Source organism: Candoia aspera, chromosome 1, assembly GCF_035149785.1.
Source record: "Candoia aspera isolate rCanAsp1 chromosome 1, rCanAsp1.hap2, whole genome shotgun sequence".
Classification (NCBI taxonomy): domain Eukaryota; kingdom Metazoa; phylum Chordata; class Lepidosauria; order Squamata; family Boidae; genus Candoia; species Candoia aspera.
Window position 1 is genome coordinate 237025329 of NC_086153.1, and position 576716 is coordinate 237602044.

The 576716-nt window shown below is 40.2% G+C and overlaps 4 protein-coding genes, 2 long non-coding RNA genes and 1 other non-coding gene across 20 annotated transcripts; 2 read left to right on the top strand and 5 right to left on the bottom strand.

Annotated features, from left to right (window-relative positions):
* Positions 1-3617: 3617 nt before the first annotated feature.
* PPP6R3 (protein phosphatase 6 regulatory subunit 3) lies at positions 3618-99155 on the bottom strand. 7 transcript variants are annotated; one of them, XM_063289254.1, is made up of 26 exons: positions 99018-99146; positions 96440-96543; positions 78596-78745; positions 65249-65374; positions 62732-62964; positions 60832-61018; positions 59641-59778; positions 58495-58560; positions 58113-58225; positions 54227-54340; positions 53424-53553; positions 46866-47018; positions 44280-44429; positions 43899-43963; positions 43059-43174; positions 41240-41325; positions 39713-39799; positions 37613-37710; positions 35308-35362; positions 31927-32057; positions 26023-26141; positions 25149-25296; positions 22325-22431; positions 21438-21588; positions 12341-12463; positions 3618-5065 (listed from the first exon to the last, which is right to left on the bottom strand). In XM_063289254.1, the coding sequence occupies exons 4-26, from the start codon at positions 65258-65260 to the stop codon at positions 5014-5016; spliced, it is 2634 nt and encodes an 877-aa protein (XP_063145324.1). In that variant the 5' UTR covers positions 65261-65374; positions 78596-78745; positions 96440-96543; positions 99018-99146; the 3' UTR covers positions 3618-5013. The 7 variants fall into 7 exon arrangements, with proteins under 7 accessions (XP_063145324.1, XP_063145328.1, XP_063145326.1 ...); XM_063289258.1 differs by lacking the exon at positions 96440-96543 and having other exon boundaries at positions 37613-37659; positions 99018-99154; XM_063289256.1 differs by lacking the exon at positions 96440-96543 and having other exon boundaries at positions 37613-37692; positions 99018-99154.
* Positions 99156-99716: 561 nt separating this feature from the next.
* On the top strand, positions 99717-99789 carry TRNAA-AGC (transfer RNA alanine (anticodon AGC)). The gene has a single exon. It is a non-coding gene; the product is annotated as a tRNA-Ala (tRNA).
* A 28970-nt stretch (positions 99790-128759) lies between these two features.
* On the bottom strand, positions 128760-286556 carry LRP5 (LDL receptor related protein 5). Of its 3 annotated transcripts, none has more exons than XM_063289268.1 (23): positions 286312-286546; positions 233192-233588; positions 216928-217125; positions 214913-215109; positions 212090-212221; positions 195396-195792; positions 194762-194933; positions 171093-171309; positions 168398-168687; positions 167790-168016; positions 161550-161734; positions 159465-159788; positions 157387-157589; positions 155338-155549; positions 154332-154522; positions 151057-151266; positions 146771-146896; positions 142892-143128; positions 141205-141315; positions 138949-139182; positions 138211-138350; positions 136636-136733; positions 128760-134277 (listed from the first exon to the last, which is right to left on the bottom strand). In XM_063289268.1, the coding sequence occupies exons 1-23, from the start codon at positions 286406-286408 to the stop codon at positions 134016-134018; spliced, it is 4857 nt and encodes a 1618-aa protein (XP_063145338.1). In that variant the 5' UTR covers positions 286409-286546; the 3' UTR covers positions 128760-134015. The 3 variants fall into 3 exon arrangements, with proteins under 3 accessions (XP_063145338.1, XP_063145335.1, XP_063145339.1); XM_063289265.1 differs by having other exon boundaries at positions 141187-141315; XM_063289269.1 differs by lacking the exons at positions 128760-134277; positions 136636-136733; positions 138211-138350; positions 138949-139182; positions 141205-141315 and adding an exon at positions 141326-141500 and having other exon boundaries at positions 286312-286556.
* On the bottom strand, positions 128760-441472 carry LOC134487462 (uncharacterized). Its single transcript, XR_010066855.1, has 2 exons — positions 441349-441472; positions 128760-130609 (listed from the first exon to the last, which is right to left on the bottom strand). It is a non-coding gene; the product is annotated as an uncharacterized LOC134487462 (long non-coding RNA).
* C1H11orf24 (chromosome 1 C11orf24 homolog) lies at positions 367166-401974 on the bottom strand. Of its 4 annotated transcripts, none has more exons than XR_010066854.1 (7): positions 401882-401974; positions 397060-397152; positions 377095-377231; positions 375729-375965; positions 374261-374374; positions 369448-371181; positions 367166-367566 (listed from the first exon to the last, which is right to left on the bottom strand). XR_010066854.1 is itself a non-coding variant. In XM_063289275.1 (7 exons), exons 5-7 carry the CDS (start codon positions 375883-375885, stop codon positions 370025-370027), a joined length of 1428 nt encoding a protein of 475 aa, XP_063145345.1. In that variant the 5' UTR covers positions 375886-375965; positions 377095-377231; positions 393498-393548; positions 397060-397152; positions 401882-401974; the 3' UTR covers positions 369216-370024. The 4 variants fall into 4 exon arrangements, 3 of the variants coding, with proteins under 3 accessions (XP_063145345.1, XP_063145344.1, XP_063145346.1); XM_063289275.1 differs by lacking the exon at positions 367166-367566 and adding an exon at positions 393498-393548 and having other exon boundaries at positions 369216-371181; XM_063289274.1 differs by lacking the exon at positions 367166-367566 and having other exon boundaries at positions 369216-371181.
* Positions 441473-508303: 66831 nt separating the features above from the next.
* On the top strand, positions 508304-555064 carry KMT5B (lysine methyltransferase 5B). Of its 3 annotated transcripts, none has more exons than XM_063289260.1 (10): positions 508304-508429; positions 527771-527999; positions 529774-529921; positions 537180-537345; positions 538596-538705; positions 541563-541729; positions 542011-542030; positions 542140-542276; positions 548859-549055; positions 552552-555064. In XM_063289260.1, exons 2-10 carry the CDS (start codon positions 527840-527842, stop codon positions 554015-554017), a joined length of 2571 nt encoding a protein of 856 aa, XP_063145330.1. In that variant the 5' UTR covers positions 508304-508429; positions 527771-527839; the 3' UTR covers positions 554018-555064. The 3 variants fall into 3 exon arrangements, with proteins under 3 accessions (XP_063145330.1, XP_063145331.1, XP_063145332.1); XM_063289261.1 differs by having other exon boundaries at positions 508334-508422; positions 527766-527999; XM_063289262.1 differs by lacking the exons at positions 508304-508429; positions 527771-527999; positions 529774-529921 and adding an exon at positions 531845-531973.
* A 250-nt stretch (positions 555065-555314) lies between these two features.
* On the bottom strand, positions 555315-557021 carry LOC134487454 (uncharacterized). The gene is made up of 2 exons (XR_010066853.1): positions 556505-557021; positions 555315-556133 (listed from the first exon to the last, which is right to left on the bottom strand). It is a non-coding gene; the product is annotated as an uncharacterized LOC134487454 (long non-coding RNA).
* Positions 557022-576716: the final 19695 nt, after the last annotated feature.

The window sequence follows — 576716 nt, forward strand, 5'->3', positions numbered from 1 at the left end:
TTGGTAAAACATGCATAGACCCAGCTGCTTGAACCTTTCATCGTCACAAGGACCAACTAATTGCAAAGCCTTATTTCTTTCATGACCCCAAATGCACTTAGGGGAGTTTAAAGGAATAGTCTATATGAGCCTTGGGATATGGTAACTTGGGATATCTGAGCTCAAAAAGCTTCGAAGGGAACATGGAGGATGGGCATAAAAAGTGATGGCATCCTAAACCAATGAATCTTCACCATGCCATCAAATGCAACCAAGTCCAGAAACAGTACTGTTTATTTCAGTTTCTGTCCTTACAAATTGCAAGTACAGATCATTCTGAAAAGAGGTTAGGACTGCTTTGTAATTTTAAACATAATCATTTAACTTTGGAAGAAGTGTGGATATAAATGCCTCCCTTAAAAAAATAGCAAGATGGCCTCTCAGAAGTAGAGGAAGGGGAGAGAAATGGATCCGGTACAGTGTAATGTTTGGGGAAATTAAATCAAAGGGATGCACACATGGGTTTCAGGACTTGTGCAGTAGTAAGTTGTCAAGGCTTTTCCAGAACTAGAGATTTTTGGTGGAGCCCCATCCCTGCTGTAGCATGCCTATAAGGGCAAGGCTCCAACTGTTCTCGTAGTGCCTCAGAAATCCAGGATTCTCAGTGTGCCCAATGTCCTTGGGTGTGGTTGCATCCTTTTTGGTCAGTATGGCTCTTCTAGCTGCAGGATACAGTGGGCTGCCTTCAAATAGAAAAATCTCAAGATAGCTGAGGAGTTCTGCTGAATAACAGTTGCCAGTTATAAAAATAATTTCTCTCCAAGATAGTGAGGCCTTGAAGATATTTATAAATGCTAATCTGTTCTTACAGCATTTCCATTAATTTGCCAGTTATGAATTTCATGATTTCAAGATAACACTAGTACTTCCGTTTTCTGATAGTTTATTATGTTTTTCCTGTGAGCAGGAATGTCTGAAACACTAATTTCTTTTCTTTTTAGCCTTACATTTTAAATTTCTATTTAATTTGTATCTGCCTGTGACTGTAAGGTTTGACTGATCGCAGACCAGTTCTAAATGAGAGAGAATAACCCTGTTCAGAACTAGCAATGGAATACTCTTCTAGTCCTCTACATGATAGTCACTTTCAGACCAGTGGCACCATCCCTTCCCTCAAGGATGCATTTACCACTGCCCTATCCTAGCCTCCTGTCACCTTCCTGGTGGCTTTCACCATCAGACTGGGCAGGGAATAGAATATGCTTATTTTTATAATTTGATTCCACATTCATATTGGCAGTAGCTCTGTTCTACAGTTGGAAGGAAGACTCATTGATTTTAGGTACTCCCTTTTAGTCTAGCTTATAGCCATGCTGTGGTCCTTAAACACTGTGCTTTTCCTGATTTTGGGATCTGTTTATTCCTACTTAATTCCATAGGCTTTTGGTACTGACTCTGGATGCTACCCTTTGCATTGCCAACTTCAGCCACCACCCTTCATATTTGTCTAACACAGCTTTTTGTCAGCTTAAGAGGTGGTTACACATCACCCTTCAGATGCTTCAATTTGCAGCACCTTTCTCGATGAAGTGGGGAGCTACCTTTCTGCTAGAGGACAGCACTTTTTAGTCCTTTATGTGGCTTATTTCCATTATTCCTAATACCGTTGAAACAACTGGCCTAGACCCATTTCATCTTTTGGTTTTTCAAACATGTGACAAATTTTAGCAGGAACACTTTTATGATTCAAGACTAACTAGACATACTTTAAAAAAATCCTCTAAAAGATCCTACAATTTATTTGATAGCAGGGCCCTCATAAGGCTATCTAGTTTCTGTGCAATATTTCTCAAAATGGGTAGCAACGACTATCAGGCTTTGTTATGAGAAAGCCAACAGGGTTGCACCCTACAGAGCTCAGGGTTTATTCTGCAAGACTGTGGCAAGTTCTCTAAAGGGCTTCCCTTACCTGGTATTTGCTGCATCTGTAATATTTGTGAGAAAGAACTTCAAATTGTAGCCAAGTCAGGAGTATGATGCGGCTGCAAGAGAGGCAAATAAATTTTAGGTTGCATCAACAGAAGCATCATTTCCAAATAATGGGATGTTTATACTGCATTGGTCTTGCCACATTCAAGTATTTTAACTAGTTCTGGGCATTATCCTAAAAATTCAACTGGAACCAATTCAGAGAAGGGCAATAATGTTGAACAAAGTCCTATAAACTATATACTATGAAGAAACTAAAGGGACCAGGAATGTTCAGCCTTCTGAAGACTGGGGTTAGATTGTCCTACAAGTACCTGAATGGATGTCACACAGCTGGCCAAGTCCTGGTCTTTATCATCCCAGAGAACAGAACGTGGAATAGATTTAAGTTAGAATTCATATTCTGATACGTTAGGAAAAAAAAAATTAACAGTCCATTACCCAACATGATGATGAATAGATATATTCAAGCAGAGGCTAGACAGCCATCCATCAGGAATACTTTAATTTGGATTCCTGCAAGGAGCTGGGCTCAGTGGCCTAAATAGCCCCTTCCACTTCTAAGTTCACCTGTTTATACCAGTTGGGCTTGAATCTTGGTGAAATATCATGTTCAATCATGAAGTTTTATCCTTAGCATTCGTAGTTGCTGCCAGATAAAATAGCTTGTTATGCCCATGTGTCTGGATTACAAAACTATGTTGGACTGTGAGGGTTACTTGTTGGTAATATTCTGTAATGTTACAGATGTTACAGAAGTGGTAATATTCATACCCCCCCTTCTCTGTCTTATGGAGAATGTTTCACCTTGATTCAGACTCTTCTGCAGTCTTTAGAACTGAAGAAATGGCAGAGGCCTTCTCCAAAACTCTGTAGCTCTGGAACATTCCCAAAACTTTTTGATGATTTGCAAAAACCAATGTATGAAAATTCACTTATGACCACTTGAGAAACCACCATTATAGGCAAGTAACTAATTCTTACAGACATTACATGTTGATCATCAATCATTCTGAAACATGTAAATAAATATTATGCATCTACTTTAAGACCATGTAGCTTCAGTTACATCTCTCTGGATTTCTGAGAACCTTCCCCACAGCAACCAAACTATAAGGTATCCTACATTTAGTAGGCAAAATATATGTAGCTTGTACACGTGCACCTTAGTATCTGAATTAAGGCAGGAGACTTTGAATGAGTCTGAAAAACTAATGATGGGACCCAGTTTGTATTTGGAACTAGAAGCATCTGGAATTTGTGGGCTATGGATGAGAATGAGTTGGAAAAGCATCTTGAAAGCATCACATTCATTTTGTTGCCAAAAAGCCTATATGGATGTCTACAGTCCTTAGACGTTGAGCCTACCTGAAGGAGATTATCTTTACCAAATCTGAAGAGCAAATAGCATGTATGGATGAGTGCACTGTCATGGTGAGAATAAGAACAGTGGGCAAGGATAGAAAGATAAGAAGTACAGTGAATGCTGTTGATATAAATTAGGTTTAGTTGAATTTCTCTTATCTCCTACCTTTAATTTCTTTCATTCATTATTCCTTACCCTCTTTGTGAGGTTCACACAACAATGCTTATTCTAACACAATAGTGATGGCTATATATGTATGTAGAAGTAATGAAAGAATAAAAAGTACCAGTATACATTTGTTTTTATTTCTGTATGCAATGTAGTATTAGGCACATAGCTTGGGACACTTTCTAAAATAAATCATTGGCCATTGTTTAGAGTATCCTTTTGGCTTTTAAATACTGGTCAGGAAAACAAATGATGTAAAAATACATGAATAACTTCTTTTGAAAGAAATAAAAGTGGATTTGCACCTAAAAGTGCAAGAGATGTTCTTTAACCCTTCCACCAGAGAATGTGGCAATATACATTATATTGCTTCTGTTTGAAAAGGTGGTTGGAATTTTATGACATAGAAAATTATAAATTACAATTAGTTTCCATAATCACTATATATATATACACAACCCAGTTATGAAAAAAAACTGGTTTAAAACTTACAAATGAAATCTTCACACAGATCAAAACAGTGAAAATATAACAATTAACATGCTCAAGTGCCCAATTTGGATATTTAAAGACATTACATCTTTAAAACATGAACTTTAATTACAAGAGCAGCATGGGCATTTGTTATATTTGTTTGATTTGTCAAAAGGATTACAGTGTTTTAAATATGAAGATTGTTTCAAAATGGGTAATTTTATGATGCTCTGAATTAAAGTACATCTTGGTGAATGGGTTAAAAAAAGGTGAGTCACTTAAAAATACACAACAAGCCATGTGCACTTCAAAATATTCTAGTGTTTCACCTGTAAGGTATTGTTTCAAGCAAACAAGACTTAACAGAACATATGGCTTTACAGTAACATCAATCTGTCAACTAAGCTGTAGTAATAAATACTTAAAATCTCTACCGATAGACTTACATTTTGATCTGGTTTAAACAATACAGAAAACAATTACCTGCTGTAAAATGTCAAACACCAAAATTCTTTTTAAATCATTGTTTTAAATCTAAAGCAACCAAACATTTAAAGGGCATTGCATTTGGATAATTATTTGCCAAAATGAAAGAAAGACTTAAAAATGTTTTGGGTGAAAAATTATGAAAATTGCTACATACTTTGGTCACTAATTGTCAAATAGTATGCCTCAAATACATTAGATTTGTGTATTCACTTTTTTATATAAAACTATTCTTACAGCCATTTTTAACTATAATATCATTACTAATGTTACTTGGGTGGCAAGTTCTTATTTCACAATCACCCATCATTTAGAACAATACAATATAAACATACGCAAAAATTTCTTGGTATTCTTCAATGTGCAATTTTTACACTTATGAATTTCTGTACAATGTCTCAAAATCTAGAATATAAATGTCGCTGGTCCTGATCACTTGTGAAGTTAAATGCAGCAGTGACTGGCTCCAATAGGTTCTAGATGAAATCCTCAAGAATTGTATCCTTGAAATCAGTTCATATTCTTCAGTTACCATCAGTCAATATCACATATCATACAGGGCCATTAACAGATGCCTCTGCTAGAATGGTTTGTTGATCAGTCCTACAGAGATCAAAGGAGCATCAAATTGTTAGAAGAGTACACAATGATATTGAACTCTGAAAAACACAGTTAATCAAATTACCATTTTTAGACATTTTAACATGGGATGGCCCTTACCGCACTGATGTCTTTACAAAATAAGAATTCAGCATCACAATGTAGATACTTTAGAAGTTATACAGAGCAGCAAGAGAAAGTGGCCAAACACTACATAGCAGGAGACCCCTGCTTTTCCAAATCGTACTGCCCTGAATTGCTCAAAACTTAAGAGTCAGGAATACATTGGAATAACAGAGCAGAAACATATGAAAATATACTTTGGTAAGCTGATAGCATACAGCATTCCCCCAGACTTTCAGGGATGTGACCTAGGATACACTGGAGACCACTAAATGAAGTTTAGGCCCACAGATTGCTTATCTTTCCCACAGCTTATCAGTATTTTGAACTGGCCTGGTTTCTGCCAAGGACACAGATTTCAGAAATTCAGAAATACAGGCCAGAAGAACATAGAATCAGAACCAACACAAAGCAGAGGACAGAGCAGCCCTCAAAAAGCTAGAGGAGGACCAAATCCTCAGTATGTATGGCATGCCTAACAAAATGATTTTTAAAATCTTTAATGTTAGCTTTATCATACCAATATTGTCTTCTAATGGCCTTATGTGGTTGTCCCCTCAAGAAGCTTTTTTTAGAAGTGAAGTGGCAGGCAAACCAAGCTGGTTGAGAAATGCAGAGTTGCTGAATTTTGAAGAAGGTGTACCTAAACTTGAAACAAGGGAACAACTAGAACTGGAAGGTCATATTTGCAACTGTTTTAATTTTGCACAACTGTCAGAATGGTTTAATTTGGATAAGGTATATAATTTTGTTAATGAAAAAACAATTTGAAATGGAACGTTGTACAAACGAGCATCTTATTAAAAAAGTGTATAAAATGTCGCAACTGAATTTAGAAAATGAATATGTTAAAGACTGTATGATTAAATCGGCTAAAAATTTTGGTATAATATTATGCTTGAACAATGGGAGAATATGTGGAACAAAGGTTTGAAATTTACTTTGGATTATAATTTGAAAGAGAATTTTTATAAAATGATGTCCAAAATATATAATGGGGTATCAAATGTTTGTTGGAAATGTTTACAGGATGAAGGAACTTTGAACCATTTATGGTGGACTTGTGGAAAAGAGAAGAAATTCTGGAATCAAGTCTGTACTATTATTCAAAAGATTCTCAAGGTGAACTGAAATGGGAGCTGTTTCTCTTGGGTTTGATGGATCAACAGTTTGAGAAGCAACATGGAACTCTGTTCTTATATATGATAACAGCAGCAAGACTCTTATATGTTCCGATGGAAGGATGCACGAATTCCCTCAATGGAGGACTGGATGACTAAGTTAACGGAACTGGCGCAAATGGCTAAACTGACAGCACTGATAAGAGAAAATAACTGTAACTAGATCTGTTTCTATTTGGAAGCCGCTTTTGGAATATTTGCTTGTAATGGAAAAAAATGAAGTTCTGATTTTGGGTTTTGATGATTAAATGTCTTGATTTTAGAGAAATAACGTTACTAAATGTTTAATTAATAGCAAGAGATATGCTTTTATATCTGTGCTGGAAAAGGTCAGAAGTCACCTATCTTTTATATTTTTCTATCTATTCTTGCACTGTTTTAGTTTTTCTTGTTTCTTTTTTAGACTTGTATTCTATCTGTTCTATATTCTGTATTTTGTGTTTTAATTGTATTTTGAAAAATTAATGAAGCTGTATAAAAACTAGAGGAGGACCAAACCATCACCATCCTCCCAGCAGATGAGGGCTGAACTATGGTTACCACTGACAGAACACAATTCGTACAAAAAGCCAAAGAATTCCTGGAGGACCGAGAAACCAATATCCCTGTAAACACCAACCCAATATGGGATTAAACAACCTGATCAAGAGAACCCTCAATGACCTAACTTAGAAAGGTCTAAACACAAAAGAAGAACAATAGCGGATGAAAAACAGTGGACCCCTCCTCCCTTGCTTCTATGGACACCCAAACATACACAAGCCCGACATACCTCTTTGTTCAATTGTATCGTTACCAGGGACCCCAACATACCACAGAGTCAAAGAACTTACAAAAAAGCTTGGACATCTCAGAGGGGAGAGAAGTATCATTTAAATCTATTTGCAGATAATATGGTTCAGACTCCCTCAAATGCTTCCCATTCAGTTTACTATATTAAGAAGGAGTCAGAGGAATTTGCAGAGGGGTCAGGACTATCAGTTAATTTTCACGAATCACATCTGATGTTTTTTCATACACCCCCCCAAAATTCAAAAGGCAATTTCTACAGTTTTAGGGATTTCAATAGTGTATAAATCTGTAAAATATTTAGGCATCACTATTACCAAAACATTAATAAATTTTTTACTAATAATTATATACCAACATGGAAGAAATTAAACAAAGAAATGAAAAACGGCTTCAAAACATTTCAACGTTTTAGGGCAAATTGCAGTGATAAAAATGAAAATCCTTGCACTGTTCAATTTTCTATTTCAATGCCTCCCAGTGGAAATTCCAGAACAGGTATTAAGACATTGGCAGAAGAAAGAAAGAAAGAAAGAAAGAAAGAAAGAAAGAAAGAAAGAAAGAAAGAAAGAAAGAAAGAAAGAAAGAAAGAAAGAAAGAAAGAAAAGAAAAGAAAAGAAAAGAAAAGAAAAGAAAAGAAAAAGAAAGCTGCTTTCATGGAAAAAAACTGAGAATAAATAAAAGGGTTTTATATAGACCTCAGAAGCAGGGAAACTGGGCATGCCCAATTTGAATAATACATTTATACAAGCAGCACAGTTAGGGCATATGATTCCATTTATTATGGAAGTCTCTTCCAAACAATGGATCCAGAGTAAAACTAAATTAGAGCCAAATAATTTTATAAATCAATTTTTTTTCACCCAAAATATTTTTCTAGAATAAAACAGATTGAAATTTTTTTCACTAAAATGATGCTTCAAATTTGGAAGAGTAAATACATATCTTTGATAAAGGATACTTCTCCCTTAACTCCTTAGTAACATATATAGATCAGGATAATCATTATCGTTTGTCTAAAATGAAATTTTTGGGAGAATACAATATAGATTAAAAGATTTTTAAAGTAATAGGGAACCTCTCAATAAAGATCAGATAGAGCAATGAATAGGTGGTAAGTTACCATGGCTCTTTTGCTATCAACTCAAATCTCTTTTGGACAATAGAAATATTAGAGCTTCAGCAACATAGCATTATACCAATTTCAAGAATTTAATAGTTCGCTATTTAGAACAACCAAAAGAAACTATCTCAAAAATTTACAGATTATTGCAACTAGAAATATTATTACTTTAGATGCTGAGATTTTTTTTTTAGGGTTTCTGAAAAGGGTTCACCCAAACATTCTAACTTCAGAAGACGTGATTCATTAAGTGCTAGGTTGCAAGTGATAAAAAAGGTGAAAATACAACACTAGTTAAATCTGTACAGCCTGTTCCTTTGCGCCCCTGAATTAAGTCGGAAAAGAAGAGAATAACTGGAAGAATTCATCAAGAAAAATATAAACATTTTAAGAGGGGGTTATACCTTTCCTGTAATTTCCATCTCACCAGTGACTGAAAAAAGGATAATAATAGAGTGAAAGAGAGAAGTTATAAGGAAAATAATCAGTAATTATTTGTCAAGACTGAAGAGAAAAAATTGGGGTTGACAGAAGATGTAGATCAAGTTTTATTACTACAGAAGACCTGTTGTAAAAGAACAAGACATAAACTACAGAATTTCTTGGTTCTCATTAAAGATTAGTTCTCTGAAGCAATCTGTAATCTGCACAGAGACCTACTATTCAGAGAAAAGTAAAAAACCCAGTGCATATATCCAGTCATGTACACCAGCAGTATGAATATGTTTTATCTACTTATTTCTATACCGACATAGCCAATCTGTGATTCAAATCCATTCTCAAGACCATATGGGAGCCAAAAACCAGCTGGTAAGCATGAGCAGCTCCATCCAAGTCACAGTCACACCTACACTTTCTGGGAGAGGCTACCAGCAACCGGCTTGTGACGATTCCCTGCAGTACTGTAGCAGCAGCACAAGAATACCTGCGAGAAGTTTCCTCCCAATAACCTCTTAGCTGCCCATTAAATTATAGTATTTTACACTATATATTTGATAATACTGTTATTTAATTGAATTTCCTCCTGTAAATTACACTGGGATTACTTAGATTAAGGATGGGGAACCTGTATGCCTTCCTTTGTTGCTTGAATTACAAGTCCCCAGTAGCAGGGCCACTAGTGCAGAAAGTGGGAAATTCTAATTCAGCATAGAGCTATGCAAAACACTTTTAACCTTGAAACGTTTCAAGCATGGAAGAGCTCTTTTTGAGTGCCCCAAACTGAGAAGAAAGCACCCATATTTTAAGTATTTTATTTGAACATCGGAATCACTGTTCTGATCTCTGAACAAAGTTTAGCTATTTCAAGAAGCAACTTTTCAATGATTAAATGGTTCGATTTGGTAGAAATAATGTTACTAAGGTTTAACTAATGGTAAGAGACTATAATCTCTATGTATTCATATCTGTATTGGAGAAGATCAGCAGTCACTTTCTGTTTCTGCTCTCCTTCTGTTCTGCACTTTTATAGTTTTTCTTTTTTCTTTAGTTCTGTAATCAATCTGCTCTATATTCTGCATTTTAATTATATTCTGAAAATTAATAAAGTTCTTTTTAAAAAAGAAGCAACTTTTCAACTCTTCCAACTGCTGTGATTGGGCTATTTTTGGTCATGAGATTGGGGCTGAAGTTTCCTCCTAAGCCAACCTGCACATTGACTATCCCCATCAGACCAGATGGCATGATGTGGAAGAGCAGAATGCTAGTGCAAAATGGCAACACCTGGCTCAGTCAAGAATCGTTCCTAGATGCTGCTGCTGTTGGAGAGAACCAGGGAGAGCTTCAACAGTCTGACCGGAACAACTGCCAACACGATACACTGGGACTCAAGAAACAGATTAAGTACACAACAAGAATTGCTTAATGAAGGAAGAAATCTACCATAGTTAATGTATCTGCAAATAACTGGAAAAAAAATAAAAATCAGTCTCAAAGCAGGAGGGACCCTGAGAAAGATGACAGAATTTAAAATATTTATACAGAATCAAGATAATTTATTAGGATGGATTTACAAATTGCTACTTAAATATGATACGGAGAAAGAGCAAATAACTGTATGATAAAATGGATGCAAAATTTCAAAGTTCACAAGGGAACAACAGGAAAATTTAGGGAAAAAATAAAATTTACACCAAGCTACAATCTAAGGGAACACTGGTACAAGTTGTTTCACAGGTGGTATATAATTATACCAACAATTGCCAAGATGAATAAATCATACAACAATAAATATTGGAAATAATATTTTAGAAATGACCTCACTGCATTTAGGTTGTTGGAGATGCAGTGAAATTAATGCTTCATTTAAATATATTGTTCCATTTTGGTAAGGAGCAATTACATGTATTACCCAACTTGGAGACGTTAATTTTTAGATGTTTATATTCTTTTGAAGTTTATCACATGGGAGTTGACTTCTGGACAAGGAAAATGGACTTCCAGTTCAGCATTGGAAAGACAAACACACGGCTCCAGCTATTCAGTGGTTTGCAGAACTGATTAATACAGATAAGCTACGGATAACTATAATGCATAATGGCTTCAATTTATTGATAAATGTATGTCTGTAGATGTAGTTTTGTATGTTCTTGTTTCTTTTTTCAGTTTTAATATTTTAAAACATGTTTTAAAAATCATCTCCATTACTGCAAGTTGGATGGCCAAGTAAAAGTCAGAATGGATTGCTACTTCAACCACTCTTGGAATGAGAAGGAATCAAGAAACCGCACTCTGTGCTTCAGGTTTTACTCTGTCAGAATATGAGCACCCATTTTTGAATTTTGTTCCGCTGGAATGCAGCTCACTTGAACATTCCAATGGAGCATTCCCCCCCCCGCCATTTATATATAACCCTAGCTCAGCAACATCTGGAGACCCAGAGATTCTTCATTCTGAGTTTAGTTCACAAGGCAGATTATTAATTCTGACAATATATTCACTGAAAATATAAAAGGATAGTAGAATATTAAAGAAATCTTATTAACGATATGGAAAAGGTTAGTATTTACAACCCACTACAAGCCTTTATATAGCTGAAGAAGAACAAGCCCTTTTGCTAAAGCATTAGCAATTACATAGTCTTTCAATGATACTCACTATAAATATTCTTTATTCACAAGAAAGTATCATTAACCATGGGGGTGAGAAGGATGTAGTAATCAAGTATTATTTAATATATTCTTAAAGTGCAGCAGATATTTAAAGCACATTGCATTCCTAATTGCTGGAAAAAACAAAATAACCACCCTTTTTTGCTTATTGTTATAAGCTATGCTCTTAACTTGTTATATAGGAATGGGGAAGAGCAAGCTTTGCCTGATCTGCACATTTCCTACTTTTCCCATAAGGTATTAGGTGAGCTGCTTTATCCTGTTTCCAAGACACAGACTTAACATCAGACACAAATAAAAGCAATACAGCAATACAGATTATCTCTCTTGTTAAAAAACAGAAAAACAAACCCCCTACATAGTGAGGGTATCAGCAGCAAACTTACTGATACTTTTTTTACGTCCCAGCCTTGAGAGGTTGCTTCAAGCTGGTGGAACCTTGGGCAGATGGCCTATGAAGGCCAAGTCAGAGCTCTAGCCCTGTCAGGAGACAATGCTCTCCAATGTGCCCAGAGGTCTCTCTGCAGCTTTCTGCAAAACATGGGCAAGCATGCAGATAGCAAGATGGTAAAACACACCAGCTTCTCAAGCTCTGTTCAGGAATGCTGAAATCCTATAGGAAGTAGGATATCCTACAATTCCAGGAGTCTCCAATATAGTTAAGTGCAGGCTGACACAGTCATCTTTTCATTCATCTGTGCAATTTCCCTTAAATATCTTCCCTTGAAAGGAAGATCTATAGAGCTAGGTCCAACTCATGACAACATGCACCCATATTTTCTTGTTTTTCCCGCCACCATTACTTTTTCTCCCCAAAGGTTTACAAAGCTGAGAGCAGAGCCTGTATTGTTCTTACCCATACGTAAGACATTCTAGGAGCCTTTTCTGCTGAAGAGCAGGTTAGAAGCATACATTGCTCACAATATAAAAATAACTTGTTAACAACAGGTACCTCTGTTCCAGGCTGCTGCAAGTGGGCTGTGGAGCCACAGAACTTTCTTCTCCAGGATCTGCGTTCTCTTCCACCACATATTTACAAGAAGCATCTTGCGAGGTAGACAGTTTTCCTTCCTCACTAATAAAGAAATACATTACAGCTTCATTTGTGTTTTAAATGTTTGCATTATCATGCAATAACGAAAGACTTGGGGAAAAGGGTCCAGAGGTCACATGCAAACAGATTTTAGAAATATGATTGATACATGGAAAACAAGCATAAGATTGTGGTTTCTGTTGACATTCATCACTCCCATCCATTTATGTTCATTAAAAAGGAACTGGACAAGGAAAAATGCAGGACAGAATAGTAAAAAAGAGGAATAAAGAATGCACATGGCGCCCAAAGTGAAAAAACATGAATGATCCTTTACTGTACATACCGATAGGATTTCAACACTCTGAAGCCACAGTGAAGGGGGAGGGTGGAAAAAACAGAAAAGTAATATAAGACTTTCCCAGAAAAAAGACCGTTTGGATCAAGTCTATCTAGGATGCGACCAAAATAGTAGTGGTATTATTATCCAAATTCTCTAAATGACCTAGCAATTTCTATTGGTGAGAACAGTTGGGGATACATTTTTAAAGCTAAGCAGACCGAGGCTCCACAATCCAATGAACTGACAGGCTTCTCTCTGGACATCTCACATCAGAGTGAAGCGAAGACCTCCTATGCTACGCAGGATGGATTTATTTATGGATTTACTTCACAGGTTTAATATTCAATTATCTGAGGTCCCAGCTGCAATCTGAAGTGGAATTATCCAAAAATAGGTTTTACAACCGACCTGCTATAAGAAATAAGCCTCAATTTCCATGATAGGGTATAAACAATTCTGTATAAACTGTTTTGAGCTTTCCTGAATGAAAAAACAAAGAATCTGAAAACCACATGCTTAACTATGTGTCTAGTCCTTTTCCAGTATCCAAAAGTGCAATTCACCCACATCTGCACTATTCAGTAAAAAGCACATCTAGACAAAAAATAAGGAAGAAAACCAGCAGCAATCTGTAGCATGAAAAATCTACATGAATAGTTTCCTTAAGCTATCATTGTTCATATTCACAGAACATAAAATTCATTCAGCATTTGGGTTACCTTATGAGAAAACAAAAGAACATCCTGAATTAATACAAAAAAAAAAAAGACAGGATGGTGGATTTGGCACTGGTGTTTCTTAGTAGTGAACACAGTATCCAGTGCAGAGTCATCTCTTTCCACTTGGCCTAGAAGCAGAGCTACTGCAAATTAAGCAAGCTTTCTTTTTTCTGTGTAAAAGAAAAGCCACCTACCCAGGTCTGGAGCATGGTGAAGCTAGCAGAGCCAAGTTATAAATCAAACAGTAACTGAACAACGAAGGAACAACAGAGGAAACTGCCTTATACCAACCAGTCTATTGAGTACAGTATAATAGTCCACTGGGAGTTTTTTCAAACACCCGATTTTTTTCTAACCTTATTTAGCAATGGCAAGGTTTAACTAGGATGTTTTAAACACACAAAGTATTTCTACCAAAGGTTATGTCCATTCCCCAAGGAAGGAAAAAGGAAAGAAAGGCATCGGGTTGACTACTCTTATATTAGTTACCTTCTTTTCATAAGAGGAAATATTCAAAGAAAAACCCAACTTTCTGCACCAGTGAAGGCAGATATCTAGAGCTAGAAGTATGTTAGCAATCTTACTGCAGATAGACTCTACCATTTCTCAAAATGGGAAGAAAACCTTTTGAATATGTCTTCTTCCAAAGGCAGCATTTATAGAAACAAATGTACCCAAATTTTAGTGAGAATGAAGACTGAAGAACAGGTTGTTGCCCAATTTATTTTTCCAACCAGACACTGCTGATTCTTTAGAATCTACTGGAACTTGCATATAACTATACCTGGTTCTACCTAGGACCAGGATCTTTTCTTGCACAAGTGAAAATATGCCAGCATCTTTTCTTAAAATAGCTTTTTTTTTTTTTAAAAAGAAAAATCTAGTTTACGCTCTTCTTTCAGAGATGTTTAAGGACAAAAGCAGCAGGAAAGAAGTGCCAAGGTAACCTTAAGCCTTGCTCACAGTCAGCCATGCCTTAGTCACCTCCCGTTTGGATTACTGCAACACATTCTATTATGGGGCTGCCCCCAAAGACCATCCGGAAGCTGCAGTTGATCCAGAATACAGGAGTGTGTACCGTTTTGGTTCACCAAAGTAACAACACTGCTGCATGAGTTGCACTGGCTTCCAGTTGTTTTCCCGGTGCAATTCAAGGTGCTGGTTATCACCTTTAAAGCCCTACATGGCATAGGGCCAGGTTACTTGTGGGACCACCTCTCCGTGAGGGTATCTGCCCATCCTACTAGGTTAGATAGGGTGGGTGTGCTCCAGGTCCCCTCCCTTAAATGTTGCCATCTGATGGGACCTTGGAGGCGTGCCTTCTCGGTGGCTGCCCCAGTACTTTGGAACAGTCTCCCACCAGAGATCAGAGGGATCCCTACTCTTTTAGCCTTCTGGACAGCTGTGAAGACCTGGTTCTTCCCCCAAGCATTGGGCTAGGATGGGGCTTGAGCTGTAAGGATGTTTGGTCTGGCTCCTGGGATAAAGGGTATATTTTTAACTAAGTTTTAGGGATTGTTGTGAGATGCCTAGAGTCGTTGTATGAAATAGGCAGCCATATAAGCCCTGTAAATAAATAAGTACGTACGTACGTACGTACAAGGAAGACTGAGCTTAACAATAATTTAATTATAGAAGAGGAAAAGCTTACCCACAGTTTTCAAATCTTTCTTCTGATATAGTAGTGTTTGAAAGACCAACAGATAACAAAATAAAATATTTTTTGGTAACATGTCGAACATTTAATGTAGTATATGGCTGCAATCTGTTTGTGGTTGGAGGAAAAAAAATATGCTCCCTGCAAAAATTGGTGAACGTGAAGTTAAAATTCCAGAGGCCCAAATTGCTACAAACTGAAAACTGACCTCTAGCTGTGATCTAACAGTTGGGATTAATACCTCCTCCAATACCCACTCACTTTGAGAATAAAATCCTTTTACTTCTGCACCATTACTGTGGTGGATTTCACAGCTGGTGCTCCTTCCCAAGAGGGAGGGGGCACATTCCAGAGAGATAAAAGATTGCTCAGTCCGGGTTCTGCTGGTGGGAAAGGTAGGAGGTTCAAGGTAACTCCGCCATTGCTGAATATTTACCTATTATGTCAGTTAGAGTACCTTTAGTCTGGTAAGATTCTGTTTAATGGCAAGAGCAATAAGGAACTAGAGCTGGAACTGAGGCTCATCGCGGCTCTTTGCCTGTTTCCTTGACAAATACAGAAAGAAAATTCATGGGTTCTTGGTGAGTTTGCAACAGAATCTCTTTGCGGAAATTAGAACACCATTAATAATGTTAATATATTAACATAATATTTGGGATTAGCCACATCTGTGAAAACTTCTAGCATTCAAAAGAGAGGGGGATAAGATCCAGAAACAGAAATGGAGCCTGAAACGGAAGACCCTAACCCTAACCGGGGCCATCAGCGCTAGGTTACAAAGCCATGCTCAGGCTCAGAGCAAACAGATTCAGGCCCTCCGCTTGAAGTCTTGCCCTCCAGCATGCCTGCTGAAAACGAAGCAGGCAGTTGGGAAAGGTATACAGCAGCTGAAATGCCAGTCTCGTGAGAGAACACTTCCCTCTGCTGAATTTCCAAAGAAATAATTGGAAGCTCACAGTTTAACAGTGCTGCAAACACCCTGATTAGCAGACCAAAGGGCTCTGAATCACGAATGCTGTGGGATTCAAGGCTCATTCCACCTCACCTAAGCTGACTCAGCTTCACAACTGAAATGTTTGTCCAGCATAAAAGTACAATCCTACCCTCCGTTGCATTCTCATATCTAATATGTATTCCTTCATGGTTATTTTCTGTTTTCACATAGACACTGTTCCTCTAAAATTCACTTGCAGGATCTACTTTGTTTTTTAACCAGACTTCGTAGTAAAAAAAAAAAAGGTAGATTAAAAAAAAAACTGACCTCCAAGGTTGTAAAAACAAATCTTGTCATACAGCTATTTACTTATAATTAAAGGATTCTGAGCCCAGGAATATATTTTGAGTACCAAACTTAAACTAAACTCATTCTATGCAAATGCGCACTTCTGATTATTCTCCCCCAGATTTTATTTCAGATATACTATTTCATTACCATTGTTGAGTAACCTAGAGTAAGAAGTCTTTGCTAAATTATTTCAAATCTGTTGTATCCCAACACATGGAGAATGGAGAACAGCTGCAGTCATACAGCTGAGTGCTTCCTGCATGCATGTGATCAGCAGGACAGGTAGCCTGCCAATTATCAACTACAGAGGGCACAGATAATAGCTCCCTCAAGACTAGATCTTGGTCTATGTGCCCCTTAGGGGCCGAGGGATGAATGGGCCTGGATGAAGCTGCACTTCCTGACTGAGAAGGTCCAGATTGGGACAAAGCAGCTAGGTTGTACTTGTGGAGAGCCACGTAAATTTGGAATTCCGCAGCTTCCTGGATCAAACTGAGGATCACTGGAAAAGTTTTGGGTTCCTTAAAATGTATCTTGCACAAGACTTGGGTCAGAAGGAAAAACAACAGAGATGGGGACAGTATTATGAGAGAATCAAAGTGTCCAAATTAACAATGCCTTCTGAGGGAAAATGTCAGGTGACTGGCTGCTGATGTAAAAGATATGCTGTCAGTATCCCAAAACTGATGGTAATGTCATGAAAAAATTGTGGCTGAAAGCACCACACTCCATGATTCACATCTAACAAGCTGAGTCAATCTGTCATCAAGCTGACGTTTTTCTGAATGTATTTGCTGACAGTAAAGAAAGGACTTTGCCACTGAGTGATGAGGACTTTCTCTGTCTTTGACACCATATATTGAGGGTCAGGGACATTCATTATCTGCCTTGGCTGGCAAGACAGCTCTTTCAGGGTTTGGATCCTACAAGTATATTTCTGTGACATAGGAGGGGTGCTCAGTGAAAGAGGTATGAATTCACTCCTAGTGGGACTGAATTCATGCATAAAACATGGAGGGCATGGAGGATGAGCTAGGGTTTGGTCATAATGTCTGGCATACAACACTAAATTGATCAGAACTTGCACTTTTTTGCTTTCTGAATTTTGGCAGAAAAGCCAATTCTGCAGCCAAGATGGCTACTAAATTCTGGAGGTGTTGAAGCCAGTTGACTATTCTTCATGTTGATGCAGAAACCCCAGGAAACTGGATTCTGAATCAGTTTTAGACATTGTGCTTATTCTACTGGACAGAGAAAGCAAATGACAAAGTTGTCCAGACAGAGGTAGATGTGGATTCACTCTCTGAAGAAGTTCTCAACCAGGGCAACTACAATAATAAATATTCTGGAAGCTGATGCCAGCCAATCCAAAGGGAAGTCAAGATGGTGAAAGTGACAACAATGATAGAAAAATAAGAAGAACCTCCAATGGGAGATTCAGAATGGCCTTCTGGAGAGTCAAGTCTCCTGCTCAGAGACACTCTAGAATCAATATTAAGGATTGTGTGTGAAACTTCCAATATTGTATTGTATTGGCATTAACATTTCAAGCTTTGAGCCACAGATGTTTGTGCATGGCTATGTCCGAGGCCATAATTTTTACTAAAATTATAGGATATACAGATTGGCATCAGCCAAAAAAGCTGCCTTTATCGCCATCATGTTAAAGCCTTGATGTGCTGACACTAGGTCCCTTGGGTAAAAGTTACTTGAACTAAAGAAGCAAAATGCAGGCAACCATGAAGACTGATACTTCCACTTTAACCACTGTAGTGTTGGCTTCACATCACCTTCTTAGCACAATATTGCTTCACTTGTTATTGGGGTGCTTGAGGACATCCTCACTGTCTTGATATTATGGCCCCTGAAAGCAGTATCACTACTGGGACATGTAATTTCTGGTACTGTATTCCCGTATGATTTGTGAAGTCATAGTAATGCTCAGATGGGACAGATGGGCCTTTTTTGGTGCCTGACAGGGCTTACTGAGCTTTTGTGACCACTTTCTAAGACTTTAGAAGAGTACAGCAACTCCAAAGTACAGGTTCCTGGTTCCACTGTGAAGTAGTTGGCTCTTGTGCCAACCATAGGAGATCAAAGTAAGGACCTTGCAGACTTGTTAAGATGGTAAAGAAGTTAGCATGTGAGAATACATGGAAACCATAGTCCCTTCCATCTCCTTGAGCCTATCTTTTCTCTGTTGCAAGCAATTCTTTTAGACGCTCTGCTGGGTGAGATGACTTACCCACATTTTTGCTTCTGTAAAAAGCATCATCCTGCAACTTCTTTCCCCAAGGGAGTAAAGTTTCCACCTCAGGGCTCCAAAAGGTAGAGGAAGCTCAAGTACTGGAGGAGGTTAGAGCTCTGAGAAAATGACTTTCCTGATTAACTGGTAAAGTACAGGGTAAAGAGTGTTCCTGTCAATCACTGGACTCAGCTGCCCTCCATCTTGGGGCCTTCCCCTCCACTCAGGTTCCTTAGCTCCCTATGAGCATTGAGAATGACCAGATTGCCTCCAAGGAAGTGGCATGGGTTTCATAAGTCTCTACTGTAATCACAGCAACAGGGAAGAGTAGCAAAGCCTTGATAAGCATGGCTCCCACCCATTGAAACATATTCTAAATGTGTCCAGGAAGAACATGGGGCTAGTAAAAAGAAAATGCAGCAAGCAAGCGAGCAAGAAAAATTGCAGAATAATTCCTGTGCATATCAGAACAGGTAGGAGCAAAACCTCTAGTGACATAATGAAAAAATGGTCCTGTTCATGAGTGCGAGGAGCAACCTAGCTACAGACACCTTCCTCCAATGAAGGAAAGGACTCTCACATGTACTGATCATGCTTCCCATCTTGACCAGATCTGCTCTAGTATCAGAAACAATCATTTCTGTAAACAAGCAGCAGACTAGGATGGATATATTACATCCTCAAGAAGTGAGGTAAACCAGCCTTCCCTAGCAGCCAACAACCCTCACTCTTGCCCATATAGATGTAAGACTGATATATCTTCTGAGGTGCAGTTGCTGTTTCATGTGTTAGTACAGTGCTTACTCAAAATGACCACCATGTCAGGAGCAATGTACTGATGCCATCCACAACACTGGTGGAGGCAGGAAGTGGAAAGGAAATGTTAGAGAAAAATCCATATCTATGATAGAAAAGCACAGGGACACAACCATTTCAGGCATTGGCTGCAGTAAAACCTTAGAGGTGAAGCCTTTTGCTGCAGGCCTTCTACTATCATTGCCATCTTGGTGTCAATTACTGTCCCTGTGCAGCAGGAAGAGGAGGCATCTTTCCCTTTCCCTTACCAACACCTACTGAAGGATAAAATCAAGATTACCTGCAACATACTCCTTATTCCTGTCATGCTATGATAACAACGATAAGCAAGAGATTAAGCATAAATGCAGGACAGTTTCATGGAGAATGAATGTTTCAAGTGGGTGGAGGTTACCTATTTTCTCAGCCTGTTTCCTTAGTGTACCAAAGGAAACACTGAAAAACATTGGTGAGGGTGAGTGAAGCCCCCTTTGGATTGTGTGTGTTCATTTCTTTTTCATTCCGGTCTGGTTTTTGGTCATCCTTGCCAACTTCTATTCTTCATTTTTCCTTGTTTTTAATGTTTCCACTTATGAACTGCCCAGAGTTGGGAATCGGGCAGGATATAAACAGCAGCAGCAGCAGCAGCAATATACACAGGACATGGGACAAAAGAAGTCAGAATGCTAACATTCATGTCAGAACTTTGACTAAAAAGATGAACTGAAGAACACATAAAACGTGCTAAATTTGTATAACTCTACCTCAATAGTACATGCTAAGAAAAAAAAATGCTCTAGATATTATCCTTCATCAATTTTGAAAGAAAACATTGGTTGTATAAGACAGTGTAAAAGAACAGCAGCAGGTTATTTAAACTTCCTCCAAAACATGTTAGGATATAGGTAGCCCTAATTTAACGTCCACTTGTTCAGCAACCATTCAAAGTTATGATGGTGCTGAGTGAGGGGGACTTATGACCGGTCCTTGTAGTTGTAGTTGTCGCAGCGTCCCCGCAGTCATGTGGTCACAATTCAGGCGCTTGGCAACCGGCTCATAATTTATGACGTTGCAGCGTCCTGCAGTCATGTGATTGGCATTTGCAACCTTCACTTCCGGTTTCCGACAAGCAAAGTCAATGGTGATCACATGATCATGGGACACTGTGGCCGTATGGAATTCGCCTAACAATGGCAACTGGGACTGCTGGAACTGCAGTCGTAAGTTGGCATGGTCACGTGATGTCACGTGTTACGATTGTGTCACTTAACAATGGAGTTCCTGATCCCATTTACCATCAGTAAGTGAGACTACCTGTAGAGCACAGAACTGTACTGTACAGCAGACAAATCACAAATGGTTGGAATAGCTTCTTCATCATCACAAACTCATTTGTAAAAGATAAATTTTTAAGAACAACACTTTCCAAGACGTTTGGAGTAGATCCTCTAATATTCATTTAAACAGAATGCAAATAGGGACACTGCAACTATAAAGGGCCAAGTATTTAAAATACAGGGAAAGACATTATTCACATGTGCAATTGAATTTAATGGATTATTTATTAAACTATAATCTGGACATCACATACCAACTGTTATCCTTCTAACCATGTCAATTATTTTCAATAATTCACTCATAATTAGATTAGAAAATTATTTTAAAAAATAAAAAGAGGTAAGGAGAAAGCACAGAAAGGACTTCAGAAGCTAGTACATCAGAAAAAGTAGTAACTATCAAGTTAAAATTAAAAATAAAAACCTGACCAAAGATGAAAATAAGAGTAGCTCATTGGATTGTACTTTAGCACCCACAATAAAGCCATATTTAATTCCCAACTTATTTCACAGAAAGCTTGTGCCAAATGGTCATGTTTTAAGTGGTTCTAGAATGCAACACTAGGTCACCATTTTAATAATATGATGAATAAAAACTCCCTAATGTTACAGGGTAGCAAAGTTTAATGTCTCACCTTTTGAAGACAGCAGTTTCAGTTTTAGCATCTACAGTAAGGCTAAGAGTCTCCTTCATGCTGCCATTCATTACTGTTTCAGTCACTTTATCAGCATTTTCTGTATCATCTTCTCCATCAGAACCAGCTTCCATTGCAACACTTCCTACAGCTGGAAAGAAGAATTTGAACAATGAAAATGGATGATAACTTTTTATATTTTAATTTCTGTATCACTCTTCTATTCTGTGCAGAGCAGTATAGAATTGTCAGCAGAAGTAGCATAAACATTTATTTATTTAACCGATTTTAAGCTGCCTCAATCACAGCAGCAACTCTGGATGACAAGTAAGTATACACTAAATTCAGTTTTAAACAACAACAAAGAACAATAATAATAACGAAAGTCTTCAGAACCCACATCAGGGAAACGAAACAGTTGTACAACCTACAAACATTGGTCAATCACAGTCAAGTCAATAACCAAACACGGGTCACAAATTGTCTCTGCCCCAGGCCCTGCTGAATGGACCAGGGCTTCGTGACACACAACAGGGTCCAGGCCATGCAGACTTTGGAGTGAAGGTTGTTCTGTATGGCGGAGGCAGCCCCAGAGAGGGATCGACTCCAAGGTCCTGTAAGATGGGGTTTCTTTATCAGTGGAACATGCTGACCCTAATATCACACATTAATAATCAAAGTAATTCTGAGCAAAAATCATGTGTAATTCATCCTTAATGATACTGGGATTTATACAATTCTTGTATTATGCATCCTTTACCATTTTTGCAATTGTTCAATATAGGAGATTATTTAGAATAGCTAATCTTTAAAATCCCATCATTTCAAGTAATGAAACAAGTCTTTCTATTTCTGCAATGTGTTCTGTGGCACTTCTGAACTCTTACTTTCTGGTTGGGTCACAAGGGCAACTACATTTGCATGCAGAGGATCCACTGGTTCTGTGTTGGTTTCCATCTCCACAGGTGAATTACTTCTTAAAGAATCTTTTGAACTTTAAAAACAAAGTAAAAAAAATGATGAATCACATTTTCAATTATTTTCAGGAAGGAGTGAACAGGATAAAATTCAGTTGGTCATTTTTGTATGAAAAGATACAGGTAGTCCTCGACTTATGACTACAATTGGGACTGGAATTTTGGTTGTGAAGCGATGCTGCTGTAAAGCGTGACATCATGTGACTGCATCACTTAGCGATGGCAATCCTGGAACTCCCCATTGCTTTGTTAAGTGAATTCCAGTGGTCATTCAGCAAGGACCCATCCCAATCCAAGCCATTCCGGGCTTGGTCCCTCCCAGCCCTGAGCCTTGGCTTTTTGTTTTATTTTATTTCTCACATTTATATGGCTGCCCATCTCACACAAGGTGACTCTGGGCGGCATACATCTGAGGCCATCTTCCTCAGGTCTCATGAGGAAACCACTGCATGGAACCTTGGGAAGAAAGCCTCACATGGCCAGCAGCTGTCCTGTGAAGGGCCAGGCTGGGCATGCTTGGTCAGCAGCAGGAGCAAGAAGATGGCGACGGTCAGCTAAGGCAGCAGGGGCCACAAAGTGCAGGGGGCCAAAAGGGCATATATGAGGGGGGGGGAGATAGGTGGGTGAGGAGAGCTGAAGCACCCCTGCAGTTGTGTGGGTAGACTGCCAAGTGCCCAAATTTTGATCACGTGACTGTGGGGGTGCTGCAATGGCCATAACTTCGGGGACCAGTCATGAGTCCCTTCATTCAGTGCCGCTGTAACTTTGAATGGTCGCTGAACAAATGGTCGTAAATCAAGGACTACCTGTATCAATAGTGCTAACTATTTGGAATAGGATTTTAGAGTATACTTGCACTTACGGGTAATTGAGAAGCAAATAAAGGTAAAATAAATATCAATGAGCATTTGAGACCTTATAGAAGTTTACATCAATTCTGAAAGCTAAGCTATCCTTTCTTTGAACCCTCACCTTTGGATTTAGGACATGAAGGAAAAACAGACAACTGTTCAGCTGTAGATTATTTTTTAATCCAGAAAAGGGAAAAAAAAGTATTCAACAGAAGGAGATGCAGAGAAAAAGGAGGATAATGGCTGGGAGAAGAAGATAAGAAGAAAATGAAGTTAGAAGCATTTCTTGAAGTGCCAGGGAAGAAAATGTTAGTGCTATTTGTTTTGTCCCACTATCTAAGATTTTCTATACAAAAATGCAGTTCTCGAGGATGGTGAACCAAAAATTAAACCAAGGGAAATGTTAAGAGTTGGATGGGTTTACGTGTCATTGGTTCACCTATATACAATTGGTAGAATGTTTTAAATTAGACAAAAAGAACTATAAATTCGTTAATAAAACAACTCAGTTTGAAATGGACCTCTGTATAAATGCTGATCACATTATTACTAAGATGTGTAAGATTTTGTTACAGATGAATATGGAGGATGACCAGGCCAAGGATTGCAAGATTAAACGGGCTAAGAACTTTGGATATAACATTATGTTGGAACAATGGGAGAACGTGTGGATGAAAGGTTTGAAATTCACGTTGACTTATAATTTGAAGGAAAATTTCTGTAAGATGATGTATTGTTGGTACTTAACTCCTGGTAAGTTGCCAAAAATGTATAGTGGTATAACTAACATCTGTTGGAAATGTTTACATGGTGAAGGAACCCTTTACCATCTTTGGTGGACTTGTGAGAAGGCTAAAAAGTTCTGGGATCAAATATGCATTATTATTCAAAAGATTCTTAAATATACAAAGAAAACCAGAATTTTGCCTTTTGGGATTGATGGAAAAGGAGTTAAAGAAACAACATGGAGTGTTGCCTGCTATATATGATCACAGCTGCAAGATTGTTATAAGCACAATGATGGAAAGATCCACAAATACCTATGGCTGAAGATTGGATTGTTAAACTAATGGACTTGGCTCCAATGGCTAAATTAACCCCTTTAACAAGAGATCATTCTGTTTCTGCATTTATATCAACTTGGCAACCACTTTTGGATTACTTGCTTGTAATAGAAAAAAATGATGTTTTGATTTTGGGTTTTAGAGATTAAATAATCTGCTTAAACAGAAATAATGTTAAGATAGGTTAATTAATTGTAAGAGATTAGACTTGTAAATTTATCTATATCTGTATCGGAGAAAGTTGGAAGTCACTTTCCTTTTCTGTTTTCCTTCTACTGACACTTTTTTAATTTGTTCTTTTTTCTTTAGTTCTGTTTTCTATCTGTTCTATATTCTCTTTTGTTTGTATCTTAACTATATCTTGAAAATAATACAGTTTTATTTAAAAACAAAAATGAAGTTCTCAACCAAGTAAATGGGTCAGGAAGATTAGATTTTTATTTTTAGAGACTGAGGGTTTTTCAGTAAGCTAGTTCCTTTTGTGGGAAAAATTTGAAAAATTGTGTCACTATAATTCAGTGCTTTACTGCTGAATGTCTGCAATGTGGTTTGGGGGTGAGTGACAAAAAAGTGACTTGATGCTCATATGATGCCAACCATTTTTTTTTCTCAAATTGCACAATCATCACAGATATTTTTTTTCACCTGAACACATGGATCTATTACTGCAGCTGAGCTTTTAAAAGGTGCCAAAGCAAACTCACAAGCTAATGCTATCATTTCAAATATAAAATATATGAAAACAAAACATGCATGATTTCCTTCTTGTTTTTCTTTAATTCCATTTATAGGTTTTGCAGGAATACAACACTTTCCTACCTTACAGTGAAATCTGAAAAGGAAGCCCAACCAGTTTCTTTTGCTGGCATTGGTTCCTCTGTGCTCCACACATCAGATCCAACAGAATCCAGATTAGTGCCATGTGTGGTTTCCATAGGAACATCAAAGTTAGCTGACCAATTAGGTGCTGGAAAAATTATAACATTACAAAAATATCAATTTCTAGTAAAAAGTTTGTAGCAAGGCAGCTTGTTTAAGTTTTAAAAAAGTCAAAGGAAGAACTTTCAAATTGTTCTACTTTTATGAATACTGAAAAAAACTAGAACCAGTTACAACTGCTCATTCTACCATTATCATATTTGATATTAAAAGAATAATTCTGTATCATTTTAGGACTCGAACACCTCCAAAAACCTCTTTACATTTTATGCATGTCCATCTGTAATGGAGAATATCCACAGGTAATAGAAATCTTTCACTACACTCAGCTACCTGCTACAAGCCAAAGATACCAAGAGAGGGTGGGAGTGGTGCACATGTTCCTAGTCCCTCTGTACATGCATACACTGTCCTTGCTTTGTGTTATGTTAAATGTTGAGAATTTGGTCCACCTGTTATGCAACTGAGGCAGCAGCCACACTATTGTTTGCATCTCTAAACAGAAGCAATATAAAATACTTCCTTTTATTTTACTGCAGGTTTACTACTAATCAGATGAACCAAGGTACAGATAGATCATTACATTGATTATAACGCTAATAAGTATTTTTTAAAGTACAAATAATGAAAAAAATTAACAAGGCCAAAGTCTTCCACACGTTCTTTCACAAATGAAAAGATGCCGGTAAGAGCAGTCTGATTCCTGTATCTGGTATGTGAATGCTTGAGAAGCTGTGGAATAAAAGCTACTTACTTTCATTCAAATCTACTTCCATCTTGTCTTCTGTGTTGGTGCTTGATTCAAACAGGTCTTGCTTTGCTCCATCCTCTTCTTCAGAATCTGTACTCTCTTCACTATCTGTACTGCCTGAACTTTTTAATGAAAGAGATATATAAAGAGATTATTATTCCCCTCCCATAAGATTTTATTACCTTAACCATTTTTCCCTAAAGATTAATTAAAAGCTTTGGAGAATTAAGAATAAGCCGTAAGTAGGAGAACCCCAGACTGTGCACCAACTGTGATTGGGGAAGTGTGACCCCATCCAGGTTTAATGATGGGAAATCGCTAGATAGGGGGAACCCTAAAATCCACAGCCACTCAGTCTTGTTAGGGTTCAGCCAAAGCTGGATTTTCCCCATCTAGACCCACATAGCCTGCAGGCAACTGAGAATGCCCTGTGACAGCATCACTTGGATGGCACAGAGCAGAGATGTATAACATTATCAGCATAAGCAGTAAGGATCGTAATGATGATGATAGTTACCCTATGCCGATAGGTGACCTCACCTAGTGGTTTCATGTTGTCAGCCCTACAAGATAGACAGACCAGGAAACTGACTCCACAGCATGATTAGAACCATACTTCATTGAGATAGGCCAGAAGAACAGAATCTCGCAAGGCTGCCCATATTTTCTCTTCCCGCCCTTTTATATGACAGGGAGTCGGGGGGAGCCAGTTTGAGTCTCTTTCTAATACTTTCCTGCCCCTCTGGGCTTAACTCACGCTCCTGCACCTGTTACTGTCCTAATGGCTTCTGGGTGCCTTCTCCAAGGTCATTTCCATGACTCCCTACATATGTAGATATTAAATAGGTGCAGAGAGAGAGTTGAGCCCTACAGCGCCCCACAAAACAGAGACTTAGGGCTGGGCCCCTCCCCCCCAACACTGATTGGAAATGACCTTGGAAGAAGGAGAACCTCTGAAGAACTGCGCCCCTCACTCCCAACTCTCTCACCTGGTCCAGAAGGATACTATGATTGATGGTATTGAAAGCCACTTTATTTTAACCAGCATGATTCAAAACTGTCTGATCCCACTATAAAGAAGTTGCAAGGTAGGCAAAGAGGGCCAGGATGGATAAGTTATCCCCATTCTGGGTCCATCAGAAGACATCCAATCAATGCCATCTTAGTACTATATCCTGGCCTGAAACCAGACTGCAACAGGTCCAGGTAATTGTCTTCCACCAGAGATCTTCAGAGCTGCAGGCCTACCACCTTCTCAACAGTTCTCTCGAAAAAGGAAGACTGAGACTGAAAAAAATTGTCCAGTATTGCTGGGTCCAGGGATGGCCTCTTGAGTAGGGAGTGGACCACTGTTCCCTTTAAGGCAGGTAGAAATGCCTCGTCCTGCAAGGAGGTATTTCCCACCATTTGGACTCTGCTGCATATCACTTTCCGGGAGGCTCTGACCAGCTAGGAAGTACACAGGTCTAATACAAAGACAACAGTCCTGAGGGCCCTGTCTACTTCCTCAGAAGTCATTGGTTGAACTCAACCCGTCATCTCCATAGGACCAGCATAGTTGGAGGTCAGTTACAAGTGAATCCTAGTGACTTTATCCAGCAGACGTTTGGCATAAACCTTACAGCAGCCTTGCAAGGGTTCCCCTGACCGCTCCTTGTTGGTATTTGTTTGTTCTGCTTGGGAGCAAGTCACAAAGACTCCAGGTATCCATGGTAACAAATCATTTTCTTAAGTGTTTGGCAGAGTCAAAAGGTCAGGCCTCCTGGTTAACAAGGTTTAAGTGTCCAAATGACTTTATATGGGAAACTGACACCATCCTCCACTTCCTTGCTTAATTTGCATTTAAATAAGCCAGCTCTGCCAGCTCCTTGCTTCTTTGCTTGCTTGCTTCTCCTGTGTTTTTGCAGCCTCTCTTTCTGCTCAGCACACTTGCGTGTGTGCATGTACTTTAAATATGCTTTTTTGTATTTAAGGATTTTGAGCCCATCCAGAGATCTGGATGAAACTGTTTATGTTCTATTCTTTGTCTGAATACAATTATTTTTGTTGAAACGCCTGGTGTCTTCTTTCTTATCTCTCGGGCCAAACACTTTCCAGCGCTCTGCACAAACTCCAACACTCCTTACCCAGAAGGGATTGAGTCACCTGAAAGAGGGTTGCTGGGCAGCTATCTGCACACACAATAAGGTAATACATTGCCTTTGATAACTGTGGTTTTTATATAGAACTTAGTAACTTGATTTCTGATTAGTGCGTTTCCTAGTGCTTTTCAGGTATTAATTTAAAATATTTATTTGAACCCGCATGATTCTAAACTGACTGATCCCACTCTAAAGAAATTGCAAGGTAGGCAAGAAGGCATTCAGTGGCCAGTATGATTTGAAAGCACTTCAGCAGCTGTCTAGTTAGGCTATTTTTAGCTGGCATATGAGGAGCAAGCAGTGTTTCCTACTTGTCTGCCATACTTCTATTTCTTGTTTTTTTTTTATTAATATGGTATTTGAAGATACTGAGTACCAAAAGTTTGGACTATTTTTCTGCCCTGGCTCAGGGTAGGGTTTAATGTCCAAAACAGTGGGTTAAGCTTCCAAGCAATTTTAAGATCCTGATAAATAACAATCTCTGCGCTATAGAAGTGTTGACCTTCTACTCCATAGAGGCTGGGGGGTGGTAGCTATTGCTGTGTACTGACTGCTTGCCAATCAGTGTGAAGGGAGCAAAGAGATGGGCGAAATAATTTTAAAATGAAAGCACCAATATCCTAGTTCGGCAAAGCTTGGCAACTGCAGCATACCTAAATTGACTAGTGAAGCTCTGATAACTTTCAATGGCAAAAATAGCAAAAATTTAAGAAATCCAAAGGAGTGAAAACTTTTTCAATTAACTTTAGCTCAATTATCTGAATTAAACCTATTTCCACTCTCATAACATTTGAAGCAGTTAAAAAAACAATATTTATAAATAGATTTTCAATGCTGCTAGGAGTGATTACCTAATCAACATGTAATTATGAATTTGGGTTTAAGATGATCTCCAAGTCATAACTGGTCTGTTTACTCAGTAAGAAATATAGTTGTGGAATAAGAAATGATGGGAGGGGATTGAAATAAAGAAATGGAGTTGGTATTCCATAAAGATTTAGAGCTGGCCATTAAGAAAAGAACTGGATATTGTGCAAATCAGGTCTAACATACCAGAAAGGAAACCAAGAACAGCAACAACTATAAGATACTGAAAAAAGGAAGGACAGAATGAGATCAAACAACAGAAGAAACTGAATATGCCCACTTAGATCCATAATTTTACAGATCTGGGTCACTTATTTTTGCACACACATAATCAAGGGAACAATAGCACAGTGGCTGAAATACGCACTATGTCAACTCTACATTTCCTGCTCTGAAAATACCTTATACAACCACTATTCAAACAGACAATAAAAGAAACAATAAAAGTAGTTATACAAGTAGTTAAAAGTGTCAATGCAGCATGTAAATTTGAAATTATCATCTTAATATATTGCAAGATGTGACATGATAAAAACATTTTTGCTTGGTGTCGGAAGAGCACCATTCGTTAATGCCTTTCAAAAGTCACTTTCTTTAAAAAGTCAACATTAGGCATAACTTGCCGAGAAGGGCATTCTAGAGCTGGGTAGCTACCACTGAAAAGGCCCATTCCTGGGTGCCACTCACACAACTCAGCATGGAAGAGCTCCTGGAACAAGGCCTCTGAAGATGATCTTAAGTATGGATGGGAAAATAGGTGAAGAGGTGGCCCTCAGATATAGTAAGTCCAAGTCACAAAGAGCTTTACAGGCTAATACCAGCATCCTTAACTGAAAGCAAATACAAACTGAGAGATAATGTAAATTGCACAAATCTGGCATTATATGTTTATAACCAGCAATTCTAGTAAGTGTTCGTGCTGCAGTATTTTGAACCAGCCTTTTCAATCTTTTGATCCTGGAGGAACCCTCGAAATATTTTTCAGGCCTCAAGGAACCCCTGCACGTTCAGGCTCAAATAGAGCCCAGAAGTTACAAAATTATTATATTCGTTTCATGTGTAGGCCTGTATATATGCATTAACAGTGTTCTTAACCTAAGAATAAAGAATGAAACTTACCTCTTTAATGTGAAGTTGCCCGAATTTGAAATAATTTGTTAAATAAATCGTGATCTCCCAGGGAACCCCTAGTGACCACGAACCCTGGTTGAGAAACCCTGTTTTGAACTAATGTTTCTAGCTCATTTCTAAGGGTAGCCTCATATATAATAGACTATAGTAATCTAAATGAGAAGTTACCAGTGTATGGATTGTTGTAGGAAAGTTCTCCCTAATGAAGTGGGGACACAGCTGGTGCACCAACATAAGCTGTTAAAAAGTGCTTGATGCCAAAGGACACTTACATCTTAATGATACAGATAGATCTAGAAGCACTCTCAAGTCTATGCATCTGATCCTTCAGAAGGAATATAACCGTTTCCAGAGCAGACAGATCACTACTCACCTGGACAGATAAACCATTAATGCTGTCAGTGAATGGCTTATCTGGATTAAGTGTTTATTTTTTGGCCCTCACCCAAGCCATTATTACAGCTGTACACTAACTGCTTCCAGTGCTTTACCTGAATCTGATGAAAAGGAGAGATAGAGCTTTGTGTCATCAGCACACTGATGACACTTTACACTAATTCTCCAACAGATCAGTGTGATTTCACACAGATACTACAGAGAGGGGTAGATGACTGGCTGGGGTTTAAAATGGAACCTTGCAGGAACCGACAGCGTAAACGCTATCAAGTTGAACAGAATTCCTCCAGCACCATCACCTTGAACCAACCATTCAGGCAAAAGCAGAACCATTGCAAAACAGTTCCACCACATGTAATTTGGGCAACCTCTCCCAAAGAATATTATGATTGATACTGAAAACTGCCAGAGATCCAGGACAATCAACAGAGAGACACCCCTCATCATTTTTTGGATAAACTGAACCCAGATGGCAACCAAGGCAATTTTAGTGCCAAAACCAGACTTAAACCCTGATGAATAGACTTTAAAAGCCTTATTTATTTGTTTATCTATCATATTTCTTCAATGCCCATCACTGAACCCAGATGGCAACCAAGGCAACTTTAGCTCCAAAACCAGACTTAAACCCTGATTGGACTTAAAAAGCCTTCTCTGTCTGTCTGTCATATTTCTTCGCTGCCCATCTCGTATTGCAACCATTTTTCACAGAGTGCTTGGATCTGATCTATTACTACTCACTCAAGTGCCCACTCAGGAATAGGATGTTGGCCACAAGCTGATGATTTAGATTTTCTGGATCCAATGATATTTTCTTAAGAGTGGTTTCATTATGGCCTCCCTCTGAAGGAGGAACCATTTCTTCTCATAAGGAGGAATTTACTCCTTGACCCTGCTGAGCACCTCCTTTTTTATTAGTTGTAATAAACTGTGAGTGGCAAAGCTCAAGGAAGTAGGTGGTTGACTAAACTTTTCTTCACACTACGTCGTTTTAAAAGTGACCCCCAAAAATCTGATCACATACCGTCCTGAGTATCTTTGCAGATGGAATGGCAAAGCTGTGGATTCTAAGCCACTGATATGATATTAATTTTGTTTTTAGAGTGTTTAACTCCCATGCCAAAATAAGCTATCCAGGGTTCTGTTTTCTTCTGTTATACCGGATTTCAGAAGACCTCTCACCACTCGGAAAAGGTTCACCGGACAATATAGAAAGGATGCAATGCTGGGGGTCAAAATTTGCTTTCGTCACCTCCATTTTTGCCAGAGTAGACTCAGTAACGGGCCAAGAGTAGTTATGAATTAATAGTATTAGTAGTAATAATAGCTGTCTAAGCAGCCAAAATATAATTTCCTGCTATTTTGAGATTACCTGGATCTTCTCTGAGATTCTGGAGTAAAAGCAATATGTTTCTCTTCCCAGATATCTTCTTCATCAGAGCCACCATCATCGAATTGTTGTATTCGCTCCTTGCAGCATGCTTCAAACAAAGCAATGTTGCCCTGAACATATTGGGGAACATATGAAAAAGACTAAGAGCACTATTAACAAACACTGATTTTTTAATTTATCATGCACTGTGTGAATGTATCCGTGTGTGCATATGAGCAAAAGCCTCCTCTCTCTCTAAGGCTTAAGGCAAAGTTCAAATAATGGGTTGTCTCCACAATATATCCTACGTAAGTCTCTCTGAATGTGTAACGAAGCAAGCCCATTGTCACTTTACAGGTGACACAGACTTGGCATATATTAGGAGAAAGCCATTTTTCCTCCAACCTATTTTTGATGTTTGACAAAGTGCAATTAGCCGCATTACTGAAGTACTAACATGCCCAGAAGTAAGCAGTCATGTGTTCCCTGGGCTTCTGTGCCAGAGCACAAGTGTGACTGCCCGACCCACCAAAAATGCTAAGTTCATTCTGGCCAAGTTGTAAAGAGTGGTTCAATTTCCCCAGGTATGAACACTCCCCCCGTCACCACTCCCCTCAGCAGCATCTTAAGCCAGAGGGTGTTCCACACTGCCAGATATTCATACAGACGTGTGCAACAGCTGTTTGCCATGTTTCAAACGTGAAATGTATTGCACTGTTTGTACTGACACACAACTGGCAACTTCAGAGGCTGGATGTTAAAATGCACTGTTGGAGAATCACCCCATTTTTTCCCTCACCTGCTATTCATTCCTTCAGGAAACAAGATGCCACACCAGAAGCTTCTAATGGAGCAACATCCCTCCCCCTCCCCCTCCCCCAAAAGGGGCACCAGTTGGATTAAATGCAGTATAACCCATTCTTTCTGACTACTTTCTGATAATTCAGCATGGGTCTAACAAACTGGTGCGAAGTTGGCTATCAGCAGCATATGAGAGTAGCACGATACATTCATTTCAACTGATGCCACCACCTTCTGGGAATCCAGCAGAGGCCTCTGCTATTACTTCACTATCTGAAAGGAAGAAACATCTCTTCCCAGCTCCTTTTTAATGCTGCTTTTAACTAAGACACGAAGACTGCTATTTAAACTTTCAATGAGGACAGCAGTCCAGAAATAAATAAATCTACAACAGTTGGTTTTATTAGAAGATTATTGGCAAGGCCAAGCAAAGAAAAAATCAAAGTGTAGGCTGCCAGCTGATTCTCTCTATTCTGAAAGCTGATTGTCCATATTCCATTATACTTGGGGGTGAACATTAGTTACATCTGAATGCTAGATGCACCTGAGAAAATGGAACAGAATGGAAACTTCAGAAAATGATGGTTAAAATATTAAGCCACAGAATTAAAAGTTCTACATAGTGGTGTGTGAAACTTTCCAAGCTTAAAATGGCTATTTTAAGCATTTCAAATTCACACAAACACTCTCCGTGTACTGGAATTTTACCAGTTTGGGCTATATTGGGTCTTTTTCTTCAATGATTTTTTGAGTCTTATACATCCTGCAGATGATTCTTAAAAAATCCTCCAGGCTATGGCAAATATTTTCCATAGTTAGCAATACTGTGAACACAGGAAGAGTATGGACTTCTTAACAGAGGAGAAAAACAGAAAGAAAATGATTTGTCTCCGATTTTCATCCCCTTAAATTACAAATTGGCATGTTCTTTCTCCTCCCCTTCCCCATGACCTACATAATTACTGGGGGGGGGAGTATGTGTGAGATATAATCAGTTAGATTGTGAGTTTCCTAGTACACAATGCATAGCATGAACTGAATATATGCGTACCTTGTGCAAGAGTATTCCAATCTACTGCTAATAAAAGATAACCACGTGCTAGCTTCTTCCTTTACCATTCCGGCCACTGGAAGTTACCAATCAAAGCCAAAACGAACTGTCCAAACAAACATTCGTGACTATAACATGGTGGGGCCCTAGCCACCAACATCTAGATCAGTGGCCTGATGCCACTTGATGCTGTATTAGAGGCAATTCTGGACAGCCTACCAAACAGATATATCATCCCCCTAACCTGTGTCATTAGACTACTATGAGTGTCATTATGTGTGATCACATATACTGATTTGTACTGTGTACCTTTAGGCATGTATCTGTCTAAAGATATGAATGGATATGGATGGATATTATATGAAGAACATGAGACCCTCTCAAAGCAGGCCACAGAAGCAGATGGAGTTGTTCTGGTTGATTTCAACTGAAATGTGTGCACTGTGCATCTACATGAAGTACAGGAAGTGTAACTATGCTGCTGAATTCTTAGACTGCCAAAAACAAAAACCTAGGTTGTTTTGTTTTCTGGGCTTTGCAGGCAGAACACCAAATGGATAAGTATACATCATGCATATCCATTGGGAAGAAGACTCAAGTCAATAACCAGAGTAGTATATTTTTGCTTTTGTTCATGGACAGTCCTGAAGGGAATCCATTTCGGTTGCTTCTGTGTGTTCAGTAGGGTGCAAAAACTGCTCAGCTTTTGCTTTAAGTTTTGTATGGGTATTAAAACATAATTTTAAAAAAATCATCTAATGGCCAATTTTTCTGTAGGTTGGATGAAGTAGGTACCGTAAGCATGGACTATCACCTCACTTATTTGTGGTCCTAGGACAAAAAAACGAGGGAGTAATGAGCTAGATTTGAGTTCTCACTGTTCCCTGAGATGGAGCAGTGAAAAATTCTGTGGGAACACAATCCACTCAAAATAATTCAATGGAAAATTCCAAACAGGTCTGTTTTGCTCCATGTTCTAAACACTTTTTTCCCACTTTCAGGCATAACATACTCACAGTGAATCACTAAGTACAATTAATTTTGACCCAAATGATCCTATACTGTCTTGTCCATAACCCAATACTGTACCTAAAAAATACAGTAAGAGATCAGGAAAACCTGGTCCTCTTCCTCAGTTCTAGGTTTGAAGATGAATACCAGAATGGGGATCATTCCTAGAGTTACATTTTGCTTCCAAGATGCTCTGAGGACCCTGGAAGCACACTAGCAACAGAAGCCCATCTCCTAGTCTTGAAACTAGTGGGAGGGATCAAATAACTCTATAGTTTGCTGGGCATGAGGCCTTTTGAACAACTTCAAAACAGCACAGCAGCAAGGATTACTAGGATCAGTGATAGTTCAGCATGTATACTGAATGAAGGGCACTTGCTATATTTACCAAAGGGAAGCAGAATACTCACCAATGCAAACAGAATTATGCAGACCCATTGAGTTGAATCTAGCTCTCATTCAGAGATATGCACTCACTTTCAACACATACACAAATGAAAATTAGGAAGAATACTTACACTTTCATTTGTATTGAGGGTAAAATTGATGTCTGATACACGATCAAAAGAAACACTGCGAACGAAGTACAAATTTAAACAGTAAAACAAAAAAGGTCATTTCATAGGATATCTTGAAGTACATTTAATGACTTTATATATCTAAAAAACATGAAACTGAAATACTCTTTTCTAGTACAAAATGTTAAGCCTTTTGACACAGACAATATAAATTACTTGAGGAAATCAATCTTACACCTTTTTTCAGACTGACAGACCTCACTCCTAACACTGCTTCTTCCTCTATCAAGAAGAATGTCTCAAGGACATCTGACATGTTATAAAAAAAAAGAATGCACACCTTCAAAATGCTTGTACCTCTGAGGGTAGTATGAAGCAGCCAGTTTTAAAAATTATGCATCACTGCAAAGACACAACTGGTTTCAAGTCACTGTAGTTTGTGCAAATGATCAACACAGGCCAGTAGAGCTTGCAAATAATTCAACTATGTGCCTGTAAATATCTGTAATATGTGACACTACTCTACATTATACCTCCAAGGATAAACACGTGGCTTGATTGCTAATGTAATAAGCTAAAAGCTCTTTAAACAAGCTCAAGTAGGACAAGGATTAAACTCACTTGTCTCAATGACAGGCATCACTTCTAGCAGTAGTATTCACTTCAATAATGTGATAGTATGGACACTCTTGGATAATTCTATGGGAAGGGAAATGAAATAATCTATGTTGCCACCAAACTACTTCTGGATGTAAGCAGAAAAACAATTTTAGGTCTACCATTCCACGAATGGTCATGCTCAGAGCTAATTGTGTTCAAAATGAGAATTTTAATTTGCCAAGCAAAGTTCTGATAAAGATATGCAATAGTACCTGCATTAATAACATCTCTGGATCTGGGATACTGTTTTTGATACTGATTTTTGGAATGTGTGCAATAACATTGATATGTTTCACAAAACCAAATTAAAATCAAAACATAGAATGATTCATAACACAAATTACCAAATTTCAAATGCATATGTAGAAAACCACATGAAGCTGTTTCTTGCTCATCTCACGGAACAGAATTTGAAATCTGTCATCATATGCATTTGGAAATTAATGTCTGGGCATTTTCTGCTTTTGTGAAAACATCTGAGCTTTCATAAACATCCTGTTAATTATACTTTACCTTTGTGTATGAGCAATTGCTTATATGCAGCTTGAATTGCCCTGTTTTTAAACATTTTAGTTGTAGACAAGTTTTAGCAGCCAATTTACCATTTTTATTATTGAAATATACAAACAAAGAGTGATAACCTGCCTATATAGTTATCTCACAACAGATAAGCTAAATAAAAAATAGACAAACATGCCTAACAAAATTTAAAAAGTCATAACCTAATATACTATACAGGTCAGAAAATACTATAAGCTAGTATTACAGAAGAATTAGAATATCTGAATCTGCTTGTTCCAGAATGAAACTAGTGCCTTTTCTTTCTTCAGGAGACTATTTATTTAGCATCTGGAGTATTTTGTCATTATTTGATAGAAATACACAAAAATCAAACTGAATCACCATTCTATTTATGCAGAACCACCATTCAAAGGAACAGATTTAAATGGAATATATGTTAACCCACACATTATCCTATTAACTTGGGAAATAATTTATTATTTAGATTTTACTCACCCCTACATATAAAGGATTGGTTGCACCAATAGTCAGTGTTCTCCAATATAATTCCCTACAGTTATTTTACATAAAATAACTCAGAGCTAATTGTGTTGAGTGATGAGTGGTTTGGAGGCTAACTTCTTCCATCATCCTTGAGTACAGATGGGGGAGATGGTAGCTGATAAAAGTTTATCTCAATCCAATGGAATGCATCACACAGGGAAAAACTATTTTTACAACTTGCACTCGCTAAAATAACGTCAAAACTGGTCCCAAATACAGAGATATGGATCATACAGAATATGTCCATATGCCAACACTCCCAAAGAAGTTTTTCAAGCTAGGTCATGGTATATTCCAAGTTCTAGAACTTACTGTGAACTTATCATGAAACTTAAGAGAAAGAACTTCATAAAATGAACCTTAATTTCTATTTTTTTTTTAGTAAGGGTCACAAAAAGCATTTGCTTTGTAAATTAATTACAAATTAATAAAGATATTTCACTTGGAGTGTACAAAAAGCATAAATATCTACTGAACAAAGCTAGGTAAACAGTGTATTATTACTGAAGAGACAATGAATAACCACTGTGATGCAAGAAATGGAAAACAAAAGTAAGTTTTAAAATAGAACTATACTTACTTGCCGATGTCATCTTGATCAGCAAACTTCTCATCGTTGAAGCCAAACTGGTCAATAAAATTGGACGTCATTTGTTGCATCTGATAATCAGAAAAGGCCTGGCAATCCCAGGACCAATGACAGTGATATAATGATTCTAATAATAGTCTAAATACTACTTGCCCATTTTGCTCCAGAACTAATACTTTCGCTAAACTGCAAATACATGCTATATGTGTGTGTGTGTGTGTGTGTGCACATACATACATATATACATAAATATATATACCATATATGAAAAAGGCTGTTTTGTCATTAAGAATTATCAGATGTGTGTAATTTGGTTTTTTTGGGTGATTGTTTCATAACTGAGTACTGTAAAGACAAATCTTAGGTGATGGTACCACCACCAATTTCACTAATAGATATAGGGGAGTTTTATGTTTTGTTTTCTTTAAGATGGAAGATACCTAGTAACAAAAATTGTTATTGTTACTTTAAAAAAAAAAACAGCTTATGAAACTAATCCCACTAGAATATTTGGTAAACAGGTAACTTCACAATTTGGTGTTTGTAACTAACAACACAATTAAAAAAAATAAGCTTAGGGAGTTAGGCAAAACTTCTACCGTCTTTAAGACTGAATAATACAGGCCATTAAAAAAAGGAGCACTGTTGTCATTTCACAGCCATCTAAGGAAAAATGATGCTGTATAAATCTTCAGTTAGAGTAACAGACTCGGATTTGGCAATTATATCTCATATGATGGGTTTGGATGGAGAAGTGTGGGGAGAGAAGAGCTTGTTATAGAATTACACCTAAAGTAAACCTCTTGCATTCTCCCAACAGCTAAATAAGTTTGCCAAATTCCTAGTTAAGGGCACAGCCAGAGGTAAGTGACTGTATCACTGAAATCAGAGGGGATATAAAATTCATTACTGCCTAAAGCATATCCAACACCATCTCTATCTGTTTTCATGCATAAAGCAAAAACCTGTCTTTTTTCTATAGGTTTTGCTGGTTTAATTTAGACAATCTTGATGGTTTCAACTGCTTGAATGGATCTCTCTCTCTCTCTCTCTCTCTCTCTCTCTCTCTCTCTCTCTCACACACACACACACACACACACAGATGCAGAGTTTTAATTATTCTTCTAGCCACTTTCAGTAGTTTTTAATATAAAACTGAAATAGAAATATATAAACAAGAACAAATTATCCAGCTGGTGATGGGCAAGCTAAGCTAGAACAAGTAGCCCTAAAGGACTACTAGAAAATCTACTGTAATCAACATTTTTGTAGATCAGGGCTTTATATGATTATGTGAGTATTTAAACTGCTTTCCACTCCATGAGAAGACAGACTATGGATACTCTGCTACCCCATTGGAAGAGAGCCTGGAATGCAGCACTGATATCCTCTCTATCAACCCTAAGAGAGATCTTAATTTCAATAGAAGAGAGTATCTGTAGCTCAGGGTTGAACTGTGGAATTGTTGGTGCTTTCTGAGCTTGGTTGTTTGCTTGCAGACGTTTCGTTACCCGACTTGGTAACATCATCAGTGCTAGTGAGTGTGGGGGTTGCTCCCTGTTTATATACAGTGTCACTAGCACTGATGATGTTACCGAGTTGGATAATGAAATGTCTGCAAGCAAACAACCAAGCTCAGAGAGCACCAAGGACTCCACAGAGATCTTAACTGACAGAAATCAACAAGAAAACCAAAATGTCATACAGATCAAAATACATGTATTCTTGAAGTTGTGTTCATGCCATTCTCCAAGCTATATTTTTAGAACATGTTTTCAAATGTCTAACTTGACTACAAGAAACAGAGGATCAGCCTGGCTGTAGACAGTGGAAGATGCTGCCACATAATGTAGTCCGTTTCCTTTGCTTGTGGTATCAGAGACTGGACAAGTCATCTCATGAATCCTGCACTGAGCAGGGTCTGGACTAGATGGTCTCTAAGGTCACTTCCAACTCTGATTCTATGAAATTGGGTTCTCTTCTTAAATATGGTAACTTCTTAAACAACTGCAAAATCTTAACATGAGTACCTTATCAGGAGCTTTTAGCAAGATAATATATGCAAGTAGAATAGCCTAGAGTTTAACTCACTTCTTGCAGTGAAGAATCTTGTGAAAAACCAGTTTCTTTAAAATCAATTTCATCATCGCTGGATGAATGAATATGACAAGTAGTAACCTAGCAGAAAGGTAAGGAATTCATATTAAAAAAGTTCTGACAAAATATCAGCTACAGAGTCTGTACAGTAATAAGGCTGAAAAAAATCAAGCTACTCCACTACATAGAAGAGTTAATTGAAATGTATCTTCATCACTGAAAAGTCCTAGCTAATTTGGATTCAACTGATTAAAAACCTCTCTGAAAGACAGAATTGAAAAGGTTAAAATCTATCATTTTTATGAAATTATTGCTAATAATATACTTTAATTTTTAGAAATATTTTCTCTATTTTTTGTAGAAAATATTCTACGTTTTAGTTACTTGCTCAAAAGTCCACAGCTTTAAAAAAGGGTAATTTAAAGTTAATCATCATTACCAGACACACACATTTCCCTTACATTCATACATATTCTGAGAGTTCCCTGCTTGCTACATCAGGCAAAGGTAGCATGCAGAATTAAGTAACAGAGTATTAATTGTTCTTCTATTTTTACAGCATTATATATAATCTGCCCAATAACTGAATTTCATAAAGAATACAAGATTCAAGATCAACAAACTAATGATTAAGCAAAACTCAAATTTCCAAATAGAATCAGAATTATAGTACTAATCAATATATTTCAGTTACTTTTGGCTATGGTTCCATATTTTTGTGCACAACTATACAGAAATAAAGTTGTCAGCAATGTCTTGTGCAAGTAGAAATACTTCTCTGCTTGCTCAAGCCATCTCTAGATCCAAACCAGCAAGAAGCTGGTGGAGAAACACATGAAAATAGCAACATAATTAACATTTGACAAGAGAACAAATAACTTGGATCTTTAAATGAAGGAAAGAAGTTAATATGGTTAAATTCTGGCCTTAAAAAGTATTTGTATCACTCTTGCTTTTACAACAAAATTGATACACCTGCAAGGCAGTTTCTAAGTTTCATTTAATGTACATTGAACAAACTACCAAAACAAACATATTAACAGACAAAATGAACCTCACATAACTCAGAGTGGAATGGTAAACAAATTAAATAAGAGAGTAGGATTACAACTGGCACTCTGGATAAACAGACTTAAAGAGTAAAAAGAAGTTATGAACCCAAGAGAAAAAAGTTAGGTTACAAAACTCTGCTTTTTGTAATACAAAAACAAGAATTGATTGGTAACTCAGAATCAAAGAAACAAATTTATAAAAACATACAAGGCTTCAGCACCAATGAAAACCTGAATGAATAGAGTGCAGGAAAATTAACATACGTGAAAATTTAAATACTGTCCAATAAAGAGGGAAATGGGAATCAGTACTTTTCTGGAGCAAAATGTACCTGTGATATTTTAAATCTGGCATAAAACAACAGAGATAACCATTGCTATGATTGCTATTACATATTGTTTTCATTTTATAATACAAAAATTGCAGTTAATAGCAGTAACTTCACAAATGCCATCTTATAAAACCTACTAAGTCCACAGTGTTTCTCTTGTTGGTTTCGCCTAAAGAGTTTGTGCAGAAAGACTCCCATTGCTCTCTGACTTCATCTGGAAGCTCTAAAAGTCCAAAAGGAAAGAAATGCAATATAAAGACTGCAGACTGTCTTCATTCAAGGTACAGTGTATTATTTTATATTTATTTTACATGTAATTTTGAAATTTTACTAATACATATCATTAAAAATATATACATTTATTTCCCAGGGTAAATAGGAAATTGCTACATTGTACCTGCTGTTTGCATACAATGGCATGCAAGATTTTAAATTTCAAACTATAGCTTCAGGAGAGAAACTCTGTTGGGGCTATTTCTGTTCCTAAACTTAAATTTTCACTCACTGTTCCCAAAATGTCATTCTTGCAATTGGTACCTTGGTAGAGGTATAATTTAATGGATCATTAAGTTATCTTCAACAAGTGATCAACTCATTTGTTCAGCTAGACATCACCTTCATTAATATGTAGAAAACCAATCAACCAACCAAACAGTTGCAAAAATTAGGTAGTAACTTCTTTTGCTTATTTCATCATACTGTTATTTGATTATGTGACTAGATCTTAGGGCAGTTTGCCATAGAGATGTAACTGGCAAATACAGCAAAACAATGGGCTTCTATTAGTTGCCTTCTATCACTGTGGGCAATTCCAGAACTGGAACATAAGATGTTAGGACCAGGAAGACCTAATTTCAAATCTTTACAAAGTTGCTTAGTTGACATAAAGTTCATGAGGAGACACTAGGCTTGTAAAATATTCTCAGATTACAATGAAAATACAATTGGGACCTGGGAAACTGGAGTACCACTACCTTGTACACTGCCCTGACTTCCTTGAAAGGCTGAAATAAAAGGGTTTTTTCTCAGCATAATGTGCTGTTATTAAATTAACCTATTTTTTTTACAAATGGCATAATTGGCAGTGCCATGGACAATTAGCTTCTGAACTTTTTTCATCATAAATAATGGTGAAATGGTCAATCTTACAACAAATCATGGTTTACTAGAACAGTTCTGGATGTATGCATTTCCTCCTTCCCAACACACTTTTGTGTTTTCTCATGTGCACTTGAACTTTCTGTCTCTTGTGAGAGGTTCACTGCGAGCCAGTTTGGTGTAGTGGCTAAGGTACCAGTCTAGAAACCAGGAGACTGTGAGTTTTAGTCCCGCTGTAGGCACAAAGCCACCTGGGTGACCTTGGGCCAGGCATGCTATCTCAGCCGTAGGAAGGAGGCAATGGCAAACCACTTCCAAAATCATGCCAAGAAAACCACAGGGACTAGTCCAGGCAGTCACTAGGAGTCAACACTGACTTGAAGGTATCAAAACAAACAAACAAACAAACAAATACCCTATGACTTGAATTAATTATTCATCTTTTACAGTAAACTATAACCTCTACAAGCGTTCAAACATCAAGTCAGGCGGGGGACACATAGAAAAACCCTTCCATCTTTGGCTTTTGTGTGTTAAAAACTCCTGAGAAGGAATTGTAAATATCTCCATCTGAACTCCATTACAACACTTCTTACAAATATAAACTGATACATGTGTTTGCATTATTAATCTGGAGCCAATGAGACCAAAAATCACATTTGTCAAATCTGATTTTTGCTAAGTTATCAGGTTTAGAAGTAGAATACTTCAGATCTTATGAACTTCTAAGAAACGACATAGGAAAAAAAAATAAGCTGGCAGATTTAGAAAAACTGATGGTAAAGGTTTAGCAAGGAGCCCATGGAAATGTGAATTCCATTTACACAAGAATCAATACGCAAACATACAATGGATTACCTTTAATAAGCTGCTGTACCAGTGTACAGTTTGGCCCTTTATCAGTACTGTGCACAATACAATTTGCTATTCTTGTTAAGTGACCCATATAGCCATACCGTCTTCCTCCTTCAGCTCTGCAAGAGTTAAACTACGTTAATTATTCAATCAGAAAAATTAGTTAGTTATGGGATTTTCATTTTATAGACTTGTAGAAAATGGAACAAAAACAAAGGCTGACAACAGAATAATAGGTCAGTTAAAGACCAAGCAGCTGCACTGATACAGCATGCCAAGTTTCATTAGCTTTAACTTTGGTTACTTTTTTTGTAGCCTGCAGCATTATGTTGCTTAATTTATAATTCAGTCTACTGTGCAAATCCAGAAAATGGGTGAATTCAGTAAGAAATTTAAATACATTGTGCAAACCCTGGAATTATGATATGTTATGATTGGTTAGTCCTCCGCATAAAGATCTGATGCATTCTTAAACAACTAAGTATTTAAACAGCATTCTGCATTAAAACATATATTCTTTCTGGTTTAGTTTCAATATACATTTCCTCTATAAATGGACTACAATTAAACAAGGGAAAGATGGCCAACACACAGAGATGCACAAAAGTGAGTCTCTACAAAGAACAAAAGCCCAGGTAACAGGAGGGCAAATAAGAAGAAATAATGATGTTATCTTTTCTCACGGAGGGATCTCATAACCCAGAGAGGCTCAGTCACAGGAAAAAGAAGTACATGGCACTTGGATTTTATATAAAATTGCTAATTATAGTTAGTATTTAAGTCAATCTCTGTGTTACACTGTATCTTAAAGGTACATAAATAGAACAGTTTCTGACTACTCACTGTTTCTTCTCATTCATATCCCATGCTTCAAGTATTCGTTCTATTAAATGGCACTTAAGGAAAAGCTATAAAGAAAAAGTTTATTTAGTTTTGCAGAAGAAACTTAAAAAACTTGATCAAATAATAAACAGAACTATCTACCACATCACTGACTGGCCAGCCACCAAGCTGTACAGTGCAAAAAACACTATTCTTCCAACACAAGTATGTATGTTCTCTCCCTCCCTCTCTCCCTCTCTTTCATCCCTGCCATTTCATTTACATTTACTATAGTTGTAGTAAGTTCTCAAAGACAGTCAAAACAATTATTCAATTAGAGAACTTACTACCACTATACCTAAATGCGACGAAGTTTAAGAACAAAACAAGAACATAGCTTACATGTTTCAGCAAAAGGTTGCCTCTAATGGGATCTTGATCTGAGACTGTACCATTTTCTGTGTTTTCAAAAGGGCTTGCAAGAATTAATGCAATACAGATTTCTACTTGAGTATGCAAAAAATTGTTCCATGTGTACTTAAAAAACATGTCCTGCAGGATAAAAAGAAACAGGAATCAGAAATATCCATATCACTTACTAAACACGTTTGGATTTCTTCCACTGACAGTGATTTTAAAAGATTTTCTTCATCATTAAAATAAAACCCCGGTGTACTGTTTAGAACAGCCTTTCTCAACCTTTTGACCCTGGAGGAACCCTTGAAATATTTTTCAGGCCTCAGGGAAGCCCTGAACATTCAGGCTCAAATATAGGCCAGAAGTTAAAAAGTTATTATATTTGTTTCATGTGTAGGCCTGTATATGCATTACGGTGTTCTTAAACTGAAAATAAAGAATGAAACATACCTCTTTAAAGTGAAGTTGCCCAAATTTGAAATAATTTTTTAAATAAATTGTGATCTCCCAGGGAACCCTTAGTGGCCTCTTGCAGAACCCCAGGGTTCCACGGGGTTCTGGTTGAGAAACCCTGTTTTAGAATAATGTAGGAAGCTGAACTCAGGTTTACAAGCAGCAGCGACAAAAATCCCACCCTTTTTGTCAGTGGAAACATCCACTAGATCAGAGTCTCTTTCACATAAGGATTATGGAATCTTTTCAGCATTTCTCATGTCCAGGTGACAAACACTAATTACATATATGTACAAGCATACATTCAGTTAAGCCCTCCACCAATGTTGATTTAATGACATTGGCACATTATGAATGTCTGCACTACATACATCAGCTGCTGCAGCAGTCAATGTCCTCAGAGCAACGGGGGCGGGGGGGGGCGGGGGTGAGGGCTGGAGTACTTTTGAGTCAAGTGTTCTGGATGAACCTCTGAGTGAGGCTAACAACTCACAAAAAGCAACAACCAGTAATATTTTAGTTCTTGTTTGCTGCCTTGAGTTGGACAAAATATATAACAGGGGGGAAATAATAATAATAATAATAATAATAATAATAATAATAATGCTATGTGATCTAATATATGTCCAGTACTCATTTATGCAAGTAGCATCTCTGAGGAGCCTACAGAGAGAAAGCACTGCAATTTATGAGTGGGGATTTCTATATCCTCAGTGGAATATGATACCTGTATGAAAACCAGATCCAGCTGGTTCTGTAGAAGTCCACCCTATAAGCATCTGCTAATGAAAATGCAAGATATTCCCAATACTGTTTCCAAAGACAGACTGTATATATCAATTAAGCTGCCAATTCTTTTCATTCGAATTAATATGAAACCAGTGTTGATATCTCTGACTCTGGACAGGATAATTCATGTGCAATTTGGAGGTCCTCTGGACTTGTGGCTCCTGCTAGAAGAGCAGGCAGCAGCCGAGGCCAGGGGGGCCTTTGCACAAATCCCTCTTGTGAGCCAATTGTGCCCATTTTTGGTCCAGGAGGCCTTGTGCACAGTAACTCATGCCTTAGTCACCTTTTGTCTGGATTACAGGTGGTCCTCATTTAACAACCACTCATTCAGTGACCATTCAAACTTATGATGGGGTTGAACGAGTGGTAGTTACAACTGGTTCTCATATTTACAGATGTCACAGCATCCCCACGGTCATGTGATCGTGATCTGTGACCTTCCCTGCTGGCTTCCGACAAGCAAAGTCAATAGGGAAGCTGGCAGGAAGTTGCAAGTTGCAGTTGTGTGAGGTTCTCACTTAATGACCCACAAGGTCCTTGCTTAGCAGTGGCAACTGGGACTGCTGGAACTGTCATTGCTAAGAAGCGTGGTCATCTGGTTTTTTGGCTTACAACCAAGTTGCTTAATGACAGAGTTTCCAATCGCATTTAGCATTGTTAAGAGAGTACTACCTGTACTGCAACACACTCTACATGGGGCTGCCCTTGAAAACCATCTGGAAGCTGCAACTGGCCCAGAATGTAGCAGCATGCTGTTTTGGGTGCCCCGTGGTTCACCTGGATAACACTATGCTGTGTAAGCTGCACTGGATCTCAGCTGGTTTCTGGGTGCAATTCAAGGTGCTGGTTATCACCTTTAAAGCCCTGAATGGCACAGGGCCAGGTGATTTGCAGGACTGCTTCTTCCTGAGGGTGTCTGCCTGTCCTACCAAGTTAGTTAGGGTGGATTAACTCCAGGTCCCCTTCCCTTAAATGCTGACACCTGACAGGACCTTGGAGGCACACCTTTTCGGTGGCTGCCCCAGCCCTTTGGAGTATGAGATCCTGAGATCCGAGGAATCTCTACCCTTTCAGCCTTCCAGAGGGTCATGAAGACCTGGCTCTTCCCCCAAGCCCTGGGCTAGGATTGGGGTTGAGCTGGGAAGCTGTTTGGTGTGGCGCCTGGGGGGGAGGGTACTTCTGTTTTTATCTTTGTTTTAACCGATTGTTGTGAACCTCCTACCATCATTATATGCGGTAGGCAGCCATATAAGTCCAGCAAATAAGCACATAAGCATGCAAGCAAGCAAGCAAGCAAATAAATAAATCTAGAAATATTTATTTTCTTACCAGTATAACTCCTATGCTGTTGAGCTCTATAAGTTCCTGGTTGACATTGTTCGTATTTGTCTGCAGAAGGCTGGATATTAACCTAATCACATTTAACCTGGTATTCCCTACAGGTGGATCCAGTACACCCCATGTTGTCTTCATAACACTTTTCTATGCAAAAAGAAGAATGTGACATTTAAAATAGAATCCCAACTTCTGAAGCAATATTTAGGTAACAATAACATAAACAATTCTGTGTTAACACCATGTTTTTAACAGAAATTTAACTTTATTCAAAGGATTATTTTCTGTAATTTATGTTCTGGAATACTGAAAACATGTAAGTAGATTGGAGGTTTCATTGGTCAGCTGTCAACAAGAAAAACCTCTCTTCCAAATTCTCAGAGTTGTACTTCTACTGCAAAGGAGTTTAAAAAAAAACCTCAACACTCAAAACAACCCAACCCAAAGATCCTTTCACAGACATTTTATCCTGCAAGGCCACTGGAGAATATAAACTGGGGGCATACTTTTGCTGTTTTGCTTTTCTTAAATATGTGCAAGCACTGGGAAGGGAGTAGAGACTTTTACCTTCTCTAAAGTGCCACTATTAAAGAAAGGAAGTGCAACAATTTAGTCAGTTGTATAGAAACCGGGGGGGGGGGGAGACAATAAGAACAGAGTTATATAACAGAGTGGAAGTCATATTTTTAATTGCCTGGACAACAGAAGTATGTTTTGTACTGGGTGCCCCAATTCCACGGCTGAAACAACAGAACATCCTGCAATAATTCTATAGATCTAGGAGTTCTGAGATTTGGCAATGCAAAGAAATATTTGCATAAACCATTTGGCTATGCTCCTTTAAACAATCCACGTAAGTAATAAAAACGGGAAGTTTAAAATAGCTAACTTATAAAAATCAAGAGGAAAACATATCACAGATCGTCAAGGCCAAAGCATAATGAGACAGATTAAATGTTCATGTAATACCTTCATATTATTAAAGGATGAAAATAATTAATTCTACGGAACAGAAGTCTATACTCGAATATTGAAACAAAAAAATTCTTTCTCATGACTTCACCTCTATACTCTGTGGCAAGGGGGCATAAAACAGAATTTCTCCCTAACATCTGAATTACAACCAGACTCACAAAGATGCAACCATCTTAGTATCCCTAGCTCAAGTTTTGTGGGGTTTAAAATATTAACCAGTGTTTGAACTAATTATTTATATAAATATTAAGTATTAACTATATCCTTTCTTTCATTCAGGAGTTCAAGGCAGCATATGTGGGGCTCCCGCCTATATTTCTCCACAATTACCCTGTGAGGTAGACTGGGCTGTGAGATTTGAGTGGCTCAAAGTCACGCAATGAGATCCTGTACCTGAGATGAACTAGATCCTGGGTTATTTTGATCATAGTCTAACATCTTTAATCATTATACTGGCACTCATGCAAAATTAATGCAAATGTAAAACAACATTTTCCAAAAAAAAAACCCCTTTCTCATCAAAATCTAGCTCACATATTTTGCATCAGCTGAAGTTCCACACTTTCCCAAACACAGCCTAAGACTGAGGTACATTAAGTTGTGCAAAGACAATTCTACTTACAATCGGTACTGGGATTCTAAAAGCAACAGCAGATCCAGGAACATTCCCAAACTATAGATAGTCCTTACTTAATGATGGTAATCGGGACTGGAATTTCCATCGCTAAGAAATGTGGTCATAAAGCGTGACGTCATGTGACCGCATTGCTTAGCAGTGGCAATCCTGGCAGTCCACACTGTTGTTATTAAGTGAGGATCAGGGGTCATTAAGCAAGGACTTCCTTGCAACTTCCTGCCAGCAAGTTAATAGGGAAGCTGGCAGGAAGTTGCAAGTCCTGGGCAGCTGGCAAGCAGGCCAATGGGTGGGTATGAGGCTGCTGTTGTGGGATGCAAGCGCGGCGAGGCCAGCAATGGCCGCTGCTGGGTAAGGGGGGCTGTGCCAGTGGCCACTGCAGTGACTTACAGGAACAATTTGCAACCTTCCTTGCTGGCTTCCTCATTGATTTTGCTTGTGGGAAGCCAGCAAGGAAGTTTGCAAATGGTGATCACGTGACTGCGAGACACTATAACCTGAAGCCTTGGGTCTGGCACCTATAACTTTGTTGGGCAAGACAGGAAGGCAATAGTCATACTCTGGCCACAGTAGGGAATGAACACTCAATTTTAAAAGCTGGGTCTCTGGTCAAAGTGGAAGCAAGCAACAAGTGGGTGTGAGATGGAACAAAGCAAGACTACTGCAGATCCCACTTGTGTGCTGCCATATGTTGCTTTTGGACCCTGTTCAGAGTATCCTCAGTCCTAGTACCGAAGAAGCTATCCTCATCAAAGGGGCAGTCTCAGTTCTAGCCTTGGGTTCTAGGACAAGTCTGCTAGAGGAGAGTGCCACACATAACAGCAAAGAGCAGTGGTGAACAACATAACCTTAACTGCCAAATCAGCTGCATAACAAGCCAAATCACGCTCCTGTTTAGGAAAATAATGATGCTTCTGCCTGAAGATCCTGGACAATCTGGTTCCAGATTGGCAAACTTGATAGGATTAGGGATACTTTCTCCCACAGAAAAGGGTAGCATTTTTCCAAAGCTATCTGATGCTTGGCAATGTAGAGAGAAAGAGTACTCCCAAAGAATGTAGCTTGCAACCAAGACCGTCCAACATCTTCCCCCCTTTATCCCTAGATGCAGAAGGTTGATTATGGTGGAACCTGTTTGAGATGCTCTGGTCATAGAAATGACTCTGGAGAGGCTACACAGAGACAACAATTGGAAAAACATGTGTTAAGCCCAGGAAACAGAGAAAGCCTCAGAAAGACTTCTTTCTAACTCACCAGAGTATTAGAAGGAGGAAGGTGAAAACTCAGACTTTCAAGAATCTGTTATTATAGTCTACAATAAAGTATAGTTCCAGTAAAACTTGTGGAGTCTGTTTCCTGAGCTGGCCTAACTTGAAGGACTGACAGATTTCTCTACAATAATGGAAGATGGTAAGAGCCATCAGCCCTCTTTTACTCTATAAAAAAAAATTCATGCAGAAATAGACATGCTGTCTTCAACAAGATTAGAAGTATGGGAATTAGGACTGAAGAAGCAGTAGTGTATTGCACCAGCTGGTAAACCACCTCCACAATCTGAGATGCTGAATTTCCAGGCCAAGAATTGCATCACTTCACAAATCTACTCAAGATCAGTAATTTTCAGAATGGACATTAGGTGTTTGGTCTCCAACCTGAGTACCACACAACAAAACAGAACTGTGGAAGTGTTGGAGACAAAATCATTGACTTCTGAAAGTTCAGCCTGAACTTTATGGAACAGGGTTGATCTCCCAGATCAATGTCACTTTGCAATCCTCCAAGGCCTTCAGTTATCTTAAGACAGAAGTCTAACCTTCCTTATGACCTGAAAAGTGCCCAAGGTAGATTGTGTGGTCCAGATCTGTGAGTGCAACACAGAAACCAACAACAATGGAAATGGAGAAATCCAGCACAGATAATGTTTTGTAGCTGCCACAGTTGGTATCAGGAAGGCCACAAGGCTCTTACTCATTTTCTTTTTCCCCAGATCAGAACAGTGCAGGACAGGTCTTTTAGAAAGCTCTAGTCATTTAGTCAAGTGTTTTCCTCAGTGCTGTTGGCAATGTGGCTTCATGTGTATGTGCGCCTGAGCAAAAAGTCAGTTTTTGACTCCTGGGAACTGCCTGGACAAGTCCCTGCAGTTTTCTTGGCAAGGTTTTTCAGAAGTGGTTTGCCATTGCCTGCTTCCTAGGGCTGAGAGAGTGTGACTGGCCCAAGATCACCCAGCTGGGTTTGTGCCTAAGGTGAGACTGGAACTCACGGTCTCCCAGTTTCTAGCCTGGTGCCTTAACCACTATACCAAACTGGCTCTCAATGTGGCATAGAGCTGTGAACTTCTCACAAGAGACAAAAAGTTCAAGCGCACATGAGAAAACACAGAAGTATCTGCTGGCAATTTCCGAAACAAGGCAAAAACTTTGGAAAAACATGAAACTATAAGAACCTTGAGATTGGCAGCTCAAAGAGGTAGCTCCCAAAGAGTGGCTTACAAATTGGATAAATAACTGCAGCAACACTTCACAATGTTTACAGGAATCTACAACATAACCTTCCCCAAGGTAGAAAAGACAAAACTGCCTGTCCAAGAGGGGACATCTTGCTTCCACAACACCAGCACCTGCAGAATAGCACCTGTAAGGCCAAAGCTAAAATACTTGCAAACCCAGGAACAATAATGTCTTGTTTAAACAGGGAAACAAAAGTAAAAGGTAAAGTAAAACAAAAGAAAAGAAGAAGAAAAAAGAAGCACTTTAAGACAAATATACTATTGCTGTTACAGTTGAAGCTGAACAGGGGGTTCAGCATGAGTTGCATCTAATCATACACTGAGAGTGAGGTTCCCATCAAGAAATCTTTTAAGTTTGATAAGATTCTGAATGGGATTTGCACAGGTGCATAATAGTTATGTATAAACCAGAAATCACAAGGAATTATGAATTCATATATTAAGAAATCTAAGAGCCCTTTACACAAACTTTTAATCCCAAGAATCCTTAGAATCCGTATCTCAATTTTGTCTGATAATACCCCTACCTAAATGTTCATCAGTTTTTAGAGCTATTTTCTTCCATTTTAAAGTCCTGAAAATGCTGTGGAATCAGTGCACTCAACTGAGGCTCAAAACAGTTGCTGCACTTTGATACTGCCCCCCTTCCCCCCAATGAAACCCCACCTGCTTGTAACTCACCACTAGCAATGAGCTCTGTATTACCTTTGTATCCAAAATTGGTGGAGAAATTATCATTCTTGTGTCAGATATAATCAGTTGGAAAGAGAATTCTCCCCATCAAAGCTGGCCAGGATACTTCACTGAGCACTTACTCTCTTTGCTTGATTTGCCAGCTGCAATTCACAGAAGGTAGGGCTAGATAATATAAAGAGTATTCTCTTTCTGCTCCCCAGTTTTTCTAGCTGCTGCCACTCCTATATCACCATCTTTGTTGAAACATTGTTCTGGAAATATTTGGATATTGGTGCAGGGCCTGCAATGTCTACTGAATATTCTATTGAGAACTGGACAGAATAATCTGGCATCCTTTTTTCACCCATATCACTGAATTATATCCACAACAACTTCAGTCAGTCAGTCATGCCAATACAATTTATGTCTGTATCAACTAACCAAAGATTCTGGCTCTAGCTCTGCTATTGCTTTTCCTCTCCTCACTGGTCCCTTGGTAGCAACACCATCAGAATTAAGAGTAAAACCTAATGATAAAAACACCATGAATACAATTACTTCTATTTAAGTTGCTGCAGTTGAGAAAAATCTGGTAAGACTAATACTTTTTTTTTGTGGCTTTTCCCCTTATCCAGATTTTTATTATGACAATTTGATCAATGTGCACTCGGTACCACTTTCTGGCTTCCTCATCATTCATCAATCTAGCATTCAACTTTAGAAATGGCAGGCAAAACTTCTAAACATAACCAAGACCACATTTATGATAGTGAGGTAATTGAAGAAGAGAGAGAGCCCCAATAATTAATTTCTGACCTGTTCAGTAATGTTTTGCCCTATTCCAATTAACATGAGTTCCTCCATTCTCCATTCTGTGAAGTGCAGCCAGTTTGAATGAGGCAATGGTGCAGGGAAGTGCAAGAAGTCTGCACTTCCTGTTCCCTCCATATCATCCTAGCTACAACCACACTAAGTGGAAGAATACTTACTTATTTATTTTAGTCGTTTTTCAATCCTGTTGTATATCCAAAGCAAAGTATAAGTAAAATATTTTAAAGGTTATGAAAATACAAATAACACTGACAAAAATGAGTTGGGAGGGGGAGCAGCCCTTACCCTGTTCCTCTAGCCATTCTTCACTTTCAAACTAGTTTTGAATTTCAACATCCCATTATGGAACTTTCTGGTCAGGTATGGTGCCAATATCTGAGTTGGGCAGATCTTTCAAATACCAGAAAGGAAGATGGCACAAATGGAAGGAGGAAGGAGAAATGGAATCAATCCTCAACTAGTTTCTTCCAGCTGCTCTCTCCCATGCTTGGAAGACATGAGGATCTCTCAGGGGAGTCAAGGAAAAGGAATAGTTACAAGCCATGCTTCTTTACAAAAACATATCAATTCATTTTTTTTCCAAAGGCTAGTAGTTCCCTCTGCACCTCCTCATCCTAGTTGAATTCACATCTCTAAAACAAAATCTAAGGAAAACAAACATAGATTAGCTACCCAGGTAATACATATTCAGATCCACTGATATAAGCTCCAAGAAAACCTGATCTTTTGTTATATGAAGAGAGCTAAAATACCACCCATAATCTGAATCAGGATTATGTTGATATATACAGCTTTACTGAAAGCTAAGCAAAGATGTCAACCTACAGAAGGGATTCATTCTCAGATTAAATAAAGATGACACATAAATTCTTGCTCCTGAAGTCACAAAACCGAATCAGTCTATTTTCATCAAGTTGGGTGTTTTCCTTACTTTGGGAGGTTCCAGGAGCAGTTCGTGGAAAGATGCAAGTCGTGCTTTTATGGCTTCTAATACACTTTTATTGACTGAGTATGTTGAGTGGCTCATACCTGGAGGGCAAATCTCTATGTGACCTTCAAATCTGTAACATGGACACAAAAAGAAGAGCATTTGCCTATTACTACAGCAAACAAGGCTACTTAAAGATTATGTCTGCTACTGTAAGCATCATCAAGAACAATAAGCTTTTTCAACTGCAAATTCAAATAATCTTTTCATCTACAGACAACAACTGCTCACCACAACATAACAATTATTCAGTCCTTTCTAGAGACCAAACCATGTATTTCAGACAATGAAGCTCAAAGTTTTGTTTAGGTTATATAAAGCCTTTATTGGAGATACCAAATGGCAAGTTCACCAAATATTAGTTTGAAAACAGGCATGGCAAAGATAACTTCCTGCATATGACAGGCTCACCACCATAAAGCATTGTTATATTATGAACAAGAAATCTGTGGCTGTTTTCAAAATAGCTGGCTCAGTACCAGGATGAACAGAAGACCTGTTATTGTTATCAATGCAAACTTCAGATTTTACTTATTCATTCCCTCTTGATACCTGGAATCGAATAGACCAGATAAAAGCTATCAGAAAAATATTGATTCAGAATCTTTCTGTGTACATAAGAGTATATAATTGTATCTTTGAGGGAGGAGAGATAAGCAAATATAACAAATATAACCATAACGTAATAGCTACTAAAGAAATTATTAAGAGTATTATTAAGATAGAAAGATAAAAAATTAACTTACGTTGGCCGTCTTGTTTCCAGTAAAGTCAATAATATCTGAATTGCACTGACTATTGCAGATTCATTTTTCTCTTTATGAAAAATATTTGATAGCAGCTGTTCTATAATTTCTTGTCTATAATGAGAAGATATTGCTTGAAATATACCTCTTTAGTATCTAGATACATTTCACAGAAAACCCTTGCAGTTTATTTTGAAAAGTTCATTTAAAATAAACAAAATCTAGACAATTATTTTTACTTCACATCTAATTCTTACAATTGCAGGAGAAAGTTTTGTAACAATTGGATTCCTAGTTTTGTAGCACTTAGATATATAAACCTAGAAATCTGTGATCACAGGACAACCTGAGACTAGTGTGTCCAGGCAATCAAATCCATCTTTTACACGTCTAAATGTAACACTTAGAAAATTCATACTATCTTGTACAACTTAACCTTTTTATTCACTACTTGTACTGTTTATCTGTTCTGTGGATCAATCTATAATGTATTACAAATATCACTACTATGCATAAAATGTGTGTCACCTGTTTAAAAATGTATATTGTTATGAATAGAAAGGCTCAGTTCAGATATATTAGTAAGTCATATCTTGGCATTATAATTTATTTTTATTTATTTAGGAAAATGTATATGACCACCCATTTTAGGCAAATAACTCTGGGTGGCTCACAATACAAAAGAATAAAAACCACAAAGAACAAATAAAAAATATCAAAAACAAAAGCACCTCATACATACTCTTCAGTGACAAATTCACCAATGTCGGGCTCCACTAACAATCTGTCTCTAATGCCTGTGGGTTTTTACAGCCTTTCAGAAGGCCAGGAGGTCAAGACCATCTGGATCTTGGGGGTGGGGGGTGGGAAGTTGTTCCCCAGGGCAGGCACTGCAATAGAAAATGTACATCTCCTGGATTCCACAAGATGGCACTGTTTCACCAAGGGGACCTGGAAAGCATGTCCACCTTGCTCCATCTAGTGGGATGGGTAAAACTGGAGACGCTGGTTCCCTAAGTAACCTGGCCCTGTGCCATGCAGGGCTTTAAAGGTGATAACTAGCACCTTGAGCTGCACCCAGAAGCATACTGGAAAGCAGTGGAGCTGAGGCAGCAGAGACATTACACAGGTGCAACTCAGTGCACTGGCATATTCTGGACCAGTTTAAACTTCCAACTGCTTTTCAAAGGCAGCTCTATGTAAAGCACATTGTAATAATTCAGACAGGAAGTGACTAGGACATGAGTGACTGGGAGCAGAGCCTCCCAATTCAGGAACAGGCACAACTGGCCCACAAGATGGATCTATGCAAAAGCCCTCCTTTATAATGGGCTCATGTGAACCTCAACTCCAAATGTTCCATTTTGCTTTTCTTTGCTACTTATTTTTCACAAGAAGATGGAATTTAAAACTACATAATCTGAAAGATAACTGACTTCTCCTTTAAGTGTGAGAAATGATTGTTCAAACCATTGTTAGTCAGCAAGAAATATATTAGAACAGTTATATAAAGCAAATGTCAATCAAGAATTTCCTTTTTTAATTGATTTTCTTTTTACTAATTCATCAGGCAGAGGTGTGGAGCTTATTTATGCATGCATGCATGCATGCATGCATGCATTTATATGGCCACCCAACTCAAACAATGTAATTCTGGGTGATGTACAAAAATATAATGTTCCAATACTCATTATGTCATTCACTATAAAGTTGTGGCTTGAATAGGAAGCACCTTCCACTTCCTTTCCCTGGCCAGATACTAGCAACAAAGCAATGACAGCAAGAAATGGTCAATCACTGCAAACATGCTGAAGGATAATTTATACATAAGGAAATGCCTTTTATTCCCTATCTGTTGCCATTTAGCAACAAAGAACACTGAGATCTAAGAAAGCAATATACCACCTGTGTAGTGAAGAATAAATTAAACTGAGGATTGTAGAACAGATAATATGCAAATGTTGATCATTGGCAGTACGTAATACAACTTTTCCCACTATGGAAACTGGTGCAAACTAACATCTAGATCTAACATCAATGGCCTTGCTGAGTTGGAATTCTGGGAGTTGTAATCCACAGATCTGGGGGCACCCTGATTGAGGAAAGGTGATCAAATAGAAATGACAGGAAGATTAGGGGGACACCCTGCAGCCTCTTCAGAAGCCCTATTTCTGATGACAGGGAAACCATAACTGTTTTCAGACAATGTTGCCAGCAGGGGACTTGCTCTCAGTCTTTAATACTATACAGTGAGGGAAGTTTTAGAAGCTCTTTTAGCCTTGATCCCAATACCACAGGTAATAAATAAGAATATTATGTGATGGACTAGATCCTGTGGAGATACACCTTTACAACTTCTTCCAGATGCTTGGGATTAATCTCCTAATTTCAGATGCTTGGGATTTAATACTATCTTCCTTCTGTTTACAAAGGAAGTTAACCTGACACTATGGTTAAAGGAACATAAAAAGCGGGTTTGGATCAATGAGGAACACTGACCATTCAAAACTGTGTGCCAAGGTAATAGCAGTCAGTAAAACAGTTTTTACATCTAATGGAAGAATATAATTCTCTCTAAAGCTAGAATAGAAGTCTGGTGAGAGCTCAGAGACTAAGCCAAGCTGCTAGGTAGAGAAGAGTCATGTTAAACAGAAGGCAAAATTAGCAGAGGCACAAATCTGTGTGTTAGAGAATGTTTTAGTTCTTTAGGCTAACTGAATATGAAGTCCAAATATAAGACTATTCAATAGGAAATTTGGGGCAACTGAAATGGAGATTATTTCACCCAAAGGAATTAGAATTCATTGGATTCAATCAGAAACTGCAAAAAAATATTTTCTGGCAAAAAAATAACACCCAACATCTAGTCAGATGTATGGATTTCTGTGTTCCCAGAACCTGAGTCACAGGACTCTATTGTTTCAACTTAAATAAATCTTACATATGAATGTTTAAAAGGCTCAGAAGTTGAAGCATCCTCCTTTTCACCATCACACAATTCCAGAAGCTCTCCCTCCAAACAATCACAATGTTCATACATCAAGCTAAGCCACAGGTTGCTTTAACACCATGGTTTATTGAACAAGCCATACTGGCTGAGTTCAAAGTTAAGTTATTATTCATGGTTTATAAACTATAAGGGCTGAACACACACAAGATGCAAAGCCAAACAAACTACATTTAGCTTAGTGCAGCGTATGAATGCAGGTAATACCTCCCTTGATCTAATAGAAGAAGCAATCTGTATTTTTTGCAATTGGAAACGTCAAACACTATTCCTTGTACTGCTTCTAAATGGTGCACCAACAAAGCAACTTTAAGCAGGTGGGAAAGTAAGTTGGTGTATCAATTAAAAGACACCCACTAAACAGCATGGAAATGGAGCAAGCAGATTAGGATAAAAGGGGAACAGATATCAAAGCAATCTTCTTCTCCTTAATGTAGCCCTTACAGAAAGGTATAGAAATAGAATCAGAGCTGAAGGACCCATTTAGGCATTAAGGCTGAAGAACCCCACCCAGCCATCTCTGTGCAAGAAAATACCCAAGGAAATAACAATGGCACAGAAATTGCTTATACTATTTAGGAGAAGGCCCACAAACCTGAATATGAGAGACTCATTTCACATATCTGGTGTCTTGAGTTTCTTTTCTAGGCAGTTTTGGAGCAGGAACATCATATTTGCTATTTAGAGCTCTAAAGATTTTGTTCTTATTTATTTATTTATTTATTGCTTGCTTGCTTGCTACAACTTATATGGAGACTCTGAGCAGCTTACTGTATTAATATCATATTCTTCCTGACACAAGGAGTACATTTAAACTTTCAAAATCCATAGTTTACATGCAGATTTTAAAAGTAAAAAAATATCTTTACACCAACCTACTTTTCTAGTGTTGCAAGCAGTGGATCTGGTTCTGAACTGTTTTGTACTTGTAGCATCTGGTCTCTACTCAAGCGTATAATTTCACAAAGCGACTGGGATGCATTTGACTGTCTCTGAAGAACAAGAATAGAATTTATAAAGGGGAAAGAAATTTAAACAATTTTAATTGCTAGTTAGTACTAGAAACAATTTAACACAGATTCATCCACTTTCTAGAAGGAACTATTAAGCTTCAAGTAAGTGGATTAAGATGTTTCCTCAGTCCTGTAATTGCAGAACCCACTATTTTCATGTATTCTTATAATTATGTATACAATTATAATGAAGAAAATTTAAACTCTGTAAGCAAAATACAAGTAAACTAGCATATAAAATTCCTTACATCTTCATCTTGAGAAGGATGCACAATTTCCACAAGCCGCTGAATAATTTTCTCTTCATTTAACCACTGTAGAGACATATGGTAAACCTTTTTAAAAAAAAAAAATCACCTTCTACAATTAAGACTAAATGTAATTATTGCATAATCCACCCACTGGTGCAATTTAACACTAAAGTGCATTCCCAGAAATTCTAGGAAACCAAAAGTACTATCAGTGAGTGTAACATGCTACATATTTACTTTTACATATAATGACTTCAGGAAAAAAACCCATTATTTACCTTTGAAAAGAGATAGCAAATAGTTATTTATGCAAGCCTGCAAAACTAAACCAACGGGCCAAGAACCAACCTTTCTCAATAGGTCAAGCTGGTCAGATGATAAGGCTATGCATCACTTGTTTTATATTTTCTGTATAAATTTAGAGATTCGTGGTCAAGCTGGTATTACCTTTTCAAGGCATTATCAATAGCCTGTCAATATAGGTGAGCTGCATTCTGTTCTTACTTAATGCAGCATAAAGAATTTTAAAAAGCAAAGATGGATACCAAATAGAAATAGACAAGACACAAATAGATATCAGTGTGTAAGAAATAAAAAACCACAGGATTTGGAGAGATGTATGAGGCATGAAAAAAACCAGATGGGGATGCAAAGAGTCAGATGGAAACTTCTAATATGTCATGAAATGACTAAAGGGAGGGAAATTATTCAAAGGCCTATGAGGAAGGTAATAAGAACAGATGGGAATGCACCAATAGCATTAAGTAAATTTAAAGAAGCTGGTCATATGCTGTTTTCTCACATTCAAAACAGCAACTTCTAAAGTCTTCAATAATGGAGATCAAGACATTATTTCCTTCTTCAAATAGCAATCCTTGGGAGAACACTACATGCATTCTGAAACTTTCACCTACAGCCTAATTTTAAATTTTGGCAATTTACTCCAAAACTCCATTAGGAGTAAATGTAGCATCATGACTTTTTCCTTTGTCTCCCTTGCATTTCTTTTTACTATGTTTGCCGTTATGGCTGATGAAGAGTCTGAAGAACTTGAAACAGTACCCACTATTTTGTTAACCTTAACTGACCTAATAAATGCATTACCCAAATATGGATTATGGAATATGAGAAGAAGCTACTTACATTTAATACTTCTTGCCTAGGCTGTGGAGGTTCTATGCATGTCAGTAGCCTGAGTAGTAAGTCCATAATAGCAGAGGTTCCTATGTGCTTTATTATGAGGTCTACAAAATCATGTTTTTTCTTTAAGAAATCCACAATCTGGAAAAAGTAAAAATATGAACAAGTATTAACATAACATTGCAAAACATTATGAAGCCAACAAAGCACAGCAAGAAGATTCCCAAGAGTTCACTGCTACCAATTTATAAATTACTGAAATGGCTGAACAAGATCCTAGATCTTTATCAAAGGCCAGGCAAGGTTGGGCTGATAGGTTCATTTCTAATGTTGGGTACGTTGTAATGGGTATTTTTTACTAAATACTGTTGTGAGGTATCTTGTACATTCACAAAATGACAAGTTTGCTCTGGTCTCCACCCCCAATGCTCCCTCTTTTGTCTTTTTTTCTGAGCAGGGAGCACATTTTAAAATAAACCACTGGGTTGCAGTGACCTGTTATTCTTTTAACCACATTTGATAAAAAAAAAAGTTTTACTACAGCTAGTTTAGGAGATTGGCAAATTTTTCAAGATGAAAAATATAGCAAAGGCTCTTATGACTAATTCAGAATCTTTATGTGTATATGTGGATGCATTCAAGTGTATGCAGAGAAGTGCACATGTAGAGTTTGTCCCTGGAAAATCAGGCACAAGAGAGTGAAGTTCTCAGACTTAAAAATGGACCCTATTGATTCAATAATAGTTAAAGCAACACAACTATATCAAACATAGGTAAAGGTAAAGGTTTCCCTTGACGTAAAGTCCAGTCGTGTCCGACTCTAGGGGGCAGTGCTCATCTCCGTTTCTAAGCCTTGGAGCCGGCGTTGTCCATAGGACACTTCCGGGTCATGTGGCCAGCATGACGACTCGGAACGCCGTTACCTTCCCGCCGAAGCGGTACCTATTGATCTACTCACATTTGCATGTTTTCGAACTGCTAGGTGAGCAGGAGCTGGGACGAGCAACGGGAGCTCACCCCGCTGCGCGGTTTCGAACCGCCGACCTTCCGATCGGCAGCTCAGCGGTTTAACCCGCAGCGCCACCGCGTCCCTCATATCAAACATATAAATACACAAATATATCTAATTCCATGAGGCATTAGAAGGGAATAATACAAGACAGACTTTCAAACATGAAGATTCAAAAAGCATACCTGTTCTGGTTTTCTGCTAATAAGAATACTCAGCACCTTGCTGAAGAAACTGGCCAATAATGGATTCAGAGGGTGCTCGTTTAGAAGAAAACTGTACAGTTTCGTTAGTAATGATTCCTCTTCACCCAGTCTATCATTGATCTGTGAAACATCTGAAGTAAGCAGCTCACAAGATATATTTGGATATCTAAAAGAAAACAGTCGAGGTTTTTATTTGACTAGACTAAATTACAAACCCATAAATAGAAAATTAAAGAAGTTGTGTTATTATTTTGCAGTCTACTAAATTCTGAACTAACACAGAAACAATCTGTGCAGGTTTCACAGACTTCCATTTGAGAACAGTATTTCAATGGAGCTACTTTAGATGGTTCTTCAATTGATTTAAATATACAGTGCATGTTATTTATAAAAATAATATAAAATATTCTTCTGATCATCAGATCTAGTCCTGACACAAAACCCAACTTCTGGAACTGACCAAAAGCAAAAGTTGAGGATAAAAAGAGCAGTGTGAGAATATACAAGTCTCCAAGGACACATACAGCATCAACTTTGGAAGGAGGAAGCTACATCCAGAAAGTCTCTAAAGTAGCAGCTGGGCAGTGCTAACATCAGTGCTTACCTATGTGGCCTTCATGCATCATGGCAGAAGAATGGGGACAGACACCAGACAGTGCCACTAGAGATACACCTCCAGTGGGCAAAACCAGCAACAGGAATCATAGCAGGCCGCCGGGCTTACAGGAGCCCAGCGAGAAGCCCTTTCACAGCTGTTGGGAGATGCAGCAAGAAGCACTCCCATGAACAATCAGGGACAGCAATTTGACAATCAACTCTCAAAGCACATGAGAGAAAAATCTATTCTGACAATTATTCCACAGCCCAAGGAGCTCACAAAAACCTTTGGAATAGATTAGGATCCAAATGGTCATTGGCGGGTGACAATACAACCCAGCCACAACTATAGTTGAAAAGAAAATATATACCATTCACTTATGAAAAATCAGGAAATAGGGATAGTTATGCACTTCTGGAAGAAGAGGTTGTTGGAATGCAAAATCAATCCCATCTCATTTTCCCCATGTTTTTCTGCAGCAGCAAAAAGTTTCTGAAGATCTGATTGTACGAGCTACAGTGGTTCACATACAGATAACCTCACATTTAGACTACTAGTATAATGTGCTCTATATAAGGTTGCCTATACAGAGATCTGGAATTTGCAGGTGGTGTGGAATACAGCAGCTAGGTTACTGAGTGGGGCACTGGACCCTACAAGTTACTCCTCTGTTGAAGCAAATGCACCAGTTGCCAATCACCTATTGAGCAGTTCTAAGTTTTGCTTTTGATACATATGGCTCTAACTTGGGACCATGATTCCTGACGGTCAGCCACTGCACTGTTTGGACAGGTTCTCTTGCATCTGCCAAGACCTGTAAAGCCTACACTTTGAAATATTCTCCTCCATCACATTCATAAGGTTTCTAGAATTAGATTTTTTGGGATGCCTGTGGAAGCTCTCTCCACCAAGTCCCTGCATGAACTGCCGTGTGAATGGCCTTTGTTACATTTTTGTTTTCCTTCAACCCCTTGCTTTTTAACTGAGTATGTTAATTTTGTATTGCTTTAATTTATTGTTTGCATTTTATATCATAAACGTTGACTGTAAATCACTTCAAGTATTAATAAGATTTTATTACTACTATTACTAATAATTTTTGTTGTTACAATTATATTTATTTGAGATGGTCTTAGAAGGTTGTGAAAGGGAAGGAGATTTTTTGAGAGTATGCATCTTAGCATACAACCCACACTTCATTGAAATTAGTGGTGTGTAGATCTCTATTGCCAGCTTGCTATTCTTTCAATGTCCAACTTTCAGATTAAACATGTTTCCTACTTGTATCTGATCTTTTCATCCATGTCTTGAGGTGGCTCTTCTATAATGAACGATACTAGATTTTCCAGACATTCCGATTTCAAAAGAAATTCTATAAGTTTGCGATTTTGAGCTTTACACTCTTGTAAGACATCTTCTTCATCCATCAGTTCCTTCAGTGTTACATCTTCTCTCTCTAGAAGTGTGTCTATGTGGGATGACGAATGAAGATCAAATTTCCAAAACATGCTGGTCTAGAGAAAGGGAAAATCATATAGAGCTTTAATTAATGGAGAGTAAAAAAAAAAAAGCCTGCTTAAGAGAGCCATTCCACTACTTCCCTGTTCTCAATTTGTATACAAAAAGAACTGTAAAAGCAAGAAACCACGGTAGCAAAGAACAAACTACCAATGGAAAAAAAAAACAGAATTCAAGGAAAAATGCCTCCATTATCGAAGTGCCTTAAATGATAAGCCAATGTCTTTAATATTTCAATACAATAGTTAGTCATCTCAAAGATTTTAATATTTTAACATGGAATGGTTCACATGTTAATGCAGTAATAGCAAGGAAAGCATTTATTGACTCAGAAATTTCATTTTACAGTATTTTCAGCATCTTCTTGCCCTTTCTACTTGAAGGTTGATTCCAACAATGGTCAACTCAAGAAGCTGCTAAAAACAAATGAACCTAACCCTATTGCTCATCCAAGTTTCCATCCTAAACTGTCTATGAACATTCTCATATTTTTCTCTGTGGATACGATATGCAAAAGAGAATTAAGTCCTTCATTATTTGCATAAAATCTGGATTTTCTCTGGTCCAAGAGTTGATGGAGTTTGTAAAACTTATCAGAAGGCCAACAATCGGAACAAATCATTAGTACTATACCTGTCAGGCCTCATACTAATTCCATATCAAGTAATTCTCTTTCTGTTGTTACTAATGCAAATTTAGTAACATTGATGAAGAAAATGTTTAAAAATGTGTTGAATTTTAGGAAAATATAGATTATTTCCTTAATAAATCAGTATTGCCTCATTATTATTAAAAACTACGAAGTGTCAAGGAAATGAGGGCCAGAGTTAAAATCCTTTCCTAATTTCTTAAGAATCAGGGTCCAATTACTAGTTTTAAGAAAAAACTTTGTTTACTCTTAATATTTCAAATAGTGTCCACAAATGTTAAAAAAGTTTCCCCCAATCTGGATGTTCAACTGATTACAATTTCCATTATCCAAGCACTGGCTGGGGCTGATGGGAGTTATAGACCAAAATATAGATTGTCTCAGGCTCCAGAGGGTTGAGTTAAAGATAAGTTAGTATAAGGGTGCATTAAAAGAATCTTATTTCACAAAAATAATAGGAATAGAATTAGCTAGATTGTGTATATTAATTTAAAATTTCAAAATGTTCAGCAATTTCAAATCCATCAATTCTTTAATAACTAAAGTTAGTAATTTCCTAAAGCAGGGTAATGGCAACCACCAATTTAGTATACTCTATGAAGTTATATGTGCTCATCGTATCAAACTACAATGAATTAACACCACACAATGATCTGTTGTCTCATTTTAAGACTACAACAGAGAAAGCAAAAGTTGCATGTACAGCCAGTTCTGCATTGCTCTGCATTAAATACTAGCTATTCCTCATCTAAATGCATACATGATATATTTTTCTAAATAGCTATTCATAAAGGTAGAGAAATACACAAATTTAGAAGAAAGCTGCCTTATCAAAGCCAGTCAGATGCTGTGGGCCCACACCTTTGATGCACAGGCCTTTTAAAACAGGCTCAATTCTCTAAATATACATACCTGGAACTGAATTCAGTGAAACCAATAAGGCTTACTTCCAAATGCACATGCTTAGCACTACAGTGACAGCCAATATTTAGTAGACATACAAGAAGAGGACCAAAAGAATGATACACGATTTTTTAAATACATACAGAGCTACAAATAAAGAGTTAAGCCAATTTCTAATATCTGGCTGGCTTGGCTGCCCACCTGCAGTGTGACCCCAACCCAACAAACTTAAGTACCACCTGCTTTTGGTATCAATCTAAGTCATCGTAAGATTAAAAAGGCAGACATTATCAGAAGTTAGCAATCAAATAGACTAACCAATTAATTAATATATTAGTGCTTTTTCAGAAACTGTTTAAATTCTATACATCAAATATATTTTACACAAACTGAAATCAAACATTGGCTTATTTGTCAGGCGACTGCAACCACTCATTCTTGACATATACACCAATTCTGCCCTACACCCTATTATACAATATATCTATTTTTCAGATTTCAGCTTTTCTCAAAGAACTCCAAATCTTTGTGAATGAAAAATCCCTGTGCATTCAATGTATAGCCCTATGGACATTTGGAAGGAAGACCCTTTTAATACGATGGAATTTATATCAAGTAAACATGTATATCTCATGGTGCATGAAACTCTACAATATATAAGCCCCACTGATTTGTAATGAGTAGTCAGGAAAGACCAATATTAAATAGCAACAAAAAAGAAAGCATACTACTGCAAACATGTCACTGCGTTATTTCACAAGCTTTCTCCCAGGCAAGCTGTTTTAGGAGCTGGTTTCTCAATATGGCAGATGCTGACCAGATTACTCCATCACTTTCAACAGGAGGCCAGGACCCTTGGAATAAGGAAAAATACCCAAAATGGATCAAAGGGCAAATTACAGGATCCCACAGAAGAAGATATATTATTTTTTATTAAACATACATCTTTAAGACTTCATTATGCTTACAAACTTATATTCTATTCACGTTCTACTTACTATTCTATATAATGATCTCTAGTTCCCAACTGGGATGCAAAATAGCCACCTAATTTCATGTAGATCTGGCAAAGTCTTATCAGACTGGCGTTATTTGCTTCCAAGGACAGTGTATGTAGTATTGCAACAAAAGACTGTAACAACCAGAATTGAATCCATTAATGCAAGAACTAGGCAATGTCTACTGACCTCCAAAATAAAAATTTAAAGAAAAATCATTTTTATTTTTTAAAAAGTTAAAATCCTATGACAGCCAAATCTTGAAAACTCTGACATCTCACAATTATTTTTTTGTTTAAATAACTTAAAGCAAAGTAGCTATTGCTGCCTGAAAATGTTGCTGATCCCTAACAAGCATAATAAAGAGTATACCAAAGACAGGAGAGAAACTGAACATAGAGTTCAAGAACATATTAAGTAGTTTATGGATTTCATCATTTTCAGGCAAAAATACATTTATCCTCAAAATAACTGAAGGAGAATAGGAGCATAACATAAAGGTATGGCCTTACTTTTATTGTCACAGAGTGCAGGACACAGAATGCCCCAAATACACCAAGAATTGAATATATAATAGGCATTTCTACCTTAACTGAGAAAAAGGTTAAGGAGGCATCTGGATGAGATGATGCTAAAATTTTATTTTCCAGGCTTATTTGCATTCAACATCTCTAATCTCATCACACATGATAAAGGGATGCCTGATTGTTTTGTGAAGTTTGTTTCAGCATTTAAGAATTTCCATAAAAATCAAAAGGCTAGTTTATCAGTCTCTGTCCTGACCAGCAGAAACCACGCTGAGACGAGGAATAAGTCTCTAGTGTTTTATTACTGCTACAGTAGACAGAAAATCCTACCAAACTGAAGAAGCGTGAGAAAACCCATACAGATAAACCCCAAAAGTCAAGGCGGGTCTGTTCTGTGTCTCTTTGAATGACAGCTCAAATTCTCGCTACTACGCATGCGTTTTCCCGACTGGATAGGGGCCCCCTCCTGCTCACCATCAGTGCTCATGACAGTCTCTTTTCTAAATAGGTTGATACTGCACACAATGGAGCAGACTGGAATTCTAATAAAATGTACATCAATGTCTGGATAAAATATTTTTTCTATATATAAAATTACTTATTGAATACTTCTTTTTAAATGGGAAATGTTTTCTTAATACACAATTCATAATTGGGAAGTCCAGTAATCTTCAGCCTTTTCCTGATCAGTATGTTATAGACAGTGGAAGAATCTCCTCCTTTAAATGGACTTTCTGTTGTTCTATTACTTACCAGGAATATTCACAATCTCTATTCCAGATGTACCAAACCAATACTAAGTGACCATACTCCACCTCCATAGACTGAAAACTTCAAAATTCTTTATGTCCTCCTTTCACACTTCTAGTCCACATGGAAACTTCCCACTATTGGACATTTCAAGTAATTCTTGCTAACTTCCTACCAATGCACCAAGACCTATGGTTGCACATAACCAGGTAGTTGTAACATTATTTTTTGGCTTTACAATTAGAGGCAACTGCCTTCAATATGCAGACTATATCTTTACAACCACAGGCGAGTCAGGGAGCTGCATTATTGCATCACAGAAGTATATGAGCATTTCTCCACAGCTTTTAGGTGACCCCAAGAATACTGATATTCATTAATTTTATATTAAAACTTGTCATTTTTGTAGTGTCCTTTTCTACTGTACTATTAAGGCTTTTACTGAAGAAGACAGCTCTAAAAGGTACCACAGAAATATGTATTTGATATATTTAACTACTTGGCCTCATTCCGTTTCTGTGAAAGCAGGGGAAAAGAAATCTGATCTCAATTTCACATAGTATATCATTTCAAATTATGAGTTATCAAGCAATCATGTTGCTGCCAGACTTGTAAGACACACATGCAATTACACAAGTAAGAAGCTTGCAAGCATCCCTTGCATGTACATGAAACTTCTGGATCAGCAGGCCAACAGCTGGAAACTGACAGTCATTTATCTAATACTTTCAACACCCCTAGAAATTACTAAGATTTCTATGTTTCATGCTCTTTTATGGCATATCAACCATAATGAAACAAGTTCTCCCCACAGAGAGACAGGCAAAGATGACAGAGAATAAACTTATAAATGGATGGGACATCTTGTGTATGCACCTTTCCTCATTCCTCATGATTATATTGGCATTTTGCAGACAGACAGACAGCAAAAATTGTATTCTTTTATCTGTGTACTATAGAAACACCTTAGCTAGGATTTACAAGACCACCAGAACAGCTGGTTTCGGGTGGTCTAGTGAATGGAGCAGGCTAAATCAAAAGCTTTAGCCTTGAAATCAGCTTTTCACTTCAATTTATGGCAAGCTTATCTAGACATTCCCATAACAACCCATGCCAGCTGCCCCAGAATGTATCCTCCTTCCTGCATTTGGCACCCCTAAATTACTCCCTCCCTGTCATGTTCATCATTTCAATGTTCTGTTAACATCGTAACGTTTCACATGTCAAACTGTCAATCCGTGTCTTACATGCTTGAACGTTTGCTGGTATTTTCCATTATTGCTCTGTTCTTTATTTTGCTACTTTGGAATGTATGTTTGGGTTTGCAACTCTATTCAAGGTTGCTTTCCCAGGCAGATGTAATGGTTGCTAGCACCTGGGAGGGGGTGGTTGCTAACGAGCGCTTGGGGCGGGACTGGGTTGGAAGCAAGGCTTTTAAGTTTGTATTTGGCGCATTTTTGCTCATTCTCAGCTTTCTCTGTATTTGCATACTATTCCTTTAATAAATCAGTTATCTTTAAGCCCGAGCTTGTGAGACTGAGTATTTGGGATTAGGCAACCATTACACTCCCACTGTCCTAGGGAGCTGTTTATTTTCTTCACTAAGACAATTGCTTTCTTTGAAGTACATAGCAGAGGGGGCAGGAAGCATCCTGAGAGATCTATTGCTCATTAATATTCAAGCATCACTTTCCCATTCCCCTTTCTCAAATGTATAGATATTAGTGCATTCCTTTTGGTGGCAGGGGAAACACCCACAACCCTTTGCTGAATTTCCCCTCCAGTGTGTACTGTATCAGTTGAATCAATAAATACTGCAGTAGGCCTTGATTATTTTTGAGTTGTGTGTTGATTCCATACATACATTTCAGGTGTTTTGGCCAACGCATGCAACAAAATGGAACTTTTGGAACAGAAGAAAGCCAAGGAGATTGGCAGCTAAGGGGAAGCAGCAGAAGGGAAAGTGTTGAGAAGATCAGGGAGCTGGTAGGATATGCTATATTGAAAGATTGGTGGCAGCGGAGGGGAGGGATGGTTTTCCTCCTTTCTCAGTTTCAACTGCTGTTGACAGGTAGGGAGAGATCAGAGCCCCTTATGTGTGGAGTAACACAGGGTTCAATGCTCTCTTCCCTTCTGTTAGATGTTAAACCATCAGGTGAAATCATCCGCTGGTTTGGGGCCAAATATCATCAGTATGCAGACGATGCCCAGCTATACATTTCAATCCCTGGCCAGCCAAGCAATGTGGTCCAAGTCTTAACTCAGTGCCTGGAGGCTGTGGAGGTGTGGATGGGGAGAAACAGACTCAGGTGCAATCCTACAATCCTGCAAGGTAAGTGGATCTGTCTGTCTGAGCCCTTTGGATCAGGAGGTATTCCATCACTGACTCCCAATAGGGTTGCACTTCCCCATTAGAGATGTATGAACAATCTGGGGTCCTCTAAGACCCTAAGCTCCTGCTCATAAAGCAGGTTGAAACTGAGGATAAGAGGGCCTTTGCAAAAGTACATCTTGAGCACCCGTTGTACCCTTTCCTGGACCAAGAGATTGAAACAGTCACTCATGCCCTAGTTGCCTCATGATTGGATTAGTATAATGCAGTCTACACAGGGCTGTCCTTGATGACCATTCAGAAGCTACAGCTGTTCCAGAATGCGGTGGACAGTGAAGTGCTAGGAGAGTTGCATTATCACATGACCCCAATACTTTGTGAGTTGGTTACCAGTCAACTTCCAGGTACAATTCAAGGTTCTGGTTATCACTTTTAAAGCCCTTCATGGCATAGGGTCTGGCCATCTGAGTGACTGTTTATCTCCGATCAGGCAGAACAGGTGCCCTCCAGGTCCTATCATCAGTGTCATCTTGCAGTACCCTGGAAGTGTGCCTCCTGTGTTGCAGCACCTGCCCTCTGGAATGTGCCTCCTAAAGATTCATGTGGCTCCCATCCTTGTGACATTTAGGAAACTATTAAAAACTTGGTTATTCTACCAGACCCTGGAACAGGGTGGTGGTGTTAGGCTTTTGTTATATTTGCTACGTCTGTTGAATGGCTGGATGCATTGTTCTTTCCGTCAGCCAGGGTCCTTTTTTATTTTTTTTATTTGTAAGCTGCCCAGAATTGCTAAGGAGGCAGGTAGCCTCTAAACGTGGATGGATGGATGAATATCTTCATCCATTAGTACATGCTGTAGTGTATATTTATACGGCAGGTGTTTATCACATTTTTCCCCTCAGCAAAATGGTTAAGAAAACTCTAAGAAGCATTTCCATACTATAAACTGGGCTGAGGGAAATGTTATTGACAAACACTGTTAATGAAGTATATTGCAAGTGCTGTAAGGGCAGAACACATTTTTGAATGCCAAACCATGACTGCAAGAATCAAGTACAATCTTCGTTTAATGAAAACAAGTAATTTTCCGATGTTCTCGACCTAGAAACCCTCCAACTACTGGTTCTGTAAGATCAGCATTATCAGAGGGCTGTGTAATCAATATCCATAAGTAATAAAATATTTTAAGCAACTGTACTAAAAAGCATCTCCTGAAATGGTATCTGAAGATCAGGAAATAAATCATACATACTCTTGCAAAGGCAATGTATTCTCTGGAATGCCACTGACAATAACAGAAAAGAGTTCCAGAAGAAAGCTTTTAAATTACTAGAATGGTCATACTATTAACTAAATATTCACTGAATAAAACGTTTTAGAATATAAATAATGAAGCAATCTGTACAAGGAAAAACAAGCCCTTGGGTATTTATACACTGATGAACAAAGACAAAGAAGAAATAAAGGAACAGCTGCCATTTTCAGCAGGCATTCAAACAAAAGCACAATGAAAATTATATTGGTTATAAATGTTTTACGGAATACTGAAAGTGATAAAATATTTGCTTTACTAACAGACAATGCACAAACCCATGTGGGAGGTCATAATATTCATTTATTCCTGAAACAAGATGAACACCCTATGGGTTAAACTTGCACCTTAAGAAAGAGCAGAAGTTTGAAAAGTTGCTCATAGTTGCAAGCTTCAAGGATCACCAAGAAGAAAATGGAGCAGAAACAGTAAAATAGTGACTCTGAAATTTGGTAGTCAAACTTAATGGAGTGGACTCATTTATTTTATTCAATTTGTACACTGACTCCCTATGACTCTGGGCAACTCACTATATGCTTTGGAAATTAACTAAAAAACAATCAATAAAGCTTTGAAAGAAACAGTAAAGATTTTAAAACACCTATGCAACACCACAGAGTAATTGTTACAGTGGTCTTTTAAGACCAGATGCAGAACTACTTGAAGGTATAAAACCCAGTATCTACAGCAGTTACAACACCTCGACAATTTTGCCAGACATTTTTTACAATGGCCAAGACAGAATAAACTCTTTTGAGAATCTGAATGTATAACAATTTAAAATTCCAAAGTGAAATACTTTTTAATAAAACCCTAAAACATGATTACTGCCCAGTTCATGCTGCTACAAACCATTAAGTCTAGAACTCAATCACAGAAAAATAAATGATTCTATGGCTACTATATTTGATTGCATACAGATAAGCAACACATGTAGGATTTGATGCAGTAAAACTACTCTCAGATGTTATAAAATAAAGAACACCTTAAATATTTGATACATAGCACCATCAATAGTTTGGGATAACATACCTCACAGGTTGACAAGATCTTTGCTTGATACAGCCTGATTTCTCTTTGTGATTGTTTTAGAGTCTTGCTGTATGTGAAGGAAACTTAGGTATGCTTGGAAATATTCATACCAAATAAAATAAAAGATGATTTATATCATCTTCATGGACTTCTAAAAAAGCATCAGAAAAAGCAGAAATAGCATGTAATGACAGCTCGGAAAATGAGACTGATCAGATGGTGTTTCATGAAGCAAAATTTGTATTCAAGTAATCTTGTGGGAAGAGGGGGTCATTTTATTCAACCTTTTATTCATCCAATGATTTTTTTTAATTATTGCTTTCTGTATCCATACTATAGTTCAGAACTTATAAATAACTTATTTTATTATAATATGCTGATGCTTCCTAATCTTATCAATGTTACAAGCAGATCATAAAACATCAATATATCATTATGTTCCTAAAGTAGGACAGTAAGTCTATACTATCTTTTAAAAGTAATACACATTTTCTTTTTCCAAACGTGCCAGTTTTTGGAGAAATCCCACACACAGACACAACAAAATCCCAACATTTCTGTTTCGGCTATAACATATCCCCCCCCCCCCAATGACCTAAGAAGTATGACAATGTGTTCACAGTTTGTGTATCATTCCTTCTAATGAATATGTCAAGGTTTAATGGCCTGTTGTATTCTTATGCCTAATATAATATACTAAACAACCCATGACCCATTGGGTCACCATTTCAGAGATATTTCCTTACCTAAACAGATCAACAGAATGACCACGGGTGGGCAAAAAAGCAGTAGGAGCAAGAGCAATTTCTGACTTCCTGCTGGCTTCCCTATTGACTTTCTTGTGGGAAGCCTGGAGGGAGTGTTGGAAATCACAATCACGTGACTGTGGTCGACTGCGGCAGGGCAGCAGCGGCCACAACTTTGCCAATACAACTGGTGTGAAGATCCTCGAAATTTCAATTACATGGAAGTAACGAGTCCTGGATTTTGTACACATTATTTAAGTTAGCTGATTTGAGGTACCTTCATTTAAAAATTGTTGCACTGTGACGCACTGGTTTGGCTAACCGAACATTACAGAGTTTTAGAAGTATACAGGTAGTTCTAAGATTGAAAGGCTAGATCTTCTGCCTTTACACTTGACTAAAGCTATATGCACAGAATTTTAACATTGTGCTCCAGTTTAGTTGCAATGTTATAAAACGTTTTGAAAAGCAATCTTGTTACATATAATGTATAAATGAACTCTTCTCATCTACTTATAGTTTATAAACCATTCATAATACCATTATATAATCTTTAAGAATCTGTTCCTGTTTTAGTATTTACTTAAAAATTATAAAATCCTTACGTAGAATTTCTTTCATTTAATATTTTTCACCTGTTCTGCATTTATTATCTCATCCAAGATATTACAGCATCTCCTCCAACTAATTCTCCTTAACATTTATCTATCTATCTATCTATCTAATTTATCCCCGCCCATCTCCTCCTGTCGGAGGCCTCTGGGCGGTTTACAACAAGTGATTAAAATGATTTCTTACTTGCTACATCATTTGTATTGTTAAATGTTTGGGTATAGTTCTAAGTATCCCAAATGCACTTTATAAATAATTTCATTTTTTGTTCCTATACTTTATATTGTACCAGGTTTTCAAGAAAAGTTTTTTCACTGAGTAAACTTTTTCCCCTTTCTTACAGTCTAGTTTAAGATAGTTCCTCTTTCAATAGCATTAATGATAAATAAAACACAGTTTCTAGTTTTAAAAGTAGTTTAGGGTACATTCTCCTAAAAAACACTTTATTTGCACATACAAATGAAAAATATTATCCTTTTCATTTTCAAAGGGTTTATAAATTTCATTTTATGATACCTCTGGCAAAATTGGGTTTATTTGATCAGTATAATTTTTTCTAATATAAGGAAGTGACTGGTTAACCCTTTACATGTGTTTTAATACAGTGACAAAACCATTTTGTCACACCTCCCCAAAATATAGCCTTTCTTAATTATGTAGTTTAAAATGTATAGTATTTATTCTTATACCCTTTGCTGACTAAACTATTATGTTTTACATAGAACCATGTCACTCTAAGGATTCCTGTAGCTACCTTTGTTGGATGCATTTACCTTTTATTAATTATTGGCCAGTTACTAGTCTACTTTTTTCAGCATCATGCTCAAGCAGACAGTAGCGACACCTTAATTTATTTAAGCCCAGCATCCAATCTGGCTTTCATATAGAAACTATCTTTATCAGTCTTCTGGGCCACCTTTTCTGTGATGAACAAATACAATTGCTTGGATTTTCCTAAATCTCTAAGAAGCTTGGTATCACTGACTACTGTATTATCTTAAGCAGCCCATTAGGAAAGAAGGTTGATCAGATTACACACCTGAAGTTCTGCTACCTTACTTGCAAATTTCCAGATAGGCAACCATTTTCTATCAGCCTGCTAAAACCTACAAAACCTTATTCTCCTTTCCCAACCATGCAGCAGATCATACTACCACTGCAGGGATGGCCTTGGAAGAACCAGGCAAATTGAAGTGTTTTCATTCCCAAGCAGAGAGCTACTCATTAGGCTGAAAATAGTGTTATTGAGCAAGCTGGAAAGATAACTGCCTCTCTGCTGGTGGTATGGGAAATATTTTACCTTTCCTCACTGGAATATTCCCCATTCCAGAAAGGGGATATTTTAAATGTCAGGATCACCAATACAAATTGTTTTTAAAAGGATCTGATGAACATGCTGTGAACATTATGTACACATCTGGATGCCTGTGTTTATGGAAAGAGGGTATGTGTTTGAGCATGGCAGGGGGAAGAAAACCCTCCAACCAACTCTCCAATACCGTATTTGTAGATATAAAACTACTGAGAAATCTGGCAATTGAGTGAAGTACCACCATTAAGCCAGTACCATCAACTCTCTTTTCATTTTTCTTATCCAAGACAGTATGTATCCTGGATGAGAGCCTTTAATCAATAACTTGTTCACTGAGCTAATAGATAAATTCAGTTAAGACAAAAGAGGGATACAGTTGGATTTGTGCTCACCTTTTTCTGGAAAGCTTAAAAGTTTTTTAGATCCCACTTTGACTTTGGACAAACAAGTATCCTTTGCAGATCAGAATACTTTTCATCAAATTCTGGTTATTTATCCTCACTTTCAGAAAAACTGAACTATGAAAAACTGCTTCTGCAAAGTGTCCTGACACAAAGTCCAAAGCGTTACAGTGGGCCTGAAAGGGGCATGTATCAATGAACATACTTAGCATTTATTTAAACCATTTTTATACAGTGACATCTGAAAGCATTAAACACTATTATTCCAGAGGTGAAGTAGCTTTCAATCAATTTCCAGATTTTATTTAGAATACAGATATTAAATCATGAATACTGAGTGACCTGAGACTACAATATTAAAATACCATCTTTTCCTATACAATGATTCTTGTTATCCTTGCAAAAAAAGTGAGTCTAAACGTAAAGCAGCATTACTCTCATACGGAATGACATTTCTCATCTTACACAGAAACCCTTACATGTGTTCAACATGCTTTTTTTAAATACTGAATGAACATCACAGACTTTGTACAAGTATCATGTCACCTCAGCACTAAGCAGTTCCCACCCTCCTTCCCCCTGATCAAGACAGGAGAACAGGATTTAAAGCACCATGTATGCATACTTCCATAACCTAGACACAAACACTGATCACTGAACTGATACAATATCAAATATTATATATCCAGGTTTTACAATACAAATAGCTCAAATAACATAAGTAACAGCAAGTATGAATATTCTCATTTCACCGCTTTAACATGAAGTAATCCATCTTGTTACTATAACAATATACTTGATTTATCTAGCTTTCACAGAAAGTTTCAGTCTTCTAATGGGGCAACAGTTTGTAATAAAGAAGTAGTCTTTTGCTTCTTTATTGTTTATCTTTATTGTTTATTCCTTTATAGTGTTTTACCAGGTGGAAGTTATTTAATAAGGAGAAACCCAATTTCCCAGCTACATTACTGTATTTAAGAATGTGAACTCACACATAACAATACCTCATGTCAAAAGATCAGACAGTCTATAAGCAAAAGAGCAGAGGTACCTGGAAACAGATTTCAACTAAAGCAAATTCTTTCACATAAAGGAATTAAACCAAGATAATCTTATTTAATAACATTTAGTATAGTGAACAGGCACATTACTTGATCATGGATTATTTCCCAATAACCCAATGCTTCAGCTTCTACTCCAAAACTGAGCTTAACAGGGACATGCAAAATGCTCAAGCTCAAAATGGTTTATGTATGGAAGTCATTTTGAGGGTTTCTGTATTTAGAACAAAGCGTTTCACATTTTACAGTTTTTTCTGAACTCAAAACAAAACCTGGCATGTTTTACATTGTCTCAAGTATTTGGATGCCCTACATTTTTGGATGCCCTACTTTTTTTTATAGCTTTCCCAACATCTTTAGAGGCTACTCCTGCAAAAAATCTATTCTTTTCTCACTAAAAACAAAACAAAACAAAAACCATCAATAAAATCATGAAGAGGGGGAAGGAGAGGCAGAGACAAAGATCTGTTCATTAAGAAAGAACTTATACATGCAAGAAGCTTAAGTTTAAGTTATTTGGTGCTGCTGCAGCAGTAGCAGCAGCAGCAGCCGTGATACCAATTGCCACCATGTGAACAAGTGATCAGTAACTAGAGGTGATAATGCCCAGTCCTATCAACCCAGGAACTGAAATCCAACCCAAGAATGATGGTGATGGTGATCCAGATACAACATTAAAGAGGTCTTGAGAGGTGTACTGTAACCTTAACCCTTTGACTTAAGGATTTATGCTACATTGCCTAAATCCACTAAAAGGTATGGATCAGCAGAGGCAAGGACACACAAACACTTGTGATATTGGGTCCTGGACTTTACCAAAACATTCCTGAAACTGTTGGCAGTATTAGGCAAACTGTGTTTCTAACTATCAAAAAGACAAAGGCACCTTTTCTGAAGAAGCTGCCATAGCAGTTATAGTAGTAATCCATGAGCAAATAGCAAGTGGCTCAATATCACTGGAGGTTCCATGTGCTTTTGCCCAAATGATGGCTTTCAACAACCACTTATTAAGTATGGAGAATGTCCAGCATCTCAACTAATTGTCCCCAAGTATACAATCTCCTTGTGCACCCTTTCAACACCAACAACTGAAACTCATGCTGCAGGACTGCAGGATATTTCTACTGCAGTGTGAAAAGGTGGTAAGTGTTCAACAAGAAATAGTGCAGAATACCCTAACATGTGATACCACAATTTGGTAGAACATCATATACTTTCTCTTGTGCAACCAGTGTAGAAAGAGCAGTCACAATTTGGTTCCTTCAGACAGCAGCAATGGAAGCTTATCTCCAAGGCCTTCAGCACTTGAACGCTGAGAAAGCACACTAAACCAGGGTCTTCCCAAAATTATGTTCTTAAGAAAGGCCATGGGTATCGTATAGAGCAAATTAGATCCAAGAAAGGCACAGCTCTGGCAGACAAACTGAGAACTGGAACATACACTGCCTGCTGGATCTCCCTGGGTATTAAAGTCACTTACGTGAAGACGAGCTTATGCAGCTGCAGGGGGAGCACAGTATAAGTTTTGTTAGTCTTGGACCAGCTTTTAAGATGAATGTTTTCAGTAATGATGATATACCAAGGTGGAGAGACTGCATAATTATAAAAGTGACTTTGGTAAAGAAGTACAGAATAGGTTACAGCTGTAAGAAGGAGCTTGAACACAGAGCATACATTCCGCCCACAGCAGCAACAGCAATTACAGCTCCCAATTCCAGCAGTGGGTGACAGGTACAAAAACAATGCATGGCAGCTTGCATTCTAGTAGGAAAGTTGTATCAGGTCTTTGACAAGCAGAAGAGGGCAATATGCTCTTGTTCTGAATGGTTAATGCACAGATCTGACTTAACCTGACAAAGTTTGGCCAGTGGTACAGTGCTTGCCAACCAGCGTCCTGAGAAAGAAGATGTTCTCCATGGCAGGTGATATGACTTATCATTCACACGTGGATGATGCAGCTGGCCTTTCTCACAACTTATTCTCCCTCTATTAGACTGTGACTGGAAGAGAAGGGCTACCCTAACCTTCACTCAAAACAGCAGCAGCAGCTACTGTGCTATTGTGTGCCAATTACTGAGTTGCCTAAATTTGACAGAATGCACTGACTTCGAAGTCACAATGCCACACCAGAAGCTACCCTGTATGCCTATGGCCAGACTTAGAGAGAATTTGTGCACTATGCAGCATGCATATTGGGAAGTAGTCTCAAAGCCAACAGCTGAAGGAATATATTTTCAATTTTGTTATATTGTTCATGTGCTTTGTTGAAGCCATACTGGGTTATTGTAGCTGTTTGTGTAGGCAGGCTGGAAAAAAAAGCATACTTAAGCAGTTGCTTTCCCTCTTTCTTGGGAATTTCAAGAATCTGGAATAGACTTTAAAAAAAAATTCCCTAGGCAATTGTTCTATAGACTGGATGGTAGTGAGCACTCAGGGTGGACTACTACCCACTACTTTTGAGGCCATAGGACAAAAAGGACAGAGCAAAAGCTTGCTTCATGTTCCACTATTATGAGAGAACACTCAAAATGTTTTGAGTTTTATTCTGTCAGGACACAACCCACTCAAAATGTTCAGATGCCATATTCAAAGTAAGATGGTTTTGTTTTCAGCTTCGAGAAAACTTTTTTTTTGTTCCATGCATACTTCTTAACCTTAGGTGCCATGTAAGAATTCACACCACTGTTTCAGGACCAAACCAAATTAATAACACTATAAGTTAACAACTTTTCACGTCAATGTAATGTTAACCCTGAAGTGAATTTAAATCATTGGCAATACAGGTAGATTTGTGTATGTAATCGGACTTAAAAAGACAATCAAACACCAAGAAAAAAACCCTTATAATTTAATGAAAAAAAATACTAAAAGCAAAAGAACAATTAAGTCAATTAAATTTCTGCAAGGTAAAGGGTTTAGCCAATACTTTGAAAATCGGTCATACATATCCTAAAATATCCCTCCTGAGACAAACATAAGCAGGATTTCTTACCTGTTAAAAGAAAAGTTTATAAAGAAAAAAAAAATCTATTCTTCTTGGCTCCTTGCCCATTACAAGGTATCCTGGCAACAGCAAAATCTTTCAGTCTACAGTATTAGCAGATTAGAGACTGAATTAGGTTAGGATGAAGCAGGTTTCTTCCTACAAAAACAAACAAAAACAAAACAAGACAAGACAATTTAATAACATCAACACAGGATTTAATTAGCCAATTCAGTTAAAAACAGACATGAGTGATGAATATACAGACTATAAATGACTGCATAGGAGATAACAGCTAGTTAGGCTAACCCCTCACTATCTACAATGTTTTATGAAAATGGTAATGTAGCAGCACCTTTTTCTTTTCATACATGTGCATTTTTTCATGAAAACACCAAATATGAAATTTGAAAACACCAATTTATCAAGACAGAGAGAGACACCAGATGTTCAAGTGGGCTTGAGAAAAGCTCAAGGAACATGAAACATTATTGCTGGTGCACAGTAGATAATTGAGAAAGCCAAAGAATATCAAAAAGAAGTCAATACGTGCTTCACTGATTATAGAAAGGCCTTCAGTTGTGTCAATCACATCAAGCTGTGGAAAGTGCTCAGAAAAATAGGAACCCCCAGAACATCTCACTGTCCTCATGAGAAACTCACATACAGGTCAGGAAGCCCCAGTACAGGTAGAACATGGTGAAACAGACTGGCTCCAAGTTGGAAAAGGAGTGTGACATGCTGTACGCTCTCCCCTTATTTATTCAACCTTTATGCTGAATATGTATTAAGGGAAGCTGCACTGGAAGATGAGAGTGATTTTAAAATTGGAAGAAGAATCATCTGCACTATGCTGATGACACTACCCTGATAGCTGAAAATGCAAAGGATCTGCAAGCCCTAGTAATAAAAGTCAAGGAGCACAGTGAAAAAATAGGACTAAAATTAAAAGAAGACCTAACTAATGACAACAGGTAAAACAATCAGACTTTAGAATTGACAATGAAGATATTGTAGTAGATAGCTTCCACCTTTTATGATCAACTATGCCTTTTAGGATCAACTATCAACAGTAAAGGAACAAGGAGTGAAGAAATATGCCACAAACTAGCACTTGGTAAAACAGCCATGAAGGCCTTGGAAAAGATATTCAAATACCGTGATGTGTCTATACCTACAAAGATCAGAATTGTGCAAGCCCTGTGAGACTCTATGGAAGCAAAAGTAAGACTCTGAAGAAACAAGATAGGAAGAGTATTGACTCTTCTGAACTTTGGTGTTGGAGAAGACTCCTGAGAATACCAAGAAAACAAACTGATGGATCATCAAACAAATCAACCCAGAGTTCTCACTCGAGGCACAAATGACCAGGCTTAAATTATCCTACTTTGGACACATTATGTGAAGACCTAGCTCTCTGGAGAAGGCTCAAATGCTGGGAAACGTGGAAGGAAAGAGAAGAAGAGGATGACCAGGAGCAAGGTGGTTAGGCTCAGTTACAGTAGCCACTAGCTACTGTTGGAAGAGCTGAAGGACCAAGTTAGGGACAGATCATCAAGGAGAAAATTTAACTATGTAGTTGCTAAGAGTCAACAATGACTTGATGGCACATAATCAATCAATTAATCTATCATATAGGTTACCAAATCCAAATTATCAAGGGGTGAGGCAGCTCTCCATGATGAATGGTAGAATATTTTGTAATAGAAAAATGAGTAGAACATAATAGAAATATTCTGTCTGGTGTGGTGAAGGAAAAAAAATTCTGCCTTCATAATATTGAAATCTGAGATTATCAATGAAACAGAATTGGGACAGATTCAGGACAGATATAACACTATTTCACACAATGCCTAATTTTAAAAAATGGAATTTATTAGTAGGAGAGCACGCCCCCTAAGGGGGATCAGTTTGAAAGGTGGATTTGATAAGCTGAGGGAAGTCAAAATTATTGATGGCTAGCAGTCACATTGGCTACATATTACTGCCCTTACTGAAGGCTATATAACTGCTAGTGTATTTGTGACTTGCTTGTGGCTTTCTTAAGCATCTTCCTAGACACAATGGGAACAGAAATATGAGTGAGATATGCCCTGAGTGTGATCCAAGGGCTCTTATATTCTCATCATTTTTCAAATTTTGAGTATATATGTGTACAGCAAATATAGAGCATATATGTGTACAGACTGTGTACAGACTGATAACACAAATGTTTCTGAGTATGGTGTGGCATAAGAAACAGTGACTCTTGTGTAACATAATAAAAAAGAGACACAAGAAGTTTGTGTTTTTAAGGATGGAAACGTAAAACAGTAGCTTCATAAAGAAAGAGGTAAATGCAGATAGTCCTTGAGTTACAACCATTCATTCAGTGACTGTTCAAAGTTAGGATGGCACTGAGCAAAGGAACTTACAACTTATCCTCAAAGTTCTTGGCGTTGCAGTGCCCCCACGGTCACATGAACAAAATTTGAGAGCTTGGCAACCAGCTCACACTTACGACCCGCTGCAGCATCCCACAGTCATGTGATTGCCATTTGCAACTTTCCCTGCCGGCTTCCCACAAGCAAAGTCAATTGGGAGGCCAGTAGGGAAGGTCGCAGGTCACTCGGGTCTCCCCCACACTGAACCTTTCTTCACTCGCACACACCATGACCTCCCCACTTTGTATGAACCGCGCAGAGTCCCTCTTTTGGGGGAGATGGGCGGTAGCATGCATGCATGAATAAATAAATGCATCTCTCTGCTTATATACCATAATTGGTCCAGATAGTGGAGGTGTTGTTCTCTCCTTGGTTGACTGAGCTAATAGTTCCTTAACTAGGGTATAATGTGCTGTTTGATTGTTCATCTGGTGTTAATCCTAGTGTTTGCATATTTGGGTGTTGCTTGCTGGCAAGGAGGTGTCCTGGTCTTTTGGCTTTACTATTGTCTCTTTTGAATGATACGTAAATCTTGTTTACTTCTATGTGTCTAAATGCACCAAGTATAAGCGTGTGGAAAAGTTAAAAAGAACAGTTAAAATCTATCCATGGCCAATAGTCCATCACAGAAAATAAACTCTTGCCTTTCACAAGTTTATGAAGTAGACTTCAGTGTGATTTAAAACAGATGTTTATTAATAACAGATACAGAGATAAAGACCAAACCCCTAATAAGTTCAGATGCAAACTCTATTCCTATGACTAATGTAACACTATTACAAATCATAATAGTTCATACGCTAAAGTCATTTACACCATCGTCTGTCTTCAATCTTCAGCAAAGGATTGTTACCTTGTCGTGGTGCTGGAGCTTGAGCACCTCAATGATGCCATGAGCTAAACCATGAAGGGCCACCCAAGACGGGAAGGTCATGACAGAGAGGTCAGACTAAATGCGATCCCTGGGGAAGGTAATGGCAACCCACACCAGTATTCTTGCCGTGAAAACTAATGGATCAGTACAACCAGAGATATGTCAGTATACCATCAGAAGATGAGACCCCCAGGTCAGAAGATGGTCAAAATGCTACTGGGGAGGAACAGAGGATGCGTTCAACTAGCCCCAGATGTGATGACGCAGCTAGCTCAAAGCCGAAAGGATGGCTAGCGGCCGACGGTGCTGGTGGTGAACGGCGAATCCGATGTTCTAAGGATCAACACACCGTTGGAACCTGGAATGTAAGATCTATGAGCCAGGGTAAACTGGATGTGGTTATTGGTGAGATGTCAAGATTAAAGATAGACATTCTGGACGTCAGTGAACTGAAATGGACTGGAATGGGCCACTTCACATCAAATGACCACCAGATCTACTACTGTGGACAAGAGGACCACAGAAGAAATGGAGTAGCCTTCATAATTAATAGTAAAGTGGCTAAAGCAGAGCTTGGATACAATCCAAAAAACGACAGAATGATCTCAATTCGAATTCAGGGCAAGCCATCTAACATCACAGTGATCCAAATATACGCCCCAACCACAGATGCTGAAGAAGCTGAAGTAGAGCAGTTCTATGAGGATCTGCAGCACCTACTGGACAACACACCTAAAAGAGACGTTATTTTCATCACAGGAGATTGGAATGCTAAGGTGGGCAGTCAGATGACACCTGGAATTACAGGTAAGCATGGCCTGGGAGAACAAAATGAAGCAGGACATAGGCTGATAGAATTTTGCCAAGACAACTCTCTCTGCATAACAAACACTCTCTTCCAACAACCTAAGGGACGGCTTTATACATGGACTTCACCAGATGGACACCACCAAAATCAGATTGACTACATCCTTTGCAGCCGAAGGTGGCGGACATCTATACAGTCGGTAAAAACAAGACCTGGAGCTGACTGTAGTTCAGAACACAAACTTCTTCTTGCACAATTTAGGATCAGACTAAAGAGATTAGGGAAGACCCACAGATCAGCTAGATATGAGCTCACTAATATCCCTAAGGAATATGCAGTGGAGATGAAGAATAGATTGAAGGGACTGGACTTAGTAGGTAGGGTCCCAGAAGAACTATGGAGAGAAGTTCGCAACATTGTTCAGGAGGCGGCAACAAAATACATCCCAAAGAAAGAGAAAACCAAGAAGGCAAAGTGGCTGTCTGCTGAGACACTAGAAGTAGCCCAAGAAAGAAGGAAAGCAAAAGGCAACAGCGATAGGGGGAGATATGCCCAATTAAATGCAAAATTCCAGAGGTTAGCCAGAACAGACAAGGAATTATTTTTAAACAGGCAATGTGCGGAAGTGGAAGAAGACAATAAAATAGGAAGGACAAGAGACCTCTTCCAGAAAATTAGAAACATCGGAGGTAAATTCCAGGCAAAAATGGGCATGATCAAAAACAAAGATGGGAAGGACCTAACAGAAGAAGAAGGGATCAAGAAAAGGTGGCAAGAATATACGGAAGACCTGTATAGGAAGGATAACAGTATCGGGGATAGCTTTGATGGTGTGGTCAGTGAGCTAGAGCCAGACATCCTGAAGAGTGCGGTTGAATGGGCCTTAAGAAGCATTGCTAATAAGAAGGCAGCAGGAGACGATGTTATCCCAGCTGAACTGTTCAAAATCTTGCGAGATGATGCTGTCAAAGTAATGCATGCTATATGCCAGCAAATTTGGAAAACACAAGAATGGCCATCAGATTGGAAAAAATCAACTTATATCCCCATACCAAAAAAGGGAAACACCAAAGAATGTTCAAACTATCGAACAGTGGCACTCATTTCACATGCCAGTAAGGTAATGCTCAAAATCCTGCAAGGTAGACTTCAGCAATTCATGGAGTGAGAATTGCCAGATGTACAAGCTGGGTTTAGAAAAGGCAGAGGAACTAGGGACCAAATTGCCAATATCTGTTGGGTCATGGAAAAAGCCAGGGAGTTTCAGAAAAACATCTGTTTCTGTTTTATTGAGTATTCTAAAGCCTTTGACTGTGTGGACCATAACAAATTGTGGCAAGTTCCTTAGTGATATGGGGATACCAAGTCATCTTGTATGCCTCCTGAGGAATCTGTATAACGACCAAGTAGCAAGAGTAAGAACAGACCACGGAACAACAGACTGGTTTAAGATCGGGAAAGGAGTACGGCAGGGTTGTTATACTCTCACCCTACCTATTCAACTCGTACGCAGAACACACCATTTGATGTGCTGGGCTTGAGGAATCCAAGGCTGGAGTTAAAATTGCTGGAAGAAACATTAACAATCTCAGATATGCAGATGATACCACTTTGATGGCTGAAAGCAAAGAGGAACTGAGGAACCTTATGATGAAGGTGAAAGAAGGAAGTGCAAAAGCTGGCTTGCAGCTAAACCTCAAAAAAACCAAGATTATTGTCCTAACGGTCAGAAATCACGCTGAGACGAGGAGTAGGTCTCTAGTGTTTATTACTGCTACGTAAAACAGAATCCTAACAAACTGAAGAAGCGTGGGAAAAACCCAGACAGATAAACCCCAAAAGTTAAGGCAGGTCTGATCTGTGTCTCTTTGAATGGCTGCTTAATTCCTCAGTACTACGCATGCATTTTCCCTCCTGGATAGAGGCCCCTTCCAGCTCACCATCAGTACTCATGACATTTATGGCAATCAGCTTGATTGATAACTGGCAAATAGAGGGAGAAAACGTAGAGGCAGTGAAAGACTTTGTATTTCTAGGTGCAAAGATTACTGCAGATGCTTACTGCAGTCAGGAAATCAGAAGATGCTTAATCCTTGGGAGAAAAGCAACGACAAATCTCGATAAAATAGTTAAGAGCAGAGACATCACGCTGACAACAAAGGTCCGCATAGTTAAAGCAATGGTGTTCCCAGTAGTAACATATGGCTGCGAGAGCTGGACCATAAGGAAGGCTGAGAGAAGGAAGATAGATGCTTTGGAACTGTGGTGTTGGAGGAAAATTCTGAGAGTGCCTTGGACTGCAAGAAGATCAAACCAGTCCATCCTCCAGGAAATCAAGCCAGACTGCTCACTTGAGGGAATGATATTAAAGGCAAAACTGAAATACTTTGGCCACATAATGAGAAGACAGGACACCCTGGAGAAGATGCTGATGCTAGGGAGAGTGGAAGGCAAAAGGAAGAGGGGCCAACCAAGGGCAAGATGGATGGATGATATTCTAGAGGTGACGGACTTGTCCCTGGGGGAGCTGGGGGTGTTGACGACCGACAGGAAGCTCTGGCGTGGGCTGGTCCATGAAGTCACGAAGAGTCGGAAGCGACTGAACTAATAAACAACAACAACTGTCTTCAATATAATGTGCTCTGCATTGGATAAACATGTTAAACTCTACATGAAATAAATAGACATAAACATGAGGTTAGAATTTCAATATTCAGAAACCAGCAGGTGTGTATTTCAGCTTCTCATGACACCATCACTAATTGGCCTATAAGAATCCTATTGAAAAGATGTAACCTTCTTAAGGGGGCATCAACAGATGGTGCTTGCACATCCTCCCTGTTCGAAGCACGCTTTTAACTTCAAATCTAAAATATAGTACATCTCTATATATTCAAGGGGATCCTGGATTCAGGACTGAGAGATTATGAGTTTGAGGACTTCTATATTAAAATCCACATCAGTTTTAATCACTCTGACAGAGATACAGTACATGGGTTTAATAAAAATGGTTTGAACAATACTTCCAAATGAATAAATTGCTATAGGATTATATTGCTATAATACTTCTAACTGAATAAATTGTTACAGGTTTACTTTTTAATTATTTTGGAAGAATTTAAGGAATATATAAAAGCAAAAGTATCTACAAAAGTAGTTTTGTAAATAAATCCAGGTATTACAAAAATGCTGTAAATTTACAGTGATATCTGAATGAAAATAACTCTTGGATACCATTTCGAAGAAATACGAATATATAACAATAGCTAATTCTGCTAACTCTAAAATTCAAACAGTTTCATTTGCCAAAGCATTTTGTGGTTGCCAACATGCACAAAGAAGTCCTAGCCTGAAAGGGAGGAATACTTTCTCTCTAGCAAATACCATGCTATGATGTCTCCCCCATCAAAAAAAATATATAGCTCTTTTTGAGGAAGACAGCTTGACCTTCAAAGGCTTTATTCCAGCTTGAGAAAGGCATAAGACAACTTACTATGTTATATAAGCCAAGCCATTTTCTGTTGACTAAGAACAACTTATGGTCGAGAACAGAAATACATTAAATCCTTAGTTATATATTTCAGGTACAACAAGGAACCATCACTGAAAGAGACTGTAACCCTAAAACTGGTACCCATTAAGAGTGAAAGAAAAATGTGCAGAACCAACAATCATTCACAGTTTTCTAAACCAGGAATACACAGAAACTAGAACAGGTTCTACTAGTAAATTTTGGAGCAATTTGCACAAGACTGGCAAAGGGCTTTGGCTTCCAGTTTTTTAACAATAGCAATAAGAAAATAACTTTATCCATTTAATTACATTGCTGAAATCAAGAACACTTGAAGTACCCCAGATGTAAACATGTGGAAAGATGAACTCAGCACTGTTCTAGAACTGAAAACAAGATCAACTGCTCAGAACATGTCCCTGCTCTTTTTATCTTTGTTTCTGCCTCTGACTGATAGCTCTTACGTTTCTTGAAAACCAAAACAGATTCAACAAGGTTAACTTCTGCCTACTCCTCTAACTAAACCATGGCATAGGAAGCCATGATAATTTAACCAAAAAAAGTCACTAATTTGAGTAAGATGTTAGCACACCCTCCCTTCTGGAACTGCTCAAAAATACTAAAGGGAATAAACACATGCACATACACACTGGAGACTGTGAAGCCTAACACCTTAAGAAAAGAAGAAAAATCATTTTTAGACCAGGCCTGCACAACACAGTATATCATAATATGACTTATTTGGTTTTGGCTTATTTGGTATGAGCCCATTCACTGTAATTGGTAAGCTCTTTTCAATAATTTGTTTTCTTTTTCATATTTTTTTCTGTAGAACTCAATACAGTATACACAGGTCCCCCTATGTAGTCTCTTCTCAGAACATTGATCAGGCTCAGTGTCATGAGTACTGATGGTGAGCAGGAGGGGGCCCTTATCCAGGGGGGAAAGTGCATGCGTAGTACTGAGGAGTTAAGCAGCCATTCAAAGAGACACAGATCAGACCCGCCTTAACTTTTGCGGTTTATCTGTCTGGGTTTTTCCCACGCTTCTTCGGTTTGTTAGGGTTTTCCTCTAATGTAGCAGTAATAAAACACTAGAGTCCTATTCCTTGTCTCAGCGTGGTTCCTGGCTGTTAGGACATCAATCCTAACAAACTCCACTACTCCCATTGAAATAGGGAGGAACAAAAAAAAAAAAGGAAGAGACATTTGGAAAAATGTCTTCGGAAAACCAGGAAATTCGGCAAGCCATCCAACAACTGGCAGCAGCATTGCAACATCAACAACAAGTAGATCTCCAGATCAACACATTACAAGCAGCCATGCTACAGCAGTTACAACAACCAGCTCCAATTAACCCACAACCAGTACCAGCAGCAGCAGCTCCACCAGTAGTCTTGAGATCCCAGGGCAGTCTACCAGAGAAGTTTGGAGGAGAAGCAGGACAGTTGAGAACCTTTCTCACACAGTGCACAATGTTTTTCGACAGCAGACCGGCAGAGTTTCCCGCAGACAGAACCAGAGTCACCTTCATTTTCAGTCTGCTAAAGGGCCCAGCAGCCAAATGGGCTATTCCCATATTCCCTTTGTTTCTACTGCGGAGTCGAGGGGCACATGGTGAGAGCTTGCCCAGCGAGAAGCCAAGCAAATTCCTTAAGAGCCCCAGGGCAAGCAGCAGAACCAAGAGCCACCTCTGCCTCTACTTCCAACCAGGGAAACTCCGTTGGTCTCCCTCCACAGAGCTCAGCAGGGAGACCATCAATCAATTAAGAAGGGCTCATTCCAAGGATTCCAGGCAATCCTTTTACTACTTACCAGTCATAATGCACATAAACACAGAGCACCAGGTCAAGCTAGAGGCCCTCGTGGATTCCGGAGCTTCCATCAATTTTATCGATGTACAGACTGTACAAGACCTCAACATCCCGACCATAGAATTGCCACGTCCCATAGAAGTTGAGACCATTGACGGCCAGCCCCTCAAGGCAGGACTGATTTGAAGTTTCACAGAACCTTTGCAACTAACAACAGGAGACCACACTGAGTGGATCCAACTTTATGTTACGGCATCACTTAATGTGCCTATAGTCCTGGGCACACCTTGGCTGAAGATCCACAACCCATTGTTGAACTGGACTACAGGAGCAATCTCCTTCCCAGCTAAGGAATGCCAGCACCACAAGATTCAAGCCGCTCTCCTCTCTCCAGCAACCAACGCAGTCATGGAAGCAGGGGAGGTCCAGTTGCCAGCCAAGTATGCAGATTTCGCAGATGTTTTCAGCAAACAAGAGGCCACAGCACTACCCCCCCATAGGGACTGTGATTGCACCATTGAGTTGATACCAGGAGCCAAGGTTCCAGCAAGGAAACAATATCCCATGTCCCCCAAGGAACTAGCCACCTTAAAGGATTACTTGGATTCTAATCTCCAAAAGGGTTTCATCCGACCATCTACTTCCCCAGCGTCTGCTCCTACCTTCTTCGTACCAAAGAAGCCTGACCCGTTGGCACCGGCAAACCAGGAGGCACCCATGAGAGTGGTGCATGATTTCAGTTCCCTCAATAAAGTCACGGTCAAGGAAAATTACCCACTCCCCCTAATATCTGATCTGCTGGATCTCTTACAGAAAGCACGCATTTTTACTAGGTTGGACCTCAGGAATGTGTACAATCTGATCCGGATGAAAGAGGGGCATGAATATCTGACTGCCTTCGATACCAGGTTTGGTAAATTTGAGTACCTTGTTTTGCCCTTTGGCTTGTCTAATGCAGGAGCCATATTTTCCCAATTTATGAATCAAATTTTCTCTGATTTACTAGATAAATATCTGGTCATTTATCTAGATGACATATTAATATTCTCTGAGGATGCTACAACTCATGTAACCCATGTACGTAATGTCTTACAAAGACTGAGAGAGAACAAGCTGTTCGCCAAGCTAGAGAAGTGTGCCTTCGATTTAACTGAATTACATTTCCTGGGCTATAAAATATCAACAGAAGGCATATCCATGGATCCTTCTAAGGTCCAGGCAATTCTCTCTTGGCAACCCCCCCGAAATGTGAAAGAGCTACAAAAATTTCTAGGGTTCTGCAATTTTTACAGGAGATTCATAAATAAATTTAGTGACAGGGCTAAACCCCTCACACAGCTTTTGAAGAAAGGATCAAAATTCATTTGGGGGGAGAGGGAGCAAGCAGCCTTCCAAGAATTTAAGCAGCTCTTTGCATCCCAGCTGCTTTTAAAGCACCCTGATCCCACGAAGCAATTCATAATGCATTCAGATGCTTCAGATTTTGCTATTGCTGCTGTTTTATTGCAATATACAAACAAAACAGAGAATACATTGCTCCCTTGTGCATTTTTCTCCTGCACGCTCTCACCAGCAGAAACTACGATGTTTTTAACAAGGAGTTGCTAGCAATTAAAGCAGCATTTCAAGAGTGGAGGCACTGGCTAGAAGGTGCAACCTTTCCTGTGAAAGTTTGCACCGATCACAAGAATTTACAGCTTCTACAAAACACCAGATCCCTCACCTCACGCCAAATCAGATGGAGCCAGTTTTTCTCCCGTTTCAATTTTGTTATTTCTTATGTTCCCGGGGCGCAGAACTGTTTGGCAGATGCCCTGTCTTGATCCATTCAGGCAACCCCCGCTACTCACCAGGAGGTACAGGCTACCATATTACAACCTCACAACTTTCAGCAGTCTATGAGGGGGAACCAGACAGAGATTTTAGCAGCAAGCAGACAAGCAGAGGACCTATTTACAAGAGTCAGAGCTCAGCAGCAACAGGACCCGTATGCCAGGGCCAGGATGGATGACCTCCAGAGGGGTCTACAAGTCACCGCATACCCATTTAATGTGGAAGCAGGAATCCTCTGGCATAGCTGGCGATTATACATTCCCCCCTCATTGAGGGAAGAAGTACTGAGACTTTGCCATGACCATCAAACGGCAGGCCACGGAGGTGTTTTCAAAACTCTCCATAGAGCTGAGAGACTACTGGTGGCCTAAGATGACTGTAGACATAAAGGGTTACGTTGCTTCTTGTCATACCTGTAGACGAGCCAAGCCTCTCCCAGGGAAGCCCACAGGACTCTTGCAACCCCTACCCACCCCCAGCAGGCCTTGGGATACAATCTCCATGGATTTCGTCACTGATTTACCCCCGGTCCAGTGGCTGACTTCCATATTAGTGGTGGTGGATCTTTTCACTAAAATGGCGCATTTTATTCCTTGCAAGGGCCTCCCATCTGCGCAAGCCACAGTGCAGTTGTTTATGGACCATGTTTTTAGGTATAGAGGCATGATAAATCACTTGGTGAGTGACAGAGGCCCTCAGTTCACTTCCAGGTTCTGGAGGGCCCTTTTCCAGTCATTAGGGGTCCAGATCCACCTATCATCATCATCGCATCATCTGGCGAGTAACGGGCAAGCTGAGAAAATTAACCAATGGTTACAGCAGTATCTCAGGTGTTACACCACTTATCAGCAAGACAATTGGCCAGCCCTGCTCCCCATGGCAGAATTTACTTATAACAACTCTGTGCAATCCTCTACCAAGATGTCTCCTTTCCAAGCACAATACGGGGTTAACCCTTGGGTGTTGCCCACCTCCTCCCAGCAGGGAACTGTTCCAGCCGTGGCTGATTTTCTTAAAGAGCAACAAGCCGCACAGGAGTTGTTAAAGGAGCAGCTGAACAGGGCAAAGAGTGCTTACAAGAGAGCTGCAGATATTCACAGACAAGAGGGGCCAGCAATTGCGGTAGGAGACAAAGTGTGGCTCTCTATCAAGTTTTTAACGTCTACCAGGCCCTCCAAGAAGTTAGACTCTAAGTTTGTGGGCCCTTTCACTGTGGTACAGCAGATAAATCCAGTGGCTTATCGCTTAAAGCTGCCAGCATCCATGAAAATCCATCCAGTTTTTCACAGAGCCTTGCTAGCCAAAGACCCTCCCCCAAGTACCTTACGATCGCAAATGCCCCCCCCCCTCCAGTTATTGTGGAGGGGGAGGAGGAATACGAAGTCGAGGAAATTCTGGACTCTAGGAGGAGGGGAAGGGGCATCCAATATTTAATACACTGGAAAGGGTACCCTGAGGAAGAGCGCACATGGGAAAATGCCAGAGAAGTGCATGCACCAACGCTGGTTCATCGATTCCATCAGCTTTTCCCTCACAAACCCAAGCCTCGCACTCTACCAGAGATTCCTCACTTGACTGAGCAAGCAGAGGAATCCCAAGCAGAGGAGTTCCTAAGCTGGCAACCTCCACCCCCGCCAGAGGCTCTGAGGCCAGAGAGAGAGGAAGACGGAGTGCTGCAGCCCTCCACCTCCGGCTTGCATTTCCCAAGGGGGAGGGGGGAAGAATCTTCTAATTATCTAGCTACTTTCCAGCAGCAGTCACCTGGACCAAAAGTGTTATCAGACCTGGAGAGCAGCACTGATTCGTCCTTGGAGGAGTTTTCCTTTGAAGAATTTCCATCGTTGCCCAGTTCCCATGGGAGCTTGGAGGGGGAGATGGACTCTCATGAGACCTCTGGAAGGGAGGGGGCTGAAATGGAATGTGAATCTGGAGGGGAGGGTGATGTCATGAGTACTGATGGTGAGGAGGGGGCCCCTATCCAGGGGAGAAAACGCATGCGTAGTACTGAGGAGTTAAGCAGCCATTCAAAGAGACACAGATCAGGCCCGCCTTAACTTTTGGGGCTTATCTGTCTGGGTTTTTCCCACACTTCTTCAGTTTGTTAGGATTTTCTGTCTAATGTAGCAGTAATAAAACACTAGAGACCTATTCCTTGTCTCAGCGTGGTTCCTGGCTGTTAGGACACTCAGATTCAAATAACCACAGCAAGTGTTTTATCATGTACCTTGGACTATACCTGTACCAATCCTAAAGAGATTATTATGGATTAAGCATCTGATACAATTTTACATTTTGCAAGCAATCCAAAAAAGCTCTTCAATTCTTGTAGTATTTGCTGCATAGACTTTGAAATTATATAGTAATTCATCTTAATTCTGCTCTCCTTTAGAATATTAGAACTAGTATTCTAAATAGACTGGTTTGTGGTGAAATGTATTAAGGTACTGAAGTTTCTTAAATAATCTGAGGCTTTTAGGCCACTTTTTAGTTTTAATACTATTTTTATTCTATTCCACATTTTAAGAAGGGATACTATTTTTAAAATAATTTCTTCTACACTCTGTACTAATAACACATTACTAATTGCATTTCTCAGTTTACACTGTTAATATATATTATCAAGCACAAATTGAACAGGATCATAAATGTATCCACAGTACATAAGCATTCATTAAACTCAATAACAAACTTCTATATTCATTCAAGGAAGCCTGCTGGCAATTAGGGTGAAATACAATATTCCAATGAAAAATAATAAAAGGCAAATATATTACAGGTAGACAGAAAGAATTTTTGTATTCAAGAATGAATAATCTAAAGCAACCCGCTTTTCTCTCACACAAGGCATTCTTTCTATCTCACAGTGGCTGCATTCACACATAAGCTATAATATAATTTGTGTGCTCTTGACTCACTATGATGAGCAAACATTATCCATTATAGCTTAATACCATATATAAATCAGATCAGTAACCTGAAGTTATGAAAAGCTTCCAACAGAATTTTTCATCATTATCTACCACATTCTAACTAAAGTCCCTTATGTCCTGCCAAAATCTGCTTTATAACCATAAGAAAGATAGTACTGGATACAAAAGATGGAACATTTACTAGAAATAAGCATATTTCATGTCTCCTCCCACTTACGTATTTTGGGTAGAATGAAACGCTTCTAACAGGAAGAAAAAAAAAGGAAAAAAAACAGGGAGCTTATGCTAACTTAAACAATTGCTAAAAATATTTAAGTTTCATTCATATATATTAGATGTCATTGTAGGTCTACAAATTGTGATTTTTGTCCCAGGCTGAAGTTACCCACCTAAACTGAGACAATAATTAACTAAAGCTATATCAATTTATAACTAACCCTTTCATCTAAAATCCAGTGGTGCCAGATACTACATGAACCTAAAATCTATTATTTCTAATCCCATACTCCATTTTGAACTTAAATTATTAAAATAATAATTACTAATAATCATTAACAAATATTTTTAAAAATCAGGAGCCAAGCTAAATTATGCACTTTAGATCTGATCAGGCCACCCATCTTTTCAAAAGCAGTTAGTTACCCTGGAATAATATCAAAAACACAGCACAAAGGAAGTGAACTTTCCCATGTATCCTGTACCAAATTGAGAATGCTGATGTGATGAGAACCTACAGTCTGTCCTATCATGAAAAAAAAAATGTTCACCTCTGTGCTTTCATCAGCAGTAACAATTAACAACTTGGGGGGGGGGGTAAAGTTATCTTTGAAGAACAGCAGATTCAGAAAGTATTATCTCAAGCACTGCAGCCTTGCTTTAATTTAGGGTCTTCTTCTGGGAAAATACTGCAGAGAAAATATATCTGATCGTGGATATCTAGTGTCTGGTTTCCTTTAACAGAAAACCTTAGTTTCATTCATTTATTATTTGTTGCAGAGACATATCATAATTTAAACACTGGACTAATTTATTGACTAGTTAACTTCAGCAGATAAAGAATCATCTGCATTTTACTTAAGAATGGCTTTAGCATCATCTCTGATCATTTTTTTCTCACACATCTGCAATTAGGGAAGCACTGTAATTGACTAGAATGTGCATTAAATTTAAGAAGATTTAAAATTTAAGCTTTTTATCTCAAGCAACTTTCACAAAAAAAGAACAGGAAAACTTCCACATCCCTCTACATTCCTAATCAAAAGTTATTTGAATCCAGTGGCCCTTCTTTTCAGATAAACAAGTATATGGTTACAGCCTTAAGGTAAAACTCCCTCCAGTTGAGCTGGTGATACATGGATATGTCTACATTGTTTTTAAAGCAACAATATGGAAGCGATTTAAAATTGCCTTCTTTTGGATTACAATCTAAGCTGCAAATTAAAAAGTAACATTCTCAGTCCCTATCATCTATGATGCACAGAACTGAACTTTGCTACTGGATGTTTTGCATCCTACATAGATCTTGGCAACAAAAATATTACATTTCCAAAAAATAGATAAGTAAAAATAGATTTGATTTTTTTTAAAATCAGACATCAAATGAATTCTCAAAGCAGCTGAGAAAAGCCACACAGACAAAAGAACTTTAAAGTTACCTAAGCTGAGTGGCAACAAAAAACAAGCAGAGTCTGACCTGCTTGCAGAAACATCATGCAAAAAGGCAACAGCAAACTACTTCTGTACTGTTAGCACAAAACCTCCAAGGTCATGCCCATAAGTCAACAGGACTTGAGTTTGACTTGAAGGCAATATTACAGTCAGGACCAGAAATATTGGAACAAGGATAACTGTTTTGGCATTTGGCCTCTGTACACTACCACAGGGAAGTTGAAAAGAAACCCACCCAGATGGGAGCGAAGTCAGGACTTTCAGCTGTAATTCAAGGGGATTGACAAAAGGGGGGCACTAACCATTCAGGAAGTACAGCCAGTGGCAAACACACACCCCCACTGTTGGTGGCTCATAAGTAATGGAACGAATGGCTGACAAGCAGCTGCGTGGCCATATGTGGCCTGTTTCCTGGGTACCCCATGACCAATCAAGCAGATAGAAGGCCTGGAGGTGATTCTGAGTGGTACATTTGCATTTGGTAGCTGTTCACTGGAACTCTCAACATGAGGTCCAAGGAGGTGTCCATGAGAGTGAAGGAGGCCATCATTAGGCTGAGAAAACAAAATAAACCCATCAGAGAGATAGCAAAAACATTGGGAGTGGCCAATACAAGAGTTTGGAACAACCTGAAAAAGAAGGAATTAAGTGGCAAGTTCAGCAAACAGCAGAAGGCCTGGAAGGCCACGGAAGACAACTAAAGTGGATGACCACAGAATTCTGCTCATGGTGAAGAGGAACCCTTTCACAACATGTAGCCAGGGCAAGAATGTTCTTGAGGAGGTAGGCATATCATTGTCAACATCTACAGTCAAGAGACAGCTTTATGAATGAAAATACAGAGGCTTCACAACAAGGTGCAAACCACTGGTAACGCTCCAGAACAGAAAGGCCAGATTAGAGTTTGCCAGCAAACACCTAAAAAAGCCTACCCAGTTCTGGAATAAGATTCTTTGGACTGATGAAACCAAGATTAATTGCACCAGAATGATGGGAAGAAAAAAGTATGGAGAAGGAAAGGAACAGCTCATGATCCAAAGCATACCACATCATCTGTCAAACATGGTGGAGGCAGTGTTATGGCATGGGCATGTATGGCTGCCAGTGGAACCGGGTCACTGGTGTTTATTGATGTCCTGACTGCTGATAAAAGCAGCTGGATGAATTCTGAAGTGTATAGGGCTAAACTTTCTGCTCAGATTCAGCCAAATGTAGCTGAACTGATAGGACGCCGCTTCATATTGCAGATGGATAATGACCCAAAACATACAGTAAAAGCTACCCAAGTTTCTCAAGGCAAAGAAATGGTATGTTCTTCAATAGCCAAGTCAGTCACCTGATCTCAACCCAATAGAGCATGGTTTTCACTTACTGAAGACAAGACTGAAGGCAGAAACACCCACAAACAAGCAGCAGCTGAAGGCAGCTGCAGTAAAGGCCTGGCAAAGCATTTCGAGGGAGAAAACTCAGCATTTGGTCATGTCCATGGGTTCCAGACTTCAGGCAGTCATTGACTGGAAAGGATTTTCATCCAGGTATTAAAGGCGATCCTTATGTTTGTAATGATGTTGGTTTGTTCCATTACAGCCACCAATGATGGGGATGTGGGTATGCCACTGGCTGTACTTCCTGAATGGTTAGTGTCCCACTTTTGTCAAACTCCTTGAATTACAGCTGAAAGTCCTGACTTCGCTCCCATCTGGGTGGGTTTCTTTTCAACTTCCCTGTGGTAGTGTACAGATGCCAAAACAGTTATCCTTGTTCCAATATTTCTGGTCCTGACTGTATGTTTTCAATGTGTTTCAATCAGTAAAAAATGTGCATTTTCAGAGACAATACTATTATTTTTATCCTGAAGGATATCACTTGTTTGCTCGAAAAGCAGGATGAAAACCAAGTAAAATAAATTCAGAGTGGTACAGAAAATAGTAAAAAATAATGTGAAAAATATACCATAAGCTCTAGCCAATAGAGGTTTTTAAATTCTACTTACAGAATCGAGAGGTGCAAGAATCAGTGGTAGCACCGTATATGAAAACAGAACTTAAGAATTCAAATCTAGAAGACTAGTACTTTCACAAATCAAGCTTGAGATGCCTGGAGGAGAAAGGAGCAATGGTTTTAAAATCTTGATGGTTCATACCAACCAAGTACATCATATGAAGTGAAAAGCAATTAAACAAATCCTTCCTGACCCTAATCTGGCCGGATCCACATACAAAATTAGATTACATTAAAGCCTGGAAATGGAAGTAATCCAGTCTAGAGTTTTTTTATACTTTTTAGTTACAACTCATTTTATCCATTAAGTTGGCATTCTCAAACTTTGTGGTGCTGTGATCCCCTAAAATAAAAGAAGTTATGTGAGGACCATGGAAAAATGAAATTGTGTGACAACCTCCTCATGCACAAACAATGAAATAAGCACCCAAAAGAGGGAGATGCATCCCCTAATGGAGAAGCATGTAGCATCCACAAGACAGAGGGCTGCCTTCACACCCTAAGAAAGGCTAAGCTGAGAGAGTCCAGCACACAAGGAATATACTCCAGAAAGATCGGCAGTAGAGCATGCTGGCCTCCTGTTATAAGGTATCAACACAAAGCTTGCAGTGGGTGTGTGAAGATTTAGCATGACATACACAAACACACCAGGAAAAGCCATCCTGGAAGTGGGGAAAGGTAAATTAGGCAAGAGCCACTGCTGCAAGTTCAAAAGTTGCTGAAGTGAGCCACATTTGGATATTGTGTATGGCTGGGTCTAGCAGTGTCAGCTTGGTGGAATCCACCCACTTCCAGAGAGAGGAAACAACTCTGACCCACTCAAACTTGTTCATGTCCCCCCAGGAGGTTGAGACCTACAGTTTGAAAACTCCTGCAGTATTATTTATTATAGCATGCTCAATCAGATTTGATTGTAGTCCAAAATACCTGGCAGACACAAAGCTACTTAAGTCTGAAATATTTAATTTACATTTACCCTGTTTTATTTATTTATTTATTCATTCATTCTTCATGCAGCCAGCTTATATGGGTCCCAACTCCCAGTGACTTTGGGAAGCATACAAACAAAACAAAACATCATAAAAACAGTATATGTTAAAACCACAGAACAAATTGGCAATCAAAGACACTAACCAATCACACTTCCTAGCAATGGACTCACTCAACACTCTGGCCCTATGCCAGTGGGAACAGCCAGATCTGAAGAGCCTTACAAAAGGCCAATATGGTCAGGGCCATCCAAATCTTGGGGTGGGGGGTGGCAAGCTGTTCAACAGGGCAGGTACCATGATAGAGAAGGCGCACTTCTTGGGTCCAATCAGATGCATTGTTTGATGGAAAGGACCGGAAGCATGCCAAGGCTGTCAGAGCTGGTGGAAACTGAATGAAGTTGTGCAGAATAATACAGTGCTAGTAAATATTTCAGAACTCTCAAATACCTCCAAAAATGATTATGCAGTTTAGATATCAGCACGGTTGAATTGAAACAGCACTAACATAAACACTGGGCAGTATTTTACTAAGATCCCTGGCTATTAAGACTGATTTTTGCAGCAATAGACCCACACATCTACTTTGGAAATAATTAATGGTATATTACTTCAAATGACTTTTTTGGAACACCACCATTAAAAAAAATCAACTGAAGTTAACACTCACTTACACCCAAGTCAAGGGACACTCCTAAAGGCAATGGGGAAAAATTACAAAATAATAAGCAGCTAGCTTTATTCACATGGCATAATACATTTAAAATCCTACATGACTAAAGGAGAATGGTCATATTCTTATTTGTTAACAGAAATGAGTTTGAGCTATTCTCATCACCAAATCAAAATCCTGATTTCAGATATCACTATCTAAAACCAGGGGCAGGCTTGGACTACCTTTACGGAAAAGCTGGCTTCACATCTTGAGTCCATAAGTTACTAGTTATCATTTTAATTTCCATTCATCCACACAGAAAGGACATAAATGGTGTTCCCTACATTCCCATTTCCCTGAAAACAAACTAACGGACTGCCGGTAAGCCTGCGGGAGGGTAAGAAAATAAGAATATGTGGGAATGCATATACGCGTGTCAGTGCTCCCGTAAAGATGATCCTTCTCATTCTGTTGGGGGAGGGGCCCTTAATTGAAAACCCGCTCCTCTGGTAAGGCAGCAGCATGAGGGATCTCTGCTCTCCCTACGGTAAAGGGAGAAATGGACGCAGGCCGCTGCGACACAGAATCGAAGGCGGGGGAAGGGGGAGTGCACTCAGGAAGCAAAACAAACCGGACCATTAGGCCGCTGCCGCTCCAAGTACAAGCCAGAGGGCTGTATCCTGCCCCCCTCGCATCAAGACACGGGGACGGTGAAGGGCTGGTGGTGGTGACATAAAGGTTAAACCGCCCTTCCAGCTCAGGTTCTTCGGGACCCCTCCCCGCTGCCCACCGGCCGACGCGGTTCCTCAAATGAAAGGAGCCACCATCACCGCCACCCCCGCCCCACTCTCCCCTGCCTCGGGCCTAGGAAGGAGAGGCGGCCGCAAGCTCCTACCCGAAGGCTGATGAACTCCCGAAACCCCTACCTCGGCGAAGAGGTCTCCCACTCGGCCGATCCACCCCCCCTCCCGCGCTCAGGCGGGAAAACTGCGGCTCCCTTCCATCATCGACTCTTCAAGATGGCGGACATATCGGCTTCTCCGAACCCTCCTGTCTCCGTCCCCCCATTCCTGCCAATCAACCCTCTACAGGTCACACCTTCGCTCAGCAAATCTTTCTTCTATTGGACGATGGCTAAAGCCTCTGTTTTCTACTGGTTGCAGGGCGTGGTCGATCATAAGATACCAATTCGCTATTGGGTTACAAAGGGATAAAGGCCGAGGTCACGGCTTCATTTAACCCAATCAGCGTTTTCGGATGGGCGACTCCGGCTTCCCACCGTCACGCCTTAGCAACAATAGTACGTCACTTTGAAAGACTTTCAGATTGCCCAACTACTAAGTCCCGTTCCGTTTAAAAATAAACCAATGACAGCCAATCACTGTAGGGCTCAGTCCAATTGCAAGTCACAGGGGCAGGGCTAAAATCTCTCTTCCCATAGCAATGTTTACTAAAGAACGTGCTGTACTATTGGACAACATAAGAAACCAAATTCTCGTCATTGAAATTGAAGAACTGGAATCTCCTGACAACAACGACTTCCTTCGTAGTTGAGGGAGGAGTTAGAAAAACGTCTGTCAGTTGGAATGGCATTTCTAACCCAGTCTCAACATCTCGTTTAGAAAGGGGAATTAGCTCAAATGGTAGAGCGCTCGCTTAGCATGCGAGAGGTAGCGGGATCGATGCCCGCATTCTCCAGTTTTGGAGGTCATGTATTCTATTCTAAAAGGTAAGGTTTTTACAAATTCGGTGTGAACATGACATTCTTTCACACCCAGGAACTTTCAGTTTGAAATAACGGCTCTTATTCTTTTTTCCCCGCCAGAGAGTTTCACACACCAATTGTTAGGTCCTCGTACTTCAGCTGCCCCTCACCTTTTTTTCCCCATCAATTGGGTTTGGGTTACGGTTATCGATGGATGGTTGAGAGTTTCCTCTGCAAATTTACCTATCGACGTGATAGGAACTCACACCAATCAACGACGTCCACGGCGGGCCAAAACTTTCCAGACGTGAGCTTTTAACACTAGCGGTGGGCAAAAAAACGAAGAACAGCCATTTCTTCCACCAACACCGGAAGAGAATATATCCGGCTGGTTATTCCTTTCTCCAGATTGTTAAACGCGAAAGACCAATTTACACATAAAACAAACAGCACAGCACATCCCTTGGACTGAGCATACCCAAGTATTTAAAAAGTTCGACTGTAAGGTTCTGACACTTTTAATCCCAATCAGGCACTGACTCATGCATAAGTGTAAAATGCAGAATTCAGTTTATTAAGAAAGTGTACAGGATAGAGCAAAAAGCCACGACTGAAGATTCCCGCCTAAGCTAGCTAATTAAAAGCAACTAACAAGTATGCCATGCCCCCTCTTTGTTCACCCCACTCCACCAGTGCTGCATACCAAACCTAGATGTCTTCAGTTGGTACGACTTTGGCTTCCCTCGTTAACCCAAACATAACTCTTTCTTACTCCTCTCTGTGTTCCCCCCCCCCATCTAGCGCTTGACAGGCAGCACTTAGCATGGCAGATGAACACTATCTAAGGATTCATTATTTCTTTGATGGTGGATTCTGACATTCTGCCCCCCTGAAAAAGAAACAGACTAATATGATTAATATATATGTTAAGCAAATTAATAGAAAGGAATTAAAAGGATTACACTTTAGGCTTGGTGGGATATTTTGCATAATTTTTTTTAACAGTTCTGGAGCTCAAACATGGTGACTGTTCACCCATTTGTGGTCAGGGAAATGTTTCCACTGGATTAAATACTGCAATTTGTTTTCTGGCATCTAAAATTTCTTTCACCTCAATATGCTGCTCTCCTTCAACCATCATGGGCGCAGGGGCAGGTTGTTCAGGATGCCATTGAGAATCTTCTTGCACTCGTTTTAGAAGGCTGCAATGGAAAACAGGATGAATTCTGCTCAACTTCTTTGGAAGTTTTAATTTCACAGTCACTGGATTTATGATTTCTTCCATTTCAAATGGGCCCACAAATTTAGGTCCCAATTTTTTCGATTGTTGCCACGAGTTCAAGAACTTTGTAGATAAGTAAATTTTGTTTCCTACTTTAAATTCCCATTCCGGAGCTCTTTTTCAATTGGCATATGTTTTACAGTCCTTTTTTGCCTCAAAGTCTGTTGAATTATGGGCCACTTTGAGCTCAACTGATTCATCCATTTGCTGGCAGAATGGGATTCAGACTGCCCTTGTGGTAACTCAGGGATTGGCACAAAATCCTGACTGTACATCACTTGGAAAGGGGACAGATGAGTGCTCTGATGTATGGCGTTGTTATATGCCACCTCAGCAAATGGTAACAGGTCTACCCAGTCATCTTGTTGGTAATTTGTGTAACATCTTAAAAATTGCTCTAAAGTAGCATTCAATTGTTCAGTCCCTCCATCCGTCTCCAAATGTCTTGAGGATGAGAGGGCTTGTGAGGCTCCAATTAATCGTAAATATGACCTCCAAAATTTGGAGGTATACTGGGGCCTGCAGTCACTCACAACCCTATCAGAAACCCCGTGTAACCAGTAGATATGTTGATTAAATAATTTTGCAAGTTGACTGGCAGTGGGCATACCAGAACATGGAATAAAATTGGCTTGCTTAGAGAAAAGATCAGTTACTACCCAAATAATAGTTTTCTTTTTGCTTTCTGGCAACTCCCCCACAAAGTCCATGGCAATCTCTTTCCAGGGTTTCATTGGATTAGCTACCAGCTCAACAATCCTTGGGGCTTTCCCCCTTTTTTTCTTTGAAGCAGCACAAACAGGGCAACTGGCCACATAGATCTTGACGTCTTGTCTGAGGGGTGGCCACCAAAATTGCCTATGTACTAGATGCAAAGTTTTTACAAGGCCAAAATGACCAGCAGACTTTTTATCATGGCTCCTGCCTAAAACTTCTTTACATAAAGTCTCTGGAACTTAAATTTTATCTTCCACTCCCCATAACCCATCCCTCTCCTGCGGAGAATGCTTATTCTCTTGCAACCAGTCATCCCGCAATTGGTCTCTGCTTAGCATTTCCTTTAAATCAGTTGGCAGTTTCACTTTCTCTATCTTTGCTTGGTTTCAGGTAACTATTGCCAAGCCTAATTGCTGCTTTGGGAACAATGTATCTACTACTTACTCTTTCTGGCTGTTATATGGTGGCAAGTGAGATAAAGCATCCACAAGAAAGTTTTTCCCCCAGGCAAGTACTTTAATGTGAAATTGAATTGAGTGAAAAACTGAGCCCAGCGAATTTGTTTGGCATTTAACTTTCTCCTAGTTTTTAGTGCTTCTACATTTTTATGATCAGTCCAGACTTCAAAAGGCTCTGAAGCTCCCTCAAACAAATGTCTCCAGGTCAACAAAGCGCATCGCACTGCAAATGCTTCCTTTTCCCACACATGCCATCTGCATTCTGTCTCTGTAAATCTCCTTGACAAGTATGCACACAGTTTTATTTCCCCTTCTTCATTTCTCTGTAACAATATGGCCCCAATCGCTGCATCCGAAGCATCTGCTTGGATCACGAATGGTTTTGTAGGGTCGGGATGGGCCAATACAGGTTCTGCTGTAAACAGCCGCTTTAGATTGTCAAAAGCAACTTGGCACTCTGGGGTCCAATTCAAAACAACACCTGGGCTTTTGGCTTTCTTTGATTCTCCTAACCCTTTAGTTTTGAGTAAGTCAGTAAGGGGAAGAGCAATTTGAGCAAACTGGAGGATGAACTAGCAATAGAAATTGGTGAACCCCAAAAAACTCTGCAGCTATCTGTAACGGTTGCCTATTCTGACAAACTCAGTCTCATAAGCAGGTGCTTAAGGATAACTGGTTTATTGAAAGAATAGTATGCAGATACAAAGAAAGCTGAGAATGAGCAAAAGTGTGCCAAATACAAACTAAAAACCCTCGCTTCAAACCCGGTTCCACCCTCGCTCGCGTTTAGCAACCACCCCCTCCCAGGTGCTAGCAACCGTTGCCCACATCGGCCTGAGAAAGTAACCTTGAACACATTCCATAACCCAAACATACATTCCACAGTTACAGCAAGGAGATTACAGCCTGGCACGGCTGGAAATCTCCACCCAGCGAACACGGATCAGGAAAGTGACATGCGAAACGTTACGATGTATTCAGAACATTGGAACGATGAACATGACATATCGCCCCCCTTAAAAAACAACAAATTAAGGAGCAGGTTTAGCAGGATATGCAACATGAAAACGGTCAACTAAAACAGGGGAGTGAACATCGCGGGCAGCAACCCATTCTGGATGAGGGAAATGTTTCCATCGGACCAGGTATTGTAAAGTAGAACGAAGGCGTCGAGAATCAAGAATCTCCTGGACTTCGAAGTGTTGCTGCCCATCAATCATAATGGGAGCAGGTGGTGAGGGTTGTGGGTGCCAGCGATCGGATTGGTGGAAAGGCTTGAGCAGGCTGCAATGAAAAACGGGATGCAAACGTTTAAGACTATGAGGCAAATCTAATTTAAAAGTAACAGGATTAATTTGAGCCACAATAGGAAAGGGACCCACGAATTTTGGTGCCAACCTTTTAGATGGTTGGGGTGATTTAATGAACTTTGTGGAGAGGTAAACTTTATCCCCAACTTTGAAGGGTGGCTGAGGTGCCCGTTTGTTGTCAGCATGGCATTTGTAAGTAGCTTGAGCATCAGCGAGAGCCTGTTTGATTTGAGGCCAGGAGTCCCCCAGATGTGCTGCCCAGTCTGCAGGGGAAGATGGAGGAGACATTGGTCGTGGCAGCTCTGGGATGGGCACAAAATTGCGGCCAAAGACAATGCGAAAGGGCACCTGACCAGTGCTCTGATGCACTGCATTGTTGTAGGCGACTTCAGCGAAGGGCAGGAGATCGACCCAATTGTCTTGTTGATAGTTAACAAAAGCACGCAGATATTGCTCCAGTGTGGAATTAAGCGCCTCTGTAGATCCGTCAGTCTCAGGATGTGACGCAGTGGAGAGCACTTGTTTGGTACCCACCAATTTCATAAAAGCCCGCCAAAACTGGGAGGTAAATTGTGTGCCTCTGTCAGTCACCAAACGGGAGGGGCTCCCGTGGAGCCTGTACATGTGTACAAAAAAGAGGCGGGCAAGCTGCTGGGCTGAGGGAATGGAAGCGCACGGAATGAAATGGGTTGTTTCGAGAAAAAGTCCTTCACAACCCAAATCACAGTTTTCCTCTGGCTTGGAGGTAAATCAACGATAAAATCCATAGAGATCTCCTCCCAAGGGTGAGAGGAACTGGCCACTGGCTGGAGCAACCCCTGGGGCTTACCAACCTTCCGTTTTGAACCAGCGCAGACAGGGCAGGAAGCAATATATTCCTTAACATCTCGCCTTAGTGTTGGCCACCAGAATTGGCGTCTAACCAAGTGAAGTGTTTTGACAAACCCAAAATGTCCAGCCAGTTTGTCATCATGGCAACAGAGTAAAATGTCTTTGCGTAAAGTCTCAGGCACATAGAGACGATCGTTTTTCCAAGCAAAATCATGGTCAAAAGTAACAGTGTGTAAGTTTGCTTGCAACCAAGTGTCAGATTTCAATTGGGAACGAAACTGTTGTTGCAAGTTTGAGGGAACTGGCAAACGTCCGGGACGGGGTGAAATTGAAACGTCTGGCTGTTGCGCGCGAGTCTGGCTGCGGGTCACCGCTGCCAGACTCAATTGTGGGTCCGTCCACAGTGTACCGACTACATCAGGTACAGTGCTGGAATCCTGGGGTCTGTGGGAAAGTGCATCAGCCAGAAAGTTTTTCCTTCCTGAAGAATTGAGCCCATCTGATTTGCTTTGGGTTGAGCTTACGAGGTGCACTGAGTGCTTCGAGGTTCTTGTGATCAGTCCAAACCTCGAAAGGGTGGGTAGCCCCCTCCAACAAATGGCACCAAGTGTCTAAAGCCGCCTTGACAGCAAAAGCCTCTTTCTCCCAAATGTGCCACCACCTTTCAGTCTCAGAGAATTTACGGGAGAGATAAGCACAAGGCTTCAAACATCCCGACTCATCTGCTTGTAGAAGGAGCACTCCAATGGAGAAATCAGAAGCATCCACTTGCACCACAAATGGCTTGCTAGGATCGGGATGCTGTAGAATGGGTTCTGCTGTGAATAGCTTTTTAAGCTGGTCAAAAGCCACCTGGCATGCGGGCGTCCATTTCAACAACGCCCCAGGATTCTTTGCCCTCCATGTATCCCGCTGCCCTTTAGTTTTTAGTAGCTCAGTGAGGGGTAACGCTATCCCCGCGAACCCCTGGATAAACTGGCGATAATAGTTCGCGAATCCGAGGAAACTTTGGAGCTGCCGACGCGTACGTGGTGGCTCCCATGCTAGAATGGCTTCAATCTTAGCTGGATCCATTTCAATACCCTTGTCTGAAATTCTATAGCCCAAATAGTCAATTTGAGATTTATGAAAAGCACATTTGGACAATTTAGCATACAGTTCAGCCTTTCTCAGCTTGCTGAGCACTTGTCTAAGCAGTTGTATACGTTCCTCCATGGTTTCAGTATAGATTAACACATCATCCAAATACACCAAGACCCCTTTGAATAAATGGTCATGCAAGACCTCATTGATCAGTTGCATAAAAACTCCAGGCGCCCCCGCCAGACCAAAAGGCAACACTTTATACTGGAAAGAGCCCAAAGGACAATTGGAAGCAGTTTTCCATTCATCCCCCTCCCTTATACGAATGCGGAAATATGCCTCCCTCAGGTCCAACTTAGAGAATATTTTACCTGTTGCCAGATGTGATAACATGTCTTTGATTAACGGGACGGGATATTTATTTAATATTGAGACTGCATTCAATCCACGGAAATCTGTACATAATCTCAAAGTCCCATCTTTCTTTGGTCTGAATAGAACAGGAGCACCTACTGGGAACTGGCTGGTTCGATAAAACCCCTGGCTAGATTTTTATCGACAAACTCTCTTAGCGTTGCCAGTTCCTTCTGGGTCATAGCATAAATTTTTGGCTTAGGCAACTTTGCATTAGGGATAAAGTCTATGGCACAGTCAGTTTTACAGTGCGGCGGTAGCTGATCCGCTTCCTTTTCGCCAAACACATCTGCAAAGTCTTGGTATTGTTCCGGCAGTCCGTCTAGCGGACTAGTAAGGAGATGCGGAGTTGTTGCTGCCGCCCTCCCCACCTCGCCGCTGTCCAGTTCATCCCCCTCAGGGGCTTTGTAGAATCCATCTGCAAAAGTCACAGTCCTGTGCACCCAATTTATGTGTGGGTTTTGCTGAACAAACCAAGGCATCCCCAAAATGACAAACGGACCCCCCACAGGCGCTACCACAAAAGGCAGTTTCTCCCAGTGGCTTCCCATTTGCAATGCCACCATCCCTGTGGAGTGAGTCACCGGTTTCCCCCCCGCTGTAGATCCATCCAATTGGGTGAAGATCATGGGCTGTTTCAAAGGAAACATGGGTAACTCCAACGCAGCTACCACGTCAGGATGCATTAAACACCGTGAGCACCCCAAATCAACCATAGCCCACACTTCCACGGTTCTTGTCCGTGACCCCAATTTCACCTTCACTGTCATGGTAGGGAAATTTCCACTCACCGAGGCGTGATCGCGCCCTTCCTCTTCCACCTGCCCAGCGGTGCCCTTTAAAGCAGGTGGCTGGCGTTTCCCGCCGGTTGATTGCAAACAGCCTCCTCCTCATCCCCAAAGAAAGGGACTTCCTCAGGTTCGACCTCCACCAGCGCCGCCTTCATCTTCCTTGGTAGGGAAGGAGATTTTCCAGATGACTTTCCCGGCCGGTCTTCGGTCTTTCCCTTCGGGCACGCCGCTGCTCGGTGCCCCTCTTTTCCGCACCGCAGACATTGCCCTCTCGCATAGCGTCGCTCCGTCTCTTCCTCCCAGGTCCGCTGGCTGGATTTCCCTGGAGGAGCCAAGGTGCAGGACCCTTTACTGAATCTCCCATATCTCATCGATTTTCGGTGGGCAAACATCTCTAGGGCATGCTCAGCACTGCTCGCCAGCTGAATCCAATCATATAGGGTTCTTGGGTCCTCACGCCCCAGAGGCCACTTCAGAACCTCAGTTTCCAGTCCATCCTTGAACATCTCCACCAACATGGATTGGGACCAATCCTCCACTTTCCCCGCCAGTGCTTTAAATTCCAGCGCATAATCCGCCACGGATCGTGACCCTTGGTACAGTCCCTTTAATGCCCGCTTCACTCTTTCTTGAGCTAGCGGGTCTTCAAAATGTTGCTGTAATGCCCACAGAAATTCCTCGAAGTCTTCTAACTCCGGAGCGTTCGATTGGCACAGCTGTACATACCAATCGGCCGCCCTCCCCTTCAGCTTGGTAGCAATGGCGTTTATTTTCCCCCGCTCTGACCGGAACCCCTGTTCCCAATCCTCCATATAACTGTTAGCATTAGTTATGAAGAAGGACAATTTGGCAAGGTCCCCATCGAACTTTACTGTGAAAGGTGGGGGTCTTGCAGTTTCTGGTCACTCAGCCCTTTGTACGGCCCCTAGCGACCTCGAAATTGTCACCCTCGGGCCCCTCTCCTCTCCTTGACGCTGGACCCTGCTTCTCCCTCTGGGGGATGGTAGGGGTGACGGTGAGGGGGAATGCCTACGGTGGGACCCTTCCCTTCCTTTTTCAGGCGACCCCCATCCCATTGACATCTTCTTCAGCATGAATTCGACCAAGTCTAATTTTGCCTCCAACACTTTTATACGATCAGGGGTGGGGGACCCCTCAGGCACTTCCTTCCTGACCACCTTGGGTGACAGCGGGTACCGCCGCTTCCAGGAGGCTTGAGCCGCCCCAGGGTCCGATTCCTCCTCCCAAGTAAGGTAGTCACCAGCCGAAGTACTGGTCGTTTCGGGTACTTGTTGACGTCCCTCCTTCTCCTTCGAGTTGGGGTTGGGTTCTGCCCAGACCCCCGGAGCGTCACTGCAGGGTACCTTCTCCGCTCTAACCACCGTGGAGTTCAGTTCCCCTTCGCTCGATGCCTCGCTCTCCATCTCCTGCAATCACGGTTCATTCCTCACTAGCGCTCCCCTTCACAGATGAATCTGGATAGGGGCTAGCGGAATAAGGGTTTTGAGATTCTCAGCTTTATGTAACGGTTGCCTATTCTGACAAACTCAGTCTCACAAGCAGGTGCTTAAGGATAACTGGTTTATTGAAAGAATAGTATGCAGATACAAAGAAAGCTGAGAATGAGCAAAAGCGTGCCAAATACAAACTAAAAACCCTCGCTTCAAACCCAGTTCCACCCTCGCTCGCGTTTAGCAACCACCCCCTCCCAGGTGCTAGCAACCGTTGCCCACATCGGCCTGAGAAAGTAACCTTGAACACATTCTATAACCCAAACATACATTCCACAGTTACAGCAAGGAGATTACAGCCTGGCACGGCTGGAAATCTCCACCCAGCAAACACGGATCAGGAAAGTGACATGTGAAATGTTACGATGTATTCAGAACATTGGAACAATGAACATGACACTATCTCCTTGTTCTAGGAGGTTCCCACGCCAGCACATCCCATACTTTAGCTGGATCCATTTCTATGCTTCTACTCGATATTCTGTATCCCAAATAGTCCAATTGCTCTTTGTGGAATTCACATTTAGACAACTTAGCATACAACTTGGCCTCTAAATTTTTTCAACTCCTTTCGCACCAATTCAACATGCTCCTCCTCATCCTCAGAATAGATTAAAATATCATCTAAATATACCAAACACCCTTTGTACAAATGCTCATGCAACACTTAATTGATCAACTACATAAACACTCCGGGACTGCCTTTTAACTGGAATGGGAGAACCAAGTATTCATAACTCCCAAGAGGGCAGTTAACTGCTGTTTTCCATTCATCCCTTCTTGAATACGCACTCTGAAATAAGCTTCTCTTAAATCCAGTTTCATAAAAATCTTCCCCTTTGATGAGTGCAACAACATATCTTTCACCAGGGGTAGTGGGTACTGGTTTGTTGTACAGATGGCATTTAACCCTCTATAATCAGTACACAGTCTCAAAGAACCATCCTTCTTGGTGCGAAACAGCACCAAGGCAGCCATTGAAGAATTTGCGGGATGAATAAAGCCCCTCTCCAAATTTTTGTCTATAAATTCTCGTAATACTTTTTGCTCCTTCAACAATATAGAGTACAGCTTGGGTTTAGGAAACTTTGCCCCCAGTTCGATTTCAATTGCACAGTCTATTTTCTGATGGGGTGGTAACTATCACACTCCACCTGCCCGAACACTTCTCTCAAGTCCTGGTATGGTTTGGGGATCAACTCATCATTGGGGTGGGTGGCCATTGTCTCAGGGGTCAAGATGGCTGCCAATTCTTTGGCCATTTTCCCCACCCCTTCTTCTTGAGTCCCCTCACACAGTCCATCCTTAAACTGAATTCTCCCAGTCACCCAGTCTATATGAGGATTATGGGTTTTTAACCAGGGCACCCCCAAAATCAATGAGTAGTTGGCGATGGCTGCCACTATAAATCGCAGAGTTTCCTTGTGTGTGCCCATTTGCAATCCCACTTCTTCAGTGCAGTACATCACCGGACCCCCTGTAGGTGCAGACCCATCCAACTGATTGAACACTATGGGCTCTTTCAGTCTCTGCACCTTCAGACCCAACCCGCTCACTATTGCAGGGTAGATCAAGCACTTTGCACAACCCAAGTCCACTAGAGCATTCAAATCTGCTCTTTTACTCCTCCCCAAAGTCTGCAACTGCACCCCCACAACCATCATGCAGTCATCTTCACTCACCCTGGAGTTCCTGCGCCCCTTCTGTCCAGCCTGCCTGCTGGTGCCCTTCAAGGCAGGCCTTGCTCATTTCCCGCCAGCGACTGAGGTTCGTTGGAGTAGTCCTGATCTGTCATCGCTGATGACTAGTTGCAATGCTTTGCAGGCCACTGCTGCTTTGCTTTTGGTGTTGGGAGATTAAGTTTCTGCTTTGAGAGGGTGCTGTAGGGTTGCTTGGGCAGTAGGCCACCCAGTGGCCTCCCTGGCCACATTTAAAACTCAATCCTTCCTTTAAGCCATGATCCTTTTCTTCATCCCATGATTTCTGTGATGGAGGTGGGTGGCCAGGAAGACGTAGAGGTAATGGGAAGCCATTCTGGGGCTCAATTTACTTTACAGATTTCTGCCACCTCCTTTTTACTTTCATGTTCAGAGTTTATGTTTCAACTTTATACGAAAATAGATTCCTCATATTGACCTCATTTGTTATATTCTAGGTGGTGATTTATGCTGTGTTAACCAGTTGTTGTTTTTTAGTTTAAAGCTTAATGGCTATGATTAGACTCTCCTTTAAAAATAATGTAACATATATTAGAATTTTTATATGCAATAGGATATATTGAACATCTGGAATCCCCATGACATTGTAAATCCCATGTTTATTTGCTGTGTTCTATTATTGTATATTATTCTTTATTCTTTTTTATGTTTGTTATGCTTCATATTCTTTTTAAAATGTTTAAGGAAGTTTTTAAAAAAAGGAATAGATTTAGGGCTGGGCTGGGCTGGGCTAGATTATAGATAATTTGTAGAAATAAGTGAACCTGTTTTAAAACCCAAGTTTTAGTTACTTAATAAAAGTCTGTTTGTTCTTAGGTTCCCCTAGTATCTTCCCCACAAAGTTACAGTACATAACCTTAGGGACTGAAAAATCGGAAGTCTGGAAGCACCTTTTGCAGCTCACAAGTTTTATTAAAAGCTCATGAAAGGGTATGACTTCTAATAAAATGTGTTGGTTGGAAAAGGTGCTACCAGACTCCTGTCCTCCTACGAAGTCTACTTTGCTGTAATCTGTTCTGGATTATTTCTGCAGTTGGAGAACAAAAGGAGAATAAAGGAAATGACCCCCCCAACAACCCACCGACACAGAGGATGTGCAACAGGCTCCTCCAGGACAGTTGGCTCCTGCAGGAACAGGTGGAAGCCATGGTTGCACAGCCTTCATGCAGGTTTAGGCTGATGTGCCAGTTGTAGTCCTAAACTGGACCCTGAAGCCCTCGCTTGCACCTCCATCACCACAAGGTTAGGTTTCTGTAGTCTACTCTATGTAGGGGTGCCTTTGAAAGTGACAACGGAAACTACAGTTGGTGCAAAATGCAGTGGTCAAGATGCTATCAGCATGAACTGCTGCTGTAATATAATACTGTAACCCAGCCTTTCTCAACCTTTTGACCCTGGAGGAACCCTTGAAATATTTTTCAGGCCTCAGGGAACCCCTGCAGATTCAGGCTCAAATAGAGCCCAGAAGTTACAAAATTATTATATTCGTTTCATGTGTAGGCCTGTATATATGCATTAACAGTGTTCTTAAATTAAAAATAAAGAATGAAACTTGCCTTTTTAATGTGAAGTTGCCTGATTTTGAAATAATTTTTAAAATAAACTGTGATCTCCTGGGGAACCCCTAGTGACTCTCGTGGAACCCTAGGGTTCCATGGAACCCTGGCTGAGAAACCCTGCTGTAATCTGTTCTGGATTATTTCTGCAGTCATTTCATTTTTCTTGCTCAGTGCTATCAGTTCTTTGTCCCCAACCTCTTGCTCTGATATAAAATCATAACCTTTTGTTCTTTGAGGTTTTGGGCATACTGTATGTCCATTTTCTATTCCCCTAGGGCTGTTCTGATTTAGATTTAAGGAGCTATAAGAGTTTTCAGTTGCCCTTGTGGTTAGGAACTAAAAACCAAATAATTGAGGATTATAAACTTTATAAACAATGGCTACATGTTCTTGTGGTGAAGGCTCATCTCCTGGTTGTGCTTTAGAGCCATGTCATTCTTTCCTGTCTCCACTTTTCTGTTAAGCCTGGACTCTAGTGTAGTTTGAATTTTTGCCAAATGTACATGCTAAAGCTATAGTCTATCCAGATAAATCTGTTTTTTTTTAAATATATATTTTGATTCCCTATCTCTTTTCTATTAATATTTTATGCTGCTTATACCTTTACAGCGCATCCTGGATTCTGTATTTCTTCTTTTCTTCCAAAGTACTGTAAGATGAACCTACTAATATTTATAGGAATCCACTGGGCAAAGTCATCAGGATATTTGGGGTAAGTTACTACTTGTATGTTAATGATACGTCAGCTTTTTCTTTCTGTCATTCATTAAGTTAGGCTGGGCCCAATTAGCATCAACAACAGTGATTATACACTGAAGAAAGAAAACTTAAATATATTATAGTGATTAGAATAAATGTGACAAAAAACGAATTAACCAAAAAAAAGGTCAATATAATAACTGCAGAAATGATATAGAATAATCCAATCCTTATTAAATGTACCATATAGAGACATATTGCATAACCTTCTCAACAAACCCATGTATTGGATCCATTCCTTAATGAGTGGAGATACCAAACTGTAATCCAGTGAACAAAAAATACTGCAAACCCATATCTTCTCAGAATACACTTCATAAATTCAGTCTGAATCATATCAAAAGCCTTTTTAGTGTCCAGTGAAATTAGGACAGCCAATTCCAATTTGTCTGCTGCGATATCCATAATATAAAATACCATGCGGATATTATAAAATGCTCATCTATTTTTTATAAATCAGGATTGTGATGGAAGTATTATATATGTACTTTCTGTAGTCTCTTTGCTAGTGTTATAGTTAATAATGTATTATCCACATTAATTATGATATGGTCTATAATTTGCATCTGGGATTTTTCTTGGGCTTTAATATAACTGTAATATTAACCTCTTAAAATGGTGAAATGTAGAAAAATGAAAAGATTGATTATAGACCTCCAAGATAAATACAGTCGGGTAGAAACCTGTATCCATTCATACATAGCCTTCATGCTATTCCATCTTGGGATAAGCAATGGGTATGCAGAGCAGAGAAAGTATATAACAACATGTAAAACAAAGTAATTAAAGGCCTGAGATAAGAAAAAGAAAAGGAAATACAGATAACATTAATTTATACCGACATCATTCAAGGACATCCACAGTCAAGATACTGGACATGACTGTGTGTTCAAAGTCTTGCCCTTTTTTAAAATTTGCCTTTTTTGCCTTTTTCAAGCCCTTTGCAAATATTTCTGACATCTTTCCATTGAAAGTTAATTGTGCTTATACTACATTCATAAACTGTTTTATACATTGCCTTTTGTTTTTGAAACTTCTAACCTTTCACTTTTTGAAGATTTCATCGGCTCCAATAAACCCCATTTTCAGTCTTCATCCTCCTCTCAACCTTGCCTTGGTTTTTAAAAAATATTTTATTTGCTAAAGTATATTTGCTATGTACTTCCTGCATATATTTGTTTTTATTTATTAATGCTGTTAGATTTAGAAGGCTGCCCAACTCCAAAATTACTCTGGATGACTTAATTAAAAGGAAAACAAATTGAAAATAAAAGAATATAGGCACTTGGAGAAACTCACACAAAAGAAAACTACCAGGGTCTCAATAAACAATCTAACCCCAGGCCTGGGAGCAAAGCTACATTTTCAGAGACTTACAGTACCTTTGTAGGGTGGGAGCTGTGTGGCTCTCCAAGGGGATGCTCTTCCAGAGAGCAGGTGCCATGACAGAGAAGGTGCACTTTTGGGGTCCCACTAGATGACAAATAATTTGATTCGCACTCATTCTCTACCTGATTAAATCACCTCAACATATTTGTTTCCTACTGGTTACAGGTAGACCTTGCTTAATGACTGCCCTGTGTAGCAACTGTTCAAAGTTACAGTGGTGATGAAAAAGTAACTTTATGACTGGTCTTCACATTTATGACTGTTGCAGCATCCCCGTGGTCATGTGATTGACATTTGGGTGCTTCACAACCGGCTTCCAGCAAGCAGAGGCAATGGAGAAGCCAGCAGTAAAATCACAAGTCACAGTCATCTGTTGTCTTGCTTAATGACCATGGGTGATTCACTTAACAACTGCAGCAGAAGTGTCATAAGTCCAGCTCTATCATGTGCTGTTTCACTTAACAACCACATTGCTTAACGGCAGAGTTGCCAGTCCCAATTGTGGTTGTTAAGCAAGAACTACCAGTACTCATTTATGTATTCAATCCATATTGATTCAGCACCCATTCACCCTTGACCCTGTCTCTTGTTTCACTACACACACACACCACATTCCCACTGCATTCAATGTATTTTTGTTACATATATTCATCAACTTGTTCTACAGGTAGTCCTTGGGTTACGACCACTTATTCAGCTACTGTTCAAAGTTACAACGGCATTGAATGAGGAGGACTTATGACCAGTCCACAAAGTTGTGGCTATTGCAACGTGCCCCGCAATCATGTGATCATGATTCAGGCACTTCACAATGGTTCGCAATTATGAGAGTTGCAACATGCCACAGTCACATCATCATTTGCAACCTTCCCTGCTTGCTTCCCCCAAGCAAAGTCCATGTATAATAAACTTTTTTCCCACATTAATACATTTCTCAATTACTTGCTGAACAGCAAAACCATTCTGCACAATTCCTGTCCCTCTTCGTCCCGTCTCACTACTCTTCCAAATTTTGCTCATTTTGTCTTTCTGCCAAACATCTTCCCAGACACACTTAACAAACTTATCCCTTACAGTTTTTGCATTGAATCTTTTGACCTTTTCCTCTGTTTAGGTAAATAATAACACAATTCTTTCAAAAGGCACCTTTCAAATTCCTTTTAAGTTCACTTTTCTGGACACTCCTTCTTTAGCACTCTTCACCTACTTCCAAACCAATTTTTATTCCCATCAGAATTACTCTTCATAGTGCTTCTTTTTCTTTTTGGCCTCTTAATCTCAGTCACCCCTTGCTCTCTTTGACAAATTCCTTGCAATTATCTTTTTCTCTATATACACATTATAGCATTTTCTTATCCTTGTTTTTGGACCACTCATTCTCCTACATGCATTTTTTCTCATCTATAGCTTCTTTCACTTCATTCTGTCAAGCATCCTATTACTGTAACTCTAGTAATGTATTTATGTACAGGACTTATATGGCTGCCTATCTCATATAATGACTCTAGGTGGCTCACAACCATCCATAAAACATAGTTAAAAACAAAGGTAACCTTCCCCCCAGGCACCAAACCAGCCATCCTCCAAGCTCAACCCTCATCCTAGCCCAATGCTTGGGGGAAGAGCCATGTCTTCACAGCTCACAGCCCATAGATATCTAAACTACATTCAGTATTAATATTCCTTGTCACAAGATTGGATTTCCTGTCATATTTCTTTCTCCATCACTCTCCAGATGTGTCAAATCTGCTCTGAAAGTCCATTGAACTGTATGTGTAAAACATACATGTGGAAGTTGATGAAGAGGTATTAAGAATCTACCTACAGAGGAACAGAATCCAGCAGTAGAAGGACACACTGGTTCTAATTCATTATAAAGGCAGTCCCAATATTTTGAAATCTGCTAACAAAATAATAATACATGTACAAAAAATAAAAGTCTTAGAATGGGTTTCTGAATGAACAAGACAGGGTTAATGGAAGTCTCATACTATTTGCCTTGGCATAATAAATCTCCCCCTTGAATATGTTCAGGTCTTTTCTGGTTTGGGGGATTCATAATGAATCTCCATATTATTTCTAGTTATTTTATTTATGTCAACCTGACTTGCATTAAAATTTACCAAAGTAATGTCAAAATTATTTAGCAATTGACTTTTGCAGATTGTGGAAAAATCACTTTCAGCAAACTGAAATTTTAGAAACTGAACTGGAACAAAGTCACTACTTACACATTGTCTGGTTTTATTTACCCATGGGTGCAACAGATTAAGCCAGATTCCACAAGGGAAGAATACAGTAGGTGACCTACATATTGACTCTGGACATCTGGTGGCTGCTATGGGCTAGAGGAGGGGGGAATTTTATTAAAATATTCTCCTGTTGACAGAAAAATTGCTTCAAAATTGTGTCTGATGTGATAGTGAAATCCAGCAGAGAGATTTTAGAAGATTCTTGCTTGTGTTCAAAAAAAAAAAAAAAAGTTCACATTATTAAAATAGTATTTCCAAGCATTAGCCGGATTTTTTTCCAACTGACCACCTGAGGGCACCCTAATCCCATCTGTCCCAATATTTTTGTACAGTACTGTACTTCTATTATTCATTTGCATTCTACAGTGTTAGCTGTAGCTTTCACATTTCAGTAAGATCTGCTGCCACCTGCTGGGCTGAAGTTTTAATTTTCTGCTCACAAGAAATTAATGTCTCTTTCAGTAAAGCAGTCATGGGTTAAAGTTTAAAATTCAGGGTGATAGGAATCAGGAAACCCTGCTTTATTCCTTTTTGTTTGCATCTGCGACAGGCAGAAGGTATTTCTGATTTTTGCTGAAGGAAAGTTCCACCACATTGTTGAAACACCGTGTCAACAAGAGAACTGCATTTGATTCTTGCTGGAAACATTGGAGACTCTAAAGCGGGAATGAATGTAGTTGTAATTCCCCAAGAGGTACGATTATCATGTCGGTAACTGCATGAGTGTGAATGTGTTTATATGTGCTCCATATGCCTCATCATTCTTTTCCATATGGCCTGGAACATTTACAGTAGAAGCCATAAAAATGGATTGGACACATTTCTTCAGGAAACGCACAGGGTCCACATAATAAAAATATCAGAGGGTGGCACAGGCAAAGCTAAAATGCAGGATACTGCACACAGTACTTGCATGCTTGTACTTACCCTTTCTGCTTCAAGGGTAAACTGGTCCTATGTTTCTAGAAGAGAATTCCAAAATGGAAGCAACCAAGATGGCCCCTAAAAAGCATGGCAGGCCCAGTAGGTTTGGTGATATAATAGCCATTGTCTCTTGTATGTCAGGTTATGATTCACTTGCTGTCTTTGCCCAAATAGGAATGTAATTTGTCATCACAATCCCAAGTGCTGGCAAATCTTCACCTGCACTAGTTTTTCAACGACTGAGTAGAATAACCTATCTTGAGCTGATGATAAAGCTGTCCTGATCTTTATCATAATAAATGTGTGAACAGAAAAACATGGCCCAGTGGCTTTATGTTAATGGCCAAGGCCTGGTATTTTAGCATTATTTTTTCTAGCCCCTTGTAATATCAAAACTGACTACTGTATTATAACTTGTAATACTGCTTCCTCATTCAATGACTAACAGGGGACCAATATGGGATTAATGCAGGTAGTGTTTCACGGTACCTGATCCGTGCACCAAGCAATTCACAGAGCTACTAGGTAGACAAACAAGCGCTGCATAGAAGATCTATGGCTGGAAAGAAAGAGGAAGTCAATCCACCTAAAGACCCTTGAGAAAGGTATTTCATTTAGATGAATTTGTCCTGCAAATGATGAACCCACTTGTTCCCACATCCAAACATAATGATTTGCTATTGATGTGTATTAGAGATCTATCCACAGGAAAAATCTATGGTTTGAACTGATGGAAGGTATGGAGAATATGTTTCTACAATAAACGCTTGTCTAAATACAGAATCCAGGAACAGGCTACACTGGCCTCTTGTTACTTATGCCTGTTTAATTCATCAGCAGAAACTGACACTCCACATTCAGGAAACAGGAGAGTATCGGCCGACTTTTCATTTGCTTTATGAAAAGGCTGGCTCCAATCACTTCACAAACTAGAAAAACACATGAGTTTGGAAAAACAAATCTCACCAAAATGTAAACTTGAATTCTAAACCTCTTGAAATGATGGAGGGTTGCCAGCCTGCCCAAACAGCAGTGACTACGGCAATCACCCTAGCTAAACTGAAACCATTATTTCTTGTCAATTTTATGCTGATCATCCTGTTCTAAAGCTTTGTTTTTCAGTCAATAGGGGTGAGTTTTATGTACTATATGGATCACATCTATCTGTAAACAGCGTTTTGCTCTTTTTCTGTAAAAATTAGAAGATTAAACCTAATGTATTTAATCTTTTATGAGATATTCGGGAATGAAACTCATTTGAGTTAATATCTGTAATTGCTTTTCAAGCTGGTTTTTTTAGGTTTCTACACAGCTGCATTTAGCTACTGTTGCTGTGGTTTTATATTTTATATCAGATTTCGGTACTACAAGCCTTCCTTGTAATGGAATTTGGATGTCATAGATGTGAAAATTTACTGATAGTTATAAAAATAAGACACCTGTTTGCATAAATGAGGCAGGAACAAAACACCCAGCTTATTCTCTGAGAGAGAATAAAATTATTCTTCAAAGTTATTCTCCAACTTTCTGAGGAAATGAATATTTTTGTACGATATGAACTAGGATGCAAATGTCACATGCATTGACCAGAAATAGCCCATTAAGTCTGTTCTGTTCAACAAATGGTTCTCACATTTTAGTTTTGATAAAAGCTAGCTTATCTTAAAATAATTAATGCTAGGGTTCTATTCCAGATTCCATCACCTCTTCAATTGGTACCATAATTTTTAGAATTCATGGCTATGATCAGAGACCTTATTGAAAACATTCCTGTAAAACAGATCTCAAATGCCCTTTTTGTGTATGAATGTGTATGTGTAACCATTCTGTAAGTACACAGCATTTTATTGAACTCTGATATTGTGTGTTGGGACTGACACAGTGTTCATCTTCTCTGGAAAAATGTGCAACTGCAGCCTTTGAAAAGGGATTCCAGGTGGATATTTTAAATACTGCTTGATTACTTAAAAAAGAGTAGCCCCTTCACAAATGAATTGTGCAGAGAGAATTTTGTCTCCAAAGCATCCAAAATTAAGCATTTGAACACAAACATAAAATGGAGAAGAGTTTCTGTAGATATATGAATCCTCAGCAATTCTAGAGGCATTTAATATATATACATCAATTACAACCCACAAAACAGAATGCAGTGAAAGCCTTCGTGGGGCAGGGAGTAATACAGCAAAATATTGTGGCTCGTGCACCAGGAAAATGTAGCTTCCCTGCAGAAGAAAATGGCAGATGTATGGGAACCCGATACTAAGAAAGTAGAAATCTTTTTTAAAAAGCAGCAGCAGCAACAGCTATGTATGATTGGACGAAAACCCTCCATCAGTGTTCTGCAGCTTGACACTTTACTGATGGGTTTGCCTACCTTCCCAGCCAAACTGACCAAGGGTCATCCTAGATATGGGTGATGGGAGCTATACTTCAAGCCTTTCTGAAGGCATCAGACTGGGAGCAGAGCAACTGGGAAATTAAAGGGAATAACTAGCTGTAAATCAAAATTCATATGGCTTTCATTTGAAAGCACCACATAGATCATGGTTCTTCACTACCATTAACACACAGCATGGTGTCTGAATAGAGCCGCAGATCATCTGAACCTTTTTTCAGTAGTTGTTTTTGCTGGGAAGAACAGGATAAACCCAAAATGGATACTTGGAACAAGGCAGAACAGGCAGTTCCAAAGACTTTGGCTGTCTGCAGGCAATGGTCAGAGCAGACACTGGCAGGTTTCCTGATAAAAGGCACACTCAAGTAAAATTATTTCCAGATGCAATAAAACGGTGTATAAAATAGCATACAACCTGCAAGCAAAACAAATCCAGCCAATTGCCTATCTTAACACAAGAGGTAAAAAAAACAAATTTGCAAAAGGGACTGAGAGAGAAATTCAGATGGTTTTTGGAAACCATCTGAATTTTAAAAGAACTTATTGGGTAATCAAGTGCAGCCATTCCTGTCAGTGGAACAAATAGAGCATAGCAAAATGACTAATCTTGAATCTGGATGGGCATAAACAGTACTGGCTTGGCACAACATCCCTTTGCTGAAGGTAAAGAAGCCAGAATATTGTTTTTAAAAAGCAGAATCTTTAATTTTCCCTATCAAGTCAAGGATATCTGCATATGCCCCCCTCCAAAGCACTCCATTTGCTGCCCCTGTTCATGTTGCTGAAATTTGGCTGCAAACTGGTCAATTTTCAAACATTTTTTCTTCTTTGTTTGCAAAAATAAAGGTAGGACACACTATCCTCCAAATATCATCCCAAAGGCCCCAAATGATTCTTCTAAAGTTCAGACCATATTTGAGGACCATAAATAAATGTGTTTGTCTCCCAGACGCCTCCCGATCCCTTCCTATCCTTAACCTACCCTCCATGGGCCAGTATGTTTCTGGCATGCCCCTTCCGATGAAATTGGCACATCACCAATTGGCCACCTGCAGTTCTCTGGCCTCTGATCCATCAGAAGTTGCCCATCCCTGCCAGGCATTTTCTAAATCTGTCCAAATTCAGGACCAGGTAGCTGCCCATACTTACACTGCCATTCATTCCCAGTACTAGAGACCTGGGTCAAAAACACTCAATGATGCCTTGGGTTGTATAGATACTGCCTCAGCTGACAAGACAAAATGGCCAGGAGATAAAGAAACGAGAAGTTAGATTAGGGAAGGTAGTGAAAGGTCATCCACAAGAGAGAAGCTGTATTACTTATCTGTTGGGATCTACCCAATGCCTAAGGACTTTGTTGTTTATTCGTTTAGTCGCTTCCGACTCTTCGTGACTTCATGGACCAGCCCACGCCAGAGCTTCCTGTCGGTCGTCAACACCCCCAGCTCCCCCAGGGACGAGTCCGTCACCTCTAGAATATCATCCATCCATCTTGCCCTTGGTCGGCCCCTCTTCCTTTTGCCTTCCACTCTCCCTAGCATCAGCATCTTCTCCAGGGTGTCCTGTCTTCTCATGATGTGGCCAAAGTATTTCAGTTTTGCCTTTAATATCATTCCCTCAAGTGAGCAGTCTGGCTTTATTTCCTGGAGGATGGACTGGTTTGATCTTCTTGCAGTCCAAGGCACTCTCAGAATTTTCCTCCAACACCACAGTTCAAAAGCATCGATCTTCCTTCGCTCAGCCTTCCTTATGGTCCAGCTCTCGCAGCCATATGTTACTACAGGGAACACCATTGCTTTAACTATGCGGGCCTTTGTTGTCAGTGTGATGTCTCTGCTCTTAACTATTTTATCGAGATTTGTCATTGCTCTTCTCCCAAGGATTAAGCGTCTTCTGATTTCCTGACTGCAGTCAGCATCTGCAGTAATCTTTGCACCTAGGAATACAAAGTCTTTCACTGCTTCTACGTTTTCTCCCTCTATTTGCCAGTTATCAATCAAGCTGGTTGCCATAATCTTGGTTTTTTTGAGGTTTAGCTGCAAACCAGCTTTTGCACTTTCTTCTTTCACCTTCATCATAAGGCTCCTCAGTTCCTCTTCACTTTCAGCCATCAAAGTGGTATCATCTGCATATCTGAGATTGTTAATGTTTCTTCCAGAGATTTTAACTCCAGCCTTGGATTCCTCAAGGCCAGCTTGTCGCATGATGTGTTCTGCATACAAGTTGAATAGGTAGGGTGAGAGTATACAGCCCTGCCGTACTCCTTTCCCAATCTTAAACCAGTCTGTTGTTCCGTGGTCTGTTCTTACTGTTGCTACTTGGTCGTTATACAGATTCTTCAGGAGGCATACAAGATGACTTGGTATCCCCATACCGCTAAGAACTTGCCACAATTTGTTATGGTCCACACAGTCAAAGGCTTTAGAATAGTCAATAAAACAGAAATAGATGTTTTTCTGAAACTCCCTGGCTTTTTCCATTATCCAGCGGATATTGGCAATTTGGTCTCTAGTTCCTCTGCCTTTTCTAAACCCAGCTTGTACGTCTGCAATTCTCGCTCCATGAACTGCTGAAGTCTACCTTGCAGGATCTTGAGCATTACCTTACTGGCATGTGAAATGAGTGCCACTGTTCGATAGTTTGAACATTCTTTAGTGTTTCCCTTTTTTGGTATGGGGATGTAAGTTGATTTTTTCCAGTCTGATGGCCATTCTTGTGTTTTCCAAATTTGCTGGCATATAGCATGCATTACCTTGACAGCATCATCTTGCAAGATTTTGAACAGTTCAGCTGGGATGCCGTCGTCTCCTGTTGCCTTGTTATTAGCAATGCTTCTTAAGGCCCACTCAACCTCACTCTTCAGGATGTCTGGCTCTAGCTCACCGACCACACTGTCAAAGCTATCCCCGATATTGTTATCCTTCCTATACAGGTTTTCTGTATATTCTTGCCACCTTTTCTTGATCTCTTCTTCTTCTGTTAGGTCCTTGCCATCTTTGTTTTTGATCATACCCATTTTTGCCTGGAATTTACCTCCAATGTTTCTAATTTTCTGGAAGAGGTCTCTTGTCCTTCCTATTCTATTGTCTTCTTCCACTTCCGCGCATTGCTTGTTTAAAAATAATTCCTTATCTCTTCTGGCTAACCTCTGGAATTTTGCATTTAATTGGGCATATCTCCCCCTATCACTGTTGCCTTTTGCTTTCCTTCTTTCTTGGGCTACTTCTAGTGTCTCAGCAGACAGCCATTTTGCCTTCTTGGTTTTCTCTTTCTTTGGGATGTATTTTGTTGCCGCCTCCTGAACAATGCTGCCAACTTCTGTCCAGAGTTCTTCCGGGACCCTATCTACTAAGTCCAGTCCCTTCAATCTATTCTTCACCTCCACTGCATATTCCTTAGGAATATTAGTGAGCTCATATCTAGCTGATCTGTGGGTCTTCCCTAATCTCTTTAGTCTGATCCTAAATTGTGCAAGAAGAAGTTCGTGATCTGAACTACAGTCAGCTCCAGGCCTTGTTTTTACCGACTGTACAGATGTCCGCCACCTTTGGCTGCAAAGGATGTAATCAATCTGATTTCGGTGTTGTCCATCTGGTGAAGTCCATGTATAAAGCCGTCTCTTAGGTTGTTGGAAGAGAGTGTTTGTTATGCAGAGTGAATTGTCTTGGCAAAATTCTATCAGCCTGTGTCCTGCTTCGTTTTGTTCTCCCAGGCCATACTTACCTGTAATTCCAGGTGTCATTTGACTGCCCACCTTAGCATTCCAGTCTCCTGTGATGAAAATAACATCTCTTTTAGGCGTGTTGTCCAGTAGGTGCTGCAGATCCTCATAGAACTGCTCTACTTCAGCTTCTTCAGCATTTGTGGTTGGGGCGTATATTTGGATCACTGTGATGTTAGATGGCTTGCCCTGAATTCGAATTGAGATCATTCTATCATTTTTTGGGTTGTATCCAAGCACTGCTTTAGCCACTTTACTATTAATTATGAAGGCTACTCCATTTCTTCTGTGGTCCTCTTGTCCGCAGTAGTAGATCTGGTGGTCATTTGATGTGAAGTGGCCCATTCCAGTCCATTTCAGTTCACTGACGCCCAAAATGTCTATCTTTAATCTTGACATCTCACCAATAACCACATCCCATTTGCCCTGGCTCATAGATCTTACATTCCAGGTTCCAATGGTGTGTTGATCCTTAGAACATCGGATTCGCCGTTCACCACCAGCACCGTCGGCCGCTAGCTGTCCTTTCGGCTTTGAGCTAGCTGCGTCATCACGTCTGGGGCTAGTTGAGCTCATCCTCTGTTCCTCCCCAGTAGCATTTTGACCATCTTCCGACCTGGGGGTCTCATCTTCCGATGGTATACCGACATATCTCTGGTTGTACTGATCCATTTAGTTTTCACGGCAAGAATACTGAGGTGGGTTGCCATTACCTTCCCCAGGGATCGCATTTAGTCTGACCTCTCTGTCATGACCTTCCCGTCTTGGGTGGCCCTTCACGGTTTAGCTCATGGCATCATTGAGGTGCTCAAGCTCCAGCACCACGACAAGGTAACGATCCTTTGCTGAAGGCCTAAGGACTACAGTAATGGAAACCAATGCCATTGTGTGGTTTTATACCTATGTTAAGCAACCATGTCCCACTTGTCATTTGGGGCTCTTACAATGAGCAGCAGGGCAGAGAGCAGTGACAGATTACCACCCTAAAATTGGCAGAACTCTGCAGCCTAGAGTAAGAATTTATGTTGTCATTTTGTGAAACACAGGAGGGGAAGAGAAATTTTCTTATTTATGTAGGGATCACTGCTCATTTTCACAAACCTTCCTGTATAATTCTCTGGACACAGAGAGGTTGCCAGTTGGCCTGGTTATTCATTAACCCCATCCTAGCAAGTTAAATGGTGTCTAGAATCTGTTTTCAATTGTAAACACATTGAGCATGAACCATTTGGACCCATAAGGTACATAACATGTATCTTATCCAATGTCCATTTCAAAGTGCCAATAACCAGCCAACCCACCTTCTCAACCTTATTGGCACATGGGAAAGCAGAGAGAACACTGGTTCGGTATTATTTCTCATTAAAAAAATTAGAAGTTCCCATTTGCAATCCCTCAAACATTATTAAGGGCCCAACTTACACCAGAGGTTGCACATTATGTCATGATTGGAGTTGGGGGATGATAACATCAATCCCTTGCCATGGATAGATCACACCCTCTTGGCCCTGGAGTTCTCTGTGGGCACCCCTCCCCACTGCAGGGAGGTAGGGCCTATTCGACCCCAGGCGATTGATGGCCCTGAAGCAGTTTCAGAGAGATGATAATGGTGTGAGGATGATGATGATAATGATGATGATGATTTAAATTTATTACGGCTGCCCACTCTGAAAGACCATAGGTGGCTTACAACATCAAAATATACAATTAAACAGTTAAAAACATGACCACTAAACAAAACAGTCTGGACTAAACACCAGCTGTAACAATAAAATTTAAAAAAACACAGACAATAGGAGCTCCGCAAACACACTAAGCCCAGTCCAGGGAACAGAGCCAGGTCTTAAGGGGCTTGGGGTTTTCCCAAAAAGTTCTGGTACACAGTTCAGCGAAGGCTTTGGTCATGGCTTGGAATGAGCATGTCGCAAGGGTCATGGATCAGAGCGTGCCTGTGAGTTGGTCCCTTACATCCCTTCAGTGTACTAAGGAGCTCCATGAGTTGAAGCAACACAAAAGATGCCTAGAATGCCACTGGAGGAAGACAAAGAGGCCTACTAGGCACAAATAAGAGCCTTTATTAGGACTTACCTTGTGGTGATAAGAGGGGCGAAGTGAGATCACTTCTCCACTATTTCCATTCACAGCCAGCCAGCAGCCCTGTTTTGGGGTGACCAGATCCCTTCTGGATAAGGAAGAACCAGGGAGCCCTTGCAGGGCTGCTATGAGGTCTATTCTCAACATCTCTCAGATAAATTTGTGTGACTTCACTCTGAGTTGAACTTCAGCTGGGCAGGTCCTATGGAAATGATCAAGGCACATCCAAGCTCAGTTATCCTGAAGAAGCAGATAGCTGTGAGTTCTGCCATCTGTGTTCTGGACCCATGCCCCACTGGATGGTTAAGACCTCCTGGGAGATAGTGTATGGTTGGGTCCAAGCAGTGTTTCATGCCTCATTGCAGGAAGGGGTGGTTTCAGATGCCTTGAAGGAGGCAGTGGTGCACCCCCTTCTCGAGAGGCTATTCTTGGATTTGACAGTGTTGGACAACTTTTGTTCAGCCTCCAACCTTCCCTAGAAAAGGAAGGTTGTTGAGAGAGTAGTAGGCACTCAACTTCAGAGGGCCCTGGTTGAAGCGGATTACCTGGACTCTTTTCAATCAGAGTTGAAGCCAAATTATAGTACTAAGTTTGCATTGGTTGTGCTTGTGGATGACCTTTGGGGGGCTTGGAATGGGAGTGGGTATTCATCCTGGCCCTCTTGAATCTCTCAATGTCTTTCAATACCATCAACCATGTTATCCTTCTGGACTGGTTTCAGGGGTTGAGAATTGGGGTGCTAGTTTTGCAGTGGTTCTCCTCCTTCCTCCATAGCTGGTTCCAGTCTGTGTTGGTGAGGTGTGGGGAAGAGATCTATCCTGGGGTCCCTTTTATGTGGGGTCCCTCAGGGCTCATGCCTTGCCAGTCCTCTTTAACATCTACATGAAACTGTTGGGTGAGGTTATTTGGTGGCAGAGGGGATAGTATCATTGATATGCTGATCATACTCAGTTATACATTTCTACTTTTGGCTGGTCAGACAGTGCCATCCAGATGCTTACCCAGGGCCTGGAAGCTATGAGGATCTGGAAGGGGAAGAACTGGTTCCAACTCAACCCTAGCAAGACAGAGTAGCGTTGGGTCTTTGTCTCCTTCTGGACTCCAAAAGGTGTCATCTTGATTCTCAGTGGGGTAGCACTCCTCCTGACAGAGCTGGTGCATAATTTGGAGGTCCTCCTGGACTACATTTATTTATTTAATTTATATTTCAAATTTAGTCACCACCCATCTCACTCAGAGCGACTCTGGGCTCCTGCTTAAGGAGCACGTGGCAGCCATGGCTGGGGGATCCTTTGCAGATTCATTTTGTATGCCAACTGCACCCATTCCTGGACCTGGAGGCCATACTCAGTCACTCACACCTTGGTCACTTCCTGGTTGGATTACTGCAGCATGCTGTAGATGGAGCTGCCCTTGAAGACCATCCAGAAGTTACAACTGTTTCAGAATGCAGGGGTACCCAGTTTTGGGCACTCCATGGTTTGCTCATATTATACTGCTGCTGCACAACCTGCACTTGCTTCAAGTTTCTTTCTGGGTGCAGTTCAAAGTGCTGGTTATCACCTTTAAAGCCCTGAATGGCACAGGGCCAGGTTATTTGCAGGACCACCTCTCCCTGAGAGTATTTGCCCAACCCACCAAATCAGGGGGGTATTCTCCAGGTTCCTTTCCTTAAATATTGTCTTCTGGCAAGATCTAGGAGGTACAACTTCTACATACCTGCTCCTGCCCTGTGAAACACCCTGCCCCCGAGATCCAGCAGGCCCCTACTCTTTTAGTCTTCTGGAAGGCCTTGAAGAATTAGCTGTTCCCCCAAATGCTGGGCTAGGGTATGACTGGAGCCCAGCAAACGTAGGAGGGAGTGTTGTGTTTGGGGTGCCATGAGGTAATTTCATTAGTAGTATTGTTTTATTTTCATGTTTTATTGTTGCTGCTGTGAGCCGCCCAAGATTATTGTATATAAGATGGGTGGCCATATAAGTCATTAAAATACATAAATGCAACAAATCTATTTATGTCATCAGAATGTACCTTTTCAGAACTGCATTCCATTGGATAGTTGTAGCAGCGTATTCTTGCAGTTTCAAGGCTGAAATGCAGGATGTAAACTGAAATAATAGTGGTAACAGTAATACATATTTTTCTGGACAATCTCTTTTAAGGCTTTCAAAAACTATTTAAAATATTCAATTAACTGTATTAAATTTGTTTAGTTAAGGAGCTAGACTAGCAGCAGAAAGACTGAGAGTTCTAGTCTTCCCTTAGGCACAGAAGCTGGCTGAGTTACTGTGGGGCAGTCACTCTGAGTTATTGTTGTAGGGAACATATGAAGGAATGTATCCCTTGAGTTGTACAAGTAAAGGTAGAATATAAATCTAATAAAATTTTAAAGTATTTCCTAGTACAGGTCATATGTTTAGAATTATGCAAAGAAAAATTAAGCGCCACATATTATTCAAAGGAGCCAGTTTGGTGTAGTGGTTAAGGCACCAGACTAGAAACCAGGAGACCGTGAGTTCTAGTCCTGCCTTAGGCACAGAGCCAGCTGGATGACATTGGGCCAGTCACTTTCTTTCAGCCCTAGGAAGGAGGCAACGGCAAACCACTTCTGAAAAACCTTGCCAAGAAAATTGCAGGGACTTGTCCAGTCAGTTGCCAGGAGTCAGTGCTGATTCAAAGGCACAAATAAAAAGTAAAAAAATAAAAATAAAATTAAGGAATAAATTTTCTGGATCAGTTCTGAGCTGCAGCCAAAAAACCTTATTCATTGCAAACCTCCTTCATATCTGAGAGATAATTCCCAAAAGTTCTACGTGCTATATACAACCAGTAAACACCACAATGCAAATTGCTGAGTCTGTGTATATATATGGCTGGACTGTAAAAGCTAGGACATTTCTATAAACACGTTTTCCAGAGATTACAAAGGAAAGAATATTACCACAAATTTCAGTACATCTTCCTGCTTATATAAAATACATTCACCTACTTTCAGGATTTTATCTAAACTTCAGAAGCATAAAACTGGAAAGCGTAAAAAGACAATTATGCAGGCATTTGCCAAAATTACCTTCCTCTCATATTTTTACTTTCAAGACAAAGTTTTAAAAATCTGTAATGCAAAAGCAGAGGATTTAATTTCCCAGGTATTTTACAATGAAGCCAAAATAAAACCCTAGTATTAGCTACTGTGTATATGATAGCCAGCTTGGTGTAGTGATTAAGGCATCAGGCTAGAAACTGGGAGACTGGAAGTTCTAGTCCTGTCTCAGGCACAAAGCCAGCTGGGTGACCTTGGGCCAGTCACTCTCTCTGAGCCCTAGGAAGGAGGCAATGGCAAACCACTTCTGAAAAACCTTGCCAAGAAAACTGCAGGGACTCGTCTAGGCAGTCTCCAAGAATCTAACATGACTGAACGGATTAAAAATAATTATATGGAACAACTAGGTTGCAAAGTCAAAAATCAGCTTCTTTTTAAAGTATATGACCCAGCCAAAGGTATGTATCTTTTGATTCCAATGGTATTAAGCCAATGCTTATTTTTCACTAAAATTAAAAAGATGAGCAAGTATTGGGCTCTGCTTTATTGTTGGCAAAAGGGTTTTTCCATACCCTGGTGTATATTGGGTAATATGAAAAAAGGCTATTTTCAGCTGCCCAATTTATATTCTAAATAGTGATTTGGTAAGGCTTGTGTTAGTGATATAAATTTTAATGTTAACATACTAAAAATTAAATGGAACTCCAGTCCTTAGGACAGTACAATAATCTAATTTAATAACGGAGAGTTTGTTACATAATTTTACAAAAATTTATACCAATAGCATATTTAGCATCCATGAAATATAAACAGTGAAATGAAAAGGAGCACATTGGGTGTCTTAAAGCTCCCAATTTTGTAATTTCTGAGTAAAATTTCTCCCAGATTTCTCTGAAATATTTTAAAAAAACAAAAAAAAACCCAAGCACCTCTCTCTGTAAAATCATGTAATGAGTGATGTTGCATTAACATGTACAATCAAGCTTAGTCCCACCATCCTGTGAATGCCTTAGCTTGGAATGAGTTGAACACAATACATTTTTGCAACACCATGCTTGATGAAAAACTAACAAATGGAGCAAATGAGTAAAGGTGGCTTCCTTTTTAAGGTTTTGTTATCATCTGCCCAAGTCAATATGCTAGACTGTTTAAAAAGACCAAAGGCACTTTTTCTCTGTATGACAAGCTGTGTCTACAAAAAAGTATATGAATATAAAGCTAAAATATTTAGGAGGTTTGCAGAATACACTTTACAATATAAATATAAAACAGATCAGCATGAGTCTATATAACATTTCTTGGCAACATTTGTATATTTTCATGTACATTTACATTACATTAGCAGCAACTGCAAAATATTTAGATACAACAAACAGAAAGCAGCCTGGGTTTCATTTATTAGAATGCCCTCCGAGTAGCACATATAACAGTAAAGCACTACCCACTTAAAAATGTAAGTTGCCAGGTTGTAATCCAATGATCTTCTAATGTTCTCGCCAAACAGGTACAAGCCAGCTGCTTCTCCTGTCCCATTTCCCCACTGTTCCAAACTTTCTTATTCTACTTTCCTCATTCTTAGCCCAATGACCAAGATCCTATGGGAAAGTTCACATATTGCGGTAGACCATAAGGTGGTTGGGTTTGGTTTACTGAGATGTGTGAACTAAACCACTATGGTTTGCTAAGTAATTGTTTATAGCTTAGTGCTGTGTAAACCCAGCCAACTGTAGCTTATTGAACAATCTACAACTTAATGTGATCAGTGAAGTGTGTATTCCACAACACAAAAAGGAGACACGTTATAGGCCCTGAGGAAAAAAGAACTTGGAGAAGCTGTTAGCTGACTTTTCTTCTAGCTGAGCAATACACTCAAAACTAAAGGAGGAATTAAAGCTTGTAACTTGGCAAGCCTAATTTTGCGCCATTCTGTTCCAGGCCCAATAGTTTTTATTATTTAATAAAATCAACTGTTTTTCCCCTAATTGCAAATAGTTCAATTACATTATTTACAAAGTATTTTCAACAAATATTATTTTACAAATGAAATTTGACATCACACTCTTTTTTCCATCCAATACACGTCCCCACCCACCCACCCAAAGTTAGCAAAGGAAACTTCCAGGGAACTTAGGTCCATATCTAAAGGTGCTTTATTTTTAAATACTTTTCAGATGAAGAATTTTGGTATGTTAGGACCAACATTTCCTTTCAAAAAGGCTTAGTTGTCTAACATGTTAGTTGCTAAGCGCAAGTTCGCTCTCAGGCCTAGATCAACAACTTTCAGTGAATTATGGATTCTAAAAATTAATGTTCATGAAAATGGATCTAAGTAGACCCAAACAAACATCAGCTACAGAGATCAGGTATCTGATCTGACAACTTTCTATACAGAAGCCCAGTCTGGCAGGAAGAGATAGGCTACTTAAGATTTCACCAACACTAATAATCACTTCTGAAGAGATAAAACATTCAAAACAAATTCCCTAGGCTTATGGCATGCCACACACAGCCACTAACCAATGGCAAGGTAATATAAGAAAGTTAAGCTTTGACACTGCATTATGGCTGGACCTGAAAAATAGTTACTTGCTCCTTGCATTTTAATAAAACCAATGAGTTACATTTACATATATTTGCATGTATTATAACATAAAGGTTGTGTTCACACTCATGGGGCAGAGCCATAATATGATTTCGTTCTGGGCTACATGTAATATGAACCTAGCAACTTTGGTTTATTCAATCACAGCTAAGCAAACTATAGCTTAGCATCTTTAAAAAATTGACATCCAAAGCATTTGTTTGCTAGCCACCCCCAGCTTGATATGTTCCATAATTCTTGTGCAACATGACCACTGACCCCAGATTGGAAGGGCTCTTCAAAGCCAAAACTAGTCAATATTTTGAATATCATTACAAAATAGTTTTTAAAAATTATAGAATAATCTATATTAACTGATTCATGATTTGGTAAACTGTATCTTTTTTCTTTTATGGGATTCATTGAGACCTATGTCAAAAAAAAAAATGGATTCTACCATAGCCCAGAGTACTACTGATATCAGATATCTTACCTAAAATTCTGGGAGGGAAATGACCTAAAGTAATGAAAATGTGACAATTATTTCTCTGTAAGATATTTCTGTTACTTTTTCTTTTAAATCTTGGGTGGAATCCAGCGTAAAAAGTTTGGAACTAATGCCGTATGAGTTTAAATCTACTGATCAATAGAACTTTCTCCTACTCTGCTCCCCCATATAGTCCTGTCTGCCCATATATGATTTGGAGGATTTCAATTTTTAGAACATGCAGTAGTTATTCTGATTGAATCAGTTCCATCAGCAGGAGGATTTCACTCAATTCTATAGATTGCTCCATTTACCTGAAATTCAACAACTCCAGTCCTGCAAAGATTTGATAATTTATTTGAACTTGGTGGGATGTTTCTCATTTAACATGTTAATCAAGAAAGCAGAACATATAATTTTCTTGATTAACACAGATATACAACAGCAAGCAAAATAAGGATTTAAGTATTATAGCCATAAGTACTATAGTACTATGTGAACTCTGTTCACATCAGTAGCACTAGTTATTTTTTCACTGCTTAAAGTATCCAACTCACCATCAAATACAGTACATTTTTTCAGCAAGCAGGTTAACATCACCATTTTACTTTTAAAAGATAAACTGTTCATTCAAACCTTTAACGTGCAGTGCCACTTTTTAGACAATAGAAACCTGGCAATGGTAAATCAAAGCCTATAATGTTAAGAATTAAAAGGCATCTTCTTTATAAATGCCACACAAAAGGTTAAATGCAATTACAAGAGAATCAAGTAAGTGGATGCAAATCTCTTGACAACTATATATGTGTGTGTATACACACACACACATATATACAAGCTTTATTTATAATTCAGCTGGAAATGGAATCCTAGAATTGGAAGAAGCTGGCTTTATTCCCTTCCCACCCAACTTGAGTTACTAAGGATTTTTTTAAAAAATTAGTATGTTATTATCATTTAAAGTTAGTACATTATGATTTTTTACTTGAGCAATTTAGATGATTATGGACTATTTCTGTGTTAGACACATAGGCTCTACACCCAGACATCTTTGACCTCCCAAAGTTTTCAGGAGTAGGATATTTTTTAATACAAATAATTCTAATTTTTTCTCTCCAATATTGAACTTGGAAAGAGAAGTAAAATGGAATGACTGTAAAATACAAGTTTCTTGAGAGATCAGAAGTGATTCTCCTATACACTATACTCTTGATCTACTCAATTAGATCCTAGTTGCAGCTCCTCAGAATTAAATGACAACATCCAAACAATTAGCGATAGACGGATGTTAGGGACGTATTCAGAAACAACAGAAATCAATCTCTACCCTCTCAATAAGCTTGGAACTAGTGGCCAGGGATTGGAGGAGTTCCACCTCACACTTTGCCAGAAATACTTGCTAGAAACCCAGCTATAAATTTAAAAAGGAACCATTTTCATCGTCAATGATACTATGACTGTCAAAAGCCTGCTGCACCTGCTGTTATGCAGCTGTGAAAACAGAGTGTCATTTTGGCTTTTCCCCCCTTTTCCAATCATATTTCATTATTTGTCCACATCAGTCTCATACTACTACAAGCTTTCAAATGTTCTGTGAGGCAATCAAACCAAACAGGGGAAGTGCAGGCGTGGTTGGTAATGTAAGATGCATTGCCCATTTTCTTCTTAACCCATGATGGAAAAGCACCTTTCTGGGTTTTGTTCCAAATAAAATGATCTTTTAGTGACTTCTGTCTCTCCTGTGCTCTCTCTAACATGCTATATACAAGGTTTGAGAAGGTAAAGTTTGGAATCTTATCAAGTGGAAAAGATGGTGGCAGTGTACATTGTGTTTTAAAATGAAAAAGGTTTGTTTTCTTCTGTACAACCGAGGAGGAGGAAGGCAGGGCCTTCTTGCCTATTCAAGAAATATCCAAATGCATCAGTTTGGGGATTATACATAATTTTGCTATTCAGTTAACTCTTTTTAACTTAAACTATTTTTAATTGGTGAAATGTGTCTTAATTTTTGTAAACAAACAAAAAACAAACTAGGAATTTTCACTGGGTTTGAGAGAAAAAGAGAGTTCTAGGGGATTATATGTTTCTAGACTACTCTAAACTTCCAGAAAATTGATTTATAGTTTTTTAAACTTTCCATTTCTATTTCTACCATGGCCACTGACCCCTCTCCTCCCCCACCCCCAAATCTGCTGAGCTGTATTGGGGACCTCTAGAGAAAGATAAAACACGAAGTAGTGCATTGAAGTTGACAGACTCTTGATACGAGTATGATGTGTACAAAGGTGTCCAATGAATGCTTATTTTAATATGAGGAGTAGTTCATGATGAATACTGTAATAAATCTAACACAAATCCAGAAATCCATTTTTTTCATGCACTGATTCTTTTGGAAAGTGAATGATGGAACAAAACAAAAGAAAGCATTCCAAGAGGAAGCCCATTGTTGTGGTTAATTACCTACGATCAAGTATTAATACACACACACACACACATGAATTTCCTTTGTATGTATGTCAAATAACATCTCCATTTATTCACACATATTTCTTCTTGCCTTTTATATTACTTAAAAGAACGTGGCACATTCCCCTTTATTGAACCAAATGATGATTTCAAAATGCTCCAAGCATATATTTCCTGCTTTCCACCTCCTTTGGAGGTCAATTTAAATGTTGTGACTTCAATGCAAAGGCAAAATATGGCACAAAATTATGGATATTAAATTAAAAAATCAACATAAATATCACTTTGCTGTACAATTTTCACAGCCCAAGCCCACCCATTTTTATTCACATTTTTATAAGTTCCCACCCCATTTTAGATCATAAAATATATATTTAAAATCTTTGTTCATATTTAAAAACATATTTACAGAAAAAGACAAGTCCCTTCTGTTAAAATCACGAAGAGTCTGTACAAGGAGATGGAGGGGGGGGATAGAGGTGGAAGTAGCTTCGCTCGGTAGCTGGAGATGGTGGGCAGCTCTCCTCTGCTGACATGTACTGGCTGCGAGGGGTAGGAGGAGGAGGATAAGGATCTGAGTCGGAATTTAAGTCGATGTAGTATTTGTTGGCTTTCCACCGGCTTGTAGTGTAGTCGCTGTCGCATACATCTGTGCTGCAGGGGGTAGTTGGTGGAGCAATCCCTCTGATAAGATAAGGCCTAAAATACAAAATATATATCAGTGGCATTGTAGAAATATTCTGCTGGCTGGAAAGGACAGAAGTTGGAGACTTTCCATTTCTTTTTATCTGCAGCAAGAGGACACTCGATTGCAGTGATTACAAGGGAGTTACAGTGGCAAGGAATCCATTTCAACATTATATTGGGTTTTTTTTTTCTCCAGATGTTTTTACCATCTCAGTGGGACAAGAAAATTTTCTGGCAGTCGTGCTCAAACCATGGAATTCTTTTCACTGGAGACACATCTGCCACCATGAGTCATATTTCTTTCAGTGTCAGGGAAAATCATACTTGTGTCCTAAGATTCCATTATTTTTGGCTGCTGCTGTTACTGTTCTTTCTGGGGACACTTTCTCTGTGTTATATTTATTTTCAAAACCACCTCTGGCAGCAGGGCCTGTATCTCCCACAAGTATATAAGCATCCTAATTGTAGGTGTAGAAGTGTTACAACTTGTTTCTAAAGCCTATGTCCATGGTTAAAAACAAGTAGGGTCTGTCTATGAGTCTTTGCCTTCCCCATAATGGTGAGGAATCTACAGTGCTCCACTGCAATTTCCTACAGTCATAGCTAATGTTCAACCACCACTGTACAAATAGCTAAAAGAGTATCATATGTAGGGTTTTTGCTGATCCTGGTTCTCAAATGCCATTGTCACATAAGGTCTCTTATGCAGCATTACTTATTCCAGAAAATGGGATTTGCAGCATTCTTGCTGGATCATTCTTGGTGGATTTTTTGTCCTTGTGTCCAGATTGCTCAGGATTAGCTGCTATGCCAATAAGAAGGCTCATGAGATGGATCTAAATCATACTATTTTTGCATATTCTTTGGTACTTCTGCAGATTCATACAGCAGCCCTTCACCAATAGAGTCCTCTCCAGATATGTTGAATTAAAACTCCCCAAATATAGCCCGGCTAATGAATGGGCTTGTTGGAAATTCTGAAGGTTGTAATCCAACTTTTTTGGAGGGCATCAGACTGGGAAGACTACACAAATATCACAGCACTATCTAGCTCTGAATATCCTTTGGGGATATTCAGACTCTTTCCTCCAAGCATGTGAATCTTTATTTCATTTAAATTTCCAAGTAGCATATATTTAGCTATTAAGACAAGAATTGCACCTGTCATTTTCCCATCATGGAAGCCATTTTATTTTATTTTATCCATTCAATCATGTCTGATTCTTGGAGACTGCCTGGACAGGTCCCTGCAGTTTTTTTGTCAAGGTTTTTTTTCAGAAGTGGTTTGCCATTCTAGTTGTTCAGAAGTGGTTATGCCTAGGGCTGAGAGAGCACGACTGGCCCAAGGTCACCCAGCTGGCTTCGTGCCTAAGGCGGGACTAGAACTCTCAGTCTCCCAGTTTCTATCCTGGTGCCTTAACCACCACACCAAACTGGCTCTCTTGATTTTATTAGAGGTATAGTAATTTATAATATTTAAGACTTATTTGATTTCTTTTCTCTTGACCTCGAAGTATTTATTCCATTCAGCCATCATCTTAACTTCAACTGCTGAAGGAGTGTAAGATATCTGTGCTTTAAGGCTGTGTACAGTGAAGGAGGAAAGCTGTGTTAGTCTATGGTAGGCAAAAACCAGGGGGAATCTGGTAGCAGCTTTTCAGGCATAACAGGTTTTATTTAAAGGCGTAAGTTTTCATGAGCTACAGCTTCTTATGAAGTGCATCTGATGAAGTGAAGTGTAACTCCCAAAAGCTTATGCCTTTGAATAAAAACTGTTAACCCAAAAAAGGTGCTGCTGGACTCCTTCTGAACTGAGGTTGGATGTTAGACCTAATCTAATTCCAACAGTAAAGGTTTAGCAAAATGACGAATCAAGTATTTTCCAGGGAACACTACACACATCCTAGGCGATTACTGGACTTACAAAATACAACATACAAACATAAACGTATCTTTGAAATGATATCTGGAAAAAAAAAATTTCTCTTTCCATACATGGTAGGCATAAGCTGCCAGTGTTATACTGGTCAGTCTTCCCATTGCTTTTTGCATTACACAGGAAAGGACTCATATTGCTACCCAAAGTATAGCTGATTTCTATGGATGCAGTTGTGATAATACTAAAATGAGTTTTTCTGAGCAGTCTAAAAACTCTTGTCAATGTTAAGCCTTATTTCCCAGTTCTAAGACTCCACCAATTGGACTGTACAAAGCTGACAACTGGAACAGTTTTATTAGAAAAAGGAAGTATTTTTTACTTTTATATCCAAAGCTGATATATAAACAGAGTAAGAAACAGATATTTAAAAATTATAGGAGTTAAAGAAACTCTTAATATCACATTGCCAAAAGATTTTAAAAGGCTATTACCTGTAAGACCTTGTTGTTGATGGAATGTTTGAAGAATAAAACATTTCTGTGTTATAGAGGGAGCGATCTGTAGCTGGAGAAGGTGGTGGATTCAAAATCTGTGTGAATGTAAAATGAGAGTTTAATTTTGCCCAATGGGAGCCACTTCCATCACTGAAATCACTTAGATGCCTGAGGACAACAATGAAGTAGAAGTTCATACAAGGCCACCTCTGAAGCTGGCTTTCTGTGCTTTCTTTGGGTGATAATCTAGAAGGCCATATGATGAGAATCTGTTTCAAATCCCACTTTTTCCTAAAATAACGGGACCATTCTATTAATACGTGCCACCGTTTAGAGTTATATAGATGTACCGAGATTGGAAACGGGCATTCACAGGGGAAGAGGGGGACAAAATGAGCACGGAACTTTGCAGTGGAAACTCTACACATCTACACCATGTGACAAGAAATGGAGGAACTTCATCAGATCATGACATATATCTCGTATTTTTGGCATCCTTGTGATTAGTTTCAGATGCCTGTGCGATTGGATGAGAATTCTGGGATGTGCAGTCCCAGCGTATTTCTAGGACATGTGGTTGAGGAAGCCTGGCATGTACAGGTAGTCCTCGACTTACGACTGTTCGTGTAGTGACAGTCCAAAGTCACAATGGCCTCAGAATGGGTGCTTTATGGCCTGTAAAGCACTTCTGAGCATTGCAAAACATTGCACCACCCGCTGTTGTCAGATGATTGCATTTCAGACGCTTGGCAACCGGCTTACATTTATGACTGGGTGCAGTGTCCCGCAGTCATGTGATTGTGTTTTGTGACTTTTTTGCTGGTTTCTGGCAAAAAACACCCACTGGAGAAGCTGGATTCACTTAACAGCCTGTTAATTCCTCATCTTTCACTGAATGTCTCTGTTTTCTTATTCTGATATAAATTCGTGGGACGCAAAGTACCAAACATTTCTATCAGCAACATCATCAAAATCCACAAAGGGCAGAATAACTACACTCTGGAGGGATGAAAGCACAAGAATACAAACCCTAAATGGAATGTTCTCTAGAATCACCATAACGATGTGCTTGAAAATCTAATACTGTGTCTACTCATTAGAAGGCTTACTTCTCACTCGGGGATTATTCTGAAGATTAACAGTTACATCATTATACAGTGAATCAAACAAGACCTTAGTGGTCTTGCAGTTAAGTGGCTTCAACTTCCAAGGACAATCTTCACTGGGTTTTCCATAGCAGTACGTTGTTTCTTAGCAGTGCACCTAGATGGAGGGCTTCTAGAACTATGAATTAAAAGTCGGGGTTTCCATGCTAAGAAAAAAGACATGTGAAGAATAAAGAACACTCCTCCCCCACATCAGCTATTTGCATGCCATGGCTTACTGGGAGCAAACTGGGCGTCTTGGAGCCCAAATCTAACTTCCTGAAGATTAATTGATTCAATTTTCATGTTTGCGTGATAGCAACCCCTCTCTCCCCAACAATTGTCCAGTTAAGTGTGTTGTGCAAGCAGAGCTAATAGGATTTGGGATCATAGCTGTAACACGACTTGTACAATTTTCAGCACTTACTTGTGGATAAAACGTGGCCTTTGTACTGGATGAACTACTAGAGGAAGCTCCAGTGACGTGGTTTCTGTCATAAAGAGGGGCACCACTACTTCCACCCATTAGGCTCATGGAGCTAATCATAGATTTTCCACAAGAGATGCCTATATGGATAGAAGAAATAAGAATGGCCTGGATTCCAGTTATATACTCACTGAAATTTACCAGGGCAACTGCTGTGGTAAAGTGCGTCTATGTGGATTGCAGAATCTTTCTTGGTTTTATCACAAGACTAAAAAAAATGCAAAGTTCTCCTTAAATTCCCAAATGGAAGAATGTCTTGCTACAGAAACTTGAACTTTTCCCTAAATATTAGAATTTAAAAGATCTCTGCACAAAAAATACATATCCTATAGGGTGTACAGTTTTGCACCATATCTGCAAACAATCCTATCAAAGCATACTACTAAAGGATCCTGCAGAGGATATGGCTAAGAGAATGGTAAATCAAAACTCTAATATAAATTCTGAGCTCTGGCATTCCAAAGGAAGTAAGAATTCACTTCAAAATATTGCCCTTCATTCTATTTTTGAAGATTCTAAAATAGTAGTTTGGCTGGAGATTCAACAGCAGGAGCAATACAATGAGGATCATCATACAACCACAGTTAAGTCGCCATTTAGCATGTGGCAAAGTAAACAAACAAAAAAACAAAACCTGAAGGGCTTTATAGTAATACTTAGATGCACTGTCATTTTTACCTGTAAAGGTCCCATGCTGAGAACTCCCTGGAGCAATGAAATTTAAGGGGACATGAGGGGTCCCACTGACGTATTCATGTGGAAAAGGTCCATTAGGCCCAGCATAACGTTGGCAAACCACACGCTGGCAAACAAAATACATGCCTCCCATGACAAAAAGAGTAAGAATAATTCCGATGACAGGCCCAATGGCATTACTGTGGGGTCCAGACTCATCAGAGGATTTAATTTTTTCTGGAAAAAAAAAAAGATAAAAGAAATTAGAACACTATCTCCTCCTCTTTAACAGCCTTACCATATGTTGGTATAAAAATAGTAGAGGGCTATGCTAAATCCTTTTTGGCAAGCCTTCCAGTTATTAACATTACCCAGACAGGGCCAGTGGGATTCACATTCAAAGTATTTTTTCACTTATGTGAGATACCAGTAGGGGAGTTATGTTGTCATCTTTGATGTAAACTCTGGCTGATAAGGTTCTCCTCTATAGCATGTGATACTGTTGGGACAATTCCAAGTTCCCAGTCTGCACTCAAAGCTTGTATCTATCAATAGTCCATCACTGCAAATCATGTGCAGATTGGTACTTCCAATGCTAGCTAAGCAAACTTTGGGTCATCCCCCATAAGCAAAAAATCCACAATCATTGCAGGTGCTTATTTTCTGTATCACTGGCTAGTGCAACTAATCTTAAATTATTAACATCAAAAGAAGTTTTAAAAATGTGTGCAGTGCCAAAAGGGAAGCATTTGGTTAGGGGCATCAGCAAATAATGGGAATGGGAGTCTATTAGAGACATGTCTGAATTAAGGTTTGTAGAAACAAGAACTGTTTACTTCTCTCCTTCTGCATAAAAGAACTTTTCTCCTATCACCTTGTGGGAGCTGTCTAGGATGTTGCCCTCTCTTTTATCATCTTTATACAATTCACCGTAAATGAATAGTTCAGTAAACTTACTAGCAAGGCATATACATGGCTGAAATACTGTACAAATGAAGAAAGATGTGGAATACTCAACTGTATCACCTTTCCTGGTTTGAGTGACACCTTCCCACTCTCACAGTATCTGCTCTGGCAACCTTGGTCAACTGGCAGAGTCCACAGGTGTCACCTTTGACCTGAGAGGATTCCACCTATAACACACTGATAAGGGTCTCCTCAAACCTGGAACCAATCTAACATCACTCAGGAGCACCCAAACTTTAATGGATTGAAAGGAATGTTCGAACAGAACCAATATGCATGTTCTCTCAATAACTTCAGTAGTCCTTTTCAGTGTTCAAAAGGCTGTTCAATGTTTACTTCATTTTATTCCCATAAAAACACCATTGGGCAGATTAGGCGGATTTGATAGTGATTGACTCATGGTAACTTGTGGCTTTCCCATATTAAGTTGGCCCAAGGAACACATGCTTAAAATTATTCCAGCCTTCTTTCTTGGCCATAGCTAGGGATGATGGGACTTGTAACCTAATGCATCTGGAAGGCACCAAACTAGGTAAGGCTGGACTAACTTGTGATTTGTAGCATTTCATTTTAAGGGCCTCTGGGGCTCTTTTCTGTATAAGATGATTTCTACTGCAACATAGTTATCAATGGCAATTGCTCTAGTGGAGAACAGCCAGTTCAATTTCTTTTATAACACTTTGGAGGTTATCAGAGGGCTGCTATCTCTAGGTTTTTCCCTCAACCCTAACACATACAGAGATCCTAGGGCTGAGAATACATTATCAAACCATCTGTAGTCAGAAAGCCTCTCAAAGCATTTATGGTTAACATAAATGATACAGGGATTAAAGCCAATCTGAATAGCCACCAAAGGCCCAGGGGGGAAAAAAACGGAATTGCATCTGCTTTGGCCTTTTGATAATAGCTTTATTTTACACAGTTGTTCTTTCACAGGTTGTGGACTTGGCTACATCTGAAGAAATAAAAGGAAGATGACAGCTTTCTGAAAACTGCAAAGTACTATTGAAGAGTATTACATTTCAAGGACAGAAGTATTAAGCTACAGCAGTAGTAAAGGAGTGTATTTGCTTTTCTAGACTCAAAATATAAACAGTGACCCCTGAATCCAAACCTGTTTTTACCAACCTGATGGCCTTCAGTTGCATTGGGCTGAAAACTTCCAGAATTTCCTAGCTGTTGGCCATGTTGGCTGGGAATTCTGGAAATATTCAGCCCAACACAAATTGTGTAAACACAATTAACAATAGGAGGCCTCCTACATAACCAACTTACCAGTAAGAAGTCCCTTACCACAAGAAAGTTCATCAGAACCATCAATGCAGTCTGGAAAGGAATCACACTGCTGCTTTTTGAGAATACACTGGCCATTGGCACACTGGAACTGATTCTGGAGACAAACTGCTGTGGGGGGTGGGAAAGGAGACAATCACTAAACAAGTTTTAATACTTTCAAGATAAATCGACCAACCCCAAACTAAACAATAAACACATCACTTTCCTCAACACAGCAGTTGTTTTATAAGCCTCCAAGTAGCACAAATAAACATTATACTCTGTCTTCTTAGAAATCAAGCATCTGTGCTTCACTGGCAGAAAAGAGAGAGAAACATGAAATGCAAACCAGCCACAGCTCTTCTGCTAAGCACAGAAGATGTGGAAGGATTAACTATCATAGTGTCAATATGGAGTGTATAGCTCTAATTCCTTAAAACAGTGAACAACCCATTTGTGGCTTTAGGGCACAATTAAAAAAATATTGGGGGGAGGGAAGAATAGAAGGCTACACAGAATCTGACAAAGATCGTCTGACATCATGGGAGAGTGCATGAGTAGAAAGTTTCATTCTAGTTTTGGAATGGGTGTATCAAAAATATAAAAATATAACTGAATAATAAATTATTGCTATAGGAAGTTAGTTCTGATTAATTAATTACATTTACTTTATTTGTATGCCGCTGATTCTGGAAGGCTCTGGGTGGCTAATAATTAGTAACTTCACTGTACAAGAAACCTCCTCAACAACAGCAACAGAAAAACCCACCATAAAACAGACCAAATACAATTATCAAAATTATACATTCAAGAAAATGTACAAAACAATTGAAATCCTCCTCCTGCACTTGGTGGAAACAACAGGTCTTAATAGCTCTCCTGAAAGTCAGGAGGGAAGGAGAAGATCTCCATCGGGAGAGCATGCCAGAACATGGGTGATGGAAAACGCTGGCTTCTGAGGTCCCACCCAGTGGCATTGTTGTATAGGACAGGATCTGGAGGAAATAGCCCTTATTTGATCTTAACGGACAGGCAGAAGAATGTGGGAGAAGACAGTCCTGCAGATAACCTGGTCTGGAATCATGTAGGGCCTTAAAAATGACAACCAGAACCTTGAATTGCACCCAAAAGCCAACCAACAACCAATGCAAGTTCTGAAGCACTGGGGCCACCCAAGAATATTGGGATATACCCATCACTACCTAGGCCCCTGCATTTTGTACCAGCTATAGCTTCCAAATGCTTTTCAAAGGCAGCCCACGTAAAGTGACTGCGAGCAGGGCCCCACGGGAAAGGCCACAGCTGGTGCACAAGATGTAATTGAAGAAAAGCCCTCTTGGCCACAGCTGCCACTTGCTTACTAAGCAGGAGCTGTAAGTCCAGGAAGACCCCAAGTTGCAAATCATCTCTGAATAGGGGACTGCAACTCCATTCACAGTGAACAACGTATTTCCCTAGAATCATTTGGCCCTCAAATCCAAAGCCAATCTGTTTTGTTCAGTTTGAGCCTGTCCCTTCCCATATAGGCCCTGAAAGCCTCCATGCGCTTGGTCAGTCCTTCTATCGCCTCTCCTGTTTGATCAGGCTGAGAGGTATAGGTGGGTATTATAATTATAGTTCCATTTGCTTTCCCTCATTGCTGAATCTAGCAGTGTGTACGTTTCTAACATAAATTCTGCAGATAAATAAAGTGTACAGCCCTTACTTTCGCAATCAGATTCATCAGATTTATCTTGGCAATCAACTTCTCCATTACATCTCAAATGTGCGTCGATGCACTGCCCCTTCTCACACTGAAACTGGGTTGCTGAGCAGATGGGGCAGCTCTCCTCATCACTCTGATCGTCACATTCTGAAAAACCATCACAATGCCACGCCTTTGGAATGCAATCAATCTCACCAGTTGCACATGTGAACTGATCTGGGGAACAGGTTGGTGGCTCTGGGAAAGGAATTTTTAAAGGATTGCATGAAACTCTTCCAAAATTTTAAATAATGTACAACAAAGAAAACACTTGAGACATGAAATGTGCAGAATCCCTTAGATGTATTGAAAGTAAATGCAATCTAGTATTTGGGGGCTATGTTTGGAAATGTTAATGTCAAAGAGATGACAAATTTCATCCTGTGATTTAGTCTTGAGGTGATTAACATGGAAACTAGTTCCAAAAGGGGCAAATTTAATGCCTAAAAGATAAGTGCCACATGTACCAAACACCAAATCTAAATTACAAGAAAGTAATTAGCATGACACACTATAATTAGGTAGTTGCAATAAATAAAATTATAACTAGGATAGAAGAAGAGCTGTATCCACAAAATTAAAAAATAAACTAGCTTTTCCTTCAAGTCCTTGTACAGGAGAAGTTTGCCTTCCATGAAGAATCTTGCCATTCAAAGTTAAAATGCAAGTGATAGCTAATTAAAAAAAATATTTGAGAAAAGTCAGTTGATACTAACAGTCAATCAAATTTTATTACATTCATAGAACAAAATTCTGTATAAAACATCAAACAACAAAATACAATTAACTGAAGCATTAAAGGAAAGATGCCTACTAGTTAATTGACTTCTAATATGAAAAACATGACCTTATTTACACCCAGTTTCCTTAGATCATTACTGAACAAAATTTTGCTACCTATTTTGAAATTTCTAAGGATTTATCAGCTAGTAAGAAAAACACATTCTCTTCCATAGAACATCTAGAAGGATTTACAAAGAAGGGTGATATTAAGTCAGAGTGCCTTGAATGCTACAATGGACAGCTCAGTGAAACATGTGATACTGATTGAGCTACTTTGTCCATGCAGGGACCAATTCAATCTTGAAAGAAGTTACTCTATTTCCCTTCTACATCTCTTGAAAAAGGTATTTTCCAAAGGTCCATGTCACAATGGTGAGAATTGCTGGTCTTGTCTTTCTATATGCCTAGATCCAGGATGATGTTTGATTTCTCGTAAGACCCTCTCAGACCCTATGCTTTTCAAGGCTTGAGCTAATCCACAATAGGCAAAATTTTAGACTGTGTGTTTTTTCCATGAGGAATTAAACTTGAACACAAGGATTAACTGGTTTAAGGATCTCTCCCCTCCCCCTCCCCATTAATTGCAATGCAGTGAGTGACATGGATAATTATTCTTAAAAACTCACAATGAATTCCCCCCATGGCTTTTTTACACTTCATAGGTACAATTTGTGCACTATAAAGTATTAGGCCTTTGGCCTTGAGTAGCGTGACCACAGAGGGAATATATAATTACACCTGTGGTGGTTGACAAATCTGAGATACTGAGGATTTAAACTATGATGGCTAGGAGAGAAGACAAGGATAAAGGTAAAACTACCTTAAACTTATTAGGAATAGTTTGTAAATGTGAGATTCAGAAAAAGCAATAGGAAGAGTACATTTGTCATGAGGAATCTCTCACAAACTGAGAAACGTGAGCCAATAAACTGACCTTCTTTCTCCATAGAATGGATGTGAAACTCCAATACCACACAGCATGTTGTGGTTGCGAGACAGAAACTGTTTATAAGAGGAACTGTGCTCCCTGGAGAGCTCATAGTACAGCAAATGTGTCATTTAAGAGAAACAAGTATTTTCAAAATAAACTTGAGAAGAGAAGCTTTAAGCTGCAAAATTGGAAAAAAAATGCCTTCCTGACAAGATGAGATGTTTATTTTCACAGAAAATATAGCTATAAATATTTTTAAAATGTTTTCTTCTATAAAAGCAAAGGAAGGATATATGCTGGAATAAAATGAACAAATTCAGAGACTGTACACATACACTGAAACTGGGGAAACTGTTAGCCAAGAAAACAGTGCTATAGTTCCTGTCATGCTAAGTTGCATGACATCTATTCTATGTAATGTTATTTATATGTAATTATAACAGCATGATCATGCTATTTCCTACTGCCTCTTGTTAATCTACCCAAAAGTAACAATTTTCAGGGTTCTTGGAAAATACTTGGGCAGACCCACTTTTTGAATACTAAATACGAACTCAGAAGCAAAGCTCCAAGCAGTGAGTTCATGGCCTAATGTTATATGGAATTTAGTTTTGTACGGAAACTATAAACCATGAAGGCCATCATCATATGACTGCTGTCAGTTCCTAAGTCAGTCTCCTTGCTCCTGAGAAGTTGTCCATAAGTTCATTCAGAAGACAGAACTAGTTATAAACAAAGCATACTGTATCCAAAGGTGACTTTGTGATAGTGGAAAATGTTTCCACTCATGGAAGACAGGGACATACAGTATATCAGCATATGAAATTTATACTGACCACATTTCACACAGAAATCATTGAATACAACTCACAAATACAGGTTCCCTTAGTTATCTGTGGTTCCTGTATTCAGAGTTAGGAAATACAGACCAGATCTCATTATCTGCGGTAAAGGATTTCATATATCTCCAATATGAGACTGCTTCTGTGTGGATCTTTTTGTGCATATTATGCATGTTTAAAATGATGGATGGGGCTTTGCACACTTTTCATAAGGTCTTATTTTCTGTGGTTTTGTTATCCACAATTTTGAGGCTGGAATGAAACCCAGCAATAACAAGGACTGCCTTGTATACATTATTTTATTTCAATGCCCAAAGAAAAGTGAGAAAGGCAGGAGAACGGGTGAAAGAAACACTGAGCCTACATGCCGTTTGCAAACAGGACTGCCTCTCCATAGTATTTAGTACTCCAATCACAGTATTTCCTGGAATGTTTGACTAGTGACATTTTGAAAAAGTTCAAAGACAGTAGTGCTTACAGAATCTCTCAGTGTGCTAAACTGTACTCAGTTTCCAAACATCTACACGATGCATTGATGAGATCACCCAGAGTTCATGGTTTGGATTTGATCACTAGGTGAATAAAATCCACCTCTTGTTTGCAACTGATGGAAGGATTCTGAGCAGGTCCTGAACATGGAGAAAGAAACTGAGGTTCGGTCCAGACAAAATGGAGGCTCTCCTGCTCTGCAGATAAGCTAATATGAGGTCAGGATGCAGCCTGTTCTGGATGGAGTAGTGTTAGATTATACATATTTTAAGGAAAAAAATAAAAATGCCCCTTGGTTTTATCTTTTTCTATTGACTTCCGGTTCTATTTCACTGAAGTACAGAGCCTATGAAACTATTTTGAATCAGACATCACTACGGCTACATTTTCTTAGAGCATTTCCTCATCATAATGAAAAAAGAATCACAACATAGTTTTTGGTGGGAACAACTGGCAGAGTTATGAAAACAAGGTGCACCACATACATGTAATTTAGTTAGTGTATATCAGACTATGATTTTTATAACACTCCCTCTCCACTACAATGCAGATATTACACAGGTCTTGTTAATTTACTGTCACAGTTATAGAAAAATGAATGTTTATGTAAAAACGGCAGTCAAACTCACCTACTGAATTTAAGTTGCTCTCATTATCTCATTTGGGTGCAAATACTGCCTGTCAATGGCAAGGGACTGAGTGCATAATCCATGAAATCCAAATATACCTGCCTTGTGAAGCTTAAAAGCTTGCCAATCTTTACTGAAAGGAAAGCTTCTGTTTAAAATTACTTACCTCCGCATGTCAGAAGGTCCTGCAGAAGTACCAAATGAACAGGGCAGGAACACCTTGGAGTTCCATCTCCTTTTGCTATACAGAGGTGTGAACATTTACCATTATCTCGGGAACACGGATGGGTCGCTTTGTAGAGAAAAAGGAGGACAGCAGTTGTTTATAGCTTGGGGGGAAAATTCCTAAATCTATTACTAGTTAAGTATGCAGTTTGAAATTCAAAGTTTCTTTACAGACACTTCATTATTGCACCAAATTGCTTTATCACAGTTAAACTCTTAGAGGAGGATGGGTGGGGGATATAAGACATGGTAAAGCGAAAAACAAGACACTGCTTTAGAGACTAGAGGTGTTCTCAATCAACATATTTAGAATATTGATGAAATGAGCCTTGTTGTTCTATTTTTAGTAGCAAAGCAGACTCCATCTCACTGAAGCAAAGGGAGAAGTGGGTCTAAGAAGCCCACTCTATTAGCTTAGCTGAGAAATTTTTAAGTGAATTTAAATTGGCTCTACCCCCTCCCCTCTCTAAACTATCTGTTTCCACTCAAGCTGGTAAGTAACTATAACTTTAAGAACTATTTGTTGCCTCTGTTCACCCACCCCCTTTTCCTTTTGAATTGTGGCATTTAGACACAGGGAACAGGGAGGGACTGACTGTTTTGTGTCTGCGCATAATACATTCTATATGCTTTACAAATGGTAATAATTAAATGCTGCCAATCTGCATGAAAGAGTGTCCCTTTAGGACGTACTAAACGTTAATTGATATATAGGCTGCCCATCTGATTTGGTGAGGAATGAATTTAACCAACAATGGAAAAGGTGAATTCCTTTTTTATGTTCTCTGAAGGTGACTTTCTTCTAAACAAGTATGCATAAAATTCAAGCTATACAGGATACAAGCTGAACTAGTATCCCTTCTTGGACTGGGCCCAATATTACCAGTGATCAAAAAACAGGTGCATTCTTGGCCCCCAGCAAGCATGGGAAATTTTAGGAGGAAAAACACATAACTAAAACAGGTTTGGTGTTTTGTTTTGTTTTGCCTTCCACTTGGTCATTCAGGTGTAAAACTTAGAAAACAGTCAGTGTTTAATATATAGGCTCATGATGGCATTAGAACAATCACTGACTTCTAATAAACAAGAAAAGGTCAACATTTTTTTATCCCGCCTTTATTATTTTATAAATAACTCAAGGTGGCAAACATACCTAGTACTTCTTCCAAAACCTGTACTGTTTCAAAGATTTTTTTCAGTGTTCAACAGCCGTTTTTCTTACATCTAGGGAAATGTGCGCAGCCTACTGTAAAAAGGTACCTGCTTGATTGTTAAAAGAAAGTTTACTCCTTGGCAAAGGATTAACTTTCTTATTGTGTTTTCTGATTATCTAGGACTTTGCTATTGTAACATAATGATTGTGTGCAATATACAAGGAAATGATGGACAAGAAATCAGTTTGACCATCAAACAGCCAATTTCTTTCAGAAAGAGTAGCCCACAGATGTAGGGAGATTTCATATCATGACATGTGATTACCAAAGACAAACAAGAGAACAGGTCTTTCCAACCAAACCAGAACCAAACCTTCCTCACCCTGGGCTGAAGGTGGCTTGTTAGTGGAGCTTTGTAGTATTTTGGGCTTACAGAGCAGTGATAGAAAGTGCTCAGGGAGGCTGTGGGGAGCAGTTTTTTCTGAACCTTGAAAACAAGATGATTTCCAGAGAGAAACAACAACAAAATATCCCCCAACCCTAACATACTCCAAAAACCACTCCTTTTTTGAATGATACCCTCATTCATGCAAAGGGCACATTTTTTAAAAAAATGTGTTTCTGCTGTGGATGAAACATGTATTCTGAGATAATGCAATCTACTTTGGATACATCTGGACCATCTCCAATGTTAGAGAACGCTGCTCCAAAGAACTCTTAGCTAAAGTTGGCTTGTCTTGTAGCTTCAGAACCACATCAAAGGGTGTATTTTTAGTTTTAGTTGAAGCTTAATTTAAAAAGTTCTTGAACATCCCTCAACATCTCAGTAGAAAGAAAATACATTGGGTAAAATAATCACATTTAAGATGAATTTCATTCAAGGTTGATTTATATTTTAAGAGGTCTGCCTGCTTTAATCCCTTACACTTTCAAATAAATTTATAAGATATTAATTAACTTTCTCTGGCAGGAACATCCTTCAAGATGTTCACAGTGTAAATGGCTATTATCTATTGAAAAAGATAATTTAAGTTTCCGCACTCAAATGCTAATTGCTATGTAACCAGATCTAGTTAGATTCTTTTTCTTTTCTCTTAGCTCCTGCCTTTAATTTTTATTGCCCACTACTTCTCACTCTTTTCCTGGCTTTGCATAACGTTGCCTATCCTGAAAGGGAACAGCATGTTGGGTATCTATGTATATTTGGACTATTTAGTCCGGTTGCCATTGATGTCTCTGTCATTTTATAGACATTAGAGGCTTTTGAGGAAGCAACTAAGGCTCCTAAGCCAATTTATTTCCTTCTTAAGATGCAGTTACTATAATAGAACACTCTATTACTTGTAGACTGGAGACCTGAGAGAATTTTTAATAAGCATTGGATGCAATCACCTTGAAACTGGAGATAAAAATCAGAAATTGTAACATTATCTCACATGGTCTGGACTTGTCCCACTATTGCTACTTTGGGGACTGAAATCTATAGGATCGTTAATACAATTTTAGTTCAATCACCATCAATTAAAAATGCACCTCTGCTATCTGGCTACATCCCAAGCAGCAAAACATGTAAACTTTTTGTGCCAGGGTACAACTGAAAGATGTATTTTTTATTGGATTTATGTTGCTGACTCATATAGGCTCATGGTGGCTTACAAAAATCTGCTATAAAACAACCACAAATACAAACATTTAAAATGCTTATGGCAGTGACTAATCTATAGTTAAAACGTCCATAGTAATAATAATTAAAAGATCCAAAATAATGTGAGAACTAAAATGTCCACAGTGAAACAAGAAAGCAGCCACAGTAACCATGGTAAAATTTATCACAATCACAACAACAATTCTGAGTACAAATACCAAAAAGGCCAAGAACAATTAACCAACAAAGCTTCTGGAACAGCTTAGCCTTAACAGCCTTCCAGAGGGCCTTCATTGTGGGGATCTTCCTCATTATACAATACTGGAAGGACAAATTTACAGCTGATCTGCTGCGAAGTATTGCTAATATGTATGATCTGTCAACTTCCCAAATTCAGATGCAAGGATGAAGATTTCTGAGCAATCTGATCAAATCTTTTGGAATTACTCCATTTATGAGATATGTATACAAGCCTTGTTCCTTTTCTGTCTTTTTGATGAGGAGTGTCAAATCTATATAGTTTTGCTAATTCTGTTGTATGTAAATTTTAATCTATTTCATTAGATAAATAAATAGGTAGATAGCAAAAGTAAGTAAATAGCACTCAATGAGGAGGAGAATTGGTGGTTGTATCTATTCTAGAGTTGGATCATATTTGAACCATCATGACTCACGTCCTATTATGGAATAATCATTTCCAAAACCAAAATCAGTCTTGGAATGGCCAAATCAGTCTATTCTGGTTAAAAAAAAAAAAAACATTCAGGAATAAAAATTCAGCTTTGTTATTCGTCCATGAAGTTGCTACACACTATTTTATTTTACATGGCAGGGTTCATTATCAAACAAGAATTGTAAAACAAAGGAGTTGAACTTACTTATGAAAACTTAACATTTGACATATAAAACCCATTTGTTTTTCGAAGGGCCATCACTATTTCCAATATGTTAGATTTACAGTGTTAATTTGGGTTTGTTTTATTGTAAGGTCTTCACCAGTTCATGAAGTAAACAATGTAGTATAGTGATAAGGATCTGGGCTAGGATTAAGCTGTTCAAAGTTCAAATTCCCACTTGATCCCAGAGTTCACTGGGTAACTTTGGACCCAATCACATTCTCTCAATCCAACAGTACAGGACAATATTCTATACTCCTCCTCCTTTAAAAAAAAGTTCTTTTTTTTAAAAAAAGAAGAAGATATAAATATATAATTAAATATCACATTATCTTCAATTACTTATGATTTAGAATCACTTCTGAATATTTAATGCCAAACTGTTTGTTTTTTTAAATAGAAGACTCAAGCCAAAATTGTCCTTCAGAGCTTTAAATTCCTATTGGAACTGACTCATGAACTTGAGGATAAAAAAGGGTTATGTAACAGAATATTGGAGAAAATTAAAAATTTAGTATTGTAACAAACTTACAGAATTCCTCCATATCAATATCTTCAATGGCATGTATACCAGTTAGGTGAGCAATTCGACCTTGTATTCTGGTCCTCTTGTATCCATTGGTTTTCTCAACTCTTTCTATCATCTGCTGCTGCCGATCAATCCAATAGAGATGATTTCCCAGAACTGTCAAACCCATTGGCTGGAGGATATTGGAATCTTGTAATGTGACACGGTTAGCCCCTGAGAATATAATATAACTTCTGTCAGTATAGACATCTTTCTTTCAAAAGGTTTTTGAAAGGAAGTAATGATAATTTTTTTAAATTACTATAGCGACTTGATGGTTGCTTGGCAAAATGAGCATCTAGAGTTTTGTAAATATTCTACACCACAGCCCTCACACATGAGTAAAATGGATACTAAAACAGATTGCGACACCCCACTAAAGGACCAGTGAGAAAGTAAGTACAACTAGTTTCATCTAATCCAGAAAGAGAAGAATATACATACTAAAGCTATGGAGCTTCTGCAGTAGAGATGGTTCTGAGGCAAATTATACTCAATGTCCCATATGATACTTTATGAGCATTTTTTCTTAATAATCACATTTTGTATAGAATTCCAAGCAGAACTGAATCATAGTATTTAGAAAAAGGACTACTGTATTCTAACATATATTAAGCTAGAGAACTGAATTAGCTCAATTCATTTGAACCTGCACATGAAATGAAATTCTTCCCATTTGTCAAGTGAAAGGATGAAGAAGTGTACTTTCAATATTACATGCCTTATTGTGGCTGGGGCCTCAGCTCATTTTGACCAAAAAAAGGTAATCTTAAAACAGCCACTCTTTTTATGTTTCCTAATATATAAGCTGGAGTGGTTTATCCTACTGAAATCTTACAGCAGATCTTGCAAACCGAACTGAACGTAAGGCCCGGTTTCAACATGCTGCTTCCCATGTACAGCATCATCTCATGTGGCTACTCTAGCTTTATATAATATATACAGTTATATAATTATAGTTATGACGTTATTTAAATCTATTTAAATCTAATATATAAAGTTAGGTATGGCTCAGAGAAAAGCCTCTGATGTGCTTACATAGTTATAAGCTGGTGTTAAGAGAGAAGAAATTGGCTGGAATTGCCAAAAGTGATGTATGGAGAATTGCAGCAATTTACACCAAGCCTCAAAAACATCAGTGCAGAATCTTACATCCCTTGCCAAACAGAGAATCATTGTTACCAGGTCTGGGCGTGCTGACCACACTGTGGGTGGGCGTATCTACAGGAGAGTAGTGCTAACCCTACAGTTTCTTCAATTGGGCTGAGTACAGAGCTCCCTCTGTGTAATCTACTTTTACCAATTGCTGAGAAAAGGAAAGGTGGAAGAGAGAAGAGGCTGCATATCATATGGCAACATAACACTACAAAGATTTTGTAAAGGAGTAATAAATAACGGTTTGGCATCAACTACTATTTTCCTTTTATGTAAAAAAAAAAAAAAAAATCACACCCCAGCAATTCCTGATGGGATTTATATTAGTGGTAGCCAAAATTAATCTGACAGTTTTATTTATCTGTTCAGGGATAAACTGAAAATAGGCCCCTTCCACGATAATTCTTGGTTTTCCTTGCAGGGACAGAGAACGTTTACAACTAACTTAAGGTAAAGCAACATGAACATTTTGTCTCTTTTCCCTTATATCGGGGGGGGGGGGGAAGCTTTGTCACTGTTTCATGACAGAAGATTGCTGTTATAAGGGCCACTCGGCAGCAAATGGGCATTTCTCCAAGTTCCTGGCTGCTGCGTCACAGGATCTGAAGACGCGATGAAGTTTTTTTATCTGAGAAAGAGGGAGGAGGATTTTGGACAAAATCTTTTGTCCCCTCATATGATATACTTCATATTAAATCACAGTAGATGGTAAGTAAGAGAAAGCAAAAGGGCTAGTGTGGCGTAGTGGATACAGTGGTGGAGTCCTATTCATCCACTACGTTCACTGGGTGACTTTTGGCCAGAAACTCTCTTGCAACTTACTTCAAAGGATGATTTAGTAGGGAAAAAACTCAGGGAGAAAGTCCTTTGTACAACACCCTGAGTTCCCAGAGGAAAGACGGGATATAAATATTAACTATACCACTGACGTGTATTGAAAATGCCCTGGAAAAACAGGGCATAATTCACTAATGTATAACAAATTTTGTATTCTGCGCAGAAACAGTAATGGGCATTCTATTTTCAGCAGAAGTATTTTAATTTTAATTTATGAACAAACAAAACATAGCACTTTGAAATCAAAGAGTCATAATATGGGATGCGTATTGTCTTCTTAATAAATGCTAAATTCTCTTTTGTCCTTTTTATCTTTCTTCTTTTCATTATACCAAAAGGGCCTTACACTGTTAGGGGTTTTGTTTTGTTGTCTCTTTATTTTTTTCTGCAATGACTGCACATTTCTCATGGTTTATACTTCAAAAAATGCACTTTTAGCAGAATTATTAAAATCTATATTGACATAAAATTACTAATGTATTATTCTTTTCCTAGTACAATTTTACTCCATATTTCTATTATATTAATAAATTAAACTTTCCTCTCGTGAGCAAAGATTCAATTTCCTGGCTGCTAAGTCCTTCTAGCCCTATTCAAAGTTGAATTATTAATTTCTCTCTCTCTCTCTCTCTCTCTCTCATTCTGTGTGTGTGTGTGTGTCTGTCCGCCTGTCTCTCTGTCTAGTTAATTTATAGGCTGGCTGACTCCATCATGACTCTGGGTGGTATACAGAATAAAACAATAAAACAGTGCAATAGAGACAATAACAAAAGCAAGTGTTCAGAAAAGTAACACAACAATTTCTGTTGTTGTATTGGTTTCTGCCTCATGCATATACTATATCCTGCTTTGGATATAGAGGATGATGATGGTGATAACAGTATTAATTCTGACAATCATCATTACCATTATTACTATCTAAAACATTCATATTCTGTAATGATATTTGCAGCAGATGGCAAAAAATGTAATCATGCAATTATAACCAAGGGGAAGTGTAAGAGCTGGGAAGTTACAAAGAAAATAGACAGGGGAATAGTATCTATTACCAGAAAGCCTACTTTAGAGAAATATTCATTTAGCACTAAGTTTCAGAAGCAAACTTATCAATTTATCACTGATCAATCATCCTAGAAAAACGAACTGGTTACTCGCTAGTGCAGTTCACTGAAAGGTTCAGAGGAGGGAAATGCAGGACATTTTATGAAAAAAAGAAGGGCGTAGTTTGCATGGAGATAGGAACGCACCTGATAAGTCACAGCTTTCAATCCGTTTGAGATCAGCATCTACCCAAAAGAGTTTCCCAAGCTTATTATCAATCACTAGCGCAACAGGTCGAAGCAAGCCAGTGGTGAAGAGCACTTCTCGTTCTGTGCCATCCAAGGCTGCACGCTCAATCTTTGGGGCTCGCTCTTGCATATTCGTGAAATACATATACCTGACAACAAATACGAACAGTTGAATTCTTAGTATCTGTAATTTATAATGGTATTCTCTGACATTAGGAGGGAGTATTTTCCTAAGTTGAACTTCGTTTCTCATCCTCTAGGGCTGATTATCTACTATCTTGTTCTGTGGGGAAGAGAGATTCCAGTAATATTAGTGGAATCTTTCTTAGGTGTAAATAAATATACAGCTAGAAAGAGAATATCTGAAAGTTATTGCCCACTCACTCCCAAGCCTAACTGCCCTGATGGACATGCTGCAGTGGATCAAATAAGGAAAAAAGATTAGGGCCAGAAGTCTGTATGTGTAATGACACCTCCTCCTTTCTCTCCCAGTCATAGTCTCCAGTGCATTCACAACTGCTCTGGAGGGTTGGGACCACCCTCTGAGACAGATGTGTGGGGAGCTGAGGGCAGAGATGGAATTGCTGCCCTCACTTATGTGTATTTATTTAGTTTTATGATTTTCTCCAGAAGATTGTAGAAATCCTTTTCTGTGGATGGATATGTTATCAAGATTTTCTCCTATATTTTACATTTGAAGGTTTAAACAATGAATATAAATGCTTAATTAATCCCAGCAAATTGTTAGGTAGTTTTTGTTTTATTAAGTTAAAAAAGGTTTCAGCAATCTTGGTGGTCTAGCAGTAAGGAACTGTCAGGCTTGGCTCAAGGTATCACAAAGTAATTAGCAAAATACATTTCTATATGCTATAATGTAGCACTTGCAACCTACGTGGAGCACTTTGCAACATCCATATGCAATATAAACGGTCATTAACTTTTTAGAAAATGAGAGAATTCTCACCCTCGTTCTGCATTTACGACTATGGCCCTGGGCTTGTCATGGTCTCCCCGTAGGACAACCCCAATTTGCTCCCCATTAAGTCTGTGGACATTGATTGTATTTGTAGCTTCACAGGTCCAGTACAAAGTATGGCTGAAAATATCAATGCTCAGATCATGTGGTTGCTTTTCTGGATTTTGGCTTTGGTTGGGAATACTCATGACTGTGAAAGGCTACAAGGGAAAGAAAAACAAGAACAAAATAGGTAAGATTGTTTGATGTCACAGTATAAATAGAGCAAATCTAGTTAAAACCAAATAACTAGAGTTCTTAGAGAAAAAAAGTCTAAGAATGTGATCTTATGCAATTCCACACCACAGTCCCATTGAGCTCAATTACTCTTAATCCTAGATAAGTGTTTATAGGATTGCAACTTCAGTAAAGACAACAATTCATAAAGACACACACAAAAAGCCACAGCTTGATTTTTCTTTGCTCAGTATTTTGCAGCAGACATTTGAGGTGAGCTATTCCTTCTCTGCAACAAAACCTCCACTTTCTAACATGGTACCTGCCAGTATCTGTTTTTATGTACACAACTATTAAGAACTCTCCTGTCTGTTGAAGGAATGAAACAATCAAATTGCTAAAAAAAAAAAAGAAGGATCTGAAACATTTAATGCAAGAGCTAATGTACTTATATGTGCACACACACAAGAAACATGTATTACAAAGCTTTTATTTTAATTATTATTAATTGGGCTCATTTATTTAGTCCTACTTTGAATTGAAAATCTGCTAGGATAGTTTTGGAATAAGCAAACAAAAAATTCTTATAATTTACATAATAATGCTTAAAGAAGAGGTAAGGTTCTTTACAGTTTTGTATGGAACAGGGAGTGACCCCCGTCAATCTTAAAAATACAAAACAAAACACCAAACCCTAAGTAGGGTTACATTCAATTAGTACTTGGATAAGAGAAATCCAGGGCTGTAAGTTAGACTGGGAAATTGAAAAAAAATTCCCAGAAGGTAGCAAGGGCAAACTATTTATATATTATTTTAAAGAAAGGTAAATGTTCATGCAGGCACCAAGAGACAAGCTCACTTTGAAGGAGAATTTACTTTTTCTATGTGATTTCAGGAAAAACCCAAGGACTATCAAATTATGAATATTAATATTCAAAAACACTAATTAACAGAAATAATTGGAATATGAAGTATCAAAAACCACCAATATCACTGCAAATCTGGATACTAAAAATGTTGCAAGGAGGTATTCTTCAAACAGTGAAACTCTTTTGCTTCTGCAGAACAACAGACTGTGTTGTAACAAGCAGTCACCAATGTAATTTGCACCTAAGAAGGGCACTAATGGGAAACAATTCAGCAATTAACGCCTAGCAAATATCCCTCAAAGAGCAGGCCTGACACTACAGGGCCCCTCCTTGGTACAAACCGAGACTTCATTATCTGGTACAAAATACTACAGAAAATTAATCAAATTGGCCCAGATGGTCCCTTCCTACCCCCGCTTCTCATTTTTACAGAACACAGAGTAGTGAAAATACATTCTTGGATGTATGAGAAAGAAGAAAAAGTTCATTTTCCATAGAAAAAGAAAGACTGCATCCTTTGGTTCAATATAAACCATAGAGCTTACAAGGAACTCTACTGCAGTTTGCCAAGGAAGAAATAATAAAGGGGCTCCATCAGCAACAGCTAAAATGTGACAGTATAAATAGAAGATGCTTCTATCTAAGAAGAACACTTTTCCTTTCCACTCCTTCAGAAATGTCCTGGTTTGGAATCAGCAGCCTTCTATCATAGCAAGAAAAGTTTTAGGGCAGGGGAGAAAAAGTGTTCAAGGTAATTACTCCGTAAATTTCTCCTCCCCCCTAAGATGGCAAGGTTTTTTGTTTCATGTCAGCTTAAGTCTTATAAAGGAGGACTTTTAGGTAGCTGAGATACACTGCAGGACCAGGTTGCAGAAGCATTCGTCTAGCATGTTGCTAACAAAATGTATGCTATCAATTTAGACACATTTCATTTATGCATTAAAAAACTTGCCTGACTGCCATCATCTTTAGCTCTTTTAATAATATTTTGACGTCCATCTACCCAGTAGATCAATGCATCAAGTGGATCATAATCAATGGCTTTAACATTTCTTAGGCCATGGATGGGAAGAATGATGTCTGGACTCTGCTGGTCATCTGGTATCATCCGACTTATTGCAGACTTCTGACTAAATAGTAAGAAGCTACTGGGTGCTAAAGGTATAGAAAAAGTGAACACAATCCAAATAACAACATTGGTAAAATACTTTTGGAGAGTTAATGCACATTTGCAAAAACATCAAAGAATAAACTTTCCATGTCTGGGTTTTTGCTACTACTATCACTGGTCAGAGAAAGACATGATTCCAATCCCACCTTAAAAGAAAATACCAGAGTGATTCACCAACAAGTCTGATACATTTCACATTACCAGACTTGGGCTAAAATAGCATCTATGGTCTTCAGTGAGGAATCCATGGAAGCCTAATCCATAATTTAGAAGACTGGTCTACCTCACTGTCCCAGATCCTCTTTGATTTATGCAATGCCAGATCCAGGTTTTTAAGGACCTCTTGGGCAGGATGCCCCCTACTTCTTCATTGCTGCTGCCACTTGAATGAGGTTGAATCCAATAATTGTCAAATTAGAAGAAGCAAGGGAAGCAGACGCTCCTGTCCTAGTCAATACTGACATGCAGAGAAGGGAGAGATGAATAAATAATGGCAGCAAGAAGCAGCAGTCAAACCAAGATGTTCTGGGCCAGCGCTGGGCTCTGGTAAAAGAAAGGGCTCAGGAAATGTCAACTTGGCATTTGAACCTCTGCTAGCCAACTGTATAGAAAGTAAACACTGCTGACATTTTCTGAAAAATGTTGAGCTTATTTTCTGTGTTGAGTAACATTAAATATTATTCCTTTTATTGACAAGCATTATCCCAAGCAATATTAAATCCTACCATTACTACTTGCATCAGCTACACCTCTAAAATACGTCATTCTTTCGATTTAGATACTTTAAAAATGAAGTTAGAATTCTTTTCATTTAATGTTTTTAACCAAGCTTTCCCCCCCCCCAAAAAAAGTAAAGCTGGTGTTATTTTAAATCACAAAGGCAGGTTTTTGGAAACCTCTGAAACAGACAACTGCTGGCAATCACTCTCTGGGCTCATTTTCTAATGCTGTTTTGAATCCAGAATTGTGCTGGGCTTTATCCAGTTGCTTTAATGATAGGTTTATTGTTAATGTTATTTTTGTGTTTGTTTTTATACTTTGTTAACCACTATTGGAATTTCTTTTCTGATGGAAAACAAGATATAAATGTATAAATGAAAATTAAGGGATTCGCTGGGCAAGGTGCAAACATCTATGTACACAGCCATCAGTATCTAGTCCGACATGTGGACTTAGTAAAAATTATTCAAGTTTGTTTTTAACGCTACCTCATTTTTACCCCTGTTGCACTGCCACCCACTAAGTTCAGCCCTGGACTGAGCAACATGACAAAATTGCTGGAAGTTGCTTCAATGCCAGGAGAAAAGAATTCGCCCTTTCTTTTCATCTGGAGGTTTGCAGGATGAAAAAAAAAACACTCAGCCAGGTTTCAGACATCAGAAACAAATGGGCTGGCTTGATGCCCTGGAGCAGGAACTATGCTGTTCCTTTTTGAAACCTCTCCTTTTTAAGTTCCATTGCAGAATCCCTGACATTCCTCCCATTCTACCCTGGGCATACTGGAACCAGAACTCTATTTTGATGGAGGAGGGCCTGGAACTAACAGAAGAAGAGCGAGTGCAGACTCCCAAGAACAGTATGTTCTTCAGCTGCTACTTGGCTTCTGGCAAGAAGAGTTGTGAATCACTCCTAGAGTGTGTTCCAGCTGTCTGTTCTTCCCACACAGATAGGCTACAGATGCAAAAATGCTGTCTTCCTGAACGGGTTGCTCTCCAGGAGTGTTGGACTATAACTTCCATGATCTCAACCAGCACAACCATGATGAGATTGATGAGAGTTGTAATCCAACCTATTTGGAGAGTACCCAAGTTGGGAATAGTAGAAGGAAACAACTTTAGAGAGCGGTAAGAAACACATACAACTGCAGTTCCGGGTCTTGGGATCCAAGGTGTAGTGCGATGCACAGCCACATCTATAGCCATTGGGTATGGCCAGGCACAACTGCCCACAGTGCCCATTATTTTGCACACACTCGTTGAAACCATCTTGTCGTGATGAATGGAAAACTAATATATCCATCACGAAGTCCAGACGACTCTGAATAAGTGTTCGATTCCTCCCATTTGTTTTGTCAGCTCTTTCTATACTGTGAAGATTCCAATCTGTCCAGTAGATGAAGTCACTGTACTGAGTTAGCCCAAAGGGGTGAGGTAGATCATCTGCTATTATTTCCCTCTCTTGCCCTGAAAGAGACAACCCATATGCTGTTAATCAACACAGAGATTCAAACTATGGTAGCCAAAAGGTGAAAGTTTGGATAAATTAACTCCAATTTTTACTAGTAATGTTCAATTATCAATGAACATAGGTCACCTATCTCTGCCACTCTGCTATTCCTCTCACATTTTCAAAGAAGCTTATAAAGCAGTACTGCCCGTATGACTACACTGAAAAAAAAAGCCGTTGACAATTATGAGACCCCATTGTCAGACACAATACATTCATTCATTTTATTTATGGTCCCAGACCAATAAAAACACAATAAAATATGGGGTGTTCTCTTGATCAACATTGATGATAGCATTAGTTCTACAAAGAACCAGAAACAAAACAATGCAACCATTTGGGAACTATCCTTGCTTCACTTACAGAAAGTCCTGTCAGATAAGGAACATGCTCTCAGTTAAGTACTGGCTATTTTCTACTGCAGAGCTTATCAAGGGAAATATATGATGGTACATTAAATACAAAAAGTAGAGCTGTGCAGTGCTTCAGATTTGATTCTAATCAGTGCTTTGGGGCATGCAGTTCCTTAAACCAGGTGTGTCTTTTCCCATGCCTGCATAGCAAATTCCCAAACAGATCACTAGTACGATAAATGTGATGGCTGCTACCATTGCCATCAATGTTTACACTAAATCACATCTACAGTTCTAGAAAAACTGATCTGTTGGTGAGAGGCTTTCTCATGATACTTTTTAGTGAAGTAAAGGAAGACTAGACTGGATTATGAGATTTAACCACACCCAGGCTATATGCATTCCCTGCTAATTGTAAGAGCACAATGTCTAAAACAATAATGCAATAGGTATGTGCATGATACATATACATGCATGTATGCATTAGGCCTGAACAGAAATCTGAATTTGAAGGGCAAAAGGTGGGCATACACTTGGCACCTGTTGGGAACACCTTAAACTAAGCACTTCATTTTCCAGTATCTCATGTCAGCTGCAGAAGAGCAACTGTGCAAACCCAGGAAAAGATACAACTATTTTAATGTGCTCCTTAACACCTTAAAAGATGCTACATCTGCACCCATGTGTGATCCGAATTATGTTTTGATTTTTGAATAATATATCTGTATGTATGTTTGTTTTGGTGTTTGTTAAATTACAGCCCTCTCCCCTCCATGCACATTGATAATCATAGGGGGATTCAGGGTACCAATTAATATACAATAATGTAAGAGGCCTCAGGTTGATTAGCAATGCTGAAGAAAGGGATAAAAAACATGCTAGATGGAAGTTTCTTTCATTTTATCTTTTCTTGCTCCAAAGAGTGAAAAAGGGTCATTTAGACTATCAAGTCCAACCTGCTGCTCACATTCAAAATTTGGACACTACTACTCTAAAACTTTTCAACTACTTTAGGTAACACACTCTGATTTGTTGTTGCTTCTACTTAATGATATGATCAATTACTCTCCCAAAGTTTTGGAACAAGTTATAAGAAATCCTATTCAGAGCTTTGCATAAGACAGTATGTTGGAGGCTACATAAACAAAAAGGCTGTTATACTGCGCTCCCATGGGGTCAGTTGATTTGTTTGAGTTCTTTTGTCTTAAAGACTAAAAAAAAAAAATGTTCAGGATCTTTATTCAGCATGACACTCCATCCATGGCTTTCTTCTGCCCATCTTGCTCTTAAAGAAACTAATGACAAGTTTCATAAGACTTATTTGTACATCACATCTGCTATATATTCTAGCTACTGACATGTTACCTAGCATATTGGATGACTCAATCATGCTTGTGTCCAGGTCAGTCCAATAAAGTCTTTGATCCTCATAATCAATTGTAAGATCGTTGGCACGTCCCACCTTATCCACCAGCATGATACTGTTTGTTCCATCCATGTATGCCCGAACAATTTTGGGTTTGCCTCCCCACTCTGTCCAGTACATATACCTGTAACCAGTGAAACAAAAATCAGAATAATGATTCAATACTTAATTTGGTTTGTATGTTGCCTTATCTTCAGCAAAGGATAGTTATCTTGTTGTGGTGCTGGAGCTTGAGCACCTCAATGATGCCATGAGCTAAACCGTGAAGGGCCACCCAAGACAGGAAGGTCATGACAGAGAGGTCAGACTAAATGCGATCCCTGGGGAAGGTAATGGCAACCCACCCCAGTATTCTTGCCGTGAAAACTAAATGGATCAGTACAGAGATATGTCGGTATACCATCGGAAGATGAGACCCCCAGGTCGGAAGATGGTCAAAATGCTACTGGGGAGGAACAGAGGATGAGTTCAACTAGCCCCAGACGTGATGATGCAGCTAGCTCAAAGCCGAAAGGACGGCTAGCGGCCGACGGTGCTGGTGGAGAACGGCGAATCCAATGTTCTAAGGATCAACACACCATTGGAACCTGGAACATAAGATCTATGAGCCAGGGCAAATTGGATGTGGTTATTGGTGAGATGTCAAGATTAAAGATAGACATTTTGGGCGTCAGTGAACTGAAATGGACTGGAATGGGCCACTTCACATCAAATGACCACCAGATCTACTACTGTGGACAAGAGGACCACAGAAGAAATGGAGCAGCCTTCATAATTAATAGTAAAGTGGCGAAAGCAGTGCTTGGATACTGTCCTAACAGCCAGGAACCACACTGAGACAAGAATAGGTCTCTAGTGTTTATTACTGCTACATGACAGAAAATCCTAACAAACTGAAGAAGCGTGGGAAAAACCCAGACATATAAACCCCAAAGGCTAAGGCGGGCCAGATCTGTGTCTCTTTGAATGGCTACCTAATTCCTCAGTACTACGCATGCGCTTTACAGCCTGGATGGGAGCCCCCTGCTCGCCATCCTTACTCATGACATATACAATCCAAAAAACGACAGAATGATCTCAATTCGAATTCAGGGCAAGCCATCTAACAGCACAGTGATCCAAATATACAGCCCATCTACAGATGCTGAAGAAGCTGAAGTAGAGCAGTTCTATGAGGATCTGCAGCACCTACTGGACAGCACGCCTAAAAGAGATGTTATTTTCATCACAGGAGACTGGAATGCTATGGTGGGCAGTCAAATGACACCTGGAATTACAGGTAAGCATGGCCTGGGAGGACAAAATGAAGCAGGACATAGGCTGATAGAATTTTGCCAAGACAACTCACTCTGCATAACAAACACTCTCTTCCAACAACCTAAGAGACGGCTTTATACATGGACTTCACCAGATGGACAACACCAAAATCAGACTGACTACATCCTTTGCAGCCAAAGGTGGCGGACATCTATACAGTCGGTAAAAACAAGACCTGGAGCTGACTGTAGTTCAGAACACGAACTTCTTCTTGCACAATTTAGGATCAGACTAAAGAGATTAGGGAAGACCCACAGATCAGCTAGTTATGAGCTCACTAATATTCCTAAGGAATATGCAGTGGAGGTGAAGAATAGATTGAAGGGACTGGACTTAGTAGATAGGGTCCCGGAAGAACTCTGGAAAAGAAGTTCGCAACATTGTTCAGCAGGCGGCAACAAAATACATCCCAAAGAAAGAGAAAACCAAGAAGGCGAAATGGCTGTCTGCTGAGACACTAGAAGTAGCCCAAGAAAGAAGGAAAGCAAAAGGCAACAGTGATAGGGGGAGATATGCCCAATTAAATGCAAAATGCCAGAGGTTAGCCAGAAGAGATAAGGAATTATTTTTAAACAAGCAATGTGTGGAAGTGGAAGAAAACAATAGAATAGGAAGGACAAGAGACCTCTTCCAGAAAATTAGGAACATCGGAGGTAAATTCCAGGCAAAAATGGGTATGATCAAAAACAAAGATGGCAAGGACCTAACAGAAGAAGAAGAGATCAAGAAAAGGTGGCAAGAATATACAGAAGACCTGTATAGGAAGGACAACAATATCGGGGATAGCTTTGACGGTGTGGTCAGTGAGCTAGAGCCAGACATAATGAAGAGTGAGGTTGAACGGGCCTTAAGAAGCATTGCTAATAACAAGGCAGCAGGAGACGACGGCATCCCAGCTGAACTGTTCAAAATCTTGCAAGATGATGCTGTCAAGGTAATGCATGCTATATGCCAGCAAATTTGGAAAACACAAGAATGGCCATCAGATTGGAAAAAATCAATTTATATCCCCATACCAAAAAAGGGAAACACTAAAGAATGTTCAAACTATCAAACAGTGGCACTCATTTCACATGCCAGTAAGGTAATGCTGAAGATCCTGCAAGGTAGACTTCAGCAATTCATGGAGCGAGAATTGCCAGATGCACAATCTGGGTTTAGAAAAGGCAGAGGAACTAGGGACCAAATCGCCAATATCCGCGGGATAATGGAAAAAGCCAGGGAGTTTCAGAAAAACATCTGTTTCTGTTTTATTGACTATTCTAAAGCCTTTGACTGTGTGGACCATAACAAACTGTGGCAAGTTCTTAGTGGTATGGGGATACCAAGTCATCTTGTCTGCCTCCTGAAGAATCTGTATAACGACCAAGTAGCAACAGTAAGAACAGACCATGGAACAACAGACTGGTTTAAGATTGGGAAAGGAGTACGGCAGGGCTGTATACTCTCACCCTACCTATTCAACTTGTATGCAGAACACATCATGCGACATGCTGGGCTTGAGGAATCCAAGGCTGGAGTTAAAATCACTGGAAGAAACATTAACAATCTCAGATATGCAGATGATACCACTTTGATGGCTGAAAGTGAAGAGGAACTGAGGAGCCTTATGATGAAGGTGAAAGAAGAAAGTGCAAAAGCTGGCTTGCAGCTAAACCTCAAAAAAACCAAGATTATGGCAACCAGCTTGATTGATAACTGGCAAACAGAGGGAGAAAATGTAGAAGCAGTGAAAGACTTTGTATTTCTAGGTGCAAAGATTACTGCAGATGCTGACTGCAGTCAGGAAATCAGAAGACGCTTAATCCTTGGGAGAAGAGCAATGACAAATCTTAGTAAAATAGTTAAGAGGAGAGACATCACACTGACAACAAAGGTCCGCATAGTTAAAGCAATGGTGTTCCCCGTAGTAACATATGGCTGCGACAGCTGGACCATAAGGAAGGCTGAGAGAAGGAAGATAGATGCTTTTGAACTGTGGTGCTGGAGGAAAATTCTGAGAGTGCCTTGGACTGCAAGAAGATCAAACCAGTCCATCCTCCAGGAAATAAAGCCAGACTGTTCACTTGAGGGAATGATATTAAAGGCAAAACTGAAATACTGTGGCCACATAATGAGAAGACAGGACACCCTGGAGAAGATGCTGATGCTAGGGAGAGTGGAAGGCAAAAGGAAGAGGGGCCGACCAAGGGCAAGATGGATGGATGATATTCTAGAGGTGACGGACTCGTCCCTGGGGGAGCTGGGGGTGTTGACGACCGACAGGAGGCTCTGGCGTGGGCTGGTCCATGAAGTCACGAAGAGTCGGAAGCGACTAAATGAGTAAACAACAACATGTTGCCTTATGAGTCCTCAGAAATGAAAAAAAATTCTAGTATGTTTCAAAATAATCTATTTTAGATGTTTATAAGGAATAAATAACTGTGAGAATATTTCCCCCTTTACTATTCTGAATATTTTGACAATACCTACCTTGCTATGAATATCTCAGAACACGTATAGGTTCCTATAAGCTTGATATGGAATGGTAATTATTCTGCATAAAATATTGGTTGTCAGTCTGGTCCCAGCTGTATCATACAAGTGTACTATTGTCTATGATCATTATTTATTTGTACAGGACTCATCAGACCCCACCCCTCCAAATCCAAAGCATACATGTTTTTCAGGACTTTGGACACAAACCCTGGTATGATCGGAGAAAAATATCGAATCTGTTTTATATATAATTGGCTATTGGGCACACTCTAGATCACAGATAGGCCATTGATTTGGCTGCAGCCACACAAACCCAACATGATCCTCATCCTACACCACCTCAACCAGTGATTTAAAGCAGTGTTGTTGGGAGGGAGATTATGGAATATCATTAGTTTCTTACTTATCAGCTTAGCAGGGGGGTTGAGTAGTATATACTGTATAGTTTCCTACAAGCTCTAGAACAAGGATAGGTAACTTCTAGCAGTCAGGGGATACACTTTATTTGGTGGGGGAGGTGTCTCCCAGGGACCATGGTGGCATACAGTCTGGGATTATAGTATTGTCAGAATCCAGGGCAAAAAATCTTGTATCTTTTTGAGACAGTCACCCCAATTTTGATACCAGGCCTTTTAAGGTGAGAAACCGGTGTCTCTGAGCTAAGGTTTATTGTACCCACTGCAACACTTAAAATCCTCCAAAGCTCAAAGTTGCAAAAAGGGCTCCATTAAGGACAGCTTCTCCCGTAGGAACCTTCCCTTGTGCTCTCACAGGGCCTTCTTTGTGCTCTACAGAAATGAAGCAGCTAAATGTGAGAGGGCTTTTTTTGATAGCACAGTTCTAGAACTTTCTCTAAACAAATGTTCAGCTTGGCATCAGGTATGGCATTATTTCAATGGCTCTTTTCTGGCATGCATATTTGACAGGTGAAATTTCTGCTTATGCCAAAACATGTTTTACCTTAGCTTTTATTTGTTCTTTGCTATACAGCTAATATTTGCTTACCGACTTCCTCGTTTAGCAACTGTTCAAAGTTACAACAGTGTAAAAAAAAAAAAAAAGCTTTGCAACCAGTCCACATTTATGACTACCACAGCATCCCACGGTCAAGTGATCGCCATTCACATGCTTCACAATTGGCTTATGACAAGCAGAGTTAATGGAAAACGCAGAAATAAAAATCACACGTTGTGGTCACGTGATATCTTGCTTAACGACCAAATGGGAAGTGATGTCATAAGTCCATCATGGTCATGTGATTTGTCACTTAGCGACCACGGCATTGAGTGACAGAGTTGCCGGTCCCAGTTCTGGTTGCTAAGTGAGGACTACCTGTACTGTATTTTGAGCTATTTATTTATGGTTGTTTATTTATGATAAACAAATTATGTAATTTTGTTTTGTATATAGAACTGTAACAATTATGCAATTTTGAAATATTTTTGATCTACTGTGAAAATCCTTAAATTAATGACCAGGGTACTGAGTTACAGAGATAGTAAGTATTAGTAATAAGATAGTAATAGTATTACTATTTGTGATGGGCAGTCATATGTAACTAAGCACTATCGTAAGTGAAGAAGACCAAATTAGTAAATCATTATGTTTATCTATGTTTCCTCTGATCCAGTCACAGAAAATGAAATCTCTACTCATATTTAGAACTAGAGAAAGGTATCACAACATTCACACAGAATAGGTATGACCCACATGACATGATCTAAATGAAATGAAACACTGAATTGAGAAGAAGTGACCAGATATTAGCACTAGGAGGATGTATCAACATACAAACACCTGGAGTTTCTGCAAAGTTCCACAAAGAACTCGTTCAAAAGCAATTCAGCATTTTATTTCAACATTTTAATCTATGCTTGATAGAGTAATGTTTGCAAATTTCTTTCGTACTCAATGGTAAGATTATACTAGGAAGTTACCCAGTTTAACTAAATAAAGGAATGGGAAAATATAAGTATTACAATGTAGATACAGAAACTCGTTACAGAACAGACAACTTTCAGTAAAAACTTGATTTAGCTCCAAAGAAGCTGAAAGAAAATCTAGTTGGTTGACCTTGAATGTCTTGGCTGGGAGAAAATCAAATAAAAATGTTGTGTGCACTGCTTAAATAAACATACCACAGTGATGGATAAGTCTTCCCTTCTGCCCCAAAATCAAGTCAGGCACAAGGGAGGAACCATTTTAAAGTGGTCCTCCACCCCCTCACCCCAATGCAGTAGAAATGGAAATCAGAGCAGGACAGGAAAGTCCCAATTATATAAACTTTGGGATTATATTTTAATTACATAGTTTGGGGAACACATTTACAATCAAAATAATAAGCAATAATATGCATTAAGTTTGCATCTGAGATTTTTCCTTACCCTTTTGATGGGTCAAGAGCCAATGACCTTGGGTTATCCAAATCTTTCCACACAAGAACTTGCCGGAATAGCCCATCCAACCGTGCCACTTCAATCCTATTGGTTCCAGTATCTGCCCAATATAGATTCTTCCCCATCCAGTCTACAGCCATGCCTTCAGGGTAATCTAACCCAAACTCAATCACATGTTCAACTGCACTTCCATTCATGAAAGCTCGGCTTATTGTCTGCAAAACCATTTTAAAAAATGACAGGAATTCCAGAATATAAAACAAATTAAACAATTAATGGTTTAGTCCAAAGTATTATCCAAAAGAGGGAAAAAGTTTTTTTGGGGGGGGGATTAATTAACTCATATATATATATATATAAAGAAACTGATAAAAATGTATTTTATTTATTTTTTACTGCACAGTTTACACACTACTTACACCCACTGATTTAACCTATGTGCATAAAGCTATTTTACTGGGCTCACTCAAGGAGGTGTGTTTTATTTTGTAATCTTTAAACAACAATATATTTAGAACCAAAATATTGTTCTGGAAGCAATGCACTAAAACATCTGGTTAACAAAGCAAACTTTTCAGTTAAGAGATCATGGATACCTTTAAGCTAATATCTGTCCAGTAGATTCTATTGTCAGAGACATCAAAATCTAGTGCAGAAGCTTCTTTGACACCAGTAAGAGGAATGGCAACATCATTGTTGTTAGTTTCAAGAGAAATCCTATGAACGGCTGCCCTGCTGGTGAAGACAAGGAAAGCTTCTGGGATGATGCAGGTCTTCATATCACTAAGTATCTCCAGTCCAATTGGACAGGCACATCTGCGCTCCTGGGGTGTGAAGAAGCACAGGTGGCTGCAGCCGCCATTATTCTCAGCACACGGATTTGTCCCTAGAAAGTAAAACAGTTCTCTGAAGGAAAAGAAGCTAGGTCCTTCTATGTTCAAAACGGCTCAAAATAAATTCTGCTCCATGAACTTGTCTTCTGGGGTTGTCTATCTGAAGAAAACTAAGTTAAAAAGCTTCCCTCCATTTATTATTTATTTCAATCTTAAAGACGATTTGGCAGTCCTAGTTTGAAAATTCACCTCATCACAAATTCACCATGTGTCCCTTACAAGTATCACTACATTGTGGTCTCAGGCCCTTACCTCCAATACTGAGAACGCTAATTTATCTTACAGATTGTTGAATTAATATACACGTAGCTTTTTTCAATATGGAATAACAACTTATAAATGCCTGTTACTATCAATTGAGAGTCAACTCAAATCCCCAAACCCAAGCAACAGCCCAAGGAAGCAATGGGGATATACTGTATATCACGTACAATCAATTTCAGATTTCCATACTGTGGAAGAACCATTTTAGATAATAAGTATATTTCTCTTTCTAGCTGTATCTTTTCATTGGATTCTTTACTAGCTGACCAAATAGATCCTTGTATAACCTCCCTAACAGCCCAACCATACCTTTTGCATCGAAGGTGTTATTATAATCATTGAGTAAAATAATGCCAAATTGACTTTGTGAAAGGTTACAGATTCCTAGCCAACATAATTCCAAGAACTGCAAAGATAAGAAACCAATTTCTGAAATTGAATCTGTGTAACTTTCCAACAGGCAGCAAACATAGTTCAGTAAGTTATGACAAGCAGTTGTAATAAAGATTGAGGGTCTCGATGATGAACAGATGCTAGCTCTGTGGATAAGCATTCTCTGCGTGAGAATGTACAATGGTGTGAAACTCAACAGGAGTTGACTCTTTTACAGAAGCTGATGATTTGGCATTATGATAACGGATGTTATTGTTGCAGTTCCAAAGAGAAAAGAATATTGAAAAGAATCATAAAGTTAGATGTAAATGATTTTTATGGCAAAGTTTCATTTAACGTTAAAGGAAGAATAAAACATTCCATCTTTGCAAAATAAACTGTTGGAATATCATGAATTTATATGTGCACCCAGGTGTTAAGCTGTGGGAACCTCGTAAGTGTTTTCCATTTAAGGGTAATAATTTCCCAACCTTTCCACTGTTTTGGCTAGTAGTTCATATCACAAACTTTCAGCTCACCCCACCTGCTTGTTGTCTGGGAATCTCAGCTTATAGTATTTCCAAAAAATGTTCCCTGAGCCACCACTGTTAAACATTACTATGAGGAAATGTTGCTGCAGCAAGCAGGTTAAAAAGCATAGGTGAATTTTATAAAGAACACAGTGAGATAAATTAAGGGAAAGAAATGTATCTAAAGACCCAATCGGGGAATCATCATGGATGTACATACACACAAGTCAGGAGGCAAGCTTTCACATTTATATATTCATACACACACAACCAGTGCATGTGAGTATGTGTGTAAAAGATTCAGTTATTCCCTCAGTGTGATCCTTCGATCTGCAGACATGAAGGATATAAATGGCTGCTCTGTTTATACCTCATACTTAAACTGAAAGCTTCTTTAGACATAAACGTAAGTCAAAGTAGCATAATGGGTTTGGTAGCCAATAATGTGTGCTTTTTATAACAGACGATATCGCGCAGAGGATGTTTTGTAGCCCATTTGATGCATCCCTAAAAATCACATTTATTTCTCATGTGTAAGAATGCATGATAAATTATTCATGTTTACCTCATAAAATGACCTAGGTAGCATGGAAAAGAAACAGAATAGAAATACATCAGGACTATTTGACACCCTCAAGAAACCAGGTGGCTGTACTCCCATTACAACATTTCTTCAACCATTTTGGAGTTCCCCAGTCCCCCAGACAATGGATACACTGCAAAGATGAAAAAGTGAGATTCCGCAAGAAGATCATACTAATAACTGAGCCCCCTCAATGTTCACCAAAAGGAAGTTCTCCTTCAACACAACATCCAAATCTCACACATGGCCATGAGTCATGGGTTATGCCTTTTTTTCATTACTGTCAAGAAGTACTCTTGGCAGCTGAAATGACATGCAGGTGCAACCCTAGGGCCAATAGGAGCACATATTTGGCTGAGGAGGAGACCTGCCACTCTCCTTGCAACCAACCAGTGGGTTCAAAGCTACGCCACCAAATGAGAGATCACTGAGAGCAACTGGAATGATGTCCAAGAGCTCTCCGTTCTTGCTCCCCAAGACCCCTTTACCTACCAGACAACGAACCTGTACGGCGATCCCACTTATTCTAGTCAAACTTACACTGGTTAGACTCCGTATTGAGTAACTCTTACAAGAAACTGGTTATTGTTTTCACTGCAAACATTATTCTGGAGCACAATCCAAACCATTGGGCAATGCCCTAACTTACCAACTGCTCTGGTGACACTTGCTGCTTTAAGACCCATCAAGTCTGGCAACTGATCAATGATAATGTCCCGACTCGCCCACCTCTTGTGAACCCTTTCAATACTTCGCCTCTGCCAATCTGTCCAGTAGATGTAGTCACCAAGTAAAGTAAATCCAAATATATGAGGAAGTTTATCTTCTATGAGTGTTTTTCTCATGGTTCCATCAAGGCTTATTACCTGTAAAATATAAATATATACATATTTTCAGCTACAGTAAACCAAGCATTCTCTATGAAAACTTTATCTTGATGGAGGCGATGATGAGAGTTTAATCTAATTTTCTATTTCCATGGCAGCCAATTTTTCTTGGAATTTTACAGACAGGACATGGATTGTCTTCCTGTTTCTCCTCAGAACACAATAATAAAAGATGCATTGCTATTATCCATGGAGGTTCAATTCAGCTTGTCGCAAATGACAGAATATACTTTCATATAATTTTTAGGCCCATACATTTATGTAATATTTAAGTTATATACATATAAAAACCAGTATGACAGTTTTCTTTAAAAACAATGTTTTTTCTTTAGAACAGCAAAATATAAAATCAGCTAAATATAAAAAAAATTAAATAAGTGTGTTTGGAACTGAAGTATTCCACTCTACTAACTAATTACCACTGAGTGTTCCCTACTACTTTTCTGCCCTTTTCTGCTCTAAGTCTAGATTTTATGTGTACTGTTGCTGGAATCTCTGATCAGTCGGAATGCTCATGCACATTCTACAACCACCCAGCAGCTGAGTCAATGGTTTGAGAGGTTTTGTTTCACTATACTGATGACATTTCTCTCTGCCAACAACGAAATTTCAAAAACTGCTTTTTGGTTTAGAATATAGTTATCCATGGGTTTTATTCCTGCCTTGTGACTTGCAGATATGAAACCTTAAAGAAACAAATTTTACACACACAAACTAGTCTACCATTTTGTGCATGTTCGAAGTAACCAAAAAAAAAAAAAAGAATCTGAAAACAAAGGCCACAAATGCATGTTATAACTGCATGTTAAAAACAGCAGCATAACTAAAGTAGATCACAATACAGCTCTCGGCAAGTATAATAATTAAAACCATTCAATTATCTATACTGCATATCACTTTTATAGGGAAAACTAATACAAGTATATCAAATTAGGATGACATTGTTATGAGTACAGATGGTGAGCAGGAGGGGGCCCCTATCCAGGGGGGGAAACGCATGCGTAGTTTAGAGGCTTTGAACTGTCCTTCAAAGAAACTCAGAGCAGACCCACCTTAAGTTTCAGGGTTTATCTGTCTGGGTTTCCCACGCTCCTTCAGTTTGGTAGGATTTTTCTGTCTATTAGAGCAGTTATCAAACACTAGAGACAATCTCATTGTCTCAGCGTGGTTTTTTGCTTAAGTCAGGACAGACATGACTGACTGACTGAATTAATATCCTATCTTCTCCTGGAGAACTTGTAAGTAGTATACCTGGGGGTTTCCCCTTCTTTTATGTCACAGGTCTTCCTGTGAATTGAGAGGCTGGCTAAAAGAGAGTGACTGGCCCAACATCATTCAGTGGAGCTCTGCGCTCAAGGGGTGGGGTGGGGCTCATACCCAGGTTTCTTTGGTCCTAGTCAAATACCTTAACCTTCATATTAAACTGAAGCAATTACTGTAGAAATAATTTACCACAACATATAAGCCTAAATCAAATTAACAATCTGGGTTAAGCACCTCCCTTTTAAAAAGCAAGTACATGCTTTCTTTGAAATAAGAAGTGCTGTTATGTGTTAGCACCTTGACAGATCTATCACTGACATTAGGATCCGGTAAATGGAGCGTCATTCTCTAGTAGTGCTGGAGGGTAACTGTCACTGTCCTGGCTTATGCTGATTATGCCATGATACTGCACATGGCTTTATTTCATCTAATATAAAAATCAGGAAACAGAAGAGCCCTGTTGGATCAGACAAAGGCCTACCTAGTCAAACTTCCTGCTTTGCACAAAAAATAACTTTTGCAGATTCAATGCTGCCAACAATCACTGCCTGAAAATCTAAGGCAGAACAGAAAAAAGGAGCATCCCTAAAATATAAGCCTAAGTTTTCAGAGAGTATATTGCAGGCTGAAGCTGCAATATACTAACAGGATCTCTTAACAAGAAACAGCATTTACAGTTTAAGGGATGTTGGAATCAATTTATCAGCCTTCTGCTTATATATAAAAGGAACCTTGCTAGCTCACCTGAAAGTCTATCAAATCTAGCATTCTTTCCAATAACCTCAGAAACTAATGGACATTACATGGGCCACCATCATACGTTTAATAAGTAACCCATACCACTAACACCCAGCATATAGTTTAGGTATTTCCAGGTTCCAGGTAGCTCAGTGGTAAGTTCTGAGTGCTGTTTTGTTTTCTGTATGAATCTCATGGCTGACTGGAGCAACAGACTCAGCAATAGATACCCTTGTAAAACCGCTTCTTAATACATGATCAATCCTGCAACCTGTTTCGAGCACAGGAACCAAACTCCCAGTTTCTTGAAACAAACATACTAACAAACAAACAAAATACTTCGAGTTTTCTCCTTAATTCTAATAGCCAGTTTAGTTGTTTTAACTAGCTATTGCCATTATTAACCACAGAGGAATCAGAAACTCATGTAAATCATCCAAAGATCTAGCAGTAGATTCTGACCTACTAATTGCTTGCATTTGTCCTAGGCAATTATTATAAATTGAAATAAGCCCCCCCACCTTTTTTAAATCTGTTTGATTGTGTCCGATTCTTGGAGACTGCCTAGACAAGTCCCTGCAGTTTTCTTGACAAGGTTTTGCAGAAGTGGTTTGCCATTGCCTCCTTCCTAGGGTTGAGAGAAAGTGACTGCTCAAGGTCACCCAGCTGGCTTTGTGCCTTAGGCGGGACTAGAGCTCATGGTCTCCTGTTTCTAGCCTGATGCCTTAACCACTACACCAAACTGGCTCTCTCTAATAAAGCCAAGGCAATTTTAATTCCCAAAGTTATTGATCTTGAGATGCAGCAGGCTGCAGGACCTAGCAAACTCACTGATCTTGAAAATGACAAGCATGGGTCCTACTTGGATGGATGATGATCAGGGATTACTAGCACTGTAGACCAGACTAGGATTTTTTTTTTAAAAAAAAATAATAATTCTGAAAGATGGCCTTGGCAAAACACTTTCACATTATAAATAAAAATACTACATGAATATAGTCCAACTATATTTGATGGAAACCTGATTTTATTTACTCATGTTAAACTAGAAATAACTCAACCCCTTTCAAATATTGTACATGCCCCCATGTACAATAGTATCAATGAACCTCCACAGTCATTAGATCTGCCCCTAATACTATACAACCTTTCCTTTAAGAGCTGAATATCTGGATTTGAGCAAAGGCTTCAATTTTCTCTTTAGAAATAACCTAAATTAACCCTATAGACATTCATACATATTAATCATCCTCATCCTCATAATCAACATTATTCAAAGTACAGAAAAGAAATGAGAAATAGTAAGCCAAAGGAATTTAAAACCTAAATAAAAGAAAGGGAAATATAGCTAAATCTAGTTTATACCAACACTATTCACTAGGCCAGGGTTTCTCAACCAGGGTTCCACAAGAGGACATTAGGGGTTCCCTGGGAGATCACAATTTATTTAAAAAATTATTTCAAATTAGGGCAACTTCACATTAAAGAGGTAAGTTTCATTCTTTATTTTTAGTTTAAGAACACTGTTAATGCATAGATACAGGCCTACACATGAAAGAAATATAATAATTTTGTAACTTCTGGCCTATATTTGAGCCTGAATGTGCAGGGGTTTCCCGAGGCCTGAAAAACATTTCAAGGGTTCCTCCAGGGTCAGTCAAAGGGTTGAGAAAGGTTGCGTTGGACTCTCTTTTCCTTTCTAACACTGAAACCATCCTTGCTTCCACAATGTTTATACATTACCTTTTACTCTTTGAAATTTTCACCTCTCTCTTTCTGAGGAACTCATTAACACCACCCAATCACCACTTTCTTTTTCTTGTGATATTAGTCCATAAATTATTATATCTCCTAAGTATTCAGGCACCAGTGAAATCAACCAGTGCTATAATATTCAGAGGTGGAATGGGGCCAGGAATTAGTATATATTATTAACTAAGTTTGGATACACACACATATATTTAGATATATACACATTGTTCAACCAACTGCTTTTGCCAATGTTGTGGTCCTTCAAATAGAATTAAACTTTATTTGGGCATTCATTGGAAATTCACATACAAAATAAATCCTCTGCTGTTCTACCAAAACTACTTCCAGAATGGAGGGAAGGAACAGAAAAAAAGAAAGAAAGTATTTCTCTCCTCACCATTTACATCCTTCTCTTTACCCTATAAATTCCTACACAATCTGGTTTCCAACATGTATAGGATGCATTGAGAACAGACTATTTACCAGCTGTGGAGGCAACTGTAAACCACAAGTGTTATAAAACAAGAAACTTCAATCTCTGCTTCTTTGTAATTATGTTAATAAACCACAAGTCTAACCATAACAAATATCCACTATGCATATTTCCTTTTGCATGAGGTGATTACTTTAAGGAAAATCTTAACAGAAGCTTTTCTAAAATTTTGACAAGTGAGACTTGGTCTGGTACAATTTAAAAGCACAGTCTGAAATTAAGCTACAATTATTTTAGCACTAGCTTCTCAGATATTCCAAACAGATATCAACCCTGGGGACCTCTCCAAATCAAACTGTAATTTATAATGAAAGTTTTCCTTCTGTCAGAGTATGTTAATATCTACAGCATATGCACTAAAACATGGCTTGGCTTTTTTCCACATCACCCAAGGGTCAGACTTGCAAGCATAAGACAGCCTTAGGGCTGGCTAAGCAGCAGTAGGCTAGAAAACAGCTTCATTAAAAATGTTACAACCCCTGACAAATCATAGATCAGGGCAAGTTTTCCTTTTATCGAAAGGCTTGATAGCTATCCCACGAAAATAAAATGTGGAGAGCTGATCAATATTTATGAAACTCGTTAGAAAAGTGCAGTATGTTTAATGTAGCACCCACAACTTATTAACTTTATTTTATTCACACATAAATGCAATTTATATTTCAGACCTTTATTTATACTATACGATGGCTATAGTATAGGTTGTATTTATATATTGTTCTCCCTTGTTCTGCAGAAAGGGAGAAGAACATATTTATCAACTGAGACCTCAATTTATATTCCACAAAGAATCAGAAGTCAGAAATATTCCCAATTAAAGATGACAACATATAGACTTATGGTATATTTTGTCTATCCAGAATTAGGCAGATTTCTTTAATGAAGATTATGCTTGGTCTTCTCATCTACATCTGTATGCATTATACTTCAGCTACACCCATCTACTCTGGCAACACCTTTAGAAACCACAAAGAAATAGCCTAGGTTTACTTATGCAGTTCCCGTATGTTCAAAAGTGCTGCCGCTCTCTTAACAGCTGTAAGATTTGGGGAAAATGTAATAAATTGTTTGGCTATCTTTTTCTTTATGATTACTATGAACCTTAGGATGTAATTTTGTAAAAACATCACTTCTGAATGACCTCATACCAGGAGATGCAATTATTCAAGTTTTCATCTAAGGTACATCTAAAGACATTCCATGTTACTGAGCTCCAAAATATTGGGGAAAATGTCCCCTCTTATCTGAAGTGGGTTCTCACAGACCCAAGTAAAAAGAACTTGCATGCACCCATTTGTAAAGCCATTTTAAAGGAAAGGGGGAAAAAATCTGCAGATTTATTATTGGATCATTCATATTTATCAATGCTCACACTGGGGAGATGGGCGGTGATATAAATTTAATAAACAAACAAACAGTGCAAAACATCATCAAGTCTTAATCTGGTTTTTGCAATACCACATCATGGTACTTGTTTACTTTCAGACAACTGTAATAGGAGGAAAACACCACAATCCCCCCTTTTCAAAAGGAAAGAAATTAGGGACACTGAAACCATTCAATAAATTTTGAGGTGGGAATGCCAAATTTAAGCTCCCTGAGCTCAGGACAAAACTCTATACTGTTTTAAGCATTCTGATGTATTGTTATACAACTGGCTTTTTAAAAACTCCCCAACCAACTTCAAAGAGTCCATTAGCCATTTAAAAAATGAGCACAAACTGTGTCTCTTCTGCCACTGGCTAGGACACATTGAAGGGAAGTAAGGATAGGAGTGAAGGAAAGTCAGCTAAGTGTATGTTCAAAGATTGGAATAATTTTAGATGTAAGAAAAACACTATGGCCTGCCCAGGTCTACACTGTATTTTATAAAGCCTTTACTACTTGGCAGTTAAAATTAATGGGTTTATAACATAAAATTTTCCTCATTTGCTATTTGTATGTACATACGTTGTGCTTTATCTTTCAGACAAGTTGCCAAATTAACAAAAAAGTGCATTCTATATGGTATGTGCACTTACAACTTGCTATGCTGCTGAGTTTTCAGGTTGCAAAATACAAAAACCATGTTGCTTTCTTGACCTTTGGAAAGAGAGAATTATTTTTTTCTGTTCATGGGCTGGGTTAAAATACATTCAATGCTGTTGGTTCTTTGGGCATAAATTCTGTGGCTACTTGTGCAGGAAGAGGTTGCAAAAAGCACATTTAACTGTTGCTTCCATTGTTTCCTATTGAAATTTTTAAAATGTTTACTTTTGGGGGAAAAAATCCCTTGTTCAATTTTTCTGTAAGTTGGGAGGTAAGTTACATTTGGCGTGGATTAACACCTCAACAACTTTTGTGGCTCTAGGATGAAAAACAAGAGTGCAGGATACTTGTTTTAAGTTTTCACTGCATCTTACGGGCTTGTTCCACCCAATAAAGAACACTGGAGAAGTACTGAATTTTGTTCCATTAGAACACTCAGAAAATTCCACCAGAATGTTCTGAATGCATCAATTTTGTTTTATGATCAGAACAAAATGCATTTTCCTCTTTTGTGTACACCCCCTAAAGGAAATGCCATATTAAGAACAATGATTCATATGCTCTAAAGGAAAACAGTTGGCTAGACTGGTTGTTCTTCCACTCTTGATAATTTGGAAAAGCTGTATCTAAATATTACCAGCATACTGTTTTTTAAAAGTCACCAAATAAGAAAGCTGATGGATAAAGATTGAAACAAGTATATACTTTGGGGGATTGGGGGAGAGAGAGAACGAGAGAAAGAAACTAATTTAACAAGCTGTTTTCTTTCACTGGGTCTTCTGTCCTTTAGTGAAGTCCAATATGATAAAATGTAAGGATAACACCAAGGATTTTTGACTGATGTTACCTGAATTGGATCACAGCTTTAATGCCAACAGGGTTCAGTTGAGTTCCACAATCTTGTCATTGCATTATTATTAATACTTATTTATTTATTTTCCATCCCGCCTTATTATTTTTATAAATAACTCAAGGCGGGGAACATACCTAATACCCCTTCCTCCTCCTATTTTCTCCACAACAGCAACCCTGTGAGGTGAGTTGGGCTGAGAGAGAGTGACTGGCCCAAAGTCACCCAGCTGGCTTTCATGCCTAAGGCAGGACTTATGTTTCCAGTATTCATCTTTCAAATACTCTTTTCAGGTAGTTCACACTAATTTAAACATTCCACACAAGGAATAAACTCCATATATTTGTAGTGAAATAGGAAAATACCAAAAAAATGTATAGCTTTCAGTTTTTTAAAAAAACCACAGATCCAAGCTGCTGGCAAAACAACAAATGCCATGTATTAGAAACTATGCTGCCAAGTTCAGGACACCTGTAGCCTATCCAAAATATAGTCTCACACTGTTTCTGCTATTAGCCTTCCTCCTCTGCCTATTAATAAAGACTCAAAGCTTTCTGAAAACAAAGTCCATAAATATCAATACCACCTCAAAACTGATTTTGTTGTTGCAATTCAAAAAAGGAGTACAACGAGCCAAAGCAAGTGTTACTTACATTCAGGTGAAAAAGTTCTACTGAGAAGCAAAGAATCAGCAGTACAAGTGAGATGCACCAGTTGCATCACACTGGAATTTTGTGATAAAATGAATTATCAGAGACAAGCTCAATTATGCGCCCATATTCTCTTCCCCTGCCCCCACCCCGGGAACACACACTTCTATTAATACCTAACAAGATTCTGCAAACTGTGCTCCATGGACTAATTAAAGATCAATGCATGTAATTCTCCCCACCCTTAATTAATACAGATCAGGGACTTTCTTTGCCTTGGGCTACACAAGCAAATTACAGTTGCCAAATATCTAGAGACGTATTAAGTAATAGCCTCATTTAAACCCAAGACACATAGTTCATAAATATTGAAGCATCACTGGCAGCCATGTCCAGGAGAATTTCTGCAGAACTTCATTTTGCATACTAATTGTGCCCATTCCTGGACCAGAAGGTCCCTCAGTCACCTCCCAAGGTAGATTACTGAAATACGCTCTACACGGGGCAGCCCTTGAAGGGTATCCAGAAGCTACAACTCATCCAGAATGCAGTGGTGCAAGCAGTCACAGGTGCACCTTGGTACGTCCATGATACAACTCCGCTTTGAGAGTTGCACTGGCTGCCAGTGTGCTTCTGGGTGGAATTCAAGGTGCTGGTTGTCACCTATAAAACCTTCCATGGTACGAGGCCCGGTTATTTGCGATACCACCTCTCCCCAGTTATTTCTATCTATCTCACTAGGTCCAAGAAGAGGGGCATGCTCTGGGTTCCTTCAGTTAAAGAATGTCATCTAATGGGACCTGGAAAGTGTGCCTTTTCTGTTGCAGCACCTGACAAATGAAACATCATACCACCCCACCCCCCAGATTAGATTGACCCCTACCCTGCCAGCCTTTCCTAAAGTTCCAGGGCTTGGGGATCAGGAGGTTAGATGGCCTACTGAGAGGTTTTTGCTGATTGTTCTGTTTGGGCTTACCTACTGTAGGTTTTTACTCCATATTAATATTATTTTTTATTGTTTTTATGTTTTGTTAGCTGCTGGCAGTTGCATCTGAGAGATGGGTGGCCATATAAATTGATTGATTGATTGATTAAATAAATAAATAAATATAGACACCCTATGTGTGGTGTTGGGGTAGGGTATAAGTGAGAAAAAGACTGAAAAAAAAGAGAAAGAGGAAATGGCTGCAGAATGCATTTTTTAAATGTAAAAGAGTTCTTCAAACTGGTACTTTCTTTGTGTGTTGAACTATATAACCATGCTTTCCCAGAAGCATACCCTTTAAAGCATTCCCCGTCTTGGCACCCTAAGGATGCATCTATAAGTACCATGTTGCCTCATTTGGACAGATATCCAAGTATGCATTCCATTGTAGCAATGAAAAACGGACAGACCACCCACACTGGAATGTGCATTTGGAGACACACACCTACATAACCCAAGGAATTCTCATGTGTCTGCCAGGTCAGAACAATGATCTAATCTAGGTCAACCTCTGGTCTTTTAACAACAGTCTGCCAAATGGCCCTGATTCACTCACAAGCAAAGAATGGGAAAGAACAAGTATTTTTATTGTTGACAGAGAATGCAGATGCATTCTCTGAGAGCATGATAACTCTACTTTCACTGGCATAGTAACTACAGAGACTTTCTTCAAAGTCCTGATATTATCCTTGCCATTTTGAATTTTTAATGTCAAGATTAGCTATCCAAACAGCAATATTGGGTGGAAGATAAAATCAGCCTTCCCCAATTTGTATTTTCCAGACTTGCTCCTCAACTGCATCATATCATTGTTAAAATTCAAGTTGCAGTGGTTTAAAGATGAAATACATTACATAATAATACCCACAACATAAACTATATTCAAACATATTCTTAACATTGAGTGGATATGTTTGATTTTACTCTCCTGCAAACTTTCTTCCTCCCTCCTCCTGGCAGTAGAGATGGCTTCATGATTCCCCCAAGGACCAGATAGCTTATCCCTTTAGCTAAAAATTAGTTCCATGATACAAGTCTATCCTAAAATTAAGCCCATTTGGGCAAGCTCTCGTTTGGTGTCACAGACTGGAACATGGTTAAAAATAGCAGAGAGTTTACAAACCAAAGAGCATTTCTTAAGGCACAAGCATGCACTGACTGATCCCTAGTCTGGTTAAGTTTACATACAGTCTGGAGGAGTGGTTTAATTTGTAGCATGGGCTAGGAGAGAGTCCTGAAGCTACTTCCAACCAACCTTTCTCCCTCCCAATTTGTGAAAGGCTATTTTATACAAGGTGGGATGAGGTTGTTTTGAACTTCCCAAACTGAAACCTGTTAAAAGAGAAAAAATAATTGTAAAAAGTTATTGTGCAGAAGAACAAGCAGAACATTCACATAAAACCTGTTATGGAGATTGCTGCTGAAGCCCTCTCCAGGGGGAAAAGCGCACGCACAGTACTGAATCTCTTTGGGTCCCAATAAAGAAGACCAGAAAAGAACCACCTCAGCTTTCTGTGCTTTTCTGGTAGGGTTTGCTGGTGCCTTTTCAGTTTAGCAGGATTTCGTCCTTTAGGGTAGAAAAATAAACACTAGAGCTTAATCTTCTGGTCTCGGCGAGATTCTTCACTCCATATCCTGACAAAACCTGCCCACTGTGAATTTTAAGTTTTGCCTTTTCAGTATTAGAACTTGATACATTAGACCCGGGTTTCTCAACCAGGGTTCCCTGGAACCCTAGGGTTCCGTGAGAGGCTACTAGGGGTTCCCTGGGAGAACACGATTTATTTAAAAATAATTTCAAATTCGGGCAACTTCACATTAAAGTGGTAAGTTTCATTCTTTAGTTTTAGTTTAAGAACACTGTTAATGCACATATGCAGGCCCACCATGAAACGAATATAATAATTTTGTAATTTCTGGCCTATATTTGAGCCTGAATGTGCAGGGGTTCCCTGAGGTCTGAAAAAGATTTCAAGGGTTTCTCCAGGGTCAAAAAGTTGAGAAAGGCTGCATTAGACTGACCTTGGTCGAAAATTAGAACAAACAAAAACAAAGTATTTTATTAACTTGGGATTCATCCTCAATTTGTTTTATATTAAAGGGAAAAATGCACTTGTTATCGTACTTTGTTTGATTTCATCTAATGCTACTTAGTGCACTGCTATACTAAGAACAGTCATCTGAGCAGTATTTGCTTTAGATGAAATGTACTATTTGCTAAGACCATTAATTTGAAATCACTACTTTGTGTCAGAATGTTATGAAAATTTGTTGGTAATGTTGCAAGCAGCATATATTTAGAATTTACTATATTTTATATTTAACAGTTGAGGCTTAACCCAAATATACAAAATACTGGCCTTAAACTCTTAATTTTCAATGTCTTTTAGAAAAAAAATATAGCTGTTGTTTTATCCCTTTTCGGGAGAAATAAACAGTCCGGTCACCAGGTTTAAACCATACCACGTGTACAACCTTACATTTGTTTAAACCAGATTCAAACTGATTAATTGTTCTGTTATTTCTTTAACAATGGGGTGGAGAGCCTGTGGCCTTTCACATTGAGTTGAAAGGTAATACCCATAATTAGAAAATTAGAAACATTGGAGGTAAATTCCAGGCAAAAATGGGTATGATCAAAAACAAAGATGGCAAGGACCTAACAGAAGAAGAGATCACGAAAAGGTGGCAAGAATATACGGAAGACCTGTATAGGAAGGATAACAATATCGGGGGTAGCTTTGATGGTGTGGTCAGTGAGCTAGAGCCAGACATCTTGAAGAGTGAGGTTGAGTGGGCCTTAAGAAGCATTGCTAATAACAAGGCAGCAGGAGATGACGGCATCCCAGCTGAACTGTTCAAAATCTTGCAAGATGATGCTGTCAAGGTAATGCATGCTATATGCCAGCAAATTTGGAAAACACAAGAATGGCCATCAGACTGGAAAAAAATCAACTTATATCCCCATACCAAAAAAAGGGAACACTAAAGAATGTTCAAACTATCGAACAGTGGCACTCATTTCACATGCCAGTAAGGTAATGCTCAAAATCCTGCAAGGTAGACTTCAGCAATTCATGGAGCGAGAATTGCCAGATGTACAAGCTGGGTTTAGAAAAGGCAGAGGAACTAGGGATCAAATTGCCAATATCCGCTGGATAATGGGAAAAGCCAGGGAGTTTCAGAAAAACATCTGTTTCTGTTTTATTGACTATTTTAAAGCCTTTGACTGTGTGGACCATAACAAATTGTGGCAAGTTCTTAGTGGTATGGGGATACCAAGTCATCTTGTATGCCTCCTGAAGAATCTGTATAACAACCAAGTAGCAACAGTAAGAACAGACCATGGAACAACGGACTGGTTTAAGATTGGGAAAGGAATACGGCAGGGTTGTATACTCTCACCCTACCTATTCAACTCGTACGCAGAACACACCATTTGATGTGCTGGGCTTGAGGAATCCAAGGCTGGAGTTAAAATCGCTGGAAGAAACATTAACAATCTCAGATATGCAGATGATACCACTTTGATGGCTGAAAGTGAAGAGGAACTGAGGAGCCTTATGATGAAGGTGAAAGAAGGAAGTGCAAAAGCTGGCTTGCAGCTAAACCTCAAACAAACCAAGATTATGGCAACCAGCTTGATTGATAACTGGCAAATAGAGGGAGAAAATGTAGAAGCAGTGAAAGACTTTGTATTTCTAGGTGCAAAGATTACTGCAGATGCTGACTGCAGTCAGGAAATCAGAAGACGCTTAATCCTTGGGAGAAGAGCAATGACAAATCTCAGTAAAATAGTCAAGAGAAGAGACATCATGCTGACAACAAAGGTCCGCTTAGTTAAAGCAATGGTGTTCCCAGGAGTAACATATGGCTGCGAGAGCTGGACCATAAGGAAGGCTGAGAGAAGGAAGAGAGATGCTTTGAAACTGTGGTGTTGGAGGAAAATTCTGAGAGTGCCTTGGACTGCAAGAAGAAACCAGTCCATCCTCCAGGAAATAAAGCCAGACTGCTCACTTGAGGGAATGATATTAAAGGCAACACTGAAATACTTTGGCCACATAATGAGAAGACAGGACACCCTGGAGAAGATGCTGATGCTAGGGAGAGTGGAAGGCAAAAGGAAGAGGGGCCGACCAAGGGCAAGATGGATGGATGATATTCTAGAGGTGACGGACATGTCCCTGGGGGAGCTGGGGGTGTTGACGACTGACAGGAAGCTCTGGCATGGGCTGGTCCATGAAGTCACGAAGAGTCGGAAGCGACTAAACGAATAAACAACAACAAAAACACCCATAATCCATTGCCACTGGCCATACAGTCTGGGGCCCAAAGCAATTTCGAATCCAGTAAAACCTAGATGGCTCTGAGCTTAACCCAAGCATTCCTCCATCTTTATTAATCTTCCATGTGCTGAAACAGCAGCAGCATATTAGTAGAGTCCAACATTTATGGTATGCATAAGCACCCAAAAAACCAAGCACCAAGGAAATGTGTTTTATTTATTTTTTATCCCGCCTTTATTATTTTTATAAATAACTCAAGGTGGCAGACATACCTAATACTCCTTCCTCCTCCTATTTGCCCCACAACAACCACCCCGTGAGGTGAGTTGGGCTGAGAGAGAGTGACTGGCCCAAGGTCACCCAGCAGGCTTTCATGCCTATGGCAGGACTAGAACTCTCAGTCTCCTGGTTTCTTAGCCACTAGACCTGGTTTCTAACCACTAGACCAAACTGGCTCTTCTTTATAATACTTGTTCTTGGATACCAAGACATGGAAAGCAACTTAAACATTTTGCTCAAGCAAATTCAATATATAGTTTTAGCAATAACGTGTCAGATAGGAAGGTGAAAAATACATGATGTTGTACCAGCATTCTTTTACACAGTAATGATATAATGCAATTATTTTTATATCAATAAGGCTTTTTATATTAGTCTTCATGAACTTCTAGCATCAAAAACACGAACCTTCAAATTTGTATATGTACATAAAGCTACACCCAAGGGTTCTAAGAATTCATAGTCATTCACTTGTTTGTGAAAGAAATCTTTCATATTGATATCACAATAACAGTTAATGCCTGAACTTATTTTATGGTTTGCATTTTAAATAGCAGTACACTGAAAAAAACAAAACAAAAAAGGTTAACAAAATTGCAAGTTTCAGATGCAAAGATAGTAATTAGCCCTAAAGTTAGATTAGGTTAGCTTTCCTCAAACAGGGGGTGCCACATCAGAATCTCTGATATTGCCTCTGGATACCAGGGATTGGTATAAATCCCTTGCCTCTGGATACTAGAGATTGATATAAATTATCTGAAGGGACAACAAATTGTGAAAGGCTGGCTTAAATGAGTGTAGGATAAGATTATGTATCTATTTTTTTTACTTTTAGATGTTCCATGTAAATGACCTGGTTGTCATGTAGTGTCAAGTGTTAATAAACAGTAACAGGAAACATTCTAATACTAGCAGCAATCAATAATGTAGGGTTTCCTATTTCTAATTTGTATGTAATTGATCTGCTCGTAAGATTATACTTAAAATACTACAATTTGATGTTTTGTAGGAAACAGAAAGAGCACTGTTGCAGAAAAAAAGTTCAGAAGATGTTCAAAATTATTTAGATAATCCTGTAAAATAAAATAGGAATTTGTATCACTCTCTAAAAAAATTAAACTTATGTTTTACAATTACCTGCTGGAAAATGAATGTTAGGTGCTAGAAATTTTCTATCAGCTAGTCCTAAATAACAAACAATAAAATAGCAATATTTTAATGTGAAAGTTCAATTGTTAACTTCAAAAGCCTAGTTATATCTAAGGAAGCAAATATTCTTTACCAAAAGATATCATTATGATCTCTGATAAAGGAAAATATCATCATGTTCAGAGGAGATTCACCAAGGTCAAATTCATATGCAGATATAACTGCAACCATGAAGCAAATTTAACTAACAGGCAATTTTAAGAAAAATATCTAGTCACCATAAATATAACAAAGCTGTGAGTAACGGAAGACACATTTTATATCTATGGATGGATGATGGACAGCATTTACAACACTCTTGTAAAACTGGAGAAGCTTTGGACAAAGGCACCCAAGACAAAGCAAGATGAAAACTGACAAAGGATTCAATGTGTTCAATAGTTCACAACAGGCTCCCGAGGGAAAGTTAGAAAGGGAAAAGATGGTGGGGCTACCTAGATGCGCAGCCAACGCAAAAGGGCAGCAGGGTGCTCTTAGGTGAAGGAAGCCTTACCATAAACAGTGACAAGCAAAACATATGGAGCATCACAATGAAATCAGCATGCAGACATAACAATGACTCATCATAAAAACTGAGAAGTAGGCCAGATTAAAGAGTTGGTAGCATCTATTGAAAATTAGCATTGCCCTTTGAACTGTTTTCTTATACCCATGTTTGAGCAACAAGGGAAATGGGGGGAGGGGGAAAGCCACCTTCAGACTTTTCATGTTGCAGGTGTGGGAATAACCAATTTTAGGTTTAAATGTTTTCCACCATTTCCTTCAGCAAGCTGAGGTATGATCTTTGTGCAAAACTGAGAATCAACTTTAAGAATTGTTGCTGTTTTTTTTAAACAAGAAAGTGTAAGCAGAATTAAATTAAAAAATTAATTGTGGTCAGCTGTAACAAATATGAGTCATAGAAATAATGAAGTCTACAGTACAAACTATGCCTCAGTAATACGCAACCACAAAAATATGTAACAAAAAACTGTTCAGATTGCAATTAATCCTGCAGAAAACTTCAAAGCAGGCATGAATTCCTGGTCTCACAACTCAGAAACAATGGTGACGTGGGACAGTTTTAAAAAGTGCCTGCTCAGGCAGATGATTTATTGACCACTTTTGCTCATGGGTGCTCATCCAAGCTATTGGGAGTATGGCAGAAACTCCCCTCCCCTCCTCCCTCTTTCCCAGTTTCTTTAGAACGAACTAGAAGGGGAGGAGAAAGACATCTGACAGCGCTTTGCATAAAAGGACAACACAGCATTTTTAAGCATTCATAACGGCCAAATCAACCAAACAAATTGCCTGAAGAACTGCAACAGTAAGCTATTGGATTCTTACGTCGGCAACTTCAGAAGTCCATTGGAAGAATAAAATCTTTTATCGTGTTTTCAAAAAACAAAAAACAATCACAATTCTTGCTCTGTCTCTCAGAATCTGGGAAAAAAAACCACCCCCTGCACCACTAATTTAGTCTTCTTGCTGAAGAATGAATACAAGTTAAAAAGGAGCCGACGGCTGGAGGAAAGCCAAGAGAAATCTTTCAGGAGCAAAATGCAGAAAGAATGGTGTTCGTTCTGCATTCAAATTTCACATGGAATTCCACAGATGAGATGATATATCTTGCTATAGGTCCAAGAATACACCTTTGTTAGACAAAACACTGCTATACCTAGAAGTGCAAGGGAATGGATTCCTTGCCAAGGTTTCTTTCAAAAGTCACCCTTCACCAGGAAGAGGGCTTCTTTGCAAGAACCTCAAAGTGGAGAATTAGCAGCTCCTGGCTTTCTATTTATAGTCATCCAGGCAGTGAATAGTTTCATTCCAAATGCCACAAGGCAGACATGCAACCTTTCATTCTGGGGACCTGATTTGTGTTTCGTTTCATGAAGTCAAGGACTAGAAAGACAAAAAGAATTTCTAACAAGTGTGCAACAAAAAGTTTGGCGGGGAAGAGCAGCCCAGCTTCTTTATTAGCTCTGCTAAATTCTCAGACATTGGCATAAGGGGTTGGAAAGGGGGACTAAAAAAAAAACCCCTTTCCCACAGACTTCTACTTCCTTTTTTAAAGGCAGATCTGCATGGTCTGTCCCCCTGCCCCACCCTCATTAACTGTGAATGCTAGTGTCCTGAAGTTTAAGCAAACCTGGGGGCCAGTGCGTGGCGGTGGAAAAGGAATGAAGGGGTGCAAGCATTTCAATTAGTTGTCTTTGAAGGATCCTTCTGAATGAGACAGAACATGCTTGTCAAATGCAAGTTCAAGTGAAAGCCACTTCTGCCAACGAAGGGCACAGATGGCTGTGGGGGTTCTGCTAAACCCTCCTTGGGCCCCCCTTATGTCTTTATTGCTCACAAAAAAAAAAGAGGCAGGGGTCACACACAGTTTAGACTAAGTTAGCATCATTTCCCACAGGATGACTCTAGTCAATCAACATTAGGAGAAACCCTTCCCTTTTTTGAGTGACGGATGTCTCCTCAAGGACAATGAATACTCATAAAAAACTGAACACAGTCTTTAATATAAATGATAGTTGCTGATATTAGTTGAACAAGCCTGAATATTTCTATCAAGTTAATGCTGAGTGATTCTGAGCACACCCTCCTTCTAATCAGCTCTTTTTCCCCAAATGGGTCACACAATGTGGCACTGAAGCTACAAAAGCCATCTACAATCCAGACCAGGGTTTCTCAGACAAGGTTCCGTGGGATCCTAGGATTCCACAAGAGGTCACCGGGAGTTCCCTGGGAGATCATGATTTATTTTAAAAAATATTAATTCAGGCAACTTCACATTAAAGAGATAAGTTTCATTCTTTATTTTTAGTTTAAGAACAATGATAGTGCATATATTCAGGCCTACTCATGAAACAAATATAATACTTTTGTAACCTCTGGCCTATATATGAGCCTGAATGTGCAGGGGTTCCTTGAGGCCTGAAAAATATTTCAAGGGTTCCTCCAGGGTCAAAAGGTTGAGAAAGGCTGATCCAGACTGTGTGAAAATAGAGTTTCCGCTATATAGTCACCTACGTGCAATGGCTAAGAGCGTATCCTGAGGACAGATTTTTTTGGAGCAGTTTAACCACATGCACACAGAGCATGGAGAAAATGAAATTAAACAGAGCAAAACAAAACCACTGAGGTAAATTTCCTCAATTATTTAAAATGAAGGTGGTCAGAACATGAAAAATTATTCACTGGTAACCACCGTGAGGAAAATGTTTCTTACAACATTTTCATCTGATGTTGCTCTAAATACAGGTTTGGAAAAAGGAAAACAATCCAGTATCATTTAATCTCGTAACACTCACTGAAATGCCTAAATTGTATAAAAAGCTAAATAGATCACTGTTACATATGCTAACATGGAGATGTTAGCAAATATTTCAAATTAAAGCCAGATAACCAATGAAGTGGAACTAAATCTGAGAATAGTGCTTTGCATAAACATGTATTACCACTGAAGAGATTCAAATACTTTCATCTATTGCACAACTACCATAAAAACTGTGGGACCTGGTGCACAAATCTTTTTATTTAAAACATGGTAGTTTACTGAATAATCCATAATTGGTAAGTTGACTAAGTAAAAGCCAAATATGCTACATTATATGACAATGTATAAATCTAAGCAGCCAAACTGGAAGGACAAAAGCAAATCCAAACAAGCACAAACCAATAAATTCTAGGGTTTTTAAAAAGACAGCTTTCAGCTTTCATTTGGACATTATTCCATCCCACCTCATTAACTTGTTTTATTCCCTTTGTCTTCTTTTACTTTTCTGGTTTACAGAATTGGAAGACTTCTGAATGTGAGCCATGTGGGAACATAAACATATATTTTAATGAAAGTAGAGGCTTTTTTTTTTTTTAAAGAGTCAACTTTAATGAAAGTTGACTCTTTCTTCCAATCAAGTTCTAACGTACAATGTAACATCCAGAACCTTCTACAATGCTGCTTTAACTTTTAAACACTCTGTTTCTTATATTGTACATTTGTATGCATTGTGCATATTTCAAAACATACCCACAATGGAGGAAGCAATGCTTAGGACTTTTTCTAAATTAATGGGAAAACACCACCCTCCAATATTGACAAAGCCATGATATCAAAATGAGACATGTGTATCAACATCATCATACAAATGACATTATGTATTTGGGACATAACATCTGGCACAAGTATGTAAACTGTATAATTTGCACGATGCATGGGCCATCATCTGCCTTTCCCTCCCTCTCAAAAATATATAGAATTGTACCATTGAAAAGGGCCATGTAGGCCAGTGAGTACAGTTCCCTGGTTGGTACAGGAATTCACATTATAGCATCCCAAACAGATGTCTCTCTAGCATCTCACTGAACCCATTCAATGGAAGGGACCCTGCCACCTCTCTGGATAACTGGTTCCATCATCAAGCGTTCTTTCTGTTACCAAGCTATTCCTAAAATTCAGTTGAAATCTGCCTTCCCATAACTTAAATCCACTGTTCTATGTCCTGCACTCTAGAATGAGAGAGAGCAGGTCTTGACATTCTTCTATGTGGCAGTCATTCAGGCATTTACAAGGGCTCTCACATCTTTCCACAGTTCCCTTCTCATGACTAGATATACACAACTCTTCATTTTCTCTCCACAGGACCCTCATTTCTAATCTCCTGATCAACCTCATTATCCTTTCTGAATCTATTCTCATTTTTCTAAATTAGCGCCCAAAAGTCAACAGAGCATTTGAGATGAGGCTGAATAAAGCAGGATAAGATGGAACAATTATTTACTTTGAGTCAGCAATCAACTACTAAGAATTTTTAAAGAAGCATCATTACCAAACAAGTTGTCTATCAACCTATAACTAAAGTTTTGTTTTTAAATGAAAAAAAAATGCATTTATCTGTTGCGTCTTATGTTCAATTTATGATTTAATAAAATACCCAGATCCTTTCTACCTGTACTACTGCCAAATCAAGTCTCCCCAGACTATACTGAGCCTTTCATTTTTTTTCTTCCAAGATTATAGTTCCAATCCTGTTGAATTTTATTCTGTTTTGTTCCAGCCTACGGTTCATGTCTGTCTACATCTTTCTGCAACTTTTTTCTCTTCTAAAGAGTTATCCACTCCTCCTAGTTGTGCATTATTTTAAATCTGGTGACCAACTCAATCTTTCCATCCAGGTCATTAATAAAAATGCTGAACAACAGAGGGCCCAAGACAGAACCCTTAGTCCACTTAATACTACGCTCCAAGCTGATATTGAGGCATTTAGAAGTACTGTCTTGTGTTGCATCTTATAGCTCATATTTTGTGATTTTATTAATTTGGACATCATGGGAGACTTTATCAAATGCATTGCTGAGGTTAAGGTACACTATGTCTATGGCATTCCCCTGATCTATTAAGCTAGTAACTCTGTCAAAAAAGTAGGTAAGGTTAGTCTGGCATGACTTGTAATAAAACCCATGCTGGCTGTTGTTAACTGCTACATTCTTAACCAACTGATCACAAATACATTGTTCAATAATCTTCTCAAAAAACTTGCCCATCAAGCTAAGAGACCCATAATTTCCCAGATCCCCCCTTTTTTGTGGACAGGAACATTTGCTGTCTCCCAGTCTTCTGGGACATTGCCAGTTCTCCAGGTTTTCTGGAAATTATAGTTAGTGATCCTGATAGTTCCTTCAATACTCTGGATGTAAGACCTGAATTAGTGTAATTGTACAGTGGTCTCTGTGTAATTCCTTAGCTTTTTAATAGATTTCCTCTTGATAAGCTTATTTATTAAGATAACAAGATGTGTTCTGATTGGACACATTCCCATCTTTATGCAAGCAAAGCATATTTTTCACTCCCATCGAGTTTTCCTTCCTGTCCACTGCTCTTCCCTCCCTCCCTTCCTCCCCCTTCCCAATCCAAAGCATGCTGAAAGATCAAAAGATTCAGCACAAGAATCACTAAAGAAAGGTTTTTGGTGAGATATATCCCTATGTATGCATTACCAAAGCTTCAGTCACATAAGCGGAAGGCTGGTTCTAAATATTTTTGTGTTACTGTTTTCCATGTAATATGGTCCAAATGTATAGGAAATGACAAAAAGCCAACATTCTGTTTCAATCAGAATAAGAAAATCAGAAGTTTCAAGCTTGTATGGAAACTGTATTGTTTGAGTCCACAGCAGTCCTTTAATTGGTTCCCTGGAAGTCAGGCTACTCAGTATTATTCAGGATGATCGACGTCCATTTCTCCTTTGACTGTGGGAAGGCAACTGCTTTACTTCTGACATAGCCTCCTCACAGGTCAAAGGTCAGTTACCCTATTCAAGGCTCCCAACCGTCTCTTCCTCCCTATCCCAATTTTTAAAAATAAAAGTTTATTTTGATGCAGGTTAAAGAATACATCATTAATTTTAAGTACAAAGCAGCTACTTTTTCAGTAATTTTTAAAAAGCTTGGTGAACTATAAATTTGTTTACTTGTGTAAGAAAAGAGCAATTTATAGATCCAACAGAACTGTTTCAACAAATTTAAAATACCATTTGGTATGAACTGTAGAACATTGAAGAAAGGAAGCCACACACACAGTCATTTTCCTTGCTAGTACTGTTGTTGCCTCAAAGAAATTTAGTTTGGGAACTAAAGACAGGAAGTGGAACAGTGAATTTGCCCCGCAACTAACTTCTGAGTAAGAATTTGATGAGGTGTTTTCTTTTCCCCCAAAACATAAAACAAAATTAAGACACAAAAGAAGCATGCAATTAAATTTTGAGGAATAAATATTAACATGTATTCTAAAACTCTGGACTGATTTGCATTTTACACATGTAAAAGTAACCATCCCAGAAGATCCTGCTATCTTTTACAAGGGCGAAATTCTTCAAACCTGAGCTGGAGATTAAAAGTACTATTTTAAATATCATCTTTAACGTATGTAGAAATTACTTAGAAGAAAAATTATTTCTTTATGGAAGTCATTGTTTTGAAAGCCTTTTCTGACATAGAGCAAGGCTTTGTTTCCACAATATCCATCAAATGACTATATGGAGAAAAAGTAGGAAGAACCAAGTTGTCAGAAGTAGCAAATGAGTTTTGTTGGGTTTGCAGATAGAGGTGGAGGGCCTGACACTAATGACCTGTGTCATGCTTCACAGACACCGTTTAGCATGGCACAATACTTTAGAGAATGTCTGGGTGCAAATTCTGAATCCTTCAAGAAAGTAATCACAAAGCTTCTGAAGCTATAGGTGGGGAAAAAAGTGGTGATTCTGTATGTTCCATTTTATCTTTTAACTATATAGTTTTAAAGCAATTTAAATTAGAAAAAGATTTCTAAAAATAGACAAATAGGTCAACATTTTTTAATTATGCAATTACACACAATCATTAAGCAAATGTTGACAATACCAACCCATAAAACTGGTTTTTAAAGAGAGTTAGGCATTTTTGCAGGCAGATTGTCAACGACTCTTTGCTTCTCTCACCACTGGAACCTTGTAAGCCACATTAATTTGTTCCTGGAATGTAGTTTTCTGATGGAATCCTACATTTTCATTCAATTTATTTATGCCATTTACTTTGCATCAGCTGTATCTGTTGAATCCAATATTTTTATTTATTTATATATATCTGCTACATACATATATATCTGATATATATATATACACACACACACACACGCGCTACATTTTTTTTGCTCTCTCCCCTCTTCCCCCCACCTTTCAAATAAGCTGCCAAACCAACTCAGAAAAAACTTTTTTTTTTTTTTTTAAAGAACTGGGAACAATGTTACCACAGGGTGCCAAATTTGCAGTGAAAGCCCCAAAGGCTGTTGTCACGCAAGGTTTGACAAGGCTTGTCAAATGGTTTCTTTAGGATATAAACGGCTTGTGAAGTGACTGAGGCCTTTGTATTTACAGCTGAATGCTGCAGATGGGAACGTCTCTGCCAAGAAAGAATAACTGCTGTTTCTGCCATGTGAAGTTTTACACACATAATTAAGGAACACACTCCTATGTATGTAGTAGTATTTTCCTGCTTGGGAGTGGGGCTGGGTGGATTTCCCCCCCTCAAGGGAATCCTTGAGGAACAAAAAGGTTGGTTTTCTGAAACAATGGACAGCTAAAAATGCAACATGCGATTAATTGAAGCACAAACCTATTATACATTCTTCAACATTTTTGCCAAGGAAATAACACAGTGCTTAAGAAATATGGTTGGTAATCTGGGCACAGAGCAAACAATCACCTTGAGCATCCCCACCATAGATCTTGCCCAGCCACTTCAAATTCAATCAACACATTCTAAAAGTCCCTGGAGCATTTTAAAAATATGCTCTCTTAGAAGGCACGTTGTGGAAACAGCAAGAAGAGATACCTCATGCTCAAGATTAATACTTCCAACCTGAAGGCTTATATCATATATTTGCTGATTTTTTTTTTACTTTTATTGTATAAAGTCAGCAAGTCTTGAACTTACACAAAATACTTCCAACAGGATACATAAATTACCCAGACAGAATAAAGCTGCAATACAATTCTCTTCTGAGAATTCTGAAAGAGAATAGTATTTGTTTTAAATAATTTTCTCCACGTTTGTCATCTGGTAATGAATTCCAGAGCCAAATTTCAATAAATTGACTTATTTTAATAGCTCAGTTCTAATATTTCCTCTACTTCTTTGCCTCTGACAGTGCAGCTCTATGTTTGCCTGGACAAAAGGCACCCCTTGTTCTCAGACTAGTCAGGACAGGCCTGGCCTTTCAAAGTGAAATACAAACTCTCAAGCCCACTCCAGTTATGCTGGGGTTGTTGCTTTTTCCCCCCAGCCTTTTCAGAAACTATCTACTATGGTAATGTTTCCAAAGAGCCGGAAAAGAATCAAGATGTTTGCTCTGGGACAGTTACCTGGAAAATTCTCATTTACCTCAATTTTGTCAGTCTTTGCATCTCCCCAGTAAAGTTTGTTTTCCTCAAGATCCAGTGCCAAACCATTAGGCCATCCTAGAGAAGTATTCACCAGGACTTTCCTCTCAGACCCATCCAGATAAGCACACTCAATCTTCGGGCTTTCACCCCAGTCTGTCCAATACATATAACTGTTGTTGAAGGAAAAGAACAGCAGTGTTATTCTTAAGCACAGCTATTTTATCAAATATATTATTGCATTTTTAAGGTGCCTTTCAGCAAGAAGCTTTTCCATTAACTGGTACCAAGGGGAAGATTTTTTCAAAGATCTCAGAGTTCGTGAGATCCACAAAGGAGTCACAATATCATAAGGAATAACAACTTAAATGGGGAAGGAGAAATGAAATCTCACTGAAAAATCATGGACTTTGCTACCTAGAGGAGGCTGATGGTTGCACATTCCAAATTTATTAAATACCAATAAAAAGTATGGGTTGGGAAAACAGATTTCGTTACACTGACAAGCCATACTGGAACAACACGGTATGGTGAAACAGTTAACATTTTTAAAGTACCATGTTTCATAGCACAGAAATGAAAAGGCACAGCAACCATCATATTTTTAAGATTGAACAAATACTTGCAAGACTTACCCCATCACAGGATTGAGCACTATCGCTCTAGGCTCATCTAAGTTTTCTGATATAAGGATCTTTCTTGACGTCCCATTCAAACGTGTAACTTCAATCCGATCTGTGCCAGTATCAGTCCAATACAAATTCCTACCCACCCAATCTACTGCTATGCCATCAGGATGATTTATTTCTGTTGTTACTAGTGTCTGGGCTCCGGATCCATCAAGAAATGCCCGGCGAATGGCTCTGACATCATCATCTGTCCAGTATATGTAACCCTCAACAGGGTCATAGTCAATTGCAATAGCATGCCTAATATTGTCTATTTGCAGAATAACATCTGTGAAATCTGGCATGTCCAAGGAAATTCTTCGTAGATCTGTTCTTCTAGCAAGCAAGAGGACTTCCTCAGCACCTAGGAAAAAAGTTACTAAGAATAAGTTATTTCCTTTATTTAAGTTTCAGGGACATTTGCTTTTCAGAAGGCAAAGCAGCAATAATAGTAATAATAATAAAAAGTAAAATGTGAACAAATTTTGTTAAGCAAATTGTTATCTAATACTGTGCCTGGGCTCCCAGACTGTCAACTTGATTTGTACCACAAAGGCAAAATCGTTGCTTCTGAAATTCAATTCCTAGTTTTCCAGTTAACTCTGCCATTTTTGTACTAGCAGAAGGAAATTCATGGACTGCACAGAAAAATGCAAATCTGATGGTGAAGGAAGGTCACAGATTTTTCTCCAGTGGCAATAATGTTTTAGGGAGGATGTGGACAACAGAAATTTTGGTTCTACTCATATAGCTAGAAATATACATTCCCTAAGTAAAACTCCTATATGAAGACACTGCTGTTCTGGATTACAGTTTTTTTTTAAAAAAAAAAATACAAATGTTGAGCAAGATGAAACAAAATTAGAAAGCACCATTTTGAGATTGTTTTCTTCTATAAAATATTAGTTCCCCCTGCCTTGATCACACCCCAGAAGGATAATGTAATAGGTTAAAGAGTTGGACTATGACTGAGAAGAAAGCAGGATGTAAATATAACAAATAAATGATTTCATTTCTAATGAACAAATTAAAGGAAAACATCTAGACTTCATAGTTTGTCAACTCAGCAAACTATTTCAGTACAGTATAAAATTCAATGTGATTTTCATTCACTATGTAGCATCACTATCTAACAAATAAACCGAGACATTTATATTTAACATACGGCACATCATTTGATAAATTCAAATTGAGGTGGTCAAATACCAATCATAATACTAATTTACCCCTTGAGAAGCAATTTCCAGTGTAAATAATTTGTTTCCAATATCAACTTAACACTAACTGAAGATGCTAACTGCAATGTTTCCCAAATAGACTTGATCCTGGAGTTGGAAACAACCATTTTCAAACTAATGTTCCTTGGGACTTTTTTTCCATCTGAGATATCATGACAGCAAGCTTTTAAGTTCCTGATCTAACAGTTCATAGGAGCGGCCATATCAATCCCCATCACCAATTGCAATGCATATCCAATTATGGAAGATGAAACAGGCAAATTCAGCAATCATATTTATATGTCCAAAAAGCAACACAGGATTGGGCAAGATAACTGAGAAGATGAACTGGAAAAGAGAGGTGCACACACAGAACCGCTTGACGATTCAATCTGTTGGTGGAATTGCAATGTAAGATGTAGCAGATACTTCTGGGATGGTCATCTAGGACATGAATTCAAATGCTCCTTTTCTGTCCTTTCTTCTGTGGAATTGCTACACGGTAGATGATGCCTCCACGGAGGTTGTGAGCTATGAGGATGAAAAGCCATTACTTTACTTTTTGCAGGTCCACCTAAAGTCAAGTGGCCAAAATAACACTCTGAGGCAGCAAGTTCTTTAAAAATACTATATGCATCGTTCCCAATGGCTGTGTTCTCTGTGCATGATGCAAACATCTAATGCCTTCAGTCCTTGTATCTTTTACTGTATTTCTCCTTCTAACTAAATCCTAAACAGTAGTCATATAAGACAGAAACTTCTGTTTATGAGAACAAGCAGAACTGTGCATAATATTTCACTGTAGATTTTCATAAAAGCATTGATATTAGCTATTGTAATCCTAATTATTTCCCTAAAAACATATGAAAATTGGGTTTTTTTAAGTGCCATGTGTCAAGATGACATCTTCACTGGAATACTGACCATGGCCAAGATCTCAGAGGACAGGAAGAAACTAGCAGACAAAACTAAGCTTAAAATATTGAACAAAGTTGCAGAGTACTGCTAAAACTAAGATCAAAACCCAATTTCATTCTAGATAATTGCTTGCATTTGATTATTCAGGCGAATTGGCTATGTATCTGAATTTCCTCTCGCACTCCCTAAATTTTGACAACCTAGAATATTAGAGAACTCATAAGTTTAATGACATTTGAATTGTACTAAATATTCTATTATTAAAGCAAATTAAACAATACTATTTTAAACAGTGCGAAAGTAGGAGCTGAAACTATTATGTAGCTTATTAGGCAAGGCTTGTTCTTATTAAAATATAAATAAATAAAATGGGAAAATGGTTTCAAGGAATAGTTTTAAAATGTTTGTCTTTCTTGCTAGTACTGGGCATGAATATTCACAGTGAAAGGATTTTTATGAACCTAAGGGAAAATATTACTGCTATGTGAGAAAAGCATCTTCATAAAGTATTTTCAGAACCTGCTCTTCAAAGTGTCAGAGTACTGTGCCCTCTCAAAAGCTTGGCCTTGTTCCGGCATCTTTAGACTTTTCATGGCTGATTTTACTTGTCCTCATTTCATGCACCCATTCCAGGTAGGTTCCAGCCAACATCCTCTTTAAATGCACAAGGAAAGGATTAGCTAGATCCTGGCCAGTTCTCACTTTTCCAAGCAACACTTCAGAACCACCTGTCCTTTTCTTTATTCTCTGTATGCATGAACCTCTGTTTCATGATACAAGATTTCCTTTCCTTGCATTAATATCCATACTTACTACTTTGCTTTTTTTTTATGATTTGTTAAATAATTTATATTAGTCTGGACCATAGGAAAGGACTGACCTGAATTTAACTCTTCAAGGTGCAACTTATTGAGTGAGTGTTCTATAGTTAACATCAGGTTAATATTTAACCATCAACAATTGTGAACTTAACTGCTCTTTTCCCTACTCTGAAGCCTCTTAACTGGTTGCCAGAAAGCTGCTCTGTTGGGTTATAGCTGTCCTTACCATGACAGACAATACATTTCAGAGCACAGGGAGAGATTTCACATTTGAATATATCTGAAGGAGGTATGAATTGCAAGCAAGAACCACCTCTGCTTCTCTCTTCCTGCCTAATTCTGGTTCTCCTGCTCCTTGTTTACTAATTATTCTACTTACAGGAGAGTATTAAAAATGCAATTTATCTAACTGCAGATTTGGACTAGTACAGTCCACTTTCTTCAAGACTCAGCTATCTCATTATGTTCCATGGATAGATCAGACCTCAGCCCATGACTCCATATTCCCTCTTTTGGGGGAGATGGGCGGTGGCTAAATTTGAGCAATCCATCAATCAATCAATAAAATATTCATAAGAGAAATGGAAAAAGAATCTTGGTCTGGATCCAAAGGACTGCTTTTTACTGCACTACATAACTTTTTAGCAAGCCACTGTCTTCTGCAATAGTTTCATGAGCAATTCAAGTGAAACACTCTTATCATCAATAAAGTTTATTAATGATAGTTGCATGTAGCATTTCAGTTTCAGTTTCCCAAGGACAGTTTGAAGGGTACAAGATTGTGAACAGGACCGTCAACAGGGTACTTGTCTGCAGCATCTTGAAGGTGTGTCTTTTCCTGGGATTACCTGCCAGATTGTTTCTAGGAAAGGGTGCAGCTACGTTACAACATTTTTAATAGTAATTTTATTAAACATTACAAGTAAAAGATAAGAACTAACATAAACTAAAAAGAAAGAAAATAGAAAGAAAAAATAGAAAGTGCTGGACAGAAGGGGAAAAAAAGGAAAAAAGAAAAAATAAGAATATAGTAAAGAAAATACATAAAGAAATGACTCCCTCCTTCATAACAACAAGTATAAACATTTTTAGTAACTTATCACCTTCTCTTAAAATACAACAAATGATCTCTTCTTTCCATATCTCATCTTTTATCTAGACACAAATCTTTAAAGACCTGTTCAGCACTGGTCAGCAAAAGTCCATTAAGGGTTACCAGAGATAACATCATATCTATTTTAAGCTTGATCAAACAAACCAATTTTATATTCCTTCCTTTCACTTTTAACAATCTTGATCTTTCATCCCTTCAAAAACTATCCTAAAACTTGATTTCTCATTTTCTTTGTCCCTTCTCACAAAATTCTTCAAAGCTTTAACAAGCTTCTTTTGTAAATCCAATATAGGAAAGTTATCCAGGTCACTCTTTTGGTTTGTTATTTGTATGTGTCATGAGTAAGGATGGCGAGCAGGGGGCTCCCATCCAGTCAAGCGCATGCGTAGCACTGATGAATTGTTCAGCCATTCAAAGAGACACAGATCGGGACCGCCTTAACCCTTGGGGGTTATATGTCTGGGTTTTCCCCACGCTTCTTCAGTTTGTTAGGATTCCTGTTAAGTACTAGCAATAAATATTAGAGACCAGTTCCTTGTCTCAGTGTGTTTCCTGGTTGTTAGGACAGTATGTATAACCTTTTTAATTATTAAGAAATCAGCCAGTTTCTTTTGTATGTCCAGTGTGACATCGTTTTCCATATCATTCTTGTAGCCTGTCATTTTTAAATCCACTTTCAAATCAGTCTCAGTCGTGTCCAGTAAAACTTGTTCTTCTTCCATAGCATCTTTTAAACACAGTCTATCTATAATGGCAGACATTTTTAAAATTAACGTCTTGGTCCATTGTTCACAAATATCCTTCAATACATCCAATGTTAAAGTATTTTGCTCCATTCTGTATTAGTAAATCAAATTTAAGTGTTCTTCTCCTTTAGCTGTAATCTAGTTCCTTCAGGTCCCCTCTAGTGTCCAACCCTCTAAGTCCCATCCTATCTTCTTCTCCTTTTTTTTTTTTTTGAGAATTCAAAACAACAGCATTTTCCCATAGGGAGGATTCTTATAATTAATTTCACAATCTTATTTCAAATCCATCTGGATCCTTAGTGCAATTGTAACTTTCCAAAATCAATGTTTTAATTACCCTTTTGCTGTTTATTCCAAAAGAATTTTTCAAAAAATCCTTAAACCTGTATTTAGAACTTCTTTCGCTAAGAATTGAAGGAGACTTACCCAGTGCTCTAAAACTTGCCATTGCAAAGGTTCCTAATAGCTAAAAAGCGGTTAAGAAGCAATTTCCAAAAGTGATTAAGAAATGAAGCTTGGCCAACCTGTGTCCACATAGGCTACATTACAGCTGTGAGCTTGGTTGGAATCCCTCAACTCATGAGCCAACCACAAACACCTCAGTTTCTGCAGTCTACTCACAAGAAGCAGCTGTCTGGAGTACATGTGGGCAATCTCATGATCTCTCCTTTTTCTGGAGAGATTTCACCGGCCAGAATTCACTGTCTGGCCATCAAGCTCTGCTGCAATGCCATCCCCGCTTCTTCAGGGATATCTAGTTTGCCATGAATCCTCATCAGAAGTTAAGTGAAACACACTTGAAGTACCTAAACTTTGAACTGGAGCGAGAACAATCCATACTTGGCTGTTCAAACTCTTCTTTTACCACTTCTCCTTAAGGTAGGAGATGGAAATGACCACAAGAGAGCAACAGAACCAGCAGCTGCCTTAAAAGCACTTTTCCTAAATCCCCCAAAACACTGGCTGTGGGGCATTAACAAGAAAGGGTTAAGCAGCAAGAAGCACAAGCAAAAACTGTCAGAAAAGACAGGTTCTCTCTTTCTTTCCTTCTTTCTTTTTACAGAATCCTGTATAGTGTGCATATTTACATACAATGACATTATTATCCTTTGGCTTTATTTTGTTCTTCTGAAGCCTGTAAACTACTTAGTGAGTTTGTCATATTGGCAGGATATATATTCAGTCTCCATATTGGCAGGATATATATTCAGTCTGCGTTTTCAACTTCCCATCCCCACCCCAAAATACTGCCTTTTGGCACTCTGAAATCACTATGGCAGCTTGACAATAATTAAAAATTGGTTATGAAACAATAACAAATCACACAAATAAACTGCCCAGAAATTAAACACCAAAAGATAATCAGCAGAATTCCATGGGAAATTATCTTCCTTCTCTTCTGCTTGACAACCCCATGGGCTACTATCAAACAAAACTGTAAAAGAACCTTCCTATGCATAAGCCTTATAAATGTGTTAAACTTCATTTTCCTTAATTTCCAACCAGCTTGTCCATGAGTTGTTCAAGGGCCAAGAGGGAGGTCTGGCAGGAGGGGGAAGAGATTTAAAAAGCATCCAGTGGACCCTGATGAACTGCCCCAACCACCAACAAACTGAAGCCCCCATCTCATGGCCATACATTTGCCCCAGGATTACCCAGAAGTGGATTCTGAACGAAGGAAACATGGGTCAGAGTACAGACCTAACTGCTAGTTAAGAAATGTGTACAATACTCTTTAAAATGCAATGGAGGAATGTGCAATTTATAGCCCACATACCAGATAACGGCTGCCAAGTTCCTTTTACAGACCCTGGGCTGTCTGCCCTGCCTAAAATATCTCCCGGCTGTGCCATGGCCACCTAAGCTCTCTAAAGTTGAGCATAATCTCATAACTTTGTGAAGTCCAGGTGGCTCAACCAAACCAACAACAGGCACCACTGTTGCTATGACAGAGAGACATCAAGACCTCAGAAGGAGAAACACAACTGTCCTGAGCAGCTCATGAAGTACTGGAAAATTGTTTCTCTATACAACAGAATGACTTATGCTGCAAGCTTTGAGGAATGGGTACCACTTCTCCCTCCCTCTAAACACCAAAAGTGTAGTTTGGAGGAAAAATACTTTTCAGATGCAAGCACTGGATACAAGAATATATGGATATCTGTTTAGGTTTTTCAGTGGACCAGACAGGTGGTGCTTCATTTAACTATGGGTACCAGAATGGCTCAACTAAATACATGTCCAACACCAGGGGACAGCTCAGTCTTTTTGATGTATATAAATCAAAAAGGGGAAAGCAAGCAGTATGTCAACTCTTCAGTTAGGTTTTCTTTTTAATGATTCTATATTTATGCCCCATGGTATTTAAATGATGACCTTGCCTTGCTAAGAGCCAGAAGGTACTGTTACACCATTTGCAAGTGATTAAATGCTGGCATAGCTGTTGTACATACATTAGGTTTCATTTGAATAGGGTGTGGGGCATGTTTCCACACAATCAGATCTAACTCACCCATCATACTAAGCCATGATTTGCTAAGCAAGGGTTTGCCGAACACACAACTGACTAGATTCACACAGTATTAGCTAATCATCCTTCCAGCCAAGCTCAACTCCTGGTTACTTGTCAATGTAGACTTTATGGCCACAAGATGGCCTAGCCTACAGTCTGGGACTGCCTAGCTTTCCAAGGCCAGTTGGGTCCTGTAATTAACCCAAAGCCAAACACACTACATTATTAATCTGTAAACCCAGCTCTAGTGTCTTAAAAATGATTAATCTTTTTTTAAGATTAACTGTTGTTAATCAGTTTTCACTGAACACAAATTTAGCTAAGAAAATGGTGGCAAAAGGGAGAGGATATATGAAATGAATAAATACTATCCTCTTGAGCTAAATAATCACTTCCAGGAGAGTTGTTTGTGTACAGAAAGCTTCCAACAACATCCTACGCTACAAAAATCACAGCAAGTATAACAACAGTTTCTCAATGTTATTTAAACATCTATATAAGGCTAAGCACCTGAAGAATGAGAGCTGAAGACTGCTTTCACCTATTTTTAATGATGAAATAATTTCTATCTGAAAGGGCTTGTGGAGTGGCTACAAACATACAGATACCATTCATAACTATAACCATAGGGATTGAATTTATTTAACAAACTTTTTAAAGTGCCAAATTGCACAAGACATACTAATGAACAATTCAAAGACTGTTATCACTTTCCTTGAAAAACACTACAGAGTACAGAGTACTTTCAGCACTAAAAAGAAGGGGGGGTATTAACAGGACATGCATCTGCAAATAGTACACACCTGGGGCCTGACTCTTCCTGAACTCAGACAGCTGGGCCAGGCTACTCTTGCACTCAGTACTGTTCTCTAAGGCAACAGTGGACACATGCTGCCTCCAGTATTAATGTCGTAAGTTACGCTGCAAAAAGAAGACATGACTTCCCCATATCCCATCAAGATAGGAGTTGCAAAGTTTCCCATGGGAAAAAAAGAAGGAAAGGAAAGGAAAAAGAACTGAACTGCCCAAAACACAGGGGGGAAAAATTCCTAAAATGACATCCTTTCCGTGCTTCCTATAAGAATTTAAACTCACCACTGACCATGTACTTCACACCATACATATCAAACATAAGTATTTTCAAAACCATAGTATGGTAACACTACAGCCTTTGTTGACTACCAGAGCGGGAATTCACTCTTGAGTTCATATTCCAACCTGACCTGTTAATAAATTCCAAAACTTTGATGTGATATATATTTTCCTCATTTTTAAAGCACCGCATTCTTTGCAGCAGGAGAAATTTCTAGCTTGCTGAGAACTCTGGGTGTGCAATGCGAACAAACACCTGGAGGGTTAGAGGAAGCTCCCATATTCACAGACATTTACAGGCAAGGGGAGGTGGAGTTCATAGCCTGACACAACTGAGATAGTACAACTAAGGTTAACTATTCAAAACCCAACGTCACAAAGTCACTGCATACAAAATTGCCATAAAAGATTACCCACACCGTATTCTACAAGCAATATAAGCAGCCATTCCTCAGATGGCATCCAGAAGGAAAAAATAATAAATCTCTCAAAGTTGAGGTTCACCAGTCAATCTTACTTGGTCCAGGAAAATTCCTTCTTCAGCCAGCAATGGAATCTAAAGCACTATTTAAGGCAGCACGTATATTCTTACTGGCTTAAAAAAAAAAGTCTGTCTACATCAGCCAACAACTATTTGCCCAAAAGAGGGGGGGAGGGGGAAGGAATATATATGACTCATTCAACCAGCAAGGAAAATTATGTAATTTCATTACCTTTAAAAAGGGAAAGTAATTTCCCTCAATCAAATAATAATTTTTAGTAGTACAACCCCTTTTCCACTTTACCTGACATTACCATATTGCCTTATTTTCTTTTTCCACTCCCCAAAGCTTTACATATCTTTTGACAATACTCATGTCCATAGAAGCTTATGCTTTTTAATTAGTAGCATGTAGGAACACCTGCTAGCTGTAACTGGATTTGAAAGGAAAACTGGCCACAGTGTATTAGTGTTGGTCTAGTTATCCTCAACCCCTGAACGCTATGTTCTCATGTTGTAGTTAATGAGAAGCTATGTAGAGAGCAGACTAGAGATGCTGAGGGAGTATGGTATGCAGGACTCTGTGTGCAAAGGTTTATAACCAAGGTAGTATTCTATGAGTTTTAAATTACTATGCTAGTAATACTGCCTTCCAAGATTGCTGCTTTGCACCCCTATGATTAAAAAATCATCTTTCTACTCTGGAAATGGCAGCTGCAATCTATTGGCAAAATTAACTCTAATCAGAACTGAGAGCAGCAAAGACGACCAGCTCTACAAGAGCCGTTTGTCATTCTCCCTTTTGCGCTCTCTCTGTTTGACAAGTGACAAGAGATCTATAGTACAGTAACAAATGCTCCAGTTTATTCATCCAACCTAAACAAATGTAGACAGCCCTGCTTGCTTGTACTAATCCAGAAAATGCAACACTATTCCTTTCTCATTAGTCCGTCTACTCATCAGACTGTAACAATGGTGTATTGTGGGTATTTCTTTATCTCCTTCTCTTCCCCCCACCCCCCAATACAAAGAGGACTAACTTTTTACAGCCATCATTTTACTGGTAATGCCTTGGGAAGGAGAACAGGTTTAGCAAAGTCTAAAACTGGCAAATGCCACTACCATTGCTACCTTTAGAAAGCAAATGGCTAATCTGACTGTAAAGTTATAGTCTATTAGCCTTTTCAATACTGAACCACACCCTGATTTATATTAACAGAAAATCAATTTTTAAAAGCCATAATTACATGAGCCTGAATTGCCTGAAAGGTTTCCTTCCAAAGGTACTAGAGAGAAAATATTGCTGTAGATCTGAGAACTGGGAAAAAATTATAATGCTAGTTATTCTGGCCAACGACGCAAACAGAGACAACTGGACAGAGTGGTGTTTGATATTAACAAATCATTTATATTACACCAATTGTTCATACTCAGCTTTGCACAGAGGAAACATAGTAACAGGATCACTGTAGAAAGTTTTATTTCACCAGAATCAACATTATATATGCCACTACTACAATGTTTATCAGAAAAATTAAATGCCAACGAATACTGCCGTTAAAAAACAACAACATTCAAGTTGAAGTTACTTTGTTCCACACTTCAAGAAACCCAAATATTATGATCCCATCTGATACTCTTGGGGAAAAACTTCATATGCATATTTATAATCATATATTTGTATATTTGGCTATTTGTATTTGTATTTTTGTATGTTTGTGGTTTTAATGTTAATTTTATTGTAAACCGCCCCAAGTCCCCCTTTTCGGAGGAGATGGGTGGTGATAAAATTTGAAAAATAAATAAATAATCCAATAGATAACCAAGACAACTGTTACTAAAAGATAATGCCCTATATTAACTGAGGGGAAATTTTAAAATTTTGTAAAGGCTTTAAATAGGATTTTTAAAAAAATTATAATGTTAAACAGTTCCATCTAGTTGGAAAAATGAGCAAGCATTTTATAAACCAACTACTCGATATTTATTTATACACAAGTGTATTCAGCTTAATTGGAGATGTATGGAGTATATATGTTTGTTTCTGTATGAGTCCCTAGCCATTTAATGCACATTTTTATTTCTATTGCATTTTGTGGTGGAAAACATAAATAATCTGGTCAGCCTGGTTAATTCACATTGTAACTCCCAATTCAAATAGTTGCTGCTTTTCTTTTGGGAAAAGTTACATACACCTCACAATTACATATATTGCATTTTACAGTTAACTGATGGCTAATATATAGCTGCTTTACCATATACTATCACTAATGGAATTGTGTTCTCAATAATTATATGGTATTCTGTAATTTACATCTATAAATTTATAGTATAGTTACACCTTCATATTAGTGAAGTAAAAAAAAGTAGAAGTTAAGAATAGCAGTATCTCAGTTTAACAGGAGAAAATATCACATAGATTCTATTCTATACTGCAGGTATAATAAAATGCACTATACTACATTGTAATCCAAATAAGAACTTTGAGGGAGACTTTAAAATCAGGAGAAATGGTTTTAAGGAGGAAATAATTCTCTCACAATCAAGCCTCTTGGTTGGCAGCTCTGCATTTAAAATTTAAAAAAGTACATCATGGTTGTTAATGACCTGTTTTCTATCTAGATGCACCCAAAATCAGTATAAGGAACAATGTAGGTATATTAATCTGAAGAACCCAATTCCTGAGGAAATCTTGAAGTGGATATACTAATGCAAGTTACATTCCTCCTGAGTAATAAATTAAGTCCTTGGCCACCAATGAGTTAATTAATAAGGCAGGGAATCAAAGCACATGGATGTTGGCATAAGGCAGAGAACCACAAAAGATGCAGAGCTTGGGAAAGAAATAATCCATAAAAGTGAACCAAAAAGCCACATATTCTTATGCAAAACCAGACTTCCTGTTCCCATCCCACTTTCCACCCTTTGGATATAAAGGGCCTGAAAGAATGTCTAGCTCAACAATAGAAAGGTGCAAATACCACATAAACAGTCACTCATTTCTGTGCCCTTAGCCAAAGTACTAAATGCCCACTGGGGCTATTTCCCATTGCCAGAAACACAAGGTCAATATGAGTATTCTGAAAAGCTTGTTCTGAGCATTCATCAAGGGTTTCTAAAGCTGTGAAAAGAGGGGCTTTTTTTAAAGGGGAGGAAAAAAAACCTGTTCTTTCAATACCTTAGGAGGCACATCAATTATACAATTGCAGCAGACAGAATAATTTAAAAAAAAAAAAACCGGTCTTGCTTTCTTCCAGATACAAATTCAATTCCTAGCATTGTACACATCCACATGAAACAAGAAGAACAAGTAGTGGAGTTGAGAGGAGGCAGAAAAGAAATGTGGGTGATGGCCATCATAATTTGGTACCCAAAGATCTCTAGACTAACTGCTTCTATAGGATTTGTTGTTCTTAAATGTTTCATGGCTAGATTCTATAGCATAATAATGTTAAACAAGTGAAGTATAAACAACGTAATTAAAATTTCTTTTATATAATCAAATGGCCTACAATAAAGGTACATATTTTAGTAATGATACGTCTTCTATCACCATTTTCCATCTTTGTTTTTAGAAGACAAAATCACATGTTTGAAACATTTCAAATTTAAAAAGAAATCTAATATAAACTAATACAAAGATCTTTGTTTGGAATTTTCCGAAATACTTGAGAACTCTCTTATGGATATATAAAAACTGGGCAGCCCAGACATTATGAAGAGGTGACATTATGATGTAATTCCATCCTCAGAATATCTTTGGCTAAGGTCATTCATAATGTTACCCCAGGATTTGCTTTAGCCATAACTTGTTATATAAACAAGAATCAATCTTGCGGATGAGCAAAGTAATCATGACTTATGTATATGGTGACTTCCTGATATTCTCTATTCTACCATCACTCAAAAGATAAAACAGATCGGGACATGTTGGGTTCTAGGTTCAGACATACCATACCACGAATATAAAAAATTAAGATTTATAAATCAAATTACCAAGGTTTCAAATTGTGGTAGTTGCAAAAAAAAAAAAAAAAACCAACCCTCTGTTGGAGCAGTTTCACTCATCATGTTAAACGACAACCAAACTATAATAATTTTTCATTTTGGGCAAACTCTGCCAATATGCTCTTTACTTCTCTAAGATAACTTATGTAAGTAAAATAATAATTTCTTTAACTTGCAATAAAGATACATTAAACATAATGTTAAAAAATAAACACCAATTTAAGTAAGAAATGGCTTGTAATTACATCCACTCTGCCCATCAAGAAATCCTTACCATATCTAAATACTGCCCTTTTCCAATTCCTATAATTCATTTTTAAACTGTTCCAATTTAAATAATACATGTATTTCAAAATAAGTACAAGACGGTCAGATTTTCTATACTTAACAATATTCATCTCTACAAGTTCAGATCTGTTCTTTATTTGTCTCCAATATAGTAAACTTCTTATTGGCAGCAATTAGATGCATGAGGCAGAAAATCCAATTACACCTGTACATTATGATGAAAATTAAATGATGTCTGTGCTTGTGAAATTTGTTGGGATGTTCTCACTGTTCTAAATATGGTACTATACTTTTATAGTGCATTTTACATGTGTGTCTCATCTATATAAAAATGTATGAAAGCTGGCCATGTAATAAAAATGTAATTTATTTTTCATGCCCTTTAATAACATTCCAAATTTGCGCCCTTTAATGTATAGGTACTTATTTATAACCACAGTGATGCCAAAATGATAAAATGTGCATTGTGGTGCAAGCTCCCCACTTTCATAAATGTGTTGCATTGCTGCATGCAAATATTTATGGGGTAGTTTGCAGAATAAAGTCGCAATGCACATTTCATCACTTCCTCCGTTTATTCTCTTCTCTCCTCACACGCATACCTATGCTTCAGCAAACGCTTAAGTTTGTGGGGGAGGGAAGAAAACTGAAGAGAGCTAAAGCAACTAAAACAGTGTATTATGTGGCAGGGGAAAAAAACCACAAGTTAAATATAAGGCGTTACAAGATGCGAAGGAATGAGGAGGATTGGGTCTACCTGGTTTGAAATTGTATTTTGCAGCTTGCTGTTTGGGTGGATGAAACAGTGGGTGCTGCTGAGAAATAGAAGGCTCTTGGAGTGAGAAGGACACGACCTGAGATTTGGGTGGCATGGATATTTGTGGTACAATAAAGTCAAGGTTAATGTGGATTTCAAAAATCATTATGTTAGATGTGTCATATTGAGAATATGGAATAGATACAAATCCAGGTTGTGCCTGAAAAGACCCTTGCGGCTCTCAGCACAAGAAGCATTTTATAGACAAGAAATAACAGGCAAACAGAAATGGCTAACTTATCATGAGATATTAGAATTTTGTCAAGGGGAATGTAAAATAAAATCAAGAGAAGAACTGATGGCAGAGGGATATAGTTGTCAATGGTCTTATTCAGTTAATAGAAAGATTTAAAGTAGACAAAAGAGTTTGGTTACAAATGGTTTTGACCATTGTAAGACTGAGTTTGAAATAGAATTGTGTACAAATGATGAACATGTAATTGCTACCATTGTATAAACTTTTATTGAAATTTGAAGCAGAACAAGTGAAAAAGTGGACCAAGAATTTGGTTACAATATACAGGTGGAACAATGGAAAAATATGTGGTGGAAAGGATTGAAATTTATACTATGTTATAATCTTAAAGAGAATTTTTATAAAATAATGTACCATTGGTATGTGTCACCAGAGAAACTGTCTAGAATGTATAAAGGCAAATTTACGTTGGAAATGTGAACAAGAAGGGATATTTTATCATGTTACATGGATGTGTAAAACTAGAAAATTTTGGATTCAAATACACACACTGATTCAGAGGATTAACAGAGGATTCAAAGGAGTAACATACTTTTTAGACTAGAGATTTTTCTTTTGGGATTGATGGACAAACAGTTGGAAAAAAAATATGGAACTATGTGCATTCAATAATCTCGCTACATGATAACTGTAGCGAGATTCTTGTATGCACAAAGACGGAAAGATTCGGCACTACCCACAATGGAGGAATGGCTGGTGAACATGACGGAACTTGCTGAGAGGCCAAATTGACTTCTTTGATTAGAGAAAAGACAATATCTAAGTTTATTGCAGACTGGAAACCCCTTATGGACTTTTTGCATACAACACAGAAAAAAATGAAGTTATGATTCATGGTTTTGATGATTAGACAGGATAGATTATAGAAAGAAGAGAGTCATGTTGTAACCATAGAGTAAGAGATAAATTTATAATTGTACTTATAACTGCTGTAAAGAAGATCAGAAGCCATTTTTTTGCATCTTTTTTGTTTTTTTTACTTTTTTTTCCTTTCTTGCACTTTTGAGCTTTCTTTCTGATTTCTTTCTTTTTCTTACTTTATATTAGTTTGTATTATTATATATTTATATATAATTATATATATATATATAATTAATATTTTTAAAGGAAGATAAAAACTATTTATTCTGCATGTATTTTTCACAAGTAACACTTAAACAAGGAACTTGGACAGAACAAGAATCCTCAGTCTGGGCTATATAAACACACACATATAGGTTCACGCACTATGTAATTGCATGGAAGAATATAGACAGAGAATAAATGCACAGATTATTAGTCCAGATTCACACGTATCCCTAGCCTTGTACTTTTAAATGAAAGAAGAGCACAAGCAAGGTCAGGAAGAGGGTCAGAGCCATTAAGGTGCATGCTGCTAACTTCCCTCCCCGCCAAACATTCTTGTCTCTTCAAATACAGTCATATGATACACAGCACCCAGTAAATTTGTTCAAAACCAAGTTTGACACTTTTCTTTGTGGAGCATTCTCTTGTAAATTCTCTAAATCTTGGACTTGCCCCATGAAATATGCAATAAAAAGGCCCAGTGAGGGTCATAAATTAATATTCTAAAATGGGTATCTGAAGTGGTTACCCATCCCCCAGCACATTACGTAAGTAGCCACTACAAAGCTAAAGAGGGCATCATAGTAGAATCCACATCCTTCCAGAATATACAAGTTCTCTCTTCCATTATGTGTTTATGTGTTCATTACTTTTCGGTTTTGTACTCTAAATCTGAATTAATTGACATATAGGCGTCTTCTACAGCCTTCAGAACCTATGAAGCAAATAAACTTTAACAAACAATCTATAAAGTAAGCAGGGAGGGGACTGGTTGGGGGATTAAGGAGAAGGAAAAGCAAAACACAGGAAAGTCACTACAGGCAGTCTTTGGCCAGCAACCGTCTACATTTATGACAGTGTTGAAAAAGTAACTTTACGGCCAATCCTCACATTTACGACCTTCATGGGCCGGTAAAACAAAGGAAAGCTGAAGTAAAATCATAAGCACAATTGCAGTTTCAATTGGCGACTACTTTGTTTAACAACTGAGTTGCCATTCTCAAGTGTGGTCGCTAAACAAGGACTACCTGTACTTGAATCTCTTCTGCAGGCTGTAGGCTGAAATATGCAAGCTGATACCCTCCAGATGTTTGGGGCTATAATTCCCATAATCCTGTGCTATTGGAGATGGTTGCCAAAGAAGGTGAAAGAAGGTGATGTTAAACCATCTGGTTAATACCATCCTCCCTATCTTGCCTTAGTCAAAGAATTCATCAATCTGGCCCAAACAAGCTTTAAAGATATCCATCTTTGGAATTCTTCTGGGTTCTCTTGAGCAAAAATTCACCTGGACAGAAACAGCAGTGGTAAGATAAGACTTCTTACCTGCTTTGCAGGTTTTTCCATCTTCTTGAAGTTGAACTCCAGTGGGACAGTTGCAACTATAAAAGGGTTCCTTTGGGGACAACAGGCACAAATGCGAACAACCACCATTATTATCCTCACAGGGCGTATGAACTTGAAAAATAAGAGAAGAAAGGAAATCATACACATTTTTTTCTTTTCTGGTAACACAGAAAGGAAATCTAGTTCTTTGAAGGGGACAATCACGCTTTATGTTTCCACATAAGTTCAGTCAGGCACTAAAAATAATTGACCACAAGACAAGTATTTAATGTTGTTTGATAAGACTTTAGGAAGGCACCAATAGACATAAAACTGTCCTGAAAAAGTACCGTTTCACACCGCAGTACCTCAAACTGCTCCACTTTAACTGACACTTTCAGGGAGCAACTGGGGGTTCAATAGGGTTAATATTTGGGGAAGTATAAAAAATGTTAAGGGACAACTGGATGTTGCATGTCTATTTTTATTTGGATTGTAGTTGTAGTTACAGTGCAGGTTGAACCTGAACAATCGTCATTTGTTTCATCAGGAGTTCATAGTTCTCTGCATATCTCACCCTGCAACTATAGTAACAACTGCTTAGTATTTTCTCCATTCAGTTGTGTTCTAGGCAATTATGCTGGCTGCACACATCCTAAATATTTATTTATTTATTTATTTATTATTTGAGTTTATTATAGCTGCTCAACTCCAATGGACTCTGGATGGCATACAAAATCAACCCCCCCCTCAAATAGATAAAGCCTAAAACCACACAGATAGCCCAGACTAGAAATGACACAAATCAAACCAGACCAAACAAACCCCGCCCCCCACAACAATACATTAACCTCAGGCCTGGATCCACAGCCAGGTTTTAAGAGTTTTCCAAACACTAGGAGAGGATGTTATGTTTGAACCAGGCCATTATGGCTTATTCAAGAAACCATCGTGCACAGGCTTGTTAAATAAATCACAGTTCAAATCCTATAGCTCAGCAGAACTTGTCTCTCACAGTCAAACCTGAATAATTTAAGATGTGGGTTTTTGTTTGTTTTGTTTTTCCCACCCCAATAAGTAATCTGCTTTGACTATGGCATCAAACAAAAGGCATATGACAATTCAAAGTAGGGGACAGTGGTAATCATTCAAAAGCACCAGTGTTAGACTGTAGCTCTGTATATGAGCCACAATCAGACGGGCACAAACACTTGGAGCTATGGCATCCAAATCCAGTCGAGTCAAGAGACAGCATTATCTGAACTATTTCTAGCAGATAGTATTTCCCAATGCACCAGGTTTTCCTCACTACTGTCCAGAAATATTGTGACCCAAGGTTGGGACGTGCTCTCAGCTGAAAGAAATGTTAGGAATTCAGAAAGCACCACATAGCCTCATCTGGAACGCAAGGACAAACTCTAGCAGTGCACATACCCAATGACTTCTACTGAAGCACTGCACCTGTTTCTCAGCTAAAGCAGATCTTAAATTCCTCTGTTTACTCCATGAATGTTTACCACCCACCTATCCTTTTTCATAGTACTGCAGAGCAAGGCCAAATCTTCCCCCAGGTTTTTCAGGAGTAGACCCAGGGCTAAATGCTCTCTTAAATGAGACAGTACTTAACTCCAGGATAAATGTATTATATTATCTATCTTATCTAATACTTAACATACACAAGACACAATTTCTTTGGAAATCCAGTGGCTACAGAATTAAATCACAGTGTACTATCCGTTTCAGTTTTTTCCACAGAACTTTCACTGTTGGTTAAAAGCATCATCCATGAGAAATAATAAGAGGTATTCTCCCCTCTGTCACTCCTGCTTCCAAGTCACTCACAAGCAAGTTGTTTCTGTCTTACTGCAAAGGATCTTAACAGAAATTTTTGTAATAGTAGAACTCATAATATTAGCAAGATGCTAACAAAAATAATTCCTTAAAATCATTCATTTAAAGTATTTAACATGTGTACATGTGCTTGAGAGAGAGAGGTTTTGAATTTTATCATTTCTAAATGAAAGCCTGTTTCAGTAAGTAGGCAAAAAAGACATCTTTTCTCAGCAAAGAATCTGCATTACTATGGCTTGCTTTTTAACCAAATTTGCATTGCACTATGAATGATATGCACAACCAGTTAATGATAATCTCATTTAAGTCTTGGAAACTGTTCAGCTATTCAGTCTGATACATTGTTCAGAGATCCATGGCATCCAAGTGGGAATTAGCTATTATATTTAATTAGAGTAACTTATGGACTCCACAGAATTTGAATGCCAAGTCTGCTTCCTTGGCACTTTTATTCAGTTATTATGCTCCAGCTGGTTGAGCTTCTTTAACACTGCAGCAGCAGCCACATCACTGACAGTCAGAGAAATTCTGTCTGCAAAATTCCACTGAAACATTGGCCAGACCAGCCAATGATGTTAACAGGCAAGGCAAATCAAAGTTCAAGGAAGTTACTGCAAGGTGAAAAATCCACAGGATGAGACCCTGAGTGCCACTGAGATTTTCCTTCCTTCCAAACAGTTTGAGATTCTGTGCTGCAATCAACATATTATGTAAATATGGTGGCAGCAAATGAGTTTAAAACACTTTCTTATAAACAGCAATCAAGTCCAAAACCTGAAGCCATGGCATTTAAAACTAAACTTCACATCACAGCCAAACAATAGCCGGGTGCTTACTAACAATTATAGTAATACAACTGCACAAGTGCATAAAAAGTCAGTTCATGTTTTCTTCTCTAAAGTTCATGGGTGCTAGATTTAAAATCCCACCTATCCCATGTATGAGAGAAAGAGAAGCAAATAGCAAACATACAATATGGCTGTCTTTCAGGGCTCAAAACCTGGATGTCCATTGGTGAGTAAAGTGAATTTATTATTTCTCTCTTATTCTCTCCAGCTTTCTTGTTGCAGGCATGAATGGAACGTGTCTGCCAATCTGTCCAGTACAGGGTGTCCCCAGCCAACGTCAGGGCAAATGGGTGAGTGAGACTACCTTCCACGACTTTTTGCCTAATTTGTAGAAGAAAGAATATTTTCCAACATGATTACAAAAACTATTTCACAAGTTAATATGCAAAGACAAGATCTCAAGCCTAAGTCAGAATTTACATAAAAGAACAGTGACTTCCATGAACAGCATCTGTTCAATTTATGTGGAGTGAGCCTCATTCATACCTCACCAAAACCCTTTCTACAGAATCATTTCAAAAACATTCTGGGGCTGCAAAAACCGGAACCTCATGTCTTTACCCCAACTAATTCCCATAAAATACCTTGCTCTTAAAGTTTATTTAAATTACTAACTTGTTCTGCCTACGTGTGTTTTCAAAGTGGAGGTTCATCACAGGAGTCTGTTATAGTAATTTTAATCTACCATGCATAATACAAAACACTTCATACTGCTGTCAAGTCAGTTTACAGTGGCAATATTTGTAGTGTAAATAATTTCTTTGAAGTTTAATTTATTTAGCATCATTAAAACTAAAGGTCATTCAGGCATGAAAATATCATATTCATATTTTCCATTACCACTCCAAAATAATTTCAAACATCTATAGTAAGATACAAAAACCCAGAGAATTATGTTGTGCACAAACACAGACATGCATTGCACAATGTCAAACCACAAGTCATGAGATTTATCAGGGGAAAAAAATGAGACAATTTAGCTGGAGTATTTTATCTTAAATGACAACGACGACGTCAGGAAAAGCAGACTGAAATTCTGAAACTGACTTTGTTATATGGTGCATAGCTAGAACAACTTTGTTTCAGTAGGGTGGTAGCAGGAGTTGTGTATGTTCCAACAGTGCTTATTGCTTTGGATTTCTTGAACCTGGACTGTAATTTAAGCTTTCAAAAGACAGCATTTATAAGTAGTAAAATGAGTCCATTTTTTATCATTCAGCACATAAAGCAATTTGACCAAACACGCTAAGTGGATTTCCGTACCACAAGTACATTTCTTTATGAGAAAAAGAATCCTTTCCTTTCTTTAAAAGAGCAAACACTGCTGGAACATCTATGAATCTTTGTTTCTGTTTACTGCATATATTGTAGAAGAACATGTCTCCCTCTGTTTGGATTAAAGGTACACAAAATTAAAGGAAAATTCCAGCAGCAGCACAAAAATATTACACAGACTATACAACGCACAATCCAGATTTATCTTATTATTTTTATAGCAGATATGGATATTACCGTCTGATCACAGAAAATGTCTTTTCTGATTTAACAGGGTCCCAACAAAACAAATCATGCAAGTTTAAGAGGAGCTAATGTAATTCCGTAAACTGAATTTTTCCAGACACCATAAAGAAATGAGCAAATGGGCAGTGCTTTCTCTCTCTCTGCTTGTATATACAGAGGTATGCAAGGTATGCATTTGTGTGTCTCCATTTTCTCTATGTACGGGAGGTCACAAAATCGACTGTTGATACACATACTTGATTCATAGGTGCTTGTGAACAGCACAGACTGGACAATGCTACCATGCACCTTGAGGGTGAGAAGGGAGGCATGGGGGGGGGGGACTAACAGCACACCTCAGTAAGGGAGAGATGGAAAGAAGCAATTATGTATATGAATGAAAAAAGGAACAAATAATGACCTGCCAGAAACTTATCAATGTCTCTAAAACACATTCTCAGACAACAAAATATTCAAGGGCGATTGGTAATGCGAGGTTGATAACCTTTTGTTGTCACAGCTGCCAGAAAGTACATTAGCACCACGTAAGTTTGAAAGAAAACATCTATAAGCAATATTAAATGTATTTGCAGAGGATTACATGCGCACGCGCACACGCACACACACACACACCCCTACCTGAAAGAGCCGTCCAGATTTGCTCTGTGAATGAAGCTCAGCTTTGCATCAGCCCAATAAAGCTTTTGTTCATTGAGATCTATAGTGAGTCCATTGGGCCAATAAATGTCAGAATCCACGATTATTTTCCGAAAACTGCTGTCCATTCCAGCACGCTCTATTCTAGGTGTTTCACCCCAGTCTGTCCAATACATGTATCTAGAAATTAAAAATCCAGCTGTTACAATAACAGAACAGAAACTTTCCTGGAGTTAAGTTTGTGCATCTGAAATTTACCTGGACGCCCCCCCCTGCCAAATCAAACATTTTGTTAAAATCTACCATAACTTTCTACCTTTTAAAATTTTCACCCCTTAGTTAACAATTTTTAAAAATTTCATTGTTTCTTCTGCAGTTCAGTTAGTACAAGTCTCTTTCATTTCCTGCTGAACAAGGACTCTTTATCTCAACTGTTAGAGCCCTTGGGCTCTATTATAATCTGTCAGCAAATATTTCATGGCCATACATATCCTGTACATCTTTCTAGCTATAATAATTCTCAGCAAATTAAAATAAGCAGTACCAGTGAACAAAAAAAGGAATGATTCTACTATTGCATTTGACTAGAAGTAATTTATCAACTTTTGAATTGTTGAATCACTCAGGTTTTTACAATAGCAAAGGGATATGTAAAATGAAAAACAATTATAAAAACAGCATATGACAAAATAAATAGTTGGGTGAAAACATTGTAACACATACAGTCAGAAGAGAAATTAAGTAGTGCAAAGATCCAAAAGGACTAAAGCCAATTATCAAAATTCTGGGAGAAAGGGGCCAACTGTGCCTTAAAGCCAACATCATTTCTCAAATGGGATGCCAACCCTACCCTGTCTTTTGTAGTCATGCACCTCATTTCATTGGCAGCGATAAATGGAGAAGTGCTCCAGAAGTTGGCTTGGTATTTGGACAGGGAGAAATGGGAGGACATGCTCTTCTCAGGTAAACCTTATACTGGTTAAACAGGGTACTCTCACAGGGTACTCTCAAAAGGTTAGAAACTGACTGACAACCAAAACAGAACAGCAAAGTACTGTTATTGCATGTCTTTTTGACTATTGATGCCTGGCTATTAATCAGAGAATCAAGGAAACTGAACAGTAGAACATTAATTAAAGGGCTTCTCGGTGTCAAAGAATAAAGAAATAATGGATAACTATTATGACCCATTAAGATATATGTCCAGTAGTGCTATGTATTATTTATTAGAGCTGTGTAAATAATTCACAAGGGCGCTTCAACTGCAGCAGTGCCGTGAACGTTTTTGCCAAAATTCAGTCATCTGAAAGGCCTTCCCAGATCATCTGTGTATGCACAGAAGACACTTCCACTAGAACTGCTGGGGGAATCAATAATTTACACAGGCCTATAATTTATTATTATTCAGTTCCTATATTTATGTCTCATTTTTTCTTCAGGCAGCTATCCATGTGCACTTTTTTTTTTTTTTGCTTTTTTATGAATAAAAACTTGTACATTAACAAAACTTCAAGAGAATATAAAAATAATATACAAAACACAAACACTGAAAAAGCACAGAATGAGAGATAGAAAGGACAGGTTCAAAGATCCTATTTGAATTAATCTGTTAAGAACTGCTTTGTTGATATAAGTAAACATGGAGGCCAAACTTGAAAAAAACTGTCTTTAATAGAGAGATTTTTCAAGATTCTGTTTTGTTGTGTGCTGATTTTTTAGCCAGTACTATTTCCCAGACTTTTGAATATATTTGATCCAAACAAAGATGCATTTTAATTTTCTAATGTTTCACAACAATAAATCTGGCCGCTGAAAGAAAAAAACAATTCCCTGTGTTGCGAAGTCTTGAGAAGTATAGACAATAAACCTGCAATACAGTCCCTTTCCAAAGATTGTTGAGTAACTTTTCCCATGTCTTCAAAAATATCTGGCCAGAATGAGGAACTAAACAGACATTAGCAAGGCCTCTGGCAGCAATGTGATTACAATATGTAATCACATCCATTAGTTATGAACATTTAAAATCTTTGTACTTGTCCTTTCTGTCTCTCATTCTGTACTTTTTCAGTGTTTGTGTTTTGTATCTTATTTTTATGTTCTCTTGAAGTTTTATTAATACACAAGTTTGTATTTAAATTTTGTTAATGTACAAGTTTGGCCTCCATTTTTACTTATATCAACAAAGCAGTTCTTAATAGATTGTGTATGTGTGTGTTTCTATATTTTTCTGACCAAACTATTAGTTATGGATGTTTAAAATACTGTACAGGAAGATTTTGATTCATATAATGTAATTTTAATGGTGAGTATTATCATCTATAAATTCTGTTATAATCAATACCCCAAAGTGGATTGAAACAGAATTTTATGCCATAAAGAGTTCCAGTCTAACTCATTGACTTCAGATCCCATTTCCTCTTCCTTTATTATTTTCTTACTTCTTCTGGGACTATTTTTTAACTTCCATCCTATGCCAATGCTATCAAGTACAAAAGTGTATATATTATTAAACAGAGTTCTCTGAATTTAAACAATGAAGTTATACACAGCATTTTTCAAATACTGCTAAAGGTTTTGATTGCTGAAACTTAATAAAATTAAGAAATGGTGGAACCTGTTTCAGCTGGAACTTGTAACCAATTCTTCAGCAAACTATATTCAGCAGAGATGGATACCCTGTAAGTCTCTAACCCTATAACGTCCTTACTTTTCTATCATCCCATTTCTTATATTCATCTTATTTATCTACATAGTTTTAAAAGTTTGGATGATCAAGTGACAGGAAAAGAATTGAAGGACTGGGAACAGATTTTTTTTTTATTATTATTTCTAGAGTAGTTTTAAAATGTGGATTTGTAACAGTATATATCTTTCTCAATATCAGGGAAGAATGCTATTGCTCTAACGGGTTCAAATTTGAACACTCTCTACCGATTTAGCATAATTATTATGCTATGAATAATGTTACCCAAACAGTATCATAGTAATGTTTTTAATGTGGTATGCCTATGCTTCCAACATTATTTTGCTTGTACAATATACTTTGCCTAATCCTAATTTTTCATACATATGAAGAAAGCGAGGGGTATTTTTTGCCATGAATTAAACTAATTAAGAAACAAAGAAATTTGGACTTTGAAACAAAAATACCATCTTAGAAAATTGGGAGCAGATATTTTACCAGAGGTAAAGATAGCCCTATTACTTTGCAATCTTTCAAAGAGGGTGTTAAACACATTTCTTACACTGGTGTCAATTACAGTAATTTCTCCTAAATATCTAAATCCATCTGGATTAATATGTAATAACTTCTTGAAATAATATATGTAATTCTTGCTTGAGATTATAAGAAACAATTTACCAAAACTGACTTATATGCACATATATAAAAGCTATCCCTTTCACCTTCCCCATAACACGATCATATTAATCAGCTCATCTGTCATGAGTAAGGATGGCGAGCAGGGGGCTCCCATCCAGACTGTCAAGCGCATGCGTAGCACTGATGAATTGTTCAGCCATTCAAAGAGACACAGATCGGGACCTCCTTAACCCTTGGGGGTTATATGTCTGGGTTTTCCCACGCTTCTTCAGTTTGTTAGGATTCCTGTTAAGTACTAGCAATACTTAATATTAGAGACCAGTTCCTTGTCTCAGTGTGTTTCCTGGTTGTTAGGACATCATCAATCCATATATGTCTATCACACCTATATGAATTGGAGTCAAGCACATTAGGAGATTGTCTATTTCTGTAGTTAATGTACGTACGTAAGGTGAAGCAGACAAAAGAAGAGCAGGATTGACGTATCTCATTGCCATAACTCAATAGCTTTAGCTGACAGGGTATTAAGCCATTAAGTGGTTTAATTTGGTTCTGACTTAGTTTATTGTACAAATCCAACCACTGTGGTTTGAAAACTGGAATGTATGGCTAAGTCATTAATTGTAGTGTATTAAATAAACCATTTATAGTACAATATAAGAATGCAGACTAGAGGCAACTTGTATTTTTGGGTGGAATATATGGCCATACAAACTACAGATTTCCTCAACCCCAATGTCTCTAAGCATAGGTTCAATTATTCCCTGTCACACACACCCCATACACACACACAGCTTCAGTACCATAATTCTAAAGCTGAACATGAGTAACGATTTCCTTGTTCCTAACATCACCGTATCTCAAAAGTCCTAACAATATCAGGAGTATATAATTTTCATATAAACTAAAACTGCCCAGAGCTTTTGTTATTTGGTTGCACATAAGGAAGATGACCCTAAATCCAAGGAAGTCTTCCCCACGAAAGGAAACAGGTGGAACAAAATGTATGCAAACAGACAAAACTCCTGTACAATACTCAGCTTCCCCATCTTGTCGTCCTAGGGTTGCCAACTCCAAATGAGACCAACCTTAGATTCCCTCCCTGATCCAAAAATTTATGTACTGTAGTGCATTTGTATACATGTGTTACATATACAGAGTACATTCCAAGAAAGGGTGTCCTAACAGTGAGACTCACGCTGAGACGAGGAGTAGTACTCTAATGTTTATTACTGCTACATAAACAGAATCCTAGCAAACTGAATAAGCATGGGAAAAACCCAGACATATAAACCCCAAAGGCTAAGGCGGGCCTGATCTGTGTCTCTTTGAATGGTTGCTTAATTCCTCAGTACTACGCATGCGCTTTACAGCCTGGATGGGAGCCCCCTGCTCGCCATCCTTACTCATGACATCGGGCATGGCAATGACAAAAAATAAATATATGCTAATTGAATTAATACTTGCTAATTAACCTTAATTAACTATAAAATAAGGTACCCCATTTATGAAATTAATTGATTCTTATCTGCATATTGTATACAAAACATGCTGTCTCTTACATGCATACAAATTAGTCTCACACATAAATATTACAAGTAGATGTAGGCACAGTAAACTTGGAGGAGGAGGAAGAAGAGGATAGGGATTGGGTAAGTGAAAGGAGCTGTACAGAGAAAAGAAGGAAAGAAAGAGAAGGAAATAAAACTGGACTCAGGGAAGGAAGGAAGGAAGGAAGGAAGGAAGGAAGGAAGGAAGGAAGGAAGGAAGGAAGGAAGGAAAGTTGGTTTAGGCATTACAAGAGGATTAAGATCACCTTCCCACATAGCAGCTAATGTTCAAGCCAATCCACAAAGGCCTTCACGCTTAGCAGCAATGTCTGCAGCCATTTGCACCTCCTCTTCATTCCTTTGTTTTCATCAGGTTTTTCTATTCTTATCAACAACTGTAGTTTCCACTCCCCTCCTTCTATTATTCAGAAAAGAATAGAGTACTGAAAAAAAAATGGAAAAAAGCAAGGCCTACCTCGGCACTCTGTTTTCCTTCTCTTTTAGGCAAGAATTCACCAAAACATGTTAAAACAACCAGTTCCTTAGGACTGCCTAGATTTTAAAAAGAATACTCAACAATTGCTTGAATATTTATACTAATTTCCAGCATAATGAGGTTATGGCCAAACCAGCCTAAGATGCTATCCAGAAGATCTGGGTTTTTTTTAAGTACAGAATGAGATGTTATATAAACATATTGTTCATAGTTAAGATCCAAGTTTGCCCAAGAACAAAAGAAAAACAAAATACAAAATGCCTATACAATCTCTACAGCCATTATAATTAAAGTTTTTCAAGCAAACTGAATGACTCAAAGTGAAGACAATGTTTTATTATGGAAATACAGTCACAAGGAACACACTGAGATATTTTTTTTATTGTATGGCATAGCAGTTGTTTGGTGTTCATGCTGCTTTTTCTTGCTGGGAAATCCTTGTGAGGTCCAGCAGCCAGATGTGTAGGCTATTTAGCCTGACAAGTCTACACTGCACTGAGTTGGGCTGAGAGAGAGTGACTGGTCCAAGGTCACCCAGCCGGCTTTCATGCCTAAGGCGGGACTAGAACTCACAGACTCCAGGTTTCTAGCCCAGAACCTTAGCCACTAGACCAAACTGGCTCTCTACACTGAGAGATGATGCTAGCAAATGCTGAAGGGACTATACCAAAACCTGCTAAAGGAACCATTAGAAATAAGTCAGAAGGCCTTTGGAGCAATCTCAGAAAAGTAAGCTATTTAAAAAGACTGATATATCCTCAAATTCAGTCCAGCTGTGTAGGAAAAAAACCTAACTAAGGGGCCTTTTACAACCAATGTTTTGGTTAACGAATGAACTGGGTAAAAAAAAGAAGCAGGGTGTGTGTGTGTGGATGATGCAAAGACAGACAAGGAATGCAGCTTTGGGGAGAGTGAATTCCACAACGAAAGACCACAAGCTACTATTATTCCTCTTCCCCTTCCCCCACCAAGAAAAGCAACAAGCAAGTTCCACAACAGGATTGGTGAGCAAATGATGCACAACCAACCACTATTATAAATAGGCCTTCTTAAAAGAAACACATTCAAATATTGCCTCAAAGGAACACAAATTGATCAACTTCCAGATCTGATTAGAACTTCCCATACTTCACTCCGCCCCTGGAATTTTTGCTAAATGGAACACTAAACAATTCCATTTAAATACAGAAAATGATGTATGTAATCAAAAGGCTCTATTGTACAGTCTAAAAATACAAAGTGAGGATAAGTGACAGTAGATCTATGCAGAGATGAAGAAATTAGAAAAAAAGGTAAAGAATTGGCTTTTAATATTAGCAATGGCATTTGTAAATACACTGCACACCTCATTAATCTACTTCCATGAAACAACCTGACACAGAGGAATTAATTAGCTTATGGAGACAGGGAAGTATGACAAGGTAACATTCTTGCTTCATAATATCTCAACAAAACTGCAAGTGTAGTCTAAAAATCAGAAGTATCCTAAAAGTTCACTCAGGAAAAATAGTTGCATCCCACTGCTTTCTACAAGTATGAATATTTTGATGAACTGCTTGAGAATTTAATGGGTGAACTTTCACAGGATACTGGGTACACACAAAAGATCCAGATTATTTCCCACAATATCCCCATCCTTAAACACACAAATACCATAAATACTAGAATTAGCCCATCATATTAGGTTACCACCTAAATTAGCCTTTTTCTGAACTTCCTCCTTTTTGTCACTGTCCTTTTCAACTATGGGGCCCAGAACGCGATCCATTATTCCAAGAAGGAACTGACCAAGGCAGAATAGACTGGACTTATTATTTCCTGTGTTCTAGAATCTTTAATCTTGTTGATACATTACAAAATAACACATTCCTACATCACACTGCTGGCTCATATTTAACTTGGAGTCAGCAAAGGTACCCAGATCCCTTTCACATGCACTATTACTAAGCCAAGACTCCTGCATCATATTACATGTAATTGAAATATCAGTCCTCGGAATTAACTTTGCCACAAAAACAAGAGATAAAGATGTTAGTGTTTATGTTACAGATTTAATCTCCTTTTTATTGAATATAATTTGTATTAAAGAATTTTTTTTACAAAGTTTATCTTACAAAGATCAACACAAAACAATACAGAAGAAGGAAGGAAGGAAGGAAGGAAGGAAGGAAGGAAGGAAGGAAGGAAGGAAGGAAGGAAGGAAGGAAGGAAGGAAGGAAGGAAGGGGTGTTGAAAACAATAGAAAATAAACAAGTACTTAAAGAAGCAACTTCTGATCTTCTTTACAGCAGTTATAGACATACTTAAAATGTTTCCCCGCTCCTAAATTACATAACAGAGTTCCCTTCTCGCCATATTCAACCCTTAGATTTAATCTCCTTTTTAAAGGGGCATTGGAAGTGTCCTATAATTAGCCAGAAAATAGACAAAAGGAGGATAGTCACTTTTTACGCATTTGAAAATGGAGTTAATTAAAAACGCATGAGGAACTTATCCAATGTTTGGAACTTCTCTCCAGACAGCTCTAAAGATTACCAAACAGCATACATACTTTTTAAAAAGCCAACACAGAAGAGCACATTTTGCCCTAGCAAATGATTTTTGAAAGTAGGGGTCATAAACAACAGAAATTTGCCAACTTACCACAAAAATATTAAAATCCTACCACAAAATACTGTGCTATTTCTACTCATGAGGTCTGTTTGTCTTGATTTTAACTTAAAATCTCTTCAGTTCCATACAGATGCCCAGTTACTTGGTATTCCTGTAGAATTACCAGAGATGAAATACTCAAGCTAGGAATCATGGGTGCACATCACCTGTCCCTTGGAATAAATTACTTTTGTTTAGCTTTGTATTTTTCTGTCTCCAGAACCGCTCCACTCTGCTTCCACATACGTTTGCTTAAAAAAAATCAACACAAACATTCATCCAGAGTCCCCTTTATATACTGCATGCATACCTCTCCTTACATATATGCTGCTGCAAATAATCTTCTCCTAAATACATTACTGTGCAAAGTTCTTCCTAAACACATTTTGTATGCATTTGTGAGCTACACTGTGAAATTCAGAAAAATGCTGGCATTTAAAGATGTTTAGATGTGGCCAGAGCAAATTCAATGAGTTTTATTAAAATGAAAATCTCTCCACGAGTCCTTTCATTCAGGTCTACATCAATTCAAAATTCCCAATAATCAAGTAACAGGCAACTGTTCTCGGGCAACGAAAATTCATCCTGGTCTCCCTTTGATTTGCCTAGCATTACTCCGTGCAGGGAAGGAGAAGTGGATATGGAAGAAAGAACAGCTGCACAATATTTACAACATATTAAGTCAAGAGTGTTGCAGTGCACAGTAGTGTTCATAACCTATTCACATAGCTCCCTGATAAGAAATTAGACAGGAATCATAGCTCAATGGAAGGACAAGGCAAACCTCTGGAATAAACATACTCTAAAGGTCTAAAGGCAATTTTATAAATAAATTCTGTGATAGGTTAAAGGCAGTCAATCAAATATTCCTTGCTAAATGTTACATTACCCACCTGCCTATAACAATGTTGTTACAAAATATAAGAGAGCACACAGAAGATAGGAGCCTTGTATTTACTTTTTTTTTTTTTTTTTCTGTTTTCTTGTTTACTATTTGAATTTACTTCAAAGCTACCTGGCTCCCTTATCTCTTATATAAAAAAAATTGTTTAGACCGTTTATTTGATGCTTAAAGACATCTCATAGGAAGACCCTGGATATAGAAATCTCCTTCAAGAGTACAAGATTAATATTATACATAAATTAGATGCATCCAAAAAAGTATATAAATGTCCTAACAGTCAGGAACCACGCTGAGACAAGGAATAGGTCTCTAGTGTTTTATTACTGCTACATTAGATGGAAAACCCTAACAAACTGAAGAAGCGTGGGAAAGACCCAGACAGATAAACCCCAAAGTCAAGGCGGGTCTGATCTGTGTCTCTTTGAATGGCTGCTTAACTCCTCAGTACTACGCATGCATTTTCCCTCCTGGATAGAGGCCCCCTCCTGCTCACCATCAGTACTCATGACAATAAATTCTTCCAAGGAACAGTTGAGTGACATAATAATTTTCCTATTATATGATTTTAAGCAACACTAACATACTCTACGGCTAATCACCCATATATTAACTGTGTGCAGACCAGGTGGGTGGGATATTATCAAACTCTCTAACTAGGAGGAAAGCCCACTTGCACCCCTACCCTCACCCTCCTGTTTCCCAGTGTTCTGCTTATACAAGACATTTTCATCTCATAACAGCTTGGGCGAGAATAATTTTGTTAAGATGCTTCATTATGACTGTTATATCTGTAAATGTTTGGTTTGGTTTTTAATATATATTTCATTAACAATTTTTACTATTCATACTTTTTACTCATTTTTAACTAATAGCTTTAATATAATTGTTTTTACAATGAGTAGCAAGATATAATTTTAGATTTTATATATATATATATATATATATGTATATATATATATATATATACATACACACACGCGCACAATTATTAGGCAAGTGAGTATTTTGACCATATCATTTTTATGCATATTTTCTACCTCCAAGCCGTATAAACCTGAATGCTTATTGGATATAAGCATATCAGGTGATGTGTAGTTGTGTAATGAGGGAGGGTGTGGCCTAAGGAGATCAACACCCTATATCAAGGTGTGCATAATTATTAGGCAGCTTCTTTTCCTCAGGCAAAATGGGCCAAAAAAGAGATTTACCTGACTCTGAAAAGTCAAAAATTGTAAAAAGTCTTTCAGAGAGATGCAGCACTCTTGAAATTGCTAAGGTATTGGGGCATGGTCACAGAACCATCAAACGTTTTGTTACAAATAGTCAACAGGGTCACAAGAAACGTGTTGAGAAAAAAAGATGCAAATTAACTGCCAAAGATTTGAGAAGAATCAAACGTGAAGCTACCAGGAACCCATTATCCTCCAGTGCTGTCATATTCCAGAACTACAACCTACCTGGAGTGCCCAGAAGTACAAGGTGTTCAGTGCTCAGAAACATGGCCAAGGTAAGGAAGGCTGAAACTCGACCACCACTAAACAAGACACATAAGTTGAAACGGCAAGACTGGGCCAAGAAATATCTGAAGACAGATTTTTCAAAGGTTTTATGGACTGATGAGATGAGAGTGACTCTTGATGGACCAGATGGATGGGCCTGTGGCTGGATCAGTAATGAGCACAGAGCTCCACTTCGACTCAAACACCAGCAAGGTGGAGGTGGGCTACTGGTATGGGCTGGTATTATTAAAGATGAGCTAGTTGGACCTCTTTGGGTTGAAGATGGACTCAAAATCAACTCCCAAACCTACTGCAAGTTTTTAGAAGACACTTCCTTTAAGCAGTGGTACAGGAAAAAGTCTGCATCTTTCAAGGAGACCATGATGTTTATGCAGGACAATGCTCCATTGCATGCATTGAAGTTGTCCTAACAGCCAGGAACCACGCTGAGACAAGGAATGGGTCTCTAGTGTTTTATTACTGCTACATAACAGAAAATCCTAACAAACTGAAGAAGCGTGGGAAAAACCCAGACATATAAACCCCAAAGGTTAAGGCAGGCCCGATCTGTGTCTCTTTGAATGGCTACCTAATTCCTCAGTACTACCCATGCGCTTTACAGCCTGGATGGGAGCCCCCTGCTCGCCATCCTTACTCATGACAGAAGTACTCCACTGTGTGGCTAGCCAGTAAAGGCCTCAAAGGTGAAAGAATGACATGGCCCCCTTCCTCACCTGACCTAAACCCTATTGAGAACTTGTGGGCCCTTCTCAAACGGGAGATGTACGGTGAAGGAAAACAGTACACCTCTCTGAACAGCGTCTGGGAGGCTGTGGTTGCTGCTGTACAAAAAGTTGATCGTCAACAGATCAAGAAACTGACCAACTCCATGAATGGAAGGCTTATGACTGTTATTGCAAGGAAGGGTGGCTATATTGGTCACTGATTTTTTGTTTGAAATGTCAGAAATGTTTATTTGTAAATTTTGAGTTGTTTGTTTATTATTCTCACTGGAGCAGATGAAAATAAACGAGTGAGATGGGGGAATTTTTGTTTTTCGTTTAGTTGCATAATAATTCTGCACACTAATAGTTGCCCAATAATTGTGCACACATAGATATGCTCCTAAGAAAGCCAAAACCTCACTTTTACTGTCTTAAATATTCAGGTTTGAGGTTTATTGACTTTTTGGATTGACCAAGAGCACTGTAGTTGTTCAATAATGAAATTCATCCTCCAAAATACAACTTGCCTAATAATTGTGCACGCAGTGTACAAAATGTGTTGTCCTTCAGAACCTCATCTTAGAAGGTCAAAATCTTTATGTCTAGTCATAAAAGATACTTTATAGTCCAGATTTGTGGATATATCTGCAAAATATTATGTTTAAAAATGATTGTGTAATCCAGTCTACTCTGGTTAGAATGGAAGTGGGTCTACAACCAGTTCTGCAGAAACCCAAACACAGATCTTTAAGATTTTCCCCCTTTTCTTGGGATTTCCAGTGGGGAAATGGAGGACTAAGCAGCTGTGCCTGTGGGCTTAGCTGGCGGACCTGACAACGTGACAAATTTTTTCGGGCTCAGGCAGGTTTTCCTGAAGCCAAGAAACATTCTCCAGATAAAGGAAAGCACCTGGAATCATCCCATCTCTTCTCCGGATGGCTGCTTGCAGCCAGAAGATCGCAAACAGCGTTCGCGTTTGACTGGTAAGAGCTAGCTGGGAGGCGGGGATATCATCACTTTCCAAGCCACGCGGTAGCCTTAAAGGGACACTAAGACCGGCCACCCCACCACCTCACTGAATTTATGGGTTTTTTTCTAAGTACGCGTAACCTAAGAGAGGTTTTCTACAATGATGAGAAGCTGGCTCTCTTGGTGCTTATCATTATTTTGGGGATTACTTTTTAAAAAATTCTTTTTTAACTTTTGCACTTCATTTTCCAATATAAAGGATGAGAGTAAACTACTGTCTTCCTGTTATTATTTTTGTACTAAATTTGAAGATATTAGCATTCTCCTATATGTTGAATTGGCTGATCTGAACCTTCAGCTTTCTGCTTCTATTTTCCCTTGGGAACTGTCTGCCTATCTCACTCCTGTTTCTGTAAATATGTTTCCGGACTTTGCCATATCTTTGACTTTCACTGGTTAAGCTCCTAGGGAGCATTATAATCTACTACATGAGACGTGGAAGATTCTAAACAGATTTCTTCTGACTTCTACCAAGTTTTTATGCAAGATATCCAGGAGATTGCGGAAAATATGAGGTCTAAAATGTGCCATTAGGTTGGGAATGTGGTGGATGAAATTGAGGAATTCAACAGTGATATAAATGTTTCTTCTAAGAATGAGATCGGTATTTCAATTGAGATGCTGTATGACGATTGGATAGTGGAGTTGGAGAAATTTAATGGAGAGAGAGATCTGCAAGCAATAAATGAAATTGACTTTCTGGTGGAATACCGTGAAAAAGAAAGGGTCATTATGTGTGGGAGGTTTTTTGAAGAGAAGCTGGAATTTTTGAGGGGGGCAGTTGGGCTGTTTGATTTTTTTCCAAGAGAAAAGCTCTGTGCACATTGTGGGGATATGTAAATGCTCGGGTTTATTTTGAAGTGGGATAAGCGTTAAGGAATGTTTATCTGGATTGCTTTAAGGGTTTGACTGATGTTATTTGCTTTTAAGGATTTGGGTTAAGATTATTAGGGTATAAAAATGTTTATTTGGATAGTTTTAAGGATTTGATTTAAGGCCACTGTTTTGAATTGTTTTTGTTTTTGGGGTTTATTAAGATTATTAAAACTGTTGTAGTATTAAGTATAATGGCATACAGTTTATGTGCTTTTTAGTTTGATTCTTATTATAGTAGACAGAAATGTATAGAGTAGGAAGGGAATATTTAAATAAGTGTTATGTTTTGGGGGGAAGTTGTTTGGGGGTCTATATGAACTTTTTCCTCCTTTATTTTAATATAAGGGGGGAGTAACTGTACTTAGTGATTTTTATAATGTGCTAAAGTGAAATGATTTATAGAAATAATGTGGTTTTGGTTTAACATAGAGTAAGAGATTGATCATGAAAATTTTTGTATATCCTTGCTGTTAAAAGTCAGAAATCACATCTTTCTGTAATTTTGAAAAAAAATTCTTTTGTGTTTTCACATCTTTTTAGTTCTTTTTCTTTTTATATTTTTGTAGTTTTTTGTTTTTTCGTAGCTTTTATCCTTGTCTTGAAACTTAATAAAATTCTTTAAAAAAAAAAAAAGATTTCCCCCTTTTCTTTTTGTCCTTTTTTTCCCTTTTAATTTTTTTTCTCTTTTCTATTTAAAACACACATATTTTCAAGAAAGGTAGTATCTATAGATGAAGAGATAATTGCTGAAGTTGTACAATTAATGCTCAATATAACATTAGTAAGTTACCAAAGAGAGTAACACTGAGTTGTTTTTATGATATTAAAAAAGAAATATAAATGTTCGAGTTTAAATAGCAAATCACCACTATTTTATTTATAGATGTTAAAAAAGAAAAAGGGAAAAAAGAAAAACTACCCTAAAAATGATACAGACAAATATTTACTTCTGACTTCTTCCTTCTTTGTTCTCCAACCAATTTGCTGTACCTATCGGTGTAAACTTTAGAAACAATATTCTAGTTTTGTATTTATAGTTTGTCTTTGCAGCCATAAGCAAGTTATAGTATTCTTATTGATATGTTCTGGAATTATACCTAGTAAAAAAAAAATGTGGTTTCATTTCGAATTTGAGCCCTTAGATTCTCTGAGTGCTGCTGTGATGTCTTTCTAATACTTTTGTGGTTGCACGTCCATCATATATGGTAGAATATTCCTTCTGTCTCATGACATTTCCAACATTTATTACTGCATGCTTCTAAAAATTTTTATAAACTTTTAACAAGATGGTCACTTTACTGGGCAAAGGTCCACCAACCCCATGATGGATTCATTATTTTGGTCTTGGATATTTAGTGCCAACTGATATACCAAAATAGTGTGTAGGTGAACAAATTAAGGCCAAAAAGAGCAAAAGTATGTCAGATAATTCAAATAAAGGACATTTGTAATTGCTCCTCGAATGTGGCTCTGGAATAACCCGCAATATCAGGTTTAAAATGGAATAAAAAACCATCATAAGGGATCAAGTCATACCTGAAAAATATTTTATTCCTAAATGGCATGCAGCCATATTTATTACTTAAGGCCTCGGCCTATAACCCCTGGAAGGGAATCCCTTGGGCAATTAAATTATTCAGAATTCCTGATCTCAGAGAAGAAATCCGACGTCCCCCCATGTCACTTTGGATTGAATCAAAAGCAGGATTGTTGAGAAAAGGGGGGCATGGATTCACTATCTCCAATATTTTCTCCCACAACACTGAAGAGATTTTCAATATCTCTTCCCCAATGAGGAAGTGAAAAAAAATTCTTTTCCTACTCTCTAATGTCAGAACCCACTGAATTGGATGCCAAGACTGTTCTGTTAGGTGTGGTTAACCAGAATACTTGGATAATTGGGAATTCAAGTAACTGAAAGCATTATTTCTATGAATAATGTAGTTCATAATGCTGAACTACACAGAGGATCTAACTGAAGCAAGTTATTATTAATAAATATACTTTGATTTAGAATTATATGAACTGAGCAATACAACCACCCAGAGTCCCTCTGGTGGGACGAGATGGGTGGTGACAAATTTGATAAATAAATAAATAAAATATAATTTTGAATTATTTAAGCTCTACATTTTGCCCCCAGAAATAAGATCCGTTGTCAATCTTAATCTTGATGAAAAGTACAGAAGTTTCATTTCTAACCTCCCCTTTCCCTACTTGCAATTTTTTTTATATAGTAAGGATTTCATGAAATGCTTTTCTAGAAAATCTCCTAGAGTTAGACTAAGAATCTACATCAGCGTGATGGCACGTAATCAATCAATCTATCACAATAAAATACAGTAAATAGTAAGTAAAAACAGTAAATAGATAGGGCTGTCCTGCACGAATTGTTACATGAACCATCTTGCTTACTGTATACATTACTGTATATATTACTGTGTGTATATCCTATTTCCACAAACATTGCACTGGCTCACTTTTCCACCACTGAATTTATTTTTATTACAACCTATTTATGTTATTTATTACAAATTATTTTATTAAAATCCTACGGACAGTACAGCATATAACATAACCATGCATTTATCAAGTTGCTACTGCAATGATATGTGATCGCTAAGATTTTATTCCATCACACATTTGCCACAGATGTGCAATATCTGTGCTAAGTAAGCAAAAACCTATATTTCTTGTATGAAACTTCTGATAGTTTGCTCCTCTGTACTGCAGAAGATTTCAGACAAATTAGATCTTTGTGTAGTACAACCGAAGAGCATATTTTACTTGCAAAACAAAAACAAAAACTACTCTTTATATATCAAGCTATTGGATCTCTTTTTACCCCAACACAGAATCTGAGAACTCATTAGGATTCAGTGGGATACAGATTTGCAAAGCTGAATCTATCATGCATTTCAACAGGCAACCTCCCTAAATTTCTTTAACTAGCCACATTAATTATAGACTTATTTGATGTTTTGTTTGGCACATTAATCATGGTGCTCTTATATGGCCTGCCATTCCTCATCCCATGTTTTATTTAAATGTAAACATATGTTCAGAGAGAAATACCTTGAGAAAACAGAATTTGTAAGAAGAGATTGTATTTTGTTTGGAGAGAAAAAAACATTCTAAGAGAACAACCCTGATCCTGCAAATGAATGTGAAAGTTTAAAGAAAGGATGCTTACCCGTGAGCTGGATCCAGGGCAATTGCTCTTGGCTGGTCAAGATCTTGCCAGAAGAGAACCTTCCTAGATGTTCCATTGAGATTAGCAACTTCAATCCTATTTGTTTCTGAGTCAGTCCAGTACAATTTTTTCCCAATCCAGTCACATGCCAGGCCATCTGGAGAAAGCAGTCCTGAAACGATGATATTCTGTACAAGATTCCCAGTTTGGTTAAAATAAGTCTGTTTGATGGCTTCTTCACTCACATCTGTCCAGTAAATAACACTTTGTGAGTACAGGAAGTCTACTGCAGCAGCATCTTCTAAGCCACTGACCACAACTGTTGCTTCCATCTTTACTCCACCAGCATCCACCAATCTCACATCTCGGCGGTTTGCAAAAAGCAAGAGAGGAGAAGCTTTAAAAAAGAAGAAAAATCACAATAAAGAGATAGAAAATCTGTATTTGCTCATATAGTCTTCATGAAATATATCAAGTATGTATAAACTATATCTAAGCAAACATCATCCTTTAATCATATATAGATATCTTTCCTCATGTGATCCTTCCCAGAGGCCCTTCCAATGCCATGTTCCCAAACTGTTTCATATTTAAGCATGGTCTTCTCAGTCATCATTCTCAAGCAGCACATAATTTCTTATTAGAATATACAGAACTGACTAGCTCCAGTCTTCATTTATGGAACAAAAAAACTGCAACTTACAAGCAAAAATTCATTTCTTGCTAAAAAAAAGATTTTTTGAAAATAACACTGAAGGCAGGACCAATCTTACTATGGGTCACAGTGAGTCACCTGGCAAATTGCACTGTCATTTACCAACCAACTTTGCTGAACTACATCCACATCCATCCTCCAATTGCTCTATTGCCACTGCAGCAAATACTCTTAAATATTATTTGTCACCATAAAAAAAAAATGGGCAGATCCCATACAGTGATCTGTGGAGCATCAATGCTCCCCAAAGATAACCAAAACTATAGTTAGTTTGCTACAGTGGTAGCAAGGATTGTTTAAAATATAACAGGACTTCCTGCAGCCGACTTTAGATCCTAGGACTGCCCATAATGCAACTATTTCAAAGGGTGCGTGTTGGGGCTCTGACTGCAGGTATTCCCCTGTCCTGGAAGGCTGTCCAGACTTCAGTTCCCAAATGTTTGCCATAGACATACTGATTAGAGAATCCTGGGCCTTGACACATCTGGAGAGTACAAACACTGAGGAGGCTAGGATCTAGGAATTTCACCTAGGAAAACTAGAAATAGTTTTAAAGCAAGTTAGACCATTAATCCTTCTAATTTTAATTCTGGTTTACCCCGACTAGCAGCAGCTCTCCCAATCTCAGCCTTTCTTGGAGATAGTGAAACCTTTCTGCAAACAAAGAAATTGCTCTAATCACAGTTCACAGGCCCTTCACTTGACTGGAATAATGTGTCTTTTATCCTTTGCAAAATGTGCTCAATGAAGGCTGTAAACCTCGAGTTAATTATTAAATTAATAATAATAAAGATGAGATACTTTCATTTGTAAAATTGTAATAACTCTTTCAGAAGGAATAGCATACCACGCAGCGATCCAATTAATACAAAAGAAAATTTACGTTTAGAGTCAATTTGTTTCCAAAATTTCTATTGTTCCATATTTCATGTATTTTCTGCATTCAATGAGACTACCACTGGTGATTTCAATTTTTTTTCAATGTACATCCAGAACATCCATCTGTAATCCAATTTTATCAGACACTTGAGGATCTTTTATAAAACTGGGATGTGTTAGATACATAATCAAAGATAATACTGTCTATAATCTATATGCCAAGGTTGCTGTCAGTATTTTTGCATCAAGATTTATCAACAAAATCGGACAATAGCTTGGACAGTACTGAAGTTCATTAGGTGCCTTCAAAATGCTGGAAAAACTTTGTCTTCCTGTTTCATAGATTTCATGACATATGTTAAATCTTACAGAGATAAAGGTGTGGCTGAACAGAAAGTTATTACAAAAGAAAATATCTCTTCATCTCTTTAGATAATTTGTAATACTCCTCAAGGTTGTCTTTTAATCTTCTTTTATTTTTAATTTGATATCAGAACCACTAGCTTGTTTTATTAGACAAATGGAAGACATTTTGGATATAATAGTGGAGAAAGCTGAACACCAACTGTTACATGCTGCTGATAATTATATATTGTTACACCAAAATGCATTATCTTGGGCAATTACTTGGTAATTTATAGTTATCAGTTTATTCAGTTAGGGGTTCTAATATTTCTATAGGCATTTGTATAATATCGGGTTTCACTTTTTGTTTGACTTGTTTTAGCTAGCTAGGAAAAATTATTCCTAGGAAATGTTCTTCATTTGTAATGTAATATATCAACTTTCTTAGATAAAAATTGACATAAATATGTGGTTAAAATGCTGTTAAGTTTACAGTGAAAGAAATGTACAAATGAAGATCACAATTGATATATTTAAGGGTACCCATAGAAAAATACATATAACTTATTTTAAACAGAGTGTTATGAAAAAAAATTCTGTGGGACAGACAAGCCCCTATATATGCTTTTTGTAATAATGGCTATCACATTACAACAGGGCTTTGAAATTTCCAGACTTTCAACTTTATCCCTGGGCATACGTCTAAAACTTCAGAAATACTGTCAGTACTGGTATGTTTTGGATGATTTTAAGTCAACAGTACTTTTAACAAACAAAGAATAGCACTGAGGGAGATATTAGCTATTTGCAAGTACTCTCAAATAAAGAGTTGGAAAATCCGATATTAACAAATCAATTGTTAATATCCTTTCAGAAGAAAGTATGCTTCTTATGATCCCAAGATGAGGCTAATGCAACAAATGAGTTTCTTTGACATTTACCAGACACCCCAGAAACCGTTTAAAAAGGAATAGTTGTCAATCTCATGTTGTTGGAAATAGAAATACAAAATGGCTGAGAGGACAATTATTCATACAATAGGGGCTTGTCCCAGTATTGATTTAATCTCGAAAACTCTCTTAATACGGTATTACAAAGTTCCATATGATTTAAAAATGGGAATGTACTAAAAATAGGGAACTTATCGCTATATCAAGAATTATGGTGCTTGAAGGCCACCCAAAAAATTGCTCAATGTTAGAAAAACAGTTCAACCTCAGATTTAAAACATGTGCTCACTTTCTGTTTATAAAGTGGGTCTCTATTGATGGAACAGTAAAACTGATCAGTATAACATACTTAAAAACTGAGCTGAATATTATCACTACAGGTAATATAATATGCTTTATTTCCTTTTTTTAACCTTCTGTTCTTTTTTGGTTCTTTTTTCATTTTATTCTATCTCAGTGAAAACAATAAGCTTACAAACATTCAGGACTTAGATAATATATATGATTGCCTCATAGAAGTCTCAGTATTAATATCATATTATGATTCCAATTTTCAGACTGTATTTTGCCATTTTTAATTTTCAGTCTCTTAATTTTCAGCGCTGTGTGTGTTAATTCCAATTTTCTCAATCCACATATGCATGGATCCTCATTTCTCAAAGCTCCAGCAGTACTGATCTCTAGAATCTCACCAAATTCACTAGTATTTCTTTCCCAAGCCATATGTTGTATAGGTTAGGATTACCTAGAGAACAGCAACCATCCTACTTAAAGATCAGCAGCATGAACAACAGCTGCATCCTTAGAGGTCTGTAACATCGGAAGTTTTTTAGAAGGAGCTCTACCACTTGGATGTACAATCAACTGAACATTTGGCTAGCAGTGTTTTCTGAAGTTATAAAGAAGAAGTTGAGGAGATATTCAGATACACCTCAGCGTAAGACATACAACATGTATGTGGCAAACGTGCCCTTCAAACTGTAGTTGCATGCAAAAATTTGGGCACCCCTGGTTAAATCGCATGTTTTAATGAATCACTAAGTGAGCAGGAGCTGACAGAGTCTCTATGTGGTATAAAGTTAAATATAACACATTTCTGCAAATTTGAGAGCACGTTTACTATTTTTGTGCAGTTGTTTAAGCCTACAGTTAGTTTGTTGTTGTTTATTCGTTTAGTCGCTTCCGACTCTTCGTGACTTCATGGACCAGCCCACGCCAGAGCTTCCTGTCGGTCGTCAACACCCCCAGGGACGAGTCCGTCACTTCTAGAATATCATCCATCCATCTTGCCCTTGGTCGACCCCTCTTCCTTTTGCCTTCCACTCTCCCTAGCATCAGCATCTTCTCCAGGGTGTCCTGTCTTCTCATTATGTGGCCAAAGTATTTCAGTTTTGCCTTTAATATCATTCCCTCAAGTGAGCAGTCTGGCTTGATTTCCTGGAGGATGGACTGGTTGGATCTTCTTGCAGTCCAAGGCACTCTCAGAATTTTCCTCCAACACCACAGTTCAAAAGCATCGATCTTCCTTCGCTCAGCCTTCCTTATGGTCCAGCTCTCACAGCCATATGTTACTACAGGGAACACCATTGCTTTAACTATGCGGGCCTTTGTTGTCAGTGTGATGTCTCTGCTCTTAACTATTTTATCGAGATTTGTCATTGCTCTTCTCCCAAGGATTAAGCGTCTTCTGATTTCCTGACTGCAGTCAGCATCTGCAGTAATCTTTGCACCTAGGAATACAAAGTCTTTCACTGCTTCTACATTTTCTCCCTCTATTTGCCAGTTATCAATCAAGCTGGTTGCCATCATCTTGGTTTTTTTGAGGTTTAGCTGCAAACCAGCTTTTGCACTTTCTTCTTTCACCTTCATCATAAGGCTCCTCAGTTCCTCTTCACTTTCAGCCATCAAAGTGGTCTCATCTGCATGTCTGAGATTGTTAATGTTTCTTCCAGAGATTTTAACTCCAGCCTTGGATTCCTCAAGGCCAACTTGTCGCATGATGTGTTCTGCATACAAGTTGAATAGGTAGGGTGAGAGTATACAGCCCTGCCGTACTCCTTTCCCAATCTTAAACCAGTCTGTTGTTCCGTGGTCTGTTCTTACTGTTGCTACTTGGTCGTTATACAGATTCTTCAGGAGGCATACAAGATGACTTGGTATCCCCATAACACTAAGAACTTTCCACAATTTGTTATGGTCCACACAGTCAAAGGCTTTAGAATAGTCAATAAAACAGAAATAGATGTTTTTCTGAAACTCCCTGGCTTTTTCCATTATCCAGCGGATATTGGCAATTTGGTCTCTAGTTCCTCTGCCTTTTCTAAACCCAGCTTGTACATCTGGCAATTCTCGCTCCATGAACTGCTGAAGTCTACCTTGCAGGATCTTGAGCATTACCTTACTGGCATGTGAAATGAGTGCCACTGTTCGATAGTTTGAACATTCCTTAGTGTTCCCCTTTTTTGGTATGGGGATATAAGTTGATTTTTTCCAGTCTGATGGCCATTCTTGTGTTTTCCAAATTTGCTGGCATATAGCATGCATTACCTTGACAGCATCATCTTGCAAGATTTTGAACAGTTCAGCTGGGATGCCGTCGTCTCCTGTTGCCTTGTTATTAGCAATGCTTCTTAAGGCCCACTCAACCTCACACTTCAGGATGTCTGGCTCTAGCTCACCGACCACACCGTCAAAGCTATCCCCGATATTGTTATCCTTCCTATACAGGTTTTCTGTATATTCTTGCCACCTTTTCTTGATCTCTTCTTCTTCTGTTAGGTCCTTGCCATCTTTGTTTTTGATCATACCCATTTTTGCCTGGAATTTACCTCCAATGTTTCTAATTTTCTGGAAGAGGTCTCTTGTCCTTCCTATTCTATTGTCTTCTTCCACTTCCGCGCATTGCTTGTTTAAAAATAATTCCTTATCTCTTCTGGCTAACCTCTGGAATTTTGCATTTAATTGGGCATATCTCCCCCTATCACTGTTGCCTTTTGCTTTCCTTCTTTCTTGGGCTACTTCTAGTGTCTCAGCAGACAGCCATTTTGCCTTCTTGGTTTTCTCTTTCTTTGGGATGTATTTTGTTGCCGCCTCCTGAACAATGCTGCCAACTTCTGTCCAGAGTTCTTCCGGGACCCTATCTACTAAGTCCAGTCCCTTCAATCGATTCTTCACCTCCACTGCATATTCCTTAGGAATATTAGTGAGCTCATATCTAGCTGATCTGTGGGTCTTCCCTAATCTCTTTAGTCTGATCCTAAATTGTGCAAGAAGAAGTTCGTGATCTGAACTACAGTCAGCTCCAGGCCTTGTTTTTACCGACTGTACAGATGTCCGCCACCTTTGGCTGCAAAGGATGTAATCAATCTGATTTCGGTGTTGTCCATCTGGTGAAGTCCATGTATAAAGCCGTCTCTTAGGTTGTTGGAAGAGAGTGTTTGTTATGCAGAGTGAATTGTCTTGGCAAAATTCTATCAGCCTGTGTCCTGCTTCATTTTGTTCTCCCAGGCCATACTTACCTGTAATTCCAGGTGTCATTTGACTGCCCACCTTAGCATTCCAGTCTCCCGTGATGAAAATAACATCTCTTTTAGGCGTGTTGTCCAGTAGGTGCTGCAGATCCTCATAGAACTGCTCTACTTCAGCTTCTTCAGCATTTGTGGTTGGGGCGTATATTTGGATCACTGTGATGTTAGATGGCTTGCCCTGAATTCGAATTGAGATCATTCTGTCGTTTTTTGGGTTGTATCCAAGCACTGCTTTAGCCACTTTACTATTAATTATAAAGGCTACTCCATTTCTTCTGTGGTCCTCTTGTCCGCAGTAGTAGATCTGGTGGTCATTTGATGTGAAGTGGCCCATTCCAGTCCATTTCAGTTCACTGACGCCCAGAATGTCTATCTTTAATCTTGACATCTCACCAATAACCACATCCAATTTGCCCTGGCTCATAGATCTTACATTCCAGGTTCCGATGGTGTGTTGATGCTTAGAACATCGGATTCGCCGTTCACCACCAGCACCGTCGGCCGCTAGCCGTCCTTTCGGCTTTGAGCTAGCTGCGTCATCACGTCTGGGGCTAGTTGAGCTCATCCTCTGTTCCTCCCCAGTAGCATTTTGACCATCTTCCGACCTGGGGGTCTCATCTTCCGATGGTATACCGACATATCTCTGGTTGTACTGATCCATTTAGTTTTCACGGCAAGAATACTGAGGTGGGTTGCCATTACCTTCCCCAGGGATTGCATTTAGTCTGACCTCTCTGTCATGACCTTCCCGTCTTGGGTGGCCCTTCACGGTTTAGCTCATGGCATCATTGAGGTGCTCAAGCTCCAGCACCACGACAAGGTAACGATCCTTTGCTGAAGCTACAGTTAGTTACAGGTGAACAAATACTCTGATCCTTCTACTCTTTCAGGTTGTGATTGTTCTCTCTACTTTCAACATGCATGGGTTCCTTCAAGCAGCTATTTGAGCATTTAAAATTAAGATTAATTCACTCTGATAAAACAGAGGGGGGCTATCACATCTCTAAATACTTCCAGCTCACAATTTCAACTGAGAAAGACACTGTCAAGAAATGGAAGTCACATGGAAGTTTGAACTCAAAGACCAGCCTAGATAGAGGATTAAGCTCGAACTGCCCCAAACTAGATAGACCCGCAAAACAGATCATTGGAAAACGACCCGCTGAAACATTTAGCTGTTACTGAAGTAGCTGACGATAGACACACAGTACAACAGCACATATACTAAGCCAAAATCAGATGAATACTAAGCTAAAATCATGGCTGAATGTGCATTTATGCAGGTTGCAATTTTATTAGCCTAATTAACATACATAACATGAACTGGTAGATTCAAAGAGGCAATGGATAACCTCTACCAAACATCTTTCTCTCTCTTGTCTCGGATCAATGCTACATGGCATAGCAAGCTGTAAGATCCTCCACCACACATATTCTGTATTAAATCAAGTTTCTACATAGCATCTCAATCAAGACTTCATATTACATATCAATGTTAAAGGAAATGTGGATGTACTTAAAGTGGAAACTCACTCAAAAATAGAAAAAGATTGGCCTAGGTACCCACCTTCAGTAGCAGGACAGTTTTTAGTAGCCCTTTTATCAAAGTGCTTTGAGGAAAAGTACCTGGGTTTTCTATTATCGGCATGGATTCCCAGCAAGGTATACAGATGAATACAATTTCATAAAAATGGAGAGGCCTCCCTTACATTAAGCTTGACCAAGAACTTAGGAATACCCTAACCGGGTAGGTTCCAGGCCCATTTTAGTCCAGCACTTTGCTTTCCAGAGTGGCTAACCAGAGATTTCTGGGGTGCTTGGAAAAAAGATGTAAAGCATGCATTGTTCCCCTGCAAATGGAATGGAAAGATGTTCTAATTCCCAACTCAGACGTTACACTGAGTCTTCAGAACAAATAGTCTTTTACAGATTGGTCCTTCATGAATGTATCCAATCTCCTTTTAAAGACTAACAAGTTAATGGCCATCACCATGTCTTGTGATAATGAACTCTACAAAATTAAGTACCACATGAAGAACTGTTTTCTTTTATCTGATCTACATCTTCCTTCCAATTAAATGCCTCCTGGTCCTAGTTTTTAAGACAGGCAGAAAAACATGCCAACTTTCTCCATGCCCCTGTATAATTCATGTCTCAATCTTTTTTCTAACCTAAAATGTCCCAAATATTTTACCCTTTTCTCATAAGGAAGGTGATCATTTTGGCTGCATTCTTCTGCACTTTTTCTATATCACTTTTCAAAAGCAGTGACCAGAACTTTACACAGTGCAGATGCGGATATACTATAGAACATTACGAAGTTGACAGGTTTGTTTTTATTTTTAGTTGATGATCTTTTGCATGTATTTATCCAACTTATATTCCGGCCTTCATCAGAAGCATAAGGTAGCATGCACAGTGCTCCCTCCTCCTATTTTCTCTCACAACAACTCTGTGAGGTAGGTCACACAGAGAATGAGTAACTGGCTTAAAGTTGCCCAGTGAGTTTCTGTGGCTGAGGCTGGACTAGAACCTAGAACTGCCTGCTTCTAGTCCAACATTTTAACCAGTACACCTGTGATAGTATGTGGGAAAGACCTTGGGAGACCAGGCAAAGAGAGGCAACCAGGGGAACAGTCAGATAAAAGACAGCGTAGCCCACAGCAGAAATGTGGGCAGGGCAAGAGGCTTAGAAGAGACCCTCCCTAGTTTCTTGGGCTGTAAAGAGGAGACGGGGGACGGGGGGGAATAAATGTACTTTCATACTTGCAAGATTCTGTCAATGTAGCTTTACAATAAAATAGAATTAGTTCATCTGGTTGTGATTCCTATCTAGTTTACCCCACAAGGCCAACATCGCCACACCGGCTCTCATTTACTTTTCTTCACAGCACTCTCCTATTATTCATATCATTCATGCTACCAGAGGAAAAATCTGGTTGGAGAAGCAAAAAGGCACTGAAATGTTTCAGTACTGGGGAAATGGTACATTCCCTACAATTGGAAAACAGTCCTGAAAGTAACATCTATAACTTTTCAAAATCTGTACAGTCAAACACCACCTCTCAAACATCCCCAACAGACAAATGCTGTTTGGAGAACTGTAGCATAGAATGAAATATGGCAGGTGTGCATTTTAAAAAAGAAAGGAAGTCTCCATCCAGGAAGGCCACACACACACTTTTTAAAGGAAATGTAACTAAGACTTAGAACAGTTAGAAAGATTATTTGATACTCAAATGACACACACACACACACACAAAGACAGGATGTGGTCTGCTGCAGACAAGACCAGGAATTATGCCTTGGGGAAAATCATAGATACATGCCTTCATGAACAAAACTGCCTATTCAAGCACCATCTGCGCTTACACAGATAGCCAGATCTACAACTGTACAGTGCTTAAAAATGGGTTTTTTAGATGAAACTGGAATAGCATTGTTATCAGTACACATGGTATCTTTTTTTTAATTGTTCAATTATGTCCCTAAGTAGTCAGGATTATCAGTGAAATAGCGTATCAGTACTTGATTCCAATTAAAGGATTATGTGGTCAACAATACCTGGATTTGATAAGGGAATAAAGACAGAGGAGTTTTTAAAACTGGAGGAGCCAAACATATCTCAATAGTGTCAGATACAATTGAGCAGTCCCCCCCACCCACCCTGTTAAAAATGCCTTTAGGCATTCTAAAAATGCTCCGACTCAAATCAGCAAGATTAATCTACTTGTTAAACTAGAGGATATAATGTAGGTGGAAGTAGAATGCTACATTCCAGTTTGGACACCACTGATATGGACAGCCCAACTTTCATTGTTTTGAGGGTCACACCAGTCTATGAATAGCATGACGGGGGGTCACACTGAGGACTGCAAACTACCCCCACCCCAGGCCAAGACTGTGTATTTCTGCTGACGGTTATCTCAGAAATCATAAATCAAATACCATACTCATATTTGGCTAACATGGAGACTGGGATGCACTGGATATGATTCTATGAAAGGGCGCACAGAAAAAACAGCAATCTTAGTCAGTCAAAGACCAGGAAAGAAAGCCTTTTTTTAAACTACAGTAGTTGGAATTACTGCTCAGCACAATCAAGCTTTGTTTTTGCACCCACCCCTATTCATTGGCAGCTACTACTGTAGAACACCTGAAATCCATTGATCACCAACTTCAAAAGATAGATTAAACGCTGATTTTCATGCAATGAGCCTTCATATTTAACCAGAGTTTAAACTTGTCAAGTACTGCCTTGTGAAGAATGGAAAATTATTCCTTTTATCTTGGAGAAGTGTGTGCATGTACAGGGGGAATTCACCTTGCACAGGTACACACTGGATTAGGATGCATTTTTCCCTCTAAAATAAACAAAAATTTTAAGTGGGAAATTAATCTAGGAAATAGTTTAGAGAACCTCAATTCCTATTGTTATTTTGTAATACCCACCTATCAATATAACATGTCATAATTTTCTTATTTAAACAATGATGAACAAAACATAGAGCATTAAAAAATGGAATGAAAATTCCAAGGCTATTAACAAAAAAAACCACAGAAACCATAGAATAATTTTTAAAATGACTAAAAAGCAAACAGGTTATTTTTTTAAAAAAGAAAACCCTGTTAAGATGGGTGGAAGTACATAGCTGGAATATAGGCTGCATTCACACCTAACACGAAGCTGTTTTTTAAACCCTGTTTTTGGGAGCTCTAGTGGCCTACCCTGCAAATAATGCTAGGCCAAAATGGGTGGCTTGCATATCACGCTATGCCAAATACAAATGATCCCCGCATGGCACAACATGCACCAACCATGCCTAACAGTTCATGGATTTCTCTTTCATCTGGGAACTTCTGGTAGTTTTAAAACAGTACCAGGAGTCCTAAAAATGGCAACCTCCTAATTTTAGTCCCTATAGTGTATCATTTCTTCTGCATCTACAAAATTCATTGCATTAAGGTGAAGTACGTGCTAAAGGTAAAGGTTTCCCTTGACATTAAGTCCAGTCGTGTCCGACTCTAGGGGGCAGTGCTCATCTCCGTTTCAAAGCCGAAGAGCCGGCGTTTGTCCATAGACACTTCCTCCGTGGTCATGTGGCCGGCATGACTAAACGGAATGCCGTTACCTGCCCGCCGAAGCGGTACCTATTAATCTACTCACATTTGCATGTTTTCGAACTGCTAGGTTGGCAGGAGCTGGGACTAGCAATGGGAGCTCACCCCGTCACACGGATTCGAACCACTGACCTTCCGATCAGCAGGCTCAGCAGCTCAGCGGTTTAACCTGCAGCGCCACCACATCCCTTTTTTGAAGAACATGCTACATATAATATAAAAGGTATAGTCACTAAACATACTTCAGCAGTGCCAGTAAAGGGCAATATATTTAAGCAAAAGTGAAAGTTAACACAAAATGATGTGTAAACAAACAAACAAACAAGAACCCAAATTTCTATATAGTGAAGCAGGTAGATACAATATATTGAAGTATGCAATCTAAGACTTGAATCCCCACCCCCCTTGACAGTTAGCATATGGGTTGGAATTGATGGAAGTTGAAGTCACACACACACATACACACACACAAGGAGGATTCCAGGTTGCTCATCTTAATGGTATACAAAAGGTGACATTCATTCACATTAAAAACCCACTTTGAAGAGGTTATCTTCATTTCACATCTTTTCCATTATTATTAAAGGGCAAACAATGGATCATTAAAGGATGAAGTTTCACTTTATTTTATTCTACTTCGTTTAAAATTTGGAGAAAGAGAATGCTTAAATATATTTTCAGACCAAGAATAATTTATGCATAACATTTTCAACAGATGTCAGAATCTGGCTCTTCTCCCTTGCTTTAAATTTCAACAGGCTATGATTTTAAAATTGTTGCTATGCATAGCCAATTCCTATTGACCAATCCCAAGGAAGTGTATCAAAATACAAATTATTTTTAGTATAAGTTCTAGTTATGTTAAGCATTTTGTCGAGTAACTATAGTGTTGAAGAGGAGATACAGACTGAACTCTAAACGCTTCGAAATAAAATAACTACAAAACCATCTCCTCTAACCTGGCACCCACAAAAAACATTGGAAGGTATGACTCCCATAACTGCTGGCTAGGAGAAGACTACCTAAGGAGGAATTCGATTATCATAGATTTAAAGCAGAAGCCCTCACAGACAGATCCTCCTTAAATTTCAGAGCAGAAGTATATACAAATTGAATCAAGTAGTATTCTTGAACTACATCCAGTCAAGATTACTCATAAACAATTCCCTTATTACTCTCCATAGCTCCTCAGAGAGAAAAAAAGGTAAGAAAAACAATATTTGAGGCAGAAGGTAGATAAATCTTTCTGCTTAATATTTTGCCTTTTGTTTGGTCACTTATAATTGGATTGTGACAAAATGAAAAAGTTCACACATTGTGCTTATGCATATTATGGTTTGGTTCTAGCTTAATCTATTGTGTGAATATAGCCACAGGATTCTATAAACCGAAATTTATGGCTTAGTGCTATATGTGAACACAAATGCAACAACTGTAGCTTATTTAACAGAAGAATAAAATCACAGCATAACGTAATAACCTACCCATTGTATCTCTTCCCCATAGGATATTTTTTGTTGAAAAACCGAGCTATCTATCTTACCTACCACATACAATGTATGAAAATACTGGAATAATTTAATTTTGAACCTTTTTATGATTCAAGACATTTTGGGAATCCTGTTTTAACTCCTGTTCAGAAGTTATCTAAGATCACCATAATAAATCTATGGCAAAATCGATTTCCAATATTCATCCAGATCCAAGCACACCTAATCCATAACCCATGTGGCTTGTTAGGTTATGGTTTAGTGTGTGTGAACCTAGACATTGTCATTTGTACACACCAATCCATGATTTAGAATATGCAAATCCAGCTAACTTTGATGTATTCATAAACCATAGTTAAACCAAACACAGCTTAGCACAAGACATGTACCCAGTCATTATTCAAACAATCAGAATCCTTTGTTAGAAAGAAGACAGTCCCACCAGAGATTTATAAACCACAGTTAGCTATGAGGAATACAAAAGAAAATAATAGCTCCATCCCTCTTAATGGCAAGAAGCTATACAATCTTTTCATGCCTTGCTACTCCAGTTTTACAAAATATAAACATCGGGGTAGAATAAAGCAGGTGGCTCTAGAAGTAACTGACAGCTGATACAAAAAGGGCAAGTTCTAGAAATGCATTTTTCCTATCCCAGGGTGCTTATAGGATATAAAAATATCCCAAAGCCATATTTAGACAACCCCATTTTTTTAAAACAACCCTTTTAAAAATGTTTGTGTGCCCTCCATACTCCCACTTCAGAGAGGCAACACCTTCTCATAGGCTAGGCAACTTGGGCAGCTAGCCTTGGTTCTTTATTTTGCACAGGCAAGTACTGCATATTTTCTGGAGTCTTGTAAAAAGATGCATATTTCGTACTGTGTAGGTTAAATCTTTTGCACTAATTATAAGTTTCGGAAACCAGACAGATTTATTTCAGAATCCTGGTTTTACTTGGCAGCCCACAGTTTGTTACTACTAACGTTATTATTTACAACGAAATATAGCTCTCTGATTATATACTATTTCATCTGGACAAAGTTACTTTCTTTCCCGGGGGACACTTACATCCAAAAGACATTGTTCAAAACAAAAAGTCAGCGTTTTCTGGCAAAGCTGATAAAGATGCATGATAAAATAAAGCATTTTTTTAAAAAGTCTCTCGAGTTGTTATCAGTTCCTGTAGTATACACAATCTCTAGAAAAATGTCACCCAGCGTTCTAATAGGGTCTCTTGATTATAGCCTCTGCTGTAGCTCTGAGGAAGCCACAGGTTGGCAAGGCAGCCCAGTGGTCCCAGTACCGCGGAGAGCTCCAAAGGAACAACTTCCTCATCCAATGAGGAGAGATTAAATTGGTACATGTTGCACCTTGGCTAATAGAGCACCCCTTTAACTCTGGCCCTTCCCTTCCTGACAGAGAACCTTAAAGAGGCAGAACTGTGGCCCGGGAACAGCAATCCATCCCTCTCCAGGAACTCACGCATAATGACTGATGGAATCATGCACAAGGTTGATGAAGATTCTCAGTCATCCAGGTGGAATTGTCTGTAGGTCGAGTCATGGCAACTGGACTGAAGACTGAAGAAGCTGCATGGACAAGCAGCGAAACATTTCAAGCAAAAAGAAAGAAATCCAGTTGCCATGACTCAACCTACAGATGATCATGCACAAGCTACATAAACTGCAGCACTCAAGAAGACCGGGACACTGGCACATCATCATAGCTGTGCTTTGGTAAACTAGGTTCAACAAACCTGCGGGCAGGATTTTTCAGGACCTTCGCTTCGAGAGCATCTAGTTCTCAGTGATACTTGTGATTCCTACTTCCTTCGAACCCTGTTGTCTAGATTATTGCAGGCCAGGGACCCTGACAAAAGCCCCCTTCCATCCAAAGCCTGCATTTCCACCAGAAATTAATTATGGCTTAGCATCAACTATGTGCAAGATATTTATCCAAGGAACTTTTACAAGACATAGCAAAGTGCAGTTTGCTGAAGCCTACATCTCCCCTTCCTCTTTTGCCAATCGCAGACATGGCTAGCCAAAACTCCCATTTCTTTAAAGCAAAAAACATAAAGGACTGATCTGAGATCTGGGCAACCCTGTATTAGTGGCCGAAGCCTGAAACTTTCCCCAATGTAGAATTTAAAAAAAAAAAAAAAAGCTGGAGCAGTACAGCTGCAGGAGGAGTTTTGTTCTGCAGTTCTTCTGGTATTCTGACTACGTCTAGAAACTAGAGTGGGGAACAGTGATTAACTCCCTATCTAGGCAACTCCCTCTTTGTTGCAGATTGCTGGACAATGAATAAGATAAAAAAACAAAATCAAGTCACAATTACTGGTTATGATCCAGATACTCTGTCCTAGCCATAATCTAGCCTGTGTCATTTTGCAATTGCAGTCATAGTATTTTTGTGCATCCTCTCCTGTCCTAAGTTTCCAATCTTTTTTCCTGCTACTGCCCCACTTTGCTTCCTCCCTCTTACACCTTCTTGTTCCTTCAGCTACCTGGAAATGTCTCTAAGCTTGCCCACTTTCCTCTGTAGCTTTGTCCACAAGGCTTATTGCCTTTCTAGCTTGTGGTTTTCCATCTTCTGCATTTGTTCCTCCATCCTGCTTACATTACTATCATTGTTGCCATTTCTCTGGTGAATTTTTCTGTCCAAATGAACATTGTTAGCTCCCCTCATCTTCAGCAAAGGATCGTTACCTTGTCGTGGTGCTGGAGCTTGAGCACCTCAATGATGCCATGAGCTAAACTGTGAAGGGCCACCCAAGACGGGAAGGTCATGACAGAGAGGTCAGACTAAATGCGATCCCTGGGGAAGGTAATGGCAACCCACCCCAGTATTCTTGCCGTAAAACTAAATGGATCAGTACAACCAGAGATATGTCGGTATACCATCGGAAGATGAGACCCCCAGGTCGGAAGATGGTCAAAATGCTACTGGGGAGGAACAGAGGATGAGCTCAACTAGCCCCAGATGTGATGACGCAGCTAGCTCAAAGCCGAAAGGACGGCTAGCGGCCGACGGCACTGGTGGTGAACGGCGAATCCGATGTTCTAAGGATCAACACACCATTGGAACCTGGAATGTAAGATCTACGAGCCAGGGCAAATTGGATGTGGTTATTGGTGAGATGTCAAGATTAAAGATAGACATTTTGGGCGTCAGTGAACTGAAATGGACTGGAATGGGCCACTTCACATCAAATGACCACCAGATCTACTACTGTGGACAAGAGGACAACAGAACAAATGGAGTAGCCCTCATAATTAATAGTAAAGTGGCTAAAGCAGAGCTTGGATACAATCCAAAAAACGATAGAATGATCTCAATTCAAATTCAGGGCAAGCCATCTAACATCACAGTGATCCAAATATACGCCCCAACCACAGAAGCTGAAGTAGAGCAGTTCTATGAGGATCTGCAGCACTTACTGGACAACATGCCTAAAAGAGATGTTATTTTCATCACGGGAGACTGGAATGCTAAGGTGGGCAGTCAAATGACACCTGGAATTACAAGTAAGCATGGCCTGGGAGAACAAAACAAAGCAGCACATAGGCTGATAGAATTTTGCCAAGACAACTCACTCTGCATAACAAACACTCTCTTCCAACAACCTAAGAGATGGCTTTATTTTATTTATTTATTTATTTATTTATCAAATTTGTCACCGCCCATCTCCTCCGACCGGAGGGACTCTGGGCGGTTTACAATATAGCATGGACTTCACCAGATGGACAACACCGAAATCAGATTGACTACATCCTTTGCAGCCAAAGGTGGCGGACATCTATGCAGTCAGTAAAAACAAGACCTGGAGCTGACTGTAGTTCAGAACACGAACTTCTTATTGCACAATTTAGGAGCAGACTAAAGAGATTAGGGAAGACCCACAGATCAGTTAGATATGAGCTCACTAATATTCCTAAGGAATATGCAGTGGAGGTGAAGAACAGATTGAAGGGACTGGACTTAGTAGATAGGATCCCAGAAGAACTATGGACAGAAGTTCGCGACATTGTTCAGGGGGCGGCAACAAAATACATCCCAGAGAAAGAGAAAACCAAGAAGGTGAAATGGCTGTCTGCTGAGACACTAGAAGTAGCCCAAGAAAGAAGGAAAGCAAAAGGCAACAGTGATAGGGGGAGATATGCCCAATTAAATGCAAAATTCCAGAGGTTAGCCAGAAGAGATAAGGAATTATTTTTAAACAAGCAATGTGCAGAAGTGGAAGAAGACAATAGAATAGGAAGGAAAAGAGACCTCTTCCAGAAAATTAGAAATATCGGAGGAAAATTCCAGGCCAAAATGGGTATGATCAAAAACAAAGATGGCAAGGACCTAACAGAAGAAGAAGAGATCAAGAAAAGGTGGAAAGAATATACAGAAGACCTGTATAGGAAGGATAACAATATCGGGGATAGCTTTGACGGTGTGGTCAGTGAGCTAGAGCCAGACATCCTGAAGAGTGAGGTTGAATGGGCCTTAAGAAGCATTGCCAATAACAAGGCAGCAGGGGATGACGGCATCCCAGCTGAACTGTCCAAAATCTCGCAAGATGATGCTGTCAAGGTAATGCATGCTATATGCCAGCAAATTTGGAAAACACAAGAATGGCCATCAGACTGGAAAAAATCAACTTATATCCCCATACCAAAAAAAGGGAAACACTAAAGAATGTTCAAACTATCGAACAGTGGCACTCATTTCACATGCCAGTAAGGTAATGCTCAAGATCCTGCAAGGTAGACTTCAGCAATTCATGGAGCGAGAATTGCCAGATGCACAAGCTGGGTTTAGAAAAGGCAGAGGAACTAGGGACCAAATCGCCAATATCCACTGGATAATGGAAAAAGCCAGGGAGTTTCAGAAAAACATCTATTTCTGTTTTATTGACTGTTCTAAAGCCTTTGACTGTGTGGACCATAACAAATTGTGACAAGTTCTTAGTGGTATGGAGATACCAAGTCATCTTGTATGCCTCCTGAAGAATCTGTATAACAACCAAGTAGCAACAGTAAGAACAGACCACGGAACAACGGACTGGTTTAAGATTGGGAAAGGAGTACGGCAGGGCTGTATACTCTCACCCCACCTATTCAACTTGTACGCAGAACACATCATGCGACGTGCTGGGCTTGAGGAATCCAAGGCTGGAGTTAAAATCTCTGGAAGAAACATTAACAATCTCAGATATGCAGATGATACCACTTTGATGGCTGAAAGCGAAGAGGAACTGAGGAGCCTTATGATGAAGGTGAAAGAAGAAAGTGCAAAAGCTGGCTTGCAGCTAAACCTCAAAAAAACCAAGATGATGGCAACCAGCTTGATTGATAACTGGCAAATAGAGGGAGAAAATGTAGAAGCAGTGAAAGACTTTGTATTCCTAGGTGCAAAGATTACTGCAGATGCTGACTGTAGTCAGGAAATCAGAGGACGCTTAATCCTTGGGAGAAGAGCAATGACAAATCTCGATAAAATAGTTAAGAGCAGAGACATCACACTGACAACAAAGGCCCGCATGGTTAAAGCAATGGCGTTCCCCGTAGTAACCTATGGCTGTGAGAGCTGGACCATAAGGAAGGCTGAGCGAAGGAAGATCGATGCTTTTGAACTGTGGTGTTGGAGGAAAATTCTGAGAGTGCCTTGGACTGCAAGAAGATCAAACCAGTCCATCCTCCAGGAAATCAAGCCAGACTGCTCACTTGAGGGAATGATATTAAAGGCAAAACTGAAATACTTTGGCCACATAATGAGAAGACAGGACACCCTGGAGAAGATACTGATGCTAGGGAGAGTGGAAGGCAAGAGGAAGAGGGGCCGACCAAGGGCAAGGTGGATGGATGATATTCTAGAGGTGACGGACTTGTCCCTGGGGGAGCTGGCGGTGTCGACGGCCGACAGGAAGCTCTGGTGTGGGCTGGTCCATGAAGTCACGAAGAGTCGGAAGCGACTAAACGAATAAACAAGCTCCCCTCATAAAGGTGCAGTATTTCTCAACCTTTTAAAATGAATATCCTCACCCAAAGTGTTCGGAAGTTTGTGAAATTCAGTACCTAGTGCTTGAAGAGTAGTATGCAGATAGCGTTGAAGAAGTCGTGCTGCAGCCATTAGGAAAACATTAACTTATTCTGGAAAGATAGGAGGTGGTGAAGAAGAAAATCAAGATTGCCTTGCCTGGACTTTCTTTGGTATAACAGGGAAGGAGGGAGGGAGGGAAGGAGGAACTCTCTCAGGCTTTCAAGATTCTCTTATTATACCCTACAACAATAGAGTTCCAGTAGTTTATGTGGTGGTAGTAGTTCTGTTTCTTGACCTGATCTATGTAAAAGGGCAAACAACTGTTCATAGAAGAGCCCTTCAAGCATTCAAGTGTATCATTTTAAATTGGGGAAATATAACATTCCCATGCAAGTAAATTCCATCTCAAAGTAAGGCACGATCAACATGGTCTACAAGGATCTTCTAAATACTTTTAGCTCTCACAGGAGTCTCCTTGCAATCAGGAACACAGGCAATTGAAGGCTAACTTGGGATTCCTAATTTTTTGTAACCTTCTAAGCATGCTCAGCTCGGTGCTTATAATCCCTCCCTTATGCATCTGAAGGAGAACTGTGTCACGAGTATATCAGGAGTGGGGTCATCATATACTCTTGTAAGGGTCTGCACAGGATTTACAAATCAGCAACATACCAGCAAACATTTTTTTGTTTAATATATAGCGTATAGCATACAGGTAGTCTTAACAACAGTAATTGAGCACGGAGTTTCCATCGCTAAGCCATGCGGTTGTGAGCATCACTTAGCAATGGCAATCCTAGCAATTCCCCTTGCCATCATTAAGTGAATTTTACCCACTGTTAGCCTGAGCACCCAACCCAAACCAAGCCATTCCAGACTTGGTTCCTCCCAGCCCCGAACACTGTCTTCAACTCCCCACCTATCTCCCCCCATCTCTGCCCTTTTGGAAGCCCTGCCCACTGCCTTGTGGGGCGGGAAGCCCAGGCACATGGCACAAGGCCACCAATAGCAAAGCCCAGCCTCCTCAGCCTGCATTCCTTCATCCAGCTTTTCTGGCAAACGTTTCTTCCACGTGGCTATCATCTCAGCGCCTCAGGCTCTGAGCAGATAGTGTAAACTGAGAAGATATAAGGTGAGAAGGTAGCATTCTGAAGGGAGCCACTTGAAAGAAACGTTCGCCGGAGAAGCTGGGTCTGAAAAGGACTCACAAAGGCAGCAAGGTGCTTCTGCTGCTGCTTCTCCTGTGGGGGCTGAGTGAAAAAGGCAAAAGGCAGGTGCGGGGAACTGGGGGAGGAGGCAGCTGGGTGAAGGAACATGGGCTGGGAAGGCTGAAGCTTGCTATGGTGGCCTAGTGCCACGCAGCTGGGCTTCCCGCCCCACAAGGCAGGGGGCAGGGCTTCCAAAAGGGCAGAGATGGGGGGAGATAGGCAGGTGGGGGAGTCGAAGCACCACCACCCATCGTAAGTAAGGGCAGACTGCCAAGCGCCCAAAGTATGATCACGTGACTGCGGGGCTGCTGCAACAGTCGTAATTTTGGGCACAGGTCACACGGCCATTTTTTCAGCACCATCGTAATTTTGAACAGTCGCTGAACAAATGGTTGTTAAGTGAAGACTACCTGTATAGGCACCACCAAGAAAACAACAAGAACTATTTTTCTCTCTTCTATTTCATTTTGCCCCTAGCTTCATAGTACTAAACTGACGCATTCTTTATATTCATTAAACTGATGGAAACATTATATCAAAGCACTAGTTAACAGTATGATAGTTTTCACCCTACCCAATTTTACAAAAAGTATGTGTTGGGAAGGGACGCGGTGGCGCTGCGGGTTAAACCGCTGAGCTGTCGATCGGAAGGTCGGCGGTTCGAAACCGCGCAGCGGGGTGAGCTCCCGTTGCTCGTCCCAGCTTCTGCACACCAAGCAGTTCGAAAACATGCAAATGTGAGTAGATTAATTGGTACCGCTTCGGCGGGAAGGTAACGGCGTTCCGTGAGTCATGCTGGCCACATGACCCGGAAGTGTCCTATGGACAACGCCGGCTCCAAGGCTTTGAAACGGAGATGAGTACCGCCCCCTAGAGTCGGACACGACTGGACTTTACGTCAAGGGAAACCTTTACCTTTACCTATGTGTTGGGAGCACAACTGGACTAGAAAGGCTGATTGCCCTTAATCGTTTCCTTTCCAGTAGAAAGGTTCAAAAGTTAAGTCACTTTCAGTACTCACTCTCTGAATACAAATTTTTATTCTAAATTTAACTTCTTTTAAAATACTGAAACAAAAGTTCCTATTTTAAAAAATTATGCACATGCCCAGGGGTTCCAGGTTGCAAAGCACTCTTCTCCCCTCAAAAAATTGTTATAAAGAGGAATAGTAGGATTTTGCTTTTTGCCCTTTCCAAAAAAGGACTCACTCATACAGGTAATGGAGAGATGAAAAAGTTCTGATTTGCTGTTTCCACAGAAAGGAAAGTAGTCCAAGTGAAATCAAATACACATGTATAAATCAAGCAGCCTGGTTTCAATACCAAGCCCCCACCCTACCTAACCACAACTTTGCAAGGTTATTTAACACATTTCTCTTTTTTTTTTTTCAGTTCAAAAATGCTGACACTGGCTTTGACTTCACACTTCATTCTGCAAGTTTAACAAAGAGGCGCTAGAAGAGAGGAAAGCACCGATTCATAGCCATGACTTACTTCAAATATAAGGGAAAGGACATATTGACAATAGACTTGATGGGTGGAGATCAGGTGGAGGTCAACATCTACTCAGTTTCATTTAGGTACAACAGTTTAGTTAACCCAAAACACAACTAGGTTGGAAATGGGTTTACTGCTGCCAGAATTTCAGAGCCATCTTAAATAGGTCCTATATGTTCAGAACACCATCACCAACTCTGAGGCCAAGAAAGAGTGGCTTGCCTAAGGCCATCCAATCTCTTAAGGGGCAGGACTGAAATCTCATTTGATGAAACTATAAATTAACTGGTAAGCCAGCTTGTATCTCTGATAATTGCAACTAATTTACCTTTTTTTTCATTGTTGTTGTTAGTTGCTGTCGAGTCGTTTACGACTCATAGCAACCTTATGCATAACAGAACGAAATGCAGTTCGGTCTTGCACCATATGCCTGTTCCCATGTTTGCATCCACTGTTGCTGTAACTGTATCAATCTATCGCACTGAAGGTCTTCCTCTTTTCCACTGGCCCTCAACTTTACCAAACGTGATGTCCTTTCCAAGCAATCAGTCTTTCCTGATGATGTGCCCAAAATATGAGAGTCTGAGCCCAGTTATCTTCGCCTCTAGGGAACATTCTGGTTGTATTTCGTCCAAAACTGATTTGTTTGTTCTTCTGGCAGTCCATGGTATTTTCAACAATCTTTGCCAACACAATTCAAATGTATCAATTCTTCTTCCATCTTCCTTTTTTAATGTCCAACTTTCACAGGCATATGTGGCAACTGAGAAGACCATGCCGTGAGTCAGACGCACCTTTGTTTTTAAACTGACATCTTTACTTCTGAAAACTTTAGATAGGTCTTTGATGGCAGATTTTCCAAGGGTGATATGTTGTTTGATTTCTTGATTGCTACTTCCCTTGGCATTGATTGTTGATCCGAGTAGAATGAAGTAGTTGACGACTTAATTTCTTCTCCATTTATTGTGACATTGTTTATTGGACCATTTGTGAGAATCTTCATCTTCTTCACATTCAGGTGTAGTCCATATTGCTGACTACAATCTTTGATCTTCATCGGGAAGCGCTAAAATTCTTCACTTCGAGCAAGCAGTTTTATCATCTGCATATCGCAGGTTGTTAATGAGTCTTCCACCAATTCTGATACCCCGTTCTTTGTACATTCCTGTTTCTTGAATTATCTGTTCAACATACACATTAAATAAGTAGGGTGAAAGCATACAACCTTGCCGCACACCTTTCCAGTTTTGATCCACTCGGTATCACCGTTTTCTGTTCTAACGACTGCCTCTTGATCCGTGTACAGGTTCCACATAAGTACAATTAAGTGCTCTGGAATTCCCATTCTTCGTAATATTAACCATAACTTGTTATGGTCCACACAGTCAAATGCCTTTGCATAATCAATGAAACAGAAGTAAACATCTTTCTGGTATTCTTTACATTCAGCAAAGATCCATCCGACATCAGCAATGATATCTCTCGTACCGCATCCTCTTCTAAATCCAGCTTGGACTTCTGGTAGTTCTGTCGATGTAAGGCTGCAAACGTTGAATTATTTTCAGCAAAATTTTGCTAGCATGTGAAATTAATGAAATTGGATGATAATTTCCACATTCTGTTTGATCTCCTTTCTTTGGAATGGGTATGAATACGGATCTCTTCCAGTTGTCTTCCAAACTTCTTGACATAGAAGAGTAAGTGCTTCCACTGCTGCGTCTGATTGTTGAAATATCTCAATTGGTAATCCATCAATTCCTGGAATCTTGTTTTTGCCAATGCCTTCAGTGCAGCTTGAACTTCTTCCTTCAGTACTGATGGTTCTTGATCATATTCTACCTCCTTAAATAGCTGAACATCAACTAACTCTTTTTTATACAGTGGTTCTGTATATTCCTTCCACCTTCTCTTAATACTACCCACGTCATTTAATGTATTGCCCATAGAATCTTTTAAGGATAGCAACTCAGGGCTTGAATTTTTGAATCCCTATGGATTACGACAGAACCTGTATTTCACTAAAATGTTATAAATAATATGCCTAAAGTCATGGGCCGATAAACCCAACCGCTCTGTGTCGCTACTTGTGCCACTCCCAATTTAAGACCCACAACAGTAATTTGGCATTTTCAAAGCGGCAGAGCAACCCCACCCATCCACCCACTTATCAAACCCCTGAGTAACAGTCAGGGTACTATATAGCCCCTTAAAACAAATTAAAATATTCATGTGCCAATCACAGTTTCTTCACTGAAGCAGCATGCCTTGTCACATATATGCATGCACTCTTGGTCTCCCCCTTTTAAAGGAATAATTCCTTGCCTTTTAGTAGTGCTTCAAGTATGCTGTTCCTAAAGATTGCTCCATCTGGCTGGAATGCTCTAATTTTCAAAATAATGGCCAGGCATCTCAGCAAAAGAGGCTGAGAAATCAGATGACCTGAAAGGAAATTTGTAGTGTCTGTGCCTCCAAAATACATGGCCACATTTTTCAGGCTTTATGTGACCAAGACATAAAGGCTTTCATTTTAATAAAAGCAGAGTTTATCTGCTCATAATGCAAGCCCGCAGCACATACACATGCTAACAAAATGACAAGGGTGAGGTAAGAGTGGGAAGACAAGAGGGAATCTTTGGTACAGCCGTAGGAATTTTTATAACCAGTCTTCGTTTTGTTCAACATTGGTATTTTAAAAAAAGTTAACGAATCAGTTCAAAAGAAAAAGGCTGAAATTGGTAATGCATCGATCACAACTTCTGGCTATGCCACATGTGGTGGCAACCCCACAGTCACGGTCTCTGTAGTACTGAAAGCAGCACTTGGGGGTTGTGAACAACAATAAGAAACTTGTGGATCCCCCTTCATGTAGTTCCAGACACACAAAGCAATCCCTTGGGAAGCGATGTCATAAGGACTGAATTGACCTTAATCAGTGTGTTGCTGGCTATAAAAGAATTATGTTCAAGAATTAAGTTAGCAATACATTTCAAAAGAAAGGCCACACACACACCACTGTTGTTGTTTGATTTTAAACTCTTTCCACCAAATTTCCCATACAAAACCATGAAAGAGCCCAAACGGCTTTAAGATTTTTAAAAAACCAGCTTTGTAATACTTGCAATTACACATTTTCCACTGCTCTTAAGGCTGCAACTCCCAATTCTGGGGTGGGGTGGGGTGGGGTGGTCCTGAAGATCATAGATTTCTTTGGATTAACCTCACTGAGTTCCATTTTTGTGGGGAAATCTGACATGAAAAAGACCCTCTGTGGTTGCTTCCCCCCTCCCCAACATACTGGAAAGTCCAACATCAGAAAGGATCAAAAGGATTCATGGTTGCAGAGGGGGAGAAATCCACTTGATTCAAAACCTTCCCCATCTGCCCCACCAACAGTCCCCAAACTGGTATGTTATAAAGCTGTCCACTTCAACAACTGCAGTAATAAATACAGTAAGGGAGAGCATGCAGATTAATAGCAGTGGCCATTGGAGGCATCTGTATTCTCTTCAGTGTAACAAAATAACATGTGTCTGTGTATACTTTTTCTGCAGGATTGATCGGGGTATCTGCTTATGTGCTGCCTGTGTGTTGTGAGGGACAAATTACAGAGAGTACATATCAGTTGTACCTATATATGTCTATGTTTCTGCTCTGGATAGCATTCATGTGTGCTTATGTGAATGTATGCATGAGAAGCTCAGGGTGTACTGCATATGCACACACACACACACACTTAATATATTGATCATATGACCAGGGTGGGGAAAAGGGAAGGGGTCTTGAGAATGGAGCAGCTGGCAACCTTCTGAGCTGCTGCCCAACTACCTCTCCCATAGGAGGGTGATTTTTTTTCCTGAATAGTTCAGATCTGTGCAACCCCTAGCCTGATCCAGCACCTTTTTAACTTGATCTTTCCTTTTCCAGTTTTTCTTGCCATACCACATTTGATCCAGTTCCATTCTTTTTCAGAGAGTAATCCTGTTGACAGACAGTGTCCCAAGCCCTTTCCGTAATTTCTTTCCAGCATTCCATTGCCTTAGAAATAATAGAACAGTCAACCTCCCTGTCTGGGTTTGGAATTTTTGGAAGTTTCAGTATCAGAATTCACAGATCTTCCTGCCCAACATCCATACCACTCCAACCAGTTTTTCTATATATACATAGCTATATTAACACAAAGATGCAGAAATCTTTTTTTCCCTGTCTTCTGACCTTCTTAAAACATTTTCCCCAAATATTGTCAAAGGAGAAGCTGGAATTTATCTCTCAAGAAATGAGTGATGAATTTATTTTAATATACTCTCACTTGCAAAAAGTAAAACGCTTCTTAGAAGAATCCTATGCCCCCCACAATACCCTTTAAAGGTGACAACCAGCATTCCATTTAAGTGTGATCCAATCTAAGGCTGCCAACATCCACTCAGTCCAGACAGTGACTAAGTATCATCCCCACTAGGTAGACCAGACCAGAAAATCAACTCTACAAGAATTACACTTTATTGAGATCGGCTATAACAACAGAATCTTGCAAGTCTGATTGTGCAGTACCTCCCCTCCTTCTTATACCCCAGTGAATCAAGGAAGTGTTTGCTTCAGCTGCTTCTGAATATTATATTTGCCAGGACTTAAAGAATCTCTCAGCCCTCTTTGCTTAGATAACAGTTCTTGCATATTTCTGTCAAGCTCACCTCCCTTACTCTTTACACCAAGCCGCACTCAAACCATGCACCAGAGCTCCAAGAACAACCCCAAGTTCCCTCTAGAACCCTACTGGGTCCATCGGTGCCTGGGGTGGACAGATCAAACAGGTCCCTCCTCCCTGTAGTGGGGAGGGGGGCAGTCTCAGAAAATTCCAAGGTACCAAGGAATTATAGCAAATAGTAGTATTTCATTTGCTAAGTTTGATGCACTTTGATTGTAATGGTACAATTTAGAACTGATGAGGACATTTTGTGTATTTCATTTCCCCAAAAATATATTTTTAAAAAACTCTTCTCCCCAGCTTAAAAATGTCCTAAAAATGTTATGTCTCTAAAGAAAAGGCACACCTTCTTACCATATCTACTGTACTGATTAAGTGTCATCAAGTTGGTGTCGAATCTTAGCGACCACAAAGACCAACCTTCTCCAGGATGATTTGCCCCCTACTGCCCATTATGTTAGTGCTATGTCTGTTTAATGATTCACCTGGGTCTCTTAATTATGCTCTTCATTCACAATGTGGACAGTTTTAAGTATACACAATCAGGTCACTACAACATAAAAGCTCAGAAAGGTTAAAAATATAGCATCCTTACCTTTTTGTAAGGGAATGGAAAAATACACCAAAACACAGAAGCTTTTTCTTGGCTTAAGTAGTTTTCTGAGCAACTTTTTATATATCAGATTAATTTCGGTTCCAAGTATGCATTCTAACAGCAATATATCCGCCTAACTATCTTGAAACCCAGTCAAGTTCTTTGGGTGAGCAGAACAAACATCTGGAATTAGAAACAACAGTGATCTGAAACAAGCATACCTTTGTGAAGTCTTCTATATTCTGACATCTTATAGTGCCTTTGAAAGTCAGAGTTTCCATTGTAACTAAGCCATCATTCAATTTAGTCATCATTAAAAGCCCTCCCCATCATGAAGTCTACTATTAGTACACTACTGTCCAAACCAAACCAAACCAAACCAAACCAAACCAAACCAAACCAAACCAAACCAAACCCTCTCTCTCTCTCTCTCTCCCTCTCTCTCTCTCTCTCTCTCACACACACACACACACACACACAGACACAAAGCCCCACTCCAAAATATAAACAGATGTCCAGGGAATACCATTCCTTGCGTATTTATGGCACCTGGAACCTTTTAAAATGAGGAATGAACTGAATTATCCCAAAACAAAGCAAGCCAATTTAAAAACAATAATTCCTTTAGTTTACCAGTTAGCGTATCAGTTATTCACAGACACTAAAATGTGGCAAATATAAATTCAGACTAGATTGATTCCATAAAAATATTTACACCCTCGACTGAACATCAATTCCTGTGAATGTATGTACCAAATACATGCATCTGTCCTCAGATATTTTGTATTTAGTTTTATTAATAATGCATTTTTTCTTCCCTCACCCCCAAGTTTTGGCCAAAGCTTGTAATACTAAGCACTGGTCAATTATTACTACGTTTCAGCTCGCAAAGAAAAAAGTCAACAAACAGCAACCCATTTCTTGTGACATATTCTGATCAATACATAGCCCGAAAACAGGCACAAACTGGAAAGACACACTGCTATTTAGTGACATTTCTGAATCTAAGTCACATTATCACAGAATCTGAAGGTATTTCTAAAAGCCAAGCAGAATATGTGATTGGCAAATCAGAAATAAAGGGAAAACCACACAAAAGGTTTGGATATGTCTTCACAGCCGAGATGTGTTATGTATGTTATGTTCAGCTCTGATTTTATCACCTGAATAATCTATAACCCTAAATAGATTATTCGGAATAATGTATTCTAAGAACACAAAATATCTGCACCAGAAATTCAACTAAAGACATGGTTTAGCCACCAAAACCATGTTATTTGCTCCTGCACTCATTCTTCTCTGCACACACAATCCAACCTTTTCTCTACTTCCTGGTTTGATTTATTTATTCATTCATTTATTCATTCCACAGTTTTTATGTCACTTCAATCATACATGGGTCGAAGGAGTTTACAGTTAAAACTACACCAAAGAATCCTAGAGTTAGAAAAGACATTTAAGCCATAAGATTCCATGGCTCTGCAGTGCAGAAATCCCAATTCAAGGATCCCTGACAGGTGACTGTCCAGACTCATCTGACACATCTGACAAAGGGAAGCCCAGCATTTCCCTCAGCACTTGGTTTCACTAATGAACTGCTCTCAATATTGGGGGGGGGGGGGTTTCACACTCAGCTACAATATGCCTTCCTGTAACTTAAGCTCATTATTCTGTGTTGTAAACTCTGACACAGAGAACAAGCCTTGGCCCTTTCCTGTGTAATATTAATTTGATTTATTTAGCCACCCACTCAACATACATCTCAGGGATTCCCTTTTAAAAATGTATCTTACTGCCTGCCCTGTCATCTTTTCTCAAACCTAAAACTATCCAGTTCTTTCAATCTCTATAGGATCTGGTTTTCAGTCCCTGATCCTCCTCAGTGCTATTCTTCATTCTGATTTCAATTTCTCTGAATCCTTAAAATGCAATGTCCAGAGCAGAGCATCATACACACGACAGTCTCACCAATGCTGAACATAGTGAGAAAATTACTTCCTATGAAAGTATACTTCTCATGATGCAGTCTAATATTGTGCTTAATTTTCTGGAAGCCTAGTCACATTGTTGATACATATTCAGTGTGGAATTAACAATGATTCAAAGTATTTTATCTGTGTCTTGAAGTGAAGAATTTTGCAGTTGTCTCTGAAGTTTCATTAAGTTATTTTCAGCCAATTTCTTTAATCTACAAAGATTAAAGGATCGAGTCAAGATACCCGATCCTCTTATATATTCTTATATCTACTCTATGAGAAATCGGTTAGTATGATAATTCAGGAATTGCTTATAATATCCATGCTCTTAATGGAGTTTTTCTCCCAAAAGATGCCAGGTAAATCTATTCACACCTCTCTACATCATCTCCTTGGTTGGATGATTTGTTAGTCGATACCAATAAAAGTGCTGTTTTTATTCTTCTTACGACTTTTAAAACTCAGATTCAGTTTGAACTTTTCGGAGGAGGTCTTCAGTTATCGCGTTCCAATCAGGGAAATCATCTCACTGGGGTTCTACTATGGGTATTGAATTGACTAGCTTCCCATAATGATTCACTCTTGCGTTATTACCATAATCTGAGCATTAGTATATAGATAGCAAAGGCCATGAACACCAAGTCAGCGCTGTTCCTGATTTTTCATTGACTGTTTTAATGGGCCCCAGCATAATTACTCTCTTACTGACTCTTGCACTACACAATTAACCTCAAGTTCTTCTGGGTTTTTATCTTGACATCCACAGAATTCAGTTCAAAGCTCATCTAATCAAGTTTAATGCGATTTGGCCAAACACATTCTATATAGTCCTTATGAGGTGCCACCCTTTTTATGATAGTCCATCAATCAGACAATGCTGACCATGAAACCATAACTCTCTTGTTGACACCATTTGCATAGCCAGCCATTAGCCCGCCATGTTTCTTTTTCCAGTTATCTTCCACAATAGAAAGATGATTCTTCAACTTTCTTCTTAGAGCTTTAAAGTTTAACATGATGCAGCTGGAAACTGCTCTCAGCTGTTTTATCTGGCTCCACATGGATAAGTAGGAAGGGACATCACTCAGGGATATCATATTCAGCAGATCTAATGGCATATCCATAAATCGTATTCTGAAGAGATAGCACACCTCACAAATCATCAGGTCTGGCTGGCACACATTTGTGTCCATCACAATAAGGAATCAGCTAATTACTGTAACTCCTTGTTGTCCTCTTGTTTTTCTGCACTTTAGTAGCTTGTTTCCAATTCAGCGCTATCTCTTATTTCTCCTCTGAAGAAGAGGCTATTTCTTTCCTCTGTGGTAACCTGAAAGCTACTCTTGAGTTCTAACAATACAGAACTGGTCACTCACTACTCCAATCTTGTTTTTTCTCCAAGCAGTGTTAAACTTGTATTTGTTGCAAGTATATGTCAGGTTATTTTAAGGCAGAAACACAAAGATGCCACAAGCAATGCAGGTGATGAATATAGACACCTCAATCTATTTTCACCTCCATCTATTTTCTCAATCTGTTTCTTGTGCTATCCAGTTAGAAGAAGTATTTGTTACAGATGTCTCCCTTGAACTCCCTTGCCAAATTTATTTGGCTACTCTTGTTCACCCAGTGGGCTCATTATTTGGAAACAGTTACTGTGATACCTTAATTTCCAATTTCTGATACAGAAATTACCAGTTTTTAATGGTAACAATGTAATCTGTCAAGTTCAGAAGTAACAGAAGCTGTAATTAGCAAAAATTAAGGAGGGGGAGGGGGAGAAACTGATGTGTATTTGGAATATGTAATCCTAATTCACATTCCCAAACAAGACAGATATTGGCTGGTCATTCAGTCTGAATGGAAACAAAATGAATCAATTCACATAGTTCACTCACTGAAATGAGTCAAGACCACCTTGATTCTTGTTATCTTTTCTCCCCTTTTTATTATACTGTGTAATTATCCTATATATATTTTAAAAAATCAATAGGTTTGTTGTCTTAGGAAGAAAACTCATTACCGCTCAATTAATGTCAGAATTTGAAAAGGAAAAAGCTGACCAGATCATGGCATGCCATATCAAAATTGACAGGGGCAGCCTGGTATGATTAATAAAACACAGAATACTCTTTCCAAGCAGTCATAGGGAAAAATGACAATTCAGGCATGAAAAAATAGTCAAATCCAAAAAATTATTTTGGCCAAAGGAAAAACTCTGAAATCCATATTAAGAAAATAATTTTCAGACAAATTTAAAGATCACAAAATACCATGCAAGTTCGTTAGAGGTCTGTTGTAAGGTAAGTTAAAAAAAATGGGGAGAGGATACTGCACTGGTCACAGAGCCTACCTTTAGGATGAAATGTGGAAGACTACAAGCATTCAATTTATTCTAAATCAATTGCGATAGTTTCAAGTTTTACCTAGGCTTTTTCACAGGACTCCTGAGATAAAAGATAAAGAGTCAAACAATGGTTGATCTCATATTTTTTGAAACTTTGCAATTTAACCATTGGTTAAATCTATCTCCAATTTAAACCAAACAAGCTCCATCATACTGGAAACAAAAAGAAGAAACTGCAGTTTGAAAATGTATAAAGCAAGGAAAAAAAAGATGATGTACCAGGTTAAAACAAAACTTAGTAGAAGCTAATTGAGTAGTTTTACTTATTGCTCGAAGGATGCACTAACTTAGGTCCTATTTACCAGGTAGTACGATGAGAATTAAATGGTACATTGGAACAGACACTCGAGTCATGGAAGATATGGCACATTCAGGAGGGAGAACAGTTGGGGGAAAAAAAATCCTCTTGCCATTCATTTGGCTTTACAAATGCAAGATTACATATATGCATACATCCAAATTCAGAAATATTTATGTTTCCTGCTGGCTATTTTCAAGATAAGCACTTGTTGCACCAGGAAACAATACACTCCAGAACTGGATTGCCAGCTGAATAATTGCCTCTAAAGGTCTGTCTGCCAGATTGTCTAACAATAAATGAATTTGGAGGGCACGCTGAAGATCTAGCCTACTAGCACTTTCCTTTGATTTATTTTTAGTTCCAAGCTGCTAAACAGGAAAAGGGAGAAGTGAAAAAAGTTTAAAACTCACTGGTATTTATTACCCACTTTTCTCTGTAAAAATACTAGTGAAAAAACAAAGAACATTCTTGTAACCCCAGTCCTCCTTTGCTCCTATTCACCTTGCCATAACAGATTTATCAGCAACTGTTTCATCACTATAAAGAAATAGCCTGTTGGCGAACCAGGTTTTACCCTGGAGTATCTTGCATACACAAACATAGATTCACAGCGTATTGGACTTGGCCTTTAGTATTTGTGCAAAGCACAGGTTTCCCTCATTTACTTACTTCCATACCTGCAACAATTACAACCGTTATTATGGGGATCAAAACAGCCATCAACGTCTTGTCCAACCCCGTTACCCGAAATGAAGAGAACAAGGATCTCTAACATTTGAAACAAATTTGAACATAATACATTGCACTGAAGCTGGCAAGGATCCTCAGCCCTACAATGATCCTTTAACCTAAGCAAATCTACTATGTGCAACATAAGGAAAAATGCTAGTAAAATTTGTAGTGCCATGATGCATTTTGCCTCTTTGTCCCGCAATCTTTTTTGCTATTACTTTATGTAAATTTACTTTATGTGAGGATTTGGGAGAACGTAACCCTAACATAAAGCAAATGAAGCCTATATATTATTAGTCTTTTACACAACTGCAAGAATGGGTGGGGGAAAGAATCCAAGGCCTGCCATTTCAGAACATTCTTAAGACATAGGTTGCATTCTTAAGCCATGATTGAAGTCAATGTTGAATAAACTAATATTGCAAAGTAGTAAACTATTCATGGTTTGTTTGGCCAGCTCCTGGTTTGTTTTAATACTCTTCCCTTTAACTACTGTAAATTGATTAGAGACTTGGGTGGGTATACGAATAAGCCAGGAACCCATAAATAATCTATGCCTTTCCATCTGAAAACATGCTAAATTACAGTTGTAATCACTAGACCAATAACAAGTCATGGTTTAGAATTACTTCTTTCCCCAAAATAAGCCTTTGTTTATTCACATTATGGCTTGGCAAAAACCACCAATGAAACTGGGTTGAAAAACTCTTATGTTTAAACCACTATCAAATGATTTCTGTTTGCTGGAATGTCCAAGCTCCCCCACCCCAGTTTCAAAACAGGCTATTCCAGTGCTTGTCATTAAGGAATGGGAGATAGTCCCAGGTCTATTTAAGATGTCTGCAGCCTTCTCATATTTACTAATGCTGCTTAACAGGTTTGCCCTTAGGTTTGTCTATGTGGTTATTTTAATTAAAAGAATTACAACCACTCCCCAGCACCATAACCACCATCAGGCTCACAGCAGACCGAAAAACGTATCTTAAAAAGTATGAGGTAGACCAAGTCTCCCCTGATGCACAAGCTTGGCACATGGAGGAGAGCCTGGCTGTTTATGCACGAACAAACACATATCCGCAATCAAGCTTTATCTCAGGCTCCCCAACTTGCAGTGTCCTACTCACTAGAGATTAGTAAGCACTCCAGCCGAGGAAGGCTGCTGTAGAGCCACCGTAGGAAGTATAAAAGAATTAGAGATGGCCTTCGCACTAGGATCAGCTCTCATTCCTCATAGTCTTCAATCTTTTAACACGTATTTGTGCTTTGATTAAGAAAGCGCTCCGCTTAAGAACAGGGGCTTTTGGACTCTCATGGGAGTAGCAGGATGGGTGAAACAAGACAATGCTTTTATCCAGTTCTGATTCAAAACACAGCCCACTGAACATTATTCAAGCTCCTCCTTCTAACTTCTCAATGACTGCATATGCATTAATTGTTTTTAAATGTATGTGCAGTATTCTATGACCTATTTTTTCAAGTCTAAATCTGTGGCACATTGATTGCAACTTAACATGGCTTTCCTTAAAAGTTGTATGTTAGGTATTTACAAAGTTAGTTACGACAATGGCAAACAAACAGTTTTAATTGCTGGTTATTTCTTTAGTTTTAATTTAAAGCTTTCATGGGATAAAATGAAGGCTCCAATAAAACCCTCAAGGTTACTGCTCTTACACTTACTACTTATCAATACTTCAGTATAACAGAAATATAAGGCAAGGTATAACCTATGGCAACACCACATGTAACTGTCAAAATACACTGGTGGAAGGAGAAATCATATATATTACAAGGGAAAGCAGCAAAAACCTGGTTTTCAGAAACATGTTCTGAATTACAGCAGTTTGAAAGGGACATAAGCTGGCCAACAAACAATCAGAACCAAGTTTTATAAGACTACATATCATTTATTAATTTGTTACAAATGACACCTTAAAGTGCATGAATGTTGACAGTACTATTTTGAAAATATCCCCAAAGTTGGACAGGTACTAATAACTGCAGATAATCTTCCACAGACCAACTCTTTCTATATACAGAAAGTTCTGGATGGGGTTGCACTGCCCCATTCAGAACCCGTGCGTAACTTGGGGGTCCTCCCGGACGCACGACTCCTGCTCGAAGAGCAGGTGGCAGTCGTGGCTAGAAGGGCCTCTGCACAACTTCAGGTTGTGCACCAGTTATGCCCTTTCCTGGATCCAGATGCCCTCCGGACAGTCACTCATGCCCTGGTCCCAAGACCTGGTTTTGCCGCCTCGCCTGGGATGGAAAGGGCAATAGCTCTTCCTGGGGTTGGGTGGTGATGTAGAGTTCTCCCGATGGAATGGAAATCTCCCACTTGGATTTTATATTTATATTTTCATTATTTTAATATTGGTGATTTTATGATGTTAGGTTTTAAGGTGAATTTTATTGTAAACCGCCCAGAGTCCCCCTTTTAGGGGGAGATGGGTGGTGATAGAAATGTGAATAATAAATAAATAAATAAAATATATGCATACATATTTGGATGCATTTCCAAAATATCAGAGAATGCTCATTCACACAAATTGTCAAGATTCAGAAGTTACATTTACAGTTTTGTGAAAGGCAATACAAGCATGCCGTCATTATTAGCACAGATAGGAGCCAAGGCCACTTGTTCTATGCCTTCTGTCCTGCTGCAGACAGGAAGCAGATAAAGATCAGCTATAACTGCATTTGGCTAACCATGGTTGACACTCCATGGGATTGGGTACAATTCCCAATCCTGTGAAATAATGGTGACTACAGTCAGCCAAACAGTTATGATTTATTTCAGGTATTTCCCATCAATATAAAGGAGATAGTGGATAGAAAATAATGGGGCACAGCCCATTTCCCCAGCAGCTTTCATACACCTCATACAATTACTGACTATTTGAAGAGGGCTTATGAACGAACACCAGCATTCAATCTAACTTCACATGCCCAGAAAAACATGGAGGAGGGAGAGAGAAAAAGAAGCATTGCCTGTCCCACAGAGCATAAGTCACATGATCATTCCAGAAGGTACTGCTGGAGAAGCAACCTCTAGATGAAGGGTTGTGAGATGCAGTGGAGCAGACACTACATAAAGCAGTTACCCCTTCCAGATTGAAATAACTTGTTCAGCAGCAACAGCCAAAGATACATAAAAATACATAGCATTTTTCCAAATATTATGAGCTCTGGAAAGGAGTGCAGAATATGAAGTGGCCTTCCTCAAATAATTTTAAGTGTTGAGGGTTTTTGTTCATTCTTGTTACTAAATTGTGGCATATAGGAGGCCACAGGCTTTCTTTTTTCATTGTAAAAAGAATGGCACAAAAGAGCTGCGGCCTCACCACAGGTACCTGACTTCTAAGTAGTCAATCTAAATGTACCATCTTATTAACTTACATGTTGGTGCATTAATAACTGAAGTCTTAAATTAAAAATAGGTTTAAATCAAACATTGAGCAATATTCAAACTTGCCATGTATGCAAGTTTAAGATATCAAAACAAATCCCTAAATATGCATCAACCACTGGAGTTTTACCACTCCTATGAGATCAACCAATTCAGCAACTCCTGGGCTGACAGTCAAAGGAGGGAAAGGGCAGGCAAGAGAGGAGGAAGAACCATACAACCTCAATGTGTTAAGTCACACATAGCAGCTTCCAGAGAATGAAGCACCGCTGAACTATAGTATGGGATCTATTTCTCTACCCTTCTTAAATCTCACTTTATGCAGCTTAACTTACAAGATCCAGATACACCCTGATGAAAAATGTTTATTATGGTACAAGCTTTCATCACTAACAGCCTTCTTCACTGAAGGCATGAGGTTGCCTGGAAGTACGATTTTCCTTCAGTGTGCCCCAACTCACACAGGGTATATATGCTGTGTATTTGATGACACAACTGTTGCTGTTGTTTAATACAACTCATGCCATATAAATCCAGCGAACCTTTCAATGTTGAAAGACACTGGTCTGTGTCCATATGTACCCTTCCGCTCATGAAAGAATGTTTGCACACTATCACAAGAATACTGAGAACGGACCACAAATCATATCTAGGAAAATTGTCCCATTTCCTTAAATCCAACAGGAGTTTAGATACTAAAACCTGTATTTTCCGTATTCACCATGCCTCTCATATTCCAATATCCATACAATGTGGCATAGCACTGCAAAATTCCTCTAAAACTTGCTTGTTCAAATACTTGTTCAAATTAATATACTCTCCTTTGGCTCTTCAAATTCAAGCATTGTCTTTGCACCAGAGGATGTAAAACATTCTTTAGACCAGAGTTTCCCAACCTGGGCAGCTTCTAAATGTGTGAACATCAACTCAGATTTCTGAGCAATGGTCTTGGCCCAGGGAATTCTGAGAACTCAAGTCCACATCTCTGAAAGTTGCTTAGGTCAGGAAATAGGGTTTTAGATCAATGCCAATGAATTTTGGCACCTCTAAGTTACATTTCAATAGACCTAAAGCTAAGATCAATCCAACAAAATGTATTTTATGCACACTGGACACTATGAGGGATTCAGCTACTAGAGGATTATTTACACATTTGTTTCCCTCCTTCTTCTAATGTCAGGTAAACTGACTTAAATGTAAAGAAGTCTACATACAATATATGAACAAATATGTGAAGCTAGTTGAACATGAATGAGCAATGAATTTTAATGTACCTTTTATTTTTATAAATACTAGAAGGAAAAAAGAATGTAAACTTTAAGAGAACAGTTACTTTATGTTGAAGCTGTGAATACCATAAAGACCACAACATTGGGCACCTCACTCCAAAAGGTCAGTTGGGCCAAGATAAAAAAAAAGTTGGGTAGGGGACCAAAATGCAATACAGTTACCACATATATTCAGTGTTGTTTGTTTTCTGTCACATTTCAGGTAACAATTCAGCAGCAACATTTAAAGAGGATTTAGGAACTACACCCAAGGCTTTGGAAGACTGCAGGCAACACCTGAATCAAATCTGCTTGTAGAAGCCCTGAAACCTCCAATTATGATAATGAAGGTTTTCAATTACTCACAACCAGGTAGCAGTTGAAGGGCTTTTCATATTTTATAAGTAGGCATGAACAAGTTTTTGTAACACTGAAGGAACTGTTACAACCTTTTAAGGAAAATGCCAATGTTATGCACAGGGTAAGCAACTTGGTATCCTCCAATTTTTTGGTTATAATCCCTTCAGTCCCTTGCCATTGGCCGCTGACTGATGTTGGTGAGAGTTGAAATCCAAAATATATGAAAAGCATAAAGTTGCCTATCCTAATAAAGCCTCAGTTCAGAATAGGTCTTATTTGCATATTCTGCTCATTCAAATTTATACAGGAATTCTCCACAAATTACTTTTCAGTATTTGTATGAGAGAGTATATGAAACAGTGATTGGATTGAAGGTAGCATATGAACCAGTTGAAAATTATTTTTCTGTATGTGTGACACTGTAGGGAGCTCCTGGATAGAGATAAATGTGTTATTTCAGCTGAGCCAGATGTAACTGTCTTCTCAAGGGAGTGGTGGTTCATGGTTAATGCCAAGACACACTTCTTTTCATAATTCCTGCATTTAGATAACACATGGTTTTTAGGTTACGTGATCATGTCTAACATTCTCCATGCACACCAAAAGCTTCCACTTCACACTAAAAGCAGTGTTGTCCAAGTTCTAAATTAACTTCAGTTGCATTAGTGAGGACAAACCAATCCTTTAAGCAATGGTTTAAAGATGGCTTGCTTCCACTAATTACTTCAGTTAGGCAGCCTACATATAAGAAGAACCACGTGAGCTCAAGGAAAGTCTTGGCTCATATTCATAATACTGAACTATGATTGAGGTTATATATTAGCCAGTCCAGCTGATTTATTATGTCTACTTCTGAACTTTAAAATTTCCAACCAACTGTACTATGTTGCTTTTCAAAGCAAAAGAAGCCACCAAGAATTATTGCTAATATTCATGCTCCTTGTCTTCATAAGCGTAGGTACCAATAATCCTCAATATAAATACATTATAGCTTCTATGCATCTCTGAACTTGTGATTCACTTATATAGTGAACTATACCTTTAGAAAGCAACAGCTGAGTGTTTTATTTTATACCTAGACAGCCAAACATATAGTGTGAAGGGGAAAGGGAGCAAATTAAAATACATGTGCATATAACACAGAAAGAGCACTAACCAAGCAACCACATTAATACAATTCATATGTAAAAACTGAAATCAATTTGGGTGTATGTATATGCTTCATATTTCCTTTCTATAGCCTGAGTGTTGCATTTTACTAATATGCTGGCCAATGCTGAAACTGAAAAGATCCTATTACAGTTGTAGCTAAGCCTAAGAATGCCTTTTTACAAATACCAGAAATATTGCATGTATTAGTACAATACTGGTAAAAAGATTTTGGTGCATATATCTGACAACTATATCCAAGTTTACTTTTACTGTATGAGTGTGTTCTTGCTCTCTATTGTAACAATAATTCATATACTACAAAATAAAGCTCCTAAAAGAGTAACGTTCATGAAGTCAATTTACAACAAGATAATTGGTTAGTTTATAACACAGCATTTGCTTTTTCTTCACTGAAACAGGCTGGGAAAAAAAGGTCCAACTCTGGTTTTGCTGTAGATTCATGATATAGATTTCAACAAATGACCATTTCTCACTTTACACAATGGGTGATCCTCACCAAAATCTCACACACACACACACACATAAAATTACAAATTATACCCACTGAAACTATTACAGCAACTATTATTATATTTATTATCCAGAAAAGGAATGACTGGAGGTTAAAACATTCACTGTGATCCCATACCTAGCTTTGTTCACAGAACATGCTAAAGAGAATCATGATTAATAAATCACAGTTGGGGCTTTGTTTATACAACATGCTAAATCAAAAGAAAGCATGATGATGGGTTCAAACAACAAGTTAAGATAATGTGATTTGTTTGCTACTCTGTAGTTCATTATTCACTGTTCATATTTTCTGTGTTGTGCAAACACAGCCAATTAAATCTAAAAGAGGCAAGTAAATTAAATTCATCTCCTAAATGTGAAATCAGTGCACCTCAAACCATGAGTTCTGATTTACAGTACAAGTGAATTCCAATATTTTTTCTGGATATTCAATAAACAGTTTATTTTATTGCCAGGATCTCCCCACCGCTATCATGGCTGACAACAAACCATTCTTGTGTATTTCCTTTAAGAAACTCTTATTATGCCTAACACTGATCATGCTTAAATTCTGCTCATGTTCTGCTTTAAGCAGATCACAGCCGGTTACAGTACTGGCTTGCTTTTTCAGACCGTCTGAACACAGAAGCATAAGATCTGGAGTTCTACAAGATGATGGGAGCAAAGTGAAGTCCAAAAAAAGCCCAAAGGGCACAATCAATTAGAATTTCAGGCCATTTTGCAGAGTGAGATTGGAGATTCATGTCTTAAATGAAGCCAGTCCAAGGATGCTTCCCTTAAAGAATTTAGGTCTTTACAATCAGCTTCTTAGCAGCAACCTGTTTGTCTAGGCACTACAGGTCTTTTACTGGTGGACATGACAATCTTTATCTCTATCACACTGCCCATTCACAGTATTAACTTAAAATATATGAAATAAAATAGGAACTTTAAAATGATAACTAAAGATGTGTGAAACCTACTGTTTTGGGATTGAAACATTCCAGAGAACTCTAGTAAATTCCATTAACCCTCCAGACCATGCTGAACCTCCTCCTGGGCTACACCATTTCTGGGGGTAGCTTAGAGGTTTCTAAAAGTAAATCCTCTGAACTTGAAGCAGTTTGAGGAGTCTTGGAGAAGGGGAGAACTTTTTGTATCCCTAGTGTTAAACTACGGAGTGATATTTTATGTCTCTGTTAAAAAGAAGCGAAATTAAGCTCAGCATATGGGGTTAGTTCACAAATAGATCCTAAGTGATCAGTAAGTTTATAGGTGGGTCCCATTTGAAAACAATGAAGCAGCATGTCATTAGACTGAAAACTAATTTTCACTGACAAATTTACTGATGGTTTGATCTCAGCCTGATTTCATGAACAGTTCATCTGAAATGAATATTCAACAGTCTGATTTAGCTCTGCAACATGTGGATACATTAAAAAAAATCAGAACCCAACGTTCTATAGAGTTTAACAGTTAACAAGGGAGCGGTAAGGCTGTGTCAATGCAAGTCCCATTTCAATTAATAGAACAGCCATACTAAAACTTAACACATGCTACATATACACATGCACTTGAATAAACAAGACTGCACTTTGATATTCTCATGCTCACATATATACATGTGCATCTTACTGTTCCCTTTCTGGAAAGCTATGTTATGCAATGTGCAGAAAAAGGAACAAGAAATAAGCAAAATAAAGGCAAGAGGAAGAGGAAACATAACCCAAACTAGTTTATACTAACATCATTCATTATACCTCTCCTTATTTATTAATTAGATCTGTATGACTGGCCCATATTTTTATTTAGATTTTTTTTTTATCCCGCCTTTATTATTTTTGTAAATACCTCAAGGCAGCAAACATACCTAATACTCCTTTCTTCTCCCAATTTCCCCACAACAACCCTGTGAGAGGTAAAATAACTCTGGGCAGCTATCAACAGATAAATAACAGTGTTGGGAGTTCGGTGGTGTCCAAATCAAACAAATAAAATTACGTAACAATACAAAAAAATTAAACATTCTCTCATACCACCAGACACCAGAGTAGCCCTATCAAAAAATTACAGATACTGGGCTCCCCACCCCTCCTCTCCTGACTTAGTGTTTGTGGGGGAAACCAGCTCTTATTTATTCTGCCAAACCACTGTTGCTTCTACCACATTCATATGCAGATTCACATATTCTCTTTTGTTCTTTAAACTCTTAATTTCTCTTTTTAAAGGCATGACTTTTCTCTTTTGAGAAACTCATCAACTACATCCAACCACAACTTTCTCAGTCCACCCCTTCCTTTCAATCCATTTACTTTTCCTTCTTACTGTATATTTTGTAATTCAATCCTTATTAATTTTCTCTATACGACCAACTATTTTAACATACTTCTTTCATATTGTTTACTTTTCTATTCAATCCATGTTCATTTGGCACCCAGTCATTCTTGACTCTGCCCTTATTTTACTACAGACACTTCTTTAGTACCCCATTTCTACTGCATTCAATGTTTTTAATATTCTCTCATATTCATCTCTAACTCCCATATAATGAAGTGGTCTGAAACATTCTTATTAGAGACATTTCTGCCTTTTTCAATAAGCATCCATTCTTTGCAACAGACCACATAACTTTCTACCACCATTTGCATGTCTTAAAATTTTTCAATTTTCCTATCTTGAATATTCTACTAAGTGAATATTCTACTAAGGTGCACAAGTTCTTCTACTTCCTATTTTTTGCTACTTATGTATAACTTGCAATCATTCATTCCATTTTGCCTGTCAAAGCCCACTTACTTTGATTTTTAATACATTAATTTTAGATCTGTACTCTTTATTGCATTTACAACACAGCACCATCTGCATACAAAAGTACACAAACATTCAGGTCCCAAACAAATACACTTCTAAGTTTGCTGCAAGCATTTCTTATACCTTTATTTTATCCATAAACATATTAAACAACCATGGAGCTTTTAAATATCTTTATCTTGTTGCTTGCTCAATGCTGGACTAAACATTCCATTTATTCTCATGCATCCTTTATTTCCATCAATTCAGCTTTTAGTGCATTTAGCAACCAACCTTCAACTCCATGCTTGGGCAAAACATATCATAATTCAAGCCTATTCACTTTATCATGTGTTCTCTAAATCAACAATATATACTTTATTTTCTTTCTCATGTTCACTATTTCTCCGTGGTCTGCTGCAGAGCAAATATCTGGTCTGCACATCTGCCCAGCATAAAGCAGAACCACACTTCCCAAATTTTGTTCAGCGTCACCCCTTGTACCTTCAATCAGGATTCTGTCCAACCTCTTCTTTAGCACCCTTAACAAACTAATCCCCATATAATTTTTACCTTCCCTTTGTACAGAGAAACAATAATTGCATTATTTTAATCATCAAGAATAAATACACACAGCTTAAACAGTCACACAGCTACTCCATAAGCAAACCACACCGATATTTTTAATGTTTTGTCAGTTGTTTTTGTTAGTTGCCATCAAATCATTTACGACTATGTATAACAGAACAAAATGCTGTTCGGTCTTGCGCCACATGCCTGACTGTTCCAATGTTTGCATCCATTGTTGCTGTAATTGTATCAATCCATCGCATTGAAGGTCTTTCTCTTTTAGTTACAGCATCTAAATCTGCAGCCTTATAATCAACATTCTCACAGCATTTCATTTTTTCTTGGATGCTAATATTGAAGCATTTCACACTGACATATCACTATAATAAATCTCTAATACAGGCAGCTGGCCTTCTAAGTCAGAGCAACTCACTTGGCTGGTGATAAAACTGTTTCACTCATGCCATTGTGCCACTAGATGCTAAAGCTGCCTACAGATAGCAATTGGAGTGAATTGTGAGTGGATCATGGACAGCAAGTGTCCAATGGCATGGTAGAGATTGCTGGGGTCGAGTAAGGGGGGTATATTAGCCACAAAGTCTCCTCTTTGTTCCTTGTAAAGTTCCATTGGCATAATTTTTGCTTGACTCCAGGGTACTACTAGGCAAAGGAGGGCAGAAACAGATCATGAGCAGTTCTGCATTTATTTGATCCAAATTACTATCTTACATGCAGGCCTTTCAGCCAGAACACCTCACTCCCCCCAATTTGTTTCACTGTGCATGAACTCTACCAATCCCAGATTGGTGCCTCTACTTCCCACTCTGGCCTGCAATTATACACTGCTATTTCATTCCCTATATCACCATTTAGGATTTTTATGCTGTACATAATACAAGTCAAATTGGACAAGTGAAAGGGATTTAACACAAGTGAAATTTAAAATACTTAATTTTTTCCCATGTAATCTTAGGAAACATATATGTATGTCTCCAGTTCATCAGCTATACTAAAATTATTTTAGCCAGTTTTGTGTTTTTTTTTAATTTTTCTTAAAATCTCATTTATGGGAAGAAATATCAAATCTTCCTGTTTTAAAATATTTACATATACTCCAATTAAAATAAATTTCAAGTAAAATTTTGAATTCAACTGTAATACTTCAGCTGTCTCAGCAGGTGGCAACACCTAGCTGAACTTGTTTGGGATTGTCTGGTCAGTACAGGAAACCACCAGGAAATATCACTGCTATAGGCTACGTTGCGAAAACATTCCAGAAGAAAACAAGCACAAGCCAATTCAATACTATTGCCAAGATCACTGTATGGACATGTCTTTGCAACCAAGGGACTGGTTTTTCCTTTCAGGAGCTGGACATCTTGGCCCATCCACACATGAAGAAATTCCTACACCCTTGGGAACCCACCTACCATTCAAATACTCTTCATGGGATCTCCACTCATTCTAAAAGCTTTGCTGTGCCACCCTTTTAAGACCTTTTGCTCAGTGGCCACCAACTATTTTACTCATAAAGTATCCTTCCTCATAGCCAAAATCTTGGACATGTGGGACTCAGAACTGGCTGCCTTATAGAAGGAACTCTGTGTCATTGACCCAGCCTCTATATCCTTACATACAAATTCCATACAAGTAGTCCTCGCTTACAGAGTACTCATTCAGCAACCGTTCACATTATGACAGCGCTGAAAAAGGAGACTAATGACCGGTCCTTGAACTTGCAATCATCGCAGGGTCCCCACGGTCACGTGATCATGATTCAGGCACTTGGCAACTGGTGCGCATTTACGATGGTTGCAGCCCCAGGTCTCTCAAATGCCCTTTCTTGCAAAGTATTTTGACCCTGAGTTAGTCTAATAAAAGTATTATTCACTGTGAAAGTTTAGACTTTGGGCTGTTGTTGGTTTTTTTAGGAAGGATGATTTGAAAATACTGATTTAGCCAACTAAATAGCGAGACCCTGCACTGGAACAAAAGGACTACAAATTATGTGCAGGTGGAACTTTAGGTATCTGATTCAGTTTTATTGATTTTTTTATACCAACTACATCATTATCTCCAATCAACTTCTTGTTCTTTTCCATCAGGATTTTGTTTTTCACCTAAGGTAGAAACAAATTTAACAACTGCATTTTATGAGTAAACCAGTGTTTGCTTGTCCTTTCCTGGGAATTACTGGGAGAATCCAGAACCAACATGACAATAATTTAGCATCTGCAGATATGCAAACAGTCTTATTTACTTATTCTATGTAAGACTGCAACAAACAGCAAAAAAGACTTGAACGGTTCCATTTTTTTCTCTTCTTCCCTTTTTTTTTGTTTTTGTTTTTTAACCATAAGAGTTCTTAAGAATTTTGAAGTGCTGTTTTGTGACTCTGGGTTGAGCTAACAATTATTGCCTTTATTATTTATTTTATAATTATCTGCAGAAGAGATGAACTATTGAATGTGCAGTACATAGTGCTACCTTTGAAAATGGCCTGGAAACTTTCATTCTGAACATGGCTAGGAGATAGCTAACCGGTATTGAATAATTAGAAGACATCACTACAGAATTCTAGTATCTTTACTGGCTCCTTATCTATTATTATTATTCCCAGCACCAGTTCAAAATGCTGTTTTTGACCCTGGAAGCATTTTGTGACTTTGAGTCAGATACCTTAAGGCAGGGTTTCTCAACCAGGGTTCTGTGGAACCCTAGGGTTCCGTGAGAGGTCACTAGGGGTTCCCTCAGAGATTACGATTTATTTAAAAAATTATTTCAAATTTGGGCAACTTCACATTAAAGAGGTATGTTTCATTATTTTTAGTTTAAGAATACAGGCCTACACATGAAACTAATATAATAATCTTGTAACTTCTGGCCTATATTTGAGCCTAATGTGCAGGGGTTCCCCGAGGCCTGAAAAATATTTCAAGGGTTCCTCCAGGGTCAAAAAGTTGAGAAAGGCTGCCTTAAGGACTACCTCTCCGTCATAAACCAACCCAAACCTTGAGATTTCCTTTAGAGGCCCAGCTAAGAGTACTTCCACAACTAAGGGCATAGCAGATTGCTACAGAATTGAAACCTTTTCAACAGTAGTGCTTTCAGATGCTCATCTCAAACGTATTTAGTTTCATGTTCAGTGCCAGGTCTCCGAAACTGTCTTAGCTTTCGGAGTTTTGTTTTGTTTTCTATTGGTTTTTTAAATATGCTATATTGTACTTCTATTGCTTGGCTGCTGCTGTTATTATTAGACTCCTTAACCATTCTTAAAGGATGATCTCTATAGCACACATATCAAATTAACACCTGGGGCATTGATAAAACATATTACCTCCATTATCAAAAACAGACACAGTATAGCTGTTACCTCTAAATGGACATTCAGGTTAAGAGGTTTTCAATAAAAGTTCAGTACAGTAAATTGACAAGTTATTCTCCTAACATCCAGAACTAACAAAATAAATACTTGCTACATGTAACTTGCTGTTAACTGGCCAACTGCTAACTACAAATTTATGCCATCAATTGCCAACAACTGAACAATCTTTAAGTAGGCTTTAGAAACAACATGGTAAAGGAGAAATCAGTACTTAATCTATTAAGAATCAACATATTCAGGAATACAGTTTCTTTCTTCAGGGACAATTTGAGTAGAGGTAGTCATCGCTTAACGAAAGAAATTGGGACTGGAATTTCCACCACTAAGCAATGTGGTTGTAAAGTGCGACTTCACATGACCACATCTGTCAGCAACAGCAATCCCAGCAGTCCCCGCTGCTGCCATTAAGTGACAATCTCAAGTTGTTAAGCAGGCTGGCTGGCAGGAGGTTAAGTGGTGTGCAAGAGCTTTTTGGGGCTTAGGGGTGGCTGCTGCCGGGCAGGGGAGGGTGCGTGGGTGGTCGCAGCGCAGTGTGTGAGCAATTTTAGGCCTGGGGGTGGCTGCTGCCAGGTGGGGGAGACTTACCTGAGCGACTCGTGACCTTCTCTGCCAACTTCCCCATTGATTTGTGAGAAGGCGGCAGGGAAGGTCACAAATGGTGATCACGTGTCACTGCAACCATCAAAGTGAGAGTGCAATTACATGACTGCATGGGTGGTGCAACAGCCGGAACTTTGAGGACCAGTCATAAGTACCACTCGTTCAGCACTGTCACAACTTTGAATGGTTGCTGAACAAGTGGTTGGTAAGCAAGGACTACCTGTAAATGTCCCTTCTTAGCCATAAAGCATTCCTGAATCAAACAAATTAGAACATTTTCTTCTTACCCTGCTTTAGAACATGATCCTTTATATTTGGAAATTATTTGAATGTCTAAAGATACAGCTAAAAGCATAGTATGTATCAGCCTTCCACTCAAGGCCACCTACAAGTTAGCAGGAATTAAAATGAACTCCTTCCCCTTAAAATGTGGATATTCTTAAAATGGGGGAAACCACTTATGGTTTTCCAGTTCTTTCTGAACTTCAATTCCCAGCCACTCTAAGCCAATATGGCTAGTATGAGAGAAGCTGGGAGTTTTAACACAAAGTTTAAAGAGCCACAGGTTGCTCACCCCTGCCTTGAAACAATAAGCTAATCAACTTTAGTTCATTAAATTCATTAAGCAAGACACTATTGGAGGAAATCACTGCATGTAAAATAAGATTTAATAATAATTATCTGACCTCAGGGCCTTGGAGAAGCCAAGTTTTTAAAGCTTTGTGAAAGCAAATGTGGGCTACATGGATTTCAGGAGGAATACTGTTCTGTAGGGCAAAAACAGCCACAGAGAAGTCTGCCTCCTAGGCCTCACAAGATGACACTGCTTTAAAGCCAGGACAGGAATCAACCAACTCTGCCAGAATACTGTTAGGCAGAAACAACTGGAGAAAATCCAGATGGAAGCTGACTAAGGCATGAGTGACCATGAGAAGGGCCTCCCAATCCAGGAAAGATCGTAATTGATGCGCAAGATGGATCTGTGCAAACATCGTCCTGGTCATGATTGCCTTCTGCTCACTGCGAAGTATCTGAGAATCCAGGAGGATTCCCAAATTATGCATGAGTTCCACCTGGGGCAGTGCAACCTTGTCAAAAACTCAGTGTCGTGTTATGCTAGTGTGGGGCCTTAGGCAATATTAAAATTTAGGGGCCCCCAAGTTTTGATGCAAATAAAAGATAAACACTCTGCCCTCTTGGCCCCACATGGTGCCCCTCATCTTACCAAGGAGGAAAGGGGGTTCCGGCGCTCCAGCACTGGTGAAAAAGGGGGGAGCTGAACTCAGCACTAGGTGTCCCCAGCTGATGTCCTCCATGGGTCCCCCAAGTGGCACCCGCCCACATTGCCCCAATGCCAGACCTGCTGATGCTGCTCTCACCATTGCCTGGGGCTGCTCTTTTGCCATCTCTGGCCAGGAAGAGAAACAGGCAGCCTCAGGCAGGTGGAGCTGAGAAGGGGCAGGCAAGGGATGGGCTACGGCTGGGCTGCCATGAGCCAAGCGTGGGCAGAGCACCGAGGGGCCTCGCCAGACAGGTGGCACATTCTGCAGCTTAACACTCCACCCCGCCCCCCAGCAGACTCTGCAAAACAGCACTTGGGCAGCCACCGCCTCTGAAAGCATGCAGAGGGCACCCCAACTCTCTACCCAGACCAGTGCAAAAAAGAGAAACAGTCAGAATTGAGTAGTGTTGGAGGTAGCTTTATATCAGTGCCTGAAGGAGACAGCGCTCCTGAGTGTGTGCAGAGGCCTCCCTATTTCCCCACCGATCTCCAGAAGTAGCTCTGAGGTTTTGCTACAGATGTGGAGCAGGAAAGGGTCTCCCCTGTCCTGCTGCTGGTCGGGTGGGTAGAGCCCCAAAAACGTGATTTTGGGGGGCCTCTTTTTAGGGGCCCTAGGCAATGTCTAATTTGACTACGGTATAACATGCCACTAAAAAAACTATAGATGGTACATGCATGAAAAGCCACTTGGTCGGGCCAGCACTGAGTCTAAGCTTATTTTTCCTCAAACCCTCACAGCCCCCGAGTACCCAGGAAAATGCCTCCATGGCATTATCAGGGATTGAGATATAAAGCTGAGTATCATCCATGTACCAAAGTTACCTTACATGAGTTGCATTTAAATATCAATTTTAAAAATATATGAATTGAATCATTCAGTAATATTTGAGTGACATTTGAATCATGTTCAATTACTCACACAGAGAGACCTGTTTAATCTTCAATTGATTCATGATATATAACCTGCTCGACACTATTTTACCAAACATCTTCAGATTATGGCATGGTGTCAGGGATCTAGCTGCAGATTTACTCTCTTCAAACTTTTTTCTGGCTTATTGTAGCCATAGTTCATTATTATATCTAAACTGACCAACTAGAATTGTGTTAACAAAGTAAGGAAGAAAAGGCGAGAGCAAAAAAGCTGTTAGGGTATTTCTGATCTACAAAACAAGATTTGGAGATTTGGTTAAGAATATGAGTCCTATTAGTTCATTCCTTTCCTACTGAAATCAAAAAATGCCTGTAGGAAACTCACAAACAATACATTAAGTGTAACAGCATTCTTCCACTTGTAATCTCCAACAACTAGTATTGTAAGGCACACTACCTCCAATAATGGAGGTAATATATGTTATCTGTTAAGACTAACAGCCCCTTATTCTCATGATAAAAACATTTAACTAAGCCATCAAATGCTATTTGCATTTTGATCCTAAAATAGGACACAGCATTTAATATTATGAACTTTATACCAATAGGCTCCTTCCACTGATACAATCCAGCAGAGGTTCCAAGCAGTGGAACACCATGATTTTTCTGATACCTTCTCTTCCTGCAGCTCCAAATATCTGTCTAGATCACGGTTTCTCAACTAGGGTTCCACGAGAGGTCACTAGGGGTTCCCTGGGAGATCACGATTTATTTAAAGAATTATTTCAAATTCTGGCAACTTCACATTAAAGAGGTAAGTTTCATTCTTTATTTTCAGTTTAAGAACACTGTTAATGCATATATACAGACCTCCCCATGAAATGAATATAATAATTTTGTGACTTCTGGCCTATTGAGCCTGAATGTACAGGGGTTCCCCGAGGCCTGAAAAATATTTCAAGGGTTCCTCCAGGGTCAAAAGGTAGAGAAAGGCTGGTCTAGATGGTTGAGAGTTCCTTCAGAAGACCACAGGAGACTGCAAGAGGAAGGACAGTGAAAAATTATCTGCTGTTTCACTGAGTGAAAGAGTTTTAAATCAATGATCTTGCTCAATGTCTTCCCAAGTATCAAGGTTCTACTTAAAACCAGTAGGCATCAGCCAAGAGTAAATACTGTATATTTTTAAATGTACAGTATAAAGAAAAATAGGAAACCAGATTCAAGCTTGGATAATTGAGGGGATGTTTCTTGGCTATTTAAAACAACATTAGTGTCTTGATTTAAATTACTCTATAAAAAAGAAAACCATTATTCAAAAAAATGTTTCCCATCCAAGCACTAGCCAGGGCTGATGCTGTTTAACTTTCTGAGATCAGCCAAAATCAGGTAGATATTACCAACTAGAACAGTTGTTAAAAATCCCATATGAAAGACTGGAATACTGTACATTTAGCTCAAGGGAGATATGGATAATGTATGTTTTCCAAACATTTATCTGTAAGTAGACACTGCTAGTAGTCACAGTCAGTATGGGATATATGAATCACATGAATAATACTGCCAAAATAATGATTGAGTATTCTGGATAAACAGAACCCAATTATTTTACCCTCCACCGAAAAAAATATACACTGTACCTTGTTGCACACGAATAACGGTTGTTTGAACACACACTTTGATAAAGAAGCACAAACCAATCAGATAACTGGAATAATAACAATAGTAATTTATTAAATGTATATGCCTCCCAACGAAAAACCAAAGTACTGTAACTAAAAAGATAAAAATGAAATTCAGGAAAATAGAATTCTCATGCAAAACACGGAAGGAAGGAAGGAAGGAAGGAAGGAAGGAAGGAAGGAAGGAAGGAAGGAAGGAAGGAAGGAAGGAAGGAAGGAAGGAAGGAAGGAAGGAAGGAAGGAAGGAAGGAAGATATATATATTAACGTTGTTTTAACTAAAATGAACAGTTGTGGCTTCAATTTTCTTATTAAAAGCCAACATGAATTCTTCCACTTGACTGTAATTAGTGTATACTTCATGGACAGGCATTTGTACGTCATAGAAATTCCTTCTTTGATTGGTCAGAATATACATTAACTGAATTGCTACCAAATTTAGAAACTGTACAGCCCATTTATACTGGAGACATTGATGAAAAGCAAACTGATTTTGCCTGATGTAAAGGCAAAGTACCTTTACTGTGTACCAAACAGAAATAATCCTTTTGGTTAAATAGCACTACACTTCAGAACCCTCTAAGATTTAAGTTATTCTTAAGTTTAAGTTTTAAGGAAGGCAAATTCTGACTGAACGTTAGGAAAAACTTCTTAACAGTAAGAGTGATTTGACAGTGAAACCAATCTCCCAAAGAGGTGGTGAGCTGTTCTTCACTGAACACATTCAGTCAGAGGCAGGCCACTTTCACTTGGATTTCTACACTGAGCAGGTCACTGGACTCATTGGCCTAATTCTCTGTAAGGAACATTTTAAAAAGCACAATAATTGCAATGCTCCTTCAGTACTGTAACAAACTGGTGGATCAATGAACTTAATACTCTACAGGAATATTGAGCCTTTTTTTAAATTATCAGATCTGTGAAGGATTTTATTTACTTCTATTTACAATTTACTTCTATTTACAATTACAGCTGCACACAGATGTTAATATATATCTAAAACAAGTCAAATTTCCAAACAAAACACAACAGCCATTGGGAAAACTGGTCAGAGCTCCCCTATTAAATAGCAATTCTGTTAAGTAAAGATGATTTTAAGAAAAGGGGGAATCCCAGTAATAACTATCTTAAGAGGATGCATTACTATTAGCCACAAGTATATTTCTCCAATTGATTGAAAAATTACAACAATTAACATTCATTAGTGTGTCAAAACTTCAGTTTGCTGAAGAGTGCTAAACTGAAGACAAACATTGGGCTATCAGAGGTTCCTGTGTGTAAAATGACTTTTTTTCCTGCATGTGTACATGTGGGAAGCAAGATAATAGTTAACTCCCTTTTTGGTTGCAGCCCCTGAATTACTGTATAATTGTTAGAGTCCACCAGAGTCAGGCGGCTTATAAATTCAAATATAATAATAATAATAATAATAATAATAATAATAATGTAATGTAATATAATATAACACTCCTATTGTGGCAATGCTGAGGATTGCTGCAAGAAAGCAGAAGACCTTAAACAAAATGGAATACAAAAAAAAAGTATGATTCCTCAGCACATGGAATAACCATTAGGAAATGAAGAAGTAAAGGACCCAGTATCCTCATGATGTAGAAAAAGCCATAAGGGAACACAACATTCTGGTCTCTTCCTGTACCTCTTGCACCAATGCAACTGTTCACCATCAGAACACACACAGTGCAGTGTATCAACAAGGGAGACAGACTCTTTATTTATACTCAAGACTAATGATCGAACAGATTGGGCCACATACTAGCCAAGCACATTTCAGCAAAAACAAACCAGAGACTCCTTCTTAAATGTTGAATAAAATCAGCATTACGGGATATGGAAACGGACGTGATTGTCTGATCACTCCCTCTAGTCAAGGAAGGGAACAAATGTTCACTGTAGTTTGTCTGGGTAAACCCCCAGACAGACAAACTCTTCCCAGAAGTCTATTTTGCCAAGTGTTACGTTTCACAAGTCAGGCAAGTCTCTCTTCCCTCCTCCCGCTTCTCCCCCCACCCCTCGTTACAACTATTAAAATAAAAGGAAATTAGATCTGCTTTTTTTCCCAACCCCCTACACCAAAGCCGAAGCCAAAAGTTTGATTCAGCCTGGGATCGACACCCGACACCCGCTCTTCCAAACTCCAGGGAAATCTTTGCGTCTGAGGGCCGCAAAGCGCTAGAAAAGTAAAACTTTTGTCTCGCTCTCGAGGCACAGCCTGAGCTCGAGAGCCCCACCGCGCAAAAGGCCAAGGGAATCCTTCCCGGGAAAAAAGCAGGCTCCCCGAAATGCTACGTTGACGAGGAGGGGGACACGGCACGGAAACGCCCTCCTGCTTTAGAGCAAAACTTGTATTTTGGAGGAGAGACAACGAAGGCGCTTCCTGCCTTTTCCCTGCCCGATCGGGAACGGGTCGCTCGCTCGGTCTCCCTCCCTCCTACCCTCGCAGACAGTACACACATCCTTCCCCTGCACCGTCTCTCCTAGAGAAGGTGGCTGAACCTTTACTCGCCATGGCTACAGCCACCCTTTGGACTCCCCGCCCGCAGCCTTGCCCCTTCCCGCCGCCACGCACGCTCCCAGACACATCGCTTTCCACCGCCCACTCGGCTCGCCCTCACACCCCCCACGCACACCTCCTCCGTTCCCATTCTCGAGTTGCAAAGAAGTTTCCATCTCCGCAACAAAAGGGTCCCTCTTCCCTAAGCGCGGGACCGTAACAGCCGACAGCGGGGCGGCCCCAGAACGTACCCCCGACGGACCCCAAGTTGCACCGAAACACTGAGGTGGCGAGCAGGAACAGGAGCAAAAGCGGCGGTGGCGGCGGCGGCGGCGCTGCCGCCTCCATGTTGTGCTGCAGCAGCAGCTGCCCGCGGACTGGCTCAGGCAGGCTCCATGCCCCGTGTGCACCTCGCTCGGCAGCGAAGGAGGCGGGCGCTCCCCGGATCCTCCTCCTCCTCGTCGTCGTCGGTGCTGTCGCTCTGGGAAGGAGAGAATGGGAACGGGGTGGGAGCCTCCCGCTGCAATCCAACCCGAGGAGGAGCTGAACGGAAGCCAACAAGGTGCTCCGCCTCTTTCCCGGCGTGGGACAACCGCGCGCCCCCAGGTTTTGCTGTCCCTGCCAGCGCTGGCGCGCCTGCTTGGGGAAAGAGCGCCAGGTGTGAAGTTCGCCCTTCAGGTTTTAAATTCAAGAAGTCACCTCCCATAGAAAGGAGGAGCAGCAGCAGCTGGAGGTGGGGGGAGTGAAGGTGTCCACAAACCCCTTTCCTCTTTTTGGGGTAGTCCTAAGCCGTCCAAGTTCGACTTAGACGTGTTTGCTAGAGAAACTTTTATTTCTGAATCCCACTCACTTCGACAGGGTCAACTCCCATGTAAGCAGAGTTCCAAGAAGCCCGGTTTAAGAAGATTGCCTCCCGAGGGCAACACCACGGGGTCTCGGATGGGGGCTCAGTATCCACAGACTGCTTAGTCGTTGGTAAGACTTGAGGAACAAAAGGCTGTTGTGATGGCTACCTTCTGCTGGCAGGAGTTTTGAATCTTGGAAAGCTGCCAGACAGGAAGATAGCGATTGTGGCCACCACTGCTTTTCTTTCTGTTCCTGGAAAGTCAGCACCTGTCTAACCCTTGGCAGGCCAAAGGTGGCTGTAAGGCAGCACATGCTGTACAATGCTGACTGATAAAAATTCTTTGCATTTCAAGCACCTAAACTACTGTAGGGGTAGGCAATGTGCCCGCAGATACCACCCTTGGTGCCATGAGGCTCTATGCTGCATCTGACTTACTATTTTTAAATTCTTCTAATTAGGAATAAAATAATAGGCAGGTATGCTGCAAAGTGCCAGCCTCATGCATCTTTTTAAAACAAGGAAAACTTTTGAAGGGGAACATATAAAAGGCCCTATAGACATTTTAAACAAGGGGAGAGTGAGTTACAGCCCAGAGCTTTGTTTTAAAATTGCTTCCTAAAAATTAAAACAGGTTAGTTGCAGTAGTGAAGAACATCATGTGGCTAGATGGAATGGTGAGTGCCAATCTCATCCATTTGCCTTGTGGGCAAGTGTGTTCCTGTGCAGCTGGCAGTATCCATCATGGCACAATACAGCACTCACAAAATTCTAAATATGCTCACCAGTCCATTTATTGTGTCCCACCACTTAAATATGAACTTCGTGGGAAAATACTATGCTGCTATTGGCCAGTGCTTTCAGAGTTATTTATGCATTGAGCACTGTGCACTGTGACAAGTAAAACAAAGTCCCACATTATATTTATCACTTCAAATAAAAGCATTTTGCTAGCACCCTAAACAAATCCAGTAATCCACTTTCTCTTTCCAAACGACATAGAAGCAGACACATTCTTTAAGAGGGCCCACGTTCTGTCAATCTACCATGTCAAAACCTGAAAGCAGTCTAGACTAGGCCATAGATTTCAATGGCTAGACACATGGCCTAAAGCCAGACTGGCATTTTGGTTAATCTGTTTAAACGAGAGTGCTTATTTCAGCTTTGGTCCAATTGAAAATGATTACATTTGAGCTGGCTTATCATGTTACAAATAATTTCAAGCCCAGGAAGATGAAAAATGAGCATTTCCTCATTTCAGATTTGTTGTATATGTCACCCCTAAAATGTGTAGACTCCATACTTCTCCACAGTTTGCACCTCTCACAGTGAGCTAAATGCACAAGTCCTATGTGGGACATGGGATCCAGAAAAAAACTTACCTTGCTCATTTGTGATCTGAGAAGCTGTGTATCTTCCTCAGTCGAATAGAACCAGAAGGGTATCTTCTTATTTCTCTCTGAGAATGAAATATATTGTGCAGAAGGTCGTGAGCACTGATTCCCAAGCAAGGTACTTGAGAAGTGATGACTCTGTGGCCCCAAGGCTTTCTGTTTTTAATTGTTGTGATAAAACGTGTTACAGGTGAATTTTACAGGTTTTAATTTTTATACTATTATCTATCCCAACTTTTTACTATTATATATTCCAATTTCTCATTCATTTCAATAACAAATGATGAATGAGGCATTTTAGAACTAAAGCATTTAAGTACTACTGGCGGGCTTAACTTGGCCTAACAATAATTGAAGTACATCTTGATACAAACTTCCTTTTTTGGAAAAAATACTTATTGTATTAATTATTGTATTAATTATTAATTACTCTTTATTAGATGAGAGCCGGTTTGGTGTAGTGGTTAAGGCGTCAGGCTAGAAACCAGGAGACCTTGAGTTCTAGTCCCACCTTAGGCACAAAGCCAGCTGGGTAACCTTGGGCCAGTCACTTTCTCTCAGCCCTAGGAAGGAGGCAATGGCAAGCCACTTCTGAAAAACCTTGCCAAGAAAACTGCAGGGACTTGTCCAGGCAGTCTCCAAGAATCAGACACGACTGAATGGATTAAAAACAAAAAACCCCTCTTTATTAGAATTATCCCCCAAATGATTAAATGCCAAGACAGTCCAGGATAATTTGGAATAGATTGTCATACGCCCAAAGCATTAGACTCTGACATATACTTTTATGAATCAGATTCTTCCACGAAGCTCAAAACCAAAGTTCTGGGGTATTGAATCTTGAATTTCACTCACAATAGGCTACATCATTTTGCCTACTCTTTTATGAAAAGGACACATTAATATGATATTGCTCCTTGCCCTGAACTTCCTGCCCTGCATCGCATTCAGGAAGAGTTATCATAATCTCTTTCCACAGTCCTTTCCCTTTATAGAAAACCCTGTCAGACCTATCTTGTCTGAAATTTGATATGGACATTCTTTTCAACGGGAGCTATTTTCACTGCAGCTTTATTCATATTCTCTCTCTAAACAAAAATTTGAAGACTTTTTTTTTAAAGAATACAAGCAGTTTTTAAATATCATAGTTCAAACCCACCTGGTTTTGGCAAATTCCATCCCTTTATGATGGTCTAGCTTTCCTGTATATCTCGTATCATCTCATCCCAAATAGAGACATGGCATTTTTAAAAATTCTAATTTTAAAGAAGTGCAACTCAAGTCCCCACCCCCACCCCCACCACACATCTCTATGAAGTTTGGCATTCTCCACCCCTTCATACGGGTTTAAATTTCCTGCAATCAGTTTTGATTAAAAAATATTTAGGTATAGCTCATCAGCATTTGTTTTTTCCATCCTAGATAATGGGAGGATGGAGCTCGTTTTTTCACATCCGTTGCTGATCTGAGGGCCAAGACAGAACAGAGTACCCCTGGAGCAGCCCAGTGCAGGGAAGGCTATTACTGAAGCTCCCCAAATCCAGCCTTTAAAACATGTCAGGCAATCTCTGAAGGAAGGAGATGGAACTCGAACAGCATTTTAACCAAACCCAGGCTATTCTTGCCGAAGGGTAAGATAAGGATATTTGCTGTCTGCTTCTTATTCAGCATGGAGGTGAATCACATATTTATTTTTTAATTTTATTTATTTAGTTTTTATCTTGCCTTTATTATTTTTATAAATAACTCAAGGTAGTGAACATATCTAATACTCCTTCCTCCTCCTATTTTCCCCACAACAACAACACTGTGAGGTGAGTTGGGCTGAGAGAGAGTGACTGGCCCAAGGTCACCCAGCCGGCTTTCATGCCTAAGGCGGGACTAGAACTCACAGACTCCTGTGAGTCTGTGAGTTGTAGCTAGAAATATAGCTTAAGAACTTTTCTAAAACATTCTAGCTAGAAATATAGCTTCATATAGCTAGAAAGCAATATGATATCCATGAAGAAAGGAACAAAGGTTTCTACCCTTTTGTATTCTGATGATACGATTCTTATATCAAGCAAATTAGTCTGTGAACCTTTATCCTCAGACTTACCTTTGCAGTCCATGGTTTGTGCCAAATAATGGCTAGTAGACACTATTTCAAACAGATAAATTCCTTCAAATACTTGGGAACCTTTATTTTTGGTCACAGGAAATTGGAAAAGTCATACTGACTATATTCAATATTCAGTAGCCAAGAAATCAGAAGGCATTATCAGATTCTATTGAAAGAGTGTAGCCAACCCCTACCTATTTATAATTTTTTTTAACTTAAAATAATCTCACAACGTTATATGTGGTATTTGGATAAGGACTACGGTATAAGTTCAGTAAATAATATGCAGAACAAAAATGTAAAGGAACCAGACAAAACAAATTAAGTCCTTGGAACAGGTTCAGTTTCTTTAGAATGAAAAGCCCAACTTCTTCCAATTATTATCAGAATGAATTATCCTCAGTTAGGAGGATTGCAGATTGCTGGACCAGGATAGAAACGAGGTATAGATCTGTTTGTTTTATATGATATGGTAAGTCATAATTTAGTTTACTGTAGTGTTTTGTCCAAACTGAAACTGCGGGTCAGATTTTGATAAAGATGCTCCACTTTAACCACAATCTGTTACCATGGCTTGATTTTGGTTAGCTTACTTAACTTGGTCTGACATGTTACATAACTTGGAAAATGGAAAACAACATGGGGTTACAAGATGAACTGCAAAACAGTCATATCTCTTGCAGAATCTCTGCTGCTTTTAGTTTGATTTCATCCTGTGCGAGTGCATAGGTGGTAAAAGAGACATAAACAAGGTGAAGTGAGATTCAGCTTCCACCCCACCATTGCAGCGCTTCTAGGATCAATTGGACCCCATGCTGTCCACTATAAACAGGTAACTGGAATACTGAAGACAAGTGTTACTCCATTTAATGCAAAGCCATTCTTAGAGTCATATAATCAATCAATCATTCTTAGAGTATCATGCAAATACACTCTTCTTGTTATGATGGCTCAAAACAGCAATTTCAGAACATGATTTGTAAAAATTTGGTTTCTTTTAACATTACAAATTATAATTTTGTCGATTTTATTGTTGCTCGGATATTATTTTAGTATAAAGTATACTTTATATATTTATAAAATATATAAATTATATAATATTTTGAAATACTCTCAAACATACATATCTATTTTTACCTTGGTAGAAATGGCTTCTAAAATGTATTAATAGGGGGATTTATTTGATGTTTATTGTTTAACAGCTGGATTATAGTTACAGACATAGTTGCCACTTCAGAGTGAGCATTGCCTGCCAAATTTCAGATAGATAGGTGCAGGGGATTTGGTATTTCTGTACAAAGATGTTTAGAGACTGGGTTTTCAAAAAAGGATTTGCTTACCCCTGTGATTCTGTGAGCAATTTGTATGAAGATTACTTAAATCATAATATGTAATTTTCATACATATTACCCACAAAAACATGGGTAAGCAATTCTTTACATAGAAGTGCCTTAGGGCAGTAATCAGTATATTTTTAAATGATAAATGCTGGTGTTTTGTTCATTAGTATTTAAAATTTTGGAGCAAAAGGGATTCTTCCCCTGTTTTGTGACTTTTTGAAATAATTTCTATGAAATAACATACGTTTTAGAAATGTTCTTAAGCAAGAATCTTGCCAGATTTTATAATAGATACAGAGCTGTGAATTGTGATTTCTTTTTCCTTCTCAGTTGATACAGAAGTCATAGAATCTAAGTTCAGTAGGTGAATTGATGAATGATACAGTAGATATATGAAGTCATATTCTGTTCTACCTGTGCCTGCAATATAATACAAATATATGTTGTAAGGCACTGTCATACTTCAGCACACTTAATATAAAACCAATTTGATTTTACGGTCCCTTAGAACACCCTCCTCCCTATTTAAAGATTGCTAGTCTCAGACTTTGTTTCAGAATGAGAAGTTTAGCTTATCACCAGAATTTGTGCTAAAGGAAAGGAAGCAAGAAAACTACACCCTCACTCCATTCCCAACTGCCTGGAGCTGAAGTTTGGTCAAATATTCTAGATTTTAAAAAGATACTATCCTATTTATCATCAACCAAAAAGAAAGAGCTAGGGAACTTTGAATCATTCTGTGGGCACATCAACAACTAGAATACAGTATCAGTCCTTTGTATAACCTTTACTATGGTTATAATGAACGGCAAGTAAGAAATTTTAAAAAGAAAACTAATAACTTTTAATAACAACTTTTCAGTTGATCCTTGAACAAGAGTCTCCAGGCCCATTTTGTTTACTGTAGGACTGTGCTGTAATTTATATTCTTTCTCTAAGTATTGTTAAAAACTATAAATATGAATGTCAATATTGATCACATGTCTCAAGAGTTGCTTCTGGCAAAACAAAGACCAGTAATACTATCAGCGTCAGTAATTTTTTTTTATTAAAAAAAGAGAGTATGAAATATACAAATAATTGGGATGTGAGATCAAATACATATAAAAATAACTTGTAACTTATCCAGATTAACATAGTTCTCTGGCTATGAACTAAGGTCCGCCAGTTGACTAACACCTTCTTTTGACTGTTCCTAGCAGAAGCACACATTTTATGTTTAAGTAAGTGACTGGAGTAGAGGGAAATCTGTGTTTAAGTTTTAAGCCGTTTCCATATTTAGGGTGAACAGAATCTATAGGTGATCTTAGCCAGAAGTCTGAGAAGTCTGACTGGCCTCTGGTCTCAAATTCAGACGTACTTAATCATCCTACTGAAAAATGGTAAAATGGTGGCAGGGAAATTCCCCCAGAATTGTTGGAAATAAACCCTCACTAGAAGGCCTTTCTCCTACCCCTTACCTGCCCCCCCTCATTTACTAGTACTCCTTATTGATACCCAAAGATTAGAGTTATTCTATTACCTATCTATAAAAAAAAAAGAAGAATCTGTCCAATTACTACCCAGTTAGCCTTGTATGTATAATTAGCAAGCTTTATTTGAAACATCTTTATTGTAACCTTGCTGATTGAGTGATCTAAAGAAAAAAATCTTAGCTATAAAACAAACAGATTTTAGACCAAGATATTTGACTATAGATCAGTATGCAAACTTACATCACTTGGCAGAGGAGTTTTCTAGTTTTCCAAGGAGCTTTCTATTGATAGAATTATCTGTAACAGATTATAAGGTAATCTAGCTGCTTTTTCTGTCAACTATATGGGGTAATCTAGCTGCTTTTTCTGTCAACTATCATCTGCTTAAACTGATAATAACATTACATGAAAAGCCCTTTACGCAAATTAGATGTAGGAGCAGTGGCCTCATTCCCCAGAGTCCTGTGTTGGCCTCTGCAAGTATCACAGTGTCATAGCATCTTTTTGTCTTGGGGAAATTTGATAAATCAATCACTCCAAAACAAAGGTGCTACTTTTTACTTTAAAAGCATTTTAACACCCTCACAACTGGAAAATTAAGGATAAAATTAATTGAGCAACTTAAGCAACCTTATGCCTCTTAAAACTATCAAGTTAGGAAGCTTACAACATGAGCCCAAAAAGCTCATGTTTGTATGGTCATCAGATTCACAAGTCATAAGGGCAATAAATACATGTCCACTGCAATCAAACTATTTAAGGCCAAGGTCTTAAGAATGTGTATATAATGACCCAACTCTGTTTATATAAGGACATATCTACCTTAGAAGCAATTGACTCTAAATTTTTGAGAACCATCCTCCACATCCCTCAATCAACAGCAAATGCAATCCTTCTGTTGGACCTTGGTTGCATCTCCCTTGAGGCCTGTTTGAGACTTTGCCAACTTAAATACTGGCTAAGACAAATATTTGAGGGTGAGTCGTTAATCTATTTTATTCTTTCTGACAATTATATCTCTTCATTGAAAAAGCAAACAGCCCTCAGCTGGATCCAATGCAGATTGTCCCCCTTAGCTATACCCTTAGAAGGCCCAGGGAAAGCCATTACAGAGCTCAGATGGAGAGCTTGAAATCTACATGTCCAAGTAGATCAATTTAAAATGACACACCTTTTCTGATGGTGCTTCCTTTGTTATACATAGATATTTCTGCAAGATCCTCCTTGCATAGAAGGGCATTTACATTAGCACAAATCAATGCTTTTCTTTCAAAGTTGATGATGGGAAGATATGCTATCTCTTACCAGAACCACTTTTGCATCTGTTCAGAGACTGCTGTTGAGTCATGTGCTTTATTTGCTATAAATTTGCTATATTTAAACTGCCTTTTATATCACACCTGGCCTCTCAAGGTTATTGTGGTGCTTGTTATCAAACTTTCAGACCAATTTCAATCAGCAATTATACATCAACTACTACAAGATCAATCTGTCAAAATCTCCAGCAGGGTTGCAAAATCTCTTTGTTGTTTATTCGTTTAGTCGCTTCCGACTCTTCGTGACTTCATGGACCAGCCCACGCCAGAGCTTCCTGTCGGTCGTCAACACCCCCAGCTCCCCCAGGGACGAGTCCGTCACCTCTAGAATATCATCCATCCATCTTGCCCTTGGTCAGCGCCTCTTCCTTTTGCCTTCCACTCTCCCTAGCATCAGCATCTTCTCCAGGGTGTCCTGTCTTCTCATTATGTGGCCAAAGTATTTCAGTTTTGCCTTTAATATCATTCCCTCAAGTGAGCAGTCTGGCTTTATTTCCTGGAGGATGGACTGGTTTGATCTTCTTGCAGTCCAAGGCACTCTCAGAATTTTCCTCCAACACCACAGTTCAAAAGCATCGATCTTCCTTCGCTCAGCCTTCTTTATGGTCCAGCTCTCGCAGCCATATGTTACTACAGGGAACACCATTGCTTTAACTATGCGGGCCTTTGTTGTCAGTGTGATGTCTCTGCTCTTAACTATTTTATCGAGATTTGTCATTGCTCTTCTCCCAAGGATTAAGCGTCTTCTGATTTCCTGACTACAGTCAGCATCTGCAGTAATCTTTGCACCTAGGAATACAAAGTCTTTCACTGCTTCTACATTTTATCCCTCTATTTGCCAGTTATCAATCAAGCTGGTTGCCATCATCTTGGTTTTTTTGAGGTTTAGCTGCAAGCCAGCTTTTGCACTTTCTTCTTTCACCTTCATCATAAGGCTCCTCAGTTCCTCTTCACTTTCAGCCATCAAAGTGGTATCATCTGCATATCTGAGATTGTTAATGTTTCTTCCAGAGATTTTAACTCCAGCCTTGGATTCCTCAAGCCCAGTTTGTCGCATGATGTGTTCTGCATACAAGTTGAATAGGTAGGGTGAGAGGATACAGCCCTGCCGTACTCCTTTCCCAATCTTAAACCAGTCCGTTGTTCCGTGGTCTGTTCTTACTGTTGCTACTTGGTCGTTATACAGATTCTTCAGGAGGCAGACAAGATGACTTGGTATCCCCATACCGCTAAGAACCTGCCACAATTTGTTATGGTCCACACAGTCAAAGGCTTTAGAATAGTCAATAAAACAGAAATAGATGTTTTTCTGAAACTCCCTGGCTTTTTCCATTATCCAGCGGATATTGGCAATTTGGTCTCTAGTTCCTCTGCCTTTTCTAAACCCAGCTTGTACATCTGGCAATTCTCGCTCCATGAACTGCTGAAGTCTACCTTGCAGGATCTTGAGCATTACCTTACTGGCATGTGAAATGAGTGCCACTGTTCGATAGTTTGAACATTCTTTAGTGTTTCCCTTTTTTGGTATGGGGATATAAGTTGATTTTTTCCAATCTGATGGCCATTCTTGTGTTTTCCAAATTTGCTGGCATATAGCATGCATTACCTTGACAGCATCATCTTGCAAGATTTTGAACAGTTCAGCTGGGATGCCGTCGTCTCCTGCTGCCTTGTTATTAGCAATGCTTCTTAAGGCCCACTCAACCTCACTCTTCAGGATGTCTGGCTCTAGCTCACTGACCACATCGTCAAAGCTATCCCCGATATTGTTATCCTTCCTATACAGGTCTTCTGTATATTCTTGCCACCTTTTCTTGATCTCTTCTTCTTCTGTTAGGTCCTTGCCATCTTTGTTTTTGATCATACCCATTTTTGCCTGGAATTTACCTCCAATGTTTCTAATTTTCTGGAAGAGGTCTCTTGTCCTTCCTATTCTATTGTCTTCTTCCACTTCCATGCATTGCTTGTAAAAAATAACTCCTTATCTCTTCTGGGTAACCTCTGGAATTTTGCATTTAATTGGGCATATCTCCCCCTATCACTGTTGCCTTTTGCTTTCCTTCTTTCTTGGGCTACTTCTAGTGTCTCAGCAGACAGCCATTTTGCCTTCTTGGTTTTCTCTTTCTTTGGGATGTATTTTGTTGCCGCCTCCTGAACAATGCTGCCAACTTCTGTCCAGAGTTCTTCTCGGACCCTATCTACTAAGTCCAGTCCCTTCAATCTATTCTTCACCTCCACTGCATATTCCTTAGGAATATTAGTGAGCTCATATCTAGCTGATCTGTGGGTCTTCCCTAATCTCTTTAGTCTGCTCCTAAATTGTGCAATAAGAAGTTCGTGATCTGAACTACAGTCAGCTCCAGGTCTTGTTTTTACCGACTGTACAGATGTCCGCCACCTTTGGCTGCAAAGGATGTAATCAATCTGATTTCGGTGTTGTCCATCTGGTGAAGTCCATGTATAAAGCCGTCTCTTTGGTTGTTGGAAGAGAGTGTTTGTTATGCAGAGTGAATTGTCTTGGCAAAATTCTATCAGCCTATGTCCTGCTTCGTTTTGTTCTCCCAGGCCATACTTACCTGTAATTCGAGGTGTCATTTGACTGCCCACCTTAGCATTCCAGTCTCCTGTGATGAAAATAACATCTCTTTTAGGCGTGTTGTCCAGTAGGTGCTGCAGATCCTCATAGAACTGCTCTACTTCAGCTTCTTCAGCATTTGTGGTTGGGGCGTATATTTGGATCACTGTGATGTTAGATGGCTTGCCCTGAATTTGAATTGAGATCATTCTGTCGTTTTTTGGGTTGTATCCAAGCACTGCTTTAGCCACTTGACTATTAATTATGAAGGCTACTCCATTTCTTCTGTGGTCCTCTTGTCCACAGTAGTAGATCTGGTGGTCATTTGATGTGAAGTGGCCCATTCCAGTCCATTTCAGTTCACTGATGCCCAGAATGTCTATCTTTAATCTTGACATCTCACCAATAACCACATCCAATTTGCCCTGGCTCATAGATCTTACATTCCAGCTTCCAATGGTGTGTTGATCCTTAGAACATCGGATTCGTCGTTCACCACCAGCACCGTCGGCCGCTAGCCGTCCTTTCGGCTTTGAGCTAGCTGCGTCATCACGTCTGGGGCTAGTTGAGCTCATCCTCTGTTCCTCCCCAGTAGCATTTTGACCATCTTCCGACCTGGGGGTCTCATCTTCCGATGGTATACCGACATATCTCTGGTTGTACTGATCCATTTAGTTTTCACGGCAAGAATACTGGGGTGGGTTGCCATTACCTTCCCCAGGGATCGCATTTAGTCTGACCTCTCTGTCATGACCTTCCCATCTTGGGTGGCCCTTCACGGTTTAGCTCATGGCATCATTGAGGTGCTCAAGCTCCAGCACCACGACAAGGTAATGATCCTTTGCTGAAGAATCTCTAGCTGTTGCTATTACCATTAGAAGGCACTGGCATGTTCCACAATGAACTAAGTCTGGACTTTGTATGTACTTAACTTTTTGAAGCTTGAACATTTTATATCCACTTTTTATTAAACTCTGTATATACTGTAAAGTTTGTCTTGTTGTGGCTGTCCTAGTAGGAAGATGTCAGATCTAAGCCTTGTATAGTAACATCTATGTCTTTGTTATATATGTTGGTCATGAAGTTCGTCATTTTTCCATCTGACTGTTTACCAAATAAATAAATAAATAAATATAGCACAAAGAGAAATATATTAATTTAGTTGCACAAAATGAAAGGAGGACGTTTTGCTCAATTTTGCACTGTGACCAAAAAAAGTATTTTCAAGCATTGGCCAATTAGCCCTCTAGCACTATGACATGATTTCAAAATAAATATTCAGTAGCTATAGTTTGGTCCTTGATCAAAATCTCAAATTTTGTTAACAGATCATCTTAATAGACTGTTGATTCTGTGTAAAAAATATGATTGGCCCTATCTATGTAATTGTGGATCTTTAAATATCAGCCCTGAGTTTTAAAACATCCGTAAAATGACATTTGTATAATTTTCTCTCAACATGGGGTCATGAAGTGTACCCTAAAATGTTAACTATTCCCATACTTCAGTGGTATCAAACTGTGTGGTTCTGCAACCCCTTAAAATGATAATTATATAACTCCTCTGAATAAAACTAAAGGGTTAATTGGGGTTAGGGTTTCTTGTAATTATTAAATTTTAATTAGTTTATCACAGGGGCACTCAAACTTTGGGGAACCACAACTGGACTTTCACAGGCAAAAGTGGAGCAAGGTCTGGAGCAAGTTTTGACCGGGTTCCCCTTTGGCCTACATGAGCATGATCAGGCTTAAAAAAAAAGCACATGATCACCCCTCTAAGATAATTGTGAGCCTCTCAGGGGGTCCTAACCCACAGTTTGAGAACTTCTGCTATACTTGATAAGCTGAAATGTGATACAAACACAGCCCAAGGCATCTGGATTGCTAGAGCAATTTGCACACAAAACAAGGTTTAAACACAAGATACAACACTGTTATAAGTGTCTGAGTACAAATTTCATCTGGCAGTTCTCCATTGGAGAATTGGAGAGCTCATTATATGAGCCATATAAACTTCACTGTCCTACTACTCAATTGAATCATGGTGGCTAAAGCACACAATAGATAGTTAGATAACTTTTCTTTGTTGCTGTGAAGCTACTCTAAGCAGGCAGAAGTCCAGTCTTGACTTAGACTTCTGCACGCAGGTGGAGGAGTTTTTAAACCTTCCATTAACAGGAATTAAATACACCATTTCCCGTCTAATTGTTCCAGTACTTGCCTTATTGTTTTGCCACAGTCTTTCAGCTGGGAACAATTGTGCAGCTACCCATCTGGAATACACGATTTCCGGTTAATCTTTTTGATAGAAACTATCACGGAGAGAGCGCTTTATGTTTTTGTTTCAAAAAATTAAAATTGCTCAATTAATTCAGAGTGCTTTTTTTGGTTGATTAATGTTATTTTTCAAAGGTGATTAGTCTAACCAACTACCTGATTTCACGTTGCAATCCCAGTTGGCAGAACTTTGCGTCTTAATATGAATAGTCTGGATGCAGCAGGGTATTGTCCTGTAGAGGGCAGCATTGATGAGTGTCATTCTCTTCACTTAAAAAATACTGTAGGAGAATTAATAGAAGTTAAGATGAGAACTGGGAGAATGATTAACCGTTCTTGACAAGAACTTTTAATATAAGCTGTTATTTAACATGTTTATTTGAAAGCTTTTATGGATTTCAAGAACTGGAAACACTGCAGAAGGGAAGCCAATTTGATGTTCATAATTTATTTTCAATAATTTATTTTCAATCACCTGTAATTGACAGCTGCTAAAGAATAACTTCCAAGTCCCTTTGGTAGGGATGTGCATGGTTGCCAGATTAGGGACTATTCATCCATAGATATCGTTATACAGAACATACATACTGTATACACACATACAACCATTATACTGTATGTTACTACTGAGCAGAGTTTCTGGGAAGCATAGGAAAAATATCAGTCTGCTTCTGCCCCATTGACCTGCTTGCTAGTCACTGGTTTCCTGGTATAGGAAGTGAGCAATTTAGAACCCTGGGAGGGAGGGGAAGAGCTAAAAATCTCCTTTCCCAGTTATTTTAAGCAAGATTGTGGGCTCATTCCATTTCCCGATTATTTGTTTCTGGGTAGCACTTTGATAAGTTGGCTGGTTGGAAGGCTAGATGGGGCATTCTGCGTCTCTGTGGGCTGCAGGCCATCCATTGCTGCTCTCTAGCAACATTATACATGTGTTACTGGAGTACCCATTCTCTCTCATTATTGATGTGCATTTGAAATTCCTCTAGCATTTTAAAAGAGATTGTCCTGCGGGAGGGAAGGCTCATTTGCAAGTGGCAGAAATAAAATGTTGCCATAGGCTGGGGTGGGCAAGTGCAGCCCACATGTAATTTTGAGAAAGAAAAAGAGAGAGAGACAGAGACAGAATCTTAACTGGGTACACACACAAAGCCTTGGGGGATGAATTAAGTAGCTCTTTTAATTCCATCCATTGTTTTATATGACAATATCCAAGGACTTCAAGAAAAACCAAGGGCCTTATTATGTAATACATTGTACTAAGATTACAAGAAGAAACTTGCTTGGGTTAAGTTGCATGGCTAGATGTGAAACCTGATTAATTGCCTGGCATGTTCTAAACTAATTCTTTTGTGGAGAAGCAGTATAATAAGTACTGAGTGACTGAAGCACCAAAAGATCATTTATTCCTATCAAGGACTTCTAGTTAAAGCTTCTATATACCCCTTATTTTTCAAATTCAAGCAAACCTTCAATATACAGTATTTCATTTCATAGTCCACTGTCTGGTTTACAATAAAAATGCCCAGTATCAGTGATAATGGTATTTTCTGATAGATTAAGGCTAAACAAAGTAAAGGATAAATCCCAGGAAACAAAAGAAGTTATTTTTGAATCAGTGTGCATAAGATTCAGCACGCATAAGGTTGCACTTTTCAAGTTGATCTTTTTTTACTATTGAAAAAACATAAATTTACACCTAAGTCAATTATTTATAATTGTTTTTGGCCTTTAAATATAGTTTTATATCTTGTTTTAGCATGGACAGATGTTATTTCATTGCAAAAGGAAATAAGTAACTCTTGATATATAATTGCTAAAATTAAAACAAAAAACGAAACAGTGAGAAGAACAGGAATAGGAACTAACTCCAGTAAGATCAAGTCAAAGATTTGTTCACACAAGCATGTTTTAAAACTGTATGTTTGCTTTAGAAGGCAGAAGAGGACTATGATCTAATTCCAGAAAGAGCAAGTTAAAAATTTGCTCTGACAAGCATGTGTTAAGGCCATCATATGTTTGTTTTAGAAGGAATGGATAGGGTCATGGTTTGAAAATGTTCACACACTTCAAAATATTATTATGAAACTAGAGAGGCCCTTTTCTCTGTCCCATTATCATTAGAGTCACATTAGCTGGAAACATGAGAGAGGTACTAGATCTTCTCCAACAAGCAAAAATGTTCTTATTTTGACATGCTTTTGACATTTCACTTGACTTGGCTTCTATGTTTGCTCTGGAATGGCATAGTCAGAAAGGCTTGTGTTAAGAGTAGATTTGTACAACTTGAAGCCCCAGGGCCACTTATGCTTTCCAGCAACCATAGATCTGGTCCTTGGAAGGGAAATATGAAATATTTGGGGAACAATCATATTAACTGTATTGATTTTTATTTTTTAAAACAACATTCAATTTTGCTTTTTCCCTTGTCCTGGCCTTGCCTACCTTTGGGGGTAGTTATTAGCAGTTTGGTCTAGTGGTTAAGGTAACGGTCTAGAAACCAGGAGACTGTGAGTTCTAGTCCCACCTTAGGCATGAAAGCTGACTGGTAACTTTGGGCAAGTTACTCTCTCTCAGCCCTAGGCAAACCACTTCTGAAATCTTGCCAGGAAAACTGCAGGGACTAGTCAGGCAGTCGCTGAGGATTGGACCTGATTGAATGGCAAAAAAAAAATTAGCATGATACATGAAAGTCTAGTGCAGTCAACCCCAAAAATGTTGCACAGCCTGGGGTTAGACCCATTCTATACATCATGAGACTAGACACCAAGGTCATTCCAGATTATATCATTTCAGGCAGAGAATGATGGGGTCCATTTCTGTTTGTGTAGTTCCCCATATAAGCAGACACCCGTCATAATTAAGCACATATAAAAAGGGTGTAGCGAGGGAGGGGTGAGGGAGTTCTAGTGCAATAAATCTGGAAGATACAGATTGGAGAAAGGGATAGTGCAGCACTCCAGCAGCTGATTTTAATGTGAAGCCAATGGTGTGTTATGCCATACAATTTTAGTATATCAGCTAGTAGTTATGTATGTTGCACCACAGCCAGTATAGAAATCACCAATTTTATTTCCAGTAGTTCTGAATATTTTTTCAGGTTAGATACACATATGATATGCATGTGATACTCATAGTTTTGGTTTATGAATTACAAGTTAAGCCTAACTTTCACTAAAAAGCAACATGTTTCAATATTTAGAGAACAGCTCTAAATCAATTTGATTAAAACGAGCCCCCCCCCTTTTGGGGGGGTATTTTCAACATGGAAGGTCATCAGCCACAGTTTCTACAAGTCTTAACTGCTCAGCTAAATTTTCAGCTTTTCTTTTAATGCTCAGAATCAATGCTGAAAAACTTTACGGGTATTCCGCTATATTTGGTGAAGTGATATCCTCTGCTTAGAACAACTAACATACTCACAAAATGGAACTCAGCTCTCCTAGAAAGTTATATTATGCTGGTTATGATTCAACATTGCACATAATGATTTTTGGCTCTGGAATGATTTTTGGCATTAGAATTGAAAACCTTGAAAGACAGTTCAGACTCCTTACACTGAACAAGACCAACATTCTGCAGCAGGGATGAGCAATGGTGGCTCTCTAAAGCCTGCTGAATTTCAGCTGTCATCAGCTTTAGCCAGCATGGCCAGTGCTGAAGGATAATAAGAATTGTAGTCAGTCAATACCTGAAGGACAATTCATTGTCCATTCCAGTTCAAGAGGAACTCAAACATCGCTTTTAATAAGTAATCTAAATTTCCAACTTTTGTGAAATGTTATGTTCTTGGTCTTCTGTTTGGAACATATTGTCTGACCTGAGAACCACAAATGATTATTCAATGGATAATTAGAGGAGAATTTATTCCACATTATGCACCATTTTCTTGTCAATTGTGCCTCAGATTAGTTGCTACCTGCATCGGCCCCTAAATTTTTGGGGAAGTCCTTATCAGGTCAGGGTCATATACTTATATTGAAATCAAGCTATAGTCCTAGTTTAGTCCAAGTCCTAGATAAGCCAAAGTGTGTTGTTGGAAGCAGAATTCAATGGGCAAGGCAAAAACTATTGTGAATCCAGGGTGCAATCAACAGAAAAACTAACATGAGTTAAAGACAAAACACAGCATACATACTATCATAAATGTCTGGGCAGCTGGGAAGATGAACCTACCTTCTGCCCTCTGGTTTCCACTGGCATGATGGACACAGGGTTCCTGAGGGGTGGGGCTGAGACTTTGGTTTAGGCATAAATGACCAGGATTAGAGTTGAAGTGGTGGCAGTGGATTTGCTTTCTTTATTCCTAGGGCATGGCTTTTGAGCATCATACTGAATTGATGCCTCCTCTTGTTCTTCCTCATCCAAACAGGCTTCCTGTGCCAGGTTTTCAAGCAGAGATTTACTTGCATTCCTTGAATTATTGAAAGTGCAATATGGGATTTTCATGCCCTGTATTTTGTCATGTGTGGTTAAGTAGGGAAGGCTTATCAGACAGGAATGCTTTCTATTAGTATCTGTGTGGTAAGGTGGTTGCCTGTATTCACACCATTTTTTACATACCAACAAGCTAAAACCTGACACTGAAAATAGCTCTCAGGAAGGGTATTGATTCATAGGCTACAATGGTGGTGTGCACCCCCTTTAACCTAATAACAGAAGTTTAGTGTGTTACACTGACACAACTCATTGCTGAATTAAAAAATACATTACTCTAACTCATTGCTAACCCCAAAATCAAAGCATCACCATCATTGTTTGATATTATTTATAAATTTACTCATAAGCTACATGTGTAACATACTTAGCCACAAACCAGGGTTAACAGATCACCATGACTCTATTCACATGAAATGGTAAGCCAAAGCAACTTCTGTTATGTGACGGCCTAATTCACACAATGTCTTCAAATATAGTATATTTTACCTGGTGGTGGTGTTGTTTATTCATTCAGTCGCTTCTGACTCTTTGTGATTCATGGACCAGCCCACACCAGAGCTTCCTGTCGGTTGTCGCCACCCCCAGCTCCCCCAGGGACGAGTCCATCACCTCTAGAATATCATCTATCCATCTTGCCCTTGGTCGGCCCCTCTTCCTTTTGCCTTCCATTCTCCCTAGCATCAGCATCTTCTCCAGGGTGTCCTGTCTTCTCATTATGTGGCCAAAGTATTTCAGTTTTGCCTTCAATATCATTCCCTCAAGTGAGCAGTCTGGCTTTATTTCCTGGAGGATGGACTGGTTTGATCTTCTTGCAGTCCAAGGCACTCTCAGAATTTTCCTCCAACACCACAGTTCAAAAGCATCGATCTTCCTTCTCTCAGCCTTCCTTATGGTCCAGCTCTCACAGCCATATGCTACTATGGGGAATGCCATTGCTTTAACTATGTGGACCTTTGTTGTCAGTGTGATGTCTCTGCTATTAACTATTTTATCAAGATTTGTCATTGCTCTTCTCCCAAGGATTAAGCGTCTTCTGATTTCCTGGCTGCAGTCAGCATCTGCGGTAATCTTTGAGCCTAGAAATACAAAGTCTGTCTCTGCCTCTACGTTTTCTCTCTCTATGTGCCAGTTACCAGTCAAGCTGGTTGCCATAATCTTGGTTTTTTTGAGGTTTAGCTGCAAGCCAGCTTTTGCACTTCCTTCTTTCACCTTCATCATAAGGCTCCTCAGTTCCTCTTCACTTTCAGCCATCAAAGTGGTATCATCTGCATATCTGAGATTAGCGTTAATGTTTCTTCCAGCAATTTTAATCCCAGCCTTGGATTCTTCAAGCCCAGCATGTCACATGATGTGTTCTGCGTACAAGTTGAATAGGTAGGGTGAGAGTATACAGCCCTGCCGTACTCCTTTCCCAATCTTAAACCAGTCCGTTTTCCGTGGTCTGTTGTTACCATTGCTACTTGGTTGTTATACAGATTCCTCAGGAGGCAGACAAGATGACTTGGTATCCCCATACCGCTAAGAACTTGCCACAATTCGTTATGGTCCACACAGTCAAAGGCTTTAGAATAGTCAATAAAACAGAAATAGATGTTTTTCTGAAACTCCCTGGCTTTTTCCATTATCCAGCAGATATTGGCAATTTGGTCCCTAGTTCCTCTGCCTTTTCTAAACCCAGCTTGTACATCTGGCAATTCTCGCTCCATGAATTGCTGAAGTCTCCCTTGCAGGATCTTGAGCATTACCTTACTGGCATGTGAAATGAGTGCCACTGTTCGATAGTTTGAACATTCTTTAGTGTTTCCCTTTTTTGGTATGGGGATATAAGTTGATTTTTTCCAATCTGATGGCCATTCTTGTGTTTTCCAAATTTGCTGGCATATGGTATGCATTACCTTGACATCATCGTCTCGCAAGATTTTGAACAGTTCGGCTGGGATAACATCGTCTCCTGCTGCCTTGTTATTAGCAATGCTTCTTAAGGCCCATTCAACCTCAATCTTCAGGATGTCTGGCTCTAGCTCACTGACCACACCGTCAAAGCTATCCCCAATCTTGTTATCCTTTCTATACAGATCTTCTGTATATTCTTGCCACCTTTTCTTGATCTCTCTTCTTCTGTTAGGTCCTTGCCATCTTTGTTTTCGATCATACCCATTTTTGCCTGGAATTTACCTTCGATGTTTCTAATTTTCTGGAAGAGGTCTCTTGTCCTTCCTATTCTATTGTCTTCTTCCACTTCCGCGCATTGCTTGTTTAAAAATAATTCCTTGTCTGTTCTGGCTAACCTCTGGCATTTTGCATTTAATTGGGCATATCTCCCCCTATCGCTGTTGCCTTTTGCTTTCCTTCTTTCTTGAGCTACTTCTGGTGTCTCAGCAGACAGCCATTTTGCCTTCTTGGTTTTCTCTTTCTTTCAGATGTATTTTGTTGCTGCCTCCTGAACAATGTTGCGAACTGTTGTCCATAGTTCTTCCGGGACCCTAACTACTAAATCCAGCCCCTTAAATCTATTCTTCACCTCTACTGCATATTCCTTAGGAATATTAGTGAGCTCATATCTAACTGATCTGTGGGTCTTCCCTAATCTCTTTAGTCTGCTCCTAAATTGTGCAATAAGAAGTTCGTGATCTGAACTACAGTCAGCTCCAGGTCTTGTTTTTACTGACTGCATAGATGTCCGCCACCTTTGGCTGCAAAGGATGTAGTCAATCTGATTTCGGTGTTGTCCATCTGGTGAAGTCCATGCTATATTGTAAACCGCCCATAGTCCCTCCAGTCGGAGGAGATGGGCGGTGACAAATTTGATAGATAAATAAATAAATAAATAAATAAATAAATAAATAAATAAAATAAAGCCATCTCTTAGGTTGTTGGAAGAGAGTGTTTGTTATGCAGAGTGAGTTGTCTTGGCAAAATTCTATCAGCCTATGTGCTGCTTTGTTTTGTTCTCCCAGGCCATGCTTACCTGTAATTCCAGGTGTCATTTGACTGCCCACCTTAGCATTCCAGTCTCCTGTGATGAAAATAACATCTCTTTTAGGTGTTATTATTTGTAAATCATGATGCATAGTATAGCAAGTTATGGAAACAGAGCCATAGTCTGTCTAAAAACTATAGGCAATGTGGTTGGATATATAACTTTTCTGACAAAGCTCCTACAGAGAAGAAAGTTTATCTCTGTGCAATGCTGCAATAATACTGGGTGCTTTTTTAAGGTGATTAAGATTGCAACTCCCTCCCTCCCTGGCTTCTCTCTTTAATTATAAGTAGAAAACAAGAAATAAGAATTTTCTCAACAGTAGCTGGGCTTGCACAACATAATTAGCCTGAATAGTGGTTGGCTCACTTGTGGCTCAGTCTGTGATGTGAAAGCAGCCAGTGTAGATAGTTGCATGGTTCAGAGAGATGTGAAAACCCAGAAAATTCAATTAATTGAGTAAATCTTGCAGTGGTGACTTATGGGATGATCACTACTCAGCTGGACTACTGCAATGTATCTACATGGGGTTGTCTTTTAAGATCATCTGAAAGATACAGTTGATCCAGAATACAGTGACCTGATTACGGCTGGAACTTTTAATGAGGATGTAACCCAGATGGTCTGGACCCTGTACTGGTTGCTGTCAGCCCCACTAGGTGAAGCAGACCAGGAAATCAATGCTACAGGAAACCCAGAAGTACACTTTATTGAGATTGGCTCCAATAACAGAATCTTGCAAATTTGATTGTGGTGTACTTCCCCCTTTCTTATACTACTTTGATTCAGAGAGGTGTCTGCCTAAGCCACTTCTGAAACTATCTTGTTTCCCAGGACTTAAAAAATGCTTCAGCCCTCTTTGTCTAGGTAATGGTTCTTGCATATTTCTGTCAAGGTCATCTTCCTTACTCTCTACAGCTGCCTATTGGCTTCTGGGAGCAATTCAAAGACCTGGTTTTCTCCAAGAACTCTTCTCAAGGAGCTGGTTTTAAGCTATAGTATAAAGTCCTCCCTAGTTGGCTCCCAGGTACCTAAGGACTTCCTGAACTATATATTCCAGGAGTCCTCCTCTTGGGGGGAGATGGGTGGTAATAGAAATGTAAATAATAAACAAGCAAACAAACAAACTTGATAGTGGTCCTCCAGTTCTGCAAACCAAGAAAGGCTGAGGCCTCTAAGCACAGTTTTTCAGTGGTTGCACCTATACTGTAGACCAGCCTCAGGAAAAATCCCACTAGCCTCCATGTTCTTAGCCTTCCAAAAGCTATTTAAAAACTGAGCTGCTTTGAAAGGCTGGCACAGACTGAGTTGATGCCTTCAAGTGTTTGATTATTACTATTATTATTGTGGTATAGCTTGTTATTTTATGACTTTTATGATTTTTATTTTTTAAATGACCATTTCTATTTCTATTGTTATTGATGTTTGTATTTTGTTGCTAACCACCAAGAGTTCAACTGATAGGGGTGATTTAATCAAATCAAATTATTAATTATAGTTGTCATCGATAAATAAGTGCTGAAATCAGCAACTCAGAAAATGGCAACAAATGTAGAAAAATAACTCAAGAACTCAAGAAGAATCAGGACCATACTAGTGAAGCAGTGTTCCTTTTAACATGCCTCACATATGATACATGTAAAAATGGGGCTTTAATTGTGTGGCTGTGTGAGATTTCAGTCTGCCTCTGCCTCAGAAAACAGAACTCTTTCTAAGTCAGAGGGGGAAACAGAAACTTACCGGGCTGAAACCGGGAAAGCGAAACTCAGAGATGACTCAGCAGCGCGGGAAAAGTCCCAGGCGCTGATTGGTCAGTCTTCGGAGGTGGATTTGAATCAGTGTGTGCATACGACAGGCAGAAAAGCACACGAAGGAGAAGGCAGCTCGATTGTCTGCAGCACGGAATAGGCACGCAAAGTATCGGCATAAAAGACAGATGTGCAAAGAGCAAGCTGCCAGAGACAACCGATCCTTCGAGCTCGCAGTTCCAGCAGAAGAGTCCTTACCCGCGTCGGAAACCTCTTCTGTAACTGGAGGGGAATCAGTGCCAGTGTTTCCTATCGGAGAGGACTTGGATCCTGCAATCTGCTGCCACTGAGGATCTTCTCCTTGCCAAACCCAGTAGCTTCAGTCTCGTGTCCAGCTTTGGCCCTCTTTGTCATCCTTGTGCACATTCCAGGCATGCTTCCAGCCTTGCTTCGAGTTTCCAGCCATGTCCAGAGCCTCCAGTCCTGCCTCGTTGTGCTTCAAGTCCTCAGCCTTGCCTTGAGTCTCCAGTCGAGCTTTGTCGCGCTTCTAGCTCCCAGCCTTGTCCAAAGTCCCTAGTACAGCTTTGTTGTGCTTTCGACCTTCAGCCTTGCCTTGAATCTCCAGCGCAGTCTAGCCACCCTCCGGTTGCCTGACATTGTTCAGGAACTTTGCATCTATCTTGTCGTGAACCAGGTTTGCAACCTTGCCTAGAACCTGTGGTCTAGTCCAGTCATGTTTCAAGTCTTTTGCCTAGTCCAGAACCTCCAGTCCAGCCTTGTTGTGTGTCTGTCAGGGATGTTATTTCCATGGCAAAGCAGTCTGGGAAATGTAAGGATGCGAGGCAGAGAAAAAGTGCTGTCTAATGGTCTGATGCAATGTCCAGCAATGTCTGATGCAATGTCCAGCAGTGTCTAATGCAATTGTCCTAACTGCCAGCAATGTCCAGCACAAGACAGTCACAAGACAATGACAGAGCAGGCTGATGCAAGGTGACATTTGATTGGCTAGCAGCCACATAAATATGGAAGCAAAGCATAGGCATTCTCTCTCTCATTTGTGAAAAGTCTTCCTGTTACTCTGCCAGTTTGTTTGACAATTTAACTGCTGTATTTGGATATTGGATTTACTGTACACTGGACTATGTTTATTGGATTATGGACGTTGGTTGCTCTATGGAATTTGTATGCTTTATATACCAACAACTTCTAGAGTGCTATGCGTAAGTGTTATTGTTCTTTGCACATTTTTCTGTAAATAAACGTGTAAATAGTGCACCACAAGGACTGATATTTTTTTAACCCCAGGGACACGATGCTTAGTGGAATTCTCTCCCCAACAGTGTCTAGCTTCCAGCTCAGTCCAGAATCTTCAGCTGAGCCCAGCCTTGCTTCAAGTTCTCAGTCTTGTTCCAAGTCTCCAACCCAGAGTATCCAGCCCAGCCTGAGTCACTGAGTCCAGTCCAGTCCTGCCGCTAAAGCCAAGACTTGTCTAGTGGGTCCAGTATGGTCTTGCCCAGCTTTCTGGTGCCAGCCTAGTTTGAGTGGTGTTTCAGATCATGGACATTCGTCTCCAGTTTCTGTAGTGCCATGTGCCCTAGCTCCTCCCAGCCTTCCAGCCTCTGTCAGTGAATCCTGCTCTGCTGTTTTACTACAGTCTCCTGCAACCTTGCCAGTTTCCTCATTATTACCCAGTTGGTCTTGATTGGAACCAGCCTACCTCTTGACCATAAGGACTGGCCACCTCATAGTCTGAACAGGACTGGCTGTAGCCACCATCTTGCCTTTTTGATCCATCCTGTAGATGTCTGTATGTACCAAATTTTTCTGCATAAAATCATATACCTAGAACCTACTGTAAGCTTTCAACTGTGAATACTCACACAATTGTTGCCCACATCTCCAGGGCTGTTGATCCCTGCAGTTTTCTTGGCAAGGTTTTTCAGAAGTGGTTTGCCACTGCCTCCTTCCCAGGGCTGAGAGAGAGTGATGGGCCCAAGGTTATCCAGCTGGCTTTGTGCCTAAGGCAGGACTAGAACTCATGATCTCCTGGTTTCTAGCCTAATGACTTAACCAGTACACCAAAGTTGTGAAAAGGTGAAAGGTCCCCTGTGCAGCCACCGAGTCATGTCTGACTCTTTGGAGGGATGCCGCTTTCGCGACGTTTTCTCGGCAGACTATAGCAGGGTGGTGTGCCATTGCCTTCCCCAGGCATCACCTTCTCCAGCAAGCTGGGTACGCCAAAGTTAGCAGAGTCCAAATTGTTCTAAACAACTGCAGAACAAGAAATGTTCACTCCAGAATTTAGCTTATAGGAAATGGAGTACAGTCATATACAGCTCTCTGGCTGAATTTCTGGATGATGATGATGATGATAATACAAATGATCGTAGTAGTAATAGCAGCAGTGTCTGCAATCTTATGAACCACTATATGCAAGCATGACTTCTGGGATTTTATTTACTTTTTGTTTTTTAACTTCCAATTCTTCCAGTAAGAAACTGTTTTAGAAGTTCCTAGGATTTCAGAAGAGGTTTATTGCATAGCATATGAAGCTACTATTTGAGAAATACAAGCCCAAAGACCTACAGTATGTGGTTATTCAAAACTAGTTACAAGTGGTCCTTGTCTAATGATCATTCGTTCAGTGACCATTCAAACTGAACAAGTGGTATTTATGACCAGTCCTCGGAGTTCTGGCTGTTACAGTGTCCCACAGTCATGTGATCACAATTCGCCACCTTCCCTGGTGGCCTTCCACAAGCAAAATCAGTGAGGAAGCTAGCAGGAAGTTGGAAGTCGCAAGCATGTGAGGTCCTCTCTTAAAGACCTGCACAGCCCTCGCTTTTAACAATAGTAACCGGGGACTGCTGGAACTGCTGTTGCTAAGTGGCACAGTCACATGACATCACGCTTTATGACTGCATTGCTTAGCGATGGAAATTCCAGTCCTAATTACCGTTGTTAAGTGAAGACTACCTGTATATTATTAATGAATTCTGGATTATTACTACTACTCTTGAGAGTCATTGAAAGTTGGGTGGCATACACGTTTAATAAATTATTATTATTATTATTATTATTATTATTGTGAAGAACTTTATTTCACTTAGTGGTTTAAGCACTAAGTCATTTTTAAAAACAAGCAGCTCTATTGGTGCATAAAGGGGGAAGATCCACAGTTCCAGAATATGTTTATTTGGATGAAACAAAAGAGTAAAAAACTTACGAGTTCTCCAGAACTCTTTACAAGGCAGGATGGAACAAAAACCAAGGAATGGGGAAGAATCAAGGAAGTCCTTAAAATGGCCTTAAGGTCTGCAGTTTACATTAATCTCAAAATGTATTTTACTAGTCCTCACTAGTATCCCAGGACAAAGAAATTATGGCTGATCCTCCCCGTGCTGAAGAGTGTTCAGTCAAGACCACAGCTGTCCAAATATTAAGTATGCTGTAGGTAACAATCAAAGCCATGTCGAAGGGGGCTACATTTCCAGGAAGATCATGGGAGGAGTGTGTGCAGAGTGGGAGGGCTGTTGCTGCTGTGCCTGCATAGCTACCACTAATTCAAAACGGTCACCACAGGACCACCCCTCACATTGCAAGTTCCAACTACATTAGTCTTCTTAGCATATAGTATCAACAGCTGCTTAACAGAATTTTGCAAGAATGCACAGCTCCTGTTTAAGCACCATCAGAAAGGTCAGATTGACCAAAGTGCTGAGCACGCAACAGCTTCTTTAATGCCAGCTATCCAGTTGCAGTGCCAGTTCTCACAGTCCCCTCCTCTCAAGCATCACAGGCAGCATTTTGTACAATGGGGGCCAACAGACATCTCTACAATATTGCAGTGCCCATCTTTTCTCCGAACACCTGCTGGGACCCACAACATGCCTTTTGCAAAGACTGCTTGCTTGCTTGCTTACCTGCTCTAGTCCTCTACCAACAAAGCCACTTCTTTTCATTTTGTGTATTTCCTTTTTATCACCTGCTTTTTGGCATCTGATTCCAGAAGTCTGTCACCAGCTCAGGGAGAGACCATATTTTTGTGCTAGAGCACATGCCTTCTGTAGATAAGGTCCCAGATTCAATCCTTGGCATTTCTCCGGTTTCAGGTTCAAGCTTTGAAAGAGAGGGCACTCCCAGCTGCCTGGAAGAAGGCAGCTGTGAGACTGATTTTGCATAAATCCTCCACTGACCAAATTATTTGACCAACAATCTGTTAGTTGCTAAGCTCCCTTTCTCCCAAGATACTCAAGTAACATGCAGGTCAGCTCTACTTATTCTTGGATGAGATGAGTAATTCCAGTCTACAGTAGGCAACCTGGTCTCTTGCAGATGTTTCAGTCTATAACTGCCATAAGTCATCATCACTGGCTATATTGGCTGGTGCATATGAGGGTTGTAGTCCAAAACATCTGGATAGCCCTACTCTGGATCCATTTCAAGGTGCCTTCCTGTTTCAGTTTCAGACTTAGATTGTCTGGGTTGCACTGGTTGATGCTTTGAGATAACAGGACTGTGATTGTACTTATTTTCCTTAGTTTCCAGTGGCTTTTAATTCTATTGGCATCGGTATACTACTGGACCATCTGTCTGGGTCAAAAATATGAATAGAAATCTCCCTTCTGACCTGGCCTTTTTATTAACTTTCTCCAAGACTCCAAAATATAAAGGAAAGAGGGTGAGAAAGACTTTACATCAGTTTTCCTCAGCCTAGGTATTCTCAAGATGAATTGGATCATCATTCCCATTACCTGAAGTTAGCGCAATGGGAATTGTAGTCCAGCACATCTGACAAATACTAAAATGGTGAAGGCTGTCTTACATATTTCTGATGAAACTGCCTCCTTACCACCAAGAATCTTGAGATTTATATTTACTATAAAACACTGAAATCATGGCCACTGTCCTTTATCAACTCTGTAATTTTCCTCCCAGGCAGGCCTGTCATATTTAAGATTGCCTGCAGTGCTATTCTTAACTGCACTTAGTCCTTGTCTAGTGACCCACACAGATCCTTGTGGCTTGATGTGACATCCAGCATATGTCCTAGAGTAAGTAGTATGTACAGTAGGAAGCCAGCAATGGTTGGTTTTCCTGAAAAAAGAAAAAAAAGAGAGAGAGCCAGAATAAAATTAAGAGTAAAAATGAAATAAGTGGAAAATTACAGGACTGAACTTGGTTCTACCAGAATTTGTGATCAGGTAACTACATTAAAAAAAACCAGGTACTTTTTACAGGTGTGCCTATTTAAGAAAGTAGGCCTGTACAATCTATCAACCCATATGCAATATTTCAGCTGTATTTAATGGTCCAGCAGGTGTCCCATAAAACTTTCAGGCTGTGATGCCTGCCTGAAAAGGCACTGCATAAAAAGGATTTCAAGTATCTGGTCCCTAAGGTTCAAATCTCAGATCACTCACAGTCATATTCATTGTCTTGCAATCTTACCATTCATGGAGCACAGACTAGCTTATCTTTAAAATTTCTGGCAAGGATTATTTTGATTTTAACATTTAAAACATTATTTTGAGCTATTAGAAGTGGTGTTCCATAGTCATAAAGCAGTATTATTAGATGGATCAGCTGTCTAATTCAATCTATAGCAATTTTTTTCTACCAGAGTAACTTTCTAGGACAATCACCAGAAAACTAAGCTTTTTCTAATTCAGAAGGTTAGTTATTATCCTAATTGCTGTGGTAACATTACTCTTCCACTGCCTTTGCCTTGGGCCATTTAGTGGGTGGCCTTCTGAACATGTGGGTCAAGTCCAGCATCTGACCACCAGTTAGCAATTAGAACAAAATCCACATCAAATCTGCAAAAGATCCAGTGGTAGTTTCTGTCCTGCTTTATTCTTCCTATGTATATATCCTGTCTCCTGAGGAAGGGGTGGGTGGGATTTTTTTTTAATATACTGTATGTTCTACTCCATGCATTCCAAATATCCTTTATTCCCTTCAATTCCTTTTTTTTTTTTTTAGTAAATCCTTTTCCCCTCCCTTTGTCAGAAATCCCACAGAACAAACAGAAGAAGTAAACACTAGCTGCTTCCTTCTACTTTTCTTTGTTTAGGACAGAGGTGGGGAACACATGCCCACTTATAGCACCCCAAAATGGTGCCATAGAAATTCAGTGACAATTTTCAGCTGCACAGGTTTTTCTTTTTTCAAAAATAAGGGTAGCAATGGGAGCAGGAGGCCTCTGGGCAGAAACTTCTTCCTATATCCATTCTGAATCCCATTTCCCTTATCTTCTCAGTAGCTTGAAATCACATTGTCATAATTTGGCCAGCTTGTCACTAAATTTCAGTAGTGCAATTTCAGGCCATTTATTATTATTTATTATTATTTATTCAATTTATATAGCTGCCCATCTCGACATTCGTGACTCTGGGTGGCTTACAATTAAAACATACACAGTACCCCAAAAATAAAAAAAATAAAACAGCTACACAAATGTTAAAAACAATTAAGCAATTAAAAGCCATACAGTACAATCCCCAGGAGAGCACAGCCATTCAAGAACACAACCATTCAAGAATCGTACAGCCACTTCATGAGTTCCAGACCACTCTCTGATCCCCAGGCCAGATGGCAAAGCCAGGTCTTCAGGCCCTTCCAGAAGGACATCAAGGGCAGGGCCAACCTGACCTCAGGGGGAATGATGTTCCATAGGGTGAGTATTATCTTAGCCAGGTGATGCAGACCTGTGAGCCAACATAGGTTTTTTTTATGTACTGTATTAGCAAAGCTTCGTGACTTTTCAGGCCAGACTGGGGTTTTTAAGGGCTGGATTTACACATTGCATGTGACTTCTTTGTTGTATGAACCCCTGTCATTGTAATTTATAGAATATAACAAGCCATAGCTTAATGCTTAGGAGCTCATCAAAGTCTAATAGTGGCCATTGACCATGTAGTTGAGGGTTTATGGAAGTCCAACACATCTGGAGTGTGTTGAGTTGGAGACAACTGTTAGTCACCCCAAGGGCAGGGGTGCAACCCTACTGGACCCCAGAGAGGAAGCTCATAACCCTGCAATCAGATGCTTTCAACCACTGTGCCAGTGACCCCAAATGATCACTCAGGTAATGGTGGCAACAGGAAGCTGGCTTAGCATGCATTGCTCAGGTGAGCTGGGCTTGGTGGGACTCAGAGGAACTGACATTTTTTCTCCTTGTTTGTTGCAATTTGTGTCATTATAGACACTCTTTCTACTGCGTTTACTTTTAAACAAATAATGATTGTCTGTCATGAGTGCCGTTGAGCTGAAGTCATCAGCGCAATGGCACACATGACAATAGCAAGGAAACAGGAGAAGGGGCTCAAGATAAGTAGCCATCAACTCACAACGACTAACGGCCAACAAACAATAACTAAACGGATCACGGAGCACACCCGAGCCATCAGCGCCAATACAACGGGGATCGCCCAGCTGACAGCAACCACCGGATGAATAGAAAACCCGATGATGGGCGATCCCGGAACGCCAGCGGGGCCTCACGACCCCTCACCCACCGGCAGGGCAACGTATTGGACAAAGGGGGGTGACGTGACCGCGAGTGAGGGGGCGCTGACCGGCGCGGGGTATTTAAACCCCGCACCGGCGCGCTCCTGTCACTCTCAGCTTTTTTCTTCCGACTGTCCTGATTACCAGGAAACACACTGAGGCGAGGACTTGGTCTCTAATATTTATTAGTAGTACTTAACAAGAATCCTAACAAACTGAGAAAGCGTGGGAAAACCCAGCCATATAAACCCCAAAGGTTAAGGCGGTCCCGATCTGTGTCTCTTTGAATGGCTGAACAGTTCCTCAGTGCTACGCATGCGCTTGACAGTCTGGGTGAGAGCCCCCTGCTCGCCATCCTTACTCATGACACCGACGCTGTAACTGCGCTGTGAATAAACCAGAGCCTGATCCATCGAACCAGTGTCTGAGTATTATTCAGAGGCAGGCAGCGCATGACATAAAGCTGAGAGTCATAAACTCAGCCTCGCCGAGCCCCACCGGACGACAACGAGCCGCGGGAGGATTAGACGGCGAGAAGACCAGCAAGATGAAGCCGGAGCGACGCGGGCAAGGAGGGCGAGCCGCGCGGCAAGAGACAGAGGAGGACCGACCAAGGCCAGAGGCACCGCGGACTCCCGGAGCCATGGACGCCCACCCCACCCGACCCGAGCCTCAGCTCCAACCCCAAGGGGAGATGGCGACGGAGGCAACCCGACCGCGGGAGGGAGCAGCATGCCTTCCGAAACCAGCGGAGGACCCCGCGCCCCACATCGCACCCCAGCAACGGGCGTGGAGCGACAGCCCAACGGCGGTCAACACGGAGGAGGACGATGGAGACACCCAGCAGACGGCGGAGGAAGCGGACCAGCGGCAGAGGGAGGATGAACCCCGCCGGCAACCCACCCCCGCTGACGCACCAACGGAGCCGGCCCCAGCGGCGGCGCGGGCTGTGGACGAGGAGGCACGAGCTGAACTCGCGGCCATGCGGGCTCAACTGACGGAACTCCGGACCATGCTCCAGTTGCTTATGCCCCCCGCGCCACCCAACGACGTCCCCGCACAGGCCCACACCCCGAGCGAAGCACCGAACCCCCACGGGCCAGCGGAGGGTCAGCAGACGGCACAGGCGGACGACACCACAGACCGGGAAGCGAGAGGCAAAACGCCCGGGCCCCAAAGGACTTCCCCATCTTCTTCGATGGGAACCCCACGAAACTCTCGTTCTTCGTAACGAACGCCAGGGAGTTCATGGGGAGGCACGGACACTCCTACGACTCCGAGGCCGACAAGATCGCCGCCGTGGCGATCAAACTACAAGACAGGGCGGCGGACTGGTACGTCCAACTGTACGAGTCCAGCTCCCCCGCCCTCGCCACCTTCCCTGCCTTCATCAATGAGATGAAAAACTACTTCGAAGACCCCCTAGCCAAAGTAAGGGCGAAAAGCGCACTCCAAAGACTTAAACAGGGCACACGCACGGTCCCTGACTACGCCCTGGAGTTCAAAGCCCTCGCGGGGAAGGTCAGCGACTGGTCCGAGACCACCCTGCTGGAAATGTTCAAAAGGGGGCTCAATCGCAACGTTCTCCAATGGGCCCTCTACCGCGACAACCCAGAAACGCTACACGGGTGGATCCACCTCGCGGGGAAAGCCGAACACGCGCACCGCACCTTCCTCATGACAACCACAGAAGACACAAACTATGCCGGAAAAAAGGTACCCGCACCACACGTGGGGATGGCCAGCCCCATATACCCAAAAAAGAAATTCAATCGGGAGCCCTGCGGGAAGTGTGGCAAATTAGGGCACAAGACGGTGGATTGCTTCGCCAACCGACCGCCGACCAGTGCGCCTAAACCCACCCCGAAAATTAGCCCCAAACCACCCAACCTGGGGCTGCCCCCTCACCGCCGAATGACCGTGGCCACAGCGACACCAGAGGAAGGCTGGGACGCCTACTGGGGGGAAGAGGATAACGTAGACCCCGACCAGCCGGCGGGAAAAGCTCCCCGCCTGCCCTGAAACGCGTTGCGAGGCAGGCGGTGGGACAGCAGCGCGGACCACCTCGACGGAACGACGAAAGCCCCGTAATAATGGCGGCAATCAAACTCTCTGCCGGCAACGGAGCCACCACGGCCGCGGCACTAGTGGACTCGGGGTGCTCAAAAAACCTCATCCACCCCAACCTAATCGCCAAACTCGACCTCCGCTGCTTCCCCCTCCCCACGCCGCTGGCATTCCACCAGCTGGACGGCTCCACAGCGGGAGGGAAACCAGCCACGCTGCAAACCGAGCCGGTCACCCTGCAAATGGGCACTCACACCGAACGCACATCGTTCGTCGTCACTCACATCGGACGGCCCATTGCAGTCCTGGGGATGCCATGGCTCGCGACAAACAACCCGCGCATCAACTGGGAGACCCGCACCTTCACATTCGGCGACGGCGAGTATCGAGCACCAGTTCCAGCGGGCAGAACCAACCCCACTGTAGGACGAGCGGAGGCGACTACACAAGACAACGCCGCTACCACAGCAGACCTACCGGAACAATACGCCGACTTCTCCGAGGTCTTCGGAGAGGCAGAAGCTGACCAACTACCCCCCTACCGCAAGACGGATTGCCGGATCGACCTACTGCCCGACGTCCCCTTACCTAGACCAAAGATCTACTCGATGACCCCGAAGGAGATGGCAACCCTCCGGGAGTTCATCGATAAAAACCTAGACAGGGGATTCATAGAGCCAGCATGCTCACCGGTCGGAGCCCCCGTCTTATTCCGGGAGAAGAAAGACGGCACCCTACGGCTCTGCACCGACTACCGGGGCCTAAACGCGGCTTCCCTGTCCAACAAATACCCCTTACCCCTGGTGAAGGACATGCTCGCCCACCTGTCCACGGGCAAAGTCTTTTCCAAACTGGACCTTCGCGAGGCGTACTATCGCATCCGAATCAGGGAGGGGGACGAATGGAAGACTGCGTTCAACTGCCCCCTAGGCGCCTTCCAGTACAAAGTACTGCCCTTCGGACTCGCGGGGGCCCCTGGGGTGTTCATGCAGCTCATCAATGAGGTACTGCATGAACATCTGTTCAAAGGGGTCCTGGTCTACATCGACGACGTCCTTATTTACACAAAAACGCACGAGGAACATGTGACCCTAGTCAGGCAAGTCCTCAACAAGCTCAGAAGGGCGCAACTCTATGCCAAGCCTACAAAGTGCGAGTTTCACAAAGCGCGCCTAGACTACCTGGGGTACCAAATCTCCGGGGACGGCATAGAAATGGACCCCGCAAAAGTCGAGGCGGTGCTAAACTGGGAGCACCCCCGCAACAGACGCCAACTACAGAGCTTCCTCGGATTCGCGAATTTTTACAGGTCATTCGCCCGGGGGTTCGCAGAGATAGCCCTCCCCCTAACGGACCTCCTCAAAACCAAAGGGGTGGGGGACACCCGACGCGCCAAGAACCCGGGCACAGTGCTGAATTGGACTCCCGCGTGCCAGACCGCATTCAACAAGCTGAAAGCGCTGTTCACTACGGAGCCAATCCTCGCGCACCCGGACCCAGAACGGCCGTTCGTGGTCCAAGCCGACGCCTCAGACTTCTCCCTGGGGGCCATCCTGCTACAGAAAGACCCCACGGGACTCCTGAAACCATGCGCCTACCTGTCAAGGAAGTTCTCCGAGACAGAAAGGCGATGGCACGTCTGGGAGAAAGAAGCCTTCGCGGTAAAATCAGCGCTAGAGACATGGCGACACCTACTCGAGGGAGCCACCCAACCATTCGAGGTCTGGACCGACCACCGGAACCTCGAGGCCCTACGAACGCCCAGACGCCTTAGCCCAAAACAGGTCCGATGGGCCCAATTCTTCAGCCGCTTTAATTTCCAGCTGAAGTTCATGCCGGGCAAAAAGAACTTCCTGGCCGACGCCCTCTCCCGACTGCCCCAAGACGAAGAGCCCGCCCCAGACACCATTGGGACGGTCCTATCTGCCTCGCAACTGGGGATCGCCGTGACCACCCGAAGCGGCGCTCGGAGGCAGCTCGACTCTACGGCGCAGCCGACGGCGGGACAACCGGCGACCGGAAGAAGCCAACCGCAACTACCAGGGGGAATGCGCACGGACCTCGCCGCCGCCCTCAAAACCGACCCCTGGTTCCTGGCAAACCCCGACAAGGTAACGATGGCACAGGACCTAGCATGGGGGGAAGGCAGAATCTACGTCCCGGACTCGCAACGCCAGGCGATCTTGCATAGGTCACACGACGCCAAACAAGCGGGACACTTTGGGTTCCTCAAGACCCTACACCTAACACGGCGTCAATTCTGGTGGCCCGCGCTCAGGCGAGACGTAAAAGCATACGTAGCGTCCTGCCCAACGTGCGCTAGGGCCAAACGGGCACCAGGCAAACCCGCGGGGCTATTACAACGGGTGGCAGAACCCTCCCGCCCATGGGAGGAAATCTCTATGGATTTTATAGTGGACCTCCCACCCAGCCAGAAGAAAACGGCCATTTGGGTGGTGAAGGACTACTTCTCAAAGCAGGCCCACTTCATCCCCTGCACGTCGGTCCCATCCGCACAACAGCTAGCCAAACTCTTCCTCATCCACGTGTACAGGCTACACGGATGTCCCGCACGTGTGGTGACCGACAGGGGCACACAGTTCACCTCCAAATTCTGGCGGGCCTTCCTAAAGCTGACGGGGACCCAACAGGCCCTATCTACGGCCTGGCACCCCCAGACGGACAGAGCCACAGAGGTTCTTAATGCCACCTTAGAGCAATTCATACGCTCATATACTAACTATCACCAAGACGACTGGGCTGAACTGCTCCCGTTCGCCGAAGTCGCATACAACAACGCCGTCCACACGAGCACGGGGAAAACTCCGTTCGAAGTAGTCTCGGGGCGCGACTTCGTCCCCATACCGGAGCTACCTCAACCCCCGGAACCCCAGGTGGACGCTAGCGACTGGGGACGGAAGATCGCGGAATCATGGCCAATAATCACGGCGGCGCTGAAGGATGCACAGGCAGCCTACAAAGAGCAGGCCGACAAGCACCGGCGCCAACAACCGACGTTCCAAGCGGGGGATATGGCCTACCTATCCACCAAGTTCCTAAAGTCAACCCAACCCTCGAAAAAACTGGGGCCTAAGTACATCGGGCCGTTCCGAGTCACCCAAATAGTGAACCCGGTAGCAATACGCTTGGACCTGCCACACAACCTACGGAGACTCCACCCGGTGTTCCACACCAGCCTCCTGAAACCGGCAACCACCTCTCGATGGCACCCAAGCACGCCACAGCCCTCACCGGTGATGATCGACGGGCAACACCACTTCGAGATAAGGGACATACTCGACTCCCGCAAGCAACGAGGAACTCTACACTATCTGGTCAGGTGGAAACACTTCCCCCACCCGGAATGGGTGGCGGCGCACAACGTTAACGCGCCTGACCTAACCAGAGCATTTCACCGGGCATACCCCGACAAGCCACAACCAAGGTCAGCAAGCCGTCCCCTGCAAACCCCCCCCCCCGCAGGCCCCCCCCGCCTCCCGTGCCCCAAGGGAAAGGGCCCCCCCAAGCCCGCGACTTGGGTGGACCTCCCCCCCCCGGGACTCACTCCCCCCGCCCCGGGCCCACGAGGTGGTGACAAGCGTTCGCCAGCACCCTCCCCCCGCCCCCCGGCCGCGGGGGAGTGGCAAGCAAGTCAACAGGGCAACCTGGGGGCAACGCCCAGGAGATATAACAAAGGCGATGCACTTTAAATGAAAAAAAGAAGTGCCCTACCTGGAGCTGATAAGCACCCGACCAGCCACGCCTCTCTCCTCGCCGAACTGAGCCAAACAAACAGGGTGTGGCTGGAGCATGCGCACGCCAGGACGTGACCCGGGCATGCGCACCATGGACACACCCTGGGAAGGCACGTGGTAGAGGGAGGAGCAAAGGGAGGGGCGACAACTACTCCGGCGGGAATTTTGAAAAAAAAAAAAAAAAAAGTGCCGTTTTGACAGCTCCACCGGAAAAAAAAAAAAAAGAAAAAGAAAACCGGGGGGGAGCACTATTCGGACAGGGGGCAGTATGTCATGAGTGCCGTTGAGCTGAAGTCATCAGCGCAATGGCACACATGACAATAGCAAGGAAACAGGAGAAGGGGCTCAAGATAAGTAGCCATCAACTCACAACGACTAACGGCCAACAAACAATAACTAAACGGATCACGGAGCACACCCGAGCCATCAGCGCCAATACAACGGGGATCGCCCAGCTGACAGCAATCACCGGATGAATAGAAAACCCGATGATGGGCGATCCCAGAACGCCAGCGGGGCCTCACGACCCCTCACCCACCGGCAGGGCAACGTATTGGACAAAGGGGGGTGACGTGACCGCGAGTGAGGGGGCGCTGACCGGCGCGGGGTATTTAAACCCCGCACCGGCGCGCTCCTGTCACTCTCAGCTTTTTTCTTCCGACGCTGTAACTGCGCTGTGAATAAACCAGAGCCTGATCCATCGAACCAGTGTCTGAGTATTATTCAGAGGCAGGCAGCGCATGACATTGTCTATTTTAAAAGTGTTCATTCTATAACACTGTTGGCTGCCCAAAATGAGTTGGCTGTTCAGAGTTTAAAATTATGTAAATGCCCTTCAGTGGGAAGGAGACAGTATTCCTTGTGGGTTTCACTGCTTTTTATGCTACAGACTTGAATACGAATTTGTGAAACAGGAAACTATAGCTGGTTATTCTGAAAGCAAATGATGAGAATCACTGTGGGGGAATTGTGCACTACACATACAAATGCATGTGATGAAGCCCCGATGGACGTTTGATAAAAAGCAGGCACGAAGAGATACAGTCTGAGCAGAGGAATCACTGAAGGGAAAGGTCTTGCCAGTGCTTTATGAGCTCAGCCTATCCCCTGGGGTCCAGATACACTAAAAGGAGTAATCAAGTCTTTCCCAATCTAGCGCCTTCAGATACATGAGATACAACTCTCAAAATTCCAGCACACCCATTGGACCTTCTCAGAGTTGTAGTTCACCAGCTCTGAAGGGCACAAGTTTAGGGAAAGCTAGAGTAATGAATGCAGATGACTGGTTCAAACTGATCCATGTTTCAGTCATGGCCTATTAAATAAACTACAATTAGTTGAATCCACACAACACTTTAAGCCATATAGTTAATGTAGAAATTAGAGTGGCTGGATTCATACTACATGGTGTACCAAAATCAAACGAGCCATGTTGTAAATTAATACTGTGTGTGAAGCTGGTCACTAGATGCCCATGTGAAATTCTAAGGGGATGGTCAAGACAGGTCCATTTCTAACAACAGACCTAAGAGCTAATTTTTTTTATGGTCCTTTTCTCTATGAATATGTATAAATATGACACTTTCGTTTGATTTCTCATCCTTAACTAAATTAATTAAAAAGATAATATCCTTCAAGGCAGAATTGTATTAACGGTGCAGCATTATGGACATCCAATGACAAAAGATTTATATAGAAGAATCCTCAGATTTACTGGTGTGGCATTTAGGTGATGTTTGATAAATTTACATAACTCCGTTGCCTCTTGCAATAAGAAAATAATTAAAAAAACAGACACAAAGACCCCCAGCCTCTTTGACAGATGATGGTAATAAATTAATTATTGTGCTAATTGAATTACTTCAATTAAAGAGCAGCTGCTGTAGGGGTGTTTTGTAAGTCCACTGCTTTCATATTCCTCTGATAAAATTGTAGCCCAAGAAAATATACTTAAGGACCATATTGAAGACAGCTGCAAGCTAGGCAGGGCCCTCTAAGGGAGGGTCTATATTCCCCTCTGAAGTTTGTCAGGATTGTTTCATCCATTTCTTTGAACTCTATTTGTACTAGTGACTTGCAGTTATTATTCTGTATTTTCACATTGTCAAGAAATCCAGGGTACATGTAGTACTTGTTCATACCCCCCATTTTCATGCTATGCCTGGTTTCACTGATGGCTTAGTACTGGAATGAAGAGTGGGAACAGGGAAGACCATCCAAGGAAATTTTACTAGGAAATCTTGGGTCACTTTTCCCCCCAATAATTATTTCTGGCTTAAGTCTCCTTCCAGGAATCTCTATGGCCCCAGTTTGGATGTTTGTATAGCTGGCTTCCCAGAAACACCTGAGATGTAACCAAAGAGTAACATTTATTCCATATTAGCCTAAAGATAACGATTAGTACCACAGATCAATACCCCACATTCAAAAGAATTCTCATTGTTTCCTAAGATCTAGCCTGTACAACTGAAAGGGCAATTCTGCACTTTTAGTCCAGATTGCAGGGGCTCGCAACAAGACTGGGCTGCCACTCAGTCAAGACTATGGCCCCCACAAGCCCTGATTTGTTGTTCCCCTGTTTCTTGCCCTTCCCATCCATGGAGGGAAGGCAAGACTTGCTGGCTGGCTCCTGCATAGGCTAGTCTATCCAATGCTGGCCTTTTCCTTGTGGGCATTGTTCCCTCCTCGATAGTCCCTGTGCCTTCCCTTTGCTTTCCCAGAAGTTTGCACACATAGATACCTTTGCACCCCCTTCCCATATTATGTCCTTTGACCCTAATGTGGATCCTTTCCTTTTCCGTTTTTCCCTTATGGTACTGTCATTGTTCTGATGCTACAATAATCAAAGTGGTAGGGAAGGTGGCTCTTTGTAGCAGGAAGAACTGATGGTCCACCTTCATTGAAACAAAACAGTGATGTTCTTCAGTTTCAACTTAAAGTTTCTTTTAAAAAAAAACAGGAAAGGGATGGGGAGCTGTGGGCAGGAGCTGGGAAAAGAAGGGGGCATGCTTCACCCAGCCTGGGCAGAAACCAAAAGGGAGATGTAAGGGTTGAATGCAGAATGAACTTCTAGGGTTGAGGGGCCATCATTGGATCGACTGCAACATTATTTAAAAAACCAGGAACTGCTGGCTGGAGACAGCATAGCAGCCCAGCAGCCCAGGGCAAAATGGCTGGCCAGGGCAGTGACCAGCTGCTGGAGGGGAGAGGACTGCAGCCATTAGAGCTGGGACTGCTGCTGGAGCCCGTCCTCTGTGAAGGGCTTAAGACGATTGGAAAACAGCAGTTTTGGAAAACATGGGCTTGGACAATCGGCTGGGAGTGGGAGGAGTATGACATCATCTATTCCTGTGATGAGGGGCCTGTGCTGGCAATGGGCCAAGCAGAGAGTATGGCTCTGCCCTTAATGTCCTTTGTTTAGTCTGCTAGGATGTAAACCGTTGGGTGCTTGCAATACACCAAGCCAGCAGATGGCAGCAATAGTCTCCTCCCGTAAGTCAAGAAATCAGTTGGTTACAATGCACAATCTAGAAAGGAAACGGCAGGAGTCCTAGACTTCAGAGCATGCACAGAATTCTTTGCAGAAAGTAATGCTGAAGAGAGAATATTTTTAGAGCATATTTTAAAAGAGCATCTATGGTCACTGAATCTATATGGCCCCAAAGGAAATAAATACCAGAGTTATCTATGAAGTCAAGTCACCCTTGAGGGCTAGCCTGCATGAACTTTCCTTGTCAGTTTAATGTAAGTGTTGTGTCACTACTTTCTTCTTCTGGGATGTTTTTCAACCTCCTAGTCTATAGGTCACATATTTATGGAAATCTGTGACCAGTGAAATAGTTGAAATGTTTAAATGAGACAGGATGTAGTTGAGTCTAATGGCAAAACAAGCTCCATTTTTATCTAAGTGCTCCTTGTAGTCAGATGATTGCATCTTTCTAATGATTACAAATTAATTACAGAAAAAATTAGCTAGTTCAGATCAGTTGGGCTGTTCTAAAAATAAATATATTAAATGGGGCTGTGGATTGATAAAAGCAAGAGTATTTATGTATTCGCAGCAGGAGCCCTAAGTACTTGACATTCCAATTGGTGATGTTGATCTCTATCATAACTTAAGAATTCTCCAAAGTGCTATCCATACATATGAAAATGTGAAAAGCTTTCCAGTGACATAGTGCAGCCATCACAGGAGAATCCTGGAGAGGAACACAGAAAGCTGTATTGGGCCATAGCAGGTCATGGTAAACTTAACTACTGTCTACCCAGTGTTTCTTAACCTTGGCATGGCTGGCTGGGGAATTCTGAGAATTGAAGTCCACATGTCTTAAAGTTGCTAAGGTTGAGAAACACTGGTCTACCCTGATCAACAGGAACTCTTCTGATTTTCAGAGCAGTCCTAGAGATGCTCAAGACTGAACCTGGGCATTTCTGCATGCAAAACATACCTTTATCCAACTTTTCCAGAGATCCATCAAAAGTAATATTTTCTGGATTGGGCTGGCATGAGTGGTGCTATCCAGAGTTTACCCATTGCATTGCATTTCCCTGTAGACTAGTGTTTCTCCACCTTGGCCACTGGAAGATGTGTGGACTTCAACTCCCACAATTCCCCAGTCAGCCATGATGGCTGGGGAATTCTGGGAGTTGAAGTCCACAGATCTTCCAGTGGCCAAGGTGGAGAAACACTGCTATAGACAAAGCACTCCAACTGACTACTGTGTACTGTAGCAAGAATGGCCCCTAGCAGGCAGTCCATGGAGGGGAAGGGGAACAATAATATCAAAATGGTGAGTCCAGTCAGGTGATTGATGCCCTGCTCCTTTTTATGTCCTTATGATGCTTTCCCCTCAAGTGAAATTGACACGATTCCAGCACTTTCACCTTATAGCCCGTTTGATAGGAGAAATGGTGAAAGTGTGGCATGTTCTTCTCTTAATAGGCCTGGGAGGGGTAAAGAAGCAGGGGAATCCATACTTGGGGCCCATAGTAAATGTGGGATGGGCAGACCATCAGGTCATCACTGTGCCCACAGTGGAGAAATGGATTGAAACAGCAGTGCCCTCAGGGGAGAGGGGTATGTGTGTCAAACAGGCAAGATGGAAGTCATGATATCATGATTGAAGACCTGCTCCTTTGTGCATGGATATAATGCATGTATAAAAGGGGCAAGGCTCCTAGCTTTGACCTGCCCCCCATCCCCTCATGGATGCTACTAAGTTGAAATTTGAAAAGGGATTTCTTAAGCTACCTTCATTTCCAGCAAGTTTATGCCAGGGAGACAAACAACTTAAGCTTGCGGTGAGGAAAAGCCCATAAATTGCCTTAAAATCTTTCAAACCAGTATGCACTTATGGATTTAAATAGTTTCATGTATCCATTTTCAAAAGTAAGCACTCAAACAAGTCATATTTGCCCAAAAGAACAATGACCCTGAATTTATTTTAATATGATCAGCTCATCAGCCCTCATGATAGCACAGCTGCCCTTCAAGGCCAGAATTGAACTTCTTCTCCCCTTTTCTCACTTCATTTGCTGACCCCCACCAGCATAACAGCAGCCAGGCCAGGCCACTAACACACCTACATGAACCCACTGGGTAAGGTCACCCACCAGTTCGGGGCCTGGTATGATCAGAATGCTGATGATACCCAACTTTACACCTCAACCCTGATCCAACCAGTCTTGAATGAGGAAGTGCAGCCCTATCCAAGACCAGGGATGGTAATATGCCTGACCTCGGGGGGCTAAAGAGCCACAGCCCATCAGTCCTGTCAGGACTGAGCCAAAGCCTGTTCCACCCCATCCAGCTTCCAGACCAGGTCAACACATAGACAGAGTCCATTGGAGCTGGTCAGCTATAACAAATTTAAATAAATAAATAATATTTAAAAAACGATAACAGGAAAGACAAAGAACTTAAGATTCCCCCTATAATGGAAGTTTAAAGAGAAAGAAAAGGCTAGAAATACACAGAAAATTCCTGTACTTGTCCAGCTTCCCAGCACTGTCAACCAGCGATGCCATTTCCTATTGAAATCAGTCAACAGATATGCATATGTCGCATCCTTTGATATATGTGTGCATATTTATCTCCATTTGTATATGTGCTGGTTAAAAGCCTCAGTTCCAAACTGAGACTACAGCAAGACAAAACCATACATAAATATTAAGATAATTAAATTAACTATTAATTAATATGAATAGATACTTGCACACTGTTATCTCACAAAGACTCCTTCTGTGCACACAAATGCTCAAGTAGGCAGACTGCTGAAATTACGGATGCTGATATATATTCGCATCTGGAGGATATCAGGTTGGGGAAGGCTTGGTCAGAATTCCCTTTTCCCTATCATCACTTCTTTTTTTTTAAAAGAAAACCTGGTCCTTCTGTTCAGTTCTCCTTTATTTTGTCTGCTAATTGACTGTCTTGGTTGATTTTAATCTGTCACTCCCTTTGAGTCCCTTCACATTTTCCTTCTGGCAATTAAATTGTGGCTATGAATTTTCCCACTTCCATCTCAAGTGCTATCAGCACATTAAACATCCAGCTGTTTACTGGCACAGCATTGCTTATTTTCTTCCCTCCTGGCTTCACTAGCCTGTACATTTCCCATCATCAACAGGAAAGGTGGCCAGAAGCTTTTAGTCACCAGCCGCAATTCAAGCTTCTTTTACCAGCTCTCCATGTTTCATATCCCCCACAATCCAGCTGCTTGTGGTGACTTTGGGAAGGATGTGGTTCACCAAGAATCATATTGTGACTTTGCCCCCAACCAAATGCTCAGTTGATTTCCCTTTAACTTAAACACAAGGAACCAGTTTCCATACGTTTTCTACTCAGCACCTATGTTTAGTAAATATCACTTTCTTTCTGCTTAGTAACCCATTTCCTTCTAGCATGGGGACATGGCAAATCTGGCAATTTCCCCCAAGTAACAGTCAAATGTTCTAATAAATCTAAAATGAGATGGTAGACAAAACATCCCCAAATCACAAGGGTTGATACTAACAAAAGAAGGGAGTGAAGTAAACTCAATTAAAAAAAAAAAGATGAAATCATCATTTTCTCAGTCCTGGCACAGAACATCAGGCCATTGCTGTGTCCATAGAGGAGAAATAGACTGAAACAGCAGTTGCAAGGGAGGGGTCAAAACAGGCAAGATGGAGGTCATGGCGTTGCGACTGAAGACCTGCCCCTTTGTGCATGTTTGGATGTTTGCAGCAGTAACTTTAAATGTGCACAATGAATTGTGTGAATGTTTTGCAGATACTCATTTATCTAAGAGACTACAGTTGCGAACATTCATATTTAAAAGGATTTCTACTATTTTGTGCACAATTAATTGGGCAAAGAACGAAGTGATTGAAATAGTACTACTGTATCAAAAGACAGGTGGATTGAAAGTTTGCAACTTTTAAACAATTGTAAAAAAAACTTGTTTACTACTGCACCTGTTCTTCTTTTTCCCTTGCATATCTTTAATGCAACCATAAATTAAATAAGGCTGTTGACTTGAATACATTTTAAATAGATTTCTAGATATGCATTGCAATTCCAGGATTTAAATATATTAGGGCATGGATAGACATTTTCTTTGAAATATTTTCATCTCTCTCTCTGTCCTGCACCTATTAAATGTTAATCATGGTGATCTTCTCTATTCTTCTTACAATTATTATCTATCGCTTAGTTATGGTTTCCTCAAATAGTTAAATTATCTGAGTTCCTAGGGCACACTGAACCATGAATGAATCACAGGGACTGCTTTTGCATAACATCCCAGCCACCCCAAAGAGAGTGGCTTTCCATTGTCTTCCTCCTTCTAAAAAACCTGAGGCAATGCTCAGGGAAAAAGGAAGGAGCACTTCCACCATCAGCAGTGGCCTGATGTTCTGTCTGAATCTCATTTACCGTGCCTCCTAAATTGTGGGTTCCCCTGCTTCTTTACCCCTTTTGGACTGGTTGAAAAGAAAAGAAAAAGAAAACATCACAGTTTTACCATTTTGGAGGTGACAAGGGGAAAGTGACAGAGCTCTTTTCAATTTCCCCAGATTTAAAAAAAATTAAAAGATTAGTCCATCCTTTTACTGTTCCATTGGAATAGTATCTGGAATGTTGAGCAGGATGGTTACATGTCCTTGTTTTTCCTGTTTTTCCCTTTTCCTCATAAATTCTTGTTTTATATCTAGGTATGTGGCTTCAGTGGCATAATCAAATTTCTCCTTAAAACCTTCCCATGTGCAGGATTACAGAATTACACAGCTACCCTTTGAATGTCACAAAATTTGACTGATGTTTATTAAGCCTGTTGCTTCTAGGCTTTGGGCTGGAAGATCTGAAGCACCTTCATCTCCGGTCTTTAATATTACTGAGCTAAAGGAAGAAGCCCTTGTTTTAAAAAAGCAATGAATTGTCCTGCTGGACAGGCCAAGATGTGGCAGGATAAGCTGATGGCAGCCTCTCATAATGACCTTTTACTTGGGAACCCTTGAAAGAAGGGCTGGGCCAGTGAGGTTTAAAATTATTCTTCTCTTTGCCCTTAACAACTAGCTGGAAGGTTGGTGGGGGGGTATGTTCTGAAGAATTTTATAAGAAATTTCTAGTGTGAGAAGACAGTTAAAACAAATGCATAAATGTAAGCCTGAACAAAAACATACAAAAATATACACAAGAAACCTGTTGTGTTATGTTATTTCTGTTGGTTTTAGTTAGGATGAAGAAATAAAAACAGTGGAAGCAGGAAGTGGATCCAACTGACTCAGAAAAGGGAAAGTATGCTGTTCAAGAGTCCAGTTTTTATAAGAAACCAGGCAAGAAAAGGAAAGAAAGGAAGAAAAGGGATTGTACAAGAAAGGGTGCTTGTGATGTAAAGAGAACATGGCAGAGTAAGTCTCCAGACACCCAGTAATGGAACAGAACCCCAAATTCACCCAAGACAATGATATTAATTCCATCCTCCAATGTATGGAAAGGCTTGTAAGGTGTTTGGAACACCCAAGGGAGCTCCCATGAAGTCCATTACTAGCAAGGGGGGGATTTCAACTTCCATATGATGGAAGTGTAATACAGTATGTCAAACAGGACACTGGTTCATATGTTCTGTGGTGACATCACAGAATGAATCGAATGAATCAAATGAATCAAAGCTATGAATATGATGTTAAATTATATTCTCCAAATCTGGAAACTATTGAAGTATGAAGAACTTGGGATTGATCATGTATGAGCAGCAGGTCAGAAGACTGTCTTAGTAGACTCTAGTTTAGTCAGTAGAAAGACTCTAGTTTAGCTGCTTTATGTTCCTAGACCCTGAGACTGAGACTGCAGGTCTTCTTTATCCCTTGCAAGCCATGTAAGTTTCAGTTCCCAGAAGTCAAGCCCATAATCATTATCCAGCCAAGTAGAACTTGTCTAATCCAAAAGATCAGGATCCCAGACCACCATCAGAAGGAAACTATTCTCAATAGAGTCACATAAAAAGGGATAAAGAGATACGTATAACAAATTTACACAAAAACTTTATTGCTTCAGTCATGTTTTCTTCTCCTGACTCTGCCTAGCTGGAAGGCAAGAAAAATACAGATATCTCTTTTATTATATAATTTGCTGCAGTATTGTTTACAAGATTTGTGTGGGGCTGAGGAGCAGAGGTGTCTTGTCCTAGCTATGATGATGCCAAAATGAAGAAACATGTGTCATTATGTTGCAACATAAGCTCTGCTCTTTCATAATGGGATTGTCACATTCAAGTACCTTGGGGTGGAGTTTCCATTGTGAGGTGTGTTTCATCACTTGCCCCAGCCTGCAGATGCCCACGTGCGGGAACTTAATCAAAATAGCTGAAGACAGAAGAAATACTCTTCTAATAGATCCTGTTCTTCCTATATAATTTCTTCCTAAGGACTGCTGTTTTTACAAATCCCTCATTGTTATATGTTGCTTTGAAACCTGGATCTGCAAAAACAGAAGGGGGAAGGATAACAGTTTGAGAGCGTGAGAAATTAATTGGGGGCAGTTACTTCTCATGTTGCTTTCTGACCATTTTTTCATTGATGGGCAAATGATACTATAGTCTGACCCAAAGTTCAGCTTGAGAATACCCTGCTTTCGCAACCCAGGATGGTCAATCACTTGACACTCACTTAAAGCCATCAGCTGCTATATTTGGGACTATATTTGAGGAAAAGATTGTTTTAGTCTCTGGTATGTTTCTTTTTTTTATGCAATTTGCCAATATCCTTTTGTTGCTAGTTTGAACTGTATGATCTATTTTGACTGAAATCCCATAGTAGAAATCTTTAATTTTAAAACAATATTTATTTACTTTACTATGCAGAAATTAAGAACAAAAAAGGGATATTTAAAAAGGAGAAAGGAAACCAAAAGGAAACAAGGAAAACAAAAAGAAGAGAAAGGACAAAAATATATTACGTTGCATATAGAAAACAGCTTAGTTTTTAAATACAGTATTAAACCTTGATCACATGTGTCAATATCGAATCAGTTCATAAGCAGAAAGTGAATATATTTCATCGTGCAAGATTATAAAGCCAGATGGTACTATCTTTCCTTTATAAAAGAGAAATCTTTTCTGCTATGCCTCATTAGGTAGTGTCCTCATTCCTCACGTAGTGATAGATTTCAGATTTTGAGCATGTAATACAGAATCACATTTTTAAGCAATATTACTCTCCCAACTCCATATTAACAAACTTATGGATATTCAACCAAAATGAAACAATACTGAGCAGGCCCATATTATAATAGATGTCCCCTCCGTCACTGTACACTTTCAGCATAATGAAGGTGACAACCAACCCAAGTCTCTATGGTATGGAATAAAAATAAAAATAACTTTTGTTGAATTAATCTCATATTCAGATTGTACATACTTATTAAATAATCATTAAATACAATATATTTTAAGTTTGATATTTGTTTAAAATTAACTAACTAAGAATGTTAAGACCCCAACCATTGATTCTTTGTTGCAGTTCCCTTTCCTGTGCACTGTACCTCAAGCTAGATTTGTTTTTGTGTTCAGATTCTGTGAAATCTAAAATATTCTGGGGAAAAACATGGGGGAGCGGGTGATTTAAGATAATTTCTTGCCTCTTGTTTGCCCCAGTAATTAGTAGCATCACTAAGGAAAACATGGGGTTATCTGGCGAACTTGTGTTCCTTTTGTATCTTTTAGTTATGTCATTAGAGACCTTGGGAAACCCTGACAACTGGCTAGTCCAAAGATTTGATGCTAAGATTTGAAATTAAAAACAAGAGGATTTGTTTTTTTGGAGCTGCATATGGTTGTGAGGAACCTGCTTACTGGTGGGAAGATCATGTGCAAAGAATTGATGCAGTGGGCTGAAGTGATGTGAACGCTTCTGTAACCATTTGCTAATACAGAATTAATAGAATGGGTCAGGATGAAGGTTTTTTGGTGATGTGATTGAAACAATGGCTGTATTTCACTCTGGATTAGGGCTACTACTAACTGGGCAGCAGCTAGATGACAACAAAGAGATATAGAAGACTGTAGCTCTAGTGGTCATCCTGATTTTTGCATCCCAGATCTCTTAGTCTTACCTGAATTACAAACTAGTCCACCATACTTTAACCAAGTTTGTTTTCATAGTTTGCTATGAAAGCACAGAAGATGCAGATAAGTGAGTTGTCTTGATTGGCAATGGTAACTCAGTTGCCTTGATTGGCAATAGTAACCATTGTTAACCATTAATAAGTGTGACATATGAAACTTGTTGGTGCAATTGATGTTTCAGTGTATGGTATAAACCCATGTAATTCAATTCAGTAAGCCATTATTAAGTACATCATGGTTGGCAGTGTAGACACCACAGTTTTGAAAGCTCCTTTTGACCTGTTGGTATAGAGGAACTTGAAGTTAATATGATCATGATCATCACATGTTTACCTCTTTCTATTTGGGTTCATCATATTTTTACCTTACCCTTTCTTTACCTTGGTTTCTTGGAAGAATTTCTTGGAATTGGTTCAGGCATAGAGATTTTTAGGAATGGGATTGTTTGAAAATATGACTGATATTGCCGTAGAAAAGTCACACATGCTATTTTACAATGCTGTCTTAGACAATGTGTATATACATATGAATTTGTGTGTAATAGCTCTGACAATAAATCTCAGTGGAATTGAACCACTGGAAATTCTAGACTTCAGCAGTGCAAAAAGTATTTTGCCTGCAACTGAAACACACTCAGCTCACCACCATTTTAGGAAGGAGATGGTAGCTTAAAGGAAACCTGGCTATTCTCTCTGGGAGGCATGCGTGCTCTAGTTCTCTTGGTGAGGGGCTGGGAATCAAGCACTGGCAGAAGCTAATAAATTGCTGTTGCTGCTATTGGATTTTTAATTAGGAATTTAATATGAGCAATGAGAGGTAATAATTACCTCTCGATCTGGCTCAGGGCCTGCAGCCATCCTCTCCCTCCAGCTGCAGTCCTGTCAGATTTCAGGTTTCAGAAACAGCAACAACAGGAGGAGCCATGTTTTGAATCAAAGCCACTGAAAGAAGGCATTAATGCTTCAAGAGGAGATTGGTGGCAAGCTGCCCAGCTGTGCTTATTTAAATAATACTATGAAGTGGCCTTGCAGGGTGCTAGGTTCTGCTTGGTGAGAGTAGGAGCCAACTGGGGGAGGATGAGATGGAAAACAGATCTCAACCACTTGTGGCACTTCTCACAGGAGTTAAGGGTTGATGTCGGCAGGCCAGGCCAAATTCCACTGTAACCAACTCTAGGTCTTGTTGCCAAATTAACATTTTGTTTGCATTCCAGCTGGATTTGGTTAGCATTCTCTCCTTTCCAATGTTATTGTGCAACATAAGGCCAAGGTCTGTTTACACTTCAGAACTTGGCACTCTAACCATGTCTCAAACACCTGGAATCAAGTAAAAAGTCCTCAATGTCAGCAACACACTAAGGTTGTGCTAACCTTTTCCAGACTTCCTCTTTGCCAATCATATTAGCATTATGATTTTTGTGGATGGAGTTCATAAGACTACATCTCAAGTAGGGGACTGGGTTCACACAACACACTGAACTAGAAATGAGCCAACTACATTTTAGCATAGCAAGTTGGGAAAACTGAGCCCATGTAATTAGTTTGTGGCTCAGTGTACCATGCTTTACCTGTTTTTAAGAAGTGAGCTATGGCTATGAGACCTGGGCTGCAGCATTCCAGATGATGACTAGATGGCAGCAAAAAGATGCAGAAAACTCTGATTCCAGCAGTTGTGCAGAGTTTTGCAATCCAGGACTGGTAGCCCTAGCAGAAGTGAACTTAGAAGCATTTAAAACTCTCACGTTAGGATATTTTTAAAAATGTATCCTGCCTGCCATAATGGCCCATAAGTATAAAATAAGCATATTTAAAATGAGTTATGAATACAGGAAAAAGCTAAGCAAGCACAAAAATGGAACACTGAGTCACTGAGACAGACAGGCATCAGATGTTGTTACGTTGCTAAATCGTATGAATTCAAGATGGTCTTTCCTAGTTTTCAAAAAGACAGGTATGGGTTGTTTGCTGAGGAAAGGCTCTGAAGTCTGGGTGGTTCATATGAGAAGGTTTTGTCTTACTGATCCATCTACCATAGAAAAATCTGTTTTTATTTGGTTAGGTTTGCAAAGATATTGGTATCTATGTTTGCTTAGTTACAGTTTATAGAATTAATCCAGCTCTCTGAATCCATACCACACATGGAACTATGAGTTAACCTCACAGACTGGTAGTAATACATGAACACAAACACTACATCAAGAAGAAAAAGCTTCCTTTCTAGAGCTTTGGTTTCTGTGAAAACCAGGTGACCCTACAATATATGCCAGACAGTTCAGCCACAGGTAAGACCAGATTGGGCTAGTCCAAAGAATCGAGCAAAGTTCTGCTGATAGAACTTTCTCACCAGCAGAGGGTGGGAGGCAACTTTACCAGTTCCCTCTGTAACAATAGGAAGGATGTGCGGCTGAAGAGTGCATTTGTTAACGTTACCTCCTCCTGCTTGCACAAGGAGGAGCCTCCATAGAGAACAAATCCTACAGCTACTGGTGTCCACAGGGAAGGACAAGTGGGGGAGGGGGGAATGACATGTGCGTCATGATGTAAATGATACATTTTTGCACCAGACAGCATAACTGCTAGGTTTTCACCAGGGGCTGACCACACAATATTACTTCCCCAGGCAAAGTTGCACCCCACCAGCAATAACAATGTATAACAGGCAGATGTAGTAAGAAACAAGCTGTGTCAATAAGGCCTGGAAAGGGTGGGAGAGAATCAAAGAAGGAAGTATAAAGGAGAGGGTAGGTGGGGAATGCAGTCAAGGCCTTTCCAATGGTCTTATTGTTAGCTGCATTTTCTGCAGGAGGAAAATGCAGGAGCTTACTGATAATGCAAAGCGTTGTATATTTACTCCATTCCATTCTAGTCATCATTCCTACATAGTAAACCTCACTGGTTCACTGCACTGCTATCAAAATCATTTGTACAGCATGAAAATACAGTATGTCCCTTTCCTCAGAGAGTTCTAATAATGATCACAGATGTGCTGAGCATATGAGACTTTGCAAAACATCATCTGATTGTTGGGTGAGGGTCTCCATGTGGAACCACTGCATGGAAGTACTTAACCAGTCAACTTTAGTGGAACAAAAATAGGGATTGAAAGAAATCAAGGATGTTAAAGATCTATCCAGGATTTTTGGGGAAATGAAAGCAGTGGAACTTAGTAATGGGTAATATAATTGGATCCTATTTTTTCCCTAAGACGAGTGCAGTGAACAGTGAAACTGATCGCTGTGATGTAATAAATGTTGGAATTATTGGGGTCAACTCAGCATTGTCTCATAAGCCTAAGGGGGTCTTTCTAGTAAATGCATCTCTATTGTTCTTGTGGGATGTCACATGGGTCACCTGATTTCCACTTCCTCCTCCTTCTTGGGCTTGGGGATTAACAATCTCAATTTTTACCTCTTGGGCACACCTGCAAGCAGGAGGTGCTGCAGAATGCAGCTCTCATCCTCTCATCTTGCTTGCACCCAGACTTTCTATTTCCATAGAAAGTGTCTACAAAGAACCAGTGATCAATAAGTGCTTTCTACTATGAATCTACTTGTATCCAGATCTACTGACTAAATGTAAGCTATCTTTTTTTTTTCTCTTCATCTAACTACTGTGTGAAGACTGAATTTTATTTCTGAATGTAATTAAGAATGTGCAAGTTTTGGTTCACACTGTTACTTTGCAACATTGTTGTTAGCTGCTTGGAATTCTTTCATTAACCTTTAGAAACTCCATCAATAAAAATGTATTTTGTATTTTGTCTGATGCTACCTATGTAGCCAGTAGCACTGAATCTGGAGGTACACTTCAAGCACTCCACTAAACTAGTTTCTAGTTGCTGAAATGAAATGGGCATTGGAAGCAGTTGAAAAATAGATTCCTGTTCCAATTTCATATTAGGGAAGCTTAAGTTGTACTTGGCATTCAACATTGGTGAGTATATTTCAACATGGCTCATTGGATCAATTGCCACATATTTTTACTCTATGAAATACTATGGTTTTGCTTTTTTTATATTTGTTAGCTTTATATCCCAATGTTCCTCCTAGAGCTTAAGATGGTGTATGTAATATGGTGTCTTCCAGATTTTCCCACAATAACCTTGCTGAGTAGGGTAGGTTGAGAAAAGAAGAAAGTAATTGATTCCACGTCATTTGGTGAGTTTCTGTAGCTAAGGGTGGAGTTCCAGTTCCAGTCCCAATATGCTATTGGCAGTTTACGAGAGAGAACCAGAAATGTAGCACCAAAATTCTGGAACTGCATCCAGTATATGGGCATTCATCAGAAGACAGTGGTGGTCTCAGGAATGAGAATAGTTTGGGGGAGTTCCAGCTTTGAATTCTGTATAGGTTCATACTCTATCTCTGTGAGAAAGGACTCTGGAAGAATATATACAAGTCTAGTAATAAAAGTCAAATAGCACAGTGAAAAATGGGACTAAAATTAAATATAAAGACCAATCTAATGATAACAGGTAGAACAGCCAGACTTAGAATTGACAGTGAAGATATCAACCATCAACAGTAAAAGAATAAGCAGTCAAGAAATAAGCCCCAGACTAGCATTTGGTAGAGCAGCCATGAAGACCTTGAAAAAGATATTCAAATGCTGTGATGTGCCTATATTTAGAAATGTCAGAATTGTGCAAGCCATGGTATTATTCCCTGTGACACTCTATGGAAGTGAAAGTTGGACTTCGAAAAAACAGGATAGGAAGAGTATTGACCCCTTTGAACTTTGGTGTTGGAGAAGACTCCTGAGAATACCATGGACAGCCAAGGAAACAAACTTATGGATCATCAAACAAATCAACGCAGAGTTCTCACTTGAAGCACAAATGACCAGGCTTAAATTATCCTACTTCGGACACATTATGTGAAGACCTAGCTCTCTGGGAAAGGCTCTAATGCTGGGAAAGGTGGAAGGAAAGAGGAGAGGAGGACGACCAGCAGCGAAGTGGGTGGATTTAGTTACAGTGGCAATAGGTGTGCCATTGGAAAATCTGAAAGTCCAGGTAAAGAACAGATTGTCATGGAGAAAATCTATCTATGTGGTTGGTAAGAGTTGAAGTGGCTTGATGGCATATAATCATATATTGCTTAAGAACTGCTTTGGAAGAGATGTTTGAAATGTACAGGAATGTGAATGGAGTACCTGTCTACAACTCATTAAAGCAATTGCATCTGTTTCCAGGCTCATGCAACTGCAGCAGAAACCTCTCTACAGCAGACAAGCAATGCTGGAATATACAGTGTGGCTGCTTTAATAAGTTGCAAACAAGTGCTCCTTTTTATTCTTAGAGATTTGGTTTCATTGCTTTAATAAAGGAATTTCTCATTGAGAACTTCCCTATGGGCAAGACTGCACAATTGCACAGCTACTGCTGTGGCTCAGGATTTGCATAATGTTCGTTAAGGTCAATATTTCTCATTTTGAGCCAAAAGATTGAAAGGGGCTTTTTTCTTTCCTTTTTCTAACGGATTGAAGGAAAAAAGGGTTTGCGGAAACAGCATGACAGGAGGTTCAGCCTGATTGGCATCAGCTTATCATGAATTTGGGGTGCACTTGCAAGAAGATGTCTCACAGTTTATAATATTCACACATGACTAATAGAAAGTCAATTCAGCCTTGCATTGACTTTCAAGCTTTGTCAACCAAATTATCTTTTTACAGAAGTATTAGAAGTTTATAATGTGCTCCAGTGCAAAGCAAACTGTGTCAACTGAAAGTGTGCCTGAGAACACCCCTTTGAGTGTCCCTGTTTCATAGCATTGTGAGCTACCAACAGTAACAGGAGCCTGTATTGCTGCATTTTCAGTGACCTGGAAGGAGCCCCTTTATGGCTGTTCCAAAGAACTTGTAAAACAAACCAACCAGAAATGTTTAAGGTAGCTTTTGGACAACTTTGTATATCTTGACAGGAGGGTGGACTTAGAAAGGACGCATTCACACATTAATGTGGGAGAGATGCAGGTCATCATTTGTAAAAAATGTGGAATCCCAAATTTCTTACATATCCCCATGATTGGGAGGAATAGATGACCTCAACTATTGCATGCAGACAGGTAAGAGAAGAAGATGTGTTCTTTTCTTGTTAGAAAAGTGGTTTAAAGAGCTGGAAGCAACTGTAGACTATCCACTTCTTTTTTCAGACAAACATTGTGAATGTAGATTTATTTTTTATTTTATTTTCTATCTCGCCTTTATTATTTTTATAAATAACTCAAGGTGGTGAACATACCGAATACTCCTTCCTCCTCCTATTTTCCCCACAAGAACAACCCTGTGAGGTGGGTTGGGCTGAGAGAGAGTGACTGGCCCAAGGTCACCCAGCCGGCTTTCATGCCTCAGGCGGGACTAGAACTCACAGCCTCCTGGTTTCTAGCCCGTTGCCTTAACCACAAGACAGTGGGGCTTTTTTATACACACACACACACAATTATAATTGAGACTCCAACTGATTGCATAAAGACAATGCATTATTATTACTAATGGGACTTTCTGGTGTAGAAACACCAGTTTTTTGTTCTCTCTCTTGAAGGAGGTATTTCCTAATGAATGATCCATAGGAGTTGAATATATTCAGAACTTTTTGTCAACAGATGGGTGGCTATATAAATTTGATTAATAATAATAATAACAACCTATTCAAACTCACATCTTGCTTCAATCTGGTATTTTGTGCAATCTCCTTACAGTTGCTTTAACTTTCACAGATTTTTATTCAGTAAAGGTTTTTACTTTTATTCTCATGTCAGGTCTTTCATCGGAGCTTAGCACAGTACTGCTCCAATGGCTTAACTTAACCCCATGGTTAAAATAATAACAGCTGTTGGCAGCAGCTTGAACTTGGATAGGTTACAAATGTTAACCCTTTGGCTGCTAGCTACAATACCCAGCACCTGAGAGAAGTAAAACAGCCACAACCTTGCATAAAGTTGCCCTGTCAGCCACTTGGGGATATCCACCAGGCATGATTAAAAAAAATTAAAAAAAATTAAGATGGCAGCCACAATGACAAAAAAAACCAGGCAGAGCTTTGATTGTGCTGTTGTGGCTGCCATCTTGACTTTTTTGATCATGCTCTGCAGGGGCATCTCTGCAACAAACAAAGGCATGCTTAAGGGCAGTCAGCTTGCGATGTTTCCAAGCCACTCCAAGTGGTTTATTCAAGACTGTATAATAGTCAATCCTGGCTGCTGCATAGTAAGCCAATGCCCCTGGGCAGTTTTTATTTTGTGCTCTCAAATTTTAGTAGAATCTGACAGTTCGTAGAAAATGTACTAAGTTTGGAGTGATGCTGAACTTTTCTCCCTTGCTCTTTTTCTAAGCAGTTGGTTCTGTTAATGGGGTGGAGACCTACAGAAAAGAGCCATATGTATTAGGAATGAACTTTTGGCCCATATACATTTTGTATTACTAGCCATCTAACACTTTGCTTGTTGAACAAAGATGTCTTGAGACGCTGAGCTCTGTCTCTTTATAGGAAAACAGTTAAGTAGTTTTGACAAAGCACAGATTCCCTGAATGGATACAGAACGTGTAGGACATGTTACATAAATGATGCAATTGTAAGCTGTTGCTTTTCTTGTCCTTAGTTTGCCTACGCAAAAAGCCAAGAAACTTCAAAGAATGAATGGTATTTTTCAACATCGTATGTTTAGTTTCTAAGAGGAAGCTCTCAGCCCAGTGTCACAGACCATTGTGCTTGTAAATCTAGGACACAAATCCATTTGATCCTGGTTTGTGTGCCAAAGAGACACTAAATAGCAAGCTATGGTTTGCTGCTAAAATAGGAACAGAAGTATTCAAAAGAAGAAATGGGAAAGAGGAAGAGCAGATGCCAAAGGCCCACGCATCCACTGATCTCTGTAGGAAAATTGCTGAACTATAAGGGAGGCAGTCTTCCCTACTCTTTGATTTAAACTATGTAGCACTCTGTGCTATGTTGCACACTCTTCAGAAACTAGACACTAGGCCCTGTACTGAGATGAGTGATGAGACAGGTTGCTGGGGACAGCCAAAGAAAAGAGCACTCTGTTAGGCTGGAATCAGGCAATTGCTTGATTAGAGAATTAACAATGGTCTGGTCTAGCCATAATTGCTTCCATATTCCCCATTGTTCTGAAATATTTTCACCTCCTCTGAAATTTATTTCCCTGTTCTGTGACAAGGTGAAAATGCTTTGCAAGAAAGCCGGTATCTGGAAAACTTGGGAATGTGTCCTCACGCCTGAGACAAGATTATCTGGGGGCAGATTGTGGATGGAGAACTACCTTTAGATGTATATCCTTCAACTCATCTCTTAAAAGAGGAGCAGGAACTGGTATGCAAACAACAAGACGACATTCCCAGAAGAGGAGATGATATATTAGAAGACATGGAATTGGAAATACAGGTATTCCTTGACTTACGACCATTTGTTTAGCGACCTTTCAAAGTTACAATAACTCTGAAAGAAAGTGACGACCAGTCCTCGCACTTATGACCATTACAGCATCCCTGCAGTCACATGATCAAAATTCAGGCACTTGGCAACCAGGCATGATGCAGTGACATACTCATCACTTGGGGTATGGGATGGAAGCAAAGTGTCCTCAAATTAAAGCACACTCATTCAGTTTATCTTTGCAGCTGAAGGCAGCCTGTAGGGTGCAAGTAGGATGGCTAGAAGACCAGAACAGATACTAATAAAGCTAATAAAGAACAACAGTTGAAATTGGTGTGTGTGTATGTGTGTGTGTGAGAAAAACAGATGCCATTCATCTTTTTTCAAAAGAATGACATAGACTTTCCCCCTAATTATCTGGAAAGGATTACATTTGTGAACTAGGGCAGAATTTAGAACAGAAAAGTGTCTTTTGAAGCATCATTCCTTGTATGGAAAACACTTCTAGAGTTTGGCCCAAATAAAAGTTCCTTCTGAGCACAGGCATTTGCAGCAGGAGGAAAAGGATGAAACATGTGTTATGATATTGTGATGCAAACTCTACCCTTTAGATACTTGCCTGTGAACTTGCATCATGATGTCACAATCCACGTTTTCTCCTTTCTGTGTCATCATGGCTAGGAATGGGCATCTATGCTTCTGAGGTTCCAAATGGCCCTTAATACCTAAATATACTTAAGTATTATATTTATATGTCAGGGCAGCCACGCTCAGAATAAGACTCAGACTCACTTAGAAGGTCTAAGGATTTCTGGTTTTATTTGAACGGTGTGCGTGCAAAGAGAAAGACGGGAATCCTTATGTGGTGACAGGGCGCCCTGTTTATACTTTGCTGGCGGACGTTGTGCTTCTCTACCCTCGGGCCAGGACCGGATGGGTGCTTGAGACCGCGATGTGTCAGCTGATGGGTGATCCCGGCGATCTCCTTTGTCTCCCTGTCTTCGTCCGGACCGGGTGCATCCCCTGAAGGTGTTTCCCCGATCTTCTGATAGGCGTTAATTCCTGTCTGATGGGTGCTCCCATTATGTTGGATATCCCTCTGTGGACATGCGTGCCTGAGGGAGGTGTGAATGCATCCCCGGGGGGAATGGGAAGGTGTTCCCCTTACCTCTTTATGGGTGCTAAGTTTGATCTGAAGGGCTTATCTATTGTGTTGGGGTTCCCTTCTGGATATGGGTGCTTTAGGGATTATGCTTATCCCTTCCTCTTACCTAATGTGCATGTTCCCCGTTGTGAACACATATGCCTTGCAACGGGGAACATGACATATATAAAAGCTGTCAGAAACTGGCATGAATGTAAGGTTGTTTCCTCTGCCATTATTGGATGAGATAAGAAGGGCAAATAGAATTGGGTGCTATCAACAAACTGATGACACTTATCTCCAGGCCTCTGGAAATATTCTTATGCATAATATGTTTCCTATGCTTAATAAAATACATCATACATAAAAGAGGTCCTTGTGGTACTGCCTAGCATAAAAGCCAACATACACAAAATTACATTGGATTAGACAAATTCACCACTCTGTTTCCAAAATGGCTGACCAAATCCATAAGGAAAAGCCACAAGCAGGACATGAGCACAAATGCATCTTCCATTTGTGATAGCCAGTTTAACTTCAGGGTCAACTGCAGGGTCTTTCCACACATTTGGCCACAGTAGTAGATTTTAATATTGACTTTTGTAGTAACATCCAGCTAAGCTCCTTTGCCCATTAGCTTCCCCTCTCATGAAATCCTGCTCTGAGCTGATTAAAATCTAACATATTTTTAGTCCAACATGTGAGTTTAACTATATTCAATTTTGGTCCTCTTAAAATCAAGAACTCTAGCATTACACAATCATTTTACTTCTGTGTCCCTATGTCATGAGCACCGTTGAGCTGAATGCATCAGCACAACGGCACACATAACAATACCACGGAAACAAGAGCAAGGGATTAAAAGATAAGCAAAGCGACGCACAACAGCAGACACAGACCCCGAGGAGAAGGGAACGACCCCGGCCGGAAAATCCAGTCAAGAGAACACAAAGGGGGAAGAAAGAGCGACAAAGACAGGACGGATCACGAGGCACGCCTGGAGCTGTCAGCAGGAACGCAAAGGATATCGCCCAGCTGAAAGCAATCACCGGCCGGAGGAAGAAAACTATTACGAGAGAAGCCCGGGGCACCAGCAGGGGCCCTGCGACCCCTCACCTACCGGCAACGAAGCATACAGGACTTGGGGGGATGACACAACCCAAGGTGGGGGGGGCGCTGACCGACGCGGGCTATTTAAACCCCGTACCGGCGCACTCCCTTCACTCTCAGCTTTTTCTAGCTATGCACTATGCTGAAATAAACCAGAACCTAATCTTCCCTAATTTAGTGTCTGTGTTTTACTCAGTAGTAGGCAGTGCATGACACCCTACTACTTCCATTTCCTATTTACTGTAGGTCAGTTCCTCATGGCCATGTTAGTGTGCATACCCACCCTGCAGCTGGCAGAAAAGTATGTTGGCAGAACTTGCCCTTCACCCATGGCTGAAATATACTGGGCTTCAACACTGAGGCCATGGAGTGGTGGTGTCCCTACAGATTTAATGCTGGAAAATTTCAGACCAGGGATTGGTGGATTCCCTGCCTTCATTTCCCCTCCCAACAAGGGAACCTGTCAGCAGGAAAAACCAGCTATTCAGAAGGTGTGGCTGCTGGGGAAGTTGTTCCATGCTTAATAAAAACAAAAAATTACCTGGTAGGGCATAGGAAGTGGGCAGGAGAAAGCTCTGCTGGCTTGCCTGTGAGATTTTATTTGTTTTGTTCATGTGAGAAGATAAATTTCCTGGAAGACTGATTTCTTTAGTCAAACAAACAAACAGATCTCTCAGAAGGTCAGCAGACAATTTCAAAAGCTGGGAGGCTGAACTGCTGTTCTTTATAGCCAGGTTTCCAAGAGGAACAGAAGGGCTGTTGCTTGGCTTGGGGCTCCATCCCTGACCATCGCAGTTATAGCTGAGGAATCCTTCAGGCTGATCCTTCACTCATAAGTGAGTGGGACCAAGTGCTTGTCTTGCTAGTATATTGCTTCCCATTCTAGATGATGGGATCCTTTTCCTGATGAAGCACCTGAAGTTCTTCAATATAGAGAAAAAATGGTGTTACCAAAAATAGCCAATACTTTAAAAAGTCTGGGGAGCTGCATCTGTAAACCCCACTAGTCTAGGATTGTCAGTGGCTGGTAGCTTTAGTTTTAGGTGGATAGTGCCCTTTAGGTACCTTCCCACCCGCTTAACACCAGTCCAGTCTCTCTGTGTGGGTGTGCTAGTTTTTCTGCATAGAACGTTTACTACAGCTGCTATGTCTGGCCTAGTGGTAGTGGCTAGATACAATAGCTTACCTGTGGCACTTTTATAGCCATTGTTCTCAGGTAAAAGTTCACTAGGTTCCTGTTGCTTGTGGAAACCTGTTTCCATTGGTGTTGGCATAGGATTGGCATTTTGCAGTCGTAAACTCTCCAACAGCTCTAGGATCTTTTGCTTCTGGCTTAGAAGAAAGCTTCCATCTCCTTCTTTTTCAATCTGTATCCCCAAGTAGTAGCTGGCATTGCCCAGATGCTTGACTTCTACTTCTTTGTTCATGTTGGACATAATTTCATCAAAGTCTCTTTTGCTGTTATGGCAAATCATCAAATAATCCACATAACAAAGAATGTACACCTCTCTGCCATTTCTGCGTCTTGTGTAGAGACAGGGATCAGCTTTGCCTTGAACAAAACCTTGCTTAAGAAGTGCTTGGTTCAAGTTCTTATTCCATGCTCTTGCTGCTTGCTTCAGGCCATAAATACCCTTCTGAAGTTTGCAAATGAGCTGCTGTGTCTTGGGATTGGCGAAGCCTGGAGGTTGTAGCATGCACAGTTCTTCCTCTATCTCTCCATGTGGAAATGCAGTCTTTACATCTAGGTGTTCAACACTCATGTTCCTGGAAGCTGCTAGACTCAGAAGCATTCTGATTGTGGTATGTTTTACAACAGGAGCAAAACATTCATTGTAATCAAGTCCATATTTTTGTGAATAGCCTTTTGTGACTAGTGTAGCTTTGCATCTTTGTACTTCTCCATTTTCATCTTGTTTGGCTTTGAAAACCCATTTGCATCCTATGGCTTTCTTGTTGGTAGTTTTGTCAAAGTCCATGTTTTGTTCTTGTGTAGAGCCTCTAGCTCTTCTTGTGCTGTTTTATTCCACTTGCTTGCTTCTTCTGGTGGCATTTGCTGCACTTCATTCCACGATGCAGGTTCTTTTGGTAACGATGACCTTGCGAGGTAGGTGAGTCTCTCGGCTGGAACTCCTTTGTTGGGTCGTGATGAGCATCTTGGAGCAGGTTCAGGAGTGGCACTTGGTGGTTCAACCCCTTCTGCATCCTCGGCCTTGTCATCTGACTGGAGTTTCTGCCTGGGCTTCTATCTTCCTCTGGGTCGGTGTGGTGGCTGTGTCTTTGAATGTTGGTCTAAACATCTCAAGCTGGTAATTGCCGCTGTTGGTTTCTGTGCAGTCATCCTCAGCATGACTATGGTAGCCTCTCTCTCATTCACTGAAGTACACCACTCTGCATGTGCTTACTTTTCCTGTCCTCAGGTTCAGGATTCTATATCCCTTGCTTCCTGGAGCATACCCAATCATGATGCCTTCTTCAGCTCTGGGGTCTAGTTTGAATCTCTTCTCCTTTGGTATGTGTGCATAAGCCTTGGATCCAAATACTCTCAGATGCTTTACGCTTGGTTTGTGTTCATGCCATAGCTCAAAAGGTGTTACCTTGTTGGCTTTGGTTGGCAGTTTATTCTGTAAGTATGTAGCTGTTAAAACAGCATCCGCCCAGTATTTGTCAGGCAGATCTGCTTCTAAAAGCATACATCTTACCATGTCCATTAGTGAGCAATTTTTCCTTTCTGCAACTCCATTTTGTTCAGGTGTGTATGGAGTGGCTAGTCTGTGTTCTGTACCTAGTTGTGTTAGGTATGTTTGCATGGTTTGTGAAATCAACTCACCTCTGTAGTCGCTTTGGAGGGCTTGAGGGGTTCTGTTGAACTTGTTGGTCACCATGGCTACATATGCTTTCAGCATGTCCACTGTTCAGGATTTCTCCTTCATTAGGTAGGTCACATAGTATCTGGAAAAATTGTCTATAAAGCATAAAACATATTTATTTCCACCTGCTGATGCTTGAAGAGGTCCACACAAATCAGTGTGGATAAGTTCGAGTGGCTTGGTTGTCCTCCTTTCCCTTTGTTTGGGTATGGCTAGTCTTGTTGCCTTTCCTTTGATGCATATCACACATTTCGATTGGCATTTATCATGCTTGCTTATTTCAAAATCCCTTACCATGCCTTCAGTTTTCATTCTTAAAATTGTGTTAAAATCACGGTGCGCAAAACGTCTGTGCCAGGTGGTGGCGCTGTTGTCCTCTTTTTGTTGCTGACAGGCGAGGCTGACATCTGGTGGCAGTTGTTTGCAGTGCACCTGGTAGACGCCATCCTTTTGAAAACCTGTAACATAAATCTTTTCTCCACTGATGACTTTACATTGTCCATTAGCATTAAAAATCACATCAAAACCTTTGTTGTTCAATGTTGAGACACTTAGTAAATTGGTTTCTAAGTCTGGTAAATAGAAAACATCTTCTGCTATAAGATCTTTGTGTTCACTTCCATTGATGCATCTCAATGGCACACTTCCTTTTCCTTGAATTGAAATTGAATTGCCATCTGCTAATGTTATGCTTCCTTCTGTGGTTTCGTTTAGCTCACAAAAGTCATGTTTATTCCCACATAGATTCCTGCTGGCCCCCGAATCAATTACCCATCATCTAGGACATTTATTGGTATCAGCTTTATAAACAGCGTGTAAAGCCTTTTTACCTTTAACAGTTTTTTCCTTGGATTTATCCTTGGAAAAATCTGCCTTGCCCTTATTTCTGCAGAACCTTGCAATATGTCCTGGCTTTTTACATGAATTACAGATAATGGCCCTTTTTTCTGTCCCTTTGTTTTTCTGGTGTGTCACTGATTGCTCTGGCTCATGTTTACCCTTCGTTGCTAGGTAACCAGTGTCTCTGCCAGGCTCTCTTTGGTTTTGCAAATTCTTTTGCTTCAGCATTCTGATCTGATCACTCCCAAAAGCCAAGAAAGATTTTTCCCTTCTAAATTCAGGCCAGCAACAAATGGGAAAAATCTGTTTGGTAATGTACTCAGTGCAAAAGACATCTTAAGTTTTTCATTCATGAGATTCTGGATTGTGCTCAGCTGATCAAAGATTTCCTGTAGCCTGATCAGGTGGTCATTTACATTTCCACTGTCTTCCAAATTGCATGCATGCAGTTCTCATAACAAAGAGATCACTTTCTGATCATCAGCTTCATAGTATAGGGTGCATAAATTCTCAATCATTTCCTTTGCAGTAGAAATATTTTTAATCTCTACTAATCTGTGATCTGGAAGAGATCTAGCAATAAGAATTTTAGCTCTCTCATCCTTTTTCTTCCACAGGTTCAGGTAAATCCAGAACATCCAAATGATCTTCAAAATCTAGCTGCATCCTCAATCTGAATAGCCATGCTGAGTAATTATCCTCAGTCAATTTTGGTATGGGGGGAACTCCCTCCTCTCTCTCCATTGTTCAGAGAGAAGAAAATTTTTCTGAACTTTCCCTTTTAAATGTGCAAGTGGCTTCCTTTTTGGCTGTGAGGCCAAAAAAAGCCCTTTCAAAAATCAGTTCTTGGTCAGTATGCTGGACTCTGCTGGGATGCACTGGTTTTGTCCTGGGCCCATAACCCTTGATGGAGTTTTTAAAGGTTAATAAAATAACTCCAAGCAGCTAACAACAATCTTGCAAAGTAGAAGCATGAATCAAAAAGGAACATGCACATTAAGCTTAATTATGTTCAGAAAATAAATTCAGTCTTTACACAGTAGTTAGATGAAGAGAAAAAAAGGTAGCTTACACTTATTCAGTAGATCTGGGTACAAGTAGATTCATAGTAGAAAGCACTTATTCATCACTGGTTCCACACATTTTTATGTGGAATAGAAATGTCTGCATGCAAGCGAGATAAGAAGACGAGAGCTGCATTCTGCAGCACCTCCTGCTTGTAGGTGTGCCCAAGAGGTAATGGAGATTGTTAATCCCCAAACCCAAGAAGAGGAGGAAATGGAAATCAGGTGACCCATGTGACTTCCTGCTAGCACAATAGAGATATGTTTACTAGAAAGACCCCCTTATGCTTATGAGACAATGCTGAGTTTACCCCTGATAATTCCAACACTCTGGACTATAAGGAGATAGCTGACTGAATCTTTAGCAGAAATTCTTTAAAGGACTGTTTCACCTAGCTCTGTTTTTGATGTCATGGTATCTAGCATAAGAAAACCTTGCTCATATTCCCCATGCTTTGATTTCTTTTCACCTTCTTTTCCTTTTAACTCACATTCCTGTTATGAGTATTGTCTTCTGATTGTGTTCACCCTTTGGCAGTTGGCCTGATTTTTGCCATACTTTGCTGTTTCTTGCAAGACTGTCTCTGGAGTTTAAAGGAACAGGTGAGAATAGGTACAGTTGGCTTCTAAGCACAATTGAAGGTGCTGGTTAGTATAGGTAGTATACTAAATATCCTAGAAGAAGGCATTTGTTGCCAAGATAACTGTGTGTGCATGTAGTCACCAGGACCTGAGCTCAATACAGGTGAATGTTCACCTCACTTCTACCTGTATTTCTGTAAGATCTACAGCTTGCTTTTGGAAGGCATCATCTACATCTTCTTAGTGGGGTCAATGATAATAAGTCTTAACAATTGTACAGCTTTCATTTGTGCCTTCATTTATTTTAACCCAGTTGCTCTCTGTAGCACTGCCAAGTTCATTCACTAGGATTTTGGGCCAGGATCATTTTAAAATACAGTCAACCCTTCCTCTCTTTGTATAGTTTCTGTTCCTTTTGAAGAAATTGTATCCTTAAGTGTTATTATATTTCAGACATGGGACTAATCTGACCAGATTTCTGAAAAAATCGTTAAATTATATTTTCCTTTCCCTACTAAGTGTTCAAGCTCTTCTTTTTTACTTCCCATACTCAGAGCTGTAAATTCTGTAAAAGCTAGGTCTCTGTAGTACTTAATGGCCCTAGTTTAAGAATGCACATAACTCCTCAGTGTCCATACAAGAAAAAAGGCCTGAGATATTTCCATCTCTAACACTTCTGGCTGCTAGAAATAGAGGGCTCACCTTTCTTCCAAAATGGTATATTTCATGACCCATAAATATGCAAACTATTGTAAAACCATTTTACAAAATTAAGAATAAACACTCTCATCATGCTTCATTCATTTGTATTGTTTTACCAATCAAGGCTCTCTGGGGATTACATGTACAAATTTGACCTATTCAGTAGACCACCTATATCCAAGAACTGTAGGTAGATGGTAGGCCATCCAAAGACTAAGGTTGCATGGAAATAATCCCCCACCACCACCACTATTTTTCCCTCAGTAATTACTGTAGAGCTGGTTAACATCATAAGTTTTTCCAAACTGTTCAGGATTGTGATAGATAATAAGGGTATTTCTGTTCTATGCTCTGGACTTAGTGCATCATTAGGAAATCTGGGATCTCCAGCATGGGGCCTGGGGTGTCAGTCTGCTATAAATACCCCCCTTGATGTCCACCAGATTCCCTGCTCCATCTGACATTCCCTTTTTTAAAAGTAATTTAATTTTTATTAAATGGTAAGGTAATATGCTATAGAACTGTTGGAATTATCAGGGATCAACTCAGCATTGTCTCATAAGCATAGGGGGGTTGCTCTAGCAAATCACATCTTTATTGTGCTTGTGGGATGTCACATGGGTCACCTAACTTCCTCTTCCTCCTTCTTCTTGGGCTTGGTGATTAACAGTCTCCATTACCTCATGGGCAGACATGCAAGCAGGAAGAGCTGCAGAATGCAGCACTCCCCTTTTCTTCATTCAGTGATGATTAAGTGCTTTCTACTATGAACCTACCCTTATCCAGATCTACTGAGTAAAATTAAGCTATCTCTATTTTTCTTCATCTAACTACTATGTGAAGACTGAATTTATTTCTGAACATAATTAAACTTAATGTGCAAGTTCTTTTTTGGTTCACGCTTCTACTCTGCAAGATTGCTGTTAGCTGCTTGGAGTTCTTTTATTAACCTTTAAGAACTCCATCAAGAGCAAGGCAGTAGCTGTAATGATTGCCTTATCCCAACGAAGTCAGTCTCACCAGGATTTAGTGAATAAAACTGATTTATTGAAAGGATAGTATGCAAGTTCAAATCTGAGAATAAGCAAAAGCGCGCCAAATACAAACTAAAAACCCTCGCCCCTAACCTGATCCCGCCCCTCACCCCAGCCTCACAACCACCCCCTCCCGTGCGTCGGCAAGTGTCACACATCGGCCTGGGAAAGCAACCTTGAATACATGTCATAACCCAAACACACATTCCTGCAGGGCAGCGGAAAGATAACGCCCCGGCAGAACTGAAATTCCCCACCCCGCGCTAATAGACACGGATCAGCAACATGACATGCGAAACGTTACGATGTATGCAAACCATTGGAACGATGAACATGACATACCGCCCCCCCACAGAAAGGAATACACTTTAAGGAGCAGGTTTGTCAGGATAAGCAGCATGGAAATGGGCAACCAGAATAGGGGAACAAACATCGTAGGCAGCCACCCACTCAGGGTGCGGGAAATGCTTCCAGCGAACCAGGTACTGTAAAACAGAACGACAACGTCGGGCATCCAGGATTTCTTTAACTTCAAAGTGTTGTTGACCATCAATCATGATAGGTGCAGGAGGAGGAGGCTGCGGATGCCAGTGGGTTGACTCGTTGAAAGACTTAAGGAGGCTGCAATGAAACACAGGGTGCACACGTTTAAGATTTACCGGTAAATCCAATTTAAAAGTAACAGGATTAATTTGAGCAATAATAGGAAAAGGACCTATAAATTTGGCTGCCAGCTTTTTTGAAGGTTGTGTAGACTTGATGAATTTGGTGGAAAGATATACTTTATCACCCACTTTAAACAATGGTGGGGCGGATCGCTTGGAATCTGCATGCCGTTTATAGGTGGCTTGGGCATCTGTAAGTGCCCTATGTATTGTCGGCCAGGCAGCTGCGAGGCGTGCAGCCCAATCAGCAGGCGACGAGGCGGGGGCCGCTGGCTGAGGCAGTTCCGGGATCGGGACAAAGTCACGACCAAAGACAGTATGGAAAGGCACTTGGCCAGTGCTTTGATGAACAGCATTGTTGTAGGCAACCTCAGCAAACGGCAGGAGGTCAACCCAATCATCTTGCTGATAATTTACAAAAGCACGCAAATATTGTTCCAGTGTAGAATTGACCACCTCCGTATTTCCATCAGTCTCTGGATGCGACGCAGTGGACAACACTTGTTTAGTGCCCAGTAACTTTACAAATTCCCACCAAAACTTAGACGTGAATTGTGTGCCCCTGTCCGTCACCAAACGGGCGGGGCATCCATGAATTTTGTACACGTGTACAATGAAGAGGCAGGCCAGCTGCTGCGCAGATGGAATAGAGGTACATGGGATGAAATGGGCTTGTTTAGAGAAAAAATCCTTTACGACCCAAATGACAGTTTTTCTCTGGCTAGGAGGTAAATCAACGATGAAGTCCATAGAGATTTCCTCCCATGGGCGCGAAGGATTGGCTACAGGTTGTAACAAGCCGTGGGGCTTTCCCACTTTTCGTTTAGAAGCAGCACATACTGGGCAGGAACTAATATAGTTCTTTACGTCGCGCCTGAGCGTTGGCCACCAGAACTGGCATCTTACGAGATGAAGGGTCTTTCCAAACCCAAAATGTCCAGCCAATTTGTCATCGTGGGATTGTAATAGGATGGTTTTGCGTAAAGCGTCAGGCACATAGAGACGATCATGCTTCCATGCAAATGCCTGTTTAAAAGTAACCTCGTTGAGGTTTGCTTGCAACCAAGTGTCAGTTTTCAGTTCGAATAGAAACTGTTGTTGCAAGTCTGAGGGAACAGGCAAGCGAGGGGAAACTGAAGCCTCTGTTTGCTGCACATGTGTTTGGCTGCGAGTTACCACTGCCAGACTCATTTGGGGTTCTGTCCAGAGAGTGCCCACCACATCCGGTACAGCGCTGTCATCTTGAGGCTGGCGCAGTAGTGCATCAGCCAAAAAGTTTTGTCTTCCCGGAATAAATTTCAGTTTAAAATCAAACCGACTAAAGGATTGAGCCCATCTAATTTGCTTTGGGTTAAGTTTACGAGACGCAGTCAATGCCTCAAGGTTTTTATGATCAGTCCAAACCTCGAAGGGGTGGGCAGCCCCCTCCAATAAGTGACGCCAACTCTCCAGCGCAGTTTTTACTGCAAAAGCCTCCTTTTCCCAAACGTGCCACCTCCTTTCTGTCTCTGAAAATTTACAGGAGAGGTAGGCACATGGCTTTAAGCGCCCGCACGTGTCCGTTTGCAATAACAGAGCTCCAATAGAGAAGTCAGAAGCGTCCACCTGCACTACAAATGGTTTATCAGGATCAGGATGTTGTAAAATCGGTTTGGATGTAAACAGTTGTTTAAGAGTTTCCAATGCCACTTGGCATGCGGGTGTCCATTTAAGGAGCGCTCCCGGATTTTTCACCCTCCGTGTATCCCCCACCCCTTTTGTTTTAAGGAGCTCGGTGAGAGGGAAGGCTATCTCCGCAAACCGCTGGATGAACGGCCTGTAAAAATTCGCGAATCCGAGGAGACTTTGCAGCTGCCTACGCGTGCGTGGCGGCTCCCATGCCATGATGGCCTCAATTTTAGCAGGATCCATTTCAATTCCCTTATCGGAAATTCTGTAGCCCAAATAATCAATTTGTGATTTATGAAATGCACATTTAGACAGTTTAGCATACAATTCAGCCTTTCTCAGTTTGCTCAATACTTGTCTGACTAGACTAACATGTTCTTCCATAGTTTCAGTATAAATCAAAACATCATCCAAATACACCAATACCCCTTTAAACACATTGGCTTGGGAAAGCAACCTTGAATACATGTCATAACCCAAACACACATTCCTGCAGGGCAGCAGAAAGATAACGCCCCAGCAGAACTGAAATTCCCCACCCCGCGCTAATAGACACGGATCAGCAAATGACATGCGAAACGTTACGATGTATGCAAACCATTGGAACGATGAAAATGACAGTAGCTCTAAAGAAGACCCATAAGAGTTTCTGAAAAATGAACAAGACGTCTGGCTACAATCCAATGCTTTGTTGGGATATGCACATTTGCCCCGAAAAAGGACAAGATAAGGTAGCAAGGAATGTTCTGCAAGAGGAGGTGGTAGAGAGGGGAGCAAGCAGGAAATTGGGAATCCAGTATGACTGCCCCCCCTGCCCAAGGCAATCATTTTGTGAATGGCAAAACCCCTCAACAGCTGCTTCGCAGGAACACCAACAACATATTTTCAAACTTTCAACCTGTTCCCTCATCAAAAGGACTGGGACTCCTGGGAGAGTAAGAGCATTTTAATCAGAACTTTTTGTGATAACAATCCCACACTCCCAGTTAACAGAAAACTCTGCAAATTTATTAATTACAACAACATTGTAATGTTTTTGTTATTAGTGTGAAATCAGAAATACTTACTAGAATGTAAATCAAAGTACAAGAAACTTATCATAGTGGGGAAGACTGAGCAAGTGAGCTGTGTGGCTGCTTAACTACTGTCTAGGAGCCTAGTGATGAGCAGCTTCAAATTCCTCCGTTCCCTGGCCTTTTGAGCTTTAATCTGGATTTGACTACAGTCCTTCATAAAAGGAGGCCTTCATATGACAGACCCGCTTCTAAAAGCCCTTCAAATGGAGGGCTATCCTGTGCAAAACAGGAGACATGGCCACAGACATGGTTTATTATTGCAATGCATTACATTTCAATTGTCTCCAATATAATGGGTTTCATGGAGGAGCTGGATATAAAAATGGGAAAAAACAGTGCCCTATTTACATTGCAGAGAAATATGCTTTTTTATACTCAGTCATGCTAGGTTATACTCACTACTATATTGCACACAGTTTGAGTGCAGATAAGTCAACTAATTCTTATTTGAACAAGTGTGATTATGTTTAATTAACATATTACTACTAATTTATTTATAAAACTGCACCCCACATTTTTATTGTTTGTGAACAATCCCCCAATTGACCTTCTGAGTCATTCGAAGCATACTTTATGTTCACTGACATTAAACGTAGTGAACTCAATCAATCGGGTCACTCCTGCCTGTGCAAAATGTTCTTTGCAGCTGTCATATTTTATTTGTTTTCATAGGCACACAGAGTTGGCCCACCTACCCTGAGAGTCAGCAGTTCCTGATGCTCTCCAGAAGCTCCCACCAGGCCTAGCTTTCTCTCAGTGATAAGCATCTAAACAGCCCTCCTCTCCCTTCAATCCCTCACAAGTTGAAAGAGTGGTATGGTTAATGTCTTGTGGGAGACTTGCACTTTCCCATGTGGTTGCCATACTTCCCTCTTGGCTCAGGTACATTTTTTTTTCAGCCTACACATATCATCTTAGGCTGAGCTACAAAGAGAGATTCCAGCTGACTGTATTTGGAGATAAATGTGAACCAAATATAAATTGACCTTGCTTACAGTAAAAATAGTTTGCTTTATTGTGTCATGAAGCAAGAGGATCTCTCCATTCCTCATATCTAAGTGATATAGAGTGAGTACAGAAGACCTAAATCATGGGTGTCTGGGCAGGGGGCAGCAAAGGGAAGGAAAATTAAGATACGTGCATGATTATGTCTTTATGCAAAGGCCACAATTAACATACTTATGTTAGGCAAGGGGTCACAAGTAAGCAATGGCAGCATTTGTCGTTGCAAGCAAGTTCTTCTTTGGCATGGATGCCATTGACTGATATAAAATAGTAACTAGCGACCTTTCTTTGGCTTCCTGCAACCTGTGCAACTCCCCCCATTAAGAGGAGGAGCAGGAAGAAGCCCACTATCTCTACCTACTCCACTGTTCTCTCCAAGAAGATCAACTGCGTGCAGCATGAGCATCATTTAGTCCTTACTAAGATTGAGGCTCCTAATTTCCCCAAGATTCCACTTCGTGGATAGAGAAGTCTTTTCACTGAAGGTAGTTACTCTGTGCTCTGAAGAAGTGTGAAACTGATAGCCAGGAGACAGAAGCTAGTATGCCCTTTCCAACCCTCCTCTTTTTTTGTAAACCCCTTGATGCTTTGCAAAGGCCTGAAAAGGGTTTTATTCCTTCATGTTCTTTTTTCCTTCTTTTTGCATGTTCTTCAACTAAAGAACTATTTCTTCAACTAGTACAGTACTACCTCTCCCCCTGCTGAAGGGTCTTGGTGCTTTCCAATCAAAGCATCACACTAATATTGCAGCATTTACTATTCTGTATCCTTAAGCCTTAGCTGATCCCACCCACCTAAGAACTCCTGATAGAAAGTCAGACTAACTCTAGGGCACCCTGAGCAAAGATTCAACTCTGCTCTATCAGGGAAGCTAACAGTCCCCTTTCCCAGAGGCAAAAAGAGTCACAGTGATAGTTGCAGCAAGGGAGACACCATTTCTGTTCCTAAAACATCAGCGTCACTACTTCAAAATCACCCAGGAAGGATTAAACTTTTCTTCTATGCTTTTGTCAGAGCCAGTCAGCAAGGGACTACATTTTGTAAGGAGGCCTGACCTGGATGGAGCAGGCCTCTCTCCAAACGCTCTCCCCGTGCTGTTGGGCCTTAGGCTGAGCTCTCTTCCTTGGCAGCAATGACCTTTCCTCTTCCTGGGTGTTGGGAGGGGCTCCATTTGTTCCACCTCCTAGCTGGTTGCAGCTGATCTGCAACCTGGGACAGCTCCAGGAAGATGAGACACGCTTTTAATCCTTGCCAAATAACGGACCGCTTCAACCGGCTCTGACCCTTGCGGCCGCCATCCTGCATTATTCTCAAGACCAAGGAACCAAACCAGAGAAAATGGACAGGCAGATGTTAGTGCTGGTGAGCTTCTTGAAGCCCTGGTCCTCAGCTAATTATGTCATGTGCTGACAGTAGGTCTGAGAGCAAAAATGACAAGATGGGGTTGATCTCAGTTAAGGCTTGCTTAAGCATCAAAGCCTTCTTGAGTTTCCTGCATTCTTCAGTCCTTGATTCCAGCCTTCCTTATCTTGTGCCTGCCTCCTGGTTTAGTTCTGTGCATGTCTTTGGCCTTGACTGCTTCTGGTTCCCCAAAATCTCCTCAGAATCCTGCTCACAGCCTAGATATGACATGTAGCAGTAGTAGGCAGCCTGGGCACAAAACTGGCAGAGCTGACATTACACACTGGGAGTGATGGTAATTTAAAACATCTTTGGCAGAGCTCTTATTCCAAGAGGTCCCTAGTACAGTAAGAGAAATATATGAAAAGTTGCCCCTAGTTACTCTAATCTGTCCATCTGGGGATGTTTGATTTCTATCATGACATCGTCCTTTGGCTCAGCTCTGTGAAAATGGAAAGGAAGGTACTTGGGGGGTCTTTTTGCCCAAACTTCAGAAATACAGATTTAACAAACTTTGTGCCAATTGTGTAAGGGTTAGCTGTGCAACCTTGCACATGGGGAAGGTTTAATGAGAAATGAAATCAATGAAGTGAAATCTCTAAATATTAAGTCTATGGCAAGGGTAACAATCGCATGCTGGGAATTCTAAATAAAATCAAACTAGTTACTTATTATTCTTGGAGATGGAGGAGGAGAGCCATGTTCATCTATGGTGGCAAAAAAGCAGGAGTCTGGAAAGCTTATGCCTTTTAATGTGTTAATCGGAAAAGGTGTTACCAGAGTCTGATTTATTATTCTGGTTTTAGCACATGTTCATTGCCAAAAGGATGACTAGAGAGACTGCTTGGATTTTGAAGGGAAGCCCTCTTTATTTCTATTTATTTATTTGTACAATAAATTTGTTATAGACCACCTGCCTCAACAAAGATCTCAGAGTGGTTTACAATCAAACAAGTTAATTAAAATGGCAATCGATAACCAAGAGTTTCCTCTTTCTCTCTTTCTTCCATCCTGTTTTTAACTATTATCTTCAATTTCACAGACCATGGAAGATAACTAAAATTTGCCAATTTGGGGAAATCCACTGTTCACCAATCTATGATGTTCTAGGTCTAATTAGCAAATCAGTAATGAAAAATAGTTAAGGCCATATTTTGAAGAACTCTTGGTGGAATAATAAAGGCACAGGGTAGTTTTCACTATTTGGGATAGAACTGGCAGACACTTTTTGGGGAATTCCATTTATTCAGTACTTTCAGGACTCTAACTAGAGGTTCATCATACCTGATCTGCTTCCCCAAACTTGTCCTTTTTACAGGGGAATTTTCACCATCCCTTTGGTCACACTGGATTCAACTTATTCCAGTTCTCAAATGGTGAGATGGCACCTGCGCATTCTTCAGTCATACTTGCTTAAAACCCAAGAGAAAAGATCAGAACAATTTGGACAAACACGTTTTACAACAGTTAAGTCTTTTATTAATGCAATTTGGAAACAAAATAAAACTCAGAATGTTACATACCTATGGATTGCAGTCTGAAAACAGAATTATGCTAATAAATAGAATCTGACCTTCTCATCTGAAGGTCATGAGCTAGAAATCCTTGGTTCAAATTTGCTGAACTATAAATGTACCATGAAGAAATACCTTAATTATTTTCTCTTAGCATCAGTCCGTTCTCCCCCAATCTGCAAACCCATAAGTGGGCTGTTTCCCAGAATGAGTGTAAGAACTACCTAGGGATTGTGTGAATAAAATATACCATCAATTTTAAATTTTACAGGAGGAAAAAAAAAGATTCTACAAGATGCACAAATGCAGAATTTCCAATCCAAAGCTTGAATATTAAAAAAAACAAAACTCACCAGGACTAGCTGTCAGCAACGTGACCTACTAAGTCAACTTCATCCAACATCAAACAAAATGCTGAGTCTCTAATAGCTCATATGCTTTTCAGTTGCATGAATTTGCACTTCGTAACAGTTTTGAAACTGCTATTGATTTATACATCAGTTCGTGGACTCTTAATGGAGACACAGCTATAGGTTCATGCAAAAATTGCTGCTCTCTGGCTATTAGTGCGTGAATAGCTATTACAGTTCCTTGGTTGAGAGTGGGTGATGATTATTTTTAAAATGTCAGGAAGAAATGCACCATTGTGCAAAGATTATTAAAAAGTCTGTGATTACATAAAAAAGCAAGTATACCTACCTGGCTTGCTTGGTTTTTCTTTATTATAGCATCAGTGCAGGAGGAACAAGACAAACAGATAAAATAATATGTGAAAACATATGGACAGACTGGCACATGGGAACAATGATGATGCAATTAATGTTCATTAATTTGTCCTTTTCAAGGAGTGAGATTTAACCACAGCAATTGCTTACAGTATGTTGATATCACCTAACTGGAGAGCCAGTCTGGTCTAGCTGTTAAGGCAACGGGCTAGAAACCAGGAGACTGAGAGTTCTAGTCCTGCCTTAGGCATGAAAGCTGGCTGGTGACCTTGGGCCAGTCACTCTCTCTCAGCCCAGCTCACCTCACAAGGTGGTTGTTGTGGGGCAAATAGGAGGAGGAATGAGTATTAGGTATGTTCACCACCTTGAGTTATTTATAAAAATAATAAAGGCAGGATAAAAAATTAAATAAATTAAATTAAACTACATTATGCATTGCTGCTGTAGGTTTACTATAGTTACTTCGGTCAGCCAATGCACATATAAACAAATTGGACAATTTCTAACATAAACAACTAACTTAACTGAGCTGAACAATCTACATGCAGCATTTTGCTCCATGACTTGGCTTGTTCTGCTGCAGGTTGGGTCCTCTGGCAGTGGTGCCATAGTAAAATCTGAAAAGTAGGCACACATGATCAGGGTCCCCTAAGGCATGTACCCAAGAAGCAGCTGTCTTCATCTACATCTATAAATACACACTGAGAGATTACACATACACACACACACTGCAAAGAACGGTAGTATAGAACGTAATATTCAATTTATTATGATCAGCTGACAGTCATAGAATTGGAAGTTGTTAGCAGGCAGAATAGTGTTAGAATGTTGGATGGTGGCTGGAGAAACCTGGATTCTCACCGTTGAGTCACCATTACATTTACTGAATGTAATGATTGATTATGTGCCATCAAGTCACTTTCAGTTCCTAGTGACCACTTAGACAGATTTTCTCCATGATGATTTATTTTTCTCCATGATGATTTATCCGTAACCTGGTCTTTCAGGTCTTCCTATGGTCCTCATCACCACTGGACAATTATTGCCTAGCTAACTGCACAGGGTTATTAGAAGCTGTTACAACTGGAGGTGGCAGACCCAGTAAAAGATTATGACAATAGACTGCTACCAGTCAGGCTGAGGTTCCTGAAAACCTCAGCTAATACACACACACGCACACACACACAGAGTGTACAATCTGCTCTTTATACTAGTGGAATATATATTTTTTATTGTTTAAATGGAACAGGACTACAGTATTTTGTTACTTAAATCATGCTAAAATGCCTTTCGTGTAAAGAAGAAGCATCTGCATATCTTAAAAGAAAGTGCAAGAAAAGATTTTTGCTAAGTAAATGAAGGCATATTCTAAAATCAGTGGTAGAGAACTGAAGTTCCTCTTTAGCACTTCTGTAACAGGGCACAGCACAAGCAAAAACTCTCTGCTACTGAAGGAGGGAGATTGCATGATGAAAGACAGACTGTCCAGTTCCAGCAGTTTTCATCTCCACTAGGGACAGGCTCTTTGTGAAGCTAATGGGCCTTAATTGCTCATTCAAGACCAACCCACCCAAATACTTTGCATTACAACAGAGCTGGATAGCAACAATCTATTGTTGCTGGGAAAATCCATTCTTTTCCCCCACCCCCACCATCACTGTCCATTTAGAGGGAGCAGGGAAACCTGGGGAAAGGGAGCCAATCACATAATTGCCCCTTCTCATTAAAAGTAATAATAAAAAAGCTCCCGCTCCCGCTCCCAGCACTTCTCCCCTGTGAGCCCCCACTTCATTAGGATAACATGTTTTCTCAAGTACCTTTTTCTTAATCCGGATGGTCACCATGTCTCAGAAATTAATGAGCCTATGAAACTACACAGACAGGTTAATTATTGTCCTTTGCAATTAAGTTATTCTGTTTCGCCAAGAGATGCCTGGAAGAGGCTCTAGGAATTATTTTGGGAAGCAGAGGGGTGTCAATGAAATAAAATACAGTTGGAAACAAATCCACCACCTTAAATTAATCTGTATAAATCTTCTTGTGCCTGCTGTTCTTTTCCAATACTTTTACATCTTGACTTATAGCCATGCACCATGGAAACTACCTTTCCAGATGGGCACAGTGATTCACTAAAAGAGCTGCTTGCCACCAAAGGTTTCTAATCTGCCTTAAAATGATGTTTGTAAATGCAAGGTTGGTAAAGGGGGAAATGGCCACTCAGGATTGAAGGACTGGACAGAGAATGGAAGGGATGCTCAATTCACCCCTTGCAGAGGCTTATTGGAGGGGAGGACGGAGTCACTGTGTCTTGTGGCCAAATCATTTTCTTCCTCCCTAAGTTTGAAAGGTGTGGAAGATTTGAATGAAATCCACAAGCCCATTCATTCATTTTAGATGGATTGCATCTTCCTTTCTCACTTGAGGCACAAATGACCAGGCTCAAATTACCTACTTCGGATGTATCACAGGAAGACCCAGCTCTCTGGAGAAGGCTCTAATGCTGGGAAAGGTGGAAGGAAAGAGAAGAGGATGACCAGCAGCAAGGTGGATGGACTCAGTTACAGCAGTGATGAGTGCACCATTGGAAGAGCTGAAGAACCAGATGGGGACAGATCATCATGGAGAAAATCTAACTGTGTGGTTGCTCGGAGTCAACACCAACTTAATGGACATAATCAATCAATCAATCAATCAATCAATCTCTTCCTTAGGAGCTATTACAAAATGTGCATTCTGCATTCCTTTCCAGTATCCTCTTTTCCCCTAATGTTAAGTATTTCAATTAGCATGAGATTCTTTGGACAGAAGAATACTCTGTGAAAATGGTTCCACTATCCTAAGGTTACCAGATAAAGAAATTTAGACATCACTAGATGGCAGCAAACAATGAAAAACCTTCTCTTTACTGCCATCTAGTGCTCATTCAGATTTTGATAGCCCGGATCTGGTTGCCCAAGTTTACACAAACTGACCTAGATGATCACTTAGCACAGACTGTCTTTTAGCAGGATTTCTATGGTGTCCTATCAAGGCTCTGATCTCTGGAATGGAGAAATGGTCAAATGCTTGAGACAGGGTTCATATAAGCCATCTCTCCTGGACAAAGCACACTCAGCTGGCTGGTGCACTAGGAGATTAATGCAAGGACAGCTAGAATCTGAGCAGGTGGGGGAAGGCTCAGGGTGCAAGCTACCCAACTAGAGGTAGCTTGCAGATCATTTCAAGTCCTACTTTCTGGTGGTGGAGGTGAAGGAAATGTACTTTTCTTTGGATCTAAGGAAATCTGGGTAGCCATCTGTTAAAGCAATTCTAAGTAGGGAGAGACTGATTAACTGCAGAAGGAAATGGGTTAAAATAAAGCTGCAGTGGTCAAGGCCCTTGATGAGAATAACAAGTTCTCAGATCCAGCTTGTGTGAAATTCAGGTTACAGATAGTGCTCCTGCTAACCCTATGATCATTTTTTTTAATTTTAGTTTTTTTAAATAGTCTTTGGATACAAAGTGGGTGGAGAGCTGTTGGGCTGGAGGAGGGAATGGATAGTTTATAGTAAATGGAGGTTGTGACAAACCTCCTCTTTGAGAGAAAAAGCTTTGTTTGCACTTCTTGGCTTTCTTGGCAGGCAGTTGAACTGCTGCATCTGAACAAGAGCTACTCCAGGTCCTCGTATTGGCTTATGTGCTCTCTTGCCTCCCATGGTGATTCATATCTACATGGAAACACTGGGTAAAGTCACTTAAGGACTTGAACTGCCATGTTATACATATGATGCTGATACTCAGTTCTATTTTGGTTTTTTCCTTGGGTTCAGGTGTGGCCCAGAGGTTTTGGGCAGGTGTCTGGAATCAGATGGGCTAGATGACAGTGGAGTTCTGGATGAGATCATATTTTCTTTGGTAGCGCTCCAGGGTGCTGATGTGCCAGCTATAACCTCCCATCTGTAGGAAAGATCTAGCCATACAGTACACAAGTCTGATATGATCATTTGTACACTGTAGAGCTCCTTCAGGTTGACTTAGTGACATCTGGAACACATCCACATCATTTTCTTGGCAGCAGCTTGGAAATGGTTTGCCATTGCCTGTGTGTGTGCGTGTGCGCATGCGCATGTGTGTTTTACTTCCTATTCCTTTCCACAGCCCTGGAGCCTCCCATCTAAGTACCAACCAGGCCCAACTTTACTCAAACAAGATCAGCTGAGTGCTGCTACCCTTGCATAGACATCTGAACTGGGCTTCTTTGAAAAGCATTCCAAAAGCAGAACTGATTTAGAAAACAGCAAACGGGCTTTATTTCTCTAGTATTTTATCTTTGCTAGGCCCAGTTTGGAACACAGTGCATGCTACCTCAGTCCCCGTGGAACCTTTGGCAGATTACACTGGGAGGATTAATTCTTCTCCCCTTAGCTGTGAAGTCCCCTCCTCCCATGACAATTAAATGTCACAAATCCTCTACTGGAACCAATGGATGTCTTATTAAGCCTATTTCCTGCAGTGGGGTGGGGAAGCATGCAGGATGGGTAGTTCTTCTTTCCCCAGAAATAAACCACAAGACTATGACCACACAGAGCAAGTGGACCTTATTTAACAAGTCTAATGAGAGATGGTAGCTGAGAGAGTAAGCTCTATAGGCTGGAAAATCTGCAGCTTTATTTTAAACTGTAAAATTAGGTAAAAATTCCTTGGGCTCCAGCTCAGTTCCCAGTGATTGCACAGACACATCCACGCTGTTTTCCTGGGAACTAGACAAAAGTGATTTGATACGGCCTTCTCCCAGAATCTTTTTCTAACTTCCTACTCTAGTTGACAGCCCTAGTATTTCTTTGGTCTCTCATAAAAGTACTGCCAGATCTAATCTGGCTTAGTTTTTGAGATCAGGTAAGGCTGACTTGATCTAAAGCTAGCTTGATACTACCACACAACTGGACATATTTTAGTCTCAAATTAGCCTTCTTAGTTGCTTATGCCAGGGTTTTTCAACCAAGGTTCCATAGAACCCTAGGGTTCCACAAGAGATCACTAGGGATTCCCTGGGAGATCATGATTTAAAGAAATATTTCAAATTTGGGCAACTTCACATTAAAGAGGTAAGTTTCATTCTTTATTTTTAGTTTAAGAACACTGTTAATGCATATATACAGGCCTCCCCATGTAATGAATATAATAATTTTGTAACTTCTGGCTTATATTTGAACCTGGATGTGCAGGGGTTCCCGAGGCCTGAAAAATATTTCAAGCATTCCTCCAGGGTCAAAAGGTTGAGAAAGGCTGGCTTATGCCATCTTGAGAGTCCCTCTGTGTCAGAGGTGAAATAGCTATGGACCAGAAATAGGGCCTCTTCAGTAACTGTGCTCCCATTTTAGACTGGGGAAAAGGTAAACATTTTTTTAATCAGGTGAAATTGACAAGTATTCTTCCATAAATAAAAAATAATAATAAAAATAAATTAAAATGTAGAACTGTATTTTCTTTTCCTTTTTTTAAAAAGAAAGACCGATCCCCTAACAGGTGGATGCACCATGCAGGAGGGTATCAAGTACAAAGAAGAGTCCACAGGGGTGTTCATTTCAAAGGTCTATTAATGGAAACCAGGTGCCTGAAAGACACCTCTCCCTGCCCTTTCAAAAGGAAAGCAATTTGGTGCTTGGTGGGGATGGGAGGGGTAAAGAAACGATGCAACCCCCGTCGGGAGTCATGGTAAGTATGGCCAATTCCTGTGTCCAAAACTGGGAAGGGCTTGAGCTCCAGAAAGGAATTTCATTTCCAGGGCTTAATTTCTAGCTAGTTCATGCACAGGAATCAAGGAACCTAAGACTGCAGTGCAGAAAAGCCCTTAGACCACAGGGGCTTTGTGGAAGTATGTTCAACACACTTATACATTGCATTCTGCCTTCTTGGGTACAACTGGCCATGCTTTTTCTGAACAAACGTTGTCTTACCAAATACCCAAAGTAGCGTCTTTTGCTTCAGCACTATTGATTTTAGTTAAACCAGTTTTTGTCTAAGACTGCAGTCCTAGCCATGCTTTCCTAAGAATAAGTTCCAACAGGCAATGTATGAACTTATTTCCAAGGAAACACTAGAATTTATTTTAAAAGTAAAATATAAAAATAATAGATCTCCTATAAGCACCCTTGGGAATAATTTTGATGTGTAAGTGGCATGCAAATACAGGAGGCAGCACCTACCTGACCTTGAAAAGACTAAACAGGGTCAAACTTGGACAGCAGACCACCAGAAAATTCCAAGAATGTGGGCTAGAATAGGAAGTCAAAAACTCATCCAGAAGGCAGTGGCAAACAACTTCTGTTTCGTTGCCAAGAAAACAATCTGACATGTCCCTGTAAAAGGCAGGATCACCAGATTGACCCAAATATGTTTATCTTTTTGAATACAAGCAAAAGACATATTTCGTTGAGTATACAGTGGGGAGAATGTATATTTTGCTTTGATTTCATAGCCATAGCTGTGAGCAGACTTCATTCTCAGCCTTGGTTGTCTCTCTAGAAACAGAAATACATATTTTTTAGATTTTTTAATCCCACTTTTATTATTTTTATAAATAACTCAAGGCAGGGAACATACCTAATATTCCTTCTTCCTCCTATTTTCCCCACAACCACCCTGTGAGGTGAGCTGGGCTGAGAGTGACTGGCCCAAGGTCACCCAGCAGGCTTTCATGCCTAAGGTGGGACTAGAACTCATAGTCTCCTGGTTTCTAGCCTGGTGCCTTAACCACTAGACCAGACTGGCTCTCCATTTTATTATAATTTCATTCTATTTTATCCTAATTTTATTCCAGTTTATTCTAACTTCTAAGAAGATTCTGAAGTAAACAAAACAAAATAGGCCCCATGTAGCTAAGTAAAACTACCGAGGAAGTAAAACTACTAGTGTTTCCTTGCCTCCCTAGCTTCCAGGCTGAGCTCGTTCAGTTCTGGCTTAGGACTATACACCTTTCATCCCTAAACAGTTGTATTTTCCTAAAGGCACCTATTCTGAACCAGAAACTCTTGTCTTGGCTTTTCCCCACAGCTCAGTTAAAGTGCTATCTTCCCTTCCTTGAGCCATCAGAAAACTGTGCTGGCATTAAAGACGGACTCGTCCTTGGGGAGCTGGGGGTGGTGACGACCAACAGGAAGCTCTGGTGTGGGCTGGTCCATGAAGTCCCGAAGAGTCAGAAGCGGCTGAACAAATAAACAACAAAACCCATTGCTAATCCCCATCTGGCCTCCATAGCTTGTTTTGGCTTGCCATTACATGGCGCTATCCTGATTTGAGATGTGCAATATGCTGAAATAGATTGGCTGTGCTAGGAGAGCCTGATCTGAAAGCGGTGGACTTCCAGCTTCCCAAAGCAGACTGGCCCTGAAGGGGAATGGCCAGAGACTGGCGAAACAGTCTGTGCCCACACGAGCCCACAAAGACGAGAGGTGCCAGGTTGATTCCATCCCCTGCTCTCATTGCTGACACCAAGCAGGCAAGAATTTGCAGACCCTGACACTGACACAGGCTGCTGTCAGCTTAAGCAGGGGAAACACCACTTTCATACCAAAACAGTTAAGGCTGGTAACGTCATGAAGGCAACATCAGGGGGGCACTGCGGGAAAAGTGGTTGCCATGACAGGCTTATCCTGTACTTCAACCCAAGTGGAGAAAGACCTTCCACTTGCCTCCTAGAGGTGAGGGGTTTCTGTAATAGTTTATCAATTGTTAAATAACCCTAGAGAGGGTTGCCTGGCACCCATATTTTCTGATACAAAGCAAAATATTACTTTCCCATGTTTTTTACATCTGTTCCAATGTTTAAACTCGGTTTTAGCTTTATTGATTTAATCTGCCCCCCCCCCCTTTTAACAAGGGAGGGCCGAGGAATTCCAACCACCAGTCAATTAGTTACTTAGTTTATGGACATTCCAAAAGTGACCCTGAAAAACTACTACATTTCTCAAATGTGCTGGGCTTAAATGAACCAGCACTTGGATATTCTTCCCCTTTCTCTTTCCTGGCACTTGGGATTTCTCTTTCCTTGGTTCACTGTGGTGCCTGCCCTCCTCTTCTGTTCTTATATCTTAACTTGCATTTTTATTTTATTGTGAAACGTTTAACCTACTTCATTTTATCAGAATTTCATTTCTGGTGGGCCTATAAATAACACTGCCTGTGAAAGAGACTTAGTGCATGTGAGCAAAACAGCTGCATATTCTTGTCATCTTTATTCCTGCCTCCCGTTCTTTCTGTATGTTGAAGTTTAGATTGCAAGTTTCTTGGAATGCAGGGCTATCCTTCTGTAGTCTGTAAATTGTAATGCAAATAAAAAATGTCAACTAATTTTTAATACTTTGTACCCCACCTTTCCTCCAGAAGCTCAAAGGTATCTCACATTGTGATCTGTCTTAGGTTGGACTGAAAGAGAACGACTGGCCCAAAGTCACCTGGTGAGTTTCCATGGCTGAAGATCAACTTGAACCTGGTCCTAGTCCAACCCCCTGTGCACTACACCTAGGCTTGGGAAGATGGGAGGTAGTCTAAAGACATATATTTTAATAATTCCGTCTGCCCCAGCATAACAGATCTAAATGTTTTTGATACTGAGTAAAGCATGTATGTAAACAGTTGCCATTTATGTCTTTTTAAAATAGCTGTACATTCCTATCTAAATGGTTTCCTTCATTTTAACTGGGGTCAGCAGGATGTTGGGTCATCTTACTGAAACTGTACAGTATGTCTAATTCAAACATAATTTATGAAGAGTGGTGGCAGAAGAGGAGTCTCAGCTAAATAAATAAGCGGAACACCACAAGAGAATGGAGGAAGCTCAAATTTATAAATCCTCTGGCAAAGTCCAAAGATGGAATCTATGTTTTATGAACAGCTCAACAGCATACCCTGTTGGCTCATCTGTAGAGATGCAAGAAACATTTGAAAATACAAATTAAGCACAGCAATGGCAGGTCTCCCCTAAAAGCTTGGTGCACAGAGATGGTCACCTGCAAAGAAACTTCAAAAGGTTTGGCAGCAGTTGTTATATTATCCTATCTAGGATGGGTGTTAAGTAAAATAATTATGTATACAGTCATGATTTGGTTCCCCTTCCTGCTTTTCTTAAGCTTACAGAGAATGAAGTATCCACTATTCTTCATTCTGTCCCATTGAGGATGACCAAATGTGTACTACATGGTGTTCAGCCAACTCTAATTTCTTGTGGAATTAAGTGTAACTTGAATGTTTTCAAAGGTCTTTAGCTTTAGCCAGGTCATATCCACATATGACATATGTCCACACATATCCACCCTTGAAATTTAACAGACTAATTATACAGGCATGTGTGAACTGAATTCAAGCAATCAGTAAATGTTAGGCTCCCTTAATTGACAGCAAAAATCTGGACAATTGCTAGATGTTGTCTGGATTTATGCAACCTAGGTATTGTAGCTTGTTTCTTTAGAGATTCCTGCTAGATGTTCTAATCATGACAATTCTTCTAGCTAGTTTCCTCACTAAGGTAACTTTTTAAGGGTAGATTATTCAGTTATCTTTGGCAATGGAAGATGTAAATGTGTACAGCAGAATACAAAAGATCATCAAAATATCTCATACATGGACAATGTTCTTCTTCATTTCCTTCTGAATGGATCTAGAGAAGAATGAAGGTTTTAAGAGAAGTACTAACCTTCCTCATGTGTCCATCTTTACAAGTAATATTAAAATATAAGCTTACCTTATACTGTCATGTAAGAAGTCATATGCAAAATATTGGAACCGAGAGATATGGATTTTGAAAAATTACTGAAAGGAAATGAGGGTGAATGGCTTGAACAAGATGACAAGGATAGAGAGAGCTTTGGAGAGAAAGAATAGTTACCATGTGAATTCATGTTACGAAAATGCCTGTGGCAAACAGACATCAAGAAGGGAAGAAACAGAGCCAGTAAAGCTTGACATCGACTCCAGGCCTCAATTTTTAAGTGAACAGGTACAAAAATAAAATCATATAAAAGGTGCAGAATCAACATGATTAGGAAATAGCCCAGCATTAAACAGACCATGATAAATACATTTTTAACAATTGGGTTTTCTAACCTTACAACAAATGCTGCCCCCAGCGTAAAGCAATGAGAATGCTTAGCAATTCTAGGAAGGTTTTCAAACGTACCTAAATGAAGCATATCATACCTAAGTAAAGGGTCCCAAAAGATTTTGGCACTCTTTTGTGTTGTTCCACTTCTGCTAATGCTGCTAATCCCTGGCCATTCATTTGCATTAGCAACAACTAACACAGTCTTCATGCCAACTGGAAGTTTCAGGAAAATAGGCGTGTTAAAGAAACACCTTTTCTCCATTTGTTGTATAGGAGTAAACAGGGGATGAACAGAACCTCAGGAATCAGGAAGAAACCATCTTGCAACATCAATACCCCTTTGTATTAGCAGACAAAATTAGCACAACAGAAGCAATATTGTAGCTTGAGAAACAATACATTCATGGCACCCTTTAACTGTGAGTTTTTTAAAAAGTACTTTAAAAGTATGATACATGGCATTTCTCCTTCACTGCAGTAAAAGTAATCTGGAAGCACTTTCAGGTGGTCTTATAGGCAAAACAGCGAACTGAAAGACAAGCCACCTTAGGCTTTCTACTTGTCCCAATAAAGTTGTATTCATTCATATATAGATTCAGATTTATATTTGTGTGCATGGGTATAATATTTTTCATTTCTATTGCTTTCACATCTGAATCAACATATATTTCATCACATCTCTGAGTCTGCATACATCCCGTTGATCAGGTAGTCCACTTGAGTGTAATCTTTCTTTTTGTAGCTCTCATAGGCTTGTATGGCAAATAAGACAACAATTGTTACAAAAAACAGAACGCCAAAGAGAAGCACTGCTAAGAGCAAACTGACATCCACCTGCCGAAAGCTATTTTCTCTGTCTGTGTCTTTCTGGTTTTTGCTTTGTATTATACTTGTTGGTTTGGATAACGTTTTTGGATTTGTACCTGTGAACACTGACAAGGGATGTACAGAAGTTGTTCCCTTCACTGGTTGACTAGTTGACAATATTTGCTGTGAAGTGGTGGTGATGTCAGCACCTTTGGTAAATACAGGAGGAATTACCTTATCTGAAGTAGGCTTTATCCTGTCTGTTGCAACTGTTGTGAATTCAGCTGACTTTACTGTTACTATAGAAGTTGCTGCCACGGTTGTGCTTGTAACTGTATGAATCGTGCTTTTGATTGTTGAAGCTAGTGGCTTGTGGGTAGCTGCAACTGTAGATGAGTTTACTGCTGGCTTAGAGCCATTTCCAATGCTAACTGGTACAGGAATGCTCAATGTGGGAAGAGTTGTGGGAAGCACTTGATAAGTTGCTGTTGTAGTCAAAGCAGCAGTAGTCATAGTCCTGGGAAACAGTTCAGTTGGTATTGTTTTTTCAGCTACTCCTGATGTTAATTTACTATTGTGTGTCCCTTTTGCATTTGCAGTACTTGTAATGTCAGTAGTACCATCTGCTCCTATTGTGGGAATTAATGAAGGATGGCTGCTTGGAATATTTAGGGTGTTATTTAGGGTGCCAGCAGTTGAATTCTTCTGGATTGTAGTTATGTTGCTACTAATATTGGTTATGGCTGTTGATCCTGCAACAACTTGGGAGACACTAGTGTTCACAGGGCTGGCAGTTGTGATTTTCTTCAAAATGGAAGTAATTTGTCTTGCCAGACTCGAATTGTTTGTTGGGTTGACTGCAGTATCTCCTGTTATAGTCCTTGATTTTGATAAAAGAGGCACTTCTGTGGGTTTGTTAACTGATTCAGTACTCTTCAGCACCTCTAACTCTTTATTTGCATTTCCCGTATTATTTATCTCATGGGATGCATCATGTTCTCTTCTTTTACGAGTCACAAATTCTTAAAAAGCAAAAACCAGAGTCACAATCAGAACTTCTACAAAAATGCCAATACAGACAAGATTCAATAGCAGTTAAGTAAAAGACAGTTGACTCATCACCAATTTGCTTACTGTGAAAGTTGCAGAATTAACCAGCCACCACACACCTACCTTTGATCTGGATGTATGAACTTACATATAGCACTTTTGAATTCATTGTATTCTATGCCTTTACGTACGGGTACATTTCTATTTTAGTTCTTATATCTTTAGTTCTTATATCTTTTTTGTTTTTTAATATTTTTTAAAATTTTAGTCTGATTAAAACATAATCTGCTCAAGGAATAGCAATTACTGATGGATAAGAAATATATATTTTAATACATATTATATTTAATATTACGTATTAAGGAAATAAATAAATACTGGGGATATTTTTAATAACTGGCCACACAGATCACCTTTTTTACCTCAACAGGTGGCAAGAGCTACTCTGTGGTTACAAAAGCAATTAAGTCTGATGAAATGCCAGGTGTATGCAAGCAGCTGCTGTTCCCAAAATTTGCCACTTTCATCCACATCTGGCTGGCAGAACATTCAATGGGTCATTAATTTGGAGGCGAACAATGAACAGACCAGCCAGCTAACTCTTGCCCAAGGCAGGGCACTGGGTAATAAAACTTTAAAACTCCTCCTCTCATGTTGAGTTGTTGAGAGTGGGATGTCATACAAGTTTAATAGTAATAATAATAGTATTCTGGGACTTCTCCCCAGATATATGGCTGTGTCTGCCTGTTTGTAATAAGCTTCTCAAACATACCAGAGGTCGCTCTCGGGCCAATGCCTCTGTAGTTCATACTGGATTTTTTTCAAAGACCTTAATGGAGGGTTTGGAACAAAGGGGTATCTTGGATAGATAGACCATGGCAAATCATTCTTGGGGCACCAGTTGCTTTTCCTTCTACTGTTCATCCTTAAAGCACATATGCTGAGAAAATCATAATTCAGTTCATTTAAATATCTCAGAGGAAAACATTTTAAAAGAACAAACTGGGGGAGGAATGTGCTAAAACAGAAGAAGAAAATTTTCATCTGTATTCAAGAACCCATTCAATATAACATGGCTGCTAAGCCCCAGGAAATCTTTTGAGGATCAGAAACAACTAGGCAGTCCTGCCCTTTAAAAACACATGGGCTGCCAAACCGTCACATGTACTTTACAAGGTTATTTCCCTAGCTCCATTTTGTTATGGTGTCACACTTACTTAGAACAGAAGGCCTGGCTTAGAGCTTAATAATGATTTTCAGACTTTTTAAATGATATAACATTTTCAGTTATTCACAATCAATTAATGATATACTGGAAAACCGTAATTTTATGATACTTGTAATCCCTGGTTTATTCCTTTGTACTCTACCATTTTATCCCTTTCTTTTTTCTTTTTCCTTTCCTGTTTCTATAGTATGCAATAAATAAATGTCATACACACACTCACATATGTACAGCATTAAAAAAAACAAAAACAGAAGGCCCTGCTGCTCTAAAATCCGGTGCTAAACTTGGATGCTAAAACCACTCCAATTACATACTCAAACCTTCAGTTTTTGTCTTGACTGCCAATGTATTACAAAAGGCCAATACTCCCTCCTGGATAATAATGGAGGCAAAAATAAAAACAATGTAAAACAAATGTGTAATGGAAAATTAGCAGAGATTCTTTTAAAATGGGGTCAATCTAAATGAAGGGGCTTTAAAAAGATGCCATTTCATTTCTTTCATAAAGTATAAAAACATCTTCGAGACATTTAGACAAGGTCCGATGAGACCCTGAGTGAGGAAGTTGAAATATATGCTAGGACCTCGCCCCCGCCATCCAAGAAATTGTTCTTCTCTCAGGAAGAATGCACCACAATCCTTAATCTAGCCTCTCTGCAGTTAGCTAAGAGCTGCATTTTATCTAGAGTTTAGCCCACTTAGCCATTCAGTCATCTCTAGATTCCTGAGGTGTTTGCAGGCTGGGATATCCAGGTCCCATTCCCTTTGCCACGCATAAAGATTCACTACTCTCTCTCCTTGTTTAGTGACTGCAGAGTGTCGCAGTGAACCATGTGACAGAGAGGCACTGCAAAGATTGCTGGTTGGTTCCATCTCATTCAGATAAAGTTCTCTCATGAAGCTATGCCAGTGTTTCTCTCACTCTGGTATGCGTTGTTGTCAGGCACAGAAATTTGGTTGTAAGTGTGTGCATTGGTCAGAAAATAATTTTTTTACTACTGTTTATTACTGTCGTATTTGCGAATGGTCACTAACTGAGGTAGTCGCTAAGGGAGCGGCTATATTGTTAACAATAGTGAAATTCATCTATGCAGATATATGGCATGTAAGGGAACATTTCTTGTAAAACTGCAAATATTAGGCATAATAGTATATACAACATCCTAATTTTTGTGCAATTTGTTTTAAAAGGAGACGAGATGAACTTTAAACTGGAAAAACAAGAGATGGAGAGAAACTGAAATCCTCAATACAAGTCATAATTGAAATTTCCTGACTCAGTTTTAAGTACTGACATTCATCTTTGCAACTTGAATGCAAATTTTTAGATTCTTATTTCAGCAGAAATTCAGTTCATGAAAAAATGAAAGGGATTTTTTAAATATAGAACTCAAATTATGGAATTCTCTGCCCAGACAATTCTGCTATTGCCTAATGTAAACAGACACTGGAAACTATTGTTTTAGTAGATCTTTTTTTCTAGGATATTCACCACTTCCTTCCATTTCAGTTGTTTTAATTGGCTTTATTACCTAATTATACTTGACTGTATATGTTTTATCTTAAAACCAGCACAATCAATTATTCTGCCTAGAAAGCTGGGATGGGGATAAATTTTAAACATCAACTAACAAAACAGCCTATGATCACAATGTTCAGAGACTATTACACTTCTGTCAAAGTATGCAGCAATCTGCTGGAGCTACCTTTAAATTCCAAAAATATTAAGAATGGTAGATATAAGAGAATATTGTCTTGTGAACTACAGTACTCCTTTTTTGATTATTTTGAAAACCAAAAATCTTTTGCTAAGTTCACATTACCTCCCATTAGCTCTTTGATATCTTGTCTGCTGGCATTCTGACATGCACTCAGCTGAGGACAGCGGAGAAGGACACAATGGCTCTGATGCACCACTGACCAGCAGTAAGGGTTATCTGGAGAATCACAAAGAAAGTATATCATCCCTTTCATTTGGAGTAAACCAAATATTGTATAGAAAAATAAATAACAGCCAACCTAGGTCCTCCCAGATGCTTTGAGATACAGTTCCCAATTGCCCAGTCAGCATAGCCAGTATCAGGGAGGGCTGAATTACTGAAACAAGGATTTATTTATACTTTAGCAAAGTTAAATGACAACCAACCATTTCTGTTTCAGTTTTTCATTTGTTTCCACCCCAGACCCTTTTTGTGGCCTTTTTTCCCCTGCAATCACCTGGAACTGGAATTAAAATAGAGCTCCCACAAATAGCTTACATCATACTATACTTATCCACTAAACTCCTTCCTCAGGAACAAGATTGTTCTATAATGCTTATTTATAAGCAAATGCTATTTGGGAAAAGATCCACTGCAACGTTAGTTAAAACATTTCTGTAAGACATCTATGTTAAACAATGCAAGGAATTTGGCACTGAATAGCTATTTAATGTCTCCCTGATTGTCTAACTGAAGAGAGAGAAATACACAGAAAATATAGCCAAACGGACATGTCAGTTCTGCACTTCAGCCATGGATAAAATGATCAAAATATGGGTCTGGAGCATTTGTTTTCTGCAAATGTTCCTAGTATCTTTTACACTCCAATAAGAAAAACTTGGTAGAAATAAGTAATAGTGGACTAACAACTGTCTGCAGAAGGACAGGTCTTAGGATGGAAAAAGCAAATGATTGTGGGCAGCTGAACTTGGAGAGGAACAGAATTAAAGGTATGAACAGTGACTGGAGAAATTCCTATAAGGTTGTGACAGGACAATTGCCTATCTATGGGCTACCGGGCTGAATTACAGCAGCGGAATGGAATGGCATTAGCAGTGTGTCAACATCTTCTTCCTAAAGACTTTTTAGAAAGAAAAAAAGAAGCTAGATCTCTGTCAGGGTTGATTTAACTCTAGAACATCCTCATTTTACATGGAAGTGGATGGAATGACTTTTGAGCCCAGGTCAATTTTGATTTTAAGGGCTTTGCAGGCCCCAAAGCATGGCAAATGGCAACAGGGAGACAAAGGAGTGTGAACCTTTACCAAAGTTTGAAACATCTGGCTAGAGAGCAGGTTAAGCAATGTAACACAAGTGTTTAAACTAGTGGAATGCACAAGGCTTCTCTATATTTGAGCCCTTGTAAAAGTTAAGTCGTTTCTTGGGAAACGGATGCTTTGTTTCCAACCTAACTAACGGAGTTAAATCATTTAGCTACCATTTATAGAAACCATAAGTACAATAAAGGGAAAGTGGTGAGAACTTTACATCTCCAAAGAAAAACATTTATGATGAAGCATAGCAGACTGACCTGAATCTGTTGAGCCTTTACAAGCTTGTTCACAATGCTTTTTGTTACTGAGTAGATATATGTGTGTCACCTCAGCACCACTCTCTTTTAAAATGGAACTCCCTTGATCAGACACACATAAAGAAAGCAACAGGGAAAACACAACTCCGGCCCACATCTTCAAGGCTGGACTTGGAAGGGAACTTGGAAATTGTTTTCCAGATTTACCAGCCACTCCTGGACACTGAATGAGGCAGTCTGCCAAACAAAAAATACCACATTGTACTTCCCAAACACTTGTGTGGCATATTTAGGCTTCTTTAGCTGTTTTGCTACTGTTTCCTTTCTAGGGTCCACAAAAGTTTTTACAACTGCTAAAAATCTGCAAACACTGAAAGTCAAATGCTGCAAGGGATTCAACAGCAGCAGGCAGCCCAAATTTAGAATACTCTTTATTTCGCCAGCAAACAGATCTGCCAGTGACACCGGTGAATAGTCTGCAGCCTGCATGTGGTCTTGGAGACCTTTATTAGGAGCCCAAGATGCTGGATTCCTCCCTTCCTTTCTGTCTGCTGTTCAACGGTACAGAAAGCTGGGAGCGAGAAAGGTTGTATGGACAGGACAAAATATTTGTGTGTGGAAACTAAAGTCAATGGAAGGTCCTTAGGCACTTTTCTCTCTCTGTCATCTACCATCTAACTAGTTAGTAACATTGATTAATTAGTTGGACAACTAAGGACGATGGAAAGCTGGAAATTACAAGAGAGAAATGCTATCTTACACCATGGGATGAGACACACAGCCACTGGCTATAATAATGAACAGAACTTTTAATGAATAATGTTTTTTGCGGGGGGGTGGGGGGACCTGCCTTATTGCCACCAGCAAGATTCCTTAAACCATTACATCAGGCTATCTTGAGAAGTAACAATTTGCTCTTGTTTCAAGTACTTTACTTATCTAAAAGGCAATTATTTAAGAAGCCCCCTTAGCCCACCAGTTATGTCTTTATCATATTCTCAGCAAATCTAAGATTATTTTAAATATAAATAATTCAGGGAAAAAAATAGATTTCCATTCAGATAAACCAATCAGCAATAAACTGTCTCAAAGCAACTTATGCTGTTGGCCTATCCAGTTTGGATTTTGCATGCTAAAATTATGTTTTGGAAAATTGATATTAATATTGCAAGTATCCCATGTACCACCAGCAATAGTCATAGAGAGTACTTTGCTTTTCAGATGATCCTGTCTTTCCCATCTAACTGGTTGGCCTGAATTCTTCAAATGCAATATGTAGTCACATGGCTAAGTCAGCAAGAAGACATAACATTCAAAATGTTTCAGAAAGAATTTTCATTCAGCTCTTTTGGAAATCCATACTTACCAATACAAGGCTAGGAGACATTTGAATCGCTACTTTACTATGCTGGCTGAAATACTGCAGGAAGAATTTTGATGCTGGCCATGCAGGACAGAATGATCTCACAGTGGAAAAGCAGCTCCAGAGTCACCTCCTTAGCACTTGGAAAACATAAACAGGACCAACATGCTATAATACATTCTCTGAAACGTTAATGACTCTCTGAGATAGCTTGTGTTAATTTGAAAAACTTTATACAAGGCAAAAGCAAACATATTTGGGATTTAAAAACACTCAAAATGGTGATCTCTAGACAAAGAACAGTCTCTCTATGAATCACTGCAATATTCTTCACACTAAACGGTTTATGACAGTAACTACAATGACAAAACTTGAATTTATATGCCATAAATAACTGTAGTCCATTCTTCCATAAAGCCCGCCCTTGGTCTGACTTCTGAAAATGCCTCTTCTATATATATATATATGACAGGATGGACACACTAATGCAAAATAAAATATTTGGAGCAATTTTATTTATGCTTTAACTTGAAATAGAAGCACTGTTAATATTTATGATACAAGAATGGCATTTGTGTACATGCATTTGGACCTGAGATTATACTTCATTTTGAAATGGAGTGCCTACAATACCTTTAAAAGCAAGAAATAAATCATTTGGCAAGACAGCTCTTGCATTCAAATTTCGAAAAGGTAACTGTGTTATGGAGAACCTGTAACATATACCACCACCCCAGGTCCTGCTGTGGCTGGGGGATGTTCCTGGGAGGCATAAGTGAAGAATTTTGGGAATGTATATATTCCCAGCAAGGTCACCCAAGAGGTGAAGGTCAACCCAGCTGCCCAGCTAAAGCAAGCAGGCACCTATATTGGAAAGCAATGATATAGGAAGATGCTGGAGGCAGATGATCACTTTAGTGACAATGGCAAAGACATCAGTTCACACTATGTGGGAGAAAGCAATGGTAAACCACTCCTGTATTTTTACCAAGAAAGCCACATGGATAGAAAATATAAAATGATTTATAATATAATGTCGGATGATGGGTCCCTCAAGTCAGATGGCACTCAAAGTGCTTCTGAGGAAGAGTTGAGAGTCTTTAAGAGTACTAATGGTGTTTATGGTATGGCTAGATAAAAGCCTTTGGGATAGCTAGCTGCTGATGTTTATTTATTTATCAGATCTTTGTTGCCACACAGCAAAAGAAAACCCGAAGCTTCAAAGACAGAATTACAGTAGGAATGTGGAACGCAGCTCTCTGGAAAAGGCTGTAATGCTGGGAAAGGTGGAAGGAAAGAGAAGAGGACGACCAGCAGCAAGGTGGATGGACTCAGTTACAGTGGCAATGAGTACATGACCGGAAGACCTGAAAGACCAGGTTAGGGATAGATTGTCCTGGATAAAATCTATCTATCTATATTTCAAATTGAAAATGACTTGATGGCACATAATCAATAACTTACATCAGTTTACAAAAATGTATCCTATAATAAGGGTGTTCCAGCTGGACTTCAAATAACTGGTATAAAACTATCTTACAGAGGCTTTAGAAAATTACATTATTAGGATGTAATTGATGGGTACTTCTTCTGTTAAGGCAGGCTAAAGCATATAACCATGTGGAAATTTTTTAACTGTACTATCTGGTTCTTGATGGATAACCATAGAAAAGGATTTTTTCTTATTTCCAGGGAAGAAATAAGTTTGGAATGAATCCTTGAAGAACTTGGAATGATGCTTTGGGATTTAATTGACTGTGACTATATAGAGACAAACTGATGCAAGAAGCAACAGATAATATCTTCCCTGGGACCAATCAAAATGGCACAAAGTAATGCGCAAAATTCTGAGATCCTCAGAACTTTTCTTTGGGTTTGAAAAGAACAGGGGAGGAGAAAAATTCAAGAATGAGGAGTTATTTCAGCTATGATATTTGAACAGTGATATTCACAGTTGAGTCTGAAACAACTGAAGATAAAATGAGGCTTAATATTAAACCTCTCCTCAGAATACATTTACACTATATGTGGATTCTTTAAACTTGTAAAACATGGACATTACAAAAGCTTTAAACGGTAAGACTACTTAATGAAATGCTAATTCCATGAAACCAATGATTTTTTGAGAGACCCTAGGAAAATAGAAATGATCGAAACTTAGTCCACATTTCAGGACTGTGGAAATTCACCTTTACCAGTGTAAGATATTAAGGGAGTCATTTGTCATTTGTCCCTTTAGTTCATCAGGGTTTATACCATCTGGCAAGCAGATCCACATGTCTTCCTGGACTTAGAGATCTAAAGAATAGGACCTACCACATACTGTACCAGTAAGCTAAAGCCCTCAAGATTTTAAGAATCGCAACCTCCAGTTTTAATAATGAATCCAATCCTTATGATTATATGATCAACATATAATGTATAGTCATTATAACAAAAAATCATAAGGTTATGCATTTAAGGCATAAACATACATTCTCTGTGTTTCAAAATCCTGTTAATTGCATGCTCCGTTTTCAAGGTATTTATAGTGTTGACAGGCTTCATTCTTTTTTAAAATATAAAAAAGGAAGGTAATCTTTCCAAATGTTTTATTCTGGTACTTGACATCTGGCTGACTGGCATAGCACAATATGCTTGGAAGAAAAAAGCAACCTGAAATAGCATCAGTTGGCATTTGTATCTATAGGTAGTAAAATAGTGTACATTTATTTATTAAATTTAGCCACCACCCATCTCCAGCCAAAGGGGAGTGACAAAATGCCAGTGACATGAACCAAGTTTTGTGATAAGTGCATCACTATAAACATATACAGCGTTGTGTGCATTATCATCTGCCTCTTGCACCTGAATGAAGCTTTAAAAGGAATTGCTACCATGATACATCATGAAAGAGATGCTACTGTAGATCCCATCAGGCCAATGTTTTTAAAACAGTAACCACAATAGAATTCATTATGCATTTTCAATCACAGAAATAACTTACTCCTATAGAACATATAAAATAATTATGCCTTCAAGCTGCAGAACAAGCAGAATCAATATCTGCACAAGGAAAGGGATCCTTTGGGATACCAAGTAATACTGAAAAAGAAACCAGACAAGTCTGTAAGAATTTGGCTCATTGCTCAAAATCTCATTGTAGTACCAAATATTTCAAGCCTGAGTGTGGAGTGTAAAAACTGGTAGAGGTAGGCCTTGTATACAGTATAGTAATGTGGACAATTCTTACATACTGTAAATACTTGTGAATAGCTTTCCAAAATGTTTCAACCTAAGCAGCAATCTTCTAACCATATAAAATATGAGAAAATCTGGTTTTGCTGCACTGGTTTTAAAAATCGATATTCTGCCTTTTTATCTTTACATAGAAATGGTCTATGTAATAAAGGCTCAATCAGTGCTTTCAATAGGAGATATTGGTGGCTATCTGGCTTCAACCTACTGCATCTTACATTCTGTCTAATCACCACTCCTACCACCACTGTAACAAGCGACTTGTACTAGCAAAAACAAGAGGAGGATACCAGGAGGCAGGCAAAAGAGACAGTTCCGGAGGCCTAAGAGCAGAGCATCAGAAGAGGTGTGATGTCCTTCAGAAAAGCAGTCATTGTGCTGCATGACTGGGCCTCTGATCTCTCTCAGACTCCTCCCCAAAAGTATCAGGGAAGGCAGATAGTCTCTGGTTTTGCTCTTTTGGTGGACATCTCTGTGAATGAAGGGTAGGGAATATGCTAACAAAATTTCAGGGTAGTTCCTGCTGACATTTGTGCTGACAATCTGGATCCCACAAGACTCAGTCTTTCCTCCCATACTGTATGAAGCTAAAAAGCAAGCTCACATGAGGATTTGGAATGACGACACACCATCAACATGTCGACAGAAATCAACTTTCTCACTATTTGAATCAGAAGCTGAACCAGTGCCTGAACTTGGCTGGATGAGGGCAAATGACTTGAAGCTGAAATAGCCTAATGGGTAGTTAGTTCTAATATCCAAATACGGGGTGTACCCTATTCTAGATGGAATCATACTCCTCTTGAAGTTGTGGATGTGCAATGTGGGCATTCCTGGGTCCAGTACTTCTCTAGATGTCCATGAGTGTTCTTCATCACTCCTGGGTGAAGTGCAGGTTTGCCACCTATGACCATCTGTGTATAAGAACAGTCTTGACAATAGCTCATACTCTAGTAAGCTCCCAGCTGGACTCTTAATGTAACGAATTTGTATGTGGGGCTATCCTTAGGGTAACTCAGAGGATTTAACTTACACAGAATGTTGCTGCTAAAATGTTAATTAAGACTGTTCGCTTCTAAGAAAAATGTACAAGTTATTTGCTTGCAGGCTCAATTCAAGGAACTGATTTCTCTTTAAAGTATTAACCAGTTTTGGATGCACATAGCTAGTAACTCCTGTGTCTTGACATACAGGGGTTTTTATCAAAGTTTTATCAGTAGTCCAAGGGAAGAGTTATTTCTATATTATCCCATTTGAGGAATAACACCCCCCCCTCCAGATATGATTAACACAAGGCTATTTATGTTTATGTTAACACATCTGGGCTGCAAAAACCTGGATGACTACTAGATTGAACCTGGTATAAAGTCTGTATCTCTCAGCTGCCATCAAGTGGTTGCCTGGATTTTTAAAGCCCAGATATGGTAGCTCTAGTATAATGGTCAGTTCCCAGACTAATAAAGATCAGGAGACCATTAGGTAAACAAACCAGCTGGAAGCTCCTTCATTATCAGTGAAAAGACCCAATACTCTCCCAGTTCACAGAAAAAGTAGTAAGAAAGAAAATGAGATGTTCTGGTTGTAGACGGGAAGTGGTTCATTTGCTCGAATTCTCGTAACCCATCTTTTTCTTCCCAAGACATCTTGCTAAAGAGATTTTGTGAGAATCATGCTTGGAAAAGAATCACTCTTACTTTGAAGCAGATGCCAAAGAGCTTGACACCTAGGCTAAAACAAATATACAGTGCCAAATTAAAGGGTTTGTGTGTGCACGGGTGTTTCAAGTTCAGTAATGCTAATTTTAATGCTCTTTTATTCTTCTATTTTATGTATTGTATTGTATTGTATTTTATGATGGATTTTTGTTCTACAGTCTGTTACTTTAATATTTTTGTTACATAATTCTTTTGATGGAGATTTATACATTTAGAATAAACAAACATGAATTGGAGAAAATGGAGAATCCTCCTCTAGCCAGAATACAAACATAGCATAACCCAACTTAATGTTGCTCATGCTCTTTAGCTAGCTTTTATCTTCCAAGTATTTTCTTTGTTGAACTTAAAAAAAATTCAAACAGCTGAAGATTTACAAAGCAGAACTTGTTTCGTTTTCTTCTTCACCATTTTCTCCATTAACATTATTAACTGGCTTGTTTTAAAACTATGCAATCATCTTTATTTTATAGCTTCACTCCCCCATCCCCACTCCCTATTTCCACTGCAATTGCAGCATACGTCCTTGGGTATGAACAAAGTTAAGATTGCCGATACAACTGTTTTGCTGTATTTCCTGTTGCACCATCAAAGAACAGGGTTAACTTTAATATATAATCCTTACAAAAGGATTTTTATTGTTGGGAAGCACCCAGTTTACATATTTCCTGGATCCCTAAAATCTTGTCTCAGCAATGCAGGAATTGCCCATAGTTTTCTTGTATGAAAAGAGTAATTAAGCCATGAATCATCAGGAGGGTCCAATTCAGATTTCGAGCATCAACCTGCTGCATTATATTTACTCCAGTTCTCTTCTCTGGACTGCTATAACAAAGAAACAGGATGAAATCCCTATCTAGATGCTGTCTGAAGCAGCATGTGAACACCATTTCATTAAAAACATAGTCACCTGCCCAGTCACTTTGAATTTTGAAAGAATAGGAATATTCTGGGCGATTTACAACAATAATCCAATAATATGACTATTGTTGTAAACCGCCCAGAGTCCCTCTGGTGGGAGGAGACGGGCGGTGACAAATTTGATAGATAGATAGATAGATAGATAGATAGATAGATAGATAGATAGATAGATAGATAGATAGATGAGAGAGAGAGAGTAAGGGGAGGAGGAGCAAGTCACAGTTGCATTCCACTTCACATTCCACTGATGATCTCCAGAGCTAAGATTGTGTAATTCTGGTAGCAAAATAACGCTTGGTGGTTTTTGCCTTTTTTAAAAGCAACTGACTCAGCAAAATAGGTCTGTTAAGTTTATAACAGACTATTATGATAACAGACCACCTAATTAAAAAATGTGTTAAAAAGATGGCTCTGCCCCTTTACCGACAACACCTCTACAGCTCTCAGAGATCTAAATATTATCTCAATTTATGATGGCAGCCCTGGAAGAAAAAAGTTGTCCCCTGGAGTAAGGAATGGCCTAGAACACATCAAGTATAGTAAAGGCTGTGGCTGAAGGACAGCAGGCATCAGCAAAAAAGATACAAACTGCTTGTTTGGATGATGACTGCCCGCTATGGAGATTAAAAACACACCAAATAAACACATTACTAGGGCTCAAAATATAGCACAGATGATATGCAGACTAAATGTTGGAGGATCATCAGTTGTGATTCTTTATGTCTGTCAAGAATTCTTCAGTGTCAAAACCAGCACACAGATACAGGTGGTCCTCATTTATCAACCACTTGTTCAGCGATCTTTTGAACTTACAAAGGCACTGAACAAGTGATAGTTATGACTGGACCTCATACTTACGGCCATCGTGGCATCCCTGCAGTCACGTGATTGTGATTTGTGAGCTTTCCTGCTGGCTTCCCACAAGCAAAGTCAATGGGGAAGCCAGCAAGAAGTTGGATATCGCAGTCACATGAAGTCCTCGCTTAACGACCCACAAGGCCCTCGCTTAATGATGCAACCAGGACTGCCAAAACTGCCGTTGCTAAGTGGCACAGTCATGTGGGTTTTTTTTACTTATGACCACGTTGCTTAACTACAGAGCTCTCAGTCCCAATTAGCACTGTTAAACAAGAACTACCTGCATACCTAATGAGAGAAACCTATAAACCAACTTCATAAAATGTAGTGTATGCATGTCAACAAAAAGAACTCACAAAGTTTGCATCTTAAAGCAGCTTTCCCCTAACTGGTTCCCTCAAGAGGTGTTTTAAAACCACAACTTCCAGAATGTCTAATCATTAGCTATGATGGCTAGGAATCAGAATGTTAGTCTATGCACATCTGGGAAGCTACCCTTTTAATAAACCTCTGCAACACTCTTTTATATGAATCCAAATTTAAGAAAACAGAACATCTGAGAAAAATTCACCTTTCCCTAAGGAAGGTATCTCATAAAAAAGAGAAATAAAGACAGTCATAGTAGAATGGTAAATGACTGGTGTCTAGTAGACCAGAGCACAAATCCAACTAAAAACAAAGAGTGTATTACAATCTGTGAACAAAAGCTGTGATCTAGTGGGTCATTCCTCTTGGTAGAAAGATTTTATGCATGGCTCTCCCTTACCTTCCACATTTCAAATTGTTCTGTTCACCAAAACATTCTAGAAGCTTCTAGACTCCATTGCTCTTTGAAGACTTTCCAGTGAAAAATGACTGTGGTACAATTCCATTTCTGAGATGTCCTTTGGTTTGGAATATCTGAAGCAGTCCAGTTTAATATAAAGAAAAATGAACTGCTAAGCACGATTATACTAATAGCAGAATTAGACAATAAATCTATCAATATAAACATCAGCAAGGAATAAAAATCTACTTTGAAATTGGACTGCTGTCTTCCAGGGCCTAATCATGATTGAAAGGCACAAGTGAAATTAAAATGCACAGTATCCATCTGGGAACAAATTCTTTTGCTTTTCATACCCTGTTGCAGAACTTGAAAGCGTTGCAACTCAAAGCTCAGCTCACCAGGGACCCCTAGCTGACATCTCCATTCAAGCAGAACGTGATCTCCCAATTACGTTTTTTCCCCTTTCTCTTTCTCAGGTTCAAAGGAACATGCCATCCACACACTGCCTTGCTTCTGCTGAAACGTTCTAAAAGTCTTGGGGTTTTACTGTGGCTCTAACTCATTCCAGGGGCGCAAATTGGTTGAAAGATGAGGGGTATTAAACTATGATAAGTCTACTTTTACTAGTAAGGATAATTGAATAACAAGTGAAGATCCAGTGTTAGGCAAAATCATAGCCATAGATAAAAAAGGGCATAGAAGTGTAATACAAGAACTGCCAGAGGTTTTCAAACGACCTTGGGATAGTGATAAACCAGGGTCCCAGTTGATCTTTCATGTAGGCCTAGGTTCACTGGCATGTACTCTTCACAGCAACTGCTACCTTCTGTTGGAGGAAGATTTTAAAATGTAGGTGTAGTTCCAACTCTGGTAGCAAGCCAGAGCTTCAGCAGTACAATTTCTGACAGCAACTTAAGGCTCCTGTGGCAGAATACTTCTGTATACATAAACACTCTTCCTGTACATATAAGACTAACATCTCAGGGAGCATTTCGCACTACCACTTCTAATTTTGTACATGAGGCATTTTGTTTCTGTTGCTGCAGAGAGAGACAAAGATCAACTAGAAGTTGCCACCTGCTAGCATTAATCTAGCTGGAATCCGTTAGAAGAAGGCATTAGAAACATCTCACTTAAAACATCTTTTTAAGCATTAGACACCAAAATTTACTTTAACTTTTTCACATTTTCTCATGTGATTGAATACAACTGTAATTCACAAAATCATTTAAGTAGGAAAAAAACCGCGTTCTAACATATATCACTAATATTTACTCTGGATGCATTTTATACAGTCTAACAAAACCACTGTGTTCAAAGTGGCACCTTCTAATTCCATGCTCGTTGAAGTAATTTTCCTTATTCCTAAGCTTTAGTATTTAAATAGGTATTTTCTATATGTTCTGTGTATAGGTTCTCTGGTATGAATGTGGAAGCACTGTTTATATTGCATTTTAAACATTACAGAATGCTGCTATAGTTGTTGGATGGAGAGAAAGAATATAAATAGGAAATTGAACAGCTGCAGAAGTCTGGACAAAAGGTGTATGTCGGGGGGGGGAGGCGGGGAGACTTGCCATGTTACTAAAATATAATTGGTAGCCCTAACCCAATCCATATAGGTAGTGATAGGAGAAGCTGGGAATCTATCAATAGCAGGTTGAAATGATTAAAACAATGAGCACCCATGTCACTGTTGAAATCCAGGATGCAGCAATCAAGCCATTGGGCCACCTTTCCCAACTTGGGGCCTCCAGATGTGTTGGACTGACAATCCTATCATTATCAGCCAACATGGTAAGAGTAGTAGTCCAACACATCTGGAGTATACCAAGTTAGGTAGCCTTCTTTACAGCATTTTTCTGACTACTATTAAAAACATAACGTTGGTCAGGATCAAATTCATCCAGGCAGTTTTTCTCTACTTGAAATTTCTGACATTAGCCCTGGGGAAGAAGAATACCTCTGCTTAGTTATGAATTTCACTGCGGAGTCTTAAGCAAGCTATTATTTTAGCATCAACTTTTTCACTGGATTGCTAAAAGATAAATGCAATTGTATTTCAAGAATCACATTAGGGTCAAATCAACATTTCCAAGATCTAACTTTTGACTTCCAATTTTTTCCCCTTCACTTTTTGTGTATATTTAATTATTAGTATATTGGGTATATTAAGAAGCAATTCTTATTAACAAAATAAAAATATGTACTACATATGAAACACCTTTTTTGAGTGACCAATCAAGGAGCAAAAGGGGACTGTATCAGTGGAGCAAGTCCACAACAAACTGTCTGAAGAGGTCACATTATGGTGAATGGCAGTGAAGAGTTCTTGGACAGAACACAGAATGCATTACAACATGAACAACTGCTGAAAACTTTTCAAAGGAAGACCAAACTGCAGGGAGGTTAATGATTGTCAGAGACAAGAGATTTTAAAAATGCTCTGGAACTAGTAAAATGAAGAATTGTCCAGTTCTAATGGAGGAGTCTGACTTTCAAAACACCACTGGAAGACCTACAACAGACCTCACTGGGCAGAAATCGTGAAACTGATGTCTTGAAAAATAGAGGAAGGACAACTTCTTGAACAAGACTGGAAAGGTGGTAGTGATGTAATGCTATGTCATTCCAACCCTTTGGATTGTGAAACTGTATCTGAGAAATGTGGATTAGGTTTATGACAGAACTGTCAACATTCACATTCTTTGGTAACAGCCTCTTATTGCTTGTCCACATGGGAATAAATGATGCAACCAAGCACAGCTGCAACTGGATCCTATTATGAAGCTCTGCAAAGGAAACCATATGTTTTTGAAACAAAGAACTTAATGAAAAAGGATATTAAAAAGAACTCTGAGATAGACATAATTGTTCTGTTGCTGTGCTGACTGAGTCAAAACTGAAAGGAACAGGAACTGGTGAACCCAAGTATTGTAGAGTATATGAGTATTATAGAAAATAGGGCTCAGATAAAAAAAAATCTATGCTCTGAAGTATCTGGAATGTTTTGCCATATGAGTGCAGAACTCACATGTGAAATCACAGAACCCATGTATAAAATAGACTGAAAAATTGTGATAACAGAAAGATTCAGTTTCTGGGAATATGATTTATGCTTTTGAAAAGGGCATTGGTCAGAAGATAGGTTGCTTCTCACAAAGATTGGAAAACATGTCCAAAAGATTTCAAGTCTCACAATCAAGAGGGCTTCAAAATGAAATCTTGGTGGAGTGAGAAATGGAGATGACCAGTATTAAGAACTATAAATAAAGGCTTGCATCCTATAACAGGAAAATAATATTACGGAACATAAGCTTACAATTTTCAGTATCGTTATGCTAATGTATAGAGCAAACAAAATAGGATGAGCTCAAGTTTCTAAAGAACTTCATATGATTTCACAGGTAGATAGACTTGGTAGAATGATGCCCATGAACAGAATATAGTAATTTAAATATATAATTTATTTAAACAAAAGAATAAAAAGAAGTTGTACCATACGTTAATAATGCCCACACCTGTACATAAATCCAACAGAATATTATCACAGTCCTCTAGAAAACCTTTAGGTGGAAGAAATGGAAAAAGAAATAAAAACAGTACTGTGGCTGGAATGTACCACTGACCATTTAGCACAGAGAAGATAGATGGACGTTTTCCATGAGCGAATTACAAAGCAGCATGAAATTATGGTTACTAGAAATTTTAATTTCCTCAATAGCATAAAACAATGTCTATTTATTAATCAAACTTAGAGACCACTTCAATCACAATTTGTAGCTCTAAACAGCTTACATCAAATGAAAATAAATAAACCAAAAGAAAAACCAATAATATACCAATAACAACAAAGCACCAAAATTTACAAATGGTGGCATTGGGGAAAAACACATTACAAAACCATACAGACATAATTCAGGGAGAAGGATCATAACAGGTTTTTGAGGCTTTACAAAAGCACAGCTAGATTTGGGCTGAAGAGGTTTGTGGCAGAATGCAGTTCCAGGGGTAGGAATGGCCACAGAGAAGGCCATACCAGATAATACTTCACTGATAGAACCAGGAGTGAGCCAATGATCCCAGATTTCACCAAACAAGCAGAAAACAACCAGAAAAAGGTGGGCCCACAGGTACCCTGGTTGTAAACCACTTGTAGATGACAACTAGCATATTGAATTGCATCTGGAAGTCAATTGGCTACTAGGACAGCTTTCAAAGTGGTGGTGTTATATGAATGGAAACACCTATAACTACTTGTAGCACTGCATTCTGAACTAGCTGTACCTACTGCGTAGTCTTCAAGGACCACTATATGTAGCATAGTACTGCCACAGTAGTGGTCATGGGAGGTGACTAAGGTGTAAGTATCTGTGACAAGGACCTCCTCATTTAGATAAGATCATAATTGGCACACAAGCTGGATTTGAGCAAAGGCCCTCCTACCCATGACTGCCACCTGCTCCTTGAGTAAGAGCTACAAGTCCAGGAGAACCCACAAATTACACTCAAGTTCTGCCTGGGGAAATGCAACCCATCCAGAAATAAAGTTGGTACATCTCTGGAACTAGAAGGTCCTTGAACATAAAGCTACCCAGTTGTGCTAGGGTTGAGCCTGAGCCTATTCCTCTCAATCTAGACAACTTCCAGGTACTGGATATCATCTGCATATTGACCATACCTGATCATCTGCCAACAGAACCTTAACCAACAGTTTCATGTACATGTTAAATAAGAGTGGGGAAAGTGCTGAGTCTCAAAGGACCTTGTAAAACAGGGGGCTTCATCTCAATTTCTTCCTTACTATCAATCCCAATTGGAACTGACCCCAGAAATAGGTGAATCTCTGCCACACAGTGCTTCCCCACTCTCAACCCCCAGAGTCAGTCCAAAAGGATACAATGATTGATGGAACTGAAAGATGTCAAAAGATCAAACAAAACCAGGTGAGCCACAGCACCCCATCCCAGGCTTCCCAGAAGTCATCCACAAGTACAATCAATGCCATTTTGATACTATGAGAGATGACTCATAGTATCTTCAGAAAATTACTGACACCTTTCCCTTCAAAAAGTAAAACAAGAAATGAGAGCCACTGTTGACTTGATTCTGATCAATAGGGAATAATTAGGTGAGACTATGTGACACTAGAGTTCTTTGCTTTTAAAGAAAAACTAAAGCCAGAATATATATGTTTTTAGGAAAGGTGCCTTTAATACATCCAAAGCAATAGAAACTAGGATTCCATGGCAGGAAGACTTAATGAGAAGACAAGTTCAGCATGGTCTGAACTTGGTCCCTAAAAAACAAGGTACAACTAACCAATTCCAATAAGAAAGAAAGAAAAATGAGACAACTGGAGAATGAAGCTGCACAGAAGCAGCACATGCAGAACGAAGAATAGGACAAGCAAATAGTCTGGAATTTCAGAAACCCTCCAAAAGACTAAAGCCAAGATTGAGCTCAAGTTGGCAAGATAAGCTAAAATAAGAATAAAAGTAAACTAGCTGTTCAGTGAAAACACTAGGTGACAATGAGGTTAGTGGATCTCCTCAGCTTCTAATTTGGCTCATCTTCTCTCAGAAGAACAGGTGAAAATGGTGAGCATCCCAAAGTGGCAGAATTGCAGGTGCTGAAGAACTTAATAATGGATGTTGACATCCGCTACCTATTATATTTGAAAAATCTTGGAGAAAAGGAGCCAGATGACTGAAGGAGTCACTGTGTCTATATAAGGTAAATGAAAGGATCCAGAGAATTACAGACTGGACAGATAAAAATATCCAGGAGATTCTAGAACAGATTATAAATAATTCAATCTGTAGGCTCCTTGAAACTGATGTAACTACGACAAGTCAGTATGGATCTCTCAAGAACAAGTCCAGCCACATCACAATTTATTGAATAAACCTCAAATCTGTGGGTTGGGTTTGCTAAGCCAAAACCAAACATTACAGCATAGTGTGATATGTGAGCTCATCTTATCTCCTATCAGCCCAGAGGGAAAAGTATCTAAAATAAGTATCTATCTGTGGTGAAGGGACACCACCAGCCTTCTTGTGATAAAGCCACAGCAGCAGAGTATGAGTATCTGCAGACTCAGTGCCTGCTGAGCATAAAGGCTGCTCTGAAGTAAAAGAAGGTGGAGGTTGGAGAAAAAGCTTTGAAGGAGATGTCAGAGGATGGCAAAGAGAAGCCTACAGAGAAAGCATCTGCTGGATTACCCTTATCAGGCCTGTATAAACAAAGTCCCCCACCCTACTATGCTGCCCAGCCAGGACTCAGCTCATTGCCCAGGCAGAGAAGACAGCTGGTTACTCACACTGGAAAGCCTTACTCAGAGGGAAGAGGCCAGAGACTACTCAAATAAGGAATTGCTTATATGCTCACAGTGAGACTGGAAGGCTTATTGAGACTGTTGGTGTGACAGCAGGAGAACAAGCCTCAAACTGCTGCTGCCAGATCCATTTACTTCCTTCGTTAGTACTTTGGGTTCTTTGCTTTGGACTGCTGAGACTCCAAAGAGTCTGTTTTTGTTTTCAATCCCTGCCCTGAATGCTCAGGGGACTGGGAAGAATAAGGTTCAGCAGGTCCTCTACATCTCAGAGAGTCCAGTGTTTGCTTTCTGTTACAGTACCTGCTAGTCAGCTCCCCACCAATCTATCTACAAGGATTTCTGCCACAGGAGGCTTGGCCAAAGAAAAGGCAGTCAAGAAATCCCTTCCTTCCTTCTTTTGATTTGAACACCACCTGACTTGTTGACTCTGGCAACCGGTGCAGCTCACAAAGCAGGGGTGTCACATGGGCATACCAAGGCATGCCCAACACTATCTATGCTGCTGCATTCTGGACCAGATGAAGCTTCCAGGTGATCTTCAAGGACAGCCTTGTGTTGCAATAGTCAAACCATCAGATGACTAGGGCTATTCACAACTGGATGCTTTCCAGGAAAGAAGAGCTATTTTGTTAAGCCCTATTCATACATTAGTAAAATATAAAGGGCCTTATTGTGCTAGTCTCGTACATATATCACCTTTCCAATATACTTCACACCTAGGCTGATTGTAATTATTCTCACACACCCTAACATGAAAGCAGGTGCTTATATTTAATGGTTGTGCATAAACAGAATAGTATGGTGCAGGGTGTCCCAACATGCATTGTCTCTTTTTGTGATAAATCAATAGTCTCAACTCGAGTGTCAAGAACAATAAGGAACAGGATGAGGTTTTCATCTACAAATAGATAAAAACCTCATCCTGTTCCTTATTGTTCTTGTTAACCCACAGAGGCTGGACTTTATTGGGGTGGAGTAAAGATGCAACTTGACTCTTGCTTAAACACCAGGACAATTCAATACCCAAGTTAACAAATGACTATGCCTCAAATTTTAGGGATGCAGGAATCTGGATAAGTCTCCCAGTGTTACATATAAACATTGTATGTCCAAGTAGTGTGACAAAGTAAAATATATTTATATACACTTCATTAAATATTCAAGGGAACTACAAATAGGGGCAACTATCTACAATTTAAACACTTATGTGTGAATAGAAAGCACATGACACATTTGAAAGTTCAGTGATTTACAAGTTGAAAAAAATAGTAGAATTGGCTTGAAGAGACCACATGAAACATGTCTTATCAAACCAAACTGGAATTAAGTACATGTGAATTAATATAATGCGAAAGATGCCTTTTTCTAGACCCCATTTATGCTGATATTAAGCAGAGCTCCAGAAACACCATTGTGTGGTTTCTAATGAAACACATTACATAGTTGATCTTATTCAACCCAATTAACACATATATATAAACTTTGAAATTTCAGAGGAACAGCCTCCAGAGAAGGGCTTTGAACTCTGGCTGTTAATCTTTGCTTCGTAGGCTGTTTACACAAGATCAAGTGTCATGTGTTTATTGCGGACTTTTCCCGGCTATGATAATTGCTAAAGTAGCATATTCTTCCATCCCTTTATAGTAGCCAGTTCAACCCACTGTGAATTCTGCTGTTTGACAGCTTAATAGAATTAGTATGAGGACCCCACTGATTTCCTTTTGATCTAGTGACAGTAACATAATTAGTTATGATAATGGTACATGTGACATCTATCAGCCTTCTCTAACCTGATGCCCCTCAGTTGCACTGGACAGCAAGTCTTGTAATTCTTGTCACTGGTGACCCATAGCCTGATGACCATGCTGGCTGGGAATTATGAGAGCTATAGTCCAACACACAACACACCACTTGGATGGGGAAGCATCTAAGTTCTCAACTCTAACAGCAAGGCCCAATGTCATTTCATCCAGAGTTCCTATGAATAGCAGTCTGTTTACAGGAAACTCCTGCTTGGAGAAAATGGGACAGGGAATCCTGCTTTTCTTGCAGCCTTCTGAGATGTGCACTGAGCTATGTTTCCCAGAAAAGCATGGAAGATGGTGCAAGGGGCTACTGCAAACTCTGCAAGAATATTCTCCCCTCCTCCTTTGCTCCAGAGGGGAGCCTCCACTGAACTTTAGTCCCTTATATGAAATAAAGGAGTCCATCGACATTGGGTAAAATCCAATGTGTGAAAGATCCCCTGGGCAAGCACCAAGTCATGTCTGACCCTTTTACATCAGCATATTTTTGACACATACAATTCATTCTGGCATACCAAGAACTGGTGCTGACAGTGGTGGCCCACTGAATGTGCAGGATGTGAAACAACTTCCTTTCTTCACCACAACCTTTCCTCTCTCTGGACAAGTAGGAATTCCTTCCAGCAAACATGAATAATGTTCCTAGGAATCACATGGCTGATTTCAAACTTTTCCAGGTTTAAGTTCTCTGTTAAACTTAAGGTTCAACATTTAAGTAAGCTTCCTTGCAAAAACGACCACTACTGTAGAAAGAAAAACCTTACCATAGCAGCATTTGCAAAATGCATTTTCAGTTGCTGGAGAAAATATTGGTCCTGCATCGGGGGGCGGGGGGGAACCCAGAACCCATGCAAGTTTGTCTTTGCTGAGGGTTTTCAGTCTTTGTTAATCTATGTAAGAAAAGGGGCAGGGGAGATGGGAGAGAAATGATTTGCTGCTACTAATAAATCCAAGAGCTGTATAACAATAATGAGTTATACCAAGCTTGTAATGGACTCTGTATAATTAAACATTAACTTAAATAGATATACAAGTTATACAAGCCCCTCCCCCCAAATTTCATCAGCAAAAAGACAACCATATGGGAGTGGGAGATGGGAAGTGACATTCCACAGCCAGGCAGAGAACATTCCAGGCATGCCTAGAAATCAAATCACTTAAGCCCCACCAAGACTTCAGAGTTGCACAATTAATGTGAATTCACAGCTGAATGGCTAGACAGTTACTGAAACAATAGTTGGGATGTATTGGAAAAGCAATAATCAATTAACTATGGATCATATACTTACCCACACAATTGCTGTGCTGCGTGGCCCAGACACTCCAACACGGCAACCTCTGGATGTATTGTCACTACAACTCCCAGATTATAAACTAGTCTGACCAAAGTGGGACACCCTCTTAAGTTATGTGGTATATCATATGGGTAATATTATAAATATGGAATGTGTCAAAAATAATTGATAACTGGAAAGAGTTATTTCAGGAGAAGGAGGTGATAAATAAGATACTCAGATACTCAGAGAACCACATCAGCTGTACTCCAAAGATACTCTTAAACATGTCCAAGCATTTCCAAAAGAAAGAAACACACATGCGTAGATAAACGTTTCTCTTGAACCACATTTCACATTGATTCAGAGTGCTTCTGAAGGTCTCACAAGGTTCAGATATAACTGGCTGGGTGATGCAGGAATTGACCCTCACAAAAGGAAGGGACCCAATAATCTTATGCAATGCAAAGTAAGAGTTTACTTCAGAGCTCTCAAGTACCTTTTCCCATCCCAGTAGGGTGCTTCTTGGGCACAAGGATGCAAGTGCATGCAAACAGAGCCCCCTGATGACTAGCGTTTTGCTCATAACTCCATCTCTTATTGCTTCTTCTTTGCACCAGAAGGAAGCCCAAACTTTCTGATGATGTAGTGGTCCAATCTAACCAGGTGGGAATAAGAATTGGACAAAGGGCTCAGACTAATGAGGGAGATTCTGTATAAGGAAAGCTAAAAAGGGCACTGGAGCAACAGTCTCAAAGCACTAAGATAGAGAACCTAAGATAGATAAAACCCTCACTTTTATAACTGAGTTTCTCACAGCGTTTTACAGGAAGAGGCATATTCCAGTCCTGAAATTATCAGAAAATAAAGAGATTACATTTTACAGGTAGGATAAATGCCTAGTCCTCTGAAGAGGAACCACCACCATAGCTTACTATTACTACACTACTGTATTCTTGCACACCAAAACTGCAAACAAAGGAGAAGAAGTATTGTCACAGACATTGATGTCCTAACAGAAATGTTTTATGATGATATTTAAATGTTTGGAAAAAGGGGTGTGTCAGCTTTGGACGCCACAACTTCTTCCTTATTCTCATAACAGTGCACCAAATATTTTACTATAATGTTAGAAAAAATGCTCTGAAATAACTTTTGATGCTCCTTAGCAAGATGAAATTTGAGTCAGCCCTATAGGGTAGACCAGGCTAAGAAACCAATGCCATAGAGATCTAAAACTACTTTTACTGAACAGCCATAGTAGCAGAATCTTGAATGCACTTTCCTCTTATCTTGAAATACCTTCATCTTCCTATTGGTATCAATTCCCTCTGGCCAAGCTGGGAATGATAGAAGATAGTCCACCATAGTTTTTCTATTAAATTATAAATAGTTTATATACAAAAACCAACAGAAAAACTTCCCTTTTGCAAAACTGTTGTAAACTGAACCTTATACCACTCTTGGATTTAACTGTAAATTATGCAACCAAAATATGCAATACATCTTTCAACATTCTCTCCCTGATCCCTATGTTTAAAACCACTTTAAATAATCCCATAAAGGATCATTTTCTTAGCACTGATTTGCAGTAAGGATCTCTCAAATACCTCAGTACAAAAATAAACTGGCTTCTAAAAAACAGGCCTCATAGCTACAAATACCAGATGTGTGTGGGAGGAGAGAGACTGTTTTGAATGGAAGTACAGAGAAAAAATGAATTTAGAATGATGATAATAATAATAACAATGAAAAGTCCACTGTTAGTCACACGTATCATTGTCCTCTCTTTATTGCTGCTTCCACTCCATAAAGAAAAAGTACCATATGAAGTGGTTAAGCTTAACCATGAAATCGTATGAGACAGGTACAGCTGAATTCTTAATACAAGGAAGGCTTGTCTGATTTTCAACTAACTTTCAAACATTCGCTATTAAACTACTATAACAACAGAGCTAGAAAGGGACCCACATTAAAGGATTTTTTTTATTCTCAGAAAACTCCCAGAGAATCCCTGAAACTGCTATTTTAGATAGTACATAGAAAGAGGAATTACACACAACCTTCACTTTGGTTCTTGGAATAGCATCTCCCCAGAGGTTCGAATGGCCCCTACTCTGACCTTGTTTAAGCGAGCCTTGAAGACCAGCTCGTCCCCAAAGCCCTGGTTAGGGAATGTGACAAGTCCTTTGGGGGAATATGGAGGTTGAGAATTATGTTTTTACTGCTTTCTCCAGATGACTATCGGTTTTTATTGGTTATGATATTTTTATTGTTTTTAACATTATATGCTGTCCAGAGTAGTTATGGATCGGACAGCTTTAGAAATTGATTGATATATAAACCAACCAACCAATAAAAGACATTCATTTATTATTAATTGCAAGGAACAATTGTTATAAATGCAAACAAAGCACCTGTCAACTAGCAGACAAGGGAGATGGTTGTTTAATAACTATGATATTAAGCTAATATTGACTAGTTCTTCTAAAAGCAAACGTAATTGGTAAGTGCCAACAGGACAGCAGCCACTAAAGGACCACTAGGGAAAATAGTATCAACACTTTCAGAGCAATCTCAAGGTTGCAGTAGTTCAACACAGCCCCTCAGAAGTGGAATTTCATCTTGAGAAACGAGAGAGACAAAGAGTGTTCACTTATGACAGTGCTTGCCATTTGGGGTTTTTAACTACCGTCATATTTTAGTAATTTCAAAAGATTCTGAACAAATTTGATGCCTGTCATGGAGCAGATAGCCGATTTGGATGCATATCTGTGTGTGAGAGATTTCCATTTAAGAAAAAAAAAAGAATAATTCCTTTTTACTAAATGCTACAGTTCCAGTCATATTCAGTGAAATTTCACAGCCATTATTCAACTTTTATAGAAGTTTCATCTGCTGATCTCTTAGTATTGCATTTGTTCTGGGCTTTGCAGATGGATTGAAATTTAAACATTGGTTCTCTGCGTTCAAGGCCAATGTTTTCATCTTTAAATGCAGTATTAGGAAGACACTCCACCAAAGGAAGGGGAAGGTCACCCCTCTTCCTTACCTTGCAACACAAACTCTCAGCAAAGAGAAGGGGATGAGGGCAGCACGTCTTCAAAAGTTACACATTCCGCTGCTCAGTCCCTTCAGCCCCATACTGGATGAAAAGGAGCAAAAAGCAAAGAATTAATCACAAGCAGCAACATGTTTTGGATGCCTGAAAGAACTCCTGAATACTTTAAAAGCCTGAAACAAAAAGTAGAGAGAAGCATTAAGAACATTTATCAGTTTTTAAGAAAAAGACTATATGCTAAGAATATTGCTGTAGAGAAACGTAATCTCCAATAAACCACATGGATTTTTGTGCCTTTCAGACAGAATAAAATATAGCAGAGGTCCCCAACCTTTGCAAGCTGATGGTACCTTTAGAGTATTAAAAATCTACAGGAGATCCTCTCACAAAATGGCAGCTTGGTGTTTGCTTGCTCATTCATAAAATGACTGCTATAACCAGGTACAAAGCACTAATTTAATAGATTAATATCTGTCACCCTCTTTAGTCCTCCTTCCACATTCTCCTATTCATACTTACCTTTGACCTTTCTCCAGGCAAATGGCCATAAAGGTAGTCCTCGACTTACAACCACAATTGTGAATGGAATTTTTGTCACTAAGTGATGTCATCATAAAGTGCGATGTCACATGACTGCATTGCTTAGCAACAGCAATCCTTGGCAGTCCCAGTTGCTGTTGTAACTTCAAGACGTGCAGGTCATTAAGTGGGAAGAGGCGGAATTCCCAGTAAGGAGTATGGGGGTGCCATGGGGGGTGGGGGAGGGCTGGAAGAGCTAGCGCAGGCCACATACAGGTTGGGGGAGGGGGGGTGCTGTGGTGCCGCACAAGCTAAGGCAGGCCAGGGAAAGAATACGCTGCTGTTCAGGAGCTTCTTGGTGCACTGCAGCTCTGGGGCTGCAACCTTTTTGTGTCTTCACAAAATGCCAGGAAGCCCCTTTGTGCTCCACTGCTGAGCTGGGGCTGGGCTTCACATGGCTAGGCTTTGCCCAAGGAAGCCCCAGTGGTGTGGTGGAAAGCTACCACACCCTGGGAAGCCCCAGCCACCCCAGCCCAGTCCCAGTTGCCCTCGTCAACCTGCACTCCGAGGCCCCTGCCACCCTGTATTCTGCCACCCCAGCCAACCTTTGCCATCTTCTTGCTCCCGCTGCTGATGAGGCATCCCCAGCCTGGCCCTTTGTGAGGAAGCTGCTGGCCACATGAGTCCATCTTCCCCAGGTCTTGCGAGGAAACCGCCATGCGTGACCTTGGGAAGAAAGCCTTATGTGGCCAGCAGCTGCCTTGCAAAGGGCCAGGCTGGGCATGCTTGGTCTACAGCAGAAGCAAGAAGACAGTGAAGGTCAGCTAGGATGGCAAGGGCTGCGACTGCAGGGGGCCAAAAGGGCTTAGATGCGGGGAAGATAGGTTGATGCAGGGAGTTGAAGCACCTCTGCAGTCATAAGTGCGGGCAGACTAAGTGCCTGAATTTTTGGTCATGTGACCACGGGAGTGTTGCAATGGCCACAATTTCAGGGACCAGTCATAAGTCCCTTTGTTCAGTGCCGCTGTAACTTTGAATGGTTGCTGAACGAATGGTCATAAGTCGAGGACTACCTGTACTTCCAAACAAAGCACTGAATTGCAACCCCCTCTCATTTTTATATTAATAAATTTATATGGGAGCATTTTAATTTTTTTAATGTAAAAACAAAGTGGGGTAGGAAGCTTAGACAGCAACATGATAAATGCAGGAATACTGGCACCCATAGGCACCACGTTAAGGATTCTAGGAATATAACATTCACTTTTTTTAAAAGAAAAAGTGCTTAAATATTACAACACACTATATTCAAGATTACTGCCATTTCAAAAGTAGAATGACTGCATAGACATCACTTTACTTGATTTGGGCCTTCAGGAGCCTTTCTCAATGTGGTATTCTATGCATATATTGGGCCATAATGTGATCATCATCAATTTTAATTGTTATTGAGTGTATGAGTTGAATGGATTTAGCTATTCTATTTTGGGGAGGGTGTGAGGAGTTTTATTTGTCATCCCCCTTGTATGCCATAGGAATGGAAAAGCAGCACACAAAATAAAAGAAAGGAAGTATAGTCAAACACATCTGGAGGGTGCTAGGTTGGAAAGAGATCAGAATGGATTCAAATTCTCAGAAAACAACTTTTTCTTGCAAGTCCTTAGGATAATGCATCACAGTGTATGTACAACCACCTAACAAATCTGTCTCACCTTGCACAAGCCAGATATTTATCAATATCTTTCAGAAAGGCCTTTCATCTCAATTTATAGAAGCTCTGAAGTGGCATCCTACAAGATTGCTCATCTTATTTAAAATTTCTCTTAAATTAAAAACCTGGAGTTCTATTTCAGTTAGGGGACCATTCAATTCCATTTTTTTGCTCCAAGTCAGGGTGATTTACCATACTAACATCACATACTACTAACCTAACCCATGGAATCTGGCCTCAAGCACGTCACAATCATAGAGCAAATACTTGGTTCCATGACCAAGTAATTCAGACAAGCCCATGTACTCTAAGAAAAGCATAGTTGCCCCAATACTCAGAAGAATGGAGACAACCAACAGCCCTTTTCCCTGGGTCACAAAACTGAAACAGCCAGGATTTTAGTTAAGAAGTAGATGTGGCCCAAAGTATGCAACAGGCAAATAATAACAGCTCATCCACTAAAGATAAATTTTTGCCCTTTATGCCCAGTTAACACAGGAAGCCTCCATATAGACTTGCGGTGAGACCAAGGGTCATTCTTTATATAGATTCAATCTGTACTTCAATTTAGATAGCTGAACTGATTATGTCAGCAGTTGCTAGCAGTTCAAACATTTTCTAAGTACATAAGCAATCTGAGCTAGTTATCAGTGAAATGGGTAAAAAATACATCAAATCATAATAGTATCCTGCAGGAATTTCCAGCCATAACAGCTTTTTCCAGCTGCAACAATCAAAGAAAGCATCTTGGGGGTCTACCCAGATTACAATTCAGCATGTGCAGATACTGGAAGATACTCTGTACAGCTCACATAGAAAAGAAAATATGATGGGGATAAGCATTAGTCCCAAGGCAGATGACAGTTTTTAAGTGGCAGACAGAATCAAATGATGACAATACAGAAAGAAAATTAAGTTCAGAATCAAGAACAAGTAGGTTTTGGATAAACTTTTGGCAAACACAACTTTCTAATGTTTGCACCCAGAGTACAGTTTAGGGCTTTTTATCAGCAGAAGAGATGAGAACCACAGCTCTCAGTGAGAAGTTTTAATACACTGCAAATGGGCTTTAGTGCAACTCGAGAAGGCTGTAGAAATGTCTCCAAAACTTAATTAACTTGCTCATACTCCTGATAGCAAAATGGACCTTAGTTGGAAGTGCCACAGCCCCAAGGAAATGATGCAGGAGACAAAGCATGGGCAAAAAGTGGATGAATTTAATTCAAACACCACAACGTATAGAAGGAGGGGATAAACGCATGTTAGTATGCTCTGAAGTAGTATATAAATAATAATTCTGCATGCCTACATGTACATTACTCATAGATATATGAATGTCAATACATTTTTGTATAGTTCTTCCAAGGATGCTATTTTTAAAATTTAAAATTTAAAAACAAAATGTGCCAGGAAAAGAAGCCAAAGCATGCAGTATCAAACTATTAAACAGCACACTATAGCTCTTGAATTCATTTCTCAATGCCAGGATGTTTTATCAACAGTATTTTGTGAATGGTTTCTAGTACATAATTATGACTGAAGCAACTCCAGACTAGTAAGGGAAAGGCTTCTGAATTCGGTAACACCATTGGGATTATCCAGGGAGGCATTTTCTAAGTCTGCCTCCATCCCTGCTCTTTCATCCTGGATCACACTGGATGCAACTCACTGCTTATATTTCCTTTTCCTCACATCTCTCCTTACAATTAATAACACCCCCCCTCCATATATACTATTATTGGCATTGTATTTAACCAACGATTCCAGGGGAAAGAAGAAAAAATAACAGTATCAAAGCAGTAGTTCGATAAAACAACATCCCATCAGGAACAGGCAGAGCTGTGATTTAAGATGCTACTTTTAGAGTTGCAGTGACACACTTGAGGCAGGATGTGAGAACACCTAAGCAGCTCCGGGCAATAACTCCAATCGTTAGGGTCATGCTTTTTTCCCAGCCTCGCCGTCCTGCCTTCACAGCCTGGTGCCCTGGAGAATATGGGAAATATAGTCCAATGCATCCGGGGAGCACCAGGCTGGAGAAAGCCGCGTTAGATCTACTTTTGTCGCTAGATTTTAAGGCGGAGGGTGGGAGAGGGAAAAAGTAGAAGTAGTCGGTCTGTCTATCGTGCTAGAGGGAGCGAAACAGCGGCGAAGTCCCTGCCAAACCAAGCTTTAGATCCCGCCCTTTGCCAGCGCACGATGAAACTGTGCAAACTCCAGGCACAACTCATCCCTCGCCGATGGGGAGTGGTAAGGATTGGCCAGCGCGGCGCCTGCAGTATTTCGCCAGCGAAGGCACCAACTCAAGAGTCAGCCAACGCTCCTTCCAAAAATGTATTTTAAAAACCTCGGTATTGGCTTCGTCCTTAAGAGAGCACAAAACGCACTCCAGGTCAGAGGAGGCGCCTCTCCCCAAGCTATTTAGCCAGGAGCTGCAAGAACCCCTCTCCCACCCGCTTCCTGCACCCCTCCAGAGCAGTCCCACAGGTTGCAAGGCCAGGGACTTCCAACACGTCCCCGAAGGGAAGCCTGAGAAAGCACCGAGCAGACTAGTCTACCCTCCCCAAAGCAGCCGCATCCCACCTCCGTCCGACGGGCCAGCTTGGAAGGAACGCGCGTTTTGAAAGCAAAATGAAAGAAACACTGTTGCCCCCTCCTCAGCACATGCCTTCACAAGACCACGCCCCTCAACTCCCTAAGCTCCGCCTAGGATTCCATTCAGCATCGGCGCCATCTGGCAAAAAGACACGCCTTTCCTCCGCAGCCTCTCCCTCTGACTCTCCACCCTCATTCCATGCTTCTCAAACAAAACGTCATCGGCGTGTACCCGGAAGTTCTGGCTTCCCCTTGGCTTTCCCAGATGGGGGAAAAGAACTACCTCGCCTCAGCGGTCGCATTATGTGACGTAAGCAGCCGCTTTGCGCAATACTGGAACGTCTACTGGCAGAAAGAATGGTTGGTCAATTACAGAAGAGTTTCGTTGTTTCTCTTCCTGTGGTCACTATAGGGTGACATTGGTAGTTGTTCAGTAGCCTCTTGTGTTGTTTGTTCATTTTATTTGTTCATTTATTTAATTTATAGGCCGCCCAACTCCCAAATGACTCTGGGCGGCTTACAACTAAGAACCGATATACTGTAAATATATATGTATATACTGAATGGTATACAGCTGACTGGAAGAGCAAAGTATTCAAAACCAAAATAAAACAAAACAGGCAAAAGGACAAAAGGGGGGTGCACAGTCACCCAGTCCCCAAGGCCTGGGAGAACAACCAGGTCTTCAAAAGTTTCCTGAATGACATGAGGGTAGGAGCCATACAAACCTCTGGGGGAAGATTATTTCAGAGGGCAGTAATTGCAACAGAGTGGCACACTTCCTGGGTCCCACCAGATGGTATTCTTTAATTGATGGGACCTGGAGGGCACCTACCCTGCTGGACTGTACCAGATGGGTAGAGACAATATCTGTGGTCTCTCAGATATTGAGGATAAGTGATTTTTAAAAAATCAGGAAGGAAATAAATAAAAGCACCCCCCAAGTTTTAATACAGACCCCAATTTATTATTTTAGGGCCAAATAATCCCATCTAATTTTAGAGCACAACCTACAATTATAAAGGTTCTGTGGTGCCTGGCAATGAAAGTATCAATTTTAGAATGTTCTATAAATGAATCAATTTGGAAAGCCACCAAAAAATCAGCACAGTGTTAAGGATTCTTAAATAGAAGCTTTGTAATCATCTAATCCTTTCTTCTCCACTATGATTGATGCAATTATACAAAATGCATTTAATACTGTAGTGGTGTCGCAACATATCTAACCTTTGCATTTTCAGTCATGTTCCTTTGGCCCACACCCAACATTTATAAGGGGATAAAGCTGACATGCTATTAAGTTAACATTTCTTCTGTACTGAAAATCCCATTGAGAACTGTGAAGGCAGCGTGAGATCATGTCATCATTTTTTCAGCCATTTCCCCCCAGGTCTCAAACCATGGCTGTATGTTACAGTAGTGGCTGGATAGGAGTAGAATAGGAGAATATAAGTTTTAAAACAATGCCTGCAGGCAGGTATCAGAAACAAGATGGTAAATGTTTATTAATTCTTTATTTATCTTACAATATTTGTAAGCCATTGCAATCAAAAAGATGGCAGCAGAAAAAAAGACAATACTTCAGTAACTAAAATTCCATCCCCACCCCTCTCCACTTCACATGTAAGAGCAAGAAGAAATTGCTTTGCCTTGCTCCTGTCTCTGAAGAAGTCTCTCTCTCAAAAATGAAAAAGCACCCTGATGTTTTGATCATGGACTAGTGCACTGCTGAAGACCAGGGGGCAACACACAGAGTCTTGTCAATTTCACCTCAGCTTCCTTGCACATCTACTGTGCAAAAATAGTTGCAAGGATGCACCGGTTCAAAACAGTTCGGCTCAATCCTGTCTGTGTTTTGGTATAGTAGTATGCATTTGTCTGGTAGATGCAAGAACATCTGAGCAATTGCTCTGAAAGATCTCTAAAGGCAACAAGCCACCTTTTTTCCTTTTAGAACCTGAGAACAAAATCCAGGGTCAGCTGAAGCCTGGTAGCTGGGAGACAGTGATGTAAGTGTTCCTTCCAAGGGCAAAACCATCCTCCCACAAGTTCTGCTGAACTGCACACAGAAAGATGCTTTTTTCCCAATTTGGTACATTGCAGCGGAACCAAGAAATTAGCTCAGCTGTTGATGGCAAGTGAATCCAGAGGTGCAGTGCTAATTCTGGAATGTTCCAGGAGCTTCTGCACAAGTATTTTCAGTTAAAGCTTCATTGCAATACTGCTTCCAGGTGTATTATTTTTATTAATTTTGTAACCTTTATATCCCACTCTTCCACCAAGGAGGTGTACGTTGGATTATCTCATATTCTCCTCACACCCATGCTGTATGGGCGACAAGACTGAGATGGAGTCTTGCACAAGGCATTCCAATGAATATCATATTTGAACTTTAATTCACTTAATAAGTTAATTTACTTAGCAACAAAGTGCCGCCCAGTTGATCCTTATGTTCAGCAGCAACAAAATAAGGCAAATACTGCAAATCCTCGTAGCTGGGCACTATCTATGGCTAAACTCTACCCTGTGCCAGCTACAGTTTCAAGAAGGCAAGAAAGTGACAAGTCGTTCTTAAGGTAGAGGCTGCTGTGATTTGATTTATATTGTCTTATGAATATTCTAGTAGATTTGGTGTGTCCCAAGTTATTCAATTGGCATTCTCAGAATCTTTCCAGGCAACTAGAGAAACTATTACTACTTTCTGCAAGCTCTTATGGAGAGACAGGCTGTCTGAAGGAATTAGCATTATAGGGAGCTTTTGAGTTCAAAAGAACATACACACAGGCACAGCATGTGCTTGTTAACTTCACAATGGAGCCTTTAGAATCTGTGGTTTGGATTTTCCAGATTAGAACAGCTCTAGGGGAGCCATTTTATTTAGGCTTATTTTTAAGGATTATCTGCCTCACACTTGCAAAGTTAAGAAGAGCACAAGCTGAAGTACCCTTTCACCCCAGGAAAGAGAATAGCAGCAAGAAAGACAAGACAATTATATGAAAGTACTGTTTTTTCCCTTCCTCCCTACACTGGACAGCAATGGTTAATTAGTACTAATACCTCTTGTCTGTAAATCTGCTACTGGAATTTCAGGAGTACCTCAACCCCCACTCCCCAAATACACTTAAATTGGTCTCTACTCTGCATCCTTTCTCTATTGTTCTGAATTTCTTCACATCTTACCTAAAATGTGAAGCCTGTGTACATTGTGATCTCTATCCAGCTTGGACAGTGATGTTATGCATAGTTTTCCTGTCTTGTAAATAGTTTCTGTGCTGCATTTCTGTCAATTTTAAAAGCTCATTCTCTAGATTTAGCGTTAGAATGATGAATTGTTGTTTATTCGTTCAGTCGCTTCCGACTCTTCGTGACTTCATGGACCAGCCCACGCCAGAGCTTCCTGTCAGTTGTCAACACCCCCAGCTCCCCCAGGGACGAGTCCGTCACCTCTAGAATATCTTCCATCCATCTTGCCCTTGGTCGGCCCCTCTTCCTTTTGCCCTCCACTCTCCCTAGCATCAGCACCTTCTCCAGGGTGTCCTGTCTTCTCATTATGTGGCCAAAGAATTTCAGTGTGGCCTTTAATATCATTCCCTCAAGTGAACAGTCTGGTTTTATTTCCTGGAGGATGGACTGATTTGATCTTCTTGCAGTCCAAGGCACTCTCAGAATTTTCCTCCAACACCACAGTTCAAAAGCATCGATCTTCCTTCTCTCAGCCTTCCTTATGGTCCAGCTCTCGCAGCCATATGTTACTACGGGGAACACCATTGCTTTAACTATGCGGACCTTTGTTGTCAGTGTGATGTCTCTGCTCTTAACTATTTTATCGAGATTTGTCATTGCTCTTCTCACAAGGATTAAGCGTCTTCTGATTTCCTGACTGCAGTCAGCATCTGCAGTAATCTTTGCACCTAGAAATACAAAGTCTTTCACTGCTTCTACATTTTCTCCCTCTATTTGCCAGTTATCAATCAAGCTGGTTGCCATAATCTTGGTTTGTTTGAGGTTTAGCTGCAAGCCAGCTTTTGCACTTTCTTCTTTCACCTTCATCATAAGGCTCCTCGTTCCTCTTCGCTTTCAGCCATCAAAGTGGTATCATCTGCATATCTGAGATTGTTGATGTTTCTTCCAGCCATTTTAACTCCAGCCTTGGATTCCTCAAGCCCAGCACGTCGCATGATGTGTTCTGCGTACAAGTTGAATAGGTAGGGTGAGAGTATACAGCCCTGCCGTACTCCTTTCCCAATCTTAAACCAGTCTGTTGTTCCGTGGTCTGTTCTTACTGTTGCTACTTGGTCGTTATACAGATTTTTCAGGAGGCAGACAAGATGACTTGGTATCCCCATACCGCTAAGAACTTGCCACAATTTGTTATGGTCCACACAGTCAAAGGCTTTAGAATAGTCAATAAAACAGAAATAGATGTTTTTCTGAAACTCCCTGGCTTTTTCCATTATCCAGCGGATATTGGCAATTTGGTCCCTAGTTCCTCTGCCTTTTCTAAACCCAGCTTGTATATCTGGCAATTCTCGCTCCATGAATTGCTGAAGTCTACCTTGCAGAATCTTAAGCATTACCTTACTGGCATGTGAAATGAGTGCCACTGTTCAATAGTTTGAACATTCTTTAGTGTTTCCCTTTTTTGGTATGGGGATATAAGTTGATTTTTTCCAGCCTGATGGCCATTCTTGTGTTTTCCAGATTTGCTGGCATATAGCATGCATTACCTTGACAGCATCATCTCGCAGGATTTTGAACAGTTCAGCTGGGATGCCGTCGTCTCCTGCTGCCTTGTTGTTAGCAATGCTTCTTAAGGCCCATTCAACCTCACTCTTCAGGATGTCTGGCTCTAGCTCACTGACCACACCGTCAAAGCTATCCCTGATATTGTTATCCTTCCTATACAGGTCTTCCATATATTCTTGCCACCTTTTCTTGATCTCTTCTTCTTCTGTTAGGTCCTTGCCATCTTTGTTTTTGATCATGCCCATTTTTGCCTGGAATTTACCCCCGATGTTTCTAATTTTCTGGAAGAGGTCTCTTGTCCTTCCTATTCCATTGTCTTCTTCCACTTCTGCGCATTGCTTGTTTAAAAATAATTCCTTGTCTCTTCTGGCTAACCTCTGGAATTTTGCATTAAATTGGGCATATCTCCCCCTATCGTTGTTGCCTTTTGCTTTCCTTCTTTCTTGGGCTACTTCTAGTGTCTCAGCAGACAGCCATTTTGCCTTCTTGGTTTTCTCTTTCTTTGGGATGTATTTGTTGCCGCCTTCTGAACAATGTTGCGAACTTCTGTCCATAGTTCTTCCGGGACCCTATCTACTAAGTCCAGTCCCTTCAATCTATTCTTCACCTCCGCTGCATATTCCTTAGGAATATTAGTGAGCTCATATCTAGCTGATCTGTGGGTCTTCCCTAATCGCTTTAGTCTGATCCTAAATTGTGCAAGAAGTTTGTGATCTGAATTACAGTCAGCTCCTGGTCTTGTTTTTACCGACTGTATAGATGTCCGCCACCTTTGGCTGCAAAGGATGTAGTCAATCTGATTTCGGTGTTGTCCATCTGGTGAAGTCCATGTATAAAGCTGTCTCTTCGGTTGTTGGAAGAGAGTGTTTCTTATGCAGAGTGAGTTGTCTTGGCAAAATTCTATCAGCCTATGTCCTGCTTCGTTTTGTTCTCCCAGGCCATGCTTACCTGTAATTCCAGGTGTCATTTGACTGCCCACCTTAGCATTCCAGTCTCCTGTGATGAAAATAACATCTCTTTTAGGCGTGTTGTCCAGTAGGTGCTGCAGATCCTCATAGAACCGCTCTACTTCAGTTTCTTCAGCATCTGTGGTTGGGGCGTAAATTTGGATCACTGTGATGTTAGATAGCTTGCCCTGAATTCGAATTGAGATCATTCTATCGTCTTTTGGATTGTATCCAAGCACTGCTTTAGCCACTTTACTATTAATTATGAAGGCTACTCCATTTCTTCTGTGGTCCTCTTGTCCACAGTGGTAGATCTGGTGGTCATTTGATGTGAAGTGGCCCATTCCAGTCCATTTCAGTTCACTGACGCCCAAAATGTCTATCTTTAATCTTGACATCTCACCAATAACCACATCCAATTTGCCCTGGCTCATAGATCTTACATTCCAGGTTCCAATGGTGTGTTGATCCTTAGAACATCGGATTCGCCGTTCACCACCAGCACCGTTGGCCGCTAGCTGTCCTTTCGGCTTTGAGTTAGCTGCGTCATCACGTCTGGGGCTAGTTGAACTCATCCTCTGTTCCTCCCCAGTAGCATTTTGACCATCTTCTGACCTGGGGGTCTCATCTTCCGATGGTATACTGACATATCTCTGGTTGTACTGATCCAATTAGTTTTCACAGCAAGAATACTGGGGTGGGTTGCCATTACCTTCCCCAGGGATCGCATTTAGTCTGACCTCTCTGTCATGACCTTCCCATCTTGGGTGGCCCTTCACGGTTTAGCTCATGGTGTCATTGAGGTGCTCAAGCTCCAGCACCACAACAAGGTAACGATCCTTTGCTGAAGAGAATGATGAATAGACTGAGATAAATCCCTCTGTAGGCATGTTTGACTGAGCAGATTTTTTTTTCCAGAATATGAAAAGAAAAACAGAATTTGTTGTAAGATTGATTCTGTGCCAATTCAAAAACAGTTGCAGCCCTCTATGATCCCACAGTTCTGGCTGGGATTAAGAGCTGAGCTGATTTATTTCTGGTTTAACTGCAGTGCATTTGAAACGGCCACAACCCTTAAAAAATATCAGGAGACTGTGGAGCTTGTGAGTGGACCATTTCTCCATTCACTGGAGCTTTTTCCTCACAACACCTCACAACTCCTGGGCTTCAAGCCATTCTGATCCTCTTCATAGGAACTCCTGGGCTTTTTGTATATGATGGGACAAATGGATATGAATCTTGAAGGGGTGGTGGTGGTACAAACAATTAATTGTATTTCCCTTTTAAGTAGATTAAGTAATGATTCTTTGCTCCTTATCTCAGAACATTTATAATGGATTATCTTCAGACTGCTTTTTGAGAGATTTGAGTGTAAAAATGATAGTGTGGAAAAGCCTAAATTTTCCAGTAATTAAGTTGGGATCTAAATATCTTTAGATATAGCAGATGGAAGGATTTTAGAGACAAGAGGAAGTATGCTATTTATTAAATGGAATAATAATTGATTTCATGCCTTAGGCATGAAAGCCGGCTGGGTGACCTTGGGCCAGTTCCTTTTTCTCAGCCCAACTCCATGCAATGTAGACTAGCCTCCTCGTGGTGCACCCCGGGCAACGTGACTTGTCACAGCTAAATAGTCTACACATCTGGCTGCTGGACCTCACAAGGATTTCCCAGCAAGAAAAAAAGCAGCATGAACACCGAACTGCTATGCCATACGATAAAAATAAATAAATAAATAATCCAAGCCATTGTAGGGCCTTTCACCATTGTTGATTGAAGTGTTTTCCACCCATCCTTGAGTCAGCAGAAACCTATACTAGCATGAAATTTGCTGTCTCCATTGATGCTCCTTCTCCCACCTCTCTTGCCTTCCTTCCAAGTTACTGCAGACTCCCCTCCAAGATAAAGGGAGATAAAACCTGACAGAGGTGAGACACCTTGAGACTGCACTTGGATGATGTTGAAAGTGCTACTTTAAACCTGTGTAGCTAAGGAAAATTTAAGCCTATCTTACTCATGAGTTAGGGATGTGATGAAAGCAACCTCAGGGGGACTTAGGAGACAGATGTTGCCAGGGCAGATTTGTTCCCCCTACAAATGGGGAAAGGCCCATATTTTATTTGTTTTGTTTACCTGCTGCTAGTATCAGAGTAGATGTAATGTTAAATACATCTTTGAACAGGGTCTTTTAGATTACCCCCTCCTCTTCCACTAAAGTAAATTTATATACTTAACAATTCACATTAGTCTGGATCATGAGTGTGGAATTTAAGAGGTTTTGTTTCTTTTGTGTCATTCTTGACTCCTGGCAACCACATGGACAAGCCTATGCAGTTTTTTTGGTGACATTTTCAGAAGTGGCTTGCCACTGCCATCTTCCTAGGGCTGAGAAAGAGTGACTGGTTCAAAGTTACCCAGCTGACTTCACACCTAAGTCAGGACTCAAACTCAAATCCTGGTTTCTAGCCCTGTGCTTTTAACCACCACACCAAACAGCCTCTCAAGAGGGTTATAATTTCTTCCAATCCACTTCCTCACTGAAAAGTTTCCTCCCTTCAAGAGCACTTATTTGCTGCTAGTCAGCAAGAGAACTGGTGATCTGATGGATTATGCTATTTATGTGGTAATTGGACACCACAGTTTGGTTGAATGCAGACAGTGATAAACTTTGTGAAGACACAAAACAACTTGCAGTACTGAGTATAAAATTTAGCATGCTAAGGATCCTTTTTTGTTCCTAGGAAATTTCTAGTTCTTATTACCACAAAAATAGTTTGAAATTGCGTGGGGAGTACCTGATGAAAATTCAGAAGCCAGAGATGTTTCAAGTAAGATTTCTAAGAGTTGGAGATAAGTGGAGAAATACATATCAATGCCCTTCAGTGCCCTTAGGAAAATAAAATAAATCATACAAAATATGATTTTAAACATACACTACTGCTATGTCTTCTCCCTCCCTCCCTTCCCAGAGCGTTTGGCTTAGCTTAAGACAGAACTGGGATGTTTACCTTTCATTAAAGCATACACAAAACATTGAATGTGTAGATACCCAGTTTCAAGGTCATATTGTTACTAACCTGAAGAGGGTAACCTGAAGAGGATTAACAGCATCTGATTGATAGTACTCTGGGCACCTTCCCTAAACACATGTACAAGTTTCCCTGCTTTGCGTGTGTATGTGTGCAGTGGCCCTTTTTAGATTTTGAATAATCCTCCACTCTCCTTGAGTGCCACCTGTTCCAGAGTCCCATCAGGAAGGTGATGCAGGGACCTGGGCAAAGCTGTTCACTGGAGTGGCTTGAGCAAAAGAGGCTCCGTGGGGAGGCGTGAGGTGGAGTGGTCTTTCAATGGCAGCAGCCTGCTTTGTTTCGGAGGATGTCATGCCACTCTTGATTATCGTGTAAAGCATTGCCAGCTTTCCCTGTCTCCACTTGGGGGCAGGGGAGCAAGTACAGATGAGTGTGGTGCTCTGTATAATAGCCAACAGAGGACTTTTGTTTTCCTAGGACTCAGCCTTTGTTTTCTATTGGAGTGGGAAGCTTCTAGCTTGTAAATGTCAGCATGAGGTTTTAATATTAGTCTAAGAGTTCTTTTGGCAGGCTTAATTCTGGATGATTTTGAAGCATCTTATAGCACTGTATGTCTATGTCAAACTAATCAATGAAAGGTATATACTAGTTCAAAAAATATTATGATTCAATAAGAATTCAGAAGCCAATCCACACAGTAAGCTTTCAGGATTCATTTTCTAAAAAAGGAAGAATGAGTACACATTCATGCCTAGGTAAAAAGCAGCAATTCACTGTATGTCTGCGTATAAAATATCAAAAATTTTGAATGGCTTCATAGCTTATTATACCACATACATTTTTCCAATATGCTGCTGTTTCTACTCTGAGTGTACCAGATAATTTGTTTCTTTCCTGATACCTCCCCATTCCTTTCACTCATGTGCTTATTTAATAGATTGGCTGCATTCTTATTTTACAGTTTTTCACTAATTGCCATTCAACATTTCTGCTTCTTAAAGTGATGGAAAGTTCTGAGCAACCAAGATTCTCTTTGGAAGAGAGAAAGTTCATTTGTGGCAACTGCATACAGTATACAGTTTGACATACAGTTTGACATATATTTCTATTTCAATGCACATGTGGACAAATACATTAGAATGAATGGACTGAAGTTAATGGAACCTGAAATCTGGTCACTTGTAATGGGCTAGGTAGTCAATTTCATCTGTTCTATTGCTTTTGAAAGTTATGTGCGTTGCTGCCCCTAGGATCATTCCCCTTCTACCCATCACTGTTCCCTTCCCTCCTTAAGTATGCTTAAGTAATGGATGATCTTCATCTTCCATTCATTTTCCCTCTTCTAGGGCTACAATGGCTGGCAAATTTGTTCTCAAAGTGAGCTTTGAGAGTGATTTTTGTTTTTGTGTGTGATAAATTCTTCACTTAAAGAACATGATGGTTAGTGAAACTCAGCTGAATCTAAGTTTTCCAGAAAAACTAGCAATTCAGTGTGTGTCAATTCAGTTTTTAAAAACCCCATAAAATAAATGGATTTATATTTGATACCAAAGGAAAAGAATAAGATCCTTAAAAATTACAGTGTATATGTACTTAATGAAGCTCTGGTTTATTGGCAGCAAATCATTTCAGCTTATTGAGCATTTTGGAAAAGTTAATTGTATTGGAACCCATAATAATGCTATTGAAATTCTTTCATTTAAATATATAAAACATAGATTAGTTTCTTCTAGTTTATGAACAACTGCTTGTTAGTGAGACTTAATTCTAGGCAATCAGTCTTTAAGTGATGTAATTGCATTGTGTCCTGGTGAATATTTCCTTGGTTGTATGGCAAGATTAAACCTACCCCTAAAATATGTTGAAAAGAGAAGGAACTACTTACATGCATCCCTTAATAAATTAAGGGATACCAAGGGTTACCAAGTCATATATCTATATGTCTGAAAGGTGGGCTTCTACCTAATGACATTGAATCAGAGCCAAACCAAGACTTCCTTTGGTGTCAAATAAATGATTGGACTAGATATAATTGAATTCCCTAATAGCAGTGACACTCTCCAAGATATGTGAGTATAGAATGTGAAGGGATTTAAACTTTGCTGTGAGATTTTTGTTTTAAAACTGTTTTTCCCCATAAGAACTAGGTAGCCAGTTCCAGCACTGTTGACAGTTGACCATGCTGGCTAGGTAGTATAGGAGTTGTAGTCTAAAACATCTGGAGGGCACCATAGTGGGGAAGTACGTTACAGTATATAAATTGGGCATAAGTCCTGTTGAACCTGGTGGCGTTCATTTTATAATTCTTACTTAATAGGATAGTATTGTAAGTGTTCTGTTTGCATATTTGAGCATTTACTTTTCTTTCCAGACAGGTAGCCTACTTAGTTTGTGGCAGCAAAGCTCTGCAAGGATGCCTTAAATATCACTCTACAATAATCCTGGTCTGTATTTTCTGCATTTCAGTTCCTTCTGATCTCAGTTTATAATCCACCACTGCCCCACCATCTTTCTGTAGCATGTATACGTTTAAATCAGAATTGTATTTCTTGCCTCTGCTGAAATGGCTGAGGGCTACAAAAAGTAATGTCAAAAGACATGCTTTGTTAGTTTGGAAGATGCCACAATAACCTCACTGCATTTCTTAGAACAATCTCCTTCCTGTCAGCAGCGCAATCAAAGCCCCATTTTATTCCAAGCATGTTGACATTTTTCTATGCAAACTACAATTTCTGATCTAGAAATTAGACCAGTGTATTGTATGAATGTACAGTGCAATGTATTGAAATGTACTATCTCAGCATTTACTATCTCTGATGCCATTTGGTGGCCTGTTAGAACCACTGAAATGGAGCAGAGCTTAACACAGCTGAGAAACTGTACTCAGAAAAAGAATATTATCTTAGATAGCTTCAGTGAGCATGTTAGAGAAACACAGGTTATTGATTTCATACATTCAGCCCTCCCAAGAATCACACACTTAGACATAGTAGGTTTAAAGATAAGTAAAAAAGAGTTTTCCTGACTTTATTCTTTGTTGTTACATCCATCTTCTCTTGAAAAATGAAGTTCCTTGTATCTTCTGTTCTTTCTAAACTTAATTTGCCCTAAACTCTCAGCCCTACAGCTGCCAAGAGCTGCGTGGAAGAAAGGGGCAGAATCCTTCTTTTCTTATGGCCCAAGATGGAGGGGGGAACAGCCAAAAGCATGCTGCTTCTCTGATGGTGGAAAGAGGAAGAAGAGAGAGAGAGGGGAAGTGGGAGTGGCAACAAACAGCTTCCTCAGATTTGCATCGTGGGACAAACTCAATTTACATGCTAATGCACATGCTAATGAGGCATGCTGGATTTGCCAGGACCTCCAACAATCTCCTCCTTCTCCTTCTCCCTCACTTCGGATACCCTTCTAAGCAATGCTGAGAATTGTAGTTCTGCAGTTTCTGGAATGCCTCAAGTTGCCTGCCCATGTTCTAATCCTTGTCAAATGCAGATTTCATCAGCTGGTCCCAAAACATGTTTTTCCTGTTTCTCTCTGGCGGAGAACATTGCAGTTACCTTATGTCTCACTTCCTGCACACCTACAAAGATCAAGAAAAATGACAAAATTCTGAGCTGAGACACTAAAACTAGTGGAACTCATCTCTGAGTAGGTACGTGTAAGAATCTGCTGCACAGGTACTAGTTTGGAAAGCCACAGGCAAAGGAGATGTAGGGAGATGTGGCAATCACAAATGTACATTTATGTATGCATATAAATGTAAAAGCTAGAAAGCTTTTGAAGCTGTGGGGAGTAGACACCCACAGAAACACACATACACAAACACTGAAACACAGATTTCCCCAACTTGATCTGAGAAAGAACTCTGGCCAACTGCAAGGGATTTTAGATGAACCTAAAAAAATCTAAGTTGTTAAAAGCCTAAGCAAAACCTGTGCCTGGTGTATCTAGATTCCATGGGACTTATTCCAAGGTGTTTGCACAGGACGTATGCTCATTTATATATTGGAACAGTTTTACTGTTGTATAAAACTGAATGCTGATGACACCTAGTGCTAGAAGTCTAGAAATGTCTAGAATATTTAAATGGAGATGTGGATGGTAGAGTAATATAATAATAGATGACAACAAAGACAGGAAGAGTGTTCACAGCAAGTGCCTCAGTCATCAGTCTTGTTTCTCTTTTTTGCCTCTAGAAAGCTGCCTTTTGTTATTTTTTTAGGTGCTATGAATTGTAACCCATCTATCTGTCTGTCTATCACAATTCTTCTATACTGTTGTATTCCAGAGTGACTCCCTGTGGTTTATAGCATAAAAACAATCAACAAAACAGCAATAAATAAAACAATTAAAATAAACTCTCTCTAATAACTCCTGTAGGCACCTAACCTTGGTATCAACAATTACAACTCCAATGTTCTTTGGAAATTTTGTCATTGTACTATTCATTTTCTTGAACTTTTCTTTTTCTTTAAAGTGAAAAGCTGTTCAGTTTGGGTAGATGGACAAGGTGGAGTCACAGAAGGCAAACCAATCAGCCCTGGCCCCATTTGGCTTCTGCCTGAAAGTCCAGAATTACTTTCTGTTCTATGCTGGAGAACATAGAACTGGACGGAAAGCAAGTGAAAGCCTTTATCTCTTCTAAAATGCCTTCATCTGAAGTCATAGATTAGAAAAGGGGAACTAAAAGGGGGATGGAAGAGAGTCCACAGCTATTATTAATGAAATCACACCCATCAAGCAATTAGTGTGTAGCTACTTCTCACTTGTAGTATCATCATCATTCATTTGCCTCAAGTCAGCTTCCCTTCCTTATTTTAATAGCAGGAACCTATAATGCTCCTTCTATAATATAAACAGCCTCCTTGCCTCTCCCTGTATGCCATAGTCCACTTGCAGCTGAGGCAGCCCAAGGCTGGCTTTAGACGCTCTGCTCTGGAACTGATGTTCTCCTTCTTCTCTCACCTCCAAACGTTCCATGCAGGCAATGTAGAACATGTGAGGGTGGTGGCCTCAAAAGATGTGTTGATGTCAGCAAACTTCTAACTTTTATTGGTTCTCCCAGTTTCTTGGTGGCACCACCCACTTCCATGCAATCCCTAAACTCTTTCCCCACTCCTCAGTCTTCTTTTGGCTCAGAGAGGGACTGGAATCCTGGCTTTTAGACCTTTTTTTAAATGGATTGGTCAGCCAATCAGTTGGTAAACCTAGAGTGCAAAGCGTTGAAATTGGCTTAATACATATAACTGTAAGTGTAATTGAAAGAATTCATTCCTTGTGTTTCTGTAACCTGCCTGGAAGACTGCTGCTCCCAAGGGCCCTGGTTCATCACGTCCTCTCCTTTTGTAATGTTCTTGGGGTAGCTTATAGCTTCCATACCAATCCTCATAGCCAAATCCCTTTCTCAAACTTATCCAGGAACTGCCCCTAGATGGCAGCTAAGAGATGCAAAAATTCTAATGCTTGACTACCACTTAGTGATCAGTCCATCAACCAGTCAACCCATAGTTTCAAGGAATAATAATTAAAAAGTTCAATTCGTCAACTGCATGACAGGAAGGAAAAAGAAAAAAAAATTGCATTGCATGGAGTACCTGAAGATTTGTAATTTATTGCCATCACCCAGGAGGTTGATAGATCTGTGAAACAATTTCATAGATGGTGTCATCTAGAGGTTGATCAGATTATTTCTGGGAGATCAATAGACTTCTCATAAAATTAGAAGATTTATATACTTAGGTCAAATACTCTCCCCAACTTTATATAAGTGATGAGAAGAACTGATTTGAAATACGAAGCAGAGCAGCCTGTATCAATCAGTCAGTTCTCAGAGCTATTGTGCCACTTGATTTTTTTTTCTTTCCTTAAGACAAGTTATCCTGCAAATCATTTTGGATCAGGTAAACAGCCACTTCATTCTCCCAACTCTGTTCCATACTTCATACATTTTCTCTACATTATAACATCCACAGCAAACACATATGTGTACATTCTGTGTACACTGAATAGCAGGATTCCTAGTTGACAGATCTATCCATCTCTCTCTCTCTCTCTCTCTCTCTCTCTCTCTCTCTCTCTCTTGGTTTAAATTTTATTAAAAGTTTTAAAGAGAAGGTAAAAACTAACAAAAACTAATACAGGACAAAGAAAACAGAGAAAGAAAAAAGAAAAAAGTGCAGAAAGAAAAGATAAAAAGAAATAGAAGAACCTTCTGATTTCCTCACAGCAAATACAAGTATGATTACAAAGTTATCTCTTACTCTATGATTAAAAAAAAACCCTCACCTCTTTCTATTATCTATCTTTTTTTCTAATCATCAAAATCACACGTCATAAGTCATTTTTTTGTTTCATCCAAAACATCTATAAGGGGTTTCCAATCAAGCATAAATGTAGATATTGTCTTTTCTCTAATCAAGGAAGTCAATTTAGCCATCTCTGTAAGTTCTATCATTCCTCTGTTGTGGGTAGTGTTGAACCTTTCCACTTTTGAGCATATAATAATCTTGCTGCAGTTGTCATATATAAAACAAAGTTCCATGGTTTTTTTCCTAGCTGTCTGTCCATTAATCCCAAAAGAAACGCCTCTAGTTCCAATTGTACATTAGTCTTTAAAATCTTCTGAATTAGTGTATGTATTTGTATCCAAAATTCTTTGGCTTTTTTATATGTCCACCATACATGATAAAATGTCCCTTCATGTTGTTCACATTTCCAGCATAAATTCAAAGTACCTTTATTCGAGACAATTTCTCTGGTGACAAATACCCATAGTACATCATTTTATAGAATTCTCTTTAAGACTAGAACATAATGTAAATTTCAATCCTTTCAACCACATATTTTCCCATTGGTCCATTTGTATATTGTAACCAAAGATAATCTCTTGAAAGTTCAATATTCCAGTATAAACAGAAAAAGACCAAGCATTGAGTCTCTCTTGTTACTGAAACAACCATAGAAAGGCAGTGCCCAGGATACAGATGGGGAGGGCCATTTTTCCAGCATATTTGCTGGACCAGTTGAGCTGAGCAGATCACTATCCATGAATATGTCATTCGCAGCCTCATCCCTGAGGCACCATAGATTGCCTGCATGGGAAGTTTTGGGTTGGAAGAAGAAGGAAAACCTCAGTTCCAAGCTGGAACAACCAAAAATGGCTCTAGATTATCTCAGCAGTGGGCTGGGAATGGGGTAGAGACAACATCATGAGGACAAGCAAAGGCAAATGAACTTATAGGGGAATTGGTAGGGAACTGCATATTATCCCAACAGCTAGGTGTTTCCAGTGTGTGGGGAGGGCCACTTGAATGGGACTACTGGCAGATGGGAGGAAGGGCATTTAGCTGTCCTATTGCTAGCTGATGGTCAGTGAATTTCTCTCTCTCCCAGGCTCCATTTTCATGCAGTTGCTGGGGAGGAAAAGGAACAACAAATAATAGTCTGGGTGTGAGTTTTGAAGAAGCATGTCAAATAGCAGGAGAAAGTGGGTTAAACAACCCCCACTGTCCTTTTGGTGTAGTGGTGCCAGACTGGAAACCAGGAGACCGTGAGTTCTGGTCCTCTCTTAGGCATGGCAGCTGGCTGTGCAGTCACTCTCTCTCTCAGCCCGACCAACTACATAGGGTTGTTATTGTGGGGAAAATAGGAGGCAGGAGCATTATGAAAGGCAGGATATAAATCCAATAATAAATAAATAAACCTCAGATTGCCCTTGGAACATGTGAAATTAGGAGAATTGTGAAAAAACAAAGGAAGCTATGTGTTGAAGGCACATCTTTACATGATCTGCCTGTTCCCCTGAGAGCTAATCATTTGTCAATGTATTATGGAAGAGGCAAAGCTAATAATTAGGATTATCTTCCGCCATGTTGAATGGACTGATCAGAAACAGTGCAAATTCTCATTACCTGCAGTTTAACCAACAATGTGTAGCAAGGGATTTCAGAAAGCCCATCAAAGAGCCTGGGCATATTCAATGGCCTTTTGTCCTGTTAAGTAAGCCAGGTGGTTTAATAAAAAGAACCAAGTATAGGAACAATGTATCTTGAGATGAACCAGCATTAAAAGATATGAATTGGTGTTATGTAAATACTCAGATGATTGACTGGCTATTACAAGTTACTCCTGGTCTTGGGAGATACTGTACTGCATCATACTTCAGCAATTACACAGCCTTTTCTCACATTGGATTGGACATTGGACAGAAAGTCTGTCTCAATTAAAGGAAAACCTCTAAATCCAATTAGACATTGTTATGCATTGTATTACAAATGTAAGCATGCAGACTCATGTTGAGATTTTTCTCTTTTTTGCTAGTAAAGCAAGTTCTTATTGATTTTCCGTTATGCAGAACAATTTAGGCAGAGCTTTGTTAAAGCAAGTAGACAAGCACAATACTTTTCTCCACTCTCCTACCTCTTTCTAATCTTTCTGATAAGCAGGAGTAAAATAAGAAAACAGAGGCTTGATTTATTTGCATCTGGCCAAGCATTAATTATTTCTCTACTGGATACGTGTGCAACCTACACTGTTCATTGCTATTTCCAGATTCCTACTCTGAGTTAAATAAGGAAGTTAATTATGCTGGTTGGCATTTTCTTTTGGGCAAGTTGACATGGCCTCTTTTTCTCTCTCTGTCTCTCCAGCTTCCCACAAAAGCTACTTGTGTTGAGTAGAAATATCCCTCAGCAGCCATCTTCCTCTTTATAGTCTTCGGGCCACTGTTGGACCTGCAACTCTTTAGTTGTCTTCTCCAAAACCTGCCCTGGAACCAACAAGCCTTGTGACAAGATGGCAGTCAGCTATGAGCTGCTGCACACTGTCAGAGCATCCATTTTATTGGCATTTATGCCTAATTAAATTATGTCTCATTAACGCTTTGAAGTTTAATGACAGAAAAGAAGAATGCAGACTGTGAATGTTAGTTTCATGATTTACAAGACTTTAACCTGCCTATTCTTTTGCCACTACTTTAAAATTGAATCCTTTCCATACTTAGAATGGGAAATTCCTGACTGAGAATTCCAGTTGGTCTCAAACATTTAATTGAGAACAGTTAGTTCAAAATCCCAAAACTGTGCACTGTACTAACAAAATGTGGGATAAATATGTGGATGGCAAGTTCTGAAGGAAATAGAGAAAGAAAGGAAGAGAGAGAGTATGTGTTAAGCAAACTAAATTGATGCAAGGATACAAATCTACTATAAAATTAAAATGGGTTTCCATCATTTATTTGAGGAAAATGAATTAAGTGCCTGGATCATTTACAAGGCATTTTAGGCTTTTAGGAAGATAACTTATAAGCCTGAGGGAAGGCTGAATAAAGATAATTGTTTCTTTTTAGGTCTTCACACAGTATTCATCTTGCTTTGCCAATTCATCAACAGTCAGGAGAGTCAGGTGCACAAGATTACACTTCATTCTTTCTGTTTTTTAATAGTAAATTTTATTAGGTTTCAAGAAAAGAATAAAAACTACAAAAAAAGAAACTACACAGAAAGGAAAAAAACTAAAAAAGTGCAGAAACACAAGAGAAAATTTTTTAAATTTACAAAAAGATGTGGCTTCCAACTTTTAACAGCAAGGATATACAAAAATTTCCATGATCAATCTCTTACTCTATATTAAACCAAAACACATTATTTCTATAAGTCATTCCACTTTAACACATAATAAAAATCACTAAGTATAGTTACTCTTCCCCCTTATATTAAAATAAAGGGGAAAAAATCATATAAACCTCCTAAACATCTTTCTCTCCTCCAAAAGATAAAACATATTAATTATTCCCTTCCTACCACTATTCTATACATTTCTGTCTACTATAATAAGAATTAAATTAAAAAGCACGTAAGTTGTCTGCTATTATACTTAATAGTACAACAATTTTAATAATCCCAATCTTAATAAACCCAAAGAAACAACTTAAAGCAAACCAAATAAACATTATTTAACCCGAATACAAGTTTTAATCATTTTAATCTTAATAAACCCCCCAAAAAACAAAGCCAATTCAAAACAGTAATTCTTTACCCCTTATCCCACTTCAAAATAAACTGAGCATTTACATATCCCCACAATGTGCACAGAGCTTTCCTCTTAAACATATCAAACAGTCCATCTGCCCCCCTCAAAGATTCCAGGTTCTTTTCATGGCATTCCACCAGGAGATGGATTTTACTTATGGCTTGGAGATCACTCTTTCCCTTAGATTTCTCCAACTCCATTATCCAATCTTCATACAGCATCTCAATAAAAATCCTAATCCCAGTCTTAAAAAAAACCTTTCTATCGCTCTTAAATTCCTCAGTTTCATCCACTACATCCCCAACCTGATGGCACATTTTAGATCTCATATTTTCCACAATGTCCTGGATATCTTGCATAAAAGCTTGATAGAAGAAATCTGTTTAAAATCCTGGTGAAGGTCAGAAAAAAGTCTGTTTGAAATCCTCCATGTCTCACACAGTATTATGGCGCCCCCTAGGAGCTTGACCAGTGAAAGTCGAAGATACGGAAGAGTTCCAAAGTGTGTTTACATAAAGTGAAAGTGAAATAGCAGACTATTCTCAAGGGAAAGTGAAAACAACTGAAGATTCAAATCAGCCAATTCAATGTGTAGGAAAACACTAATATCTTCAAATTTAATACAAAAATAATAACAGGAAGACAATTGTTTACTCTCAATCTTTGGAATTTCCTTTGGAAGGAAAAGGAAATCCAAAACTTAAAAGAATTTTAAAAAAAAAGTAATCCCAAAAATAATGTTAAGCACTAAGAGAACCAGCTTGGTAAAAAGTACATATACTTTTAAAAAAATACAAATCGGTGATTTAGAAATGGGGTGGCCGGCCTTAGTGTCCCTTTAAGGCTACAACGTGGCTTGGAAGTGGTGATGTCCCAGCCTCCCGGCTGCTCTTACCAGTCAAGTGCAAAACACTGTTTGTTATCTTCTGGCTGCAAGCAGCCATCTGGAGGACAGATAGGGTGATTCCAGGTATTCTCCTTGATCTGGAGAACGTTTCTGGGCTTCAGGAAAGCCTGCCTGAGCCCGAAAAATGTTACCGTGTTGTCAGCTCCGCCCACTGAACCAGTTCAATCTGCCATTCCCACCATTCTGACTTTCATTCTTTCTGACTTGATCATATTTTCATTTGTGACACACACAGAGGTATAAACATATACACAAACATTGAGTCTTAGCCAAAAGGTCAATATGTACATTAAAATTGTAGGAAGCAATCTTTGACCTTTGGCTAAGTATGAGTGTGTATGTGTGTGGGTGGGGGCACATGTTTTCAGCAAACTTGAAAAGTATCACTCAATATGTTAAATGTATAATTTTCCATACTTTCTGTGACCAGCATCAATTTCCTGAAGTTAGAAAGGATTAAATATATTGATTTAGAATGCTTGACAGAAGTTACATTTCTGACTTTTATCTATTTTGTTAACACCTAATTAAAAATATTTTTTAAAAAAAGAAACAAAACCTCCTCCCTTTGATGTAACATAATATGATTTCTTGGTGGAATAACCAAGCAACAGAGGTGTCCTAGCAACAGTGGGCCTAATCAGCTCTGTGCTGACCGCTGGGCTCTCAATGAGAAAAAAACTCACATTATTATTGCATTCAGTGGGACTTAGACCACTGGGGTTTTTTTTTATGGGCTGTCATGTTGAACTACCACGGAAACTCAGTTTTATTTGGGTTGCCATTTCTTCATTCTTAGTCTCAAATATTTTAATGTTAGGGTTTGCTCTTCCTTCTTGATGGTGTTATAGCAATTCTCTAATTTCACACTCTCTAAAGGACACATGATGTCATTTTGTGGGTGGAAATAGTAGTACCATAATAAGGTATTTTAGTATATTGGTTAGCTATTACACTAGTATACTAACCTACTAACCTGTCCTCCAGTTAAAAGATTTTATTTATCTGTGCAAGAGGTTCCTGTTTTTCAATCTCATTCTCAGATAGCTTTTCAGCTCTTTAGAATTCCCTTTGGTGGCAATTTTGAGCTTATCATATTTTTTCCAAGATGGCAGAAATTGTTGGTATCGTTTCTCTTTTATCCATCCCAGTTCAATGGAGAGAGGAAAGCTCTGTCCCTCCACCCTTATCCAAGGCTCCATGCCACTCCTGCTTCCTCTCTCCTAAGCCTCCGTGCCACTATTGCTTGATTTTTCCTGTGAAGCATCATCTCCCTTCGTGCTCCATTACTGGGGGCAGCAGGTTGGATGAAGCTGCAGAAGCCTTGGCACAATCCTCAGGTCTGTTCTACTTTCCTCACTGGGCAAAACTAGCAGGACCATCAGGAGCCGCTCTGTACCCCTGCGACTGAGAAAAGTACAGGGAGGCTCTTGCTCCTGCCCATTTATTCAGCATGCATCCTTCTTACTGACAGAAGACACAGTATGGGGCAAATGAAACGGGATCCTCTGTGCAAGGGAACACTGGGAGCAACCCTGCCAGATAAGACCCAGGAAAGAATCTGTTCCAGTAGGGCTACAGGGCAACTGGAGCTCCAGTAGCTGTTGGTAGTTTCAGGGTTGACTCTAAGCCAGTGGTCAATATCATCTCCCAAGGGTCAGTGGGACTATACAAGGGGTCAATAAATAACGGGATCAATAGGTGGTCGATAAATGATGGAAGGATGATTGGGGTCAATTAATCTTTTGGGATCTCTGTAGGGCTCCACGCCAGTCCCTAGGCCTGAAGGTGAGGTGGCTAGTGGTTGGACAGTGTTACCCAGGGTTGGATGGACAGCTGCCAGTGAGAGCAGCCTTGAATTGTCTCTATCTGCTGTGTGATACTGGCCTAATTTACCAGCATACTTTGTACTATGTGTCTGTGACTTTCCACCTTCCTCTTTGTCTCTCTCATCTCCCCTGCCCTTAGAAGGATATATATCCATGTAGTATTCCTGTTCATCTCCCATACTTAGCATATTCCCCTACCTCACCACTCTCCAACCAAATATCAGTACCCTTGTTGATGCTCATCAGATGCATCCTTCCCATTAATAGTATCAACAGTTTCAGTAAAAAAAGGTACATTAAATCTTATTATTTTTCATATTTTAAAAATCACTTATTTTTATGAAGTCATTATAATTATTACCTCTTCTTAGTATTAGTTGAAGTAGTATTTATTAAATTGTTTTTATATAATAAATGTTTGGGGGTCGATGAATAATCATTCATGAAGGGGTCGATGAGTTGAGGAGTTTGGGAACCCATGCCCTAGGCCTTTGGTCTCCCCTCAGCCTCACAAGAATTCCATGTGAGGCATGAAGCTAGAAGGCTAGTCTTCAGTCCTGAGGAAGAACTGCATTTTCTTCAAGGCCTACAAAATCATGTGCTTTAACATCTTGTGGAAGTTCTAAAATCCTTTTACATTCATGCAAAAATTGTATGGCTGGAGTTGTACAATACATTTCTTTAATTGGCTAATGTTTCTATTTTTTTTAAAAATTAAGTGCTTTGATTACAGGTTAGTTACTTTGATAGTGACTGCAACAAAGTTGTGGACAGAATTGGGTCACTTCCTTGCCTCTTCCCCTCTTCGATTTGTATACATTTTTAGACATTTGCACCCAGGCTTTAACTATGTCCACCAAACTTTTAAAAGATGGGAAAATTTAATCGAAAGAAGGATTCAGTTTTCCTTCCTCATTTTCTTTTTCTCTTCCCCTGAACTTTCCTAATTCAGCGAATTGAAAGTTGCTCATCTTCCCTCACTAGGCTACCAGCTCTGGGCTGCAAAAAGCTGGACAGCCACTCAATGACACAAAGAGACACTATTTTACAGGCCAGTTCCAGTACCCTAATTCTGGTACACTCCTGGATTTTGAGAATGGTGTACATAGATTAAAAACCCATTACTGTGAGAAGAAGCAAAAGTTGCCAGAAAACTGCAAAAAAAGGTGGAGGAAAGGAGATTATGGAAGAGAGAGGCCTATGGCTCTGTCTGGTCAGGAAGAAAACCACAAGCTAAAGAAGAAAAGATAGAGGGTATGAATATGGGGTCTAATTATATTCTAATCATGGCCAACTCTATCATTAGCTAGAATGAGGCAGCTGCCTTAAGTGGCAGATGCTGGGATATAGAAGTGGCCTGATGGAGTAAAGAGTTGTGGACTGTATAGTCTCCTCTGTATGCTAGGAGAGCCTGCTGTTTTTATTTGTGGTAGAGAACCACATCCCATTTCCAAGATTAAAAAAAAGTTCCAACTGCCAGCCCAGTGGTTTTTGCATAGGGAAAGTGAAAAGGTGCTCTTTTGGGCATCATCTTGGCCAACACAATATCTCAGGTTGTCTGCCCACACAATTTCCCTACACTGTTTTTAACACATAAATCTTCACTTTATGTTTATTGAATGAGAAAAGAGACAGGAAAGTTCAGCTTTGTTCTGACCGTGTTTCCACTATTTTTCTCACTGGCATCTCTTTTATAAAAGTGCTCAGAAAAGCATGTTTTCTGTTTATTAGATGGAGCTGTGTTCACAGTCTATGCACAGTTTCTGGCTGCTCATGTATTTCTACATATTTAACAAAGCAGATCAGTGTTTCATATTCTAGAGAATGTTGTTGAGAACAGTAAGTAGAAGAGCTTCTTTTCCACATGATCAGCCCATGTGCCTCTGCTTGCCCTGCCCTCTTCTATATCCCAATGAGCTATTTAATTGGAATGAAACCAGTCAGCTGAAGTGAGCCCTAGGGAACACAAGGCCCAAAGACTTTCCTGCTCATAGGCTGTAACTTTTTAGTCTCATCACTGAGACCAAAGTAGCAAGGCAGGATCTGAAGGAGGTTATGAGGCAGCCAGAAGAAAGAATAGTAGCAGAAGAGAACTTTAGAGGGGAAAGACTCTCTAGATAAAGGTGGTGTTATGTTAGAATTTTGGAAGTCGTAGTCCTGACACATCCAGAGGTCATCAGGTTGAGCAAGGCTGTTGTTGCCTGTTCTTCTGTTTCTAACACATTAGTCATATTGTAGTATTAAGGATATAAAGGAGGAGCCCTTGACAGAGCACCTGCTGTAATTCCACCTCTGGGATGCAAGATGGGCTTGGCTGCTCCATTGGAAATGACCCAGAAGCATTTAGAAGCAAAAAGAAGCTTGAAATCTAATCAAGCACATTTTGTAACAGCAAATGACACTTAGTCAACATCCGAAGTTCTTATCTACCTTAAAGCCTTTTCATTATTTTTAGAGTGAAAAAAAATCAAGCAATTGTAACGTTTCAGGAGATATTGATTAGGATTGTGTTTAAGGATTATGTACAAGCTGGGTTTAGAAAAGGCAGAGGAACTAGGGACCAAATTGCTAATATCTGCTGGATCATGGAAAAAGCCAGGGAGTTTCAGAAAAACATCTATTTCTGTTTTATTGACTATTCTAAAGCCTTTGACTGTGTGGACCATAACAAATTGTGGCAAGTTCTTAGCGGTATGGGGATACCAAGTCATCTTGTATGCCTCCTGAAGAATCTGTATAACGACCAAGTAGCAACAGTAAGAACAGACCACGGAACAACAGACTGGTTTAAGATTGGGAAAGGAGTACGGCAGGGCTGTATACTCTCACCCTACCTATTCAACTTGTACGCAGAACACATCATGCGACGTGCTGGGCTTGAGGAATCCAAGGCTGGAGTTAAAATGGCTGGAAGAAACATCAACAATCTCAGATATGCAGATGATACCACTTTGATGGCTGAAAGCAAAGAGGAACTGAGGAGCCTTATGATGAAGGTGAAAGAAGAAAGTGCAAAAGCTGGCTTGCAGCTAAACCTCAAACAAACCAAGATTATGGCAACCAGCTTGATTGATAACTGGCAAATAGAGGGAGAAAATGTAGAAGCAGTGAAAGACTTTGTATTTCTAGGTGCGAAGATTACTGCAGATGCTGACTGCAGTCAGGAAATCAGAAGACGCTTAATCCTTGGGAGAAGAGCAATGACAAATCTCGATAAAATAGTTAAGAGCAGAGACATCACACTGACAACAAAGGTCCGCATAGTTAAAGCAATGGTGTTCCCCGTAGTAACATATGGCTGCGAGAGCTGGACCATAAGGAAGGCTGAGAGAAGGAAGATCGATGCTTTGGAACTGTGGTGTTGGAGGAAAATTCTGAGAGTGCCTTGGACTGCAAGAAGATCAAACCAGTCCATACTCCAGGAAATCAAGCCAGACTGCTCACTTGAGGGAATGATATTAAAGGCAAAACCGAAATACTTTGGCCACATAATGAGAAGACAGGACACCCTGGAGAAGATGCTGATGCTAGGGAGAGTGGAAGGCAAAAGGAAGAGGGGCCGACCAAGGGCAAGATGGATGGAAGATATTCTAGAGGTGACGGACTCGTCCCTGGGGGAGCTGGGGGTGTTGACGACTGACAGGAAGCTCTGGCGTGGGCTGGTCCATGAAGTCACGAAGAGTCGGAAGCGACTAAATGAATAAACAACAAACAAATAATTTTTACAATGCAATAAGGATCAAGAGGCAGTGGAGGATAAACTAGCCTTGAGATCCTCTCTTTTACCCCATTCATACCCAAAAAGATTCTTTAAAACTACCAGTTGCTTTTCGAGGCTATTTTACATAAGCCAAACAGAAACTCATCATTCAGTAGTTCAGACTTGGCTAAAGCGTAATGTGGCAAAGTCAATTCAGAGTAAAAGCAATATTTCATGTCTCACTCTGAAAGCCACAATGATGTCACATCATTAATCTGATGCTGATATCCCAAAGTAAAGTCAAGGAGAGCAAATAGCATTACCTATGCTTTGAATGTTCACATATTTGCCAAAATGGAGAGAGTCGGAAATGTTTAGAAAAATACTCACTTTTGAAGGTTGAGTTGATCTGGAGGGGTTATTTTTCAGGAAGAACATGTTTGTGGAAATATTGTTTTATCTCAGCATTCAAACTACAGTGTTTAATTGATCAGAAAATGTGATTTCTTACCAGCTAGTGGTTTTCAGCAGCAATCATACTGCACCAGTTGTTTAAGAACTGGGCCTCAGAGGCAAGTTGTGCAGATATGAGCTGTTCTTAATGAAGATCTTTAATTTGGCCAAAATGTTTTGAAAGGATTAAAATTCAAAGGATTCTGCAAAAGATTTTAATTTTGTTACATAACTTTAAAGCACAATTAAAATATCTGAAGTACAGATTCAGTCTTGGGCTGACTCTTAAAACTACCACATTTTCAAAAATGTTGTATTTGCATTATGAAGATTTGCTATAAAGAAATATGGAATTAAGAGCAATGTGAAAAGATAATAACTGGAGAAACTGGTTCTTCTTGTCTTTTGAGATTTCCAAACCTGCTTGGTTTTTAACACGCTAGTAGCTGAGAAGACTATTTCTCCTGTCCTGCCCTTCCCGTGAATAGCTTATTGTTGATGTTTCAAACACAATTCCTAATTGCCTGCAAAACATACCAACACATTCCAGAGGTTTGGTTACCCCCATTCTGAGTGCAACTAGCTTAAAAAAGGGACAGGAAGGAAGTCTGACATTGCTTATAAACAGTAATAGTAGCTTTAAAACTTGGCAGCAAGAAAATATTCATTCAAGGAGATACTGACAAGCTTCGCTCACACAATATGCTTCATCCACTCAGCAAAATTTCTTTAAATATAGTTCTGACAGCACACAGTCACACAACTGAGTCAAAAGTCATTATTTTAGAAATACAAAATCCTCATTGGATTATTCTTCATGACCAGATTGTAACATGGATTTTCTCCTGTAATTGTGATTTGGCTTGAAATGTGCTCAGGAGGAATCAAAGAGATACTTCTAGACTGGTTTCAGAGTTTCATTGTTTAAATAAGTGGTGCCAAGTCAGAAGACTGTCTGGAAACACCCTGAAAATCTCAAATAATTCCAAAGCAGGTGATGAAGATGACTGTGGATCTCAATGACAAGGAAAATATGATCTTTTGCTTCAAGATATGTTCTTTTGACTGGCCTGTTCCAGATCTATAGACAGGAAATGTTTTCCAAGGCAATGGATTTACTGTCAACCTCTGCCTTTCTATAGAGAAAAAGACCAACTTTATAAAAACCAAGATAGTACCGATTTATATACCTGGCTCTAAAGTTTATATGTTGAGATAGATCCCTCCCTCCCAACCACAACATTTAATGATATAAATAACTTCCCAAAACACAGTTGGTTTCCTTAGCCTTTTGAAAGTTCCCAGCAATGAGTTTTGCACTATTTGAGGTAAGGGAATACTATTCGCATCTAAGGGCCAAATAGTTTTGCTGGAAGGTCACTGAGAAAGTTAGCCCTTTGAGTGGTCCAGACAAGAAGCACAACCTATTGTAAGGTTACATTAACAGAATCTTGCAAGACTGAAAGTATTTCTCCCCTCCTTTCCTTTTATTCTCTGGAAAACTAGGGAGAGTCCCTTCTGAAACATTTTCCATGCGCTCCCTCCTTCTGTGGGCTGAGGTACCTTTTATATGCCATTGTCTAGTCTGTTACTCCCCCTCCTGTCTCCCAAGGTCATTCCCACACACCAGAGAGACAGTACTTAAAGTTGGGTTTGTTCTGCTGCTTCTGAGCTCCATCATTCCAAACATTCAAACAGGCCCTTAATTAATACCTAAGTAGGTGAGTTAGGATTGACAGGGCTGTTGTCAGTATGTATAGGCCCATTTGATATTAATTGTTCATTTTTTTTAATATTCTGCTTTACTACTTAGGGTATTCTGGAACTTATATTGAAATATATACAAGTATTCAAATCTGAATTGGCCTCACTTGTTTTGCACTTGCTACTTCCTTTTTCCAAGTGCAAATTAGCTTTGGGGAAAAGATTGACACCTGCAAACAAGTATGTTGAACTGAAAAGAGCAGAAGAGTGTCTGTGGTTAATGTCTTTCTTTTACTGTAACCAGTTCTTTCACTTCTCCAGTCAGGACATCTAGACCCTGGGGCTTTCAGATAAGAACACTTGTATGCTATTACTTGAACTGAAATGAGAGTTGCAGGATTAATAATGCAGCTTTGGCAAATATTATTCGGCCTGCTTTGCCTTGGAGCTGAGCCTGCTCGCTGATTTACTTTCTCTTGGCTGCTCTAAAGCTGCTGTTCCCAAAAACTGGTGAACTTTAGGCCACAAAGCAAAAATCTGACATCCAGCAGGTGAGTGATCTAAACAGGCCTCAGAAGGAACAATGTCATCTGAGAAATACAATTGCCCAGCAGGAATCTGTGATGCTGCTTGAATGCCTTACCTTACATGAGATAGACAAACAAATGTAAATAGGGTATAGAATTTAACCATATGCCCCAAGTCTGTCAGCAACTATGCATGTAAATGAGAGTGTTCATGACTGAGAATACATCTGTAGGCTGAACATATATGGGGAAGATGTTTAGCAGTATTGTCGCCTCTCTCTCTTACTTTGCTCAGGTGCAGAACACTTCAATATATCTTATGCTTAAACTTGCAGATGAGATAATATCAAGAGGCTTGGAAGGATGCAATATCAAGTGCCCTGGAGTGCTGCAATTAACACAGAATACCGACTCCAGTGAGATTCCCCTGTGTTTTTTGTGCATGTAGTAATTAAAGTAGCATTTTGCATGTACCTGTTAATTATAGCACAGCCAGCCCAGGCCTCTGCCACATGAATTGAAGCTGGATAGGTCTGCAATGGTCCTGAGTTCCTTGTCTTCATTCTGCTCTGGAGGATAATTTCATTTAGTAGCGACATAAGAAATAGAAATTGTTCCCTAAAGAAGCTTTCCTTAGACAAGCCCCGGGATTAGCAAACAATATCCACTGCACAGAGGACTCAAGGCCGCATTTGTTTAAGACAAGTCGAGGCCAAGAGTTGGAGAATCAGACAAACAAGGCAAACAGAGAAGACAGTATGTGCTCTTCAAATTGCCTCCCATGCCTTTAATGCTCCAAGTTGTATGTTCTTGGACAAAAATATATCTCTGAACCATTTTATACTTTATCCATCCAACTGTAATCATAGTTACATGATACTACATAAGGCACAGGGATGCTCTGATTCTCCTTTGTCTGGTTGAAAGTTATATAATATGGCACAGCTTATGAAGGCTAGTGTTGGGTGTTTGTGTGTTTACTGTATGTCTACACCGTATTCAGTCCATTCAGGTTGGATGGAACTGACTGCTTCAGTGCATCTGTTTTCACTAAACTAGAAGGTGAGAGAAAAGCATATAGGAATCACTTCCAGAATAGGATTATTTCTTGGTCTCTGTGTACATTATTCTGAAGTTATACCTAATGGTCAAAATTTGACACTAGATCCTAGTGAGATATAATAACGTCAGGAGTTTAGAGTTTGTGCCTCCATTAAGTTATGGCCAGAAGATGGAACTATAGGAAAACAAAACAAATTTTCAAGAAAATCTTTTGACATAAATAATCTAGAAATGGTCATGTCACAGGTGCCAGTGCATTTGGACTATGGTTGCTATTTGGCCTGAGCTACTTGGCTGCTCCCTTTTGAGTCCTTCAGACAACTGCCCTTGAAAGAATCCTGCTCCTGTAGAGCAAGAATGAGGCAGGGGAAATTAGAGCATGCAAGAAGAAGTTGCTGTGTAGGTCAAAATGCATTCAAAGAGAAATAATTTGGCAGATTTTTGGTGTACTTGAATGAGGAAAGTCATACAGACCTGGTTCAACCATCACACTAAGACATGGTTTGTTTAAGCAGCTCAATTAGCTGTTAAGACTGAGGATGAGACTGACTGCAATGTAGTTTAATAATAAGCAGCATGACGCTACCCTTGTTATCCCAGACTCTTTTTAAATTTATGATTCAGTCAAAATACACAGTCTCTAAAGGAGTCTGTCTGACTGTATTGGGTGTATAAATGGAGCCTTTATATTCCCCCAGTATTAACCTATGAAGTCAATGGATTTATCACTTCCTGTTTGTTGCCCTGTTGGCCCAACTTTAGGTGATGCCATGATGGCACAGAGCAATTTTAGTCTTTGGCATCCAGGAAGTATCTGCTTAACTAAGGTGTGTAATGTCTAAGAAAAAAATTGTCCTTTGAACAAATGAGCTCTTCCCTTGATGCAGATATGCAAGGCATTTATTGTGCACCTGTCTTGGTGAGGGGAAGATTCTGTCTTTCATTTGTAGTTCCTCTCCCCATGTTTTCAAAGTTACCTTCCACAAAAAAATCCATTCAGGAGATAGTCTAGAATAACTGCACAGGGGCTTTCAGATGGTAGCACTAGCAATCACCTTCCAAGATTCCAAGATCCTTTACCAAATTATTTTCTGCTTCATTATGAGGTCCAGGTCTGAGGGGTTTGTGTGTATGTGTGTGTGTGTGTGTGTGTGTAGCACTCTTTTATGATAATATAATTTGATTTCAGATAAAGCCACTCCTAAATATATCTTTATAAGCTGCTGCCCGAAGAATGGAGATATGATGTTGAGCAGGTTGACTCAGCTGATCTTCTTGTTTTTTGTTGAGTTTCTCCCCTCTCTTTCTGCCACATGCTTTTCCCCTGAGGGGAGAGATCCATCTGCAGATGACCAGGCACCTCCAGAGATATTAATGCTGAGGAATAGTCTGGGCAATCCAAACAAGAGTGTAGGAAAAAGAAGCACTTTTCAAATTTGATTTAATTAATTAGATGTATATTCCACCTTTCATTCAGTACATCGCATTCTCTCATTTCTCCCCACAACAACAACCCTGCGAGGTAGGTTGGCAGAAAGAATGGTCCCTGGGCCCAAAATCACCCAGTGAGCTTCCATGACTGAAGGTGAGACTTGAACCTGGGGCTCCCCATTCCTAGCCCAACTTCTTAAGCACTACACCATGCTGGCTCTCATGAAAGCCACTCCACTGGTTTTTAGGGAGACGATCACTTATTTCTTCATTTAGCTACTTGAAAAACATGGCAACAATGATTCCTAGGAGCAGGACCCCCCCACCTCAGTACGTCCTACTTTCAGCTGCAGCTTCCTAATGCCTTATATTGCATGGATTAAATATTTCTTCCTCTAATAATAATATTTGCATTTCTAAACTATTTTCTCAAACCGCTGCTCAAGAGATATCGCTAGTTAATTCAGTTTTGCAAGCATACTCCACATTTTCCCAAACCACATTTGTTCATTATAGCAAGCTTAAAAGTCAGGGCGCAAGGAAGTGAAAAAGGGGCATTAATTTTTCAAGGCAGGGGGTAGCAATGTAGTACTTATTAGTGCCAGGACCACTGATAGGCCCACAAGAACCTCCCTGTGCCCCTTTCCAATGTCAAAATTGACTTGATCGTGAAACCTCACAAGACTGGCATTCTTGCATCAGATGGAATTGTGAAACCGTGTCTAAGAACATCAAAACCTCATAGGCTTTCTTGTTGAAGATGTGAGAGATATCACAGATCTCACACAAAGTTCTGGAGGATTTCTGTGAGTTTTATGGGCAGATAAGAGGCAGAACGATGGCTAAATCCTGATCCAAGATCCTATTTCTGAGCTAACAAACATAATCTGAATACCTTTATGCTAATCTTTCCTACTTTTGGCTCTCCAGCTATGTTGAAGCAATTCCCATACTTTATTTATTTATTTATTTATTTATCCTGCCTTTATTATTTTTTTATAAGTAACTCAAGGTGGGGAACATACCTAATACTTCCCCCGCCTCCTATTTTCCCCACAACAACCCTGTGAGGTGAGTTGGGCTGAGAGAGAGTGACTTGCCCAAAGTCACCAGCCAGCTTTCATGCCTAAGGTGGGACTAGAACTCACAGTCTCCTGGTTTCTAGTCCAGCACCTTAACCATTAGACCAAACTGTAATCCAGAGATGGCAATGAAATGGGAGTTATGTGTGATGAAGGTTCAATGTACATGGAGGACTCCAGTGTGGGAAGGTGGTCCTATGTAAGCACCTTTCTGGCATAATGGAATAAAGCAGCTAACTTGAGCTGTGTAGAAATGGCCATGTGTAAAATCATCTCACCATATTGTCTTCCCTCCTTGCATACAGTAAAGAGCTCCCCGCTCATGGGTCACCACTGCAGCATTGTATACTGATCTTTTAGGCCAGTTCTAAACCACCCCCACCCACTGAGTATCTAAATCTCAGCCAGGTGTTGTCTGTAGGACTCTGGGTTCTACTGCATGATGGTACAATCCTGGCAGTAGCTGTGGTGGATTTCACAGCTGGTGCTCCTTCCCAAGAGGGAGGGGGCACATTCCAGAGAGATAAAAGATGGCTCAGTCTGGGTTCTGCTGGTGGGAAAGGTAGGAGGTTCAAGGTAACTCCGCCTTAGAGCCATTGCTGAATATTTACCCATAGGTCACTTAGAGTACCTTTAATCTGGCAAGGTTCTGTTTAATGGCAAGAGCAATAAAGAACGGGAGCTGGAATTTCGGCTCAGTGTGGTTCTTCACCTGTTTCCCTGACAGTAGCTCGAAGGAATTTTCTCCCCAGCTAGCCCATGATACCATTACCAAGGGCTTGTGAATAATTTCAATATCCCTCTGTGCCAGTACTGATGTCTTTTGCTTGAACAGGAACTCTGTTCTCTCACCGGAGGAGCTTTTGAGATTGCCCCACCTCCCAACTCCGGGGATCCCATTCCAGCAGCTTGTTGGCATGATGAACTCCAAGGGGGCCAAAAGGTTCGCTGGCATGCCGGCCATGGTGAGCACAGAAGCTCCAGGCAGAGGGACCATCCATTTATTCTGTTTTATTTTTGTGACAAGAAAGGACATGTGCTTAGGCCTGGACATGGTGCAATAGGACAAGGCATGTATGCCCAGTAAGTGCACATTGATTAAATTGATAGTTCTCTGTGCTCAGCTGGTAATCAGAAAGGGCAAGTGCCGGTTGACTGATGATACTCTAGAAGCTTTGGATTCACAAACATATGAACATGTCCATGCTTATAGATGTAAAAAAAAAAACCCTGTAAATACTCAGAACAGCCTGGAACAGTCATGGGGACATTTTAAATGGGATTCAGATGGGCTGGGAGATGAAAAGGCCATCTGTTTGAAAGAAACCTTGACTTGGCAGGCTGCCTTTCTACAAGCCTTTTCTGACCGTGACCACATTTCCACTGGCTTGCATCTTTTGGTGCATGATAAAATAAAACAGGCAATTCAATCTGAATACTGTGATAGAGTTGGACTCTTTAGATTTTGTCAAAGAGCAAACATGCAGAGACTTAACGAAAGAATAGCGATGTTCCTTGATAGCTGGTAATCTCTCCCTGGCGCTTGAAATGCAATGCTCCTCAGAATATCTGAAGGAATCAGACTCTATATAGTGGGAGGAAGACATGGAAATAGATGGAGCCAATGTTGCAGTCTAATGGGAGTGGGAAGTAGAGAGGACACTTTGCTGGAGTTTGCTAGTGTAGGCATGTGCCTGACCAGCCTGTAGCATAGCTGTTGCCTGATTTGGCAGACCTGCTTGCTTCTGATAAATTCTGCTTGATTATTTTGCAAAGGAAACAAATGTTACAAACACATCAGAAGTCTCCAGTGTTCTCATCCAGAGGACAGTCACTCTTATAGCAGAATGAAGGGTGCTTGAGGCTTTCATTCAGCATATGTTTTGAAAGTGCACTTCAAAGACTAACATGTCGATTGGAACACAGTCATCCTTTAGGTTTCACACTCTCTCCAAATTTTTCCAGTGGAATTCTCAGCTCAAAAAACAGAAATTCACATTAAAGTGAGATTTGGGGCATAGCAGAATATCAGAAATGCATACTTTGGAAGGAAAATCCCTGCATAATTTGTTTTTAGAAAATTTGTTTTTAGAAAAATTAGATGTGCATTTTGTCAAGATTTTAAAGAGTAATGTAGAAATGGAAAAGAGGACTCTGAGAAGTAAATACTGACAGGAAGGAGATTGATATTTCCAACCCCAATCCTACTTCCTAACTACTCATTGTTTACGGAAGTGAGGAGCCCAGAAAAGTATTGGCATTACAGCTGGTTGGACCAGAACCCAGAGGGTGAGGCATTCCTTACTCACCCTGCTTTCTGGTGGCCAGGTTCAAAGTAACTTGAGGAGCAAATTGTCAATAATTCAGGCTTATATTACATTTTTATCACACTGCCAAATCCTATTTTTGTCTTGAGCCATTTCTATTCCGTGCACTAAAGTTCTGTTCTGAGGTGCTTGGACATGATGGTGTTCTATTCACTGGAGGTTGAAATATACCATTCCTAATTCAAAGAAGGAAATTGCAACACAAATGTAGGATTCTTATACTATTATGTTTTGTGTAGACATGGAATGAAGTCATGGAAAATTTCAGTATGTTCCTGTTGAATGGAAACTACTGCTTTGCAGAACAAAAAGTAATGATGGGAAAATGCAAACTTTCTTCCTCCTAATTGATAGTTGTCTGTTCATAGTCTAGTCATCATAGGCAATACAAAAATGAGCAATATAGCTTTCAAGGCTAGATCCACACCACATTAAGCCATCATGTGGTTCGTTCTGTTTAGAATTGGGGTGTTAGGTGAATGTTGTCAATTAAGAAACCTTGGTGTACTGCAGATACAGGTCACTTGCATCCTGTAATGCATGCACCTCCCAAACCCATGTTTATTCTAGACTGCCAAATTTTGATGATGAAACCATCCATTTTCAGCAGGGTGAGTTTCCACATTTAAAGGGAGAAGAGGGAAAAATAGGTATATTAAGCCTCCACAACAAACACCATCAGAAAACACCAAAAATGTTTGGGCCAATCCCCATAATGTTACCACATCACTGGATATACCCTTTCAACTCTCAGATATTCAGAACATTTGAAAAATGGAAGTGCAGCCCTGAAACATGGAAATGTCGCTCAGCCTTGATGTAAAGTCGTATGTGGACCCAATCACAGCCACTGCTCTCGTACGTAGACACTTTTGCAGAACTTAGATACCATACCAAGTTTTAGAGTCTGGAACCCTCTTATCATCTAACACTGTGCAGACATATGCTCACTCAAGTACTGTAAAATCAGTAAGGTTGCCTCTTCATGCAACAAATCCATCTGAAATTCTGCCATTTCCATCTGTGACATGGAAGGATATTTTGTCTTCTGGGAGAACGAGAATAAGATAGTGAAGAATAGCTAAAATATGCATGCAGGAAAAGGTCCCCTAATGTAGTGTATGTGCCCAGGATATCATACTACTAGAATATGAGTTGCTTTAACCTGTTCTTTAATTTCTATAGCTGGGAGTGGTCCCAGACCAGATTAAATGCAAGCATTAGTAACTGATTGGATGGATTCCAAATGGTGTGCAAATTGCATGAATGGGTCAGGTATGCTGTTTGGCTATCTCAGATCCATAATAGAGACTTTCTCAGCTACTTTTTCAAGGATTCTAACAGGTTGCTAGAATAATCCAAAGCAAGACTCATCGCCATACTGTTTTTACAACGGTTGCTATCTGTTACCGCACAGCGTGTTGCAAAGCATGGCTTTACCGACTTAGTGAGGGCTAACTGTCGCATTAAGCTACTAATGGGGGAAGGCCCTGTGTGTTAAACATATGTACTATTAGCTTGAATAGCCTGGCCTTAGGTACAGTTTATTTTATTCAAAAGAAAATATTTTTCATGTTTTGGCATTATAAATTGCTGAGGTTGTCTTGACAGATCAGCTTCCTCTGTCCCCAGTTCCTCTTCCCATCCAGTGCAGTCTCCACTGGCACATATTGCAAACCAGATTTTTTTTTTAAATATTCCAACATACTTTTTTGGAGAAATATTTATCCAAACCACCTGTTCTTTTAATTGTTGGCTATGTTGTCTGTGAATCCTGAGAACTACAGTTCCCAAACATCAGTAGGGCATTACAGTAAGTTGAGAAATGTAGCTGCTGGAGCTACACAGGGCTTAGATAGAGATATACTTTTAGATTCAGGTAACTGATAGGCCCTCGGATGGAAACTGAAAGATTACAAAACTTTCTAGTCTTCCCTGGTTAGTATCAGGATAATATCCATGAGGAAGAAAGTACAATGTTAAGCTATTTCTTGTTTTAGTCTGCATCCAGTTAATGTATGCCTCACCTGGGCCCCAAGAAATCATTAGTTGCATTCTTTGTTCCAACAAATGCATCTGATTATTCAGAGTTGTGAGTTATTTGTCTTATGCATTTCATTTTGTATTCTTATGATTGGATGGAACCAGATCTTTCAGAGAGAATCCTGAGTTTCAGCTGGATGTATCTAGTGTTCTACAGCCTAGCCTGAGGCACTGGACCATCAAAGGCAAACATTAAATTTCCCTTGAATTGAGAAATAGTTGTGGCACAGCCAATGTATAAGGAAAGGAAAAGCAAAGCACCACAGAGGTTTCATATAGAGAGCTCTGCAATACCTGCGTTCGTTCTATCTGCAAATAAGTCCTGGTACATTTTAAAAGCACCTTGCATTGGTTGTGCATTGTGCTCACTACATCCAAAATGTGTTTTGCACCATGTTACCCATATACTTGCAAGTCTGGAGCTTGCTGCCAATCAGTGCTTACTATTTCTGCTTCTAACTTGCCAGCTACTACCCCACCCCACAGAGAACTTCCAGTGCTTTGTGAATTAATAAATAACTCTTCTCCTCCCTGCAGAGAAAGAAAAGCACCCCATCTCAATATTATCCATAATTTTCTCACAAATATTTATGTGTATTTGCCTGGTGGTTTACATACCTTTCCTACTGAGGAACTGACACAAGGGCTATGCAAAAAAATTATTAGCAAATGGACTGAGTACCCTAAAAAGCCTTCCTCTCTCCATGGTCCCTGACCACTGATGCTGGTGGGATGTGTATCCTTGGGCCAAATGCCATCAAAACTGCAGGGGAAAGGGCTCCTTGAGAGAATCAGCATGCAGGGAAGTTTGAAGTACCAACCAGTCAGCAATTGTTTTCCGAAAATGCCCTTAACTTTAGGATGCAAAGATGGGATTGGAGGCCCATATCTGCTTTGTACAGCACAGTCCCGCCCCCCATGTCATATCAGTAAAAAGTATATTGTGCTCAGTCTTTGTGCTGGCTAGTTGAGGGATATAAAGGTAAAAACATAATAAGCCTGGAATGCCTTGGAATTCGGCTGATAGCTTAGAAGAAGCAGAATCTCTCTATCTCTTCGGGTCCTTGCCCAAAGTCCACTGGAATCATTGACAGAGGTGGACAACTTAAAGTACATAGTATGGGTCTCATACAGCCTTTGGCATACAGCTATAGCTCCTGGGAGCGTCATCTGTTTTCAGCTGATGAGTCTATTGCTGGACAGCAGGCAGATAAAGGTATCACAGTGTACAAGCAGCAGTGCAGAAACAGTGATTTAGAGCAGATTCTCTAGGTGGAAGGAGATGCCGGCTTCCTTCCATCGCTGCTGTGCCAACAGTTCTGGTTCTGGGCTACCAATGGCAGTACAGAAGCACTATTTGCAACAGAATCGCTTCAGGGAGATCTTGGGAAGTGATGGTAACAGTATAGCCTCTCAGACATGGTTGGTATGTTGAGTTCTTCAGTAAGGTGTGCTACAGCACCACTCCATCTGAGAAAGTTTAGGTTTCACTCTTCCTTTTATCTAACGCACTGACAGTTCAGTCTTTACAGCACAGTGTACAAATCCTATAAGGCATGAAACAAACTGTGGCTCACATCTATCTATCATCAGGCTATCTGGTCTGATGTAACATGACATTCAGTAGAAATGAAATGGCATGAATTTTCTTGTAGAGATACATGCAACACTGAATGTCTCACAATGAAATAAGTAGCAAGGAAATTACTGCTAATAATGAAATAAATTATGGTGTTAGAAAGCCTGGATTTTCATTTGCCACAAAAGGTTTGTGGCCAGTCTGCTTTTAACTGATGCCTATGGCAAAAGATCATTTACACTACAAGCCTATGCAGATCTCCCACTGGTAGGGTGAGTTTCTCTCTCTCTCTCTCTCCCTCTCTCATACATACACACACAACCTACTATGAAAGAAAACACAGAAGGCTTATTTGCTCATTCAGCAATTAAAATTCTGGCAAGGTTCATCTACCGTAGAGAAGCTGGTAAAGAACAAGGTTGCAAAGGCGTTTATAGACCCTTATAGTTGGTGGAACACTGTGTATGCCTAGGTTTCAAATACTTTGCCCAGTAATGAACGGGAAGAATCCCACAGCTTGGTGAGACAGCAGATGGTTATCATGCAGGAGTTCTCAAGTTTTGTTCATTGTTATTCAGGAGTGGGGTGGGAAAATCCACCTTGCTTAAGACTTGAGAGAGTCACTGCCAGCCAAGATTGCGAATACACTATCGGACTGTCTAACATGTGAGGCAGCTGATCTTTGATAATGAGCTGTGTTTGACACACACATACATAAAGCAAGCATATGGAATATGACATGATTATTTTTATCATCCAGGTTTTTAAAAAATTATATACACTCTGTCTTATTTTTTAATGTGAGAATTCCAAGGTGTATCATATTAAAGGAGAATGATAGGAAGCATAATATTTTAAATTAAAAAATTAAAAATACCAATAAATGCAGAAAGAAAGCAAACAGTAACCCCCCACCCACATCCTTCCTTGGCTTGGATTATGACCCAAGTCAGAGAAAAAGTTCTGTTCTAGCCAGACCTTACCATCCTCAGTAGCTGCCTCCTCCTGACCCAAAGAGCACTCTTCACTTCAAAAGCTCTCCCCAGGAGCAGATGTCCTCTCCATTCTACCTTTGACTTACCAACAAGAGAAAAGATCACTGGATTGACTTGTAGCATTTACTAATTTCTTTGGGTGGTGGGGTGGAGGAGAAAAACTGCCTCAATTTATGGGTCCATTCAAAAAAGAAAGCAGAGCAGAGAGTGCATTCAGCCACCTCTTTACAGAAGTAAGAGACTTCCTGAGTAGGTTACCCATTCATTTTATTCCTCTATACCCATAGGATTCATTCCAGGAAACACCTTCTCTGTCCTAAATATTACATCAAAGCTGGCCCACAAACCATTTTTGCAGCTTTCTTTGGGACTTTGAACAGAAGGTCTACAGAAATATTTCCAGGGCAACTCAACCGGAAAACACTATTTTACTAAAACCTGTGGCCTCCTTGGGAGAATTTCCTGATCGGGATCCCATCTTCCCAGTGCTGCTTCCCTAAGATTTTTTATTCTTCTCACATTTCTGCTCTTTGTGGAAGAATCTGTTATATGAAAAGGATCCAGCAAGCAGAAAGCTTTCTCCGATGCCACTTTACTAAGGTTTTATGATGTCACCTCCAGAACAGAAGAAAAAAAGGCTGTGAAATATTGTGCAGGAGAGAGCAGAGCAGAACAGAACAGAGTAAGGCCCTTTGCTAGCACATATACTGTCCTCCCCTCCCTTGCCTACAAAAGAAAAAAAGGAGAGTTTGGAAATCTTGCAACTTGCAAGAATTTGACTGATGGGAAACCCCATATATAATAATCTTCCCCAGCCTGGTGCCATTCAGATATGTGAGGCTGTAACTTCCATCACCACAACAGAATATCTGTGGATGATGGCATTTCTAATCCACAATATAGGGGTAGTTCCACATACCTCTGAGACCAGAATTACCAGAACTACCAGCTGGAGTATCCTCACACTAGCTTCCTTCACTTGAGTTCTTCCTCACCCCACACTCCATCCATTATTTCTCTTTCTGTCACAGTTTGGTCTAGTGGTTAAGGCAACAGGCTAGAAACCAGGAGACCGGGAGTTCTAGTCCCGCCTTAGGCCTGAAAGCCAGCTGGGTGACCTTGGGCCAGTCACTCTCTCTCAGCCCAACTCACCTCACAGGGTTGTTGTTGTGGGGAAAATAGGAGGAGGAAGGAGTATTAAGTATGTTCCCCACTTTGAGTTATTTGTAAAAATAATAAAGGCAAGATAGAAAATAAATAAATATTGATCAGAAAACTATCATTACTGAGCCTGCCTTAAATTAGAGGAGGAGGTTGGATTAATCAGATGAGTGGCAGATCCATTCCAGTTTAATGATTCATCCATATGGATCTGTAAAATTAGGCATCAAGGGATTAGGATTATCCTTTCCTGAAATTGAGAGCCAGTTTGGTGCAGTGGTTAAGACATCAGGCTAGAAACTGGGAGACTATGAGTTCTAGTCCTGCCTTAGTCACAAAGCCAGCTGGGTGACCTCGGGCCAGTCATTCTCTCTCAGCCCTGGGAAGGAGGCAATGGGAAACCACTTCTGAAAAACCTGCCAAGAAAACTGCAAGGACTTGTCCAGGCAGTCTCCGAGAATTGGACATGACTGAACAAATTTTTTAAAAAATCCTGAAAATACAGCAAGCCATAGACTGTATCTAGTCACAGTCAGAGGAGGGAGGGGGGAGGAATGAATGAACCAATGAAAAATATTGGGCCACCTAAACAACCAGCTGAGATGTTTAGTAAGGGCTGCAATATTCTTCCAATCAGGGATGTGGTTATGACATGAAATTTCCCTCATCCCTGTTGATGTATTGATGCTTAGTATCCTGCTGTGTGTCTTCCTGGTGTAATTTTAAGCTTTTTGACAGGTAGAGTTCCTATTTTTAAGCAGCAAGTCTTGGGGAGAAGTGGGGATGGCTCACAATGTTGTCTTGCATATGTTGGCCATTTGTCTCTTTGGCTTGTCCAGTCTGCCGATATCTGCTTGGTGAGAAGATGAGAGAACAGATAACTAGGCACCATTTGTGAGCTGTATGCATGTTTAAAAACTCCACTTTGTCCTAGGTAAAATACATGGAGGTATGGACCATTTAAATCATTTTGGCAAAGCACAAAAAATCAAGTGAGAAAGGAGTTTTGCTCCTGACAATAGAGATGTCAAGGTTTCAGAAGAGTAGCAGTAGAGATGTGAGATAGCTGGCAGTTGTTGCTTGCTCTGTCTTGTTTTTCCATCAGCAAATCTTGATTACCTGTTGACCTCCCCTCTCATTTTGTGGTACTGTTCCTTAATACCAGGTCAATTTAAAATAAAATGTCATACATGATGTGATCTTGGGGAAAAGGGCTGACGAGGTTTGTATCACAAATGTCTGGGGGACTCCATAATGCAAATTCAAAATATTTACAACACTTATGACATGCAGCTCTCTTTCTCTCTTTTCCTCCTAAGTCAGGAGATGCTGAGTAGATGCTTAATGGTTGCCTGGAAGGGTGAGGGACTGGATGAGGGCCAACAGACTGAAACTGAATCTAGATAAGATAAAGGCTTGGCAGACAGTGGTTGTAATGCAACCTTCAGGACTACGTTCAGGAAGGTAGACTATTCTGTAAAAGTGTCATTCCCTTCAAAGGAGCAAGAGTGCAGTCTTTTGTCGGGGAGTGGGAGTTGTCGTTTTTAATCTGACACTAGAGCATAAATGTCTCCATATCAAAAAGAGTCTTTCTGCCCAGTTTTGGCTGCTATGTTGTTTCTGATGCTACCTGGACTGGTAGCCAGTAGACATGATTTGGACCATGTCCATGGTGGCCAAGAACTCCTGTGCTGCTCTAGACTTTATGTCACCCAGAGGCAAGTTAAAATCCCCAAGGGCTATTAGCTTTGGGGATTGCAATGTCAACCCCATGCTGAGACAAGCAGCTCAGGCAGGGATGTCTGCAAGGCAGGAAGACTGGCACAGCAGCAACAAACCCATTTGTTCCCTACAGCCCAACTTCAACCACAAAATCTCACATCTGGCTATCTGTGGTACAGAGCCACTGAAACTATCAAGCTTTCTCAATGACAACTGTTACCCTGCATCCCCTGCCCTGAGGTTGCAGCTGATGCCACACGTGAACCCCAACTCTGAGAGGGAAACACTCTCCCCCCTTTGGGCCCACCCAGGTCTCAGATATACATGCCAGGATACTGCTTCCTCCATGATAAAGTCACAGATAAGCACATCTTACTGCAAATAAATCTGGCATTTAATAGCAACAACTGATGAGTTGCCAAAGATCCAGTGACTTAGTGCTGAGCATGAATACTGAGGGCTGAACAGTGGGATTGATCTGCGTCATCATCCCCACTGTTCTTTTCTTCTCTTCTGCCATTTAGTAGTTGTCTGGATTGTTACACCCCAAACCTGGCAGCCATTGGATCAACATTTTTTAAAAAATCTGTTCAATCCTCTCCAGTTCTCAGAGACTGCCTAGACAAGTCCCTGCAGGTTTCTTGGCAAGGTTTTTCAGAAGTGGTTTGCCATTGCCTCCTTCCTAGGGCTGAGAGAAAGTGACTGGCCAAGGCCACACAGCTGGCTTTGTGCCTAAGGTGAGACTAGAACTCATGGTATCCCAGTTTCTAGCCTGATGCCTTCACCACTACACCAGACTGGCTCTTGGATCAACATTAACTCTAAGCAAGTTAAGATCCAAATACTTAAAATATCACTTCCTACCATCCATTCCCTATGGAATCCCTTTACTGAGAGTGCTGTAGCCAGGAATCATGCCTTTTCCGTAGCAATATCCCAGTTACACAACACTTTCCTGGGGAAGTAGGATGCTGTCTTGTTTAGACAACAGTTGAAGCTACACCTGTTCTCTCATGCTCGATAGGACAACAGTCTGTCCCAGGAATAGACTGTTGTTTGGATTAACTATTATGTTTTCTTTTTTTGAATGGGCCCTGCTTTATTATTTGTATTTATTGCTTGAGATTGAGAGAAACATGATTAGGAACTACCTCTTTATTTTTAATGAATACAGACCTTCATGATCAGATAAACTGCATATTAGGATACTGAAGGAACTAACTGATCATCTGACTAAACCTTCATATTATATTTGAGAAATTCTGAAGAAGCAATGAAGTGCCAGACAACTGAAAGAAAGCAAATGTCCCTACCTTGAAAAAGTGAGGAAAGAACACCTGAGCAAGCAAACTGTTCGATCTGACATCAACACCTGACAAGATTGTACACTTTGTTATAAAGAGATCAATCTGGAGGTCCTGGACATTGAAAACAAGGTGATAATTACTAGACATCAATATTGATTTGTCAAGAACAAATCTTGCCAGACTAATCTTATCACATTTTTAATTGGGCAACTTTCTAAATAGATCTTGATTTCAGTGAAGCATTTGACAAAGTACCCCTGGCATGCTGGTTTGCAAGGTAATTAAATGTGGGCTACATAATTAAATATGGATACATAGATGGCTCAAAAATGTACTCAGAGAGCACTCATCTATAGTTCCAATGAAGAGAGGTCTCCTCTATTGTTAAATATTTTCATTAATAATCTTGGTGAAGGGGTGCAAGGAATACTTATTAAATCTGCAGGTAACAAACTTAAGTGGAATAATTAATACCTTAACAGACAGGAAAAACTGTCTTGATAGGTTAGAGAAATTGGGTAAAAGTAGTAAAGTAGTAAAATCCCTTCATCCTATTCTTCACAATTTCTTGGTGTTTGAGCAAACTGAACCAGTCTGGCTTGTAAAAACTAGTCTTGACTTATAAGAAGCTGATTTTAAGAAGCAGTTTTAGGCTATAGCATCAGAAATATAATATCCAAATCAAAGAAAGTAATTGTTTCATTTTATTCTGCTTTAACCAGCCTTACCTTAAGCACTGTATTGTGTTCTGGATATCATACTTCAAAAAGTATTTAGACAAATTGGTAAAGATTCAGAGAAACTAAATTTTATGAAAAGAGATTTAATTATCTGGGTATGTTTAGTCCTGAGAAAAGACAACTAAGTGGGATTATGAGAGTACTTCAAATACTTGAAAGAAGGTGGTCAAGATCTGTTTGCTCTCATTCCAGGGTGCAGAACATAGAAACATGGATTAAGTTAAATTCCCACTGAATTTAGAAAAAGGTTGGAACCACCCAGAAATGTGGTGTGCACTCATTCATTGGATGTGTGTAAATTGAGTCTAAACCGTTGGTTCTGAGCACTTTCATTTTGATCTCTGCACAGAGCAGAGGACTAGATTCAATAGCTAAACGTCCTCTCTCAACTCTATGATTCCATAGAATCTCTCTTAATACCAATATTTTAACATGGAGGATTGAGAGTTGTTGTTCAGTCGTTTAGACTCTTCTGACTCTTCATGAATGGGTGCACCCAGGATTGTCAGTAACAGCTTCTTTGAGTTCTTCTAAGCTCATGCTTGTGTTATCAGTCACAGTACCTAGCCACTGTGTCCTTTGTTAGCTTTTTTTTTTATACATGCCCTTGATTTTTCCAAGCATCAGGGTCTTCTCCATTCACTGTTGCCTTTACATTATGAATCCAAAATATTTAAGCTTCAGCTTTATTATCAATGCTTCCCGTGAACAATCTGGTTTTATTTTATCTAGTATTGAATGATTTGTTCTTGCAGTAGAAGAACATTCTCAACAATTTCTCTGGGACCACAGTTCAAAGGCATCCATTTTGCTTAATTGCCCTTTCTGATGATCCAGCTATTGCAACCATATGTTACAATGGGGGGAAACCTTGATATTATATGCCTTTGAGTCATGCCTCTTCCTGTTAATATTTTCTCCAGATCAGGATTGAATAAATATTTTCCTAATCACAAAAAATAAATAATTGTAGGGAGCCAGCAAGTCATTCACCCATCTGATTAAGCAAAATTTGAAAACCATGCTCTCAGTTGTCCTTTTTAAAAATAATAACCAAATAATTCTCACAAACCTGCTAATAAACAAACCTTGGTTTGTCAGCAGTGCTCCTTCAAGCATACCATAGAAGAATTGCCACATAGGAGACCTAAAGCACCCAAAGGGATATAAGAGATTCAAGGGGAAGCTGAAGGGGGAAGACATCAACAAGTTATTTGAAATGATATTGATGGCAGCCCAGAAAAAGGAGTAGCTTGTATATTTGACACATGACAAGTTGCAGTGCCTTGGGATTGTAGTTCCTGATGGAATGAAGGCAGCAGGGGGAAAGGAAAAAAATTCTATTGGAGTTGACTACAATATGCTGAGAGCAAAGCTGAGTAGAACTGAATCCTGTAATTCCCATTCTCCAGACCTCGGGATTTCCCTACATGATCATCTTGCCCAAAAAGGCAATGTACTGTAGCTGTATTACTTTTAGGTGATTTTTTTCTTTTCCTTTTTCTTCTTTTTCAACATGTATAAACAATAATATAGTAGAGATTTTGGCATTAAGTTAAAAAATGTATACTACTTTTTTATCTCATAAAAACAATTTAATATACTCTGCTTGACATCTTTTACTAATGTTCTATTGAGCAAAAATTGTATAACCTCAGTAATTATCTGTTCATTCATAGATATTGTTGTATCTTTTTTTTGAAAATAACCTTTGTTTTAAATAAAATAAAAGGATTATAATAAGACTAAAAATGATACAGGTAGTCCTCACTTAACAACCATTCGTTTAGTGATGGTTTGGACTTACAATGGCGTTGAAAAAAATTATTTATGACCGGTTCTCACACTTATGACCATTGTAGTGTCCTCACAGTCACGTGATCACGATTTGGGCGCTTGGCAACCGGTTTGCATTTATGACCGTCACAGCACCCCATGGTCACGTGATTGCTATTTTCAATTTTCCCAGCCAGCTTCTGGCAAGCAAAATCAATGGGGAGCCACATGATTTGCTTCACAACCATGTGGTTCGCTTAACACCCATGGTGATTCACTTAACGACTGCCACAAAAGTAATGCAATTGGGTCAGATTCGCTTAATGCCCACTTTGCTTAGCAACCAAAATTCCGGTCCCAATTGTGGTAGTTAAGCAAGGACTACCTGTAATAAAACAATCACACTGTTGATGTACTTTTTAAAAGAGGGAAATAAATATATAGCTGTCTATACCTATAATGGTATGTGGGAATGACCTTGGGAGACAGAAAGAAGAGCCGCAGCCTAGACAACCATCATGCAAAAGATATCACAGCCCACAGAAGGACTGTGGGAAGCATCTCAGAAGAGACCCTACCTAGTTTTGGGGAAAGTAAAAGTAAAGGAGGGGAGAAGCACTTTTAGACTTGCAAGAGTCTCTTATTATAAGCTTACAATAAAGATAGCGTTAGTACTCATGGTTTGTGCTTCTTGTTTGGACTACCTCAAAGGGCTGACAATACCTCTATATATCTGTATATGCTGTATTATTCTTAAATAAAGTTTTAGCTGTTTTTTTTTTAAAGAAATAGGGGTCCTAAATCTTATTTAATCTGCAGCTCCCTCAGGAATGATAAATAGGGTAAGAATAGGTGTTCATTCAATTTTATTGCTTGTATTAAAACCACCATAAATCCAGAACTGCTATGACATGTTAGATTATTTATTTACTGCAGTGCAAGAGGTCATTTTCACTACCATTCAACTATAATTAGCCTTGATCTGCCTTCAATAATAACATAACTGTCTCACTTTGCCATGCTGCTTCCAGGCAGTGATTTATTGGGGAATCACCATAATTTATTAACTATATTTTATGTTCACACAGGGCTGTCATCTACCTATAATGCTTTCATATTTTCTCATTGCTGCTTCTGTCTTTTCTCTTGAAGGTGAATTTATTGAGAAGGAGCATTGCAGTTGATGATCTTTCCAGTTAGACTGTCTACACCCCTGTCAATTGCATGATGTTACTTACAAACCAGTACTGATCTGATATAAATTTGGAAAACCTTCAAACCCCTGCTTTTCTTGGAAAATGCAGCTGCATTCTCTCTTCAGCGCTGGATGAAACTCATTCTAACAAGTTCATCCTTTGTTTCCCCTGGAAGCACTGCCTGCTTCACCCCCATCTCCCAGCTTCTAACTAGCATTTCTGCTAAGGGGAAACCCCTCACATGACTCTTCTGACGTGCAATGCCCTCAAAGGATTTGGTGGGCAATTTATTTCACAGGCCCTGCCAGAATGCCATTATTGCAGAGTTTGCTCTTCAGTCCTAATCTAGCGCCAAGAGAAGAGTATTTGTTAATACTTTTAAAAATTATTTTTCTTTTTCTTTTTCTTTTTTGCAACCACTCCCATAGCAACCAATCAGAGAAACGTTTCACAAATCACCAGAAAATATATGGAAATATATGTGATAAATGCTCGACTGTATATAGTAGGGAAAGGAGGGATGATATATACTTACTTGCCTTTTATTTTTTGAAGGCAAAAGGAAAAGCTATTTGTTAACTCATGGACCTGGGGGTGGGGGGATACTTTGGGATGATCTCCATGTCCAAGTTGCCTCAGGGCAAGAAGAAGCCACTAACTGTTTCTTGAGGGCAGGGAAATGTGACATCATCCTCTACCTGCCCCGGCGCCCCCAGAAGACAACCTCTGCCCATCTTTTCCGACTGTATGTCAAAAGAAGCATGTTCCGACTTGTTCCTCATTCCACTGTATGCAAGGCATACAGTGCTACCAGATGCTGTGGCAGGAAAGCCCCTTCACCTGTGGTCAATGGTCCCTGCTTCCATGGCCATTTTGCCCTGCGCTGCGGGACTGGTGAAATGATTAACCTTTTTTTTTTACTCAGTCTACTGCTGAAAGAATGATACATTGAACTTTCCTTCCCCTTCCCCTTCCCCTTCCCCTTCCCCTAACCAGTCCCACAGGAAAAATAGTAAACCTGCCACCCCTGCTCCCCCTTCTCTGGCCAATGCTGGGTGTCAGGAAAACTTGGGAGAGAAGGCGGTGTTATAGATATACTGCGCATGAACTAAGAGGCACTATTCAGTATGGTAGCTGATAGCAATTTCTCTTTGTTTTTGATGCAGGAAACCCAAGACGTACCCAATTTCCACCGATTATTGCTCTGATTCTTTTATAAAGCCATATAATATTAGGGTCCTCTCTATTTTCAAAGTTCACCAAATCCTAAGGAAAAAGCCCAGCTTTCCCTCCCGCAGGGAAGGGCCATGGAGAATGCCACACATTCTTGACAACTGCAGGGAAGGTGACGAAGCAGCACAAACAATGCTGTTGCAGGGGCTCTGGGACTGTCCATAAACAAACCCACACATCTGCCTCTGCACCTACATGGGATGGATGGAGGGGGTGGTGGAAAGCAGATGCCTGCAGCTGTTGGAGACCTTCCTTTCCCATGGTTGGAGTAGAGGTGGAGCAGTCTTGGCCGAGAGGGCATGGGCCTTATTCAGATACCTGAATTAAGAGCAGCTTCGAAGTTGACCCCAAAGCAGGAAAACAATAGTGGGACAGGGAGGCTGGAGGGGGCCAGCTCTGGGGAAGAGAAGGCTGCAAGAAGGAGAAGGGACGGGAGAGGGGAGGATTGAATCTGTGTATGTGTGACCGTATGTGTTTGCACAGGCAGATACGACACGGAAGCAAACAAACCATAAACCTCTTCCTGGCAATTGGAAGAAAAGGGGGAAAACAAAATCCTAGCTCAGATCTGGAATGCATTTCTGGAACCAGCTTCATTTCCATCTGGTTTATGTAGGAGTCAAGCAGCTGATGGCTGCTCAGATTGAGTGATGGTTGGCCAAAGGTGTCCGCTGCACTCTCCAGAGCTGCAAGTATATACTGTATGCTGGAAGCGTTTGAGATCTGCAGATGGTGAAGACGATGTGGAGAAATCACAGGGCGGTTTTGAAACGGTTCGGAATTATTAGCAAAAAGAAAGAAGGGTAACGTGGCAGACCTCAAAGAGGAAATAGTAACCCAGATGTTAATCTTTCAGGCTTTCATGTTTTGATATAGGCTGTACTCTGCTAGGCAGATGGAGCACTACATAGTCAGTGTAGCCTTTGCAATGAGACTAGTTTTATTACTCATTTTAAATAATTCTCTAAACTATCACTAAGGCACTTTTCTGTCCAAACAGGAAAAAAAAAGTTATGTACTGGTGTTATAGTGCTATACCCCTATAAAGCAACATGCTCACTACAAAATAATGAATATAAAGGAACAAAGGAACAACAATACATCTTCATCTTTGAAAAGGAACAGGGGATACAGTATTTGGATCCTTTTTGCAACTTCCTGATATGCTGGATCTGCAGCCTCTGAGCAGAGAAATATATCCCGACCACCTGGCAGCGGGATATTGTTTTATATCAAGACAATGCTCTTGAATTAACCATAGCTTATCTGGCGTGCAAAGCCCTGACTGACCATTAGGTGGCAGGAAAGAGTTCATTTTCTGAATCGCCCATTTAGTGGTCATCAGGATTGTTGCATCCCAAATATATTATGCCTATCTATATCAGTTGCCGCCCTCTTTAAAATCCCCAGAGCACAACCAAAAACGAGAGAATTTCCAGAGGGAATACAAGGAAATTAGAGATTACTTTCCAAGCAGAGGCTCCCAAAGCAACTTTGTCATAGCAAGGAGGAGTTAATAATTGTCCTGTTCAGACTATGCAGCCAAGCAATTTCTTAAAAACACACATTATTAAATAACTATTTACAATAATTAAGTCCTGGAATATGAAGATTCAAATCAAAAGCCCAACTGGGCACAGCAGGCAGTGAAACAGGACTCTCTCAGTGGACAGGAAGGCTGGATACGACTGGAATGCAGTGCTCTGGAAACAATAGATCTCGAACTGGAATGGAGTGCTGGAGCTATTCTGGCGCCGAATCACTGGCAATCTGAAACTCGACTGGAACTAGACACAGGAACTGGAGCTTGGATCAGGACTTGAACTCAGAACAAGGCTAAGCTTGGCTAAAAGACTTGGACTAGGCGAATTTCTCAGGACTGGAATGTTGGAGCAGGACTCGGTATTTGGAGCAAGGCTGGGAAATGGACACAAGGCTGGACTCAGCTGGAAGCCCCAGATTAGGCTGGATTCTCTGGGCTGGAAGCTTGGAACAAGGCTGGGAACTGGAAGCAAGGCTGGACTTGGCTGGAAGCCCTGGACTAGGCTGGATTCTCTGGGCTGGAGCCTTGGAGCAAGGCTTGGAACCCAGATCAAGGCTGGACTCGGCTGGAACCCCCAAAGTGACCAGGGACCCAGATCCTGAACAAGGTATTTGTGAAAGTCCAAAACACGGTTGAGTCTGCAAAGCGCGGTTGCGTAGCGCTGCAGACAAACAGCGGCGCAGGAACCTCTCGGCTTGACTACGCTGCTGAAGAGATCGCGGAGTTTCAAGGCTGGATGCAAGGTGAAGGCTGCTGGGCTCGGCTGATGCTGGTTCCTCAGTTGCAGCAGATGCAAGATTCAATTCCTCTTCGGAGTGAAACTCGAGCGCTGATTTGTCTTCGGCAACAGACGCTGCCTCCAACGCCAGTAAGGACTCGTCTTCTGAAGCTGCAGGCTTAGAGGATCGGTTGTCTCCAGCAGCCTGCTCTGCTCTCTGCGCAGCTGCCTTTTATACCATTCTTTGGCACGCTTGGAGTCTCCTTTAGCCAATCGGGCTGCTTTTTCCTGCGTGCGCTTTTCAGCTCATCATTGGCATGCGCTGATTGGTGCATTCAAATCCTCCTGGGAATCTTGCCCAATCAGCGCCATGGATTCTTCCCGCGCTGCTGGTTCAGCCTGGAGTTTTGTTTTCCCAATTTCGGGCTGATAAGTTTCCAATTCCTCCTCTGACTCTGAAAGAGTTTCACTTTCCGAGTCAGAGGCAGGCTTGGTTCTGACAATAATTCCACTTTTATGTACATCAGAATTGCAACTGAATGAGCACCATTTACCTTAAAGTTAGAAGGAGGGATTTGAGATTCTCCTTCACTTAAATCATAAGCAGCTCCTTCAATCTTTTGACAAGTTCAAAAGCTGCCTCTATTTTATTTATTTATTTATTGGATTTTAAAGGCCTGTTCATAGCAACCCCCTGCCAATATTTGATCTTCCTTTCTTGCAAAGGAAAAAGCTCAAATTCATGAGGATGGGGAGCAATGAAAAGGCTTCCCTGCATGTTCTTTCTGACAAAACAACATGTCTTCCCAGCTAGGAGCATTGTTCAATCTCTATCAGCCTCGTCAGCAAAGCTGCAGCTTTTCTTTAACAAACCCATCAGCCATACAGTATTTTGTTCCTTTAGCAGCTCCCTAATAAACGAAAAGTAAATTACTCAATGACCTACTTCTTGGGTTGTTTAAAGAATCTTCAGTGTGACAGCATTATTTCATGTTTTACAAAGAAGGACAGATGGATTTCATGTTAAAACATAACCTCTTGACAAAGAAAGTGAATTGAAGCAATGTGAGGATGAGATACTAAACAGCTGTTTGTTTCTTTTAAGCTACGGTGTTTTTGTTCTGATTGTTTTGCTTTAAAGGCAGCATTGTCATGTGATCATAGGATAACATGTTGTTATTGAATATTGAAGAAAATGTGTGGTTAACTTCAACGTCAGATTATTTAGTTGGGTGGCCTCATTGTGTATGTCTGTCAGTATGTTCTAATTTTGGAGAACCCTATTTTGGGGGGGGGTTGGCACTAGTTGCAATTTGGCTTAAGAAATGTCTATTAAAATTATAGAAGTTAGAACAACAATGAAGGAATCACAGCAGAAAAAATGGAAGAAGTAAAGTGACTTGCATCTTAGAGCAGGAGTTGATAGTTTTGCAGCACTCAGATTGGGGCCTTCAAAAGATCTTCAGATTACATCACCAAAAGTCACCAGCCTGAGCACTGATTTGAGGGGGATTTTTCCATTGCTTTGGGGTAAAATAAGGGCAAAAACTGGTGTATCTAGCCTCTGAAAGACTCATTGCACCCAATTGCCCCTTAAACACTTGCATATTCCAACCTTCCCACTCCACACAAAATGCGCAAAAAGGTCCACTTTACTTACTCCAGTAAAGTCATTGCATCACCAGCCACCTTCCCATTTACAATTCCTAGAGTTTAGGATTAGGTTGAAAATAAAAATAGGGGCCCTCATCTGCAGAAAGTTTGACTGTCCCATTTTACAGCTATTAAAACAGGGATGGAGGAATGTTTAATTTTGGGCTCATCCATGCTAGCTGTGGCACTAAGAGGTTTATGATCTATTTCTGAGGGACCTAAGTGTTGGCATCTCCATCTCATTCCCAGCCTGCTGCTAAGTTAGTCCAGAATATCTTTAGTTGTTCCAGTTCTACCTTCTCTACCATGTTGGTCTTAGAGATTAGAGAGGGGCTAGATTAGCATAATACAGTTGGCTGAAATCTTCTTGCCTAATTTATATAGTGCAAACCTAGCCAAGAGGGTTAATTCAGTAAACCAATAAATCTTGGTTGGCATGTTAGGTTTTAACATAGCCAATTAATTATCCAAAGTTCAGGTATTCTATTCTTAAAATAACCAGCATGCGGCCCTGGTTAATAACCTACTACTTAATGACTTTCAGAAAGTTAGAGTATGATCTGCTGGGTTCATACAACATACTAAGACATAACATGGCTTGCTAATTTTTGAGTAATGGTAAAGTGTGTACAGAGCCATTGTAGTACATTAACCATAATTTATGACATTGTATTGTGCAATAACATTAGGAGTTTAATGAATAAATCATTGTTAAACCATAAGCCTTAACCCAGCTGATGGTTTATGAAAACTTATATTTTAATATAGGTATTTGTTTTAATGTGCCATACGATTTTGTCATTTCAATATGGACCAATCCTCACTCCTGGTGATTGTTTTTTCTCCTGGTCTTCTAATGAGGACCCATTAAGATGCTGTTGATTGTAATTAGTTGCAGATCTATCTGACTCTCTTTGAATGTCTTTTCGAGATATTTCTCTGTCCTCTGTTGCCTTGTGACCTCCTTTTTCTGTCTCCCCTGCCTGCAATTCCTGTTCATCTTTGTTGGTTTGAGCTAAAGATTGTTTGTCTGTATTGTGACTCCTGCCAGGTCTATCATAACAAAATCTTCATGAATTCTGACAGAATGGATAGCCTTGACCCAGTTCTAATGCTGGCCTGTGTATGCTCTTGAGTGCATGAATGCATTACAAAAGGATTGCTCAGCCTTTCTTTCAATAAGCAAATGAGTACCTTTGTTACAAGTTTAGTTTTCTGCTGTGTTCTAACAACTCCAACTAGACCTGCTGAGTTTTAATTTGTGGAAGAGAGTGGATTTAAATTACGAGGACAAATCTAGTGTAGTGCCCACTTGTGTTTCACTGTTACTGACCAAGGAGTTGTTGGCTGCACTCTGCACAGTGTATTGGCCAGGGTGTGGTCCTTAGTAAACAGGATATAAAGCTGAACTTGTGCTTGGTGGAGACCTATTTCTGGAAACATGCAAAACCAGCCCATTGACTAAGCAAATATTGGCTCCCTAGTCAAAGAAGATGCAACTGTAAAATGTATTTTCTGGCTACCTCTTATTCTTTCCTCCCACCATCAGTTCTGTACTATAAATGCAGAACTCATAAATGAAGAAAATCTGCAAATTTATTGAAAAATTCAGCATAATTCTTCTTTGCCAGAAATAGCACGTGTAGAACATTAAGAAAGTTTCAGATTTAAAAAGCAAATCCCCCATCTACCCTGAGGATTGATTTTATTCCAGTTGTTTTCCCAGAAAATCCCTTTATACTGCTAAAAACTTGCATTTACCATTCATAATTTCACTTATTGGTATACTGCTGTTTCCCCTCACAAGTTCCACTGTACTCTGTTCCAGGGAAAGGATGATTCTGCCTTCAAATATCCATTGGTACTGGAATGTAATATGAAATGTATTCTATAAGTATCCAACAGATCCTTGCATTTTGTTCGTGATGTGAACAGATTGCCTACCTGGCCCAGTATTCATTTCACATTCTATCTTTTTGTTTTCTCTAGAATCAGGCCTGTCTAGCACAGGCATACTTGAATAAAGTGAACGGAAAGAAAACAATCTCTGTTGCATTTTTAAACCCTTTAAGTGCTACAAGACTTCTTACTGCTATAGATCCTTATTGGGCCTTTTTTGTTTTCTTCTAATTAATTACTTGAAAATGGTTTACTTCCTCTTTCCTATACTAAAGAATAACATACTCTTTTTAAGAGAAAACACAGTGATATGACTATTACCCTATCCTTTCCAATCATATTGATTTGACCTCACAATATTGCCTTACAAAGCCCACAGCATGCAATATAATCTAGAGGTTCTAAATATGCTTGAAGGAAATGTATTACATATTCAAAGAGGGAAAGGAGGTGTTAGAAACACGCTAAAGCAGTGTTCCCCAGCCTCAGCAACTTTAAGATGTGTGGACTTCAACTCCCAGAATTCCCCACCCAGAATTCTGGCAGTTAAAGTCCACACATTTTAAAGTTGCCAAGGTTAAAAAGCACTGTGCTAAGGAATATGGTAGTGTCCTGTATAATCTGATTTGTGGCTGGTTAAAAGGCCTTTTCCCACTACTGAGTTAAACTCCACCCATCCTTGAGCAACTAAAAACTATACCAGCATGGAATTGGCTACCCTGTGCAGACCCCTCCCTGCCTCTGTTGCCTCTGTTCTGATCCACTGCCAAATGTTCTGGTTCTGTAATGGTATGTGGGAAAGACCTTGGGAACCTGGGCCAAGAGACACTGCCAAGGAAATGGTCAGATAAGAGAAAGCATAGCCCGCAGCTGGATAGTAGCAGGGCAAGAAGCTCAGAAGACACCCTCCCTAGTTTCTTGGGCTGTAAAGGAGACAGGGGGGAGGGGAGAATTGTACTTTCAGACTTGCAAGATTCTGTCAAAGTAGGTTTACAATAAAGTAGAATTAACTCAATTGGTTGTGATTCCTCTCTGGTTTACCCCGCAAGGCCAACATCAATCTTGCAAGTCTTGTGAGGTTCCAGCCAGCTTCTGACTCGGAAAACGAAACTCTTTCCGAGTCAGAAGGGGAAACAGAAACTTACCAAGCAAAGCAAAACCCAGAAATGACTCAGCAGCATGGGAGAAGTTACAGACGCTGATTGGCCAGTCTTCGGAGGAGGATTCGAATCCTCCAGTCAGCGTGCAGAAAAGGTGTTCAGAAAAGTGCACGGAGAAGGCAGCCCAATTGGCTGCAGGAGGGATTAGGCGTGCAAAGGAAATAGTTGTAAATAGTTATTTAATAAAGCCTATTTGTTGAGAACCTGTCTGCTGCATAGTCTGAACAGGACACCAGCCTCATAAAGTGAAGTGAGAAGTCTGGAGAACAAAAGCAACAAAGGAATCAGTCAGCACTAGCCACCCCATGGACTATGTGAATATGAAAGTATTTAGGATACTAAGAGAAAGTCATGTCAATTGACTGTTTTTGAAATAACCTAAGTGGGTACTTATAGACAGAACTGATTCTTTCAGTGAAATTACACAATAAAGGCCCTTTTAATTTTAAGCATTATGACATCAACTTTGCTGGAGAATAGAATCCTACAAAGGTTTGTTTATTTGATAGTTAAAGGTTATCTTTAAGGTGTCTCTAGAGAACGCTGGGTTTTTTTTTTAATGTATTATTAAAGACTCCTTCAGAGCATCCTTTTTCCTAAAATTATAACGACATTTTGAAAAAAGATCACCAACAAGACCATATTTCCCAGGTTCAGTAGTTTGTGGCTACCACTGTGTTTTTACTATAGCAACATTGCAAAGGCCAAACCTTTAAACAGATTTGAGAATTGTGTTCATATAACAGAGAAAAAAAGTGAATAAGTAGTGGAGCAGCTGGTGAAAAACAAGAACATCCCCCGGCCTGCTGCCTCGAACACGTTTCAGTCACTCCAACAGTGTGTCATTATGCAATGATTTTCGTGCCATGTTGACCAATAAAAACACTCAGCAGGCATTAAAAAAAAAACCCATGTGGTTGGTAGTATTTTCCCCAAACTCTTTTATCCTTAAAGCAAACAGGAGACAAATACGTATTTTCTTCTATTTTTATATCTGAAGAACAATGACACTGATTAGCAGGAATATTATTTGGACACCTCCACATTTATCTCTTCACTGATGCCTTTAATTTCTTTTGCTCACTACTTCTCACCTTTTTTTTTTTTTGCTTTGTCTAATGTTGGTTACCCCAAAAGGAATAGTGTGATGTGAATATGTGTGTGTGGGGGGGGGGCGGTGTTTGTGCACTTGTATGTATTTGGATTGGTTCCACATTTTTGTGCTCCTACACCATTATCTCCACTGGGCACTGAGCCAACGAGCCTCCAGCTCAGCTGTTGTGAACAAGGGCCTGCTCAGAGGATTGATTTCAAATAGAACTGCTGGAGCCCAGCACTCCCCAGTCAGTATGGTTCTCAGGAGAAACGCATGGAGCCGTTCTGGAGTAAAAATGGCATTACGGAAGGCACCACCAGTGAATCAGGTGGGGATGTTGGTTTGCATTTTTTTTTAAGAAATCATGTGAGAAAAAGCTGGTGAATGAACCTGTATTGATGCAATGCTGCTGGGATTCACAAAACAGTGAACGAAGTTGGAACATTTGGCTCAGCCATAGCTCTCACTAAAACACTTCAGCCTTTAGGAACGTAGTTGGTTGGCTGGACATGAGTGTGGGGGTATTTGTCACTCTACAGTTGGTGCTCTACACCCATTCTTGTGTTGGTAGAAAACCATACCAGCATGGAAGGACTGTCCCCATTGCTGATATCTACCCTGCCTCTACTGTACTGCCTCTGTTTCAAGTCACTGAAGTCACCTGACTCATTTTCAAGGTAATGGGTGACCCAGCTTGATTTCATATGCCTTGAAGCTGCCCTTGGATGGTGTTGGAATAAGAGAGGAAACACTAGTTTAATACCAGTATAGCTAAGGATGACTTAGGCTGTCTCATACTGTACACAGGAAGTAGGGTGTCAGGCTCTGCCTGCTACCCAGTAAAAACACAGACGCTAGTGTAGGCTTAGGTTCTGGTTTTATTTGAGTAACAGTATGCGTGCCCTTTAAGAAAAGCTGAGAGTGAGTGGAGCGCGAGTGGAACGGGATTTAAATAGCCCGCGCCGGTCAGCGCTCCACCCCTTCTTACTTCGGGTGCACCCCGAGCCCCGTCGGTTCCTTCGCCGGTAGGTGAGGGGTCGTGGAGCCCCTCCTGTGCTCTGGGCGTTTCCTTAATTGCTTCCCTGGCCGGTGATGGTTCATTGCTGGGCGATCAGGTTCGTAATCTCTTTGACAGCTCAGGCGCACCTCGTGGTCTGGTCTTGTCAATTACCTTCTTTGCAACATTGCATCTCTCTCTTCCGCGCCTCCGGCTAGAGTTGATACTTTGTTGCCAGCACCTGTTGCTCTCTTTTGTTAGCTAGTTGCCTTTTCCCTTAATCCACCCGGTACCCATTTCCCTGCATTGTCATGAGAGCCATTGCGATGTCACAAGCATCGCAACAGTGATCATGACATACTGCCCCCCTTTGAGAAGGTTAGGCCACGGGTTTGGAGGGGTAGGCGGTATGGAAGGTGCGGATCAGGTCGGGGGCCTGGACGTCACGGGCAGTGACCCACTCAGGGTGTGGAAAGTGTTTCCACTTTACGCGGTATTGGAGGGAGCCCCGCCGCTTGCGGGAGTCAAGTACCTCCTTCACTTCGAAGTGTTGCTGCCCGTCTATCATCACTGGTGGAGGGGGGGGCGGGCGTGGGTGCCACCGGGAGGGATCACTTGCCAGCTTGAGTAAGCTGCAGTGAAATACCGGGTGCAGTCTCTTTAAATTATGGGGCAGGTCCAAGCGCACCGTGACTGGGTTCATGATTTGTGTCACCTGGAATGGTCCAATAAATTTGGGGGCCAGCTTCTTCGATGGTTGTGGTGATTTTATGAATCTGGTGGATAGATAGACCATGTCCCCCACCTGAAATGTTGGTTGCTGGCGCCGGTGTTTGTCAGCTTGTAATTTGTACACCGTTTGTGCCTCTTTAAGTGCGTCCTTGATGACCGGCCAGGAATCTGCGAGTTTCTCACCCCAATCACAGTCGGCCACTGTTGGGGACGGAGGCTGAGGTAGTTCAGGGATGGGGACGAACTCCCGACCCGACACTACCCCAAAGGGGTTTTTTCCCGTGCTTTGGTGTATCGCATTGTTGTATGCAACCTCTGCAAACGGGAGGAGGTCCACCCAGTCGTCCTGGTGGTAGTTTATGTAGGAGCGGAGGAATTGCTCCAGTGTGGCATTAAGGATCTCTGTGGATCCGTCTGTCTGGGGATGCCAGGAGGTTGACAGGGCTTGCTGGGTACCTATCAGTTTCAAAAAAGCCCGCCAAAACCTCGAGGTAAATTGTGTGCCCCTATCGGTCACCAAGCGGGAGGGGCAGCCATGTAGGCAGTACACGTGGACTAGGAACAGTTTCACCAGCTGTTGGGCTGACGGGATCGAGGCGCAGGGGATAAAATGCGCTTGTTTTGAAAAGTAGTCTTTTACCACCCAAATGACCGTTTTCTTTTGGCTGGGCGGTAAGTCGACTATGAAGTCCATTGAAATTTCATCCCAAGGGCGGGAGGGTTCAGCCACGGGTTGCAGCAGCCCCTGGGGTTTGCCAGCCGGTCGCTTGGCCATAGCGCACACTGGGCAGGACACCACATACGTCTTGACGTCCTTCCTCAGTGAGGGCCACCAAAACTGTCTCCGAATCAGGTGTAGGGTTTTCAAGAACCCGAAGTGACCAGCCTGTTTGCTGTCATGCGATCTGTTGAGGATCGCCTGCCGTTGTGAGTTGGGTACATATAACCTTCCCTCCGCCCATGCGAGGTCCTGGTCCATAGTGACCTTGTTGGGGTTGGCGAGGAGCCAGGGGTCAGATTTTAATGCCGTTGTAAAATCTGCCCGTAGCCCACCTGGCATTTGAGGTTGCCTGTGTCTAGGGGCGGGTTGCATCGTAGTTGTTTGCGATGGGGGGGCAGGCTGTCCCCGAGCGCGACCCCGGGTGACCGCTGCCATACCCAGCTGGGAATCGGAAAGCACCGTCCCTACGATGTCGGAGATAGGCTCCGCATCCTGAGACAGTCGGGAGAGTGCGTCTGCCAGGAAGTTCTTTTTGTCTGGTATGAACTTCAGCTGGAAGTTGAACCGGCTGAAGAACTGAGCCCAGCGTATTTGCTTGGGACTGAGGCGCCAGGGCGTATGGAGCGCCTCAAGGTTGCGGTGGTCTGTCCAGACCTCAAACAGGCAAGTCGTCCCTTCCAAAAGGTGATGCCAAGCCTCCAGCGCTGCTTTAACCACAAATGCTTCCTTTTCCCACACGTGCCAGTGCCTCTCTGTCTCTGAGAATTTCCTCAAGAGATAGGCGCATGGCTTCAGGATTCCAGCAGAATCCTTTTGCAGCAGGATGGCGCCTATTGAGAAGTCAGAGACGTCCATCTGCACCACAAAAGGCCGTTCGGGGTCCGGGTGAGCTAGAATTGGCTCCGCTGTGAACAGCGCTTTTAGCCTGTCAAATGTGGTTTGACAGGCAGGAGTCCAATTAAGTACGGCCCCCAGGGTTTTTACCTTGCGCGTCTCCCCGCCTTTGGTCTTGAGCAAATCGGTTAAGGGTAGGGCGATTTCCGCGAACCCTCTCACGAAGGACCTATAGAAATTGGCGAACCCGAGGAAGCTTTGAAGCTGGCGCCTGGTGCGTGGGCGTTCCCAGCTCAAGACTGCCTGAACCTTTGCGGGGTCCATCTCTACGCCTTTGTCAGAGATTCTGTACCCTAGGTAGTCCAAGCGCAACTTGTGGAATTCGCACTTGGACAGCTTAGTGTAGAGTTTGGCTTTCCGGAGCCTAGTGAGGACTTGCCTCACTAACCTCTCGTGTTCCCTCCGCGTCCTCGTGTAGATGAGGACATCATCCAGGTAAACCAGTATGCCCTTGAATAGATGTTCATGCAGTACCTCATTGATGAGTTGCATGAAGACCCCCGGGGCCCCCGCAAGACCGAATGGCAGTACCTTGTATTGGAAGGAGCCCAAGGGGCAGTTGAACGCCGTTTTCCACTTGTCCCCCTTCCTGATGCAGATTCTGTAATCCGAGTTTGGAAAACACCCTTCCCTTTGACAAGTGTGCCAGCATGTCCTTTACGAGGCGTAGGGGGTATTTGTTGGATAGGGAAGCGGAATTTAATCCGCGGTAATCGGTGCATAGTCTCAGGGTGCCGTCCTTCTTTTCACAAAATAGGACGGGTGCTCCAACCGGCAAGTTTGCTGGTTCTATGAAGCCCCTGGAGAGGTTTTTGTCCAAGAATTCCCGCAGCGCCGCTAATTCTCTCTGGGTCATGGGGTAGATCTTGGGCTTGGGTAATGGGACGTCTGGGAGCAGTTCAATTGTGCAGTCCGTCTTGTGGTGGTGGGGTAATTGGTCCGCCTCCTCTTCTCCGAAGACATCTGCAAAGTCTGCATATTGCTCTGGCAGTCCTTCTGGCAGTGTCGTGGGTATGGTCGACGACTTCTGCCCTCCTCACCGTCAGAGCCGATGGTTTGTCTGGTGTCGGTGCCTGGTAGACCCCGTCTTTGAACTTGATGGAGCGTGTCCTCCAGTCTATGTGTGGGTTGTGGCATGCTAGCCAGGGGATCCCCAGCACTACTATGGGTTTCCCTATCTGGGTTTCCACAAAGTCTATGGATTCCTTGTGGGTGCCCATTGTCAGGGTGACCATTCCAGTCCTCTGGGTGGCCGGTCCCCCCCCCCCCCCGCTGTAGAGCCGTCTAGTTGTTGGAACGCCAGCGGTTTAGGGAGGGGGGAACAGGGCAGTTTTAGTGCGGCGACAATGTCCGGGTGGATCAGATTTCTGGAGCACCCAGAATCCACCAGAGCTTCGACCGTAATGGCTCTAGGGCCATAAGAGAGTTTAATTGTCCCTGCCAGGATGGAGCAATCGTCACTCACCCTGGGGTTGTTGCGCCCCTTCTTCACCACCTGCCCAGCAGCGCTGCTTAGAGCAGGTGGGGAGTGTTTTCCGCCGGCTGTTCTTGGGCATCGATCACGTCCCCTGCGAGGTAGGCGTCCGCGTCCTCGTCTGGGGTTGCTAACACTCCTGTTAGGCGTCTGGGGGGGTTGGATGGCTTGTGCGGCGTCTTCGGTGTGGGACTGGGCGGGCGATCCGTTGTCCTGTTTTTGTAACAGTCCGCCGCTCAGTGGCCCGTCTTCCCACATCTGGTACATTGCCTGCGGGCAAGCCTCCATTGTTGATCCGCATGCCAGGTCGGGTCCGACTGTGGGACTGGTCCTCTGGTGCTGGGAGGGATTTTGTCCTCTGCGGTTGCGAGCAGGAACGTGCGCTGAGCATGCTCCGCTTTTCCGGCTAGGCAAATCCACCCATGAAGGGAGGCTGGGTCGTCCCTGTAGAGTGCCCATTGTAGCACCTCCTGGTTGAGGCCACGCTTGAACATGTCAATCAGGGTGGCCTCAGACCATTCTGTGATTTTGCCTGCGAGGACCTTGAACTCAAGGGTGTAGTCAGCCACCGTTTTTCTTCCCTGGCGCAGCGCTTGAAGTGTGCATTTGGCCCTTTCCTTCACCAGGGGGTCCTCAAAGTAATGCTTCAGCTCGGCTAGGAGGTCGTGGAAATTGGCCAAGGCTGGGGCTCCGGACTCGGACATCTGTACGTACCAGTCCGTGGCCCTATCTTGGAGCTTGGTGGCCACTGCCGAGATTTTTGCGGCTTCTGTGCTGAAGCAATGGCCATATTGGGCCATATAGTCCCTCGCATTTGTTAGAAAGAAGGACAGTTTCGTAGGGTTCCCGTCAAATTGTACGGGGAAGTCTTTGGCGAACCTCCCAATTTGCGGGACCCCTACCTGTGGGTGGTGAGGGATGGCTCCCACTGGCCTGGGGCCACGAAGCCCTGCGACAGAGTCTCGTGCTTGGCCCCTTCCACTCGGGGTTGTTGGCGGGGTGGGTATGGTGCCTTGATCCCCTCTTGCCCCCTGTGCCGCCTGAGTCTTGGAGCGCTCACCTACGATCATTGCCAGGGACTGGAGCATATGTTCCAGGTCTCGTACTTTGGCTTCCAGGGCCGTGTCCTTGTCTGGCGTGCTCCGGTCTGCCGATGTCGGGGACAGGAGCAGGTGTTCAAGGTATCGTACCCTGGCTTCCAGGGCCGTGACCCTGTCTAGCGTGCCCTGGTCGTCCGATGTCGGTGCTGCCAGATGCTGTCCGGTACGGAGTCTTGTGCCTTCCTGCTTGGGCGTTTGGGGGTAGCAGAGCCTCCAGGTGGAGTAGGGTGTTCCCGTCCAGGGTCCTGCTCCGCTGGCCCATGTGAGGAGTTGCTGGTCCCCGACTTCGTCTTCTGTCGGGGCTCTTCCGTCTGGGTTGGAGCTCCAGGTCTGGAACTGGGGTGCGGTGTGGGCAGGGAGGGTGTCCGTGTCCCATTCCAGGTGCACCGCCTCCAGCAGCTGTCGGGTCGCCTCTGCCTCTTGCGGGCCGTCCTTCACGCCTCTGGTGCGAAGTGCTGGCTCCATCGCTGTCCCCGGTTCCATTTTTCGCCAGTTGGTCTCTCCCGCGGAAAATTTTCGTCTGGTGGAGCTTGGCGACTTTGGTTTGGTGACTCTCAGCTTTATGTCAGGCTCTGCCTGCTACCCAGTAAAAACACAGACGCTAGCGTAGGCTTAGGTTCTGGATTTATTCGAGTAACAGTATGCGTGCCCTTTAAGAAAAGCTGAGAGTGAGTGGAGCGCGAGTGGAACGGGATTTAAATAGCCCGCGCCGGTCAGCGCTCCACCCCTTCTTACTTCGGGTGCACCCTGAGCCCCGTCGGTTCCTTCGCCGGTAGGTGAGGGGTCGTGGAGCCCCTCCTGTGCTCTGGGCGTTTCCTTAATTGCTTCCCTGGCCGGTGATGGTTCATTGCTGGGCGATCAGGTTCGTAATCTCTTTGACAGCTCAGGCACACCTCATGGTCTGGTCTTGTCAATTACCTTCTTTGCAACATTGTATCTTTCTCTTCCGTGCCGCTAGAGTTGATACTTTGTTGCCAGCACCTGTTGCTCTCTTTTGTTAGCTAGTTGCCTTTTCCCTTAATTTGCCCAGTACCCATTTCCCTGCATTGTCATGCGAGCCGTTGCGATGTCACAAGCATTGCAACGGTGATCATGACATAGGGGGAAAATGTTGCCAGGGCATTTTTGTGCCATAGTTAGATGGAAAGGGCTTAAGTGAGCCTCTTGACAAATCTGGCATATTGAAATCAGTTATAGCAGAAGACACAAGGCCCCTTGTTATTCTGTGAAGAAATATTTCTGCTGAGCTTCATTTTGTTTTACAACAGTTTTTAACATTTTTAAAATGTTGATTTTTTTTGGTGGAAAGAGATTTTTAGGCTTTTAACACACTCACAACCACATATCATGTTCTTCTTTTTGGGATAAGCAACATTATACAAAGTTCAGGGGAAAATACAGTGAGAAATAGTGGTCCAGAAGAATTAAAAGCAGGAGGGAAGAGATAAGGAAACTAATCTAAATCTAGCTTACATCAACGCCATTTGCTATACCTCTTGTTACCTTTCTATTCTGGCAAATAATTTTTGCTTTCATGACATCAGTGCAACTGCTTTATATACTGCTTTTTGTTCTTCAAACTTCTCACCCAAGTGTGTCGGGGGGGCAGTCAATGATGTCAAAATGTCAGACACAACCTGGTGACTGAAACTCTATCCCACCCCTTTATGTGCATGGGATGTGTGCAACACACATTAACAAGAGGCAGGGCTCCTATTGCCAGTTATGCCTGCCTTTTTGACACTGTTGACACACCCCCGTTCTCACTTCTCTCTTCTTGAGGATCTCATCAACTCCATCCAACCTGACTTTCTTGGACTTCCCCTTCCTCTCAACCCATTCAGTCTTCCTTCATGTGTTTGTTTACATTCTGTCCTTACTGGTGACTCACTTTTGCATTCAACTCATATTCATTTATCACCCATTTATTGCTCTTCTTGTCTTACCACACACCTTTAAATAATTCATGCTGCATTCAGCTTACTTTACATTTCTTCTGATATATTCAGTTCTTACTTCCATGATCTGGAACCTTTCAGTTGGGATTCAGACCTCTCAGTGCTATAGAGCATGGATTGCATTTGTTGATGACCTCTGGTGGGCACAGAACGGGGGTAGTGCATCCTTCCTGACTTCCTTGAGCTCTCAGTGGCCTTTGATACCATCAATCATGGTATCCTTGTAGACTGGCTCAGATGTTGGGAGTGAGAGGCATGGTGGTTCTCCTCCTTTTTCCAGGGCAAGTTCCAGTCAATGCTGATGGGCGTGGGTGTGAGAGGTCATGGCCCATGCTATGTAAGATTCCTCAGGTCTCCACTTTCTCCTTGTTCCAATTTAATAGATGAAACCACAGCTTGAAGTCATCTGTTGACATGGCATAAGGTATCGTCAGACCTTGCACGTTCCATATGTGGTACTGAAAACTTTCAGAAGTGCCATGAAACACACACACACACGCAAAACCTACAAGAAGCATTATTTGGGCATTAGCATCTATTTTAAAACTTCCAATATTTTAATTTTTAAAAAGCCAGTGCTTTTTTCCTTTTCCTCATGAAGGTTCCCCCACCATGATGTAATAAAATACTGTTTATTTATTTATCTGCATGTACATTTCAATGTTAAATATTTTTCTCTTTGCAGAGGCTTGCTTATTTTTCACTTTTAAGAAATAGGGCTTAAGGTTAGTAGCTTCCATTGTTCTGATTTAAACTGTAAATCAGAAGTTGGTTTGGAGATTTATGGGAGAGGAATGGAGTGTACAGTTAATAGCTAAAGCACAATTCTTCTTTTGTATTTCAAATAAAGTGAAACATTGGGGAATTGTACTAGATATTTAACCCTCTCAAAGAAAATATAATCCACTGAAAATAAATATTAAACTTGGGGCCATGTTTCCTTGAAATTTACCCAATCTCTGTTCATATGCCTTGGTCCTAATACTGAGATAAATTATGAAAGCATTATTTTTATTATTATTATTGCTGGTGTTAGTGTTGTTATCATCACCCTTGGGTCAGTGATGATTCCTGGCGACTAACCTGGTCTAGCCCCTGAAGTTTTCTTGGCAAGATTTTAGAAGTGGTTTGCCCTTGCCTGCTTCCCAGGGCTTAGAGAGAGTGACTGGCTCAAGGTCACCCAGCTGGCTTTGTGCCGAAGGTGGGATTAGAACTCATGGTCTCCCGGTTTCTAGTCTGGTGCCTTAACCACTACAGCAAACTGGCTCTCAGTATTATTATTACCTGCCTCTATTTTGCACAATTCAATATTCTGGTCGGTGACCATAATAAAATACGTATGTTGTACAACTCATAATGCTTCTGCCTCTTCTTTTCCCTACAACCACCACCCTGTTGAGGAAGGTTGGGCTGACTTGCGCATAAGCAAGGTCGACAATCAGAACAACTAGAACCACCTTATTTCCGGTTGTGAAAGAAATACCATTTGTCTGAGACAAATGGCTCCCTCACTCAGAAGAATTGTTGAAATTCATTCACAGTTGGTGTTGTCATCACTAAACTAAAAATTCTACAGTCTTTAGTCATACAGATAATTTGTAGGAAGTAGAGTACAGGTATTACCTTCCTTCACTATACAGTAGTTCTGAATCAACATTTTGATATAAAACTGTTGATGCTGTTTACTGTGGTGTATCACTGTAGACAGAATTAAAATAATCTTGAACTAGGCTGAAGGTTTGGATTTTCTTTTTCCACCTATAGGATGCACAATGTTCTTGCTTCTCTGCAGATTTGGCAGGCTTCACCTGCTCAGAGTTATTTATATGCACCATGTAATTGATGTTCTTGCCTACAGACATACCCAGTGGACTTTGAGGTACGCCTACCAGTCATCCCTCTCCCCAGTTATGTTCAGTGGTGCAAAGTGGTGAAAATGTGATATGGAAACAACCCCAATGAAAATGAGGTAAGAATACACTTATTATGATGATGTAAATTATGATGATTTAATGAGTGACAAGGCCTAACAGATTTCATACATCTGGAGGATGACCTCAAGGTTGGAATAAAGATAGAAATAACTATTTTCACAGCAGGACAGGTAAGAACGATTTTAAATTTTCTCACCCACAAGTCAAAAAGGAGATGAAGGCAACATCATTGGGCCCAGAAGAAAAAAATGAAGGTACTAGGACATGTTTGTATTGCGGTTACATGCTAGTTAGGAAAAGGCCCACAGAGAAGAAGGGAGCAAGAAAATGCTAATATTCATTTCTAGCAGAATCATGATAGTAATCCTTGCAAGGTCCCAATGGGAGCAGAACTCAGCATCCATCAAGTTTATTACTTTTATAAGCTAGAGCTTCTTTTTCTATAGCTCTCAAAGCTGTTGACTGGATTTGTTGCAAGGAGAATTAATATGATCTGCCTATATAAAAATTTTGCAATGATTACTGTGATATAAAATCAATAACTTCGTCATGAGGCTGATCTGTTAATGACAGCTGCAACAGGTTCTAGAATCCTAGGGAATTTAGGGGAGAATACAGACATAAAGATAAATAAAACAGGCCATAGTGACTTTGCTAGCTTGAAGCATACTTTTTTTTTTAAAAAACTTTCCTCCTCCTAAAAGCCTAAGTCTTAAAAAGTATTTTTATTTGTTTTTACACATATGTGTTATGTGTTTTGTGTTGTACAGTTTTGTTTAAATCTCCTCATCCCCAGAACTTCTTCCAACCTTTGCCAAATTGTACCCAGCGAACCACCCCATTCCTTTGCTTTTATAGCTCTGAAATCCTAGCCATTCTTAAAATATCTCAAACTTGCCGTGTTGACATAAAAGCTCTAAATGGCAGAAAAAAGGGGGAGGGCGCTTTCTAACTTCCCTTGGGAATAAAACTTGCTACACTTTGAATACCTTTAGTTCTACTTCTAAAATACAAACTAAAAATATAAATAAAAGATTCCTGTAATTCATACCCCACACCATACAATGCTTTCTTTCATCTGTCACATTTTGTAATGGATTGTTGTCTTTTATGTTTATGTCTACCTTGCCTTGCCTTGCCTTTTCTTTTTTCTTCTGGTAAACCATTGCCATTTTTAAACAAAATAACTTGAATTATATTTTTTATTCCCCCCAACCTCTGATATATATATAAATCTGTTATCTTTTGTGATGGGTACAGTAGCCAGATAATCTGAGCAAGCAAAGCAGGTCACAGACAATTGGAAAGGAAGATAAATGTGGGGGTGGGGAGAGACACTAACTGTTTAACTGTTTAACTTTCTTGGCATCCATGACAAAAATTACATGAAAAACTGCAAAAAAAATGTACTTAGGCCTACATATATATGAAATTACTTTTTTCAGCATCAGAAAGACTGGTTCTTCAATTGCAATATTTTCTAACACATCTTCAGCTTCAAGAACATATGCTAGCAATAATATAGAATTGATGACAACATGCTTTTCAAATTTCATCACAGAAACGTATGACAAGTCATGTGATCTACAGACTACAGTGCTCATAGTTTTGAAGGGGCTGGATTGAAGCTGACTGCTGGACTCAGGAAATAAATTAAATACAGGTAGTCCTCATTTAATGATGCTAATTGGACCGGAAACTTTTGTCATTAAGCAACGCGGTCATAAGTAAAAAAAAAAACATGACCGCATCGCTTAGCAACGGCAGTTCCAGTTGCTATCGTTAAGCAAGGACCTCACGTGATTGTGACTTCTGATTTCCTGCCAGCTTCCCTGTTGATTTTGCTTGTGGGAAGCCAGCAGGGAAGGTTGCATATCGTGATCATGTGACTGTGGGGATGCTGCAATGGCCGTAAGTATGAGGTCTCGTCATAACTACCACTTGTTCAGCACCATCATAAGTTCGAATGGTCACTGAACAAGTGGTCATTAAACAAGGACTACCTGTAACATAAATCTAGGCTGACGAGTGGGAAAGAAAGAAGCAGACAATTTACAAGATCACAATACATGAACAGAAACAATACAAACAAGCCACTCAAAAAGCTGGACAATATTTGATTTTAAGGCTATGTCTGGTGGATGGAGGACATGAGGACAAACAGGAGGATATGTCCTCCTTTTGCAGGACATCTGGTAACCCTAGTGATGGGTGGCTATCTTCTTCAGCTAAAATTGAATTCAGCTATTCACTTCTCTTTGGCTCTAGGTAAAAATGTACCAACCTTTGTGAATTAATAATCTAATCATTCTCTTACAGGGCTGTTATAAAGGTTTACATTATATTTTTCGTAAATATAAATTTGGAAGAAATATATCTATCTATCTATCTATCTATCTATCTATCTATCTATCTATCTATCTATCTATCTATCTATCTTTTTCAATCAGCAAATTAAAAGCTATCATTGCAAACATTTCTGCCCCAGAAGAGATGGAGAAATCCCATCAAGTTTGTAAGATTTCACCTTCTTGTCAGAAACATTCTAAGACTGACATTTCATAAACTGAGCATTACTTCAGAGAAAACCTATTTGAAAATAACTTTATTATCAGGTTTAAATATGCTTTGTTCACAATTCATGTAATGAATTCATGTAATGAATCACATGCCCTGGTCATTTTGTTGCAACAAATTAGATTATGCATTTAAAAAAAAAACAAAAATACCACAATTTCTTCAGATAATTTGTTGCCTAAAAAGCCCTCTTGGAAACAAATATATGCTTCATAATCTAGACTTTGCAAATCTTTTGTAAATCCCTAAATGACATTTGCCCTCACCCCATTCTCTAATGTCCTTTAAAAAAAAGTGGGATGGGGAAATTGAAATGTTAATATTTCCAGGTCTGTCCTATGAAAGTACTATTTTTGCTGTAGCACCAAAATGCTGCCTCAGATGCACTAAATGTAGATTTTCCATATTATACATAGCAATTTATAGTTGTTTGCTACAGTTATTTCTACCATATTCTTTATACTGCTAATCTAGCTTTTACAAAATAATTTGAAGACTTCATTTTTATTTATGTTAAGGGTTAGTATTGTACCATTTTCAATTTTACCACATCCATCCACACCCATTAATACAATTGCCAGGATTAAGGAATAACTGATGGATATCTTAATATGATGCAACCCTTCTTGCCTGAGTGCCTGATAGGAATCATCTTTGCCTTTTACAAAAAAAAAAAGACATTTTCCAAATAACATGCATGGCAAAAGTGAAAGCTCATCATGCAAACTTTCTCCATTTTCTTTAACTTAAATCAGGCTCCCTTTCTAGAGAATTGATTGATCTGCCCTAGCTGCTTACAAATGGATAAATACTATTTTTATTTATTTTATTTTATTTTTATTTATTATTCAAATTTTGTTACTGCCCATCTCCCTGAAAAGAGGGACTCTTTTCAATAGTAATTTTCATGACTATTGAAAAATTACAAAAATCGTATTTTGCAGACTTGGTAATGTTCTTCAGAGAATCCAGCCCTTAATTTGCTGTATCTTATGTGTGTATTTTGGTACATATCACCTTAAAATCTGTTATAAAAAGCTATATTACAATATTCTTAAATATACATGTGCCAGCAGTACATGTATTTTATTTTTTCTTTTCTTACTGGCAAATCAAAGGCTGGCATTTGACACCAACTTGATAGCACATAATCAATCAATCAATCAATCAATCAAAACTGCTCTCTCTTAGGAGATTACAAAAACTTAACAAGCTCATGTAGTTTTAATTTTAGATCACACAAATAGGTTTTACAAATTTGGCAAACATTATGTCAGAAAAATCCTATTATAAATGACATTTATTTTTAGATTTAGGCATTCTTTGCGCATAACTAGAAATTAACACTCTCTAAGCCTTGTGATGAATCTCTCTTCCCTCTCCTTCTCTCTCTCACACACATATACACTCCGAGGGATCACCTTGTTGCACCTTCTTTTGTTAATCTTTATTTAAAATGTAAGATATCTTTCATAGAACCTATTTTTAATTACTCGCTACCTGTTTCAAAAAAGTCCAGTCCCTCATACCTCATTTTACTTTTGTTTCCTAAGTAAAGAACTTTGAAATTGCCTCTGTTAAATTTCATGCTGCTACCTACAGCCCTTCCTCTAACTTAGCAAGACCAAGAAATATGGACTGCCATTTGGAAAAAAAAATGAGACCAAGATTTAGCATATTTATTCATCTCAAAAGATATTATCAAGTGGAGCAGTTTGATACTTAGTTGGTATTGACAGAACATATTTCACAAGCTGGATCATCCCGTTGCCTCCAGGAGAGCTATCATCTATGAATAAACAAACATATCCTGAGGGAAATAAAAAATATTAACAGAATAATATTCTTTTCTTAATTTAGAGATGGTAGCACTTGACTAGTCAATAAACCCAACTGCTGATATCTTAAAATACTGCTAATACAATGATTTCTTTTAAAGTTCAGGTAACAAAAATGTGCTTGACAAGCTGTCAGCAATTATGTCTTCCCTAGAATGGATTGGGAAGAGAATGCGGTCTTGACAGGCATTTGGGGTTTCTATGGCAATGAAAATGTGCTGACATGCACATTGTGCTCTTGTCAGTAAAAGGGGAAGGCATGCCATCCCACTTCTAGCACCAAAACTCTTGCACTGAAGGATCTCTTGAACCCTGCTGAGATTTCTTAGCAGAAAGGATGAACTGTTCCTCTAATTTGAATACAATGAAGGGAGGGAGGGAGAAGAATGTTGTGCAGGTATCTGCATATTTAACCATGACATAACCATGACGACACATACTTTATGGAAAGTTTACATGTGGAGTCCTTGGTGCTCTCTGAGCCTTGTTGTTTTCTTGCAGATGTTTCATTGCCAGACTAGGCAACATCTTCAGTGCAAAGAGGGAGTGGGCCTTGCTCTCAGTTTATATATTGTGGCTTGCCCTGCTTGTGTTGGTGGGGGTGTTGTTCTCTCCTTGGGAGTTCTTTGATTGGACTGTTGTTTGCTGCTTGGTTGATTGCCTGAGTTAATAGTTCCTTGATTAGGGTGTATTGTGCTGTTTGATGGCTCATCTGGTGTTAATCCTAGTGTTGATTTTTGCATATCTGGGTGTTGATTGCTGGCAAGGGAGTGTACTGGTCTTTTGGCTTTTCTATTCTCTCTTTTGAATGGTATGTAGATGTTGTTTACCTCTATGTGTCTGTTGATGGCTGCTTTGTCTGAGTGCCAGCCTTCCAGGAATTCTCTGGTGTTTTGGGATTTGGCTTGGTTTAGGATGCTCAGTTTCCCAGTTGAAACTATGGTTGAGTCTGTCCATGTGTTGCGAGATTAAGGAGTTCTCATCATGTCTTCTGACTGCTAGTTGGTGTTCGTGGATGCGCTCTGCTAGTCTTCTGCCTGTCTGTCCTACATAGTGGCTGTTACAGTCTTTGCATTGTATGTTGTAAATAACTCCCGTTTTTTCTTCTTGGGCTATTGGGTCTTTTGGGTTGCTTAATATGTTTTGAAGAGTTTTAGTTGGTTTATGTGCTACGGTGATGCCATGTGGTTGTAACAGTCTGTTGGTGGTTTCTGAGATGTTTCTGATGTATGGCAGTGTTATCCTTTTCATAGTTTCCATTGGTTGGGTTGTAGTGGGTTGGGTGGTGAGGGACTTTTTGATAAAGTTGAGCGGGTATCCATTTTGTTGGAAAATGCTGTACAGTTGATCTTTTTCTTTTTTCTGTTGTTCTGGGTTGCTGCAGTGTGTAAGTGCTCATCTGAAGAATGTTCTTACACAGCTTCTCTTGTGGGAGGTTGGATTGGATCAAGGAACTATTAATTCAGGCAATCAACCAAGCAGCAAACAACAGCCCAATCAAAGAACTCCCAAGGAGAGAACAACACCCCTACCAACACAAGCAGGGCAAGCCATGGTAAATAAACTGAGAGCAAGGCCCACTCCCTCTTTGCACTGAAGATGTTGCCTAGTCTGGCAATGAAACGTCTGCAAGAAAACAACATGGCTCAGAGAGCAGCAAGGACTCCACAGTTCAACCCTGAGCTACAAATATTTGCTTTGAAAATTTACATGGTCTGGCTCACATATTGTTCTAATCTGGTGCTTGCTTCACCATCATTCACTGATGTAGCTGCAATTGACTGGATTTATGGCCATAAGCCATAATTTATAAACTATTCAATATACTATGCCAAAATCAAACAAACCACATTACGCTTTAACATATTCTCATAACCAGGCCATAATTTCTTTTCTGCCCCATGAATTTAATTCAGTCCCTTCATCTTCAAAGCTTTGTTGATGCCCTATTTGTAGAAGGTTTCCTGTCTGTTCACTAGTGAAGCAGTGCTACAACTTTTGTTGCAAAATGACCCACGGGCAGGGGCAGAAATCCCTGAGCAGGGACTAAAGAAAATTTGTTGAACAACTACAGTGTCCTCCAACATCTGACCTTGGAAGAAGGAATGAAAATACTGTATTGATGAACCTCATAACCCCATACAAACAGGATTCTTATAGAATATGCCTAGAATTGCCACATTTTAAATGATTATTAGATTCCCAGTAAGAGGTTGTTGTTCTGCATATGATTTGTTCACACCTACATATTTACTCTCAGAGCAAGACGGAAAATCAGCAATTATTCTTTCTAGTTTCTTATGCAAATCGTTCTCATGTCACCACTCAAAATTATTATACTGTTTTCCAGATCTCTTCTACAAGTGTTCTTGGGAAAAGCATAGACTTCTGCTCTCTGCTACCTTGAGGGAACAAGGTGTGCAACAACTTCATCTTCTCTCTTTGGGGCCTCTGTCACAAATGACATTCCACACTGTCATTGTAACAGAGTTGCAGAAAGAAATGTAGGTTACTAGCCTGTCCTGTCTCTTTACTTGTACCTGCCCTTTTTGCAACATCAGACAAATGGTGTAATCATAATGAAAGAGATCATGAAAAAAAAAAAAAAAAAAGGATGAGGAGGGGAGGGGAGGGGGAAAAAGCTTCCCTGCAGAAACCAAAGGCAATCCATCTATCATTCAAAAAGCCATCAAGCTGTTCTGGCAATTTTTTAGCTTTATTACAAAGAATTGCATTTTCTAAACAAAATTCTGTTTAGATCCAGTCATTTCTACCAGTTCTGCTGCTTCCTGCATAACCCACAGAACTAATCTATGAGAAATGGAAGTGTATTCAGTCAGTCTTACTGATCCAGTTTCAGTTGCTGATCATGTGAATTTGGCCCTGAACCTAGGATGAATGAATGGGTTATCGAGTTCCAGTAAGTTAGTTCTACAATGTATTGAGAGAGCAGTGATGTATACTTTCAAGAACTGTGGTAAGAGAAATGGGCATTCTAGAGTTCAGAATTTCCAAAATTTTGGAAAAGATCTGACAGATTGTAGCTATACTAATCCTTGTAGGGGCAGAAGCCCATGTATTTACACTGAGCAAATATTTGCAAAATGTCCTGATTTAATTCTATGTTTGCTGTCCAGAGTTGCAATTGTGAGGTGGGTGGGTATATAAATTGATATCTAAATAATGCATTTATTTATTTATTTAACAAGTATAAACTAGCATAAATTTCCCTTTCCAAGTAGCATTTATTTCCTGCTTTTCTCCCATTCCTGTGTTTGATGAAATCTTACAGATTCCAAGCATTATGTCACTTCCGTCTTCTGTTTTGACAAAGATTTTTGAAAAAGCCTTTTAATGTCAAAGTTCTGCATTTATTATGGGAAGATGAATCTATTCTAGTGAAGTGGGGTTAAGACACCAATTTTGCCTTTTAAAATCCCCTACAGCCCAAAAATGCAAACAGTGGGTTGGAAGTGTTTGGCCCCATCCATTCCGAGGTTACAAATGGAGCACCAGGAGCTGTATGACCCATAGGCCTCAGCCTGAAGTAACCCTTAACTGTTTTGGTACTAAAGTAGTGTTTTTTCCCCATTAAAGAGACAACAAACTGAGGCAGTTTGTGGGCACAGTCTGACACCTTTCACTGATAAATTTTGTCTGTGGTGCTGTCAAAATGACAGTAAAAGGAAAGATTAACCCAGCACCTTTTGTCCACTTTAACCAGATGTGGACAAGGCCTCTGGACTCTGGCACTGCTCTCCAAGGCCATTCTGCTTTGGGCAGTAGGAAAGTCCAGTTCTTTCGAACGAAACACTCCCCGTCTTCATGCTAATCCTTGGTTCAGAGACCCAGATCAGCCCACATTGATCAGAGTGTGGTGGAAGGCCTATCTGGTGGAGCAGGAGAGATAATTTAAGGAAATGTTGGTATGTAGAATTCAGTGATAATGGCTTGCCCTCATCTGCTTCAGAAAATGGACTAAGAATTGGAAATAGCATATTCTAACACTCTGCATAATACCAACTTACATAGTACACATCCACTGGAAAGGATGTCTCAGTTCTGGATGACTTCATAATACCTGATTCAGAACTTCATCTAAAGGCATTTATGTATTGCAGGGAGCAGACTGTTGATCACCACCTGTATCACCACCTGCACGTTCAACTGCGCAGTTCCAGTTGAAGAGACCCAACCCCAACGCAAAACTCTTGCACTATAGAAAATGGTCTTGACTAGCTGTCCCTATTTTCAAGCAACAATTCCAGCAGGCCCTATGGCACCACTTCATAATGTTTGCAGAACCAGAAAATACTGAAGAAGCTGAAGATCATTTTGCTACAACTATAAGCAAATGTGCCAAGTCTCTTTGCACTGCCCCCCCGCCCAATTCCCTGGTCTGGATATCTGATGAATGTTTAAACATGATTGATTGAAGGAAGAGATTCAAATTAGTTGATGCACCACCACCACCACCACGCCATCTGCCATCATATAAAATTGGAACAAAGACAGTATTGGGAAAATATTGCTGCAGAACTGCAAGAAGCTGCACATTGATCAGCATGTTGCACTGCCTTCAAGGTTGTTGTGGAGCGTCCTGGAGGTGCCTTGGAGAAAATATGCAGAAACAGTTACAAAAACGAAAGCATGTGTTAAGCCTGGGAAATAGGGAAAGTGTGAGAAAGGCGCTAAGACTGGTTCCATCCTAATTAACGGGGCAACAACAGGCAGGGAAGGGAAAACATAATCAGGCTGTTTTCCACCCAAGCCCAGTTGCTGTAACTAGATACTTACATTGCAACAAGTCATAGAAAAATGAACGTTCTGCAGTGAACAGTGAGCATTCACTGACGTTCCAGCTGACTTTGACATTTGATAGCTTTTTGGAAAGCAACTGCTGCTGAGGGAATGCCAAATAAGGCCACATGGCTCCTACAGCACACTTACAATGACTCAATCAGCAGGGTTTGCATCAAAGGTGAATTACCAGAGGGTTTCCCAGTCTACCTGGGAGTATACCAGGGATGTGTCCTGTCTTCATTGCTATTCAATACTTCAGTAGACACCAATATGAGAAAAGTCTTCACAAGTAGGTGTGGAACTGAATTTGGCCTGGGGCAGTTCATCACTGACCTCTTATATGTGGATGACATTGTAATTTGTGCCGATGCTGAAGTGGAAGCCGCTGATGTCCTCTGGGATATCAGGGATGCAGCAGGGGCATTTGGACTGGTCAACAATGTGGAAAAGATGGAAGTACTGTCCACTAAGGACTCACCAGTGGTCGTACAGCTAAAATGGGTTCTAATGAGAACAACTGCAAGAATTCTAGTACCTTAGCTCCATAACTGTAATGGGCTGTGAGAATAACCTCGAGAGATAGGAGGAAGAGCCTAGACAGGGCTGACAATAATATAAAAAGAGAAGGTTGCCTCAGCGGCTCAAGTGAAAAACTGGTGTCACTACGAGAGCTTTTGTTCACTCATCTGAGGTTTATGGAAGAAGCCCAAGATACACAAAAATGCAAACATTTCAGTCACCAATATTATCAGTGCTACTATATTAAGCTGAATCACGGATGCTTCTACAGCCAGAGATCCAAAAACTAGAAATCTTCCAATTGCACTGACTTGTAGGATCCTTCGCATCCCAAGGATGAACTGCATAAGAAATGAAACCATTCATCAAAGCTGCAACCAGCCAACAATAGCTGATGAAATTTTGGGGGGGGAAAAGGTGGCTAAGACAGTTCGAGCACGTGAACGGAATGGGTTCCGTTCACTAAACATACGAGCTTGGAGAACACAACCCCGTGGATGAAAATTTCTGTGCAGGACATCAAGGAAAACTTGGATAAGGCAAATTGAAACTGATCGAGCCCACTGTAGAATGAATTTGACTCCACCTAAAATCAGAGCAATGAACCGCATTAAACCCCTATGGCCCTGTAGCAGCCACAGCAGCATATTGGCTGTGAAACCATGCTCAGCCAGTTGTGCAGTATGGAAATCAAGCTGAAGTTTAAGGCATCAGCCCCAACAACCCTGACAGGCACAGGGTGTTACACAATGAAGGGGGAAGTGGGGAGAGACAGTGGGCTCAATATCCTTTCCCATGCCTGTTACTCCTGTCGTAGGCTGTCAACTATCTGGTCTGATCCAAGTCTCTGAGCTCAGGATCACCTGAAGACCTGAGAGATATAAAATCTCCTTTCCTCTGCACCTTCAGCTGCCATCTCTCCCACCCCAAACAGCTGATCTCTGCATGGATACGCAGCAAGTGATGGTGGTGTTGGGGAGTTCTGACAAGTGGCTAAATCTGTGGGAGTAACTATCTGTTAAAACCACTGCTGGGACTGGCAGACAGTTTTCCTGCTGGGCAGTGACACCGAGAAAGTATGGGGAAGGCAGCCTTCCCTGCATGTGAAAAAAGAGGTCTATCATCTTCTAGCTGGAAGCCTGAGCGGAGATAATTAGGCTTGGCAATAGGGACAGCAAAATCTATGCCAGTTTAGTTTTCTCCTGGCTCGCAGAGGGGGAGAGAGCAAGCTGTTGGGAAGAGCTCTTTGCTGCCACATAGTGGTCATCTGAAGTATTACAACCCAAATGTTTGTTTTCCTCATTTAAGCTTACTAGAACTGACTTCACTGTCACCACAAAATTGGAAGCTGAAATCCCCCGCTTGTCATGCACTGCCTACCGCAGAGTAAAACGCAGACGCTGATTCATGTGAAAGCAGGTTCCGGTTTATTTCGTGCGTAGTGTCAGTTACGAAAAAAGCTGAGAGTGAGAGGAGCGCGCCGGTGCGGGGTTTAAATACCCCGCGCCGGTCAGCGCCCCCTCACCCTGGGTTACGTCATCCCCCCTTTGTCCTGCATGCTGTCTTGCCGGTAGGTGAAGGGTTGCGAGGCCCCAGCTGGTGCTCCGGGATCGCCCATCATCGGTTTCCTCATTCAGCCGGTGATTGCTGTCAGCTGGGCGATCTCCGTTGCGCTTGTGCTAACAGCTTGGGTGTGCCTCGCGATCCGCTTAGCCTTTGTCTTTTCTTCTTTCTCCTTTGTGTTCTGATGGCTGCTTCCTCCGGCTAGAGTCTGTGGCTGTTGTTGTGCGTGCTATGCTTATCTTGAGCCCCTTCCTCTGCTTCCTCGTTATTGTCATGTGTGCCGTTGTGCTGATGTCTTCAGCTCAACGGCACTCTTGACATACTGCCCCCTGTCCGAATGGTCCTCCCCCCCCGGCCTTCCGGTTTTTTACCAGGAGAGCTGTCAAAATGGTTTTTTTTTTTTTTTTAATTTCCCGCCGGAGTGTTTTCGCCCCTCCCTTTGTTCCGCCCTCTACCTCGTGTCCATCTAGGGTGTGTTCCCAGTGCGCATGCCCCGACCACACCCTGGGCGTGCACATGCTCCGGCCACACCCTGCTTGTTTGGCTCAGTTCGGCGAGGAAAGAGGCGTGGCTGGTCGGGTGCTTTTCAGCTCCAGGTAGGGCCCTTATCTTTTTTCCAAGTGCGTCGTCATTGTTATGTGTGCATCCTGGGCGTTGCCCCCAGGCATGCACAGGTGACCAATGTCACTCCCTCGTGGGCCCGGGGCAGGGGGAGGGTGAGTCCCGGGGGGAGGGAGGTCTACCCAAGTTGCGGGCTTGGGGGGCCCTTTCCCCTGGAGGCGTGGCTGGTGGGGGGGGCCCACGGGGAAAAGGGTGTTCAGGGGCCGGTTCGGCTTGTCGCCCCTTTGGCTTGTCGGGGTACGTCCGGTGGAATGCCCGGGTCAGGTCTGGCGCCTTGACGTGTTGCGCCGCCACCCATTCTGGGTGGGGGAAGTGTTTCCACCTTACTAAATAGTGTAATATTCCCCGTTGACGGCGAGAGTCGAGTATGTCTCTTACTTCGAAATATTGTTGGCCGTCGATCATCACTGGGGAGGGCAGTGGCGTGCTCGGGTGCCATCGAGAGGTGGTTGCAGGTTTCAGGAGGCTGGTGTGAAATACCGGGTGGAGTTTCCATAGATTGTGCGGCAGGTCCAGGCGTATTGCCACCGGGTTCACTATCTGGGTTACTCGAAGCGGCCCGATATACTTAGGCCCCAGTTTTTTCGAGGGTTGAGGTGACCTCAGGAATTTGGTGGATAGGTAGACCATATCCCCTGCCTGGAACGTCGGTTGCTGGCGCCGGTGCTTGTCGGCCTGCTCTTTGTAGGCCGCCTGTGCTTCCTTCAGCGCTGCCGTGATTATTGGCCACGATTCCGCAATCTTCCGTCCCCAGTCACTAGCCTCCACTTGGGGTCCCGGGGGTTGCGGTAGCTCCGGTATGGGGACGAAGTCGTGCCCCGAGACTACTTCGAACGGGGTTTTCCCCGTGCTTGTGTGGACGGCGTTATTATACACTTCTGCAAACGGGAGCAGTTCGACCCAGTCGTCTTGGTGGTAGTTTGTGTATGAGCGTATGAATTGTTCTAGGGTGGCATTGAGGACCTCTGTGGCTCTGTCCGTCTGGAGGTGCCAGGCAGTGGATAGGGCTTGTTGGGTCCCCGTCAGCTTTAGGAAGGCCCGCCAGAATTTCGAAGTGAATTGTGTGCCCCTGTCGGTCACCACGCGTGCGGGACATCCGTGTAACCTGTACACGTGTATCAGGAAGAGTTTGGCTAGTTGTTGGGCGGACGGGACCGATGAGCAGGGGATGAAGTGGGCTTGTTTCGAAAAGTAGTCTTTCACCACCCAAATGGCCGTTTTCTTCTGGCTGGGTGGGAGATCTAATATGAAATCCATGGAGATCTCCTCCCATGGGCGGGAGGGTTCCGCCACCTTTTGTAAAAGTCCCGGGGGCTTACCTGGTGCCCGTTTGGCCCTGGCGCATGTCGGGCAGGACGCTACATAGGCTTTCACATCCCGTCTCAGCGCGGGCCACCAGAATTGGCGTCGTGTGAGGTGCAGGGTCTTCAGGAACCCGAAGTGTCCCGCTTGCTTGGCGTCATGGGATCTGCGTAAGATCGCCTGGCGTTGCGAGTCTGGGACATATATTCTGCCTTCCCCCCATGCCAGGTCCTGTGCCATCGTCACCTTGTCGGGGTTTGCTAGGAGCCAAGGTGTCATGAGTAAGGATGGCGAGCAGGGGGCTCCCACCCAGATTGTCAAGCGCATGCGTAGCACTGAGGAACTGTTCAGCCATTCAAAGAGACACAGATCGGGACCGCCTTAACCTTTGGGGTTTATATGGCTGGGTTTTCCCACGCCTTCTCAGTTTGTTAGGATTCTTGTTATGTACTACTAATAAATATTAGAGACCAAGTCCTCGTCTCAGTGTGTTTCCTGGTAATCAGGACATCAATCCTAACAAACTCCTACTCCCATCGAAAGAGGGAGGAACAAGCAATTAAACAGATACGTTTAGAAATGGCTTCAGAAAACCAAGAAATGCGGCTCGCCATCCAGCAATTGGCAGCAGCCTTACAGCAACACCAGCAACAAGTAGATCTCCAGATCAACACATTACAAGCTGCCATGCTACAGCAGTTGCAACAACCAGCTCCGATTAACCCACAACCGGCACCACCAGCAGCAGCAGCAGCAGCCCCACCGGTAATGTTGAGATCACAGGGCAGTCTACCAGAGAAATTTGGAGGAGAAGCAGGACAGCTGAGAATCTTTCTCACACAGTGTACTATGTTCTTCGACAGCAGACCCGCAGAGTTTCCCACAGACAGAACCAGAGTCACCTTCATCCTAGGCCTGCTGAAGGGACCAGCGGCCAAATGGGCTATTCCCATGGTGGAGAACAACGATCCAATTCTCAACGACTACCAGAACTTTTTGGCAGGCTTCCGAGCACATTTTGACGACCCCATCAGAGAGGCCACGGCCAGCCGGGAGATTCGGAGGCTCAAGCAAGGTAACAAGAGGGTGGGACTCTACATTGCTGATTTCAAGTTGTTAGCAGGAGATCTGGACTGGAATGAGAGTGCATTAAAAGACCAATTCAAACAGGGGCTGGATGAGGAGATTAAGAATGAACTGGTGCGCCAGGGAACACCAGCCACGTTAGAAGCCCTATATCAGCTATCGGTGGTCATAGATGCCAGGCTAGAGGAGCTTAGGCAGATGCAGCCGGGGAGAAGCAAGACCCTCCGAGCGTTTTCAGGATTCCCAACTCCCCTTGTAGCAGCCTCTCACTCAGCACGAGAGGAGCCAATGCAGATTGGGGCAAGCAGGAGACTGATTTCCGAGACTGAGAGGCAGAGAAGGAGAGAGAGAGCCCTGTGTTTCTACTGCGGAGCCCACGGGCACATGGTGAGAACTTGCCCTGCGAGAGGCCAAACTGCTCCAGTAAGACCCCCAGGGCAAGCAGCTGAAACAGGACCCATCCCCGCCTCTGTTTCCAATCAGGGAAACTCCGTTGGTCTCCCTCCCAAGAGCTCAGCAGGAAGACCGTAAATCAATTAAGGAGAGCTCATTCCGAAGATTCCAGGCAAGACTTTTACTACTTACCCGTAAGAGTCCAAGTCAACCCTGAGCACCAGGTCAAGCTAGAGGCCCTCGTGGATTCTGGAGCTTCAACTAATTTTGTTGATGCACAGACCGTACAAGACTGCAACATACCGACCAGGGAATTGCCATGCCCCATAGAAGTAGAGACCATTGACGGCCAGCCCCTCAAGGCAGGGCCGATTAGAAGGCTCACAGAACCGGTGCAGCTCACAGTGGGAGACCACACTGAATGGATCCAGCTTTATGTTACTGCAGCGCTAAATGTGCCGGTAATCCTAGGCACGCCTTGGCTGAGGATCCACAACCCGTTGATGAACTGGACTACAGGAGCAATCTCCTTCCCAGCTAAGGAATGCCAGCACCACAAGAGTCAAGCCGCTCCACACTCTCCAGCAACCAACGCAGTCACAGTAGCAGGGGGGGTCCACTTGCCAGCCAAGTATGCAGATTTTGCAGACGTTTTCAGCGAGCAAGAGGCCACAGCACTACCCCCCCATAGGGACTGTGACTGCACCATTGAGTTGTTACCAGGAGCCAAGATCCCAGCAAGGAAACAATATCCCATGTCCCCCAAGGAGTTAGCCACCTTAAAGGATTACTTGGACTCCAATCTCCAGAAGGGCTTCATCCGACCATCTACGTCCCCAGCGTCTGCTCCTACCTTCTTCGTACCAAAGAAGCCCGACCCGTTGGCACCTGCAACCCAGGAGACACCCTTGAGAGTGGTCCACGACTTCAGTTTCTTAAATAAACAAGCAAAGAGAGAATCCTATCCTCTGCCCTTAATCTCGGAGCTGCTAGATCGCTTGCAGAAGGCACGCATGTTTACCAGGTTGGATCTCAGGAGTGCGTACAATCTGATCCGGGTGAAAGAGGGGCACGAATACCTGACTGCCTTCGACACCAGGTTTGGCAAATTTGAGTACCTTGTTATGCCCTTTGGCTTGTCTAATGCAGGAGCCATATTTTCCAGATTTATGAATCACGTTTTTGCTGATTTACTAGACAAATACATGGTCGTTTATCTAGATGACATATTAATTTTCTCTGAGGATGCCACAACTCACGTAACCCATGTACGTAATGTTTTGCAAAGACTGAGAGAGAACAGGCTGTTCGCCAAGCTAGAGAAGTGTGCCTTTGATTTAACTGAAGTACATTTCCTGGGCTATATAGTATCCACAGAAGGCATATCCATGGATCCTGCTAAGGTCCAGGCAATTCTCTCTTGGCCACCTCCCCGAAATGTTAAAGATGTACAAAAATGGTTAGGATTCTGTAATTTTTATCGCCGTTTTGCCCCGGCCTATAGCCATCGGACCAGACCATTCACACAGCTCTTGAAGAAAGGCTCAAGATTCGTATGGGGGGAGAGGGAGCAAGCAGCGTTCCAGGAGTTGAAGCAGCTTTTTGCTTCCCAACCGCTCTTAAGGCACCCTGATCCCACGAAGCCATTCATAATGTACTCAGATGCTTCAGACGTTGCCATTGGGGCAGTGTTATTGCAATATACAAACAGGGCAGAGAATACATTGCTTCCTTGTGCCTTTTTCTCACGCCTACTCTCACCAGCAGAGAGAAACTATGATGTGTTTAACAGAGAGTTGCTGGCAATTAAAGCAGCATTCCAAGAGTGGAGGCACTGGCTAGAAGGGGCAACCTTTCCGGTGAAAGTTTGCACCGATCACAAGAATTTACAGCTTCTACAAAACACCAGATCCCTCACCCCACGCCAGATCAGATGGAGCCAGTTTTTCTCCCGTTTCAATTTTGTCATTTCTTATGTGCCCGGGGCGCAAAACTGCTTGGCAGACGCCCTGTCTCGATCCTTTCGGGCAGACCCCCCCACTCACCAGGAAGTACAGGCTGCTATATTACAACCTCACAACTTTGATCAGCCGATGAGGGGGAGCCAAACGGAGAGTTTAGCAGCAGGCAGCCAAGTAGAGGACCTATTTGCAAGAGCCAGAGCTCAGCAGCAACAGGACCCGTATGCCAGGGCCAGGATGGATGACCTCCAGAGGGCCCCGCAAGACACTGCCTCCCCTTTCAATGAGGAGGCAGGAATCCTCTGGCATAGTGGGCGATTGTATATTCCCCCTTCATTGAGGGAAGAAGTACTGAGACTCTGTCATGACCACCAAACAGCAGGCCACGGAGGCGTTTTCAAAACTCTCCATAGAGCTCTGAGAGACTACTGGTGGCCTAAGATGGTTGCAGACATTAAGGGCTACGTTGCTTCTTGTCACACCTGCAGACGAGCCAAGCCTCTCCCAGGGAAGCCCACAGGACTCTTGCAGCCCCTACCCACCCCCAGTAGGCCTTGGGATACGATCTCCATGGATTTCATCACTGATTTACCCCCGGTCCAGGGCCTGACTTCCATACTGGTGGTGGTGGACCTTTTCACAAAGATGGCACATTTTATTCCTTGCAAGGGCCTCCCATCTGCACCAGCCACCGCGCAGTTGTTCATAGACCACGTTTTTAGGTATAGAGGCATGGTGAATCACTTGGTGAGTGACAGAGGCCCACAGTTCACTTCCAGGTTCTGGAGGGCCCTTTTCCAGTCATTAGGGGTCCAGATCCACCTGTCATCAGCGCATCACCCTGCCAGTAATGGGCAGGCCGAAAAAATTAACCAGTGGTTACAGCAGTATCTCAGGTGTTACACCACGTATCGGCAAGACAATTGGCCAGCCCTGTTGCCCATGGCAGAATTCACTTATAACAACTCTGTGCAGTCATCTACCCAGATGTCTCCGTTCCAAGCGCTCTACGGGGTTAACCCTCAGGTGTTGCCCACCTCCTCCCAGCAGGGAACTGTTCCAGCCGCAGCTGATTTTCTTAAAGAGCAACAAGCCGCACAGGAGTTGTTAAAGGAGCAGCTGAACAGGGCAAAGAGTGCTTACAAAAGGGCGGCAGACGCTCACAGGCAGGAGGGGCCAGCGATTGCAGTAGGAGACAAAGTGTGGCTCTCTACCAAGTTCTTGATCTCTACCAGACCCTCCAAGAAATTGGACTCTAAGTTCGTCGGCCCTTTCACTGTGGTGCAGCAGATAAATCCAGTAGCTTATCGTTTACAGCTCCCACCATCCATGAAGATCCATCCAGTGTTTCACAGAGCCTTGCTAGCCAAAGACCCTCCCCCAAGTAACTTGCGATCGCACCTACCCCCACCACCTCCAGTAATTGTGGAGGGAGAGGAGGAGTACGAAGTGGAAGAGATTCTGGACTCTAGGAGGAGGGGAAGGGGCATCCAATATTTCATACACTGGAAAGGGTACCCTGAGGAGGAGCGCACGTGGGAGAATGCCAGAGATGTACATGCTCCAGCACTGGTTCATCGATTCCATCAGCTTTTCCCTCACAAACCCAAGCCTCGCATTTTACCCGAGATTCCTCTTTCGCCTGAGCAGGCCGAAGAAGCCCAAGCTGAGGAGTTCGTGAGTGTGTATTTCCCCCCGCCCCTGCCTGAAGCCTCGACTCCAGTTACAGAGGAGGTGGGGGAACCACAGCCCTCAACCTCGGGCTTGCATTTCCCAGGGGGGAGGGGGGCTGACCCTGCTAACTCTCTAGATGTTTTTCAGCAGCAGCCACCTGGCTCGGAGGCGTTATCGGATTGGGAGGGCAGCACCGCTTCGTCCGTGGAGGAGTTGTCCTTTGAAGAATTGCCTTCTTTGCCAAGTTCTCATGAGACTTTACAAGCAGACAACATATCTTATCAAGACTCTGGAGGGGAGGGGGCTGAAATGGAATATCAATCTGGAAGGGAGGGTGATGTCATGAGTAAGGATGGCGAGCAGGGGGCTCCCACCCAGATTGTCAAGCGCATGCGTAGCACTGAGGAACTGTTCAGCCATTCAAAGAGACACAGATCGGGACCGCCTTAACCTTTGGGGTTTATATGGCTGGGTTTTCCCACGCCTTCTCAGTTTGTTAGGATTCTTGTTATGTACTACTAATAAATATTAGAGACCAAGTCCTCGTCTCAGTGTGTTTCCTGGTAATCAGGACACAAGGGTTGGTTTTTAGGGCGGCCGTGAGGTCTGCGCGTATCCCCCCTGGCAGTTGCGATTGGCGCCGTCTGGTTACTGGTTGCCCCGCCGTTGGTTGTGCCGTGGGGTTGGGCTGCCTCCGAGCGCCGCTCCGGGTGGTCACCGCCATCCCCAGCTGGGAAGTGGATAGGACCGTCCCGATCATGTCTGGGGCGGGCTCCTCGTCTTGGGGCAGTCGGGAGAGGGCGTCAGCTAGGAAGTTCTTTTTGCCCGGCATGAACTTCAGCTGAAAGTTGAAGCGGCTGAAAAATTGGGCCCATCTGACCTGTTTTGGGCTGAGGCGTCTGGGCGTTCGGAGGGCCTCGAGGTTCTGGTGGTCTGTCCAGACCTCGAATGGTTGGGTGGCTCCTTTCAGTAGGTGCCTCCATGTTTCCAACGCCGATTTCACCGCGAAGGCTTCCTTCTCCCAGACGTGCCAGCGCCTTTCTGTCTCAGAGAATTTCCTCGACAGGTAGGCGCATGGTTTCAGGACTCCTGTGGGGTCCTTTTGGAGTAGGATGGCCCCCAGGGATAAGTCTGAGGCGTCGGCTTGGACCACGAACGGCCGTTCTGGGTCCGGGTGCGCGAGGATTGGCTCCGTGGTGAACAGCGCTTTCAGCCTGTTGAATGCAGTTTGGCACGCGGGAGTCCAATTTAGTACTGTGCCCGGGTTCTTGGCGCGTCGTGTGTCCCCCACCCCTTTAGTCTTGAGGAGGTCTGTTAGGGGGAGGGCTATCTCCGTGAACCCCCGTGCGAATGACCTGTAAAAATTCGCGAAGCCGAGGAAGCTCTGGAGTTGGCGCCTGTTACGGGGGCGTTCCCAGTTCACCACCGCCTCGACTTTTGCGGGGTCCATCTCTATGCCTTCTCCAGAGATTCGGTACCCCAGGTAGTCTAGGCGTGCTTTATGGAATTCGCACTTTGAGGGTTTGGCATAGAGTTTCGCCCTTTTTAGCTTGTCAAGGACTTGTCTGACTAGGGTCACGTGTTCCTCGTGCGTTTTGGAGTAGATGAGGACGTCGTCTATGTAGACCAGGACCCCTTTGAACAGGTGCTCATGCAGAACCTCATTGATGAGCTGCATGAATACCCCCGGGGCCCCTGCTAGTCCGAATGGCAGCACTTTGTACTGAAAGGTGCCTAGGGGGCAGTTGAACGCCATTTTCCATTCGTCCCCCTCCCTGATTCGGATCCGGTAGTATGCCTCGCGAAGGTCCAGCTTGGAGAATACTCTGCCCGTGGATAGGTGGGCGAGCATGTCTTTCACGAGGGGTAAGGGGTATTTATTGGATAGGGAAGCTGCATTGAGGCCCCGGTAGTCGGTGCAGAGCCGTAGTGTGCCGTCTTTTTTCTCTCGGAATAAGATGGGCGCTCCGACCGGTGAGCATGCCGGCTCTATGAATCCCCTCTCTAGGTTTTTATCGATGAACTCCCGGAGGGTGGCCATCTCCTTCGGGGTCATCGAGTAAATCTTCGGCCTAGGTAAGGGGACATCGGGCAGCAGGTCAATCCTGCAGTCCGTCTTGCGGTGGGGGGGTAGTTGATCAGCTTCCGCCTCTCCGAAGACCTCTGAGAAGTCAGCGTATTGCTCCGGTAGGTCTTCTGGGGTAGTTGTGTTGTCCTGGGTTGCCGCCTCTGCTCGTCCCACCATGGGGTTGGTCCTGCCCGCCGGAACTGGCGCCCGGTACTCGCCATCGTCGAATCGGAAGGTGCGGGTCGCCCAGTCGATGCGCAGGTTGTTTGTTGCGAGCCATGGTATCCCCAAGACTACGATGGGCCGTCCTATGTGGGTTACCACGAACAATGTTCGTTCGGTGTGGGTACCCATTTGTAGGGTAACCGGCTCAGTCTGCATCGTGGCTGGTGTCCCTCCCGCTGTTGAGCCGTCCAGCTGGTGAAATGCCAGCGGCGTGGGGAGGGGGAGGCAGCGTAGGGCGAGTTTTGCGACTATGTCGGGGTGGATCAGGTTTTTCGAGCACCCCGAGTCCACTAGTGCCGCGGCCGTGGTGGCTCCGTTGCCCCCAGACAGCTTGATTGCCGCCATTATTACGGAGCTTTCGCCGCTCTGTCGAAGTGATCCGCGCCTCTGTCCCACCACCTGCCTCGCGGCGTGTTTTAGGGCAGGTGGGGAGCGTTTCCCACCGGCTGGTCTGGGTCTACGGCATCCTCTCCCCCCCAGTAAGCGTCCCAGCCTTCGTCCGGTGTCGCTGTGGCTCCGGTCATTCGGCGGTGGGGGGGTGGCGGCGGGTTAGTTGGTTTGAGGTTAGGTTTCAGTGCGGGTTTAGGAGCGCTCGCTGGGGTTCGGTTGGAGAAGCAATCTGCCGTTTTGTGCCCCATTTTTCCACACCTCCCGCAGGGCCCGCGAGTGAATTTCTTCCTTGGATATGTGGGACCGGCTGTCCCCCCTTGTGGCGCGGGTACCTTTGGGTAGGTGTTGGTTTTGTCTTCCGTCGTTGCCATTAGGAAGGTGCGGTGCGCGTGTTCTGCTTTCCCCGCGAGGTGGATCCAGCCGTGCAGAGTCTCCGGATCGTCCCGGTAGAGAGCCCATTGAAGTACTTCGCGGTTGAGCCCCCTTTTAAACATTTCTAGCAGGGTGGTCTTGGACCAATCGTTGATCTTCCCTGCTAGGGCTTTAAATTCGAGGGCGTAGTCCGGGACAGTGCGTGCGCCCTGTTTGAGGCTTTGGAGTGCGCTTTTAGCCCTCTCTTTGGCTAGTGGGTCCTCAAAGTAGCGCTTCATCTCGGTAATGAAAGCATGGAAGTCAGAGAGGGCGGGGGAGTTGGACTCGTACATTTGGACGTACCAGTCCGCCGCCCGGTTTTGTAGTTTGATCGCCACGGCTGCGATCTTGTCCGCTTCGGAGTTAAAGGAGTGTCCGTGCCGTCCCATGAATTCCCTGGCGTTCATAATGAAGAACGACAGTTTCGCAGGGTTCCCGTCAAAGAAAATGGGGAAGTCCTTTGGGGCCCGGGCGTTCTGTGAGTCCTCTCCTCTCGCTTCCCGACTCCTGGCTTCGTCCGCTTGGGCCTCTTGTTGATTAGCATTTGGCCCCTGGGGGTGCGACGACTCGCTCGGGGTATGGGCCTGCACGGGAACGTCGTTGGGCGGCGCCGGGGACATCAGCAATTGCAGCATGGTCCTGAGGTCCTGTAGCTGGGCCTCCATGGCTGCGAGTCTGGCTTGAGTTTCCCCGTCCGAAATCCGCGCCGCAGCTGGGGTCGGGTCTATCTGTGTGTCTGCCGGGTTGAGCCGCTGGTGGGGTTCAGGCAGTCCCATCCGCTGGTCCGCTTCCTCCGTTTGGGGGTGCGTCGGCTGGGTTGCCTCTCTGTCCTCCACCGTGCTTGCCGCAGTTGGGCTGGCGCTCCACGCCCGTGGCTGGGGTGCGATGTGGGGCGGGGGGGTCTCCGCTGGTCTCGGGAGGTATGTTGCTCCCTCCCGTGGCCGGGTCGCCTCCGCCGCCATCTCCCTCTGGGGTTGGAGCTGAGGCTCGGGGTGGGCCGGGCGGGTGTCCGTGGCTCCTGGGGTCCGCGGTGCCTCTGGCCTCGATCGGTCCTCCTCCGCTTCTTGCCGTGCGGTTTGCCCGCTTTGGCCGTGACGCGTCGGCCTCATCGCTCGTGGTCTTCTCGCCGTCTATTCCTCCCGCGGCTCGTTGTCCAGTGGGGCTCGGCGAGGCTGAGTTTGTGACTCTCAGCTTTATGTCATGCACTGCCTACCGCAGAGTAAAACGCAGACGCTGATTCATGTGAAAGCAGGTTCCGGTTTATTTTGTGCGTAGTGTCAGTTACGAAAAAAGCTGAGAGTGAGAGGAGCGCGCCGGTGCGGGGTTTAAATACCCCGCGCCGGTCAGCGCCCCCTCACCCTGGGTTACGTCATCCCCCCTTTGTCCTGCATGCTGTCTTGCCGGTAGGTGAAGGGTTGCGAGGCCCCAGCTGGTGCTCCGGGATCGCCCATCATCGGTTTCCTCATTCAGCCGGTGATTGCTGTCAGCTGGGCGATCTCCGTTGCGCTTGTGCTAACAGCTTGGGTGTGCCTCGCGATCCGCTTAGCCTTTGTCTTTTCTTCTTTCTCCTTTGTGTTCTGATGGCTGCTTCCTCCGGCTAGAGTCTGTGGCTGTTGTTGTGCGTGCTATGCTTATCTTGAGCCCCTTCCTCTGCTTCCTCGTTATTGTCATGTGTGCCGTTGTGCTGATGTCTTCAGCTCAACGGCACTCATGACACCGCTCCACAATTATCCAAAATTTGATGGACTATGTTCAGCTTGGGCCACATTCTTTTGCTGCAGCTCTATCCCACATTTTTTCAGAAGAGTCCCTTGGATCTTCTAGAGAGGTTTTTCAGTGTGCAGGCAATTGCATTGATGAAGAGAGAACGCTAAGGGATATTAGTAGTAGTAGTACATCTGCAAGGCCATAGTTTCTCCTCCCTGGATGTAGGGGGATGTATAATTATGGAACTCCTTTTAACTTAATTATCAGATATATTTCTTTCCCACAGTTAACTAGTAGATTCCATTTCTTTTCTATCAAGCCAAAGGGGTAGGGATAAACAATTCCAGCTAGATATTTGGACTCTGAATCATTGGGACAAGTAGGTGAGTGCTGAGGAATCTTGTAGGGAATTTTCCAATAACCAGCAAAATTTCTAAGCCTTACTTTCTAGTCATAGTCTTATATCAAACTCAGCTGTCTCTAAGAATAATGACTGAGTTTCTTTGTGGACAGCCATTATGTACTTGGTATGGTTTTGGCTTAGCACATTGTATGAACTCAGTCAACTCTGAATGGTTCAATAACAAAACATTGTTAAGCCAATCATGCTTTAGTATGAGGTGTGAACCCACTCTAAGTGTTTGGAATGTTTTCTAACAAAGAGTACGGTATCATGATGAAAAACTCCTATTACCAGTAAATGCCTGTGTTTATGAAGAAGCAATTGTATCTGCTGAAGGGGTTCTTCAGGTCCTGTTACAAGTTCTTTGTTTTTATGACCTAGCCTACATTTGGGAACTTTGGGGTCACTCCAGAGAAATAATATTGGTTTAAAATCCAAAGTGAATTCTAAAACAGCTAAATGTGTATTGGGTTTTGAAACTTGCTTGCTTTCCTGTTATTCTGGTTCCCCAGAGGTCTGGCACAAAGAGGAGCCCACAGTGTTTTTTATTTGATAGAGCAGGCTCCAGGAAGCTGCAGAGGGATCAAGACAGGTTACAGCCAAAGAGCACTGTCTTTTCCAAAGTCAGGAGAGGGATACCTGAAAACAGATGCAGGTCTGCTCCCATCAACAACAATCACCATTTTTTAAAGCTGCTGTTGTACACTGTTGCAGATTTAAAAGAAAATGCAAAAAGTAAAACGATATTACAAGACAGTCAGTTTCAATAAATCATCAACTTTCAGAGCATCTTGAAGGTATACCAGTATACTGCATATACCTTCTAGCTGGTGAGATGTGGAAAACAATATATTGCTTGCAAGTTAGTCTCTAAATTAGAGATCCTAGCTTGCAGAGAATAGCATGCTTGAGCATGAACATACTTGGGTAAAACTGCTGTGGTTGAGCTTCTGGCATACTGATCAAAATATGGCAAAACTGACCAATATTGTCCTTACCATTAGCGAGGAATGCTGCACAACTAAGAATGTTAACCTAGTCTACACTTTAACTAAACAGAATTATGTAAAAGTCTCAATTGACTGAACAATGATGGGTAACGGTGGTCAATATCTTTGGGCCCATCTGATAATTACCATTACCATATAGAAGATTCCATCATGATGCAGGTGCCGTTCTGTGTCATTCTGACATCACTATGGTTTAGAACAGATGCTGATGGCTATGCGACTGTTCAAAGTCTGTGTTAAGTATGCCATTGTGTATCTCCAATGATTAGAAGAATGCCATACTAGTGTGAGCAAGTTGACATTGTACTAGCTCCCACTGCATAAGGCTCTTGAACTGAGATCTGCAGTTCATTGTATCATCCAGATCCAAAATGAATGTTTATCTTGAGATCTGGGATCTAGTCTTAGTTCTGATATAACCAACGTAAGTTACAAAGTCTGCTTTCCAGCCTCCGAGGTGACTTCTGTTTTGGGTCCAGATGACACAGTAAATGGCAAACTTCAGTTGAGGATCAAGGCATGGTGATGAGAAATTACATGACAAAACATGTGTACTTGTGAACTAAATTTTATGTCATGTGAACACTGATAGAGCAATTGCATCAACCATGGGTAAAATATATATTCAGCAAATTAATTTGCTACTAATATCAACGATGCAATGATAAAAAGCCTGCAGCAGCTCCAGTCAAAAGAAAGGTACTGTACAGACACACAAGACTGAGTTTTCTCTCTACTCCTTGATCTCACTGATTTGCTCCTCCCTAATAGGTGAAAACGGAGTGAGAGCAGTAGAAAAGCTGCTGCAGAAATGGCTTTGTCTTTTGGCTGGTCCTGCACTGTTTCCCTGAAGGATAAACTTGTAATCACAAGCTAACAAATAGTCAAGGTTTAAATATGCTGGATCACGGTTAATGGTAACTAAGCATTACATACTAATGCACTACTAATGTGCCCCTTCTTAGTCTGTAATACAGTATTTTCAGATAATTAAACAAGTAAAGCTTGATGGATTATATGCATCCAGCGTATGAATCTATGAGGATGTTCACATATTCCTACCTGGCTTTCCTCTACCAGAGTACAGGGTGAATCAAGGCCAGTCCTATCACTTCCTGTTTGTCTTGTTGATCAGTTAAAAAGGAATATATCCACGGTGATCTGATCGCAGAGGGGTGGTTTAAGAGTAGTTATATTCTGTAGAACTGACCTTGATATGCAGAAAAATCAAGTAGCTTTATACTTTGATGTATTTCTTGAAGTCATTTTTCCCAAGCTTTGTTGCAATCATTGGAACTACAGTATTGGGATTGAACAAAATAATTTCTGAAGTTATTTACCATTATAAGAATGATGTTAACAGGCAAGGGCAGGAATTACATGGAAGCTGCTTTTGTGTACCTAACACTATAATGACAAATTTTCCCAAAATGTAATGCCCCTCAATAAGCATAGAATCCACTGTTTTCACTATATGAGCATGCGACACACGTTTGGTAACTGGGGAGAAACAGGATATATTAAACAGACCTTGCTGTTATTTTTGTTTCGATGACACACCAGTTGCACTGCCATATTTATTGGGGTTTTAGACCAATTTTCTATCTATGACTGCACAAGGGCATTTGATATAGTTGGAAAGAAGGAATCTTTTCCTCCCTATGAATCCCATTGACCTTTTGATGCTTTGCTTTAACCTGATCTTTTCAGAGGACCCAATCCAATCCATTTCATAATCTCTTTCATAACTTCACAATGCCAATAGATAGTCGGTGTGGTTTTCTTTGCTTATATAAGTAAAATGTACCTTCACCTAGCAGTATTTGCTATTAAAAATGATGATATTGCAAATGTTTTGAGGTGCATTATACTTGGTAGGATTCAGAAACACAACTGCTTGAAAGAACTGTTGTAATGATTGCCCAGCCCAAATACTCAGACTCACAAGAGGTTGCTAAATGAAATCTGATTTATTAGGGAACTTAGGACAAATACAGAGAAAGCTGAGAATGAGCAAAAGCGCGCCAAATACAAACTTAAAACCCTCAATGCGAACGTACCCCGCCTCCCTGCCAACAGCCCCGCCCGTCCCAGGTGCTGGCAATCGTCAGAACTGCTAGCCTGGGAAAGTAACCTTGAACATACCAGATAACCCAAACACATTCCAAAAGCAGAGCCAAGAGATAAAAACTCCCATCCTCCCGTGAAAGATGAAACACGCATCCAGCTAATGACATGCGAAACGTTACGATGTATCAAAGACATTGAAACGGCGAACATGACATACCGCCTCCCCAAAAACAAAGTTAGGGACCTGGCTTAGCGGGATAAGCAGAATGGAAACGGGCAACAAGGACAGGAGAAGCCACATCAGAGGCAGCGACCCATTCTGGATGAGGGAAATGCTTCCAACGAACTAAATACTGCAGAGTATTGCGAAGGCGTCTAGAATCTAAAATTTCTTTAACTTCAAAGTGTTGTTGACCGTCAATCATGATGGGGGTTGGAGGTGGAGGTTGGTCATGCCAGCGGTCAGAACGATAGTCGGTTTGAGCAAGCTTCAATGAAAAACAGGGTGTAAGCGTTTCAGATTATGTGGCAAGTCAAGTTTAAAAGTTACAGGGTTAATTCGAGCGGTAATGGGGAAAGGACCCACAAACTTATGTGCCGATTTCTTAGAAGGTTGTGATGACTTAATGAACTTAGTCGATAGGTAGACCAGGTCACCGACTTGGAAGGCAGGCTGAGGGGCACGTTTCTGATCAGCATAATGTTTGTAATCCAATTGGGCATCAGCCAATGCTTTTTGAATCATCGGCCAAGAGTCTGCAAGTTGCGTTGACCAATCCCCCAGCGAGGTTGACCCACCCGAAGGTTGTGGTAAATCCGGGATGGGTACAAAGTCTCTGCCCTGTGCGACACGAAATGGGGTTTGACCTGTACTTTGATGAACCGCATTGTTGTAAGCAACTTCCGCAAAAGGGAGGAGGTCCACCCAGTTGTCTTGCTGGTAATTCACAAAAGCCCGAAGGTATTGCTCTAGCGTAGAATTTAAAGCCTCTGTGGCCCCGTCCGTCTGTGGATGCCACGCCGTGGACAGGGCTTGCTTCGTTCCTAGAAGTTTGAGGAACGCCCGCCAAAATTGCGAAGTGAATTGTGTGCCCCTGTCCGAAATCAAGCGAGAGGGACATCCGTGTAACCTGTACACGTGTACTAGAAACAGGCGGGCCAATTGACGTGCCGAAGGAATTGACATGCATGGGATGAAATGGGCTTGTTTCGAGAAATAGTCTTTGACCATCCAAATCACAGTTTTGTGTTGACTGGGTGGTAACTCAACAATAAAGTCCATGGAAATTTCATCCCAAGGGCAAGCTGGGGTAGCCACAGGCTGCAGCAGCCCCTGAGGTTTACCCGCCTTACGCTTTGACATAGCGCAGACAGAACAGGAGGCGACATACTCCTTGACGTCTTTGCGTAAGGTGGGCCACCAGAACTGCCTCCGAACAAGGTGCAAGGTTTTCACAAACCCAAAATGTCCCGCTACTTTGTCATCGTGTGCACGGAGCAACACATCTTTTCTTAACTTCTCAGGGACGTAGAGACGGTTAGATTTCCAAGCAAAACCCCGGTCAAAAGTAACATTGTCTTTGTTTGCAAGCAACCAAGTATCAGTTTTCAACTCTTTTAGAAACTTTTGTTGCAACTGGGAAGGAATTGACAAAGCAGTCGGCTGCCCTGGGTCCGCAGCGGTTGGCTGTTGCGCTCGCGTTTGGCTGCGCGTCACAGCCTGCATACCCAATTGGGGCGCCGTCCACAGGGTGCTGACCACTTCTGGCGCTGCACCGGAGTCCTGGGGTTGTCGTGACAACGCGTCAGCCAGGAAATTCTTTTTCCCCGGAATAAACTTCAATTGAAAAACAATGCAGGAAAAAATGAATTTGAGAAAAAAATGACATCAGGAGGAACAGGTTGGAGCTTGTGTACATGTTCTGTGAGTTATGCAATCACCGGATATACCTGCATAGATCTATAGCAGAAGGTGGAAAAGCCAGGAGGCATTTGTTTCTGAAGGATATGGCAAATGGAAATGTTCCACAGAATTGTGTCTTGGAATTTCTCAGAACAGCCAAAAGAGATTTTTTGTTAACGCTAAAGAAGGCAATCAGAAATGAATGGAAGGAACTAGCCATAAACTATTACAACTGATGAGCATTATCACTCAATATTTAGCTTTATCTACCCTGAACACCTACAGTAGCTTTCTCCAACCTGGTGCACTGTAGATGTGCTAAAGGTCATTCCCTAACCCTAACTGTAGAATTCCCATCCAGTGGGACCAATCCCAACACATCTGCAAAGATGTGATCTTTTGGGCAATCTTTTATGTTTTTCAGAATGCTTATACTGTACATACTATTTTCTACAGTTTTGAGGCTGGAAAATGGTGGCATGTTTTGCATCTTAAAAATTCAGTGTATATCATGGGAAGGAAAGCTGTGGCTTTCCCAGCCCCACAAACAAGAGTAGTAGTTACAAGCTGCATATGCCAAACCTTTCCTATCATTCTGTCTTGATGGACTACAGCACACGGTAGTTACCAATAGTCACTGGATGTCACAACAGTTAAGTACTCTTTTTTGCCTTTTCAGTATAGGACAAGCACTACAAACAAGGGCACAAAACCAGCAGCCCTTCATCAGAGCTTTGGCTGCAATCCCGAAAGTCTCTGTAAACAACTCTGCAAAAGTTTCTGATCTGTACTTTTCATTCAGATCAATCCAGAGTTCTCACAGGAGGGCACAAATGTGCAGACTCAAATTATCATAGTTCAGACAAGTTAAAGAAGCCCCAGCTTCTTTGAGAAGTCTAAAGTTCTGGGAAAGGTAGAAGGAAAAACAAGAACAGGACAATCAACAGCAAGGTGGACTGACTTGATTAAAGCAGCGGTGGATGCACCTCACTTGATGGGCCTTGTTGGTGATAGATCATCCTGGAGAAGGTGGCCTTTTATGTGGCCGCTACCCATTGATAACAGCTTGATGGCACATAATCAGTCAACGATGCAGAAGTGGGAGATCATTACAAACATTACAGAAGCATAAAACGAACGTATATTAACTGTATTTATTTTATTGAAGCTAATTTTAACTTTAATTTTTGTCCTGCTTCAATACATTTTTGGCAATGTGACGTCTAACACATCACTCAAGGACCAATATAGCCCTCAGCCTGAAAAAGTTATTTAGCCCTGTTTTGTTGTAAATGAGGAAGAAACTCATCCTCACCAACTACGCTCTCCTTGCCATCAAGCCTAATGCTTCACACAACACAATAAGCCACCATGTCTGTATTTGCTATTGGACTCTTTACTAGTCAACCACATTTTAACTACATGTTGTTACTGTCTGTGTTTGCACAACACACTAAAGCAAAAACTAATCACAGTGGCTGAGTTTGCACATCACACTCAGCTACATGCCAGCTAATCACATTTCAGTCTACCACGTTCTACAGAATTAGTCAAGTTATATCATGTAAATCCACAAAATTGGATTGAGTAAATCATGGTTGGAAAAGATATTCAAATGCCATGATGTGTCTATACCCACAAAGATCAGAATCATGCAAGCCTTGGTATTCCCTGTGCCACTCTACGGAAGCAAAAGTTGGACTTTGAAAGAAACAGGATAGGCCAGTAGTAATGCTTTTGAATTATGGTGTTGGAGAAGACTCCTGAGAATCCCATGGAGAGGCTAGAAAACAAACAAATGGATCATCAAACAAATCAACCCAGAGTTCTCACTCAAGCACAAATAACCAGGCTCAAATCATCCTACTTCATCCTACTACACATTATGCATAGAGATAGCTGTCTGGAGAAGGCTGTAATGCTGGGAAAGGTGCAGCAAGGTGGACAGACTCAGTTACAGTGGCGAATCAATGAGTGCACTGTCAGAAGACCTGAAAGGCCAGATTAAGTACAGATCGTCATGGAGAAAATCTATCTATGTGATTGGGTAATAGTCAACAACAAATTGATGGCACATAATCAATCATTAATTAAAAATCATGGTTTATACAATCACATGTTAGTGTTTTGTGCAAATATGTCCCAGATTTCAGAAGAAGCCTGTTTTCAGCCTTGCTGCCCAGGGTTCATTTAAGAGTTACTAGAGAACTGAGCTCTGGGAACTTCTAGAAATTATATTTCTGTGCCAGCATTTTATATTGATTCACTATCATTCCTGTCAACACAAAATTGATTCTATTAGCTTCCTCATATTCTCAATGGAAACGGAGAATAATAAATGTTTTGAGGAACTTTATTACTACTTAACAAAGCTAATTTGATCATAAATTCCTGACTTTTTACAGAATTTTGTTCATTTATCCACTCATTCATTGAGTCATTTCAACATTTATATACTGCCCTTCATCATAATTATCCTAGATTGATTTACAGTGTGATTTAAAATCCAAAGCAATGGTAAAATATAGAATAATCTTTGATTGTTGTAAGCTGCCCAGAGTCATTGGGAGTCAGGTGGCATACAAGTTTAATAAATTATTTATTATTAAAATAAATAAAACTATATTAACGTCAGACAGACAATAATCCCATAGTGGAAAGCTGACATACAATATATGGGATGCCACAAATGAAACACCCCTTTCCTTTGCTGCCTTTAATTTCCTCTCAAGTGCCAATAACAGATGTAAATGTCTGGACAGGTTGATATGCAACGAGTCTGTTGTTAAGCTATTAGTACTGACTGCAACTATTTATAAATGGCTCTTCTATTCTCTGGGAACTTTAACACAATTTTTAAAATATAAAATAAAAGCAAAGCAAAAGAAAGACAGAAAGAAGCCATTTTAATGGTAAAATCCTTCAGAAACATCTGTTTCTGAAGATCTAAAATTTAACTGTAATGATACTAACATGTTCTCCCTCAGGAGAGAATGCTATAGTCAGGTCATTACTATGTAGATTTCAGTCTATAAAAGGTATTAAAAGTTCAAAAATAGCACCTCAAATTAGATTTGAAAGTGTACTGGCAAGCAATCAAATCTCCCAGGCCTAGCAATCTAAATGTTCTCAGATAGGAGCTTCATTTGAACCACAGAAGCTTCTGAACACTTTTCAAGGGCACTCCCATGTACAGTACATTACAGTAGACAAACGGGCTGGTACCAGAGCTTGAATCACCACTGCAAGATTATTAATGCACAAAAGAAGTCCACAACTGCCAATACATGCTGTCAAGTACAACTGAACCTCAAGTGACAATACAAAATAAGGAGCCCTCCCAAGTTGTGTGCCTCATTGTTTAAGAATTCAGCTGTACATTGAACGAAGCAGAATTTTATTGTTGTAATGACATATTTCATATTTTTATTTCTTTGTATTTTTCCTACATTTTTAAGCACCTGTTATATATATTTTTATAATATGGGGGGGTTGTTTTTTTTCCTTTTTCTGTCATTATTTTAAAAAGCAATAAATAAACAAGCAAGCAGAATTACTTCTTTCTTGCCCAGAAAACTCTCTACTCTTAGTACTCCCATCTTACCACGATTGCATTTCAGTGTTAACCATTATGCAGATCATTAGCAAATTGAAACAAAAATTCAGTCCCTCTACTTACCCTCCTAATTTAAGGGACAAGGAGGAATATAGCTGTACTAGACAATCTTTTACCTTTTGGGTCATCATTTTAGAGATATTTCTTTACCAGATTCCTCAATGCCTTCAACAATGGCAGAGCTTCTAATGTACTGTCTTCACTGGAAAAGTTCTTAAAAATTCAGGGAGATATTCAGAGATGTATCTGCCTTGAAAACAGCTCATGTCATTCATACTGAACTGTATAGCACTGTCAAACATCAGGAGTTGACCACAGGAAATGTTTTATGACATTTTGTATTATATCATAAAATGTGTTATGATAATTTTTGTCATAAAATGTTTTATAAAATTTGCCAAATTTCAATTCCAGGGGAGTCATAGGTCCCAGATTTTGGACACATTCTCTAAGTTAGCCCATTGAGCTATGTTGGTTTAAAAAATTGTTGCCTTACGATGCACCGTTTTGCCCAGTTAAAGGTTACACACAGACAAACAGGAAAGCTTTAGTAGTATATAGAGGAAGGGCCATCCTAAGTCATTTTGTTGCTTGAGGCAAAGAACAAGAGGTTTCCTTATTCCATGAATGTTTTATTGAACTGGCAGCTGAATAAGTTCAACAGTGGCAACAGACATTATCCTCTTTCCTTACTAGAATGCAACAGGTTAACTGAAGAAGCATATGGCAAATCCCTAGAGCACACACATGCACACGCACAGAGCTAAGCCCTCCAACACATTGCTTCTGTTCATTCCTGGTCAGCATCATATGAGATGGTTACCTTATTCCTCATCAGGGAGAGAATAATGTATAGCATAGAAGTGAGAATCATAAATTAAAAGATCATTGATTGCTATTTGTTTACAGTTTTAAAACAAATTTCAGCATTTTTCTGAATACTTTCATTCAGAAGATCACACTGTTTACCACTCAGAATAAAGAAGGAATGGTGTTGCTTTCTTAGTTAGGAAGGGTATAGCAAGCAAAGTACTTGGCTACAATGCAATCAATGAGCAAATAATACCAATTAGACTTCACGGACAACCTTTTAATATGACAATTATCCAAGTTTACGCTTCAACCGCTGATGCAGAAGAAGAGGTTGATGAGTTTTATGATCAAGTTCAATCAGAAATCAACAGAATTTGCAAACAAGATGTGCTGCTTGTGGTTGGAGATGGTAATGCCAAAGTTGAAATTAATGAGGAGGAAAATGGAGTTGGACAGTATGGCCTAGGAAACCAAAATGAAGCAGGAGAATGACTTATCAATTTCTGCCAATTTAATGATTTCCTGATTGCTAACACCGTCTTTAAACTGACCCCTATATACATGGACATCACCAGATGGAGTATACCAAAATCAAATTACTATACTATTAGGAGAAGGAAGAATTCAGTTATAACAGCTGACTGTGGAACAGATTAAAAAAAACTACTCATGTGCAAGTTCCATGTTAAGCTAAAGTGGAAGAAGAAAGAGAACCAGTTTCTACAATATGAACTGGAGCATATGCCCATCATTTCCAAGGAGAACATTAGGAATTGCTTTTAAGTCCTGAACCTCATTGATTAGGAACCAGGGGAACTGTGGAATGACCTTAAAGAAGTTGTTAAGGATGAATGTGAAAACAGACTGCCAAAGATCAAAAGAAAAGAAAAAAAGGAAACAAACTGGATGTCACAACAAACAGAAAATTGCAAAGAAGAGAAGCTAATGCCAAGAAAGACAAAGATCTCAGCAATGAACTTAAGAATTTCAGAGAACTGTCAGAAGAAGCAGTATTACAACATCTGTAAAGATACTGAAAATGGTAATAGATATAGAAAAACAAGGAAAGTCCTCCAAAAGATCTCTGAATTCAGAAGGAGGTTCCAACCTCAGGTTGGTATGCTGAAATATGCCAATGAACAGATAATAACTGATTCAAAGAAGATCAAAGAAAGAACTATTGAAAGAGTATACGGAAATTTTGAACAGTAGAGATACCAATATTCAAGATAGATTAGGTATTCCCTGTTTACAAGAACCTCTAGTACTAGAAGATGAAGTTAGATCAGCACTCTGATCACTACCAAGTCAGAAGGCTACAGGAATTGATGGAATATCTACAGAAATACGGCAAGCAACAGAAGAAGAATCAGTAAAGGTTCTAACCAAGTTATACCAGCAAATCTGGAGAACGACATAGTAGCCAACAGATTGGAAGAGGTCAATTTACATGCCAATACCAAAGAAAAGAGACTTAACAGAGTGGGCAAACTATTGTACAATATCCTTAATTTCACACGCTAGCAAAATAATGCTTAGGATCGTCCAACATAGATTAGACCCTTGTATGGAAAGGGAGATGCCAAATGTTCAAGCTGGCTTTCGAAAAGGCTGAGGAATATGAGGACATTATTGCTGATGCACAGTGGATAATTGAGGGAGCTAAAGAATATCAAATTGAAGTCAATATGTGATTCATTGATTACAGAAAGACCTTTGATTGTATTGATCGTGCCAAACTGTGGAATGTACTTAGAAAAATGAGAATCCCAGAACATCTCATTGTCCTCATGTGAGACCTATACACAGGTCAGGAAGCTGCAGTATGCACAGGTGGCGGCAAAATAGACTGGTTCCAGGTCAGCAAAGGCTGTATACCCTCTCCTTATTTATTCAGTCTATATGCAGAGGGAAGCTGGATTGGAACAAGATGAGTGCAGTTTTAAAATTGGAGGAAGAAACATCAATAACCTGTGCTATGTTGATGACACAATTCTGGTAGCTGAAAATACAAATGATCTTCTAGCTCTTGTAATGAAAGTCAAGGAGCACAGTGGAAAAAAAATGGGACTAAGATTATATATAAAGAAGACCAAACTAATGACAACACGTACAGCAACTAGTCTTAAAAATGACAATGAAGATAGTGAAGTGGTAGATCGCTTCAGCCTTTCAACATAGCTTCTGCCTATCAATATTAAAGGAATTAGCAGTCAAGAAATACACCACAGACTAGCACTTGGTAGCACAGAAATGAGGCCTTGGAAAAGATGCCAAGATGTGTCTATACTTACAAAGATCAGAATTGTTTTAAATTATATTACTGGGCAAACTGTTTGTCATGGATAGTTAGATGGATAAAATTCCCAAATAGTAGAATGTCAGTATTAGGAGGTGCTGGTTTAGCCAACAGACTTTATAGTTATTTATGGCATAAGGACTCAAAAGAAGATAAAAACTTAGAAGTATTTAAAAGGCAGAGCTTGATATGAACATGGAATTCCACAAAAATAATAAGTGCAGCAATCTAGACTTTAGCTTCACCTTCAAATGTCTTTTATTCTGGAGACAACTATGACAAGAAAAGTGTAATTACGTATGCAGATATGATGGAGAACACTCGCCCATGATTACTCTTAAGTATTCCTATCTTAGCTGTTTAGTTTCCAGCAATTTCTCTATCTTCTTAAAAGGATTTGTCTTTTCCTTTTGTTGTTATTTTATTTGTTGACATTTTCAACTGAGATATCTTTCCTCATCTTTACTTGCCTAATGCTGAAAGTCTGTTTTCAGTTCTCTTATATCATTGTCCAAGGTTTTCATTCTCCATCGTTCTTGGGCTGTCATGACAGCTCATTCTGAAAGCCATTTTGGATCTTTTCCTTTTTGAAATGTTTGGAATATTTTTTCCACTTCTGTTTTCACAATGTCTCCTATTTCTTCCCAAAGTTCCTTGGGTTCTCTTTTGCATATGGGTTCTGAATCTATTCCTTCCATTGATTTTTATAGTCTGACTATATTTGTTCTTGTCACAGTTTACTGGCACACCTACTCTCTTTAATTGTTTAAGTTTAATCTGTATAATTGACACCAGTAATTCATTATGTGTTCCACATGGCACTTGAAAATTTTCTGGTTAACTGGGTTGCACTTCTCCATCCTCTGTTTTCTATTATGTCATCAACTTTATTTTGATGTTGTCCATCCAGTGATATCTATCTGTAGAGTCTGTATTTATGTTGCTTAAAGCAATAAATAATCCTTTTTAGAGTATAAAAAGGATTATTTATTTATAATCCTTTATATATAATCTTAGTCCCATTTTTTCACATATCCTCATTATGTTTACTCACCCAATTCTTGTGATTCCAGACTCCTCCATTTGTTTTTTTTAAATTTCAGTCAACCATTAACAGTACTGTGTCCTTTCTTAATGTTGTATCTAGCACTTCCTGCAATTTGCCATACCATTCCTCAATGTTTATTTCCACTGAATTCTGCAATAAATGCATATGTTTATTTGGCATTGATATTCATTGGATATGCACTATGCTGATGACACTACCTTGATGGCCGAAAATGCAAAGGAGCTGGAAGCTCTAGTAATAAAGGTTAAGGACCAAAGTGAAAAAATGGGACTAAAATTAAATATAAAGGAGACCAAACTAACGACAACAGGCAAAACAACCAGCCTTAGAAGTAGCAATGAAGGTATTGAAGGGGTAGATAGCTGTAATGTTTTATTATTTTTCTTATGTCTTGCATTGTGAGCTGATCAGAATCATAAGATTGATATGGTAGCTATATAAATTCAATATATAAATAATCAGAAGAGTACCTTCTGATCTGGGGGGGCAACTATGTTTCTGCCATGCTTATGTAGTCTTTTTGGCAACAGTATAAATGCGGTTTGCCATTGCCTTTGGAGGGGGTTGACTTTGGAGTTATTTATTTTAGATTAGCTGACTTTCTTCATTCCTGCACAGCCTACCAATCCTCTCCCTCATTGTGGGTTACTCTTACATTTGCCTCTTCCCCTTCAACTTTATTAACAAGGATGACCTTACTAGGAGCTCACACTCCCACCAGGCTTGTTGTCAGGGTCACTGAAGCTACTGAGTCTCTCCACCACATCATGGTGGCAATTCCTTGGAAGGATAATTAAATGTACTTCCAAGTAAATGTCTATAACATCCTTTCCAGTATAATGCCTTTCCATGTGTTGGGTCAATAATTTACAACATCAGTATATTCCCCAGATGAATTACAACCATTTAATTATAAGTCTATTATTTTGTATCAATTTTTAAGTCCATTATTCTACCTTTTAACTTAATAAATCACATTTCAGAAACACATGATTTAGGTTTATACATTTTTACATTTTAAAGCATTTCCAAATCTCTATTTGCAAAGATTTAATCATGTGTGCTTGTGTTCAATCTTTTTTTTTTTGGTTTGTTTTTTCGCAAGTCCACCATACATGGTAAAATGTCCTTTTGTTGTTCACATTTCCAACATTGCTTAGAAGTATCTTTAAACATTTTAGATAATTTCTCTGCTGTCATATACCAATGGTACATCATTTTATAAAAGTTCTCTCTTAAATTATAACATGTGAATTTCAGATCTTTTAGCCACATTCTCTCCCATCGGTCCATCTGTATATTATAACCAAAATTCTTAGCCCATTTTATCATGCGCACTTTAACTTATTCTCTTATTTCAAATCTCAACAGAAGTTTATACATTTTAGCAATCAAATGTTCAAACTGTTTCTAGCCTGCTGCCTTAACTACTATACCAAACTGGTTCTCTTTGTATGACATACTGAATCACAAATTATCCAACCATATTTTCGCCTAGATTTCTCTGTAAACCCGGTGCTAGTTTATAATAGAAACAGAAGCACCAATTAATTATTTAAAGTGGTTTAGATGGAGTCTAGCTAACAGTCTTCTCCAATCTACTGCCTATTGAAGTATCATTCTGGCTGGGAACAACAGGAGTTTTCATACTACAAGATTTATTCAATTAACCCAATTTTCTGGGTTTGCATGACACACTGAATTATCAACTAACCACACAGGCTGTGCTTGCACAATGGGCTAGACCATGGTCATCTGGGGAAGTCAAAAAAGTCAAGATGGTGGTTGTGAAGGCACAATTGAAGCCCCATACCTTTTGAATGTCACACACACAAAGGAGTGAGGCTTGGCACATGCAGTCATGATCACTACCTTATTTTTTTTTTACCTTTCCCCATAAAAGCTGTTGTGCTATACACAACTATAGTTTGTAGTTCAGCGTTTCACATGGAAACAGGCTAAGCCAATCACCCTGATTAATGAAGAGTATATGCACCACATCTTACTTGCCACTGCATACAGCCCTTTAATCAAGGTCCCAAGCTCACTTAAGATTACTGTAACAGCATCATGTGGTTCCACAGCAACCACCATTCTAAGTGGTTTCAAATGTTACAAATTCCACCATGCATAAGGAAATATCACATGGAAATTTCAGAAGACAGAATCTGGAGCAATAGCCTTATGCTAGAGAAAGGCAGATTTTGACTGAATGTTAGAAAAAAAATCTAATGTTGACAGTGCAGCCATGGAACTGTTTATTAGCAAGGTAGTGAGTTTGTATTCACTGGATATCTTCAGGCAGAGACAGCAAGGCATCTATCATGGATGTTTTAACTGGAGTTCCCACACTGAATAGAAAGTTATCTAATTGACCCCTTCTAAGACAATACAGATAGTCCTCGTTTAGCTACTGTTTGCAGTTACAACAGTGATGAAAAAGTAACTTTGCAGCCAGCCCTTGCATTTATGACCTTCATAGGTCTGTAATAAGGAAAGCTGAAGTAAGCACAGTTGTGGTTTCACTTAGCAACAGTTTAGCTTCATGACCAAGTTGCCAGTCCCAATTGTGGTTGCTAAACAAGGATACCTGTAATTCAAATTGGAAATGTATACTCCCTCAAGTTCAAATGTATACTACCCCATAAGCATGGGACCTTGTTTATATGGTCAGTTATGACAAGTGGGCAAGGAGTTAAGATGGCAGCACATGCATTCTCATTAATGTCACTGACCGGCTAGGTATGTTATGGTAGACATATCACAGTGATTCTCCTAAATCAAAGATCTGAAAAAGTATCAAATAGAGGTCCAACCTAGAACTGTCACTGAAAGTTTGCAAAATCCTTCTTCATATGCATAGACTTATTCAAAGGTTTGCTACTTTCCCTCCCAATTTTTCTCAGGTTCCCCTCTTTTCACCTTCCTTGATTCCTTTTAACAAATACACTTCTCCTTTTTTTTTTAAAGTCAACAGCTGATAACAGCTGGTTATATAAGGGAAGCCATGCTTTTGGGCTCTGCCCAAGGCTTAAGAAAAGAGAACAATTCATTATTAACAGGAATTTACCAACATATGTAAATACCTGTACATGGAAGAGCCCTATTTGGAGAAAATGGGTAACGTTTGCAACAGTTATGAGTTTAGGAAAGATACCTTCCCCCAGAAACGGAGACCAAGCTGCTGCAATCTACTGTGTGTCCCTGCTCCAAATGCAACTCTTAAAATATGCAAAAGACCCAAACTACTGCAAGCTATAGGACAGCAAGAAGGGAAAAGGGGAACCCGAAGAGGTGATACCTGTGATTATGATAATGAGAAGAAAGTGAGGAAAAGCTGCGCTGTTTATACAGAGGCATGTTTTAACGACCAAATTAACGAACAAGCCCAACCCTCGGAAGATCAAAGATAAATGCCAGCCGCCTACAGGATCGACTAAAGGAATACGACACCAAGTCATCTGTCCACCCCCCTTCGGAAAATACTTGTTTGGAAGAACCCCCATTGCACATCGCGCCGGACACCCCCGAGCGCCTCTCCTCTTGATTTCCGAAGTCTTCACCCTCCCCACACATTTTCTTTTTCCGCGAGTAATATATGCAAAAAGCTGCTGCTGACAGAATTCAAGGGACCATCTTTTCCAGGAGACAAGACCCTTGTCATCACCTGTCACTTTCCCTTTTGTTCGAGGAATGAGGTGGGGGGGCATCAACCTACGACTCATCAAAGGTTTGTTTAGTTTTGAGGAACAAGAGCTTCATGCAGCGTTTTTCCTAGAGAGCTTTGCCCCACCCAGGTTCTGGAGGGCTAACTTGTAAAGGAAGTATGAACTAGGTCTGGATTCGAATTCCTTCTTCCTGCGGTCTCTATACGGAGCCAAATTAGGAACCTCGAGTCCTGAGGACACATGCCCGAGCAATTCACGGCCAGGAGCTGCACTCGCCTTGGCCGGTCCCAGTTTATTACTGCAGATGATTAGGCCGCCAGCGCGAAACCCCCAACAGAGCGGCTCCCGCTATTCTGACGGGCTTCGCCAAAGCTCCGGTTTATTTAAAGGGCTGGAGGGGAGGGAGCAGGGCGGATTGATTTTTTTAATGGATTTCTTTCAAGCTCTCAAACTATACTAAACATCCCTTGTTTATCCGTGTATCCCTCCGCAGCGAATCTTGCGAGGAATGTGTAACCGTATCGGCAATGTTCTTCCGCCGCCTAGAGAGGTGTCGGGACTGCAGAGATGCTTGGCTGGTACCTCGCTTCGGCCCGTCGAGTTAAAACACCAAGGTAAGAATCTCTGTGGTGGCGTATTCCTCCGCCCTCGCAAAAGAGATCTTCGCCCTGCCTGGAGTGTCCCTCCGCCTCCTCGGAGCGCACAAGCAGGAGGCGTTTCTTATGGCTGTGTGAGGAAGCCAGTGGGCCTAGAGGAAAGACAAAAGGCTTTTGCGCACAGCAGGATTTCGCCCGCGCGGGTCTGCTGGAGGTGACAGGCGCTTCTTGTAGAAGACTCGCAACGCGCCGCGGCCCCGTTGTAGCGCTGCAGGGTCGTTGTGCGCGGCCTCGGGGACTTCTTCTCGCGGACGCGGCGGATGGATCTCCTAGGTAGCGTTGCTTGAGATCATTCGCCCTTCGCAGCCGCCATCTTGGATTTTAATCCGCCATTTTTCCCCTTGGAATTATTTTTATTATTATTTTTATGATTAATTTTTTTCCGCCTCTGGTTGGGAGTCTCCGCAACGGCGACAGAGGCTTTGGACCTGGGGGCCGCGGGTGGCGAGCAGGACGGTGGTGCCCGGTGGCAGTCGGGAGGTGAGTCCTTCGCGTGGACGAGAGGGGGGGCTGGAACTGGCACACGGGCAAGGGCCCCACTCCTTCCGGGGAGGGGGCGGGAGGGAGAAGCGAGGCCCGCTGGGTTGGGCCGGGCCGGGCCTGGGGGCACGGAGGCGGGGGGGGCTGCTTCTCGTAGCTGAGAAGGAAGGGGGGTCCTCGCAGAGAAAATGTGGGGAGAGCCTTTATTTCCCGTGGGGCTCGGCCTAGGAGGGGTCTGTTCGCCTTCCCCGGGGAGGAGGACAATGCGATAGGGAGTGGGGCTGAGGGGAGGACCGGCCGAGGTGAGAGGAAGGCGGGGGGAGCCGGGCGATGCTTGGCAAAGCGTCGAGGGAAGGAGCCGGGCCGCCTTCCCAGGGCCGGGTGCGCCTGTCAGGCTGGAGGAGGCAGCGGGAGACCGGCGGTGCCGGCAGAGGCCCTCGCCAGCCGGTGACCCTGGCTCGGCGCAGCCCCTTGTGGGTTTCCACGCCGGCGGCTGCTTTGGGTCATCTGCTGCGCTGTCTCCAAAGAGCTGGACGGACTTCGGCTGAGTTCCCTCGGGGGTAGGCCTCGGGGGCTTAGCTTCAGCGCTGGCCCTCGAGGGCAGGGATCTTCGGATGGGCTTTTCCCGGAAGAGCGGAGTCCGGGAGCGTGCAGTTCGTGCGAGAAGGGCCAGAAGGTAGCGGCTCTGGGCCACTCGCAGTTGAGACTCCCGCACACCCGCTTGGGATTTGGTAGCTATGACAGCTGACATTCCTGCGCTCCTGTGGCATTTCAGGGAATGAGGCCGGGACATTTCTCTAGGTGGAGGAGGATCGTACGCCTGATTTTGTCCTGAGTGGTCGTGATTTTCCTATCGTTTGAGAGAGGTTTGGGTAGTCGTGCTCGAGGTAGAAAACAGACATGACTGGACCGGGTAGGGTTGACTCTGGTGGAGAAGCTCACCACCCCCGGCCGCTGAGAAAAGCCAGAGGCGGCCTGTAGGGGGCAGTGGAGATTCAGAGAAGAGTCTCTAAGTAGAAAGGACTTCATGTCCGTGGTCCAATCGAGCAGTAAGAGAAGTTCACGCTATTCCTGTCAACTATAAGGATTTTTCAATACTGGTATGATTTTGAAGGGACATTCTCAATGTTGTAGAATGAAACTCTGACTAGCTGGGAATATAATCATAGAGGAAAGAAAGGACGTAACAGTCCCTTTTGATTATTGTGAATCTACATCCCATTATTTTTGGTTCTTAGCAGTTTTTTGAAAGGCTGTCATTAATACACAAGCTCAGTTCTCTCCAAGTACAGTATATTACTGAAGCTCTATTGAGACAGTTTTTTTCCAAAAAATGTTTCTTTCAAAGAACATTACTTGCTAACATAATTAGATGGTAACATCAGTAAGATCAGCAGCATGTTTTCTGAGAAGAAAAAAATATTTTTGTTGTCTAACAGTTTGGTTAAAGTCAATAACATACTGTGCCATTGTGTGAAATGGATACATTATTGTATCTCAATAAAGTGGTTTGGTAAAGAGTTATTTTTAGGGAACTTGGCATTACTCAAAAGCTTGCTGGGATACTTTGAGGAGAAGGCATGTAATGCTGAATAAGCATTTCAAAAAGACCCCTTGTCCAAATGTTGATATTGCCCTGCTACAAGTAGATTGTGAACTGTATTGTAACAGGGTGTGCTTTTAGTTAATGCAGGATTAGATAATATATCTAATCTCGTATTCTCTGTTCTGGAGACCGCACATATGAAACTTAGGTGGCTAAGAACTCTGGGAGTTGCAGTCCCAAAACATCTGAAAGGCACCAGTTATGGAAGATAAGCTTATTCTGTGCTTTGCAGCAGGTTAAGGAAAGAGAGACAGAAGCAAAATCTTTGGATTACTTTGCAGTGTACAGAAATTCCATGGCCAATTAGTACAATATGAAAACTGTACCCTAAATATAGAAAGTTTGAAAATCATTGCTATAAATGGGGTCATATTTCGTTCTCTGATAATAAGGAATAATTCTCACAGGTAGCCTGTGAAGGCATAAAGTTGTGTGATGACTGGATTGCCAGGCTGACAATGGAGGCTTAGCATAGTAGAATGCTTCACCATGAAGGAAAAAAAAAATAGAAAATCAACACATTAAGAAAGGTTAGTCTTTTCCTCAGCTTGTTCCTTAGCTACTGTTTTTCTCTGTGTGAGTAGTTGAGGGCAGAGCATTAAAAATATGTGAATCCCACCTGTTGTCTAAAGTGATTGTCCAAATAGATTTAAAACTATGTTTTCTTTGTCACAACTAGGTTGAAGGGTTCTAGGAAAGGTAAGATAAGGTCTTTTATTGAAGATGTATAATCTTTGGAGCTATGCAGAATTTGAAAAGATTCCATTGAAGAAATCTGCCATTAAATTTGAATACTATTTGGATAGCTTCTATTTATTTACAAATGTATTGACTACCTGGATGGTAACATTATCATGAAATTTTAATTATCTGTGCAATCAGTGCACTTTTTAAGATGTCCACACCAATTTCTGTCTTTTTGAACCTTTGGTCTAAGTGCGTCTTTTTATTCATATTACTTTATGTTAAATAAAAAAGGGTGGGATAAAAATCTAAAAAAAATAGGTTGTTTGGTAGGTTGTTTTTTTTGTATTTTGATAAACTATCTCGTAAATCAGTGTTAGCCTTTGAAAAAACAAAATCAATTTGGGTGCAATATTTTTATGAATTCAACTTAAGGTTGCAAAATTTTATGTAAGCTTTCAAGTTCTCCAGAAGATTCTTATTCAAGCTAGATAGTAAACAAAGAGAAGAGGGGGAGTCACTGATATGATACATCTGCATTTAGTAACAGTTTTACTAAACAAAGAAAAATTATATCTTTTCTCCTTTCTATTTTGTCAGATAGGTACAAAGCAAATTGTTTTTAGGAATTTCATACATGCAATAATGATAGTATTAAATTATACTTGAGTTTCACAGTATATTGTATTAGGGTTTCTTTGTTTTCATTTCCCAGTATTGTATAGTACGTGCCTGTAGTTCCCATTATTCCATGTATTAAAATGTTTGCTTTACTTAAAATGCTCAATGAAGATTATATTAAATGTATTTATAAATGTTGTTAGACAGATATATTCTGTATTTTAGGTAGGTCTTAAGGTGGGTTTTGTTTTTTTGTTTTTTGTTTTGGGGAATGTGACCTACTTTTGAATTTCAACCATTAAGGAAAGCATTTGTGGGAATGATTCTCTTTTTTGTGTATCTAACTTGTAAATACAGTAGGTAAGAATTTTGAAGATTGGGATGGTGGTGTTTTTTTTTTCCGGTAGCCTGTGCAATTTAAAATTATCTCATGGTTCCAATTTATATATGTAAGTATTGATTAACAGGATACCATGAAATTATCTATCTTTACTAGGAGTGATATCTATGTTAGAGAATGAGCAAGCTTTTGGATTCTCTAGAATGCTTAATTAGACAACATTAAACAAAAGGGTCTGGCAGTTGTGATAACACTGCATGATGTGCTGACAGAACTCTGCTAAATTCTAAGTTTAGGTTTAGCAAATTAGGCAAGTCCAAACTATTATCTTTCTTCTTAGTTTCAGTATAGTTTGGTTAAATCTGTTTCCCTAAGGGTTACATTGTTACAGTTAATTCCATTGTGATTCAAAGACTTGTGGGGTACAAGTCATCTCTTTTCTGCCAACCTCTTTATGGATCCTATGCATTCTTTAAAGAAACCATATATATAACGACTGTTACATCAAACAACTAATTGCCAGTTTGGTATTCCTTATGGATATGCTGGCATAGTATACGTTAATGTTAATTCAGTTTTCATAAGTTTCTTAATATGACATTACAGAGATCAATATGGTTAAAAAAGATGTTGAATACAGGTAGTCCTTGGTTAACGATGGTAATTGGGACCAGAATTTCCATCACTAAGCAATGCAGTTGTAAAGCATGACATCATGTGGCCTCGTCACTTAGCCACGGCAATCCTGGCAGTCCCAGTTGCTGTCATTAACTGAATCCCACCTGGTTGTTAGATGGCCCCTCCCTGATCCAAGCCATTCCTGCCTTGGTCTCTCCCAACCCTGAGACTTGGTAAGGTAAAGGACTACCTCCTCTTCAATATCTCCCCACCATCTCTGCCCTTTTGGCCACCCGGCCGACCTGCTCTCTGTTGGTCCTGCCACCCCCAACTGATCTTTGCTGTCTTCTTCCTGCTGATGATGGGATACACCTAACCTGGCCCTTTGTGAGGCAGCTGCTGGCCACACCAGGCCTTCTTCCTGAGGCTGCACACACCCTTGTCCAAATCAAAGCCTCATGAGAAGGCCGTGTGCAATTTGGACAAGGGCGTGTGTGGCCTTGGGAGTATACTTTTTTTAAAATACTTTTTAAAAATAAAGGCAGTGAATATTGGCTCAATGTGTCCAGTAAAGACATGATACAGTACACTGTTCGGGATATTGTCTGTTTAACCAGAATACCTTTATTAATAGGTCTTGGATGAAGATCACATTGTGGGACTGATATTGCAAGATTACAGTTAGTTCTAAAAGGTTATCTTAACACTCTGTATATGTCATAAAAAGCATCTTAATTTCACTTGTCTGATCTTGGCCTGGGTCAGAAGGTTCAGTGAAAGTGGGATTTACTGTTGTCTCTTCAAGTTAGGTCAGCCTCTTGTGCTGAGAAAATGTTATGCCACAGTATTCTTCTGGACTGGTTATGGGGGCGTGGGAGTGTGTTGCAGTGATTTGCTTCCTTCCTCAGTTGGTGTTGATGGGAGGGGAGAGATAATGCCTGTGATCCCTTGTGGATGCCTCAGGGCTCAATGCTCTCCCCCTTGCTGTTTAACTTGTACATAAAAAGTTTGGGTGAAGCCATCTGTCAGTTTGTGGTTAGGTATCATCAGTATGTTGATGATACTTAGCTCTACATCTCAACCTGGGCTGTGCATGTGCAGCTACCAATGTACTAACCCAGGGTCTGGAGGCTGTTGGGGTCTGGATAGGGAGGAACAGCCTTTGCCTCAATCATGACAAGACTGAGTGGCTGTGGCTGTTTGACCCCCTTGGGTCAGGGATATTTTCACCATTGGTATTGGATGGGGTTGTACTTCCCGTTCAAGACTGGTGTGCAGCCTGGTGGTCCTTGTGGATTTGTAGCTGCTGTTCGATGAGTAGGTGGTAGCTCTGGCCAGGAGGATCTTTGCACAGGTTCTTATTGTATGCCAGTTGCACCCTTTCCTCGACTGGAAGGCTCTTCAGATGGTCACTCATGCCTTGGTCACCTCACAATTGGACAGTTGCAATGCACACTACATGAGACTGCCCATGAAGGTCATCCAGGAAGTACAGCTGGTTCTAAATGCAGTGGCATGAGAGTAGCAGACACTTCTCATTATCCCCTTGTGTAACTGCTGTGTGTGAGCTGTACTGGCTGCCAGTTGAGTGCAATTCGAAGTGCTGGTTGTTACCTGTAAAGCCCTTCAAGGCATAGGGCCTGGTTATCTGAGGGAACCACCTATCTCCAACAGTTTCTGCCCACCCAGTACATTCAGACAGGGGGTGCACTCCAGGTCCCCTCAGTTAAACATTGTCATCTTGTGGACCAAGGAAGTACTGTCACTACCCTCTTGAACAGCATCTCCTTAGAATACATATGGCACCCACTCTTCTGGGGTTCCTGAAGGCCTTTAAGACCTGGCTCAGTTCCCAGCCCTACAGTTAACGTGTTTGTGAAACTCCTGTCATGTTTTTATTGTTATGGTTGTTTTTAGTCCAGGCTGCCACATTTTGTTTCATACTTTTAACTGTCTTAATTGTATATTTGAACATTGTAACCCTTCCAGAGTCTTTTTGAAGTGGACAGTCATAATAACATTGTACAACCCCCACCAGTGAAAAGTGATTGAAAGGGAGAATAGTTATTATTTATTTTCCCAAAATCAGAAATTAGGTTTGAAACTTGATATAACTCTGGTCTTAAGTAAAAAGGATTTTGATCAAAATCTTTGTCAGTTGAAGCAATAGAGAATCAATAAATGGCATCCTCACTTAAAATGTATTGTACTATGTTCAGTTCCTCATAATGTAGCAAGTGACATGAAGCTAACTTGCAGTTATGGCTCTCCATTTCTGGGCTATAATGTTGCTTTCTAAAGCCTATATCTAAAGTTAAATTTATTCAGGACAAAGATATTCAGATTTTAAAAAAGTATGAGCTAGTTGGGTATAGTAGTTAAAAGTGCTGTACTAGAAGCTGAAAGACCATGAGTTCTAATCTTGCCTTAGGCATGAAAGCCATGTGGGTGACTTTGGGCCAGTCACTTTCTCTCAGCCCCAGGCAATGACAAACCATTTCCAAAAATGTTGCCAAGAAAATGGCATGTAGCTGCCAGGGGTAGAGACAGAAGGAGAAGCAAGTATGTTAGAAGCCCACAAAGCATTATCTGTAGAAATACATTCCAGTGAAATACATGAGATTTTGAAGTTACTATGAGCACATAGATGTATATTCTTGAATGTTTAGAAGTTTTATTATAGCTGGAGTTGAGCTTTCCTGGCTAGTAACAAAGCAACTGTTACAGATTTTCCAGTTTCCCTACATTGCATATTTTAGAATCCGAGTAGGTAACTTCTAGCCCAAATGAGTCACTCGCTAGCTAGTTTTATGGCCTGCATGTCGCTCCCTGGTTTCTTGCTAGGTGGTGATTAACAATGTGTATTATTGTGCTGGGATAGGCAGTTTCTCCATTGTAGTAGGGTTCCTATTTGTTGGGAAACGTGCTGTGGTGAAACTTCATTGATGGGTGTGTATCTACATGAATGTGTGGACCCTGCCCCACCAAAGTCAGTTGGTGTGCCTCTCTGACATTATGTATGGTATCTCCTCATCCATGTCATATTAGGAACTTCAAATTTGGGATTCCATTTTAATAGGCAGAGTCTTCCTTCTTTCAGGAGATAACCTTAGTTCTAATAGAATAGTTCTTGCCAGATTCTTCCCCTATTGACTTTTTGTTTAGCTGGGATGAAGGTGTGTGCATTATGTCCTACTTCATTTCAATTTTTGATACTTAAAAATTAGGTAGCCACCTTATAATAAATCAGATTATTAGTCCCTCTATCTGAATACTGTCTACAGTTACTGGAAACAGCTCTCCAAACTTTATAAATACCTGTTGATGCTATGGATTGGACCTTGGATATTTTTTTAATGCAAAGCATGTGTTTGATGTGGCTTTTTCCTAATAGGAAAGAGTATTTTATATTTGTGCAAAAGAATTGACACAAGTTTAACATCAGGACTCAAAACAAGGACAATGTAATATCAGAACATTCAGCCTCCCAAGACACTGTATTACAGATCTCAAAGTGACCATTTTGGAAAAATGAAACTTTAACAGCAGGAAGGAGAGATTGCTGAACTCACATACATTAAAAGGTTTGAGGTTGTCTCAAAATGGCTCAGCAAACACAATTTTTAACACATTATAATTGATAATTGATACATACTTGTAATCTATCTCACATGTAGCTTGCATCAACATAACCCACCTGTCTGTCCCTCCCACCTAATCCCAATTTAAATCCTATATCAATAAAGTCTCTCTTTGCATCTGAAGAAGTGGGCTGCAACTGACATTACTTATATTAAATATAAATTTAATAAATAAATAAATAAAAGCAAGCATATGCCTTTTAATAAAATGTGTTAGTCAAAAAAAGGTGCTCCCAGATTTCTGATTTTTTTGCTATCATAGACAAATATGGCTTTCCTCCTACAATATCTTATTGTAATGGTCAGTGGAACACCTGTGTTTAATGCAATTCTTGGGGTTTTTTTAGATTTATATCTCATTATTTTCTTTTACTTTTCTTTATTTCCAAACTTGAGATGAGTCATACAAACTGAACATCTTGTCTTTACATTCCCCCATTTGTTTCTAGTAAAGTTTCAATACATATATCCACCAGTAACACGTTATAACACTTGTAATACTGTAATAAATAGATGCTGACAATGACATGAACATGTTTTATTACAGAAACCTGTTCAGGACCAATTCTTCCATTGAATTGCTAACTCCATGCTACTGCCGTTTATTTGTGTCAGAGTCTTTGGCAGCTGTCTAAAAGTGATTTTTTCCCCCAAGAATGGTTATCACAGCATTTTTATTAACAGGATTCATTGAGAAGAAAGGGATGGGTTACAAGAATTCCAGCAACTGCACTGTTTCTAATTTAGAACCAGTTATCCCCATGTTTGTTATGACAGAGACTTGTTGATTTTTTGTCATACACAAATATGTAGCATTGGATCATTTTCCTCAATAAATCAATGAACGAGTATAATGTTTTTTTACTCAACTGAGTTCTCTTTATCTAGTTTTAGGACTTCTGTGGAGAACAGATCACAATTTAGGTCATGTTTATGCAGAAATATTGAAAATTCAAATGATTTCACAAACTTTTAAGCACCACTGTAGATGCATGAGAGTAAGAAAAAAGAGTACAGATAATGTTATTGAAGCTACCAGGGTTAATGAACAAGATTTGGTTTCAACTACAGTGCTTAAGTTCTTACATACATATACATACATACATATTGTGAACAAACGAATGTAAATATAAAGTCATGTTTTGATTGTTTATGATAAAATATTGAGAGAATTAGTGAAGGACACAAAAATGATGTCATGAGTACTGATGGTGAGCAGGAGGGGGCCCCTGTCCAGGGGGGAAAACACATTCGTAGTTTAGAGACTTTGGGCTGTCATTCAAAGAAACCCAGAACAGACCTGCCTTGACTTTTGGGGTTTATCTGTCTGGGTTTTCCCACGCTTCTTCAGTTTGGTAGGATTTTCTGTCTGCAATAGCAGTAATAAAACACTAGAGACTTCTTCCTCGTCTTGGCGTGGTTCTTGCTCAGTCAGGACAGATGATGACAGATTCTGAATGTGGGACATACTAATTTGTGGTAATGTCAAGAGCAGACCTTAGGAAAAAGTGGGCATGGAAGAAAAGGAAAGAAGTGAAAGTATTAGCATGCAAGTAGAATTACTTGAGAGAGAAAGTACATACCATGTATGAAAAAGTATTAGTATGTATGAAAAATATTAATTTCCCAGTAGATTGGTGGAAAATGACTAAAGGAATGCTGGAAGGAGCATTGTAGAGATTTGTATGATAGTGATGTGTTGAAGAGTGGAATTTAAATGAATGCTAGAAAAATTACTGTCCAAGAAAAAATGGATAAAATCATTGCAGGCGGATCACAGTACAAGTGAACCCAAAACTAGAATATTTTGTTTGTTCCACGTTTCACCCAACACAAAATATTTAGGAGAGTTATAGGTGACTAAGGCAAGGCTGGTGCACCTTGCTCCTTTCTCCTTCCTTTGCATGGCCTATGCCTTCCCTTCCAGACTTCCCAGCTAAGGGGAGATAAGGGGAAGGAAGACACTAGGAAGATTACCAGGTGGGCTGGGTGTTGGTTTGGCCAGACCTTGACTTATCTAAAATCATTCAGCCAAGCTTCTGCACATCAGTGTATCTAGGAAGTGCAGAATTGCTGGAGAAATATGGTTAATATGGGTGTAAACTATTTTTTTAGCTGTGTTTCCTTTTGTTTTCTTTAATTTCTTTAGTTTGCCTTTTCTTTCTTTCTTATTCTTAAAATAGATTTCCAGAGTGTTTAAAGTCCTTCATATACATTATTGAAATAATTTTTGCATCAATCACATTATGGCTGAGAGCTAAAATAGTGAATTTATAGCAGGGCAGATACTCAAAAGAAAGATTTACAAATTATGTTGTTAAATTGTGCTATATCTGTTTTTATTCTTTGTTTGTGCGGAAGATGTGTAGTATTTCCATTCTTTTTCTTCCAGCATGAATAGTATTTCATAGAATCATAGGTTTGGAAGAGACCTTGTTTTAAAAGATGACATTTTTTAGGATTTTACAGCATTTATTGCAACAGTACACATTTTAAAATGTGTACTACAGTACATTGTCTTACGTAGTGGAGAAATAATAACATAATATGGTGGCAGTGCTGAGCACATAAGGTGAAAGAGGTATGGTTTCATGCCTCTTTTCCCAGAAGACCCCTGGGCCTATATACCCTAGTTCCACCTCCTGTCCCAGCGTGTGGCTTAGTAGTTCTTGTTACTCTTACCTAACATCTAAGGAGTGCATCATATAATCTCCTCCTCCTCCATGGTCTGTAGGAAGATAGGGCTTTTACACTCCATGTTGCCTTTTGGCAATTTAAAAGGGGAAAAAATGAAATGTGTTCTGTAGCCTTGCCTCCTGGGCTTGTGATATTAAGGCATTTGACTAAAGAAATCAGCCTTTTTTCCCCACTTGGTTTTTGGGAGTAGACTAATCACATAAGAAATAAAATTTATGATTTTTTTTTAAGGAAAAAAGAAAATATAAATCATAGCAGAAAAAAGGGGTCCAGACAGCTTTAACACTGTATCATGAAAACTCGACCTGTCACTATTCGAACTTTGATATAAATCTAGGTTACTGGGACAAGTATAAATCAATTCTCAGAGGACATGATTAATCTCATAGGACTGTAAGCTGCTGTGTAAATGGGAAGGATATTTTCCTCCACTTTCTTCTCCTTTTTCAGTGCTGAAGATTGGGAGCTGTCATTTGCTGTTTTTCATACTATTTTGTTGCCAAATCTTGACAGATTGGTGGAAGTGTTAAGTGAAAGTAATACGTTCTAATGAAACTAGTGTGTCTTTTGCATAATCTAGAATCTTAGATTTATTTTCAAGTTGAGATGTTAGAATTGTTTACAGCTAGTTGAATTTAGATGTTGTAGGAGGAGAGCCATGTTGGTGGCAAAAAATCAGGAGTCCGATAGCACCTTTTTCAACTGACAAATTTTGTTACAAGGCATAAGCTTTTGTGAGCTTCATTTCACTTCATCAAATGTATGTTTGCATTTGTTAGACTATATAGGATGCAAATTGGGGTGCGGTGTGGAGAAAAGGGAGGGGGAGATTGGTTGGTTATACAGTTGCAGGTTATATGTGAGACAGATTATAAGTACTTTGTCAATTAACAATTGTAATGCATTAAAAACCCATTATGTTTATTGAGACTTCCTAAAATTGCCTGAAATCTTTGATGTATGTAAGTTCAGCAATTTCTTGCTTGATGGTCCTGCTAAAGTCCACTTTTCCAAAACATTTTGAGGTTTTCTACAGTGTGATTTGGGAGGTTGAAATGCTCTGATATTACTTAGTCCATGTTTTGAGTCCTGATGTCAAACTTGCATACATTAATTCTTTTATAAAAAGTTTGTCCTGTTTGTTCTATGTAGAACCCAGAAGGACATTGCTGACAGATGATGGCATATATCACATGGGAGGAAGAGCATGTAAAGGCATCTCCATACTTGTATGTATACTTGGGGAAGCCTATGAGGATACTTTTGGTGTAGATGGGCAAAGTAGGCATTGGGTTTCAGAGTCTGGTTTGTTTCAGGGTCTGGTTCTCACATTGACATAATTGTCCCATTGTTGCTTGTGAGAATCTGCTAAAGGTTGAGTGGCTGTCAGTATGTGAGTATGGGCCTGCCACCCAGTGCCTAAGAAAGTGTGGTGTCGTACAGTATGGGATGTCGCTGATAAGTAATGCACTTGAGTGGCTTGAGCTGCAGGTGACATCCAGTGGTGTTCTGTTCTGTGGACTGTCTTTTAATAGGTCCTTGTAATGATTGCCTATTCTAAAACACTATCAGACTCATGAGCAGACTCATGAGCAGGGAGGATTTTGTACTGAAATGAACCCCAGTGGGCAATTAAAAGCAGTTTTCCACTCATCTCCAGCTCGTATGTGGATGCAGAAATAGGCTTCACGAAGATCGAGCTTGGAGAAAATCTTGCCCTTAGACAAATGAGCTAACATGTCCTTCATGAGCGGAAGAGGGTACTTGTTGAAAATTGAGATGGAATTTAACCCTCGGTCGTCCGTACAGAGTCGAAGTGTGCCATCCTTCTTTTCTCGGAATAGCACAGGGGTCCCAACTGGGGAATTTGCAGGTTCAATAAACCCCCTTGACAGATTTTTGTCAATAAAGTCCCGTAATGCTTCAAGCTCCTTCTGAGTCATTGGATAAATTTTTGGCTTGGGCAATTGAGCGTTGGGAACCAACTCTATTGCACAGTCAGTTTTCTGATGGGCGGGTAGCTGATCTGCTTCCATTTCCCCAAAAACATCTGCAAAGTCTTGGTATCAATCAGGCAAGCCTTCTAAATGTGCCAAGTTAGGGCGCAGCGTGGCAGTTGCAGCCCTTCCAACCCCCGCATGTGCAGTTCTCTCCGCTGTAGGAGCTTGGTAAAACCCATCTTTAAAAGTCACAGTTCTGTGTTCCCAGTTTATATATGGGCTTCAATAGGTCAACCAGGGGATCCCCAGAATTACCAAGGGATTGCCAACAGGTGCTACTACGAATTTTAAAGTCTCACGATGGCTGCCCATTTGCATTGTGACAGTTCCAGTGAAATGGGTTGCTGCCCCCACCCCCGCCGTTGAACCATCCAACTGTGTGAAGATCAAAGGCTGCTGGAGGGGGAAGCTAGGCAGGTCCAAAGCAGCAACCAGATCAGGGTGAATTAAACATCTGGAACACCCAGAGTCAACCAAAGCCCAGACCTCTGTAGTTTTTGTGCGGGAGCCCAATTTCACTTTTACTGCTAAAGCGGGACAGTCAGCACTCACCATAGCGTCCTCGTGCCCATCCCCCTCCACCTGCCCGCAGGTACTCTTCATGGCAGGTGGCTGGCATTTCCCGCCGGTTCCTTAGAGTCGTCTTCAGCCTCTCCCGAGGAGTAGAATACTTCCTCAGCATCGGCTGCGCCCTTGGCTGCTGTCATCCACCGCGAGGGGGGGAGCGATTTGGCCGGCGGCTTGCCCACTCGATCTCCAGCCTTGGCTTTTGGGCAATCAGCTGCTCGATGCCCTTCCTTTCCTCATCGGAGACACTGACCCCTCGCGTAGCGCCGATCTCTCTCCTCATCCCAGGCTCTATAGCCTGGCCGGGCAGCAGTCGCAGCACTTCGGGGTCCCCTCATGGTGGCTGGTGGTTTTTCAGGTCTTCGGGTTTGCATGAAGGTATGCTGAGCATGCTCAGCCTTGCCCGCCAGACAGATCCATTCGTACAATGACTCTGGGTCGTCCCTACACAACGCCCACCGTAGGATGTCCCAGTTGAGTCCCTCTTTAAACCGTTCTATTAAGGTTGACTGAGACCAGTCAGGGATTTTCCCAGCTAAAGCCTTAAACTCCAGGGCGTAATCAGCTACAGACAGTTGGCCCTGGGTAAGATCCTTCAGCGCCTTCTTAGCTCTTGCCTTGGCCAGAGGATCCTCAAAATGCAGCTTTAACGCGACATGAAGTCCTCGAAATAATCAAGTGCAGGGGAGTCAGCCTCACTTAACTGAACATACCAGTCAGCCACTCGACCCTTCAACTTGGTGGCAGTGGCAGTTATCTTAGCCTCTTCAGAAGGGAAGTATGCTCCAAACTGCCTCATGTAACATTTAGCATTAGTTAAAAAGAAAGATAACTTGGTTGGATCCCCATCAAACTTGACAGAAAAGTCTCTCACCCCCACTCCTGTTGGAGCGGAATCGGCGGCTGCTTGAGTGGTTGGGCCCCAGGTTACAGTAGTTCTCCCTCTTCAGGGTGGGGACACTGGTGGTCGAGCCCTGCGGGGTGGAGATTCATCTCGGAGCCGTCTCCGGCCCCGCTCCGCCAGCGGTCCGGATGGGAGGTTGGAGGATAGTTGCGTGAAGCTGGGATCTCCGTGCCTCCCCTGCCCCCCCCCCCCAATGACAGAGACAGGTTTCTTAGCATGTACTCCATCGATTCCATTTTGGCCTCCATCACTCTTAGCCTTTCAGGGGTTTGAGATTCCTCCCGCCCTCGCGTGTTAGGCTGTCTCTCTGTTGATACCGTGGTAGATTCTACGTCTGGGGTCAGTGGGAACTGATACTTCCAGGATGCCTGGGACATCCCTGGCTGGGGTTCTCCCACTTCATCCCAGGTGATCAACTCTGCGGGTGATTTGCTGGGTGCCGGTTGCTCTGGTTCTCCCCCATCATCAGATTCCTCCACCTCAGGACTGGAACTCGATTCCTCCTGGAAATCTGAAGGTTCTGGGGTGAGGCTCAGTTCTCCGCTCTTGACCGTCGACTCGGGCATCAAGCTAGCCATCTCCTCAAGTCCCCCGGTTGTGAGCTTAGACTCGGCCATCGTTAACTATTTTCCCTCACAAGAAACTAATCTTGGTAGGAGCTAACGGTACAACTTTGGTGATTCTCAGTTTTATGTAATGATTGCCTATTCTAAAACACTATCAGACTCATGAGCAGGAATTCAAAGATACCTGATTTATTAAAGAATAGTATGCAGGATCACAGAGAAAGCTGAGAATGATAAAAGTGCGCCAAATGCAAACTAAAAACCCTCGGTGCAAATGAGATCCCTCCCCCCGTAGAATCTTCCCAAGTTCACAATCCCAGGTGCTCCTAACGGTTTCTGATGGTCTGCGGGAAAAGTCCTTGAACAGAGAACATAACCTAAACATGTTCCATTGTAATGAACACAGATACAGAGCTTGGCACAAGGTTTCACAGCAGCTCCCTCCCAAACAGAAACGCGCGTCAGCGCCATGGCATGTGAAACCTTACGATGTATACTGTACATTGAAACAGTGAACACGACAGTCCTCCACTGATGTGGGTACATTGATTTATCTATTGATCTCATTGGGTGAGTAGTTCAGTTTCCTGAATGACTGATTTAATTCCATCAGTTGAACATATCAGTCAAGTGAGTCAGAAGAAACGTGGTTGTAGCACACGGCCTGGCTATATATGATAGATTTGATGGTGTGTTCTGGGTGGAAGCTGGAAGCATGTAGATATGCTTGGCAACCTGTAGGTTTACAGGTGATGGTTTATGTGTCCACTGTATAATTTTACAGTGACATCAAGAAAGTGAACTTGTTCTGTAGATAGGCCTAGGCTGAGGTTGATGGTAGGGTGGAAGTTGTTGAAGTCATGATGGAATTTGATGAGAGATTCATTTCCATGGCCAGATGATAAAAACGTCCTCAGTGAATCTCAAGTCAAGGAGGGGCTTCAGGATTTGAGAGTTAAGAATGCATTGTTCTAGGTCAGCCATGAAGAAGCTGCAGTGGCTATGGTGCTGGGCTAGAAACCAGGAGACCGTGACTTCTAGTGCTCTCTTAGGCATGAAAGCCAGCTGGGTGACTTTAGGCCAGTCACTCTCTCTCAGCCCAACCCACTTCACAGGGTGGTGGTTGTGGGGAAAATAGGAGGTGGGAGCATTAGGTATATACCTTGCTTTGAGCTGACAAAAAATAAAGGCAAGATAAATCTAATTAATAATAATAATATTGAGGAGCCATGTGTGTGCTCAAGGCTGTGCCACTGATTTGCAGGTACATGTTATTGCCAAAGGTGAAGTAGTTAGGATCCTTTTCTTCCTTATTCCAGGACACTTAATGTGGGTTTAAGTTACAGGAAGGCAGATTTTGACTGAATGTTAGGAAAAACCTAATGTTAAGAGCAGTTTGACAGTGGAACCAGTTACCCAGGGGGCAGTAAGCTCTTCTTCACTGGATGTGTTCAAGCAAACAGTAGACAGCCATCTATTTGGAATGGCTTTATTTGGATTCCTCCACTGAGCCAGGATTTGGGCCTGAACTTAAATGGCCTCTTCCATCTCTATTATTCTAAATATGTCTTTCTAAAATCTGCAATGCTTAATTGAAGTGAACATGGGGAGTACCGATTCACTACATGCACTCTGAGCAAGCCAGGAGGGAGATGATAACTTTCCTCCTTTAAATGCAGAGGACACTGGAGTATGGATATATGGATTATAGTGATGCTCTGTGTAATATGATACCTCATAAAAGCTTTACTGTCCTGAGGCTATGTAGATGTGTGTTGTCAGGAATACAGTTCCTAAGGGGGGATCTTCTGTACTCCTTGGAAAACATTTGATATACTCTTGAAACTTGGCATACAGTTCTTTAATTTTGAGGATTCTAATAGCTGGCAGCACTGAGTTACCTTAAATATAAACAGCTCAAAATATAGAAAATGTAGCTTGTTTCTCTAGTAGAAGGAACTGGTATACTTATAGGTACTTTCTTTACTAATCTAAATTACTGGATTGTTGGCTAGTAGAACATTTCTTGGCAAACTTTATTTGACAACTTCTAGCAGCCTTTTTGACACAAGCTTGGTTATTTACAGAACTGCCTACTGCATTTCCAATTATTTCTACTCCTCATACAATATCAGACAAGGTTGCCATGCTCCAGGTCTTTTCTATTAAACATTGTAATGTGATGGGATCTAGGAGGCGTGTTTCTCTGTCATGCATAAGCCCTATAGAACAGTCTGTCCTCCCAAGATTAGGAGGGTCCAGATCCCACCAGCCTTTTGTACAGTGTTGAAAACTTGTTTTTCCCCCAGGCATAGGGTCAGGGAGTTAGATGAATCAGTCTTTAGGCTTCCAGCATTAGTTTCAGATATGCTATGTTTTTGTTTGTGTAGTTGGTGTTTTTTTATTGTTGCTTTAGCCCAATGTTAGCCACTTAGAGTCACATTGTGCAAGAAGGGTAGCCATATACATTGAATACATAAATACTTCTAGTAATATTTAACCCTTTCCAACAAGGTCTAGGTCTACACTGTGATATGAACTTCCTTATTTAGCAGTTGATGTTAACTCACCACTATAATATGTGGCATTCAGCTTATATGAGGAATTATTCTGAACTTTGAAGAAATCGTTTTGCACTTTTGTCTTGGTTAAGGTAATGCGATTGTCCTCTAATTAGGGAAGACGATTCCTTGGTAATGGATTGTTCTCTTTAGCAGTTTTCAGAGTTATAAAATTGATTTGAAGAGCCTTTTATTAAATAATGATATGCTAGTAAAATTTTTGTACCTTGGTGTATGAATAGGGAGTGTGAATAAGATTGTTTTTAATCTTGGCTGGTGGAATTTTAATATGGATGCATCACCTATTTCACATTCTCTATCCAAACCATTAGGATGGTGCTGGCCATAATGTGTAAAATGTTTCAAATTTGAAAGATTTTGAACTCAAAGTGGACTTTTTCATACTCTAAACAGATGCTTCAAGATAAAAGCAGGGTCATTTCAAACTTGAAACCCTTCTGGCAGGGTCAGAACAGTTTCATGGCATTTCCTGTGAGATCCAAGCAGCCCATTTCAAACTCAAACTGTCAAAACAGCTGTTTCAAGTTTCAAGAGTTTTCATACCTGCAGTGCTGGCTTCAGAATTTAATAAATAAAACATAAATAAAAGTACAGGTAGTTCTCACTTAATGACCATTCGTTTAACAATGGTTTGGAGATATGATGGGGCTGAAAAGGTTACTTACAACCCATCTTCGAAGTTACAACCGTCGCACCACCTCTGGTCACGTGATTGTAATTTGAGCACTTAGTAACCGGCTTCTGACAAACCAAATCAATAGGGAACCATCGATTCGCTTAACGATCACCACAGTTTGCTTAACGACTGCATGATTCACTTAATGATTGTGGTAAAAATGGTTGTAAAATTGGGTCCAGTCATGTGAGGCCTTGCTTTATGACCGCATCACTTAGCAACTGAAATTCTGGTCCCAATTGCAGTTGTTAAGTGAGGACTACCTGTATATGTCATTATACTAAAGGGGTTAGGTCAGGTTCTTGAAGGTTTCTAAGGGGAGATAGACAGCTATGGCCAGCAAGTACATTACCACTGCCAGTTATTTCCATCTCTGGCATACCACTTTTTCTGTTTGCCAACTTGCACCTGTTTTTCATCTCACTGTGCTGAAGAAGCTAGAACAAAAATAGCACTCTACTTCCAATAGGTGCTGCAGAAATAAAAGCACAATGAGTGTGGATATGTATTTGAAGGGTAACTCAGGAAATGCTCATGATTCTTAAATATTTTAAAAATGTAAAGGGAAGAAACAGATAAGCAAAAACACCCAGAGGAGAGATCAAATTAGTAGATCTGATTTTCATAGTAAGCCCACAAAAGTCAATAGACGTGGGAGAAACACAAATGTAGAGGACTCTACTAAGTTGCTTGCTGGTTTGCCAGCACTGATTATTCTTTGTTCTCCTGCATTTGCCCAGCTCTAAACTTCAGTGCAGATAGAAGATCAGAATCTACCTCTGTCCTACAGTGTCATAACCTTATTCACTGTTTACCCCATCTCCTGTCTGTCCGAGGTTTACACCAACAGTTTCCAAATTAAAGCTTAAATAAAAGTCTGAAGTTGAATTATTCAATATTTCTCACAAAATTGATAGGAAATTGAGTGATAGTGAAATATTCCAGTGTTTAAAATGCACAGGCAGAGTTCAAAGGACTGAGCAGCAAGTCATGTTCTAGACCGTAGCAAAGGGCAATTGTTCAGAAAGTCAATTAACAGATTCAGGTTCCCATCTCAGGAGAAGGCAAAATTATTGTTGATCTCAGGTAGAGGCTTTCATATGGGAAGTTTTCTAGCCTCCACCCAAATCAGGCTGACTATATTAACTATTCTGGTTAAAGACTCATGGCTACTCAGGAGCTCCTGATTCCTGTGATCATTATTCCCCCAGTGCCCTCCTTGAAAGTTGTCACTCCCCCATCTCTTTGTCCTTCGATTATCAACCCAATGCCACAACAATTCTCATGGCCTTGAAGGGTGTGTGATTTCATTAGGATAGTAGCCTAGAGGTTTAGGATTGGAAGTTGTGTGATTCAGTTATGCCATGAGTTCTTTGTTGGGTGTGGTTTTTCATAATCATCAGGTTCCTCACTTCTGAGGAAGTCATGGGAGGGTCTGAGTAGGGTCACAACATCTCCATTAGTGGAGTCAGATTATGAACTATATTATATCTAGTTAGACCTTTAATTGCCTTCTGAAGAGAAAGAAGGAGGACCTGCACAAAATGTTACAAATTTCTCCATCTTCTAACTAGAATGCTTCTGCTCTGGTCAGCCTGGAACAAGAGTTTCGCAAAGCTGGGTGGTGTTTTTGGAGGGAAAAGGAGTGGGGAGGGCTTACAAAGCAACCAAGGCAATCTCTTTGTTTTAATGGAAAAATTAGAATATATATCAAGAAATGTAGTACAAAATATTACAGAAAAAGCAATAGGCTACTGATTATTTTTATAAACTATTATATAGCATGAATAAAAATTGCTGAGTTTTGAACAATTTATGTTTGTGTACTCTTTTTCTGTCAGGAAACAACTACAGTTAACTTCTTAAAGCCTTTGGAAGAAGGACTAAATGCAACGGGGGCAAATTGTCTGTGGGAATGAAGTGGTTGGGAGAATCCAAGAACATGGTGGTGAATGGCCGGAGAAATGGAAGCAGGTTATCTAATGATCACCATCAGAATCAATCCAAATTACAGCACCCTGGAAAGGAAAATCCAAAGACTGGCAAAAATGGAGTTGAGAGACGGTCCAGCAGATGTATGTATATGTTAATGTGCTAGGATGATCTCAAGTTACCATATTTGTTAATTTCAAAAAGGCTGTATTTGCCAAGTATATTTTCTACTTGTACATATTTACAATCTTTCTGGCTAATATATGATGACACATTAATGTGGTCAAGTAATTTATACTTTTTAAATAAATTGAAGTCCCAATGAAAGCTTAAATGTGAGCCTTATAGTCTTCTGTTCAATATGAAAAAATGTTGCTAATGCATAATTCGTAGTGGCAAGGAATTTAGTTTTCCACTTATTTATAATTTGTCCCAGAAAATACCATTAGAGTACAATCCACAATCACAATATTCAGTGGAGTGTATGTTTAGACATCCACAGGAGCAGTTGTAATGATCTCCTACTTATATTGTTTAATTTCATTTTCATGGAGATATTGGATATCAATTAAAGTGATAGAATGTTAGTTAGTTAGATAAGAAACAAATGACCTGAGCATTGAAAGGCAGGTTTAATTTGAGTTTACATTTCTGCACATATGAGGGTAATTTCTTCAGGTTTTGGTTGGTTTAAATGTTGCCATTTATTTATCATAATCTGTTTCACATGGGGAAACAAGTTTACATGCTTTACAGCTAAATATTTTTAGTGGTCCTAAAGGTTCACGTACTTAGTATGGTTTCATTTTTCAGAACAGCTCCAAGTAAAACATTCTTGCTGTCACAATTTTCCTCATATTTCATATGCCACTGTAGAACTAGGCCAAGAACGAAATTTCACTACCTGAAGTCAGTTCTAAGTTAGAAATTCAGCAAAGATACATAACTTCTTACTTACAGCAACCTCTTCTCCTTTCCTTATTTTTGTGACTGCAGAACTACTGAGTGGGTAGAAGACTTTGATTTTCTTTACGTTTTTGGACACAGAATATGGTTTCATCCTGAAAGCAAGCACTCAATGAAAAGGACTCTAAATGTTTTGCTCTAAATGTCAACATGTCAAAACTGAATAACATATTATTCATGGACAGATTGTGCTTACATTATTTTTCTTTTCATAGAACATAATTTATATGAAATCGTTACTCCTTTATTATACTGTTCGCTGAGTGGACCAACTGCAAATCAACCACCTTGTGCCATTAGACCGAATTTTAAGGAACACCTGCAGGGCCACACTAAAATGCTAATTGTCTGTATGTGATAAAACTTTAAAATCAGCAGTTATTTTTATTTAGTGTTTGAAGGACAAAATGAATGAGCCATGTGAACTGATATCAGAATAGAGAGGATATGCCAGGAAGCAGTGTTGGTATTTCCGAAAAGTAAAAATGCACAAGTTCAGACAAGTGTAAGATGAAATGTAGTATAAATTTTGTAAGCTAAAATACTTTTTTCCAATGAAAATAATCCATCTGAGATGCCATGCAACTTACATTGTAAAGCACAATCATTATTCTTTTCATACAAAAATAAGATGGACTGTTATCATCTTTTGACCCTTTATGGTATATGCATTATTCATTCTGTGAACATTTCCTGTGGGGCCTCACTTGAAGGTCTCAGTTCAGTTATGTGGTACTGTCTGACATAACTATCCTGGTAAAAGTGAATCTTCTGCAGTAAAGAAAGCATTGTGCCCCATGGGACCAACGCATACCTGGGATAAGCTACTGCATTACTCTCAAATTTCCTGCTTTTTTTCTTGTTCCATATACAGTGGCCTCAAAGGAGAAAGATTGGTACAATTCAGTATTCAGTATCAGCTAATACTGACATTTGTTTTGATTTATGCAGGTAGTGGTGGTTCGGGATTTGAGGGCCAAAGTCGCTACGTGCCTTCTTCTGGAATGTCTGCCAAGGAGCTGTGTGAGAATGATGACCTAGCAACTAGTTTGGTTCTTGATCCATATTTAGGCTTTCAAACACACAAAATGAACACTAGGTAATTGTTTTATTATTTAGCAAAGCCTTATTTGTTTCAGTTAAAAACTATGTGGATCTGACAACTTTAAAATGTAAAAAAACACAGAGCATTGGGAATTGGGTAATTGACTAAGGATTCAAATAGTAAGGGTATTTGAATTAATTTAAAAATTAAAATCTAATTCAGATTTTTTTGTCTTCATTAACATGTTCTTCATAAGACCTTGAGCTGTATTTATTAAATGGACCTGGAACAAACATTTCCAGATGCTAGATTTGTTTCCCTCTTCCTATTTTCTGGACCCATCCTAACAATCAACCCAGTCTTTATTGGGTTCTTCTGAGGTTTTGTTTTTGCTTTTTTAGGAATTTTTTTTCTTTTTTCATTTTTCTGAGATTTCTCTGAACATGATACAACATCATGTTATGTGTGGATGATGTTATAACGCCCAGAGAATTGAGATTGGATAGTATATAGACTAGCATAAAATATGTTATTAATAAATTAGAATAACATGAAACCATTTTAATGAGCATTGTTTAATGACTGCTTCATTTTATTATATAAGTAGACAAATTATTTAAAGCCAGTGGTAGAAGAAAATTCATTTACAAGTTGTGTTTTTGGAGGAATCCTGTCTTACTAGAATTCACATTCTTTAGGTTTTCTTCTATTCTTAATATTACTATTACTGCTACCTAGACACCATAGTAGAGCTTTTAATTATATGTTGCTGTGTGTGTATATGTGTGTGTGTGTGTTAGGCAACTGGAATATAACATGATTTTTGAGCAAAGAGTTCAACAACCTGTAAGATTTCTTGGTAACCCCTGATTTTTATACCATGGATATATTTATTATTTATTTTTAATACCAAGAAAAAAGTTAGGATTTGTGCTTTATAGCCATCCCTAAATCTGGAGGCTTGTTCAATAAGATTGGCTTTAAAAATTACATGTTAAATTAAAACATTTCAACCTAAATTATTAGGATGGATTATAATTTCTTTTTTGCTTCGTTTGACAAAAAAGAAAAAAACAAAAAAGGTAGAAAGATACAAGAAACGCACTTTACATACAAGAACTATCATTCAGCCTGATTTTTAAACAGGTAATTAAACCGTGACCACATGAAACAATATTCATCAGTTCTTCTGTTATATCAATAAAGAGCCAGCTCACAAATAGATGTGACCATGCATTTGTAGCCCAAAATTGTAAATCTGAGTAGCTCTGTCTTTCCAACATTGAACAGTGTTCTTTTTTGCTACCCCAAAAGCTTGATAAATCCCGTAGTTCTTTATATAGCAGTATTGCACATGTTTGGTGTATAATTTAATATATTTAATATACTGGGGTATGTGGCAGAGACAGCATAGGATTAAGGATTGTCCAGGTTGTTTCTTGGGCCTTCTCAACTTGAACTGATAAAGAAGCTCTAATGAATACTTTTTAGGTATCTTATTAAAATGAGATTTTCATATTCTTACACTTTTGACTTAAATCAAATTTTAGAGATCGTCTGAAGTTGAAAAATAAAAAAAGATTGTCACAACAGATATGTTTTAAGTGTCATGATATTTAACATCACAGATAGTTTGGCCTGAAGTATTTTTTTTCTGGAAGCAAACTAGAGCACATGATTTCAGACAATTGAAATTAAGGGATGTGCTTGTGTTTGTGCAGTGTATTTCCCAGTCCCATGTACAGGTTTTCCTACAGTGTCTCTAAATACATGTAGTCCTTGCTTAGTGACCACAGTTGGGACTGGCAACTCCATTGCTAAGCAGTGTGGTCATTAAGCAAAATATCCCATGGCCATGATGGACTTAGGAGATTACTTCCCATCCAGTCATTAAGAAAGTCACCACAGGTCGTTAAGCAAGACTTCATGTGACACGTCTTGCAATTTTACTGCCAGCTTCTCCATTGACTCTGCTTGTCGGAAGCTGGTGGTGAAGCGCACAAGTGGTGATCGTGTGACTGCGGAATGCTGCAATGGTTGTAAATGCCCACCGGTTGCGAAACGCCAGAATTTTGATCACATGACTGCTGGGATGCTGCAACAATCGTGAGTGCAAGGACTGGTTGTAAAGTTACTTTTTCAGCACCTTTGTAACATTGAACAGTCGCTAAACAGGGCAATTGTTAAGTGAAGCCTACCTGTACTCTCATATAACTTGTGATAATATCTTTATTTTAAAAAGATTTATGCCACCTCAATCAATTGACTTGGGCAGTTAAATAGAAAAACATAAAATACACCATAAACAAAAATTCAACTTCACTAACTAAAATATGATTATCTAGTCACCATCAGTTCAAATCAAAAAAAGATTCTTCAGAATTTTCTAGAATGTGAAAAGTGAAGGGTCCAAACTCCTCTCTGGTGGTATCTTTTAGTAGCTGTAGTACAAGTGTGGCACCATCTGCCTGCTCAAGGCTTACCTCTTGTTCACCTGCCAATAATCCATGGGAGGCTTTCTAATAAAGTGGAAGGGATGAGGCCAAATATATTCAGCTTATTTTACATGTAGCTTTTAAGTTTGAGAAGTTTTGAATGTGGAGATAGGAGTGATTCATTTCCTATTCCCACTCTTATTTCACTGTTTTGCTATTTTGTGATCTTGTGAATCTGTGAAGGCAGCCTTAAGTATTGAATCATTTTTGTGATTTTTTTTCTTACATTTTAAAACAGTTTCTTTGAAATATAACCCGATTTAATTATTAAAGTTTGATAGCATTCATTAATTGTGTACTTTACCTTTTACCATCCTGGATAATGCTAGAGTATGTTTTAAAATGTCTAATGTTGCCATCATTTTTGCTTACTAAAGATGCAAAATTTGTATTTTGTAGGTTTAGGACCCATTTAAATAAAGGCTGAAATAAGTTTTCAGGCAGCTATCTTCAAGTAGAAACATCAAATCACACAGATAATAAACATAATCAACCAACAAGAAAGTTAATAAATTACTTAGAGGTTTAAAATGATTGCAGCGAAATGTTAAACCACAACTCCCAGCAGCTCTAGTGACTCCTGTCCTACCAATAATCATTTCTTAATGGCAAGGAGATACTGTTCAGGAATCTTGAAAATATTTAGAACATCATTTCACTTCTTCTCTTTTTACAATGCTTGGATAAGATTGTCAACCTGTTAGGAGTGAGATGTGGCTATTGTGTTTGAAGGCATTGCTATCAAATTGATTGTAAACGAATGGATGAAATTTCACATCCAGCTTAGTTATTTTGCAGTATTTATATACCAATCCAGATTCTAGTCAGAATACAAAATAATTAATAAACAGTTAAAAAGAATATAGGCATAAAAGAAAATAAGATGGCGACTCAGAATATTCATCCTGGGGCAAAGGTCTGCTGAAAAAGAATGGACTTAAGTACATTCTAAAACGTTAGAATAGGAGCCAAGTACATCTGTGAGGCACCTTGTTTCACAGGGTGGGCTGCAACCGAAAAGGCCCCCCTCCTGTTCCACCTGCCCCTTACTTCTAAAGCCCTTTCATTTATTAGAATATGACTTTTAATAACAGTATATTTTTCACATAATCTAAGCATTTTGAATTCTAGTACCTTACATATGATATAACATCTATATACCATAATACTTTCTGGAAAGCCAGATTGTGGTGGTTTCCAGCAATCAAATAAACTACAATCAAATGGAACAAAATCAGATCATAAATTATGGTATACTAAAATAGTAAGTAATACAATAATCAAAACGCTATACAAACGCAAAAGCAAGGCAAGAAAAATATGCCAAAAACATTAAAAACCAAACTGTAGATTAAAAACCCAGCACACTATCAGGGAAGAGCTAAAATATAAAAATGTGTTTCCATTTTTTTCAAAAAAAAAGTAACACAGAAGAAGCAGACCAAACAGTTGGGGGGAAGGAATTTCATAATATTGGGACCACCATTGAAAAGACTATAGCCATAATAGATACAAGACAAAATCTTTCCAAGGCAGCAGATGCAATAGGCTTTTGTTCAAAGAACATAGTTCCCAGGGTACTATGTATGGAGGAAGCCATTCCTCTAGGTAAGTAACACCTAGGCTGTTTAGGGATTTATATATAATAAGAACCACCTTGAATTTGACTTGGAAATATGTTTTAATGTGCTCCTTCTGCTACCCATTCAGGAGCTACTATAATTTCTGAATCTTCGTCAAGGGCATCCTCACATAGAGTACGTTGCAGTCAGGATGTAGCAATATGTGGATTGTGGTAGTCAGATCCGATTTCTCTAGGAAAGATGCAGCTGGTACATCATATGCAAATGGAGGCACTTCTCATTGTGCTGTCCTAAGGACTCAGGGACAGCCCAGAATCAAGGAGCACTCCAACTGTGCACCTGATCCTTCAGGGGAAGAATCTTTCTCATCTAAAACACAAAATGTCTCTTCCAGTCTGTTGAGGTTTCTGCCAACTACCAAACCCAAAATTTGTAAGGATTCAGTAAGTCTGCAATGTGGCCCAAGCAGGAACTACACATAGAGCTCAGCATAGCTAATGTGGATGGAAAGGAGAAGTAGACATGGATATCAATCTCACAGAGATGTCAATCAGTCCCCAGACCTCTGACATTAATTTCAGGTATGGAGGAACAGAATAGATTCTTAAGGCTCTGCACAACATAAAAGCAACAAGTTGGAATAGAAATCTCCCAAAACTACTGACTGTAACCTAACCTTGGGATAACAGCAGAACCACAACAAAGCCATGCCTCCAACCCCAGATTCCTAAGGCACTCCAGGAGGACACTGTGGTCAATCATATCAAAATCCATTGAGATTTGTGGGAGCAGCAACTGGGTCATATTCCTGTCTTGCTCCTTCAGCTCATCTGCTAGAGTAATGAAAGCTTTTTCCAAGCCATGGCCTGATCTCTAATCAATTGAAATGGATCCAAATCCTATTCTCCATCCAAGAGAGTCCAGGATTGTTCAGTCACCACCCTCTCAACTACTTTGGCCAAGAATGCCAAATCTGACACCTATAGTTATCAGAACAAACAGATCTAATGATACTTCCTTGAGCATACACAGCACTGCCTTCTTCAAGTTAGGTAGCACTTCCATGGGGAGGTGGTGATGGTGGTACTGGTAATTTGTCAGATCCCCCTCAACTGATTCTTTCCAGCCAATATCAACCAAGAGCAAAACTGTGTCAAAAGAACATGTGGTGGTCTGAACTTGTCTTAATACTCTGTCCACTTCTCAAGGAACACAAGGTGAAACTGATCCAGCAACACAGGACAAGCAGATGTGCTAGCCTCCTCCGTTTGACCTTTTATGTATCTTCCCATTTGGCAGTAGGAGTTCCTCTTGCTTCAGGACAGTTGTAACCTTTCTGAAATAAACAGGCACTTAGCCCAGCTTTATGACCTAAATTGCAGGTAGTCCTCAGTTAACTATGGCAATTGGGACCGGAATTTCCATCGCTAAGCAACACAGTCCATAAAGTGCGACAGCAGTTCCAGCACCTCTGGTTGTCATCATTAAACAAATCCCACGCCATCATTAAGTGCAACATGACATGGTCGCCATTTGCTTCCCTATTGACTTTACTTGTCAGAAGCGGGTAGTGAAGGTCGCAAATGGTGACCACGTGACACAGGATGCTGTGATGTAATTGAGAGCCGGGCCCTGAACACCCAGATCACAATCACATGACTGCAAGGATGTTGTGATGGCTGGACCTTCAAGGACCAGTGATAAGTACCACTTGTTCAACACCGTCACAAGTTTGAACAGTCGCTGAACGAGTGGTCATTAAGCAAGAACCACATCTATGATCAGTCATTCACCATCTCCTTCTATAGATAATTGAAAAGCAAAGCAAGGTATGCCACAGTCATAGAGAAGGTGCATTGCTGAATAATACCTTTATAATAAAAGAGTTTCAAATAATTCAAATAAGTGAGCCAAGCCATATTTACAGAGAACAGCATGTGAATTTGCATATAAAAATGGATAATTAGCCCATTATTGCAAGAAAAATACAGGTTTCCTAATTAAAATTATTTATACCAAAATATTCTCTGTGTTCATTAAATTATGTAATGAGAATGTTATTTCAGCATTCAGCATTCAGAATCCAGAAACAAGTGACACTACTTGTTTCTGGATTCTGATACTAAAGATACGCAGATAGCACAAAATTATAATTAGGTTTCTTTTTATGTTGCTAATACTATATCAGAGTTTCTCTGAAAGCTTGCATCCCATCTATTCCCATGAAAAAAGAGCTCATGAAGCAAACAAAATAAGTAAGTAAAATTAATAAACAGTTTGTAAGAACAAGAGTTGAACATAGAACTAAAAATACCCACGTTTGATTAAATTTTTGGCTAAGCTTAAAGAGACATTTTTTAACACACCACCTAACTACAATATCAGAATCCAACACATCTCTGTTGACAGAGCATTGCATGAGGTGAGTGCAACATAGAAGACTCTTGAGTCTTGTGACTAACTTCATTAATGAAGCCAGGAGATAAATAATTTCTCACATGACTGGAGCATGTAAGTGGGAACATATAGGAGGAAGCAGTACTTAAGGTATCAAAGGAGAGGAATATTCTATTGTATCAAGAAAATCTTCACCAGTTAGTGTATGTAATGGTCTGTGGGAATGACCTAGAGAGACGGGAGGAACAGCTGCAGCCTAGACAACCCTCATGCAAAAGGTATTGCAGTCCACAGAAGGAAAAGGGGCGTGGGAAGCATCTCAGAAGGGGCCCTCCCTAGTTCTCTGCAAAGTGAAAGTAAGAGAGAAGTGCTTTCAGACCTGCAAGGTTCTGTAACCTTACAATAAAGATAGTGTTAGTATTCATGGTTTGTGCTTCTTGTCTGGACTGCCTTGAAGGGCTAACATTGTACATGTATATCACATATAAAAAGACTTATATTTGTTTTTTTTAAAGCTTTATTTGGTGTATCTCATGCAAATGAAATAGCACATATTTCACCACTGAGATAACAAATACTGTATAGTATTTCAGATGTTACTTCCCCAATGTTTTTTATAAGGCCATTAATATTTCCTTGTCTTTATTAAAAATGCCTCTCCTAATCCAGTCAGTAACTATAATTATTATTTCTGTTTTAATTGTTGCATAAAACCTGTTGATAGCAATATTCATTTTTATTTCTGGCCCTATTGTAATTTAGTTTCTTTGAATATATGAAATGGATGAATGAAATGCAGCTTGATCGATTGGAGTTCTGTCTTGTTTTTTTCCTGAGGTTTCGACCAATAAAAGGAAGACAAGAGGAACTGAAGGAAGTGATTGAGCGTTTTAAAAAAGATGAGCACTTGGAAAAAGCCTTCAAGTCCTTGACGTCAGGTGACTGGGCCCGGCACTATTTTCTTAACAAGAACAAAATGCAGGAAAGGTTGTTCAAAGAACATGTAGGTGTATTTATACTTAATCCAAGTTCAGTATGTTACAAGTGCAGTTTATAGGATATTGTGGATGTTAATCAGATTAAACTGGTAGAAAAAAAATGTCTGTTTTTATCTTTAGCAAATGCCCAGAGTCACTGGGAGTCGGGTGGTATACAAATTTGATAAATTAATAAATGTGATGTAAGATTTTTGAACATTAATTAGCTGGATAAAAATTAACAGTGGAAAAAAGGGAAAGGACTGAGATGGTAGAAGGCTTTAAAGTGGGTGGGAAAAGAAAAGAGAACAAGATGGTATCAGAAGCAGCTGGAATCAAATGAAGGAAATTGTTTGTCCTTTATAGTGAAATACCATGTCCTGTTAAAAGTTTGTGCAGGTATACTTGATTACTTAATTATGATAAAAAAATAACAGATTGCATCCCACATGAAAGTTTATTGAAATGACTTTAAACTGATATATTAAAATGCAATTTTCCCTTAGTGAGTGGTATATAGGAAGTAAGTAAATAAGTTTGAAGACTGAAATTAAGGAATAAACAAGAAACTCTTAACTCAGGAATATATGCTTAATAGTTTTATCAGAAGGTACAAGATTTAAGTATTAAATAGCTAAAAACAATTAGAAGTACTAGTTTTCTATTTTTATTGTTTTTTTAAAGATATAATCTACATCTCATCTTTGCAGAATATTACACATTGAGAAAATTAGGGCTTCAGACACTGAAAGTCTGTCCTTTGGAAAAAGGTGTGTTATTTTAAAAGGAATTCTGAGTTCAGTACACTAAAGCCTTGAGTACTCTTGAATATCTTGGTAATGCTCTCTCTCAGAGAATTGTAAGACATTTGAAAAATGAAGAGTAACACATTTAAAGACTAACTTTCGTCCCTGGCTGGAGAATGCTGGAAGTCCTAGTAATATGATTTAACACACAGTATGATAGTTCATGTGACCTTGGCTGGAAGTCTGTGTAAGGATATAATTATTTTTCCTTTTTCCTTTTTATTTCTCCTTTTTCTCCTTTTTCACATAAAAATTATTCTTGTTTGAAAGCTTGAATGTTATATTGTATGTTGTATAAAATACATGCTAATTTATATCTACTTTTACCGTGAAGTTTTGTGAAGCATGTTGGTGAGGTATTAACGTTCTTAGTTTTTTGCAACTGTAGCATCCATTCAATGCAATTGAGCAGCACTAAGTTGAGAGAAGTTCTTAACAGTAGTTTTTAAATAAATCTTTTCCTGCTGCAGGTATTTATTTATTTACGAATGTTTGCAACTGATAGTGGATTTGAAATATTGCCATGCAATCGCTATTCATCAGAGCAAAATGGAGCCAAAATAGTTGCAACAAAAGAGTGGTAAGTATTGCAAAATGTTGGTGCTGATCCAGATTTTTGTAGTGATAACATTTCTGGTGGTAGGGACGCCTTTCTAAAATGCTCCTTCCACTTTCATCTGTTTTTCATCAGTCTCGCTTTCCCCAGTCTGCTGCTGCATCAGTGTTATTGTTTTTTTTCAGTTGAAAGGAAGTGTTTCTTCCTAGATTGACTGACAAATCTTCACCCACCTTTGGAAGCATATTCCAATACAAAGACAGGTCAACTTCTGATTTGCTATACTGTGGTATTTTCATTGCCCCAGCATTGTAAAATGGAAACAGTTTCCTTTATCATATTTCCCACAAGCATACACACACATTTACCTTATTATGTATGTGTGTGTGTGTGTGTGTGTATGTATATAAAGATAGATAGATAGATAGATAGATAGATAGATATGAAGATAGTTTTTAAGCTTTTATAAAACAAACAATATTGCCATTAATCAGATTACCCCTACCTGCACTGGTGGAGAAGCTGGAGGAGTATGAACCTGTTGATTCTCCAGTACTGGTAGTCCTCACTTAGTGACCACAATTGGGACCAGCAATCCATTGCTAAGCAATATGGTCATTAAGCGAAACATCACATGACCTCAACAGACTTATGACATCACTTCCCATTCAGTCATTAAGCATGTCACCACTGGCCATTAAACAAGATCTTGTGTGACCGTGACTTGCAGTTTCATTGCTGGCTTCTCCATTAACTCTGCTTGTCAGAAGCCAGTTGTGAAGCTTGCAAATGACGATCACGTGACTATGGGATGCTGCAAGGGTCGTAAACACCTGCCGGTTGTGAAGTTACTTTTATAGCACTGATGTAATTTTGGACAGTTGCTAAACAGGGCAGTTGTTAAGCGAGGTCTACCTGTATATTTCAGCAGCTTTTGGTACCATCAAAATGTATCATTTTAAATTACGTAGCCTGGATAGTGCTGGGAAGCAATGTTGAAATAGTTCCTGTTCTTCCAGCAGATCCTGGAAGATACATCGAAACCTTAAATTACCAGACCTTGGGCAGTGGACTTTGCATGCAGTGGACCATTGCTGCCATTAGTATCATTTGTGTCAATTTGAGTTGTTCACGCTAAGGATGTTAATCCCCACAATTCAGACATTCCTGAATAATGGACATCATCCTCCCAATTATTCAGTTAGAATGAGGTTTTACTGCCGGGAATTTATTGTTCAGCATTGTTTATGTGATGTCATAAAGTTCCCTCTCTCCCTTACGGTCTCTGATAAATGTTACCGTTATAAGCAACATCTTTTGAAGCCCTATCAAGAACTAAGTAAACTAGCTCAGTTCCAAATCCAGAAACTAAGAAATAATGCAGTGTACAATTGGAGAAGATAATGCACTGCATATGGAATTGTCTTATAAACAGTTTCATCAAGAGCGTTTGAAGTGAAAAAATCAGTACATTCCATCAGTTGTAACAGTTGCCAAGTTATATTGCTGGTTTTGGTCTTTAGGGCTCATCTTAACTGAAAGTTTTGTTACACAAATGAGACCATTCTCTGTAACTTCTCTTTGTTCACATAAGAAATGAAGCCTTCTGGGCTGTGGTATAGAGATTATGGAACAGCCTTCGTAGGAGATAGTCAGGTCTATCTTTCTCTCTTCAAAATGGGTCATTCTTTTTATTTATTGCATTTTTTTCTAAGCCTTTTTGAGCTTCATTATATATTAAGACAGCAATACAAAATAAAGTTGACTAATCTAATCCCAATTTACAAGCAGCTCTTTGGGTCAGATTGTGTCCTTGCAGTACATTTAAATTCCTAAATAGTCATGGTCTTCCAAGATCTTGAATTGTGCCTTTGAACAAATGGAATCAATAACATTTCCATGTTTTGATCTTGCTGAATTTTCCACTTTCCAAGGGGAGCTCCTCATATGACATATTGTAGTAATCAAGCATGAATATTTGATTAGTACAATATGTTTAGCATGTTGTAATCATATTCTGCAAAGCATAGAAACCTGAATAAAAAGTAATGCAGTTGGCATATGAGCTGTTTATAAAAGGCTTTTGTACTTTGGAAATTGTTTACGTTTCCATAAGTAAGACTGCACCTGGAAATTCTGTCATTCTTATTGTCTGATTTTTAAGAAGGGAGTACAGTCACTTCCAAATTTGGTTTAGCACATCTGCATGGTTGTTTGTTCACTGTACCATTATGCATTGAGCCCATCTGGTCCATTCAGAAGTCTCTTTAGGATACGCACTGCCACACTGGATTGGATGAAAATGAAAAATATAGCTGGGGAGCTAGCTATATATTGTTGAAATTTCATCTGAGGTCCCTAATTAATCTTTCCCACTCTTCCACACGCATATAGAATATTTCTTCCAGTCACAGTCTGTATCATCCACTTTTCATCAGATTGGATAAAATTAAATAGCAAAGCTTCAACTGCAACTGGAGGAATAAAATTGTGATATAATATTTTTAAACATCACATTTTTATTTTATTTTATTGGTTTAGAATAAAGCTGCCCGAAGTCACTTTTAAGTCAGGAAGTACCAAAATTTAATTAAAAAACAAAATCTGTGTAGAACCACTTATAACATCTTGCAAGTTGAATTACTGTTGAATTTAGCAAATTCTAGGGGTAATCACTACTAAGAATTACAAATTAATTGGGCTTTTAAAACTTTTCATTAAGAAAAGTTTAGGAAAAAGGTCTTGTCATGAAAAATTATTAGGGGGCTGGGATTCCCAAGGGGCAAAATTCATCCATATTAAAGTATTTGTATCATGGAAAAAAAGTTACACTAAAAAGGCATTGATCATTCTGGAAATAATTTATGTCTCTGCTTATTAGGAAACGGAATGACAAGATAGAGTTATTAGTCGGTTGTATTGCTGAACTCTCAGAGCTAGAAGAGAATATGCTGCTCAGACATGGAGAAAATGATTTTAGTGTCATGTATTCAACACGGAAAAACTGTGCTCAGCTGTGGCTTGGTCCAGCTGCTTTCATTAATCATGGTAAGTCCACATCTAAATAAAAATTAGTTGCACTTGCAAGTACTTTTCACTGTATTTTTATTTACACTCTAATTAGAATGATCTAAAACAACATTAATCCTCTTTGAAAAGGAGTTAGCATTATTTACTCAATGCTTCTAGTTTTACTACTGTGCCTGTTTCAGTTAAGTTTTGTAATAGATGATAAAAGCAGTATGAAACCTTACTTTAGGCATCTGTAATTATTCATGTTTCAGGTCTTATCAACAGTTAATTGATTTTATCTTTTGGACCTTTTTCAGATTGCAGACCCAACTGTAAGGTAGGTGTGCAATGTTTTACATAATCAGAATTAGCTTTTTAAAATACAGTTACATTTTTTTAAAAGCTTTTTAAAATTAAAATAAATTTTAATTATTCATCCTCTATAGTTTGTGTCAACTGGCCGGGATACAGCGTGCGTGAAAGCTCTGCGAGATATTGAACCTGGGGAAGAAATTTCTTGCTATTATGGAGATGGATTTTTTGGAGAAAATAATGAATTTTGTGAATGCTACACATGTGAAAGGTAAAGTGGAATGTACAGTTTGTAATCCTAAGGCAACATGTAGCACCCCCTCAATTATAAATATTAATATTAATTGATAGTATTATTAATAATATTTGTTGACCATTCCATTAAGCCTGGACAGCTTACATCAAAGATCAATAAACATGTAAGAAAAGCTATTAAAAATATGGAAGAATAGGTCTAACTATAAAGGTTGTACAGAATCAGTCAGAACCAAAGGCAAATTGGAATAAAATAGTCTGAAGCACCTTGTGAAACACAAGGAAGGAAGGAGCCAAGCATATCTCCAGGGGAGAAGTACTGTTCCAAAGTATGGGGGCAGCCATGGAGAAGACCTGTCATCTTACCCACACCTCATGTAGCATACAGGGTGAGAGGACCCTTAACCCCACCTTTCTAGATGTTTGGACTGGATGGGCAGAGTAAATTCTGGCAAAGCAGTGCTTGAGTGCTCTATTGTATAGGGCTTTATAGATGATAACCAGTACTTCGAATTTGGCCCTATTAGTGCAGCGATGTCAATATTGATATTATTCTGCATTGATGGAATGGTCCCACCTGCAATCTGGCTGCTGCATCCTGTATCTACTGTGGCTTCTAGGTTATCTCCAAAAGGCAGCCCACATTAGAGTGTGCTGCATTTGTCCAGCAGAATGGTAATCAGGTTGTGAGTTACCATTGGCAAGGCATTCTGACAGATAAGATCCTAACTGGCAGATCAGCCAGAGCTAGGCAAAGACCTGGTTGGGCACAACTTCCACATTAAACTTCCTGTTTAAGGAGGAGCTATGAGCCTGAGAAGTACCAACAAGTCACAAACAGCCTCTCTCGGGGGGAATGCAAACCCAGGACCAATGTTTCCAGATTCCTCAGATGTTTATTGACAGACAGCATCCCCATCTTGCTAGGGTTTAATCTGGGTTTGTTTCACTCTATCCAGTCAGTACAGCCTCTAGGCACCAGTTGCACAGTTCCGTGGCATCACTAGTTCAGCCTAGAGTGGCAGTGTATAACTGGATGTCATCCACATATTGGTTAGGTCTCATACCAGACTGGTGGATGACTTGTCCCAGCACTTTCATATAAATGTTAAATGACATGGGGGACTGTCTTCTCCCAGTTGTTTCTACCCGTCCAATTCGATCTGGTAGATTGGGCATGCTACGGATCCCGTCAGCCAAAGAATGTCGATTGGCAAGGACTAGAAAGTGTGCCTTTTCAGCCATAGCGCCTGCCCTCTGGAATATTCTCCCTTCAGAGATCAGGATGTCCCCGATCCTGTTGGCCTTTTGTAAGGTCGTGAAGACCTAGTTAGGTGCCCGGGTCTGGGGCCCCGAGCATGGTAATGGTCCCGTTTCTTGGCTATATTAACATCTTACATTGGTTACTTGGCAGCCATGTATGTTTATTTTGTACTTTAACTGTTGTAATTGTTTAATTGTTTTATAGTTTGTTATTGTTGTAAGCTGCCCAGAGTCACTTGTTTTGATGGGCGGCTATAGAAATTGAATAAATTAATAAATAAATTGGACTGATTAAGAGCTCAAGTGTTTCCCCCTTGACTACCAGCTGGAACTGGTAGGAGGGAAACCTCCATAAAATGATGTCCTGAACTCCCAACCCTTACATCTAGTTCAGAGCAATACCATGACTGATGGTATTGAATGCTGCCAAGAGATTTCATAGGACCAAGCAGAGTGCAGTGCTCCCATTAAGGTCCCAACAGTAACCATGGGTTCAAAGATTATTGACATTAACATAATGAGAATAGGGGAAAGGGTCCAGTCCAGATGTGTCAGGGGATAGAGGAGAGAGGTGAGCTAGGCCTTTCATGAAAGTCATCACAATTTGAGTTAGAAGAAAGTGAAGTGCTACCCAATGAATGGAAATGGAGGAGCTACAAATTATACTTTTTTGAAAGCAAATCAAACCTTACTGTTTTGGTTGCAAAAGAAAGGCAAAATCATGAAGGATCTAACATAGATGGGATTAAACTGCTGTTTTTGAACAAATTCCTCAAAGGATTTCCATTTAGCTGCATAGATAGCCCTTGTGAAAGGCTTATTATGTATCAGATACATAATCTAGTCCAGGGAGGTTATGGAACTGAATCCTCCAAACTGTAGAGCTGAGGGAGGAATCATGGTCTGAATGAAATATTGACCATTGTCCTGATGGATAGAGAAGGATGGCTGGAGAAGTCGGGTAAGCTGTAGGAAAGTGGAGGTACTCACAGTGGGCAAGAGGGAGCAACAGGTTGAACCATAGCTGCCTAGGTCACAAAGGAGCATTAAAGTTGCACTTGGTTAAATTCCTACTCATCTTTGCCAAGTATCACATCAACTGAAAAAATGCGAAATGGGTCTGTTCCAAGAAGAAAGATGCTGAGCGTGTGCTTCAGTGCTTTGCGGATAGGCTTAGGGGTTAGCTGCTCATCTGGACATGGATACATTGATGATGGAATCAATACCTTGATGCAGGGTCAAACCGGAAGGAGGCGCTACCTTATTGTGAGGATTTTCCTTCCCCTCCATCTGATAGCAAACCGTTAATACAAGAAACAAACCTAAAGGCTTGATTAGATATGATTGATAAGATTAGAAAGAAAAGTTTGGGTGCAGCACAAGAATTCCAGTGAGTACTATTGCTTTCAGATAAAACCTCTTTATATACTGTATTCTGGCAGCAAAATCTTTTCTCACTTTCTAGTGTTCTTCTGATGGAGGTGGCTAGAAAGTGAGATAGAAGCTTGGTTATTCTGTAAAGGTGGGATAAACTGCATTGGCTCACAGTTTTGTGACTGACAGTATCCGTATCAGTCTGGGAAATAGTTCTCACACAAGTGGAAGTACCACACACTTACCTGAAAACAGATGAAGCAAAGAACGGAGATTACAGCCATTATATGTCCATACGTACAGTTGTAGAATGACACAGGTTCTATCTCTTGTCAAGAGATACTGTGTGCAGGGACTTGAAGCGTAGGCGTTATAGGAGCAAAGACTTGAGCTGTGTGGTGAGATAGTTCCACATGGGAATACGCAAGCAGGAGCTGGTTGTATAGATAAGGGAACAAAGTGATTCTCTAAAGGTGGAGGAATGTAACAACAAATTAAAAAAAAACTCTTGAGGCTGTGGAGGACCAAATGATAAGAGCTAAATTGGTAAATGGATCTATCTACTATACAGTAAAGAAAAGAGAAATGGTATCGTACTATAGAGAAGTCAAAGTATGCACCCTACAAATTGATAAATGCAAGCCACTTCTCTTCTGCAAGGCTGTATATATGCAGTACCAACGTTAATTGAGGCTCCTGAGAATGAAATGGTACTCCTTACATTTGGAAATCTGGCAATCTCTGGTTATGACATGAATGGACAGTAGTGGACAGAGTAGGGTTTCTGTTGTCATAAGAAGCTCCTGGTGCATCAGGTTGAAGCATCAGGTTGAAGAAAATATTTTCGCTTTAGCTTCCAATATCAGCCCAGTGGAGGAGAGTCAGGCATGGAAAGGCAGAGTGATGGAAGACTTGCGGGGGCATAGTTGTTGCTATTGATAACTGACTGCAGCATATTTCAGCAGTCTCAATCTTTCCAGTGCCTTACCTCTTGTGCCCTCGCCTCAGTCATTGCTAGTGTCCCAGCATAGCTTATCCCACTGCTCTGCCTGTCCCTCTAATCTTCCCAGTATGCCTTCCTCTCCACCCCCTGAGCTGGCACAGTGCATCTGTTCCATGCTGAGGGTCTCTGCTGTAACAAACAAGTTCCCAACTTGGCATATTCCACTGGCTTTCTGTTCCCTGATCTTCTTAGTGCCTTATCTCCTTTTCTTCCCACCCCTGCCTTTTTTTAGCCAGGACCAGTGGTGTGCTTGGCTTTTCCTCACCCTTTCCACTCTCCACCAGCAAACCACTTCTTTCCAGAACACCTGTACTTTGGTCTGTTCCTAGAACGTTATAGTTCTGTGCCATTCATACAGGGGCCACAATATCCATTCACCCATAGACCATAATATCCAGAAGTAAGCTTCGTAGGAGTACAGGTTGTCCTCACTTAACGACCACAGTTGGGACCAGCAGTTCCTAAGTGATACAGTCATTAAGCAAGATGTCATGTGACCAATTTTACTGCTGGCTTCTCCATTGACTCTGCTTGTCAGAAGCCAGCTGTGAAGCACACAAATGATGATCACGTGACCATGGGATGCTGAGACAGTTGTAAATACTCACCTGTTGCAAAGTGCCTGAATCTCGATCACATGACCGCAGGGACTCTGTGATGGTAGTAAGTGCAAGGACTGATCGTAAAGTTACTTTTTCAGCACCGTAGCAACTTCAAATGTAGATGGCTCCTCTACATCCAGGAAATTGTCATCTTTAGTTCTGGATGGCGCCACACTGCCCCATTCAGACCTGGTGCAGAACCTGGGGGTCCTCCTGGACTCGCAACTCCTGGTCGAAGAGCAGGTATAGTCATGGCCAGAAGGGCCTTTGCACAACTTCAGGTTGTGTGCCAGTTATGCCCTTTCCTGGAGCGAGATGCCCTCCGAACGGTCACTCATGCCCTGGTCATCTCCCATATAGATTATTGCAACACACTGTACATGGGGCTGTCCTTGAAGAGTATCCAGAAGCTTCAGCTGGTCTAGAATGCAGCCACGTGGGCAGTTATTGGTGCCTCAAGATCAGCACGTGTGAGACCAGTGCTGTGTGAGCTGCACTGGGTGCCAGTTTGCTTCTGGGTCCAATTCAAGGTGTGGTTATCACCTTTAAAGCCCTACATGGCATGGGGCAAGTTTACCTGAGGGACCGTCTCATCCCCATCACATCATCCCATCCCACCTGGTCATGCAGAGAGGGCATGCTATGGACCCTGTCGGCAAGGGAATTCCATCTGGCGGGGTCCAGGAGGCAACCCTTCTCTGCAGTGGCACCTGCCCTTTGGAACATTCTGCCCCCAGAGATGAGGCAGGTCCCTTTGCTCCCGGCCTTCTGGAAGAATTTGAAAACCTGGTTCTGCCACCTTGCTTGGGATGGGAAGGGCAGTAGTTCTTCCTGGGGATGGCTGGTGCCATAGAGCCCTCTCTATTGAATGAGAGCTTATCATCACATGGATTTTATATTTATCTATTTATAATCATGGTTTGTATTGTAATTTATGTTTTATGATTTTAATTGTTTATTTTATTGTAAACCATCCAGAGTCCCTCTTTTGGGGGAGATGGGCGGTGATAGAAATGCGAAATATAAACAAACAAACACACATAAATAAATAAATGGTCATTAAACAGGGCAGTTGTTAAGCAAGGGCTATCTGTAATGTATAATATGCTGAAAAAAAGCAGGCTTTAACAGCACCATTGAGCAAGAGATTGCTTAACTCACATCAAAAAGTTTCAGACAATTTTGAAGGGTCTCAAGAAACACAATGGGTTTTTAACTCATTACAAGGGTTAATTAATAAGGTACTTATACTCTGTCTCATATATAACCTTTCTCTACATAACCAACCTGTCTTCCTCTCCCTTTCCCCCCACCTCATTGCAGTTTAAATCCATCATCAATCTAACCACTTTTTTATTCTGATGGTGAGCTACAACTCATGCCTTTTAATAAAATATGTTAGTTGAAAAAGGTGCTACTAGACTCTTCATTTTTTTTATATCCAAAGGGTGCATGTTTTGGTGCAGGTATGGACCACCCAAAGCCAGATGGGCACATACATGTAACAGTTTCTGCACTGAATGTTTTACACATCTCTACTTTTTCTTACTTGCGTATACTTAAAAGTGGAAAGTGTTTTAAATAAGGTGCTATAATTTTTTTCATTGTGTTCAATCATGCACTTAGTTGTTTCTGGCATGCAGGTATGAGGATATTTTTAGATTAGATTGGTTTACCAAAATGTAACCAGCACAAATGATTCTTTCTTTGTGTGAATAAATGGTGTTCGACACTTAAGGAAGGATATAACCATTTAAAGATACTATTAATTTCAAACATGCATCATATTAATTTAATTGATCACTTGCATTTCTATCTTGACCATAAAGTTGCCAGGCAGCTATCTAGGTGATGGCCTGATTCATACCTGCTCAGCTTCAGCAAAATTACTTTATCTTACACCTTTGGACTAGGTATGTGTTCAATAAAAGACATAATGTGTCTTCAGGCCATGTCCTATGTGTATACAGCATCCTGAGGAAATAACCCATCAATATTTTCTATTGGACACATATCAGTTCTTCTAATTAATGTATTGTCATCAGATTTAAGGAAAATAATAGGTTCTCATTTTATGTTAAGCAAGTATTAACGAAATATAGTCTGTTAAATTGATGAAGGACATTTCACTTGATATATGGATTTTTAAGAAATTTTAAAGGAGTATCACATGTGCTTATTCCTTTATTTTTTAAATTAACTTCCCTAAAAGTGTAATAGCAGAATGTTAACAATATGAAAGAATATTTTCTTTAAATACCAATACAGACCCAGAATTCATACTATTTAATTAGCTACCCTTTTATTATTGCTGCGTGCTGTGTAATTGATATGTGCTATTCTTTTTTTTTTTCAGACGTGGAACTGGTGCTTTTAAATCAAGAGTGGGACTGCCTGCACCTACTCCTGTGATCAATAGCAAATATGGACTCAGAGAAACAGATAAACGTTTAAACAGGCTTAAGAAATTGGGTGATAGCAGTAAAAATTCTGACAGTCAATCTGTCAGCTCTAACACTGATGCAGATACCACTCAGGAAAAAGCTCATGCAAGTAAGCAAGTGGCAAGAATATTTTGGAATGTATTTTATGAAGCATTCTTAACAGCTATCTTAAAAGAAGTTGCCCTTTTCATTTGACCTTTTTTTCATTCAAGATTGACGTAGATTCTTCACAGATTTTCTAAAGGGGAAATAAATATTGTAGGCTCTATGGTGGCAAAGAATTCTTAGAATAGTGAGTTCTGGGATTTAACCAATAGCTTGGAAACTAATGAAATAACTAGTGGTTTTAGTTTTTTGTTATCTTTTTTGTATTTATTATATTTTTGTATAAAGAAAACAAAAGGAACAAAAATCACAAAAGTGAACATGAGGAAAAAGGAAAGAGCGAAAATATTTATCAGTTATGTTATTTACCTCTGCATCAATCCAGTATTTTAGTGTTTCAGATACTAAAAAATAGTAAAAGCAACAATAATAATAATGCATTATTACAATAAACAATCACAAACTGAAGATTCCATTAATAAATGACTGATCGAGGCATCAATGGCTTCACAATTAATTCTTGAAGAGCCAGGTTTTTATCAACTTTCAGAAAACCGTAAGAGTAGAAGCTGTCCTTTCCTCGGGGGTAAATTGTTCCATAGAAGGTGAGCTTCCTCAGAGAATACCTCACTTGGTACATGGGAACCCTCAGTGCTCCCTGGTTGTCTGGGTTGGGCAAGCAGCAACTATCTGGGAAATGCAGTCTCTTAGATATCCAGGTGACCACAAGGTGACCAGCACCTTAAATTGCGCTTGGAAACGTGTGACCAGTGCAGTCCCTGCAAGAAAGGTATAATGTGATAGGATCATAGCTGCCCAGCAAACACTGAATTCTGGACCAACTAAAATTTACAGGTGATCTTCAGGGGCAGCCCATTCACAGCAAATTGCAATAATTTAACCATAATATAACAAGGAATGATTGACTGTCCTTGAGGTTGCGAGCACAACTCCCATCAAAATCAGGTTTGGTTCAATCCTGGAATCAGGTTTTTAAATTAAAATTAACAGCTATCCACCTTGCTTGTGTTCAGTCTCAGCCTTTTTTTCCCCACCCAGACTTTGTACAAGGTCAGAACTTCCACTGCATCTCCCATTGTGCCCAGAGCAGAGCTGTACAGCTGAGTATCATCAGCATATTGAGTATACATCCCTCTGAATTGACAAATAACCTCTCCCAGTAGTTTCATATAGATATTAAATAGCCTAGGGGAAGGGCTAGGGACTGAGCCCCAGGGCATTCCATAATGGAGTGCGTGTAGACCATCCTTTCCCCTCTTATCACCACTGATTGGGCCTGCCCATTCAGGAAGGAGTGGAAGCACCTGGGAACTCAGAAAGGTGGCTGGAGATTGGAGGTTAGTTATCTAGTTCCATTGAATCCAGGTTGGACTTTTTAAGGAATGGGCAGACCAGGGCCCCTTTCAAGGCTTTAGCACTCTCCCCTTCCTTCAAGAAAGTGTTGACTAAGGCTTGGATCCAATTCCCAATTTGTTCTCTGGCTATTTTACAAGCCATGTGGGATAGGAGTCCATTTCACAGTGTAGAGAGACAGGTAGATGGTCTTGAATCAGATATTCAGAAATCGTTATGTAAATAAAGAGAACAGAAGCATTAATTAAGTCCTGCAAAGGGAGATAGTATTAGGAAGAAACTTAGGATGACTCCTCTCTGATTCACTGGGTATAAGAGGGTGGAGAGTAGAAGCACCATCAAACTTGCAAGACTCTGTTATTATAGCCTATCTCAATAAAGTATAGTTCTGGTCTTCTTGTAGAGTATGTTTCCTGATCTGGTTTACTTTGAAGGATAGACACACAAGTAACAGAACTAAGAGAATTCTTTCACTTCCTCAAGATCCACAGACTTAAAAGCTGTCACATAATATTGCAGGACATTACCTCTGTCATCTCAGTAGATTCCTTCTCTCAGGCCTCCAACTCAAATAATTTTATCCATGAAATGCTCTGTCAGACAATCATAATTCATACTGGTTTGTTCTATAGGGTTTGGGACACCCTAAATAGTTCAGCTGGCTGACATTCTGCAGGATCACTAAGACAGAAGTAACTGCACTTTGCTGTCCTGATCACCAAGAACAGGTTGAATTTGAGCCTGTATCTATGCCCAGTCATACTCATTTGCTGCCACATAGATAAACTTATTTGTCTCAATTTTAAACATACTATTAAATATTGTTCAAATTGGGATAATATTGATTGGTCTTTCTATTACACTGATAGAGAACAACTTTATAAACAGAAAGTGATCCATTTCATTAATCCAACCTTGTAACTCTGGAGTCACAGTCTCTTTTCAGCATTAAAGAGTAACAGTTTTTGCTGCTTCCTGTGCTTGATAAATCTGTGATTCTTCATTTAGTGGTAAATTCCAAATTTTGGTATATAATTCCAAGTACATTCACATTTTTAAACAGTATTATCCTTGTAACATTATGTTAAAAATATAGATATTAAACCAAAATGTGATAGTAAGTCAAGCATAAATAAGTAGCTTCCATTCACTTTATACTTCCATAATAATGATGACGGCTAATGCTTTTATACACACACACACACAGATATGCACAGACTGTATATATACACTGTATGTATATACAGTATATAATTATATATAATTAGAATTTTTCAATACAGTAAAAATATACAAAAAGAAAGGAAGAGAAAAAGGAAAGGAATGAAAAAAGAAAACATACAATAATGCCTTCCACCCTTTTTATCAAGTAATTATCTTATTTTTTCCCTCCTCTTCATCCTTTTTTTAATCCCCAAATCCAGAAAACATTAAATCAGTCTTTTCTTCTTTCAGCAAAAAGTCCATATAAGGTTTCCAGTCTTTCAAAAAAGTCTTTGTTGTTTTTCCCCTGACCAGACTGCTCAGCTTTTCCATTTCTGCAAGTTCAGTTAATTTTATAATCAGATCTTCCACTGTAGGTATTTCATACCTTTTCCTCTTTTTGCATACAATAATCTTGCCATACTTGCCATATACAGGGCAATGTTAATTTCCCATATTTCTTTTTTAATTCCACATCCATAAAATCCAATAGGAATAATTCTGAGTTCATCGTGGTACGATGGGAGTTCTGAAGGCCACGTGTTTCTGGAAAAAGGCGTGGTTAATTAACTGCATATATTGGTGTAGCGCTGGTATAGTCAGTAGTAGGTATCCATACACAGTGCATCCCTTTGAGTGTCGAAATTACAAATGTCACTTAGAATAGTGAATAAGGAATTCAGAAGTTGTCCTTTGGTAAATTGAGTAGAGATTTTAAACCCGTTATTAATCAAGTTATTTTAATGGCAGGCTTTATTTTTTTATGCAGAGTGTATCCCTACAATAGGAGCAGAAACCTTTTTTTTATGCAGCTGTACAATAAGCAAAAACGTTATTTCTGTACTTACGAAATGATACTACTGTTGGTAACAATTCGAAGGAAGAACGAACTTCTTTAATATTTATCTTGTTTAATCCTGCAGCTACCCGCAAATCTTCAATTGGTGTAAAAAAGAACAAGAATAGAACATTAACCAGGCAGTCTATTTCAAGAATTCCAACTTCATCCAACTCTACCTCATCCAGACTAACTCATTTAAATAATTCCAGGGTACCAAAGAGACTGAAAAAGCCTGCAAAGCCTTTACTCTCAAAGATAAAGTTGCAAAATCAGTGCAAAAGGCCAGAACAAAAAAATGCATCTAGGAAACTCGAAACGGGAAACTTGGTTCTTAAAGAACCCAAAATAGTTCTGTATAAAAACTTGCCCATTAAGAAGGAAAAAGAAACAGAGGGACCAGTGAAAGTTGCAGTATCTAGTGGCTGCTTAACAAGGCATGCAGCACGAGAATATAAATTAAATTCAATGAAAGGTGCTCATGAACCTGGGGAAATATCACCCTGTACATACATAACACGGAGGTCAGTGAGAACACGAATGAATCTGACAGAGACCTCTGACTTAAAGCTTGAACCAAATATGCTGAACAGCTATAAAAACAGTTTGACGGGCATGCGAGCCAATAGCTTGGAACAGCAGTCTCATGTGATCCTTGAGAGTGAGCAAGCTCTCATGGCATCACAGAAGGGGGAGGGGAGGTGTCAGAAGAGTGAAAGAGTTGTGGCCAAAAAGAAATCTCGACAAGGGAGACTGGTGAAGCCATCTGCAAAAATGGAGGAAACGGATCTTGCACATACATTGACTGGCAAAGACAAATTGCCAGATTTGATCAGTTCACATTCTGACCTAGGAGAGATGAACAGTGTAATGGATTCAGCCATTGGGTATAAAGACTGTATTCCTGCATCTGGTGGCTGCTCCATTGTAACCTCTGACACTTTCAAAGTCAAAGAGCGTTTTAGAACTGCAAAAAGTAAAAAGAAAAGGCGAATCACAAGGTATGATGCACAACTTATTCTTGAAAACAGCTCTGGGATTCCCAAACTTACTCTGCGAAGGCGGCATGACAGCAACAGCAAGACTAATGACCAAGAAAATGATGGAATGAATTCTTCAAAAATAAGCATCAAACTAAGTAAAGACCATGAGAAAGATAATAATTTATATGTAGCAAAGCTTAATAATGGGTTTAACTCAGGATCAAGTAGTAGTTCAACAAAATTAAAAATACAGCTAAAACGAGAAGAAGAAAATAGGGGAGCGTACTCTGATGACCTGCATGAGAACGGAGTGTGTTGTAGTGATCCCCTTTCACTGCTAGAGTCACGGATGGAAGTGGATGATTATAGTCAATATGAAGAAGAAACTATTGATGATTCTTCATCTGCAGAAGAGGAGGAGGAGGAGGAATATGAGGATGATTTTGAGGATGATTTTATTCCTCTGCCTCCAGCTAAGCGTTTAAGGCTTATAGTTGGCAAGGATTCAATAGACATTGACATTTCTTCCAGGAGGAGAGAAGATCAGTCTTTAAGGCTCAATGCATAAGCTTACAGGTCTTAAACTGAGTATGTCCATTTTTTAAAACAAAATTCCAGACAATTATTCTTCAACTGATGAACTTTCTCAAAATGTTAGTGGAAGCACTTCTTTATTGTTTGTTCACTTATATCAACATAATATTGTAGAAAGTGTACAGCATACTGACTCCTTAAGTCAAGTTGTGCAGATTTTTATTGTACTTTTTAATAGCCTTCTTATGTGCAATTCTGAGTTAGAGAAAAATGCTCTATTGTAAAATAAAGGCTCAAGCATAATTACAAAAATGCCATCAGATTTTTCCATGAAGGATAATTAAATCACAATAATGTGGCTAAACAATTTTTAATCTGTGAGAGCATTATTTTGCTCTTACATCTGACTAAATAATCTAAAAGAAATCATAGTAGCGGCCTATTAAGGTTTTCTAGTATGTTAATATCACCAGCAATGAATACAGCTTTTCAGTTTATTTGCTAGATGTTTTCCCCCTTGAAGTTTGTCAGTTTTAACACTGTATGCTGTCCCCAGACGTACTGTTTGTGGCCTTTGTTATAGTAGCAAACAGTTGGTTTGAAGTCAAATTGATTTCTTAAAAAAAGGTGTTGACAGTTTGCTGACTTTTAGTACATTATATGTACAAGAGTAGCAGTATGCAGAATACAAGTTTGGATGGTGTATTTATTTCTTGTTATGTAAATTAAAACACCTTGTATTTAACACTTTTTCAATACTTTTAGATAAAATTGTTCTTTGCAAGAATGATTGGTGCTTATTTTTTCAAGAACTTGCTGTGAAACAATGTGATTACAACAGGCAACATTTATCCAATTAATTGCAGCCATTCTAATTGGATCCTCATAGTTTTCTGTTGCACTTGTAAAAAAAATGCTACGAGGAATTTAAAGAAACCTATTCACTTTAACTTATGATAGTTTTATGAAATTTAAAAGAAAAGCCTAAGTCACAGCTTTTGTTCTGTGGTAATCTATAAAATGTTTGTCTTTTGAGATCCGGTGTAAAAGACTGAAAAAGAAAATGTACATGTTGTAAATATTTGTGTGTTGTGCAAAATTTTGTCATAAAAATTGATAACTTACCAGAAGGGTTTTTAAGTTTAGAAATACATTAATGCCAATAAATAGGAAATTATAAACATAGTTTTAAGCTCTGACCAGTGGACTTTTTTTTTGTTCTTGGGCTTGTTTAGCTCATATCCTGAGATTATAAGAATTTGTATACATTTTTAAAAAAAAGAACTTCCTGTTTTTTAGAGCTAGAATGAGAAATAACATAACCAAAGCTGTAAAATTAACCATTTATTTAAACTTAATCTCAGAATGTTTATTTAGGTATGTAATCAGAGCTATTTATCATTGCGGTTCTGTGTGTAGAATTTTGCACAGAATCATCAGATAGGATACCAAATTCCACAGAACATTCATCTTGCTGTTGCTAAGTTTCCAAACCACATAACATACTGGATATATATTTATATGCAATTTTCCCAATCTACTGATTTTGGAGTAGCACAAATAACACAAACTGGGCTCTTTGTTGAATAGGGAAGTTCTTGTGCAATGGAAAATTATTCTCATTAAGCCTCCTGTAACCACATGCAATTGCTGAGTTTCTGAGCATTGTTATCTTCTCTTCCAGTTGTACTATTTTTCCTCTACAGTTGTAATTCTCATTATTGCAAGTTTTATCAATATCATTAGTTGCCAGGAAAAAAAAATCTAGTGTGGACAAAAAAATCAGACCAAAGGGATTATCAATTTTGCAAACAATAAATACATTCATATATTGTTTGGGTGGAATTTGGGTGTAGTAAAAACAGGTTTTTAATTTGTGGTTGAATCTTTTTGTTACCTTAACAGTTTGTAACTACCTTATAATTGTGCTTATGCTGTCAAGAAGAACCCACAGTAACGTGGGGCAAAGCTGTATCAATGGGTTTCCCTGCATGATATAAGACTTCTAATGTTACTCTAGCACAACCTACCACAATGTGCTATCCTCCCATTAAGATGAGATTTTAATCCCCAGAATGATCAGCATCTGGAGGACAACTGGTTGGGAAATGATGCCAGATGCTGCACTGCTGTGGTTCAAAAGAGTTGCACTGCTATAGTTTATGCATTGCTCTGGTTGCATTAAGAATCAGCCTGTTTGCTTGGAGGTAAATGTAGAGTGAATAGTAATTCATTGTAGAGTGCATTTGGAAACATGGACAAGTGCACATCTTGAAGAATTTGTCCAAGCTTTATCAGCAGAACTATTGAAGTAATTTGTTGTCTAGAGTAGAGGAGCTGCATCTGAGAGCACCCTCTTCTCTCATGATACAGGTGATCCTTGCTTAACGACCGGCTTGCAATTACAACATCACAGCGTCCCATGGTCACATAATCACCATTTGCGACCTTCACTGCTGGCTTCTCACAAGCAAAGTCAATGGGGAAGCTGGCAGGAGGTTGCAAATGGTGACCACGTGACATCACACTTAATGATGGTGCAGGATTTGCTTAACAATGGCAACTGGAAGTGTCAGAACTGCCATCACTAAGTGACGTGGTCACGTGACATCGCGCTCTACGACCATGTTGCTTAGCGATGAAAATTCCAATCTCAATTGCCATCCTTAACTGAAGACTACCTGTACAAACATCAAATGAGCATTATCTTTTTTTTTTCTAAATAGAGAACAACTCTTGACCATGTTCATAAACTTACAGTTTAGGCACAAGTCTACCTACTGTTCAAAGTTATCCTAGAATTAGTATGAGACAAACCCCATGCTAGCGAAGCTAGAAGAGAATGCATTTTATGCAAAACCTACAATTTCTTATAGCAAGCTCTAAAATTTGCCCTGAAAAATGGGATTTTTCTCACATGAATTAGACATACTTAGGCCTAAATTGCTGAAGTTTTTGTTCAAGCTTTGTTTTGTGCCTTCAAGTCAGTCTTAATCCCTGGCGACTGCCGGTACAAGTCCCTGCAGTATTCTTGGCAAGATTTTCAGAAGAGGTTTGCCCTTGCCTCCTTCCTAGGGCTGAGAGAGAGGGACTAGCCCAAGATCACCCAGCTGGCTTTCGTATCTAAGGCAGGACTAGAACTCACAGCCTCCCAGTTTCTAGCCTGACACCTTAACCAGTAGACCAAACTGGCTCGCTCAAGCTTTGTACATTTCCAACATTTCAGATTTCATTCAAGTTATAGTAAAGTCAGGACTGTGGAATTGAAATGGCTTTTTTTTTCCTCCACCCCTCTTGCAACTTACACTATTTGTCCCAAGGATGTTACTATCTATTTAATGAAGGATAACTGTCGATGATGATGATAAAATAATTTTCTTCAGCTTTTGTGGGAAGCTCTAATCCTTGCTCTGAGCTGTATCCAGGATATGAACTAGAATTCTCTAAATGTGTAACAAGAGAGTACATTCGGTAATCGGTATTCCCTGCCAAAATTGATTTGAAATAAATGGAACAAATGGGGGAATTCAAAATTTAAATTTATTGAAATATTGAGTTGTCCATGAACAAATCTTACGTGCTTTAATGCACTACGTGACTGTGCTTATCTTTGTGAACATTCCCTTTTGTTTTAAAATGTGAAGTGTGTTATGCCTGTATAGCTAAACACTGGCTCACTGTTTTTGGCATGAAACTGCATACTGAGTATTATGAAAATAATCCTGCCAAGTGTGGTATTGCTGGTGAAGGTCATAATCTTCCTTGTCAATCTGAAAGAGCCTGAATGCCAGTTAAAAGCTAATTAGGAGAAAATAGTGTCATTTTTTATTTGAAACATGGTGATGTATGCTACAGAATCCATGATGTGAGCCAACAAAAAAGGCACGTACTGCATATACTCTTAATTTTCTTTTGTTTTTCATCAGTCACTTCTTTTTAAAATGTGGAACAGTACAGCTGCATTAAAACAGGGCAAAGAACAATTTTTTAAAAATGGAAATGCCAGGACTTCTGTTTTAAAAAAGTCTTTTTCTGGCGTGGCTTGGATTTCAGTGTATAATGTGAGCAGTCCAATTCAGCTGTGACAAATCAGGATTATTACATGCAGGAATCTACGCTTGTATAGTATTCCTTGCTCTTGTATATATTTTATTTATCATATTTTTATCACTGCCCAGCTCCCCCACAAGGAGGGACCCTGGGTGGTGATAAAAACATAAGGTGAAAACATTTAAGACTGGACTTGGTTAGTACTTGGATGATATCAGCAGGAAATCTCAGAGCTATAGATGACAACAAAATCCTTAATTAACTACTCCATTAAGAAAATTGTAGCCGTCTGGCCCATATATACATATTGATGTGGCACATTAATGGCCTGAAAGTTACAAAAATAGTTATGTGTGGTGCTATTTTTAAAGTGCTACATAATACATTTGGAACTCGCAACTTGAGCTACTTAAATAATACATACTGAAATTGTTGTTGCATGTTCTGTGTATCCTATCAATATGTAAACCCAAACAGTAAGGTGATTGGTCCATCTAGGTCTCAAGAACCTGGGATCTTTGTCATGCAATGGTTGTGATCTACACTGAGTTATAGTCATGGTAATTAAGATACTGGTGAGATGGGTTGAAACCCAAATCCTACAGAGATACGATATGTTTAGCCTGGAGATTTTGTGGACTATGTCCATATCTATCCTTAAATAAATTAAGGACTGTCATGTTGGAGATAGTGAAGATGTTAGCCCTGTAAGGTAGTCCAGACAAGAAGCACAACCAGGAGTACTAGCTCTATCTTTATTGTAAGGTTACATTAACAATCTTGCAAGACTGAAAGTGTTTCTCCCCTCCTTTCCTTTTACTCTCTGGAAAACTTGGGAGGGTCCCTTCTGGAATGTTTCCCACACCCACCCTCCTGTGAGCTGAGATACCTTTTACAGGCTGGTTGTCCAGTTTGCTGCTCTCCCTCCTGTCTCCCAAGGTCATTCCCATATACCATTACAGACGATGGTTGCTATTCTCCTGAAGGTCTAGATGTGAAACTACAGGGAGGAAAATTATGACTAAATGTAGAGAAATACATGAAAAGATATTTATCTTTTGGATGAAAGCAGATTGCATTAAGTATCACAAATAAATCTATGTTTTAAATTCCCCCATAAACTTGTTTCATACATAATTATAATAGCATGAATATTAACAGTGTAGTACTAGGGTCAGTACTAGCACTATCAAATAGTGAAAGAACAAATCATTTGACAACCATATCAAAAATCCTGTTGGCATGATTGTGGCTTTACCATTTGACCTTACGGTATTTTGTAGACACCCCTGAAGAGCCTTCCAGATAAAGAAAACCTACAGAACCTACATAAACTTACAAATCTTTGAAATTATGTTAGTAAATATCATATTCTAGAATTAAAAATAACAGTTGTAAACCTTTAAAAGGATGTAGAAGCAACGTGAACCATGTGAATAACAGTAGAAAACCCGCATTTCTGTGAAGTAGATGCATATGGACAATTAGCCACAAGCCTCCCCCAGTCCTTTCACTGTACTCAGAGATCCTCCCGGAAATCAACATTTTGTTGCAAAGTTTTATAAACAAGAAGGACCTGCAAATCAAAAGCATTAATTAACAAACAGTAAAATATGAATAAATATTAGATAATAACTGAAGATGTTTAAGTTACTTGTCCAGATAACATTTGGGGGCAAGATAAAATCTATTTCAAAAAGAGAGTGATCTTTCCAAGGAGTGGAAAAATTATTGGTTTTGACCCATACTTTTGAGCAGCTTTCCACCAGCCTGCTCCAACTCTTTGAATTTATTTTCAAAAACCAGCCAAAGCCCTTTGAGGTTGTGTCCTGCTCTGAACTAGCTCCTAGTAAATCAAGCTAAATGTAAATACAAAACTATTAAAAGCAGTGCCACTACACCCAAGTGTACCTTCATGTGTATAAGGAAGTCTGTGTTAGAGGATACCAGATTCAGATTACATTTGTGTGTGAAAAAAAATAGGATTAAGAAATAGTAACGTAGTGGTTTCGTTGTCCTGTAGATGGAGCTAGTGCTCTATAGCTGTAACCTATTTCTCAACATAGCTTACAAACGACCAATTTTTTGATTATTAAAAAGCCAGGTTAACTGTGCTTAATTTCTGGAGCTAAATAGAACCTGGCAAAGTTCAAATTTGACGGGTGGGAGGAGGGGGAGATAACCTAACTTCTCCTGAGAATCCGCCACTTCCTGTATTTGTGAAGCAAGCCACAACCTGTAGAAGCATGCTGAAGATGAAAAATTATTCCTTCCTTTGTTTTTACATGAAATATCTTGGACTTTGAAATGGACTTGAAGAATATTTTTTAAATATTTGTATCCCACATTCTAGAATAATTGTATTTGCAAGAACAACAGAACAAGTAACAGAATAATGATGGCTATTCAGGCATGGATGATTTCCCTCCCCTGCCTTGGATCCCGCAGCACATCATATGCACGTACTTAAATATCTAGTAGTTTATGAATAGGAAAGTATATTTTTCTTGTGGCAGGAAGTGATTTCAGGGGAAATGTGGATGAAAAATTAATCTGAGGGAAGTTTAAGCAAGGGAAAATGAGAAGAATTGAATCACGGGGCCTTTCTGGTGTCCAATTTAAATAATAAGATCTCTAATCTCTATTATGACTTACAGTAAACAAAATAATTCTGGTTCCGATGAAGAGAATTTATTTTTTATATATATATAATTAGTTCCAAAATCTTATAGTAAAAGTTTCAATATTCCAAATTTGTCTGGATCCTTAATTCATTTATAACTTTAATCTTACTTAGCTTTTTGAAATTAATTTCAAATTCTTTTAAGTTCTTAAACTTATAGTTAATTTTTCTTTTATTCAGAAATGAAGATACTCAACAGGTGGCTTTTCAAACTTGTCATTCTGAAGATCTCTAATAGCTTTAAGATAGATAAGCAATTTCTGAAAGTGACTAGAAGCAAGGCTAGCCAACTTAGTGTCCTTTTATGTCCATATATTGGGAGCTTGATGAATAATCCCTTCATCTCCCAGCACTCAAACCCATAGGAGGCAGCTATCCTGCAGTCTCCTTGTGAGGAGCAGCCGTCCAGAGCACACGTGGGCAATCTCCCATCCTCTCCCATCCAATCCATCTTCTCTGGAGAGGTTCCAAAGAACCAATCTACTCACCAGTTCTTCAGCCTTTGCCACGGTTGTCATCTCTGCTCTCCATGAAGACATGTTTAGCTTGTCATTCCTCTACTGGAAGGAGTTCTTCTTCTGTGAAGACAAAATACTTCATTGATGTACATGTTGTGGGAGCCATTGAATAGACTGTTTTTAATACATTTTACATAGAGCTGGTCTTGAAGAGAATTGAGAAAGATCACCTGAGTCAAAATATGGTGGCACATTTTGTGTGTTGGAGGAGAGGAATCTAGTGGTAGCAGTACAAATGCTTTTGGGGATAGGAAGCGTGAGAACCTTTCCTTCCTTCCTCCTTCCCTCCCTCTCTCCCTTCCTGTTTTAAGAAGTATACATTCTCTACCAGTTGCTAATTTAAGAGCAGTAAAATTACTCTTAATGTTGGGAACTGTACTCAGAAGCTGCTTTATCAGGGAAATTTATAAGATCTATTCACTGTGATATTCTTTAGCTGATACTGTGAGGTTTGAGACTGCTTCTGACCCAGAAAACAAAACTTATCTTGAGTCAGAAGGGGAAATCGAAACTTATCAGGAAGGATTTGGAGAAATAAAAACCAGAAGTGACTCAGCAGAGTGGGGGAAACTAGAAGTGCTGATTGGACAAACTTCAGAGGGAGATTTAAATCCTCCAATCAGCGCAAGAGAGAAGTGCGCAAATCAAAAGGCAGCCTGATTGGCTGCAGGTGAGAAAAGGTGCAGAAAGGATCGTTTTAAAAGGCAGGTGTGCCAAGAGCAAGCTGCCAGAGAAAACCAATCCTTCAAGCTCACAGCACTTGCGGAAGAGTCCTTGCACCAGTCGGAAGCCTTGCCTGTAGCCAGTGTGGAACCAGAGCCAGCTCCTTCTGTCGTTGCAGACCTGCTCCCTGCACACATTGCTCCAGTCGAGCCTCTCCTTGCCACCCCTCTCAAGCACAGCCTCGCATCCAGTTCCAAGCCTCATGTTGTTCCAGAGCAATTCAGTCTCGCCTCCAGTTCCAAGCCTCGTTGTGATGCTCCAGCCCAGTCCAGCCTTGTCTCCAGATCCGAGCCTTGCCTAGATGCCCCTGCCCAGTCCAGCCTTGTCCCCAGATCTGAGCCTTGCCTAGATGCTCCTGCCCAGTCCAGCCTTGTCTCCAGTTCCGAGCCTTGCCTAGACGCTCCTGCCCAGTCCAGCCTTGTCTCCAGATCCAAGCCTTGCCTAGATGCTCCTGCCCAGTCCAGCCTTGTCTCCAGATCCGAGACCTGCCTAGACGCTCCTGCCCAGTCCAGCCTTGTCTCCAGATCCGAGACCTGCCTAGACGCTCCTGCCCAGTCCAGCCTTGTCTCCAGATCCGAGCCTTGCCTAGACGCCCCTGCCCAGTCCAGCCTTGTCTCCAGATCCGAGCCTTGCCTAGACGCCCCTGCCCAGTCCAGCCTTGTCTCCAGATCCGAGACCTGCCTAGACACCCCTGCCCAGTCCAGCCTTGTCTCCAGATCCGAGACCTGCCTAGACACTCCTGCCCAGTCCAGCCTTGTCTCCAGATCCGAGACCTGCCTAGATGCTCCAGCCCAGTCCAGCCTTGTCTCCAGATCCTTGCCTAGATGCTCCAGCCCAGTCCAGCCCAGTCCAGCCTTGTCTCCAGATCCTTGCCTAGACGTTCCAGCTGTAATGATTGCCTATTCTGACATCCTCAGTCTCACAAGGGGATTCTTTATGAAAACTGATTTATTGACAGAATAGTATGCAAATACGAAGAAAGCTGAGAATGAGCAAAAGCGTGCCAAATACAAACTAAAAACCCTCGCTTCAAAACCAGCCCCGCCCTTCCTCCCTCCTAGCAACCACCCCCTCCCCGGTGTTAGCAACCGTTACCCACATCGGCCTGAGAAAGTAACCTTGAACAGAGTCACTAACCCAAACATACACTCCACAGTTGCAGCAAGAAGATTACAGCCCGGCACGACTGGAAATTTCCACCCCGCAAACACGGGGTAGAAAAGTGACATGCGAAACGTTACAATGTATACAGAACATTGAAACGATGAACATGACATATTGCCCCCCCTAAAAATGCAAAATTAAGGAGCAGGCTTATCAGGATAGGCAGTATGAAAACGGGTAATTAAAACAGGTGAGCGAACATGGTGGGCAGCAACCCACTCAGGATGCGGGAAATGCTTCCACCGAACCAGGTATTGTAAGGTAGAACGAAGGCGTCGAGAATCTAAAATTTCTTGCACTTCGAAATGCTGCTGTCCATCAATCATGATAGGAGCAGGCGGGGAGGGGTGTGGATGCCAGCGGTCGGACTGGTGGCAGGGTTTGAGCAAGCTGCAATGAAAAACAGGGTGCAAACGTTTCAGATTGTGAGGCAAATCCAACTTAAAAGTAACAGGATTGATTTGGGCAAGAATAGGAAAAGGGCCCACGAACTTAGGTGCGAGTTTCTTAGAAGGTTGGGGTGACTTAATAAATTTTGTGGAGAGATAGACTTTATCTCCAAGTTGGAAAGGTGGTTGAGGTGCCCGTTTGGTGTCAGCATAGCGTTTATAAGTGGCTTGGGCATCAGCAAGAGCTTGCTTTATTTTTGGCCAGGAGTCTCCCAGATGTGCTGCCCAGTCTGCAGGGGACGAAGGAGGAGAAGTTGGTTGAGGCAGCTCAGGAATGGGTACAAAGTCACGGCCAAAGACAGTGTGAAATGGCACCTGACCAGTACTCTGATGCACTGCATTGTTATAAGCGACTTCAGCAAAGGGGAGAAGATCGACCCAATTATCCTGCTGATAATTAACAAAAGCATGTAAATATTGCTCCAATGTAGAATTAAGAGCCTCCGTGGCTCCGTCAGTCTCAGGATGCGACGCAGTGGATAGGGCTTGTTTAGTGCCCACCAATTTCATAAAAGCCCGCCAAAAATGTGAAGTAAATTGTGTGCCTCTGTCGGTCACCAAACGGGAGGGGCTCCCGTGGAGCCTGTACACGTGTACAAAGAAAAGCCGGGCAAGCTGCTGTGCTGAGGGAATGGAAGCACATGGAATGAAATGAGCTTGCTTTGAGAAAAAGTCTTTGACAACCCAAATCACAGTTTTCCTCTGACTTGGAGGCAGATCTACGATAAAATCCATAGAGATTTCCTCCCAGGGTTGAGAGGGACTGGCCACTGGTTGGAGCAAACCTTGAGGCTTACCCACCTTCCGTTTGGAAGCAGCGCAACCAGGGCAGGAGGCAACATAGTCCTTAACATCCCGCCTTATTATGGGCCACCAAAATTGGCGTCTAACCAAATGAAGTGTTTTAACAAACCCCAAATGCCCCGCTAGTTTGTCATCATGGCAACGGAGCAAAATGTCTTTGCGCAAAATTTCAGGTACATAGAGGCGATCATTCTTCCAAGCAAAATCCTTGTCAAAAGTAACATTGTGTACATTTGCTTGTAACCAAGTGTCAGATTTCAGCTGGGAAAGAAACTGTTGTTGCAAATCTGAGGGAACTGGCAACCGTCCCAGACGGGGTGCACCTGAAGCGTCTGAGCGCTGTGCACGAGTCTGGCTGCGAGTGACCGCTGCCAGACTCAATTGCGGTTCTGTCCAGAGAGTTCCTATTACATCCAGCACAGTGCTGGAGTCCTGGGGTCTGCGGGACAGCTCATCAGCCAGAAAGTTTTTCTTCCCTGGAATAAATTTCAACTTGAAATTAAAACGGCTGAAGAATTGCGCCCATCTGATTTGCTTTGGGTTGAGCTTGCGAGGAGCACTGAGTGCTTCGAGGTTTTTGTGATCAGTCCAAACCTCGAACGGATGGGTAGCTCCCTCCAACAGATGGCGCCAAGTGTCTAAAGCAGCCTTAACAGCAAAAGCTTCTTTTTCCCAAACGTGCCAGCGCCTTTCAGTCTCAGTGAATTTACGAGAGAGATAAGCACAAGGCTTCAGGCACCCGGATTCATCTGCTTGCAGCAGGAGAGCCCCAATGGAAAAATCAGAGGCATCCACTTGCACCACAAATGGTTTGTTTGGATCTGGATGCTGCAAAATGGGTTCTGCTGTGAACAGTTTTTTTAGCTTGTCAAAAGCCAGCTGGCATGCAGGTGTCCATTTCAATAACGCCCCCGGATTCTTTGATCTCCAGGTGTCCCCCTGCCCCTTAGTTTTAAGCAACTCAGTGAGGGGGAGGGCGGTGTCCGCGAACCCCTCGATGAAGGACCTATAGAAATTCGCGAAGCCCAGAAAACTTTGGAGTTGTCTCCGTGTACGTGGTGCCTCCCATGCCAAAATGGCCTCAATCTTAGCTGGATCCATTTCAATACCTTTGTCTGAAATTCTATACCCCAAATAGTCAATTTGAGATTTATGAAAAGCACATTTAGGCAATTTCGCGTATAATTCAGCTTTTCTCAGTTTGCTGAGCACCTGTCTGACCAGCTTTACATGCTCTTCCATTGTTTCAGTATAGATTAATACATCATCCAAATATACTAATACACCTTTGAACAAATGGTCATGCAAGACCTCATTAATCAATTGCATAAAAACCCCTGGCGCTCCCGCCAACCCAAAAGGTAACACCTTATATTGAAAAGAGCCTAGGGGGCAATTGAAAGCAGTTTTCCATTCATCCCCCTCCCTAATGCGAATGCGGAAATATGCCTCCCTCAGATCCAACTTAGAGAATATTTTCCCCTTTGATAGGTGTGATAACATATCTTTGATTAATGGGACTGGATATTTATTTAATATTGATACTGCATTCAGCCCACGGAAATCCGTACATAGTCTCAAAGTTCCATCCTTCTTTGGTCTGAATAGGACAGGCGCCCCCACTGGGGAATTTGCTGGTTCTATAAAACCTCTAGCCAGATTTTTATCCACAAACTCCCTTAGCGTTTCCAGCTCTTTCTGGGTCATAGCATAAATTTTTGGCGTAGGCAACTTTGCATTAGGGAGAAAGTCTATGGCACAGTCAGTCTTTCGGTGTGGCGGTAGCTGATCCGCTTCCTTTTCACCAAATACATCCGCAAAGTCCTGATATTGCTCCGGCAACCCTTCTAACAGAGCGGTAGGGCGGTGCGGAGTGGCCGCTGCCGCCCTCCCCACGTCCCCGCTGTCCAATTCATCCCCCTCCGGGGCTTTATAAAATCCATCTGCAAAAGTCACAGTCCTGTGCACCCAGTTTATATGCGGGTTCTGTTGCACAAACCAAGGCATCCCCAAAATAACAAACGGACCCCCCACAGGCGCCACCACAAAAGGCAGCTTTTCCCAGTGACTTCCCATTTGCAATGCCACCATCCCTGTGGAGTGAGTTGCCGGTTCTCCCCCCGCCGTAGACCCATCCAATTGGGTAAAGATCATGGGACGTTTCAACGGAAACGTGGGAAGCTCTAAGGCAGCACCACGTCAGGGTGCATTAAACACCGCGAACACCCTGAATCCATCATCGCCCACAGTTCAACAGTTCGTGTGCGGGACCCCAATTTCACCTTCACTGTCAGCATAGGGAAATTTCCACTCCCGAAGCGTGATCGCGCCCCTCCTCTACCACCAGCCCAGTGGCGCCTCTTAGGGCAGGTGGCTGGCGTTTCCCACCGGCTGAGACGGCTCGAGGTCCCCTTCGTCCTCATAGAAAGGAATGCTCTCCGGCTCCGGAGGATTTTCGGAGGGGGATTTTCCCGACGGCTTTGCCGGGCGCTGTTCAGTCTTCTTCTGCGGGCACGTCGCTGCTCGGTGTCCCTCTTTCCCACATCGCAGGCATTGCCCTTTTGCAAACCGGCTCTCTTTTTCCTCCTGCCAGGTCGTCCTTCCTGCTCTGCCAGTGGTCCCGGGTGCCTTGCCCATCCTTGTCATGGCCATCTGCTTAGGGCCCCTCCTGGTTTGCGTGAACTTAGCCTGGGCTTGCTCGACATTTGCTGCCAGTTGTATCCAGTCGTATAGCGTGCCCGGGTCTGCCCTTCCTAACGCCCATCTCAGTAACTCTGGTCTCAGTCCATCTTTGAACATTTCTATTAGAATAGTTGGCGACCAATCATCCACTTTCGCCGCTAGGGCTTGGAATTCGAGGGCATAATCAGCCACGGACTTCGACCCCTGGAATAGTTCCCGCAGGGCCACCTTTGCTTTCTCCTTTGCTAACGGATCAGCAAAGTGCATTTTTAGCGCCCATAAAAAGTCTCTGAAATCATCCAACTCCAGGGCGTCCATCTCGGCTAATTGGACAAACCAATCAGCTGCCCTCCCCTCTAGTTGGGTAGCTACAGCGTTTATCTTCGCCCTCTCTGAAGGGAACAGCCTCCCAAATTCCTCCATATAGCTTTTTGCATTAGTCAGGAAGAAGGACAGTTTTGTGGGATCCCCATCAAACTTAACCTTGAAATCCCTATACCTGGCTCTTTGTGGGCTGCTCTTCCTCTCTTTCCGCCCGGCTCTCCTCTTGGGCTCTGGAGACCTCTTCTCTCGAGGGGGAGGGGGACTCGCAACTCCGACTTTGGGACTTTTCTTCCGATCCCTGCTTCGTCCCCTCCCTGCATTTTCCGCCCGCCGCGGGGGTGATGGGGACACCCGCCTGGGACTGCACGGTGGTGATCCCCCCCAGTACCTCCTCCGGTCTTTCCTCCTCACGCTCGGAGGGGAGGAGGGAGAAACAGATGGGGACGACCGTCTGTAGCGATGTTCCCTTCTTCCTCTGTCCTGACTGCCCCTCGCAAATGACATTCTTTCCATCATCTCTTCCAACGACTTTACTCTGGCTTCTAGCCTCTGGGATTTCTCACTGGCCTCGGAGCCGTCCGAATCACTCCTCCCCCTTATGGCCACGTCTGGGGACAGCGGATACTTTGCCTTCACAGGTGCCTGGGGCGCTCCGGACAGGGTTCCCTCATCCTTTCTGACCACCTTGGACTTTACCGCTTTCGCCGTGGCTGAGCTGGCGTCTGAGGCTTCCAACAGTTCCTCCGATTCAGGGGTGAGGGTCCTTTCCCTTCTTTGCCTCATGGAATCCGTCTCCCCCACGCTGGAATCCTCACTCTCTCCCGAGCGGGAAGTAGGTTCAGTCATCACTAACTTTATTTCCTCACAGTAGCACTGGAAGGAGGTTAGTGGTAAGGGTTTTATGATTCTCAGCTTTATGTAATGATTGCCTATTCTGACATACTCAGCCTCACAAGCAGGTTCTTAATGAAAACTGTTTTATTGAAAGAATAGTATGCAAATACGAAGAAAGCTGAGAATGAGCAAAAGCGCGCCAAATACAAACTAAAAACCCTCGCTTCAAAACCAGCCCCGCCCTTCCTCCCTCCTAGCAACCACCCCCTCTCAGGTGTTAGCAACCGTTACCCACATCGGCCTGAGAAAGTAACCTTGAACAGAGTCACTAACCCAAACATACATTCCACAGTTGCAGCAAGAAGATTACAGCCCGGCACGGCTGGAAATTTCCACCCCGCAAACACGGGGTAGAAAAGTGACATGCGAAACGTTACGATGTATACAGAACATTGAAACGATGAACATGACATCGTTTCACCTTGTCTCCCAATCCTTGCCTAGATGCTCCAGCCCACTCCAGCCCAGTCCAGCCTTGTCTCCAGATCCAAGCCTTGCCTATATGTTCCTGTCCAGACTTGTCTAGCCTCTGTGTTCCAGCCGTTCACCCTAAGCACCCGTTCACAGACTCATGCCTCCAGCCTCCTCTTTGCCATGCACTCTAGCTCCACCAAGTCTGGCAGGTTCAATAAGAGAGTTAGCTGAGTTCTGCCTCGCTGTTTTGCCACAATCTGAACCAGCAGCCTCGCCTGGGCGTCCTTTACTGCCTGGGTGGACTTGATTGAATTGTATTACAAAAACTTTTGCTGTTACAAATAGTTATTGTAAATAAAGAATTTAATAGTAATTCTGCCTGGCTGTCTCATAATCTGAACAGGACAGATACATACATACGTTTTTGTTCTGCCAAGATTTATCGCAGCTGATTTACAGTATATGAAACAACAGAGACCTATGACTGGATTTAAAATTTTGGAAAACAAAAGCTGTTTGGATCATATAGAATAGAGCTGAAGTCTTTCTTCCCCATGTTTTCCTAATTGATAGTGTTGATTGATTGATTGATTGATTGATTATGTGCCATAAAGGTGTCAACTCTTAGCGACCACATAGATATATTTTCTCCATGAAGATCCATTCCTAACCTGGTTCTTCAGAATAAATATTTAAATATTGTAAATATTACTAAGCTATTACAGTATTATTGTACAACTACAGAGAATTTAATCTGTATAGGTGAGGTACATGTAAATTTTACATAAGAGGGCAAACTGCAGCAAGGGTGGGAAGAGATTTTCACCAAGTAAAGTTGTTCAGGAAGAAAAGGTTAATTTCCCTATTTCTGGTGCCATAGCCCAACTCTAGATCTCTCTCCTCCATTACTTTCCAGCTGCTTATTTTGTCAAAATTTCAAAAGAAGAAAATGAATAATCATAATAGGATTATTTCTTTGTGATTTTGTTTTCTTTAGTCAATTATCTCATGCTTTCATGTTGTCTTGTGATTATATTTTATTGTAAACCACTTGAAGACCACTTTTAATATTTAATATAATAATATTCACCTTCCAGACATTTTCATGCTAACTTTCCCAACCTCCTTAGCTTGCACTCCCAGCTGAAGGGCTGCAAGATTGTTGCCTTAATTAAAACAACAACAAAGAATTAAATCAGTGTTTTTGTTTATAGTAATGGACATTTGTCTGATGCTGGATTGTCCTAAACCAATAATATTAAGAGAATTTGCTCCCAAAATATGCTCCCAAAAAGTGGCAGTTAGATACTGAGCAGCTAGTTTTCTGTAATAACAAGATGAGGATTTGCAATAGAATTATGTGATGTAGTGTATGACAAGCAAGGCCAGGAAAGAAAAAAAAGATCCCTGAAAGCCTTTCCATTAGGCCTGTCTTAAAGCCACATTTGTGTTTTGTTTTGTTTTGTTTTACCCATGTAAATCAGATTGCAATATTGCATAGACCTGGAAGTAAACAGATTTGCCAAGGGTCTCAGTTTGGCTAAGACCATCATGGTACCAGGCAGGTCATCTTGCCTGAAAAGGGTACCCTTATAAAATTCCAGGTTTGTGCTCAATCCCAGATAGATGGCAGTGCCAGCAGGTGGAAGCAAGCAATAGTTATGTGCCATCCCAGGCTGGGGATACCATAACCAGTTATTCTGATTGACAGGTCACAAAAGTTTGGACCAATTCCCAGAATTCCCCAGGCAGCATTTTTGAGTTGAAGTCCACACATCTTAGAGTTGCCACAGTTGAAAAACACTGCTCTAGATCATAGTTTTAGTCTATACTTGTTTATAGAAAATTAGCACTTAAATTTCATTTTCTCCTGTACTTTAGAGAAATCTACTTAAAAGATCTCTTACTTTCCTTTACTGCATTTGTAGTAGACCCATGCATTTGTATAATACTGAAGTTTTCTTGATAACTAGTTATTCTAATAGGTATATTCCTGTCATTTATTAGGTTATAGCTGAACAAATATTTAGTAATGTCCTTTTGGAGTATTATTACTTCATTCTGCCATATGAGCTCCTGCCCTGGATATCATGAAATCATCTTCATTACAAACTGGGAGGGAAGATAACTTAGACCCTTCCTTCCTTCATGAGTTTCCCACTAAAAAATAATATGATGAGTTGCTACTGGCTGGGCTGAATTTTTTCACACTCCCAGCTGGACTTACCCAAGACTTATCCCTTCAGCTTCATCTAGGACAATGGACAGGAAGGTGCTTGAGATCTTTCTGCTCAAAGCTCAGGAATAACCAAGAAGAGTGAACTTTATGCCAGGGCTTATTCAAGGTGGTAGTAAGTAACTAGTTTGGCTAGACTAACCATATTGATTTAATTCAGAATTCTTGTGACTATTGACTTCCCTTTTCCTATATTTCTCTTTTCTCAACAAATTCGTTTTCATAGCTGGAAATTTACTTTGGTGTCAGAAGGAAAATTCTTATTAAAGCCTTCTCCAAAAGCAAGCCTGCATGATTACATAGTTCCCCCTTGTGGTTCTGAACTGGCACAAGTTTTGTTAAGTCTGGTACAGTATTTCTGAGCCTTGAATGGGAAATTCCAGGAGGATTTCTATCTATTTTCCTGGAGCTGGCTGAAGTGAGAAATCGTGAGTAGAAAGGTTAAGAATTTCCCAGCTGTGTTCAAGTTCTCTTAAAATAAGGGTTCTAAATTCTTTAATTACAGTTGTTTATTTTCAGGATATAGCTCTTTTAGCTAATTATGCTTTGACATAAATAGCAATTGAATATAACAGTTTTGAAAATGCTAAAGTGTTAAACTATTCTAATATTATATAGTTTGTATTTTCTTCTAATATTATCTTATATTACTCTGCAAACTTGTCCATGCAATAACTCTATTTTGTAATTGCCATGTATCTTCCTTTCCTTTTTAGATAAATAAATGGGTGGGTGGGTAAACAGATAGTCAAAACAGACAGTCAGACAGAATTTCCCAGCTAAGGGTCTGAACAGATTCAATCTGATGGTGACAACCAATGATACTTATCTTTTGTAGAGGAATCTTCCTTGGAAGGAGGAGTCTGTTGGGGAAATTTTAAATTATCCTTCCTCCTGGTTTGTAATCATGACAGTGTGTCATTTTGCTGTCACCCAGTTGTCCCCTAGAATTTTGCAGCCCGGATCTGGTATCTCTGCAGAAATGAAGAACACGTTCTGCATTAGCTTTCTCTGATGCCTAGGTTTGCAGACTAGACCTCACCTTCCTACCATCATGTTTTCCAGATGTGTTTGGATATACATGCTGGCTGGATATTACAAAACTTGTAGTCTAAAATTCTAAAATTCATGCTGTGTGCAGCCCAAAAGCACTGGTAACATACTATAGGCTCATTTTTAAGATGAGGGATGTTCTGTGTGGTAGATATTCTTGGGAAGGCTATGTGTGTATCCACCTTGGTTAAATAACATTTCTTAACCTACCAGGTCATTGAGTTCAATGATGTAAGGTATTGATTTTGGACGCTAACTCTGGTAGAGATTCCCACTGTCAGAGTAAACAGGTCACACTGTAATCAAAGTTCAGCCTAACCAAACTGTAATCAAAGTTCAGCCTAACCAAGCTGAGTTGTCGTGTCTGCTCCCAGATCTTATTGATAAAAACAGGGGAAGGAGAAAACTGAGAACTGGAGTGCTGCCAAGTTGTACATGTGTCTATTCAAAGGGCAACAGAAAACTATCTGAGCATATTTAAGTTCTTTTTTTATGGCAGGCTGGCCTTAGACTCTGATCCTCCACCATCCTGAAATAAGTCCCTTGCCAAGATCAGATTGTCCATTAAAAGCTGCATGGCTTGAACTTTGGCTATGTATCCTGCAAAACCTAATCCAGAAATTTGGCCAGTGCCTGCAGCTTGATACTGACCTTTGAGATAATAATGCACAATATGCACACTTGGAAGAATGCAGGGTATTCTTTGACAGGCTATTTCTGTTCATGTCTCTTAAGGTTGCTGAAAGAGCAGAGAAACAATGATACCTTAAAGACTATTTAATAGATTTATTGCACAGCAAAGTAAGTAGAGAGAAAAAAACTCACTGGATAAAGTGTTAGCAACATTTACATTCACTCTCTAAAATGGACCCAAATATTAATGAAAGACAAAGAGGGCAGGGGGAAACGTTCATTTTGTGATCATTCTGTCACAGGACGGATAAGCCAAACAACAGCAAAGGCAGTAACTAGTAGTCACATCAGTATCCCAAAATTGCTGTGTTAATTAATGTTTGCAGTAGGTTGAAAAAGGATTTTGCATGTTCGAGCTTGGATAAAAAGGATCAAACTCTATAGTGTTGTTAATTTATTTATCTAGCATCATTAGCATATATGGAAATAATAACACTGAAATTAAATTACCCACATGCATAGCTAGTGGCAGCTTAGCACAATGCTAGAAAGGAAGAGATGACTGTTGGATGGAAGAGGAAGAAGGGGTGGTGGTGGTAAAATTGCCTACTAAACTTTTACTAAGGCACCTCAAAGAATTCCTTCCTTTTTATTTTATATATAATTTTATTAAGAATTTTGATTATAATAGTAAAATCTAATACAAACTAAACTTAAAGAAAGAAAAGAGAATAGCCAGAAGGAGTAAAAAGTGCAAGGAAAAAGAAAACAGAGAAGAAAAAGTAAGAATATAATAAAGAAATATATGAAGAAGTTACTTCCAACCTTCATCACAACAAGTATAAACAAATTTAGTAACTCTTCACCCTCTCTAAAGTTACAAACATTTATCTCTTCATCCCAAATCCCATCTCTTATCTATAAACAAATCCATAAAATGTCTTTTCAGTCCTGGTGTCAGCTGGAAGTCCATAAAGGGTAGCCAGAAGTAACAACATATCCTATTTTAACCTTGATCAAGTAAACCAACTTTATATTCCTTCCCTTTACTTCTAACAGTCTTAATCTTTAGTTTGTTCAAATACTGTCATAGGATTTGATTTCTCTTCATTTCTTTTTTGTCCCATTGCACAGAGTTCTTCAAAGCTTTAACAAGCCTCTTTTGTAAATCCAGTAGGAAAAAATTATCCAGGTCGCTCTCTTGGCTTGTCATTTGTATATCCCTTTTAAATTTTAGAGCCTCAGTCAGTTTCTTTTGGAGTTCTAGTGAAACATCCTTTTCTAAATCATTCTCTTGGCCTGTCAGTTGTAAATCCACTTTTGATACCATCTCTACCTTGTCAGGTAAAATTTGTTCTAATCTGACATTTCTTCAATAACATCTTTTGGACACAGTCTATCCATAGAAGCAGATATCATTACTGACATTGTTGATATTGTGGCTACTATTTTCTGATTCCATTCTTCAAAAGTCTCCTTTAGTATTTTTACTGTCATAATGTTTTGCACCATCTTACAGGCTTGTATATCTTTCCTCTACCTAAAATCATTAGTCCCCTCTAGCGCCCAGTTTTTGAAATCATGAAAGTAGTTATCTGTGTTATGTCTTATAAAAACCAAACCAGGATCTATTTCCCATGAGAAGCTGTGTGTACTTTATAATTAATTCCAAAATCTTATTGTAAAAGTTTCAATATTCCAATATTATCTGGACCCTTAGTCTGTTTATAACTTTTTAATATTGAAATCAAAGTATATATAATTTTTATTAAAGATATTTTAAAAGGAAAATAAAAACTAATACAAATTTATATAGTGTAAGTAGAAAGTAAGAAAAAGAAAAGAAAAAGAAATAAAAGAGAAAGCTAAAAATGCAAGAAAGAAAAAATATTAAAGAAAAAGAAAGAAAAAAGATACAAAGAAGTAGCTTCTGATCTTCTTTACAGCAGTTATAAGTACAAATATAAATTTACCTCTCACTCTATGGTTGCAACATAACTCTCTATATCTATCCTATCTAATCATCAAAACTATAAATCTTAAGTTCATTTTTTTTTCTGTTTTACCCAAGAAATCCAGAAGGGGTTTCCAGTCTGCAATAAACTTAGATATTGTCTTTTCTCTAATCAAAGAAGTCAATTTAGCCTCTCAGCAAGTTCCACCATCTTCACCAACCATTCCTCCATTGTGGGTAATGCCGAATCTTTTCATTTTTCTGCATACAATAATCTTGCTGCAGTTATCATATACAAAAACAAAGTTCCATATTTTTTTTCCAACTGTTTGTCCATTGGTCCCAAAAGAAAAACCTCTGGTCTCAACTGTATATTAATCTTTAAAATCCTCTGAATCAGTATGTGTATTTGACTCCAGAATTTTCTAGCTTTTTTACATGTCCACCAGGATAAAATGTCCCTTCTTGTTGTTCACATTTCCAGCATAAATTTGAAGAGCCTTCATACATTCTAGACACTTTCTCTGGTGACATATACCAACGGTACATCATTTTATAAAAATTCTCTTTAACATAGTGTAAATTTCAATCCTTCCAACCACATATTTTTCCATTGTTCCACCTGTATATTGTAACCAAAATTTTAGCTCACTTTTTCACTTGTTCTGCTTCAAATTTCAATAAAAGTTTATACAATTTTAGCAATTACATGTTCATCATTTGTAAACAATTCTATTTCAAACTCAGTCTTACAATGGTCAAAACCATTTGTAACCAAACTCTTTTGTCTACTTTAAATCTTTCTATTAACTGAATAAGACCATTGACAACTATATCCCTCTGCCATCAGTTCTTCTCTTGATTTTATTTTACATTCCTCTTGACAAAATTCTAATATCTCACGATAAGTTAGCCATTTCTGTTTGCCTGTTATTTCTTGTCTATAAAATGCTTCTTGTGCTGAGAGCCGCAAGGGTCTTTTCAGGCACAACCTGGATTTGTATCTATTCCATATTCTCAATATGACACATCTAACATAATGATTTTTGAAATCCACATTAACCTTGACTTTATTGTACCACAAATATCCATGCCACCCAAATCTCAGGTCGTGTCCTTCTCACTCCAAGAGCCTTCTATTTCTCAGCAGCACCCACTGTTTCATCCACCCAAACAGCAAGCTGCAAAATACAATTTCAAATCAGGTAGACCCAATCCTCCTCATTCCTTCGCATCTTGTAATGCTTTATATTTAACATGTGGTTTTTTCTCCTGCCACACAAATTTAGATATATCCTTCTACCACTGTTCATATGGTACATCAGTTGTCAAAACAGGTATTGTCTGAAACAAAAACATCATTCTAGGCAAGACATTTGTTTCTATCACAAAAATTCTCCCCAGCAATGACAGTTGTAATTTCTCCCATCTTAACATGGCCTTTTTAAAAATTCCTTCCATGTCTTAACATAGTTATTTTGAAATAGCATATAGTTCATATTTGTCATAGTGATACTCAGATATTTTACCTTCTTCTCAATCTTAAAACCCATTTTGTTCATCAATTTTTTTTTGATCTTCTATTTTCATATTTTTGTTAATATCTTTGTCTTCTGTTTATTAACCTTAAAATCTGCTAATGCACCAGATTCTTTTAACTTGCCCATTAATATTTAAATTCCCTTTAAGGATCTTCCAGAACCAACCCCAAGTTATCTGCAAAAGCCCTTAAGTTATAAGTTTCTTTTTAAATCTTTACTCCCACAATCCTCTCATCTTGTATTATATCTCTATTCAGTATTTCCAGAACCAAAATAAACAAGAGAGGAGACAGTGGGAATCCCTGTCTTGTTCCCTTTTGCATCTCACAGGGTTTTGTTAGATCTCCATTAACAATAATTTGTGCTTTCTGTGAAGTGTAAATCAATCTTATCCTTTTTACAAAGTTCTCTCCAAAATTCGTATCTTCCAAAACCTTGAACAAGAAAGCCCAGTTCAAATTGTCAAAGGCCTTCTCTCCATTTGAGAAGATCAATGCAGCTTGTTTTTCATTATGTTGCTCCAAATATTCCAAAATGTCCAACACATTTCTAACATTGTCCTTTAACTGTCTTTTAGGTAAAAACCCACATTGATCCTCATGAATAAATTC

Coding starts and splice junctions, on each gene's coding strand:
- PPP6R3 (XM_063289253.1), bottom strand. Junction 59,779..60,831: donor TTAGCAGAAAACCAGAACAG/GTATGCTTTTTG, acceptor TACTTTTTCCAG/ATTGTGGATTTCTTAAAGAA. Junction 43,175..43,898: donor GATATGAATGAGAAGAAACA/GTGAGTAGTCAG, acceptor TAACTCTTGCAG/AGCTGAAGGAGGAAGACGGT.
- C1H11orf24 (XM_063289274.1), bottom strand. CDS start 375,885: ATGTGGGCCGGAGTTGTGTTTTCCCTGTTGCTTTCTTTATGTGTGTCT. Junction 374,375..375,728: donor TAAAGGCTCAACAGATTCAG/GTCAGTCTGCTA, acceptor GTGATTCTCCAG/ATAACCCTTACTGCTGGTCA. Junction 371,182..374,260: donor TATCAAAGAGCTAATGGGAG/GTAATGTGAACT, acceptor TTGCTTTTTAAG/AATTTGTGACTCGTAAAAGA.
- KMT5B (XM_063289260.1), top strand. CDS start 527,840: ATGAAGTGGTTGGGAGAATCCAAGAACATGGTGGTGAATGGCCGGAGA. Junction 529,922..537,179: donor ACACACAAAATGAACACTAG/GTAATTGTTTTA, acceptor TTTTTTCCTGAG/GTTTCGACCAATAAAAGGAA. Junction 542,277..548,858: donor GAATGCTACACATGTGAAAG/GTAAAGTGGAAT, acceptor TTTTTTTTTCAG/ACGTGGAACTGGTGCTTTTA.
- LRP5 (XM_063289265.1), bottom strand. CDS start 286,408: ATGGAGGCGGCAGCGCCGCCGCCGCCGCCACCGCCGCTTTTGCTCCTG. Junction 161,735..167,789: donor GCTCTTGACCCATCAAAAGG/GTAAGGAAAAAT, acceptor CACTGGTTACAG/GTATATGTACTGGACAGAGT. Junction 151,267..154,331: donor TGAAAGCTGTGACTTATCAG/GTGCGTTCCTAT, acceptor TTATATTCTCAG/GGGCTAACCGTGTCACATTA.